Source organism: Eretmochelys imbricata, chromosome 15 (genome assembly GCF_965152235.1).
Source record: "Eretmochelys imbricata isolate rEreImb1 chromosome 15, rEreImb1.hap1, whole genome shotgun sequence".
Taxonomy (NCBI): domain Eukaryota; kingdom Metazoa; phylum Chordata; order Testudines; family Cheloniidae; genus Eretmochelys; species Eretmochelys imbricata.
In genome coordinates this window covers 2,663,139-3,239,854 of record NC_135586.1, presented here as the reverse complement: position 1 = coordinate 3,239,854, position 576,716 = coordinate 2,663,139, and the positions used below count along the sequence as shown (strand labels likewise).

At 49.9% G+C, this 576,716-nt stretch overlaps 6 protein-coding genes across 11 annotated transcripts; 3 read left to right on the top strand and 3 right to left on the bottom strand.

Annotated features, from left to right (window-relative positions):
- The first annotated feature begins 19,339 nt into the window (after window positions 1-19,339).
- On the top strand, window positions 19,340-20,905 carry LOC144275795 (uncharacterized). Its single transcript, XM_077835335.1, has one exon. The coding sequence runs from the start codon at window positions 19,340-19,342 to the stop codon at window positions 20,903-20,905; it is 1,566 nt and encodes a 521-aa protein (XP_077691461.1).
- Window positions 20,906-95,068: 74,163 nt separating this feature from the next.
- On the bottom strand, window positions 95,069-449,455 carry OSBP2 (oxysterol binding protein 2). Of its 6 annotated transcripts, XM_077834778.1 has the most exons (15): window positions 449,148-449,281; window positions 424,395-426,797; window positions 384,010-384,218; window positions 226,302-226,552; window positions 156,014-156,212; window positions 150,840-150,957; window positions 148,655-148,721; window positions 146,989-147,156; window positions 138,541-138,786; window positions 113,505-113,625; window positions 105,235-105,338; window positions 104,520-104,615; window positions 103,652-103,836; window positions 102,091-102,311; window positions 95,069-101,285 (listed from the first exon to the last, which is right to left on the bottom strand). In XM_077834778.1, the coding sequence occupies exons 2-15, from the start codon at window positions 424,499-424,501 to the stop codon at window positions 101,143-101,145; spliced, it is 2,235 nt and encodes a 744-aa protein (XP_077690904.1). In that variant the 5' UTR covers window positions 424,502-426,797; window positions 449,148-449,281; the 3' UTR covers window positions 95,069-101,142. The 6 variants fall into 6 exon arrangements, with proteins under 6 accessions (XP_077690904.1, XP_077690902.1, XP_077690906.1 ...); XM_077834776.1 differs by lacking the exon at window positions 424,395-426,797 and having other exon boundaries at window positions 449,148-449,455; XM_077834780.1 differs by lacking the exon at window positions 449,148-449,281 and having other exon boundaries at window positions 424,331-424,445.
- LOC144275497 (uncharacterized) lies at window positions 368,441-384,001 on the bottom strand. Its single transcript, XM_077834783.1, has 4 exons — window positions 382,102-384,001; window positions 381,272-381,352; window positions 379,437-379,608; window positions 368,441-373,269 (listed from the first exon to the last, which is right to left on the bottom strand). Exons 1-4 carry the CDS (start codon window positions 382,105-382,107, stop codon window positions 373,124-373,126), a joined length of 405 nt encoding a protein of 134 aa, XP_077690909.1. The 5' UTR covers window positions 382,108-384,001; the 3' UTR covers window positions 368,441-373,123.
- Window positions 449,456-495,652: 46,197 nt separating the features above from the next.
- On the top strand, window positions 495,653-505,710 carry LOC144275842 (fish-egg lectin-like). Its single transcript, XM_077835371.1, has 4 exons — window positions 495,653-495,704; window positions 499,337-499,564; window positions 500,973-501,312; window positions 505,566-505,710. Exons 1-4 carry the CDS (start codon window positions 495,653-495,655, stop codon window positions 505,708-505,710), a joined length of 765 nt encoding a protein of 254 aa, XP_077691497.1.
- A 34,487-nt stretch (window positions 505,711-540,197) lies between these two features.
- On the top strand, window positions 540,198-560,757 carry DDX54 (DEAD-box helicase 54). Its single transcript, XM_077834917.1, has 20 exons — window positions 540,198-540,353; window positions 542,298-542,424; window positions 542,877-542,947; window positions 543,330-543,518; window positions 544,659-544,708; window positions 545,455-545,496; window positions 549,140-549,235; window positions 549,837-549,958; window positions 550,485-550,546; window positions 551,428-551,559; window positions 552,364-552,574; window positions 553,306-553,440; window positions 554,379-554,600; window positions 554,948-555,021; window positions 555,619-555,804; window positions 556,196-556,338; window positions 556,424-556,537; window positions 556,937-557,041; window positions 557,642-557,739; window positions 558,057-560,757. The coding sequence occupies exons 1-20, from the start codon at window positions 540,198-540,200 to the stop codon at window positions 558,296-558,298; spliced, it is 2,577 nt and encodes an 858-aa protein (XP_077691043.1). The 3' UTR covers window positions 558,299-560,757.
- A 2,482-nt stretch (window positions 560,758-563,239) lies between these two features.
- On the bottom strand, window positions 563,240-576,354 carry CFAP73 (cilia and flagella associated protein 73). The gene is made up of 7 exons (XM_077835465.1): window positions 576,296-576,354; window positions 570,486-570,591; window positions 568,675-568,779; window positions 567,454-567,654; window positions 565,470-565,691; window positions 563,706-563,864; window positions 563,240-563,332 (listed from the first exon to the last, which is right to left on the bottom strand). The coding sequence occupies exons 1-7, from the start codon at window positions 576,352-576,354 to the stop codon at window positions 563,240-563,242; spliced, it is 945 nt and encodes a 314-aa protein (XP_077691591.1).
- Between the last annotated feature and the right edge of the window lie 362 nt (window positions 576,355-576,716).

Genomic DNA, 576,716 nt, shown 5'->3' with positions numbered 1-576,716 from the left:
AATGCGAGCGTGCGAGGCTAGCCCAGGTCCCTACCGGACGGGCCGGACGCTCCCCAGGGTCAGTGAACAGGTCCCCGTTGAGACAGCAGGGAGGGGTGAGCACAGGGTGGGAGACAGGGAGCCTGAAGATGCAATACTATCTCTGCACCAGGTCCCTATGTGGCCTGGGCAAGCCACTGTCTGCCTGCCTCAGTTTCCCCAGCTGTTTACAATGGGGACAGTAATACCCGATGGACAATTGTCTTGCTGCGATAAATTGGTTAATGTTTGCATCATACTTTGAACATATGTATCTGATTAGTTAGGGGCATAAGCAGCTGGTGAAAGTGTCCTGGGGGGGGGACCGAGCCCACCCTGCATTCACTGTGTAGCTGTGGCTCCTATCCCTGCTCCTGCCTGTTGGCTCTTGCTGCTGGCACATTCGGAGGAGCCCACCACAGTGTCACTTGAGGGGCATGTCTATGCACAGGTGGAACCACCCCCCCTGCGATCCCCTTCGTGGCCTGGGCGCTGCCGGATGCAGGGCCTTAGCATCTCTCCCTTCCTCCAGAACTTCTCCCATTGCTTCCCATCCGCTCCGGATCCCCAGCTACCCTGTCCCCCCACCCACTCAGGGTCCCCCTCTTCCCTCAGGCCTCCCCACTCAGTTCCCGTCAGGATCTCCCGTTGCTGCACATGGTGCTGGGCTGTTTGCTCTTTATATTGGTTAAAGCTGCTGCCATATCCGCTATCACAGGGTATTCGAGCAGCCTATCTTGTTCTCTTACATTTTGTGCCTGTGAAATTCCTGTTCCTTTTCTGTAAATTAAGATAGTTTACCGTCAAGAAACGGACATAGGCAAACAGTTTGATGGCTTGTTCCAGTGTTGCACAGAAATGCTGCTCGCCTACAGTCACTTATCCTTTGCTTGTGTTTTCCTGCAAGGTGAGCAAGGGGCAGGCAGCCCCAGCTCAGCAGATGGGGGGAACTTGTCACAGGCAGGAAGAGACCTGGATTCTGCACTGGCTGGCGAGCTACAGCTGAGAAACGAGCCATTTGTCAGAGGAACATCAGGAAGGGAAATGGCTGCAGATGGCTGTGTTCAGGTAGGACTCCATCATGGCACCTCATGGACTCTATGCCTGTGGATAAAAGATACAGTGAAAATTCTAGCATAGCCCGTGGTTCTCAAATGCTGTAACGTGATCAAAACCAGTGATAATGGTAAAGATTATTAACTGTAATTAACAGGAGCGCCTCGGACCCAGTCACGGATCTTGGACCTGTTGTGCTAGGTGCTGTACACAGACAACATTCCACAGAGAGCCCACAATTCTAATGTCAGATAGGCCACAACAGGTAGACAAAACAGACAGACAAGCTGGGAGGATGAGCTAAAACTAAGGCTAACAGAATTTAGCAGAAATCACAGCTTGCCACTTGCCATCCACAGCCAGGCTATAGTGATCTGTTGGCATCATGAGAAAATTAGGCTTTAAGGAGGGACATAGAGGCGCCTAAGTGGAAGCTTTATGAATTTTGACTTTAATCAACATCATATTTAATGAAACACTTTTCATGCCAAAGTCTAGACACTTTGTATTGTGTCTGATCAGAGTCAGAATAAAACCATTGGTTTGTACTACATAGAAATCATTGGAAACAAAGGCCTGGAACCAGCAGTGGTGTTCAAAGGAGCAGGCCTTTTCTAGACAAAAATAATAGAGGGCAAGTAGCCGACACTGGAAACGATGAAAAGAATAATTTACTTCACTATTTCCAGGTTGAGGGGAACAAACGAATCTCTAGGATCCCAGAAATGCAGAAAGACAAAGACATCCAGAATATTCCAAATCCCAAAACTTTCAAAATGGAAGGTTCATCACTAATGGATTCTGTCTTCTCTTACATGGCTGCCGTTATCATGGTATCTGAGCACCTCGGAATCTTTAAGTCCATCCGATCACACAGAGCTGTTGTAAGGGAAGTGCGTTATTTGAAGGGGGCACAGGAATAAAGGCAGAGAGACTAAAACTATGTCTACACTTAAAATGTTACAGTGGCACAGCTGCGGCTGCACCGCTGTAGACCTAAAGTATAGACGCTCGCTATAGCAGTGGGAGGGGTTCTCCAGTTGTGGGAGTTGATCCACCTCCCCGAGAGGCGATTGCTAGGTCGACGGAATAATTCCTGTCGACCTAGCGCTGTGTACACCTGGGGTTTGGCCTGGTCTACTCTAAAAAATTAGGTTGACCCAGCTACATTGCTAAGGGGTGTGAAAAATCCCCCCCCCAGCCACATAGTTAAGCAGACCTAACCCCCAGTGTAGACCGCTTTAGGTTGATGGAAGAATTCTTCCAACTATCCTCTCTCTTTGGGAGGTGGGTTTCAGAGTAACAGCCGTGTTAGTCTGTATTCGCAAAAAGAAAAGGAGGACTTGTGGCACCTTAGAGACTAACCAATTTATTTGAGCATAAGCTTTCGTGAGCTACATGGATGGCATGCATCTGATGAAGTGAGCTGTAGCTCACGAAAGCTTATGCTCAAATAAATTGGTTAGTCTCCAAGGTGCCACAAGTACTCCTTTTCTTTCTGGGAGGTGGATTACCTTCGCCAGTGGGAGAAACCCTCTGTTGGAGTAGGGAGTGTCTACACTGAAGTGCTACAGCGGCACAGTTGCAGTGTTTCAAGGGTAGACAAGCCCTAAAGTTGCCATAGCTCTGTCTCCCTGGGGTGTGGATTTTTCACACCCCTGAGCGCCATAGCTAGGTAGATATAGGTTTTCAGTGTAGACCAGCCCTAAGTGACTTGCCCAATGTCACACACGGTCTTTGGCAGACAGGGAATTTAGTCTCTTGAGTCCTTGACCATGAGGTTACCCTTCTGCTCTAGCTCCTCTAAAATCTAATTGCTCTGATTGGCCAGGGCTCTTTTATTCATCTTCCCTTTCAAGGTGGCAGGTATTACAGGCCAGGGGAGCCCATGCTCCACGCTCAGGCTCCCTCCTGCCTTCTGCTCTTCCCCCGTAGCCTGGGCTCCAGGGGGGCCAGGGCTGGGGGACTAGCAGCTGCGGTGGGAGCATCTCCAGGCTCAGCGGGGGAGGGAGGGCAGAAGGGGTGGGGCACCCCTGGGGTAGAAGGGGTGTGGCTGGGGGCCTGCCTCCCCAAGTTAGTGGTTCACATGCTGCCCATATTCCCTTTCCTGGTTCAGAAGGCGATGGGAACATAGAAGACGTTCAAGAAATCTGTCTTCCATAGCTGTGAAGTGATTTCAGTCGCTTATCAGTGCTAGACCCAAAACCGCATCTTGAAGAGAATCGCATGAGTGAAGAGTGAATTCTAACCCTGCAACCAAATTCAACAGTCCTCTCCCCTGCTAAGTCTCTTCCTACAAACTGTGACATTTGGTTCATGTTGCCGTATCTGACTGGGCTTAGTACTGAGCTTACATTTCTTCCATAATATTTATTATCTATATTGTGGGAGGGCCTAGGAGCCTCTCTCATGGACCAGGAGCCCATTGTGCTAAGTGCTGTACAAACAGTCCTGCCTCTCTAACACAACTAGTGGTATAGCCGAATGCCAGTTCTGTTACAGGTAAGGTCAAGCAATGCTTCGGGTTTGAAGAGGAACAATTCTAAGTGTTCCAGATTCCATATATTGCCTGGAATTGTCTTAATAAGCCCTGTGGGACTGCTGGGCAGTGTTAATGCCACTTTTGGGGCTATTTGAGCAAGGGGATAGAGCCCCCTTACAATGAGCATTTTACGAATTTCTCGTTCTCTTTTTTGTGTCACGTCTGCGGCTCAGACTATGGCTTTGCTCCTCTCCATGCTGACCCCCTCGCTCAGTTCCCCTCAGCTAATGCATGGCCCCTGCCGCCCCTGCCAGGAAGCACTACTGAAAACATTACTAGAGGTAAAGTTTGTAACTTCGGGTTGCCGTGTATCTGACTGTGGCACCTAAGAGAGTGAACACACATGCAGACAGGCTCAGGCTCTGCAAAGGCAAGAGGATTTCCAGGCAGTCTGTTGTCACTGTAATTTGTGTCATCCTGAGCCACCAATGTGGTTGCTCAATCTGAGCTCACCCACACGCGGGGAGTTGGTGCCCTTCCCTTGGCTATTTTCAGAGATTGTGGCCTGGTCTGTGGCACTCGGGGATATGAAAAATCCACACCCCTGCTCGGTGTAGCTAAGCCGCCCTAAGTCCCCAGGCAGGGCGAGGTCGACAGAAGAATTCTAGCCACCAACTCTCAGCCCTCCCGTCGGCATGGGTAGCATCTCCACTGAAGCATTTTAAGTGTAGACAAGCCCTGTGTCCTGTGCATGATCCTTGCTCTCTGCCCGCATTCTGGAGAGGCTCCCTTTGGAAATTTTGCCCAGAGACCAAAAGTTCTGGTTTATGCCTCCCATTCACAGCCCCATCTCTTTAGGCAGTGTCCGTTGTCCCGGCTCATAGGGGGCTGGTCCTCACAAAAATGGGGAAGGAGGAGGGGTCATAACTGCGAACTCCCTGCTGCCCTCCCCAGTGTGAGAGCCAAGGTCTATGGAGGTTGTGCTACTTGAAGGGTATGTATGCGGGGCAGGGAGGGGGAACAAACAGGGGCAATAGACCTCTCCCTGCCACAAATGTGTGAGCAGACAGTAAATGCCCAAGGAAATGGGGAGGGACCAGCCACTGAGATGAATGGAGTGGTTCACTCCTCTCAGAGTTATTGTTTCAAGTTGTATTCACATCCATTGGGTTTTCTCATTCAACTGAGAACATCATATTAAAATGAATAGGCCCCTTCACGCACCTCTGAGCCTCCTGGAGTACCGCCTCTTCTCCACACACTAGGCCCAGATTTGGGGAAGGGACTGTCTTCATTCCCTGCCTCCAGCAGGTACACACTCTCCAGGTCTGTCCCCCCCCTTCAGTAAGATCACCACTGATTCCATGCTGGTCCCTGCACTGCTCCTGCACCCTCTCCCCAGCTCCTCAACCTGGAGGGTCCATGCTGACATCTGCCTCTCGAAGTGGAGGAGGGAGAACCAGGCTGTGATGGCCAGGCTGACAGGAGAGCTGATGCAAGATCTGTGAAGGGATGAACATGCAGCCTGTCCATTCTGTGGCTGAGGTAATTCTTGCCAAGGAGCTAGAGCTGTGGAGGATGAAAGCTGGGCTGAGGAACACGTGGGTGCTGAGAAATTATTTAAAAACAAACAAGGAAATCAAATGCCCCAAAACTTGGTTAAAGCAGAGTTAAGGTTGTCCATTGGTGCCTTATGCCCTGAAGGGGGAGAGTATCTAAATGTAAACCTCTGAAAACCAGAACATGAAGGGATAAAGAACATGCCACCCCCACAATGCAACCTTAACCCTGCCCTCTGAGCAATGCCCCAACAAGCCAGTAACATGTACTAGCATGCTACCCACACAGATGCTCCAGAACCTCCTGGGGACAGAGCACACACATGAGCACTGCAGGACAGAGTCTAACACCTCTTTGCTCAGGTAAAACTTGGGTTTAGTCAGGTGTAGCAAACAGGAACTACCTATACCTGCTGTACGTTCAAACACGGAGCCTACCCCACACAGGTCACTCCAGACCTGCCACCCCTTTCACCCTTCTGAGGCATTGGTCTCACTCACCCCTCCCTCAGCCCCAGCAGCCCACTACCAAACTGCTGGCGGTCCCCATGGCAAGAAGATGCCCTGGTGCATGTTATGGACACGACTTACAAAATTCAGCATGAAATGAGGCCTGGATCCCTCAAGGCGCATGGGCACATCTCCTCATATCACAGGAACAGCTCTGCCAAGCTGCTCCACGTATTCCCTCCACCATTCAGTGCAGCTGCACCTAACCCAGCAAACGCAGCTGCAGGGCATGCAGAGAAACGCTGGAATTCCAGTCCGTGGAGCACACCACAAACAATGACTTGTTCTCGTAGCCCTTTCTCCTATCTGCTTTTTGTTGGTTCATAGACACCAGCGCCAGAAGGAACTTAGACCATCTAGTCTGACCTCCTGTATGGCGCAGCCAGAGTATTTCATCCAGTTATGCCTGTACTGAGCCTCATACCAGACACCCTTCATCCGGCCTGATTTTTAACATTGCCAGCATGCAGTCCCTCATTGCTGATCAACTGTTAAGCTGATCAGCAGTGCAGGGAGGGGGCAGCTGCAGCCTCCTGTGGCTCAGGGGCTGGGGGCGGGAGCATCTTATCACCCTGCTCCTCAGGTAGGTTTTGTGGAGCCACAGCTCTCACTACCCATCTAGCCATGGGCTCTGGGTGCAGAGCCACAGGCCCTTGCCATGCAGGGTGACGGCTGATCCTGCTTCAGAGGAGACGGTGAGTCTACAGCCCCTCTAGCATCCACGTGAAGGTGGTTGAGGCATTGTCATGAACCGAGGCGTGGGTGGTCAGGCCTTGTGGTGCGAGCTGGAGTCAGTGGCCAGGAATAGTGTAGAAGCCAGAGCCAGGAACTGAGCAGGGGTGGAACGAACTGGGTAGGGCAGGAACAAGGCAGGAGCCAGGCTGGGCTCAAGCCTGGGAGCAGGGCAGGCAGGAGCAAGACCACAGCTGCAGGCATGTGCCTCATGGAGTAGCCAGAGATCTGCTCTTGGGCCTAAGAGCTGGCCAAAGAAGTCAGCAAGCCTATCAGGCGACCCTGCTGTGGCTCCGCTGTGCTCATCGGCTGCTCAGAGCACAGTTGTAAGTCCTCAGTCCTAGCTGGTATGGGGGGCAGGGGAGAAGGCCCGCAGGCTCAGGAGGATCTAGGTTTGGAGCGGAGCTGGGCAGGGGACGGACGGACACACTGGTTCAGAGTGGTCATAGTGGGGAACAGGCTTGGAGGAGCCTTGGAGAGGGAAGGAGGATGTGGCTTATGAGAGAGAGCAGGTGAGTTTGGTGGGGAGAGGGAGGTGGAGCTGGCGCTGGCAGTGCAGGGAGGCTTTTAAAGGCTCATTGGTGATGGGGCTGTGGAGAAGCAGGAAATGTGCGCTCCTGGGGGTGCTCAGTAAAAAAAATGGACGTCCCTCATCGTGCCCCTCATTTCACAGTGCATTGTCCCTCATCCTGAGGGTCACGTGTCCCTCATTTCGAGAGGGGTGGTGGCAACTAGTGCTGCCTTGTTGGGGAGTCTCTACTGTGAGAATGGCAAAGCTACTACTCACCATCCCAGCATCCCTTTGGGAATTGATTTTCTTCCATCAGAGCCCTGTGGGGACAAGGGAGAGCAGCGAGTGTGGGATTCACCTTGGATGCACCAGCTGGAGTGTGTGCTATCAGCGTGAGTTACACACAGGAAAAGGTTCCCCTACCGGGACCCAGGGCTGCCGCTGTCAGGATGTGACTGAAGCAAACCTTGCTGATCATGGTTTATTTATCATTTCAGGCCCTGGTCACATTTGATGATGTTGCCATCTATTTCTGTAAGGAGGAATGGGAGGAGCTAGCGGAATGGCAGAAGGAGCTCTACTGGGACGTTATGAGGGACAACTACGAGACTTTGATCTTCCTGGGTAAAGATAATTTTTCTTTGCCAGCTCTCACTCAGATTCAGTTCATGGTTATTTCCATGTGCCATTGATTTTTTTGTGCTCCACAGTGGAGGGTTGCACCACTGTAACTAAACCAGTTTCAAACTAGTACAAAAGCTGTGTGTAGACAAGTTCCATAGATTCCTCACATGTTCCCAAAATATAGCAGTAGCTGCAATATCTCTATTGACAGCATCTTCCAGTTGCAAATAAGTATTATATACTTCTTCACATTTAACTATGCATATAAGAAAAACTATACACTAAATATTGATTTAAAATCTGCTTCATTACGTATAACATGGAGTAATAGTTTTGAGAGGATTACAAGTTCCATTGTTAAGAGCAACTAACTACACATATTTTAAAATGCAAGAATATTTAAAACCCCACACAGGTGACCAGGAGAAGCAAAATATTATATACCAGCACCAAGATTAACTCTCATTCACCACCCTTTACTTCTTCATAATGCTTCATATATATAAGCACTGTTGTTATGTGTTGATTGATGAAAGTCTTAAACACTGAGACCAGGTTGCTGCTAAAATACACTTTCTAATAGATAAGAGAGATCCCTCCCTGGAGTTTTAGGAAAATGGACTAAAGTCAGACCTGCCAGCTCTGAAAACAGAGGTAGCTTCCTTTTGAAGAAGTAATTCTTAGATTCTTGCTCAACAAACCATCTCTGAATGATGACTAGAACCAAGTGAATGACTGGAATTTCTGTTCCACAGGAAACTGATATTTCAACATTTGTTTTCATCCCAAATCAGGGTTAAGATTTGTAATATCAACTGCATGGAACAAAAAAGTTCAACATTAAACATCTCCCTGTGGTGCTGCAGTGCCTCATGGGAGTTATAGTTCAGGTGCCTGATGGCCTCATTCTCCCCTATGGGCCAGTTTCCCTGGCTGGACTACATCTCCCATGATATACCTGTAGTCATCTATGACTCCCATGAAGCACAACGCTGCTTGGTCAGAGGGGAGGCCACATTGCATCATGGGAGATGTAGGCTGGCCATATCAGTCAGTACCATGGACAGTGAGATGTTGATTTGACACATTTTGTTCATGTGGTTAAGGAGTTAGCTTATAAATTGTGCAGATTTAAAACACAGAGCGCCCCTGCATTCTGTACAGGCTCCCCAGGAGACATCAAACAAAGAGGTCACCTACATGCTACACAAGCTCCATTCAGTAAAACCCTCCGAAAATGAGAAGAGTGTGTTCAGGTATGTAAATAGGTGAGTGACTCAATCCATGGGCTTTGAAGGAATTTTTAATGCTGCCTCACCATCCAAACTTCTGAGTTCACCCATGTCTCCGGTGAAGGGGACTGGAACAATGTGTACAGTGGGGGTGCTGAGAGCCATCGAACCAAACTGTAAACCCTGCATATGATGGAAACCACTTCACACCAGGGGGCTCAGGAGCCATAATTCCAACACCTATGTACACACTGTATTCTGTACGTCTCCTCTATGTTAGGGTCCTCATTAGCATTCAGTATTGATCAGCTACCCATATCACCTTCAGTGAAGAAATGGTGTTGGTTTCATGTTAGTTACCATTTGGTGTGAAACGAATTATTAGTGTGCCTTAGTCCTGTTCCCAGTGGCTTTGGGTCTAGATCACAAACTCCATCACAGCAGGCAGTAAGACCTGAGCCAGCAAAGTGCTGTAAGGATATGATAGGACTAATCCCAGTGAAGTCAGTGGGATCACTCATGTGCTTATAATGAAACATGTTCTTGGAGTGCTTTACTAGACCAGGACTTAATTCCACAAGTTGTAAGTAGCCCCATCAGAAAGTCGAAGGACTAAACTGGTAGGAAAACCAAACTGCTCTTCCTCCAGATTGTACACTGACAGTACAGTGAGGGGGAAAGCACATCCTGCCTATAAGCTATCCACTTTGGGAGCAATCTGAGGGCATCAGTCTCATGGTTACAAAAATTAATTTTTGCAGCCACCAAATTCCCTTAAAATGTCTAAGGGAACATCTACAGTACAAAATTATTTCAAAATCATTCTATTCTAATTTTTGGAAGCAATTTTATATATTCGGTCTTGTGTGTCTCCACTAAAGCACGTGAATTCGGTGGAGTGCGTCCATAGTACCGAGGCTAGCATCGAATATCGGACCGGTGCACTGTGAGTAGCTATCCCACAGTTCCCGCCGCCCATTGGAATTCTGGTTTAAGCTCCCAGTGCATGACAGGGCAAAAACATTCTCGCGAGTGTTTCTGGGTGTGTGTCTTCAGTCACTCCTCCCTCCATGAAAGCTACGGCAGACAATCGTTTTGTGCCTTTTTGGTGTGCAGACGCCATACTGCTTTCAGCAGACGGTGCACCGCTTCTCTCCTGGTACTATGAATCCACCTCGCATTTCCTCTTGTCTTTCTATGTAATCTCTATAAGTAGCTACCCTTCCTCATCAACCGCTGCCAACTCTGCTCAGCCATCGTGAACCAAGCAGCACAGCTTCCACCACAAACTCTGCTCTCCCGCTCTTGCCACGCTACCAAGCTTCTCCATGTTGTCTGTCCTGGGCTCCCGCCGCCATGAAAGCTACAGAAGACAACCATTTCCCGCCTTTTTTCGGCTATCGTGAACTGAACAGCACCTCTTCTGCTGCCACTCTGCTCTCCTACGTTTCGCACCCTTTTTCCAGGATTACCGGTGCAGGCGCCATAGCGCGGCAAGCATGGAGCCCACTCAGATCTCCACTGCAGTTTTGACCATTGTAAATACCTCGCGCATTATCCAGCAGTGTGTGCAGTACCTGCAAAACCGGGCGAGGAAGCGACAACAGCGCGATTACTATACTGATGAGGGCATGGACATGAACGTTCCTAGAAGCACGGCATGTGGCGATTGGGAGATCATGGTGGCATTGGGCCAGGTTCATGCCGTGGAACGCTGATTCTGGGCCCGGGAAACAAGCACAGACTGGTGGGACCGCATAGTGTTGCAGGTATGGGATGATTCCCAGTGGCTGCGAAACTTTCATATGCGTAGGGCCACTTTCATGGAACTTTGTGACTTGCTGTCCCCTGCCCTGAAGCTCAAAGACACCGAAATGAAAGCAGCCATCACAGTTGAGAAGCGAGTGCCATAGCCCTGTGGAAGCTTGCAACGCCTGGTCAGTCAAGAGTCAGTTTGGAGTGGGGAAATCTACTGTGGGGGCTGCTGTGCTGCAAGTAGCTAATGCAGTCATTGACCAGCTGCTGTCAAGGGTAGTGACTTTGGGAAATGTGCAGACCATTGTGGATGCTTTAATGTGCTGGGGTTCCCTAACTGCGGTGGGGCGATAGACAGAACGCATATTCCTATCTTGGCCCCGGAACAGCGGGGCGGCCAGTACGTAAACCGCAAGGGGTACTTTTCCATGGTGCTGCAGGCACTGGTGGATCACAAGGGACGTTTCACCGACATCAACGTGGGATGGCCAGGAAAGGTGCATGACACGCTCATCTTCAGGAACTCTGGTCTGTTTGAACAGCTGCAGGAAGGGACTTACTTCCCAGACCAGAAAATAACTATTGGGGATGTTGAAATGCCTATAGTTATCCTTTGGGACCCAGCCGACCCATTAATGCCATGGCTCATGAAGCCGTACACAGGCACCCTGGACAGTAGTAAGGAGCAGTTCATCTATAGGCTGAGCAAGTGTAGAATGTGCTTTTGGATGTTTGAAAGCGCGCTGGCGCCGTTTACTGACTTGGTTAGATCAGAAGGTAGACCGAGGGAGGGGGGTGGGTATTGGGTTAGGGGGGTGGAGGAGGAGGGAAGCACAAGTCCAAAAACCAAATCGAAATTTCAGATATGCCAGTTTTCTGCTGTTTGTGCAATCCTCTGGGGTTGAGTGTGTGGGTCCCTGTAGCCTCACAGGGACCCACACACTCAACCCTCCCCCCCCCCCAATGTTCTTGGGCGTCTAGATAAGGAGGCTATGGAACTTGGGAAGGAGAGAGGGCAGTTATACAGGGGCTGCAGGGGCAGTCTGTGGTCTTGCTGCCTTTCCCGCATTAGATCCACCATACAGTGGAGCATGTCAGTTTGCTCCCCCATGAGCTTGACCATAGCATCCTGCCTTCTCTCATCGCGTGCATCCCTCCTCTCTTTGTATTCATGTAATGCTTTACGGGACTCCGCAATTGTTTGCCTCCACGCATTCAGCTGGGCCCTATCAGTGTGGGAGGACTGCATGAGCTCAGCAAACATGTCGTCCCGAGTTCATTTTTTCCGACTTCTAATCTGGACCAGCCTCTGGGACGGAGTTGATAGGGGCCCCGTTGAAACATTTGCACCTGCAGGAGGAGAAAAAGGGAGGGTCATATTTTAAAAGATACATTTTAGAGAACAAAGGGGACACTGTTTCTCAGTGAAACAGGCAATTCACAGTACGCAGCACATGTTCTTTCTGTACAAGGTCACATCTTGCCTCTTATACTGAAGTGCCTGCCACTTTGGTGTGAGTAAGCCATCACACGCGGCCAGGCAACAGAATTCAGCTTGCAGGCAGCCGTGGTAAGCCCTAGGGGCATGCGGGGTTCTGCTTCTTCCGCATTCATTTCAATGATTTCAAACTGCCAGGTCCCCTTTCCCATAGCAAGCAAAGCCTGGTGGGTTTGCCATATAAAAGGAGGGCCTGCAGGCTCTCTGGGATGATCGCTTCATACAACACACATCCCCGCACCCACCACGTGGCTCTGATGAGGCTCTGAGCAGGGATGAGCCCTTTAGACTAAATGCGAACAGCCCAGTGCAGCTGGGTTTCCCTCCACTGCATGGTTCCGATCAGGCTCTCACTCACCAGAAGTGCCTTCTCCAGGCTCATGGTCCGGGAGCCCGCCTTGGGAGTGGGGGAGGCTGTTGGCTCCAGCGTTAAGAATAGTTCCCGGCTGGGGGAAAAACACATTCCCCATTTGCCGCCTGTGCACTGTCCTCCTCCTCCTTGTCCTCCAATAACTCATCCTCCTCACTCTGTGCAGCTCCCCCATTGCAGGTGTCCATGGACAGTGGTGGGGTAGTGGTGGCATCACCCCCCATAATTGCATGCAGCTCATGGTAGAAGCAGCATGTATGGAGCTGTGACCCAGAGCGCCCGTTCGCCTCCCTGGCTTTTTGGTACGCCTGAGCTTGCCTGAGCTCCTTGATTTTTGTACGACACTGCTCTGTGTCCCTGGAGTAGGCTCTTTCCGTCATGGCCCAGGAGACTTTAGCGTATGTATTTGTGTTTCTTTTTTTGGAACGTAGTTCTGCCATAACAGATTCATCTCCCCTACGTGCAGTGAGATCCAGTACCTCCCATTTAGACCATGCAGGAAGCTCACCTGCGAATCTGGGACTGCGTGGTCTCCTGTGATGGTGGATTGTGCTGATGGTCACCTGTGCTGATGGTGACTGTAGCGGGGTAGACACCTGCTCCTGCCCTGAGGGCTTAGAACAGCCCCAGAGAGGGCTGTGGCTGGGGACAAGAAGCCTGGGCTGATAGGGGAAGGCAGCAACAGCTGGGGCCATGCCCCAATCAGGCCCAGCTGGCCCCTATAAGAGGCTGCGAGCCAGGAGTCCAAACAGACTCTGTAGAGAGACAAGGACCTGGCTGCTGGGGAGCCTAACCAAGTGCCTAGAGTGGAGCAGGGCTGGGGGAAGGCCAGGGGAGCTGGGGAGCTCCGGCCTGTAAACCCCCCCAGGCTGCGGCCTAGTTGAAGGCCAGTTACGTATTGGGGTTGCAGGGGGCAGCCCGCGGGTAGGCAGAGGCAGCAGGTCCAAACCCCCCTTGCCTGTGAGGGGTGGCTTATATACTGCAGTCAGCCCCAGTGAACGGGGGCTAGATAGTGACTAGGCAGTAGCCAAAGACTGAGGTGAGGTGGGGATAGGGGGTGGGGAGACCCTGCAAGTGAGGGGTTACTGCCAGGGGGCAGCACCCTGGCGTACAAGGGGCACCGGGTCCGGGAGGGACATGGGGGCCCGGTGTAAGCGGGATACCGGAATGCAGAGGGCGCTCCAAGGCTGGAAGTAGAGCTAATTCCCCGGGCACCAGCAGGAGGCGCCACAGGGGTGAGTCCCACATGCTTACAGTGACCAAACAGGAAATGAAATTCAAAAGTGCATCGGAGTTGAGTGTGTTGTCCACAGCGATCACAAGGGAGCATTCTGGGATAGCTCCCGGAGGCCAATAATGTCAAATTGCATCCACAGTACCTGTAACCCGGAACTGCGATCTCGATTTTAGCTCTACTCCACTTGCCAAGGTGGAGTACAGAAATCGGATTAAAGAGCCCTTTAAATCAAAAAAAGCGGTTTGGTCGTGTGGACGGAATCAGTTTTATTTCAAATTAACTTGGCTAATTCCAAAATAACCATGTACTGTAGACCAGGCCTCGGATATCTGGTTGGAAAGTGTTCTGGTCTTTTCTTCCTGCAGAAAATGTAGATGAAAATGAAAAATAGGTTTTGTCAAAATATTCCATGGGGCTTTCCCCACCGAAAATCAAACCCCCAAAATATTTCTATTTGGCAAATGATGCTGCAGTGCCTTGGGAGTTGTAGTTCAAGTGTCCCATGCTCCATTTTGTTCTGTAGGCTGTGATCCCTGATGGGACTATATCTCCCACGATGCACAGTGGTGTCCTGTCTTGTTGAGGGGAGGTGGTGCACCGGGGTGGTCACATTGCTGTGCTGCATAATGCGAGACAAAAGTCCTGCTGGGGAGCCCAGCCCGTAGAGGCGGATGGGAGCATGGGGCTCTGTGGCAGCTCTTCAGAATGGAAATATTTGGTTTTAGACATTCAAGTTTTCACCTAAACAACAGTTTCTGCAGCAAGCAGACCCTTCTCACCAAAAAAAAGTGTTTAGTCAAAAACCCAATTTTCCCATCCCAAAAAGGTTCATTGGAAAAGTTTGTTTGTTTATTTTGTCCCCTAGAAAATATGAAATGAAATGAGGTTTTTCTAATGTTCATTCTTCTCCAGTGCCAGGTCATGCAGCTACCAAACCTGCCCTTATCCGGCTGATAGAACAAGGGGAAGAGCCATGTGCCCAGACTTGCCAGGACTCAGGGGAAGGAGGCAGTTCTAGGTACATTTCCTCAGGTGTGTAACAATTTACACTTTAACAGTTATTTGCATCTTTCAAAAGCTGCCTAGTAAAAAGTTGGCTGATTCTGGCTTGTCTGGTTCTGACTCGGTGTTTCCTCAAAAGAAGCCTTCACTGAAGTAAGGACTGACTAAAACTACTGGAGGACCAAAAGATTTGGCCTCGTATTATCCTTTAATATTCCAATTTGCATACTAATAAAAATATGCATGTTAATTTTCACAGTAATAAAATTTGCCACACAGTTTCCATAGTAATGAAAATTTGCATACTTACTTGCATAGTAATACACTGTGCATTCTGATTTGCATAGTAATAAAATATTCATGCTAATGAACCCAAGTGACAAGCCCTGGATCTGAACTCCCCCATACCTTGAGGGTGTTTGCAATCTGAAGTTGGATTGGCTTGCGTGTGGTCTCCATCTTCAGAATGGGTTAAACCAAAACTCTGGATCCAAAAAGCTAACATGGCCCCATCCTCTTAACTTGCATATCTAGCTCCACGATCTTCTCAGCCCTGTCAGGCCTGTATCATTGTCCTTACTTATACAGGCTAAGTAATTCTCTTCCCACCCCCCTTCCTAGTTACAGTATGGTTGAAGTGACTTGTCTGGCACCTAAGCTTAATGAGCAATATAATGCCCACTGTTCTTGTGAGATATCCCCAGAAGCCCAGAGGGACACTAATAAACGTAATGAGCTCATGGTCATCTTTTTGAAGAATGCCCACTGACTCTGGGTACCTGAATCTTGGCACAAGGCACCAGGTGCCTTATTTTCATGCTGAAAACCTCTGAAAAATCAGAAGAAAGATGTCTCCACTTGGGTATCCAGCACTTCAGGGACCCCAAATCAGTGGACACTTTTGAAGAGGAGGCTATGTGTACCTGCACTTCTTTGCTGGACAGTGCATACAGAGGGTCCAGCAGTGAGGTATATAGCACTAGGGACACCTCTCTAGTTCCTTTGTTTTCATGCTTGCGGTCACTAAAGATCGGTGATTTTCAGGAGCGGGGTCCTGACCAAAGACAATGTGCTGTGTGATGTGATTTTGGATTGGGAGGTTTCTCTAATGGCTTGGATTGCCTTTCTTTTCTCTTAGCTGTTCTCCAGCAAGGAACACAGACATGCCTACTCCTCACTGAGAACAGCTGATTGTTGATGCAATCTATATTAATTTTATATGAGCTCAGAGGAACCGCCTCCTTCAATTGCAGTTGTCCCACAATAACTGGTTTTCTGCATATAAAAGCCAGGGCAGGTGTTAGGAGGTAGCAAGCAGGGCACTTGCCAGGGACCCTATGCCACAGGGGCCCCCACGAAGCCACATTGCTCAGGCTTTGGCTTCAGCCCTGGGTGGCGGGACTCAGGGCCGCGGTGTTCAGCCCCGTGTGGTGAGGCTTCAGCTTTCTACCCTGGGCCCCAGCAAGTCTAATGCTGGCACTGCTTGGTGGATACCCTGAAACTTGCTCATGGCCCCCCAGGGGGCCCTGGACCCCTGGTTGAGAACCATGGCCCTAGATAGCTCTCCATGTTGCATAGGTAACAGCCCGGAAGAGAGCGGGGCAGGGAAAATGTCGGATAACCTTCTAAGCAGCCAGATCAGTTAATTGGCTGATACTTGTCTGTCTGGGTATTTCAAAAGCTTCCCTCTTCCACAGGATTCCATTTCCAATTAATCTTCCTTAATCTGATGGTTGCAATAGATATATTAGTTCAGTTATTTATTCTATTGAACACTTGATTTCAGGATTTCTTATAAACAATAAAAAAGGTCCTACAAAAGAATAAACAAGTTATCCTGTAGCATATTCCAGTTTACAGAATATTTAGCACACATAAGAGAGATTTTTCTAGGATTAATCAAATACTCTATAAAGGAATCCTATTCATTTTCAGTAAATGGCAACTAAATTCCAGCTGGTGCTTGTTCTTGCAAGATTGAGATTTAGGAACAATCAGTGTATGCCTGAGAGGTGTCAATTTTAAGTGTCGTCTGCTTGTACAAGATACACAAAACAGAGAAAATAAGTGGTCGTTTATGAACAGCAGTAGGATCATGATGCATTTATTAGATGGTTGTTTGGAATTCCAGATTCAAGTTCATTAAATAGGCTGCTGAGATATTCTGTTGTAGCATTGATGGGCAGCATTTTCCAAAGAGCCCAAGTCCCATTTGCAGAAGTGATTTAGGACTAGATCCACAAAGGGACTTTGGCACCAAACTCCAGTGGCTAGGTGCCAGAGCGATCCTCAGAACCCCTTTTTAGCTTCTGCCCAACCCTGCAGGCGCCCGTATTTCTGCAGGTGAAGTTCCCTGGGGGCTAAGTTTTTGCTGGCGGACAGGCACAAGTCCAGGTAACTCCTGAGGCTGCCAAGCTGCTCAGCATCCTAGCTCATGTCCAAGCCCCTATAGGATTCTTTAGCTAGGTGTTTCTTGCCTGTGGGGCCCAATCCAGTAGGTGTTCTCGTAGCACAGCTAACCTGAACAAAGCCAGCCCAGAACACCCAAGTGCTAGTTAGGGCACTGGTCAGAGGTTTGCACCCAAGTTTATGTCTGTGCTCCAATTCCGGCAGAGTGGGGATTTGAAAATAGGTCTCATCTCCCAGGTGTGTGCCCCAACCGCTGGGTTACTGGCTATAATGGGGTGGGGTTCTCAGTCTGGCTGTTTGTGAGAAAGGGCTGCCTTGGCTTAGGCACCGAACTTCAGGAGAGGATTCGCAGTTGTGAATCCCAGTTCTAATGACCTTTGAGCCCCAGCCCTCTCGTCAGCATTTCCTACTGGTTAACTTAAGCAGCAAAACGCCCAGCTTGCTGTCTCCTGTAACTCACATTCTTAGGTACCCGACTCTCGTGCCTTGTGTAGGGAGCCTGGACACCTAATCTGGGGCTGAGGATTCCAGTGGCACCTCAGTCTTTTTGTGGAACTAGCCCTTAGGCCTAAGTCCCATTGACTTCGATGAGGTATGGGGCATGTCTACACTACAGTCTTAAATCGACCCAGGTTAGGTCGTTTTACAGCCACAGTGCTGTGCACCCTCACCAGGAGCACTTCTACGGATTGGAGAGGGACAGTGTGGGGGACTGAACACCAGGGGCACAGCTACCCCCCCCAGCTTTTGGGTCCCTGCTGGGAGTGGGGGGGAAGCCATTCAGGACTTCTTGCCTCTGGCGGGCAGATTCACGCCCACAGTCTGGTTGGTTGCCATAGTCATAGAATCATAGAATCATAGAATATCAGGGTTGGAAGGGACCCCTGAAGGTCATCTAGTCCAACCCCCTGCTCGAAGCAGGACCAATTCCCAGTTAAATCATCCCAGCCAGGGCTTTGTCAAGCCTGACCTTAAAAACTTCCAAGGAAGGAGATTCCACCACCTCCCTAGGCAACGCATTCCAGTGTTTCACCACCCTCTTAGTGAAAAGGTTTTTCCTAATATCCAATCTAAACCTCCCCCACTGCAACTTGAGGCCATTACTCCTCGTTCTGTCATCTGCTACCATTGAGAACAGTCTAGAGCCATCCTCTTTGGAACCCCCTTTCAGGTAGTTGAAAGCAGCTATCAAATCCCCCCTCATTCTTCTCTTCTGCAGGCTAAACAATCCCAGCTCCCTCAGCCTCTCCTCATAAGTCATGTGTTCTAGACCCCTAATCATTTTTGTTGCCCTTCGCTGGACTCTCTCCAATTTATCCACATCCTTCTTGTAGTGTGGGGCCCAAAACTGGACACAGTACTCCAGATGAGGCCTCACCAATGTCGAATAGAGGGGGACGATCACGTCCCTCGATCTGCTCGCTATGCCCCTACTTATACATCCCAAAATGCCATTGGCCTTCTTGGCAACAAGGGCACACTGCTGACTCATATCCAGCTTCTCGTCCACTGTCCCGGTGAGGAGCAGGGAACCAGGACCATGGGGGACAGCTGGGCTCCCAATGGGGAGCTAGGGTGGCAGCCCAAGCCAGCAGCCTGGGTGGCTGCCGTGCTCTCAGCAGGGAGTGGGGAACTGGGACCACGGGGAGCAGCCCAGCCTGGAGTGGAGACTCCGCAGCAGCCCAGCTGGGGAGCCTGGAGCCAGCTTTCTTGTCAGTTTCATGGCTCCGGCAGAGACAGCCAACAGCCCATGTAAGTAATAGTGTTTACACAAACCCTGCTTTGCCCTAACTACACCGACATAAGTCCTATGCCTCTTGTGGAGGTGGAGTTATGTCAGTGTAGTAGGGTACTTGCGTTGGCAGGAGCAAGGCTGTAGCGTAGACACTGACGTAATTAGGTTGACGTAAGCTGCCTTGTCGACCTAACTCTGTAGTGCCTAAGGCTCTGGAGTATCTAAATCATTTCTGAAAACAGGACTTAAGATAAATATATTTATCTTAGGCATTTATGAAATAAGTTCAGTAGCCATTGAGCTGTGTGCATGCACTAATTCAGCTCTGGGTTCCCCTTTATTCCAGCCAATGAGCTTGTCTCAAGAAATAATGACAAGGAGTCTCCAGAGAGATTGGGCAAGCACAGGGCCTCGCCACGAGCCAGAGCAAGTGCTTTCCCAGACTGCGGCGGGGGTGTGGGCAAGGGTCAGCCTGGCTCAGAAGGACAGCAGGGGAAGCCAGCAGGAACCCGAAGCTGTGGAGCGAATCGGTGTGGCAGAGGGTTCAGTGAAGTGGAAGATGCCGCTGCCTCCGCGAGAACCCCCCCTGAGCAGAGGCTGCACTGCTGTATGGAATACAAGGAACGCTCTCCTCACCCGTCGCATGTAACCTCTCACTTCAGAGCCCATGCTGGGGAGAAACCCCATAAGTGCCCCACCTGCGAGAAGGAATTCGGCCGGCGTGCACACCTTATTCAGCATCAGCAAGTGCACACGGGTGAGAGACCCTACAGCTGCCCCGAGTGCGGGAAGAGCTTCAGTCGGAGCTCAAAGCTTATGGAACACCAAAGACTCCACACGGGGGAGAGACCCTACAAATGCTCTGAGTGCCAGAAAAGCTTCAGCCAGAGCTCCAGACTGATCAAACACCAGAGAATTCACACGGGGGAGAGGCCCTTCAAGTGCACCAGGTGTGAGAAGAGCTTTGCAGAGAGCACGAGCATGCTGCAGCATTACAGAGTCCACACCGGAGAGAGGCCCTATACATGCAGCTACTGCCAGCAGAGCTTCAGCCGAGGCTCGCGGCTGGCGGAGCACCAGAGGGTCCACACTGGGAAAAAGCCCCATCAGTGCGGCGAGTGCGGGAAGAGCTTTGGGAACCGCTCAACCCTCACCACCCACTACAGGACCCACACGAGCGAGAGGCCTTTCACGTGCAGCGAGTGTGAGAAGAGCTTCAAGCAGGGCTCGGCGCTGATCGCGCATCGGAGGAGTCACACCGGAGAGAGGCCCTTTACATGCACAGAGTGTGGGAAAAGCTTTGCTCTGAGCTCACACCTGATCAAGCACCAGAGAATCCACACAGGGGAGCGACCCTTCCAGTGCCCAGAGTGTGAGAGGAGCTTCGTGCGGAACTCACACCTCACCGAGCATCGGCGGATCCACACAGGGGAGAGACCCTACCAGTGTCCTGAATGCAAGAGGAGCTTCCGCCGCAGCTCCCGGCTCATTGAGCACCAGAGGATCCACACAGGAGAGAGACCCTACAAATGTCCCCAGTGCGAGAAGAGCTTCAGCCGCAGCTCGGCCCTCAGCGAGCACCGCCTCCGAGTCCATACGGAGGAGGGCGCTGTGGAGGAGGACAGCCCCTCTGATCAGCCAAACGCCCCCAGGAGCGACCCTGGAAGGGAAAGACGCTACCAGTGCGGCAAATGCGAGAGAAGCTTCTTTCGGAGATCCCATTTTGTTGAACACCGCAGAGTCCACACAGGAGAGAGGCCCTTTAAGTGTCCCGAGTGCAAGAGAGGCTTCCGCTCCAGCACAACCCTTACCAAACACTCCAGAACCCATACAGGGGAAAAGCCTTACAAGTGTTCCGCATGTGAGAAATGCTTTGTCCACTGCTCCAAGCTGATGGCGCATCAGAGGAGCCACACCTCAGAGAAACCCTTTAAATGCAATGAGTGCGAGAAAAGCTTCACTCAGAAGTCGGGTCTCATAGATCATCAAAGAATCCACACGGGAGAAAAACCTTATCGATGTCCCACCTGTGAGAAAAGCTTCAGCAGGAGCTCGACGCTCATTCAGCATCAGAAAATCCACATGATAGACAAACCCTATAAGTGTCCTGAGTGTGAGAGAGGCTTTAGACGACACGCGCATCTGAGAAAACATCAGAAAACCCACGCACCATAGGACCTGGCTGCATTTAACAAAAAGAGCTAGCCGTTGAAGGCAGATGTGTTTCCGTGACCTCGGAAAGGCAGCGTTCGGGAAGTGCCATTGGCAGTATTTCTAGAGGGTGGAAGACTTGTTTCATGAAGAAAAAAGAATAATCGTATTTTGGGACAATTGGGAACGAACAAGGAAATTCCATGCAGAAAACTAGTGCTGTGGAACGTTGAGGTTGAGAAAACAAGCTGTCCGAAGCCAGGCAATGCAGAGTTAAGTGCGGTCCTCTTGTGCTTATCCCTTTACAAACAGGATTTCTCTTGATTATAAAAAGATTTGCCAATTAATGTAATTGATGATACAAACAAGAATTTCTTATGCAGCCCTACAGACAATATATTACAGTATAGCATAGCTGAGTCAAGAGGGTTGGCTAGATTTTTTTTAAGTCTCAGTGAGGTCTGCAAGACAAGTGAAGTTCAATGTTCAATGACTACACAGTAGCAAATATTATAAACTGACTGGCACGGAGTGTGAAGTGATCGGGTGTTTGAGGTTCTCAGTGGCAGGGGCATGAGAATGAAGCCCTTACTCCCACTGTGGTGAAATTCACTTCTCCGCAAAAGGCCAGCATCATGTACTCCCTATAAGGGCTTAAGTGGTACATAAGCCAGGCACAGGCCTTCTGCATGAAATGAATTTCCCCATCTGAAGACCCCTGACTCATGTGAGTAGTACGCCAATGTGAATATTTGCACAATTGGTTCCCGTAACAGGGTGGCAGTTCTCTTCTATTGGAACCCTGCAAAAAACTGTCTGAGTGGGTCCGGCTGACTCATTGTGCTGCCGCATGTCCTGTTAATTTCCACCAATGCTCTGGAGGCCTTCTGGGCACAGGGAATGAGAGTCTGGGATGCAGAAGGTCCTGCCGGGATTACGCAGCCTTGAGGAAAAAGCTCACACTGAGGTTATGTTTTATTGTTGCAGCTACTTGTTAAAAAAATATTGCCAAATGTTTTTGGATGGGAGATAACTTAATTTGGAAACAGACTTTCAGGGGAAATTTTATTTTTTTTCTAAGTTTCTTTTTACACCTGAACCATCTCTCTGCAGCCATCAGGACTAGAAACTTTTTTTTAAAGGTGATAACTGAGAACCTCAGTTTATAACCTGATTCCAGCCATTGGGCTTTAAGAAAGGGACCAAATATTACAAGGCTTACCATCTGGCAAGACTGCTAGTCTCAGCTATGGGTATTCAAAGCATTTCCATCAAGAGTGGAATAGTGTTTGCTTTCCTTGAGCATTTTTTTTAAACTGGAAAACTTTCAGTTTTTGGAAGCTTTCAGCCAAAAAATAAGCATTTTTTGACAAAGTCTAAGTTTTCTGGGGCAAAGTTACATAAAAGTGAAAAAAAAAGATCAATTTTTCATGGCAAAAATCCCGTGAAAGAGCAGCCCGCTGCCTGGTGTGCACCCTGGAGCCTGAGCCCACATAGCGAGTTTCTTCTTCTCCCTGCCCCTGTCAGCAGCCTTTCTGGACACCTAGTGGTTCACCGCTTCCAACAAGTTAACCCTCCAGCGAGTTCACCCTTTCAGGTACCAAATTCCGAGTCGAAACCACAGTCTCAGTATCCGTGGGCCCCCTGCTTGGGCCCTCAGGCCTTCCCCTGGGATTCTGAAAACAATGACAAATCTAACAGTGTTACCCAGCATCTCCAGCCCCAGCACACTCACCACCTTAGTCCATTCCAGTCACTCAGTCCTCACTGCACCCTCTTTTGTGGCCACCACACCAAGAGTCTTCATCTCCTGCAGCCTCTGTTTACTTCTGGCCTAGTTTTTCTACCTCCTGCAACCACCTCGGTCACTTGGGCCTCTTTCCAAGGACTCATGCCTCTCGGCCGTTAGGGCCCACTGCTAGCAGCCTGGTCAGTGCCCTTCCTGGGTCCTCGTTCCTTCTGTCAGACCCACGACTTCCTCCTGGCTTCCCCCTTCCAGCTGTTGGGCTTCCTTCTTGATAATTTTGCTCTTCCCCAGGTGCAGGAACAGCAGGGCTAATTAAGGCCTTGTCTGCATCTTTAACCCATTCCTGAATCCTACTTCCCTTACATGGACTCCCTGGGAGCTGTGTGTGTGTGTGTGTGGGGGGGATTGACCCCACTCCCCCATTCCGGGCAGCACTAGTCCAAGATAGTACAGGAGGGTGACCCAGATGCTCACGTAGTCACTTTGACGTGGATAGCTGCTGCAGCTCAGTGAGAGAAGGCATCCTAGAATATCATAGAATCACGGGACTGGAGAGGACCTCAAGAGGTCATCTAGTCCAGTCCTCTGCACTCATGGCAGGGTTAAGTATTATCTAGACCATCCCTGACAGGAGTTTGTCTAACTTGCTCTTAAAAATCTCCAATGATGGAGATTCCACAACCTCCTTAGGCAATTTATTCCAGTCCTTAACCACCTTGACAGTTAGGAAGTTTTTCCTAATGTCCAGCCTAAACCTCCCTTGCTGCAATTTAAGCCTATTGCTTCTTGTCCTGTTTTCAGAGGTTAAAGAAAACTATTTTTCTCCATCCTCCTTGTAACAACCTTCTATGTACTTGAAAACTGTTATATCCCCACTGAGTCTTCTCTTCTCGAGACTGAAAAAATTTTTAAATCTTCCCTCATAGGTCATGTTTTCTAGACCTTTAATAATTTTTGTTGTTCTTCTCTGGACTTACTCCAATTTGACCACATCTTTCCTGAAATGTGGAGCCCAGACCTGGACACAGTACTCCAGCTGAGGCCTAATCAGCGCAGAGTAGAGCGGAAGAATTACTTCTCGTGTCTTGCTTACAACACTCCTGCTAATACATCCTAGAATGATGTTTGCTTTTTTTGCAACAGTGTTACACTGTTGACTCATATTTAGCTTGTGATCCACTATGACCCCCAGATCCCTTTCCCCAGTAGTGCTTCGTAGGCAGTCCTTTCCCATTTTGTATGTGTGCAACTGATTGTTCCTTCCTAAGTGGAGTACTTCGCATTTGTCCTTACTGAATTTCCTATTTACTTCAGACCATTTCTCCAGTTTGGCCAACTCATTTTGAATTTTAATCCTATCCTCCAAAGCACTTGCAACCCCTCCCAGTTTGATATTGTCTGTAAACTTTATAAGTGTACTCTCCATGCTATTATCTAAATCTTTGATGAAGATATTGAACAGAACCGGACCCAGAACTGATCCCTGTGGTACCCCATTTGATATGCCGTTCCAGCTTGACTATGAACCACTGATAACTTGTCTCTGGGAGCGGTCTTCCACCTAGGTTGTATTTCCCTAGTTTGTTTATGAGAAGGTCATGCGAGACAGCATCAAAAGCCTTGCTAAAGTCAGGATATATCCATCTGGCCTCTTTGGTGATGGGATGCACAGGCTGCTTACCAGGCTTTGGATGAGCATGAAGTCATAGAGCCTTTGGGAATTGGGACTAGGTTCAAAATATCTTAATCCCCACCCATCCCTTCCCCATCACATGACCTTTCGTTCCCGCTCGCTGGGTTTATGTCAGTCACATGGCTCAGGTTGGTGGATTGTCTTTATCCAGGGCTGCTTTGCATAACACAAAAGGAATCCTGAGGCTGATTAGTTCCTTATTCAAAGGCTAATTTGATAGCAACATAAGAGTAAACATTTAGAAATTAGGTCTGTCGATTAATTGCAGTTATTAACCCATGCAAGTAACTCAAAAAAATAAATCGCGACTAATCTCACTGTTAAACAATAGAATACGAGTTGAAATTTATTAAATATTTTTGGGTGTTCTTCTACATTTTCAAATATATTGATTTCAATTACAACACAGAATACAAAGCATACACAGCTCACTTTATATTATTTTTGATTACAAATATCTGCACTGTAAAAATGATAAACAAAAGAAATAGTATTTTTCAATTCACCTCATACAAGCACTGTGGTGCAATCTCTTTATCGTGAAAGTGCAACTTACAAATGTAGGGTTTTTTGTTACATATTTAATTAACGCATTATTTTTTAACAAGCATCTTCAGCATGGAAGCCTGTCCTCTGGAAGGATGGCCGAAGCTCTGAAAGTTTAGGGCATCTGGCATGTAAATATCTTGCGATGGCAGCTACAACAGTGCCATGCGAACTTCTGTTCTCACTTTCAGGTGACATTGTAATTAAGAAGCGGGCAGCATTATCTCCAGTAAATATAAACAAGCTTGTTTCTCTTAGGTTTCAGAGTAGCAGCTGTGTTAGTCTGTATCCGCAAAAAGAAAAGGAGGACTTGTGGCACCTTACAGACAAACATTTGTTAGTCTCTAAGGTGCCACAAGTACTCCTTTTCTTTCTGTTTCTCTTAGCGATTGGATGAAGAAGAAGTAGGACTGAGTGACTTTCAGACTCTAAAGTTTTACTCTGTTTTGTTTTTGAAGGCGGGGTTTTTTTGTACATAATTCTACATTTGTATGTTCAACTTTCATGATAAAGAGATTGCACTTGTATTTGTTGAATTGAAAAATACTATTTCTTTTTTTTAACTGTGCAAATATTTGTAATCAAAAATAAATATAAAGTGAACACTGTACACTTTGTATTCTGTGTTGTAATTAAATATATTTGAAAATGTAGAAAACATCCAAAACTATTTAAATAAATGGTATTCTATTATTGTGTAACAGTGTGATTAATCACAATTCATTTTTTTAATTATGTGATTAATCACAATTAATTTTGTTAATTGTTTGACAGCTCTATTCAAAATTCAGTGTCATAAAGGAAGGTGGGTTGCATTCAGGCAGCTGCCATCTCTCTGCAACACAAGGAGTTATAGACCAGGTTTTTAAAGGTATTGAGATGCCTAACTGCCATTGAAATTGATGGGAACTAGGTACATAAGCACCTTTAAAAGTCTGGGCCCATGTGCCTGCTGTTAGCTGCCAGTCCAGTTCACAAGCACTGACTGCTTTCCCCTAGGTACTCTTAGCACTGGGATCCTTAGATCTTGCCTGCACAAGAAAGGTGCTGCAGTTTAACTTAACCTGATTTTGTTAAATCAGGTACAGCTACAAATGCCTCTTAGGCCAAGGTAAAAGTGGCTCATTTGGGTTTAACTGTAACCTGTTCCCCATTGACTTAAGCTAAACCAAAATAAGCTGCTGTTACTGAGTGTGTCCGGGGAGGGTTTTGCATTGATTAACTAAATAGGCATAAAATCACATCTACAGGCCTTGTTTCCACCCAGACATAGTGCTGCGTCAGCTATAGCAGTATAGTTAAGGCGGTACACCTGCCCCTCACGTGGATGCAGTTAAACCAGTGTAAAGGTGCTTACAATGGTATAGCTTATTCCATACAGGAAGGGGAATAAATTATACTCTACTAAGGCACTTTATACAGTATAACGCTCCACACTAGGTGTTCTACTGTAGAACTAGATTGGTAAGAAATCACCTCCCTCTCCCCACTTGGCATAGTTACAGCCGTACAAACACTGCGCCTACAGACAGGTTTCAGAGTAGCAGCCGTGTTAGTCTGTATCCGCAAAAAGAACAGGAGGACTTGTGGCACCTCAGAGACTAACCAATTTATTTGAGCATGAGCTTTCGTGATGAAGTGAGCTGTAGCTCACGAAAGCTCATGCTCAAATAAATTGGTTAGTCTCTGAGGTGCCACAAGTCCTCGTTTTCTCACTGTGCATACAGCAGGTCTTAAGTTAAGCTTCACTGCACCTTACTTGTGTTGATGAGCGCTTAGTTTGGTGGCAGGACTGCAGGGGTTGTGAACTTGTTTTGCAGGGAGAGTCATTCCCATTTCAAACATGACTTTATAGATGTGGTCTCACAGCTTTAGTATATAGAGAGTGGAAATAGCAACTGAAATGTATTTATAATCCTTTCCTCTCACTTGTATCCAGCCCCCTTGCATGTAAGTGTGATGGTTGTTTTGTTATAATGCTGTTTATTAAAGCATAAAATGCACTGTGCTCGCTCTGTTGTTTATCAGCATGGAATGGGCAGGTTCCTTCCCTACCAGCACAGAAGAGCAAGGTGCTTTGAGCACATCCCCAGATTACAGGCAACTATGCCAGACCATGCAGGGGGAAACAGCCATTGCCGTTCTTAGGGCACAGTACCAGCTATTGGACAAAGCTGGCCAGTTCAGATCCTGACTATGACCAATGTACTATGTTGACCCCTCTACAGTCACCACAGCCTCTTGCTCTGTCACCTACCGCAGACCCATTCACGCCCATTTCTCCTGACCCCACACCCTTCTCCAGTGAGTAAGCCCAGCGTTGCTCTGCACAGCAGGTGCCTGTTGGGTGCTGAGGACTAGCTCCACAATGGGGCTCAGCAGTGTCAGACCATGGGCGGCTCTGGGCACATGCACCACTAGACCCAGAGGTGCCTGGGGACACTTGCCAACTACAGGCTTAGATAGAAGCTGAGCAGGGGGGCTGAGGATCTCCGGCATGCCTAAGTCCCCTTTGTGGATCTAGTCCTGAGCTCTTAGCATCATGGAAAACCACTCCGCTCCAGTCCTATGGCCCCTTTGGTAGGGTCTCTCTGCCACTAGCAGAGTTTAAATGATGGTGATGCTATTGCAAGCGGGTTAGTTTGGAACAAGTCTCCCTGGTCAGCTCCTACAGTCTGACACTGATGGGTTCAATTTGCCTCCTGCAGAACTGTGCATGTTATTACAGGTGAATAGAAACTGATGCAACTGGGAGCCATTTTGTGGGGGATAAAAGATTTATTCTGGCCAAAGGTGTCACACAGCTTTAGTATTTGTGGGTCCTCTTGTTTTATGTTTTCTTTCCCCCACACTCACACTGCTGCTGCAGTTTTATGCTGGCTTCAAACACTGCCCTGAGGGGCCTGCTTGACAAGCGTCTCTTAAAACATATCCCTACAAAATTACCACCCCACTCCCCCAAAACCCCTCTCCCCCCCACACACATATAAAACCAGGAGCCCCCAGCATACCATATTGTGTTTATATACAAAGTATCTACAGCCATGGTTGCAATATACTGTTCCATGGGCATGGACAGAAATTGGAACACCCTGCATGTAATAAGAGGTACAGATGTCTTGCTTGTGCTGGTACGGTACATTAATGTCACAATATAGCAGGGCTAGGACTAGTGGGTTAACCGTGGCTTGCAAGGCGTAGGGAGTGCTCTGCCTGCTAGTCTTCAAGATGCTCCAAAGCCACAAATCCTGTGGGCCCCCTGAGGAGGCCAAAGCCTCACCTTTCACACTAACACACTGGGCTTTTTAAAGATTGAAGCTCTGAGGCAAAAACCTGATCAACATCCACTCTAGCATCCCCATCTGGTGTAGGGACTGAAGCTAGACGGTAGCAGCACATCTACAAAGGCAGCTGCAGCGGGGCGAGCTTATCTGTCCCATTTCTCAGTGCTGACCCCCCGGGAACTCACCCTCTGCCCAGTCTCAGAGCCCCGGAGATGGGCAGTCATGCCTAGTGGTTGGAACAATTCAGTAGCCCAGCATCAGAGCCCGGGTCAGAGCTGGATTACCTGGACTGAGGCAAGGCACAAGTAGGATTAGAAACAAGCAGGAACAGGAGCTATCACAGCCATGGGCAAATGCTTTGAGCCTCTGCCCACCGATCGGGATACAGCCAGTCCGGCAGCCTGCTGTACGCCAGCTGCACTCATCAGGCTGCCCAGAGACTGGCTCTGCTGCAGGCCTCATACCTGACATCTAGGCTACTTTTACACACACCTGCCCCCAGCTGCATTTTGAAAACTGGCAAAGCGCTGCAAGGAGGCGTTGCAAAGACGACTCTGAGGCTACTTGGAGGCGAGGCGGGGACCCAGATAGCTAGCAACCAGCAGTGAAAACAAGATGCAGAATCCTGAGCCATCTTCAGACGCTGCGGCCCAACCAGCCAGCGCTGTACCCAGACCACTCGGCTTGCTCTTGGGAGGGGCATGCATGTACTTCTGGAATATCTGACCCCCTCAGGGGACCTGGGTTCTATTCCTGGCTCTGCCATGGGCCTGCTGGGTGACCTTGGGCAGGTCACTGCACCTTTCCATACCTCTGTTTCCCCATCTGTAAAATGAGGCTAACGAAGCTGACCTCTTTTTTAAAGAGCTTTGAGATCTGCCGATGAAAAGTGCTATTGACAACCTAGGGATTATCATCGTCTTGGTAATTTCCCACAGATTGCTGAGTTAACACCATTATTCATATGCTGGTAGCACTTGCATTGTGCAAACACGGAGGAAGGCACAGTCCCTGCCCCAAAGAGCTTAGCATAAAGTACCTCCTGCTTGGAACAGGAGCTAGGATAGGGTTTAAAGGATGCCAAGGCATCCTTCAGACACGTACGGATACCAGCGGCCACGACAACAGGCATTCTTTGCCCTGCAGCTGCCAGAGCCACCCACATTCACCCATTCCTCCACCTTCCCACTGCTAGCAGAAAAGACATCACTCCACACCGCACCCCCGGGGCTACGAGACCCTCTCCGCCCCTTCTCTCACAGCGCCCGCAGCACCAACCCCTTGATGCCTCAGCGGAGACTCTTCCACTTGGGCTCCAGTGTTTGCCTGGACTTGCTCTTTGGACTGGCCCCAGCACTGAACAGTCACTGCATGGCTCCGGTACTGCCCTAGATCCCCTCTCTGAACCGATCACTCCCGTCTTCAGCCATGGACTGGAATGGGTCTGCTCGGAAGGGAACAAGGGCCTTGGCTTCACCAAGCAGGAAACAGCCCAGGAGCATGAAGAGCAGCCAAGGGTTTGTGACAGCGGAGAACCTCCTGGGTTCTTCTCAAGCTCATGTGGTGGGCTTCTTTCCTGACTCCCGGGAGCAGCGAGCGCGCCGCTGGACACCCTCGACGTCTGGAGCGACTCCACCCCTGCCATAGCCCGTCCTGCACCACCACGGTCCGCCCACAGAAGATGACTCTTCCACCTGCTCAGCTTCATGTTCCCCAGCAGCGCTCGCACTACTTCCTATAGCTCACCCCAGGGACCGGTGGGAAAGAGAGCTGGTGTCAGGCGCCTCTGAAGCAGGGAGAAGAGAAAAATCGCACAAGCTGGGCTCCCTGTGGTTTACTCCTTCCCGCCCATGCAGCTTGACACAGCTGGGTGAGAAGGTCTCCCAGCCCATGGCAGATGGATCCCAATAGATAACTGCCGAAGGGAAGGGGAAGAAGGAAAGCGATTTGGTTGGGAGTGTGGGAGACAATCAGGAAGAGGGTGGAGACGAGGACACGGGGCAGGGGGGGAGGGTTTGAGGAAAGCCACAGTGACAGGGAAGGAAGGGGAGCTGAGAGACACTCAGCCCAGGTCCTCCGAGGTATTTAGGCACCTAAATGGCTTTCAATGGGCGTTAGACAACCCAATACCTTCGAGGACTGGGCCGCTGAACCCAGCACTGGTAGGTCATGGCTGCAGCGAGCCTTGCCATGCAGTAGGCGGCTGGGTAGCCGAACCGGGCAGTCACGGCCTGCAGCTCGTGGCTCGGCCCTCAGGCTAGGCTGAGGTGAGTGCGCTGGCCCCATTACCTTTTCTCTGCCCGTCTGGCCTGGCTCTGCCCGCAGGGCAGCGAGATCATCCAGGCTGCCCCTGCAGTAGAGGGCGTTCTCCGCTCGCAGCTCCCTCACGCGGCCCTGCAGTTGGTGCAGGAGCTTCGAGGACACAAAGCTGCGCCCCCCAAGTTGGGGGGCGGTGCACAGGGAGGAGGAGGTGGTCGGGCAGAGATGGGTGTGCTCGTGCCGGTCCTGTGGGCAAGAGAAAGGAGAAAGCTTTAGCCGGGGGTCAAAACACACTGAGGCCAGCTGGAGGCATGTGGGCCCAGCACACTGGAGACACCAGGGCTGCTCCCGCCTGGCCACTGGTGAGGTGCACAGTCAGGGGGCCAGAGCCTGGAAGTAGGCCAGGAGATCTGGGTTCTGTTCCTGACTGCCACAGGCTTGTTGGGTGACCACAGATAAGTCAGCGCAGCGAGCCTCAGTTTCCCCAATGTGCTGAGAGACATCCGGGCGGGACACACAATACCAGGGCTGCATGCTGTTAGTGCAGGGTCGCGGCATAGTAGGGTCTGACAAGCCCTAATTAGTTAAGCACCATAACACTCCCCCAAGGCAGGAGAGGTTTGGGAACCCTGAAATGCAGCCATCTCTGGGGTGGAACGGGGCACCGGTTTAGCAGCACACGGCCACACTACCAAGAGATGAAGCAGAATGCATCCAACTGAGAGTGCAGGGGGCATGGGGCTGCGGGGGGGAGGGCAGGATGGAATTACCTGAGCTTGGATAGGGCCAGGACACTGGGGCTCAGGACTCATATACACTAAGGAGCATAAGGGGTCAGTTCATGTGAGAGACAGCGCCACCGGCCGCACAGGCCTCCTGCCCTTGCTCCCTGCAGCTGGGATTGGGTTAGAGCTGTCTCCGAAGGAGGAGTGCAGCTTCCTGAAGCACCACCCCCCTGTCCAAGTGCCAGCCCTGGCTGCCTCTGCTTGGCCCGTGAGTTCTCCAGGGCACAGCATTGGAGGACATGGCTGCAGGACACGTAAGGTGCCTGGGAGATATTAGGGCCACTGGAATAGCCCTGCAGCTTGTAGCACCCATCAGCTACTCACACTGACACTAGTCTGCATGCAGGGCTGGATTGTAGCCTCCTGGACTATTATCTCCCTTGTCTCTCCCTAAGAGGCTGCCTTGCCCTTTACAATCCCCTGCTCCACAGACTCATCTCAGCCCAGAACCTGGCTGCGAGCTTCCGATGCCTGGCAAGCCGAGGAAGAGCTGCTGTGTGCCCTCCCAGTGAGACTGATCCAAGCAGAGAAGGTCCCTGAACCAGCCGGGGCCCTTTCACTGTCCTCCCTTTAGCCAGAGGTGAGTGTTTCTCCTTTACCGTGGAAAGCCGCCCGATTTCTGCGTCCAGTCTCTCCACACTCCTGCGAAGGCCCCTGGGCCTGTCCCAGGAGAAGCACCTGTGGGGGGAAGATCACATTCCCTCATGGGCAGATGGCACGAGAAGGCAAGGCAGCCTAGTCGCTCCTTGGCCAGAGTGAGTTAACCTCCAGGGGGCGACTCCCCCTCCCTCCACGGCAGGTGGGGAGCTGCCATATGGCTGACCGGAATGGTGACCGGAGGGCGATATGCTGCTGGGACTCGAGAAGGGCAGCGGAGATCTGTGTAGGCTCTCTCTGGATACATTCGAGCTGAGAATGGGAGCAAGGGCCAGATCCCTCTGCATGGCAAACCCCCCACTGGCCCAGACAGACCCTTCTCCATCCCAAACGTTCCTACGCTATTCCCCGGAGTAACAGCCACCCTCCGAGGGGCAAACAGCCACCAGTTTAAGAGTAAAGACAAGTGTCAGTGGACAAAAAGCTAAGGCTGCAAACTCCAGCGGACAATGGGACTGGGGCGGGGTCACGTAGGGCTCCGGGAGGACTTGGGACAGCATGGAGAATGGGAGGCGGGAATCTCACCCTCTCACCTCAACTCCCAGCTGCGACACACCCTCCCCAGCCACTTCCCTGTGCTAAGTACGCAGGGCCTGATCCCCGCTGGGTTCCACCAGGTGACAGCAGCAAAAAGCTGCCCTGGAGCAGAGGACAGTAGGCCCCGTCAGCTTCCAGGTACCATCCCCCAGAAATCTGCCAGGGCTCAAAGGGTTAACCCTGGGATTGCATTGCTGAGTGCCCCAATATGAGACAAACCTTCCATTGTCTTTGATGCCTCCCAGCTCATCCCCCATGAAACACAGAGATCCACCCCCCAGAGCCAATAGCAGCAGGATCCCATTTGCCAGACAGGCTAGTGTATGGTCTAGTAGCTTTGTTATGAGTCCGTTCTATGGGATCTGCCGACAACGGGCCCTCATGGGGTGCTCGGCACATGCCGATGCCAGCGGTCACCTTTCCCTTACAAACGCCATACTGCGGCTGCAGGGAAAGAAGCAGCCGTTTCGCTGAACAGACTGGCTCCAGGGAAGGGGTGTGATCCAAGGACCAAATGGCAATGAGGGAGGCTGGCTGGCTTGGGTGACCTTGTGCTCACTGCTGTCAAACTGGGCCAGGATGGTAGTGGCCAAAAACTGTTACCACCAGGGGGCTGTTCAGAGGCTGGGGTGAAGCGAGTTTGAGGGGTCTCAGCCCCGGTCCCAGTGAGCAGGCGTCCCCCACACTGGACTGTCAGCACGTCAGCAGTGTAGGCCTGAATGGGCACCGGAGAATGAAATACCTCCCCGAGCGCCTTGCGCTGCCTCAGCCACCCCCAGCAGCCAGCTCCAGCGCAGCATCCCAGGCTGTCCGGAGCAGGATAGTCACTGGATTTCCCTGACACCCAGCGGTGCCCAGCGAGCAAGGGCCTCACTCAGTCTCCAATCCGGGCACTGGGCTGCTCTCTCTCTCTCTAGCTGACACCGGAAGCAAGCCCCAGCCCCCCACCTGTCTCCTCCCTGACTTACTCCACGGAGGGATTTTCAGAAGTGCTCAGCATTGGCCTAACTCAGCTCCTGCTGACGTCAACGGTTAAACCCTCCACTGGTTCCAGCAGGGGCAGGCAGTCCAACCCCTCACCCCTCCTAAGGGGTCATGGACCTACAGTGTGAGCCCCCAGAGCCCTCCGCAGTCTGGTGCCGGCCTCCAGTCATTGCCCAGCCGGGCAGAGGGGGGACTAGTTTGATGCCCTCTTGCATCCCTTATTGATTTGTGAACACTCAGCCCAGCTCCAGAGCACTATGCCGAGGAGGCGAGTTTACTCTCCCCACTTTACAGGGGAGCTGGGCCCAGCACAAACGTGGGTGCCACCCGCCAGCACCCTCACAGAAATGGCACTTTTTGTGCAGTGCGTCACTCTGGGTGTGGAAGGGACATCAGGGATTCACCCGAGGGTCCACAGCAGCTCAGGAGCAGAGCTGGGAGCAGCTCTCACATCTCCTGCCCCTTTAGCCCAGAGCACTGGCCACTGGGGACACGCTGCCACCCTCCATTTCTGGGCTTGCTCGCGGAAGCTAGAGACATGGGCTAGAGCCCTGCACTTCAAAGCCCCAACGAGGAGCAGAGGTCTGGCTGCTGGCGGTGGTAGGGCCCCTCACGCTATCTGTGCAATCTTTCTTCCCGCCCTCCCCAGCTATTCACTTACATCTCCAGCTCTGCATTCAGCTCCTCCTCAAACTTGCGGGCCAGCTTGCAGGTGGTCTGGTCTTTCCAGTGGGCCATGCTCCTCTGGATGGCCCGCAGCTCGTTGTCCTTCTCCCACAGCTGCTGGCACAGCGTCTGCTGCTTCCCGCCCCCAGCCTCCTTCAGCTGGCTGCGCCGCAGGCTGGCAATCTCCTGGAGGTGCTCCTGCAGGATGAGGCCAGTCAACACAGCTGGTCCCAGGCCTCACATGCCCATTGTCCTCCCCACCCACCCTTGGCCAGACGAACCGACGGGTGGGGGCCTCATCATGTCTCTCACTCATGAAAGAAGCTAGACACAGGCTGCTGCAGTGCTTGGACCCAGATCTGAAGGTTTGGGGAGGGCAGTTCAGATCCAGGCTCATCTCGGTTTTATCGGAGAAGCCTTCCATCCTGGGGAAGGCATGGCCTGGAGGATGGGGCACGGGCTGGAAGCTGGGATCCTGGCAGCCCATGAATAGGGAAGGTGCTAGAGACCTCCCCTCCACTGACCCAACAGTGAGGAACCTGAATGGCCTGCCCCTGTACTCCAGCCTTTCCCTTCTCAGCCACACAGAGCCACCAGAAGGAATGTCCTTATGCGTGAGAGAGGCAACCCAGAGGGCTGCAGCAGAGATCCTGGGGGTGGGGTGGGGAGATGAAGGTGGTTGCCTGGGGGCAGAAGTGAGAGTCTGCAGGGGAGACCACTTAGGGTCCACACCCTTCCTCCCCCTCTGGAAGCAGCAGGATCTGGGAATCCAGCCCCAGGTGTCCAGCAGCGAAAGGCTGGACTATGGCCCGCTGTGCTACCCGGCCCAGTCTCAGCATCTCTCTTGGTGGTGTGAAGCATCAAGCACAATCCCTGCTGAGCTCTACAGGGAGGCCAGGCTGAAGAGTGCTGGGTGCAGCTCAGCCTCACGGGATGGGGGAGTGGGAGGAGTGCCCCCCAGGGCAGATCCGTGCCAGGCTCCCAGAGGGACGTACTTGGATCAGTCGCTCCTTCAGGGCCTCCAGGGCTTCCTTGCTCTCCAAGTGAAGCTGCTCTCGCTGCTGCCTCAGCTCCCACTCCTGCAGGTAGAAGGGACTCGCTGCTGTCAGGGTGAAGTCACACAACCTTGATGGCCACCCGCTGCCCATACACTGATGTAGCTTAGGGGTGGTGCTATGGTTGGCCACAAAGGCACCTTTAACGGCTTCTCTCCTCTGCCAGGTTGTTTCCACCCTCCTCTCCCTTTCCTGCGGGCAGCTGTCTGCTCAGCACTAGAAGCACTGGGGGGGGCCATTCAGCTCAAGAGCTGGTCCCTGCGGTGACACCAGACCCTAGATCTTGTCTGTTTTATATTGAGCATTTAGAGAGAGGACAAATGGACTGTTGCAATTCATATGGCAAAGGGATCTGTGCCAAGCACATGGTATATTCAACTCCATGAAGCCCTCCATGTCTGGATTTCAGGATCGCTGCTGCTCCCACCACAGCACTGTGCCAAGGAGCTGGCCCTCCTCAGAATCTAGTTACAGCTTGCCAGAGAGGCAGGGCTCAGGGCATGAGGCCAGTAACCCCAAGGGCATTGCTGACTTTCTATTAGCCCAGCAGCACCCTCTCCAGCTGAAATCACTGTCCTGTTGTGCTGGGCGCTGATAGATAGGGTAAGACAAGCCCTGCCCTGAGGAGCTTACATACTAAATAGACAAGAGAGACACAGGGTCTATCAGCCTTGAGTCAGGCCAGGGCGCCATCTAGAACCACATCCTGCCTCAGGCAGTGGCCACTTCCTGATGCATCAGCAAAAGAAAAAGGAAAAGCCCACAATGCATCTGGCCAAATGTACTGCCCATAGAGGGGAACACTGCTCCTGCCTCTGTGGCTAGCAGCTTCTGCCCTGAAGCATGAGGCCCCTTGTCCTGGCCAGCATAACCACCAAGGTCAGCAAACCACCCAGCCCCTTTGAAAGCCCCACCATGGCATTTGGCTCTGTGGGAAATGAAACGATCTCTCCCCCCACAGTTCTCTCGAACCACCTTCTCCTCCTGGAAGTGAAGCATGGTGCGTTTCTGAGCTTCCAGCTCCTGCTGCAAGGCTCCGAGGTAGCGCTGGGTCTCCTCGCTCACTCCCTGCAGGAGCTGGAGTGCGTGGCTGGTCGACAGGGCAGATAGGCTCCTGGAGGAAACAAGCAGTGGTTTGGGACGTAACCCGTCTGGGCCGCCACGGATCAGCTGTGTGGGACTGACCCTGGCATCTCGGGATCTCACGGCATGCGCTTCTACTACCTAAGCTAAAGGACTCGGAGTCTGCTGCAGCCTCGTAAATCTCTAGTCACGGACTACGAGATACTAGAGGGGAGCAGAGCCCAGCACTGTGCCAGGAGGGGCTACGCCGACAGCACTCCCAGCTGAGCTCCCGCTGGGCAGAGCCCGCTTGGGAATGGTGCTGTCAGATTCGCTTCCCTACGGGAGACCCGGATTGACGTCCCTGTGCTGCCACAGACCCCCTGAGTGACCTTGGCCGGCGTCTTCTGGCTCAGTTCCCTCTGTGCAATGAGAGCAACCCTGCCTTAGTACACAGGAAGGCTGTGAGGACAAATACACTAAAGATGGTGAGGCACCCAGATACCATGGGGATGGACACCCTAGACAGACAGATTCAAACAAGGTTCTCCTCCCAGCTCTCAGGCTAGACGTAGCTGTCTAGCATCTACTCCTGGCCAGGGCCGGTGCAAGGATGTTTCGTGCCCTAGGCCAAACTTCCACCTTGCGCCCGCCCCGCCCCAGCCCTGCGGCAGCTCCCCGCCCCCCTTCGCCCTGAGGCGCCCCCCCTGCGGCAGCTCCCCGTCCCCCCCACCCCGCCCTGAGGCACCTCCCCTGCGGCAGCTCCCCGCCGCCCTGTCTCTCCCTCCCTCCCCTCGGCCCGGGGAGCCGCGTGCAGCAGCTCCCCGCCCCAGCTCACCTCTGCTCCGCCTCCTCCCCAAGCACGCCGCCACCCGCCTCCCAGGCTTGCGGCGCCAATCAGCTGTTTGGCGGCAAGCCTGGGAGGGAGAGAAGCAGAGTGGGGTGGGGCTCAGGGGAGGAGGCAGAGCAGAGGTGAGCTGGGGCAGGGAGCAGTTCTCCTGTGCGTCCCGTCCCCGCCCCTGTTACTTGCTGCAGGCAGCCCTCCCCGCACCCCCCTGCCCCAGCTCACCTCCGCTCCACCGCCTCCCCGGAGCACGCTTTTGGCCGCCCCCAACCACTTGGCGCCCTTGGCGACCGCCTAGTTCCCCTAGTTGCACCGGCCCTGCTCCCGGCACAGCGGCTTGTACGTGGAAGCCCCATTGGAAGATGTGGGCACCAGCCCTGGAATTTGTGGACCTACCGCCCTGGGGAACCCCCGCAGAGGCTCACGCATCAGAACGCCTCAGGCAGGGCCGTCCCTAGCTATTCTGGGGCCTTACGCAGCCCCCCCTGCAGGTAGTTGTAGCCGTGTCAGTCCCAGGATATTAGACACAAGGTAGGGGAGGTGAGATCTTTCACTGGACCAGCTTCCTGATGCCCCAGCAAAAGGCAATGAACGTGTCTCACACACCAAGAGAAGTTGATCCAGTAAAGGACCCTATCTCCCCCTCCTTGTCTCTCTGGTGACTGTTATCATCTGTACTGCAGCCACACCCAGGAGCCCCAGCCATGGAGCAGGACCTCGCTGTGCTAAGCCCCGTACAAACCCAGCTCAAACTGACTGCAAGCTCTTTGGGGCGGGGACCACCTAAGTATAAGACAGACAGGTGGGGAGCCCCAGGAAACCATGAGGTTATAGTGTGATGGTGGTGATCCCGCTGTGGGGCGAGCTGGGGGCCCATAGACAGCTGACTCCGGCAGGGAAAGGGGCAGCCAGTGGGTGGGGTGAGCATTGGTTCAGGGCATGCTCTCCACTGCAGCTTCAGGTGGGGATGCTCCTACAGAAGTCCTGGTGGCAATGAAAGCTTCCATGGGAGGTGGGGGGGCAGTGGAAACACCAGCTGTTCTCAGCAGAGGGTGTGGATCCAGCCCTAAGACAATGACCTTCAGGACACAGTGAGTGAAAGTCCCCCCTGGGCAGAGGGCCAGCATAAGGCCTGGGCACCACGGAAGCCTAGGCTGGCCTTCTGCCCAAAGGTGAATTTCCCAGGAGGAGCAGAACAAATGCAGCTGAGCCTGCTTGCCATTGGTCAGCGCTGGGCAAGATGGCAGGGTTTTGGCCTCCAAAGACATTACAAACCATGCTGCATTCAAGAGGTTAAAAGGTCTCACCCATGTGCCATCTGCCCCCTGGCTCTCTCAGGAAGCAGGTCCTGGAGGCGTTGGCATGCCAAGCCAATCTCCCTGGCCAGGGAGCGCTCGGCCTGCTCGGCTTGGGACTGTGCCTCCCACTCCCGGAAGGACATTTCATTCCGCTCAGCCCGCAAGTGGCTCTGCTCCTCCTCCAGCTGCTGCAGCCTTGCTCGCAGCCGGTTGCTCTCATGAGCCCTCTCCTAGGGTGAGGGACACAAAAACAGAGGATTTAGCAACAATACACTGGGAAGGAAATTTCTGTTCTTCCAGGACTCCCAGCTCCAAGCACTGCAGCACATCTGGATTGCTGTGACTGCAGGACTCCCGGCTCCGAGCACTGCAGCACATCTGGATTGCTGCGACCTCAGGACTCCCGGCTCCGATCACGGCAGCACATCTGGATTGCTGCAACCGCAGGACTCTCGGCTCCGAGCACTGCAGCACATCTGGATTGCTGTGACTGCAGGACTCCCGACTTCGAGCACTGCAGCACATCTAGATTGCTGCCACCACAGGACTCCCGGCTCCGATCACAGCAGCACATCTGGATTGCTGCGACCACAGGACTCCCGGCTCCGAGCACTGCAGCACATCTGGATTGCTGCCACCGCAGGACTCCCGGCTCCGATCACAGCAGCGCATCTGGATTGCTGCGACCGCAGGACTCCTGGCTCCGATCACAGCAGCACATCGGGATTGCTGTGACTGCAGGACTCCCGGCTCCAATCACAGCAGCACATCTTGATTGCTGTGACCGCGGGACTCCCGGCTCCAATCACAGCAGCACATCTGTATTGCTGCGACCGCAGGACTCCCGGCTCCGATCACAGCAGCACATCGGGATTGCTGTGACTGCAGGACTCCCAGCTCCGAGCACTGCAGCACATCTGGACTGCTACAGCCCCAAGGCTCTCAGCTACGTGGCACATGTAGATGCAGCTTCCCTTTCCTGCAGTGCAGGTAATGTGGGTTTGTTCCTACCTGCTGGGAGGGCCCATTACAGCCAATTGCTCAGTAGGGGTGAAGTCCCATTCACAACACTCAAGACACAGACTCACTGGGATAGGACAGAACGATCCATGTTCAAGCAGGCTGGGTCAATTGGTGGTGGGGAGGGATGAGCTTTGGGCCAGTGGCTTCCCTCCTGCAGGGGAGTCAGGTCTAATCCTCCTCCATGTCCAGGAGCCCCTAAAATCCTCATTCCCCCACTCTCTGTCACACTCCCTGTGATTGTGGGCTGGCCTGGCAGCCATCCCCACCTGCTCCAGCTTCTCGCTCAGTCTTCTTAGTGCCTCTGTCTTCTCCTCCTGCAGCAACGTCCACTGCTCTTCCAGGGCCTCCTGCTTCTCCCGCTGGAGTGAGCGGCTGTGGACCTCCAGCTCCTGAATTCTCTGCAACACAAGCCGGGAGCAACCTGCTGTAACTCCAGCCATCCCATCCCCTGCCTTTCCCCAGTGAGCCCTCTTCAGGCTGGCACGCACTCTGTCCTGCGGGAAACCACATCACGACACACTGGCTTTGCCACAAGCTGATTGCCACTCATGGCCTACTCCACGTACAGCACAGGGAGGCCAGCTTAGCCTGAAACACAGCACAGTATATGGGAGATAAAGTGACATCAAAGAATCAGCTACTGGCCTTTGCTCAGCGCAGATTCCTGAGGTGTACGGTCTGGTAAGATGGGTTCTGGGCCCCACTCTGCTCCTGACCAATGTCTGGTGCTGGGCAAACAACTTCCCTGCTCGGGCCTCAGTTTCTCATCTGTAAAATGGGGATGATAATACTTCCCTACTGATCTCCACAGCAGGGTCTGAGCAAGCGGGTTCCTTTATGTTTATAAACTGATTTACAAATATAAACCCTAATTAGTAGCAGTAGTATTCCTGCATTGTGACAGAATATGCCCTCATGTCCACACCCTACACAGTTTTGTACAAAATATACCTTGTGAGGTACCATCTGAAAACTCATAATTTGCTGATCAGTAAGGTCATGGCAAAATGCACGAAGCCGTGTTATCTGTGAAGTTATAAACGTAATTTGATATCATGACTAAAAATATGTTTTCCAGAGAAGATTGGGGAGTGTCCAAACCAGTTCCTCAGAGACAAAGCCCAAGCTGCTGCCTCAGCCAGATGTAAACAAGGCTGCTAAGTGGCCATTCTTTGGCAGTAAAGGGGGCAGGGGGAAAAAAATCTACATCTTAGCAAAGAAACAGGATGGAGTTCCCGTCCACACAGGCTGCCTATTGCCATGTTCCAGCTGGAAATGCTTCTCAAAGGGGGAACAGGACTATAAAAAGAAGGGGCAGATACTCCCAGGCACCCCTCCTTCACCGTCTCTCTCTGTCCACTGATTCGCTGCATGAGAAGGGACAAAGGAAGCAGCCATTAAACAGAACAAGGGCTCCTGGCCTAAGAAGTTTGGTCAGTAAGACTCTTGAGAGCATGTGGTGAGAAAACTTTGCTTTGAATTTAACATAGATAAATTAGGCACCAGTTGCATTTTATCTTTATTTTTCTGATAATTATTTCTGACTTTTATGCCTCATGACGTGTACTCACTTAAAATCTCTCTCTTTGTAGTTAATAAACTTGTTTTATTGTTTTATCTAAACCAGTGTGTTTAAATTGAAATGTCAGGGAAACTCCATTTGTGGCAACGAAGCGTGCATATTATTCCTATTAAAGAAATATGGACTTTATGAATTTGTATTGTCCAGGAGAGGACTAGGCAGTACAGGACCTACATTTCTGGGGGGAAATCTAGGACGGGGGGGGGGTGTTGAGGTCACCCTGTAGTATAACCAAAGCCGGTGAGAGCCAAGGTGTAGCTGGGAGTGACTTGCATGCTGGAGGCTATTTGTGAGCAGGCCAGACTGGAGGCTACAGCAGCAAAGCAGTTCAAAGGGCACCCCAGGTTAGAGGGCAGGTCTCATTAGTCTGGATTGTACCCTGGATACATCACAAAATTATTAACAGTAGTAATCCTGCACCCATGAGCTCTGCCAGTACCTCCCCATCACTCTGCCAGCACCTCCCCATCCAGTGGAGCCACTGGAAAATTGCAGAATATTTTTCCAGCCATTTTTTGATGCTACAAGCTCTTTTAAAAAGAATCATAAACATAGCACCTCTTTGCAGCTCCCTGGAAAAGGTGATTGTGCCCGATCAGCAGGGTCAGGGGAACATTTCATTTCCTAGCTCTGTGAAGTGTCTTAGAAGTCAGAGCCTCTGCCGCAAAGAAATGGGAAGAGTCGTTCAGACCCCTCTGCCTTCAATGTGGCTTTGCACAGGTTTGCTAAAGCACAGCACACTGTGGGACGAGAAGCAAGCCAGACCATTGGCTCACCACGTAAACATATGATAGCACTTTGCACTGACAGCACTGTGCAGCAGAAGATCTCAAAGCACTTCCGAGAGGTGGGTGAAGTATTATTATCCCTATTTTACAGCTGGGAAAACTGAGGCAAAGGCCCTATCTAGACCAGGGTTTCTGGTTGTGTTGTAAAACGTTAATTTCAAATTAACATGAATTAACCCACATGACTGTAAATGCAACTAGAAAAGGAGTACTTGTGGCACCTTAGAGACTAACCAATTTATTTGAGCATAAGCTTTCGTGAGCCACAGCTCACTTCATCGGATGCATACTGTGGAAAGTGTAGAAGATCTTTTTATACACACAAAGCATGAAAAAATACCTCCTCCCACCCCACTCTCCTGCTGCTAATAGCTTATCTAAAGTGATCACTCTCCTTACAATGTGTATGATAATCAAGTTGGGCCATTTCCAGCACAAATCCAGAAAAGCTTATGCTCAAATAAATTGGTTAGTCTCTAAGGTGCCACAAGTACTCCTTTTCTTTTTGCGAATACAGACTAACACGGCTGTTACTCTGAAACCTGTCCTAAATGCAACTAGTGACTCTTCACGAAGGTTTGGTGCTGGTGGTGGTTCACACAATGCTGAGCCCTAGAGTGAACCACAACCAGGATCAAACATCTGTGTCCTGGAGCAACCTTTACAGCTGAGTTAGTTAGCAATTAACCTGTGCTGGCACCCAAGCACAGAGAAAGGATGGCTCAGCAGCTCAGGCGCTAGCCTGGGAACTGTGAGACCTGGGTTTGAATCCTGGCTCTTCCATAGACTTCCCGTGTGACCGAGGCAAGTCACTTCATCTCCCTGTGCTACAGTTTCCCCCCATATAATTGGGAAGATAGCCCTGCCCTGTGGGGGTGTTTACACTAAAAACAATGAGGTGCTCAGATGCTGTGGAACTGGGGAATGTAGACATGCAAAAGAGCTCAGAAGGCAAGGCTGGTGCAGTGATGTGCCCCAGGCTCCATAGCAAGTCACTGGCTCGAGTGGGAAGAGAACCTGGTAGCTCTGGCTTCAATTCTGTAGCCAGCCTGTCTTTGCGTGGATGAAGGTTTACAGAGACACCCACCTTCTGGAACTCCAGGGTTTTATTCTGCAAAACGGACACCGTCCTCCTCTCTTTGTCCAGGGCCTCAGCGTGCGCGCTCTGGCTCTGCTCTTCCAGCGTCCCACGCTGCACCTGGAGCGCTTCCCTCTTCTCAGCTTCCCACTTCTTTTGCTCTTGAAGCAGAGCACTCTGAACCTAGGGTCTCGCACAGCAGGGACCTCGGTGAGCTCCCCCAAGGAAGCAGAACAGAGCTAGCTGCTCATGGGGGCGCACATCATGTTTGAGCAGCACTGTCATCAGGAGGAGGCATAAGGAAACACCGCTGAGCCAGGGAGACACGTGAAATACCAGCACAGGGACAGCAAAGGGGTCCGTTTCGCTGCAGAGCAGCTACAGCCTGGGCAGCAGTGCAAGCTTCCCCCCACAGCACTTAGGTGGGGAAAGTTAATTCAGATTGAGGTAGGGTGTGAATTTAAAGCCTGAACAACTCCATGTGCGGACGCTCTTATGCCAGTGGATTAGACTCAACCGAAACAAGGCACTCTGATTCTGGAATAAGAGCATCCACGCATGGCTATTCAGGGAGCTATTCTGGATTAACTCCATATGTAGTCAAGCCCTGAGGCTGGGGCTCAACCCTGATCTGGAGAGACCGCCTCTAGGGCAGAGAAAGGGATTCCTGCCATTTGCGTGTCCTAGCCAACCCACAGCCTTCCCGGTGAGACTCCCAGCCAGATGCCAGCCAGCCCCAGCCGTAAGGCAGAGGTTTCTAAGCAGCTGCCTATGCATGACGGCAATTTCTGAAGCATGGACACCCCACCCCTCCTCACTTCAGACAGTCCCCGAACTACAGCTGCACGGTAACAACTTCCAGTGGCTGGACTGACGTCAGAGCCCTACAGGAAATAGGCTCCACACTGCATCCCCAGCCCCCTGAGCCAGTCGCCTTTGCATGGACTGTACCGTCTCTTTGGCTTCCTGCTTCAGCTCTCTGACCAGCTGCTCTGTAGACTCCTTCTGTCGCTGCATGGCCTCCCGCTGCCTCCGAATATCTTCATCTCGGGCCTCGGTAGAATTGTAAAGAGAAGCCCACTGAATTCACTGCCCACTGGATCCTCTGCTCCAGGTCCAGCTCTCCACGGGCTGAAGCGCTGGGAGGGCTACGACCTTCTACCCCTGTGCCCCCTACACCCAGGGATTCTGGCCACCCCTGCAGGGTTTAGTACTCAGGGCCAGTACTAAAGGGAGGGGTCCAGAGGAGACAGGACCATTGTCCCACCTCATGCCATGGTGCTCAGCAGTGGTTTCAGGGGGAGAAGAGTGCATTGCAGGCTCTCCCAGGGCTGTGCTCCACAGGAGCTGTGTCACAGCACCCCCTGGAGCTTCCCCTGGGTCAGTGCAGTTCCTCACTGCTCAGGTCTGTGCCTCAATGATTCAAACAGACCCCCTGACTCTCGAGAGCCCTGGCTGCAGCCATGTCCAGGGGCCTTCATGGCAACGTCCAGGTGCAGCATTGCCCAGCCCTGTAAAACACCACAACAGAGCAGCAGTCCCCACAGCCCCTGGGCGCCCCCACCTGGACTGTATGGAGTTGGGGGGCTGGAATCCAGGGTTGCAGAGCCTTGGGCGACAGACACCTTCTCACTGCCACTGGGAGCCATGAGAAGCAGCACCTAACAATTACTGGAGGGTTAGACACCACAGCACGTCCCGCCCAAAGAGGCCAGAGCAACGGAACCCTGTGGCCACCTGACTGGTCCACACCAACTATTTAAACCAGGAAGCTGGCCAGGGAGCAGAGCAACGTGAAGACTCTGGCTTGCTGCTGTTGCAGACTTGCCTTTCATCCCAACTTGCTCCTGCCTTCAACCCCAACCTGGCTTGAGCTCAGTACCCGTCTCCTGACTCAGCTTGGTAACTAGTCTCCATCCCTGCCTTCAGCCCAGTGGACACTACTGTGTCCGGCCACATGCACCCTGCCCTTATACAGACAGAATGGGGGACCTGAAAAGGGAAGGACTGTTTGCGGAAAACACAGCTGGTCTGGCCAGTGCACTTCTGTGCTTCAGTTTTTATCACAACAAACATCTGGCTTTGAATTAGGGATCTCCATGTTCCTCTGCCCAGGCAGCCAGCTGCTGGTCCTCAGCATGGAGGAAGCATTGTCTGATAGTTAGAACAAGGGACTGAGACTCAGGGGATGGTGAGTTCTAGTCCCAGCTCTGTCTTGGACTTGTTGCGTGCCTGCGGGCATATCTCTGTCCCGTTCCCTGCCTCAGTTTCCCCATCTGTAGCATGGGGATAGTAATACTCACCCACCTCATGGACTAGAGGTTTCGTTCGCTCAGGTTTCTACAGAGCACTGAGGTTACCAGGGTGGAGGACACTGGAGATGGGCAGCACTTTCGTTATCAGCTATTCGGGAGCTCACCTCAGCCTGCTGCCACAGAAACGACTGCCTCAAGTGAAGCAAAGTCCAGGATCTAGAACAACTGGGGCACGTGGGCAAAGGCCTCTTCCCTGCCAGCAAAGGCCAGCAGATATGGGGACACGGGTTCCTCTTACAGTATGGACTGGAATGAGATCCCCCCCAGCTCATTCAGGGGATGCTCTCTTGCCTATGTTATGCAAAGGCCCTTTGTTTTCTGCTTGTCTATATATAAATTTCCCCGGAATTTATCTGTGTTTGTCCAAAATTTAACAAATGGTAAAAGGAAAATGGGTAAAAACTCAAAACAAAGGGCAGTGGGCTGGGGTGGGGAGGCGTGCTAGGTATTCACGGGGGCCAAGCAGGGAGAGGGAGGGGAGTACTCATGATGCAGCAGTCGGGTGGCCTCGGCTGCTGAGATCCGGGTCCCTGCCCCTCTCACTTCCCCACTGTGCAGAGGAAGCAGACCGGGCTGCTGACGGCCCAGGTCAGGAGGAGTCTGTCTGGCAGGCGTCAGGCCTCATGGGGTGCAGCCTTGACTCCCTGAGTGCCGAGTTCCTGCTGGCCTCCCCCGCAGAGGAGGGTAACTATCAGCTGGTGGCTGCTGCAGCTGTGCAGTGGGGGAGAAAGACAGGCAGGGAGCCTGGCCCCGGCAGCTGAGACCACCTGCACAGAACCCAGTCCATTTCGCCCGCTGGACAGAGCCCACTGCTGTCTCTGGCCCTGCAGCACGACACCAGGCAGCAGGGAGGGGCAGGGTCACGAGGGTGTTCTGTCCGGCAGGGGGCCAGTACGCACGGGATGCAGCCTCCTGCTCCCCTCTGATGCAGGAGACTGTTCAGCTGCTCTGTTCTGTGTAAGGCCTACAGCACTGAGAGCGCTGGGCCGCCACCACAAGCAGGAGAGATCAGAATTAAACTTGTGTAAAACAAGAAAAATAGGGGGGTGACAGTGAGTCATAGCGTCAGGATACACTGACACGTGGACAGCTGTTTATAATAAGAGAGACTTAATAATTAACGAGGGTGGTTTTAGGTGGCTAGCAATGACAAGATGGCGATCACAAGCAGCCAGAGAAATCCAAAATGGAGGTCTGGGAGAGATTTGGCCAAGCCAGCAGACTGAGGTGAGACAAAGGGCCCTCCAAACCCTGAAGGGGGGGTGGGGAGGGGGTCAGTTAAGCATAACACTGGTTCTCAATCAGGTCCAGCGTCTAAGGCGCAGGTCTCCAATCAGGTCTAGCTTTGATTGACAGATCGTGGGCTTACACCTGATTGGCGAGAACAGGGGCGTAGCCACGGGTGGGCCACAGGGGTGTCGTGCTGCCGCAGTGGCCCAGCGCATGACTCGGGCACCTGAAACCCAGGTCAGCACAGGGGCAGGGCTGGGGCCCCCTGACTCCACAGGCTGGGAGAAGGTGAGTCATCCCAGGCAGGGGCTGTGCCTCGTGGGGACAGGTCTGGGTGCGGGGGGTGCTGGGGCCAGAGCCGGGCCGGGCCGGGCGCCGAGGTGCATGACTGGGCTGGGCAAGGGCAGGGCACCGGAGACCAGGGCAGCTGCACGTGGTGCAGGACAGACGGGGATAGCAATGCTGGCAGGAAAGGGAGACGTGGCCAGCCGGGCAGATGGATACTAAGCCGGGGTCAGGAGGAGTGGGCAGAGCTTGAGCCCTGGCCCTCTTTGCCACATGGACAGCCTGTGTGCCCCGGGCAGCCTCGTCTTCTGGTGCCTGCTGAGCAGTAAGGACTGGCTGGAGGGGCCCCCCGATCCCTCCTGTGCTCCAGCCAGCCCCATCCCTGCACCTCCAGCTCCAGGCTCTGTGACGTCCCTCATTTCTTCCACCTCACCCATGTCGCATGCCCCCCTGGGTCCTGCCCCTTCCCCCAACTCCAGCCCCTGGCCTCTGCCTTCCCCCATCCAGCCCCCTCACCCCTGTTTTTCCTTCCTGCTTTGGATAAACTTTCTCTCTTCCCAAGATGGCGAGACTCAGGAAACCTGTGTCCCTGACTGGGTACCCTGCAAGGTGGTGTAGCCTTTGGACTTTGCTCAACTGAAGGGGGGGGCGGGGTCAGTGCATATTATCCCCCCTCTGCCCTAAGGAATGTGGGGAATTTTCAGCCCAAAGGGGGGAATCTCTTTTACCCCAGCAGCTACCCACACTGGAGCATGGAGGTGGGTCCTTGCCCCATGGATGTGCCCAGCTTGGCTGGTGAAGCCCTGTGTCTGGGGGCACCAGGGCTAGGAAGAGGGCGTGGCGTCGGGGGAGAAGCTGAGCTAGCATGATCTGTTGGGGCCCACCCAAATTTCCACTCCTAGCTACACCTCTGGGGGGGAATGCTTGGGATTGTAAAAAATAACCAGGCAGAACAGGCCAAAATCTATCTACAAGGCAGAGAGCTGACAGGCTTGAGTGAGTGGGAGTGGAAGGCACTGGAGTGAACATTAGGAGCATCAGAATCTGAAAAATAAGATTTGAAATCACTGAAGAATGAAGGCAGAAGCAGCAGAGGTGACAACATCAGTCCTGGCAGATCATAAGGACCTAGACAAAGCAGAGGGAAAGAGGACTGCGGGGAAGTAATCGCAACGACTCTCACCTAAAGAATAACGAGACTGTTTGAAGGAGTGTGTTTGAGATAATAAAGCTGGATAGCTGTGCGTGTATGTTTTAGTATGTATAGTCTTTAATATTTAAAAACTTGCTGTCAGCATCCTATACGTGACTGGCCATCGCATACAGAATGTAACCACTTAAGGCTATTTTCCAGTTGTAGAATATTGCAAGTTTGGGTACTTCAATGTGTATCTGTGCTAATAGAGTTTATTATCTTGTAATATGTGTCTTAAATTGTAAGAATTTATGTTTTTGTTTCTCTAAATATGTTTTAGATTTACTGTATTAGGGTATGTTGTGTTAAATAAAGGTTATTTTTGTTTTCAAAGAATGACTGTCTGAGTGTGAATCCTTGGAGTGGAAGGCTGTATCCATGTCCTTCCAAGGGTCAACAGAGCTAGTCTAGTCCGGGGAGTCCTCCAAAAGTTGGAGAGAAACCCCCTGGTAAATCCACTAGGGTGAGCCACCCACTTTCACCAAAACCATACAAACTGAGGATTAAGCTGCAAATATAGGCAAGCCATTGTAGGGATGTCTGGAGTCTGGTTTTGGGGGTGGGGGGGAACACCCTCCTGACCTGGTGCTTCAGAGTAGCCCTGTCTGCTTCTCCTGAGAAAAATACCCAGGTCCTAAAAAAGTCAAAATTGGGTGGGGAGATCAATAAAAATCCAGATAGCGGCTTCCTCAAAACCTGGGAAATCTTTGGAGAAAATCAGTAACTACCAGAATTAAAGGGTCTTGGTTCTGCAGGAGCCCAGGCTAGATGATCACAATGGTTCCTTCTGGCCTTGGAATCCATGGCTCTACTACACTCAAGCAGGTGTGTCAGATTTCGCTCTCCCTCAGACCAGGACCCACCCACTCCCCCTGCCCCGTGGGGAGCAGTTACCTCGAGCACCCTGGTGAGATTCTCCACTTCCTTCTGGAAGGAGGCGGCTTGATCCTGGAGGGCCCTGGCCTTCACCTGCTCCAAACTCTCTGCGAACTGAGAAGACAGGCATGAGAATGGGGAGCCTCTGCCTTTAGACACGAGACAAGGAGCCCTTGGGGCTCTTCCTCTCTGCCTGGAAGATCCTTTGATCCCAGGCAGTGCTTGATGGAGAACGACTGATTTCCTTGACATTACTATGCATTTAATGTACTGACAACACCTCAGCTTCACCCTTAAATAGCTCTCCTCACACATGCAGCTCAGAATGCGTTACCTGCCCCACTGTACAGGTGGGGAAACTGAGGCACAGAAAAGTGAGGGGACATGGCTATAGTCACAAACAGGTGCTCTGTCTAGGGCCTTGCTGCCTCCCCACTGCAAATGAAGCTAGGCTCCTGGCCAAAGGAGAACAAGTCAGAGAAAGAGGGGACCATTCAGCCAATTCGACGTCCAATATGTCACCCCCTACTCCAGTGACATGAGCTCATCTGCCACATCACACGACTCACACCACTGAGACACTGACACGTGGGGAGGGCCATGCAGCCACCTGTTCCTCCCAGCACTTTGCAGCTACTCCACATGGCACAAGCCAGCTTGCTGGAGGACATGCCAACAGCAGTCACCATGTCAGCTGCACACACACCTGGAGGGAACATGACACGAGTATGGGACTGCATGATACAAACCTCCTGGAGCTCCTGCTGCTTCAGACGTTGCAGCTCCTCCCTCTGCTGGGCCCACTCCAGCTCCTACAGGCACAGAAAACAGCAGCTAGCCACACTGCACACCCCGCAACCCAGCCAGCCCCCATGTTCCCGCCTGCCGATGCACAGAGCCCCATAACTGCACAGCCAGAGTCCACCGGGTTGTATGCACTGCTGGCAGGACTCCTTAGCCTCAGAGTCCTGGCTAGACTCCACTTCAGGTCATTACATTCCTCCCACCCAAGCTACTGCCCTGTCCCTTTACTGGATCCAGGGCTCTCTTTCACCTCCTGCCTTTAAACTGCTATGCAGCATGGCTGTGCCCTGGAAAACAGCAGCTGCATCCATTGCAGAGGTGGCTGCATTTCAGTGAAGGCTGAAAAGAGGGGATCTTGGCGAGTGCCGTTCTTTCTTGTGTGCCATCAATACAGTTGCTACTGAGTTCCAGTCGGCTACCCTGGAGTAAACCCACAGAAAGCAATGGGGCTGACCAGGTGTCAGCGGGGGCCTAGCTGAAAGATTATGGGGCTACACAGGTGTTTTGCAGGCCCATCATCAGTCACCTGTAGTGCAGGCGTTGATGTGTGAGAAGAAAAGAGTCCAGCTCAACTTGCAGATCCCCAATTAATGTTGCAGGTTGGGCAGTGAGAAAAATAATCTGACTGGTAAACTGGGCATGTTTGATATAGAAATTATTGAAACAATAAACAAGGACATCTCATGATGCCTCTTATAGCCGTTTTCAGAGCTGTCCGATAAAACTACTGTCTCATCTCACTTCCCATCCTCCTTAAATTTGTGTACGTACCCAGATGCACGTACCCAATGCACCCAGACCCTCTTCTTCATTCTTATTGCTACAAGCATGAAGAAAATTCTCACCCACGAGTAACTGAAAGGTGCCATGTGATGCATCAGCCAGGTGATGTTTCTTGGAGACATTGAACGCTGACTAGACCAATCAGACCAGAGATGCAAATACTTTATCCTGGTACAGCAGCCAATCAGACTGCAAATGCCAAACTGTTCCTAACTGACTTATCAGAATTCAACAATAGGGGCTGTTGTTTTTCTGGGCCTTTTACGGCTCACACACACATGGAGTTATTCCAGAATAGCTACAGCGCTTTTAATTCACCCCCCATTACTCCAAATTAGCTTTCCAGTGTAGACAAGTCATGAAAACATAGAAGATCAGGGTTGGAAGAGACCTCAGGAGGTCACCTAGTCCAATCCCCTGCTCAAAGCAGGACCAACCCCAACTAAATCATCCCAGCCAGGGCTTTGTCAAGCTGGGCCTTAAAAACCTCTAAGGAAGGAGATTCCACCACCTCCCTAGGTAACCCATTCCAGTGCTTCACCACCCTCCTAGTGAAAAAGTTTTTCCTAATATCCAACCCAGACCTCCCCACTGCAACTTGAAACTATTGTTTCTTGTTCTGTCATCTGCCACCACTGAGAACAGCTGAGCTCCATCCTCTTTGGAACCCCCCTTCAGGTAGCTGAAGGCTGCTATCAAACCCCCCCCTCACTCTGCTCTTCTGCAGACTAAACAAACCCAGTTCCCTCAGCCTCTCCTCATAAATCATGTGCCCCAGTCCCCTAATCATTTTTGTTGCCCTCTGCTGGACTCTCTCCAATTTGTCCACATCCCTTCTGTAGTGGGGGGGAGGAGGGGGCAGGGCAAAACTGTCCCCCTCCTGGTAACCACTGACCGACAGGAAGGCAAGTTTAATATTTATTTCTCTCAGGCTGAAGCCAATTCCCCCTCCTCCACTTTTGGCCCAAACACAGGGGATGGGTGCGTTGCATGCTGGTGATCTCTGCAGGGGGCCAGGAATCCCGAGGCTGCCAGTGTCCCCATTCTGCAGGGTCAACGGCCACTGGAACTGCATAGTAGGGAATCCAATGGCCCAGACTGCCCCAAAGCCCCCTGCCGGTGGCCACAGAGCAGCCTGGAGTAGCTGGGCCACATACTTCGTGCAAAGACCCCCGGATGTTCCCTTAAATTCCAAACAGAGCAGCTCCACTCCCTGACATGGGGCAGGATCTGCACCTTTATGAATAAAAACCATTCAGCTAGGTAGGGGGCGAAAAACAATGAATGAGAAGAGCAAGGGATGAGGGAGCCCCCTGTTCATGCACAGAAAGCCCCCTGCCCAGCTCAGGCTGGACTGCTTATGGCGGGTACCTTCTCCTGCTGCATCTTCCCCAGCTGCCCGTCATGTTCTTCTCTCAGGTTCTCCATAGCACGTTGCTGCACTTCCTTCTCAGCCATCAGGGCACAGACGACCTCTCGCAGCCTCACCAGTTCTAGCTCCCTCTCCGACAGGATCTTCTCCAAGGCAGACAGTCTCAGCTCCTGCTCCCTCTCCCGCACTCGGAGGTCTCGGATCTGCCCACTCAGAGCTCCTGCCTGCTTCTGGAACAGAGAGCCCTGTGTAACCGTCACAAACTGGCAAGGGCACCAAGAGGCTCTGGGGGCCGCTGGTGTCCGCTGGTGTCTGTAGAAGCATGAAGCAGGAGTCAAAGCATCATTCAAACAAGGGGTGGAAGAGGCCAAACACAGCTGAGTTCATCTTCTGCATGTGCCAAGGCATGATTGTCCCCTCCAGTGCATTCCCTAGGGCAGCAGGTCCCCAACTGCTCCTGCATATCCTGCACAGAGCATCCGCCAGGGTACCTGGAGATCTGCCTAGTCACGTAGCGCTGGTTCCTTGTCTCCTCCTTTCCAGCTCATTCCTCAGGCACCCAGGACCCCTTTGCAAGGAGGAAGAACCAGGCCAACTGCCTCAACCAGAAGCCACAGCTACGTCCTGGGCACCAGGAACTACCAATGGGGCAGAGCTGTCAGTCCCCAGCAGGAGAGGAAAGGACACGGGGGCAGGAACAAGCACCCAAGCAGTACAGCAGGGGGCAGCAGGGGAGAAGGAGGAATGGACCAGAGAGGTGGGAGGAGAGGAGGAGACACGAAGAAGAGCAAAAGGAGACAATACGCACAGCAGTTTTCATAAAGGACCAATCACTTGGTGCATTAGAGACAGTTAAAGATCCATCAGCACCTGCCTCTTACGGCTCCAATGCACCCTGGCTGCAGCTACTGTGACCAGTGGGACGTGAGGTGGGGTCCGGGCAATGCCCTATGAGAGGGAGGTGGGGTCCGGGCAATGCCCTATGGGAGGGGAGGTGGGGTCCGGGCAATGCCCAATGAGAGGGAGGTGGGGTCCAGGCAATGCCCTATGGGAGGGGAGGTAGGGTCCAGGCAATGCCCAATGAGAGGGAGGTGGGGTCCGGGCAATGCCCTGTGGGAGGGGAGGTAAGGTCTGGGCAATGCCCAATGAGAGGGAGGTGGGGTCCGGGCAATGCCCTGTGCGAGGGGAGGTAGGGTCTGGGCAATGCCCAATGAGAGGAAGGTGGGGTCCAGGCAATGCCCTGTGGGAGGGCAGGTGGGGTCCGGGACACACTCTGTCTATTAAGGTGTGTTTCACATTATGGAAACATCGGCAGACCCCGGCTGCAGGGCTTTGAACTTCCGGTGTGACTTGCCCTAGCAATGGGGTTCTCATCTCTCCCATGGGGGGCTAGATACAACTCGCTGCTGGCAGAAGTCTCCCGGCAGCCAGCCTTCACCCTGTTATTCTTCATGCCCCCACAGTCTCACCACCCAGCTCCCACCAGGCCTGCACTGGGACCAGGGGCAGCCCCGGGTACCCATGTGTGTGCTTACATACACACCCCTCTCTATTGGAAGTGGGAGAGGGGTGTGGCATACAAAGGGGGACAGTTTCTTAAACCTACTGTCATAAACATACAGCTAAGGGTAGCCTAGAATTCCTCCTTACCTGTAAGGGGCTAAGAAGCTCAAATAGCCTGCTTGGCACCTGACCAACAGGATCAATGGGGAAAGAACATACTTTCAAATCTTGTGAGGGGGGAAGGTTTTGTTTGTGCTCTTTGTTTTGTGTGCGGGTTTTCTCTTGGGACTGAGAGGGGCCAGACAGAAATCCATCTTCTCCAACCCATCCTAATCCAAGTCTCCAGTATTGCAACCAGTCGAGGTAAGCCAGGCAAGGCGGATTAGTTTATCTTTTGTTTTATGTGAATTTTCCCTGTGTTAAGAAGGAGGTTTGTTCCTGTTTTCTGTAACTTTAAGGTTTTGCCCAGAGGGGGATCCTCTGTGTTTTGAATCTGAATACCCTGTAAAGTATTTTCCCTCCTGATTTTACAGAGGTGATTTTTACCTTTCTTTCTTTTTAAGTAAAGTCCTTCTTTTAAGAACCTGACTGATTTTTCCATTGTTCCAAGACCCAGGGGTTTGGGTCTTTGATCATTTTGTAACCAATTGGTTAGGATACTATTCTCAAGCCTCCCCAGGAAAGGGGGTGTAAGAGCTTGGGGGGATTGCTATGGGAAGAGGAATTCCAAGTGGTCCTTTTCCCTGGTTCTTTGTTAAATCACTTGGTGGTGGCAGCGTTACTTAAACCCAAGGTACAAGGGAGAATTTGTGTCTTGGGGAAGTTTTAACCTAAGCTGGTAGAAATAAGCTTAAGGGGTCTTTCATGCGGGTCCCTGTGTCTGTACTCTACAGTTCAGAGTGGGGAGTGAACCCGACACCTACCAAGCAAACCTCACACCTTCCATTGCCCCTGCTCCCCTTCCCCACCATGTGGAAACCACCTGATCTGAACCTGGGCTTCCCTCACCCTCTCCAGCTCCCTGAGCTGCAGTCTCAGTCGCGTGGTCTCCTCCTGCAGCTCCATCCCCTCGGCCGTCCTCTCCTCCAGCTTGTTCTGAGCTTGCTCCAGGCACTGCCGGCGAAGGAACGCAGGGGCATGAGGGCGGGCATGAGCGCGTCACACAGCTGCTGTTCAGACTGAGGGCGACCCCTGCTCACAGCGATGACAGTGTCCAGGTCATTCCCACCAGAAGGGCTCGGGGTGGGGAGAGACACTGGGCTCTGCCATGAGACGCTGCCGCCAAGGGAACCCTCTCCTGTGTGGCTGGGGGACGAGAACTATTTACAGCGTGAGCTCTTTGGGGCAGGGACTGCGTCTCTGCTGTCTGTGCAGCAACTAGCACCAGGGGTCCTGGGCCGTGACTGGGGCTGCGAGGTCTGACTGCAATACAAACAATAAATCATATGGCTGGGAGGCCCTTCCAGCTGCTGAGGAAACAAACGGCACCTGGAGAATTACAGGCGCATCCCAGATCTCATTCTCAGCACACAGGATAGGGGAAGGACCCAGCCCGACATGGGGGTCCTTTGCTCTGCAGACACCTTCTGCTTCCAGCGGCATCTGGGAGGCAGTGCCAGGCAGCCGTGCTTCAGAAGCAGCCGGGAGCCCCGGGGAGCTCACCTACCTCCTGCAGCTCCTCGATCCTGGCTCTGGCTGCCCGCTGCTCAGAGAACAAGCTGCCCTCCAGGTGACGCACTTGGGCCTTCAGCTCCTCCCGCTTGGCCGCTAGTGAGGAGACCTGGGAAATGAGCGGAGGATGGGATCGCCTGGCTCCTGTGTCCTGCAGCACTGCTTCCTGGCCATGGAAACCCAGCAGCGTGGCCTCCTGACTCTGCAATGAGAGGTCCCCTTATCCCCGCAGTGGGCCATGGGGTTTCCCCCTCCCCTCCCTACTCCATCTCTCTGCCCCTCTTGCCTTTGCCTCCTGTTCCCCCTCCCACCTGCAATGTGGACACTGCTCCTGCAATCCCCCATGGGAACCATCTGACCCACAGGCCACCCTGGGACCCCCACCCTCACCTCGGCCTGGAAGGCCCCCAGCTGGGTGCTGTGCAGGGTGGAGCGCCGCCGTCTCAGCGTACTCAGCGCCTTCTCCCGCTCCGGCAGCTCCCGCAAGCGCGAGTCCCCTCTGTGTTGCAGCAGCAGCGTGCCCGCCCTGTGGGAAGAAGGGACCGACACCCTCCGAGAGGCAGCACGGGTCTAGACCGGGCAGCTTGCTGAGGGTCTAGAGGGAGGTGCAGCCTGCAGAGGCAACTGGCCCCAGCATGCACTGCTCCCTCTGGGTCGATGCAAGGGCTGCTGAGATCACACGGGAGCTTAGTCTATGGGCCATCTGGCCTCCATGTGCCACAGCATGGCTGCCATCTGCTCCAGTGAGCGCCAGCCAGAGGTGGCCCCAGGCTCGCCCAGCACACTGCATTACAGCCCTCCGCTGGGCAGAGTGCCTGTGTCATTGACTGGCTAGGAGCGACGAGTTCTTGGGCTTGCTCCTGCTCCCCCTGATCTCGACAGGCATTTTGCTGTTGGCTTCAGGGAGAGCAGGCCCATATTTGCAAGACGACTCCCCCACCCTCCATCCAGCGTTGGCCTGCCAAGGTCCCTGTGTGTCCAACCTCACCCCAGATACCTGGCTTCATCTGCTTTGCTCCGAGTCTCCTTCCGGCAGGACTCCAGCGTCTCCACCCCCTTCTGGCTCCTCTCCAGGGCCCCACGCAGCGACTCCAGTTCCTGGACCGCACGCTGGCAGCAGAGGGGAGGAAAGGTGTCAGGAAAGGCACGTGTCCATCTACCTGCCCTGCCACCCAGGCCCTTCAGCTCGCCACAGGCTGAACCCACTGCTGCACCCCACAGGCCCAGGTGCCAAATGGGAGCGGAGTCCAGGCGGGACGGGTCTCCCCCAGACAGAGACACACACGACTGTTGCTCATGAGTAACGTGAGCATGGAGTGGACCTCTCCCTTCCCCTGGCAACCCAACAGCAGTGCTCAGACGGGACTCTCTTGCTGACAGATCCAAATACTTGGGGTCCTTCAGCAAGAACTTTGCCAGGATGCGCCTAGGGCTCTGTAGCTTCCTGCCTTGGTCTGACAGGGCCAACATGACAGATCCTCCCTGCAGGCCCCAAGCAGGTGCTGTGGGGAGGAGCTGGAGCCCATCAGCCCCCTCCACTAAGAAGCAAGAACACAGGCCAGGGTGAGGCCGGGCTACCCACACCTGGGAACTCCTCACCAGCCTGGCTAGATTATACAGGAAACGAGCTCACCCTGTCTGGGGCCCATCACCATGGTATGTGGGCACGACAGATCCCATGTAAGGCCAGGTTTACACTTCAAAGTTTTGCCAGCCCAGCTACGTCACTTAGGATGGGAGTTTTTTATGCCATAGCTGTGCTGACAAAAGCCCCGGTGTAGGCACGATTCTACCAGCAAAAAAGGGCTTTTGCCAGGACAGCTCCTTCACTCACTGAATGGGAATAAGCTAGACCCGCAAAGGCCCTTTTTCTCCAGTATGAGCCGCGTCTCCAGTGGGAGGGTTTGCCAGTACAGCTAGTACCACTATAGCTAGACTGGCAAAACTCTTAAGTGTGGATTAGACCCAAGCCCCTGGCAAGTCCTGGCCAGACGCTTTCTCCAAATCCCATGTGTCCCAAGGCCTCTCTCCCAATGCTAGAAACTGTCCCAGGACAAACAATGTGCAAACACAATAGGAGCCCCAAGAAGCATGTGGTCTAGGGCTGAGTTTAGCAGGAGACCAGCAGAAGACCGCAGGTCCATCCATGATTCAGGCTGCTCCGTATTGGGAGCCAGTTCTCCCACCCACACTCCAAGCCTCCCTTATCCTCCCTCCATGGCTGGAGCTGTGAGGTGCTGATCCCGTCTCCGTGCCGGCTCCTTGGCTCCCATCAGTAACTCTAATCTCACCAGCAACCCCCTGCCTTGCCCTAGCAGCAGCCACTGTCTCTGGACACAAAGTGCATGTGAACAAGGGAGTGACCCAATGGCTCTGATGGATCTCTGCAGGCAGCTGGCTTGCAGCAGAGTGCGATGTCTCTGCCCCGGCGCCTCCCTGCTGGATGGGGCTGCTGACACCAGGCTGCTGGGAAAATACCTTTTTCTGACCCAGGATGTCACTCAGGGACAAGTCAGCCTCATGCAGCTGGGATTTCCTCTGCAACAGCCTCTCCTCTTCAGCGCCCAGGTCCTGTGCAATGAATCAAACGCACAGCTCACTGTCTTTGACTACCCTAGCAGCACTTCCCAGCTCTTTTCTGGAGCCCCTTCCAGCAGCTGACACAACCGGCCTCAGCCACCCCAAACAGCTTCTCTTATGCAAATAGCAGACAGGGCCTCTTCCCAGACTTCCCACGTTGCTGTCCAATCGAGCTTTGTGTTTGCTGTTGTGCATGTGCATTGAAGTGCAGTCATGACCATGTGCAAGGGGACAGAAGCCAGCTTGTACGGGCAAATGGAGGCTACTTATCTGTAACTGGGAGTTCTCCGAGACTTGTGGTCCCTGTCTGTATTCCACAGGGGTGCCCATGCTCACCATGCACCCAAGTCTGGAAACTCCAACAAACAGCATCCGTTGGCCAGCACACGGGCAGTAGTTTTCCTCATGCTCCAGACTGGGGCATAAGAGGCAGTGTGGGCTGATACCTTTCCATAGAATCACAGACTTTAAGTCAGAAGGGACCATTATGATCATCTAGTCTGACCCCCTGCACATCTCAGGCCACAGAATCTCACCCGCCCACTCCTGTAACAAACCCCTAGCCTATGTCTGAGCTATTGAAGTCCTCAAATTGTGGTTTAAAGACTTTAAGATGCAGAGAACCGTAACCCTCGCCAGTTCCTCTTCGTACCACAAATCCAGCAGGATCTGAAGCAGAGGGGATGGAGGGCGGACAGTAGAATACAGACAGGGACCACACACCTTGAAGAACACCCAGCTACAGGGAAGTAACTTCCCTCTTCTTCAAGTGCTGGTCCCTATATGTATTCCATACGTGGGTGATTGACAAGCAGTATTCAGACTGGAGGCGGGTGCAAGGGTGCCAGCAAGAAAGATGCTTAAAGTACTACAGGCCCCACTGCTGCATCCACAGCAGAGGCCTGAACTAGCACGTAGCGTTGTGTGAATGGGCGAATGGAGCTCCAGGTAGCTGCTCTGCACGATGGTACTTTCTGCAGCGATGCTGTGGAGGCAGCTTGTGCTCTCCTGGAGTGTGCCCTTACCTCATCAGGTGGATGGATATGTGCTCACTGGTAGCACCCAGAGATCCATCTGGAGATTCTCAGAGAGGATATCGCTTCTCCTCGCAACCTTTCTGCTATGGCAAGAAATAGCCTAGGTGATCTGCTGATAGATTTGGTCCTCTGCAGGTAGAACTGTAAGGTGTGTGTGAGTCAAGGGAACGAAGTTTCTTCTCCTCAGCAGAGGGATGGGGTTTCAGGAAGAAAACAGTTAAGTGGATAATGTGGTTGACGTGGCATTCAGAAATAACCTTGGGGAGGAAGTTAGGATGTAGACAGAGAGAGATTTTTTTCCTGGTGGCAGTGTGATGGGTCTGTCATGAGGGCTCCCCTCTTGCTCAGCCTTCTGGCTGAGGTAATAGCTACGAAGAATGCAACTTTCATGGACAGGTGGGCCATGGAGCATGTTGCCAAGGATTCAAATGGTGGCCCGATGAGTGCTGGCAGGCCGCGATTGAGGTCCCATTGAGGGGTAGGTTTGATGATTGGCAGAAAGATCCTAACTAGGCTTTTCATGGATGTCACTGCTGTAGGGTGAGTAAAGATGGAATATCCACCTTCCGGCAGGAGGAAGGCACTGATTGCTGCAAGATGGACCTGCAGCAAGCCAACGGAAAGACCTGAGCTCTTCAAAACAGGAGGTGATCTAAAACAACTGGGATCCTTGCCGAATTTGGAGGCAGCACCTTATTCTGAGCCCATGTAGAAAATTGTCTCCATTTAGCTAAGTAACAGGAGCTAGTTGAGTCTTTCCTATGTTGAATAAGAATAGCTTGGATGGGTGCCGAGCAAGAGTGTTCTAGTTCTGATCCCCAGCCAAACACCAGGCCAGGAGGTGGACGGGGTCTCGATTGGGTGTCTGATTCTGCCCCCTTGCTGAGGAAGGCGATCCAGGAAGGGGCAGATCCTGACAGGAGGATGGATCGACATCCTCAGGAGCTCCGGAAACCAAAATTGTCTGGTCCAGATGGGTGCTAGGAGAATGTCCCCGGCCCTGTCCTGACGGATCTCGCAAGCCCTGTGGGAACAGGTGAAAGGCACACCTGGGATTGTATGTCCATGGCAATGGAGATCATCGCCCTGAGAGCCATGACCCACAGCTCCTGTTGAGCAGGACAAGGGAAGCCTGATCATTTGGGATGCGAAGAGATCCCATTGAGGTGTTCCCCACCGAGTGAGTATCTCGCTCAGGGAAGAGCTGTGCATCTCCCAGTCGTGATCCGCAGAGAAGTGTCTGCCCAGGTTGTCTGCTAAAGAGTTTTGGGCACCCAGAAGGTACGTGGCTTGGATAGTGATGTGGTTTCTGATGCACTTGTTCCAAAGCCTGACTGCTTCCAGGCAAGGGCGGGGAGAGATCTTGCTCCGCCCTGTCTACTTATGCAAAAGACTGTGGTGATATTGTCTGACATCACATGGACATGAAAAGATTGAATGAGCAGGAGAAGATCCCTTCTTGCCAGGCGGTGTGCCCACAGTTGCAGTGGATCAATGTGCTGCCTGCCTCCCTGTGGTTCCAGAGACCCTGTTCAAGTGAGCTCCACGATGGCAGCACTGGGGGCAGAGTGACGAAGGGGACGCCAACTCTAGCTCAATCCGGGTTCGACTGCCTGGTAAGAGAGGCAATGGCCATGGCAGGAACAGTAACTCTGGTGTTGATGCACTCCCTGTCTGGTGAGTAGACGGACAGGAGCCCAGCTTGTAGGCAGTCTAGATGAAGCCTGGTGAATGGTGTCATGTGGCTTAGAAGACAAAAGCACATCCTGACCACAGTCAGATTGCTCATTAGCTACCATCTGTCCATGGGGAGGAAAGCTCTTGCTGCAAGGAGCCCAGTGTTACCACGATCAAGTTTATCATCTGTGTGGGTGTTAAAAGGGACTGTTCTTTGTTTACGTTTGCTATCAGGGCAAAGCCAAGACACACACCTCATGACTATGCTAGGGGCTAAGCCTCTTGATGCAGTATCCACTACGTCCACCACAGCATGAAGAGAAGTCTTAGCCCTGGTCTCCACTATGAGTTTAGGTCAGATTTAGCAGTGTTAGATTGGTTTAGCCCTGTACCTGTTCACACTATGAAGCCATTTTTTCCAACTTTAAGGGCTCTTAAAACCGGTTTCTGTACTCCACCCCAACGAGTGGATTAGCACTGAAATTGACCTCGCTGGGTCGAATTTGGGGTAGTATGGACGCAATTCGACGGTATTGGCCTCCGGGAGCTATCCCAGAGTGCTCCACTGTGACCGCTCTGGACAGCACTCTCAACTCAGATGCACTGGCCAGGTAGACAGGAAAAGCCCCGCGAACTTTTGAATTTCATTTCCTGATTGGCCAGTGTGATGAGCTCATCAGCAGAGGTGACCGTGCAGAGCTCTTCAGCACAGGTGACCATGGAGTCCCAGAATCGCAAAAGAGCCCCAGCATGGACCGAACGGGAGGTACTGGTTCTGATCGCTGTATGGGGAGACGAATCCGTGCTATCAGAACTCCGTTCCAAAAGACAAAATGCCAAAATATTTGAAAAAATCTCCAAGGGCATGAAGGACAGAGGCTATAACAGGGACCCATAGCAGTGCCACATGAAACTTAAGGAGCTCAGGCAAGCCTACCAAGAACCAGAGAGGCAAATGGCTGCTCTGGGTCAGAGCCCCAGACATGGTTTCCATGATGAGCTGCATGCCATTCTAGGAGCAGCCCCTACAACTACCGCAGCCCTGTGCGTGGACTCTGTCAATGGACTCTCACTCAACAGGGATGCGGATTTTGGGGACGAGGAGGAGGATGAGGAGGGTGAAGCACAGCAAGCAAGCAAGCGGAGAAACCGTTTTCCCTGACAGCCAGGAACTGTACCCTGTACCCTGGATCTAGTACCCTCCCAACCCACCGAAGGTGGTCTCCCGGACCTAGAAGGTGGAGAAGGGACCTCTGGTGAGTGTACCTTTGTAAATATAATACACAGTTTAAAAGCAAGCGTGATTAATGATTAATTTGCCCTGAAGACTTGGGATGCATTCACGGCCAGTACAGCTACTGGAAAAGTTTGTTAATGTGTATGGAGATGGAGCAGAAATCCTCCAGGGACATCTCAATGAAGCTCTCCTGGATGTACTCCCAAAGCCTTTGCAAAAGGTTTCTGGGGAGGGCAGCCTTATTCCGTCCTCTATGGTAGGACACTGTACCACGGCGGGCCAGCAGCACATAGTCTGGAATCACTGCATAACAAAGCATGGCAGCGTATGGTCCCGGTGTTTGCTGGCATTCAAGCAACATCCGTTCTTTATCTCTCTGTGTTATCCTCAGGAGAGTGATATCATTCATGGTCACCTGGCTGAAATAGGGGAATTTTATTAGGGGGACATTCAGAGGTGGCCGTTCCTGCTAGGCTGTTTGCCTGTGGCTGAACAGAAATCAACCCCGCTGTTAGCCACGTGGTGGGGGAGGGGTGAAGCGATCAGCGCAGAGAATTGGGTGCGTGTGGGGGGCTGTGGGGGTTAGTTGGGTTTGTGCTGCATGTTAACCTGAAAATCGCAGCCCCTCCTTTTAAATGGCCAACCCAATGGGTGCTTGGTATGGGAAATGAGGGTGCTGCTGTTTGAAACCATTCCCACACATTAGGAAGGTTAAAGAAGCCAAAAGACTGTGACTTACCATGGCTGCCTGCAAGCCGAATTCTGTTGCCCGCCGGCCCTGTGTGTGTGATCTCTCACACCATACCGGCAGGCCCTCGATATAAGAGGCAAAATGCAACCTTGTAAAGAAAGCACACGTGCTATGTAATGTTAACAGCTTGGCTCACCGTGAAAGAGTCTACTCATTGTTCTCTAAAATGTCTCTTTTTAAAAACAATCTCCCTTTTTTCCCTCCCGCAGCTGCAAATGTTTCAACACTTCCCCATCCATCTCCGTCCCAGAGGCTATCAAAGATTAGAAGCCGAAAAAAACCGCACTCGTGATTAAATGTTCTCTGAGCTCATGCAGGCCTCCAATGCTGAAAGAGCCCAGCACAATGCATTGAGAGAGACAATGTCAGAGTCCAGGAAAGCACAAAATGAACGCGAGGACAAGAGGGACGAGCGAGAGGAGAGGAGGGACGAGTGAGAGGAGAGGTGGCGTCAGCGTGATGAGAGGAGGCAGGATGCAAGGCTGAGGCTACTGGAGGATCAAACTGATATGCTCCGGCGTATGGTTTAGGTGCAGGAAAGGCAACAGGAGCACAGACCGCCGCTGCAGCCCCTCTGTAACCAATCGCCATCCTCCCCAAGTTCCATAGCCTCCTCACCCAGATGCCCACGAACGTGGTGGGGGGGGCCTCTGGGTATCCAACCACTCCACCCCAGAGGACTGCCCAACCAACAGAAAGCTGGCATTCAATAAGTTTTGAAGTGCAGTGTGGCCTTGTCCTTCCATCCTCCCCTCCTCCCCCACCCCACCCAGTGCTTCCCTCCTTCCCCACCCCTCCCGGGCTACCTTGGCAGTTATCCCCCCATTTGTGTGATGAATTAATAAAGAATGCACGAATTTGAAACAACAATGACTTTATTGCCTCTGCCAGCAGTGATCAAAGGGGGGAAGGGAGGGCGGCGGGCTTACAGAGAAGTAAAGTGAACCAAGGTTTTTGAAAACCGGGGGCGGGTTTTCATCAAGAAAAAAACAAAACTTTCACACCGTAGCCTGGCCAGTCATGAAACTGGTTTTCAAAGCTTCTCTGATGCGCAGCGCGCCCTGCTGTGCTCTTCTAAACCACCCTGGTGTCTGGCTGCGTGTAATCAGCAGCAAGGCGATTTGCCTCAACCTCCCACCTCACCATAAACGTCTCCCCCTTACTCTCACAGAGATTGTGGAGCACACAGAAAGCAGTAATAACAATGGGAATATTGGTTTCGCTGAGGTCTAACTGAGTCAGTAAACATCCAAATGCACATTCTACCACCATTCTGCACTTGCTCAGCCTATAGTTGAACAGCTCCTGACTACTGTCCAGGGTGCGTGTGTACGGCTTCATGAGCTATGGCATTAAGGGGTAAGCTGGGTCCCCAAGGATAACTACAGACATTTCAACATCCCCAACGGTTATTTTCTGATCTGGAAAGTAAGTCCCTTGCTGCAGCCGTTCCCACAGACCAGAGTTCCTAAAGATGCGAGCGTCATGTATCTTTCCCGGCCATCCCACGTTGATGCTGGTGAAACGTCCCTTGTGATCCACCAGTGCTTGCAGCACCATTGAAAAGTACCCCTTTTGGTTTATGTACTGGCTGCCTTGGTGGTTCAGTCCCAAGATAGGGATATGCATTCCATCTATCGCCCCACCACAGTTAGGGAATCCCATTGCAGCAAAGCCATCCACTATGACCTGCACATTTCCCAGGGTCACTACCCTTGATAGCAGCAGCTCAGTGATTGCTTTGGCTACTTGCATCACAGCAGCCCCCACAGTAGATTTGCCCACTCCAAATTGATTCCCAACTGACCCGTAGCTGTCTGGTGTTGCACGCTTCCAGAGGGCTATCGCCACTCGCCTGTGAACTGTGAGGGCTGCTCTCATCTTGGTATTCTGGCACTTAGGGGCAGGGGAAAGCAAGTCACAAAGTTCCATGAAAGTGCCCTTATGCATACGAAAGTTTCGCAACCATTGGGAATCGTCCCAGACCTGCAACACTATGCGGTCTCACCAGTCTGTGCTTGTTTCCCGGGCCCAGAATCGGCGTTCCACGGCATGAGCCTGCCCCATTGCCACCAGGATGGCCAAACTGCCGTGGCCCGTACTTTGAGAGAAGCCTGTGTCCATGTCCCTCATCACTCTCCTCACTGCGCTGCCGTCGCCTCCTCGCCTGCTTTTGCGGGTTCTGGTTCTGCATATACTGCATGATAATGAGCATGGTGTTTAGAGCGGTCACAACTGCCACGGTGATCTGAGCAGGCTCCATGCTTGCCGTGGTATGGCGTGAGCAGGAAAGCAGAGTGGCAGCGGAAGTGGTGGGTGGATGACGATGCTGACAGCAATATGGCACCCGCACAGAAAAAGGCACAAAACGATTGTCGGCCGTTGCTTTCATGAAGGGAGGGAGGGGTAGGCTGGCAGCAGACGGTGCTGTTGGCTGGGAGAGCTATTCCTTTGCCAATATTCCAGGCAGGACTGAATCTCCATTAGACAAAATTTAAAGAAGAGAATGACCTGAGTCATTCCCATTTATGTGCAGGCACCCCTGACAGACTTTACTGAGGTCTGCCAGGAGCACCCATGTCCGACCAGGCGCCCCGACCGATCTGACCAAGGCCGGCCAGAGCACCCAGGACACAATGAGGATGGCTACCAGTCGTACTGCACTGTCTGCTGCCAAAAGGGAATGAGCTGCTGCTGTGTAGCAATGCAGTCCCACGTCTGCCAGCACCCAGGAGATGTACGGTGACGGTGAGCTGAGTGGGCTTCATGCTTGCCGTGGTATGGCGTCTGCACGGGTAATCTATGAAAAAAGGCGTGAAACGATTGTCTGCTGTTGCTTTCACGGAGGGAGGGAGGGAATGGGGGCCTGATGACATATACCCAGAACCATCTGCGACAATGTTTTTTGCCCCATCAGGCATTGGGATCTCACCCCAGAATTCCACTGGGTGGCGGAGACTGCGGGAACTGTGGGATAGCTACCCATAGTGCAACGCTCCAGAAGTCGACGCTAGCCTCAGTACTGTGTACTCACTCCGCCAACTTAATGGTCTTAATGGGCTTAAGTGGGGACACACACAATCGACTGTATAAAATCGCTTTCTAAAAATTTGACTTCTATAAATTTGACCTAATTTCATAGTGTAGACATACCCATAGCCACTAACGTGCCCTCTTCTAAGGGAGGCTGAACCTGGGCTCTGTCATCAGAGGGAAGATTATCCTTAAAACTGGCCAGGCTGGAGTGATTGGTAAAATCCTATTCGCTAACAATCCCTAATAGTTAGCGAAGCAGAATTGCAGGGAAAGGACCTTTCTTCCCAACCAACCTCTTCAAGGCCTTATCAATGGGGGTGGGTTTGGGATGATGCAATTTTGCTCTCTTCACAGCTGCCTGTAGCACCAGAAAGCTGGGTGCTGGGTGAGAGGAAAGAAATTCAGCCCCTTTGGCAGAGACAAAACAGCCTCTCTCGGCCCTTTTAGGCATGGGGGCGCAGGAGGCAGGGTTATGCCACACCACTCTGGCTGGCTCCCTGATGGCCTCGTTAACCAGATGCGCCACCTTGCTCAGACCTGTAGGCTGCAGAATAGCCAGAAGCCAGTGCAGGAAGTCCTGGATCTCCTCTGGAGGTCATTGGCTATCCTCCGAAGCAGCTCCTGGTATTGCCTATGGTCGTCCGGCGGAGAGGGTGAGGATGGAGTGAGAGCTTCAGACAGAGATGAGGACAAGATTCCTGTCAGTACCTGCAAATCTGGGTCTCTGTCCTCCTCGCAGTCTGTCGGATCTGGTGAGTGCTGAGTAAGAGAGGTGTGGTAGGATTCATGGACGGATCCAGAGCGTCTCCCATAGGGGCTCCAGGGGCCCCAATATAGCCAAAAGTAGGGATTGACTAGGTGCGGGGACCCCACGGCATTGGGTACCAGTGGTCTCTGGAGAAGTCACATCAGGGAGGATGGGGCTCAGATCTCTTCAACCGTCTATCAGGGCTGAGATCTCTGTGATGAGATGACTGACCAGCCAGAGCGTCTGAGAACTGCTCTTCCTCCAGTGGTGGGGTGGATGGTACTGGAGGGTGTATGCTCCTGCCTGGCAGCTGGAGAGGGGATGGTTCCAGTGACAGGTTTGTCCTCTGGCACAGCAATGTCTCTCAGAAGGACTGGGATGGTGAGGAGAGGAGACTGGGGATAAGGGAAGAAAATATCCTCTAGTGCAATGTAGGTGTACAGACAACCCAGTGGTCAGGGCCAACGGTTCCGACATGTCCCAGGAATCCGTAGCCGGGCAGGGTCTTTAGGAGGATGGGACAGCACGGAGGAAGAAGCAGGTCCAACACTTCTGGATGGAGCCAGCTGGTGTCAGTCCTTGTGTTTCGAAGCCGGAGCCACCGAAAGATCCTTCTTCTTGTGCACTGTACCCTCCAGCCTGGGGGTACTTCACAGACCTGGACCCATGGGATTTGCATGTGAAGGCCTCCCCAGCCTGGGCGGGCTCAGGAAGGGATCCCTTCTTTTACGGACAGATTTGCGGGGATCTGATCATGAGAGAGTCATCAGAGTGCCCCTTACGGTCATGGGAAGCCTGGGAAGAAGAGTCCTGGGCTTAGCAGCTGTAGACACTGTTCCTAAGCTCGTGCTCCGAGGGGCACTGCTCATCCGATGGGGCCGATGTACGGGGGTGTCTCCCTGGCCTGGATCAGAGTGACACCTCATAGCCTTCGCTATACAGTATTTCTTTAATCTAAGCTCATGAACTTGGCAAGTTCGCAGTGGAAAAGAGTGACAGATGCTGCACTTTGCAGAATTTGTGTCTCACCCAACCAGCAGAGATCGCACTGATACTCATCACTCACAGAGAAGGAGTGAGGGCAGGAGACACAATTCTTGAACCTGGAACCCTGGGTATAGTCCCAGGCTGCAGGGAGGAAGTCTCCAGTACAGGGGAAAAACTACCTACACTAACTATCCTAAAAACTCTAGCTACGCTAACATAAAAACTACAAACTATTTACAAATTGATTTACCAAGTATTAAGAATAAAAGCTGGAGACATCTGTGGACACAGGGCATTCCAACTCAGGCCAAGTGGCAGCGAGAAGGAACTGGAGAGATGTCAGCTCGCATTGCCTCTTGTGCCCTCGGACTGGGCCACGCGGAGAACTACTATTGGACATAGCTTGTTAGAACTTCTGGACTCGGGCCCCCAGCGCACAAACACACCCGTGTGGGATACACACACAGACCAGCTCTCAAAGAAGAATCTTAGTTCCAGCATTTCCCATCTTTGGAGGGCTGAATTCTGCAGCCTTGACCATGTTCTTCCCATGCAGTTACTTTGGGTGGAACAACACTTAGCTCTGATATAACCCCAAAGGCTCCAGTGTTATAAAAGGGTGGGCAGCGTGTTATCCTCATTGTAAACTAAAGGGCAGCGGGGTTAAGTAACTTGCCCAAGGCCATGTGGGGAGGAAGTGTCAGGAGTGGGACTAGAAGGCAGTCACCAGACCCCCAGCACCCTGCTCTTACTACTGGCCAACACTGCTACTGCTATGGTACAGGAGACAGGATTGCTATACTGTGCTTCTGGGATTTCCTACGTTGCTGGTGGGATCACTGCCCTTGCCTGGATTACCAGAATAGCACGTAGCTCCATGCGCTGCTACCGTCTCATGCAAGAGCTGCCTTGTAACAATTCTCTGCACTTCCTTGTGTCAATTTCAGGCAACTCTGCTACCTGCCTCAGTCCCCACCTTGCAGCCTCCATCTGCTTCTCGACCTCCCTCGTGCCCTCTCCCTGAGTCAGGAGCCAGCACACCTGCCGCAGTCTGGTGATGGATTCCTCTGGGATCCCCCTATCAGCAGGGAGGTCCTGCGCCACGCCATGCAGTGGCCGGGGAGAGCTGTAACAAGTGAATGAGCCGGGCTGGCCATCAGCTCAGAGCAAAGCAAGGCACAGAGACTGACGGGGAGGTGGGCACCTGCAGTGCAGGTACGTTCCCAGGCCACTCCCAGAGCCAGGAGGTCAATAATTCTTTCTGGGGAGTCCCCCTGCTTGGAGAATCACACTCAGGGGAGCAGCCTTTCCTGACACCCTTATCCCTCCAGCCCTGCCTCACTAGCAAGACCAGCAGATCCCAACCACAGGCCGCCCAGTCCTGGTGCCTCTGCAGTGGGTCATGGGGATGCACGATCCCCCTCGTCCTCCTTCAGGGCCCCCTCGTCCTCCTGCTCCCACTGCCACCGAAGCCAATGGGGAGCTTTGCCACTGAGCTCAAGGGCAACCAGCCAGTGCCATTGCTATAGCCTCTGTCTGGGTTCTGGGGCATCACTGGACAGGAGCGTGGCTGTCAACCCCTTCTGAACCACCCTACAAAACCCCAAAATACAACTTCTCCCCTGCTGGCTCCACCCTTCTCCAGCTGGAAAGCCGGGTTCCCTCCCCCCACCCAGCTGGACTTCACAGGCATCGTTCCCAGTCACACACAGTGGTGCCCAGGGCTTCCCTATCTGCAGTACACCCGCCATCCCAACACCCATGGGAGAACACAGGAACAGCACCTTGTGCTCCATGCAGGCTTCCTTCCTGGTGTCCTCCCAGCTGGACTCTGCCCTGCTTGGCATTGAGCTCCACCTCGCAGGGCTGCTGCTCCTCCGCTCAGCGCTGCCACGAGACCACAGGAACTCTTCTTCCTCCTCCTCCTCTTCGTCAGTGACTGCACTGCTGGAGCCCAGGCACCTGTAAGAGCAGCAGCAGGCAATGCAGCGCAGATAGGCCACCCCTTTATAGAACCATAGACTATCAGGGTTGGAAGGGACCTCAGGAGGTCATCTAGTCCAACCCCCTGCTCAAAGCAGGCCCAATCCCCAACTAAATCATCCCAGCCAGGGCTTTGTCAAGCCTGACCTTAAAAACCTCTAAGGATGGAGATTCTACCACCTCCCTAGGTAACACATTCCAGTGTTTCACCACCCTCCCAGTGAAAAAGTGTTTCCTAACATCCAACCTAGACCTCCCCGACTACGCAACTTGAGACCATTACTCCTTGTTCTGTCATCTGCTACCACTGAGAACAGCCAAGCTCCATCCTCTTTGGAACCCCCCTCCAGGTAGTTGAAGGCTGCTATCAAATCCCCCCTCACTCCTCTCTTCTGCAGACTAAATAACCCCAGTTCCCTCAGCCTCTCCTAGTAAGTCATGTGCCCCAGCCCCCTAATTATTTTCGTTGCCCTCTGCTGGATTCTCTCCAACTTGCCAACATCCCTTCTGTAGTGGCGGGGGGGTGGAGGGGGTGGGCAAAACTGGACGCAATACTCCAGGTGTGACCTCACCAGTGCTGAATAGAGGGGAATAATCACTTCCCTCGATCTGCTGGCAATGCTCCTACTAATACAGCCCAATATGCCATTGGTCTTCTTGGCAATGAGGGCACACTGCTGACTCAGATCCAGCCTCTCATCCACTGTAATCCCCAGGTGCAGAACTGCTGCTTAGTCAATCGGTCCCCAGACTGTAGCAATGCATGGGATTCTTCCCTCCTAAGTGCAGGGCTCTGCACTTGCCCTTGTTGAACCTCATCAGACTTCTTTTGGCCCAATCCTCTAATTTGTCTAGGTCACTCTGGACCCTATCCCTACCCTCCAGCGTATCTACCTCTCCTCCCAGTTTAGTGTCATCCGCGAACTTGCTGAGGGTGCAATCCATCCCATCATCTAGATTGTTAATGAAGATGTTGAACAAAACTGGCCCCAGGACCATTCCCTGGGCCACTCCACTTGATACCGGCTGCCAACTAGACATGGAGTCATTGATCACTACCTGTTGAGCCTGACAATCTAGCCAGCTTTCTATCCACCTTATAGTCCATTCATCCAATCCATACTTTTTTAACTTGCTGGCAAGAATACTGTGGGAGACCGTGTCAAAAGCTTTGCTAAAGTCAAGATATATCACATCCACCACTTTCCCCATATCCACAGAGCCAGTTATCTCATCACAGAAGGCAATTAGGTTGGTCAGGCATTACTTGCCCCTGGTGAATCTATGTTGACTGTTCTTGATCACCTTCCTCTCCTCCAAGTGCTTCAAAATGGATTCCTTGAGGATCTGCTCCATGATTTTGCCAGGGGCTGAAGTGAGGCTGACCGGTCTGTAGTTCCCGGGTTCTCTTTCTTCCCTTTTAAAAATATGGGCACTATATTTGCCTTTTTCCAATCATCCGGGACCTCCCCCGATCACCATGAATTTTCCAAGATAATGGCCAATGGCTCTGCAATCACATCCGCCAACTCCCTCAGCAGCCTCGGATGCATTAGATCTGGACCCATGGACTTGTGCATGTCCAGCTTTTCTAAATAGTCCTTAACCTGTTGTTTCACCACTGAGGGCTGCTCACCTCCTCCCCATACTGTGTTGCCCAGTGCAGCAGTCTGGGAGCTGCCCTTGTCTGTGAAGACTGAGGCAAAAAAAGCATCGAGTACTTCAATTACAAAACCTAAACCTCATTTCCCCCATACTAATTTCCCCCTACTGTTACTCACACCTTCTTGTCAACATTTGAAATGGGCCACTCTCATTACCACTACAAAAATTATTATTCCTCCCTTGGTATCCTACTGTTAATTGAATTGTCTCGTTAGACTGACCTCAAACTTGGTAAGACAACTCCCATCTTTTCATGTATTTGTACCTGCTCCTGTATTTTCCACTCCCTGCATCTGATGAAGTGGGTTCTAGCCCACAAAAGCTGATGCCCAAATAAATTTGTTAGTCTCTAAGGTGGCACAAGAACTCCTAATTGTTTCAGCTTTTTCCACATCATCTGTCACTATGTTGCCTCCCCCATTCAGTAAGGGTCCCACACTTCTTCTTGTTGCTAACATACCTGTAGAAACTCTTGTTACCCTTCACATCCCTTGCTAGCTGCAACTCCAATTGTGCCTTGGCCTTCCTGATTACACCCCTGCATGCTCTAGCAATATGTTTATACTCCTCCCTAGTCATCTGTCCAAATTTCCACTTCTTGTAAGCTTCCTTTTTGAGTTTAAGCTCACTGAAGATTTCACTGTTAAGCCAGGCTGGTCGCCTGCCATATTTGCTATTCTTTTTGCACTTCGGGATGGTTTGTTCCTGTGCCCTCAATAAGGCTTCTTTAAAATACAGCCAGCTCTCCTGGACTCCTTGCCCCTTCATATTAGCTTCTCAGGGGATCCTGCCCATCAGTCCCCTAAGGGAGTCAAAGTCTGCTTTTCTGAAGTCCAGGGTCCATGTTTTGCTACTCTCCTTTCTTCCTTTTGTGAGGATCCTGAACTCAACCATCTCATGGTCACTGCTGCCTAGGTTGCCACCCACTTCTACTTCCCCTACTAATTCTTCCCTGTTTGGAAGCAGCAGGTCAAGAGGAGAACGGCCCCTAGTCGGTTCCACCAGCACCTGTACCAGGAAGTTGTCCCCATCACTATCCAAAAACTTCCTGGATTGTCTGTGCACCGTTGTATTGCTCTCCCAGCGGATGTCAGAGTGATTGAAGTCCCCCATGAGAACCAGGGCCTGTGATCTGAAAACTTCAGTTAGTTGTCCGAAGAAAGCCTTGTCTACCTCCTCGTTCTGATCCGGTGGTCAAAAGCACACGCCCACCACGACATCACCCTTGTTGCTGTCGCCTCTAAACTTAACCCAAAGACTCTCAACAGGCTTTTCTCCCGTTTCAGACTGGAGCTCTGAGCAGTCATACTGCTCCCTTACAGACAATGCAGCCCTCCACCTTTCCTCCCCTGCCTGTCATTCCTGGACAGTTTATATCCATCCACGACAGTGCTCAAGTCATGCAGGTTACCCCACTGAGTCTCTGTTATTCCAATCACGTCACAGTTCCTTGACTGAGCCAGGACTTCCAATTCTTCCTGCTTGTTTCCCAGGCTTCTTGCGTTCGTGTACATGCACCTAAGATAACTAGTCGATTGCCCTACTTTCTCAGTATGAAACAGGAGGCTTCTCATCTTGTACCCTCCTCCTTGTGTTTCCTCCTGGTATCCCACTCCCGCACTTACCTCTGGGCTTAGGTCACCATCCCCCGGCAAACCTAGTTTAAAGCCCTGCTCACTAGGTTAGCAAGCCTGCCTGCGAAGATGCTCTTCTCTCTCTTTGTTAGGTGGAGCCCGTCTCTGCCTAGCAATCCTTCTTCCCGGAACAACATCCCATGGTCGAAGAATCCAAAGCCCTCTCTCCAACACCACATGCATAACCACACATTCACCTCCACAATTCAAAGGTCTCTACCTGGGCCTTTTCCTTCAACAGGTAGGATGGACGAGAACACAACTTGCACCTCAAACTCCTTTATCCTTTTTCCCAGAGCCATGTAGTCCGCAGTGATCCGCTCAAGGTCATTCTTGGCCGTATCATTGGTGCCCATGGGAGAAGCAGGAAGGGGTAGCAATCCGAGGGCTTGATCAGTCTTGGCAAACAGTCCGTCACTTCCTGGATTCTAGCTCCAGGCAAGCAGCACACTTCTCGAGTCTCCCGGTCTGGTTGGCAGATGGATGACTTCGTCCCCCTTAGGAGGGAGTTCCGACCACCACCACCCATCTCCTCCTCTTGGGAGTGGTGGTCATGGAACCCCCGTTCCTAGGACAATTAATCCCAGGCCTTCTGGCCGATGGGGTCTCCTTCTGATACTTTCCCTCAGAGGGCTCTTCCAAACCCTTCTGCGCCATAGTACCTGTGCAGAGAGCCTGAAAATGGCTGTGCACCTCTCTCTGCATTGGTGGTACATAGGTTCTCCTCTTTCTTCCTCTCGAGGTCACATGCTGCCAATATTCTTCCCCGCTCTGCTCTGCACTCTCTGATTCTTCAGCATGTTTGCTTCCAGAACCAAACACTGACTTCTATTCATTTTCTCTGATGCAACGCAGGGATGATACTTGGTTCTCTAGTCCTCTAACCTTCTCTTCCAATATGTAGACCAGCTTGCACTTCATACAGACAAAATCACTTCTGTCCTCTGGGAGAAAGACAAACATGGCACATTCTGAGCAGGTCACAGCAGCTGATCGCTCACTAGCCACGTTTTCCTTTTAAGAGGCTCCTCAGATGTTGTATGTACTGCTCACTGGAGCCGGAAAGGCAAAAACACTCTGTGCAAACTCCCTGCAGGCAAACTCCCCGGCAAACTCCCTCTGTTTGCCTGTCCTCTGTTCACTGCTCACTCGGTTTGCAACTGGCTGCCTTTTTATAAGGCTGCTGGCTCGAAGCAGGTGGCCCACCTCAAAGCCTTCTTCGTACCCAGCCTCCAAGTGCCTGGAGTTGGCAGGCTCTGTGCTCCCAGGTCAAGAGGAAAGTTCCAAAGTCAAGTGGAGGTGCCAGTGCCCTGTGCCTCAACTAAGGATCAATGCAAGGGAGAGTGCCCCACCTGGGAGTACTGCACCCTGCAGGAGGACTGTCAAAATGGCCAAGAGATGCTGATGCAGGACTGGAGGGGACTGTGTCTAGGCCTGAAAGCTAGGGGAACCCACTCTGCATGAGCCAGTGGAATGACACTGCATTAGCTGGGGGACCTGGATGTAGTCCCATCCAGCCTTGTGTCAGCAGCTCTTGATCATTTCAGAATTCACATCTCAGCTGGTGGCTCCCTGGAGCAGCCGAGCCACCCTGGTCTGCTCAGATCAGGTTGTGGCTTTTAAAAAAAACAACCCAAAAATGCAAGATACTTACTGCAGGGTGCAGCGGAGCCTAAGACAGAATCCTGGTTTCCAAACCCCCTGCGCTAATCACCACATCATCCTACTGCAACGCGGTCACATTGCCACTGCCGGAGGGCAGGATGAGCAGAGACATGCCGGATAAATCATGTGGAAAAGGGGTGAACAGCGAGGTGGCAAAATGACTCAAGATAGTTAAGTCCAAAGCAGACGAGTTACAAAGGGATCTCACAAACCTGGGTGACTGGGCAAGAAACGGCAGATGAAATTCAATGTTGATAAATGCAAAGCAATGCACATTGGAAAGTATAATCCCAACTATACATATAAAATGATGGGGTCTAAATTAGCCGTTACCACTCGAGAAAGATCTTGGCGTCATTGTGGAGAGTTCTCTGAAAACATCCACTCAGTGTGCAGCAGCCGTCAAAAAAGTGAACAGAATATTGGGAATCATTAGGAAAGGGATAGATAATAAAATGGAAAATATCTTATTGCCTCTATATAAATCCATGGGATGCGCTCACCATGAATGTGCGCAGTTCTGGTCGCCCCATCACAGAAAAGTTATATTAGAATTGGAAAAGGTACAGAGAAGGGCCACACAAATGATTAAGGGGGGTGGAACGGCTTCCATACGAGGAGAGATTAATAAGACTGGGACTGTTCATCTTAGAAAAGAGACAACTAAGGGGGGATATGCTAGAGGTCTATAAAGCCAGGAGTGGTACAGAGAAAGTAAATCAGGAAGTGTCATTTACTCCTTCACATAACACAAGAACCAGAAGTAACCCAATAAAATTAATGGGCAGCAGGTTTAAAACAAACAAAAGGAAGTATTTCTTAAACACAACACACAGTCAACCTGTGGAACTCTTTGCCAGAGGATGTTGTGAAGGCCAAGACTAGAACAGGGTTCAGAAAAGAACTAGATAAGTTCATGGAGGATAGGTCCAAGGCCATTAGCCAGGATGGGCAGGGATGCAACCCTATGGCCCTGAACCGCTGACTGCCAGAAGCATATGGCACTGGCCACTGTCAGGGCCAGGCACTGGGCTAGCTGGATTACTGATCTGAGCAGAGCGGCCGTTCCTGTGTTCTTGACTGCAGGATGTATGACTTGACTGTATGGCGCTGTGGCAGGTTGCAGTGTCACAGATAATGGGAGCCCTGGGCGTGAGTCTCCACAGGACCATCGCCGCTTGGCTTTGCACCAGGGGCCGAGCTGGTGGACTCTCATCAGCACTTACCCCAAAGAGTCTCTCCGTGGGTAGCAGGGCCCCTTAGTGCTGCGGCCAGGAGCTGTTTGGAGAAGAGAAGCATTGTGTCTCCACAGCAATAGTAGACTAGCTCCTGGGACAGCAAGTGCACCCGAGAGCCAGCAGGAGGAGCTGTGGGGAGCAGGGAGCCAGCCTGGGTTTGAGTCTGAGCCACCCTGCTAAGGCAATCGCCCCTAACAGTATGTGGCTAATGCAGCAGGGCTGGAGGGGTCGGGGGGGCAGTGGCTGGGATCCCAGCACAAGGTGTGAATGCGCTGGGGGGTCTGGGGTGCATTCCACACAGAGAGCAGAGCAAGCACAGTCACCTGTGGGCTGGGACGGGAACAAGAGAGAGCGGGGCCCGCACAACTGCAAGGGGCAGCTCCATCCCCACGCCCCCAGTGCAGCTCCATCACCCTGCGACAGCGAGAGCAGGGCCAGGGGGCAGAGAGAGGCTGGTCTGGAGGAGGAGACACAAGGGGGATTCACTGAGGGCACTGATGAGCTCCCTGGGGAATGGCCGTCTGGCTGAGCCCCAGGCCATACCTTTCTGGCAGCCGATGGCCTTGCAGAGGTGAACCTGGACTGTCTCCATCCTCACTGAGTCCAGGTCACTGCCGATGGTGATGGTGTTGAAACTGGTGATGGGGACGCCTGAAAGAGGATGAGTGGAGGATGGGAGAGATGCCAAACCCAGCTGACCCCAGAGTGAGGGGGGTTTCCCTGCCACCCTCTCGCCCAACTGAACCTGTGACCAGGGGTGACTCCTCTGCTCTCCCAGCCCCAGCCGCGGCACAAACCCAGAGGCTCTGTCCTCCCCCAGACCCTGCATTTGTTCCACCCTCCCTGCAGTGACAAGGAGGGCGGGCATCTCCCAGGGTGGGGGACCAGCAGGTGAGGCCGGGACAGGATCACCCATTTTCCAGGAGAGGAGCAGATCAATGGGAGGGCACAGATCCCAGGCAGGCGCAGGCCCAGGATTGGGGGCAGGACCACTGTTCCCTCTAAGCTGTGCGTGTGTGCACACACAGATCCTAAACCCCGCACACACAGCGAAACACCACACGCACAAAAATGTGCACAGACGCACAACAGTTTGCACAGAAGACATTTTTTGTGCACACGGCCTGTCAAAAATTTGCACAGAAGAAATGTTTTGTGCACATGGCCGGTCAAAAATTAGAGAGGACATTGGGCAGGACCCAGCGCTTTCCCCACGAAGCGGCAGCCAGCCGACCGCTCCTCTTACCAGCCACGTGCTTGTAGTTGCAGGGCCCCGGATAGCCCTCGTCCCGAGCTGGGTTCAGGCTGCTCTGCATCTCACGACTCTCGGAGACGCCTGCCCCTGGGTTAGGACCTACAGAGAGGGTGAGAACGGGAGCCAGTAGCCAGGGGCTCCTGGAAGACACATGCTCTCCTGCATTATGGGCTGCGCGGCTGCAGGACAGAGCTGCTGGTAGCACAGGGCCCCCTGGGGCACCAGGCTGAACGGCCAGGCAAATTGGGAGCCAGGCGGAACTCTCCCCTCAGCAATGACTGGGGGAGGGGCTGGGGGCTTCCCCTGCTCCCCCCCCCCACGCAGCACTGAGCAGGGAGAGTCCATGGGAGTCGGGGTGGGGGTAACCAGGAAAGCAGGGGCGGCTCTAGGAGCCCAGTCCTTCCCCTCATGGTGCCCCAGCTCCCTCCTCACCAGCTGGGAACACCTCCCCCCAGCACCCACAGACAGGGTGCCTGGACCACCACATTGTGGGGCCCCATCTGTCACCCCCTTCCAGCTACCTGCCCACCCCAGAATCCTTCAGCTTCCTGCCCCAAGGAACTGACCTTTCCTCCCCGCTCCTGGAATCCATGGGGCCCTGCCCAGCCCCCAACCACTCCCGTTGCTCAGAGCTTCAGGCCGTGCCCCAGCGTTACACCACCGAGCCCCACTGAGAGAGGAGCAGGGGGTCCCCCTTGCCCTGCAGTGCAGGGGCCAATCACAGTCACTTTCCCTGCACTGCCCTGAGCACAGGCCAATCCCCTGCTAACACCCCCTTTGGTGGGGACGGGACCGGGACATGCCCTTGGCCAGCCACTCTGCAGCGTCCTCTGGCAAAGCACGGCAGGTGCTCCAGGCGGGGCGGCGTCTCACCCCCAGCTGCACAGCACGCGAGTAACCCAGCCCCAGGTTCTCCCTGTCTTCCACCACGCCCCTGATCTGCTCCCACGCTGCTGCAGTGTCACTCCACACTGCCAGTCCCGTCCCTGCTGCCACGCGGGAACCCCAGCCCTGTGTTGCCCGAGCCTTATCTTCCCAGCCACTCCCCAGGCCCTGCCCCCCAGCTGCCAAAGCAAGGACAGGCAACCAGCCAGCGCTGCTCCGGGCACTGGGAGCACTGGTGGAAGGCGGGGGACAGGAACAACTGGTTGTGTCTGTTTCATTCGCAGCATGGCAGAAACGCATGTGTGTCCCTGCCCAAAGGAGGGCAGCCCCAAGCACCTTTCCCTGCTAGTGCCCCACGGGGTGGGGACGTGACCGGGACCTGCCCATCCCCTTTGACAGACTGGCCAGGTCCCATGGGGCTTTGCTGAGCCTGCAAGGATGTCTGTGATCACTGGGAATGCGGCACTCCCCAGGGAGTTTGTCAGACCCCTTACGAGCCAGGAAGAGTCCACAAGAGCCTCCATCATCTCACCCCAATGGCCAATGCAGCCCCCACTGTGCTGTCACAGCGTCCCCCCCACGTACTGTCACTGCTCCCCCATGTGCTGATCCAGTGCTTCCCATCCATGCTGACGCCCTCCTCCCTAGCTCAGCGATGAACGTTTTCTCCCCACGTACTCAGTTCCATGGTGACAGGGCAGAGGGACGAGCCAGCCCTAGTTCTGGAGCCAGCCAGACTCCTGCAGAGTCCAGCCGACTCCACGGCACTTTCAGCCCTGTGCTCCAGACTTACACAGTGTCAGGCCGCGAGCTCCCCTCTCCGCTGGGCCAGACTGCAGCTCACAGCTCCGCCAGATTCCCTCCCCGCCTCCGCTAGCCGCAGCACGAGTGACGCCCCTTCCAGACGGTCCCCGGGGAATCACCGACCCCTGTTGCAGCAGCTCTGGGGCTTCCCGCTTGGGATCTCCTGGACCAACCCCACCCTGCGTCACCACGCAGCCATCGCTAACCATAGCTAGGGATGTCTGGACGCTTTCAGGGCTACTAGCCAGCTGCGTTGTGGCACCAAACCCTTGCAAAGCTGAGCCTTGATGTGCCAGTTTCTCCAGGGGCAGCCCTTGGTCGGGGCAGGGGGATGCTATTAGCTGGGGGCTCTTCTCCCCTCTGGAGGCCAGTGAATGGCTGCCGCGGGCCGCTGTGGGTGCAGAGTGAGAGGGGCTGTGGGACCAGACGTGCCCATGCTCAGATTGTCTCCTCCCGGACGGACTCGGAGCTGTCCTCACAGGCTGGGACTCTCTGGCCCAGGCTCTCGTGCCACTGGCCCCGGCACCCAGAGCTCTGAGTGGCTGGCTGGGGCCCAGCTCCTCCACAAGCAAGGGGCTGCTGAAAGGTAGGGAGTTTTCCCAGGAGTCCTGGATCCATCTGGAAGAGCCCTCCAGGGGCCAGGGAATGCTTTCCTCCGAGGTCTCCACCCGTTCAGACGGGGCTAGTCCGGGAGCCCGGCTTCCCGTGGAGCTGGCTTTCGCCGTGTCCGTGCTGCTTGGGGTGTCCATAGTGTTGAGCTGGCTCAGCCTGGATATCCTGCCCCCCAGAGACTCCAGGCTCTCTCTCCTGGTCCTAGAGCTCAGGGACTGGGGCCCTTCCACGCTGCTGGACAAAGCCAGGGGTAAGTCCCCTTCTCGCCCCTCTGCCACACACGTCTCCGTGGCGGGGGAGAGACCAGTGCTCCTGGCTTTGACTCCCGGGACGCTCCCTTCCTCAGCAGGGTCTCCAGCTGGCACATCCTCTTCCCCATCGGAATTCACCAGGGGGTCGACCATGCCATCCCTAAACCTGGCAGCAAAGTCCTCCGTGCAGACGGAATTCGAGTCACTCTGGTCCCCCAGGTTCTCTGGGGCTTGCTCAGAGCCAAGGAGATGCAGCAGCCTCCAGCCATACTCCTCCTTCCGAGAGGGGCCAGCTTCGCCCCAGGAGGTGCTGTCCTGGTTCGCACAGCATCCTTCCATCTCTGCACAGAGGAGGGAAGTAAACAAAGAGCTGTGAGTCCCTCCATAAACCACCATTACACCGGCGAGCACCCTCACTTTCCCAGGCCTGCACATCTCAATGGGAAACAGAGCAGGGGCCTTCCAGCCGGGAGGCTCAGAGCTAGCACTCCATACGGGGCAGCCGAGTTCCTGCCTTGTCCGCTCTGTTCTGCCCGAGGAGCTGCTAGCAATGTCTGATCTTGCAGGGGGGAAAATCCACCCAACTCTGAACTTGGTCCTGAAAGCTAAATGAAGGCGGAACTGATTTGTAAATATCATACTAACAACAAGCCAGTTTCTTCCTCTGCAAAGGCGTCCAAGCTCACTACTGTGAGAAGACAGGACAGTCTGCTCTTTTCATCTGCAGATCTCTCCCTGCTTTACCCAGGAGGGTCAGTACCACTAGCCCCATTGAACAGATGGGGGACACTGAGGGGCAGAGAGGTAGTTGATTGCTCGACAACACACAGGAAGCCAGAGGCAGGAACAGAACCCAGGTCTCCAGAGTCTCCCGCCATGTCCTACCCATTGGGCCATGCTGCCTCCATCACCTGCCTTCTCTCTGCAGGTATTTATGGGACTGTGCCTGCCCACTGCAGGGTTCGCACACGTCCCTCTGAAGTGGCTGGCACTGGGCACCCTCAGAGACAGAATGCTGGTCTACATGGACCTTTGCTCTGATCCAATCTGGCTATACGTATGCTCCTCTTTGCCATTTTAAAGCTTATTTGGTGTAGATTCTGTTCTGGCAGGAGGCAAACCATAAAATCCCTCCCCCCTGGGGCTTTTTCTTGTTCCTTTCTAGAAGTGTCGCAGTCACCCACTCATGAAAGCCCATCACCGCAGTGTCTGGGTGCCAGACTACACCTTCTAAGTGGAACCACTTGCTGTTGGCCACCCATGGTTTCCCTGCTCCTTTGTGGAGTGTTTCTTGCACACGTGGGACAGGTATTAAGCGAAGGGGCTGGGGAAGATGGGCACCTTAGGCTGGCATGTGGGAAAGCAGCCTCTGGCTTTGGTTGCCTCCAGTGCTGAGTGCCAGCATGTCAGCCCAAATCCCCCCTCCCACCACCGCATGCATCCCAACAGTGTGGCCGCCATCTTGGAGACCTCCTTGGAATGGTGGAGTCTCCCTCCAGGGACCGTCAACATCACTCAGTCACCTTTAGGGGTCACTATCTGGTAACATAGATAAGACAGAAAATATCAGATTGCCTCTCTATAAATCCATGGTGCGCCCACACCTTGAATACCGCACGCAGATGTGGTCTCCCCATCTCAAAAAAGATATACTGGAATTGGAAAATGTTCAGAAAAGGGCAGCAAAAATGATTAGGGGTATGGAACAGCTTCCGTATGAGGCAAGATTAATAAGACTGGGACTTTTCAGCTTGGAAAAGAGACGACTAAGGGGGGATATGACAGAGGTCTATAAAATCATGAGTGGTGTAGAGAAAGTAAACAAGGAAGTGTTATTTACTCCTTCTCATAAAACAAGAACAAGGGGACACCAGATGAAATTAAGAGGTAGCAGGTTTAAAACAAACACAAGAAAGTATTTTTTCACGCAACACACTGTCAACCTCTGGAACTCCTTGCCAGGGAGTGTTGTGAAGGCCAATACTATAATGGAGTTCAAAAGGGAGCTAGATAGATTCATGGAAGATAGCCATTGATGGACCTATTAGCCAGGATGGGCAGGGATGGTGTCCCTAGCCTCTGTTTACCAGAAGCTGGGAATGGGCGACAGGGCATGGATCACTTGATGATAACCTGTCTGTTCATTTCCTTTGGGGCACCTGCCATTGGCCACTGTCAGAGGACAGGATACTGGGCTTGATGGACCTTTGGCCTCACCCACTATAGCCGTTCTTATGTTCTTATAACACAAGCTCCTCCCCCCGCCAGGGCCTGTCCCCATAGGGAAGGGCTCACTATGGGGGGCAGATCAAGGCCCAGGGTTTGCCACTGGGCCCCTATAACTGCTCAGATTTCATAGCCTGTGCAGGAACCATTGCACCCTGAGCCTCCCGTCCAATCAGCATGTCACAAAGGTTATTTCGGCCAATCCCGGCCTAGGAATAGCAAGCTTGTATTGCAACCAATTCTGTTGCACCTTTCATAGAATCATAGAATATCAGGGTTGGAAGGGACCTCAGGAGGTCATCTAGTCCAACCCCCTGCTCAAAGCAGGACCAATCCCCAATTAAATCATCCCAGCCAAGGCTTTGTCAAGCCTGACCTTAAAAACTTCTAAGGAAGGAGATTCCACCACCTCCCTAGGTAACGCATTCCAGTGTTTCACCAGCCTCCTAGTGAAAAAGTTTTTCCTAATATCCAACCTAAATCTTCCCCACTGCAACTTGAGACCATTATGCCTTGTCCTGTCATCTGCTACCACTGAGAACAGTCTAGAGCCATCCTCTTTGGAACCCCCTTTCAGGTAGTTGAAAGCAGCTATCAAATCCCCCCTCCTTCTTCTCTTCCGTAGACTAAACATCCCCAGTTCCCTCAGCCTCTCCTCATAACTCATGTGTTCCAGTCCCCTAATCATTTTTGTTGCCCTCAGCTGGACTCTTTCCAATTTTTCCACATCCTTCTTGTAGTGTGGGGCCCAAAACTGGACACAGTACTCCAGATGAGGCCTCACCAGTGTCGAATAGAGGGGAACGATCACATCCCTCGATCTGCTGGCTATGCCCCTACTTATACATCTCAAAATGCCATTGGCCTTCTTGGCAACAAGGGCACACTGTTGACTCATATCCAACTTCTCGTCCACTGTAACCCCTAGGTCCTTTTCTGCAGAACTGCTGCTGAGCCATTCGGTCCCTAGTCTGTAGCGGTGCATTGGATTCTTCCGTCCTAAGTGCAGGACTCTGCATTTGTCCTTGTTGAACCTCATCAGATTTCTTTTGGCCCAATCCTCCAATTTGTCTAGGTCCCTCTATATCCTATCCCTACCCTCCAGCATATCTACCACTCCTCCCAGTTTAGTGTCATCCGCAAACTTGCTGAGGGAGCAATCCACACCATACTCCAGATCATTTATGAAGATATTGAACAAAACCAGCCCCAGGACCGACCCTTGGGGCACTCCACTTGATACCGGCTGCCAACTAGACATGGAGCCATTGATCACTACCCGTAGAGCCCAACAATCTATCCAGCTTTCTATCCACCTTATAGTCCATTCATCCAGCCCATACTTCTTTAACTTGCTGGCAAGAATACTGTGGGAGATCATGTCAAAAGCGTTGCTAAAGTCAAGGAACAACACATCCACTGCTTTCCCCTCATCCACAGAGCCAGTTATCTCGTCTTAGAAGGCAATTAGATTAGTCAGGCATGACTTGCCCTTGGTGAATCCATGCTGACTGTTCCTGATCCATGCCGACTGTTCCTGATCACTTTCTCCACAAGCAATTCCTGCAATTGGTTATTCGCTTCAAAGACCCGCCCTCAGTTAACCCCTTAGTTCCACTTTGACACCTGTTAAAGGACAAAGCCTTGCAGTGCTCCCAGAACAGCCTCAGATGGTTCTGCTGCCCCCCATCACATGGCGTCGCATGGCTCCCCCTACCGCCAGCAGTGACCCCCTGCTCAGTGACCACCCCTCTTTGCTCCCCCACCAGCTCCTCACCCTTGTTCTGTCTGCCCCACTCACACACGCTCCATCCCAAACACACTGCTGCAGCACCCCGCCCGCCTCCCTTCCCAGCTGCCACTTCCCTCCCCTCGCCTTCTGAAACAACACAGGGATGAAGGGGCCAAGCGGCATCCCTGCCAAGCACCATGCTGTTTATGGGCCAAATTCGAACTTCTGTTGGCTTCACTGCAGTTACACCAGTTCACCCAGCTCTGCCTGGGACCCGTGCCCTCAGCCGAGCCCTTGATCTGCGTGTCTGCAGCAACACAGACCTACAGAGTGTGAACTGCAACACAAGTCCTTGCTCCTCCTCCTCCGAGCAGCCCAGTGACCCCTCCCCTGCAGACGTACTCCTCCTGGAGTGGGGCTGAGCAGAGACTGGCTGCTCTGGCCATCACTGTGATGTCACAAGCAGAGGACTGTGACATCAGGCAGGGAGCAAATGAGACCTATCAAGAAGCGGATCAGAGAATTATTTAGCCCAATATTATTGAGACTTTATTTCCCATACAAGCCCACAGCTATTTGGCAGGGCCTCGCCTTGCTGTAGAACTGGGCTCCAGCAGGGAAGCTTTCATTTAAAACATAAGTTCTGATTGCCAGGAAAACCTTCCAAACATGAACCAAGTGTGACAGGTGCAACTGAGCCTGCCTGAGTCTGCAGAGAGCCTGACACAAGAGCACCAGGAAGCGTGAACTGCCCTAGTTCATCACGTGGAAGGGGTACTAACTCTGAAGTTGATGCCCATTTAAATGATTATTTCATTAACTATTTCACTGTTGATTGTTTTAGCAAAATCAGCTGTCTGATGCAACAATCATAAAATCCCCAACCGCCTCCCACACTGATACTTTCCCTGACCCCATGGCCCCCTCCTTGGCTGCCAGGACCTCCCTCCCCCAACAAAGTTGATGACGCAGTTATGTGTTTTCAGTTCAAAATCTCGCAGCGTGCTCAGAATTCAAGATTAGGGGGCAGTTCAAAATAAACGGAATTCGAAAACGGATTAAACTGCCGGGGGGCAGCGCAGCTGAGAGCATCATTTGAGTTCAAATTTAATTCACTAGAAACCTCAGCTGCTTTGTTTATCGGAGGCTTGCAGCAGAACTCCCACGCTGTGTATCAGAGCATGGCAGAGTCCACACGCGGACTTTCTGGCCGGTGGGAATCTTGCCAGAAAGCCCGTCCTGAAATGGGCACAGTCCAACTCTGCAGCTCCAAGAGGGAGGGGTTTGTATTTCTGAGCTGTCTCTGAACAGAGCCTCTGGGCTTCCCCAGCAACAGCTGCTCGCTAGCCAGCTTCCCCTGCACTGGGCGGTTTGCCCTTCCACAAAGCACGCCAGGAACAAGCTCGTCCCATCATTCGCTCAGCCTGCCCAGTGCCCTGACTCTGACCCCTTGTCCTTCACTCCCATCCTATTTTCACATCTGCTGTCCCAAGCGCTCTGCTGCTTTCTGGCCTCGTGGCCCCGCTCCTCGCTTTAGGGGGCGGGTCTTTAGTTTTGGGTGGGCCTAGGTCCTCCCCCTCCCAGAATCATGCTGGCCCTTGCTCACTCACCTGCAGTCCAGGAGGCGTTGGGGGAGCATTCCAGGGAGGTGTCCCCATTCGTGTGACCCCCTGCGACTCCTGCACCAGGGCCCTGCCACTGCAGAAGGAGAAGAAACAGATAATGGCACAGCTGCAGGCTACCCGCGCCCCCCCTGGTTACGCAGCGTCCAGAATAGCCGGGGGGTGCACGTGCATGAAACAAACCCATTTGGCACAGATCCACCACACGACAGAGACTGCACCTGGGGCTCATGATGGGAGATGTGTGTCCAGCCAGAGACCCTGGCCATCAGGTCCTCGGGCACACGCCAGCCAAGTGGCCAGGTCCCCAGGCAGGCACCTGGTCGTGTCCCAGGCAGGCACCACCCCATGCCAGCCAGGTGGCCGGATCCCTGGGCAGGCACCACTCCCCGCGAGCCACCGGCCCTGGGCAGGTACTGGCCCACACCAGCCAGCTGCCTGAGTGGTTGGTGCATAAGCTGAATCCTGAGACCAATCATCCAGACCTGCCACATTTCAGACGCCTCCTCTGACCCACAGCAATTGTCCCTTCCTCGGGGCTTCCCCCTGCCCCTCCCCACACACCTGCAGCTGGCTGAGCTGAGTGTCGATGGAGTCCAATAGGGAATCACAATAGTCCTTTGCCCGGGGGCCTGCAGTCTCAGGACAGGATGGCGACTCCGCTGTCTCCAGATCTGCAGGGGTGGCAGCATCTGGTCAGTACCCACATACCTCAGCAGGCCAGACAGGGACAAGCCTTACAGCCCCGCAGCTTTAATCCCCACCTGTCCTGCAGAGAGAGGCTCATGTCATGGCCTCCACCCCCAGAGCAGGGGAGCTTTAGGGCTGCCTCTGTCTAGGCTTGTCATAAACATACGGCTACGGATAGCATAAAATCCCTCCTTACCTGTAAAGGGTTAAGAAGCTCAGGTAACCTGGTTGGCACCTGACCAAAAGGACCAATAAGGGGAGAAGATACTTTCAGATCTGTGGGAGAAGTTTTTTGCTTTGTTCTCTTTGTTGATTCTCTCTGGGTCAGCGAGGAATCAGGACAGGGAAAATACATCTCCCAATGCCCTACTTGAACTAAGCATCTAGATTACAAAAATTGTAAGTAAAGCAAGGAAATGCGTTAGTTTATCTTTTGTTTTAGCTTGTGAATTTTCCTTGTGCTAGAGGGAGGTTTATCCCTGGTTTTGGTAACTTTTAAGTTTTGCCTAGAGGGCAATCCTCTGTGTTTTGAATCTGATTGTCCTGTAAAATTACCTTCCATCCTGATTTTACAGGTGATTCTTTTACTTTTTTCCCCTTTATAATAAAGTTCTGTTTTTTAAGAATCTGATTGGGTTTTTAGTGTCCTACAAACCCAAGGGTCTGGTTTGTGCTCACCTTGTTTATTTTTCAAGCCTCCCCAGGAAAGGGGGTGTAGGCTTGGGGGGATATTTTGTGGGAATAGAAACTCCAAGTGGTCCTTTCCCTGATTCTTTGTCTAAATCACTTGGTGGTGGCAGCATACCTCAGTCCAAAGACAAATAGAGATTTGTGTTTTGGGGAATTTTTTAACCTAAGCTGGTAGAAATAAGCTTAGGGGGTCTTTCATGTGGGTCCCCACATCTGTCCCACAGAGTTCAGAGTGGGGAGGGAACCCTGACAAGATGCTTCCACATTTCCAGCTCCTTGGGCAGGCTTTCCTAATAACCTGAGAAGTGCAAACCAGAGATCAGCGTGTATCTGCATGTTCCTGCGCATGTGTGTTCGTGTTTGTGCGTGTGTTTGTGTGCGTGTGTGTACGTGTGCCTGTAGAATCAGGCTAGGAGCAACACAACTGGTATTTTAGGAAAGTAAATCTAAGAGAAATCTAATCTAATTTGAGATTTGAACATTTCTGACTATATGCAGAACCTGACAGACCTTCCCTTCCACCACATTCTTTCCTCGGTGCCCACGAAACCAGGCCGCCCTGGGCTTCCCTCTCTCTGTCTCAGGTCAGCGGTAAGTTGCTGGGAAGGGTGTTGCCCTCTGCTGCGATTTGGTGGGATCACACCAACCCATGGAGAAGCAGAGATGCACAGGTCTGTGGTGATAAGGCATGAGAAAAGCAGCAGGACTCCTGGGTTCTACTCCCAGTTCTGTCACTGCATAGCCACTGCTTCCTCTCCTGGGGCCTGGGGACGACAAGAGCATTCGCCCCCCTTCCCAGAGCAGCGTGAGGGCTGATGGCTAAAGGTCAGACATTCGGTGTCAGGTGGAACACACCCAAGGCTGTGCTGAGCCAACGGGCAGGAGTCACCCTGCTCTCCCGCCAGTGCCCCAGACTGTGGGTGTGGGTGTGTACACACCCTTCCCTCCCACCCTGTGCACCAGCCTGCCATTGCTTTGGGACATGGGAGCTGCAATGTACCCTGCGGCTTCAGCTCTGAGATGCCTTCTTGCTGTCTCTGCTCACAGGCCGATACGGAGACCGTCAGCTCCTCTGCCCCACTACAGCAGCCAAAGAGACGAGCAGTGGGTGGCACGTTGTAAGGAGTCACCAACGAAATGCCGTGACCTCCTGTGAAACCCCTTGGGGAGACCTGGGGGTGGGGCCTTGCAGACAGGCGTTTGCACGTGTATAATTTTAGCCCTGTGTTTCTGTGCCTTTGGAGACTGAGCTCTGCGTGTGTGTCCACGCACTGGCGGGTGAGCTCTGGGTATGTGTGTTCATATCTCTGTGTGTGTGTGTGTGCAGACAGGTGAGATGTGTTTGTGATGTTGACTGTAATACCATCAAACGAACCCCAAACCCCGCCCTTTCTGTGTGCCCCCGGCTGCCCCTCATCGTTGTGGCACATGGCCATGTGCCCGCTGCGCTCTGCTCTCAGCTGGGTGCTCTGGGAGGGTGGCTCGCTCAGCAGTGTCTGAGCTGGGCTGTGGGTTTCAGGCCCTGGGGCTGCACACTGGCACCTTCCACCATCCCCCAGTTCGCTTAAGGAAACAGAGTTAACTGCAGCTGGAAATGTCCACGCCCCGGGCACCCCCCCGCACCCCCAAGGCCGCGCCCCTGGCCGGCAGCTACCGGGTGTGTGGGAGCCCTGTGCTGGCACAAGGGAGGTGTAAATCCCCACCCGCAGGCCATGCCCTTACCGGATTTGGTGCCATTCTCATCCTCGAGCTCCAGGGTGGCTCCGCCCTCTTCCAGCTCCATGTCGGTCATGCTGCCTGGCCCTGGAACACAAAAGCGCAGCAGCAAGTGGGTCAATTCCCCTCCGTGCTGCCCTGGGGCAAGTGGCTCTTGGGGGACCTTCCTGCGGCAGCTCACGCGGCTTACTCCTGCCACTGCTGCGGGCAGGCTGACGCTCTGCAGTGACCGGACTTTGTGCACGTGGGCGTCACCCTCTATTGGCCACCGAGGGCACATGCCAGCCTGCTGTTAACTCCCACCTGCAGAAGTTCTCCTGACCTCCTGTGTTAGATGCGTGTGTTTGGTGCAGAAGCTCCTGAGTTCAGTGCCTGTGACAGCCACGACTGTCTGTACGGATACGGCTGCGATTGGCTCCGCTCGCCCAGCTACAACCTAGGACGTTCCAGCTGCCTCTTTCCCAAGACCGGAGGAGGCACAGGTGCCAGAAAAGGGTCACAGGCAGCATGTGGCAGCGTCAGAGGAAACCATTCAAATGTAGGCTTAAGTTCTCAAGAGGAACCAGTGACTGGGGGCCCAACTGCAGACACCTCAAAGGGGGGTGGAGTTTCACTGAGCGCAGGCTCAGCACTTCCTGGAACTCATGCCTCTGGGGGGTGGCTCATACTGGGCCCCAAAAATCAATGTCTCTTTTGAACATATAGGTCATAGCAAACTGGACTAGGACTGGGCAGCGCTGCCCTCTGCTGGATGGTCTCAGAACTGTTCGCTTGTGTGTCACAGCTCCCGACACTAGTAACAGCTAATGGAGAGGCTCCGGTAGCGGCCCCCAAATTATGATGTTGATTTACAACAGTCATGGTGTGCTTTATTTGCCTTTTAGGGCCATTTTCAGGTTTTTCTCTGACATCAGAAAGGCAAGAAATTGATGTCTTTAAATTAAAGATGAAATTTTCACATCATCACCTGACTCCAGGAGCTGGGGCTTTAAGGAAAACACACTTATTGTGAAACTGGGGATAAAATCCTGAAAGTTGGTGACACTGCAGCCAACCTGTCTGCTAGGCAGGGAACGAGCCCTCCACACGCAGTGCCAGCTTCTCCCCCGCCCCGCCAGCCCAGACTGTTCCCGCTCACTGAACGCCAACAGACTTCTCAGCATCAGTATGTCCAGAGCACACGTGGCTGGGCAGGGAGATCTGCCCAGACCTGCCCTGCCTGACAGTGCAGCTCATCCAGCATCTCAGCATGGCAGAGGCTTCGACCCAGACTCAAGTGTCCCTGGAGCTAGGTGCTAACTCAGCAGTGGCACCGTGGCTCAGGGTTGAGGGGAGCAGAACCTGGTGATAGTGTGTCTCTGGCATGCTGCCCGAACAGGCCCCTGTGCAGAGATACCAAGGAGCGGGAGGCAGCAGGGTGACAGAACTCATCACTTGGCTGGGTTTGAGAAACATGCAGTGCTGGAGGAGGGATTTTACCATTCCAGCTTCAGCACACACACCAAGTTCTAACTGAGGAGCCATGGGGAGAGGCTGGCCCAGGGGCCAGTTCCAAAGCAAATGCATTTGAAGATCTCCGTATGCAGCAGTTCCCAGTCCTGCTCAAAAGGCCAAGGATGTGCGAGAGAGGACAACCAAAGATCTGTTTGTGGACTATGCTTGGCAGCCCCTGCTCCTGACGTAAGGCGTTCAGACATCTATCCCATTGCTTCTGCTCCCACAGGGAGAATCCACATTTCCTGTGCTGCTTCAGCTTTAAAAGCTAATTCACCCTTGAGTGGCCAATTGGCCAGCAATATGGCTGGGATCCTGCAACTGCTAAGAACTAGGCCGACGTGAGAGCTCCTGCCCCTGGTGAGCACGCTGAAAGAGACTCAACCCAAGTGCCCATACTTTCCTCACAAACACTGGGCATGGGATGGAGGAGCATTCCAGAGGCAGATCTGCATGCAGGCATCATGGGCAGCAGCCAACCACATGCATGCAGGAGTGGTGTGGTACCCACAACCCTCCGTGGGAGTAATGGAACCAGGGGACCCAAGCTTTGCCCAACCCGGAGCCACCCCAGCACCTCAGCAGGTACCTGGGAACACTCGTGTGGCTGTAAGTGGGGTCTGCGTCCTGCAGGGACGGGTGGTGAGAGAGGGACGGAATGAGAGCCAGTGTGCCATCTAGCCTAGAGCAAAGAGAGTGCTCAGTGGGTGTCTCAGCATGTTGGGGAGGGGGGTGTAATTTAGTGGCGTGTTACACCCCTTCTGCACACAGGCAGAGGGGTCACCAGGCTGGGGGCTGGCAGGGGAGAAGTGGGCCCCTAGAGAGAGGCCCAGAGGTTCATGCTGCCCTCGCTAATGAAGGTCATTTGGCTAACAAGGGAGCATTGCATACTGGGACCCGTCCCCTCCCCATCTCACCTGGGGCAGCAGACTCTTATGTGGGTGCCAGGCTCCCCAGGGTGAGTGCACCCAGCTGAGGGGCCCAGTCAAGGCTCCAGGTCCCAGGACAGTGGATGCTCCCAGGGGGTCCGGCCCAGGACAGAAGCTCAGAGATCACGGGGCGGGGGGGAGATGTTCCAAGGGGGCCTGGTCCAGGGCAGGGGCTCCGGGTCCCGGGGTCGGGTGCTCCCAGGGGCTCCGGGTCCCGGGAGGGCGGCGCACCCCCCAGGAGTGCGGGCGGGCGGGGGGCGCCGCTCGGGCTCCTGCCCCAGATGCCCCCGATCCAGCCCCTGCAGCGGGGGAGGGTCTGACTCACCTGCCGGGGAGGGGCCTGGCTCCGGGGCAAACGGCTCGGCGGGGCGGGACCGGCCGGCCGCTCCGCAGCGACTCTGGAGCGCCCCGGCCGGGGTCGCGCAGCAACCGTGGAACGCGGCGGCCCCTCCGCGCTCTCATTGGCGGGCACGTGTAGCCGCTGCCTAGCGACGGCGCGAGGCGGAAACTTACAAGAGGCGGCGGGAAGCCCCGTGGGCCGGGAGCGGCGGCTGGAGCGTCCCAGACCGGGAGACCCGGGCCCCGCCCCCCCCCGCTCCGCTCCTCAGCCCCCATCCCCGCCCGGAGCCCCGTGCGCCTCCCCAGCCTGGCCGCCGGGGCACTGCGGGCCCTCCCCTACGGGGGCTCCTCTCTTTTCCAAGCCACCCCCACCCCACGCCAGCCCCCAGGACAGGGCCGTCGCGCCGGGGACCAGTCCGGCCCATGGCACCGACTGCCGGGCTCTGCAGGGAGCCCCAAGGCCCATGGGGTAGGATCCTGCCCTGCATAGAAAACAGAGTAAACCCGGGTCACCAGCCCCTGCAGTTCCTGCCTCAGGGGCCAGGGAATAGACCCAGCATCAGTGAGGAAGAATCAACCCCCCGGGAGGGGCCTAGCCCATGTTTGTTCAGGGCCTGCTGCCCCCAGCTCAGCCCTGAACTCCACACACAGGAAAATGAAGTCCCTGGACCAAGGAGCTTACAAGTCTAACCAGCCACCAACAGCAGGGTCCAAATGTACCCAACAGGCCCAAGGCACAAACCTTAACCAGAGTGGAGGTTTTAAAAATAGGCATTGTCTGTCTTGGTATGCGCTGTTCCTTGGGCATTTGGGAAACTCTGCCAGTGCTGTAACATCTGTGACTGTGGGAAATTTTTGTAATGTTTTGTATGAATCTTGTGTGCAATTTGGTTTCCCCTGTGTGGTGCCTGGTTAAGTAGGTGGTGGGAAAAGGTTGTTTACTCTTTGCAGTGACCCAGAGATACAGGCGTGACTGACACCTGGCTGACTGGCGCCTGGAGAGCTCAAAAAAGACAATGTGGCCACTCCAATTGGCCAGATGTTTGGTACCGAGTCTAATGACCATGGAGGGTGACTCCTCCACAGGAAGCCAGCTGGGTGTGACCAGCTGGAGAAAAAAAGGCTAATGGGGAGGGCTAGGTGAAGAGGTTTGTCCTGGAACAAGGACAAAGGAGGGATCAGGTGGGTTTGTTAAGTGTTGGGCTGCTAGAAGAGGGAGAGAATTTTCTGGACTGAGATTCAAGAGGGGGGTCAGAGAGGGTCCAGATATACTTTGCTGTAACTTTCCATTCTCTATTAACTAAGGACATTCTATGCTGTGTTCTAGACTTCTAATAAACCCTTATGTTTGTACAACACTGTCTGAGAGTCACTCCAGATTAAGGAAGTTGGGAGTGCATGGTTCCTTCTGGCAGTGAAGTCTCCCCCAGGTGTCCAGTCCAGATGGATTTGCTGAGGGGAGCTCATGGCGTGAGGCAGGGGTGCTGAAGGCTCCAAAGTTGGGTCCCAGGAGGCGATGAAGCCAAGGGGCGAGAGTGTGAGGGTTGACACACTGAAGGGGACCCTCCCGGGGACTGCTCCAGAGCTGTGCGAGAGCACCACATCGGTGGATCTGTGAGTCAGATGCAACTGCAAAATGGCCAAGACTCCAAGGTCAGAAAGGGCCTGGCCTCCTGTATAACAGGCCATGGAATTTCCCTGAAACAAATCCTGTTGGAAATGGGATGTGATCGCTGTGCAGTTCTGCGGCTTCACTGACTGGCTCAAATAAGCTCGTTTCACGAGGAAAAAGACTTTTCCTGAGAAACAACCTTGTGGTCAGAGAGTCACACTGGGCTTGTTCTGGTTTGGACATCAGCAGCTACAATAACACTGCTGTGATCTGTGCTTAGTTAATAGTCCTGTGGCTGCTGCATGAGCCACAGCAGAATTCGTCTCCTTCTTTCCCAGCCCTGGGCTCTGCTAAAAGGAGTAAACCGTAGGGAAAATATTTTTGTCACTCCGGTCAGCAGATCTGACTCTGATACACACAGTGAGTAGGTCTGATGAGTAAGGAAGGACCACCCACCTGACCAAGACAGGGAGGAGCATTTTCACTAACCTAGTGAGGAGGATTTTAAACTAGGTTCAAGGGGGGCATGTGACTAAAGCCCAAAGGTAAACATAAAAAAGGTGACCTTAACAGAGGGCTAGATGCTGGGTGTGGGAGGAGTCGGACATGGAAAATTAGAATAGGGTCATCGGAGGAACAAGTGGGAAATCAGTGGGGAAATCAGTTCAACATCTTAGACGTTTATGCAGAAATGCAAGGAGTATATGGAATAAATAAGGAAGAACTGGAAGCATTAGTCCATAAGCTAAATTATGACTTAATTGGCATCACAGAGGCTTGACTGGATAAATTTCATGTATGGAATATTGATATAGAGAGCTATAGCTTGTTCAGGAAGGACAGGCCGGGAAAAAAGGGAGCAGGAGTTGCATTATATATCAAGAATATATACATGTGTTCTGAGATCCAGAGCAGGTGAGAGGCAGACCAGCTGAAAGTCTCTGGATACACATACAAGGGAGAAAATAGGGTGGTATAAGGGGAGTCTACTATAGACCACCACATCAGGAAGGGGAGATGGATGAGTCATTCTAGAACAAATATCCAAAACACAAGACCTGGTAGTGATGCGGGTCTTGAACTACCCAGACATCTGTTGAAAAAGTAATATGGCAAAACACAAAATTTCCAGTAAGCCCTTGGAATGTAGTGAGGATCACTTTTTGTTTCAGAAAGTGGAGGAAGTAATGAGGGGGACAGCTATTTTAGACCTGACTCTGACCAACAGGGAGGAATTGGTTGTAAATCTGAAGGTGGAAGACAATTTAAGTGCATGTGATCAGGAAATGAGAGATTTCATGATTCAAGGAAAGGACGGAGTGAGAGCAGCAGAATAAGGACAAATGGACTTCAAAAAAGCCGACTTTCACCAACTCTGAGAAGTGGTAAGTAAGGTCCTATAGGAAGAAAATCTAAGGGAGAAAGGAGTTCAGAGAGCTGGCAGTTTCTCAGGCACTCTCCAGTCAGGAAATGCAGTTAAGTCTGAAGGTGCAGTCTCGTTTGATTGTCTTGTCTTCTCATGCCATGTCTATCAGCATTTTATCTGAGCTTATACTTTAAACTCTGGCTTCTGGTTATAGCACTGTTAATTATGTGTTGGCCAATGCTACAAATAATGTAATACAAGCAGGAACTTCTTAATGTACCAATGGTGTAATTTAAAAAGCACTAGAGGGGATGTACTAACAAAATCTGATTAACATTCAATGTCTCATTCAAGAAACCCAGACATCCAGGGAGGAGCCCGTATGGCAAAGGCCCCATAGACTCTGATCGCAGTTGTGACTGTGGGACCCTGCAAGGTGGAAGAGAAAGCACATGTGCTGCGGGAGAGGCCAATCCCATCTCTCTGCCCAAGCAGGACCCTGGCTGGAGCAGGCATCAGATGGGACCTGACCTTGCCGACTGCACAGAGGCAGCAGCTCTTAGGACTGGGGACCTAAGAGGCTAAGGAAACCGCTCAGAGGCTCAGCCTCAAGCTGCCAAGTTCGTGAGGTTGTGCAATGGCAGGACTGTGAGATGCCAGGTGTCCAGGGTGAGGCGCAGGGCACCAGGAGGGCTCCTGAGAGAGATAGGGATGGGGGCAGAGAGCAGAGCTATCTGCCTGCAAGGGGGAGACAAATCTATAATGTCAGGCAAGAGCCTTAGCTACAAGGCGCCCTGCCCTTGCTGCTAGAGAGGGTGGAGTAACTGGATGGCTGGGAAATCCTCCTCTTGGGTCTCAGGCCCTGTAATGGGGGCAGGTGGTGCACTGCAGAAGGGCTACAGGCTGGGCTGGTGTCCTAGGCACCTGTTCAGCCCAAGTTGCTCAGAGCTGGTCCCTGCAGGGCTGTGGCCTTTTCCTTCGTGAGGTCCCATCCCTACTGGGATCTCCCAGGCCAGCTACACCTTGGCACCATTCAGCAAAGTCCTGCAGCTCTCCCCAACAGTGGCTGGATCACCCTCTAGATCAGGGGCTCTCAAACGCTTCCATAACACTGGCAGCAACCAGGAAGACTGTCTCACTGACCCCCTTTCCCCCTGTTTGCCATCACCTGGCCCCACCTGACTCCCAGTGGCCTTTGCCTGGCCCTGCTGCCCCTCTCACTCACCAGTGCCTGGGCTTCCCTCCACTTCCCATTCACCATGACTTAAGGAGGACCCGGGGAGGAAGGACAGGGCAAATGATGGGAACAAGGACAGGATTCAGAGGGCACAGGCAGCCTGCTACTTAGCAAATGGTTCCCAAAGCTCCTTGAACCCGACATGTGGTCATTGTGCAGCGTAAGGGGAAAAGGAGCCAGTTACCCTGAAAGACCTGGGTGAATTAGCACAAGGGAACCTTCTGCCAGGGCTGGTGCCACATACATGCCAGTGGAGCTACACTGGGGCTTGCTACCTCTGTGCCACCTCCCAGCACATCCCTTCAATGGCTGAGACACCCCCCGTCTTGAAAAAGAAACCTGGGGACTCAACGCCCCTGGCTACCCCAGTGACATGCTCCTCGAACTCTTATCAGCTCCCAATCCCCACAGGAAGCACCCAGAGCCCCCCATAGAAGAGCATCTCCAACCCACCCAGCTGCTACTGCCCTGCGGTGCCCACTGCCCCCCATGCCTCCAGCTTCGCACAGAGCATTTCCCGAGCCCCAGGGGCAGCCCAGTGGAGTAAGTGACGACACTTCAGCATGATGCATTTTAAAACTCCTGAATCCAAGTTTTATTCCTGTGTAGGAGAAGAGGGATCACACAATATATTGTTCCAAAGAATTACATTCAACAGCATTTACAGTAGAATGACATTAAAATCCTCTGGTGGGAAAACAGAAAGACCAGGACAGTGCTCAGATTAAGTGTTGTCACTAAAGGAACTGTGTCAGAGAAGTAGTTTGCTTTTAAAATTAGCTGTCCTAAAAATGACTGGGTGTTTCGGGGTGTATTCCCAATATTCCCCTCTTTAGCTCTGCTATTCTGTAGTGTCTGGGTATGAGGCTTCTACACAAATGCATTTACTGAAGGTAGATCAGCAAGGACTAATTGCTGCCCCAGAGACCAACAAAGCTGGGCATTTAGGTGCCAACACTTAATTTCACTCTGCACTTTGGTTAGCTGCAACAGCACACGGGTCCTGTTTTAGTGACAGCAGATGTAGGAATCTCTTATTGTTCCAAGCTCTGGGCTAACACTTGTTGGGACAAAATACGCAAGGAAAAATAAGGCATTTTAAAGAGCTGTATTTCGCCTCCCTTTTATGAACCTGAATCAGAACTTGAGTGGGACCGCCCCCCCCAATGTAATGTTGTTATAAATCAAACAAAGAAAGGCATGACTGAAGAGCTTTGGAGCAGAGAACCTTCTGTGCTCCCACAGTTACGTAAAGTCTGTCTCAAAAGGAGTTAGGGTCTAAATGCCTCCATGATGGAATATGCAATAGTCGCCCGGCAGGCTGGATCCAAGCGGCTCAGTGTTATCAACCCAGCAGTTCAAAAAAGGGAGAGATTCCCCTGCTTTATTGGGTCCCCGGCAACCCACACAGCCAGCCAGGTTGAAAGTCGTGCGTGCATCTGCACTGGCTGACCGTGGGACCCGAGTGCCAGTCTGCTCAAGCAGAGAAGAGGAGAACACAGCACTGAATTTCGAACATGGCAACTAGCTGGAATACTGACAGCCTTCCTGCGGGGCAAGTTTACACTACAAAATTAAGTCGACCTAAGTTACGTCGACATACAGCCACTGCAGTAATTAAATCCCTTTTGCACATCCACACTACGCTCCTGTCGGTGGTGTGCGTCCTCACCGGAAGCGCTTGCACTGATTTCACTGTCAGTGTGGGGCATTGGGGGATGGCTTCTGACAGGCAGAAACAGTCAGGGGCAGCCGGTTTGTAGAAATTTTGGTGGTGCCCAGAATGCCCAGAGCCCGCCCCCCCAACTCCACCCCCCACCTACCTAAGGCTCTGGGAGGGAGTGTGGGTGGGGGGAGGAGGTCTGGGGCGCAGACCCTGGGCTGGGGCAGGGGATTGGGGTGCAGGATGGGTGAGAGGTTGGGCTCTGGGAGGGAGTTTGGGTGGGAGAGGAGGGTCTGAGGTGCAGGCTCTGGGATGGAGTTTGTGTGCTGGGTGTAGGCTCTGGGCTGCGGCAGGGGGTGAGGGTGTACGAGGGGGTGAGGGGTGCAGGCTCTGGGAGGGAGTGCGGAGGGCTGGGGTACAGGCTCTGGGAGGGAGTCTGGGGGCCAGAGGGGGTGTGTGTGTGGGAAAGGGGTGGGGGTGCAGGCTCTGGGAGGGAGTTTGGGAGCTGGGTACAGGCTCTGGGCTGGGGCAGGGATGCAGGACGAGGTGAGGGTTGCAGGATCTGGGATGGAGTTTGGGTGCTGGGTGTAGGCTCTGGGCTGGGGCAAGGGGTGAGGGTGTAGGAGGGGGTGAGGGGTGCAGGCTCTGGGAGGGAGTGCGGAGGGCTGGGGTACAGGCTCTGGGAGGGAGTCTGGGGGCCAGAGGGGGTGTGTGTGTGGGAAAGGGGTGGGGGTGCAGGAGGCGGTAAGGGGCGGTGCGGTGCTTACCTGGGGCTCCTAGGCACAGCGGGCCGGGAGGTCTCCGTGCGCTGCTACCCCCAGGCACTGCCCCTGCAGCTTCCTATTGGCCGCAGGGGTGCTTGGGGCAGGACACAGACCCACCCCGCCAAGGAGCCACAGGGTGGGGCCGGCAGCCACGTGGAGCGAGCAGGCAGGAAGCTGCTCAGCTCTGCTGTGCTGCCGGTGGTGAGTGGGGGCCCTGGGCTGTTTGAAATGGTCCGGGGGACACGGGGGCAGTAGGCAGGCCCGAGGGAGAGACCAGTGCTGGAGCTGGGCCGGTGGTGCCTGGGCACCACGGGCCCATAGAACTCGCCGCCCATGGTGACAGTCGATGTCTACACTGACACTGCATCGACCTAACTCCGTTGTCCTAAGCGCTACGCCTCTCACAGCGGTGGAGTTATTAAGTCGGTGTCGTGGGCGAGTTACATCGGTGGGAGCTACCTTTTAGTGGAGTCGCTTACAGAGCTAGGTTAATGTAAGCTGCCTTATCTCGACCTAGCTCTGTAGTGTAGACCAGGCCTTAGAAAGCTGAAATGCCTTGTTTTCTAAAAGGGAACGATCTTTTCTAATTAACACCTTTTGAATGTGAAAGCATTCGGCTTTGGAGCAATTGTTACTTAGCTAATTAAGCAATTACCTTAAACCTCTCTCTCCCTGCTCATTTTAGAACAAGCCTACCTGAACGATACGCTGAAATGTACCATACCGGTTGTACTACAAAACCTCAGACAGCCGTATCTGTCTTCATTATTTTTCACCTATTATGTACCATATAAATTTAAGCAAAATAATTTTATATATATTTCTATATAAATTAGAAGCAAATAAAAGATTAAAGGATACGCGGAAATCAGCTGTTACCACACTGATAGACACTCACTAATGTTACATTGTACAAGTTGTATATATACTGCACACATACGTGTATTGTAAATCATAGTCCGTGGGTGCTGGATGAGAGGGCTGACCTGGAGACTGATGGTCTTCGGAACCTGATTGCATACGAGCCCCTTGTGCAGTCTGGGTTTTCAGTTACCAGTGCCTTGAAGTTCATTATTGCTACTTTTCTTCCCCCATGGGTGTGGGCTGGCCCCAGCTGTCCCAGCATGGCCTTTGACCCACACGAGCAGAGTGGTTGGTGTGACATGGTGGAAAGCCAGAGCAGAAGACATCAGAAATGAAAGCACACAAGGCAGAACCCTGCCTCTAGCCCTCCTGAAAGCTCACACATAGCTCCCTCTCAAGCCCAGGATGCTCGGCAGGGCTCATCAGTGTGCAGATCCGCACTCCCATTCCCAAATGCCAGCGCAGACAGAGCTCTTGTGGGACACCCTGCAGTTCAGTTACCAGATGTGTATACACCAGAGCAGGATGTGTTAGCGAGTCGCCTTCTCTTGCTGCTCATTTATCACCTGGAAGGCTTGCTAATCCTTTCCAGGCATCTCCGGAGCACTCAGTATCCCAGCAAGGAGACTGCTCTGGTGGGGAGGAAGCAGCAAAAGTGCACGGGCCTCTGGCCCCACGCAACAGGGGGCCACTTGGAAAGGGAGGTACAGAAAGCAGGAGATCTAGGAGCAGAGTTGTTTCAGGACAGACACTACTTCCACTGGCATCACAGCCCAAGAGGTGAGTGTGGCCCGATGTTTGCTGTAATGTTTGCTGCGCGGGCTCAGTGGATGTTCAGTGATGGGACATTTCTAATAATGGCAACAGCAGGAGCCCCATGGGAGGGGATTGCCCTACTGTTCTAATGTTTCAATGTGGGGTGGTCCAGAGCCAGGGGCCTGGAAGGGAGCGAGTCCATGTGCCAAAGTCTGTTGGGTTCAGGGCCACCCACTGCCCAGGGAGGGATACTTTGGTCACCGCGTGAAACTCCAGCAGCGAGGGCTTTTTAGCATCAGGCAAGGGACGTGAGGAGGAGAGGGGTTGCTATCTGCCACTCAGCAGCAACGGTCTAGGGAACGGACCCTGGTCTAGGGTAGCCTGCTGCTCGTCCAGCCCTGCGGTGGGGGGGAGGGGAGCGGCTGCAGTAGTGCATGGATCTAAATGAGCCCTGCAGCGCGGGCTGAGCTGGAGCAGCCAGTGACGGTCCAGGACTGGTGCCTGCACACAGCACTGAAAGCAAACCATTGCCTGCCACCTTCCTGCAGGGAACCAAGGGAGGGCCCTAGGGCAGAGTGGGGCCAGTGGCCCACAGTGCACTCAGCTTTCTACTGGGCCATTACAATGTTGTGCCCCATTTCCAGCAGCTGATGCGAGCCCCAAGCACCCTCTGCAGTGCAGGAACAGGCTGCCCTCACCCCCTTCTGCCCCAAAGTCTCTGGGCTTTTCCCGTGCACCTGTGACAGAGCTCAGCAAGTAGGCTCAGTCCTGCCAGAGATGGCACACCGCCCAGGGCCCAGCGGCGGGGGGGGTGGGGTGGGGGGGTGTCTGTGAGCAGAGCTCCTGGGCATCTCTCCCCTTGGACTGCAGGGTGATTTAATGGTGTTTGCAGGTTAGTGCTCAGAGCTAGGCTCTGGAGCAACCCATTATAGTCACGGGAGCCATGCTGGAATCCTGCATCCCTCCAGCTGCGTTTGGGGATCTTGGATCTGGCCCATCTGTGCATCAGGGGAGTGGGAACTGGGATCCACGAGTCACATGTGACTGAGCTAGAGCGACTCGCAGCCAGTCATAACACAGAGCCAGCCTCACTCAGGGGTCCCTGTGCTGGAGCTGGGGCATCCTGCCAGATAACTACGTCTCTCCTCCTGCTCCTCTGCTGAGCCCCCCATGCTCTGCTCCCCAACCCACCCTGCACACTGAAGTTAGTGGCCCAGGCTGGGGGAGGGGAGTAGAGCCTAAGGAGAGGACACCAGATTGGGGGTGGGCACAAGAGAAAGATCGCCAAGGAGATAGCAGGAGGATGGGGTGGAAGTGGAAGGAAGCCAAGGGAATGGGGGAAAGGAAAAGGATAGGGGAGCCATCTGCTTGTACAAGAGCCTCCGACTACACTTCCGGGCTCTCACACCAAGCTCGCCATGAACCTTACTACTGCCTTGCCTAAACGCGTGTCACTGTTCCCTGCACCTCCAACTGTCCGTTAGGGGGACTGACACTGACTGCGATACGACAGTAACCATCCATGCCTCAACCTTTTTGCCTGGTGGCCAAAGGGCAGCTCAGAGCCCAAACCCTGCCTGGAAAGAGAGCTGGGAACATTAATTAGTACTGTGAGACATGGAGGGGGAAGGGGCCTCGAGGAGCTGGGCTTGGGTGGGCTACGGATCCCGACGAGCACTGGTGGCATCTATGAACTGCTGAGTAAGGGTCTTGGCTCTAGTCCACGAAGACTGACTCTACTCTGACTGAGGGCAGCTTTAAAAAGTCTCCCTAGACAGATCACCTCTTTTCTGCTTTCTGTAAGGAACGGTTTCCCAGTAAGACACAGTTGAAAGGAAAAACTAAAATGAATATGATCCAAAAAGCATCTTGTTAGAGACGGTTCTAAAAAATATCAACTAAATATTGCAGATTGGAAAAAATCCACTCAAACAATCCCCCTAAAAGTCACCTAAAGAGCTTCAGAAATAACCTAATTCATAGCTATGGGAGCATGGGGCACTGCTGGGAACTATGGGGAGAACCTAGGAATAAGCACCTAATCTACCGTCTCTAGAAAAGTCGTCTTCTCCCTAGAGCTTCGGCGACGACTGGGAGCTCAGAGTTGCTTGTGCCTTTAAAAAGGAACCTGAACCACAAGCAGATTTTTTAAAAATTAAGTCCATAGGCAAACGGGGGAAAAGTCAGAAGGAAGAGCTCCAAGGGCTGTGCATCGTCTCCCCGCAACGCGTGCCTCTTTGGAAGTCGACGTCTCAGTTAACAAAGCTGAGGCTTCAAAAAAATATAGGCAGCAACTTCGGACAGCAATAAATATGCTAGGCTAAAAATGAACCAAATCAATGTGTCCTTGTTCCTAATTAGTAGCTAAAAAACTGTCACTGTTAAAAAAAACACTGAACGCTATTTTATTAGTGCATAAAAAAATAGGTTTGGAATCCCTGTTTTGATTTATTTTCTTTTAAATTTCTGTATTTATTTACTCTGTGTGTGTTTCTGTGCGCTGTGACATAAACAGCAGGATGCTGCCCGATGCGTCCCAGGTGCTCCTCTTCCTCCTCTCCTGTGGCCTGCCAGCCTGGCATGGGAGGAGCAGCTCAGAAGATATCAGGGCACAGATCCCAGTCCTGTTTCTCCTTGGCTTCCCAGTATCCACCTTTGTAAACACAGATCAGCTCCCCTGTCAGGGGATCCACCTTTCTCTCAAACCACAGCGGGATGTAGCCTTCATAGTCTTTGCCTGTCGAGAGCGGAGAGCACAGCACGAGGGTTGGTTGCACATCTCGTAGGGAAGCCAGGCTGCTCTGCTGGCATCCCCGCCGTGCTGTCAGCACAGTGCAGTGAACAGCAACATAGGGATCAGAATCAGCCCAACAAGCCATGCATGGGTCACCCACTGCTATCGAAACTCCTGCTACTTGGAAGGACCAGCCAACCCTATGAATTCATGAGCCTAGGCCTTCCAGGGGAGCTGGTAAACTTCCATGTGCTGTGGCTGGCTCCCAAAGAGACGCCTGGTGGGGTGTCAGAGCTGGAAGGCTCAGAGGCTGTGCCCAGTCAGCTCAGGAGAGGAGATGGGTGTGACTGCAGCTGAAGGCGGGTTTCTCTGCCACATCAATAATGACACAGCACATCTGGTCCTAGAACCTCAGATCTCTTTACCAGGGGCTGGAGGGGGTGGGAAGCAGCACTGTCCCTATTTTATAGGTGGGCCAGCTGGCACAGCGGAGAAAGGATTTGCCCACAGTCACCCAGCAAGTCTGAAACAGAACCCACGCTGGGCACCTGAGTCCCAGCCCTCAGCTGAGTCCATTAAACCCCTCAAAAGGTGTCTAGAGATGGGAAAGAGCGACCAGGCTCCCTACCCAATCCTCTGCCAATTCAGGATTGTGCTGTTCCGGCAGATTCAGGGATGGTTCTTCCGGGACTTGAGACACTTGACTGACTTGCTCCCTCCCTTTGGCTGCAGTTCCCACAGCCTGAGACCAGCAGCCTTTCTGAGTCCCCTGGTTATCTATTGAACCCTGCAACCCAGTCAAACTCACCTTCCTCCAAGGCCTCCACGGCTTCTGCCTCCCGCCTGCGACGGACGGCTCTTTGCTTCTCCTCCAGCCTCTGCTTCTCCACGTTGGCCTCATCCCACTTGCTATTCTCCATGAGCCGCTGGTCAGGCCTCAGCCTGCTGTCTGTGGGGGCCACTCGCTCCTCAGGCTCGTTAAGGGTCAGGGCCAGGTCAGAGAAGAAATACATGTTCTCGGCATTCTCCCTGGAGGAGAAGGGGTCAGGTTAGCGGGTGGATTCTTCCACCCACCCAGATACGAACGGTCTCCATCCATCCATCCATCTGCTTGCATGGCCCCCCCATCACTGCAGTATCTAAGCATCTCCTACCATTAGATCCAGACCTGGCCACACTACCTGCCTGGAGTGCAGGGAGTCCTCAGTGAGGTGGCAGAATTCTTCCTCTGGGGAGCCTTTCCTCCTACCACCCCAATGGAAATGCCTAAGATACCTTCACATGAGAGAACAGTTCAACCAATGCAGTTCCATTATCTTCCCACAGGAGTCGTGGTCTCCTCCTACAACTCTGTGCCACTGGCCAGGAAGTCAAGAGGGCACAGGTCACTCCCAAACACACTTCCCCCATCCAGCAATGCTGCTGCCCCACAACCAAGCTGGCAAGAGTCATCCCAGAGAATAGGCGGCATTCTAGCGAAAAGCCAGAAGCGTGCATTAGCGCTTTGCCGCTTGTGCCACATGTTTGACCGCAGCTGCACACGGAGGACTAATGGCCTTTGGCATTAGCTCTCAGCAGCGAGCCAAACAAGGCAACACAATGGAGTACGAAGATTTGGTAGGGTGGAAACCAGGCCACCCTGATTGCTAAGCTGGCATGAAAAGCAGTTCCATGAACATGCGTTAACCGCGTCAGCAAAGCAGGTTTCCAAACCGGGCTGAGTACGTCTTCGCAATTCTTCCAGGAACAATGTTAGCTGATGAGACTGTTTTGGAAAGGGAGTGAGCCGTGATGGTCAGACCCATGTTAGAAACCAGCTCCTGCCGGCTCCAGACATGGTTCTGGAACATGCCTGCAACATGGCTTTGTAAAACACCCTTTAGTGTTGAAAGCCATGTTATTCCATTCTAAGCCATGCTACCATAAAGTCCCTAACCCTATTTGCAACTGAGGGTCTGTCTACACTGCCATCAGGGGTGTGATTGCAGCATGTATAGATATACTCAAAAGAGCTGTGATCTCGCTAGACGGGTTGATGTAGCCAGAATGAGGGACAACAGCATTGAAGGTGCGGTTGCACTGACCACAGAGCAGGCTAGCCCCACCCACCCAGGACCCTGGGTATATACTCAAGGGTGGGAGATGCTGCAGTTAGCAGCAAACCTCAGAGAAGCAGCAAAATGTGCCTTATAGCACCACTACCCATGGCTGTTCCTCTTGGTCCCCATCCTGCACTGGCCAGAGCAGGAGTAAGTCCTTATTTCTCAGATCACTTTGCCCACCACTGAACTCCAGCCACCTCTGGGCTGAAATGCAGCAGCTGTTGAAGAGCATGACCACAGCACACCAAGCCTGCAGAGAGGACTCACGGGAGAGGATATTTCTTCCACAGGACCTTTGGGGCCAGCGTCTGGTAGACGGTTTTTTGCTTGCCCTCCGAGCTGGTGCTGCCATGGCTGCTCTGAACTATCTTGGAGCACTCCATATTTTCGTCCCACGTGCCAGACATGGCGTAATGCGCCTTCCCATCAGCGTCCGTTACCACGCCCGTCACCTGGCACCGGGGGAAGAAAATCACATGGGTTACGATGGTGGAGCTTGCAAACATCCAGAGGACAGGGACTAGAGTGGTGCCCACAGCACCCTCCTGGCTGCCCGTGGTAAGCACTGGGGCCTGGTGTCATTCAGAAGGCCTGATTCTGGGACGGCAGCGCTGAGGCTTAGGAGAGTCATGCAAGGGGAACACCCAGCTCCCCACACTTCACGCTGGGGTTCATCCCAGACCCAGCCCGTCTCCTCCTTCATTCTGCCATCCAGCTTCGTCTCGCCCTTCTCGGGTCTCAAACGCAGCCAGTGTTACTGCTTTAACTTGTGACTCTGGAGGAGCACATGATGGAGCCAGATGGAACCCGTTTAACACTGCGGGTAGGGACGTGAATGCAGGACAGTTCACTATATTCTATCTAGCCTTAAAAACGCTAGAACAGAGATAAATATGAGCCACCACATTCCATGCGGTGCAGGGAGCTGGCCACTAGGGGGTGCCAACACAGTTTCAAGGAAATCATCATCAACTTTATTTTAGGGTTGCTGGACTCCTGCTGCCCCAGGTCCTGTCTGTCCACAGCCAACAGCTTTCTCATCCCGTTGGCAACTGGCACTACCCGGAGGGAAGAATCAGTGCCTCTGCCATGTGTGAGGCTGCTTAAGTGAGTTGGGTTTTTTCTGGATACGTACCTTTCGGGGGACGTCTCTGGAGAAATAGCTGTAGGGAGTAAATTTCAGCTGGCATTTATCTTTTGACTTGTGGTTAACAATCTCTATGTCACCAGACTAGAGAAAAGACACAGAATCACAGGCAGAGAGAGGATTTACAAAGAGACAAATCAGGCATGAGTTTCAGTTTGTTCACAAGCAAATCAGAATCCTCAGCAGCACTGTGTCCCCTGAACTCAGGTACTTTAACCTAGTGCCAGCAACCAGACTGGGTTCCCAGTGCGTGTGGATGATAGAAGCCAGCCTAGCAGCTCGGTACCAGTTCACTGGGACTGGCATGACAGGGAGAGGGAAAACCAGTGCTGGACTGGGAGTATCACTGTCAGCCTGGGCAGAAAGGCCAGGGCCAACTCCAGGGGGCAGAAGGGGGCTACCCAGGGGTGCCAGTCCTGCCCTTAACCCCACTGGAGCTCCAAGGTGGACCTGACTGAGGGGCCTCCCCATGTGCCCGCTGCAGCTGGTGGGATAGATCTTCCTTCTCAGAAGGTTATGAGGGGGTGAGGGGCCATACTAGATGAGCGGAAGCCTCTCCCGACAGTCAGCAGCTGGGATCCTTTCACTGCCCCCTCCAGAAGCCAGCCACTCTTTGCTGGAGCACTGTAACAAAATAACCCAGGACAGAACACGTGGAGTGGGGCGATAAGGGACCAGGATCCTTGCGCCGCTTGCCACTGACCTGGTCGATCCAGAGCTTGCCCACAATGATGTTGTGAACGGTGGAGGTGACCTTCCTCCAGACATAGTGGTTCCCGCTGGAGTGAAATTCTAGATGGATGGCACCTGTGGAGGCAGAGGGAGAGAGCCCTTTGCTTTGAGATGAGGGAGACAGTCCCACGCTAGGGGACAGTCAGATATTGTGCTATCCTCGAGCAGCACCATGAAGACACCAGACTACAGCCATGTCTACACTAGCACTTATGTTGGCAAAACTTATGTCACTCAGGGGTGTGAAAAAAAACACCCCTTTGAGCAACGTAAGTTTCACCGGCACAAGCGCTCGTGTGCGCAGTGCTGGGTCAGCGGGAGAGCTTCTCCGGTAGACACAGCTACTGTCACTCACTTCGGTGGGTTTATCATGTCGATGGGAGAGCGATCTTACAGCACAGAGCAGCTACACGAGCCATCTTACAGCAGCGGCGCTGCGTCGGTCCAGTGGTGCTGCTGTAAGTTAGCTAGTGTAGACATGGTCTCACACTTCTTAAAGGGACGCCACCCCTTCCCATTCCCACATTTTCATTCACCTCTCCGCTGCTCCCATGCGCCCTGCTAGGAGCTGAAAAGCTGAACAATGTTTCCTGGCTTAAGGCTTTTCCCACCTGGCAGATGTGAACTCTTCCCTCCCATCCACGCACTGTGCTCCTGATGGGAGCAGGCCAGCACGGCCCCAGCCTGGTCTGCTGCTTTTATCAGCCCCAGCTCAGGACAGGTGCCAGCAGCGTGGCCGGCAGCCCGCTGGGAACATGGCTGTGCTGCCCGGGGCAGGCTGGCCAGTCCCAGCTCAGCCTGTCCCCGGTGACATAGCGCTTTATGGCTGTGCAGACCAGGCCTGGCTGTCCATGGGTGGAACCTCTTCCCTTGAGCCCTCCAGTTATCCCCATGCTGAATTTGTATTTAAAAAGGAACCATTGAAAAGTGAAGCTCCGTCTGGGGTCAAGGTGGTGGGGGTGGAGGAGGGAACTCTGCACAGGCCACTGGCTTGTTGGGAGTGGGGAGAGCTCTGTACATAGGTGACACATGGCCGGGGTCAAGTGCTCCGCCCCTCCCGATTTTTGCTTAGCCTGTGGGGTGGAGGGGGAGGAAGAAGGGCTCTGTCTTTCTCCCACTATGCCTGCCCCCCAGCACGCTCAGCCCCTGTCCCTGGCAGCTGGGCCCAGGCAGGGAGCAGAGGGGGCAGGACAGGCTGCTGCCTCCCCAGCTGGGCTCTCCCAGACAGCGACCAGCAGTGGCCAACTTCAGCTGCGTGAGAGGCTGCTCTCTCCCGTGCCGCACTTGGGCCCAGCAGCCAGGGAGAGCGGCTGAACACGCCGGGGCAGAGGCACAGAAGGAGAAGGACAGAGCCTCCCCCCCACAACTCAGGTGGGGCAGGGAGAGCGCGGCAGCCCGGCGCTGGGCGCAGGGGCTGTGGGGGGAGGGGGTTGCTGTAGAGAGGAACACGTGGGGCGGTGACATGTTGTCCCCTTTAGATTGTGCCCCCCCCCACTGGGAGGCACGAGTCATCTGTGCCAATGTAGAACAATAGCAGTGACGCTGCGACTGCTTGGGAGCAGCACGAGCTGCACAGCCCTGCCGGAACCCAGGGCAGGTTCTCCAGCAGCCAGCCCGTCCCCTGCGTTGGTACTGGAGGGAGCTAGCTTGGCTATGTCTCCTCGTAGTCTCTAAGGTGCCACAAATACTCCTGTTCTTTTTGCGGATACAGACTAACGCGGCTGCTACTCTGACGCCTCTCACTGCCGTCTGGGCATACCCCACACAGGCTTGTGTTCGTGAAGCATGAGGAAGCCTCTCATCAGTGTGCGGGGGACAGCAGAGAGCTTCCCCTGCCCACCGCTTGGGAGACAGCTGCAAAATTCCTCCTCCTATCTGGTTCCAAGCAAACTCCCTTGGCAAGTCACTGGAGCAAGATCTCCGACCCCCCGTGTTCCGGAGCAGGCTGAATCCGGGGTGCTGCCGTACAGTCACAGGCAGAGCTGGACTCTCAGATCATCGAGGAGCAGCACGGCTGCACCAGCCTCCTGCAGGCCAGTCCTCAGAGGCTAGTGTCAGGCCAGGTCTACCCTGGGAAATTAGGTCAGTAACACTATGTTGCTCAGGGGCGTGAGAAATCCACACCGTGGAGCGACGCTGTTAAAGGGACTGAACCCCCAGTGGAGACAGGGCTAGAATTCTCCATCGACCTAGCTACTGCCTCTAGGGGAGGTGGATTCTCTATGCCAACAGGAGAACACCTCCCATTGGCGGCGGTAGCATCTTCATTGAAAGTAAAGGGCCTGAACCAAGGATAAGGAGACTCAGAAGCAAGGAGCAAATATACTTAGCTGCTCCCTACTGAGCCTGTGCCAGCAGCCACAGAACCCCTGCCTGGGCGTCTTCCTTTAAGTGCAAGGCAGCAATTCTTCGCTGCTAAGAGAGCTGAATGACCCGCCATTCCTGCCTGTGTGGGAAGAGTGGACCCAAGTTTACCGTACTGGTCCTAAGAAGTGGGACCTGGCCCCCACAGATCCTGCACATTTCCATGAACCCCAGCCAAGATCTGAGTATCTGAGTGTCTGTTGAGGGGACAGTTTATCAGTTTGACCGTGTGCTTGATTGTTTGAAAAGTGTGAATTGGGAGTGCTTTGTTCCAGGTGAGCCTTCAGTGGGCCTGTTATAAAAAGCCAGACAGCTTCAGCTGAGAGGTGAACAGTGGAGAGGTTAACAGAGGGAGTTCGCCTGGGGAGAGCCCACTGAGGCGTACATCTTGCAGGCTTCTCTGAGAAGTTACTACAACTCCTGAGGCAGCTTGTAGAAGGACGGTAATATGGATGGGGAGCGTTCAGCTGTTGTGACCTGCACTGGATTTGCCGTGTTTGTCTTTCTTTCACAGGACAGAAGCAACTTTTTCTGTACAAAGCGCAAGCTGGTCTCCATATTGGAAGAGAAGGTTCAAGGTCTGGAGCAACAGGTATAGACCCTGCGTTGCATAAGAGAAACTGAAGATTTCCTGGACAGACGTCAGGATATGCTTCTACGGGCACAATGTTCTGAAGATTCAGAGCAGGCTGCACTGCGGGGACAGGAGGACAGTGAAGAAATTTGGCAGCATGTGACCTCCAGAAGAAGAAAGGGGAGCGTTCATGTACCAGCAATGCAGATACAGGTGAGTAACCATTTTCATGTTCTCTCCACAGGTACTAATGCGGAGAGTGGACCAGATGATACATCTGAGGGAAGGGAACAGAACGAGACTCCGCCGATTGGAAGGCATGAGATGCACTGTCCTAGGGATGGGGATCCATAACCACTGCTCCCAAGAGAAGGAGGCGGGTGGTGGTGATCGGGGACTCTCTCCTCAGGGGGACTGAGTCATCTATCTGCCACCCTGAGTGGGAAGACCGAGAAGTCTGCTGCTTGCCAGGAGCTAGGATTCACGATGTGACGGACAGACTGCCGAGACTCATCAAGCCCTCGGATCACTACCCCTTCCTGCTTCTCCACGTGGGCACCAATGATACTGCCAAGAATGACCTTGAGCGGATCACTGCAGACTACGTGGCTCTGGGAAGAAGGATAAAGGAGTTTGAGGCGCAAGTGGTGTTCTCGCCCATACTCCCCGTGGAAGGAAAAGGCCAGGGTAGGGATCGTTGAATCGTGGAAGTCAACGAATGGCTACGCAGGTGGTGTTGGAGAGAAGGCTTTGGATTCTTTGACCATGGGATGGTGTTCCAATAAGGAGGAGTGCTGGGCAGAGACGGGCTCCACCTTACGAAGAGAGGGAAGAGCATCTTTGCAAGCAGGTTGGCTAACCTAGTGAGGAGGGCTTTAAACTAGGTTCACCAGGGGAAGGAGACCAAAGCCCTAAAGTAAGTTTGGATACCGGGAGGAAGCACGAGCAGGAGAGCGCGAGAGGGGAGGGCTCCTGCCTCAAACTGAGAAAGAGGGATGATCAGCGAGTTATCTCAAGTGACTATACACAAATGCAAGAAGCCTGGGAAACAAGCAGGGAGAGCTGGAAGTCCTGGCACAGTCAAGGAATTATGATGTGATTGGAATAACAGAGACTTGGTGGGATAACTCACATGACTGGAGTACTGTCATGGATGGATAGAAACTGTTCAGGAATGACAGGCAGGGCAGAAAGGGTGGGGAAGTTGCACTGTATGTAAGGGAGCAGTATGACTGCTCAGAGCTCTGGTATGAAACTGCAGAAAAACCTGAGTGTCTCTGGATTAAGTTTAGAAGTGTGAGCAACGAGGGTGATGTCGTGGTGGGAGTCTGCTATAGACCACCGGACCAGGGGGATGAGGTGGACGAGGTTTTCTTCCAGCAACACACAGAAGTTACTAGATCGCAGGCCTTGGTTCTCATGGGAGACTTCAATCACCCTGAGAGACTTCAATCTGCTGGGAGAGCAATACAGCGGTGCACAGACAATCCAGGAAGTTTTTGGAAAGTGTAGGGGACAATTTCCTGGTGCAAGTACTGGAAGAACCAACTAGGGGCAGAGTTCTTCTTGACCTGCTGCTCACAAACCGGGAAGAATTAGTAGGGGAAGCAAAAGTGGATGGGAACCAGGGTGGCAGTGACCTCATTATGAGATGGTCGAGTTCAGGATCCTGACACAAGGAAGAAAGGAGAGCAGCAGAATACGGACCTTGGACTTCAGAAAAGCAGACTTTGACTCTCCCAGGGAACTGATGGGCAGGATCCCCTGGGAGAATAACATGAGGGAAAAAGGAGTCCAGGAGAGCTGGCTGTATTTTAAAGAATCCTTATTGAGGTTACAGGGACAAACCATCCCGATGTGTAGAAAGAATAGTAAATATGGCAGGCGACCAGCTTGGCTTAACAGTGAAATCCTTGCTAATCTTAAACACAAAAAAGAAGCTGATAAGAAGTGGAAGATTGGACAAATGACCAGGGAGGAGTATAAAAATATTGCTCAGGCATGCAGGAGTGAAATCAGGAAGGCCAAATCACACCAGGAGTTGCAGCTAGCAAGAGATGTTAAGAGTAACAAGAAGTGTTTCTTCAGGTATGTTAGCAACAAGAAGAGAGTCAAGGAAAGTGTGGGCCCCTTACTGAACGAGGGAGACAACCCAGTGACAGAGGATGTGGAAAAAGCTAACATACTCAATGGTTTTTTTGCCTCTGTCTTCACGAACAAGGTCAGCTTCCAGACTACTGCACTGGGCAGCACAGCATGGGGAGGAGGTGACCAGCCCTCTGTGGAGAAAGAAGTGGTTCGGGACCATTTAGAAAAGCTGGACAAGCACAAGTCCATGGGGCCAGATGTGCTGCATCCGAGAGTGCTAAAGGAGTTGGCGGATGTGATTGCAGAGCCATTGGCCATTATCTTTGAAAACTCATGGTGATCCAGGGAAGTCCCGGATGACTGGAAAAAGGCTAATGTAGTGCCCATCTTTAAAAAAGGGAACAAGGAGGATCCGGGGAACTACAAGCCAGTCAGACTCACCTCAGTCCCTGGAAAAATCATGGAGCAGGTCCTCAAGGAATCAGTTCTGAAGCACTTAGAGGAGAGGAAAGAGATCAGGAACAGACAGCATGGTTTCACCAAGAGAAAGTCATGCCCGACTAATCTAATTGCCTTCTATGACAAGATAACTGGCTCTGTGGATGAGGGGAAAGCAGTGGACGTGTTGTTCCTTGACTTTAGCAAAACTTTTGACACGGTCTCCCACAGTATTCTTGCCAGCAAGTTAAAGAACTATGGGCTGGATGAATGGACTATAAGGTGGATAGAAAGTTGGATAGATTGTCAGGCTCAACAGGTAGTGATCAATGGCTCCATGTCTAGTTGGCAGCCAGTATCAAGTGGAGTGCCCCAAGGGTCGGTCCTCGGGCCGGTTTTGTTCAATATCTTCATAAATGATCTGGAGGATGGTGTGGATTGCACCCTCAGCAAGTTTGCAGATGATACTAAACTGGGAGGAGAGGTAGATACCCTGGAGGGTAGGGATAGGATACAGAGGGACCTAGACAAATTAGAGGATTGGGCCAAAAGAAATCTGATGAGGTTCAACAAGGACAAGTGCAGAGTCCTGCACTTAGGATGGAAGAACCCATACACCGCTACAGACTAGGGACCGAATGGCTAGGCAGCAGTTCTGCAGAAAAGGACCTAGAGGTTACAGTGGACGAGAAGCTGGATATGAGTCAACAGTGTGCCCTTGTTGCCAAGAAGGCCAATGGCATTTTGGGATGTATAAGTAGGGGCATAGCGAGCAGATCGAGGGACGTGATCGTCCCCCTCTATTTGACATTGGTGAGGCCTCATCTGGAGTACTGTGTCCAGTTTTGGGCTCCACACTACAAGGAGGATGTGGAAAAATTGGAAAGAGTCCAGCAGAGGGCAACAAAAATGATTAGGGGATTGGAACACATGACTTATGAGGAGAGGCTGAGGGAACTGGGATTGTCTAGTCTGTGGAAGAGAAGAATGAGGGGGGATTTGATAGCTGCTTTCAACTACCTGAAAGGGGGTTCCAAAGAGAATGGATCTAGACTGTTTTCAGTGGTAGCTGATGACAGAACATGGAATAATGGTCTCAAGTTGCAGTGGGGGAGGTTTAGGTTGGATATTAGGAAAAACTTTTTCACTAGGAGGGTGGTGAAACACTGGAATGCATTACCTAAGGAGGTGGTGGAATCTCCTTCCTTAGATATTTTTAAGGTCAGGCTTGACAAAGCCCTGGCTGGGATGATTTAGTTGGGGATTGGTCCTGCTTTGAGCAGGGGGTTGGACTAGATGACCTCCTGAGGTCCCTTCCAACCCTGATATTCTATGATTCTATGATAAGATCTTTCCATCAGGTAACTGGAGCCACATCCATCTGTGATGCTTGTTAGGCCTGCACTAAGCAGTAGGTAGAGCTCTGAGATACAGAACTATCAAAAAGGAACAGCCAGTGCAGAAAGTCTGATACTGACCCAGAGCAAATGCTTCATAAGGGAAAACGCAGGACCAGAGCTTCACTGCATTGAACTAACAGGGGGAGGAAATCCCTAGACATGTTAAGTGTCTTAAACATAATTTAAGGAGAGACTAGTTCAGAAGCCAGCAGGAAGCCAGATGCCCACTGACTAGAACAAGTCAGCTCCACGCACTGAAATGAGAAAGGGCCAAAGGGTCTAGGGAGAAATTCTGTAACTGAAAGAAACATTCACTAGGAACCATTCCAGATCCCAAAGCCATCAAACAGCGCCACCGACTCTCTCAGCCTGACTCGCAATCATCCCACAGTCTGTGCCGGGCATCCACCAACTCTGCAGTGCCCCAGAGACTGACAGCCTGAGAACTGCTTTGGGCATTCTGGGTAGTGTTTGTGTATCGCCGCCCCCTGCTGGCTAGAATCTGGTAGGAAGCAGGGACTGAATAAGGCAGAAGCTAGTGCTTTGGACAAAACCTTCCCTCTCCCCTGTGGGGTTGGGACCATCATCTCCATGTTGTAGATGGGGAGAGTGTTAAGAATGGGATTTCCAAAAGTCCCTGTGTGACTCAGCAGTGATACAACTTGTGCTCTTAGCGGTTTTGGAAAATCCCACCCTAAGTGAACTGCCCAAAGTCCCAGTCAATCAGTGACAGAGCCAGGAAAAGAACCCAGGAACCCTGACTCCAGTGGTAGCCACAAGACAGCCCTGCTTTCCTGCATGTAGAGAACACGCAAATCTGGACCATCTGTGTCTCCTCCTACCCCTCAGATCTGCCTGGTTTCCCCTGGCTGGTGGTTTACAGCGCCTGTGTCTCTCCCTGCGGACATGTTGCAAAGGGAGATCAGTCCAATTTGGCCTCTCCAAAGAGGATGGATCTCCTCGGTTCTCAGTGGTAGCAGATGACAGAACAAGGAGTAATGGTCTCAAGTTGCAGCGGGGGAGGTTTAGGTTGGATATTAGGAAAAACTTTTTCATTAGGAAGGTGGTGAAGCACTGGAATGGGTTACCTAGGGAGGTGGTGGAATCTCCTTCCTCTGAGGTTTTTAAGGTCAGGCTTGACAAAGTCCTGGCTGGGATGATTTAGTTGGGGATTGGTCCTGCTTTGAGCAGGGGATTGGACTAGATGACCTCCTGAGGTCCCTTCCAACCCTGATATTCTATGATTCTCGGTTCAGACCCTCCGCAGGGTTTATGTGATCCCCATGGGATCAGGTATTAGCCAAACATTCTGAGTAGCGCACAAGCAGAGCAAACACACCCAGGGTTTAACACTCAGCATCTGGGCTAGTCACTTACCCAGTGGCATGATAGAGAGGTATTTGCCCCTGAACTTGCTGGCAATTGTAATTTCCTGCCACAGCGTCCAGCCTTGCTTGGAATACACATGATGGGCCGCAGCTGGTGGGTGATGGCTCACCTGTGAGACATAAGGAGAAAGCAACGTCACACCCAAGGGAGAAAGGCTCAGAACAGGAAACAATGTCCCACCCCAACAGGTGGGCAGGAGAGAGGGGCCCACGGGCCATGATCTACTTCACAGTTTGTATGGCACTCTGGTACCCAGGCAGCAATACTCAGAGTGGGAGGGGACAACCTGGGGTTGGCATTGGAACAGAGGACGTGACGCGTTCTGACTTCCTGAAGGATATTACGACGTTGCACCATAAAAGACAGAGTGTTCCCTGCCCGCCTATGGGTGGTAGCATGCAGTCGTTGCCTGACAAGCCGCGTCTCACAGGACGGGCAGCTACACCACTCAGGGACACTACATGGGTTTTCTCATACAGGGTTCTTCCCCTCCTGGTCTTAATGCTCTGATCTTACATTTCCCTGTCCCCTAATCATCTATATACAGTCATTTGAAGTGGGACAGCCCTGCAGAATTTAGGGGTCCCCAGAGCCACACCCCCTCCTGTCATTGTCACACTAACTGTAAACAGGGACCCCCCCAGCCCTTCAGAATTCAGGTTTCTCCTCTCCTCAAGCTGCGTGAATCACAGATACACACGGTAAGTAGAATCCTACACATGGAAAATGGTTTAGCTGGGAAGTCCTTGAGACACGCAAATGCTTAGATCCGTGGGGCTGCGCTTCTTAATCATTTACAGAGTTCAGGAGGCAATAACTTCTGCGGCCTGTGTGTGGATTGGCACTGCGAGCGCTCGCACTTCCTGGGAGAGGCTCCTTCCCTGCAGCCAGCATGGCTCTATTCGTATTTATGGAGTGATTGCAGGAGGCTGCTCGGGTCATTAATAACCAGGTGAGCAAATGCACTTGTGAGGTGTGTCGGGCAGAGGGTGTCCTGCTTCAGCTGGGACGTGTGGCTGGCCAGGAACACACAGCGACACAGAGCAACTCGCCACCTGCACACTCGGGGTTCACAGATGTACCCAAATATTGCTGTGGTTGCTGCTCAGTGTAGCTCAGAAGCTTGTACCTTCTGCCAACAGAAGTTGGTCCAATAAGACATCATCTCACCCATCATTTCTCTCATGATAAAGCAGCGGCTGCTTATTGACTGTGCCAACAAGACATTTACGCTCACTAATCTTTGTGACTAACAAGCACAACAGCAACGGACACTGGAGCAGGAGCAGGTTCCCCTTCGGGGGCAGCAGCCTTTCCAACTGCAAGCAGTATATCTACCTTGGCAACTCCTTGTGCTGGCACATGAGCACTCCAAGCCAGCAGCAGAGAGATCTTGCCAGGACTTGCTAGCACTTGTTATCAAGTCCTGGAAGCTATAAAAACAACCCAGCATCTTTCAAAGTAAAGAACCGGTGCCAGGAGACAACAGCAAAACGCTCAATCTCATGGCCTCAGCCCCTGCTCCTGAATGATCCGTTCTTGGTTTTAAATATGGTTAGCAAGTGTAAGCCCCCCACCCCACACCCCCACCCCCCCCCACACACACACCACCCTCCAACTCCAGCTCTGTAAGGAAACCCAACCCAGCTCCACAATGCCAGGGCACGGCAGGACGAAACAGACCCCTCTCATGCCAACAGGGGGAAGCAAAAGAAAACAACCACCCAGGGACAAGAAACACAGACCCCACCACCCGCATTACCTACCCCATTAACCCAGCCCCGGAGGAGCCTACACAGACAACTGGTCATTTATAACTCCAGAGCTAAGTCCAGGCACAGGAAGACGTATGCGTATGAGTCAGCGTGCTGTCCATCTATCTGCAGCCTGGATGGGTTCGACTGGAAGGGACTGAATCCAGAGGAGGAGATTTCCAGACAGTTTTCTTGATATCAAGATCTCCACCTGCTCGAGGCTGGGACTGATAAGCACCTGGCTGCCCACAGTTACCCTAAGCCTTGCTAAATATTGTATCCTGGATTTCAGACCCTGGCCCCTTCGGAGTTTTACATCAGCAAATCCTCAGTGCCACTTCCGGAGAACTCTGGAATGATCCCGAGGACAGAAATCCCAGGCTTTGAGTTGTTTGAGGATATTGTCCCAGACACAGTTAAGATGCCAATAGCTCAACAGGATCAGCTCTAAGGTTAGTTCTGCGGAGACCGCAGGTAGTCTTCGAGCAGAAGTTACTGGGAGTGGTACCCATCCTCCTCCCATTTAAACTTGCCATGAAGCTATTCCCCAGAAGAATCTCTAATCTCCCCCTTTGGGGCAGCTCCACTCCCCTCAGGTTCCTTAGTCTCGCCATGTGGCCAGATCCATCCGCCTTGGCTTGGTGGATCTGAGGAGGCACCAGGACCTGGGCAGGTTGTTTCCGGACTACGAGGTAGGATCCATGTCTCCTCTTGCTGGTATGGTCAGTGGAGCTCCTCCTTATTGACCCCGGTGACAGCGAGGGCAGAATCGGGTCCTGGGTCTCGGCATCTCACACTCTGTTGGGCCCCAAAAAGGACCTGCTATTATTAGCTTGTGGAAGCCTCTTGAAACCTCATTAAAATCTCTCTGCTTTCCCCTTCCCGGCTCTAATGAGGATGCTGACCAAGGGCTGCTTGCTCAGCAGGCAGCTTGCTAACCACACAGGGCTCTGCAATGACAGGCAGAGATGAAGGCAGGCCCGGCTCCTGCTGGACTCCCCTCAGCGGGCAGCTGGACGGCCTGCGGGGAAGATCTGCAGCCATAGCTGTACGCTTCAGCTAGAGCTTCTCGCCTCGCCACCCACCCCACTACCTTGCTTTGACGGCCTTTGCGCTGCAGCCCCTGCCGCACTCTGTGGAAACTGGCCCCAGCATGTCTGGGGGAGGAGATGGGATTTCAGGGTGGATGCATTGGGGAGAATGCAGCTGGTGAGCACCTGCCCCAGGGAGGTTTAACGGGACACTAGGAGAGAAGCTGCAGGGGCTGACAGTGCTAGCGGCTCCCAGCTGGGAATCCATGTTTGGGTCCCAACGTCTGCTCTCTTCCCTCCCAGCTGCATGGGGACCAGGGAGGAAGCTAGGGCCTTGTGCTTCCCTGGAACAAGGGCCTCAGCTGCGCCATGTTGAGGTGTAATTATCTCCGAAGGGAGCCACCCGCAGCCCTCAGCAGGCAGGGGGCAGCTCAGCCTTCCTGCACACCGGTGAGGAGGGGGACAGGCAGCAAGAGCACACTGCAAGGTGGCCCAGCCAAACCCAGTTCAAGCCTAGGCGCCTCGCAGGGAGCCAGTAGATGGGAGAGGGTGTGGGCGTCAGCCCAGCTCCTAGAAGGCAGGCACCCAGGCCACAGGGACACCACCACAGCTCAGCCTACTCACCAGCACCATCCGCAAGGGGGCCAAGCACCGACTGGCTCAGACTCAGCTCCCTTCCTGACCCCTCCCTCCCCCCCAGAGGTGGTCTCCCTCCAGGGCAGGGCTGGAACATACTGTGGGTCAGCAGGCTCTGCGGCGCCCTGGCCGTACCCTTCCCATGGATAGACAGGGCTCCAGTCCTCAGCCCGGCAGGACAAGTCACACAAGTGTTACTGTCTGAACTGCCTAAATCCTTCCAGGGGAAAGAAAGAGATACACAGTCTAGGCCTGGACAGGGCCCTCGAAAGGCACGTTATTACCAACCCTGCCTTGGCGTCAGGGGAGGAACCCCCCGCACGCCCTCCGCCGCCTCTCATGGCTCTGCCTTACTATCAGGCAGCCACTGATTTCCTCTGTGCTTCCAAAGCCAAGGGTGGGTCAGTTCCTCGCAGGGAGGAGGACCGGACCCTCACTGCACACACAGGCCAGACGTGGAGACCCCCTCCCACTTATGAAGGCAGTTTCCTGACAGAAATTAACACTCCTTGCGGGGGCAAAGGAACAGAACAGTCACCCCCTGACCTCTCCTCTTATGGGGTGACAGCACAGTCACCCCGGTGGAAGAGATGGGAGAAGGAATTGCCCCGTGGGTTTGGGCACTAGCTTGCATCTCAGGAGACCGAGCTTCAACTCCCTGCTCTGCCACTTAGTTCTCTGGGCCTCAGTTTCCCATCTATATAATGGCCCCTATTGCTCTGACAGTATTCTAATAATCAGCCCTTTTCTCAGCCTAACATCCCACTCTGTCTTGATGCCCCAGTGCACCAAAGCAACAGAGATCTCACCAGCAGCCATTAGCCAAGTATCTCAGCTCCGTCCTTAGCTTTTGCCTGGAGGAAGCTGCCATCCTCCTCCTCACCTTTAGGGGTAGTAGTGTGTCCTCACCCAACCAAAGATGGGCAGCATGTCACTGGTGGCACCTCAAAGCTGAGCAGGGGTCCTGGTGCTGCTGCACTCCCCTTCTGTGCAGACGGGAGGTGCCCTCAGGGAGCTGAGAACTGAGGGCATTAGGACGTTCAGAATTAAATAATAAGCAATGTCGCCATCTGGCTGCCTAACACGGGCACAGCTCCTTGTATCACTGTCTGGGGGATGTCAGAAAACTACAGCGTGTCTCAGGCCCTGTCTATGGTACAACCTTCCCTCTGCTCTAGTTTCATTCCTTCCATTGGAGTCCCCGCAGTGAAGCTCTGCCTCATTAGTTACCACCAAGGGAATTCTGCAGCACAGTGATCGAAACCCATCCACTTCCCCACTGAACCCCAGGGCCAGGGCAGCACTTCGAGAAACTCAGTGCCCTTCAGATTAGCCCCCAGTCTGGGGCTCAGGCAGCCAATCTGCACTGTTTCCAGCGCAGTGAGCTCTGTGCATCAGATGGAACATACTGCAGCCAGGGGGCCCAAAGACCTGCTGCATTAAATGAGTTAAGAGATTATTTGTATCAATGCAATTACAGCCCAAATCCCTTAAGCAACTGGATTACAAATGAGAAATACAGCAAAATCTCCTCCTTCAATTCCTCTGTAACCGGCAAGAGAATATCCTATTTGGATAACTGGATTTTAGTCATGGAGATTATCAATACTTTGTTCACTGTGTCCGGGGGGCAAGCAGTGCACATACATTTCTAGGAGAATTTCATAGCACTGACTGTGTGAAAATATGCATCTGAACCTGCACTCCCTTCACCTGTTCACCCTGGATGTGCTACTGCCCTGGGAAATTCGCCCAAGGTAAATCTCTCTCTTCCAAGAGGATCCACAAGAGAAAGCTCGGAAACTTCACAGTTTAGAATACATGAAATCCAGTACGAGGTCCCCCTCGGACCCCCTCCCGTTTGGGGGTTGTCTGCAGAGCAGTACATTGTGAAGCCTGCCTGGACCAGGGTGATCTAGCATGACACTGTTCACAGTGAAGGAGGAGACCAGTCCTGAATTGCTTCGGGGTGCTGCTATAGGCAAGTCTGGACTCAGGTTACAGTGAAGAGGAAGTTACTTACCTGCACTACAGGCTCTTTGAGACGTTCAGTCTCTGTCTGCGTTCTGCTGTGGGCTGTGCATGTGCGCCATGCACCTGGAGCCGGAGAACTTTGAAAGTTGGTCCGTGCATGCACCCTGGCTCACCTCAAGCCACCAACTGAGGGGATAAAGGGCGGGGCAGACCAACCGCCTCTCCAGTTCCTTCACTGCTGCCAATCAGATCACACATCACAAAGCACCTCCAATTACAGGCAAGTATCCTCTTCTTCAACTGATGGTCCCTACTGTGTTCCACTGTGGGTGACTGACAAGCAGTACCTCAGTAGGAGGAGGATGTAGACAGCAGAGCTGAGTGGAGCACCGCTGTCCCAAAGGAGACAGAAGAGTCCTGCAACAGGGCATAACATCTTGCAAATGCGTGAAGGGAGCCCCACAGGGCTGCTTTGCAGATGTCCAGGAAGGGCACCTCCTGAAGAGACGCCATAGCTGTTGCTTGCCCTCTGGTGGAATGAGCTCTTGCCCCAATGGGTGGGGAGTTCAATAGCTGAATGCAGACTAGAAGGCTGCCAGAGCAGCATCTGGAGAGTCTCTGGGTGGAGATGGTGCACCCTCTGATCCTTTCTGCTACAGCGATGAACAGCCTCCGGGATTGCCTGCCTGCTGGTTTTGTTCTCTGCAGGTAAAAAGCCAAGACCTGCCAAACATCGAGGGAGTGGAGTCTTTTGCTCCTCTGTGGAAGTGTGCAGTTCTGGGAGAACACAGGTAAGTGAATGAATTGGTTACAGTGAAATTCTAAAACTATTTTAGGGGTGAATTTGGAGTGTCGATGTAAAGAATATACTGTATGGAGAATCTGCCATCACTGCTCCAAGTTCTCCAACCCTTCTTGCTGAGGTGATGTCTACAAGGAAAGCAACCTTCATGGAAAGGAGGGGCATGGAGCAAGTAGCTATAGGTTCAAAGGGGCGGGGGGGGGGGGAAAGAACTTCTGAATGCTGTGAGAACAAGGTTTGTTTCCCACTGGGGAGCAGGCTTTTGAGTAAATGGGAAGGTTCTGATTAGGCCTTTCCAGAATCTATTGGTCAGGGGGTGGGTGAAGACGGAGTAGCTCTGAGAAGGTGGATGGTATGCGCTGATCCCTGCCAAATAGGCTCGCAAGGAGTTGATGTTGTCACAGATTAGATATAGTCCAAAAGGAGAGGAATAGCTGTAGTCTGGTGGAGCACCTTGTGACGTTGCACTCCACATGTTTTATGGAAAAATGCTTATGAGTGTGAATATGATATAACTGGAATATGCTTTATGCAAAAGGTCTCTTGTAAGGTATCATAACAAAGGTTATGAACTACTGAATATATTCCTCCTATTTGTATGCATGTATCATTCTTGTATCTGAAGCTAGAAATATGAAGTAGAACTCCGAGGTCCTATTGTAATTATGCAAAGTGTGGGCCATTAATGGTGGTTTAGAATCTTGATGGCTCCCATTGACTAGGACAATTGGTTGTAAATGGTTTGTTTACTTGCAAGCCTTCCTGTGTATGTGTGGGCCAGCCCACGGAGAATGGAGACTAGGGGTCTTACAGTGACATGTGATCATGTCACCTGATAATGAAATCCATCTTAAATTTGGTACTTTTGCATTTAGGAGGAGGGGTGGGGACCCAGAGAGACAAAAGATTCCCACCTTGTGCCAAAGCTATAAAAAGGGGGTGGAGCAGGACAAAGGGGGCTGCCAGTCATGAAAAAGACCCTGCTTACCACCTGAGATGTCTGCTGGAACTAACAAGGACTGTACCGGGGAAAGGATTGGGCCCGGACTAGGAAGGAGTCTAGTCTGTGAAAGAAGCTTATTGGAACATCTCAGAGTGAGATATTACACGTAATCAGTTTCTTAATATATTAGGCTTAGACTTATGTGGTTTTGCTTTATTCTGCTTGGAGGACTTACTTTGTTCTGTCTGTTATTACTTGAAACCACTTAAATCCTACTTTTTATACTTCATTAATAAACAAAAGTGATTTTATTAACCCAGAGTAAGTGATTAATACCTGGGGGAGCAAACAGCTGTGCATCTCTCTCTATCAGTGATATAGAGGGCAAACAATTTATGAATTTACCCTGTATAAGCTTTATACAGAGTAAAACAGATTTATTTGGGGTTTGGATCCCATTGGGAGCTGGGTGTCTGGGTATTAGAGACAGGTAACCTGCTGAGCTGTTTTTGGGTAAAGTCTGCAGCTTTGGGGGTGTGGCTCAGACCCTGGGCCTGTGTTGCACACAGGCTAGCATGTCTGGCTCAACAAGGCAGGGTTCTGGAGTCCCAAGCTGGCAGGGAAAATAGGCTCAGATGTGCTGAAATTGACAGTCCCCAGGGGATCTCTGACCGAACCCATCACACCACCTCTTTGTTGTGCCCAGGAAGAGATGTGTTTCCATTTGGCTAGGTAAGATATTCTAGTAGAGTCCTTGCTACTATTGAAGAGGATGTCTCATATGGATGTTTCAGAGTAACAGCCGTGTTAGTCTGTATTCGCAAAAAGAAAAGGAGTACTTGTGGCACCTTAGAGACTAACCAATTTATTTGAGCATGAGCTTTCGTGAGCTACAGCTCACTTCATCAGATGCATACCGTGGAAACTGCAGCAGACTTTATATATACACAGAGAATATGAAACAATACCTCCTCCCATCCCACTGTCCTGCTGGTAATAGCTTATCTAAATTGATCATCAGGTTAGGCCATTTCCAGCACAAATCCAGGTTGGTGCAGGAAATGGCCTAACTTGATTATCATGCACATTGTGTAAAGAGTTGTCACTTTGGATGGGCTATCACCAGCAGGAGAGTGAATTTGTGTGGGGGGGTGGAGGGTGAGAAAACCTGGATTTGTGCTGGAAATGGCCTAACCTGATGATCACTTTAGATAAGCTATTACCAGCAGGACAGTGGGATGGGAGGAGGTATTGTTTCATATTCTCTGTGTATATATAAAGTCTGCTGCAGTTTCCACGGTATGCATCCGATGAAGTGAGCTGTAGCTCACGAAAGCTCATGCTCAAATAAATTGGTTAGTCTCTAAGGTGCCACAAGTCCTCCTTTTCATATGGATGTGGAGCATGAACATTCTAAGGATGATGCCCATCCAAACACTAAGCCCTGAGGTGGAGCAGACACCGATCAGGGTGCTTGATCTTGCTATTCCACAGAGTCATGAGCCCAGGTAATATTGGGAAGATGACTTGTGGTCGGGAGGACATGCGTAGGAGGTTGGGAAAAAAGAACCGTTGGGGCCAGAAGGGGGCAATCAGGATGACCTGCATTCTGTCCTGCTGGATTCTGTGTAGAACTCATGGAAGGAGTGGTAGTGGAGGGCAGCCAAAATTGAACTGGTCCAACCAAGAAAGAGGCAAAGCGCTGCCCTGGGGGTGGTGACCTAGGGCTCCTCTGGAGCTACACGTGGTGCATTTCCTGTTTGCTTGAGAGATAAACAGATCCCTGGTTGGGGTCCCCCATAGAGGGAAAATATTGCGCTGTACTGAATCACAGAGCTCCCACTTGTAGTCAACTGTGAAACGTCTGCTGAGGGAATCTGCAAGCACATTCTGCTTCCCAGAAAGGTAGGCTGCCGACAGGGTGATTTGATTGCTGATATGCCAATTCCAGAGGCTGACTGCTTCTGCACACAGGGAGGCTGATCTCACTCCCCGCTGCTTGCTGACGTAGAAGACAGTCATAACGGTGTCTGACATTATGAGGACATGGTGAGCGTGGATGAATGGAAGGAGGACTCGCATGCCTTCTGAACGGCTCACGACTCCAGAATATTGATGTAAAGCCCTTTAGAAGTAGCATGAATCACCAGTGAATTGAGAGTGAGGTGAGAAAACAAAACTTCTGTTCCCTTGGCTGGCACATCATAATGCTTCTTTTGGGATAGGAGCTCAGGTGGCAGGGTCTGCCAAACTGTCCTAGCTGGCTCCAGTATGGCTTCATGAACAGAAAGAGCTATTCTGTTGGGTATGCAAGCATGCAGGATGTCTCAGAGTTTGTGCTGAGAGTCTTGGATCTCCTTGAGGGGATTCTGAAGCTCTCCAGCAACTCTGCAGAGCAAGTCCTGGAACTGCCTGAAGTCATCCGGGGCAGAGGAGATGTAGATATATTTTGTTCCTCAGGGGATGACGATGGCAGTCTTGCTGGTTCCGGCAGAATCGCCAGATCCAGACCGTAATGTTCCTCCTTCTCAGTTGGATCCAGGGGCAGATCTGAGTGTCCCCTTAGAGGGGAGGCAAGGGGTGTCTCTAGCAGATCGAATTGACTCTGCAGGGGGGTACTGGTCCCAAGGCCCCAATACAGCCAGTAGGAGGGGTTGACATGTGGTTGCGGGGGCGCCCCCCCCATGGCGTGGAGCGCCAGCAGCTCGTCGTTAGATGAGGTGGAGGTTGGTCCCATGTCTGTGAGAGTTTTTTGGGTGGTGGTGGATACACAGGTGTTGGGGTTGATGCTACAGAATGGTTTGGGGGGAGCTAGTAGTAAACTGGCTTTGACCGGGGGAGCTGGCTTGCAGCTGCTTGGCTGAATAAACAAGTGAAGAGAAAAGAAAGGCCTAAGACTGTAAAGTGTGGGAATAGGAAATAGCAGTGTTTCCTGCCAGAGCCTGCTTATGGGTGAATATGCCCCCCCTTAGAAGGGGGGGATAATTAAAAGCAGCTATGAGAATTGCTTTAGACAAACAAACAGTCTCACCTGTGAACCCTGGCCTTCTGGGTGTCCAGGAATTCCCCACGCTAGAGCACCGCCTGCTACGAGCCCTCAAGAACAAGGCAGGAGGGTTCAGGACTCTCCGTAGCAGAAGGGGTGTATGCATGGATTCTTGCTTGGTTGCTGGAAAGCACGTATTTAGTAATGCGTGAAGGCCGGGAGGCTTATTATACTTTAGCAATAAAACCGGTTATACTTATGCACCTGGCGTGTCTTCACTGAGTGTATCCAAGCCCCCGCCCCGCTTGGGACCGACAACAGGATCAGGGAAGAGAGGTTCATCAAATGGCTCAGAATCTCTCGATGAGCAAAAGGCTGGTTCCGGTTCCAGTGGCAGGACCATCGGTGCCGTTGGAGGGTAGATGTATTTTGTGTATGGGATGGGTGATAAGCTCCTTCCAGCAGTCAAGTCTCTCAGAGGTGCTATTATCTCCCTGGAAACAGACAGGCCTGATGGAGGAGGGGATTCCAGATCCGGGAGAGCGAAAACGTCCCGTGGGGCAGTATAATGTGGTTCAGACTCACCACCGCGGCACCTCCTGCTGGTTGCTCCAGGAATTAGCTCTGTCCTAGCCGTGGAGCGCCCTCTGCGGGTGGTGTCCCGCCCGCTGCCTGCTCTGCTGTGCTGTGCTGTCTGGGACCCGTGTTGCTCCCTGGCTTGCAGCGTCCTTTTCTGGACACAGTCTTCGGCTGTGCCCCGCTTGGTTCTCTCCCCTTCTGGGGGTATCCGCAGTCCTCAGTCTGCACCTGCCCTTGTGGCCAACTGCAGCCCCAGAGTCTAGCCCCTGGCCTCAGGGCAAGCCACAGTCTGCATAGGGCCACGCTCCTCCAAGGCCAGGTGCAGTGTAAGGGGGCAGGGGGGAACCCAGGCCTGCCCACTACTCTGGGTCCTGGCCCAGGGACCCTCTGGCAGCAGCTATGTCCTGCCCTCCTTCTCTCCCCTCTACTGCTTGCACTCCCTGGGCCACTTCCCCTTTGGCCCTTGCACCTTCTCGGCCCTTCCGTTCAGGGGCCTCAGCCTGGCAGGCATCAGGCTGGAGCTTTCCCTCTGCTCCCCTGAGCCTGCCCAGTGCTGCTCTATCTCAGGTGGTATCCCTGGGAGCTAGTCCTCCTCCATTGCTTGTCAGGGAGAGACTCCTGTCTCCTCTGCTTTGCAGCCTTCATATAGGGCCCAGCCTGGCCCTGACTGGCTGCTTCTAAGCCTTCTCTGATTGGCTGGGTTCTGCACAGCCCCTCCAAGGGCTGCTATTAACCCTTTGTCCGCCAAAGTGGGGCAACTGCCCCATTATAGGCAGCAAAGGATTCAGCTCTCCTCGGTGTGAGAAGGGTTCTGTTTGTCCGGCCATCACAGCCGGCGAGAAGGGTGGTATCTGAAGTTGGCAGATATCAGATTTCATCGTTGCTAACAGATCCCAGGCTGGGAGGAGATTGGGATGATGTTTCCGATGGAACACAGACTGGTCCTGATGGAGCCCAGTGCTTAGGGGCTTTCTTGTCGGGCATCTGGGACTTAGGATGTCCTAAGTCCTCATGGGGTGAGCTGGTAGGCTTGTTACAACTGAGTCCAATGGCTTTGAAGCGCACTTTGTGGAAGACTTAGTCTCATGCTTATGAGAGTGCTTCCTAGCTTCCTGACAAGGCTCTATTGTGGAGTCTGCAGGGGTGGATTCTCCCGCAGCAGAGTCACACTTCGCAGCAGGAGGCGCACTCCTTGCTGAATCAGGCCGATGTACAGGGTCATTCCCCGGCCTGGGTATTTGCAGAGACAACGTTCCTGCCCTTCTCGACTATGGCTGGGGAACAACGAGCAGATACTGCACCTCGCTGCGACGCGAGCTTCCCCAAGGCAGTGCAGACGGCACTGGTGGTCGCCGCTGATGGAGAACGATCGCGGGCAGGAAGCACAGAATCTGAAGCCCAGAGACCTGGGCACAGTCATGCACCCTCCATTCGGGGAGGCTAGCCCCCCACCACACCTCTAGCACCCGAGACCCCACCCTCACTCTGCTCATTCCACTCTCTCGCTCTTGCCAGCCAGCCTGCCGGCAACAGCTTCAAACCCCAGCCAGCGCCTGGAGTAGCCCTGAACCCTGGCCGGCCTGCTGGTACCCCGAGCAGTCTGGAAGAGCTCTGAGCCCCAGCCTGCTGGCCAAGCCCGGGCCCCCCCAGAGGAGCTCTGAGACTCATCACGTGGCCCAAGGCTGTCTCAGGGAGCATTAGCAGAGGTTTGGGGAGGCTTAGCCTCCCCTGGCCTCCATTACCCGCTGCCCATGGCTGGTTGGCAGGGAGGGTGGGTCATTGTGTAGGGGACTGATGGTTTGGAGGAGGGGTCTGACAGAGCAGAGGGAGGTTGTGTGGCAAAGAGGATCAGGGTGGATGCTCTGGGCACAGGCAGCAGCATGCTGATGGGGTGAGGAGGGAGAACTGGAGCATTTTAAGAGATGATCTGGGGAAGTGACTGAAAAGGACACAGTTCAAGGCCCCGTCCCAGAGCTCATTCCCCAGAGCCCCTGTAGAAGCTGGGAAATTACATTTCTGCCTTTATCATTTTCCTCCTTTTCCATGGATAGAATGACTGGATCCCCTGGATTCCAACCAGGCTGGAGCCCACACAGCCCTGCCTGGTTTCGCTTCCCAACCGGCAGCATCTAGGACACCAGCGCATCAGGGAAGAGTGTTCAATTGGGGCTCCCTCTGCTGGCTGGTTTGGACCTCAGCAGCATCAGCCTGAAAATGAATGTCAGTTTGTTCACCAAATTATGCAAGTTGTTTAATTTATGTAGATTAACACCCCTCCCCCACCCAAGAAGGGATATTTGGAAGCTGGAGGACATTCCTCTGCAGACAAAGAGCTGGTCTACACTTAAAATGCTGCAGCCTATGCCGAGGGGTGAGGTTCTCCACCTCCCTGAGAATTCGTCCATAGACCTAGCTCTGTCTACACCAGGGTTTGGGTCGGTTTAACTGCATCACTCAAGGGTGTGGATTTTTCCACATCCCTGAGTGACATAATTATACTGACCTAATTTCCTAGTATAGACCAGGCTTAACGTCTAACCTGCACCTAGCGGCCGGTCACATTTTAGGTCTCATTTGACAATGTTCCTTGAAGAAGCCTCCTTTCATAGGGAGAGTGCCATGCGGCTGTGCTATCATTTCGCAGCGTGTGGGGTACTCAGGCCCCCCCTCGCACAGAGCAGTCGCATGTTATCAGACCTATCGTCCTAAATCAGCCAGTTGCTGCTCAGAGTTTTTTCCCATTGCAGGGAAAGACAATCACTTTCAAGGTCATGGAAGAGGCACCTGCTACACGGGCAACAGCACTGCCCTGTGACAGTGGGAGACAGAGGGAGAATTACCTCTCAGCAATAGAGGTGTAGATGCAGGACAGTATCTCAGACAATGGGCATGGAGACAGCCTAGTCCTGCTGCTAGGGCCCTTCACATGTTCCCTGGAGAGCTCCTTTTTAAGAGGAAAACAAACATTTCACCACGAAGCACAGGGGCCTGCTACTATCCCTAAATGGCCCCCTCAGGGATTGAGCTCACAACCCTAGGTTTAGCAGGCCAATGCTCAAACCACTGAGCTATCCCTCCCACCCTGGAACTTGACACAAAGTCTTCAGAAGAGAAAGGCTTTGTGTACGATCCCGCTGTGCCGCTTAGCCCCTGGCAAGTTAGTCCGCAGGAGCCATGGCTGTTCCAGATACCTGCATGTCCCGGGGAGTGGACACAGCAAGGCTAGTGAAGGACCAACAGCAAAGCGATCCCCTCCCATGATTTCCCAGGCATGGCTGAGGTAAACGGTGGGTCAGTTTGTTGCAGAGGTTTTGCACAAGGCAGGTTTTCTGCCAAGACAGCTAGTAACTACACAATAACCGAAAGCCTGTGTTTTCAACAGCTGCCTCTCAGCTCACCCACACTTGCACAAAATTAACAAACGGCTTGATCCCTGGACGACACACAGGCGGGAACAACAGAATGACTCTAGGTGCAGAAGTGCATTACGAGAAGCCCAGGGGTGTGCCGTTTTAATGATGCATTCCAGCTGTACCTGGCACTCCCGTGCAGGCAGCGCTGCAAGGGTTACACTGGGTCACCTCCTGCACTCAGGACTTACTTGCAAGGTTAGATCAGTTTTCACATGCTAGCTTGCTCCTTCTCCTTTGTGCATATCATTATGCAAATCTCCCTCTGCTCAGAGAGCGGAGGCCAGCAGATCAGGAGCGTGTGCAATGAAGTGCCCACTAGCTAGGCCACTGGGGGACTGGCATAGAGCTAGTGAAGAGAATCAGATCTGTATGCACTCTAGTCTGAGGTCAAGGTATTTAACTGCTTTACTTGCAATGCTCCAGTAACCGGTGCCCCACAGTGAAAAGTCCCATGACTAGAGCCCCAGGTTCTGTCTGCCCAGCACAGGAGACCAGAGGCTGCAGCTGGTGGAGAGCTGCAGTCCATCTCCCTGGGGCCACTGCAGGATCATTCCCACAAAACACTAGGGTTAAATCCCAAGCAATAGGCTCGTGACAGTCCCCTTGGAAGATGGCACTATCCACTGCAGCCCGCTATCCAATCCTGGCTGTGGGCACGGACAGAAGTTTCTCTCCCTTCATTATGTGCCCTCATACTGCGCTCTGCCAGCTGAAAGAGTCAAAGGGCATGCTGGGTACTGGCCTGCAGATGAGTCCACACTACCCACAGAGACCAGGAGGACTGTGGCATAGGAGGATTGTGTTTCTCAATCCCCTCCCTTCACCACAGCACTACTTAAAGGGGGACAGGCCAAAGTAGCATAGTTTAACAGGGATGGAGAACACAGGTATCAGTTAAACTGGGGGGGTCTGAGCAGCGTGGTGTATGGGAGGCAGGGGCTGCCTGGACACTCCCGGCCCCTGGCAGGGACGTTTGTGGTCACTGGGCTGCGGAGGAGCGGCAAACATCACAGGACTGACTCCTGGCTATTCACTCAGCTAGAAATCAGTGACCTGCCTCGGGGGGTGGGGCACAAGACCCTGCTTTAAATAAGTGGCCTGGAGCCTGCTCACACCCTTTACTGGTTGGCGGGGCACTGTCAACAGTGGCCAAGAGTGGAGAAGGCTGATGTGCCAACCTACAATGCAGAAGGGCAGGCTGGATGGCCCTAATCAGCTGGCATCCCATCCCAGGCCAGAGCTTTCACCACAAGGGCTCCAGCCAAAGGGAGATGGCTGGTACACAGAGAGTATAACAGCCTACTACAGCTGCCAGTTAATTGAGTTATTCCTTTAGCTCGAGTGCCAGAGGCCTGTACTTTGGCACTGAAGGTCCCAGGTTCAGACACTGCTCAGAGCTCACGGTGGGGATCCATACAAAGAGCTTTGTTAGGAGACACGCTGGGGTATTCCCAGGGCTGGAATGTACCAGCTGCACCACCTAGCATACTGAGTCTGCTGTCACATACCACTGAATTCAAGGAAAGATTAACTCCCCTGAGCACCACTCGGACACCTCTGGCACACTTGTAAAGGGCCACACACAAGCCCCTTTGATGGCCATGACCACAGAGCAGTAAAGGGTTAACGGACGTACAGGGCCAGACACGAACCCACAACCTGCTGCACTGATGGTAGTGGACCAAGCAAGGGGCAGCTTATCGTACATGCCGAGCATAGAAAGCAGCACTGGCAAATTTGCAGCAGTGTTATTTGGATGGCTTCATGTACTGAGAACGATGAGCCATGGGGCACATACCCACGTGCTTTGTCTTTGCCAGGAAGGTCTGGCCGGGGGGCCGACTCTGGGGTAGGAGACGTAGCTTTGTTTAGTTAAAGATCGATAATGCATGGAGCATTAAGCAATTCACAGGCCCCCTCGGAAGATGCTGCTGCTCCATACATAGTGGAAACAGAGGCCAGTCCCTGGCAGCAATCTCACAGGAGCTCAGCAGTTTTCCAGGAAGATCCACCCAGCTTGCTTCAGCAAAGCTTTGGAAGGGCTCTTCCCTGACCTATGGCTTTCCTGAGAGGAGGAGGGCCCCTGGCGACTAATGTGAGACACCTCCATCCATCTTTAGGCACCTCACTTGGGGCCTGGACTTTCAGAGTGGAGGGTGCGCAAGTGAGCTGTTCAGGTGCTGAGATGGCTGCATTCAGGGCCATCCCTAGCTATTGTGGTGCCCTATGGAGCCCTGTAGGGGGGCTGTGGGGGACCCCAGGCCTCCATGGGGGAGGGGGGCTGGCTACTTCCTGCAGTAAGTGGAGTGACCCAGCCCCAGCCTGCTCCACTCCCCTGGCTCCCAGGCTTGGGGGAAGGGGGGGAACCACCCCCCAGCACTCACAGGCTGTGTGGCTGGGAGTCAGGGGAGCGGAGCAGGCTGGGGCTGGATCGCTTCACTTACCACGCTGTGAGTGCGGGCTCGAGCCTGACTGCAATCTTCAGGGGAGTGGGGGTGGGGCGGGGGGGGGTCCCTAGGGAAGAGCTGGAGCAGCACGCAGCTGCACAGGGCGCCAGGAAATTTGGTGCCCCAGGGAGCTGCGTGCTTTGCGTATGAGTAAGGACGTCCCTGGCTGCATTTAGGTGTCTAACGTGAGGTGCCTGAGGGAGAGAATTTTGGCTTAAATGCCCAAAAGGTGACAGCCCGGCAAAAACGTTACAGGGAACAAAACCCCAAACGGTCCATTTTGGCTTGAGGGGAAGCCAACCCTTCCTCCAGCTGGATCAACCTCTTCAGCAAGAGCCTTTGTGTCTGTTCAGGCCAGGCCAGGCCACCCCACGGCTACAGCCCTTGGTTTCTCTGCAGGCAAACTGGCCTTGTGTATGCACACCAGTTGCACAGATTTTACCCAAGCTGTTTATGGATTGCTAGTTATTTGTATCACGGGAACACCTCTGGAGCCCAGCTGAGAGCAGGGTCTCGTACATCCTTTGCTTAGCAAGACTGTCCCAATGGGGCGAGAGAGTCAAGCCACCAGGCAATGGCTTATTACTAAAGGAAATTACCAAACGGGTGGAGAACACTGAATTAAACAAGCTGTTGCAGCACACCCAAGCTGGCTTGCTGTTTACTCCCAGCCACATCCATCAGACCGTGCCCAAAACCTGCACTGTGGCCCCTGCTGCACAATCTACCTTTGTCACATCTGTGGGACTGATTGTTGCTGAATGCATGGTGTAAAGTAGAGCCCCATAGAGTGTCTAAATGAGCCCCAAAAGCCTCTCTTCTACCCGCTCCTCTGAGCGTTGTTGTGATGCACGTCTCTGTGAGGGAGGTATTGCTCTCGCAGCCACAACGGGATTTGTTCCTGTTAAGCCATGCCAGCGTAAGGAAGGCTGAGCGAGGTTTGCAACACCTCCAGAGCGGATTTTTAATAGAAGAGACATTTGGTGCATGAGGCTGGAGGTGAGCAACGGGGATCAGCAGCTGATTGCTGACTTCCCAACACAGCTCTGCCAGTCCTGACCTGCAGCACAGCATTCCCTGCTGTTCCAGTCCCGAGGCCTTCCTGGCACAGCTCTCTGATGAACCTCAGCCCGACCTGCAGCCCTGCCCCTCCCTGTCGGTCTGGGTTGGTGGTGTTGTGATGAGAATAGATATTCTGAAGAGAAAAGGCTGCAAGTTATCAAAGCTCATTCTCGTTGTGAGGGGTAGTTTTGAAGTCCACTCTCCAGCATTGGTGGGCAGGCTGGTTAACTCACTGGTCCACTCGGCCCCTAGCAGAACTGGGGCTTCCTACTGGTCCCCTACACGGAGCAGATGCTGGAGAGCCAGCCAGTCCTGGAGGATGCCAGCATTCTGCAGTTCCTGTACCCTGGCTGGAGGGTGGCATCTGGGATGTACCAGAAGGTTTCTGATGAGAATTATGCAGATGCCCCATTTGATTTGTTCTTCACCTGATGAGCCCATCATTGAAGCCATTTCAAGCTACTTCCTTTCTGGGATGTTCGAGTGCATTATGGGAAAATCCTGGCCTTGCAGCCTAACATCAGTAGGGTGCGGCAGGGATGGGCTTCCTAGATCTTGAAGAGATGCTGTGTGAGAAGCAGCCGGCAGGGCAGACACTTCTTTCACTGGCTTCTGAAGTCTCCAAACACCTACCACACGCACCAGCCTTCTCCACACCAACACCTCCTCTTCCTGCCCTCAGCAAGGCCCAGCGGCCCTGCTGCTGACAGCTGTTTGCATGCTTGTGAAGAGAGGGTGAAACCACTTTCAATGCTATGGCAGGATAAGCGACTCAGAGCAGCCCTGGAGCCTAAGCCTGGTCCATGGATCCAGCCTCACACTGCTCCCCAGCTCTGCCCTGGAGGGGCTCCCTGGCCTCTCTGCTGGGCCACGCAGGGCCAGCTGTGGTCGTTGACTTGGTGATGCGGACTGACCCAAAGCCCAGCTTATAGCAACGCTTGTGGTGCTCTAGGCTGGCCTGCTCTGCTGCACCTTGCCCCTGTAACCACAGGTATGGGAGAGGTTACAGCACAACCCTACCAAAATGGGCCAGCCTAGAGAAACTGCTGCAAGCAAGGTGCACAATCTCCAATGGCTGAACGATTCCGCCCAGCCAGGGAGCCAGAACGGCTTCAGTGGGATAGGAAATGGGGTGGCAGATCCAGAAGGTGAGCGTGCAGCTTGGAGACAGGGTGAAGCCTTGAGCACTAAGCAAGCCAGAAAACCCAGGGTTCCCCTGTCCTATCAGCCGACCCCTCTCCTCTTAACTGCCTCCCTTACAGGAACTTTGCCACTGAATTCAGATAAGAAGGGATTACGCTTCCCCACCCCACCCACTCGGTGATTCCAGCAAAGTCTGTGAAACATCTTGGAGCGCTTAGACTAAACAATGCCTTGGCATCACTGGACCTTGGAATCGCAAGCAGCCATTTAACCGGAATCGTGGGTTTTCCCACGGGCTGGGTTTCCATTGCAATGAGTAGGAGACAACGAGACGTCAGCCCCATGTGTTACACCAACTCCCATTAGCCAGGTCCCAGCAATGCCGCTTGAAATCAGCATCTTTCTACACCAGCCTCACAAATCGCTGCTCAGTCCCAGCCTCCCCTTCATGGGAAAGGGCACCCAGAAGGTGTTTACGGTCACCTCCAGCAGCTTCCTACGGAATCTCATTCTCCTCCCACCAGGCCACGGAGCTGGATCTTGCCTGGAGACGGTGCTGGTTTAAGTGATGGATGATCTCAGGACATGGTTGAATACCCACACCCATGATCTCAGACCGACTGGAGGCCCTCAACATCCTGGATTGCAAGGGGCTGATGACCTCTCCCTGGGAGCTGGTGGGGGTGGATGGAGCTGAACAAAGCTAGCTTTGTTCCTTCGTCTGGAAGAACTCTCCCAGGGTTGGGATGGACACCTGCTCCTCTTCTTCAAAAGCTCTCCATGTTCCAACAGGGCTCGGTCCTGTCACACAGCTCCTTCCACAGCAGGTGGCCAGGAGGGATCAGAAGATGCTCTGGGCAACAGCATTTAGCAGCATGCTGAACCCCCAGCTGTACAGCTCCTTCTCAAGCAGCACAGAGTGCAGTTTTCCTGCTGTCCTAGGGGCTACACAGAATAGGGTCCTGGGTGAAAAGTGGCTGGCTCAGGCTCCATCCAGGGAGGAAGGGGGCAATGCTGAATGATGAAGAGAAGCACTGGATGAGTGGCTGCCTCACTGCGGATGTGGGCCTTTGCCCTCCAATTGTCACTGGGCACACAATAATGGTCACTTTCCTTGGCTGTGGTCGCCCTTTCCTATCTGATGGGGACATAATCTGCAGTGGCAATAAGTGATCTGGAGTGGAGCACGCTCTGCTAGCTCAGAACACAGCAGTGCGGGCCGTCACACCAGGACTCTCCGCTCCGCACTGGCATCAGCTCAATGGGAAAACCTGGCTCTCACTCAAAGCCCTAAACAGGCTTGGAGTGGCTGCATCTCTGCCTCCCAGAGCCACAGCAAGTGGGTGGGAGAGGTCCCCCGGCTCTGTGTGGATGCGGGACAAGGAGATTCCCTCCAAGGATGGACCATTCGACTCAGATGCCTTGACTCCAGGGAAGGGGTCAGTACCAGAAACACCTCCTTGACTAGCTGTATTGTTGGCTGAGTAACTGATGGCTTAGATTTCACCCTCTTCAGAAGAGGTGCCTCCAGTACTAGGCTCACAGCGAAATCACTCGATAGCAAGATAGCCGATACTCAAATGCTGGGTAGCCAGGAACATGACTCCCAGGTAGTAGGCCTTTCCAGGCCTTTTGCTCTCAGAAGGTGGAGCCCAAGATGAGTGAGCAGCCTGGCATTGGAGAAGGGGACTTGTGCCCGGGCTCATCCCTGCAGCATGTGCCTTCCTGCCCCGTCAGAGTAAGTCGAAGCTGGAATGGTGGCGGGCGAGTGGAGCCTCTTAGTAGATGTGGCCCGGGAGGAAATCTCAGCTCCCCAGGATGTGCATGGGGAGAAACTGAGTGGAGGCCTGAGGTGTAGCTCTGCCCTTCCTCTCGGTGTCCAAGGAAGCCTGCACTAAGCTCTCCAGGAGGCACGACTCCAGCTGGCTTCTCTAGCTTTCCGAGTGCTCTTGGAGACGGAGCGACACGTGGAGCATCTCTCGGGGATACGTCCTGCTCCTAGGCAGAGGGAGTGCCTGGTGTTAATGGGCACTAAAGCTTCACACAAGGGGCAGGTTTGGACCCAGGAGATTTAGACACTACTGGGTGTGGGGCTAGCCCCACTGAAACACCGAGAGACCTACATTATGCAAACAGGCAGTAACTATCTGACTACTACCTACCTTCCCCAGCCCAGTGGGGCAGGTGGCACCACAGGGGGTCCATCTCGCTGTCACTGGCAGGAAGAAGGACCTGAGGGGCAGTCAAGCCCACTCTGCCCTTTATTGCCCCCCCCCGGGGGGGGGGGGACTTGAGGACACCTATGGCTCAGGTGCGGCCCAAAAAGAACCTGATCTTGTGTGCATGGGGCACATGTGCCCCAAGAGTGAACAATCACGCAAAGACCACCACAGGGTTCTCAGCATTCCCCCTGCCCTCTGGTCTCCTATATCCACCATCCATGCACATTGTCTCCTGCAGATGGACTCTTCGCCTTTCGCGGTAACCATCCCCAAGCGGGAACGGAGAACTGCCCCAAGAACCAATCAAGCCCCGTTCTCAGCTTTATAAGAGCCCCTTCATTATGGGCACAACCAACAGCAAAGTTATTTCAACTCCAGATTCAGTCAAACAAGATGTCTGCACCTGCCCATTTCGCACTGCCAAGTCCACCCCTGTGGGAACTGCAGGTCTCCTGTACAGGGGCACGCCTGTGCCACTTTGGCCACCTAGGCGGTATGCAGAAGCAAAAGGCTACACATTTCCAAGCTGCATTTCACTACGCACATTAAGCTGCCCATAGCTGACAATGTCAAACAGCTGGGCTCTGACCTTGCTATTTGTAAGCTGGGGAGGGCCAGTCAGCAGACCCTAGCAATAGATGGAGGAGTCTGGTTCACAGGGGCTCTAACTGTAGGATTTGGGGATACACTGGAATATTTTCACTCCACTTGCATGCACTTGGCCCTCCACTCCTGTTCCCATCTGCTCCCCACACAGCAGTGGCTAACCCTGCACTTTCCCGAATGCTCAGATCCCGGCAGACTAGCCCGAGCCCCAGTCTTCTCCCCTTTACATCATTTCACTCCAAGCAAACTCCACTGGAGACACCGCTGTAAGTGAGACCAGGCAAGTCCACAGGGCTGTACCTCAAGGAGACAGGGGTACGAGACTGTTCCCCTTGATGTAACACACAATGCTTTTGCCATGCAGCGCCAGCCGCTGACCGGCTGCTTCTCACACTGCATTGCAAAGGCATTTCAGAAACATTTTGACATCAAGACCAGTTTAAATCTTAAGGGAAATTTCTAGTGTAGAAAGAAGCAAGAGTTTAATACCAGAGCATTAGCTCCAGAAGACTGCCAGGGTCAGCGTCATATCGGATAGGTCAATCAGGGAGCCATGTCCTGCCTTTGCAGGGGGATGGGCTGTGTTTTACATGCAGATATTTGTGTTTTGTTCAGGGTTTCATAATCTAGACCAGGGGTTCCTGCTGGTGGCTGCTCTGACAAACCCTGTCTCTCTGTTCCTGACTCCTGCAGCCCTTCATTGAGAGTCTGCTCCAGGGAAGGGGGTCGAGAACTCACCGGCCACCTGCAGAGTTCCAGGCTCCCCAGGGGAGAGCCCCGGTGATCAAACGCTGCAGCCGCCTCCACTGACAAGATCCAACTCCGGCACCGCAGACACCGGCCCCGTGCGTCTCCAGAGGCGCTGCCCAGAGCTCCGAGGTGGTGCAGTGCAGGGCACCGATCCCTGCTGGCGGTGCCAGCACAAACATCAAGGTGGCGCATCTCGCTACTCTTGGTAACAGCTGGGTGCTGCAGGGAGGGGCCGCTGCTTTGCCCCCCCCCCCCCCAATCTCTGCCCATGCTTTGGAGGCTATTGTGGCTGCAGAAAAAAATCCACTGGTGGCCACATGCAACCATGGTGGCTGCATTCGAGAAACGCTGATCTAGACGAAGATCAAACAGTTCTCTTGCTCAATGGGACCTTGTTTTTCAAGATGACAAATAAACCTTCTGGATAACATAAATCACCATGTCAACACCACTGTCTACATATGGGGGAAAGAAAATAAATGGCCCTGTAAATCTATCCACCAGGAGGATGGGATGGAGCAGCTGAGAGTATTGAACAGTCACTTGTCACGAATCAATTTTCTTTATAGATCTCAACTAATTAAGCTCACCAGGTTTTAATTAAGACCTTCTGCTCGACAGGCAAGCCTTGGATACACTGGGAAGCTCGAGGATCTTCATTTGTGTCAGGGCCATGCAATGAAACCTTTTCATTCCAAGACAAGGACAAAGAAAACTACCGAGCCCCATCCAGCTCTGCAGAGACACTCGGAGCAGAGAGGAACCAGCTTGTTAAACGTGCCTCTGTGAGATTTCAAAAGGCAGCAGTTTATGCGAACAGTTCAGCTGTAGCAGAGTTTCGCCCTCACTGCTATTTCCCATTCTGCTCAAACATGAGATGAAACCCCGTCCCAAAGGCCGATGGTCTCACGGCAGAGATGAGCCTATCTGGCCTGTTTTATTGCTGGCCTGTAGCCAGTTCGGATTGAATACAGAGCGCGAGAGCTACACAGTGGGAGCATGAAGCCACTAGGCGACGGAGCCCCTAAGCATTCTGGGGCAGCGCTCCCTTGATGCTGAAGGAATGCAGAGGGGAAGGAGTGTTTCAGGCCATTCCTTGCCATGGTTTTTACTCCCCACTGGAATCAACATCACTTCCCACAGTGGCCACCGGTGACCGAGTCATCGTTCCTGCCACAGTCTGGGAAGACAACATCCTCCATGCACGTTTGTGAGAGTCACATGATCGCCGCCCATCCTCGCACACAGACAATTACAGCAGAACTCACAAGACTGGCTTTGGCTCCGCACGGCTGGCACCTCAGGGAGAGAAACCAGAGACCCACCTTGCCTGGGGGACAGCGACCTTCTCGCCAAGATTCCACGGGATGACCATCTCCTTGCTGTTTTCTTCATTTCCTCTGTCATTTGGGACAATTTTGGCATCACAAGGAGTGTTCTTTCAGTTTCAATTAAAGTGTGTCCCACCCGCACTCCTGCTGCTTCCGCATCTCTGCTGGTAGGTCCTTCTCCTCTCTCTCATGCTCTGGGGGTCCCACAGGGCCCCAACCTTGCCCTCCTCTTCTCGCTTTACACCCTCTTCCTGGGTGACCTCGTGCTCTCGCACTCCAATTACCATCTCTAGCCTGATAGATCAGGTGTGCTGAGCCAGTCACTTCCATCCAATTCCGCCTCCCGGCCTGCCTGGCTGACACCTCCCTCTTGGGGTTACTCTTGGGTGTCTCGCTGCTCACTCAAGCTTTGCATGGCCAAAGCTGAACTCCTGGCCTTCCCCCAAACGCTCCCTGGCTTTCACTATGATCAGTCACCATCCTCCTGCTCCCTGCACCATCCATGTACTCTGTGGGCATTACTGAACACCACCCACCTGCCCAATAGCTCGGCTGGGCAGCCTTTGGAAGCCCAGCTGGTGATGCCAGGGAAACTTTTGGGCTCCCTTTAGCCTCCTGGGGGTGTCACTGCATGAGCCTGCTCCTTGACTTCCACCGGGTATCCGGTTCTGTCCCCTGCAGATCCCTGTGACCAGCCCTGTGCCTGCTCCTAAGGGAGCAAATGGCAGCTCCTGTCAGACCCTGGGAGCAGAGGACGGAGGCACAGCCAGGTTTATACAGTGGGGGGCCTCACGCATTTTACATATGGGAACTATTGCTCCGAACCAGATTTAACTGAATGTATCCTGACGTTAGGTTCTGAACACTCAGGAGCACTCCCCTCCACAACAGAAACACAAAACCGGTTCACGTTTGGGCCTACAGATTAAGCACAACTGTTGACAGAGACAACACATCTGTGGAGAATTTAGCTGCAAAGCTCCATGTGCAAGCTCATCCCAGACCCAGGGCTGGCAATTTGGTACTTATGTCCAGCTAGTTAAAACTGCGATAGTTTCATTTTAGATTTGATAGGTTGGAAGAGGCTCCCACCTCCCCCTGGTCTCCCCATCATTTCCACCCTGTTACCCTGGGGAATGCATGTTTGGCTTCTGCCTTCGGAAAGGGTCACTTGTGTAGGATCCGCTGATGGGCCCATTCATAGCAATAACAAATGCAGATTGACTGCAGTGGAAGCAGGGCCAGTGTGGAACAGGGGAGCCCCAGGGAACTGCTCTTCGAGGAATGCGACAGTGCTCCTGAAAGACTGAGATGAAGAGCCCCTTTCCCGCAGCCCTGCCCATACCTGCTCGCAGAGCGATCGGAAGCCAAGCTCATCTAGCCGGTCGAGTTCGTATGTTTCCCCCAGCAGGGGGTTGAATGGCTTCGCAGTGCGGTGCACAGTCGTCGAGTAGGAAGACACTGAAAATGCAGCAACGAAACACATCTGCTCGGTGGAGCTCTCGCACTTCACGGCTTTGTCCAGCAGCTCGTGGTATTCCAGGTCCTCGGTCAGCCTCTGCAGCATGGAAAGTGGCTCATTGAAGTTTACCTAATGCAGGGGGAATAGAGAGTTAGGCACGTGCACTAACGGGTGAGCAATGGGCTTCCAGCAAAGATACCGGCAGTCAGTGATCTCCAGGTAGACTATGGCCTAGCTGCTGTCCCACTGTGTCGCGTTGCACGTCCATCCCCATACACACTGCTCTCCCACACATCTAATTTTCAAGGTAACCTCCGACTTCCGGGCTTCCAGTGCTGAGCCCTCAGCCTCTCCAAGGTGACTGTGTCCTGAACAGAGATCTGGAGAGGAAGGGAACGCTCTAATTCGCCAGAGCAAACGGAGCGCACTGCCACCCAGCTCCGCTCCTTGCGGTCCCGGGTTTACAATAGTTCCAGTGGCTCCATGGAGCCGGGCTCATGCTCCAAGGGGGCCCCAGCCTGCTCCACCTGCCCTGCACCCTGTGATCCCGCTGGCTCCCCCACCCACCACCTTCTCCTTTCGGCCTGCCCGCCAGCTGGGTCTTGGGGGCCTCTGGCCATAGGGAGTTGGGGGTGTTTGGTGGGTGGGTTGTGTGGGGTGGCATGGGCCTGCCCCCAAGGGGAAGGGGCATGCTGGCAGCACAGGGCCAGGCAGGCCACTGTGCGTGCGGCAACTGCCCATTTGTAAATAGTGCCCTTGCATTGGGTGGAGCAGGGCCACCCCTGCCATGCCATGCCCCATTGCCCCTGGCTGGCCCCTCGCTCCAGGGACTGACCTCCCCACGCCAGGCTCTGTTGCCTCCACGGGGGCCCACAAATAAGTTTGGCGCCGGGCCCACAGAAGGTCAATCCGGCCCTGGCTCCTTGTGCTTCACTCTACAGCCTCTTCCCCTCCTTAGTCTGGATTTTCCCATCCCCCTCCATGTGGGAGCTGCAGGAAACCTCACAAAAGAGTGCAACAGCGTGTGTGGGCGGCTGCTACCAACGAATGGCAAGGCGGTTGGGGACTGCTGCCAGGTGGGGTGGAGTGAAGGGGTACCTGCCGGGGGAGGCCAGATCTGCTCAGACGCAGTGAGTTGCCCAGGCTGCCCTCTCAGTTTAACTCTAGTGTTAAGGTGAAGAGGGTGGTTCATGCCTGGCTCCTAGGCTCTGCATCACATCACCAGGGCTGGGGGGGCTTTGACTAGCATGGCCAGGATCAGCAGGGAACAGTGTGACCTGGGACTTGGAGACCCGCACGGACTGACACACTCAGCTGCATCCTGTGTTGCGCACACAGACACTTTCCCCTCGAGAGCTAGAACTGGCACCAGTCACCCAGGCCAAACCGGCTCAGAAGACAGTCAAGAAGTCAATGGGCCCGAGACCTGACTTCCCTTCTGGCTTGTAGAGGGCGTCCCTCCAGGTCTGGGCCGAGGCACATTAGCAGGGAAGTGAGTGTCTGTCTCTGGGGGAAGAACAGGGGAATTCATTCTTTAGGGCCAGAAACACAGAGACCACTAAAACATCCCCTCTTCAGAGCACTCAGGCAAAATGATCTGTGTCAATACCAACACCAATCCTCAGACGTGAAACATTTCAGCAAAGGGAATATACTCTGTGCGGAACAGAGCCCTGGCATCCTCCACCACCGGCTAGCTTCTATTTACAACCCACCCCCAAGGAGCCTTTCCCTGGCCGAGGGCGGGCACCTCTCACTCAGCGCCGCTTCCCGTGTCAGCACGATGGGGTTACTCAAGGACCATAGACAGAGGCCTCCAGCCATTGCCAGACTCACTCAGCAGCTCGAGTCTGATCACCCACAAACAGGCTGCCAGCCCAGCCCGGCCTGCAGCTTTATTAATAGCAAGATGAAAACCAGCTGCTTCCTGGGCCACACGAAATCGGAGGGGAAGCAGTGCACCAATTCCCCCTTCATTCTAGTATGTGATTGCACACTCCAGAGGGTCCTCAAGCTGAGTACACAACTCCTGGGCCAGGGGACAGAGGGGATGTGATGCCAGGTGGTTAACAGCAGGTTCCAGGAGAACGTTCCAGGTTTTAAAAGTAAGGCAGTTTGAAAAGCCAGGTACCAAGCCTACCTAGTGCAGAGCTAGAGGTGAACCAACCTGAACTATCCAACACCGGAAAAGAGTCCCTCTCCAGGGCACTCTCTGCACTGCACATTAGCTCCTATTACTGCAACCAGCGGAGCTGCATCAATGCAATCCCTAGCACACACAGGCAAGGATGCTCTATGCCCTTGCTTTTCAACCTTTTTTCATTTGCAGACCCCTTTGGAAATCGATTGTCTATACATAGAGTTGAATTCTGTTCAGTCAGTTTTCAGTCTAAGTCTTTCGCGGACCCCTTAGACATAGTCCGTGGACCCCCTGTTGAGAACCATTGTTCTACGCCATGATTTGCACCTCTGCAGCTTGCCCTGGTTTATAGCAGAGCTCAGCTTCCTGGTGCAATATGGGCTTGCCTGTCTGCACTGGAGGTTTGTGCTTGTGTAGCTGCACCGAGGGCTGGAACTGGGGCAGATCTTCAGCCTAGAAAGGCCTCCATAGGAAAACAGAGAGCTTTGAGATAGTCCAGAGAGCCACAGCTTTGAAAGCACTCTCTCTAATAAGATTTAAATAACAATGGCTTAGTGATCGACATCCCTGAATTCCAGATACTGGCAGTGATTAAGCTGGGCTTTCTGCCCTGCCTAGATCTCAGGTGTGAGACACAGTGAACAGAGAGCCATCAAAAGGGAAGAGGTACAAGGAGCGAGTCAGAGATCTATTTACTGTAACGGTGGGGCTGGGAGCAGGGAAATGCTGCTGCTGTGTGCTCTGCTTCTATCCCCCTTGCATCATTCATCACAGACCCAATGGTGGCAGCTAGCAGAGTGCAGGTGTCTCACTTCAGGGCTGAGGCCAAGATGACGACTCCTCTGCCTTCGCAAATTTCTGCCTCTGCAGGTCACCTGAATAATTCCACACTCGCTCTTCCCACCAAACATGTTTGATAGACAGAGCTGGAGCTCAAGCCTGATGCCATGCTGCAGAAGGGATCACGGCTGGACATCCTGCAGCAGCACGAGGCATATGGGGAGAGGGGAGACTACATGTACACACCTAACTTTTTGTTGCACAGTTAATTACTCCCCTCTCCCTGCTTCTATAAATAACCAGCAATTAAATCCTCAGCCCAGCACCTCCTCTGGGTCCAGAGCTCTCTCCACTCCAGCTGCAGCCTGCATGCAGCTAAAATCATTCCTTCTTTTGCTTATCCCACTAAACTGGAAGGGCGATGCTCTTGCTAAACGCAGCGAAATATTCTGGAATCATTATTTGTAGAGATCTGATCGTGGGTCTTTTTCTTAAAGCAACACTGTCAGAGCAAGTCTACCCCTGAAAGTTGATGCTGGGAAAAAAAACAGCTTCAGGAAAACCTAAGACCAAAAGAAATGTTACCATGAAATTTTAAAAAGTTTCCAATAAATATAAGTTTAAAAAAAAAAAGTAAAGTGTCCTCTGCAGTGTTAGCGCCAGGCTAGTGCCTAAGAACCAGAACATGAAACTAACTAAAAGCAAAAGAGAAACTGATCAGACCATTTTCATTGTCCAAGCTGAAGGAATGTTACAATTACAGCAGAGACAGGTGGGCGAGGTCCTATCTTTCTCTCACCAACAGAAGTTGGTCCAGTAAGACAAGCTTTCAAGCCACACAGAACTCTTTTTCGGGTCACTCTTATCTCTCTAGTATCCTGGTGCTGACACATCTACACCTATGCTGCACTGTTACAGCTGGCCAGGGTTTTGACTACATGTTTTTTCACAAAAAGGAAAAAGCCAATTCACTGGAACTGTTAATGGGAAAGGGTCAGTTTTGACCTGAAAACCAGACACAAATGTATCAAAATTGTTAAGATGTCTTGTGTCAACATTTTATAAACAAAAAGTTTGGGGGGTTTTGTTCAGAATAACTTTTCTTTTAAAAATGTAACTTCATTTATAGTGAAGAGCGTAAAGAAGAGTGGTCAAAATTGAAATTGTCAATTGACCCAAATCAGATGGTCCATTTGAGAAGATTTGGCTTTGTCCTGATTTGGTATGGGAAAAATGTTTTAAATCTCAAATTCTCATGAGATGGGAAAACCGCTTCCCCCTCAGCCCTAGTTTATTTTTATGTACATATTTCTTAAAATCTGGTCAGTGTCCCTCTGAGATTTAGCATATCCTAAATGGTCTTGCTTTGAGCAGGGGGTTGGACTAGATGACCTCCTGAGGTCCCTTCCAACCCTGATATTCTATGATATAGGCAATAGGATCCTTAGAGCATCCTCAAAACTTTGAGGTGGAGAGCTAAAGGAAGAGTTAATCGGCTGTGTCGAGAAGGTTGGTTTCCTTGCACATTTACAATACAGCCTTTACAAAATGGGCAAAGCTTTACCACCTTTAGAGAAGCCACTGAAGAGAAATCAGGCAAACTGATCCATTCCAACATACAGTACCAGAACCAACCCAACAGCTGCTCCAACAACATTGCACTTTCAATGGGAAATCAAAAATCTTCCCACTGATTAATAAAGTTTAATCCATCAAAAATGCAAAACTCCCACAGCTGATTTATTGCACATTCCATTTTGAGACTGCAGAGATATCAATTCACAATGAAAATCAGCAGGCACCTGTTCAATTGCACAGAAAGATTTCAAATCTCTCAGGTCATATAGGGAGGAGATGGGGTCTGGAAAAATGCTCTATGGAATGGCAAAAAGAAAAGTCTCTAAGGTGCTACAAGTCCTCCTTTTCTTTTTGTGAATACAGACTAACCTGTCTCTGTGGAATGGAAGATCTATTAAGCTCCTTACATCTGCCACTGGTGTGCAAATGGGGACTAGGGAACAAAAGAACCAGCCCGGGAAATATTTAGAAGTGCATATAAGACATTAAGAATTTTTTCTCCCATTCACTATCCTGGCACTATTAACTTGGGAATGACAAAGGACTCTGACACTAATGCACAGCACCCAGATCAGTCCATTGCAACCTCCTGCTGATTTGTACTGCACTAGAAGCAAATGCATCACAGATACTGGCTTTAAATTGCCCTTTATGATTGCAGCCTTTCCCAAGAGTTTATTGTTCTCAGAGTAAATATCTCAAATGAAGGTAACTGGGGCAGCCCTCCCCAGACTTCAAATGGGAGCTCAGTGCCTTGCAGAACTAGGTCTTTGTGCTGAGGATGCTGAGTGTATTGATGGAGGGGGAGGACAGGCAGCTGTGGTCACTGTTAGGTCCCAACGGTTTCTTTACAGCACAGGGGTTAATGTACAGTTTACTGGGGACAGCAACTTGGGGAAGCTGTGTGGATTAATTTGCCCTGTTGGGGCTTATTGTAATTAATTCCCACAGGCTGACAGATGACGTTATTGGGGCAGGCAGAGCATATTGTTCTCACATTCCTGACTCCGCATTAGTAATTCCCGGGATGTTCTGATGGACAGGAAAGGTATAAATTGCTCCAAACTGCAGATGCAGCAGCTGCTGGTATTTTTACACCATTCCATTAGGTCTAGGCACATTCCTGTACACTTCAAACTTTCCCCTGAAATGGATATTGCAGAAGAGTCTAATGGGCTGCCCAGGACTGTGGTGTATCTGCTGGAGAACACTGTGGGAAAGGGATGGAGATCTACCACTTAGTGCCACACAGGCTGTTAGACCACATACGGGCACAGCCCCCAAGAGGGATAATGGGTGTTTTCCCAACAAAATGCACAAGTTGCCATAACAGGGCATTTGCCCTTCTGACCCTGGGGGGAGGAGTTAGTGAGTTCTGTAAGAGCCGGACTTTGGCTATATGGCTACCGTGCAAGCTCTCTCCTGACTGGAACAATGGTTCTCAGGTTAGTTCTGTCCTCTGACAGGCCACAATAACCTACATTCGCTGCTGGAACTCTCCAGTGGCTATGGGCATTTTCGCTCCTGAGCCTGGCAGTGCTTAATCTTCAAATGGAGACTGGTCAGACCGCACCATGACCGTGTCCCAGGAATGGTGCTTACAGGGCCGGCCAGCAGGAGATGCAGAATCAGCCACCCGTACAAGGCAATTTTCCTTTGCAAAGTGCCTTTTCTGATGCAATTTGGGGATGGGTTCCTGGGCAACACTAAGGGCAGGATTTTATCTGGGTCAGCATCAGTCCCCAAAGCCTAGTGTCTCCCATGGGCACTGCTCAGCAAGGTGTTTAAGAGCATCCCGCAGGTCCCTTTGCCAGGGCCAAACAAGAAGAACCGTGGTTCCTGCTGGGCCCTGGCACTGGGGAGTCCTCATCTGGAGTACTGTGTCCAGTTTTGGGCCCCACACTACAAGAAGGATGTGGAAAAATTGGAAAGAGTCCAGTGGAGGGCAACAAAAATGATTAGGGGTCTGGAACACATGACTTATGAGGAGAGGCTGAGGGAACTGGGATTATTTAGTCTGCAGAAGAGAAGAATGAGGGGGGGGATTTGATAGCTGCTTTCAACTACCTGAGAGGGGGTTCCAAAGAAGATGGCTCTAGACTGTTCTCAGTGGTAGCAGATGACAGAACAAGGAGTAATGGTCTCAAGTTGCAGTGTGGGAGGTTCAGGTTGGATATTAGGAAAAAGTTTCACTAGGAGGGTGGTGAAGCATTGGAATGCGTTACCTAGGGAGGTGGTGGAATCTCCAAAGCAGAACCACATCTAATGGGCTCGGGAATGTCCCTCAGCATGTCACGCACCCTAGGAGCTTTGCTCAGTGGTTCAGAGAGCTCTCTAAAGCATGAATTCCAGTGTCACCTACCTAGACCTAAGCAATTCTTCTCCCCCAACTGGGACAATTCACCGGCAATGCAGCTGCGGACTCCACAAAGAGGTTTCCTGGTTCAGAGTAGGAACTGGAAACTTTACTGTCAAGACAGGATTCTGCTTTCCTTTTCTACAGAGGAAAGCACTTTGAGAAGGGGACCTGAAAGCAGATGGCTGTAAACAATCCTCCGACAGGAGTAAGTAACTTCAGACCCTCCCCACGGCACAGGGGATACGTGACCCAAACAGGGGGATGCTGACACCATTGTCAGTGCTGAAAAACAACCCCATAGAGCACTGCCCATGGCCAGTGCCTCCCATCTGGGAAGAGATCAGTGCTCCATGTAGAGGTGGGAGGAGATCAAGCCAGGTCCATCATAGAATATCATGGTTGGAAGGAACCTCAGGAGGTCATCTAGTCCAACCCCCTGCTCAAAGCAGGACCAATCCCCAATTTTTGGTCCAGATCCCTAAATGGCCCCCTTAAGGATTGAACTCACAACCCTGGGGTTAGCAGGCCAGTGCTCAAACCACTGAGCTATCCTTCCCCCACATCATCACAGAAGGTTTTTCCATAGAGCATTTGGTGTCAGTGACAGCCTCCCTCCCCCGATGCTATGCTGTAGGGCAAACTCTGCTTTCACTACAGCCCCTCTGCTTTATCCTTCAGAAGGTGAGGAGCAAACCCATGAGTCCAGGCTGGTGCAGGGGATCCAGAAACCCAGTTTACAGGCAGAGTAGTCTCCTTCCCTGTCCCCCATCACCCACATGGGAAAATCCATTCAAACCAGCAAACCCACCAATAGGACGTAATCCCTCTGCTGCTCCAAACTCCTGCGCACGAGGCAGGCAGGGTTGGGGCAGATAGGATCAGACTGCACTGCACAGCTGACTTGCTTGAATCCTCTCTTATTAAGAGCCAACTGCCAAAAACAATTGGCAATGCAAATTCGCTCCGCTGAAGGGTCCCAAGCAGTGGCAGTTGCCCTGAGACAGGCTTGCTGGGGGGCAACTGTCATCTGAGCACTGGAAACACACAAGGAATCATTCTATTTCTTTTCCTATTAAAGTGTCTCACAATGCAAAAGCCAGACTCTGCTCAAGGCTCGTGTGCAGCTGCAGCTCTGCTGCTGTCAGCCACTCCCCAATGCCCAGGTCTCAGCAGCTTCCGTTACCTCCTTCTCTAACAGGAGGAGAGAAAACTCAGCTCTCCCCCTTTCATGGAGCCTTAGCTGCTCAGTGGTGAACCCAGCCTGACCCAGAATGCTGGTGCCCCAGCCCTACCTCTGCAGTTCAGCACTGCCTCCGATTTCCTTCTTTGGGGCCTGATCCAAGCAGACACCAAGTACCCCTAGCTCGTCACCTCCCAGGATCAGGCCCTTTCATAATGTCTGACCAAAATACTGACAGGAAGCAGCGTTCAGATCGGGTGCGGCGCAGGCGAGAGTGGGGAAGCACTCACGTACAGGCATAGGGATCTTGGACAGTTCTTTGCCAATACAGTTTTTCATTATGCTCCAGAGGTTAAGGCTGTAGTTGGGTTTGTCTGGGATGCGCGTTCGTCTCCTCTTCTTCGGCAGGACGTCTTTGCCCGTTGATTCATTGTAGCCAGTTTTATTTGCGCTCTCAAAGACCTGGGGAAGCAGCAATCTTAGGGTCAAAGAGACAGATCAACCAACCGTAGGGTTGTCAGGCATCCGGTTTCCGACTGGAACGCCTGGTCGAAAAGGGACCCTGGCGGCTCTGGTCAGCACCGCTGACTGGGCCATGAGAAGTCCGGTCAGTGGCGCAGCGGAGCTAAGGCAGGCTCCCTGCCTGCCCTACCTCTGTGCGGCTCTCGGAAGTGGCAACATGTCCCTGCGGCCCCTAGGTGCAGGGTCAGCCAGGGAGGCTCCACGCACTGCCCCGACCCCAAGTGCCGGCTAGGGCAATGTGTGGAGCCTCCCTGGCTGCCACTGTGCCTAGGAGCCAGAGGACGTCGCCACTTCCGGGAGCCACCTCAGGTAAGCACCACCTGGAACCTGCACTGCACCCCGAACCCCTTCCCCCAGCCCTGAGCCCCCTCCTGCACCCCAACTCCCTCCTGCACGCCAACTGCCTGCCCCAGCTCTGAGCCCCCTCTCACACCCCACCTCCCTCCCTGGGCCTGCACCCCCTCCCATGTCCCAACCCCTGGCCCCACCCCACAGCCTGCACCCCCAGCTGGAGCCCACACCCCAACCTCCTGCCCCATCCCAGAGCCACCTCCCGCACCCTAAACCCCTCATTTCTGGCCCTATACTGAAGCCTGCACTCCCAGCCGGAGCCCTCACCCCCCACACACCTCAACCACCTGCCCCAGCCCAGGGAAAATGAGCGAGGGGGTGGGGGTGAGGAGAGTGAGCCACAGAGGGAGGAGCAGAGCCTCAGAGAAGGGACAGGGCAGGGGTGAGACCTCGGGGGCCAGGGTGTTCGGTTTTCTGCAATCAGAAAGTTGGCAACCCTAACCAACCATGGAAACCTGGCGGCTGGTGACAGTCAGCTCTTGAGGTATCACTCCTGGGATCTGGCCTCTCCCCATGCAGGGCACGTGCAGCTCAGACTCAGAACGTCCCCCAGCAGGCGGCTTTGCTTGTTCTCAGGAAAGGCCTGGCGGGCTGGGCAGAAATCTGCTCGACAACAGTACAGGTGCTGCTTAACATGTGCGTTTACTGGGCTGGCTTTCCAGATCGCCAGGGCATTTCCTCACAAGAAAGGCTCAGGAGGACCACATGTAGGCAGATATGGCCGGGTAGCTGCACTCAGCCCCCTGGCGCCACCAACCTGGCCCCAGTGCAAAGCCACCGGTGGAGGGAGAAGACTCTTTGGGGCAGAGGGGTATCACCAGAACTACGGCTGATCCTGTGTGAAGTGCGGGGAGCGCTGGGGGGGAGCTGATCCATCTTATTCTCCCCTCTGCTCCCACTTGTTCCCTGCTGAACGGACACACTTGGAATATTGTAACTGAGACTTCAGTTCCCATCTCCTCCATTATGGCCCATTCTACTGCCCTGCGAGGGAATCGGACAGGGATTTTCCCCAAGTTGTCTTCGTCCCCTGGCGCCTGCCCCTTGTCATTACTTTCTGCCAGCACCATCTGCCCGATGCACTCACATTGTCCTCCAGGTTCCAGTCCTCAGGGTGCCCCTCGCTGGCCCCGCTCAGGTTACTGCCAGAACGCCTGCAGGGAAGACCGAGGCAGAGGGCATGGGTGCAAGCAGGCACAGAACAGAACAGGAATGGCTGCTCTGGCCATGCTGGGGCCTGATTTAACCCTCAGGATATTGCAAGGGGGCTGCAATAGGTGGAGCTCAGTATGCAAACATGCCAGAGGTTCTTATTTCTTTTCATTCTTGCTATGAAGCCAGCTGCTCCTGTGGGTCAGCGAGTGCACACCAAGGTGCATTGCTGGAAAGGATCTTTCTAAAACTCACTTCCAAGCCCTTAAAGATCCCGATTCCCAGATCTAGGATCTATTGTGCCTAATCTCATCACCAGGCCCTCTGAAACTGAAGCCAAACTGGTTTGCAAATCACACTTGGGCCCAGCTTTTCAACAGTCTGTCTCTTTAGTGTAAATAGAGCTAGGCGGGAGACATTTCCTGGTGCCGGCAGGTCTCTCACTAAGAGAGATCACTGTGCCCTCCTCAAGCTCTGGCCCCCATCGCCATGGTTTGATTAGGTAGGAAGTGCAGTCTAGTGGTTAAAGCTCAGGTCTGGGGAGGCCAGGCAACCTAAGTTCTTGCTCCTGGCTCCATCATAGGTATGCCTGTGGCCCCCACCACCAAAGGCTCAGAGCCCTTCACAGTCTCTAATGTATTTAGCCTCACAGCCCTCCAGGCAGGGCTGGGCTTATCCCCACAGATGGATAGGAACTGAGGCCCAGAGAAGCTAAGTGACTTTCCCAAGCTCTCACAGGGCGCCTGTAGCAGAGCAGATAATTGATCCTGGGCCATCAGAGTGCCCTGGGCCAGCAGCAGCTCTGCTTCTGATTACCTTGGCTTGGGGGCCTGCTCTGCAAGGCTGCGGGGGTCCAGAATAGGGAGTGTTCCCTGGAAGAACTCACCAGGGCCAAAGCATTAGAATACAGGAGAAGCCATTTCCTCCCAGCCCTCCCTACAGAAGATGGAGGCCTCCGAAGGCAAGCTGGACGCTACAGTTCCTCCCGAGCAGGCTGGGAAAGTGGGAGGAGTCTGGGCTCCTGGATAAATGGGGCCTCCTCCCTGTTTGCAAACCAGACCCCAGTGGCTGTGAAAGGGGGGACAGGCTGGGCCCAGTCCCTGTGGCTCCTGAGAAGGAGGGAGAGGGCACAGTGCATCTCCTGCTTGTGACCCTGCATGGGAACCAGTCCCAAAGCAGGCCTTGCTTGTCCTCAGGGATTCCCTGTTCCCCTCCATCTCGTGCACTCATTGCTACCAAGGCAGTAGGTGTGCAGTGCTGCCCAGTGAGAATGGCAGCACGCTACACTGGCCACGCACTGGGTCCAATGACACAGGCCCAGCCTGGTGGGTGCTGCTGCGCGGAGCAGCTGTTTCCCCCAGAGCCCCAGGAGCCAGGACAGCTGCTGACCTCTGTCCCCAGTGCTCTCTGGCCTGGGATCTCGGACTTCTGAAAACTCCCCCGTGCCATGGACTCCAGCCCAGATCCTCACAGGTAGACAGACTCCTAAGCTCCACTGAGCTCTCTGGAAGTTGGGAGCCTAGATGACTTGGAGGCTCTGGGCCTGTGTTACCGAGTTAGAAACTTGTCCTCACACTTGGTAAATCCCACATTCCTAATCAGGCCTTGGGGGGACAGACCAGGCCATTGGGTCCGGGATAGGGAGCCATTTACCTCTGTGGCTATTTCAAATCCAGCCCTTGCTGTTCCCTCCTGATCACGGCTCTTTGCCTCATGCACAGTGGGTTGGCGGGTCTCCATCCAGTTTCTAGTGGGCAGAGTCCACACTGCAAAAACATTGCCAGTGGCCCTGACCAGCCCTGGTGGAGAGGAGAGAGCCAGCCAGAGGCTGTCCCTCCAGTCCAGGAAGAAGGGGCCCTGGTGGCTCTGTCTGAGGGCACTCTGCCCTGCCAGGGGGAGAGGGCTCCACACTCTAGGCCACTGGCCAGCACTGATGTTTGAAACCTCTTGCTGCCTGCCCACAAAGCTGACCCACCTGAAAGGGTGGGTGTGATTAATGCAAACCAAGAGGATGCTGCCTCTACGTTATTAGTGAGAAGCCAGCCTAAGTGCCTCCTCCCCACTCTTCCTATTCGTGCGGTGGGCTCTGGGCCTGCACCACACTGTGGGTAGCTTCATACCTGTGATGTTTGGGGTCTGCGGCTACTGTGATAAAAGCTGGTGCATCCTCCATGGCATCAAAATACTCTGTCTCCTCATCTTCATCACTGGCTTCCCCTTTGGCAGGCGGCACACTCCCTGCGGGCACAAAGAACAACCCGGTCAGCGCCGCATCTTCCCCTGCCTGCTCACACAGAGCATTAACATCTGCTCCCAGACCAGAGCCCCAGTGGATCCCCACAGACCTTCGCTCTTCCCCCCTGCCCCATGGTGCTGTCTGTCTGTCCCCTTCCCTCTCCTCTCTCACGCCCAGCGTTATGCTGGCTGAAGGGTGCTGGTGGAGCTGGGTAGCCAAGTTCCCCCTAAGCTGCGTGACTGCGCAGCTGCCTATTAAGTGCCACACAGGCACTAAGGGCTGCAGCGGGGAGAGGTGCCTCTCCCCAAGCCCCAGACCTGCTGCCTCTCCCCGCCGGCCCAGCCCCAGCCCCAGCCCAGCCCTGGACCTGCCGCGGCTGGGGAACAGCCGCCCCTCCTCCGGCCTGGCCCGGGGCCTGCCGCGGCTGGGGAGACACCTCTTCCCCCAGCCCAGCTGCTGCAGTGATAGAGAGCTGGGGGGGGTCCGCTCTCCCCACCGTAGCCTCACTGCACGTCAAACCCCTCATCCCCAGCCCCAACCCAGAGCTGGCACCCCCAGCTAGAGCCCTCACCCCCCTGCACCCCAACCCTCTGCCCCAGCCCTGAGCCCCCTCCCACACTCTGAACCCCTCGGCCCCACCCCCACCACATGAATGTTGTTATGTGCACCCATAGGAAGGTCACGTGTCACACAACACCTCCCTGTTGCTGCACATAACAAAATTAATTCCGCATGTGGGTGGGAAAAAATGAGGGGGACACTGCTGGGCAGACTTTGCTCCTGCCCAATCAGGGCACAAAACGCTTTGGTACCACGGTGATGAGTGCCTCACAGATGCCATCAATGCCTGGATTCAGCTGGAAGTTTACCATGTGACCGGTGTGTCCCATCAAATATGGTTCAAATTTCAAAACAGACACGTTCAACTGGCAATCTAGTCAATCTCAAACAACGAGTTTAATGGCGTTTTTGGGGCTGTCCCCAAGGCCCCTGCTATTTGCCGGGGGGGGGGGGGGGGGAGGAGGGATTTATAACATTTGCTTATGTTTAAAAAATGTTCTTCCCTGAGAGATCTGAACCAATAACAGGGAACATGCCTGCCCAGAGACACAGGGGCTAGAACTAGGGGTGCTGCAGCACCCCCTGGCGTGAAGTGGTTTCCATCATATAAAGAGTTTGCAGTTTGGGCCAATGGCTCTCAGCCCCGCCCACTATCCAGCAGCCCTGCCCAGGGACTCCAAACCCTGCTGCTGTTTGTTCCCCCAAGAGCTATGATCTGACCCTTCCTCCATTCAGACACCAGCACCCCATCATCCCCCACACTGACCATTAACACTCCTCTGGGCGGGTGCTCTGATGGCACACCCTCCAGTCGATACAAGACACAGCTACTAAGAGTCACATCCTAGCTGACTAGCTGAGCACTTCACCAGCATCAAGATCGAGCTTCTTGGGATCAGTGTAACTCTGCCTCTCCCTCTGCTCTGCCACTGAGGCCGGCCTTGGATGCCATTTGGCCCCTTCTCCAACACACTTCTCCACGCTGCCCTTCCTGATGCATGGAACCCCCTCCAGGAGCTGAGCCATAAGGCTACAACCCTCTCATCCTTCCAATCCTTCCTCAGGCCCACCTCCTACAAGAAATCAGCCAACCAAAGACGGCTGGGCCTGGGGCATTTGGGGAGAGCTGATCGAAACAACCACCTCCAATGATTTGGAACTGTGAAATTGCGGAATGACTCCCGTGGTGTCCACATGCTACAGTGGCCTTTACCCAGCCTCCCTCCTCGCTTTGCTCCCACGGTGGAACACGGGCACTTGCTCCCCCTTGTTTCAGACCTTGTCAGGTCTTTGGGGGAAGGGACATGGTCTTCCTGTGTCTTTGTATGGCACCAAGCAGTGCCGATTCTACTGGGGGCTGCTGGTTGCTATTGCAATACAAATCAGAGACCCCGGCAGGCAATTTTCAGCTCAATGGTTCAAGTCTGACAAAGTTAGGAGCAACTGAAAAATGGAACAAAGACAGAAGCAACTGGGACTCCAGGCATCACAACCAGCTGGGCCTGCTGCCTATTGGGGCGAAATGACGACACACGACGTGCTGCCGAATGCACCATGTAAACAGGCTCTGGGCAAGTCTACACGACAGCCGCCATTACAGCAGCGCAGCTAAGACGCCATAGCGTGGGCACTTCCTGCATCGACAGGAGGGGTTATTCCGTTCCTGTAGCTAATCCATCCCTCCAAGAGGCAGGAGGTAGGTCAAGGGAAGAATCTGCAATGAAGACCCAGACACTGTGCTGTCCATGCACCTTCTCCAGCCAGCAAGCTGCATTTTGCTCTCCCATCCCCCAAAGGAAATCTGTTCTCTTCTCTTTGCTTGGTCCTGGCTCACTGGGATCCATACGGAAGGGATGTGCTGTGACATTTTCCCTGGCAGTGCTAATCACGACACACTGCACATCTTCAGAAGCCTAAAGAGGGGACTGGGGGTAAATGTCTATGCCATGTGGGTGTTTTAGCGGGGGAAAAAAAGGCCCACAAGGGGCTGCTCCCCAGCACACCCTGCTACAAGCTGCCTCCCAGCACTGTGTGCTAGCTAATGGCCCCAGAGAGGGGCAATGTGGGTGGGGCATGGACCAGCTCCTAGCCCTGCCTCCTTCCAGCCATAATGGCTATGCTGGTTACCCAGGTGTAGCAGGGGATGTTTCTCCCAGTGTCGGGGGCAGTAAGCCTTCAAAACACATCATACTGCCATCCAGCTCTGCTAGGGTGGCACACCTCCTCTCCACCCTCCATGCAGTGCAGCCAGAAGGGACCACTGTGATCATCTGACCTCTATCGCACAGCCCAGAGACCTGCCCCATAAGAGTTCCTAGGGCAGAGCTTTTAGAAAAATATCCACTCCCGATTTAAAAATTGCCAGTGATGGAGAATCACCACACCCCTGGGTAAATTGTTCCAATGGTTAATCACCCTCAGTCTTAAAAACGTACTTCTCATTTCCGGTCTGAATTTGTCTAGCTTCAGCTTCCAGACCTCGACTCTTGTTAGACCTTTCTCTGCTGGGCTGAAGAGCCAGTTATCCAATATTTGTTCCCCATACAAGTATTTATAGACTATAATGAAATCACCCCTTAACCTTCTCTCTGTTAAGCAAAACACCTCAAGCTCCTTGAGTCTATCACTCTAAGGCAGGTCTTCTGATCCTTTAATCATTCTCATGGCTCTTCTCTGAACCGTCTCCAATTTATCAACATCCTCCTTGAATTACGTGCCCCAGAACTGACCACAGTTTATTCCAGCAAAAATGACACCAGTGCCAAATACGGAAGTGCTATGACCTCTCTACTCCAACTCAAAATCCCCCTGTTTATGCACCCAAGGATTACATTAGCCCTTTTGGCCACAGCAACACTCCGGGAAATAGATTGGTGTGTCCCCCTTCAGCACCTGATGGGGCTGTACACAGCATGGGGCTTCTGCTAAGCCCAGGCTACGTCTTCTCTTCCCACCTGAGAAATAGCCCAGCTCTGCAAATGCAGCTTAGTTTGTGCCGCACTCGAGGCCTATGCTGATATGAAACACCTGCTCCTAGGCGCTTTTCACTGTCCTTTGGCAGGCAGGTATCTCCAGTTAGCAGCCAGACATCAGAAAGTCTTGGAGAAGGAGGATAATGTCTCAGACTGGCTCAGTGTGGGACAGAACCATTCTTGGGCTCTATTCCTGACTCTAGAAGAAAACGTACTCTTGTGCTGGAGCAGGGGACCCACAGGTCAAGGCTCCTGCATTCAATTTCCTGGATGGGGAAGGAGTATGATCTAGTGGTCAGAGCAGGGGCCTGGCAAGCTGGGCTCTTAGGTTAAATCCCTAGGTCTTGGAGGCAGCGTGGTTAGAGTAGGGGACTGGGAGTCAGGATGTCTGGATTCAGATCCTGGCTGTTGAAAGGAGTGTGATGTAGTGATCACAGCATGGGGGAAAACAGAATCCCTGAGATCGATTCCCTACTGTACCACTGCCTTGCTCTGTGACACTTGGCAGGTGATTTCGCCTCTTTGCCTCAGCTCCCTCCCCCTCCAGAAATGGGAACAATAAACCATTCCCAGGGATGTCAAATGCTTTGAGCCACTTGGGCCAAAGGCCCTAGAGGAGCAGATATACTTATGCCCCATGTTCCTCGCTGGCAGGAGGCCACCTGTTACATTGCATCACAAACCCATGTTGTGATGACACTGCCCTGTGCGGAGAGCCCCACAGCTACGGAGCATCACAGTGAGAGGCTCCTTTACGCTGGAGGGCTCTGGTGGGGTTGAATGTTACGTATTTATCTGAGTGGATCCATTCCCCTGACCCCAACGTGGCATTAGACACAAGGGAACTGCCCCAGCCTGGCATTAGACATTGCCAAGGAACGAGCTGCTACTGGTCAGTTAAGGCTCCATTTGTGGGGTACAATGAAACCAAACCCTGCTGCTGCTGGTGAACCCAGACACCCTTCTGGCTGCCTGGGGACGACAATTTGGCACCAGCATCACCTGCAATTCGGTTTTATTCTCCAGCAATGATTGCAACCAGCAAACGAAACCCAGATGAGACCCCAGCCACGGGAGGTGGGCAAAGGGCTCCAGTGCTCTCATGTGCAGTAGAGGCAACGGCGGGAAGAGCGGGATTCCCCTGGGGAGACCCGCTCCTAGGGAGGCAGCTGTATTACCGCCTCGTCACAGGCCACGCCTGTCCCATACCCCGCAACGAGCTTTCACCTGAGAAAAAATCCATGGGCATGATGGGCTGCCCTGCCCATCCTTCCCGTCTCTGCTGGTGCCCTACCAGTGGCTGACTGGGAACGAGCGAGAGGGCAGTCCCTCATCCCTCCTGCCCCATCTCCCGCCCCGCCCCCATACTGCTGGGCTCTGTCAGTGACTCCCCGGAGCCATTGTGAGATCTCAGCAGCAGAGCTCACATTGTGACATCCCAGCAGCAGAGGTCTTGGGCTGGCGGGCGGGACCCAGGCCATTGGCGTCCCAGCCCTCTGGGCCCCCGGGGAAGGAGGCCGCTCACCCTTGGAAGTGCTGCTGACTGCTGTGGCGCTCGAGGACAGGCCGGGGGCTCCCCGGCAGGCCCGTTCCAAGCTGTTGTGCTGTTTGGCTAACTGCTCAATGGTCTCCTCCAGGCAGATCCTTTGCTCCCGCTCATACTGTAGAGCCCGCTGCCATTTCCGACTGTGGCTCTCGGCTAACTCCAGGAAGTCGCGGCAAGCCTGGGGGAAACAAGAAACACACAGGTCAGGCTCCCTCGGGGACAGGCCCCAGTCGCGGGCAAACAGCACTGCCCACAGCAGCTCAGGGTCTCTGTCAAAGGAGCCAAGAGAAGGGGCTTTTCATTCTGGAGCTCTGTGCTCCTCCCACATCTCAGGGAGCCCTTCACCAGGAGCAGCACTCCAGCCTTTCTTTCCCCTTCAGATCTTCAGCCCCCCCAGCCTTGCCCTCCCCGTGCAATCGGGGCTGGGGGACTTTTCGGTTTGCTGGCAGTTCCAAAAAAATGAAAATAAAACATTTGGTTTGGGTCAAACTGAATTTGAAAAAATTCTGCAAATCAAAACAGTCTGTTTGGGATCAAACAAAGCATGTTGTTCAACTGGAAATACAGTATTTTCCAAGGGCTAGATTCATAAAATAGCCAAAGGTGGGGTTTCCCTTTTAGCCCACTGGCTGGCATGCTCACTTAAGACAATCCTAGCTGGAGAGTCTGCAGGACAGGGATTTGAACCCGGGTCTCCACCATCCTGACCTGAACCATTAGCCTGGGGTCAGGCCTCTCTGTCTCTCCTATCCCACTTAGTATACAGTACTTGAACAGTCATTGGGCCAGAGGATAAAATGGGGAGACAATGACACTGCAGCTTGGAGGTTAGGCTCCTCACCAGGGGGGTGACAGCATCAAGATCAAGTCTCTGCACTATTGAATATTTCATTATTTATACAAAATAGAAGAGCTTCAGCAGGCGACCCTGAGGGCACCCCACCCCAGAACAGCTAAAAGACTGGTGGGGAGCGCATGTCCCTGGCAGAGGAGAAGGTTCAAATCCTGCTCCTGAGTGGGGATTCATACTTGGGTTTCCCACATCCCAGGGGAGTGCCCTGACCACACAGCTAAAAGCGAGCTTTGAGCTAGATGTCATTACTATCAGGTGGGGGCACATATGGTTGAAAAAGACCCTACTCAAAGAGTGGGTATCAGTGGTTCCCTGTCAAACAGGCAGGGCGTATCTAGCAGGGTTGCACAGGAGTCAGGCCTGGGTCTGATACTATTCAATACTGTTGTTTGACTTGGATAATGGAGTGGAGAGCAACCTTATAACGTTTGGAGATGACATCAGACTAGGAGGGGTTGCCAGCACTTTGGAGGACAGGATTAGAATTCAATTGACCTTGACAAATTTGTTGATTTCAGACCAATTCTCCAGAGGAAATTCAGTAAAGACAAGTGCAAAGTGCTTCACTTAACAAGTGAAACTAAAATGCATGACAATGAAAAGGGGAATAACTGGCTAGGTGGCAGTACTTCTGAAAAGGATCTGGGTGGTTAGAGTGGATCACAAATTCAATATGAGTTAATGTGATGCAGTTGCAAAAATGACTAATATCATTCTAGGCTGCATTAACAGGAATGTCGTATGTAAGACACAGGAGGTAATTGTCTTGCTCTACTCAGCACTGGTGAGGCCTCAGCTGGATACTGTGTCCAATTCTAGAAACCACACTTTAGGAAAGATGTGGACAAATTAGAGAGAGTCTAGAGGAGAGCAACTAAAATGATAAAAGGTTTAGAAAACCTGACCTACGAGGAAAAGTTAACACTGGGCATATTTACTCTTGAGAGCAGAAGACTGAGGGGGACCCGATAACAGCCTTCAGATATGGCAAGGGTTATTCTAAAGAAGACAGTGATCAGTTTTTCTCCATGTTCACTGAACGTAGCACAAGAAGTAATGGGCTTAATCTGCAGCATGGGAGATTTAGGTTAGATATTAGGAAAGTCTTTCTAATGATAAGGGTATAGAATCATAGAAGATTAGGATTGGAAGAGACCTCAGGAAGCCATCTAGTCCAACCCCCTGCTCAAAGCAGGACCAACCCCAACTAAATCAACCCAGCCAGGGCTTTGTCAAGCCTGACCTTAAAAACCTCTAAGGAAGGAGATTCCACCACCTCCCTAGGTAACCCATTCCAGGGCTTCACCATCCTCCTAGTGAAATAGCGTTTCCTAATATTCAACCTAGACCTCCCCCACTGCAATTTGAGACCATTACTCCTCATTCTGTCATCTGCCACCACGGAGAACAGCCAAGCTCCATCCTCTTTGGAACCCCCCTTCAGGTAGTTGAAGGCTGCTATCAAATCCCCGCTCATTCTTCTCTTCTGCAGACTAAATAAGCCCAGTTCCCGCAGCCTCATTCCTTAAGCTCTGGAATGGGCTTCTAAGGGATGGTGTGGAATCCCTGTCACTGGAGCTTTTTGAGGACAGGTTGGACAGACTCCTGTCAGGGATGGTGTAGGTTGAGCTGGTCTGGCCTGAGGAAGGGGGCTGCGCCTGCTGACTTCTCAAGGTCCCATCCAGCCTGACATTTCTATGATTCTATGTTATAAGGGGGCAACACCATCCTACCTGCTCTGTAAACAAAACAATTTGGTGAATTCATGTCACCCAAAGCTGCATTTTTGGGCAGATAACCTAGCTGTCGAAAAATTTTGCCCAGCTAGGCGTACAGTACAGGTCACACAGCCGTGGTGTGAGAAACTGGCTCGGAATCTGTAGTCACGGCTCATTGCCCTGAGCATCCAAACATGGATATACTGAGCGCTAAGAGGCTTCAGGCCTCCTTGGGTTGCGGGGGGGGCAGTCAGGGAGTTTTACCGCTAGGCAGTGGCAACTGCGCTGCAAGTTTCACACACATTCAGCTCTGCTGATGCAGCTCAGTTTTCACTTGCAGGTCCCTTGTCATTTCAGTTATGGGATGCTGCCCCCCACCCCAGCTCTGCCACTGCCCCTCAACCCTGACCTGCCACCTCCCCTGGACATTTCAGTCCTGGCACCCCGGTCAATATTTGCACAGCATTTTAAAAACATGAAGTGCTAGAAGCAGTGTAACCTTGTGTGACAAAGGTCCTCCTCTGCCTTGGTGGGTCCTGTGCTTATTGGCGGATTTGCTCGCCTCAGAGATTCATGGCAGCCCTCAGTTTGGCCACTTTTGCTAGAGGCTCAAACCTGCCGTCCATCCAGCTAACCTTATCACTGGCCAGCATGGGGGAAACAGAACAATCCCCACAGTCTCTGTGTCCCACCTAGTGGGTCAGGGACAGGCCAGATCCCTTTCCAATTTAGACCTTCCCTTCTGGTGTTTCTCACAGATCAGGTTAACTCCCCCTGTGTCTGACTAGGAGTTGGGGAGAACCCAGGCCCACCCTCTACACCGGTTTCCAGCCAGGGCCCAGTGGATAGCAGCTGTCTACAATGTTCCCTGTATCAGCTGTGTGACAGCTACAACTCCCTGGGCTACTTCTCCACAGCCTTCCCCCAGCACCTTCTTTATCCTCACTGCAGGATCTTCCTCCTGAAGCCTGATCACACTTGAACTCTTCAGTCCTCCAGCAGCATACCTTCTCACTCCTTGCACACTCCCCTACTAACTGATGGGAGGTCCTTTTTAAACCAGGTGTCCAGATTAGTCTGCCTGCCATAATTGATTCTAGAAAGTTCTTAATTGACTCCTGGTGTCTTGATTAGCTTGCCTGTCTTAATTGGTTCTGGCAGGTTCCTGATTGCACTAGGGCAGCCCCTGCTCTGGTCACTCAGGGAACAGAAAACTGTTTATCCAGTGGCCAGTATATTTGCCTTCTATCAGACTCTTGTACCCCTGGATCCCAATAGGACCAGACTCCTGTACCCCACTGGTCTGGGTCTGTCACACTTGATTATCCAAACCAAGATCACATCCCATAACTTTTAATTACTCAGTACATTCCTAGGGTTCCAAAACCCCTTCGCTCTCACAACTGATGCCATGTCCTCCCAGGGGCGCTGTTCTCATAGAATCATAGAATCATAGAATATCAGGGTTGGAAGGGACCCCTGAAGGTCATCTAGTCCAACCCCCTGCTCGAAGCAGGACCAATTCCCAGTTAAATCATCCCAGCCAGGGCTTTGTCAAGCCTGACCTTAAAAACTTCCAAGGAAGGAGATTCCACCACCTCCCTAGGCAACGCATTCCAGTGTTTCACCACCCTCTTAGTGAAAAAGTTTTTCCTAATATCCAATCTAAACCTCCCCCACTGCAACTTGAGGCCATTACTCCTCGTTCTGTCATCTGCTACCATTGAGAACAGTCTAGAGCCATCCTCTTTGGAACCCCCTTTCAGGTAGTTGAAAGCAGCTATCAAATCCCCCCTCATTCTTCTCTTCTGCAGGCTAAACAATCCCAGCTCCCTCAGCCTCTCCTCATAAGTCATGTGTTCTAGACCCCTAATCATTTTTGTTGCCCTTCGCTGGACTCTCTCCAATTTATCCACATCCTTCTTGTAGTGTGGGGCCCAAAACTGGACACACTACTCCAGATGAGGCCTCACCAATGTCGAATAGAGGGGGACGATCACGTCCCTCGATCTGCTCGCTATGCCCCTACTTATACATCCCAAAATGCCATTGGCCTTCTTGGCAACAAGGGCACACTGCTGACTCATATCCAGCTTCTCGTCCACTGTCACCCCTAGGTCCTTTTCCGCAGAACTGCTGCCTAGCCATTCGGTCCCTAGTCTGTAGCGGTGCATTGGATTCTTCCGTCCTAAGTGCAGGACCCTGCACTTATCCTTATTGAACCTCATCAGATTTTTTTTGGCCCAATCCTCCAATTTGTCTAGGTCCTTCTGTATCCTATCCCTCCCCTCCAGCGTATCGACCACTCCTCCCAGTTTAGTATCGTCCGCAAATTTGCTGAGAGTGCAATCCACACCATCCTCCAGATCATTTATGAAGATATTGAACAAAACCGGCCCCAGGACCAACCCCTGGGGCACTCCACTTGACACCGGCTGCCAACTAGACATGGAGCCATTGATCACTACCCGTTGAGCCCGACGATTCTGGATTATCATTGTCATTCCAGTTCAGCAGCCCTGCTGCTCTGCCAATTCAAGGATTGAGTCTTAACTGCAGCCCCCAGAACTATTTCATTCTTGGTTGCGCCCCCCGGGTTCTGTCAATGCACCTCAGTCAGAGCCCCCCTGCTATTCCAGTCCTGGGTTTGCCCCCTGCTACCATAGGCCAGGCCTATTCCATCCAAACAGTGCACAGGTTTTGTGATGGGGACAAATATCCCTTGGGAACGAGGATGAGAAGGGAAAGAAGAGCCAACGGAAGAGACAGGCACTGCATTTCTCGCTGACTAATAAGGAAGAAGGACAGCCGTCTTCCTCCATCTTTGCTGAAGCAGAGTCCAGCCAGAACTACAATCCCCTGGCTGCTAATTAGACACAGTATGGTTTGAAAGCATAACAGTTCTTCCCCTGGGGTAGAGAGAGGACAGGTTATGCTGACAGGCAAGCAGCTACTTAGTCTCCCACATGGAGTGGTCTGCAAAACCTCTAAGGCTATGAATCGTAGAATCATAGAATATCAGGGCTGGAAGGGACCTCAGGAGGTCATCTAGTCCAACCCCCTGCTCAAAGCAGGACCAATCCCCTACTAAATCAGCCTAATTCGACATAAGTTGTGTCACTCAGGGGTGTGAATCAGCCACTCCCCTGAGTGACATAACTTATGCCGACTTAAGCGCTGGTGTGGACAGCGCTATGTTGGCGGGAAGCTACCACCACTCCAGGAGAATGGAGTAATTAAGCTGACGAGAGAGCTCTCTCCCGTTGGCTTAGAACACAGAGAGCTTTCAGCAGTGCACCCACATCACTGCGGCTGAGCTGCTGTACGCTCTCCTGTATAGCCAGAGCCTCGGAGCACTCAGAGCCTGTCTACACTAGCGTTTGAAAGCGCTCTGACTTGCTTTTGTAAGCGTAGCCAAGCCCTGAAGCTCCAAGGTGAGGAGTGTGGTCCACAGTAAGGGAAGGTAGCAGGTTAACAGAAGCCTCCAGGACTGTCAGTTTGACACTTTCACCAGCATCAGAGTCACAAGGTAGGTAAGGTAATATCAAGAGAAGCAGGTCTGATAAAGGATATTACCTCACCCACCTTGTCTATCCTGGGCCCAGCATGGCTACAGCAGACTGCATCCAGCATCAGAGTCACACAGACAGAGCCAAGGAATGGCCAATATATCCCTGCAACTCCCCAGAGGCTGCAACCAATGGGCGAGCTAGCTTTGTTTCCTTTACAACTTTACAAGAATGTGCTGGAATCTTAGTCCTATGCAGACAACGGGATTATTTCCAAATTCAGATGACCCACTCTGGCAGAGGGACACCACCAATAAAAAATAAAGCACACTTTTCTCTGAAAATGCATTAACTTCTGTCATAAGTAACAGCTAAGATCACCACAAATGAAAGAGTAGGGAACATGCAGCTCTCTCTTTTCAGTTTGTTCACATGTGCATTTGACAGTACTTTGCGCCTAGGCAGTTTCACTATTAGCCTTGGGACTACTCCCATGCTGGAAGCTAAACCTGCCTGTGTGTGCCGGATTGCGGTCTGAGTCAATTCACCGTTATTGTGGGGTCTCACACAGCTGCGCAGAAGAGAAAAGTGATCTAAAAACTAGGGAAATGTTATTGTAAGTGCCCAAAAATTGGTAGGGGGACTCAGGGTCATGCTAGCACTTGCAACAACCTTTAATTCATCTTTGAGAGTGCCGAGATGTCTAGTTGGCAGTGAGAGATACCATTAAGCTACTTTCAGTGTAACAGCCGTGTTAGTCTGTATTCGCAAAAAGAACAGGAGGACTTGTGGCACCTGAGAGACTAACCAAATTATTTGAGCATAAGCTTTCATGAGCTACAGCTCACTTCATTGGATGCATACTGTGGAAAATACAGAAGACGTTTTTATACACACAAACCATGAAAAAATGGGTGTTTATCACTACAAAAGATTTTCTCTCCCCCTACCCTACTCTCCTGTTGGTAATAGCTTATCTAAAGTAAGAGTGGGGGGGCGGGGGAGAAAACCTGGATTTGTGCTGGAAATGGTCCACCTTGATTATCATACACATTGTAAGGAGAGTGATCACTTTAGATAAGCTATCACCAGCAGGAGAGTAGGGTGGGGGGAGAGAAAACCCTTTGTAGTGCTAAACACCCATTTTTTCATGGTTTGTATGTATAAGAACATCTTCTGTATTTTCCACAGAATGCATCCGATGAAGTGAGCTGTAGCGCACGAAAGCTCATGCTCAAATAAATTGGTTAGTCTCTAAGGTGCCACAAGTCCTCCTTTTCATTAAGCTACTGTAGCACAAGAGGGGGAAAAGGGACACTATCAAGATGAAAATCATTCTGAAAAACCCACAGGTGTGTAACTAATAACAATTCAGATGATTAAAAGGGAGAGAACTTTAGACATCTAATACACTTGTCATCATTAATGGGGCTCATTTATTGTTTGAGCTTCAGTCTACTTGGATTTCACATGCACTTCACCCAGTTTTCTGCACTTCACTTATATGAACCAAGACTGGTCAGTTTCATTTAAATTTCTAGTTAGCTCCACTTTCTTGTTCTCATGTTCTAGCACCATGCTGCTGGGCCTGGGTTTCCCAATGGAACCCTGATTCCGTTAGAGATTTTTTAAAAAGAACAATTTCCATTAGTTAGATTTTCCAAACCATTTGTCTACAACATAAGCAAATTTTGGGCCTAAACCAGATTGACAGAGCCCCCCGGAGAAAGACGAACCATGGAAATACTGGAAAGTTGAAGGCTATCTTGTGAGTTATGTGATGAAATGTGCAATGAAGGAAATAACCCTCACATGTTAAAGACACATTACACACAGTTGCTAGAGTGTGTGTGAGAGCATGGATGTGTGTGTGTGCACACGTGTGCATACCTCTGTCTGTTCATGTGTGTTATGAAGTCGATGGGTGTACTAGGGACTTGGCTATTGTTGATTTTACATGGAAGGCGCCCAGATACTATGGTGAAGGGTGGCAGGATAAAGCCTTAGACAGATTATGGAGGAACACAATAGAGGCCCCATCCATCCTACACATATAGCTATTAGATCCTCTGTTATAAACTGTCCTTGGCCAAAAACAATTTATCACCTCACGTTCGTAAAGCATGTTTTGCTTTTTATTAATCTCTGTGCTGTTCACCAGTTCATATTTCTGTTAACAAAGGATTAGTAACTAGAGACCTGATCCTGCAAAAAAGAACACGTGTGCACTTTTACACACACATGTAGTCCCATTGACTTCAGTTGGACTACTCACTGCGTGCAGAGTTTAGCATATGTGTAAGATTTGAGGATTGGGGTCCAAGACACAAACCCTGTCCTCACCACAGGTAAAGCTGGATTTAACCTGGGCTGCTCTGAGGGCTCCGGGCTGCTATCATTGATTGCTGGCTGGTATCCGTAAGCAGCCCTGTGGGACGAAGTACTATCCATGGCATGAAGTATTATTCAGCATAGATAAGGGTCCCTAATGAGATACAGCCGCAGGCAGTTTTGTTAGCTAGCAATAAAACTTCCCTCGAAAAAAGCTTGCAAGCAAGAGCAGCAGCTCTGAACAGGTGGAGTTTGTCCTGCAGTCAGCACTTCTCTGCCTCCAGAGTCTTTCTAACTCATGAGCTGCAGTAGACTCTGGGAAGCAACCCAGAAGCCCTGTGGAGAAGGTTACAAAGGGAGATTTCCGGGGCACCGTTCAATAGCTGCCTGCCCATTAGTAGCGCATTAAGAGGACATTCAGGCTAGGACTCTAAGGCAATCCTCTGCGGCGAGAAGGACAGAGGCCCTAACGCTCCCTCCCGCGGCAGCCATGGGTCTGGTTCTGGGGCAGCGGTGGGGAGGGAGGGAGCGGCGTGCATTTCTTAGGGTTTGTCTTCCCATACAGTGCGACAAGCAGCACGGGTGCAACTGTGCTGATGTCGCACTTTAGTGAAGACATTACGATGCTAATGGGAGAGTGTCTCCTGTCCGCGTGGGTAATGCACCTGCCTGCTGTAGCTAGGTCACAGGAGACGCTCTCCCACCAACACAGTGCTGTCTACACAGGGGATAGGCCGGTGTAACGGCTTCACCTTCCTGACCGAGGCAGCTATCGCAATACAGCTCTGTAGTGTACACCTGGCCTGAGAGCTCAGTATCCCTATGCTTCTGGGGGGCTGACAGTGTCCGTGGGGTGGTTGGAGCGACAGAGCCTGGCCCAGGAAGGGGAGTGGTACAGCACAGGGGCACAATAAGCGTCAGCACGGTAAGCGGCCCAGGAGACTGGCAGCGACCGAGCAGCTGGCATAGCAAAGGGAACAGAATGCAACGGCCACAAGACATATTTTCTACTTCATTAAAAATCCTGACGTGACCTGTCTGAGCCAGGCTGCAGAGAGCTGTTGTGGCCAAGTTCTGAATTAAAGAGGTGTAAATAGGAGTCACTGGAGTTACCCCAGCATGACATTGGGGTAACGCAATGGAGAATCAGGGCCATATACTTCTTAAACACGGGGATTTCTCATTTGCAAAATGACATCAGCCCCCTGCCCCTGGCGGTGCCAGAGACGCTCGCCTGAGACAATGAGCTGGGTTCCTAACTGGGAGAGGTTTCTGCTTGCCCACTGTCCCCACTCCTGTCTATTTCTGAATTGATTGAGAACGGCGCCTTTTAAAGGGTCCGATCCTGCCCCCTGGAAGTCCATTGAGTGTTTCAGTGGGAGCAGGTCCAAGTACTGAACCACACCACTGAGCCAACAGGGGTGTTAATGCAGCATGCAGAGCCAAGGATTCCCTCGGAGCCAGTCTGCTTACCGCCTGGTCTGGCAAAGGAGCAAACAGGAGATGAAGACAGCCCTGGGGTGACCCCTCCTCGTGGCACAGGGGTAATGCCCATCAAGTGGGGCAGGGAGCATTTCATCAGAGAGAGCCCTGAACACGACGATACAAATGTCAACAAGAGCTAAAGTCCTTGGAGAAAGTTGCTATTCTGAGTTACGCTCATTGGCTCTGGTGCCCCGTGGGTCACCGACCAGCCGAGTTCTCACCAGAGCCTCAACGTGTGTGCCCTATGCCAGGGGCTGCCGGGGAGTTGGTGTGGGGCTGGACGTGCTGGGAGAATCTCCCGCTGTGGGTTACAGCTTCTTTACATCCCCCTTTGCATTCCCTGAACATCAAAGTTGAGTGCCAGGATCTGGCCCAGACAGCGGAAGGGCCAGATTCTGAGCTCATACTGGTTTTACTGTGGACGGACAACGGTGTAACTGAGAGCAGCATCTGACTGAAGTGAGTCTGAGCTGGAGTAGCTGCCAGGCTGAGGGGCCAGACGCAGGTGGAAATGGCCCCAGTCCAGACCTGCCTCATGTCTTATTGGTCAAAGCCAAAGGCATGCTGGGCTCGTGGTACATGTACCTCCCTCCAACCCTCAGCAGCCGTGTGACACCAACTGCCAGTCAGACTCTGACCCAGGTACCAAGATGTACCTTAACTCCCTTCCTATCACCCCTGCATTCATCCCAGCACCCTGGGGACACACAGTCCTTCGGTTTTCGCTAGAGACCCCTCTTTGTGCGGGGCTTTGGTGGTCCACTGGCATCTGCAATGCAGGATCAGAGCAGGGGTCACCCTTGGTTAGTCAGCTCACGCATCTGAGCAAATTGAGCGGGTCTGGCCCACACCAGCCATGGGGAACGTCACGCCCAGCCCGCGAATGCTGCCGCCCACAGTGGACTGGAGAGACATCAGCCCTATGTCTCGGCAAAGGGGCATTTCTGTAGCACCAGCCACAAGGCATAGCTGCCCATCTGCTCGTAACTGAACTAGATCCCTGGCCAGCTCCAAACATCCAGGACACCCTGGCTTGGCTTCTACTTATTCTAGCACCAAGAGCTCTTGGAGAGCCAGGAGGATGAAATCCTTCCAGGCCACAGAGGGGCAGCAGCAATGCTCTGCAGTCACTGCTCCAGCCTCCGGGCTGGACTAGCTTCTGTGGGGATGGGGAGAACGGCTGGTAGATCTACCCCTTCCAGAGGCGCCAACATTGGGATTTCCCCGGGGTCCACCCCAGGCCCCAGCCTTACTCCAGCCCTTCCCCCAATCTCCCACCCCCTGCCTCTTCCTGCCCCCACTCCTCCCCCCAGCGCCGCTGAACAGCTGATCTGCAGGGCTGCAGGTGGGTGCAGAGTACCCATAATTTTTTCCCCATGGGTGCTCCAGCCCTGGATAACCCATGGAGTCAGCACCTATGACCCCTCCCCCACCTCACCTGCACACCCCCCCACCCCCACCCCCCGCACATAGCTGTATGAAGGGAGCCCTTGGGGAGCTGGGTTCCATGGTGTTCATGGGGGGCAGACTCCCTGGATCCTGTTCTCCCTCCCCTGGGCAATGAAACTGTACCCAGTGCTCTGCATCTGCCCCCCCTCCCCAGGCCCTACACAGGAGGGGGCGGGATTTGTCCCCAAATTATCCCATACTCCTAGCTGGAAAAGACTAATTCGCTCCCCACATCCATCACCTCCCCCCGCCCCAGGACCGGTCCCTCCAATCTACTGGCTAGCACACTGTGCAACCTGGCTGCAAGTGCCCCAGCGACAGGGCTCCCCCATGTCCACGGGCGGTGAATCCAGAGTCTCCCTGTGGAGAGCTCGCCCCACCTCACACCTGCCCTTCCCCCCCAGTGAGATGGTGACGATGATCCTAATGCCAGCGCGGTAACTCGCAGAGCTGCAGGGACGCCTGCCTGGCACATCCCTGAGACACAGGGGCAGCAGAGCAGCAGAGAGCACAGGGTTGAAGAACCCAGATGCACAGACAGGGGTCATGGAAAGTTCCTCTTCCCCTAAAGGAAGGAGAAAGAGAGGAAACCAGAACAGCAAGTTTTAGAGAGTTCCACAATGTGCCACGTCCGGGCGCCCTTTACAGACAGTCACTCCACCCTGGCTTGACCCCAGAGGCAGAGCATAATGGCCTTCCCTCGCCTGCTCCATTAGGCACATCTGCCAAACCAGGGGAGCCATCCACAGGGCAGGCAGCAGACGTGGGTGGATGCTGCCTCTCCAAGGCTTTGATGTTTTGTACCCAACCTCAGAGTCAAAGTCTCTCTCCAAATCAAAGACTTTTTCATCTGCGTATTGTCCTGAAAACTGCCAGCACTGACAGCATTCTAATTAATTGTACACAGAGAGCCCGTTTGCCAGCCAGCTTCTTTACGCTGCAAGGTTGTGATAAAAGGACGATATCACAATAGCAGGTACTTAGCGAGTGGCACTGGCCTTCCCATTCAGGGAAACCTCATTACCCGCTTTAGAGGTCTCAGGTTCCAGCTCTGCAGTCATCACACATGTGACGTGCACAGCAATAGCCATTCCAGAGCTGCTCGGCAAAGTGTAATATGGGAATTACCAGCTGTCTCTGGCTCAGGGGGATGCATTTTTTTTAATAATACATTTGGAGATCTTCACCTGTAATTACCGTGCGGCAATTAAATTTGGTCTTTAAGACAGTTACAGGAAATTGAACAGCTTTGGTGCCATGGTAAATTACAAAGAAGAAGGAAATAGTTACAAACGGGACTGTGCCAAGGTACCCAGAGCTACGGGAAAGAGACAGGAGCTAAGGGAGACTCCTGAGGGGAACATCAAGGTCACTGTGTTGAAGTCAATGTCCTAGATGATGGACAAACCTGATCAAAATAACTCTTAGAGCTTCCCATCTGTAGAACTCAAAGCACTGCAATAAGGAGGGTCAATATTATTATCCCCGTTTTATTGATGGGGAAAATGAGGCACAAGTGCTGAATCTGTTCATCTTGTCAAAAAGAAGATTGAGAGGTGACTTGATCACAGCGTCATTATCTTCATGGTGGGGAAATACCAGGTACTACTGGCTCTTTAATCTAGCAGAGCAAGGCAGACAAGAACCAAGAGCTGGCAACTGAAACCAGAGAAATTTAGATTAGAAATAAGGCACACATGTTTAATGGAAAAAGAAAAGGAGTACTTGTGGCACCGTAGAGACTAACCAATTTATTTGAGCATAAGCGTTCGTGAGCTATTTGAGCATAAGCTTTTGTGAGCTACATCTCACTTCATCGGATGCATGCATCCGATGAAGTGAGCTGTAGCTCACGAACGCTTATGCTCAAATAAATTGGTTAGTCTCTAAGGTGCCACAAGTCCTCCTTTTCTTTTTGAGAATACAGACTAACACGGCTGTTACTCTGAAACCTGTCATTATGTTTAATGGAGAGGGTGAGTAACGGCTGGAATAAACTCCCAAGGGAAGTGGTGGATTCTCCACCTCTTGATGTCTTCAGATCCAGACTGGATGCCTTTCTGGAAGATATGTATTAGCCAAACACAAGTTACTGGGCTCGTTATTAGGGTAACGGTATACAGGAGATCAAACTAAACAGTCCCTTTGACGTGAAACTCTATGTATATGAAAAGGTCACTCAGCAGGTCTGTGGCAAAGCATGGGAAAGAATCCAGAGCTCCCAACTCCTGTCCTGTATCCTAGCCACTGAAGGATGCTGCATCCCTTCCTTTCTTAATAAAAATAGGGCAGGGGGGTGGATCCACTTTCCCCAGGTGCTTCTGTTTGGGGAATCGTTTGGGTGTAAAGAAAAATTTCACTGTCCAGATCTGAGGGCCCCAGCAGCAACCACTAAGGAGATTGGAGGTGGACTCTTTACACCCCCGGGCATCAGGTTGGTGACTTTTGAAGGTGATTAAGCAAACCTGACCCCGTCCATACCAGGGCAGGGGCCTGCGGGACACTTCTCAGCAGTGTTTGGTGATAAATGGTACAATGTGATCAACTGAGGCATGGTTTGTACCTGAACCAGACACAGGGCAGGCTTAGGCAAACTTCTTGTTATTTATTTGCATTATCGTAGCACCTAGGAGTCCGGTCACGGACCAGGGCCTCTTTGTGTTAGGCACTGTACAAACACAGAAGAAAATGACAGTCTCTTGATGTAGAAGAAAAATGCTTCTGGGATGAGCGCTAGAACAGAAAAAAAGACCCTGCCCCAGGGGGAAGGCCCAGTGAGAATTCCCCTGTGATGCTATGGGGACAGCACAGCTGTGGACCTCGACCGTGCCCAGCAGCCTGTCCTCTGACACCCAATGAGTTCCAATGGCCTCTGAGGGCAAACCATGAAAACGGGTCCTGCATCCCCGCAGCAGAGATGCACCCCTGCCCTCAAACCGAGGAGATAATGGCCTGTCCATGGCATGGGCATGATTTACCCACAACTCTTGTCCTCCAAATCCCAGCCCGAAAGAGGCAAGATCCAAAGCATGGCCAGTCCTGGGAATTAAGCCAGAGGCTGCCTCGGACCATGCTATGGCTGCCATGAGGTCCTGAGCTAATGAGTCCTCAGCTGCATAGACACTGAAGTTGTCCTGATCAATTAGTCTCAGTGACTTCAATGCCGTTGTGCAGAAGAGTTAAGTCGGCTCCAGCAGCGATTCTGTAGCCCTTCTTAACCATAGCCAGGTCACCTGATCAAAGCCAGTTTTGGGGTGGAGAACGCCGGTATTTCAAGTCAGAAACGAACACCACAACTGCAGCTGGGATCAAAGCCAGGCTAGGAGCCACCCCAGGAGGGTCAGTAGCTCGCGAAGTTACTAGTTGCTGGTGCTTGTTTGCACACAGGCAGGTAGCTGCTGGGTTTACTTCTCCCTCCTGCACTGGGCTCAAGGAGGAACGTGCTTTGCAAGTGAGCTAAACTGATTTCCCTCTTGGCACTGGGAAGGGAGAAAAGGTAACCTCCTTCTGCAAAGACAGGAAGAGAGCCCTGGACGTTAATAACGTCACAGTTCTCCCAAATAAGTTCCATATGGTCTCTTCCCTGTTGGCTTGCTGTACAGTGTGATTTGAAATCTGTTCTAGTTACAGAGGTGACAACTCCTTTGTTTACCTGCAAGTTTTATTCATTGATATAAAAAATACACAGCCCATTGCCAAGCCATCCCTTCTGCAGCCCCTTTTCACCACTGGTTTGGACTCTCCCTAGTACTGGAGAAGAAAATGAGCCACTGTGCTGGTGGCCTAATCTAACAAGGCCTTTCTTTTGACTAGAGGGTACAGCATTCCCTGCAAAGCATGGAGCCCGTGGCTCTCTCCAGCTCTCACTGGGATGTTCAGTCTTCAGGAAAGCCTGTGACGTGCACATCTGAGGAAGGAGCACTGCTGCCTTTGAGAAGTACAGCTAGGATCATCTCGCTCTCATTGAGATGAGGCTATTAATAATCACTTAAATGCTTTTAAATAACTCCCTGGATATGTGTATGAGGTCAGCTCTTTGTTACGCTGTCAGAATAGTCAACAACTCTGGTGGCTTTTGGATTGGATGCCCTGGTAACATCTCAGGACATGTATGCTCAATTTACTGTGAAGAGCAACCACCTGCGTCCATTCCAGTGTGGGCTGCATTCTGAGTGGATCTCATCAGCTAAGTACAGCCAGGCCTAGTCAATATCAGGATGGATGCTAAAATCCTGGTTAAATCCCAGTTTGGAACAGCTGTCTGCCACCCAGGATAACCCTATGGACTTCAACTGAAGTGTTGAACAAGTGAGAGGAGACTCAGGGCCTAAATGTTCAAAGCAGAGCTTGTGAGTGGGGAATCACTGGCACTAACGAGATAAACCGGTAAATCCAGCCCTCTGATTCTCTTGTGGTCCCAGGCATTTTGACATTGCGTTCCCCATTTCCCCATTCTCAGTAGAATCTGGACCCCATGATGACCTCTCGTATTCTCTGACCAGGGACCATTGCCCAGAGACCTGACACATCCACCTGCCCCACAGAAGGCAGACAGACCCACATAAGAGATGCTGCCCTTGATTAGAACTTCCCAGGAAGACACTGGAAGAGCAAAGCATTTTGGCAGGATGGCAAATAGAAAGAGGCTGTTACATCCGAGCTGTAGCTGGAAGATTCAAGCAGTAAAATATACAATGTAGCTCCGGGGTCTGATAAGCCAGGATACAAAACCACATCCGTGTCTCGGACAGTAATATTGATGTAAGCAGCATGTTTCGCATTACTCTAGTTAGTTCCATAAACAGAATCTCTTTAGATCATGGAAACCCTTCATGAAAAGGGAATGAGATAAAATACGAAAAACCACCACCATGGTGCAGTGATGCAGCTTCTCTGCCAGCCAATCAGATCAGCAGATCATCTGGTGACTCACTGTTTTTGACCAATATAAAAAGTAAAAACTTCCAGCTGATCAGAGACCATCATTCTTAATATTAGTTATTCTTTGATTGGCCAGAAGCACAAAATTAAATCTATTCTCCCAGCCAATCAGAATAATGCTAAAGTGAACCCATATCACTCACTGGGTCTCAATCTATAACCCACCTGTGTTAGGTCTGAAGGAGTCACCTCATGAGTAAGCAGATGGGCCTAGAGGATGGCAAGGTTAAGATGAGAGCTGCCAGCTTGAGGTCTGAATAGCGAGGAGGGTCATGGCCCCAACAGTCCATAGGATAAACCTTGAAGCCATTTCTAAACTTGCTGTCAAGTTTTCCTATACTACAGCATTATTTGGTAAGCCAGCAACGTTCCTTCTGCCCTAGAAGCCCTAAGAACAACCACCCTTTGCCCCTTCTATTCAAACAGCAATGAATCTTTAAGCATCATAAGACCTCTGCAAGGTAGGAAAGGACCTTACAGGAATCATTTTACCTACCACTGAGCTGCAGTCACCTCTGGGGTGAAAAGCAGCAGCTGTTTCATTAAAAGTATCAGATTTTGAACAAGGATTTCCAGAAAACCCAGTTTCAGCTGTGTCTCTGGGTACCTTTAGACTTCAAACACTGGGTGTCATTGCAGCTTGAGCCGACACCTGTAAACTAGTTCTAATCTCACTAGTTTGGGTCCCAGAACAGCAGAGCCGCAGCAGCATGAGACTCCATGTGGGCTCTGGGTAATTACTCACAAGGCTAGCCCGCATGCTAGACATATCCTCAGAGGGGACAGCATCGCCTACGCTGACTGCACCTCATTGTCCGAGTACTGACCCAGTCCACCCCCTGCTCAGCCTGTGACACCAAACGGGATCACAAGGTGACACCGTCAATGAACAGACCATTGTGGAGAAAACTCTGTATTCCCCATCGGAGAGCAACAAATCAGCCAGCAGGCTAGAAAGGAACGTCCCCTCTGGGCAATCTGGAGTTTCTTGCATAGCACTGTCCAGCTCTGAAGCACATGGTGCTGGCTACTGCCACAGACAGGATCCTAGACAGACCCCTGGTCGGAAACAGTCTGGAAATTGCTGTGTGTGTTTGCAAAAACAACAGGGAGTCCGGTGGCACCTTAAAGACTAACAGATTTACTTGTGTGTGTTTGATTATTTGAACAGCCAGCGCTCTACAAGAGAACTGATGTCAATGAAACGTTAGGAGACTCCTGAGACTTTTATCCAGCAGCAGGAGGCCATTATCCAGTGACAGATATTCTTTGACTTTAGATCTTAAGCTGCATTTCCAGCTCTTGGCAGGGCATGTAAATATAGTTACTGTACCTTTGTGGGCTATGCATCAACGGAGCAGGAATCAGGGTTTGAAAGTGCCTAGGTTGACCCCCTGCAGAAAAGCAAGCAGAGCCCACCATACTGAAGGGAGGCCCAGGGCAGGTTTGCCTCCCACCTCTCTGTCAGTGTCACTCACTCCTGACCTGGCGCATACTTTGGTGTTCCATTCCCCAGCTCCCAGCCAGTTCTGTCAGTGTCCACCAATCCTGCCCCAGTGACCCCCCAGCTAATCCAGCCCTGGGACTCACATCCAGCTTTTTTTAAGGCAGCTCAATCATGACGTTTACCGTCTCTCTGCAATTCCAGCCCAAGGACTCCACACTGCTTGGCTGATACACCTCAGTCCTGACTTGCTGCGGCCCTAGTTATTTCAGACCTGGAGCCCCCACAAAGAATAGCCAGCACATGTCAGACCTGAGGAAACGAAGGCAGAAAGGAAACAATCCACAGAGAAGCAAATACTCAAATACACTAGCAACCCCTCCCCCCACACACACAGATGCAAAGACACAGGTGTGCCCAGAGAGCTCTGACTGCAGTCACTGAGGGCTCAGTTATGCCACCTTATTCATAGCTTACACTGTGAATAACCCCACTGATTTCTGTTCATGGAGCATGGTGTCAAGAGGGACAGTGGACCCATGGTTAGGGCACTCTGGCATTCAGGAGACCCAGGTTCAATTTCCATCTCTGCCACAGATTTCCTGCGTGACCTTGGACAAATCACTTAACCACTCTGTGCCTCAGTTTCCATCTGTAAAATGGGACAATAGCTCTGTCCTATCTCACAGGGGGTTTAGGAGGACAAATACATCAGATATTGCAAGGTGCTTCAGTTCAGCCCCACACTAGCCTAGAAGGGGTTAATGAGGCTATGAATGGGCCAGTTAAGCAGATAGGCCACAGCTGAGGGGAACGAGGTGGCCTAATGATGGAACCAGCGGAGCTGGGGTAAAGCCAGGAAGCTGGCAGTAGAAAAGGGCTGCAGTGAGGGAGCCTGTGGCTACTCTCTGGACATTAGAGAGGGGAGGAAGAAAACGCGGGGAGAGGATGTAGGAAAAGGCTCAGGGAAATGGCAGCAAGGTTTAAAATGGTGCCAACCTTGGCTGCTGCTGACAGGGTTCCTGGGTTGGCACGCAGAGTAGAGGGCAGGCCCAGGTTCCCCTATCAGCCACTGGGGAAGTGGCATCATCTGGGCAGCGCATAAGACTGCCATTTTATACAGACAGACTTTGACACCCAGGAAGGGGGAAAACACACAGGGACCTGGCCAGTGGGAAGGGAGAGCACTCGGAGTTGCAGAGAGTGGGAGAGAAAGGTGGCATGGCATGCAACAAGAGGAAAAGGGGACATTATATCTGGATAGAGCTAATCCCCAGAGCAGCCCGGAGGAGGCGCCCTCGCGGTAAGTGAACCCAAGTGACAGGCCCACAGAAGTACCTTAGATAGACAGGTTTCAGAGTAACAGCCGTGTTAGTCTGTATTCGCAAAAAGAAAAGGAGTACTTGTGGCACCTTAGAGACTAACCAATTTATTTGAGCATGAGCTTTCGTGAGCTACAGCTCACTTCATCAGATACATACCGTGGAAACTGCAGCAGACTTTATATATACACAGAGAATATGAAACAATACCTCCTCCCACCCCACTGTCCTGCTGGTAATAGCTTATCTAAAGTAATCGTCAGGTTAGGCCATTTCCAGCACAAATCCAGGTTTTCTCACCCTCCACCCCCCCACACAAATTCACTCTCCTGCTGGTGATAGCCCATCCAAAGTGACAACTCTTTACACAATGTGCATGATAATGAAGTTAGGCCATTTCCTGCACATTGAGAGAGAGAACCTGGATTTGTGCAGGAAATGGCCTAACTTCATTATCATGCACATTGTGTAAAGAGTTGTCACTTTGGATGGGCTATCACCAGCAGGAGAGTGAATTTGTGTGGGGGGGTGGAGGGTGAGAAAACCTGGATTTGTGCTGGAAATGGCCTAACCTGACGATTACTTTAGATAAGCTATTACCAGCAGGACAGTGGGGTGGGAGGAGGTATTGTTTCATATTCTCTGTGTATATATAAAGTCTGCTGCAGTTTCCACGGTATGTATCTGATGAAGTGAGCTGTAGCTCACGAAAGCTCATGCTCAAATAAATTGGTTAGTCTCTAAGGTGCCACAAGTACTCCTTTTCTTCTTAGATAGACAGTGCTCAAGAGTAAGGGCAGCCCTCTCTGGCTCTGTGTGGCTTTTGCTCATAAGACTGAAGCTTATTCCAGAGCTTCGCTACCCTTAGTGTTAGAAAGTTTTTCCTAATATATAACCTAACTCTCCCATGCTGCAGATTAAGCCCGTTACTTCTTATGCTGCCTTCATAGATTCATAGATATTTAGGTCAGAAGGGACCATTATGATCATGTAGTCTGAACTCCTGCACAACGCAGGCCACAGAATTTCACCCACCACTCCTGCAAGAAAACTCTCATCTATGTCTGAGCTATTGAAGTCCTCAAATCGTGGTTTAAAGACTTCAAGGAGCAGAGAATCCTCCAGCAAGTGACCTGCGCCCCATGCTACAGAAGAAGCTGAAAAACCTCCAGGGCTTCTTCCAATCTGCCCTGGAGGAAAATTCCTTCCCGACCCCAAATATGGCGATCAGCTAAACCCTGAGCATACGGGCAAGATTCACCAGCCTTCAGTGGACATGGAGAACAACTGATCACTGTCCTTGTTAGAACAGCCCGTAACACATCTGAAGGCTGTTCTTAGGTCCCCCTCAGTCTTCTTTTCTTCAGACTAAACAGGCCCAGTTTTAACCTTTCCTCACAGGTCAGGTTTTCTAAACCTTTTATCATTTTTGCTGCTCTCCTCTGGACACTCTCCAATTTGCCGACATCTTCCTTAAAGTGTAATGCCGAGAATTAGACACAGTACTGCAGCTGAGGCCAAGCAGAGTGGGACAATAACTTCCCATATCTTCCATATGACACTTCTGTTAATACACCTGAATGACATTAGCCTTTACTGCAGCTGTGTCACATTGCTGACTCATATTCAATTTGTGATCCACTGTAACTCCCAGATCCTTTTAATCAGTACCACCACCTGGCCAGTTATTCCCCTTTTTGTAGTTGCGGGTTTGATTTTTCCTTCCTAACTATAGCACTTTGCACTTGTCTTTACTGAATTTCATCTTGTTGATTTCAGACCAATTCTTCAATTTGTCAAGGTCTTTTTGAATTCTAATCTTGTGCTCCAAAGTGCTGACAACCCTTCCTAGTCTGGAGTCATTTGCAAATGTTATAAGTGTGTTCTCGACTCCATTATCCAAGCTATTAATGAAAATATTGAATAGTACCGGCCCCAGGCCTGGCCCCTGTGGGACCCCACAACATACACCCTCCCTCCCCGTTTGACAATGAACCATTGACAACTACTCTTTGACTAGGGGCAGGGCTACACTTGCAGATGTAGAGCGCTTTGAGTTAAACCAGCCTTCACAGAGCGCAGTAGGGAAAGCGCTGCCGTCTGTCCACACTGACAGCTGACAGCGCTCTGGTGGGGCCACATTTGCGGCACTTGCAGCGGCACTGGGCGCGGTGCATTATGGGCAGCTATCCCAGCATGCAAGTGACTGCAAAGTGCTTTTCAAATAGGGGGGTTGGGGGGTGGAGTGTGACAGGGAGTGTGTTGTGTGTATGTGGGGGGAGAGAGAGTGGGTTTTTGGGGGCTGAGAGCATGTCAGCATGTTGTCTTGTAAGTTCAGACAGCAGCAGACCACCCTCCCCGCCTCTCTCTCTCACACACACACAGCATTCCACACTAATGGTTGCTTTGTCTCGGAGCAGATAAGCAGCCGGCTGTCAGAAACGGAGCTTTCAAAGGGCATATCTGCATTAGAATCATAGAATATCAGGGTTGGAAGGGACCTCAGGAGGTCATCTACTCCAACCCCCTGCTCAAAGCAGGACCAATCCCCAATTTTTGCCCCACATCCCTAAATGGCGCCCCTCAAGTATTGAACTCACAATCCTGGGTTTAGTAGGCCAATGATCAAACCACTGAGCTATCCCTCCCCCCTTCATTCCTACAGTGATCCAAAAACAATTGCAAGAGTGGCCACTTGACTTAAGGGGATTATGGGACGTTTCCGGAGGCTGATCAGAGCGCACTAATGCAACACCTCGTCCACACTGGCGCTGCGGCCCTCCAGCGGGGATGCAGCAAACGTTATTCCACTCGCCGAGGTGGAGTACCAGCGCGCTGTAGCTGCGTAGTCAGAGTGCTCTACGTGCCTTGCCAGGGTGGATGGGGAGTGAGCGAGTGCGCCCAGGGCTCCTTTATTGCACTGTAACTCGCAAGTGTAGCCAAGCCCTAAAGTCTTTCAACCAGATGTGCACCCGGCTTCTACTAATTTCATCTAGACACAGTCTGCCTATGAGAATGTCATGCGGGGCTCTGCTAAAGGCCTTCCTACCAGCAAGATACATCACCAGTGTAACTCTGTTAACTTTAGTGAAGCTACTCCAAATTTACACTGGTGTAAAAGGGCGTAGGATCAGCCCCTGGTCTGTCAGTTACAAAGGCTCTCTTGGCTCCAGGACGAGCTGAGGACATGGCTAGCTCCGTTCTTCAAGCAGGATTTAGCCTGTTTGTTTTCTCTCTGGGCAAGGAGTTGCCGGCTGAGGTTCCCACTAACCCTTATTATCTACGTCGGGGTCAGGACGATCTCTGACTGCAGCGGTGTCTCTGTGACCCAACAAGAAGCCCTGGATCTGAAATTACATTCTGTCTGCGGTTTCCATTCTCTTTTTTAAATCCTCCATCTGCTCTAAAAGCTACCCAGAGCAGATCCCTCTGACTGACCTCAGAATTAGTCAGAAAGTCCCTGCTCATGAATGTGTGTCCCGGACAGGAGCGTCAGCAGGTACCAGCCAGCAGCATACTATTCTATCCTTCGACACCGTCCCATCTTGGCCCAGCACTGCCGGTCCGTCAGCCCTGGCTGTTTATTTTTCTAACCTGACACTACTCGATCAGAGTAATCCCACACGGGTTTGTCTTCCTGGGACATTTGGTTTTTGGTCCCAGCCACTGCAGCTCCCATTTGATCGCAAAGCAGCGATGACATGCTAATCCCTTTCGATGAGAAACATGCATATTAAACAACGCTGTGCCATTTGATTGTCTTGCTGGCTAGAGTCCTCCCCATCTGTCAGAAGCAATAATTAAAATCCTGCTCACTGTTGCTTTCTGCGGAAGTACGTGATGCTCCTGCGACTAAAGCTGCAGCTCCCAGCAGTAGCTGTGGGGGGCTCCATGCACCAGCCCCCATTCAGGGCAGGGTGATTGACCTCTCATGGGTTATGGGAGCCCAGACATTCAGCCTTTAAGCAGCAGATCTATTTTCAATTTGTGACGTCTCCGCACACAGACTGTCTCTGGCATAACTCAAATCTCCACCTTCCATCTCAGAGGGCTCCTTGCAAGAGGCATTTAGAGGAACATTTAATGAAAACTACAGTGCAGTAAGTGGGTTACTAATATTTTCCACAGCACTTAGAATTGCAGAACTAGAAAGACGCAAACGGCACTCTGTCCCCACGCAGCGACCCTCTTCTCCTAATACAACCATTTGCTGGTATCTCCAAGGGATAGCAGCAGGATGATATGCAACTCAGGAGGCAGTTGGGTACACACAGTGTCCTGCGCTGAGGTTATAAGGATAATGGCTGGAGACAGGCACACAAGAGAGACATGATGCTACTAAGGTCAATGGTAGGACACAATGATATGGACAGCCCGTTATTTCACCAATAAATCAATAAGGAACCTGTTTAGTGGTATGAATGGAGCTAAATCTCCCCTGGATTCCTGAGAGTGCCTGCAAGCCAATCAGAGTCAGTGTGCAAATGCAAATATTTCAGGCTATGGATACTCTTCATTCTTTGTTTCAGTTAGCCACACCTATATTTACATATCTTACAGATGCCTTTTGCAGGCTTCTTAGCATTGTTCTTGTCATGCTTTTGACCATTTCCAACACTGTTTCTTACTATTACCAAAATGCACATATCTGGTGCCACAAATTGGCATGCTTGAGACATTCCCTGCCCAAAGAGCTAAGCGGACAAGGGCAAAGATCAGCCATGGAGCGATACTGCAGGAAGGGTGGGGAGTTACCCGGGAGAAGGGGGCCTGGAAGAGTGTGACTGGCAGAGAAGGGGCGATTGCTCCAAGCTCAGGGTGCAGCATGATGGAAGGCACAAAGCTGAGAGTGGGAGAAAGAAGGAAGCAGTAAGGGAGCTGGGGGAAGGAAATGCCCAGGGCCTGAAAGGTGGTGGTGAGGAGCTTAGATACGGTGCAGGGAGAGACGGGAACCAGGGAAGGGCGGGGGGAGGGAGGCAACAAGAAAGGAAGATGATGCTAGCAGTGACATTTTGGATCGAATGGAGAGAGATGGGGTGGGGGTGGGCAGATGGTTACAGTAGCCACACAGTAAGAGATGGCCAAGGTGGGACCAGGGCAGGGATTTGTGATATTAAAGCGAAAGGAGACAGGGCTTAGTGAGAGATACTGCACCTGGGAGGAGAGTTGCCAGTGACAGGAGCCTGGGAGTCAGGAAGGGCAGTGGAGCTGGCTGGGCAGGCTGAGGGGAGGGGTGGAGACTGAGGTGGCAGCAGAAGGGCAGCTGAAGACAGCCCAGTACAGGTGGGAGGATCTGATGAGTGGATCCACATTACAAGGGCAGTGAAACGGAAGCAAATGAGGCATGGGCGGAGTTTGGGGGGCATTGCACCCCCAGACTGCAATCATCGGGCAGGTAGCCTGAGTGTGCAATTTAATGAGTTCTGCAGAGGAGACAGGAGATTTCTCCCAGCTTGGGCCCCCGAGGCAGGGAGTCAGAATTTTGTTTATAATCAGAGTGATTAACAGATGGTTACAATAAGAAAGGGTTGTTAGGATGTTTCCTAAAGTTCAATGATCTGTTCCAAGCTTGGTGAATCAGCTCACGAAAGCTCATGCTCAAATAAATTGGTTAGTCTCTAAGGTGCCACAAGTACTCCTTTTCTTTTCGCAAAAAGTTAGTGACCTAAATGACAGAAAGTAATTGTAGATTTTTCTACAATTGTTGGATTCAAGATATTACTAATATCTTCCTTTGAGAGGAGAACTGATTTTTTAGACAAAGGAAATGCAGCAGATCTAATCTACCTGGATGTCAGGAAGGCATTTGATACAGTTCCACAAGAGAAATTATTAGTTAAATTGGAGAAGGCTGGGATTAATATGAGAACGGAAAGTGGATAAGGAACTGGTTGAAGGGGAGACTACAACAGGTCATACTGAAAGGTGAACTATCAGGCTGGAGGGAGGTTACTAGTGCAGGTCCTTGGGAATCAGATCCTGGGACCAACCTTATTTAAAACATTTTTATTACTGATCTGGGCACAAAAAGTGGGAATTAGCGAATCACACAAAGTTGGGAGGTATTGTCAGTAAGGAGGAGAACCAGAATATCATACAAGAAGATCTGGATGACCTTGTAAACTGGAGTAATAGAAATGGGATGAAATTTAATAGTGCAAAGTGCAAGGTCATGCATTCAGGGACTAACAACAAGACTTTTTGCTATAAGCTGGGGACATATCAGTTGGAAGTGACAGAGGAGGAGGAAGACCTGAGTGTATTAGTTGATCACAGAAGGATGACTGAGCCGTCAATGTGATGCGGCCGTAAAAGAAGCTAACACCGTCCTGGGGTGCATCAGGTGAGGTATTTCCAGTAGAGACAGGGAGGTGTTAGTACAAGGCACTGGTGAGAACTCATCTGGAGTACTGTGTGCAAATCTGGTCTCCCATGTTTATGATGAATTCAAACGGGAACAGGTGCAGCGAAGGGCTACTAGGATGATCCGAGGAATAGAAAACCTACCTTATGAGAGGAGACTCAAAGAGCTTGGCTTGTTTAGCCCAACCAAAAGAAGGCTGAGGGGAGATATGATTACTCTGAATAAATACATCAGAGAGGGATAAATACCAGGGAAGGAGAGAAGTTATTTAAGTTAAGCACCAATGTGGACCCCAGAAAAATGGATATAAACTGGCCAGCAATAAGTTTAGGCTTGAAATTAATGTCGGTTTCTAACCATCAGAGAAGTGAAGTTCTGGAGCAGCCTCCCAAGGGGAGCAGTGGGGGCAAAAACCCAACCTGGCTTCAAGACTGAGCTAGATAAGTTTATAAAGGGGATGGTATGACAGGACTGCCTAAAATGGCATGTGGCCCATCAGTGACTTCCTGTAACAAAAATCCCCAACAGCTGGAGATGGGACACTAGATGGGGAGGGCTCTGAGTTACTACAGAGAATTCTCTCCCAGGTATCTACCTAGTGGATCTTGCCCATGTGCTCAGGGTCTAAATGATCACCATATTAGTAGTCGGGAAGGAATTTTCCCCCAGGTCAGATTGGCAGAGACCCTGGGGTTTTTTGTTTTCTCTGCAGCATGGGGCATGGGTCACATGCAGGTTTAAACTAGTGTAAATGGTGGATTCTCTGTCACTTGAAGTCTTTAATTTGAGGACTTCAGGAACTCAGCCAGAACTCAGGGGTCTATTACAGGAGTGGGTGGGTGAGGTTCTGTGGCCTGCAATGAGCAGGAGGTCAGATTAGATGATCACGATGGTCCCTTCTGAATTCAGTAAGCGTATCTGAGTAAGAATATACATTACAATTTGAAACCTAACCAGTGACCCATAAGTGACTTGCCACAAGATGTCAGAACATGTTAGTATTAGAGCTGAGTGGGTCTAGCATTTATTTTTCTTTCTTTATATAAGAATTAGATACAATGCTCCTGTTAGAGATTTCTAAGTTATTATCTGGGGAAAAAATAGATTTTTCAGTTGCCTAAGTGGCCCCAGGAGTCATGATTAAAGTCTCTCTGCCCCTCCCCCCACCCTTGGAAAATCTAAAATCATGCCCCTGTGCGATGGCAAAGGAATCCCCCCCTCCCCCCCCCATGTGCAGCCCAGTTGGCTTGACTGGAGCCGTTCCCCCAGCAAATATAGAAGTCAGACTACACCTATGGAATAAGACCATCCAGAGAGAAAGGAGGGGACTGATGATAGACCCTGGTGGGGCCACTGGGGGAGAGCTGAGGACGAGGAGAGGATGTGGGAGAGCGAGAGATCAGCAGCAGACAGAGCAGAAAGGATAAGAAGGGAGAAATGTTCCTTTGGTGTTGCTAAGAAGGGGTCATTAGCAGCCTTGGTGGCTGTGGGGAGCAGACAGCCAGTGGGGAGGGCGAGTGAGGGGGCACAGGAGGAGAGGAGTCTAGGCAGCAGGGCATGGGACAACAGCTACTGAGGCAAGTAGAATGCAGGCAAGGGCAGTCACAGGTGCCCACATGGGCAGAGAGAGAAGGAGCCCAGGGAGCCAATGCTCAGGGGCCATGGGGGGAGGGAAAGCTGGAGACGTGGGAGGGTGAGACAGCATGGGTAGGGCATGGGAGCAGGAGGAAAGATCATCCATTTTGTTTGGTAAGATCCTGGGCAGAGCAGGGCCAGGGAAGAGGGGACAAGGAGAGACGTGAAGGCTGAGGAGACTGGCCCCATAGGAACTGACCCAGAGGGAGAAGCTGGGTTGTCCAGAGGGGAGCGGGCAGGGATGGGACAATCAGCTTCCTCCTGGAGTGTTCTCCAGAAGCCCTCCACAGCGTGCAAACAACTGGAGAGGCAGCGAATGGAGGAGGGGAGACAGATGGGGCTTGGAATCAGAGAGGGCAGAGCGCAGTGGGAGCAGGGAGAGGAGCGATTAGGGTGTTTCCATCAGGGACCTTCCCTCCAAGCCCATAGGCTCTTACCAAGCAGCCCTGCAGTGAAGTTGTGACCTCACCATTAAAGCTGTGATGTCATAAACCCAGGTAACAAATGGTTTATCTGCAGGGAGGACGGGGCTTTGCTGTCTAGGAGTGGGCAGGGGCTGGGGCTGTAGGCAGACGTGCTGTTACTACCCGCATATGATTGGGGCACTGACACAGGGCGGCTCCGGCTCAGCTACCTGGGCAGAGCTATTATAAAGGGGTCCTGGATGAATGGCAGCCAGACCAGTCAGGTAGAACGGCTGCTGGCTCAGGAGCATGTGGCAAACTAGACTTCAGTGGCTCGCGGAGCAAGACTCATTTACCTGCACATTAAATGTGACTGTGCTCACGGCTCCTGGCTCACGGAGGCTCTGCACTGTGTGTACCTCGGGCCAGTCTGTGCTGGTCAGCACTGCGAGGAGGCGCAGGGATGTCGTCAGATGCCTCCTCTGTGCTTGGACATGGTAAGATTCCCCAGGGAGGCCTGTGGTACATGAAGCTGCTGCTCTGATTAGAAGCAGCACGTGCCCACAGACTGTGCAGGCTATGTGCTGCAGCATCGCATCTGGCTGGAAGGCTGGATTCAGCCCTTGCTGGCAGGCCACAACCTTTTGAGGCTGTGGGGGATGGCAGCTGGGACACCTGCTAGCACTGAGACCACACAGAGATCTGACAGAACAGGGAACCTCCATGCACCCTCCTTGTGCCCCGGCACAGGACTGGGCAGGAGTCAGTCCTCTGGGTATTTTAATTCTCTCTGGGTAACTAGAACTTGAGATGGATCCCTCTTGCTCACTCTCCCTTTCCTCTTTCCGCCGTCTGCCCTCTGGCTCTATCTTCCAGCCTTCCCCTCCCCTCTCTCCCAGCAGCCTGTAGGGACAGGCTGCAGAGGGCTGGCTCCTTCCTCTGTGGATCTGCTGACAACTTGAAATAATGTTTCTGGTGCTGGGCTGGCGGCTGGGAGCAGATGAGACGCTGTCAGACCCTGGCTAATAATGGCAGCTCTGTAAAGCCCATCTGGAGCGCTGCACTAGAGAGACTCGCAGACACAAAAGCTTTGGAGCACAGCACAAGGGACTGTTTGAAGTTGGTCAGATCTCATTCTTGGGTCTAACAGGCTCTGTGATGCTGGCAGGAAGCAGGGCACAGCAGGCGAGGTGCCTGCACATGACAGACAGCCTAGTTCCTGCCATACATAAAATAAACCCTCCACCCTTTCACCCCGATCTGCTTGCACGGGCTTTCTCAGTACTTTGTAAAAGTGTTAGACCCCCCTGGGGAGGGGTTTAAAGAGATGTCCCTGTACGAGGTGTACAGACATTAGCTCGTGTTCATGAAGCGCTGTGGCTAGATGGCACGTAGGATTGGTATTAATATCACTACAGTTTCCAGCCAAAGGAGGAAAAAATACATGAAGAGTAAAATAACTTACCCCAGCCTCTAGCCATCAAGTGCATTGTTTTAGCTGGACATTTATCACTGGGAATGGATGCCTGATCTCCAATGAGACCCAGTCCCAGGCAACGAGACCCAGTCCCGGAGTCAGCCTGTTATTCCCTTGTGCCCCATTTCCCCTCGGTCTGCACACATCCAGCTGAGGGATCTAAAAGCCATTATACCCCTTCTGGCAAATGCTCCAAGAGGCTCTGGGTCAGCTTGGGAACCCAGGAGTCTCGCTGGTCATGCTGCTGCACAGGCCAGCTGGGCTCCACAGCTGACTAAAGAACTGTACTCCTTGGCGGAGCCTCTCGGCAATGCACAGGGACAACCCCTCTCCACGTAGCGCGGGGGACTAGGAAAGCTGGACAGGCAGTGGCTGTACACCTGACAGCCCTGGCACTGGCAGAAGGGACAGTGAGGTGATGTGAGACTTTTCAGCTGGCCTCAGCACTGAATGGCGGCATATGTTTGGCAATCCAGGGAGAGAACAGTGGTGGAATTAAAGGACTGCACACAAAAGTCACTTCTGTGCACAAAACCTTTATTCTCCTGATAGAATTGATTTGCCAAAGTTCCCCCACATTTCACCTCTCAAAGCCCTTTGAAAAGCAGCCACCCGAGGAATCCTGCACTTGGTGGGGAATTGAGATGGTCTGTTCTGAAAGAACATGGCACTGATGAAAAGCAAGCGGTGACACGCAGAGGGACAGGAGGCTTCTGGGATGAGCCCGCATTTCAAGTCCGCATTCTCAAAGAGCTTCTGCTTCTGCAAAACACAGGAGAGCTCAGCTGCATGAGGATTCTCCTCTCCTCTCTTCTCTCAAATGGAAACATGCTGTTCTATGCAGACAGAACTCTAGTCCCAGGCAGCAAGGGCCAACTCTTTATTGATCCTCCGCCATTCGATTCCCCTGGGGTAGGAGCATAGAATTACTCTCACTTTCCAAAAAGAAAAGGAGTACCACGGGTGAGTCCAGTATACTCAGCCTTCCTCCTTTTACACAGGTATATAGCAGCAGAAAGAAAAACTGAAGGGCCAAAATCTGTCCCCCAATACACCTGCACAACTCCCAGTGTGGTTTGCGGTCCCAGAGCCAGCACATCCTGGGAAAGAGTTTGGCTCAGAGAGAGGCAGAGGAAGAGACAGATGTCATTAATTCCTTCAAGCTAGATTTTGGTTACGTCCGTTTCCTTGGATTCAATTTAAAAGCCCCAGTTCCAAGTCCAGTGATTGGGAGGTGCTTTATGTAGATGGAGAGCAGGTTCCCAATGGTCATGTCACATCAGAGCAAAGTGTACCCGTAGTCTGCCTCTCTCCTTCCAGCTCAAGCCACTGGCCAGCCGCACATTCCCCTGCCCGTAGAGGAAGGGAGTGGCCCAACCAGAACCAATTGCCAGTGGGCAGCTGGAAGTGCAGCCCCACAGACTAGGCTTGATACACAAGACAGAAGGGAGGAGACAGACCAAGAGATTCTGGTGGAGGATCCTGGGCCTCTTAGAGAACATGAAACAGGGATGCCATTGCCCACGTTTTCTAGATGAGGCTGACAGACCTTTCGGGTGACAAATGCACCAGCCTAGAGCACGTGTCCATATGCCCCAGACTCTGGATTTCTTGAGCTCACAACCCCTGATTCATCCACAGTGCCCAGAAAGTACAGGGTTCTAAGCCAGCCCAAAGGGGTTTGAGTGTTTACAGCAGCATTGCGCACACTAACTAGCACAGGACATGTGTTGTCCAGGGGGTCTGACTAGATGATCACAGTGGTCCCTTCTGGCCTTGGAATCTATGCAAAGTAACCCCTCCCTTTGGCATAATGGACGAGATGAGATAAGGCACAGGAGCACTGTCTAGGTCCTGGGGAACAAGTGGTTAACTTAGGGGCCAGGGCCCCCCACTTTTAAAAAGGGCTACCCAGGGAGCCTGGGCCACTGTGGGGAGCCCCAGACCCTCCACCTGCCCTGGGCAGTGCATCCCAGGGGGTGGAGACATGGGCTGGGGGCTGCTCTTGGGCCCCCTGGCCTCCCCGCCCCGGGCAGGTGGAGGATCTGGGGCTCCACACAGCGGGCAGCTCTTACCACGGCCCGGCTATGGCGTCCGGCCTAGCTGGAGACTGGGCCAGAGAGGGGAGAGGAGAAGCAAAGGGCAGGGTCATGGAGAGGGATGGAGCCTCGTGGTTCCCCATTTCTACTAAGGTTCTGGCATTCCTGGATTAACTCCAGCTCCATTTCCCCCTCCCTTTGCAAAGTGCTCAGACTAGAAGAGCTACAGGAAGGGCAGCGTGACTTTGGGAACGTTGACCTTCCAAATTAGATTTGTAGATTCCAAGGTTGGAAGGGACCATTGTGATCATCTAGTCTGATCTCCAATTTCACACAGGCCAGAGACTTGCCCGCAAATAATTCCTAAGCAGATCTTTTAGAAAAAATCCCATCTTGATTTTAAAATTGGCAGGGATGGAAAATCCACCATGACCTTGGTAAATTGTTCAATGATTAATTACCCTCACCATTAGAAATGTATGCTTTATTTCCAGTCTGAATTTGTCTAGCTTCAACTTCCAGCCATTAGATCGTGTTAGACTTTTCTCTGCTAGATTGAAGAGCCCATTCTTAAATATTTATTCCCCAAGTAAGTACTTCCAGACTGTGATCAAGTCACCTCTGAACCTTCTCTCTGTTAAACTAAATAGATTGAGCTCCTCTAGTCTGTCACTTTAAGGCATATTTTCCAAACCATTAATCATTCATGTGGCTCTTCTCTGAACCCTCTCCAACTGACCAACATCCTACTTGAATTGTGGGCACAAGAACTGGACACAGGAGTCCAGTAGTGGCCACATCAGTGCCAAATATAAAGATAAAATAACCTCTTTACTCCTCCTACTCAAGATTTCCTTGTTTGTGCATGTGAGGAGTGCCCTGGCGATTTGGGAGTCATGGCATGGGGATGAGCCTCAGATTGGGGGAACTCTCTTTCCTTCTCTGCTTGTGTTCACTTTACTCTCTTGTTATAAAAATGAACCTTGCCAGAAAAGATCTTCCTGATCATAATTATTGTTTTCTGCTAGTAATCCACTAATTGAGAGGCTGAACTAATCACAGAGTCTGTTCTGCTTGTTTCTGATTAGAGTTTGTTGAATATTTTCCGAGAAGGGCCATTTCGGCTTCAGGAGAAACTAGTGAGACTGGACATCTGTGCTGCCTCAGCTGGGATCACATTGCACTGCTGTTCTTTATCTTTCCTCAAGCAGGCAGAGTGGAAAACAGACAGGAGCCAAACAGAAAACCTGCCCCACCACTTGTGCACACCGTTTGGCTTCCTGGGTTTCAGCATCTCTCAGTGTGTGATGTAATTTTATCCCAAGAAATGGTGGAGTTTGAAAAGCGTTCAGTAAGATTTGGTCTAACCCAGGTAGGAGTTACAAAGCAGGATTGTTGTTGTCGAGACAGGTCAGTTTTTAGGCCTCTCAACTTCAACAATGGCCCAGGTGTGGATCTGGTTGCTATGATTCTGCTCCACTTTAGAGATGAAAACGAGCTGAGCCTGTCGTGATTATGTCAAACCTTTCTATTGATGTCCTCATTTCTCATTCGGCTCTATGAAGTACTGAAATGTTTATATGCCATTTCAAAGGTGAAGACCGCTCTATAGATGCTACAGGTAGATCCAGCTTACAATAAACTTGCAACCTTGGTGATATTCGGCTTCAGGGGAAACCAACCTACACAGTAATCCAAGCTCAAAACAGCGGCACAATGTCCCCATTGTACAATGGGGAGAATGATACTGACTCAGCTTTGCAAAGTGCTTTGAGATCTGTGGATGGCTAATGCTTAGTATTACTTAGCTTCCAGGGCCAGAGCATCACTGTTCTGAGGGTTTAAAGCCATGGCAATTCCCAGATCAAACAACACTGAACGGGAATTAAGGTTGAGTACGTATCAGGCATGTTGTGATTATCCCCCAAACCAGCCTTGCGTGCCTGCACCCAACAGGCTGCCCTCCCACTACCCCAGGGAAGGAATGCCCCTCCCAGGGCGTCTCCACTCTAGAGAGTTCAGCCCATGTCCTTTCACTGCCACACGTACCTAAGCTTTCTGAATGCTTCTCTGAGCCCGGCCGCTGCAGCTTGTGGCCACAGGCGGTTAATTTCTTCGTGGAATCTACACTTCCCAGCTCCAGTGACTGGGCAATGGCTTTCATTTGCTGTGCTGCAGAAAGGAATCGCAGGAGTGTACACAGGAGTTACCTGGGGGCTAAGCTTCGTGCTGGCCCCTCTGCAAAGGGACGCCCTCCCCCACGCGAACGAGGCAGATGTAGCATAATGCATTGGGGGATTCTCAGAGCCATTCACCAATGACCAAAGCCCAGTGTCTGCATACAAGGCAAAGGCAAAGGCAATGGCCATATTATATGTAATAGAAAGGAAAGCAGTTTCTTCATTCCTTATCACCCCTTCTCCCACCCACCCCTTGAGGGTCACTAGGAACCCCCCTCCCTACACGCCACACACAATTCCTCACCTCCACCCTCAGAGACCTCTCACAACGGCACCCTTCCTTAGAGCAAGGAGGGCAGGAGGCACTTGACCTCAGTGTACTCCTGAGGGTGACTGATGAAGAGTGACAGGAGAGGCTGAGCTCCCCACCCCTCTGCTGGGCCTGAACTCAGCCCAGCCTTGCAGCCCTCTGCATGTTGTCCTGTCTCCAGGCCACTACTGTGACTGGCTTCAACTTTCTCCCATTTTCCCATCAGCTGAATCTTTCCCTGTCCCAGGCAGCTACCCTGTCCCAGGCAGATACCTGCTCACCTTGTCCAGAAGCAACCCACCCCCAGATGTTTGAAGATGGTCTCTTTCCTCACCTGCCACTGTGGTCATTGCCAAAGTCTGCCTCAGGCAAGCATGTTGAACATGACTGTTGGGGTTCCAGAGCGGAAATGCTGAGCATCTGACTTGGCTTCTTTTTTAGAACACTGGCACCGTTTTACATGCAAGGAGGCTGCCTGTTTCTGCTCAGCCATCTGTGCCTTGCGTGCTTTGCAAAGGCAGCCCCTAGCCAGCATACGAGTGGGCACAGCATCAGAAAACGATTGCACTTGCATGCCAGAAATAGCTGCTTTGAAGTCCTTAAGCAGGGTTGGGATTTCTTTCAGCCATTAAAGGTGAAGGGGGCTCATTTTCATGGGGCATGGGTTCTGAGCTGAGTGCTGAGTGACAGGAGAGAGGAATCCCTAGGGCCACCATTCCCACCCTGACTGTGGGACAAATCAGTGCTGTAGCAGCCAAGTCTGCTGCCTGTCTTCCTCAGCACCTGCATGCTACCACATAGAGAGCTCCTCCAGTGCTGAGCTCCATCCTGTTCCCAAACTGTGTGTCCGTCCCTTTGAATGGCAGAATCATGCTAGTTACACTGCCAGGGCACCCTCCACAGAGGGTGGCCACAGAGGAAGGAACTTCCCCATAATAATTTCAATACCTAGCTCTTATCTAGCGATTTTCATCCATAGATCTCAAAATGCTTTAAAAACATATCTAACCCCATTTTACAGATGTGGAAACTGAGGCACAAAGAAGTAATCTGCCCAAGTTAGGAATTGTAGACAATTGATAAGGGAAGCAAAGGGACACAAGAAGAACTCTGTGGCCAGCAGAGTTTAAGGACAATAAGGAGTTTTAAAAATATACTACAAGCAAAAAGAATCCTGACAATGGTACTGGTCCATGATTAGATAGAAATACTAGAATTATCAATTATAATGCAGAAAAGACATAAGTGTTCAATAAATATTTCTTTTCTGTATTTGGGGAAAAAGTAGATGATGTAGTCTCATCATATGGGCATAACACTTCTTTCCATTCCACTAGTATCTCCAGAAGATCTTAAACAGAAGCTACTAAAATTAGACATTTTTAAATCAGCAGGTCCAGATAACTTGCATCCAAGAATTTTAAAAGATCTGGCCAAGGAGGAGTTCACTGGACCATTAACTCTGATTTTCAATAAGACTTGGAGTGCTGGGGAAGTTCCAGAAGACTGGAAGACTATTAATGTTGTGCCAATTTTTTAAAAACGCAAATGGAATGATCTGGGTAATTATAGGCCTGTCAGCCTGACACCGATCCCAGGCAAGATAACGGAGTGGCTGATACAGAACTTGATTAATAAATAATTAAAGGATAGTAATGTAATTAAAGCAAATAAACATGGCTTAATGGAAAACAGATCCTGTCAAATTAACTATCTTTTTGTGATGAGTTTGCAAGTTTGGTGGATAAAGGTAATAGTGTTGATGTATTACACTTAGAGTTCTGTAAGGAGTTTCACTTGGTACCACACAACATTTTAATTAAAATACTAAAACATATAAAATTAATATGGTACACATTAACTGGATTAAAAACTGGATAACTGACAAGTCTCAAAATGTAACTGTAAATGGGGAATTGTCATCAAGCAGGTGTGTTTCCAGTGGAGTCAGGCAGGGAGCAGTTCTTGGCCCTGTGCTATTTAATATTTTTATCGATGATCTGGAAGAAAATACAAAATCATCACTGGTAAAGTTTGCAGATGACACAAAAATTGGGGAGTGGTAAATAATGAAGAGGACAGGTCACTGATTCAGAGCGATCTGGATTGCTCGGTAACTGAGCAGGAGCAAACAATATGCATTTTAATATGGCTAAATGTAAACGTAAACACCTAGGAACAAAGAGTGCAGGCCATGCTTACAGGCTGGGGGACTCTATCCTGGGAAGTGTGACTCTGAAAAAGATTTGGGGCGTCGTGGTGGATAATCAGCTGAACATGAGCTCCCGATGTGATTCTGTAGCCAAAAGAGCTACTGTGATTCTGGGATCCATAAACAGGAAAATCTCAAGTAGGAGAAGAGAGGGTTTTTGATATATCTATTTGGCACAGCTGTGACTCTTGCTGAAATACTGTGTCCAGTTCTGGTGCCAACAATTCAAGAAGGATGGTGATAAACTGGAGAGGGTTCAGAGAAGAGCCAAAAGAATGTTAAAAGATTAGAAAGCATGTCTTATAGTAATAGATACCTGGAGCTCAATCTGTTTAGCTTAACAAAGAGAAGGTTCAGGGGTGTCTTGATCACAGTCTGTAAGTACCTACATGGGGAACAAATATTTACTAATGGGCTCTCCACCCTAGCAGAGAAAGGTCTAACCTGATCCAGGGCAGCAGGAAGTTGAAGCTAGACAAATTCAGACGAAAAAAAAAGATGTAAACTTTTAGCGGTGAGAGTAATTAAGCACTGGAACAATCTGCCAAGGGCTGTGGTGGATTCTCCATCACTGACAGTTTTTAACTCAAGACTGGACATTTTTCTAAAAGCTCTGCTCTAGGAAGGATTTGGGGGCTGGTCTCTGGCCTGTGTGATACAGGGGGTCAGACCAGATGATCACAGTGGGCCCTGCTGGGCTTGGGCAGAGACAAGAATAGAAGCCAGGTCCCCAAGGCTGAGGCCAGTCTCTATCCACTAGGCCACACTGTCCTGCCTCTCTCTAGGAACATCCCACAGCACTTTCTCATGTTCAAAGCTATGGTCCAGCATTAACTAACCCGAAACCCCCTCCTGTGAGGCAGATCCAGATCCTCCCCATTTCCAGCTGGGGACACCAGGCACGGAGACTACAGATACTGGGAGAATCTACTGCAACTTCAGTGTAAATCAGAGCACCCTGCCCCCCTTTAAACATTGATGCAGGTTACATGTGCCTTGATGCAATAGAGTCCCCAAAGGGTTGAACGGCCTAACATACAGGGAGCCCTAACTGAGCATTAAGCTGATGGCCATTAGCACTTCAGACTGCAGGTAGCCCTTTCACGCCTCCTTCTCTGGGCAGGTGAGTGAGAGGAATTACAGCTGTGAAGGGGGTGGATGTCCGGTCCCCCACTGAGTGTTTATAGCTCCCGCTGGCTGCCAGAGATTGGCCATAAGGGGAGAAGGGTCCCTGGATCCATGCAGACTATCCTGGTGAGAGATGCTGATGGTGACCAAACGCCAGCTGGGAACAGACAAAGCGGAAATGCCAGACATGGCACCAAGAGCAGACAAGTCCCGTGAATTTCATGGGTTAGTCACGGCAACAATGTCAGATTTCATGGCTTGTCAGAGACTAACAGAAAAATCGTTAGAGCTCTGCAAATTATTTATACAGCTGACAATGGCTGGCCAAGGTTACCCATGCCCTGCAGAGCCCAGACCCCAATACAAACGAAAGCCATCACCAACACAGGGCTCTGAGCAGCCCAGAGCCAGACACTTTTCCTTCTCTCAGGTGTCTCAGTGGGAACTAAGCCCAAGAATGAAATGCAGAACTTACAGAGGAGATTCACCAGCTCTGCAATTGAGAGCCTGGCCCCTGAGGATTGTTGCTGGGGTAAAACACCACACGCCTGCATGCCCATACCTTTGCAGAGTGGGGGCTTTGAACCAGAGGAAAGGGGTCTCAGGAACGTTTGTTCCCTCCAATGCATTCAGCATTAATGGAACAGCTGCCAATTGTGTCACCTTGTTTCCATTTCATCTAGAAAATATGCCTCTAAATTTCCCAGGAAGTGAATCAACCACCGGCAGGGGGGCGAAATAGCCAGCTCCTGTGGCTGCCAAGATTAGACAGAACCCTGCAGTTCTGCGATTCCCTGAATTGCAAAGAGCTTTAGGCCTAGGGGCCAAGGAGCTGCAGTGGGTGTTTGCTCAGCCATGGCCTATGGAACATGAAGGAGGGGTCTGAGTCCAGTTCCCAGTGGGCAACAAAACCTGCCATGGCCCCTTTGTTAGTGAATTCAGCAGTCAAGGCCTATAGATTGAACTCCCCATTCACCCCTTGAGAGCTCTCTCCCAGGATGGATGAGGCCCATTAGCAGAAGGGCATCTCCCTTCTGTTGCTGTCACCCCCACCTTGCCTGTTCATACAGGACTTCAGAGCTTGTCTGCACAGATTTTGTACCAATTTAACTACTATCAGTTAGAAACGGGTACCATGAAATCAGAGTAACCCCTAGCGGGGATGCAGTTTATACCCAGATAAAGGTGCTTCTTGTTAGAGCTGAGCCAATCAAGTGCTTGCCAACCGTGATTACATCCACACTCCACCTTCTTTATTCATGGCTATGCACAGTCCTCTGCACACTAATACCTGAATGGGAACGCCTTCATCAAACTGGGGAAACAAAGCTGCACCCAGTTCTCAAACTGTGCCAGAGCCCCAGGCCGCTCCTTTGGGGATTTCAGACTTTCAGGTTATCCCCACATTGGTACAATCCAGCGAGACCCACGCCAGTACAACCCAGCCAGCCCCGCATCGTTACAACCCAGCCAGCCCCGTGTTGTTACAACCCAGCCAGCCCCGTGTTGTTTAAACCCAGCCAGCCCCTGAGTTTTACCAGCTACTGCATCACACACTGATTTCCTGAGGTCTTTTTCTTTTGTCTCCTCCACTTGGGGACCAAAGCCCAATTATTAGTGTTGCTGTTCCTCACCAGATGCAGACTCTACAGTTGCCAGCATTAAATGCCATGCCAAGTTCTCTATGGCATCAGACAGCTCCTCTTCTGGGCACCAACCCATTCTTCTGCATCACTTCTGAAGGCGCTGAGTAGGTTTGCTCGAGCACTGAGCCCCGGAGAGGGGAGGCAGCGTATATTGCTGGCAACTCAGCAAACCTTCAAATAGTGACGTTCCTCCCCAGATCGTGACTGACTCCCCTGTCTGCCAACCAGGGCAGTGTCTACTTCCACACTCCATTCCAGCACTGCAGCTCGGGGGTTGGGAGCATGCTCTCTCAGCCTGCAGGTCACAGGTGTCGGGCTGGCAACCACTTTGCCCTCATCTTTTGAACCGAGGGAAGGAGTCCCGATATGGAAAATGTTGAGAACCACTCAAACAAAGAGTGGTTTCCTGAAGAGTGTTCCCCACCCCCCTGTCTCTAAATAGGAATGCCCGTGAGGCTGGATGGAGCTAACAGAAGAGATCAGCACAGAATGAGGGACCACGGCTGATGGCTGGGGACAAAGCTTTGGCTCCTGAGCGCAGGCAACTGAGAATAATGTAGAGGCAGCAAGACACTAACAGCTGGAGTCTGCATTTCAATAAGCAGAGGATTCTTGAGCACCCTATGCCCATCTCAGCCACTCCCCTCTCAGTTCAGAAGCGTGGTTTCTAAAGTCACATTTTCAATTCCAAGCAAGTAAAATAGTCCATTCCCTTGTTAACGTCAGTGATCTGAATCTCAGTGCTCCAGAGACGCAGCCCCCCAGATGATCTAATTGTTGTGTACCATCACCGTGGAACCTTCCTTGCCATTCCCATTTACTGCACTACCTGAATGAAACACGGTGGACAGCCTGTCAGATCAGGAATAGCAATTTCTCTGTAGCAAAGAGGACCAGTGTTGTCCACCCTTCTGAACAGAGCCAGAACTGAAACAGAGGGAGAATGTCACTGTGACGCTCTGTACCTTGGGGGAACCCCCAGAACCCCCATGTTCATCCTTGTAAAATGATTGTGTGGTATCCAATGCAAAGTTTGTCATGTCGGGTGTCTTCAGAAGGCTCATGATGCACTGAATATTGTTGTTATAGAGATGTTATACGTTATAATTTCATGTATATAGTTATGAGGCTGAAAATGTGTCTTCCTGGCTTAAAATAAGCCCAGGCAAAAACTCTCCAAGAGCAGAGGGGCAGTTCACACCTCATCAGGGCAGGTATGAGACAAACCCAACCCAGCCTCACAGGAACAAAGGACGCTGGCCTGGGCAGCAACAAAAGAATCCGTTCGAGTGAGTCACCCCCCTTCCTTTGGTCAGTCTGGGACTGCGATGAGGTAAGGCTCACCTGTCTCTGAAGGGCGAGGGGGAGGGGCAAAGCCAAGAAGAAAGAAAGAATACGATAAAAGAGAGAGACATTTGCCATGCTCGCTCTCTCTCTTCCACTTACATCTACAGACACCACCACCAAGCGACTGAAGCACTGATCAAAGGGGAGAGCCTGGCTGAAGGGCAACCAGCCAGCCTGCGGTGAGAAGCATCTAAGTTTGTAAGGGCACTGAAAGTGTTAAGATCAGCTTAGAATTCGTTTTGCTTTTATTTCATTTGACCAAATCTTGTTATGTTTTGACTTATAATCACTTAAAATCTATCTTTATAGTTAATAAATCTGTTTGTTTATTCTACCTGAAGCAGTGCATTTGGTTTGAAGTGTGACAGAGACTCCCCTTGGGAGAACAAGCTTGGAGCACATCAATTTCTTTGTTAAATTGATGAACTCATATAAGCTTGCAGCGTCCGCGGGCATAACTGGACACTCCAAGGTGGAGGTTCCTAGGGTTGTGTCTGGGACCGGAGGTATTGGCTAGTGTCATTCGGTTGCAAAATCCAAGGAGCAGCTGACATGCCAGAGGCTGTGTGTGAACAGCTCAGGAGTGGGGTTCTCACAGCAGAGCAGGGTAAGTCTGGCTCCCGGAGTCAAGGAGTGGAGTGGCCTAGCAGAATACCAGTCCAGACAACACCAGAGGGGAACATCACAGCCACACAGTCCCTGAGAGGAACTGGAAAGGAAAATAAGAAGAGGGTGGCGAAGAGAGGAAAGAGTCTGCATCCCGAGATTGCCTTAGCACGAGACATAAAACTGCAATACAACCTTGTTTGGAAACCTGTCGTGCTGCACAGACATCTAACTACACACAGCAGCCCCCACAATGCCAATGTTACAAAGCAATCCTCCCACGATGACAAGAAGGGGGGGGATGGGAAGTGTGAGGAACTGAAATTCAGGGGTTCAAGATACTCTTAAAGGACAAAAACGTCATTTAAAAAAATCTGCATACAGCATCTGTGATACATCTCAGCAGAGGATACTCCGGTGCAGGAGCGCCCATGGGGTCTCATTCCCCAGAGCACAAGGACAAAGACACAGAAGAAAATGGATGCTTGTAGAGGTGGGGATCTTTAGGAGCAGTGGCAGGACCTGGAATTGGAGGACACTTTGGTACAAGGCAGGTCTACACTTTGAGCTGGGGGTGTAATTCCCAGCCTGAGGAGATATACCTGTGCTAGCCCAGATTGCAGCAGTACGAGTGGCCCAGGGCCAAGTATGTGCCTGTCCAAGACACCCAGGACATACTCAGGGCAGCTCGCTTCACCATGGCTACACTCTAGTTTCAGTGCGCTAGCTCAATCAGAGCTAGCGTGAGCATGTCTCCTAGAGCAGGCAATCACACCCCCACCTCTAAGTGTAGACACGCTTAGTCATGGGTGGATTTTGGGTGGGGCATGGGGAGGCGTTGCCCCCCTCCCCGCAAACGGCAAGCCTCAGACACGCAGGCAACTTGAGTGTGCAAATGTAATGAGTTCTGCAGAGGAGACAGGAGACTTCTCCAGCTTGCACCCCTTGCACCTCTTCTCCAGCTTGCACTCCTGTGGCAGGGAGCCAGAATTTTGTTTATAAACAGAGTGATTCACAGGTGATTAAGATACGAAAGGGCTGTTAGGATGTTTCCTAAAGTTCAATGATCTGTTCCAAACTTGGTGAACTGCAAAAAGTGAGTAGCCTAAATGATAGAAAATTGTAGATTTTTCTACAATTGTAGGATTCAAGAGGTGGTAACAAAGTTACTAATATCTTCCTTTGAGAGGAGAACTGATTTTTTAGCCAAAGAAATGCAGCAGATCTAATCTACCTGGATGCTGAGGCAGATTTACAATGAAACACACAGTGCCCTGGTATGGGCCCCCCCCAACTACAGGGGGCCCCAGGGCTGGGCAGCCCAGCACCGTCCAGCACCCCCTGTGGTAGGGGGGGACCCTTGTGGGGACTGAAGCTGCAGGAGAGAGCGGGGAGGGAACCGTTTAAGAGCTGTGCTGGAGGCGTGGCATGCGGGGCGCTCTCTTAGCCGGGGAGCCAGGCTCCTGCTGGCTCCCGGGGCTCCTGCTGCAGGCTGGCACTGGAGGCCCCGCGCTCCACAGCAGGCAGCCAGGGGAGTGGCCAGCTGGGGGCGCACAGTAGGGGATTCGGGCGCACTCCCCTGGTAAGGCATCTATCCGCACCTGTCCTGCTGCCCTGCTCCCAGGAATGCCGGGCAGCACAGGTGCAGTCCCTGGCGTGCCCTGCTGCTGGCGGCCCCCGGAAAAAGGCCAGGGGAAGGGAGCGGCAGGCCAGGGTGTCTCCTCTCTCATGTGCTCCTCTCTCACAGCTCCCTTTGGCAGCAAACAGGAGCAGCAGTGGGGCAGGGACGCATCCACCAGCCAGCCAGGTAAGGTAACCTGGCGGCCACGACTGGCCAGTTGGGGGATGGGGTGCAGGAGGGGTTCAGGCTCCAGCCTGGCGGGAGCTGCGGGGGGTGGTGCCTGGAGGCAGGGGCAATGCACGGAGCCCTCTGCCCGCCCCCCTCCCCACTGCCCCCTGGGACCCCAGGGACGTGGTTCCAGCTTCTGAGAGCAGAGCGGGGCCCGTGGCACCATGGGGGGCAATCCTGTGGGCTGGATCCAAAGCCCTGACGGGCCGGATCCGGCCTGCAGGCCGTAGTTTGCCCACCCCTGGGCTAGAGGGAGGTTACTAGTGAAGTTCCTTGTGGATCAGACTTGCAACCAACCTTATTTAACATTTTTATTACTGACCTGGGCACAAAAAGTGGGAGTGTGCTAATAAAATTTCCAGATGACACAAAAGTTGGGAGGTATTGCCAATATGGAGGAGAACCGGAATATCATACAAGAAGATCCTACAAAGCGTTCCTTTGTCTAGTGCAGACCTGTTTACTAACTCCCCCAATGCTCCTTGGTCACAAACACTCGAGTCATAATTCAGTCAAACATCCCCCATCCCACATTGGGAGATGCCGCTGGGTGTGTGTTCTAAGGGGAGCCTGTGAGTTTATTCTGTACATTGATAATCCAGTTCCATCAGCCTTCCCCCCCGCCCACCCCGTGACACCCTAATTACACTGGGGCAGGAGTACGCCTGTCGCTGTGTCAGTAAATAACATCACCAGGCAGCCCTGACACTCCTCCCTGGTAGGATATGCTGAACAGCAAGGCCATCTTCAGCACTCTGCCCAGCATGTGCATCAAGGCTTTGTTCCCTTCTGCTGCTTTGTTTTCAGAGCTCGAATGAATACTTCCTTTTATTGTATCTACTGACTTATGATCATGGATTCTGCAGCCTACATAATGTTGTGTGGGTAATAGATTAAAGCAGCCTCTTAACACAGCCCTGGTGAAGGATTTGCCATTGTTTCCTCCTCTATTTCTATTCTGAGGGGGCGTATTATAAATCCGTAACAAAATTTGCTGCAGGCAGAATCTTGCCATGTAGTCAAATTTGTCTCTGGAGTAATTTCATTGAGTTCACTGGATTTGCACCAGAAATTAATTTATCCCACAAGGACTATGCTGTAGGGCAACATTTGTTTAGGAAGCTTGTTGCCAAATTAATGTAGATTGCTCTGGCTGTCCTGGCATTACTCGTACAAATACAAAAGTACCGATTTGTGGTTTCAGCACGTTGTGGTGACCCTCTGATTGAAAACTTGCTTTTAAAGTAAAATTGTGCAGGCTCTTTGTGCATTTATCTGTTTGAGAGCTGATTCTGCATCTTATCTTATTGCAAGGAAAATTAGAAAAATGTTTTGCAGCTACAGTAGAACCTCAGAATTACGAGCCCCGCGGGAACAGAGGTTGTTTGTAACTGAAATGTTTGCAGCGCTGAACGAAACATGAGGGTTGGTCTTTCAAAAGTGTACAACTGAACAATGACTCAATACAGCTTTGAAACTTCATAGTGCAGAAAAAAAATCTTAATTTAAATTCAAGAAGCACAGAAACAGTTTCTTTCCCTTGTCAAATCTTTTTTTTTTTTTTTTAATTTTCCCTGTATTTTTGTAGAAGTTTAGGTTTAACACAGCACTGTGCTGTATTTGCTCCCCCCCCCCCCCCCCGCCTGATTGTGTACTTCCAGTTCCAGGTGACGTGTGTGGTTCGTAACTCTGAGGTTGTACTGTGTAGTGCATCTTTCCCCTGAGGATTGCTTCACAAACATTAACTGACGCTGCCTACACCGCAGAGGGGTTGGGAAAGTCGCATATGCCCAGTTTGTAGATGGGGAAATCGATGAGTTCACTGAGGTTAGGTGACTTGCCCAAAATCACACAGTGGGTCAGTGGGACTCCTGGGGATAGAACCCAGGAGGGTTGACTCCAAGTTTCCAGTGCTAACCTATCGCTTATCTAGTGAGCACAACCCAAGACAGCTTTGCAGAGCAGACTTGAATACGAGATGCAGATCACCAGCTGGCAGAGAGGGACACCTGGTCAGCTTTGATATGCTATTTCTTTATACTACTCCTTTTCAGGCACTGATTGGCTTATGGCTGTTTATTCATGGTATTTCTATGGGATCTAATTACCATGGGATATAATTACCAATGCTTAGGGCTGCCTTTAGGTTTAATATTTAGAAGAGCATAAAGAACAGCTGCAGAGAGCTAGATTTTCAGCATCTAAATTGAACTTCTCAAACCAGTTTTCACTTTTTTATGCAACTCTGCATTGTTTGTCTTTCTCTGGTGTCTCCTTCGCTCCCTCACCCTGGCAGCCAGGTGTTCCTTCCTGCCCATGCCCTGCTCTAGACCAGCTGAGGGACACGGCAGCAGAACACACCAGGCCAGCGTTGTACAGATCACCTCTGCTCTGCTCCGCTCCCACTGAATGGACGTGGGGACAGTGCTAAGCACATAGGTGTAGTTTGACTTTTATTCTTGTGGGGCGGCTCCAGTCATGCCAACGGGGCCGGGGTTGGGGGGGAAGGGAGAGGAGATAAATTCCAGGCCTGCCCACAGCAATGCCATTTCAGATTGTGGCGGGGAGAGAATGACTTAACCACGACTCCAGGGGCTACTTAGGCAACTGAAAACTCTAGCTTTTCTGCAGATAACTTAGAAATTATCTGACAGAAACATGGGATCTAATTCCTATTTCAAGAAAGTTAAATATTAGATCCCCTCAGCTCTAATACTAACGTGTTCTGACATCTTGTGGCAAATCACTTATGGGTCACTGGTTGGGTTTGAAATTGTAATGTATATTCTTACTCGGATGCTGTAGCGAGGGTCGAGCCCCTCCAGACACCAGAGTGGGCGGAGCCAGGGAGCTCTGAGCCCGCCCCTCAGAGGGACAGGCGGCGACCCGGAAGTAGAAAGGCAGCCCCCAGAGCTCACTAGAGGACCAGCCGCCGGGGAGGCCAGATGTAGCCAGCCTAGCCCGCGACTGGGAAAACCCCATGGCCCCAGGTCCACACCAGGACTGGCCAGACCTGCCTCGCGCCCGCTCTCCAGGGGAGTTACCGGACTGCCCCGCGCCCGCTACACAGAGGATTTACCGGACCTGCCCCGCGCCCGCTCTCCAGGGGACTTACCGGACTGCCCCGCGCCCGCTACACAGAGGATTTACCGGACCTGCCCCGCGCCCGCTCTCCAGGGGAGTTGCCGGACCTGCCCTGCGCCCGCTACACAGAGGATTTACCGGACCTGCCCCGCGCCCGCTCTCCAGGGGAGTTACCGGACTGCCCCGCGCCCGCTCTCCAGGGGAGTTGCCGGACCTGCCCCATGCCCGCTACATAGAGGATTTACCGGACCTGCCCCACGCCCGCTCTCCAGGGGAGTTACCGGACTGCCCCGCGCCCGCTCTCCAGGGGAGTTGCCGGACCTGCCCCGCGCCCGCTCTCCAGGGGAGTTGCCGGACCTGTCCCGCGCCCGCTACATAGAGGATTTACCGGACCTGCCCCGCGCCCGCTCTCCAGGGGAGTTACTGGACTGCCCCGCGCCCGCTCTCCAGGGGAGTTGCCGGACCTGCCCCACGCCCGCTCTCCAGGGGAGTTGCCGGACCTGTCCCGCGCCCGCTACATAGAGGATTTACCGGACCTGCCCCGCGCCCGCTCTCCAGGGGAGTTACTGGACTGCCCCGCGCCCGCTCTCCAGGGGAGTTGCCGGACCTGCCCCACGCCCGCTACATAGAGGATTTACCGGACCTGCCCCACGCCCGCTCTCCAGGGGAGTTGCCGGACCTGCCCCGCGCCCGCTCTCCAGGGGAGTTGCCGGACCTGCCCCGCGCCCGCTCTCCAGGGGAGTTGCCGGACCTGCCCTGCTCCCGCTACACAGAGGATTTACCGGGCCGGCCAGTTGCCCACTACCCCGAGGTGCTGGACCCCCCGGAGAACACCGCCGTGACCCAGGTACCAGGAGGAGGGGAGTTAGGAAGTAGCCCGGGGACAGCCGACCCTCGTCTGGCTGTAACTCTGCCAGAACCCATGTCAGTGTGTTGCAGCCAGGATCCCCACTGACCCAGCAGCGGGTCGTTTGCTGCTGCTAGGGCCCTGGGCTGGGAGGCAGTGGAGTGGGATGGCCTGCATCCCCCCTGCCACCCAACTCGCGGGTGGCCGTCTTCCCCCTCTCCCAGGTCCTTGGAGGCCTGGGCTAATTCACACATGCTGTGTTGCTCAGCCCCTGCCTGAGGGCCTGAGCTACTGACTGTTTGTTGCCCGCCCTGACCCAGGGCCTGGGCCTGCCTAATCTTGAACTATTTGCTCTGTCCCTGCCTGAGGGCCTGAGCTACTGACTATTGGGTGCCCTGCCCTGACTCAGGGCCCGGGCCTATGGTGCTCGTTCCAGTTATCGCAAGGGCTGCCAAGAGAGACTCTGGTGGCCGGACAAATTCCCCCAAGTCAACTGTGTGTAGCAAGCCGGTGTGGCTCCCCGCTGCCCTGGAGAGGGTCGAGCCCCGGCCTAGCTCCTTTACAGATACGCTTACTGAAGTCAGAGGGGACCATTGTGATCATCTAGTCTGATCCCCTGCACATCACAGGCCACAGAACCTCCCCCACCCACTCCTGTAATAGACCCCTGAGCTCTGGCTGAGTTACTGAAGTCCTCAGATCATTGTTTAAAGACTTCAAGTGACAGAGAATTCACCATTTACACTAGTTTAAACCTTCAAGTGACCGAGGCCACATGCTGCAGAAGAAGGCAAAGAAACCCTAAAAACCACCAGGGTCTCAGTCAATCTGAGCTGGGGGAAAATTCCTTCCCGACCACTAATGCGGTGATCAGTTAGACCCTGAGCATGTGGGCAACATCCACCAGGAAGATACCTGGGCAAGAATTCTCTGAAGTAACTCAGAGCCCTCCCCACCTAGTGTCCCGTCTCCAGCCATTGGGGATTTTTGCTACCGGCAGTCGCCGATGGGCCGTGCACCATCGTAGGCAGTCCTGTCATACCATCCCTTCTATAAAATTATGACACTCACTTTTGAAGCCAGTTATGTTTCTTGTCCCCACTGCTCCCCTTGGGAGGCTGTTCCAGAACTTCACTCCTCTGATGGTTAGAAACCTTCATCTAATTTCAAGCCTAAACTTGTTGCTGGCCAGTTTATATCCATTTGTTCTGGGGTCACATTGGTGATTAATTTAAATAACTCCCCTCCCTCCCTGGTATTTATGCCTCTCGTATGTATTTATACGGAGTAATCATATCTCCCCTCAGCCTTCTTTTGATTAGGCTAAACAAGCCAAGCACTTTGAGTCTCCTCTCATAAAGTAGGTTTTCCACTCCTCGGATCATCCTAGTAGACCTTCTCTGCACCTGTTCCCATTTCATAGAATCATAGAATATCAGGGTTGGAAGGGGCCTCAGGAGGTCATCTAGTCCAACCCCCTGCTCAAAGCAGGACCAATCCCCAAGTAAATCATCCCAGCCAGGGCTTTGTCAAGCCTGACCTTAAAAACTTCTAAGGAAGGAGATTCCACCACCTCCCTAGGTAACCCATTCCAGTGTTTCACCACCCTCCTAGTGAAAAGGTTTTTCCTAATATCTAACCTAAACCTCCCCCACTGCAACTTGAGACCATTACTCCTTGTTCTGTCATCAGCTACCACTGAGAACAGTCTAGATCCATCCTCTTTGGAACCCCCTTTCAGGTAGCTGAAAGCAGCTATCAAATCCCCCCTCATTCTTCTCTTTCACAGACTAAACAATCCCAGTTCCCTCAGCCTCTCCTCATAAGTCATGTGTTCCAGTCTCCTAATCATTTTTGTTGCCCTCCGCTGGACTCTTTCCAGTTTTTCCACATCCTTCTTGTAGTGTGGTGCCCAAAACTGGACACAGTACTCCAGATGTGGCCTCACCAATGTTGAATAGAGGGGAAGGATCACGTCCCTCGATCTGCTGGCAATGCCCCTACATATACATCCCAAAATGCCATTGGCCTTCTTGTCAACAAGGGCACACTGACTCATATCCAGCTTCTTGTCCACTGTAACCCCTAGGTCCTTTTCTGCAGAACTGCTGCCAAGCCATTCGGTCCCTAGTCTGTAGCGGTGCATGGGATTCTTCCATCCGAAGTGCAGGACTCTGCACTTGTCCTTGTTGAACCTCATCAGATTTCTTTTGGCCTAATCCCCTAATTTGTCTAGGGCCCTCTGTATCCTATCCCTACCCTCCAGCGTATCTACCTCTCCTCCCAGTTTAGTGTCATCTGCAATCTTGCTGAGGGTACAATCCACACCATCCTCCAGATCATTTATGAAGATACTGAACAAAACCAGCCCGAGGACTGACCCTTGGGGCACTCCACTTGATACCGGCTGCCAACTAGACATGGAGCCTTTGATCACTACCCGTTGAGCCCGACAATCTAGTCAACTGTCTATCCATTTGAATAAATCTTTCTGAAACATGGGAGACCAGAACTGCACACAGTACTCCAGATGAGGTATCACCAGTGCCTTGTATAATGGCACTAACGCTTCCCTGTCTCTACTGGAAATACCTCACCTGATGCACCCCAGGACAATGTTAGCTTTTTTTACGGCCGCATCACATTGACGGCTGATAGTCATCCTGTGATCAACCAATACACTCAGGTCTTTCTCCTCCTCTGTCACTTCCAACTATGTCCCCAGCTTGTAACAAAAATTCTTGTTAGTCCCTACATGATGACCTTGTACTTTGCCCTATTAAATATCATCCCATTTCTATTACTCCAGTTTACAAGGTCATCTTTGGCATCACCTGACAGAGGGAGCAGAGCTCCTGCAAGCTGGGGAAAATGGGTCCTTCAGCCAAGAGGTGGGGGCTGAAGTCTCTGGAACTGAAGATACGTGAGAAACCTGCTCGAGCAAAGATCTTTCACCTAGGAAGACAAGGGAAGCCAGCACCTTGTGCGTTTGTGGAAGGGCCTGACTGAAGTAAAGTCAGCCATGGCTGAGAAGAAGAATGATGGGTGAGAAAAACCATCTTGAACAAAACCTGTCTCTTGCTAAAGTAAGTTTTAGACTCTTATAGGTGTGTTTTCACTTTAGTTTGCTGGTAACTGTCTCTGACTTTATTCCTGTTACTTGGGTTGCTTTCCCTATGTCCTGTTAACAGATTTGTTTTATGTTCACGACAACCCAACTCAGTGCAGTGTTTAAAGGGAAGAGTATATTTACCCCCCGTTAAGTCAATCAGCTGGGATGCAGTTTTGTCTCTTTACAGCAGCAAGAAGTCTCATTACTTCCCTGAGCTGTCCAGGAGGGAGCTGGACACTTCAGGGCACACGGTTTGGGGAAAATTTGGGATGGGGTGTGTTGGAGTCACCCTGCTGGTTGTAACCAAGGCTGGTGGAAGCCAGAGTGTGACTGGGGTGCTGCTGACAGGCTGCTGGGCCAGGGCTGCAGCAATACACAGACACTCAGTGTGTGACCTGCATGCTGCTTGGCTGGCTGGGCGCAGCCCTGGTTGGGAGCTACAGTCAAAACACTGTGAGGCGCCCAGGAGTGCAGGGCAGGCGTGACACAGCCCCTCACTGGTCTTGATCCCATCCCCCGAATGCCATAACACCCTTCTCCTCCTAAGGAGCAACTGTGATCTGAGCAGGGGCCGTTAGGCTGGCTCCTTCCTCTTTGCTTCTAGTTGCTTTTACAGGCCTCTGGGCTGTTTGTAGCAAAGGGCCTGAACCCCCAGAAGCAGCTACACAAGGAGCAGAGCCAGCACTAGGGGAGTAGCTGGCTCTCTGGGGATCCCCACAGCAGGGTTTGGAAATGGGTGTTCTAGTGCTTTACCTGGTCTTGCTGGGAGGGATGCAGCGGCACCGATTCCCTGCAGCTTGTTCTGCACTTCGATGAGTCCAGAATGGCTTCGTTTACATTTTACAGCACACCGATCCAGCAGGCATGTCCATAGTGGATATTTCCGCCCGGCCTTTTGCAGAATAATTTATCACAAAGAGAACACCCAGGTTGTACTTTGGGCCATGCACAGGCCCCCGTCACTCCTCTCATAGCCCTTGGAGTGTATCGGAGCACTAAACATAGCCCCAGCCTGCTGTGCTACTTATCTCCAATAAGTGCTTACTGCAAACATGCACAGCTCCTTAACAGGCCTCCAGCCCAGATCCCCTCCGATCTCAGGCGTCCTCCAAACCTCACAAACTTGCTGGCACTAACTCCAGGGCAAACAGAGGTGGAGCCCACAGGGTCGGGACACAGATGAGGTGGCCTTAATACCCTGCAGGTGGTGCAGCAGGGCTGGGTTCTACCTTATGCCTGAGCCGTGACTGGGGACCAGATTCCCCCACGCTGTACATCACCCAGAGCAGTCAATGGCACCTAGCCTGAGTTCCTGATACTCAAACGTGAAGGCCACTGTTTCCAAGAACGCTGGGGATGGCCGGACTTTTTGTGAACAGCGCTCAGCTCAGGCAGCTGGAGACCAGTGCTCAATGGCACTGCGTATCTGTGCGACGCAGAGTGTAACAAAGGCCCTGTGGTGTTACAATGGGCAGAGCCAGAGAAAGGATTAAAACACTATGAAACATGTTGTGTTATTAGCAGCCCTTCACGAGTCTCCCCTGAATGCACCAATAACCACAACATACAGACACGTGGCAGCTGTTGGAAGGTCTAAACTCTTAGCCACTGTCTCCAGTGTCTGGTTAAAGAACAGTATAGATCATAGCCTGGAATGATCCAGACGGAATTGACCAGGGCTCACCTGGCTGTGCTGGCAAACTGTTATCAACACAGGAAAGTATGTGGATGTTATGTCATGATATCACCTATCTGAGCGGGCAATCCCGACAGGTCCTCTCTGCCTGGAGAACCCAGAAGGTCAAAACTGTTGGCTGATCTATCCGCTACGTACAAGTCCCTTCCATGTGGCTCTTGTTGAGCTGCTGTCATGGCAGCAGTTATCCAGTGTGGGTGTGTTCGAACCATTCTTTTCCCAAAAGCCAGAACAGAGAAATCCGCCCTCACACTGGGCCTGAGATAACCTTGCCATCTGGTGGGGCAGGACCTTTGAAATGCAGGCCAGAAAGGATGGGACATGTTTCTGCCCTTGAAGCTCAGATGGCAGCCCATGGGACAGGCTCTGGAGTGTCACAGACATCAGCACCATGCTATACGGCCGAGAAATGCTGCATTTTAGAGAGGGGAGCTGGGAGTTGGTGCAGCTCACTCTGGCCCCCTGTGGCTCAGTTTCCCTGCCGGAGACGGTCACCCCCTGGCTGATCTGACCCTTCTGGCCAAGCCACAAGTCCCAACACAAACAGATTTTCCAGGAATACTCTGGGCCTCCTTGGGCCCCAGCCATCTGCAAGGCCTGCGTGACCTCCCTCTTCTCCCCTTCTTCACCCCTTGACTGAAGATGTGTCACAATGCCACCTCTGGATGGCACCCTAAGAGACCCAGGACCATGCTGCAGACGTCCACCCCAGATTCATGCTACCTGCTTCAGTTTTCTCCAGGGCCACTTCCTAGGACTGCCTCTCTCCTCACCCTCCTCTCAGCCCAGGCATCTTCAGCCACCCCCCCCCACCGCCGAGCACCTCTCCCAGCTGCCTGTGAGCAGAAAGCTTGGCCGAGACCTGGCTCTCAGGAGAGGGCTGCTGCTGCCACTGCCCCCAGCTCCCGCCCCGGGCCAGCAGAGAGCCTCGCCATAGGCCTCGTCCATGTTTCCTCAACCCAAGGGGGTTCTTCAGAGCCCAGCCACTCCCTCAGCAAGCCTTGTGTTCTGGGAGGAGACCAGGCAAAGGGGAGAGGTGGGGCCAGAGTCCCCCTTGAGGCCCAGCTCACCCTGTGACAGGAGAGCGGAAGGATACAGCTGGAGCATCTGCACAATACAGAGGAGCCCAGAGATCACTACGCTGGAACAGACCAGGGGTGCCCTGTTTCTGCAGTGGCCAGGCCCAGAAGAGGACGGCTCAAGGAATCTCATCATGGGCATGTGTGGAACAACCTGCCTAGAGATGTTTCCTCCTAACTCTCCATCCGTCAGAGCTTGGCTCATGCCCTGACATGAGGTCGAGGCACCAGCATCAGCCAAGCCTATCAGCTTGTTGTTTTGCAAACAAGAACTTTATGTGTCGACCTTGGATTTCGTCACAGATTTGCAAGGGACTGGGACTGGGGGAGAGGACAGTATGAGCGCAAAGTGCCTGTAGGTTTCATTTGAAAGATGCTCTCTTTTTGGTTTAGAGTCAGGCCCTGGCTCTGAGAATGGCTGGTTCAGAGTCACAGTATGTGCTAGGTGGTGAAGAACAATCCAAGCAGCCACAGCAGGGTTTGCATCAGGGCTATCCCTACCCAAACGCAAAGTATGCAGCTGCGTAGGGCACCAGGAAATTTGGGGCACCATTATTTCCTGGTGTCCTGTGCAGCTGCATGCTGCTCCAGCCCCTGCTCTGCCTCTTCCCCAAAGCACCCGCGCCAGCCCCACCTCCACTCCCCTGAGGACTGCAGCAGGGGGGGGCCTGCGCTCACCGACAGCGGTAAGTACAGCGACCCGGCCCCAGCCTGCTCTGCGCTGCCAGCGAGTGCTGGGGGGTGGTTCCCCCCTGCCCCCCAAGGCTGGTTCCCTGCACACAGGCTGAAAGAACAGGCCGGAAATATTTGTGAGCTGCACTCTGGCTCTGCACTGATAATCCAATTAACTCCCCTTTTATGGGCGAAGCTGGAGACAGTCAGGTCACGCCAGGGCAGGGAGAAGGCAGCGAACTGCTGGGTGCAGTGAACTAGAGCAACTCTCAGCCAAGAAGCAGCGTTCTGTGAATCCATGTGTATCTATGAATGACCTGGACAAAGGAACTGCAGAACCCCTCTATATATTCATTGACTATAGCAAATGTCCCAAGCGCCTGTTCCCCAATACAGGGCACCAGGACCATGGACTCCGGACTGGGCTTCATACCGTGAGACAGGGCCTGCGTCACAAGGCAGTAAATGCCTGGACTTGCAGGATTTTATGGGGTATCCAGCCGGAGCCCCTGGCAGCCTCCAGCATGACGGCGCTAGGATCTGTGTATTGTTTATGAACTGGGCTGTGGTCTCTGAGCTGCCCTGTGTGATTCCCAAACTGCCGGGTCTGATCGATCCTGGCCGCCAGGGGGATGCACAAGGGGCTGGTGCTTCCGCCGCAGCCTCAGCAGCAGCTCTGGTGAGAGCCAAGCGGCCCCAGGGCAACTACTGCCCCCTCCCTGCTGCCACTGCTCAGCAGCTCCCCTGCTGGATGCCCGCTGCACCGCGGAGAGGGAGGAGAGAGTTGGTCTGGCTGCTCCCTGGTCCATTGCCTGCTTCACAGCTGGCTGGGGGAGCCCAGCGGGAGCAAGCTAGGAACTTGGTGAGCGTTGGGCAAAGAAGGGCTCCCCTCCCCAACCCAGGGCAGCCCAGGAGAGGTTGGGGGAAAGAGGAGAAGCTGAGAACCAGTAACTAGCCCTAGCCCTGGTGCAGGCTCCCCTATCTGGTGCCTGCAGGCCATGTTGGCTGGAGACTGCTGGAGCGCAGTGTGAACCAGCCACTCCCACCCAACACAGCCCCTATACAAGGGGCTGCAGGGAGGCAAGTTTGGGAACTGGCTACAGAGGGCAGGGGGGTCCGGATTCCCCAGTGCAGGCGGAGCCCCTGCAGCTGCTGGACATTTTCACTGAGATTGACACTTTTGTGGGAATCTCAACAAAGCTTCTGACGGAAGCGAGCCAGCCCTGGGAGCCCCTGGTCTGTGGCAGCCCCGGGGCAAGTTATCGAGAAGCCAGGAGCCCAGGGAGCATATTTTGTTTTGGAAACACTTGAAATGTTCCTGGAAATATCGGGGAATTTCCGGTCCACCAATAATTCCAAGGTTTTGCTTTTCATCCTGGTCTGGAATGAAAACATTTCCAAAACCTCAGTTTTTTGTGGAACTAATATTCAGTTTCCCAGCTCTACTTGTAGGTGGTTTCTGTTCCTTCTGTGTCACCCAGACAGCACAAAGGATATGTCTACACAGCAGCTAGACACCTGTGGCTGGCCTGTGTCAGCTGACTCGGGCTCACGGGGCTCGGGCTGTTTCACTGCTGTGTAGACATCTGGCCTCGGGCTGGAGCCCAGACGCTAGGATCCTGTGAGGTGGGAGGGTCCCAGAGCTTGGGCTCTAGTCCGAGCCTGGAAGTCCACACAGCAGTGAAACGTCCACAGCCCAGGTTGGCTGCCATGGGCCAGCTGCGGGTTTGTCTTTGCTATGTAGACATACCCAAAGGGGGGAAACAGAGCAGAGGATCCAGCCCAAAGTGTTGGCTGTGGCCCCTTGGCCTGTTTGAAATAATGTGTTCACCCTTCAGTCAGAAAAAGTTGGACACTCCTGATTTAGATAGTGCCAATACTGTACTCTACACTTTCCAGGCAAACAAGAGTGAGGAAACATTTGTGTTTGATTTTGCAGGCCAGATACCACACGCAAACCTCATGTCCCGGTCTATAGCTATGAAGGGTCTCATCAAGAAAAGCATTTAGAAGAAGAGAGAAGGGATCTATCTGCAAATAGACAATACACAAACAGGGGTGGGTGATGCGAGGCAGCCAGAAGCAAGCAACTTGGCACTGAAGTTTAGGAAGTGTCTTAATGCCCCATCTTTCTTCCCCCAGGAGGACTAGATTACATGGCACTGCATGACACTGGGCTAATTTACTGCGGATGCAGGAATCGTTAAAAAAGGGATAGAGAATAAGACAGACAATATCTTATTGCCCTTATATAAATCCATGGTACGCCCACAGCTTGAATACTGCGTACAGATGTGGTCCCCTTATCTCAAAAAAGATATACTGGCATTAGAAAAGGTTCAGAGAAGGGCAACTAAAATGATTATCAAAAAGAAAAGGAGTACTTGTGGCACCTTAGAAACTAACAAATTTATTAGAGCATAAGCTTTCGTGAGCTACAGCTCACTTCATCGGATGCATTCAGTGGAAAATACATCCGATGAAGTGAGCTGTAGCTCACAAAAGCTTATGCTCTAATAAATTTTCATAGATTCATAGATACTAAGGTCAGAAGGGACCGTTATGATCATCTAGTCTCACCTCCTGCACAACGCAGGCCACAGAATTTCACCCACCCACATTTGTTAGTCTCTAAGGTGCCACAAGTCCTCCTTTTCTTTTTGCGAATACAGACTAACACGGCTGCTACTCTGAAACGTGTTAAAATGATTAGGGGTTTGAAATGCGTCCCATATGAGGAGAGATTAAAGAGGCTAGGACTTTTCAGCTTGGAAAAAAGGAGACTAAGGGGGGATATGATAGAGGTCTATAAAATCATGAGTGGTGTGGAGAAAGTGAATAAGGTATAAAGGAATAAAGTGAACAAATATTTATTTGTTCCTATAATATAGGAACTGGGGACCACCAAATGAAATTAATGGGCAGCAGGTTTAAAACAAATAAAGGAAGTTCTTCTTCACTCAGCGCACAGTCAACCTGTGGAACTCCTTGCCTGAGGAGGTTGTGAAGGCTAGGACTATAACAGGGTTTAAAAGAGAACTAGATAAATTCATGGAGGTTAAGTCCATTAATGGCTATTAGCTAGGATGGGTAAGGAATCGTGTCCCTAGCCTCTGTCTGTCAGAGGGTGGAGATGGATGGCAGGAGAGAGATCACTTGATCGTTACTTGTTAGGTTCACTCCCTCTGGGGCACCTGGCATTGGCCACTGTCGGTAGACAGGATACTGGGCTGGATGGACCTTTGGTCTGACCCAGTATGGCCGTTCTTATGTTCTTATGCCAAAATCCCACCACCCAGCAACTAGCAATCCATCACTACCTTGGAATCAAACCGAGGCTTCTAGCTTGCCTTTGGTCCATGCCCACAACTCCCAAGGATGTCAGTATCAGCTCAGCTCTGGGAAGAGTTTACAATATTTAATTCTAACTGAAGATTTTCTCTCACTTTCCCTGAGTTCCGGAGCAAATGGAACCTTGCAAGAACCAATGCCTGGGGCCAGGGGGCACAGGGCAATGTCCATCTATAAAACAAAACCAGGCATCTGCGCACAACTGACGCGGCCCCAGCGGAGTTCTGAACATCCTGAAAGTGGGGCAGGGTTTGAAAGGGAAGTGCTGAGGCTGCCTCCACTACTCTAGCACAAGTGTTGACAGCTGCTTATTTCTTTTACTGGGAGGGGAGGGGGTCCGCACTTGCTAACGAGATGAAGGGTATGTCCACACTGCTGTGGCTACAGTGGCCCAGGGACAGCGCTGCAGACATGCTGCTGTAGCATTGTAGCGTAGATGGTTCCTGCATTGACGGATGGTTTTTTCCACTGACGTAGGGGAGTGGCTCTCAATCTTCCAGACTGCTGGACCCCTTTCAGGGATCTGATTTGTCTTGTGTACCCCAAGTTTCACCTCACTTGAAAAGTACTTGCTTACAAAATCAGACCTACAAATACAACCATGTCACAGCACACTGAACAACTGCTAATTTTCTCATTTTTACCATGGGATATAAATACTGCACGTACCTTTCAGCGTATAGTTTACAGGCCACATAGAGCAAGATAAACAAGTCATTGTCTGAATGAAATTTTCTTTTTATGTAGCCTGTTGTAAAACGAGGTAAATATCAACATGAGTTGATGTACCCCCTGGAAGCCCTCTGCATATCCCCAGGGGTACATGTATCCCTGCTTGAGAACCACCAACATAGGGAATCCACCTCTCTGAGAGGTGGTAGCTAAGCCCATGGAGGAATTCTCTCGTCGACCTACCTGTGTCTCCAGAGCCGTTGGCCTGCCCCGGTGCTCTACACTGCGGTGGCATGGCTGGCTCCGGCCGGGCAGCGCAGCTGCCAGTCTTGGTACTCTGAGCAGCATGGTAAGGGGGCAGGGAGCGGGGGGGGGGGTTTGCATAAGGGGCAGGGGGCCCCGGGGGCAGTCAGGGGACAAGGAGCAGGGGGTGGTTGGATGGTTTGGGGGGGGACAGTCAGGGGACAAGGAGTGTGGGGGGGTTGGATAGGTGCGGGAGTCCTGGGGGGCCTGTCAGGGGGTTAGGGTGTGGATGGGGTCAGGGCAGTCAGGGGACGGGGGGGTTGGATAGGGGTGGAGGGTCCCGGGAGGGAGAGGTCAGGGGACAAGGAGTAAGGGGGTTTGGATGGATCGGGAGTTCTAAGGGGGACAGTCAGGGGGTGGGAAGTGGGAGGGGGCGGATAGGGGGTGGGGGCCAGGCTGTTTGGGGAGGCACAGCCTTCCCTACCCGGCCCTCCATACAGTTTTGGAACCCTGATGTGGCCCTCAGGCCAAAAAGTTTGCCCACCAGGTCTATACTGTGGACCTAATTACATTTCACAGGAGTGACATTTTTCATGGCCCTGAGCGATGGAGTTAGGTTGATCTAAATTTTAGATAAAAGAAAAGGAGTACTTGTGGCACCTTAGAGACTAACCAATTTATTTGAGCATGAGCTTTCGTGAGCTACAGCTCACTTCATCGGATGCATCCGATGAAGTGAGCTGTAGCTCACGAAAGCTCATGCTCAAATAAATTGGTTAGTCTCTAAGGTGCCACAAGTCCTACTTTTCTTTTTGCGAATACAGACTAACACGGCTGTTACTCTGAAACCTAAATTTTAGATGTAGACTAGGCCTAAGAATTCCTAATGAAGGCTCAGGAAGCCCTGGCAATTACAGCTACAGACCATTTAAAAAGCACTGCGAAGTGCTGGAGACTATTTGATCATACTCTGCTGGCTTATTAGCTGGAAGTGGCATTTAAATCAGACATACAGACACTTACAGTGGTTTGTGTCACTAAAACAAGTCATTAAAAATTATTCCCTGGGCCAGAATGTGATCTCAGCTACACCAGTGTAAACCCAGAGGAACTCTGTTAGTTTCAGTGCAGTTACTCCAGATTGACCTAGATCAGACTCTGGTCCACTATTGACATGGGTTTAGGATTACAAATTAATCCCGCTCACAGGAGGGTCAGCTTCTTAGTAAAGTAACAATGAATTTACACAACATTTCCTCATTTCAGTTTCCCTCTGCACATAGACAGAGGGGCCCCACACCTGCAGATCCCAGCAAGGGGGACGGGGAGATGCCACCATCTCCCTCTTGGGAAATGGTCCATTCCCCTCCTACCCTATCACCCCATCACAGCTGCTGCAATGGCTGGGGAGGTCTCGGAAGAGGCTGAACTCAAAGGGGCCAGAGGAAGGATGTTCTCAATCCCACCTGATTCAGTATAAATTGGGGAAACCCAAACAATCTGTGCAGCCCTGCTGGCTCTCGTCACCACAGGTCTCTGCACAGGCACTCACTGTCTCTGAGAGCTGGATCCTGGGCCCTCCTCCAGCGATGAGCCCCACTCCACCCTGGAAAGCAGCTGAAGAGCTAAGGGGGCTGATGAGGATTTCCCTTACAAAAGGGAACCCCCCCCCCCCACCACCACAGCTGACTCCTGTGCCCTAGTATAGGGAGCGGCAAGGGTGTGGCCATTCCAGGCCAGCATTGCACCCCCAACGAGGCCACTCCAGCAGCCATAATTTGGAGAAGCCCCTGGCCAGTCCCAGTGCCCAGGGAGTGGGGAAGTGCCTAGATCCATCTTTCGGTCCCCTCTGTGACAAACACAGCTCAGCCAGATACAGGGTTGTGCCCCATCTACTTTGAAACAACCTCAGCCAAGGCCCAGACTAGACACAGCATTAAGTGCTTAACCCAGGATGGACAGTTCCCAGCTGAAGTCAGCAGCCAAGCTCCATAGTTGTACAGATGGTGGGCTGGTCTTTTCACTTGGCTTTGTGCCCACTTGCTGGCCATTCTCATGTGACTAGCTCCCGTCTGGAAAGCCACCACAGGCTAAAGCAGCGAGTTTGCATAGGAGTCGCGTTTACGCTGGGGGTGCTGCCAGAAATCCCTTCCCATGATGGCAACAGGAAGCACTGATAGGCCCAAGCATAACCAGGACAAACCAAGGGAGTCCGAAATGTCCTGTGTCAGCACCCCACCAGAGATATGTCTCCACCCCCGGGCATCAGCAGCGCATGCCGTGAGCTCCCTCATATGGGACAAAGGCAAGAGAAGACAACTGGCGTGCGGATTGCAGGGCGCAAGCAGAGAGCAGAGCACAGACTGCATGTAATCCACAGCCAACTGGGTGTCGCCAGGAGGCTATTAGTGAAGACTTCACAGTGAATACTCCTGCTTCCTGCTGAGCGGAGCCTTGGGGAAGGGAGGCTGCATTACACTGCACGGCTAGGACAGCCACACATCCCTGGCCTCTCACAGTCCCTCCGTTTGCTGGAATGCTGCACTAAATGCTCCCACGTTCCAGTCGATCCCAGAAAGGCGAGCTGTGCCTCCCACCACACGGGCTCCAGTCAGGGGAATGAATGCTGGCACTGTAATAAACACTCCCCAAGAGCCAACAAGCACTAACTCCCACAGTATTCTTGCCAGCAAGTTAAAGAAGTATGGGCTGGATGAATGGACTATAAGGTGGATAGAAAGTTGGCTAGATTGTCGGGCTCAACGGGTAGTGATCAATGGCTCCATGTCTAGTTGGCAGCCGGTATCAAGTGGAGGGCCCCAAGGGTTGGTCCTCGGGCCGGTTTTGTTCAATATCTTCATAAATGATCTGGAGGATGGTGTGGATTGCACTCTCAGCAAGTTTGCAGATGACACTAAACTGGGAGGAGAGGTAGATACGCTGGAGGGTAGGGATAGGATACAGAGGGACCTAGACAAATTAGGGGATTGGGCCAAAAGAAATCTGATGAGCTTCAACAAGGACAAGTGCAGAGGCCTGCACTTAGGACGGAAGAATCCAATGCACCGCTACAGACTAGAGACCGAATGGCTTGGCAGCAGTTCTGCAGAAAAGGACCTAGGGGTGACAGTGGACAAGAAGCTGGATATGAGTCAACAGTGTGCCCTTGTTGCCAAGAAGGCCAATAGCATTTTGGGATGTATAAGTAGGGGCATTGCCAGCAGATCGAGGGACGTGATCGTTCCCCTCTATTCGACATTGGTGAGGCCTCATCTGGAGTACTGTGTCCAGTTTTGGGCCCCTCACTACAAGAAGGATGTGGAAAAATTGGAAAACATCCAGCGGAGGGCAACAAAAATGATTAGGAGACTGGAACACATGACTTATGAGGAGAGGCTGAGGGAACTGGGATTGTTTAGTCTGCAGAAGAGAAGAATGAGGGGGGATATGACAGCTGCTTTCAACTACCTGAAAGGGGGGTTCCAACGAGGATGGATCTAGACTGTACTCAGTGGTAGCTGATGACAGAACAAGGAGTAATGGTCTCAAGTTGCAATGGGGGAGGTTTAGGTTGGATATTAGGAAAAAATTTTTCACTAGGAGGGTGGTAAAACATTGGAATGTGTTACCTAGCGAGGTGGTGGAATCTCCTTCCTTAGAAGTTTTTAAGGTCAGGCTTGACAAAGCCCTGGCTGGGATGATTTAGTTGGGGATTGGTCCTGCTTTGAGCAGGGGGTTGGACTAGATGACCTCCTGAGGTCCCTTCCAACCCTGATATTCTATGCTTCTATGAACTGCAGCAAAACCCACGGGGCCAGTGCCGTGAGTGAGTGGAAATTAATGACTGCTGTGGGCACACTGGAAAGCATTTGTTTACAATTAAAAAAGAAAAGCCCTGGCAGGTCAGGAATGGGTAGTACCTCACTAAAACTGTCCTGGTTGCCAGCTTGACTGAGCACCTGCAGGGCTCAGCTCCGCTGGAAATCAGGCTGCTTAGCTAGATGCCTAACTGTCGGCACCCAAGTTTGAAATTCTGGCCATAAAGGGCAACGGGTGCTAGCTTTGCTCACAGCCTGACACCCAGGCTCAGCATGCCATTTGGGAGACTTGGCCAAACCCTCTCGCTCCCAGGACTAATAGGATCCAGGAGCCCTTTAGGGGCTCAACAATGACCCCACTGGCTGAATGAAGTCTGGCATTGCAGGATTCTTCACTTCGGTACTAAACTGTTGTGTCATGTTGCTGTGTGCTATTAAATGGCTGCTGTGTCCCACCCCAAAAGTGGCTGCATTTCAGCAGGTCCTTTCCTTGGGGACAAATCCATCACACAGCAGAGTTGTGTCATTTGTGTCACTGGCTGATGGCATGTGTGTGACGATGTTACGTCACCGCACCCTGATACAACATCACACGTAGGTGCACGGAAACTAGAGGTAACTCCCACACTTGGGACAGGGAGCTTCCCCATGGGCCAGGAGACAGCAGATGCCTATCCAGCCAGACCTTAGTTCAAGCAGCACGGCTGAGAGCAGGCATGGCCCCGGGGCACCTGACAGAGATACATGGTGGCGGTAATTCAATGATCGTGACAACATAAAGGCGCTGGTAATGGCCATCAAACTAGAATAGACCTTCCTTTCCTCAGATTATGTTACTCCAGCTATACAGGATCTGATTTACTGACATGAATCCCATGGCAATGTTTCTCCTCCACAGCAGCCACTGCGAGGCAGTTAGTCTGCACATTTGAACGCTCTCAGAGCGGATTATGGTTCTAACAAGCGAATCGCACATGCCTATCCATTAGCTGGTTTTCAGAGTCAGCCGCCCCACTCATAGACACACATGACACTAGCTAGACCTTTTCATAGCTGATTCCAACACTCTGCTCCCACTCCATTTGGCTGCTGTGAGTTGGGGTTACCTGTCCTCTTATCATTCACCCTCCCTGCAAGGGTGAATGCCACTGAATAGCATGGAGTTCTGGCAAAAAAGACACTCCTTCTGACAAAGAAGAAGTTATTTCAGGAGACAGGTTGATAATGATCAAGCTTCTATTGGACTAATTGTATCGAACATACTTAAAATTCCCCCCTATGATTTCAATTGGTTACAGGATTCTTCTTCACTTCAGTCCTAAACTGCTGTATAGTGTTGCTGTGTGCTGTTAAAGGCTGCTGCATACTACCCCAGAAGTGGCTGCATTTCAACAGGTGATGTGATTCCTTTATTTATAGTTTTTAAATCAGTTTTCAAAGTCTGTTAAGTGCACTGGGATCCTTTGGGCACAAGATAATCCACAATTGTTTCACCACACAGCATCTCTGAGCATTCTGCTATAAGAGCTAATTATATCATCCAAAAAGAAAAGGAGTACTTGTGGCACCTTAGAGACTAACCAATTTATTTGAGCATGAGCTTTCGTGAGCTACAGCTCACTTCATCGGATGCATACCGTGGAAACTGCAGCAGACTTTATATACACACAGAGATCATGAAACAATACGTCCTCCCACCCCACTGTCCTGCTGGTAATAGCTTATCTAAAGTGATCATCAAGTTGGGCCATTTCCAGCACAAATCCAGGTTTTCTCACCCTCCACCCCCCCACACACAAACTCACTCTCCTGCTGGTAATAGCCCATCCAAAGTGACAACTCTCTACACAATGTGCATGACAATTAAGGTGGGCCATTTCCTGCACAAATCCGGGTTCTCTCACCCCCTCACCCCCCTCCAAAAACCACACACACAAACTCACTCTCCTGCTGGTAATAGCTCATCCAAAGTGACCACTCTCCCTACAATGTGCATGGTAATCAAGGTGGGCCATGTCCAGCACAAATCCAGGCTTTCTCACCCCCCCCCCCTTTTTTCCCGGGGACACACACACACAAACTCACTCTCCTGCTGGCATCCAAAGAGTTCCTCTCACCTGAAGACTGCTGCCTATGGATGGTTTTCCCCCATCCTCATGTCAATCCCCTCATTGTCTGATAACTGTCTGTTTGTGCAGAGTTTGGAAGCCCACGGCAGTGACCCATGTTGTGCTCTTGGGCCCTGTGTTGTCCTGTATGACACATCCCACAAAATCTCACACTGGGCCACGCTGACCACATGTCCCTGATTTCTATGGAAACTGTGACTCTTGTGGCCAGGGTGACACACCTCAGTGGCATTGCGTTTTCTCCAATAGCAAACGCCACTGGTGGATACGCCAGCTCCCAAAGCTGGGCTCTAATTCCCTGCCTATCCCTCCTCCCCGTTCAGACCGGACATTCGTTTGGTTCCCTCCCTCTAGCAGAACAGTTTTGGTCTCCCCCAGTGCAAACATGGAAGAGCTCCCCTGAGTTCAGTGGGATCTCTCCCCCTGGACTCTATTTACTCATGGGGACAGCTCATTTCATTGTGAGCTTCACCTGTGTGAAACAAGAAAAGCTCCCAACAGGAAGAACAAAAGGAAACAGCAGAAGCTGAGCTCCAGGGCTTCTCCTCTCCAGGAGCAATCAGCTCAGCCTCCTTCTTAACAAGAGCTCCTAACATCAGGAATTGGCTTCCCCACTGCTGGCCCTCTCCTGGGCAGGCCCATGCTCCTTATGCACAGGGGTGAAACCTGACCAGTGCCTGATACAATACCAATATTGTACTTTCGATTTACCTCCACTCCCTCTGCTGATGCAGTCTCCTGGAAAAAGCTGAGCTCCCGCCACACCCAGTGCAGCCAATGGGAATTGAGGGCACTCAGAGGAGGAGGAAGGCAGAGGTTGCCACACAATGAACTGGCTCTCAGTAACTCTGGAAGAGGAATGGTTACTGGGCCGAGACCAAATACTCTCCCTCTCCCCTGACTTGGCCCTTCCTCATAGAGCCCCTGGGCCCTAGGGAGCTTTAGTTAATGCTTCTGACCCTAGCTGCTGTTTGGCTGATTCCTCTGGCATTGGAGAGTCTGCTTTTTCTGTGCAACCCTCCCACAGCTAAGCTGGCTAGTAGCCGGTCTCCCATGACCATACCAGCAGCTGGTCCTTTAGCTCCCACCAACAGGAGTGGGTTTTATTTCATACCTAGTATCCCCTGGGGGTTCAGAGGCTCTGGGTGAGGAGGGCATGGGCTTGCTGGTATAGGCTGGGTGGGGGAGGGCACAAGAAGAAGCTATCTTCACTGGGAGCATTTGGGTGGACGTGCTCATGTTGATGTGAGCATGCCCAGAGATGCATCCCGGGAACAGTGACTGGAGCCACTCTTACCAGGATCCTGGGCTCCTTTATTTCTTCCATCTCCCTGTTTTGTTACCCGAGTGAGCTTGGAAGCAGGAACCAAGGGGCTAGATGTGAACATCCTTTTCCAGATAATGGCATGAGGATGAGAAGGAATGCAGGAGCTCCAAGGCCAGTAGGAGGGAAGGTGTAAGAGGAGCCAGAGGAGCTTCCCGTGTGAGTTTGTTCTCTCCTGCACAGTGCCAGGGAGAGTGGAGCTCAGCAAGGAAACCAGGGCCAAGGTGCTGTGTCGGCCAGTCCAGTTTGGGAAAAGCTGTTGGGCTCGGCGCCTGTTCCAGGGGATGTGAGTCTCCCTTTAGAGATGGGTCGACATCACAACACCCTGCCCATCCATAGCTCAGTTCTGCTGCTGAGTTCCGTGGCTCTTCCCTCTCCTGTGCTCGGTTGAGGCGGGGAGAACACACGAGGACAGAAGAACACATTTTAGTGCCGTTTTAAGATGGACTATTACTGGGCAAACCTGTCTGGAGTCCCTTCACCTGAAGAGTCTGCTCCTTGGGCATTCTCAAACCTTGCTACTGGCGTATTGAAAATCACCCCAGTCTGCAAGCACCTGGCTCCTGCTGCTCCTGGAGATGGGTGGCTTAAAGAACCCTTAAAGAATTAAAGGAATTAACTCCTTACTGACTGGACAGACATAGGGCTCAAGCCTGTTCTCCTCCCTCCTGAGTGGTACCATTGCATTCAATGTGGTACCTGAGCAACTGGGGCAAGCCGAATTCAGCCCATATATTTGCACTCAAACATTTGCTCAGACTGTTGCCTGGCAAAAAAAGAACCGCAGACATTAGCCAGACGGCTAGCTTAGCTGCCCCTGAACTTCACAGTAGCACAATCCATCCCCATTAAGGACCGATTTCCAGCTCCACCTACAGCTTTTCAAACTCTTCCTGACTCCCAAACTGGTTTCCTCTGACGTGCGAGTCTCTCTTACCTGTCTGCTTGCAAAATTATTTGAAGGGCTCCTTCTTTGCTCTTTGGAATAGTGTCTACAGCCCCTTTTCATCGCAGCTCCTCTAATTAGCCTTTTAAGTGATTTCTCCTTATTTTTACGCACCTCCCACTCCTCCTCCAGAGCAGATTGCTCCTTGCCTTTCTGTGCCTCCTGCTTATTGCTTTTCATAGCCCCACTCACTGACATCAGCCTGTACCTTGTTTAGGCTCAGCTGGGCTCAAAGGCAGTTGCACTCTCTCACCAACACAGCTATGTAATATTTAACAATTATTAGTGGAGAGGAGTGGAAGGATGACCCACCAGTTAGGTCAATAGGCTAGGACTTGGGAGACCTGGGCCCAAGTCCTTTCTCTGCCACAGATTTTTGTCTGTGGTCTTGGGCGAGTCACTTAGTCTTTTTGTCTCTCAAAAAAACCCCATGAGGATAGTAATCCTTGGGTACCGCACAGGGGGTTGTGAGGATAGCTACATTACAGACTGTGAGTGCCAACACCATGGCAGTGGGGGTCAGGTAAGTACTTAAGGCAGATAGCTATCTCCATCGCTGTATCATATTCTAGACAAAATCCCTTTGGCTGCTGCCCGCCCCTGGCAAGGGACTTCCCTTCTGGGGCATTCAACCCCCTTCATGAGCAAGAGGAAGGGAATTCTGGGTGGAGATGGTGGGAAGCCACCCAGGCCACAAGACTTCCAGACTCTGAGTTCACCATTTCAACCTCTCCGAAAAAATAATTAGCTGGCATGTGCTGCTGCTGTCTTTCTGCTGTCGAGCCTTCCTCTCCCATCCTACACAGCACTAACTGGGCGACAAAGAGCCAAATTCTGCTCTCCTTTACCCCAGCCTAAACCCAAAGAAATGCCAGCGAAGAGAGAGGAGTCACGCCCAGGTTACCCGAGAGGAAGGCAGAGCTGCATGGGGCCCAGCCTGTCTGGAACACGCTCAGGTCACCCAACCTCTCTTAGGCGCGTACAGCAAGCTTACAGAAAGAGGGTGGTAGTACTATTTTCCTATCTACGTATCTATTTTATTTCTGCTTCTTGGACATTCCTCTCCCTGGCTCTAGGGACATTCACACGATCAGACCAGATCCAGCCAGACAAAACCCATACATACATGATGTACAATGCGATGTAGCCCATGCTGGCCATACCCCTGCCTAAAAGCACAAAACCCAGACTTCCCACAAGAACACCCTCCTCCCGACCCACACGCTCAAGTAAGAGGGGTCTGCAACATGCTTTACCAATAAACAATGGACCAAAGCGGGGAGCAAGTTTCAGAGTTCAGAACCCCTCCCATATAAACCAGCGCCTCCACAGACAACAAGGGGAGCAGTAAAGAGGGGAAAGGAATCTCTCAGCTAATCTGGGCTCAAATTATTTAGGATTTTGCCAGCCAAAATTAACCCCTTAAACTCCACCTGGAAGCCAACGGGCAGCCAATGCTGATTCCGGAGTGCTCGTATGACGTGCTGAGGGTATCAACGTCTGCTCAAAGGCAGCTGCCACATTCTGCTGAGCTTCAGCTCCCAGATGGTCCAAGCTGTAGCCCCACGTAGAGCAGGTGGCAGCAAGTTAATCTCTTCACAGGATACACAGGGGAAAGCACTCAGCCACAGACGCTGCTGGAGCACCTTGGAGCTGCCCTGGATCTAATGACAGCCCTAAGCTGTGAATGGGGGAAACAACTGGGAGGGGTATTCCCTCAGTCGAGGCTGCTAATAAATCTCTGCCAAGTGTTCATTGCATCTTCCAATCTGCGAACATCAGGTCGGTCATTACTGGACAGAGGCTCAGCCAGCTACCTCCTAACGCATCCCCTGGGACAGCCACTGCACAGCAGAGCAGCACGAGAGGACTGTGTGTCCTCAGCATACTAAAACCAGCACAGCCGACCCCTACACCTCAAACCTCCGCCTGGCTTCAGGTGCACTCTGATAGGGGGGCTGACAGCCCCACACCTTGCAGAACCCCACAGGCAACAACAACTGCCCATCACTTATGTCTGGAACCTCTCCCAGACAAAGGGGTGGAGCCACACCAGGGTAGCTCCATTTATGCCTGTCAGGGATCACAGGCACATCAAAAATACCTCGCCATCAGTGGTATCAACGGCCATGCTCTACCTCGCCATGGGTGGTATCAATGGCCACGCTCTACCTCGCCGTCGGTGGTATCAATGGCCACGCTCTACCCTGCCGTCGGTGGTATCAATGGCCACGCTCTACCTCGCAGTCAGTAGTATCAATGGCCACACACTACCTCGCCATCGGTGGTATCAATGGCCACGCTCTACCTCGCCATCGGTGGTATCAATGGCCACGCTCTACCTCGCCGTCGGTGGTATCAACGGCCACACACTGCCTCGCAGTCAGTAGTATCAATGGCCACGCTCTACCTCGCCGTCGGTGGTATCAACGGCCACGCTCTACCTCGCAGTCAGTAGTATCAATGGCCACGCTCTACCTCGCCGTCGGTGGTATCAATGGCCACACTCTACCCTGCCGTTGGTGGTATCAATGGCCATGCTCTACCTCGCTGTGGGTGGTATCAATGGCTACACTCTACCCTGCCGTCGGTGGTATCAATGGCCACACTCTACCCTGCCGTTGGTGGTATCAATGGCCACGCTCTACCTCGCCGTGAGTGGTATCAATGGCTACACTCTACCCTGCCGTCGGTGGTATCAATGGCCACACTCTACCCTGCCGTTGGTGGTATCAATGGCCATGCTCTACCTCGCCGTGAGTGGTATCAATGGCCATGCTCTACCTCGCCGTCGGTGGTATCAATGGCCACGCTCTACCTCGCTGTCGGTGGTATCAATGGCCACGCTCTACCTCGCTGTCGGTGGTATCAATGGCCACGCTCTACCTCGCAGTCAGTAGTATCAATGGCCACACACTACCTCGCAGTCAGTAGTATCAATGGCCACACTCTACCCTGCCGTTGGTGGTATCAATGGCCACGCTCTACCTCGCAGTCAGTAGTATCAATGGCCACGCTCTACCTCGCAGTCAGTAGTATCAATGGCCACACTCTACCCTGCCGTTGGTGGTATCAATGGCCACGCTCTACCTCGCCGTGGGTGGTACCAATGGCTACACACTACCTTCAGTCAGTGGTATCAGAGGCAGCTGACAGACCTAAAAGAATCAGCATTGTCACATGGGCACTTTAACTTCTTCTGTTGCTAGGAGATGTTTTGGTTCTGTACTTTTCTTTGGTAATAATTTATACCTGTACAGGGCCAGATTCTCACACCCTGATGCTGTTCAGGGCCCTACGGCACACAGTGTGAGGGAGGGTAGTAGACTCTGACTCACAGTGCTTTTCATCTGCAGATCTCATGGGAGGGTCAGTGTCATTAACCCCATGTTGACAATGGGGAAACTGAGGCACAAAGTGGCAATGTGATCTGCCCAAGATCATACAGTGAGTCAATATCAGAGCAGGACATAAAATCCAGATCTCCTGATTCCAAGCCTGTGTCCTCTCAACTGGAGCACACTGCCCTGCTGCTAGGCTGGGCAGGATAACACCATAAATGACCATTCACTGTCAAGATACGTCTTAAGGTGCAAGAGCACCACCACAACGTAAGATTTGGTTGAAGGTAGCACCCAGCAAAGCTGAACAGGTGCAGTGCCCCTGCTGGGAAGAAGGGGAAGGACACTGAAAAGCTTCTTCTCCCAGCGTTTTCCTGGGGAGGCGGGTTGAATGGGGTAGGGAAGAGGGGTTAGCATTTGATTCTGGTGGCTGGTGAACACTTTAATTCTTGACACTGAACCATATGGAATTCTCTATTGCCTTGCCTGCCTAGGAGAGGTGCAGTCTACACATTGCCATGAATCGTTTATTCAGTACCAGGATCAGGATCTCCACCAGGCTGAATTCATTCATTATCAATTATTCCTTTTTTTACCGTTAATGTTTTGCTTCCTTTATGGAATTTCTGCTCCTTCCTCCCTGCAGGAAAAAATAACCACACACCTCCCCACCACCATCAGAGAACGTTTCACCACAAAGGCAGCCGATCAGAATTCCCCAATATGCAGGACAACCACAAAATAAAAGAGTCCTGCACTATCCCGCAGGGTGTGGTGAGGTGTGTGAATACTGATTGGCTGGTTAGGAGGACATGAGCTGCAATAAACAAACAAGGAGAAGCTACAGCTGTGCATTTGGGCACCTCTGATCCAGGTCACTGTCCTGGCATTTAAACGCTAAGGGCTAGATCCCCAGCTGGTGTATGCTACTGCAGCTCCTCTGAAGTCAGTGTGGATTTATGCCATCTGAGGATCTCAATCTGCAGTCAGAATGAACCCATGATACATCAGCCCCCGACCTGCTGCGCTACCAGGTGGCAAGCTACCTGCTCCCCACAGAACGGCTATGGAACCAGTTCTAACTCCAGCCGGTGGCTGACCACTGGGACATTTGGAGAAGCCTCTCCCATAAGTGGTTTGTGCAAACTTAGCTTATCTAGCCGCTGTCACAGCTGTTCCAAATGGGTCCATGAACACATTACACCACAGACCATTAAGTAGCCTGTCTTCTCGTCTCTCTGCTGTGCCTTGTCAAGTTTGAATCCTCTTTGGCTTGTTAACTGCTGTGCAGCCAGAATAAATGGCAGCCGAGCCTTAACTAAACTCCAAGCTGCTCCCGGAGCGCCCATCCCAATGCTAATCCGACACGAAAGCCTTCGCCATTCCCTCCTCCGGTGTGAAAAGCATGGAGGGGAAACAGGGCAGGGAGGGGGGAAAGACACATCATGTGCTGGGGGAGGACGGGAATGAAGAAAAAGGGAAGGGGAGCAGCAGCCCCTGGGGAGTGAATGCCTCCTTGTTCCCTTCTCAACAGAACAGTGGAGCACACGCACACTTGTGCACAGAGTTTACCTGGCACACAGCTGTTCATTGCATGCAGGGACCAGTGAGGAGTTACACATGCCGCAGGCAAGCCAAGCCCCTGCCCACACCCCTGCTACTGCCAGGATTTCCAAGAGAACTCAAGCGCGACAAAGCACTTACATTGATCATAGCATTGGAGGTGATCCGGAAGAGGGTGGCTCGCTCATTGACGGCTTTGATCTTCTCCCCGCTCTCGGCAGGCAGCTTCAGGTTCTCCAGCTCACTCAGGGACCTCTGGAGAGCCGCCCCGTGCTTGGCAATAAGGTCATTGCACGTGCTTAGATCCTCCAGCTTACTGGCGAGGCTTTTCAGAGTGCTGTGCAGCTCACTCTTGTCAGACTGCGAGGTTGGTTCCTCATCACCAGAGTCATCTGGAAAGAGGGGAGTGGGGGGTGGAGAGAAAAAACGGTTTCCATGGTTACCACCGGACTGTACTAAAGTCCGGGCTGTGCAGTGGAAGTGAGTCAAGGGCTCCTGGCTTGTGCTGAGTGCTGTTGAGCTGGGGGTGAGAGAGCCTGCACACTGCCCTTGGGGACAGCTTTTCAGAATAGCCCCTAGCTCGTCCCTCTCTGCCCGACACATGGAGCTCCTATTCCCCCTCCTGCTTCCTAGCTGCTTTCACTCCTCCTGTAGCCAAGCTCTTCCTGTGTGTCGGAAGCAGGGGTCAGTGCAGAGCACGTCTCTGCCTGTGAAAAAAGCAGCCAGCCAGCGTCCCCAGGCAGCACTGCGTTTTCTGGGTGCTCTGTCCTAACATTCCCAGCTCCCACCTGAGACTGCTGCGCTGCGGGAATGAGCAGCGCCAGGACGCTGGGAGTAACAAAGCCGGGGGGGGCCCTAGCGAACACCTAAGCACTGGGGTGAGTTTAGGCCAGGAGTGCCCAGTCTCCTGCATCCAAAAAAGAACAATGTTGTAATGATCTGATCCAAAGCCCAGAGATGTCAGCAGGAAAACTCCCAGTGACTTCACTAAGTTATAGAGCCGCCCCCAGAAGAGGCTAACCGCCAGGCAGGGCCCAGGAGAGCTAGATGTGCAAATGCCAACCACTGCTGTGCCAAGGAGGGCATTCACACAGGGCCAAGTCCCACAACAGCAAGCGTGGGGAGTTCCCCCCACCCCAGAACCTCTGCCGGGGACTTCCCATCATAACACTCTGGTCTGTGATTAGTCCAACCACGTGGGTCGTTAGCACAAACGTGCAGTTTGGATCGGAATTTGTGTCTCCATCTGTGTGACACTGGGACCGAGGGAACCACTGAGGGTACGTCTACACAGCATTTGGAGCGAGCTTCCCAGGGGGTCCACAGACAGGGGCTAGCAGGCTCATGCTAGTACTCTAAAAATAGTCGTGTAGACAGCGCTTTGAGCTCACGGTTTGGGCTGCCGTTCAGGCTCTGAAGCCTTGGGAGGCAGCTGGGCTTCCAAGCCCGAGCTCCAGCCTCAACTTCAAGCACTGACCATCCAGCTATTTTTAGAGCATGAGTCTGAGCCCACCAGCCCAAGTCTATCAACCTGGGCTGGGCAGCTTGCTCCAAAATGCTGTGTAGACGCACCCTCAGGGAGCACCGAAACATCCGTCTTTCATAAGGAAAATTATTCTGTTCTGGGTGTTTTCAAGTTTCACCCACATGGAAAGGTCCTAGACACTCAGTATAGAATAACAGCCTTTCTATAGCACTTTGAAACCAGGCTATGTAATTCTGCAGACGGGGGAGTATAGGATGTTTTCAAAGTTCTACAGAAAGGAGAGCACTCTTCACTAAATACGACAGGGCTCAGAGTGATTTCCATATAAAGCCCTAATGAATTTAATAAGGATGAGCTATTCCCTAAGGGTTAAGTCTCAAAAATTTACATAATAACCTAAGAATGGCCATAGTGGGTCAGACCAACGGTCCATCTAGCCCAGTGTCCTGTCTTCTGACAGTGGCTGGTGCCAGATGCTTCAGAGGGAATGAACAGAACAGGGCAACGTATCGAGTAATCCATCCGCTGTCATCCAGTCCCAGATTCTGGCAGTCAGAGGTCTAGGGATACCCAGAGCCAGGGGTTACATCCCTGACCATTTTGGCTAATAGCCAGTGATGAACCTAACCTCCATGAACTTATCTAATTCTTTTTTGAACCCAGTTATACTTTTGGCCTTCACAACATCCCCTGGCAACCACTTCCACAGGTTGTCTGAGTGTTGTGTAAAGAAGTACTCCTTATTTTGATTCAAACCTAATGCCTATTAAGAACTCCTGGTTCTTGTGTTCTGTGAAGGGGAAAATAACACTTCCTTCTTCACTTTCTCCACACCAGTCATGATTTTATAGACCTCTATCATATCCTCCCTTAGTCATCTCTCTTCTAAAATGAACAGTCCCAGTCTTATTAATCTCTCCTCATATGGAAGCTGCTCCATACCCCTAATTATTTTTGTTGCCCTTTTCTGTACCTTTTCCAATTCCAATATATCTTTTTAAAGATGGGCAACAAAAACTGCATGCACCATTCAGGATGTGGACATACTATGAATTTATATAGTGGCAATATGATATTTTCTTTCTTATCTATCCATTTCCTAATGATTCCTAACATTAGCTTTTTGTTACTGCTGCTGCACATTGAATAGATGTTTTCAGAGAACTATGCATAATGACTCCAAGATCTCTTTCTTGAGTGGTAACAGCTAGTTTAGACCCCATCATTTTGTATGTATAGTTGGACATTTCCAATGTCCATTACTTTGCATTTATCAACATTGAATTTCATCTGCCATTTTGTTGCCCAGTCACCCACTTCTGTAAGATCCATCTGTAACTCTTCGCAGACAGTTTTGGACTTAACCAACGTGAATAATTTTGTATCATCTGCAAACTTTGCTACCTCACAGTTTACCCCTTTTGCCAGATCATTTATGAATATGTTGAACAGTATTAGTCTCAGTATGGATCCTTGGGGGACTCCACTATTTACCTCTCTCCACTGTGAAAACTGACCATTTATTCCTACCCTTTGTTTCCTACCTTTTAACCAGTTACTGATCCATGAGAGGACCTTCCCTCTTATCCCATGACAGTTTACTTTGCTTAAGAGCCTTTGGTGGGGGACCTTGTCAAAAGTTCTCTGAAAGTCCAAGGAGACTATGTCCACTAGATCACCCTTGTCCACGTTTGTTGACACCCACAGAGAATTCTAATACATTGGTGAGGCATGATCTCCCTTAACAGAAGCTGTGTTGACTCTTCCCCAACATACTGTGTTCATCAAAGTGTCCGATAATTGTGTTCTCCACCATAGTTTTAATCAATCTGCCTGATACTGAAGTTAGAGTTACCAGCCTGTAATTGCCCGGATCACCCTGGAACCATTTTTTTAAAACGTCAGCATTACATTAGCCCTCTGGTACACAAGCTGGTTTAAATGATAGGTTACATACCACGGTTAGTAGTTCTGCAATTTCATGTTTCAGTTCCTTCAGAACTCTTGGGTGAATCCTACCTGGTCCTGGTGACTTATTACTGTTTAATTTATCAGTTTGTTCCAGAACCTCCTCTACTGACACCTCAATCCGGGACAGTTTTGTCACTTAAAAAGAATAGTTCAGGAGTGGGAATCTCCCTCACATCCTCTGCAGCGAAGACCAGTGCAAAGAATTCATTTAGCTTCTTTGCAACGGACTTGTCATCCTTGAAAAGGAGTCCTTGTGGCACCTTAGAGACTAACCAATTTATTTGAGCATGAGCTTTCGTGGGCTACAGCCCACTTCATTAGATGCATAGAATGGAACATAGAGTAAAAAGGTATATATTCATACAGAGAACATAAAAAGGTGGACGTTGCCACACCAACTCTAAGAGGCTAATTAATTAAGATGAGCTATTATCAGCAGGAGAAAAAAAGCTTTTGTCGGGATAATCAAGATGGCTCATTTCAGACAGTTGACAAGAACATGTGAGGATACTTAACATGGGGAAATAGATTCAGTTTTTTCTGTGTCTCATGCTAGTTACTCTTCAAATTCTTTTTTGGCTGCTTAATTATAGTTTTACACTTGAGTCCAATCCACATTTTTAATCTGTTTTTTATAACCAACTCAGGCCTTCAGTGTCCTGGCCTCGGTCAGAGCCACACAGTTAGCACAGTGCTGGCGGCTGCGTGCGACATGCTGAGAGAGGAGGGTATGCATGGTGTAGAACTGCTGAGGGGCTCTCAGCTCTCGCGCAGCAGGCCTCAGGCAGCTGACCTTTGGGGAGGGAAGGACAACTTCCATGAATGTTACCATGTAAGGAAATATCTATTTAACATTTACAACAACAAAACCAGCACTGCAGAAGGGGAGTATGTTCAATATCACTGAGATTCAACGGAAATGGTGATTATTTTTGTAACATAACAATATTGTGTGGTGTTAAACAAGCAATGAATAATGAGTGTAATGTGATGAGTTTCTTTAAAATGCACCATTCTCTCTCCCCTGGAGGCAGGTGGAGTCAAGCACAAGTTGGGGGATCAAGAGGCTCTAAGCAGGGATCAGAGACATCAGCAAAAAATCCACCAGGAAGTCAAACTGAGAAAGGGAAAACAGCCCTGACACTACAGAGGTTCCCGGGGTGGTTTTAGAGCATGTGCAGCTCAGCTATGCACCCTCCCCATATACACATCCTGTGTTACGGAACATGGGTCCCATTAAAGATCGTCGTGCTGCACTGACTCGGCTCCACACTGTCACCATCCTGGCCCACAGTTCATGCCCCCTGGATCTGCCTTGCAGGCTGAGCTTGGAGGGCAGGCCCAGAGCCCTGAGCTGCAGGCATTACCGCGTCACTTCCCAACGTCGTGCCCAACCAGCAGGGGCAACACCAAGTCCGTGGGGCATTGCTCTGCTACACCCGGGAAGGCCCCCACCGCACAGCCAGAGAACATGATGTTGCTGGGCACTGATGTACCAACACCACCAAACACTGAGACCTGCCACACAACTATGGCTTTGTGCTGGGTCTGAGCAGTTGTCAGCTGTGTGCCCAACGACGTCCCCAGAAGTATGTGCACCCTGGCCCCCATCCTCTCTTGGGTGCAGCTGCACTCTGTCCCCTGCCCCAGCCCCCCGGTTCATGTCCCCCCACTCGGGTGCAGCTGCACTCCGTCCTCATCCCCCTCCCCTAGTGCATGAGCACGCAATTTCCTCTGCACGTTGGCTGCAGGTGCGCCTCCCATTCCCCACAGCCCCGTGAGTAGATGTGTTCTGTCCCTGTCCGCCCAGGAGCAGGGACGCTCCATCCATCCCCCGTCACGTGCCCAGGAGCAGGGACGCTCCGTCCATCCCGTCACACCCCCAGGAGCAGGGACGCTCCGTCAATCCCGTCACACCCCCAGGAGCAGGGACGCTCCGTCCATCCCGTCACACCCCCAGGAGCAGGGACGCTCCGTCCATCCCCCGTCACGTGACCAGGAGGAAGGACACTCTATCCGTCCTGTCACACCCCCACCCCCAGGAGCAGGGACTCTCCGTCCATTCCCCGTCTCATGCCCAGGAGCAGGGACTCTCCGTCCGTCCCCCGTCACACCCCCAGGGGCAGGGACTCTCCGTCCATTCCCCGTCTCACGCCCAGGAACAGGGACTCTCCGTCCATTCCCCGTCTCACGCCCAGGAACAGGGACTCTCCGTCCATCCCCCGTCTCACCCCCAGGAGCAGGGACTCTCCGTCCATTCCCCGTCTCACGCCCAGGAACAGGGACTCTCCGTCCATCCCCCGTCACACCCCCAGGAGCAGGGACTCTCCGTCCATTCCCCATCTCACGCCCAGGAAAAGGGACTCTCCGTCCATCCCCCGTCACACCCCCAGGAGCAGGGACTCTCCGTCCATTCCCCGTCTCACCCCCAGGAGCAGGGACTCTCCATCCATTCCCCGTCTCACCCCCAGGAACAGGGACTCTCCGTCCATCCCCCGTCACACCCCCAGGAGCAGGGACTCTCCGTCCGTCCCCCGTCACACCCCCAGGAGCAGGGACTCTCCGTCCATCCCCCGTCACACCCCCAGGAGCAGGGACTCTCCGTTCCTCCCCCGTCACACCCCCAGGAGCAGGGACTCTCCGTCCTTCCCCGTCTCACCCCCAGGAGCAGGGACTCTCCGTTCCTCCCCCGTCTCACCCCCAGGAGCAGGGACTCTCCGTTCCTCCCCCGTCTCACCCCCAGGAGCAGGGACTCTCCGTTCCTCCCCCGTCTCACCCCCAGGAGCAGGGACTCTCCGTTCGTCCCCCGTCACACCCCCAGGAGCAGGGACTCTCCGTCCTTCCCCGTCTCACCCCCAGGAGCAGGGACTCTCCGTCCATCCCCCGTCTCACCCCCAGGAGCAGGGACTCTCCGTCCATTCCCCGTCTCACGCCCAGGAGCAGGGACTCTCCGTCCATTCCCCGTCACACCCCCAGGAGCAGGGACTCTCCGTCCATCCCCCGTCTCACCCCCAGGAGCAGGGACTCTCCGTCCATTCCCCGTCTCACGCCCAGGAGCAGGGACTCTCCGTCCATTCCCCGTCACACCCCCAGGAGCAGGGACTCTCCGTCCGTCCCCCGTCTCACCCCCAGAAGCAGGGACACTCCGTCCGTCCCCCGTCTGACGCCCAGGAGCAGGGACTCTCCGTCCGTCCCCCGTCTCACCCCCAGGAGCAGGGACTCTCCGTCCGTCCCCCGTCTGACGCCCAGGAGCAGGGACTCTCCGTCCATTCCCCGTCTAACCCCCAGGAGCAGGGACTCTCCGTCCATTCCCCGTCTCACGCCCAGGAACAGGGACTCTCCGTCCATCCCCCGTCACACCCCCAGGAGCAGGGACTCTCCGTCCATTCCCCGTCTCACGCCCAGGAGCAGGGACTCTCCGTCCGTCCCCCGTCTCACCCCCAGGAGCAGGGACTCTCCGTCCATTCCCCGTCTCACGCCCAGGAGCAGGGACTCTCCGTCCGTCCCCCGTCTCACGCCCAGGAGCAGGGACTCTCCGTCCGTCCCCCGTCTCACGCCCAGGAGCAGGGACTCTCCGTCCGTCCCCCGTCACACCCCCAGGAGCAGGGACTCTCCGTTCCTCCCCCGTCACACCCCCAGGAGCAGGGACTCTCCGTCCTTCCCCGTCTCACCCCCAGGAGCAGGGACTCTCCGTCCATCCCCCGTCTCACGCCCAGGAGCAGGGACTCTCCGTCCATCCCCCGTCACACCCCCAGGAGCAGGGAGTCTCCGTCCGTCCCCCGTCTCACCCCCAGGAGCAGGGACTCTCCGTCCATTCCCCGTCTGACGCCCAGGAGCAGGGACTCTCCGTCCATTCCCCGTCACACCCCCAGGAGCAGGGACTCTCCGTCCGTCCCCCGTCTGACGCCCAGGAGCAGGGACTCTCCGTCCATTCCCCGTCTCACCCCCAGGAGCAGGGACTCTCCGTCCGTCCCCCGTCACACCCCCAGGAGCAGGGACTCTCCGTCCATCCCCCGTCTCACCCCCAGGAGCAGGGACTCTCCGTCCATTCCCCGTCTCACCCCCAGGAGCAGGGACTCTCCGTCCGTCCCCCGTCACACCCCCAGGAGCAGGGACACTCCGTCCGTCCCCCGTCTCACGCCCAGGAACAGGGACTCTCCGTCCATTCCCCGTCACACCCCCAGGAGCAGGGACACTCCGTCCGTCCCCCGTCTCACCCCCAGGAGCAGGGACTCTCCGTCCGTCCCCCGTCTCACGCCCAGGAGCAGGGACTCTCCGTCCGTCCCCCGTCTCACGCCCAGGAGCAGGGACTCTCCGTCCGTCCCCCGTCACACCCCCAGGAGCAGGGACTCTCCGTCCGTCCCCCATCACACCCCCAGGAGCAGGGAATCTCCGTCCATTCCCCGTCTCACGCCCAGGAGCAGGGACTCTCCGTCCATTCTCCGTCTCACCCCCAGGAGCAGGGACTCTCCGTCCGTCCCCCGTCTCACCCCCAGGAGCAGGGACTCTCCGTTCCTCCCCCGTCTCACGCCCAGGAGCAGGGACTCTCCGTCCTTCCCCGTCACACCCCCAGGAGCAGGGACTCTCCGTCCATTCTCCGTCACACCCCCAGGAGCAGGGACTCTCCGTTCGTCCCCCGTCACACCCCCAGGAGCAGGGACTCTCCGTCCTTCCCCGTCTCACCCCCAGGAGCAGGGACTCTCCATTCCTCCCCCGTCTCACCCCCAGGAGCAGGGACTCTCCGTCCGTCCCCCGTCACACCCCCAGGAGCAGGGACTCTCCGTTCCTCCCCCGTCTCACGCCCAGGAGCAGGGACTCTCCGTCCATCCCCCGTCACACCCCCAGGAGCAGGGACTCTCCGTCCGTCCCCCGTCTGACGCCCAGGAGCAGGGACTCTCCGTCCATTCCCCGTCACACCCCCAGGAGCAGGGACTCTCCGTCCATTCCCTGTCACACCCCCAGGAGCAGGGACTCTCCGTCCGTCCCCCGTCTCACGCCCAGGAGCAGGGACTCTCCGTCCGTCCCCCGTCTCACGCCCAGGAGCAGGGACTCTCCGTCCGTCCCCCGTCACACCCCCAGGAGCAGGGACTCTCTGTCCATTCCCCGTCTCACGCCCAGGAGCAGGGACTCTCCGTTCCTCCCCCGTCACACCCCCAGGAGCAGGGACTCTCCGTTCCTCCCCCGTCACACCCCCAGGAGCAGGGACTCTCCGTCCGTCCCCCGTCTCACGCCCAGGAGCAGGGACTCTCCGTCCGTCCCCCGTCACACCCCCAGGAGCAGGGACTCTCCGTCCGTCCCCCATCACACCCCCAGGAGCAGGGAATCTCCGTCCATTCCCCGTCTCACGCCCAGGAGCAGGGACTCTCCGTCCATTCTCCGTCTCACCCCCAGGAGCAGGGACTCTCCGTCCGTCCCCCATCACACCCCCAGGAGCAGGGAATCTCCGTCCATTCCCCGTCTCACGCCCAGGAGCAAGGACTCTCCGTCCATTCTCCGTCACACCCCCAGGAGCAGGGACTCTCCGTCCGTCCCCCATCTCTCCCCCAGGAGCAGGGACTCTCCGTCCATCCCCCGTCTCACGCCCAGGAGCAGGGACTCTCCGTCCGTCCCCCGTCACACCCCCAGGAGCAGGGACTCTCCGTCCGTCCCCCGTCTCACGCCCAGGAGCAAGGACTCTCCGTCCATTCTCCGTCACACCCCCAGGAGCAGGGACTCTCCGTCCGTCCCCCATCTCTCCCCCAGGAGCAGGGACTCTCCGTCCGTCCCCCGTCTCACGCCCAGGAGCAGGGATACTCTGTCCATTCCCCGTCTCACGCCCAGGAGCAGGGACTCTCCGTCCGTCCCCCGTCTCACGCCCAGGAGCAGGGATACTCTGTCCATTCCCCGTCTCACGCCCAGGAGCAGGGACTCTCCGTCCGTCCCCCGTCTCACGCCCAGGAGCAGGGATACTCTGTCCATTCCCCGTCACACCCCCAGGAGCAGGGGCTCTCCGTCCGTCCCCCGTCACACCCCCAGGAGCAGGGACTCTCCGTCCATCCCCCGTCTCACGCCCAGGAGCAGGGACTCTCCGTCCATCCCCGGTCACACGCCCAGGAGCAGGGACACTCCGTCCCATTGATTTTCAAGCAATTCTACTTTTTTTTAAGAAGCATAACGTTACAAAATACAGCCCTCCAAAGAGTGACAGTGATCCCGTTCTACTCAGCGTGAGCCCAAGTGGCCAAGCCGTGGATGTAATTCCAGTGCTAAGCACTCTGTCCACCAGTTTGTATCCTTACACTGATACAGGGAGTCATGCCCCAGATGTGAGGCATATGCCAGTTACCCTGTGCTTCAGGACTGTGGGGGGAGGCAGCTGTCTCTGCCCTGGGTTTCCCTTTCTGGAGGCAGTTCCCTGTCCTGTCCATCCTCTAAAGCACAGTATCTACCGACTGACAACACAGGCGTGCGCAGCTCTCTCTGTGTACATCTGCACAAAGGAAACGATAAATAGTGATAAATGTCAACTCCAAATCAACCCTAAGTCCACAAAAGGAACAACCCCAAGTCCCCAGAATAAAGCTGAGCGCCTAGATAAGCTCCGAGCCTGCTCAGGTCAGCAAGCCTGCGCTTTGCCGGAAGAAGCTGGAAAATGAATTCCAGAGCTTGGGCTCACTCTTGAGAATACCTGGCCTTCAGCCTCTACACATGCTGAGCTCAAAGCCAGAGACCCTGAGAAGGAGCCTCTCAGCTGATTTCAGTTGGTGCATAAATTGGACGGTGCATAAGCTGAGAGCAGCTAGAATGTACATGTTGTGAGCTGGATTGTCAAACATGGACATTTAAAATGGGACATCCAGGTTCTGTACTTGGGCCTTTAAACTGGCTCTCTAAAGTATGTAACTACACCAAGGCCAAAAGGCTTGCACTGGTGCATATAGGAGCTGCCCTTGGCCCAAGGCTGCTAAGTAAGCATGTGAAGACAAAGTGCCAAACTGAGCAGCCAAACGCAGGGCCCACATGTGCTGGTTAGAGGCAGGATCCTGGTGTACGTGTGACTAATCTGAGGATGGTGCCCCGGCTCCCATGCCAAACCTCCATGAGTTGAGTTGATCATTCCACAAGTTACTTATCTCTGACAATGAGAAGTCATAGGGCTGAACTGACAGCTGCCAATCGAGCTGCCTAGCTTATGTCATCAGTGAACGCGGTCCCATGTTTTGGAGCTAAAAGAAAGACCTCCCACCAGTTGCAAACCTAATCTAAGTCCCTGCATGGCCACGGGATGAATTTCTTCCCACAATTAATCCTGCCGACTCTCCTCAGGCAGGCAAACAAAGCAGCACCGGGAATGAAAGCAGGGCTTGTTCTCTGTGGCGTCTCTGCCTGGCACGGCACTCAGGGACAGAAGGGAGAAGGCTGAGTGTCAACCAATTCTTCTATGGCAAGAGAGCCCAAGCTGCGCGCCAGAGCTGAGAGCCTGCGAAGGTGCCTCAATTACAGGCAGAGCAGGATGGCTTCGCTGGCATGTCAGGTGTTCTGGCCTGGAACGGCGGGCCCAGCTGCTGCCTCACCTCCTGCCTTTCGTCTGATAAACGGATGTGGGTTTTTATCCCGAGCTTATTGGTAAGATTTTCAAGATGATACTATTGAGACGGATGTCCAGCCATCATTCAATAGTAGCACATTGATGCCACAGCTCACGGAAGGGGAAACAGCCCTGGGTTTAAAACCAACCAAGCAGTGTTTGTAACACAGGAATCAGAGCAATTTGGTAGCATAGAAGGACAATCAACCCCAAGTGCTAACGAAAAGCAAGTGCAGCAGCCTGGGAAGTGTGCTGAGCTGCAGTCCGGAGCACGTTACATGGCCATGTGGAGAAAGTGGCCTTTCCACTGTAATCACACGAGATGATATAGGGGCATCTTCCATCCCCAAGTGCTTTATCCAGCATCCCTTCAAATGCCCCCTCTTGGGTGAAGGGAAACAATCCATTCAACGCGTATGAGCTGAAAACACTGCACATCCATTATTAACCTGCACAACACCCCAACAAGGCAGGTAACTACAGCCCTGGCTGCAATAAGACATTGGCCATTTGGAACCAGTCTAGCCCCCTAGAGTGTGCAAAACACCTCATGTCCTCACACAAAAGAGCTTCAAGAAGTTTACAAGCATTCTGAGAGCCAGCCAGAGTAGCTAGCTCTCAACAGGTTTAGGAAACTGTTCGGTTTAAACTTGACCCAGTTTAGTGCCGGTGTGGACATGGACAAGTTGAACCATGTCCACTAGTCTTCCCTCTACTGCCCCAGAGGGGACTGGTGGGCTTTTACTATCACCCAGAATGCACTGGGAGACAGGTTCCTGGAGAGCACTGTCACTGGAACAAACAAGAACAGTGTGAGAGTGGCACGGCGAGCAGGCACGCACTGAACTGTTTGTGCTCAGACCCGCTCAATGGCAATCACGTCAGACACAGCTCCTGGCAGAGTTCTGTGGGGAAGCCTGCACTGTGTCCATCGGCACCGTGGCTGGCTCAGTGCAGATCCACCAGCTCCTCAGTGGCAGGGCTAATAACTCACTCACAGAGATTTTGAAAAAGGAGGAAACGGGGACATGTCAGCAGCTGGGAAGCTGACTCTTGCTGCCAAATGCCCAGATTCTGATTCTATTTAGCCAGGGTGTCATAGGAACAGGGAAGTAGTTGTGACTCAGAGCTGAGGCTCATCTGACACTAGAGACTTTCTCAAGCCTCAGCCAGATGAGAGAACGGACCCAAGAGCCCCCGCTGAAATGCAGGCAAAGCAGCAAAATGCAGCGAATCTTGTAACAGAGAGCCCCAGTTCAGTATCGCACAACATGGCAACCAATCTGCCTGCAATCCAGAGCTGGGCCGCAAGGCCCAGATGCAGATGACAAACTTTGGAAGCAATTCACACAGCCAGAAGGTAAGATGAATCATGGCTACTGAGGGCAAAAAATCAAGGCTAGTATTTGTAACCACCAAGCAACAAAACGCCCTTGAAGGATTCCGGAGTCAGGAAAAAAACCAGTCTGAGACTTGAGGGATTAGGGCAGGGGAAAGAAGGGTATCTGCGCTGCTAAGCTGCAGTGATGTCAGCATGACAACAGCTCACGAGCAGAGGACTGGGACAGAGTGTGTGAGAGCACGTACGGTCCCAGGGGAAGCATGACACAGCCGCAGACTGCAGGACGGGGGTTATAGACATAGCTCAGGGAACAACAAAACAACTGGGAAAATGAGACCATACGAAATTCTACAGGCCGCGTCCCGCCCCCAGCACAGGGACCTACCGGGGGTGACGGGCCTCGTCCCGCCCCCAGCACATGGACGTACCGGGGGTGACGGGCCTGATCCCGCCCCCAGCACAGGGACGTCCTGGGGGTGACGGGCCTGATCCCGCCCCCAGCACAGGGACGTTCCGGGGGTAACGGGCCTCGTCCCGCCCCGAGCACACGGACGTCCCGGGTGTGACGGGCCTCGTCCCGCCCCCAGCACACGGACGTCCCGGGGGTGATGGGCTTGATCCCGCCCCCAGCACACGGACGTACCGGGGGTGACGGGCCTGATCCCGCCCCCAGCACACGGACATCCCGGGGGTGACGGGCCTGATCCCGCCCCCAGCATACGGACGTCCCGGGGGTGACAGGCCTGGTCCCGCCCCCAGGACACGGATGTCTCGGGGGTGACGGGCCTGGTCCCGCCCCCAGCACACGGACGTCTCGGGGGTGACGGGCCTCGTCCTGCCACCAGCACAGGGACGTCCCGGGGGTGACACGCCACGTCTCACTCCGAGCACACGGACGTACCGGAGTTGGCAGCGGTGTGATGGAAGCGTGCTTACACCAAGAGCAGCCTATGCACTCCTGTCACAATAACCACTCAGCAAGGTATAATGGAGAGGAGGAAACTCACCAAATCGCATCTGGCTGAGCCGGTTCCCCTTCTGCCTTTGGAATTCCTAAGTGCCTTTCACCTTGGGGGGCAGCATTAACGGAATAGCGATCTGACACCTTCCATCAAGGTTTGACAATTGTTCTATTGCACCCAGTCCCGAACCAGGGGTCACACAGCTCTCCTGGACTCAGCCTTGAACACCTTGCAAACTCCTCAGGGGGCGTGCAAGCCGTGTGGTGAACGCTGCTGGATAGACAGTGACTGAAATCCTAGCTTGGGAGCAGCCACCTGAGCCTCTCTGACCAACCAGTCTCATTGGCAGTGATGTGGTCTGTGACCTGGAGGCCTGTCCACCACAAACAGGACTGAGCCCACCTACTCATTTCAGCTGGCCTCCTATACCACTCCTCAGGTGGTAGCAGTACCAGCCACTCCCCACTTGGGCGGGATATGAACAGGGGACCTAGAAATGGAGGACTCTACGCCCCATTACAAATCCCCCTAACCTGCCAATCCTCAGCACTGTATTGTGGGGTTTTAAAATGTTCCTGCAAGAGGCTGGCAGGGTTTGCCTCCAACACCCCACTTGCCACAGGTTTGATTCTGCTAGGAAAGGGGTAAGTGGGTTCCCCCCCACTACACACAAGGGGAGGAGAGAGTGTCTCTGTAGAGACACGGAGGACTTGGAACAGCCCTGTGCCCATGGAAGCAGCCAAGCCAGGAAGAAGCCAAACTTTATGTTGCATATTGCTAACATATTTGTCCAGAGAAGCCAGATGCTGGGGGAGAGGGAGAGGCATGGATTGCTGGCGTTACGCGGGCACGGGACTTCCGTGTGAGAACAGTCTGGGAAAGGCACCTTGGTTCCAAATCTGTCTCAATGTGAATGTCCCCCTTTAAAGGGCAAAGCTAAAAAAGGAGCGTCACAGCATGGGGGAGCAATCAGGGCAGCAGGCAATGATGCATTAACGGGACGTGAGCGCACAGAGTGGCCAGATGGGGATCAGGGCTGGAGCAAGCAGCTATGATGCCTTGTCTCGACAAGTAGTGATGACTGGAAAAGATGGGAAAGGCGGCGGGTGGAGCTGACAAGAAAAGAGCAGAGTTCTTCCTCAAACCCACTGAGGTGGACCGGAAAAGCCGGCGCACCATGGCTCACTGACGTGGGGGAGACTCAACCTATGGAAAGTGCATCACGCCATGTAAAAGAGCTGCAGAGCTGAGCACTGCACTGATCTCATGGCGGGCGCAGTAAAGCGCCCTGCCATACTGCTGAGGCAGCTCTCCTCTAGGCTTGGTCTAGATCAGACAGCTGGGATTTGGGCAAAGGGACTGCAAAATGGTGCCAGGCGAGCCTGCCCCTGTCAGTGGTTGACGAAGGGACCCCGGGGCTCGGTGTCAATTCACAAAGCACTGGGATAACCCAGCTAATTCAGATCAATGCCATGTCCTCAGAGTGCAAAACAGAGCAGCAGTGAGGAAAGACCAGTCCGGGGAGTCTGTCCTCCAGAAAGGGAGGAGCACTGGGACCATCAGCACTAAAAGCCAACTCCCTCGCCACTCATGCTGAAAACCCCCACTGCTTTAGAGGTGAGTAGCAAGCTCTTGTAGTTGCTGGAACCAACCGTTAGTGGGAGCCAAGATCACATGCACTGAAGCCGTGCAGCCTGGCTAGCCCGGGTGAAGGGAATTAAGGGTAGACACATGTGACTAAACCAGGCCAGCTGGGGATAGGAGCAGCCAGTGAGCAAAAGAGAGAAGTGGATGAGGCAGGCCCTGGAAAGAGCAGGCCTGGAAGTCAGAGGGGTCAGCAAGGAAAAGGAGGCCAAGGCTGGAGGGTATAGGAGAAGGCCCAGGGAGAAGACAGGGTAGCGTTGGATTATGGGGCAGACAGCCTGGCTGTTTAGGATTCCCAGGGCTGGGAACCCATAGGAGAGGCTGGGCCTGAGTTCCTCCTACGTTGCTCCTTGGTGAGGGGGTACAAACGGACTATTTGTGGAGCTGCCTAGCAAGGTGATGTGGTGACCCCTGGGAAGGAGGAGGAGGAAGGGAGCTGAGCCCAGGTAGGCTGGCAGAACATCGGAAGATGTGTTGAGTTTGTTTGGACTTTAGCTGTTCTTTGGCTAAGTCACTGCAGCAACCTGACAGCGCTGGGAGCTGCTGAATGGCTGACACGTAGGGTCTGGTCACACGGCAAATGAAGTACAAGCCTACCAGGGACCTGGGTATGTGCTCAGGATGCCAGCCCATGCCACATGTCTACAGTGTTATTGTTACCTGTACTGTTAGCATGAGCAGCTGTGTTACAATCACACATTCGCTTCCAGTGCAGACATACCCTATGGGGAAACTGAGGCAGTGTCAGGTTTCGGAGGGACTTTGTTACTTATCCATTCATATGCTCTAGCCAACTCTGTCTCAGTATAAGGAAAGTAAATCAACCTCTCTGGGTGTTCAGCTGAGCCCCAGAATAGTTCTTATTTGTCATACACTGACCTTGCTGAAAGCAGCTTACAGCAGATCCTGTCTAAGAATCAGCACTGTGAATTGTGAGTGGACAACTGGCTGGTTTAGGACAGACATGAGACTCTCCTTTTGTCCCCTTGTTATCAGATACCCCAGGACAACAGGAACCAGGACTGCGGCAAGCACAGAACTAGCAGGTGACAGTGGCAGGGTTCAGGCTGGATGGCTGACAGGTTCATTGGGGCTCCTCTCTGGCAGGACAGCCAGGGCTGTCCAGCAGTGGCTCAGTGTGAAATCAGTTCACTGCTGAAGATGTCAAATATTTAGGGCCAGATTCTGCTCTGACTTATACCAGCATAACTCTGGAGTAGCTGCAGTGACGTCACGAGTAGAACAGAGAGAAGAATCTGACTCTTGCAGCTTTTCAAATTCTGAAAACAGGTGAAGTTTTCCAGGCTTTTTTAATGGTCTCTAATGAGCTCTGGCAATGAAAACGCACAGGTTAAACCGAACTGCAGTTGTAAGCGTTTTATGGCTTTCAAAATCCATGTCTGAGAAAGGACAAAGAATGATTCAACTGCAGGAGGGACAAGCCTTCGTTAGATGCTCCAGCAGGACTAGGCAGAACAGGAGTATGCTTTGGGAACTATTCCAATTAGAGGAACCAGCTTCTGAGAAGAGTCTGCGTTGCCTGTATTCGTGTGAGCATAAACACACGTACTGCAGCACTAATGGCAGGCAGTGCTCACAGACAAGCCATTGTTCCAGACGGTTAATGAGAACGCTGCTTTGTATTGGCGATGCAATCAGCTCATCAGAAATGGACATTTTTTCTGGGCATCAAAGCAAAGCATGTGCCACATTCGCTGTGTATTTATCACCTGTCTCCTGCATAGCATGATGTTGGACAGGGGGTGGAGAGCCAGGAAAGCAAGGAGCAGGTGGGAATACAGTGATCTCCAATTCGGACAGAGATCACAGCTTTAGGAGGTAACCCAGTTCTCACCCCAAGGTATGTAAACAGCCAAAGACAATGAAAAGTAAGGAGTAACACAGCAGTCTCTGTGTCTCTACTGCAAGGTTCCAGGACAGTGTGGACAAATAACAACAACTCTTGAGCACAGACGTTTGTCTGAATAGTCATGCTCCAGCTCAGAACAGGCTGCATGGAACATTCACCAGGCTTGATGAGGGGAATGCAAAGTATCCTGGTCTGGAGACTAACATCTCTTTGCAGTAAATATAGATGAATAAACTAGAGCTAGGTCTATGTAAGCATTTATACTGTGCTTGTCCTTGTAGTATTTGTGTGCCAGACCAAAAATTATCACTGCCAAAAACCAAGGTCTCTCCTTCCCCCAGTAGCCTGGTTTTTTCACACACACACACACACACACACACACACACACGATTTGCATTGTATTGTTATTTACAGAGGAGGAGGACTCGGATATATCAGCCTGTTTTTGGGGAGGTTCTGCCTCTTACTTATTTTGCTGGCACACTGGTTGAAGGACTCAAGCCACGCTCCTGGCGCTCCGTCCTTGCTCTGATCAGGAGACAATCTTGTTGCCTGTCTGCCACGCAGAGTGGCCATTGCCAAGGTTTAGCTCTTCAGTGCTGCTGTGACGGGTTCCAGGAGTACTTTTCCATGGAACATCCCTTCACATTAATGGAACCTCTGGAGGCTACAGCTAGCCGCGCTGCTCGGCAATGGCCTTTCCTGGCCATATTCGATACATTTCTTATTGTTAAAAGAAAAGGAGTACTTGTGGCACCTTAGAGATGCATCCGATGAAGTGAGCTGTAGCTCACGAAAGCTCATGCTCAAATAAATTGGTTAGTTTCTAAGGTGCCACAAGTCCTCCTTTTCTTTTTGCAAATACAGACTAACACGGCTGCTACTCTGAAACCTTCTTATTGTTAGTGGCTAATGGGCATTTTTTAAAAGCACAGGAAGAAGCTAAAGTATGAATCACTGTTGACAGCAAAGAGCAACACTGGCTTGGTTTTCTTTGACCATACCTCATAGGGGCCACGCATCAATCACCATGACTATGTCACAGATAACCTATTGGAAATGTGCATACATAACTAAGCCAACCCCTTGTCTGGAGATATAGCTATACAGTAGCAAGAGGAAGGGAGAAGGAGTCTGAGTGGTGGGAGTGACACATTTACAGTGTCTTAGTAACCGTCACTGAGAAAGAAACGTGTCCTTCACTTGTGAATTTGTGACACATGATATCATCCAATGGCCTCCTACTGACAGCAAAGGACTGTGGGTAACTGAAATAGGGCTCTGTATCTGCCCTTCCCCAGGCAAGACTAGGTTAGAAGGTTAGTGGTTAACGCAAGGGGCTGGGAGTAAGGACTCCTGGGTGCTATTGTCTGTGCCTTATGTGAGATGGGGCAGTTATTTCTACAGACCTCAAGTTCCCATCTGTACAAAGGGGCTAATAATACACTCTACAGATAACACATGTCTAGCAGATAATAAGACGATAAGTAATAGTCAAGAACAAATCATGTCAACTCACTCTAATAGCTTTCTATGACAGAGTAACAACCCATGTGGATGGGGGGAAGCAGTAGACTTTAGCAAGACTTTAGCAAGGCTTTTGATACTGTCTCCCATGACATTCTCATAAACAAACTAGGGAAATACAGTCTAGATGAACCTACTATAAGGTGCATGTGCAAATGATTGGAAAATCATACTCAGCATGTAGTTTTCAATGGTTCAGTCAAGCTGGAAGGGCATATCAAGTGGGGTCCCACAGAGATCAGTCCTGGGTCCGGTTCTATTCAATATCTTCATAAATTATTTGGATAATAGATAGCGAGTACACTTATACAGTTTGTGGACGATACCAAGCTGGGAGGGATTGCATGCCCTTTAGAGGGCAGGATTAGAATCCAAAATGCTCTTAACAAACTGGAGAAAAGATTTGAAATAAATAGGACAAATGCAAAGTCCTATACTTAGGAAGGAATAATCAATTGCACAAATACAAGATGGGAAATGACTGTCTAGGAAGGAGTCCTGCAGAAAAGGATCTGGGTGTTATAGTGGATCACAAACTAAATATGAGTCAACAGTAGAATACTGTTGCAAAAAAAGCGAACATCATTTTGGAATGCATTACCATGAGTGTTGTAAGCAAGACACGAGAAGTAATTCTTCTGTTCTACTCAGCACTGAGAAGGCCTCATCTGGAGTGCTGTGTCCATTTCTGGACCCCACACTTCAGGAAAGATGCGGACAAATTGGAGAAAGTCCAGAGGAGAGCAACAAAAATGACTAAAGGGTTAGAAAGATGACCTACAAGGAAAGATTGAAGAAAACTGGGTTTGTTTAGTCTGGAGAAGACTTGGGGGGTGGGAACACAATAACAATACTTAAAGGCTGTTATAAAGAGGAGCGTGATAAATTGTTCTCCTGAACCACTGAGGAAAGGCAAGAAGCAATGGGATTAATTTGCAGCAAGGGAGGGTTAGGTTGGAGATTAGGAAGAACTTCCCAACTGCCAGGGTGGTTAAGTTGCCCAGGGAGGTTGTGGAATCTCCGTCACTGGACATTTTTAAGAGCAGGTTAGACATACATCTGTCAAGGATGGTCTGTTTGGTCCTGCCTCAGTGCAGGGAACTGGACTAGACGGCCTCTCCAGGCTCTTTCCAGGCTTACATTTCTATGATTCTGTGATTATTAATTGCTATTTTAGGGCTGACTGTTGGGCCCATACTCAGTTTATACTCAGCTATCACTCAGGCAAAGTTTATGGCTTCCAAGAGTTTTTGCCTAAGGACTGAATAACAGCTGAGTAAGGGCCTCAGGATTTGATCCACTACTACTACTAATAAAATAAAAGACAGGGACAGATTCAGAGCCTGTGCAGGTAGGTTTGGATTGAAACCAGTACTATACAGTCCAGATTGTATGTGCCAGAGGGGACTGTGTCCCTTAGTGACAAAGTGTTCTGCTTTTCCCCATCCTTTGACACTAGCATTTCCCGAATTCTGGCAGATCTGTTTATCAAGGATGCTTAAATTCTGCCTCTTGCTCTCTCTGGGCACTCAGCTCTGACCAGTGCTTGCAGGCTTTCTTGCTGCTACACAAAGTTACATAAGCAACTCAAGCCTGGAAAAAAAAATCCCTTCCTGCCAAGCGAATGCACCTGGGCCGAATGGTGACAGTTGTGCTATTGTTCTGCTCCGGATGAGTTAGGTCAGCCAAGGACTATTCCCTTTATTCTGTCTTACATAACGGCTGCAGCTACTGGAGTTCAGAACAACCACACACAAACCAACAGCCTGCTTAGAAAGAAAGAGGAGCAGAAAACGAGCACCGAAGGGGGAACAAAGAAGCTTTGAAAAAAGCCTGAAAGCCCATAGGAGGTGTCCAAGGGAAGGGCCAGTTATAAAATAGATCTGTCTGCTTAACGAGCTGCCAGAGGCGAGCAGTACAGAGCAGTTCTGGAACACTGACATATTGGGATCCAGGTTTATTCTCTCTCAGTGACTTCCAGACATAATTTGTTCAAATCACAAAATGGGTTTTCAAACTATTGTACTGGGGCTGCAACTCAGGGCCTTAAATTCAAGCTGGGTAACAGTCCAGCCTCCTGGAGCCTCCGAGGTGTCTCTGAAACTGGAAGGACAAAAGCAAAGAGTCTTTACTAGCCTCCTGCTCCTAACAGGTAGAAGTTTCATCACAGAAACCTGAAGATGTAGAAAACCAGCTTCTCATGGAATGGTTAAATTAAGATGGTCATATATACATAATTACAGCATTCCTATAATGTAAGGGTAAAATGTTTTTACCTTTAAATTGCTAATATATGTAATTTACAGATAAAAGCATTACAGGGATGCTGTAATTATCCAAAATTATCCCCAAACCAAGCATTATAGACCCAGGAAATTTAGTGTTAATGTTACACTAAGAAAAAAATCTGAACATGCTAAAGAGAAAAACGCACAGTTAAAGCATCCAAATAACTTTAACTCCACCCTGTTGTTAGTGTCTTGCAAACCTCTTGCAAGGAGTTCCACAGGTTGACTGTGCGTTGTGTGAAGAAAAACTTCCTTTTGTTTGCTTTAAACCTGCTGTCTATTAATTTAATTTGGTGACCCCTAGTTCTTATATTATGAGGAGTAAATAACACTTCCTTATTTACTTTCTCCACACCAGTCATGATTTTATAGACCTCTATCATATCCCCCCTTAGTCATCTCTAAGCTGTTCCAGATCTCTGATAATTTTTGTTGCCCTTTTCTGTACCTTTTCCAATTCCAATATGTCTTTTTAGAGATGGGGCGACCAGATCTGCACCCAGTATTCAAGATGTGAGTGCACCATGGATTTATATAGAGGCAATATGATATTTTCTGTTGTATTACACCGCCAACTACAGAGAGACCGTCTTTACACCTCCCCAGTCCATGGGGAAAAGCTGGGCTCAATACCCAGGGCAGGAACAAGATGATATTCATTGGGTATGTATGCAGAACCTGGGGTGGCCAGCCTTTCAGAGAAGAACACTGCAGTCACCCCAGGGATTATATGGCAGGATTGCCTGAAATAGCAGAAGACTGGTCTGGATTTTCAGAAGCACCTATTAACAATCACTGAGACCTGTGCTCCTAAATCCCTTTGGTGCTTTGAAAATGCTATTCTCAGCTATGGGTGATTCTGTTAAATCACAATAAACCCTGGGGTGGGAACACATGCCCTGACAGTCTTGCCTGAGATTGTTGCAGGTTTTTCAGTAGTGAAACGAAGGAGACTGTAAACACCCTCCGGGTCACCAAGATATTAACATTAGGAAGCAAATCTGAATAACGCTCTTATTTTGCATTTGCTTGTCTTGTGTCCTCAATTCAACCCATTCCTAGGAATTCTGGCTGTACCTCAGTTTCCCTAATGCACAGCACTGGCGGAATGCACTACCCCTGTTCCAGTTCCACATCCAGTATAGAGCTCTGTGACCCGAAGTGTAACATGCTCACTAGGCAAAGAGTATGCGGAGGCGGGCGGGGGATCTGAAATGCTAAGCTCATGTGTAGTCACATCGATATGAGAAAGAGGTACACAAATTAAGAGTCGTTCTGAGCAGAGCAACTACCATTGTCAGAAGGCTAGAGGGTTTGATTTACAAGGTAAAAAGAAAAGAACTATGTACAGATTAGCTAAACAGCAACTAAGGAAGACCACAATCATGGTAACTGCCTATAACTACCTGGATAACGAAATCCCCTGGGAAGAAGAAGAACCGTTTAAGTTCAGGATGGTACAAAGAACAATAACTAGAAACATAGAATCATAGAATATCAGGGTTGGAAGGGACCTCAGGAGGTCATCTAGTCCAACCCCCTGCTCAAAAGCAGGACCCATACCCAATTAAATCATCCCAGTCAGGGCTTTGTCAAGCCTGACCTTAAAAACTTCTAAGGAAGGAGATTCTACCACCTCCCTAGGCAACGCATTCCAGTGTTTCACCACCCTCCTAGTGAAAAAGTTTTTCCTAATATCCAACCTAAACCTCCCCCACTGCAACTTGAGACCATTACTCCTTGTCCTGTCCTCTTCCACCACTGAGAATAGTCTAGAACCATCCTCTCTGGAACCACCTCTCAGGTAGTTGAAAGCAGCTATCAAATCCCCCCTCATTCTTCTCTTCTGCAGACTAAACAATCCCAGTTCCCTCAGCCTCTCCTCATAACTCATGTGTTCCAGACCCCTAATAATTTTTGTTGCCCTTTGCTGGACTCTCTCCAATTTATTCACATCCTTCTTGTAGCGTGGGGCCCAAAACTGCACACAGTACTCCAGATGAGGCCTCACCAATGTCGAATAGAGGGGGACGATCACGTCCCTCGATCTGCTCGCTATGCCCCTACTTATACATCCCAAAATGCCATTGGCCTTCTTGGCAACAAGGGCACACTGCTGGCTCATATACAGCTTCTCGTCCTCTGTCACCCCTAGGTCCTTTTCCACAGAACGGCTGCCTAGCCATTCGGTCCCTAGTCTGTAGCTGTGCATTGGGTTCTTCCGTCCTAAGTGCAGGACCCTGCACTTATCCTTATTGAACCTCATCAGATTTCTTTTGGCCCAATCCTCCAATTTGTCTAGGGGTCCCTCTGTATCCTATCCCTGTCCTCCAGCGTATCTACCACTCCTCCCAGTTTAGTATCATCCGCAAATTTGCTGAGAGTGCAATCCACACCATCCTCCAGATCATTTATGAAGATATTGAACAAAACCGGCCCCAGGACCGACCCCTGGGGCACTCCACTTGACACCGGCTGCCAACTAGACATGGAGCCATTGATCACTACCCGTTGAGCCCGACAATCTAGCCAGCTTTCTACCCACCTTATAGTGCATTCATCCAGCCCATACTTCCTTAACTTGCTGACAAGAATACTGTGGGAGACCGTGTCAAAAGCTTTGCTGAAGTCAAGAAACAACATCCACTGCTTTCCCTTCATCCACAGAACCAGTAATCTCATCATAAAAGGCGATTAGATTAGTCAGGCATGACCTTCCCTTGGTGAATCCATGCTGGCTGTTCCTGATCACTTTCCTCTCATGTAAGTGCTTCAGGATTGATTCTTTGAGGACCTGCTCCATGATTTTTCCAGGGACTGAGGTGAGGCTGACTGGCCTGTAGTTCCCAGGATCCTCCTTCTTCCCTTTTTTAAAGATTGGCACTACATTAGCCTTTTTCCAGTCATCCGGGACTTCCCCGGTTCGCCACGAGTTTTCAAAGATAATGGCCAATGGCTCTGCAATCACAGCCGCCAATTCCTTCAGCACTCTCGGATGCAACTCGTCCGGCCTCATGGACTTGTGCACGTCCAGCTTTTCTAAATAGTCCCTAACCACCTCTGTCTCCACTGAGGGCTGGCCATCTCTTCCCCATTTTGTGATGCCCAGCGCAGCAGTCTGGGAGCTGACCTTGTTAGTGAAAACAGAGGCAAAAAAAGCATTGAGTACATTAGCTTTTTCCACATCCTCTGTCACTAGGTTGCCTCCCTCATTCAGTAAGGGGCCCACACTTTCCTTGGCTTTCTTCTTGTTGCCAACATACCTGAAGAAACCCTTCTTGTTACTCTTGACATCTCTCGCTAGCTGCAGCTCCAGGTGCGATTTGGCCCTCCTGATATCATTCCTACATGCCCGAGCAATATTTTTATACTCTTCCCTGGTCATATGTCCAACCTTCCACTTCTTGTAAGCTTCTTTTTTATGTTTAAGATTTGCTAGGATTTCACCATTAAGCCAAGCTGGTCGCCTGCCATATTTACTATTCTTTCGACTCATCGGGATGGTTTGTCCCTGTAACCTCAACAGGGATTCCTTGAATTACAGCCAGCTCTCCTGGACTCCTTTCCCCTTCAATTTAGTCCCCCAGGGGATCCTGGCCATCCGTTCCCTGAGGGAGTCGAAGTCTGCTTTCCTGAAGTCCAGGGTCCGTATCCTGCTGCTTACCTTTCTTCCCTGTGTCAGGATCCTGAACTCAACCAACTCATGGTCACTGCCTCCCAGATTCCCATCCACTTTTGCTTCCCCCACTAATTCTACCCGGTTTGTGAGCAGCAGGTCAAGAAAAGCGCCCCCCCTAGTTGGCTCCTCTAGCACTTGCACCAGGAAATTGTCCCCTACGCTTTCCAAAAACTTCCTGGATTGTCTATGCACCGCTGTATTGCTCTCCCAGCAGATATCAGGAAGATTAAAGTCACCCATGAGAATCAGGGCATGCGATCTAGTAGCTTCCGTGAACTGCCGGAAGAAAGCCTCATCTACCTCATCCCCCTGGTCCGGTGGTCTATAGCAGACTCCCACCACTACATCACACTTGTTGCACACACTTCTAAACTTAATCCAGAGACACTCAGGTTTTTCTGCAGTTTCGTACCTGAGCTCTGAGCAGTCATACTGCTCCCTTACATACAGTGCAACTCCCCCACCTTTTCTGCCCTGCCTGTCCTTCCTGAACAGTTTATAACCATCCATGACAGTACTCATGTGAGTTATCCCACCAAGTCTCTGTTATTCCAATCATGTCATAGTTCCTTGACATCATCAGGACCTCCAGTTCTCCCTGCTTGTTTCCAAGGCTTTGTGCATTTGTATATAAGCACTTGAGATAACCTGCTGATCGCCCCTCATTCCCAGTATGAGGCAGGAGCCCTCCCCTCACAGACATTCCTGCCTGTGCTTCCTCCCGGTATCCCGCTTTCCCACTTACCTCAGGGCTTTGGTCTCCTTCCCCCGGTGAACCTAGTTTAAAGCCCTCCTCACTTTGCCGCCTCTTCCCCCAAGGAACACTCCTCCCACCCTCCCCAACCCTGTGCATTGGGCAGGCTCCCCTTCCTCCCCCAACCCTCTCCACCCCAATGGCCCCTCAGCTCTGACCCCACGTGGGGATCTATTATGTTCATTTTATATGTATTTTAATTACAAATATAATTATAAAAAAGGGTGAAATCCTGGCACCAGCAAAGCCAATGGCCAAACTCCTACTGACTTCAGTGGGCCTAGGAGTTCAGCCCCAAAGGGAAACTAATGAGATGCAGCTATACAAATCTCCTGGCACTGTCATTAGCTGACCTGTCCCACCTCTTCCTCCCTCGGGACCTCGGGATGAAGAGTGCCATATGGAGACCACCTAGCAATTACTTATTAGTTCCCTTCATTACTGAGGTTGCTGTTCTCCCGCGAGGTCCAGTCCTGCAGACCCTTACTTACCCAAGTAACTTTACGTCCCACTGCAGCTCATGTGTGTTTTTCTGGGATTAAGCCCTTGCTGTCTTCAGTCTGATTACTGAGCCATGCACACCTAGGGTCAAATCCTGGCTACAGTGAAGTCAATAAGATTTTTTGCCACTGACTGCAATGCATAAGAACATACATAAGAACGGCCTTACTGGGTCAGACCAAAGGTCCATCTGACCCAGTATCCTGTCTTCCGATGTGGCCAATGCCAGGTGCCCCAGAGAGAATGAATAGGTAATTCTCAAGTGATCCATCCCCAACTTCCAGCAAAGAGCAGCCCCTGGGCTGTATGGAAATACCAATCATATATTACCTTGGTGTCATGGCCAGGCTCTGCAGCTGAGGGCTGCCTCCTGCCTGTTGACAGAACTAATCAGTGAAAGTTAATTTACACCGATTCTTCAAATCAGCAAAAGTAGAGAAAATTTACTTGCAATGAAATGTTTCCATTTGCACAGTAATTCACTGGGTTGTTGGAGTGCTTATGATAATACAGGTTTCAGAGTAGCAGCCGTGTTAGTCTGTATTCGCAAAAAGAACAGGAGGACTTGTGGCACCTTAGAGACTAACCAATTTATTTGAGCATAAGCTTTCGTGAGCTACAGCTTACTTCATCAGATGCATGCCATCCATGTAGCTCATGAAAGCTCATGCTCAAATAAATTTGTTAGTCTCTAAGGTGCCACAAGTCCTCCTGTTCTTTTTATGATAATATAGTATCACAATGGGCACTCCAACTGAAATGATGCCTGACAAACTGTTCATATTAATATTGCTCTGAATCCCTGGTAACATTCATATAAAGACATCAGAAATGTATTTGGGCCTTTTCCTTATTATCGCAGCACAACCAAGGAAACTGGATGTGGCTCTCTCTGGCACGAAGCAGGTCATGCCTGGTTAAAAGGACTTTGATGAGCAAAGGAAAATACAAATTGGGATTATGCCCTCTTTTGTGTCTTTATGACATATCAAGAGCTGGGTGTGTTTAATTTTGTTTTTGTAAGTTGTGGGGTTTTCCTACATCTTTTTTTTTACATTAGAAATTCTGGTCTTGTCTCTCCTGTTTTTCCAAGAAGACTCTATGGCCAACTAGACTAACAGGAGTCTGACACCACAGGGACTAAGGAACTGAAACCTGTGCAATCAAGAGTGAAGAGTTTTCTGTCAGACTGTTTGGTTTTTACCTGCTTTATAACAGCACCTACTTAATTCAATCACCTGACAAATGGCTGGGAGGCAGTATCTCTTCAGAGCTTTGACACTCCACTTCTGCTACCTAGCAGTGAGAAAGCTCCCACTCCAGTATTTTTTTAATCCAATTTTAAATTGAATTTAAAAATTGAATTTACTTTTCAATACTTATTCCACTTCTTTAGTTACTGGACTTAATACAGTTTGTAGAGTGAAACTAGCCTGGTCTGCTTCCCGAGGCTGTACATTCTTTGGGAAAGGATATGCCTTTCTTGCTGTGTGTACTGTGCCCAGCCCATGGGGGCTCTAGGTGCTACCATGATACAAATAATGCATACCAGCCATCACTCTAGTCAGGTTCACTTTCTGGTTTTTGCAGATTGCTGAGAAATGTTGAAATCAAGAAGGTGTTTTCATAGTTTAAAAAAACCAACCCCACATTGTAAATTGTTCTTTGTGCTATGTTTGTACAGCACCTGGCACACCAGGGTCCTGGCCTCTAGGCACTACCAAATTACAAATCATATTAAAGACATTTCTGTATTAAGTGTTTTTCTTCCCTTAAACTACCTGCTAACTTACCTTGAAATGCAGCAGAAACCCCTTGGAAAGTCAATACCCATAACTGTGCTGTGCACTGTTTTACTCAGGTTACTATTTATTGTACAGAGCGGTACTTACAGGACCGACCCAAGATTGAGGGCCCATTGCTCTAAGCATTGAACACACACATAGTAGAAAGAGTCCCCAGACTCTGATTCAGGAAAGCACTGAAGTCCCATTGGCATCAATGAGTGCTTAGGCACCTTCCAGTTTCGGGGCCTCAAAGCTTTCATGAGCTTATGCTCAAATAAATTGGTTAGTCTCTAAGGTGCCACAAGTACTCCTTTTCTTTTTGTGAATACAGACTAACACGGCTGTTACTCTGAAACTACAAAAGGTTGTTTTTCTTTCCTGCTGGTGATAGCTCACCTTACCTGATCACTCTCATTACAGCGTGTATGGTAACACCCATTGTTTCATGTTCTCTGTGTATATAAATCTCCCCACTGTATTTTCCACTGAATGCATCCGATGAAGTGAGCTGTAGCTCACGAAAGCTCATGCTCAAATAAATTTGTTAGTCTCTAAGGTGCCACAAGTACTCCTTTTCTTTTTGCAGATACAGACTAACACGGCTGCTACTCTGAAACCAACCATTTTTAGAACCGTGATGCTAGTTAATCTCCTGTGTAAAATGGATCAGCAGCTAACCAGCCGTAAGCCTCTTTGGACTGCTTTTTCAACCTATCAGCTCAGGAGACCAAATGCATGAAATTCCTAGTGACAGAACAATGCTGCAGACACAAGGCCATTAAGGAAGAAGCTGCCATTACATCACCCATTCCTCTTATTCCCCTTCTTTCCATACAACTTTCTTCTGCTAAATACTGAACTTTGCCTTCAATCTCTCAGGAGAAGGGTTGCCAACCCGCCAGGATTCTCCTGGAGTCTCCAGGAATTAAAGGTTACTCTTTAATTAAAGATTATGTCATGTGATGAAAGCTCCAGGAGTACGTCCAACCAAAATTGGCAACCCTACCCGGGAGCCATCAGAAAACTATTTTGCTAGAGAGTTTCTCAGAGGATACAGACATTGTGCTGCACGGGTGAGACATCAGATCATTGCATTTTGGCCTGTGGCAAAACCAAGCAACACAGAAAAAGACAGGTGATGGGCTACACTGTGTGCGTGGGACAGCACACTCCACTACAGGGTCAGCACAACTTCCTGCGAACTCCCACCGAATGATCGGCAGAGATCCTGGAATTCTGCAGCTGCTGATCAGATTATTTCACAGGTCACACGCTTTCTTCTAGCTAATTATCCATTGCCAGGAATCCCTTGCATGGTGGATGCCTGGGAATGCAGGGAGACAAGAGGACCAAATCTTTTGGAATTAATCCTTGTATTTACAGTTCTAGAATTCCTGAGTTTGCCACCCGAGCCTGGGTAGTGCACCCTCCCCACCAGTGCAACCTGTACACTGCAGTAGAAGCTTCAGCACACAAAAGACACAGGACCCATTTCTATGCATCGTTATAGAATACAATCAGTGGCGTGTTTCCTCCACTGTTCCCATTATAACGATAGCCATCACCTCTGTGGAGGCCCCGCTCACCCTCCTGAGAACTCTGAGCCCATCGTGCTCAGCAGATCTTTAGCAAACTTTCCCTTCGTTTGGCCTGGTCTACACTACAAAGTTAAGCTGACATAAGCCACCTCTTGATATAACTTACAGACAGCCCCTGCACTCATCTGTTCCTTTTGCTTTTGTTTGGAAGGGAAAATACAATAAAAGGATGAAGTAGGTGACTGCTGGCGCCCTGTGATTTTGCAGACATGTGAGAGTGTCATCAGGCTATTATTTCTGATGCAGATATTCTGTGTGTTTGCAGAAGCTGCCAGAGCCACATGGGCAGATCAGTGGCCTGCAAGCTAAAAAAAAATAATAAAGTCCCTCCCCCCTCCTTTAAGGCCCCCCCACCCCGTTTTTGAAATGCCTTTTCCTGATTGTCCAGCGGAGCAAGGACATCTAGCAGCTCTCCACTGTTGTGTGCAACTGCCCAGCTGACCGTGCCGGCTACACGCTCCAGACGCGCTCTGGCCTGGTGTAGACGGGGGATACTGGATCTCCTGGGTCCGTGGGGAGAAGAGGCTGTGCAAGCAGCGCTCCGAACCAGCCATAGGAACGTGGACAGCTACGAGCAGACTGCTCGGGGGATGCAGGCAGGGCCATCCCTAGACATTTCGGTGCCCTACGCAGCCCCACCGAAGGGGGGGTGTCCCCAGGTCTCCGCGGGGGAGGGGGACAATGGGGGCAGGCTGGCTCCAGGCCTCCGTGGGGGGGCAGGAGCAGGCTTGGGGGTAGGGGGAACCGCCCCTCAGCACGAGCCAGTGGAGTGGAGCAGGTTGGGGTCGGGTCGCTCCACTTCCTGCAGCCCGGTGAATGCAGGGTGCGCTCGCGCCCTGCTGCAGTCCCCTGGGACGTTGCTCAGGGGAAGGGGTGGAGTGGGGCGGGGCTGGGGTGGAGCAGGGGTGGGGACAGCTTTCCTGGCTGGCTTAGCCAGCCGGGGGACCGGGCTGGCCGGTGGAGCAGCACGCAGCTGCGTAGGGCACCAGGAAATTTGGGGCAATTTGGTGTCCCAAATTTCCTGGTGCCCTACGCAGTTGCATCCTTTGCATATGGGTAAGGATGGCCCTGGATGCAGGAGAAGGCCTGTAATGGGGACCAGCAGCAGTGCCGTGTGACAGCCAAGGAGCTGCAAGAGCTGCACGCCCTACTTGGTGGAGAGCCCCCCACCACCACCCCGCACAGCCCTATGGATACTCCAAAGAGCCCACGTCACAGGCCCCTGCCATGAGCAGCAAGGAGGAAGAGGGAAAGTATGTGTGGGAGGGGGGGCGGGAGGGGACGACAGGCGACTGGGGGACCTAGCTGTGCTGCCAGCCAGGCAGGACTTGTGCAGTCTGCTTTGAGTCCACTGGAGTCCAGCCAGTCTCTGCGGTCGAGCACAGACAAGCCCGAAGCAGGGGAAGAAACCTCGGTATGAATGTCAATGAAATTCCCATTCCAGGGATGGCACCCCCCAACTATCAGGACCCAGCTATTGAATTCTAATTAATTTACTCGCACTAGAAGAGGCAGTGGTACAACAAAGGCAGGCCCTTGTTATCTGCTTCCCATTCCCCTCTAGGGCGTAGGGAGCAGTTTGCTTATGTACACAGCAAACCTCCCTTGAATCCTCCTGAGATCTTGATGAAACTTCCATGGAGGCGCCACACCCTGCAAGCTGCTCCTGAAGGTTTCTAGGGATAGCAGCCTTATTTCTGCCCCACGCCAGGCAGCAATAACTTCAGCAGGCACCACTGCCCTAAACAGGCGAGCAGCAAATGAGCCTGGGCAACGGGACGCCAGCAGCAGCCGTGCTCTCTCTCCCTTTGTTACTGTAGATATCAACTAACACCACCACTGCCTGTGGAAAATGCAGCTATTCCTCAGCGCCCATGCCCTGTGCTCCGTTTCAAGCTAACTGAGCAATTCCCTCACCCCGGTGGGCCGTACTCACCATGGCTGGTGCTGGGAGTGGCGCCAGGAACAAGCTCTCCAAAGCAGAAGTGCCAATGAGGTCGTGTTGTTTAGCGCTTTACGGGAGCAAAGGGAGGGGGGAATTGCAAATCTTGTTTCACCTTCTGTGCCTGCTATACTGACAATTGCACCTCTGTGTTTTACCCGTAGCTGCTCCCTTGAGGGGTACATCCTCCCCACCAGCGGAATGACTGACACAGATACGAGGAGAAAACAGAGGACCTGGGACTCGGGAGGTCATGTTCTGTGAGATACTGCAAGCCCATGCTGGCTCAGACCTTGAACAGAGGTTGAATCTTGCAGACTGCACGGAGCAGGACAGAGCGGACAGGAGAAAGGCCCAGGAAAAGGTGAGGGAGATGCACCAGGACATAATGGAGCTTCTCCGGCAGCCAGGGCCATAACCAGGGCAAGCGGGGGCGGCGTGGGGCCACATGCCACCCCCACAATTTCTGTCTTCCATTTAGCACAGAGGTTTTCAAACCATGGAGCGTGCCAAGGCAGGGGCTGGCTCTGGTGCCAGGCTCCTTCGGGGGCAAGGCAAAAGCATGTCAGGGACGCAGCTTGGAGCAGTGCTGCCTGCCCTGCCTGGGGAGCGTCTGGCCATCTGGAGGCGGCTCAGCTCAGGGAGCAGGGAACGGAGGGCTGCTGGGCAGCCAGCCAGTGCCCCAGCTCCCACAACAAAGAGCCAGGGACTCAAGCAGTTCGGCCAACTCCCAGTTTGAAAACCTCTGTGTTAAACAGAAGGCAGAAATCTGGAGGGAGATGTGACCCCGCAGGCCACATTGTGGGGGGCCACACTGCCTCTAGAGGGCGCAAATATGCTTGCTCACCCAGATGCTAAAATGCTTCTTTACAGCTCTGCCGACAGCACACACAGATGCTGCAGAGTCTTGTGGATCTCCAGGTTCAACAATCCCAGGCTCAACTGCCATGGCAGTGGGTGGAGAACTGCAGCACAGCGCCTCCCTACACACAGTCCTCCCCCGGGCATTCCTGTGACCTCAGGGCCAGTGCGCCTACCCCTACCACTCCACACCAGGGGAAAGCATGGACAGCCACAGCTTCCAATACACTGACCTTGGAGAGCCATGGCTGATGTATGCATGGCTACAATGCACACCAGGGTTCCATGCCCTTGTGTATTTATTAAGAGTTCCCAGATTTTTTAAAGTTAAAAAGTATTTACTAGTATGTTCTTTAGATTATTTGTTAGGTAGTGTTTTCATTACTGAATAAAACTCTTTTATGTTGAAAGTTATTCATCTTTATTAGTTTGTAACACACATTAGTTTATAATGCCGGCAGGCATAATGGTCTTGTACACTAGCAATTCATAGGATCAGTGACAAACACAGTGTAAGAATCATCAGTGTACAGCAAGCACCACAAAATTAATAGGTGCATTGTCAATGTTATATTCATACACATAGACCAAGCACCACACAATTCTTAACAGGCCCCGAAACAGCAGGGCCAGGGAGAACCCAGTACACCACAATGCATTCCTGTGGCTCGCTGTTAAAGTGCTCTTTCAAACCCTCCCTGAGCCATATAGCTCCAAGTTGGGCAGTGCTAATAGCCCTGGTGTCTGGCTGTTCAGACTCAGCAGACAGCCCCGCCACCTCTGCCTCCACCCCTGCAGCAAGTTCTCCCCCTTTGCTTCACAGATATTATGTAGGACACAACAGGCAACTGTAACCACTGGGATATTTTTCACACTGAGATCCAATCTGGTGACTAAGCAACGCCAGTGCCCTTTCAATCTACCACAAGCACATTCAGCTGGCATTCTGCACCTGCTAGGTCGGAGTTGAATCTTTCCTTGGAGCTGTCGAGGTGGCCAGTGTACGGCTTCATGAGCCAGGGGAGTAAGGGGTAGGCTGGGCCCCCCCGCATCACTATTGGCATTTCAACATTGCCAATGGTAATCAGCCAGTTGGGAAAGAAAGTCTCTGCTTGTAGCTTTCTGAACAGTCCTTTGTTCTTAAAGATGCGAGAGTCAAGCACCTTCCCTGATCAGCACACACAGATGTCAGCGAAGCATCCCCATGATCCACCAACACTTGCATAACCATGGAAGAGTAGCCTGTTCTGTTGATGTCCTCTGGGGCCAACATAGGGATGTGCTGTCTATTGCACCACCACGGTCTGGGAATCCCATTGCTGCAAAGTCATCCACTATGTCCTGCACATTGCCGAGAGTCGCAGTCCTGCGCAGCAGGAGACAATTAATGGCCCTGCACTCTTGCATGACAACAGCCCCCACGGTGGATTTGCCCAACTCCAAAATTACTTCCCATTGACTTGTAGCAATCTGGCATTGCGAGTTTCCACAGCGCTGTCCCCACTCGCTTCTCCACTGTCAGTGCAGCTCTCAGTTTGGTGTCCCTGCATTGGATGGCTGGAGCGAGCTCAGTACACAGATCCAGGAATGTGGTTTTGAGCATCCAAACATTCTGCAGCTACTGCTTGTCCTCCCAAGCCTGCACTGTGATCCCATCCCACCAGTCAGTGCTTGTTTCTTGATCCCAGATACTCCGAGCACACCACCGTCTGCAGCTGCTCCATGAACACCAACAATCTCGAACTGGTCTGCACTGTGTCCCCAGCAATCTGTCCTCAGTGGAATCATCATGTTCCCTGCAATTCTTCCAGTGGCTCTGCAAATACCGGAGGATTGTGTGTCCTGTGCTTGCAATGCTCACAACAATAGTGTAGTGCTGTGCAGACTTCATGCTTTTGTCAGAGATGGTGGACAGCAATAAGTCTAGCATGGGTTCATGGGAAATTGAAAATAGGTGAGAAAAGTATGGGAAAGATATAATATTATGGGACGGAGAACACTGCATTATGGGAAGTTGACCTCTTGCTCCCAGTCACCCCTCCGTGACTCGTTTCTACCCCATCGGCAAAGAGTCCTGTGGCACCTTATAGACTAACAGACTTATTGGAACATGATGCATCCGACGAAGTGGATATTCACCCAGGAAAGCTCATGCTCCAATACGTCTGTTAGTCTATAAGGTGCCACAGGACTCTTTGCTGCTTTTACAGATCCAGACTAACATGGCTACCCTTCTGAAGCTTTCTGCCCCACCGTGCATTGCCAAAACTATGCAAAAAGTGTACTGAATGATGGCGGGTGGCACACTGTGACACCTACCCAGGGTGCACCACATTGCACATCAATCCAAGCACTCCTGCTGAGCACACACGGTACTGACACAAGAAGCCAGGCATGCATGCACACAGGCGATGTACTAACTGCAGCATCTGTATGCCAATGTAACTTGCATCACCAAAACTTTGTCGTGTAGACATACCCTTTGTATTCTCAGTGAGAAGAATGTCTCTTCCCACCTCCATGTCCTCAACTATTCCCTGAGCCTCCTGAAATCCTCAGTCAAATCTTTCAAACTTCTCAGAGGTATTGACCAGCCAGAGACAGGACACCAGGCTAAATGGACCTGTGATCCGATCCATCAAGACAGTTCCTAGGCTCCTAGAAAAATCTGCCTTTGAGGGCTGTTCTGTCGCCTTTGCTCATCAGTAACTCTCAGGCTAACTGAGGACGTGTCCTGAGGAAAGCAGCACAAGTGTACGATAGAAGGAGAGCTCTGTCTCATGCAGCTTCATAATCAGAGTTGCTCTACTATTTCAGCAGTATGACAGTGCCCCCAAAATGGAACGAAGGCCAAGAGGGCTCCGTGAATTGCCCCAAGTCATACAGTGACAGAGCCATGAATAGAACACAGGCCTCTGCCTTCACCATGCTATGATCCAGCCTCCCCAAAGCACCTTTGGAGGAAATGAATTACATGGGGAGCTCAATTGCAAACCTTGCCACCCAATGAGGACATTCGCAGCCCCCATCTGGGCACTTCGCTCAGATGTCTATTTTAGGCAGTCAGGTACTGGACTGAGTGTCCAACCATGGGAGGTGGACATCCAGCGAGGCATTCATGTTGAAAATTGGGCCTTGCACACCTCATGCTGAGCCTGCTTCCATAACCTTAGCAAGGTGCCCTCAACTCAGCAATGCAGGGTGGCCCAAAGAATGGACAGCCACGCTCTGAGGGGCTGCTGTCCAGGAGACATGGGTTTGGAGAGGCCGTCAGGGATCTCTCTCCAGAGAGATCCAGTGGACTGGACGAGATGACCTCTTGAGGTCCCTTCCAGTCCTACACTTCTCTGACTCTATGATTATTTATTATTTGCATCATGATAGCACCTAGGCATGCCAACCATGGACCTAAGCGCTGTATGGACACAGAACAGAAAGAAAACCCCTGACTCTCCCCTGAAACAGAAAGACAACCCTAGAAACTTAAAAAGAAAGGGGAGGCGGGAGGAAGGTATTTTTCTCCACATTGTATCAAAGTTACTAACTTGTAGACTAAAACTCTCTAGCCAAGTTTCCCAGTCTCAGCAAGTACTAAATCCCAGAGAGACCCTTTGCTGGAGACCTGTGAACACGGCTACTGCAAGTGCCACATACACATCACTGCTATTACCATAACTGGTGGCCCAGGTTATTCAACTTTTCAGCAACCATGAATAGTTCGAACAGTCACTTGCAACAAATTATTGCAGTAATGTTTACACCGACATTTCTCATCATGTAACACACAAGTACAAGTGACACACCAACACCCCACCAGGAGCTAAAGAAACAAGTAAGGAAGTCCTGGCATGAGACTTAGAAACGGTATTTTTAGCACAGCCAGTTGAAATCAAGATTCTCAGCAGGTCCGAGTGCTGCTGACTGAGGCAATGAGATTTGGTCATACTATGCAATGAATTCTCAGTGGCTGCCATGCAAACCTCAGGCAGAAGGATCGACCACTGCAGCTGGTTTTAATGAGCTATGATTTGTCTGATATCAAGTGCTGATAAGCCTGTCAGACAGTGAGACGGAAGAAAGTACATTTCTGCATGCTTGCTTGGATGGGAGGTGGAGAAAGCCGATTTCCCACTCGGTATGGGAGTAATCTCTGTTCCTCCTCCCACCCCCCACATTTCCACAGGGAGAGGAAGCCTCCCACACAGAGTGGGTTTCAGTGAATGGCTGAGGGAGAACATGCTCCCAGTCCAGCAGCAAAGGGGGGGCTCAAGCTCTGGGCTGAGAGCACGGATTAATCACTGACAGCGATTCAGGAGGCCCCTCCTGCTGCAGAGTGGATTCCCACTCATCACAAAGACACAGCCCCCCTCTGCAGGATACAGTAACTCCCCACTTAACATCCTCTCGCTTAACGTTGTTTCAATGTTATGTCCCTGCTCCATTACAGAACATGCTCATTTAAAGTTGTGCAATGCTCCCCTATAATGTCATTTGGCCTCCTGCTTTGTCCACAGCTGGCAGCCCCCTTATGCCCCAGCCCCCCGCGCCTCCCGCCCGCCGGTGGACCCTGCGGATCAGCGCCTTCCCCCCCTCCCCCTGCCCGCAGCAATCAGCTGCCTTGTGGCGTTCAGCAGTCTGGGGGGAGGGGGGAGGACGTGGCGCGCAGCCTCCCCCCTCCCTCCCCTGCCTCCTGAGCGCCGCAAACCAGCTGATTGCTGCGGGCAGCAGGCAGGGGAGGAGCGAGGATGCGGCGTGCAGAGTAAAGGGGGAGGAGGTGAAGCGTGGGTGGGGAGAAGAGGTGGGTTAAGGGTGGGGGCTTGGGGGAAGGGGGTGTGGACGGGCCGAGGGTTGAGCCCCCTGCCCCTGGCAAAGTCGGTGCCAGTGCTTGCAAGAACAGCAAGAGGAGCAGTCGGACGATCCACCCTCTTCCGCTCTCTGACTCCACCACCTCATCCAAGCTTCGTGCTCCGCAATGATGACTGTAGAACATTACGTTAATTCTATGGGGAGATCGGATTCGCTTAACATCGTTTTTCTTAAAGTCGCATTTTTCAGGAACATAACTACAACGTTAAGTGAGGAGTTACTGTACTGTAAATCTAGAGAATCTAAACTGGCTTCCTCCCTCTGTCCCCATGCCCAGCGACTGATACCCATGGGAAGTCCAAAGATCACTCCATTGTCTCTTTACTCTCCTGCCTCCTGCCAGCCCCTCTCCCTCTGGCTGAGGCAAACCGGCCATTCCCCCGTGGGGCTCACCAATACCGCTCCTAAACTGGCCAGAGCGCTACATGGTCTAAAGCCCTCCTTCCACCTCGTCCCCAAAGAGCTGAGCCCTTCTAGCCTGGATGGGGACCCTGGCTCTGGCCCCGAACTCTGACCTACCGCACTCTTCCCCCCAGGCCAGTCATCAGCGCATTTCTCATTCAGGCCGGTGTGCCAAGGGGATGGGACAGCTGAGAATTGTTGCTAGGTGTTTGGGTTAGTTGGCTATGGCCCAGGCCGGTGGATGTGTACTGTAAACCTGGAGTAATTAGGAATGAATCTACTTAGTCTAGCTGCCTGTCTATTTTTTCTCTCTCTGGTGTTCCTAGTGCACCAGTTCCTACAGTACATGAACGCCACTCAGGATACGTGTTCCCCTCCGATACACCAGAGATCTAGAGCTGCCTTTCTTTATTACACTTCACTTTACCATTACCCTGGCCATTCAACTATTAATTTCTGCCACAGTTACTAGCCTGTACAAGCTAAATGACTGGGTACAAAATCTTGCCTCTTTCTTGCCAGGCTGCTTATCCTGGGGAAAGATAAGGGGGGGAGAGATAGCTCAGTGGTTTGAGCATTGGCCTGCTAAACCCAGGGTTGTGAGTTCAATCCTTGAGGGGGCCATTTAGGGATGTGGGGCAAAAATTGGGGATTGGTCCTTCTTTGAGCAGGGGGTTGGACTAGATGACCTCCTGAGGTCCCTTCCAACCCCGATATTCTATGATTCTAAGATCCCTCAAATACCAGCCCATTTTGGGTATCCCCTAGTTCTAACCCCACTCGTGGCTCCAAGGGGTTGAACAACTGGGTAAGCAAACTTATGGAGAGAATACGTTGCAGGAGCCTGGAGTGAGGGACAGACACTGTCTCCATCTCTCCTCGGTTATGACACAGTCTCCATCTCCCTTATCTCACATGATAAGCAAATATCTCAGACATCACCAACTGGCCTGCCACTGGGGGCTGCATAGAGCTAGCCCAATACTGGGGCCATTTTCTATTCTTCTAGCCTGGCGTATTCTCCCCTTGCCTCCCACAGGGACCTGCTCATAACTTCTCAGTACCAAGCTTTCACCTCTGGAGCTTTCCAGGGACAATGCAGAAGCAGTCAGGGTGGGGAAGCCAGCCTTTCCCCACACATCTCCGTCTGCTTTACAGGGAATCCCCTCCTGAAACACAGACGTGTCCAATCTCACTGGTTGGATGGGAGACTCACTCACTCGCACGCTAGCTCACTCACACGCATTCCTAAGCTTATCTCACTCATTTTGAGTAAATATAGAAAAATGTAAAATACGGTTACTCTGCCGCTGCAAGAAACAACAATACATCCGAGGCCTCAGGCACGGGGCTTAGAGCTTGGCAAGCCGCTTTCCAAGCTTGTGTACTGTGGTAACCATGGAGACTACAGGCCTGCGTTCTATATGCGCACGAGAGGAGGCTAGATGGGGGACGGGGGGGGGTGTGTGTGATGGTCAAAAAATATGAGTTCACCAAAAAACAAGGACTTGATCGAAAGTTTGCAGGTTCTGCAAAATACAGTTCAAAATGTAAACCACACTACGTAAATTCACGTCCCCAGGGATCTCCAACTATCCAGGTTTCTGTTTCAATCAGCAATTAATGGTTTTTATTAAAGGCCACGGGTTTGCATTGCACAGAGAATTCTCATGTGCCCTAGACATTAGTGTGAATCGGGACATTTAAATGTTTCCTATGTAGGGCCCTTCGTTTTCAGTTTTTATTTTATTTTTCCCAGGAATTTATCAGTATTTATTACTACAAAAAGAAAAACAGGTGAAAACTGGCAGAAAAAAACCATTAATAACTTTTCTGGGTAAATATTGGGGTTTATTTTGTTGGATGGAAGGACAGGGGAAAAAGGTATTCAGTAGATTAACGCTTTGATGAATGGAATCCAATGTGGTTTGCTGCAGAACTAAAACAGAATTCAAAATACAATGTCACCTACAGACTAATACGGCTGTTACTCTGAAACCTAAGAAACTAATATATCTCTAATCCCCAAATACAACTTTTTATTTGAACAAAGAGTTTACTGTTGTAGACTTAGAACTATTAGCCTATAAATATTGTGAACAAGTTCCTGCTCTGCTGTGGTGGGTCTTGCGCTTATTGGTGAATTTGCTCGCCTTGGAGCTTCACGGCAGCCCTCTGCTCGGCCATTTTCATGAACCCACAGTCCAGGTCGACTCCTCCTGTGTCTGAGTTGGGAGGATTTGGGGGGAACCTGGGCCCGCTCTCTACTCCGGGTTCCAGCTCAGGGCCCTGTGGAACGCAGCTGTCTACAGTGCCTCCTGGAACAGCTGTGCGACAGCTACAACTCCCTGGGCTACTTCCCCATGGCCTCCTCCCAACCTTTATCCTCACCATAGGACCTTCCTCCTGGTGTCTGATAATGTTTGTACTCCTCAGTCCTCCAACAGTCCGCGTTTTCACTCTCAGCTCCTAGCGCCTCTTGCTCCCAGCTCCTCATACGCACACCACAAACTGAAGTGAGCTCCTTTTTAAAACCCAGGTGCCCTGATTAGCCTGCCTTAATTGATTCTAGCAGCTTCTTGATTGGCTGCAGGTGTTCTAATCAGCCTGTCTTAATTGTCTCCAGAAGGTTCCTGATTGTTCTGGAACCTTCCCTGTTACCTTACCCAGAGGAAAGGGACCTACTTAACCTGGGGCTAATATATCTGCCTTCTATTACTCTCCTATAGCCATCTGGCCCAACCCTGTCACAATATGTACATTTTATAATTGGGACACACCATTTGCGGTGCATACCCTCAACTTCATCCTTTTCTCCTGTTTTTGTTTTTTTTTTAAACTTTTGAACACTTCCTTGTGTTTTGAAACATATTCTACAGATAATACAGATTTTTGTTTTCTTCCCATTTCAGTGTGTCAGATCTTTAAGCAATTATATACTAGCAGCTTGAAATGTGCACGTGGTTGTGATGAGATTCATCAGTATGTTCAGATGCACACGCACCTTATAGCTTGCGTGCGTGCCTGCTCATTTATTGTGTGTATCGTCTAGATATAGCTAAGATATAGCCTTACTTCAACAAGCAGCTTTGTATACATACCCACATTAATGTATTATTGTAATATGTATATCTCATACAATGTATTGTTTTTTCCTAATAAAACAAATTGTTTTCCTAATAAAACAAATATATTATTTTTTATATATTTGAATGATACAAAAGTAGGGTGAAAATCGGAAAAAAAGAATAATACTTTTTGTAAAACCTGGGATGTTTTCAGTAAAAACCGGTTTAAACTGAAAATGAAGGGGCTCATTCATATGCAATATGAAGCAATGTACCTTTTAAAACAGACTATTAAGTTCTCGTTGGATTATAAACCTGGTCTATTGGAAGTCGCCAAGGTCCAAAGATGAGAGTCCCTGACTTAAGCAATGACCTCACACACCACATGGAAAGTCTCACTCTTTGGTCTTGACTCTCATGCCTGGGGCTGTAAATCAATCTCTCAAGGACAGCCAACCCTTGGCATTTCTAGAAACACTTAACTACAAATGGATACAAGCCTGAACTAGAACCAAGGTCTGGTTTTGAGGCTGGGTCAGTGACCTGTGTTTTATTCGTGCCACCATGCCAAACCCTGACTATTAAAGTTGAATCAAAAACAGTTTCACGAACAGTTTCAAAATGCAGACATTGCTTTTGTTCCCCAGGGTTCAAAACGATGGAATCACATCTTCCCAATATTGTCCATTTTTTCAGTTTTTAATTCTTTTCATGTTTCCTCTTTCCTGTTTTTGCTCCAGTCATTTTGGAAAGAAAATGTTAATGATCAAAAATCAATGGAAAAAAGAGAAAAGAAGACAGGAGAAAGAAAAAAGGAAAGTGAGGGGAGGGAAGAAAAAATAAATGAGAAACAAAATATATAGGAAAATATATCACAAAAAATGCAAAAAAAAAAAAAAGAGAGGACACATTTTTGCAAAACAATTGGTTTTGAAAAAAGGCCAAAAAGTTTTGTTCAAAAAAAGTTCACCGGCTCTACTTACTACCCAATGAGATCATTTGATTTCTCTTGCCTCATTTCTTATCTGACTCATGGTGTGTTCTCTAAATGTATCTGGAAATGGCTTTCCCTGCTGTCAGGGTTCCTTCCCCACTCTGAACTCTAAAGTACAGATTTGGGGACCTGCATGAAAGACACCCTAAGCTTATTCTTACCAGTTTAGGTTAAAAACTTCCCCAAGGTACTAACTTTGCCTTGGCCTTGAGCAGTATTCTCTCACCACCAAGCGTTTTAAACAAAGAACAGGGAAAGAGCCCACTTGGAAACGTCTTTCCCCAAAATATCCCACCAAGCCCTACACACCCCCTTTCCTGGGGAAGGCTTGATAAGAATCCTCACCAATTTGTACAGGTGAACACAGACCCAAACTCTTGGATCTTAAGAGCAATGAAAAATCAATCAGGTTCTTAAAAGAAGAATTTTAATTAAAGAAAAGGTAAAAGAATCACCTCTGTAAAATCAGGATGGAAAATACTTTACAGGGTATTCAGATTCAAAACACAGAGGATCCCCCTCTGGGCAAAACCTTAAAGTTACAGAAAACAGGAACAAACCTCCCTCTTAACACAGGGAAAATTCACATAAAACAAAAGATAAACTAATCCACCTTGCCTGGCTTACCTAGACTGGTTGCAATATTGGAGACTTGGATTAGGATAGGTTGAAGAAGATGGATTTCTGTCTGGCCTCTCTCAGTCCCAAGAGAGAACAACGACAAAGAGCACAAACAAAAGCCTTCCCCCCTCCAAGATTTGAAAGTATCTTGTCCCCTTATTGGTCCTTTGGGTCAGGTGCCAGCCAGGTTAGCTGAGCTTCTTAACCCTTCATAGGTAACAGGAGGTTGCTTCTGGCCAGGAGGGATTTTATAGCACTGTACACAGAAAGGTGGTTACCCTTCCCTTTATATTTATGACACCTGCTTATTAGAATCTTTTCCTTTCTCCCAAGGCAAAGGGGCGTGTGTGGACCTTGAAGAGAAGAGACTATCAGAGCTGAGAGCCACTCTACAGATCTGACACAAAAATCTGAATGATCTACTGTTTACAGGTGTTTTGGAGTGGGAGTTTTACCATGAAAACCAATGCTGTTGTGTTAGGAGATAAATTATCCCTCTGTTACCCTAAGATTCACTTCCCTTATGACCCCATGAATTTTATTCTGAAATGCTGCTCTTGCTGATTTCTATTTTCCTATCACTTGGTGAAATTTTGATTTTTAGTCATTTCTCTAATGAAGAAATCTTCATGTTGGCTGTGGAGAATTCATCTGTTTTGATTACTTTTTAATAGCTATGAATATTTAATGGAAATTAGTATCTGTATTTAATAGTCTAGTCTGGATGTCCAAAGAGAGATGTATTTTTTTTAGCTCTGTGAATAGAAGCACATTTTCATTTCTAACGAATTATATTGGAACTTAAATCACCAAAATCACGTAGAAAACATCCTTCATAAATTATCCCAAATCTGAATGATCATTAACAGCTATAACATGGCTCGCGATGGTATTTTTCCGACTGCTAATATGACTGGCAAGCTGTTCATGCAAATGGGACCATAAGAATAGAAACATTACCTTGCTATTCATCTGTCACATCTCCTGGTGAACACTTTTGAACAGACCCAACCATTAGAAAGTGAGATGAGTGCAGAAAAAGTACTGACCTTATCCAAGCCCAAAGTGAGGTCCAGAGGACAACAGTTCTTCAGAACAAGTCACGTGTTAAGACAGTAGTTTCACTTGAAGGAATAATCAGACATATCTATCTGAACTCCTTCACTGGGATTGTAAAGGGAGAGGGGAATGAATCTAACTACATGGTAGGCCCAGATCTGATAAGATCCAAGAGCAGAAGCCTGGAAGGATTAAAAGTTGTCAGAACAGATAATTTCTTGCCACCCATTCTGGATAAATTACAAAGGAAAAGAAAAGAAAAGCAGCCAGGTTGATCCAAGCTGTGATTTTAAAGTAAATGTTCATGGATTCAGTAGAAATCTAAACAGAGAGAAGAACCCAGAACAAAACTATCCAATGCATCATGGCTGAACTCAATCAGCCTGGCCCAGTCAAGAGCAACTGTGGAGCTGGAATAACCTCTCAGCCAGACACAAAAGTGGTATTTTTTGGGAAGGGTAGACGTTTCATACAGTAATTCTGGCTCTGACATTGAGTAGTTCTGTTCTAGCCATGCCAATGTGCCAGCACAAACAAGGAGGCCAAACTAGGGGTCAGTGGCTTGAACATCTGATCTACCTAAACAATGGCATATTTTACTACTCGCCTCATTGCGGATTGTATTGTCTGGTAAAGGAGTACTTCTAACCAGTGTGAACGCCATGTCACTGCTGGGTGACAGGAGCACAGTCCCCACCGCTGTGCTCCTCTGCACTTGTATGGACGCAATGCTTTCCCCTGCTTGGGCCGCCCTTCCTCACTCCCCACGGGCCTGCTCTGATTCCTGCGCATCTCAATCTGCAGTCCCCCGGAGAGGCTGGAGCAGAGGGGCACACCAGGGGAAAGCTTGACGTTCGGTGCAAGCCACCGCAGGCCAAATCACAACTGGTGAGTCACATATTTGGCGTGAAACAGCATCTTTCTTGCAAAGACCTAGAACTTCCAGTCCCTGACATATATGAGAGAATCCTGCATGAAAAGCAGAATCAATCCTGTGACAAGCAAATACAATCAAGGCTTTCTCCTGTACGATGGATGGCAAGCAGAGTATAAAGTTCCCAGAAAACACTGGAATATGGAACAGCTATTTTCATATATTCTGCATCTTTGCCATCATTAAAATATATATAATCTTAACTCATTTGAGGGACAAAAGAAGTTCCTGTGGTCAAGACCCAAGGCTGGAAGCCAGGAGATCTGGGGTCTGTCTCAAGCTCTGCCACAGACTGAAGGTGTGACCTTGGACAAGACAACTAATCTCTCATGTCTAAATTCACCAATAGGGCAGCTTCTCTAAACATCCACCACCCCCTCTCCTACTAATACATAAGATTTTCCGACTCTCCTTCTCACCCCACACGGGCCACTTTAGGTAAGATCAGTGGCAACGTTAGGTAAGAAAGACATCGCATTGCTCTGCAGCATAGCAGAGGACTCGTGATCATACTGGAAAAGGAAGCAGCCAAACAGAGCAAGCTACAGCTGGTCAAATTCAGAACAGGCCTACCTGGGATCCTGTTTAAGTTATTGAGTTCAATGGCACCAGATTTGGGCCCCAAATGTATAAATTATAAAAGCAGGGCAAGTATCAGTAAGGACTTAGGGAACTGTTGAAGGCTACAACAGAAACACAGGTCTTTAGAAGTGGATGTCTTAAAAAGTCTTCCAAGCCCCGCCTCAAGAGCCAGTAAGGACAGCACTTGCGTCTCAGAAAGATTTCAGCGTGCTTTGTTGCCTGTTCTCAACCAGGCTGCCATTCTCCTCACTGCAGTTCTGCTGGGACAGAAAGATCAGCAGCAGTCTGTGTGCAAGTCAGGTAACTGCAAAGCGAATGCCGGGAACAAGGTAACCAGCTTGGAAACAGGCTAGCCTGGGATCACACACATCCTGACGAGAGAAATGACAGGAAACATAATCAGAGATAAAAATATGCCCAGCGGAGACTATTGTTTAAATGCTAAAGAGCCAAAGTTGGCCATATCGGCCGCACAGAAATGCTCATTTACATCCCTGCATAAAGAGGGCTTTGAATAACAGCAAGAAAGTGGCTCCTGAAGGTGTGATTATGGGGAGATGGCCGTGCATTGCCCAGACAACTAGCAGCTTCCGCTGCTCATCTCATCTCCAGTGCAGAGATGGATTGCTAGCAATAGAAAGTTTTCCTGTTATAGGGCTGAGCCTTAGGAAGCCAGCAGCACCCAAAGCCTCTGCCCGGAACGACTGAGCTGTTTTGGGATGCAGAGCATTGCCTTGCTGTTGGTCTGCTCTAGAAAACCTGCCTCCTCTTTTGCTGGTGCAATTAACTATAGGCCCAAATGATGGCAGTTAAATGCTCCACGCATTAATTGTGACTGCAAAACTGAACCCACAGTTCCATGCTCTGGCAAGACTGGGAGTGCCAACCAGGCGCCAGCTTTACAAATCAGGCTCCAAAGTCCAGGCTATCTTGTAAGATTCAGCTCCTTAAGGGCGAGGCCAGTGGCCTCTCATCTGGGCTCTGCGGCTGTGTGGGAGACTTACATTCAATTCTCAGTCCTGGGACCAAAGTCTGCTCTTAATTACGCTGGTGTAAATCGGGAATAATTCCGCTGATGCCGATGGAGATACACTGGTGCCCAATCGGCTTGAGACCAGACTCGGCTCCTCCTTCCCTAGAAGCCTCATTCAGTATGGGGCTGTATGTTTTTGAAGGGGTCCTCAGCACTCTCTATGCTAATAATCTTAAAGGGGACTGGAGAGAGCTCAGCACCGCTCCAGAGGGGCTCAGCACTTCACTGGCTCAGGCACTCACAGCAGAGCTAGAGACAGAGAGCACGTCTACATGGAGACAAAAACTGGCCACGGGTGGCCCGGCTCAGCTGACTTGGACTCACAGGGCTTAGGCTGTAGGACTAAAAATTGCTGTGTAGATCTTTGGGCTCAGGATGGAGTCTGGGTTCTGGGATCCTCCACCCTCACCGGGTCCCAGAGCTCGGGCCCCAGCTCGAGCATCTATTCAGCCATTTTTCAGCCCGCGAGCCTGAGCCCCACAAGCCCGAGTCAGCTTACCCGGGCCAGCCAGTTTTTTATCCCCGTGTAGACATACTCAGAGAGGCACGAAACGGGAGTGCTCCAAATCACACATGCAGTGACCCCTACTGGCTAGGCTAGGATCAGTGCTAGTGAGCTCTGATGGGGAGTCCATCCTGTCCGTCTTCACTTCTCCATCTCTGTGCAGGAAGGTGACGCAGTCTCCCCTAAGCCCCATCTGTAAGGACACGGGTTCCTGAGCGTCCTTGCTGCACAGCGGTGAAGATCACGCTTGCCTTCTGGGATGAGCATGAGGAGTTTGGCAAGCGTCTGGTTATGACTGGTGCAGAAGCTGGGAATGGGCGACAGGGGATGGATCACTTGATGATAACCTGTTCTGTTCATTCCCTCTGGGGCACCTGGCACTGGCCACTGTCGGAAGACAGGATCCTGGGCTAGACGGACCTTTGGTCTGACCCAGTCTGGCGGTTCCTATGTTCTTTTGTGCAGATGGGGCTGTGGGACGAGCAGCCTGAAGAGAATGATCTTGCAGACAAAGTTCCGGAAGCCTGCACGTTTTCTAGAGGCCGGTCAGAGAACACCCAGCCCAGCCTCTCAGTGCCGGTAGTGCCAGAAGCTCTGTGACAGGTGTGGGTCCCACCTGTAAGATTTCCACCAGTGGCGCAGACTTCATCATTTAAAGTGTCTCCCCTCACTCTCCTCTAGACATTCCTGAGATGGAGGAGCACTCATCCGCAGCTGGGAACCCACTGTACCTCTTGCATTTTAACCAGCCCTGGAGGGTCTCACCAGGATTCCATTTACAAAATGCGTAATGTTCATTAAACACAGAGAAGAGATTCCAAGCCGTGACGTGATCAAACCAGACGGGGAATCAGTGCTGTGCTCGTGAAGCGCTCTCTGTCTGCTCTCCGTCCTCATAAGAATTAAGACAGATACATTAGGAGATCTGTGATAAGCGGCACTGCCCTATGAAACCACAGCTAGACGCTCCAACCTTGCTGAGCAAGCCAGTACCACAGGGCCTTCCGGCCTCCAAGCTCAATCGGTCTTTGCATCTGCTGAGAAGAAGCATCACTGATGTGGCTAAGACCCTCTTTAGACAGGGAGCATCATTAACACCATCAACCCTTCCTGCTAGCCAGCCTGCTGGTACCCAGGCTGTCTGTCCATCACAGGGAAAGATGGGAGGTGATGACTGAGCCCAGAGAAGATGCCTGCAGTGGTGAGAGAGGGGAAGGGCTATACCTACGGAGCCAGTTTGCCAGGACAGAGTTTAACATATGGTTAGCAAAGCACAGTCTCTACGTCTGCACTCAGACTGTCAGCTCACTAACCCGGCGCCTGGCAAGAAGGCTCTGTGCTTCCCTTACTACCGGCACCATCATGACTGACTTTACAAACAGAGCACAAATAAAATATCAAGGATGCAGATGGACAGAATTACCAGCCTCTGCCACTGGTTTAACATGGGGTGTCTGTGCCATGCTGTGGAGTGGGCCAGGGTTAAAAAGTAATAGCCATGAATACCCTTCGATCCCTGGTAGCTGTTCCACTGAGAGGAGTGGGAGCTTGGGACAGAGACAGGTCGAGTGCAGCCTCTTATGTAGGCACTGAACTATTCATTAGTAAAGGTGCTGAGATACGTTCCCATTGCCTCTTGGAGGCGATGGTACAGGGCCCTTTGAAGGAAGACTGTTTATCGCTCTCTGTCTGTCTCTAGGCTGTATGGAAAAGGTCTCCCGTGTAATGGCAAGAAGATGGGTATGGAACCTATCACTTTGTTTGTTTCGAGTTCCTTGCAAGCTGAGCTGAATGGAGCGGGTGCACGCTCCACTGTGTCTCCACTCCTAGGCCATTTTGTAGCGTCTCCTGCCCTGGAAAACCTTTCCTGGGTGTCTGCGAGGTCTGAATGGTCCTTCGCTCGCTCTCCTTGTCTCTAAATTATTGCAATATCCCCTCTTCCTCGGCCTTTCCTGGAACAGAACGGAACTCTTCCTCTCCTTTCGATTCCTGATCTGAAAGGGGGGGGGGGGGGGAGTCAGCAGTGCAGGTGGCTGAAGCCCAGCTAGAGTTGAAGGCTAGAGTGGGGCAATGAAGAGGAAAAGCCTTAGGTCAGACTGATTACATCCAGGGGATTAAATTAATGGGCTGGGGAGCAAAGGCGAGACTATCTAACGAGGAAATCACTGTGGCTTCTTCTCCCAGAGAACCTGGTGTGTCCGTGCTGCTCCATAATCAGTTACAGTATCTACCAACACTGGAACGTGTATCTGTGAGAGGGAGACAGCTGCTGGGACATCTGGCGTGCTGTAACAAGGAGCAAGCTAAAGAAATGATAGTGCCCCACTGAAGAGAGCCAGCTAGTTCCTGTTCTTTATGAACTGAAGCCCATGGAGATCTCTGGTAACCGGTGCCCACATGCTGCAGATGCACTCAGTCCACACGTGCTTCCCAAGCGTGTCCTATGACACAGTTTGTTGGTCTCTTTCTTTCCAGATTTCATGATTTAAAAAAGGATCGTCAGTGATGCAAACTGAAACTGCAGCTTTACCCAGTGCAATTGCTATAATGTGAGCCTGACAACAGCCACGTGACCTGTTTACAGTGTGTTATAAAGTATTCAGTCATCTAAGGTGCAAAACAGAGACTGACATGTCCACAGTTCACGCAGCCTTGATGGAACCGAATGAGATTTGGATTCAGACTTTTTAAAAGTCAATTTCCTGTTAGGGAAAGTTGTCGTAGGGACAGCCCTCGAAACCCAGCACAGAATTCACCCACAGAACAAGCCCACCACAGACAATGACAGATTCTGCTCTTGCCAATGTGCGTTCAGATTCTATGTTCTTCACGCTGCGCTTGTCTGCCTATTCAACTGTAGAGCTCCTAGCCCGCTACTGATGCAACAGAACACGCCAACTCTTGCTTAAAGGGGCCAGCTCTAGGGATGAGGGAAGAGTTCTCTTTTCATGGCCCTCTTGTTCCTTCACAGCTCTGCTGAGACTGCCAATCGGTGAAAATTACGAAAGTGTTTTTTTGTGATTCATGCACATCTGTCCCCTTGAAACTAGGCTGAGACCCACAAATTCCCTGTGCATGGGCTGCCAAACAATCATCAGATGAGGGCGACAATTAGCATCCAGTTTTCAGAAGGGCCTCAGTGTAGCTTTAAATGTATCCCTGCAGTCCTGCACATGCAAATTGGATGGCTAGACATCTAATTACCTGATTTACAGACGCAAATACTGAGCTTTACAAGCACAGATGGAGAGGCTGCTTTTTGAAATTGTGCTCCTCAGCCACTGCTGTCTTTGGACATTCCCACAGCAGAGAGGGAGAGATGAAAAGCCCCATGCCACATTCCCATCCCCTGGGGCAGCCAGTCCCACGTCTGAACAAACAGCATGAGTCTTCACTTTGCTAGCTTCTCCAACCCCTACACAATTCCCTCTTTCCAGCCAGGAGTCACCAGGTGACAGGACTGGAGGGAGGTCACATGTTACCTAAGGCTTCCATACTTTCTAAAAACTGAATGCAGAATATTCACTAGAACACGCCAAAGTGTTATAATAACTAACGAACTAAAAGTCAACTGCTCTTGCCTAATAAATGAACAAAATGCATGCTGGGATGTATGATCCATACTAATTTGTAACTGTGTTTGTTTTCTTTCTTCTAAATTCACTAGTATCCAGTGATAAGCATGAATGAGCAAGGTTACACTATACTGAAATGTAAGCACTACTGCATTTCAGTGGGGGACTGGGAAACGGGAAGCTTCCAAAAAGTGAGGGAGCCATGAGGCCCCACCCCCCCAGGGCTGGCCTTACCATGAGGCGAACTGAGGCAGCTGCCTCAGGTGCCAGACTGGGGGTGGGGGGACACTAGGACCCTGAGTGTAGAAAATGGTGTCTGCTGCTGGTGCATCTGGATTCTCTCTGCAGGAGATGCACAGAGAGGGGGGAGTGCTGGGCTGGAGGGAGGAGGGCACAAGAGACAGAAGAGGCAGGCCGGAGGAAAGGGGAGAGGGAATCACAGAAAGCAGCAGGAGCTGCAAGGGGAGAGAGGAGGAGGAGCCTCTTATGTACCTCTCTAGCCCCCCAGGGCCTGGACTGATTAACCCCAGGTTCTCAGGGAGCTTCCTCTTTCCTGCTGCTTCCCTGAACCCACTTGAGGAGAACAGGCAGCCAACTGAAGTAGTAGGAGCCAGTTAGGCCTTTAAGACGCTGACATCTTCCCTCACTTAGGCCCTGCTACCAGCCTGCTTATTTGTCCCCTTCAACTGAGTGTTGAGAGCCACTATAGCTGGCCCAGAACAGCAGTCATGAGTGAAAGAAGAAAACGCCCCTCTGGGGCAGCATTCAGTAAAAGCAAGCAAGCAAAGGAAGCTTTTCTATCTAAGCAGGAAGGAACTCTCCTGAGATACAGAGACACAAATGTTCACGGTGAGCCTTCTGGCCCCAGTGAGGATGTGAGTGGTGAGGAGATGCCTGATCTTCCAGTCAGTCAGAGTGCAGGTGACCTGGCAGCTACTGTAGCATCCGTATCTCCATCTCAAATGGATGTAGCCATGCACATTCCTGAAGAAAAGGATAGATCAGAGAAGAGTGTGGTGGAGGCGCAAGAAACAGCTGCTGCTGAGTTTAGTTCCTTAAGTCTAGAGGATCCAGGACTGTGGACCCACTTGAGCAGTAGCCTGAGGGACTTGCTTGTACTGCGTGGGCCACAGCAAGTGAAAAACTTCATGTTCCCCAAAGACAATGAAAATAGAAGTTTCCATCCAACACATTACTGGCCTGAAATCCCCAGTGGTGACAAAGTGGAGAGGCCATGGCTTATGTACTCAAAAACCCAGAATGCTGCATACTAGTTTTGTTGCCAACTCTTCCAGTCTAATTGGGTTCTACAGGAACAAAGGACTGGAAGAATCTGGCTAGAAATCTGGCATGCCATGAGAAGGGAGCAAATCACCAGAGAGCATTCCATAGGTGGAAAGAGCTTGAGATGAGACTAAGGTTAAAGGCTACCACAGATGATCAGCATCAAGAGACGATTGCATCTGAGTCTCTTTACTGGCAAAATGTTCTGAAAAGGCTCATTGTATTGAGAGAATGCTTGTGACCCAAAACCTAGCACGGCGTGACACTTCAGATCAGCTGTATGTGCCAAACAATGGAAACTTCCTTAAAATTGTGGAGCTGATGGCTGAGTTTGATGCTGTACTCCAGGAGCATCTAAGAAGAGCCACCACCCAAGAAATGTACACACACCAGTGCCTTGGAAAAACCATTCAAAATGAGATCATACAGTTACTGGCAACAAAAGTCAAACAGAAGATTGTGGCAAATCTGAAGTCAGCAAGAGATTACTCTGATATTCTGGACTGCACACCTGACATCAGCCATATGGAACAAATGACTTTAATGGTGCGTTTTGTAACAACAACAGAACCTAGTGAAAATGTCCCTGCAATGGTGACTGTCAGAGAGCATTTTCTAGAATTTATTGACATTGATCATACTACAGGAGCTGGTATGACAAATGTGCTTCTTAAAAAGCTGGAAGATAAGGGAATAGCGATAGCTGACATGAAAGATCAGGGCTACGATAATGGTGCCAACCTGAGAGGAAAGAACAGAGGAGCGCAGACATGGATCCGAGAGTTAAACCCTGGAGCTTTTTTTGTCCCATGCAGTTCTCATTCATTGAAGTTGGTGGTCGGTGATGCAGCATCAGCTTCTCGTGAGGCTGCTGAATTTTTTAATGTAATTCAAAGCATCTATGTATATTTCTCTGCATCAATTCATCGATGGCAAATTTTGAAGCAACATCTGGGAACATCCTCTCTGACACTGAAACCACTGAGTGCCACACGATAGGAAAGTCGAGTGGAGGCAATAAAGCCTATCAAACACCAAATTGGGAAGCTAGATGATGCCATAGTTGCCATTATGGAGGGTAATGCTATGACAGGAACTGTTCATGGGAGAACAGTGGCAGAGGGAAATGGAATCACCAGAAACATACATCACTTCAAATTTCTGTGTGGCTTAGTGTTGTGGCATGACATACTGTTTGAAATAAATGTTGTAAGCAAGAGACTCCAAGGTGTATGACCTTGATATATCTGGAGCAATGGAACAACTGGACCAAGCAAAGTCATACGTACAGTCTTACCGGTCAGATGAGGGATTTCAAAATGTTCTGAAAAGTGCACAGAAGTTGGCAGAGGAACTTCACACTGAAGCTATTTCCCACCCATTCAAGAATACAAGAGTCACCGAAGAAGAAGACATTTTGATTACGAGGCACGGGATAATCCCATAAAAGACCCCAAACAACAATTCAAAGTTGAATTCTTTAACCAGGTGCTAGATTATGCTATACAGTCAGTTGAACAACGTTTCATGCAGCTCAAGGAACACAGCAGTATATTTGGGATGTTGTATGATATTTGTGATACAGCATGGCCAGAGGGCAGCAGGAGAGTGTTAGAAGGGAGCCTTATTCCCTGAAGAGGGAAGAAAGTTTGCTATAAATTAATTAAAGCACCTGAAGCCAGTCACATGGTAAAAACTCCCTGCTTCAACCAGACAAGAGGAGGAGTTGAAGCAGAGTGGATTGGTGTTGGAGCAAAGAGCCGTGTGGAGGAGTTGAAGCAGAGTGGATTGCCATTGGAGCAGAGAGCAGTTTGGAGGACAGCAGAGGAGAGTCTGGAGAAGTGCTGCGGTGGGCTAAGAAGACCAAGACCCTCGGTATAGAGACACCTGGTTTCTGCAGAGGGAGGGCAGGAAGCCCCACAAGCTGAAGGGCAGGAAAGGAAAGTAGCCCAGGGGAAGGAACCGCTAGTTCTAGTGGTTTACCGCTATCCCTAGGGCCCCTGGGCTGGGACCCGGAGTAGAGGGCGGGCCCGGGTCCCTCCCTCTCCACTCCCCTCCTCTAGGACTCTAGTGGGGCAGTTAATATCCCAGTTCAGGGGCAAGAAACAGTGCCCTGAAACCCTCCCCCCCCGCCCAAGAAGAGAAAGCACGAGACCCATCATAGTAGTGCCGGCAATTTGCCACATATTCCCAAACTCCTCACGATACCTGAAGAAGACCTACACCAGCAATGCAGAGCACTAGAGACAGTGTTGACACATGATGACATGCGCGATATTGATGCGAGTGATTTAGGTGATGAACCGAGAGCCCTTTCAAGATACATTTCAGCAGGATCAACTCCAAAGGCTGTTCTGGAATATATGTGTACAAATAAGATGACCACCCTCTTTCCAAATGCTTTTGTTGCTCTGCGCATACGTCTAACTCTTCCTGTAACGGTTGCCAGTGGAGAACACAGCTTCTCCTAGCTGAAATTAATAAAAACACATCTACGCTCCACAATGACACAGGAGAGGCTGGTCGGCCTTGCAACCATCTCAACGGAGCATGAGCTGGCCCAGACTGTGGACCTTCTGGAAGCAGTTCAAATCTTTGCTCCCAAGAAGGCACAGAAAGCACCACTTTGAGTATTCACACTGATAAAAATGCCAGTGTTTACTAGGCAGACAAGAAAAGTTACATTTGCTGTTCAGGTGTTTGAAAGTTAAGTGTTACTTAAAATTTTTGAACAAGGCATTTTAAGTTGTTAGTTCTCCTTCATTGGAGTAGGAACAGAGCAGTACCATGAGAGGAGTAGAACAGGAAGAAGGCAGAATTGAGACCTTTCGAAGTTGTGGCCCAAGCGAGGGGGCATGGGGGCGTCATTTGAGGTGCCCACCTCAGGTGCCAAAATGTTGTGGGCGGGCCCTGACACCCCCTCCATGGCCCCTCTTCTTTCCCCTGAGGCCCTGCCCGCCCAGACAAGCCTGAAGCTGGAGCCAGGCCGGGAAGCCTGGACCCCTCTACTTGCCCAGGGTGGAGGGGCCCGAGAGCAGCCCCTGGCCCATGACCCTGTCCCCCCCCCACCCACCCAGGGAAGATGGTGGGTCCACAGCTCCCCATAGCTGCTCTTACCACGATAAGAGCCATGCGGCAGCTGTGCGGAGCCTCCACCTGCCCTGGCCGGGGCGGCTTAGGGATCTGCAGCTCCCCACAGCTGCCTGGGCTCATCAGGCCGCTCTTACCTGGGTCAGGCTCCAGCTTTCGGCCTGGTCAGGGGGCGAGGCCTTGGGGGAAGAGGAGGGGCAGGGGACCGGGCCCATGGTGAAAAGTGGACTGGCCAGGCCTGTCCACCTTCAAAAGTGGGAGGGCCATGGTGCTCCTGTTCCAGTGCCCCTGCTGGGAAACAGGAACACAAGACCACATATCTTTGCAATACAGCACACGAGAGTGCAGCTGCTTTCCTGGGAATGCTGCACATAAGGGGTGTTGAATAGCGTAGGTATGAGAGCCCGAGAGCCTTCTGAGCTCAGACACTTCAGCCCAAATCCCAAGGTAATGTACATGGGGGTTTACATTATACATGGGTGTCACTGCAGTTTAGACACTGAGAAGGAAAGGGAGGAGGAAAAACTTGTTTGTAGCAAGAAAAGCAACTAACACAAGATGCAAGTAGTAAAATCAGGGGAGCGATTTTCCCTAGCACCTTTGAACCCCTCATTTCCTGTAGTATTTACTGCTACAACCCTGCGCTTCCACTCCCTGGTGGCCAGACTGTGCCCAGCCCCTGCATGGTTCCCAAGAGTGAACAGGATTCAAGGAGAATACCTCTCTTACACCCATGTGCTGGGGCTGGGGAACTAGCTGTCAGTGTGTCCTCCTGAAAGCCAGCACTGCACGCAGCTAGCATCACTAGTCACACAAGAGATGAACTCTCCACATTCGTTAGTGGATGGCAGAGTGGTCCCGCTCTCCTGCCAGCTGGGGAGCTCTGTGCCTTCCTGAGGAGCCTCCTGGAGTTCCACCTGGGGTGACATTCCTCCTTCTACCTTCAACCTAGGCAAATGCCCCTGAGACACCCTAGACACCAGGGCGTGTGAATTACACCAGCTCCCACTGACACCATCACTCATCTCAGCCTTGCCCTGGATGCTCTTCTCCGGTAGCGGCAGTGTCCTGGCAGGCAGCTATTTAACTCTCAGGTTCTCGGATATCGCTCTCCATGCATCACAGAAGATACATTTTTAATTGTCTTTAAATATTTTCCACCCTCAGGTCCTTCTAAGATTGCACGAGCACAGGAAGGGCAGCTCACATGCAGGTCAGCCTCACTGCTTAAAATCCTCGGGCCAAAGAAAAGGGAATCACTGCTTGCAGCACGGCTGACGACGTACAGAAGCTGAAGAAAACATTATCTAACAAGAGCTGCAGGGGTTAAAACAGGATTCAATGCATTCCCCACAGCCCTACTCCTGATGGAGCCCCTTGCACACACTGGGCCAAAGTCATCCCTGGCATAACTCTGGTGCCTCCCGGGATTAGAGCTGGGATGAGTTTGGGCTGTGGCTTGCTAAGGAACACAGTGTTTCGATCGCAGGCTTTTCTTGGTAGGGAGATTTCATGTCTCATCATCTGTTGGTAGCAAAAGGAGAGACCTGCAGTAAGTGATGAGACTCGATATTCTTCTGGAAAATGCCCCAGCAGAACATATGCTTGTACTCTTTCAAGACACACTTCCCGCCCCGGCTTTCCTGTACTAATGGAAAATAGTTGGTGATTTATGAGGGACATTTTGGTATTTGTGCCAGTTGCTTCCTAGCTAAACCTCAATAAGGAGAATAAAAGTACAGACAACTTTATTCACAGGGAGGTGGAGCCATGGTCCAGACTGAGGCTGGGAGGGGCATAGGACAGAAGGAGGCGGAACTGCAATCCCCAGGGAGGCTGGAAGAGGAGAATAGGAGGGGAGGCAGAGCTGCAATCCACACTGAGGCTTGGGGGGTATAAGAGGGGCAGGCAGAGCTGCAATCCACACTGAGGCTAGGGAAGTGGGACAAAGGGGTAAGCATCAAGGCCAAGCACTGTTTTTCAGAGTCAGACTGAGGGATGGGTTAGGACAGCCTCTATCAAACCTGCATTTCTGACCTCCCTGCTTGTGGCTACAGGTGGGGAACGAAGAGTGAGAGTTACTGGATGAAGGAAGAATCTCCCCCAGGAAGTGCAGTGGCCCTACTGCAGACAGTTGCACAAGTTCTTCTTAACTGACCATCGAGACAGTTAGATCTTGGAAAAATGAACTCTCTTCAGCTGCACAGGCCGAGTTCAGACCCGCTCCTGCTCAGCGAGACTCCCTGGTCTAACTACTCCTACTTTATTCAGGGCAAGGGAGTCTGAGGGGTCTATCTGGCACCTTCTCCTGGCTCTGCAAAGCGTAAGACGGTGTCAGTGGAGGCAGGGTGGGAGTTAGTTTAACCCGAAAACATCTTGCACCTTCTCCCAGTTCCTCATCATGTAATTTGGACTTTTACACATTGGTGGAGTGACAAAGTCAGTCTAGGGGGATGAATTCAGGGAATTTAACTTCTGCACCACAGGCATCATCTCTGAATTTGGCCCCTGGTTTCAAAACATTACACACACTCCCTGGGATTTTTAAAGGAAAAAACCTTGGGAAATATACTGCAGTAAACCTTCCCCTTTAACACTAACGATTCTGGGGCCCTTGGCCTAGGGTTGATTTTTTAAAAGATTTTATACAGCGAGGAAGAGAAGGCTTCATGTGGTGCCTCTGGAGAGAATTCAAAGCTTCACGGTGTAAGAGTGGAGACAACAAGAGTCCAGTCCTTATTGGAGGCCATGGGAATTCTGTCCCAGGCTTCAGCGGGGCCTGAGTTTCACCTCAAGAGCGAGTGATGTTCAATTAAGCGAGGTGATCAGCACAGGCGAAACAAAAGTGTTTCACAGCATGAGGGAGCCATGGCGGCGAGGGCAGCTCACAGCTACATGTGTTTCGAGGTCTTTCACTGCACGTGAATCCAGAAGTTAACGTCTAGATTAAAGCACAGCTGCAAAGAGGTTTATAATTACTGGTAATTTCTCCCTAAGTAAGATAACATGAATAGTGAATAGCAAAATTTATACCTTCTGTGACTATGCTAATGCTAATTAAATGCTGCAATTTACTAGCAGTATTCAGCCCTGCTTAATTAGATATAAATGGTGACGCTGCATGCAATAATTCGGAGGCTGTAGAGAGTGGGAGGTACCATTTGGTTGGTTGCCAAATGGAATGGCTAAAACCAACCAACTTGTGCATAAAAACAACAGTATTGAAAGAGAAAAGAAAGCTATCTCACCACTGACCTACTTCACCTCTACGGCGCCATTCACTAGAAGCCAAAGCTATAGTTTAGAGGCCAAATAATCCCAATCAGATCAGTTTCACCAGTAGCAAAAGGGATTTGGACAATACTTGACTGTTCTACAAGGTATGCAAGCGCTGGCGAGCTGCTGGCATGCAGGAGACGGTGGGGTGTACTCTAGCGTAGTTATCACTGAGCTCAGTTCCACAGTGCAAATGAGTGGGAGTCATCCCATATTGACACAAATTCCATCACATTGCAAACTGGAGACTCTTGGATGTCATGTAAGCACAGCTGAAAACCAGAACTGTCCAGCAAGTTTCCAGATGGATGGTGACCCAACAGTTATAGCAGAGGCAGCTGTATGGCCAACTTAATGTGGCCAATGTACCTTAATCCTGAACTGCTTCAACCCATTGCAAACTGTAGGTGAAAGTTACTGCGGTCTCTGCAGATTTGTGTCTGCTTCTTATGATGGAGATTTTTGTCCAGCCCCAACTCAAAGCCATCAACTCTTTCCATTGGTGGTAGAGCCTGACTGACATTGGGGACTAAAGACAAGTATGTCTGAGTCTCTCAATCAATCAATCAGGTCACTAGACAGCCTGACCATTGCAAACCCTCCACTTTGACACACAGGATGCATCATCTACAGAGCCCTTCGCATGACTACAAGCCACGTGTAAGGTGTGCCATGACTCAGCAGCTAAAACCAACAGTCAGCAGTCTTTCTTCAGAAGCATTATAACAAGAAAGGAAAGTAAGTCTGCATTAGCAACCACCACCTGGGGGAAACTCCCCAGCGAGTGCGGAGCTGTCCTGCCCATTGGCACTCTCTGCCTGTCTGCTCCAAGCAGCCAATCTGCAGTCCTTCCCATGAGCACCTGAGCAAGGGGTGGGGGAATCTTGGCTGTATTTAACCCCTTGTTCACATCAGTGGCCCTGCCCTGCATGGTGGAGGGAGGGAGAACTCTAGCACTGAAATGGCAGATATCCCCTTGCGCTCCACTCCAAAGAGCCAATGTATTTTAGGTGCCGCGTATGCCTCAGAACAGCTGCCCTGCATGGGCGTGGCAGGCCCCACCCACATTCTGCCCAGATCCCTCTGAAATCTCCTCTTCCACCAGGCCAACGAACACAGACCCTAACTTTCATCACCGCCCTGTTCGATAGGACATAGCTAAACCCCCTCCGTTGGTGCAGTCCTCTAGACTCCCACTACCTGTCTGTGTCTTCGGGCCAGAGTCTGATCGCAGCTACAGCACTGCAGGTCTGCAGGAACGCCATTAAAGTCACTGGTGCTACTCCAGTTTTACCAGGTGTAAATGAGGTCAGATTATGGCCCCAAGACTTCACACTCCTTGGGGAAGGGACCATGTCAATAACTGTGAGCTGGAGAGAGTGAAGCAGGCCATTACCCCAGGCTAGTAAATAATGGGAGCGCTTTATCACCCCCTGGGAAAACTCCTGTTGTCCTATCACCAGCCATCTCAGCTGCACACAGAGCCCCCTCCACTCTCAGCCACTTCTTCCTCCCTGGCTGAAGTATTTTTCACGGACAGCGTTGGAACTGTTTCAGCCCTGGAGCGCTCACCCATCCCCAGCTCTGCCAGGGACACATCAGTACGGCAGCCTGAAATCCCCAGCGACATGGTGCGAGCAGCTGGACACCGGGCACCATGCAAGGGCCGCTGTGGCTGCACAGTCCGTGGTATGTGTAAGGTCGTTTGGTGACATCGATGCAGGATGGCCTCACAGACCCCGTGCTGATTCCCCTGCCGGGGAGCAGAGAGTTGAATTAGTTTTGCCTTTTCGATAGTTATGCAACAGTTCCTGCTGCGTGCGATTGGATCTGAATCCTTCCCAGCATCATCTGTGGGCCCCCAACACCCGTGTGAAATGGCCGGAGGAGCCAGGACACATCTGCAGCTCTCTGACAGGCTGTCAGGAATGTCACAGCCATGCTTCATTAATGCCTGAAGGCAGCAGCCTGAAAGTTGATCTGTCCGGGGGGGCGGGAGGGGAATGAAGGAGATGGTTCTGCTTGCGTTTTTACATTTCTGCTTGTGTTTATACATTTGTGTTTTGCCTACCCTGATTTTCGTATAAGACTCTCTGGTTGACTGGAGAATTAGCAGGGGGTGTGCCAGACCATATGCCTGCTCCACTAAACCAATCCTGCACTAGCCTAAGGTACCTCAGGCACCATTTGCCAGTTGTATAAGCTAGAGCAGCTCCCAGGCTGCTCTAGTTCATGCCAGGATTGGGCTGGTGCAGAATCAGAGACCCATCATCAGTTCGTTGAGCCCCCCTCGAGGGAAGAACTGAAACCTTTGCTTTTTACACCTTTTGAACTCTCACAATTGGGAGAAAAGGTCCTCTTGCTGCCTCTTTAAAGGCTGAGAAAGCCCCCACTCCTTACGCCTGAGAGATCCGCACACAGAGGAGATCAGAGTTGGCGTTCCTGATATTTTTAAGGTAAGAAACACGCAAAAGGAAGTCTTTTTTTTTTTTAAACCAGAAAACATCTCCTTTCAGCCCTTCTTTGACAAAAGTGAACAAAACAGGGCACACACACCTTGCCTCTTTTTCTTTCCTTTGCAGGGGCCCCATGACCGAACAGAGGAACGGCCAGCACCGTGTGTTGTGCATTCCTAGGGGGTTGCTGCACTTCTAGAGTGATGATACTAATAGCTCATCTAACTTACAATTCAGACAACCCCTTGTGATGCGTGTAGTGTTTAAATATAGCATTGCCACTGCTAATCTCGGTATCTTGGTTTTCACAGATTTCGATGCCTCCATAAGGCACATGGGCTGTTTAATCAGGTATTCTTAGACTGAATTGAAATAGAAGGAAACTTAGTGGCCTCAATAACAGGCATGAAAACTATACTTGGTTAATTACTCCATAGGGGTACGAAGCAGGATAGGCAATGGCATTCCTTTCCAACTATTAACTGAGAAATATAGCTGACTGAGAAATGTGGCTGAGGCTTGTCTACATTAGGGGTCTGCGCTGGCGTCTTGTTGCTGCACAGGTGCAATCTCCCAGGGTACAAGTGCTGCCATGGTGTATCTACACCAGGACAAAAAAAATCTCTGTTTTAAAGGCCAAGGTGGATGGAGCTTTGAGGCTCCCCTCCTTCATTCCAAAGCTAACTGCAACTCCTGTCTCTAATTATGCCATTGGACTGTCAAGATGGCCACTTTCTCCCTGATTAGACTTAATTATATTGAAGCCATATTTTAAAACCCTGCATTGTTGCTGATGTCAGCTGAATAGCTCCAATGATGTGAGCATCTTTTGCCATTCCGCCTCTCATTATGCCCAGATTCCCGGCCAGCACTCCAGCAGTCTGCATGCTGTTTTGCTGATAGTATCAGTGCATGTCCATTTCCTACCGTTAGCCTGGCTCTACTGGGCTTCTCCATCAACAAATGATTCACATACCAGTGCGCACACTGCACATGGTCATGGTATAATGATGTGCTTGACAAGCTTTGATTGTTTCAAATGAAGGGGACGGGGCGGGGAATGATAGTTCATAAACAAAGTAAGTGGCTCAGCTCCCACAGTCAGCAGTCTCAGGTGGACACGGGCTGACTGAAGGAGAGATACAGCTGCAAGCACTTGTCCCTTCTGCTCATCATTTGCCTGAAGACTTAGAGAAAAATTCCCCCGTTATGAACAGTGCCGATCTCTGATGCTTCTGGAAATTCCAAAGCACCAAGTATGTGGAACCAGACAAGCTACGCCACTGAGCTTCCTGTTGCTACAAGAGACTCACTCAGTAGGCGAATGTGAGACGAATGTGACCCTGGCTCTTACCATGAATTTGCTTCTATGAACTAATGGTTGTATATTGGGTCTGTTCACTTTGGGTCTGTTCACTCTGGGGCGTATCCTCCCTGCGCACTGCAGTGGGAGCTGGAGATGCTAACAGCTCACAGGACAGGCCCAATACCCTGCAGACCTGGGCTGTACCATGTCACACACGTGTAGCTACACAGCTAGCTAGATGTTATGGGTTTAGTGAGAAATCCATGGGTTCCTCATTCTTCAGTGGACAAATGAAATGTGAGCATTTCATGCCTTGCTTCTGGAGCCTGGAGAGGAACACCAGCATTAGGGGCTCAGATAGCATGGTGATGGGTGCTCATATAGGAACACCCAATAGACAGACAGACATTACATAGTTAAACAATGCCACGTTCATGCCAAGAGCATCAGCTCTACTAATGTGCTTAAAACTGAGAGCTCCCCTAGCTTGGCACAAATGGAAGAGACTTGCCTGTAACTGGAGGCTCTTTGAGATGTTTGGTCCCTAACTGTATTCCACACATGGGTACGAATGCGCACCCCATGCCTGAGTCCAGAGATTTTTTGTAAGCAGTGTCCACTGTTTCGGACATGTGCAATTGTTCTCCTTGTGCTCTGAACCAAGGGCCTGAGGGGCTATGCAGCCTGGCACCTCTCCAGTTCCTTCTCCCTAGGTGGTCGAGCCGTTTCGCACCCTTGGCCCAGGGTATTGTTTTGGGGCGTTGCAGCCTGGATCTTTCAGTGGCTACATACACCACCAGAGAAATGGGCAGTGCATGGAAGAATAGAAACTCCGTCCCCTTAGATGGAATGCAGTAACATTTCTCAGGGAGCACAAACTGTTCTAGCTGGCTGATGGATCTATGAAGACCTAACTGATTGGGAGGACTACCAACTAGGACCCAAGGGTTGCAAGATGTCCAGAAATCTATGTTGTGGCTTCTGAACCTCTTCAAGCTGTATATGGAGCTCAGAAGCCACCCTTTGTAGGAGCTCCTGATATTGCCTGTAGTCATCAGGTGAAGATTGGGAAGATGGAGTAACTATGTCTTCTGGGGAAGACAATGAAGTTGCTCTGATCCAGTTCAGTTTTGTCTTTCGCATACGCCAATGGGGCCGGTTGGTTTTCACCAGGCGTTCATCGCTCATGGAACATGGGGTGGTGGGGGAGAAAATACAATGGTTGCACCCTGGGACTCTGGGCATAATACCAGCTCCCCTGGGAGGATTTCCCCAGGGCAGGGAAAACTGACTAACGAACTGCACTAGTAGTAGAGTAAAAGTGCACGCCAGGTCCCAGAGCTGAGAGGCTTCATTATGCATCTCTGAAACTCAGCCCATCACCTGATCTTTTATTTCGGGGGAAGGAAGGGGTTCAGTTTACACGCATGTAAAAGGGGAGGACTGACTATGCAGAGTGGGACAGACTGATCAGAAGCAGCAAGTGATGTCTAATTAGCAAAACTCAGACTTCAGACACGTGCGCCCAACTTGCACGGACGGGCGCATTCCCGGGCACCTCCGTAGCATCTGAGTTCTTGTCATCTCCAAGGCTCTCACACACATCCGAGAGCAGTGTGACCCGCAGCGTTCCAGTCTCTAAACCCGGGAGAGCAGGGGTTAACATGGATCTACATGTGTGCACACAGCAGTGTCACATGGAGCAGCTGACGACTGATCAGTGGCACTGAGAAATCACAGGATGCCGTTGGAAAGTTCAGAGCAGAAAGGGTGATACACAGGCCAAATGCCCCAGCAGCTCCTCTTCTCACTTTGTCTGCTCCGATAATAGCCAAGGGACAAGCTCTCTGGCCTGAGCCTGTGCTGTGAAGATACGTGGCTAACACCTGCCACTCTGGATGCAAGGCTAGTCTGGCTGGTATTTCCAATTAACCCACACATCTAAACATCACAATTCTTGCAATTAGCAGAACGTGGCACAATCCCTGCAATTATTCCTTCCTCCCCCACACAGGAAATGTCAACCATTCCCATTAGCCAGGATTGGGAAAACTGAAGTGGAAGGTCAGAGAGGGAAAAAGAAACATGCTGATTAATGCAGTGAGAAACGGCCTGGCATGGAAGAACGGATGACAAAAAGATCAGAACTCTGAGCTCCTGGTAACATGGGACAGAACGGGGTGCATGGAATCTTCCTGAGATGATGTCATGGGAAATGCCTGCCCTGTGGCACCCCCAAGACCTAGCATGGTGCTGCAGGCACCCCCTGCTTCAGTTTCTCTTCTCTGAGGGCCCCTTACGAACTCACACAATACAAAGGGGAGTAAGACAAAACGCCCTTGCTGGGGTTCTACTTCATTACATCCCAGTAAACTTGAAACGCAGCCTCCTTCCTTGGCTTACAGCCAACTTGTGACAGATGCCATCCAAGATGTGTACTTTTCTCCGGCCTTTTGGCAGCCACAGGGTATAAATGCAACAGCTAGCTCTCCTCCAAGCCTCCTTTAACCCCGAGGACCAAGGGAAGGGGAAGAGCCCTTGTTAACTGGCATCTTTTCCCATTACTGCTCACCGACAAATCAGTGTGTTCTGCCGCTCACCCAGAATACATGTGCACACCCTTTCTGCTCCGATGCTCATCCGGTTTATTCAGCCAAGAGAGACCTTTGCTGCTCAGTATATTCCCAGCCCTTCCCCTATGCGAGATCATTAAGGCCTGCAAAACACTTGGTAGATACAGGTCAGCTAGTGCAGAAGGGCCTCAAAGTGTCCAAGAAATGAATGGCCTTGTGATAGTTGTTAGACACGTGTTTTCTATTAATATCTGCCGAGAGCAGAGCATGTGTGGAGCAGATTTATGTTAGGAGCCTCAAAAGATACAGCAAGACTAGGTTGCCGCTCCAGATTGCTGCTGCATTTCCATAAGCCACTGTCTCCCGTTTGCCTGATCTGTCATGGCTCTTCCCCTACACTGCCTTGTGCCACAAGATGCTGAATCACTTTCGCTGCACACGCCACCTGCCTCCAGCCTTTGTTTCTAACCAAGCATGGCAGCAGGGGGGGCAAGCAGAAGCAGGGGAAGGAACTGGTGACTGCCACTCCGTTTTCTGTCTTTGTCATCAACTTCCAGGACTAATCTGTAGCATCACCATGTCATAGCATTTACATCACTGAGCTGTGACAGCGCACTGCGTTGCACCGTGATGGATGAAATTGGGGGAGCCCAAAATGCACCCCAAGAATTGCAATGCCAGCAGTCTCTGCATGCCAGACTGGGAACAGCCCCATCAAAAAGGGGATGAGTGGTGACCCCTGAGCAACAGCCATGTGCTGGACTGTACGGGGAGACTTTGGCAAATCAGTAAAGTGCCTGAAACCACTATGGCTTATTGCCAAAAGCAGCCAAGTCAGCAGGCTGTAAATTAGCCAAGTCAGCAGGCTTAGCTTAACCAAGGCAGGAGGGGATGGGGGGTTTTGGGTGCCACAGGAAGGGCAGCTTCACCCTGCATCCTTCCTGATTAGAATTGTGTTGAAGTTGCTGATACATGCATCTTAGAAGAGCAGGATGTGCCCCAGGAATGTCTATTGGGGCCTGCAAACTCTGGAAAAACCCACACCTGGTTAATGGATAATCAGAAGGAGCCTCTTGCTTGCCCATTGGAACTGCTTGCTTAACAAGTTTTCTTTAAGGGACATGTCATTCTATTACTAATGTATAAATAAGGGGGGAAAGTTTGAGGTAGGGGGACTCTTCAGGACTGGACTCTCTCTCTCTGGATGCATCTTATGTTTCCCAGCAGCAGACGGGCTGCCGCTGTGCCACTCAAGAGCCACACTCAGCTTTGGTAATTATCAAGGGTTGGGGGTGTTTTACTAACCTCTTGCGGACGTGCGTATAAATGCTTGAGACTGAGTGAAGTTTAGCTTTAAGTGAAAGCACTCTTGTGTTGTCCTGTTTGTGCCGCCATCGATCGGTCGGATGGCCATGTCTCCCCTGATTTATTTCCTGACACCAGCTCGCACAGAGTAAAAGCTACCAAGAGCTTTGGGTTGAAAGAACCCCGGGGAACAGGACAACATGTGTGAGCAGCATGGGCTGCATTCAGGATGCTACACTGAGGGGCTGCCTGTGACCACCCCCCCGAATAGACTGCACTTTGGCCAGCCCGTGCCTAAAACATAGTCAAATGCACAAAGCTTCCCCAGCACCAGCACGTCTGTGCCTTTCAAGAAACTCCACCTCTGGCTTCTCTGCATCACCTCGTCTCTGTGAGCCTTCCATCGCATGGAGCATTTGGCAGAGGTCACCGGACAGTAGCAAGTGTTCCATGTGATCTGAGGGTTACAGTGGGACACGGCCATTCAGGCATTTGTTACTGAATAGTTGCAGGCCTGTTAAACCCATGGGACTTGGCAGCACAGAAGTGGCTGCTGCCCCAAGCTGTAGGAATTTACGTGACCTACTTGGGTTTTTTCTTCCCTTTAACTAAGACACTTATTTTGTAGTGCGTGTTAATTTCTCATCTCCCAGCTGGGAACAGTAGGCCTGAGTCTCTGGTCACTTACACCGGGTTTTACACTATGGTAGCTCCACTGACTCAGTGAAGTTATTCCCATTTGTACCAGTGAAAGTGAATGGAGAATGAGTCCCAGCCTCTCTATTGTACCTGCTGCAAAAGTACTGAACAAGGTCGCAGCCCTCCCACAGGGCGTGTATTTCGTATTGTTAAAAAGGAATGGGGCATATTCTCATCCAAGCACAGTTCCAGGAAGGTCTAAAGAAAGAAAGAAGTAGGGAACAATCCTGAGCAGAACAAGGAATGAGTCTTCCTTTTCATAAACGTATCAAGCAGATGCCTGTGGATTCATGTTCTGACTGATAAATCACAAGGTGCTGGGGTAGTTAAGGGGTCTGCTGTAGCCCAAGAAATCAGACAATGGAAAGGTGAGCAGCTTCTTAAACATCTATTTATAATTTGCAGAAAGAAGAGCTGTTGTATCAGGGGGGATTTCAACCTGGGGGATACGTGCTGGAAGGCTCAGGGTGCCACTGGTAAAATATTCTTGGAGTTTAAAAAAATTATAGCTGAGAACTTTCTAACACGTGACCTAGTTCCTGCTCTGCCGTGGTGGGTCTTGCCCTTATTGGTGGATTTGCTCGCCTTGGAGCTTCACGGCAGCCCTCAGCTCGGCCGTTTTCATGAACCCACAGTCCAGATCGACTCCTCCTGTGTCTGACCAGGAGTTGGGAGGTTTGGGGGGAACCCGGGCCCGCTCTCTACTCCGGGTTCCAGCCCAGGGCCCTGTGGAATGCAGCTGTCTACAGTGCCTCCTGGAACAGCTGTGTGACAGCTACAACTCCCTGGGCTACTTCCCCATGGCCTCCTCCCAACCCCTTCTTTATCCTCACCATAGGACCTTCCTCCTGGTGTCTGATAATGTTTGTACTCCTCAGCCTCCAACATTCTGCGTTCTCACTCTCAGCTCCTAGCGCCTCTTGCTCCCAGCTCCTCATACGCACACCACAAACTGAAGTGAGCTCCTTTTTAAAACCCAGGTGCCCTGATTAGCCTGCCTTAATTGATTCTAGCAGCTTCTTGATTGGCTGCAGGTGTTCTAATCAGCCTGTCTTAATTGTCTCCAGAAGGTTCCCGATTGTTCTGGAACCTTCCCTGTTACCTTACCCAGAGGAAAGGGACCTACTTAACCTGGGGCTAATATATCTGCCTTCTATTACTCTCCTATAGCCATCTGGCCCAACCCTGTCACACACAAAAAGTATTATAATCAGCTTGGGGTAATTCTATATTAGACCTCATTCTGATGGATAAAGGTCACTGAACTAAAAGTGATTATAATCTAATTTAATGTGCTATGTGCAAACATAATATTGTCCTGACCAGCAGTATACAGGCTTGGCTTTGCACTTTAAGAGGACCAATTTCCCAAAGCTGAAAACAATCCTGAGCAGTTTAAGAATGCTTTATTAGATGCCCACAAAAATCACAGTTCTGCAGTAATGAAATAAGGTTTCTTTGGTTAAGGAGTGGAAATGAAAGTAGAAATTAAAAACAAAACCATAATATATAATAAATGAAGAAAAGGGAAGCTGATAACAATGAGTACAAACAGCAAATTGATAAGGGAAGTCAAAGGTATCAATGAAAAACCTATGGACAGTAGAATTAAGGACAACAGGAAGGAATTCTTTAAATACATCAGTAACAAACAAAATCCTAGCAACAGCTTAGGTCTAGTACTGGATAACAATGGTAAAATTGTCAATCACAATGCAGAAAATGCAGAAGTATTCAGTAAATATTTCTGTTCTGTATTTGGAAAGAGACAGGATGATGATGTATTCACAGTCATAATACAGAGATGTAACAGTAACACACGTGCACACCCTCGTTACTATAACCTTCTATTCCATTAGTAACTAGGGAGGATGTCAAACCATAACTACTACATTTCTAAATCTGCATGGCCATATATCTTTTACCCAAGAGGATTAAAAGAACTGGCTGAGGAGTTCTCCGAGCCTTTAATGTTCATTTTTAACAAAGTTTAGACACTGGGGAAGACTCAATGGACCAGAAAAAAAGTTAATATTTTGCCAATTGGTAAAGAGGGTAAATGAGATGACCCAGGAAACTATAGGTTGGTTAGCCTGACATCAATCCTGGGCAAAATCATGAAAGACTGACAGAGGACAAAACCAGTAAAGAATTCAAAGATGGTAGCATGATTAATGCCAATCAACATGGTTTTATGGAAAATAGATCTTGTCAAACAAATCTGAATCCTTTTTGTGATTTGGTTCATAAAGAGTAACTGTGTTGACGTAATATACTTAGACTTAGTGCCGCGTGACACTCTGATATAAAATATTAGCATTATACAAAATCAATGTAGCCAATATTAAATGGATTAATATTGGCTAACCAATGGATCTCAAAAAGTAATTGTAACTTGTCACCCAATGGGGATGTTTCTAGCGGGGTTGGGCAGGGATCAGTTCTTGGTTAAATGCTATTCAATATCTTTATCAATGATATGAAAGGAAATATAAAATCATTGCTAGAAAAATTTTAAGATGAAGAAGATCAAAAAAATAGATGGAGTGGTAAATAATTAAAAGAACAGGTTACAGAGGCTGACCTACAGCACTTGATACATCTAGGAACAAAGGAATTAATCCCACATACAGGATGTGAGATAGTATCTTGGAATGTAATGATACTGAAAAGCACTTGGAGGTCATGGCAGATAACCAACTGATCATGAGCTCCCAATGTGATGCTTTAGCTAAAGGGGTAGGGAGGCATGATCCTTGAATGTGTAAGCAGGGGAATATCAAATAGGAATGGAAAGGTGGTATCTCTGAATACAGCATTAGTGAGATCATTGCTCGATACTGTGTCCTGTTCTGGTGTCCACATGTAAAAAAAAATATTAAAAATTATAAGGAGTTCAAAGAAGAGGTAGAAGAATAATTGGAGGTCTGGAAAATGTGTCTTACAATGAGAGACATAAGAAGCTCAATCTATTTCATTTGTCCAAGAGAAAGTAAAGAAGTGACTTTTGATCCTGGTTTACTATTTCGGGAAGAAATTTCCCCTAGTAGACTGCTCTTTAATCTAGCAGACAAAGGCACAGCAAGATCCAATGCCTGGAAACTAACACTAGATGAATTCAGACTAGAAATAAGGCATAATTTTTCTTTAATTGTGAAGGAAACTAACCATTGGAACAACTTACCTGGGGATGTGGTGGATACACCGTCTCTTAAAGTCTTTAAATCAAGCCTGGATGTCTTTCTAAAAGAGATGCCACAGCTCAAACAGAAGTTATGGGCTTGATGCATCATTTGGGGAAATTCTCTGACTTGTGTAAGCAAGAGGTCAGATGAGATGATCATAATGGCCCCTTCTGTGAGTCCTTCCTGGGACAGAAATATCTGAGGCTTGAAGTTATCATCCAGACAGTAGCTACTGTTTCACACGCTCTTGATGAGCTCCGCTCCCAAAGTCACACTGCATCAGTCACTCACACTGGATGCCACATAGAACTGTGCACAAGATTAATTATTAGGGAAAATGTCTGGCCTGCATTATGATGGATCAGCGTATCCACAAATCACAGATCATCCGTGCCACGAGACTGAGCCTGAACAGTTTCTAAGCACTGCACTGTCTAAAACAGGCTCCGTCAACACCTCTTGTCTCAGGAGCCACCTTAAGCCCGTGGGGGAGGGATCACTCAGCGGTTTGAGATTGGCTTGCTGCTGAACACAGGGTTTGAGTTCAATCCTTGAGGGGGCCATTTAGGGGATCGGGGCAAAAATTGGGGTTGGTCCTGCTTTGAGCAGGGGGTTGGACTAGATGACCTCCTGAGGTCCCTTCCAACCCTGCTATTCTATGTGACGCTGGCTATCATGTATCAGTCTATGCTGCTGATATGTGGGTCAGTACTTTTGTGTGTAAATCCAGGGACGGGCAGTTGTGATGGGAGTTGGTTTATGGATGAGTTTATACAGGAAATTGCACACATGCTGCTAGCTGGTTTACTTCTGAGCAACTGAAAACTGCGGCTGCTGCCCTGCACTCCCAGGAGAAGCCTAAACACTAAGGACAGGTGAAACGGATCGGAACTTCTCCCCCCGGTCCCAGTGACCCACTCCCGAGGCGGGGAAGGGTTTGAGGAAGGAAGTAGCCATAGCACAGCACTGGGAGAGGGGTTCTTCTGGGACAGGAGAAACGGAGATACCGTGGGAAAGGCTCCCATGACGCAGCTGGAAGTGGAAGCACCAAGGCACTGAGGGAAGCTTACTGACCTGTGCAGAAGCAGAAGGTACCATAAAGTTCACGTGAAAGTCCCATAACATGAGATTTCGGCCTGATTTCCACACCAAAGTGGATGTTCTGGATAAAGGCAGAGCAAGCATCTGAACTTTTGGAAGCCAATCGAGACAGCTGGATCCTTTCTTTGATCCACCAACTGAGAGACCCTTTTTCTGACGACGAGGGCTAAGTGTAATCTCATATCAATTTAATGCAGCATTAATTATACATTATACTTTGTCTGCACCTCAGTTTTAAAACCTTACTTTAGAGTTTTATAATTTGGCCTTAAAAGTCTTTTGTGCCTTAGAATTTGGCACATCATCTGTCAGCCCCAGAGCGCTGACTTGTTAACTAAATCGTCAGCCTGCAAGAAGCACAGATGCCTCTGCTGCCATGTGGGAGACCTGGGGTTGACTCTCAATACAAATGTTCACATCTAGTGAGATCAAATATTCATGAAAGACTCTGAAGTGTTGGATGAAGTCCTGGTCTATGAAGAGGGTGCCTAGGCACTATGAGAATACAAACAATTATAATTTTATAAGATAGTAGTTAGAACAGCAGACTGAGTATCAGGATTCTGGATTCTAGCACTGGCTCTGACACTGAATGCACTGTATGACCCAGGGCAAGCCACTTAGCACAGGGGCAGGCAAACTTTTTGGCCTAAGGACCACACTGGGTTTCCGAAATTGCATGGAGGGCTGGTTAGGGGAGGCTGTGTCTCCCCAGACAGCCAGGCGTGGCACAGCCCCTGCCCCCTATCTGACCCCCCCTGCTTCTCGCCCCCTGACAGCCCCCCCCCGGGACTTCTGCCCCATCCAACCCCCACTGTTCCATGACGGTCCCCAGGACCTCTGCCCCACCCACACACCCCCCGCTCTCTGTCCCCTGACTGCCTCCAGACCACCCACCCCCTAACTGCCCCGCGCCGCCCCATTCAACCCCTCTCCTTCCTGACTGCTTCCCCCCCCACCCCAGGATTCCTACCCCATGCAACCACCCCTTCTTCTTGTCCCCTGACTGCCCCCTACCACCCCATCCAACCCCTCCTCTCATTCCTGACTGCCCCCCCGGGACTCCTGCCCCAGCCACCCCTCCTGCTCCCTGTCCCCTGACCGCCCCCAGTCAATAAGGGGAAGCAGCAGATATGATGAAACACTCACTTTACGGGATACAAAATATAAAGAGAAACTGCAATTGTATTTATTTATTCACAGAAGGAACTCCAAAGACTTCTGCCTATAGCAACCGATCCCTACAATAGGCCCAAGATCCCCTGCTACCAAAAGAACCCGTTTTAAAGGGAGCACCCTGAGAATTTGGGGGCTGGAGGTAGCGACCCTCAGGGTGCACCCTAGAGCTGTTCATACATTTTTTTTTTTTTTGTCTAAACATTTTTAGGTGGGGAAAAAATGGCTTTTTGACTAAAATGAAAATTTCTGCACAAAATATTCATTTCGGCAGAAATTTTCTGGGTTTTCAACTGAAACCCAACAGTTCCTTGGAAAACCTTTCCAGTTTTCAGTAAAAGTGTTTCAGATTTTGGCTTCAGTTTTTCAGGGACAGACAGGAAGATGTTTGTGGGAAATTTACACAATGAAAGTTGCTTCCTCAAAATTTTTGACAAAAAGTATTTGGCTTTTTTCTCCTAGTTCTAGTCCAGCCCTTTATTGCTCGCCCCAAGAGAGCTGAGACAAGGGTGGCAGTGATGGGAACATCTTGGGAGGTGAAAAAGTAAGCACCTTTGCCTAGATGAGGCTTTTGGCTCAGTTGCTTCCTCCCAGATAGAAATGGGGGGAAGGGATCCTTCTATGCAGGTATTTCCCCCTGCCTGTCATAAAAGAGTAGGGGATTCAACACCCACAGCAACATGGCCTTGTCCCGGAGAAGGCTCTCCTGAGGGCTGGAGGGAGCTGGGAAGACTGATGCATTCTGCACATCACCCACAGCCCCAGGACAATCTGTCCAGAAGGTAACAGCCTGGGACTATAGCCCCTTTCCCACGGAGCCCTCTCTGTGCTGTAGAACCCGTTAAGGGGTGCTGGGGCAGCAGCCAACAAGGGGAGCCTTGTCATCACAGCTCTGGCATGCAGCCATGCTGCTAGGGTAGTGATGGAGAGCCGCTAGGGCCCAGGATGGGTCCTCCAGAGGAATTCGAGACCACCCAATTCCGTGAACCCAAGACCAAACAGCCCAACCGCACCCCAATGGAACAGTCTGCAGAAATGCCTTCCCAATCCAGTATTATTTAAGATACAGATGGGTTACAGGAAATATCCAACTGTTCTCGTAACACAATCGCAGCTTGTACTTTCAACAACCCCATCACTCTGAGATAGTGAGCGAGAGGGAGACAAAGAGGTCATTCGGGATCGGCCAGGTATACCATACATAATGGTCTGACATAGGAAAATGTCTATAGTAATGTGACTGCCCTGGATTCTGCCAAAAGCATTCTTTTTCCATCAGTGAAATACCATCACAATCCTACTGAAAGCTACTCTTCCATTACTATCTGCCAAGAGATTCCATAGACACACCAGAATGTATTCCTAGCTGAAGTATGTAACGCAGAAACCCATTATTCATCGGAACACATGAAAGGAAAGTGTCATCCCCCTTGATTTAGGATTTATGTTCCAACAAGGCAATGTGTTGTGTGCAGTTACTGTAAGAAGATTTTCTTAACCAGTCTAAGCCCAGTGGGATCAGGCAAGAGATTGTCCGTCCTGCTGTATGGAAAAGGCTAGCAACAAGGCTAGGACAGGTAATAATGAAGATTGGCTAGGACTTTTGATCCACACACACACAAATAATATTTAGATGTGTGTATACACACACACACACACACACACCGGGCGCGGGGGCATGCGCCTGTATTCCCAGCTGAGGCTAGGGGTCACTCTGGAGTTCTGAGCTGTGGTGCATTGCGCCAATCGGGTGTCTGGTGCCACTGACAGCCTGGCCAGTGGGTAGCTGAAGGACTGGCTAGAATAACACAAATGACATGTTGTGATCGGTGCTCTCTCTGTGAGGGCTGATGGACTGATCAATCAAGGTGATATACACACACATATATAAATAAAATAGATATAACATTTTAGCTATATAAAATAAATTATGTGTGAACTGCATAGCATGCTGGGAATGACTCCTGCAGCAAGGCTCTGTGGCTGCTGTCCCCTGCAGATGCTGAAATCCATATTTCGTTGTATTTGTAATAGGTAGGAGATGGATGGATGGACATTTCCGCAGCAGGGTGGGAGTCACAGGGAAACAGCACAAAGGCAAACCCTGGGGCTATTTTAATTTAACGTCTACATTACAGAAAAGTCCTTGTAGGCAGTGTTGGTGCAGTTGTGCTGGTCCCAGGATATTAGGGCAGGTCTACACATAAAATGCTGCAGCTGCGCCGTTTGCAGCGCTTCCCTGAAGACGCTACCTATGCCCAAGGGAGGGCTTCCCCCATGGGTGTAATTAACCCACCTCCCCGAGAGGTGGTAGCTATGTCCACAGGAGAATTCTCCAGTCGACTTAGCGCTGTCTACAGACGGGGTTAGGTTAACTGGATCCTGCAAATCCGCAGATAGCAGCAGACCATTTCTGCGGCTCACATGTGGATACAAGTTTTGTATCGGCGCAGGGCTCTAGAAATAACTATGTCGCTCAGTGGAGTGGGTTTTCCCACTCCTAAGCGATGCAGTTAGACCGATGTAAGTTTCTAGTACAGACCTGGCCTTAGAGAGACAATATCTTGTATTGGACCAACTCCTGTTGGTGAGAGAGAGGAGCTTTCAAACTCACACAGAGCTCTTCTTCAGGGCTGGGAAAGGTACTCTGAGTGTCAGAGCTAAATACAGGAAGAAGTCCGGTGGCACCTTAAAGACGAACAGATTTATTTATACAGGGTGGATCAGACTGTTTAGCATAAGTAGTTAACACATATTAAAGGGACCATTCAAGGTGAAGTGGCCTGTTAACACCCCTCCTGTCATGGGGAGGGGAGGAAACGAAGGGGGGAAGGCAGCTGGGGTTGTTTTTGGTCACACTTTGTTGTCATAAGCCATAAATCCAGTGTCTCTATTTAGCCCATGATGTTAAGTGTCTAGCAAAGTCATGAATTTAGGCTCCCAGGGTCCATTTTTGGAATGTGTTGAGCGGGTTTCCTTTGAGAATGAGGACTGAGAGATCAGATATGGAGGGGTCGCTTTGTGAAAAGTGGGGCTTGCGTACACCGTCACGTGAAATGTTACAGGGACACAGCTGTGCCACTTCACCTGCATCACTGTGGCACTTCAGCATGGACACTGCCTATGCTGGCGGGAGGGGTTCTCCCAGTGGCATAGGGAATCCACCTCCCCAAGAGGCGGTAGCTAGGTCAATGGGAGAATTCTTCCATCGGTCTAGTTCTGTCTACACCAGGAGTTAGGTTGGCTTAACAACACCACCCAGGGGAGTGGATTTTTCACAGCCCAACCGACATTAGAAAATTAGGTCATTTTAACAGTGTAGCCCAGGCCTGTGGGTGAATACTTTCCACAAAATGATCCCTCTGTATCTGATCTCTTTGCCTCCATTCTCAAAAGAAACCTGCAGGGCATCTTCCAAAGATGAGCCTGGGAGCTTAAATTCAGAACTCTGCTGGACACTACAAATCATGGACTGAACAGACACTGGATTTGTGGCTTATTACAAGAATTTGTAACCCACTAATCACCTTGCCCCCTCTTTTCCCCTCTGTGACTGGAGGGGTGTTAAGGGACCACTTCACCTTGAATGGTCCCTTGAAATATATGACAGGTTTCAGAGTAACAGCCGTGTTAGTCTGTATTCGCAAAAAGAAAAGGAGTACTTGTGGCACCTTAGAGACTAACCAATTTATTTGAGCATGAGCTTTCGTGAGCTACAGCTCACTTCATCAGATACATACCGTGGAAACTGCAGCAGACTTTATATATACACAGAGAATATTGAAACAATACCTCCTCCCACCCCACTGTCCTGCTGGTAATAGCTTATCTAAAGTAATCGTCAGGTTAGGCCATTTCCAGCACAAATCCAGGTTTTCTCACCCTCCACCCCCACACACAAATTCACTCTCCTGCTGGTGATAGCCCATCCAAAGTGACAACTCTTTACACAATGTGCATGATAATGAAGTTAGGCCATTTCCTGCACAAATCCAGGTTCTCTCACTCCCTCACCCCCCTCCAAAAACCTACCCCCATACACACACAGACTCACTCTCCTGCTGGTAATAGCTCGTCCAAACTGACCACTCTCCAAGTTTAAATCCAAGTTAAACCAGAACATCTGGGGGGGGGGGAAGGAAAAAACAAGAGGAAATAGGCTACCTTGCATAATGACTTAGCCACTCCCAGTCTCTATTTAAGCCTAAATTAATAGTATCCAATTTGCAAATGAATTCCAATTCAGCAGTTTCTCGCTGGAGTCTGGATTTGAAGTTTTTTTGTTTTAAGATAGCGACCTTCATGTCTGTGATTGCGTGACCAGAGAGATTGAAGTGTTCTCCGACTGGTTTATGAATGTTATAATTCTTGACATCTGATTTGTGTCCATTTATTCTTTTACGTAGAGACTGTCCAGTTTGACCAATGTACATGGCAGAGGGGCATTGCTGGCACATGATGGCATAAATCACATTGGTGGATGTGCAGGTGAACGAGCCTCTGATAGTGTGGCTGATGTTATTAGGCCCTGTGATGGTGTCCCCTGAATAGATATGTGGGCACAATTGGCAACGGGCTTTGTTGCAAGGATAAGTTCCTGGGTTAGTGGTTCTGTTGTGTGGTATGTGGTTGTTGGTGAGTATTTGCTTCAGGTTGCGGGGCTGTCTGTAGGCAAGGACTGGCCTGTCTCCCAAGATTTGTGAGAGTGTTGGGTCATCCTTTAGGATAGGTTGTAGATCCTTAATAATGCGTTGGAGGGGTTTTAGTTGGGGGCTGAAGGTGACGGCTAGTGGCGTTCTGTTATTTTCTTTGTTAGGCCTGTCCTGTAGTAGGTAACTTCTGGGAACTCTTCTGGCCCTATCAATCTGTTTCTTTACTTCCGCAGGTGGGTATTGTAGTTGTAAGAAAGCTTGACAGAGATCTTGTAGGTGTTTGTCTCTGTCTGAGGGGTTGGAGCAAATGCGGTTGTATCGCAGAGCTTGGCTGTAGACGATGGATCGTGTGGTGTGGTCAGGGTGAAAGCTGGAGGCATGCAGGTAGGAATAGCGGTCAGTAGGTTTCCGGTATAGGGTGGTGTTTATGTGACCATTGTTTATTAGCACTGTAGTGTCCAGGAAGTGGATCTCTTGTGTGGACTGGACCAGGCTGAGGTTGATGGTGGGATGGAAATTGTTGAAATCATGGTGGAATTCCTCAAGGGCTTCTTTTCCATGGGTCCAGATGATGAAGATGTCATCAATATAGCGCAAGTAGAGTAGGGGCTTTAGGGGACGAGAGCTGAGGAAGCGTTGTTCTAAATCAGCCATAAAAATGTTGGCATACTGTGGGGCCATGCGGGTACCCATAGCAGTGCCGCTGATCTGAAGGTATACATTGTCCCCAAATGTGAAATAGTTATGGGTAAGGACAAAGTCACAAAGTTCAGCCACCAGGTTAGCCGTGACATTATCGGGGATAGTGTTCCTGACGGCTTGTAGTCCATCTTTGTGTGGAATGTTGGTGTAGAGGGCTTCTACATCCATAGTGGCCAGGATGGTGTTATCAGGAAGATCACCGATGGATTGAAGTTTCCTCAGGAAGTCAGTGGTGTCTCGAAGGTAGCTGGGAGTGCTGGTAGCGTAGGGCCTGAGGAGGGAGTCTACATAGCCAGACAATCCTGCTGTCAGGGTGCCAATGCCTGAAATGATGGGGCGCCCAGGAGTTCCAGGTTTATGGATCTTGGGTAGTAGATAGAATATCCCAGGTCGGGGTTCCAGGGGTGTGTCTGTGCGGATTTGATCTTGTGCTTTTTCAGGAAGTTTCTTGAGCATATGCTGTAGTTGCTTTTGGTAACTCTCAGTGGGATCATAGGGTAATGGCTTGTAGAAACTCGTGTTGGAGAGCTGCCGAGCAGCCTCTTGTTCATATTCCGACCTATTCATGATGACAACAGCACCTCCTTTGTCAGCCTTTTTGATTATGATGTCAGAGTTGTTTCTGAGGCTGTGGATGGCATTGCGTTCCGCATGGCTGAGGTTATGGGGCAAGTGATGCTGCTTTTCCACAATTTCAGCCCGTGCACGTCGGCGGAAGCACTCTATGTAGAAGTCCAGTCTGCTGTTTCGACCTTCAGGAGGAGTCCACCTAGAATCCTTCTTTCTGTAGTGTTGGTAGGGAGACCTCTGTGGATTAGTATGTTGTTCAGAGGTATTTTGGAAATATTCCTTGAGTCGGAGACGTCGAAAATAGGATTCTAGGTCACCACAGAACTGTATCATGTTCATGGGGGTGGAGGGGCAGAAGGAGAGGCCCCGAGATAGAACAGCTGCTTCTGCTGGGCTGAGAGTATAGTTGGATAGGTTAACAATATTGCTAGGTGGGTTGAGGGAACCATTGCTGTGGCCCCTTGTAGCATGTAGTAGTTTAGAAAGTTTAGTGTCCTTTTTCTTTTGTAGAGAAGCAAAGTGTGCGTTGTAAATGGCTTGTCTAGTTTTAGTAAAATCCAGCCACGAGGAAGTTTGTGTGGAAGGTTCGTTTTTTATGAGAGTATCCAGTTCTGAGAGCTCATTCTTAATCTTTCCCTGTTTGCTGTAGAGGATGTTGATCAGGTGATTCCGCAGTTTCTTTGAGAGCGTGTGGCACAAGCTGTCAGCATAGTCTGTGTGGTATGTAGATTGTAATGGATTTTTTACCTTCAGTCCTTTTGGTACGATGTCCATCTGTTTGCATTTGGAAAGGAAGATGATGTCTGTCTGTATCTGTGCAAGTTTTTTCATGCAGTTGATAGATTTCCACTCCATACGGCTAAATGCAGTGCCTTGCATAATGACAGGTTTCAGAGTAACAGCCGTGTTAGTCTGTATTCGCAAAAAGAAAAGGAGTACTTGTGGCACCTTAGAGACTAACCAATTTATTTGAGCATGAGCTTTCGTGAGCTACAGCTCACTTCATCAGATACATACCGTGGAAACTGCAGCAGACTTTATATATACACAGAGAATATTGAAACAATACCTCCTCCCACCCCACTGTCCTGCTGGTAATAGCTTATCTAAAGTAATCGTCAGGTTAGGCCATTTCCAGCACAAATCCAGGTTTTCTCACCCTCCACCCCCACACACAACTTCACTCTCCTGCTGGTGATAGCCCATCCAAAGTGACAACTCTTTACACAATGTGCATGATAATGAAAAATATATGGTAACTACTTATGCTAAACAACCTGTTCCACCCTGTATTTAGCTGTGACACTGAATACGTTTCCCAGTCCTGAAGAAGAGCTCCATGTGAGTTAGATAGCTCATCTCGCTCACCAACAGAAGTTGGCCCAATACAAAAAATGCCCTGGGCTTTCTCTACTCTTTTTAACATGGCTGTGCATTTTTCTCCCACTAATGTGCCACAGGAATCAGTTGGTTTTCCTGTTTAAATGTGGAGTTGATTCTATTTGTGTGTGTGTGTTACATAACACACAACAGCTTGTGTGTGCGTGAACACCTCTTTATGTACATAGGCCATTATATAACACGACTATAAAAATAGTGCAGAGCCACACAAAAGAAAAATATAAAAAATAGGACAACCTGATGCTAGGAATGAGCATCTCCTTTGTCATCGTCAGTAACTCACTGTAACAGCCCGTTGGCATAACATTTGATTTGTACGAACAATCTAATTACACCTTCAAGTCTCAGGAATCACAGAATATCAGGGTTGGAAGGGACCTCAGGAGGTCATCTAGTCCAACCCCCTGCTCAAAGCAGGACCAATCCCCAATTTTTGCGCCAGATCCCTAAATGGCCCCCTCAAGGATTGAACTCACAACCCTGGGTTTAGCAGGCCAATGCTCAAACCACTGTCCATGCAGCATCACATTCCACTTCCTCTACCTTTATCAAAAAGGAGATTAAAGAAACTACTTAACGCAAAATTATACTTGAGATTTTACAGACTGGGAATAACTTTGTGTGTACCACACTGTAGCTGTGAAATGGATTTGGTGGATTTAGTTTAGTTCCCAGGGGACAAATTTTCATGCCACAAAGAACAGCATCAGAGTTTGTACGATGAAAGGAAATGCTGAATTTAACACTCGCACAGTTGTCAGTGTTTTGGGGGTTTTTTAAATCAGAAAGGTAAACCTTAAGGTTGGGATTTTCAAAACTGGGATTTTCGAAGGAGAAATGGAAATGAGAGGCCCAACTCCCCCTGAACTTCAATGGGATTTTGGTGCCTAACCTCCGATAATCCCAGGCTCAGTCAAAATGCTAGCAACTAAAACTGACCACAACACAATCTGTCTGTCCAGCATGTAACACAATGGGACCCCAATTCCACTGGGACCACTGGGCACTACTGCGATGCAGATAATGACGAATAAAACTAGCTGTTAGTGCCCCAGCCACTGCACCAGAGAAGTCCTTCTCCAAAGCCCACCAGGGAGGTCGCCATTTCCTTGGAGATGCACATTCAGAGAACTATATTTTTCTTACAAACTCATGATTGGCAGGTTTTCTAACTGGCCCCTTGCTTGGTAGCAACTTGCAAGCCAATCCACGAAAAAAGGGGGATTGAGTTGAAAGTGGCTGTGAATATAATTTCCCTAAACAGTACCTGTAAGTGAGACTCTGCTCGGTTGGAAGGCAGCTACTTACAGTTTAAACAGAAGACAGTGAATCATTGCAAACCCCCAAGAGGCAGGATTCTACAGCATGCCTTCCCCATTGTAACCGACCTGAGCCATAGGCATGGAGTTGTATGTATTATCTACGGCCCCAACCTTGCAAATTGTTCTGCTTTGACAGACTGCTGTGCCCACCAGGAGCGCTGCTCCAGTCAACAGGGCCGTGTAGGATCACAGAGAAAACCAAACAACTCTAAATAAAACAAACAACAGACTGAACTTTGAGGTTCTTACTAGGCAAGTTCCCACTGCCTCCAACGTCTCAATACAACACTGAGCACGGTCCTCAGGATCTGACCCAGAAATAACAACAAAATCCTTCCCGAGTCTGGCAAGGGGGAGTCCCAAACTGGTGCTGTTCAGTACATTGCTTCACAGAATCAGTAACCGTATAAACCAAAGTTCTCCAACAGACTATATAACCTACAGTGAATTCTTGCTGAGCATTTAGAAAGCCATTATTGTAGTAAGTTCAGCCTGCATTAAAGAGCAGGAGTCTAGAATTCAGAAGCTTATAATACAGTTTGCCACCAATCAGTTCTATTCATTATTCAGAGAGAAGGGTTTCCGGAGGAACATTTCTGAGCCTCAGAGGGAGTGAGCTGTATGAACTGACAAGGCAAGTTACCGTGCAAAAAAGTGAAACCTCCACATTTCATCTCACTGCAATTTCAATTACAATGAAAACCAACTGTTTTTACAAGTCAATAGGCAGAAGCTCATCTCTCACAGCAGCTAATTTACCCACAATGACAAACACCCCAATTAACTATTTTCTATTATTAAAAATACAATGCTAAAGAATAAAAAATAATGGAGTTTAACCCCTTCAGCACTAGAACCAGACAGAAACAGAGGGTGGCTGGGGGGATCTATATGACCTTCATGACTTAATACAACTCATCCAAGTGAAAGTGCCATGCACTGGATAAAGCTGAAAACACAGATGAGAACAGATGCAGCACACAGTTCCCAATTGCCCCTTTTAGGCAATTAACAAGTCAGCTCTCTGTTCCGAGAGAACATGCAGTACCACCATGCAGCGCGGAAGATGGGTTAGAATGGGTTGCTTTCACATATTTTTCTTTTTGACTTAGTACATTTTTGCTTCTGTATGAAGTTAAATACAAAGACATCTCAGGAAGACCCCTTTCTAGCTGCTACAAACCCTCCATCACGCCAAAACACATTGCAAGACACTCCCAAACACAGAAACCGTGGTGCGTGACATTTTAAAAATCCATGCCTTCTGCTGATGGAATGCACAGTGGACTGAATTGATCATGCAGTAAAAATACCAGCAACAGAACAAGGGCTGATTAGATGAACATAGGGCCTCCATGAGGAAGCCGGGAAGGCCACTAACCCTTCTTAAATTTATTCAGACAGCCGGAGTTGCAGAAGGAACGAACGGATCCTGTCTCCCAGCAGCCCCTACCCTTCATCCCCACAGCTGGAAGGATCGCTCTCGCGGATGCTAAGCTCTATATTACTATTAGCCAGCTTTGGGATGGATAAAAAATGTCCTTATTCAGCAATCAGCTCTAATGCTGCATCGCTGCACTTACAGTTCCACATTTCACATGATAAATTCTCGCCCCATGCTGTTACCAGTGCACTACACTATGGAACTCACAGCAACCATCAAACCACCTTATAACCAGAATGCACCACTGCTTACTTCAGTGCATAAGGCAATGCTTAACTCCATCCGTGCTGGACAGATGGATCGTCTGTCAGGGAGCAAGGAAAAAACATCCCAAGGTATGATCCCGTGGAAGGTTTTGCTGAAGCTGTCTCTAATGCAATGCAGAACATGCTTTAGGATATTCGTCCTGAGAACTGAATGTGAAGGGATAACATTTCTGGGTGCATACAGCTATTTGGAAACAGGCTTGTCCCTTTAAATACTGCCGCAAGTTATTTTTAGGACGCTCGCCTAGAATATGCATCAGAAGACTTTTTTTAAGGAACTTGATTAAGGGCTTTCCACAGGCAACACTTTAAATCAGCCCACCAGCTTAGCCAGGAAACCAGAGGCTTTTCTATTAACAATCACACACCCATGATTTCTCACCCCTGTATTTTATGTGACATTTGGATTTTCCCGAGCCTTAATGTTTTCCTCGATTGGCGGTGGGGGAAGGGGTTGGGAAGAATTGACAGGTCTAGGAGGAAATGCTGCATAAATCACAACTCCATCCCTGTAAGCTCCTGCAGCAAGCTCATTATTGTGTGCCATTCAGCAAACTGAACAGCTGGCTGGTAAGCAATGATTTAGGGAACTGGAGACAGGACTGCTGTCAAATAGTTACAAGGATTATGATGTTACTCTTGCTATTCTTTGCCATTTTCAGCAAGATTTCCAAGGTTTCAGAATAACAAAGCAAAGATCTGAATTCCATCTGTTAAACTGCATCTTCCTGAGATTACATACGTATACAGTACATACATTTGTCAAGATATCCTAGATGGAAACTGAATGCAAAAGGTGCAAAAAACACCTCACCTGTTCGCTTTTATTTTCTGGCAAAAACAAAAGGCAGTTTTTGCAGGTGCAAAACTAATTTCCTATGAACAACGATTTCGATGGAAAAAAAACCTACTGAAAAATTCTCTATTTTGGTCTCTACAGCAACAAAATTTCATAATGAGATTCTACCCAAAATCACAGCCCCGAACCTGCCACTGAATTTGCTCGCCACATGGGAACCAGGGTCCATGTTAGCATATCAGCGATTAGGATTGTGACCCAAATGTGTAAAGTCACACATAGCACAAGCTAGCATTCTTGCACAACTGCTATTATGAATGCTGTGCTCAGCTTTTCTGAAAATCAGCCCATTTATTTAGCTGCTTAAATATGGATTTAGTGCCAGCTTTAGGCAGCTCCGTGTGAAATGTCTGGCCTTCCTAATCAATTCCTTTTCCTTTGCTCCAGCTAATTATGTCCTTGATATTTCTTTAGGTTGAGGGTGTCAGTGGGATTTGAGTGGTGCAGTTCTTGTGCTGGCCCTATGCCCGGGGCAAATTTCACCCTGAGTGAGGAGTGGCAGCTCATTCTTTGGGGAAGCAAATCTCAGCACGCTCCCCACGAAATAACCTTGGGGATAGCCCACGAGGAGACCTTTGCAGATCTGCTTCTCACTGGGATTGCTGCAGGAAGGTTTCTCTGGCCCTAGATGAGGATGACTAGCAGCAGTAGTAAAGTGCCGACACTGCACGTGCTGCTATAGGGAATTCCTGGAGCAGACGCATTACCTGCCCAGTTTGCTACCATTTCCCTATCCTTTAGTGTATGGCTGCATCCTGCTCTCACAGTCCAAATGGCTGAACTGGGCCCAGGGCTTCACCATTTCTACATGAGTCAAAAATCTCCCTTTTTACACCTCTGACAGGTGACAATAACCAGGTTTTCAGAGGCTGAATTAAACGAGGCAAACCAAGTGCCCTCCATTTTCATTGCTGTGTTATCCTGCTCCTGCCCTGCCACAAGAGGAAAAAGAGAGAGACATTTAACTATATTATTATTATTGTTCGTTTGTTACTGGTGCTAGTGCTTTCCAAGCATTAGGGGATGGTGCTTGGCCCAAGGAGCTCACAGTCTCAAGACAGACGGGCAGACAGACATCAGGTAAAGGAAAGAACTGAAGGGAATTCCTGTACTAATGAACACAATTCACTATAGGCAACCAGCATGGCAGATGTGGGTTTTCAAGACACATTTGCCTTTCGTTCCTGCAGACAGCTCCTCGTGCACACTGTCACATAAGTGCGGGTTGGTTTTTCCCCCACTACCATCAGTCCAGGAAAAGGTCGGGGGCAAGTTCAGTTGTGACCTCCTCAGTTAAAGTAGCACTCACGAGGCTTACCAGCTGCATTCATGTGACACCGTGTATCATGAACCTAGTCAGTTCCAAAAAATGAGCTAAAAGTAGTTTCTGATACTAGCCCTGACCCAGTCACGGCTGCCAGATTTTGTGGGTTTTCTCTTGCAAATACGAGAAGGCATGAGCAATATCAAGTTACCTGCGTGTGGCTCATAGGAGCAGGCCTATATTTTCCTATTTTAAAAAAGATTTATCTCCCACCTGTCACTGTGTGAAAGACCCATCAAAACAAAAAGGGACCATCTTGAGGGTGGCCGGGCGGGGGGAAATGGAAACTGACTATACACAAAGAGGTGTCCAGTGCACTAAGCAAGCAAAATGGCAAACCAGAGAATAATTTGTCCCTCTGATCTCTGTCAGATCTAGTAATCGTAGGGGTTACTTGTAACAATAGAAGGCAAAATAACTTCAGAGAGCAGAGGGATTTTTACTTTGTCGGTTCCTTTGAACACATATTTTGGTTTTGACTCTGGATATAATTCACTCTGTCATAAACAGAGATTTTAGCGGCACAATGTATATAGTGGGCTTTGAAGTGAGGATCTCACACAGATGAACAGTATGGGAGGAAAACGTGCTGGTTTTGTTCCTCCAAATGTTCAAGGCAAAACTGGAATCTTATGATGTGTATTTCACAGAGGTAATATCTTAATGGATCTTTAGTGCGTTTTGTGAAGGTTGTTGGCTTGTTTGTTTAGCACTGTGACATTTTAAGCATTCTGCCACATTTTGCTTCATCTGCCGCCTGCTGATGAAATTTCAGAAATGTGACAAGCACGTGGTTTATCAGGAACGAGGTTTACTATTATGCAGCAGAGGGGAACTGGGTGGGCAGGAGTGAATGCAAACCACCAGCTGACCCAGCAGAGACAGTAAAGAATCAGTGGGAAGACCGGCAGAAGTGGCAAAGGCGGAGCGAAGGATGATGAGCAGCAGTGCCTAGGAAGGTAAACCCACCTCCTCTGGCGCTCCTAATCGCACATTTGGTCTTTCTTCTTTCCTGTGAATTTGGTGTGGCCTCCACTAGATAAAACCAAGCAGGAAGCAGGCAGGTTCTGTGCAACCTTTCCACAGGGCGGCACCAACGCACTTCAAGCCTGACCTACATCATCCCAATTCAGCAGAGATCACTCGTGCCACACCATCTGGCATGATCCGCACAAAGACTCACAGTGGGCAGACACCTGGCAAACTCACTTTCTCCTGTGCCCAAGACTTGGTATTTGAATCCCAGCTCTGGCAGGGGGCGGACTGTCCTGGCTACCCTCCACACACCACCAATGAAGTGAAGGTTCTCCAGGCTGGGCCAGTGAATAGGGCACTGTTCTGGAAGTCAGGAGAACTGGAGTCTAACTAGTGGTGACCTGCTGTATAACTCTGGCAAGTCCCTTTGTCTCCCTGGCCTCCAGTTTCTCCTTTGGAAAGCCGTTTGAGAACCAAGGACGAGAAGTGCTGTGTAACAGCTATGCATTACTGCAGGCAAAAAGGAAGGAGGCACTACCAAGAATTCCACAGAGACAGGAAAAACAAGGAGCTGCTGCTCCCAGAGCCAACAGCTCTGGGAACCCAAATTAGCAGATTCTAATGAACACTTTTCCTTTCACTCCTCTCTCCTCTGAAAGGCACAGCTCCCAGATCGGCTGGTAGCTCACAGAACCACACAACCAGCAAGGGGAAGGCCCTTTCATGCAACCAGGGTGAAGGGAGAATCCAAATTCACCAGTTAAACCTTGTCCCAGGGTGTCTGGGCCTTTTCAGAGGGTGCGGGGGGTCCAGTACACCTGCGACTAATTACCTGCTGCCCAGCTGGGCTAAAGGGAGAGACAGCAGCTAGGGAGAACAGCAGCTGAGAGTCCAGAAGGAGACCTGTGCAACCCCTGACTGGAAAGGGGAGACACCACAGGCCTGAGAATGGAGGCACTCAGGGGAAGCTGATGGTGGAGACTGAGCAGGGTCTGGGAGGGCTGAAAATTGTTCCTAGTGGAGAGGCCTGGAGTCAGACAGACCTCAGGAAGGAAGGGCTGTGCCCAGTGGGAGATGGGGCAGGAGATGTGGCAGAGACTTTGCTTTGGGTTTGACTTTACCTTGGATTAATGACCCAGTCCACAAGAAAAGGGGTTGGTATTGGATATAAGTCTCTGGATTATTCCTGGGAACCTGTGAAGGAGAAATTGAGGCAGGGTGTGGCAGAGCCATGCTTGGCTAGCAGGGGGCGCAACAGGGCAGACATGACAAACCAAACCCCAAGCGAAAACAGCTGCAGGAGCCCAAGGGCATCGCAGTGAGCACAGGCCTCCTTAGGAAGACAGCTGGGTACACTGCTGTCCAGCCACATCTCATCTAATGCATGCACTGGGAGTCAGAACACAAAACAGGTTTTCTGCCAATGGGTGAAATTCCAAGCTAGAAGATCCCACAACTGCAGGCATGAGTGAAGAGGAGAATAAACAGAGAGAGACCCTGACAAAATACATTAAAAGAATACCACGCTTTGCTTCTCGTTACAAGCATCATGGATTCATTCATGAGCTAATTATAATACCTACAATAGAAACATTTATTATTAATAAAAACTATTCAAAAAAGCACAGCCAGCTGGAGTCACCAGCTCTAATTTTAGGTTTTGTTAATAATAGCAGTAGTTTTGAGAGAGGTTTTTTTTATTATTTCAAGGAAAGCATGTTGGTCTTTTAAATGTAAACATTCCTTTGTAGTTTCAGAGTAGCAGCCGTGTTAGTCTGTATCCGCAAAAAGAAAAGGAGTACTTGTGGCACCTTATAGACTAACCAATTTATTTGAGCATAAGCTTTCGTGAGCTACAGCTCACTTCATCGGATACATTCAGTGGAAAATACAGTGGGGAGATTTTATATACACAGAGAACATGAAACAATGGGTGTTACCACACACACTGTAATGAGAGTGATCAGGTAAGGTGAGCTATTACCAGCAGGAGAGAAAAAAAACCTTTTGTAGTGGTCATCAAGGTGGGCAACTTCCAGCAGTTGACAAGAACATGTGAGGAACAGTGTGTGTGGGGGGGATAAACATGGGGAAATGTAGTGTTTGCATCCCAAAGATGGTGCTAGTGTAGGAGAGAAACAGAAGTGAAACTAGAGACTGTTCAGTCTCACTTTTGTCTCTAGTCTGGTTTCATTCCCCGAGGCAGGTGAAATTCAGAGAGGAAGGAAACTAGAGTAACAAACGTCCTTTCAGTTTTCATAGTCCGAAGTCTGATTCCTAACTCAGGTAGCAGCATTTTTGCATATTATTTGTATGTCGATTGTCTCCTGGCCATGTCTTTTTAATGACACCGTCACCGTCCACCTGACACCTCAGGACTGTGTCATATTTCTTACATTTTTATTTACCCGAATGTATGTCCTTCAATACCCGCAAACAAAACACGTGCTCAATTAAGGAAAAGGAATGTAGCACATTTAATAAGATTATGTTTGTTAAAACAGACTAAATTCCAGTTCAATTCATTATAATCCCTCAACCTAATTTCTCCCTGTAGCTTCAGCAGGACACAGTAAGAAGCAAACCATCTTCACTATCTGTTCTAAATTGCTATGTAGAGTCACTGCGCACAATTAAGCAGCTGCCCCCTCCCCTCCACACGGTGACTGCATTTCTGTGGGGGACAAGGTGATCCCTATTAGCCTGATCCTGCCAGCCCTGACTCGCATGAGATGCCCTACTGTGAGTCAGGACCACCCGCTTGCAGCACTGGCTCCCTCTCTCTCTCTGTTAAATATGTAAGTTTCTTAGGGATATTGGAGGACAGACATACAAGCTGGTGTGTATTATTACTATAGTACTATTCACTGAATTCTCAAACAGCTATGCATCCACATGAATATATATTAGACACAAAACACTCTGTTAAAAAACATAAAGGCTGCAAAGTCAAGCACTCAAAAGATAGGAAATGCCAGAATTAAGGTTGCCTGTAAAACATTAATTTGCCCCCGTAGGCACCTGCATTATGACACAGGCTGAAATTATATCATCACATACAATTTTTCCCCAGGGCCCCTGCCTCATTCAGTGTACAGAATAAACTGGCTCTGAGGATGAATCAGGGTTCTGCAGTGAAGGAGGCTGTTGTCTATCTCTGTCCCTCCGTCCTGCCTGATTCTCACCAGCCTCCTTGTCCTCCCCTTCCCCACTGGTCCGGCTGTTGTTCCATTTACATTTGTATCAGGTGGCTTCTTCCATCACAATACCTGGGCAGCAGCAGGGGGGTCGGTGAGAGCACAGGAGAGACAGGCTCCCTGAGGTCAGCTATAGTGCCCAACCCAACTCTGGCTGGAGCAGCTGGAGCTCCCGTTACAGGGAAAGTCCAGCTTTATCCCTGTAGCCCTGGGCTGGACGGAGCCTCCTCAGTCACTCCATGGGGATGGTGCTTGAACAGTCTGGTCAGCACTAGTTGCTGGGATAGGCAGTACAGTTCTCAGGATGGAATCCTCAGAGATTTCACCGATTACACTCTAGCAAGTCTCTATGGAGCACGCGAACGGAGATTTTTCAAAGGCTTATAACTTTGTCAAATGTGGGCAGAATTTCCTGGGCACAGCAAAAGACACATCCCTGACACAAAGGCCATCCCCTGCCAAATTTCAAGTCCCTGCTTCAAAGCACAGGGGTGTTAGAGCTTCTCAAACAAAAGCTCACCAAAAGGTTTTTAAATGTCAAAACCATGTATGTTTCCCTGCCCTTGTCCCCAGAAACGGGCTGCCCACTTTGGGCGCAACTTTCCAAAAAGATTCAGCCTCAGGCAGACATCCGATGTGGAAAACTTCAACCAAAATAATTAAACATTGGCAGTTGTAAGCAACTGAACACAGGGTCTTATAATGGGAAGAATGTTGCAGTGGGGGAGGTTTAGGTTGGATATCAAGTTGCAGTGGGGGAGGTTTAGGTTGGATATTAGGAAAAACTTTTTCACTAGGAGGGTGGTGAAACACTGGAATGCGTTACCTAGGATGGTGGTGGAATCTCCTTCCTTAGAAGTTTTTAAGGTCAGGCTTGACAAAGCCCTGGCTGGGATGATTTAATTGGGGATTGGTCCTGCTTTGAGCAGGGGGTTGGACTAGATGACCTCCTGAGGTCCCTTCCAACCCTGATAGTCTATGATTCTATGATTCTATGAAGTGTTGTGCAACCTTAAAGATAGGTGGTCTTCTCACCCCATTATCTATCCCTACAAGACAAACTACATAAACTTTACATGGCTAGAGAGAATTTCCAAGACTTCATTTTCACAGAACTATACAGTGCCTGTGGTTGGGAGGGTATTTCTTGTTAACCTATACAAACACAAAGCTCAATATGCACTCCCTCCTGTGTCTGGCTATTCCTAGCATTCCTCCTTACAGGGCCCCTTGTTCCATTTACTTCAGAGAGACTCTCAACCTTTTAAACTCCTGGTTTAGAGCTAATGAGACCCACCTAGTCTGACTGCTGGGGTGAGTCAGCAGGATGGCTCTGCATCTTTAGAGCCTACAGTCCTGTCATTCCACCTATTAAGTTAGCAAATAAACATCCCCAAAATAGTGGCAATGTCTTCCTTCCCTCATGCAGCAGGATCTTCTATTCTATTGTATGCAGGTTCTTATACTGCCCTCATTGCCATAGCAGCTGAGTGCCCTCCAGAAGTACTCTAAGAAACATGACTAACATCTCTAAACCTGACCCACAGTTGTGGGCCAGCGCACTATTTCACTTCTCCATCCGTAGTGGAAACAATCTGGGAGAGGTCACTTTTGCCAGTAATTTGAACAGGTCCTTTTAAATCATAGAGAAGTAACGTATAAGCAGCTATAATCACCTCTTGGTGAACGTTCCATAGGCTATACCTTCCTCCCAAGAAATGCCCTAAGCAACAATCGCTGCTGTCGTGAACTGAAAAGAATGGGGGTTCAGATTTTTTTTTGTGAGTCATGCAGTCTCCACTGGTACAGTCAGGGTGTATTTAGAAGACTAATGTCCTAGATCAGTGGTACTCAGAGTGAGGCTCTCAAGCTGCAAGTGGCTGTTAACATGTCTCCTGCAGCTCTTTGCAGCACATGATGCTAAAACACTGCGTGACTGAATGTACAGTGCTATGAAGCAATGAATTCACACTGCTGTGGCCCTGCTGAGTAATGTTAATTGCTAATTTGGCTCCTGAACCACTGAGGTCTGAGTATAACTGTCCAACACATTTTTAGTCAGGGGTCTGCTTGGAATCGTCCTTCTCCAATCATTCCAGCCTGCATATAATCTGTATTTAATTATGCACAGCCCCATCATTCACTCCTAACCAATAAGTCAGCTTCAATCAGACGATCTGCAAGAAAGCAAGCATTTCAGTAACGAAGCAGCGCAGCTGTATGATACGCATGTCACAAACCTAAAGGGATATGGCCACAAACCCCATTCATCTCCTCCCACTCCCAGGCATCTCCTCTTCACAGTCAACTTGATTGTTAAGCCATGGTCAGGAAACTTGAGGCTCAAACCCACATATGCAGATATGAAAAGCCATTGAGAGAAAGGGAGATTTTGGAGGTTTGGTTTGACCTTTCTCAGCTGAGGCAGCATATACTTAATATACATCGGTGGAAAAGAACAATGCAGGTTTAGGTCAGTATTCTGTGGTAGGTAATTTCTTTCTACACATTGGTTTAAAAAGGTCAATCTTAAAAATAGCTCCAACACTCCAGGTCTTACAATGCTAATAATACTTTGTCCTTCTCAAGCATCTTCCATCTCAGCCCTCAGAGTGTCTTACAAACACAAAGTGTGTGGCAAACACTCATGATTTAGGCCTCCCACCCACCCCCATGACAGAGGCATTATCTTCATATTACAGAAGTGGCAACAGAGGCAGAAGAAAGGGCAGGCCCACATTTTCGAGAGAAGGCCTTTGACTTTGGTTGTATTAATTCTGAGATGCCCAGCTTGCGATACTGAGGCTTGATTCTCAGAGCTCACAAGCATCCTTGGCTCCAACTTCAGCTAATGGAATGTGTGAGTGCTCAGCACCTCTGAAAGTCTCAAGCTGTCTACCCAAAACCTGAGGCACTCAGAAGCAGGAGTCACCCTAGAACATGGGGGCCAAAGTGACTTGCCCAGGGTCACATAGGAAGTCAAAGGAGAAAATCTCAGCTCTCTGTTGGCCCAGCTAGGCAGACACATGGAAGGCCTTGAATTAGTTTTATACCAGAGATAAAACTACTAACTTGCTTTTCCTCAAGTCCAGTTGCCTGGGGGAAGAGGGTGGATTCTCTCCTTGTTACCCTCCCTAGCTGACTTTCTTTAATTCAAAGAGCAACACCAGAATGACAAAAATGCCTGTGGGCTGTATCCTGCTCCCATGGGATCAATGGTGGATAGACAGTCGTCCTTGCTACATCGGTTTTGCATGACTAACAAACACGAAATTCACCCTACTGATGAGGATAAACGGAATAAAATAACCCTTCTCCCAGCTTGGGATCCTGAGGAGCTAAAGGACAGATCTTTTATTAGTACATAACGTTTCTGCTCATGTATGCTTCTCTTATGCCTGCTCTTTAGCAGTGTAAATTGCCTAGGATCACGTTTTACATATTTATGGACTATAAACTGCTAAGCAGATGGACTGTACAGACAATCTGTATCTAGCTGTGTTCTTGTAGTTTGTCTGATAGGACCCTGGTCTTTCTTCATCGAAGTCAATGGGAGGTTTTGCTATTGATTTCAACAGGAGCAGGACTGGACCCTGACCGCAATGCACCGACAAACACAGATAAAGGCAGAAGCAGGCAAACTTTTTGGCCTGAGGGCCACATCGGGTTTCTGAAATTGTATGGAGGGCCGGTTAGGGGAGGCTGTGCCTCCGCAAAGAGCTAGGCATGGCCCGGCTCCTGCCCCCATCCGACCCCCCCTGCTTCTCGCCCCCTGATGGCCCCTTGGGGACTCCTGCCCCATCCAACCCCCCGTTCCCTGACGGCCCCCCGGGGACCCCTGCCCCATCCACCCCCCCGCTCTCGGTCCCCTGACTGCCTCCGGACCCCCCACCCCTAACTGCCCCCCGTCGCCCCATCCAACCACCCCTTCTCCCTGACCGCCCCCAGACCTCTGGCCCCTAACTGCCCCCCACCTCTAACTGCCCACCATCACCCCATCCAACCCTCCTTCTCCTTCCTGACTGTCCCCCACCCAGGACCCCTGCCCCAATTCCACCTCCTGTTCCCCGTCCTCTGACCGCCCCGACCCCTATCCATGCCCCTGACCACTCCCTGAACTCCCCTGCCCTCTATCCACACCCTCTCCCCCACCCGTTCCCTGCCCCCTTACCTCACTGCCTGGAGCACCAGTGGCTGGGGGGCAGCTGCACCAGGACAGGAAGCTGTGCCACGCAGCACAGAGCACCGGGTCAGGCCAGGCTCTGCAGCCCCACAGCCCAGAGCATTGCGCCACTCAGTGGAGGGGCTGTGGGGGAGGGGGAACAGCAGGGGAGGGGCTGGGGACTAGCCTCCCAGGCCAGGAGCTCAGGGGCCGGGCATGACGGTCCCGCAGGAAGGACGGTCCCACGGGCTGGATGTGGCCCAGAGGCCGTAGTTTGCCCAGGTCTGGATTAAGGCCTCGCTTTGCTCTGGTCAGCCGGGCCTCGGTGCAGTGAATTAAAATGCACAGAACCACTGCAAAAGGTGAGACAGGAACGGCCCCAGAGAAAATGCACAGCAACATATTGTGTTGTCATTCATAGCTTACTATCAAATAATGAAAACAGAACTTAAGACTTGAACTAGGGAGTCACCACCCCTCCTTCACACCGTGAAACGCTGACAAGTAACACATCAGCGGCTTTCTGACTGGGAATGGCTTTGAATATTTGTCTTCTTGTCACTGGAATCTGGCATTAAAATGCAGGTCTCTGTTCCCCAAAGGTATCAATGATTCACATGGATCAATAGACGTTGACAGTACAGAAGACAGATTTTTATTGTCTTCTTGAAAAGGGGATGAAATATTGACATTCTACAGCAACATATATCAGTCTTTGAAGAACAATGTCCTCCATGAATAAAACGTTCATTCATATATTTCATCATAGCATCCAAAGGCCAAGTAGTCATTCACTGAGAACCATGCATGAAGTAGTTAGCAATTCACAGAGACTGACTACCTGCATTAGAATTACATTTTTAAAAAGTCTTAAGCAAATTATTCTGCACATGACAGTAAGAAAAATAAAATTCTGGACTAACATAGTTTTAACAAAGTGGAAAGTTCAGTGCTATGGACCTTAAATGTTCACTGTTCTCTGATTTTAAATCACAGCATCAGGAGCACCAGAGGATCTTTCATTTCCCCACCCCCCATATCTAAAATTTCCCTCCCCTGAATGCCTCCTTAAAACAGTGTGAGCTTTCTGCCCCCTGCCAGATGTACAGAAATCTACTGTGAATGTCTAATAGCACTATTCAAATGTTCTCTCTAATTCAGGTAATTTATTATTTAAAGATAAAAAAGCAGCAAAATCTAATCATACAGGTTCCTTCTGCTCAACCAAAATGTTAGGGGCCCAGGCACCAAAGGCAAAAGAAATCTGTCACTGCACTTTAACTCTGGATTAAAAACAGGGAGGTGCTTTTCTTCAGATACACTGGACAATGTGACTGTCATGTGACCAATGGAGGAGTCTGACATTGTTTTAAATCGGTTTATATGCAGCCAGGAACTGCAACACACCACGCCTGCTCCAGAGAGTGTAGGTCAAGTAGCTCCTGCAACGTAGCTAGTAAAGCCAACACTCCCAAACACAACTGGCAGATCTTTATTAATAATAATTATTATTAATAATAATAATTAATAAATAATAGTGGTGTGATATACGCTTTAGTAATATTTTGATATTAGCCAGTTTTGTCCAGAATTAATACAGCAAAAATCCCGTGATTTAAGAAATTTTATTAAATTAAAATTTAAAAATAATTGCAGTTGCCTAACTGTGCGACAAGGAGAACATCTGAATACATTTCTTTCCTTTGGATGCTCTGTTCATTTCTAACTATTCACCTAACCAGCCAGGGTCCAAGCCTCAGAAATGTCACATAAATACCAAACACCCAAAACTAATGCAGCACAATATTAAGCAGTAGGTTTTCTCAGCTCCAACCAACATCTCCGCTATTGTCCGACAGACTACTGGAAAACAGAGAAATTGACATCATCGGATCAGAAAAATGTGAAGGCTTGTTTTACACAGTAATTCTAACCAGTTCTTTTCAGACAAGTCCGGCCAGCATGACAGCACTCCCTTCGCTGTACAAACCTTAAAATCAATACACAATTTTATACAGCTTCTCAATTCTTTCATGGATCCCAAACCCACGAGGAGGGTCCAGGCAGCAGCCTGAAGAATCAGATGCTGGAACCACCATAATTTAAAATCCACTTGATTTAAGAAACAAACTGAAACGTAAATTACAGTTGCCTGGAGTCTGCTGGAATGTGCCTGTCAAAACATGCTGCCTGTGTCACACTGAGCAGGTTAAAATAAATGCATCGTTTGTCTAGGAACCTGTCTGAGCCGCAGGAACTAAAGATCTCAATAGCCAGTGCTGGCAGTGTGCATACTCGCCCCCCTCCACTCCCCCTCGCATCTCCTGTCCAATCTCCCCAGCAGAGTAAGCCCTTCCAAGCTCTTTGTCTTGGCAGCAGGCAGTAACAACCCCCAGAGGTTGGCTCGTTTGTCTTTCTGTCTGACCTTGCCAGGTGATGGAGACCTCACTCTGATGGGGCCGCAGGCAGAGGTGACCCATGAGGTTTAGACACGTCTCCCCCATGGATGGATGGCAGGAGGGGGGAGGCTTGGGGGCACAGGAGACTCAGCACTTCTTGTGCAGTCCAGCTTCACAGGGAGACTGAGGAGTAGTTACTCAGAGGCAGTCTCCAGGCTCAGGGGAGGCTGGTGTTTTATACATATACACTGGACCAATTTGAATTTAAAAATCAAGTTTGCATGGGGGGGGGCACTGAAGTTATTAGCAGCCCCAATGCCTTCTCTCTCCCTGCCCACAACACCCAGAGCCCCGTCGCAGCCCTAGGACATCCAGCCTGAGCCTGGCCAATGAAATGTGGCTGTGCCATAATGAGACCCAGAGCTTTTCTAGCTCATCTCTGTATCCCAGATCAATTAACCCAGCCTGGCAAAATTCACTTGCCTCCTTGCCCAGGGTGTCATTTCTTTGACTGGCAAGTAAAAGCTCATTACTCATCTCATTGCAGGGGAAGGTGAAAGGGTTTGGTGTCTAGACTGGTAATAAATGTCAGTCAGGAAGACGCCCCTTTATCCAGAGCTCAGGGAAGCTGCGCCTCCTCCCCCCATCCCCTCTATGTCCTGGTAAGCTGCACCCTGCATGGCTAGACGCTGACCATCCCCCATTCAGGAGAGGATGCAGTAAGCACGCTCAGCACCTCTTGGTCCCTTTCCCCTCGGAGTGCTCAGCAGAGGCTCCAGGCAGTGGGCACAGCTGTCACCACAGGAGTCCAAGGGAAGAGTGGGCTGTAGGGGAGGGGGATCCCATCACATCCCCCTATGCTCTGTGCTCTTGGAGGGAAGCTGGGAGTGGAAGTGAAAAGCAATCTCTTTACTTACCCAGTGATTCTGGTGCTGGTTCTGCCTCAGTGGGTGCAGGGGCACTGGAGGTTCTTGCAACACTAGCAGCTGGAGCGACACCGCACCGCCTCCTCCTGCCACGCTGCTCCCGCGTTTTCTTTCTCTCCCTCTCAGGTCATCTTGCTGCCTGTTTGCATTTGATCTACAGCCCCTGCCTGTTTGCTGAGAGATCCAGCTAATCTCTGGACTGAATCTGCAGGCAGCTCCAACCAATCCCTACCCAGGAGAGCTCAGATCAGATCAGCACCAGGGACAGCTGCCAACCAAGCCTCCAAAAAACCACAGCTACAAACTCAAGGAGAAGAGGCAGCTTAGTCTGTCATTTGCACCAGATCACCAGCAGCAGCCCCAAAAGACTCTGAAAAAGCCGAGAAATGTGGAAACTCCATGCTCCAATTATGTATTTTCCCTTTTATTCCCCCTCCCCACCCCACAAAGGAGAGAGAGCAGTCTGAGGCTCAGACAGAGCCTTAGCACACAGCTCATGCTGCAAGAGTCCACGCCTCGAGGCATTCTTCGCCCCACCTAGACTCAGTCTGTGCTAAGGGAATACAAAGTCTAGCAGACAACAAACTGGTGTCTCTTCACTTAACTACTCCAATGACTTCCAAGATCTCCTAGTTTTCATGATATAATGAACCTCAGCGACAAAGCAGCAAGGCACAAGACAGCTCTCCAACTCTCAGCCAGGCCAGGGTCACACATTGTTAAAATGCAGGGCCCAGAACACAAGACAAGGTCTTCAAGTCTATTTATAAAGGAAACATTTGCCTGTATCCTAAAGCTTTAGAAATCTGATAAACCAGCAGTTGAAAGATGGGCTGCTTCTGGCAGCAAACTTCGCCAATATAATTTCATCGCTTCAAAATGTCCTGGCCTTCTGCAGTTATCAACTAAAAATTAACCCTTTAGAATTAAGCTATCACTCCAATTAATGTGTGAAATATGTGCATAAATTCATTTAGCATCTGTATTGTTATTACTAATTACTGTTGTTTTTGATATTTATATTGTGGTAGCACATAAAGACCACAAAACTGGGTGGGCCTATTGTGCTAGGCATTCTACAGACACATAAGAAACAACAAAAAAAGAAAAGGAGTACTTGTGGCACCTTACAGACTAACCAATTTATCTGAGCATACGCTTTCGTGAGCTACAGCTCACTTCATTGGATGCATGCAGTGAAAAATACAGTGGGGAGATTTATATACACAGAGAACATGAAACAATGGGTGTTACCATACGCACTGTAACAAGAGTGATCAGGTAAGGTGAGCTATTACCAGCAGGAGAGCGGGGGGGGGGGGGGAAGGGGGGAAAAACGTTTTGTAGTGATAATCAAGGTGGGCCATTTCCAGCAGTTGACAAGAACATCTGAGGAACAACGGGGGGGAGGAGGAAATAAACATGGGGAAATAGTTTTACTTTGTGTAATGACCCATCCACTCCCAGTCTTTATTCAAGCCTAAGTTAATTGTATCCAGTTTGCAAATTAATTCCAATTCAGCAGTCTCTCATTGGGTCTGTTTTTGAAGTCTTTTTGTTGAAGAATTGCCACTTTTAGGTCTGTAATCGAGTAACCAAAGAGATTGAAGTGTTCTCCGACTGGTTTTTGAACATTATAATTCTTGACATCTGATTTGCATCCATTTATTCTTTTAAGTAGAGACTGTCCAGTTTGGCCAATGTACATGGCAGAGGGACATTGCTGGCACATGATGGCATATATCACATTGGTAGATGTGCAGGTGAACGAGCCTCTGATCGTGTGGCTGATGTGATGGTGTCCCCTGAATAGATATGTGGACACAGTTGGCAACGGGCTTTGCTGCAAGGATAGGTTCCTGGGTTAGTGGTTCTGTTGTGTGGTGTGTGGTTGCTGCCGAGTATTTGTTTCAGGTTGGGGGGCTGTGTGTAGGCAAGGACTGGCCTGTCTCCCAAGATTTGTGAGAGTGTTGGGTCATCCTTCAGGATAGGTTGTAGATCCTTGATGATGCGTTGGAGAGGTTTTAGTTGGGGGCTGAAGGTGACGGCTAGTGGCGTTCTGTTATTTTCTTTGTTGGGCCTGTCCTGGAGTACGTAACTTCTGGGTACTCTTCTGGCTCTGTCAATCTGTTTCTCCACTTCAGCAGGTGGGTACTGTAGTTGTAAGAATGCTTGATAGAGATCTTGTAGGTGTTTGTCTCTGTCTGAGGGGTTGGAGCAAATGCGGTTGTATTGTAGAGCTTGGCTGTAGACAATGGATCGTGTGGTGTGGTCTGAGTGAAAGCTGTTGAGGCATGTAGGTAGGCATAGCGGTCAGTAGGTTTCCGGTATAGGGTGGTGTTTATGTGACCGTCGCTTACTAGCACCATAGTGTCCAGGAAGTGGATCTCTTGTGTGGACTGGTCCAGGCTGAGGTTGATGGTGGGATGGAAATTGTTGAAATCATGGTGGAATTCCTCAAGGGCTTCTTTTCCATGGGTCCAGATGATGAAGATGTCATCAATGTAGCGCAAGTAGAGTAGGGGCATTAGGGGACGAGAACTGAGGAAGCGTTTTTCTAAGTCAGCCATAGAAATGTTGGCATGCTGTGGGGCCATGCGGGTACCCATAGCAGTGCCGCTGATCTGAAGGTATACATTGTCCCCAAATGTGAAATAGTTATGGGTGAGGACAAAGTCACAAAGTTCAGCCACCAGGTTTGCCGTGACATTATCGGGGATACTGTTCCTGACGGCTTGTAGTCCATCTTTGTGTGGAATGTTGGTGTAGAGGGCTTCTACATCCATAGTGGCCAGGATGGTGTTTTCAGGAAGATCACCGATGGATTGTAGTTTCCTCAGGAAGTCAGTGATGTCTCGAAGATAGCTGGGAGTGCTGGTAGCGTAGGGCCTGAGGAGGGAGTCCACCTAGCCAGACAATCCTGCTGCCAGGGTGCCAATGCCTGAGATGAGGGGGCGTCCAGGATTTCCAGGTTTATGGATCTTGGGTAGCAGATAGAATAGCCCTGCTCGGGGTTCCAGGGGTGTGTCTGTGCGGATTTGTTCTTGTGCTTTTTCAGGGAGTTTCTTGAGCAGATGGTGTATTTTCTTTTGGTAACCCTCAGTGGGATCAGAGGGTAATGGCTTGTAGAAAGTGGTGTTGGAGAGCTGCCTAGCAGCCTCTTGTTCATATTCCGACCTATTCATGATGACGACAGCACCTCCTTTGTCAGCCTTTTTGATTATGATGTCAGAGTTGTTTCTGAGGCTGTGGATGGCATTGTGTTCTGCACGGCTGAGGTTATGGGGCAAGTGATGCTGCTTTTCCACAATTTCAGCCCGTGCACGTTGGCGGAAGCACTCTATGTAGAAGTCCACTCTGTTGTTTCGACCTTCAGGAGGAGTCCACCCAGAATCCTTCTTTTTGTAGTCTTGGTAGGAGGGTCTCTGTGGGTTAGTATGTTGTTCAGAGGTGTGTTGGAAATATTCCTTGAGTCGGAAATGTCAAAAATAGGATTCTAGATCACCACAGAACTGTATCATGTTCATGGGGGTGGAGGGGCAGAAGGAGAGGCTCCAAGAGAGGACAGATTCTTCTGTTGGGCTAAGAGTATAGCTGGATAGATTAACAATATTGCTGGGTGGGTTAAGGGAACCACTGTTGTGGACACTTCCTGTCCCAAATTCCAGAAGAAAAGACTTAACAGGTGAACAATACAAACAAGGAGGCTTGGGATGGGGGGAAGGAGAGAGAAGGTGATAAACCTAACAGTATGTGTTCCCCATATAAAATCCAGTCGCCCTATGGGTGCTGATAATGCGATATGGATTAACCAAAGTATCAGAAAGAAAATATGTCCATCTGAAAAATGGCACCTCATCTTCCCCTTCAGTTTAAAAGCAGCCCCATCATCCTGAGCTTATTGAGCACCATCTACTGTGCATACGCAGGCCTGGCAAAGCTGTAACAGAACACAAGAGTGCAGGGTCATGGGGGTGCCACCATTCTAGGTGTATGTCACCTGTTCACAGGATACTGAAAAGACTCACTTCCGTTTAAGCTATAAAAAGGAGGTGGGGCGCTAGACTGGAAGTCCAGAGGTCTGTGCTCTCTTCCCAACTCTACCACTTTGGACAGGTCACTTAACCGCTCTGTGCTTTCAGCTTCCCGCCCCTCGTGTGAAGATAGCAACATTTTCCCACCTTTGCAGAACACTCGGAAATCTACCATTGAAAAGCGCTCTAATACTGTTGGCAGAGCGGGTACCCATACCGACAGCTACTGTTGCCTAACATTTTCCACGGTAAGACTTCATTTTCAGTTGCTTATAACATTGCCAAACTTTAACCACTTGGTCTGAAATTTTCCAAGTGAGTGTCTGCTTCATGAAGGCTGTGTGTTTTATTTGGTGGTGGTGGTTGCGTTTTTATTTTTATTTTGCGTTGATTTATTCTTTTTTCAGACGTTTCATCTAAAATGGTTCAGCAGTTTCCAAGAACAAAGGAGGAAGTATTGTTTTGCCCATATTAAAAATTCTTATAAGTGTTTCACTGAGGAGCTTTAGTGTCTCCCTGTTTTGGAGCACAGATGTCAGTGTGACACGGATGTGCCTTTTGTGGTCCCCATGAAAATGTGCCTAAATTTGGCCAATTTATGAGTCTCTGCAAATCTCAGTTTGCACATGCTCAGTAGAGATTTCAGAGTCGGGCAGCTAAATTATCTGAACATTCCATCTGTACCGGGCATACTCCAGCCCGAAGCTGCATACAAATGTGGGGGCTAACCTGACGTTGCATGGGCAAGCTTACTTGTAACATTTCCTAACTTCTGAGTGCTTGACTTTGCAACCTTAAAGTTTGTTAGCATAGTTTTGTAAAGCAAAGAAGTTCAGATTCAAAGGCACCATAGCACTGATCATTCCTAATGCACTAGTCTTACCGCTTATATTGTCCTTATCAGAATAGCTCGCTAAGTGATGCTCTAAATGACCAAGAAAACATTTTTACGTGATTTCACAATACGAAATATGGGTTGCAGAGTTTAAAAATAAAAAAATCTGTCTGACTACGAACATTTTGTGGCAACACCTTTACTCCAGAGCCCCGCATGCACTAACGTACTGGCTCACCAAAACGCATAGCAACACAGACGATGGCACTGTGCATGTGTTTTCATCTCCATTGCAGTTTCTTCACATGGAGAAGACTCTTACCTTGTGAACTTTCAGATTGCTGGGCTCTGCCAAATGAACACAGCCGTCTGTTAGTACAGTGCCTTATTTCTTCGATGGCACAACTCAGAGTTAGTAAAAGTTAAACACACTCAGAGCTTTCTGTTTCCCTCATGACACCAGCCGTTTTCAGTCTCTGCTACCAGCAATAATAGCTGACATTATCTACCCATCTAGACATTTTAGGGATTCCCATTGACTTCAATGCCCTTATGCCCTACCCATCACTGAGGTGCTTTTCGTCCTAAAGGATCCCAGAGCACTCTCTAAACTAAGGCCCTCACCTGCAAACCACTCCTCATGGGCAGAGCCAGTGTAAGATCAGATTGTGCCCAGAACACTGACCTCTCACTTAGCAGAGGGCTGATGTTTTCCCCTTTATTCTGGATGCCCCAAGACTCCAGAAGAGGCTGCTCTACAAGGCAGGAATCTCCAGTTTAGGTTTTGCACATGCCCTCAACAGAGCAATGGCATCCATGCCCCACTCCCTCACTTCTCCATGGATCAGTCATGCACTTAGCAGGACTCATCTGTACAGGATTGGGGCTGTACTGTGCATGTGATGGAGTCACAGGGTGGCTGGCCCTTGTACATGAAGCAGAACCTGACCCCCTATGCCAGAACAGCTGCTCCCCTTTGGCCAATTAAGAGGGTGAAACAGCCCATGAGACTGTAAAGGATCAGGCAGAATCCGAGTGGGGTGAGACCTGGAGAAAGGCAGGCAGAAAAAATCAGGGGACTGGGACAGGTCTCTGGGGAAAGCGGCTGAGAGCAGCAGGCTCTTTGCAGGCCTTCCAGGAAAGCAGGAGAAATTATCCGGAAGCCAGAGGAGAGACTAACTGGCTGACCTACCTGAGCCAATGCCAAAGGGCCGAGGCAGCGGTGCGCAAACTTTTCCAGTCACGCCCCCCCTTACAATTAACAGACTCTGTCCGCATCTCCCCCACTGCTGCACAGCCAGGGCTACCTCAGCCAGGGAGCTGGGGATGGAGGTGGAGCTGGGCTGGGGGTGGAGTGGGCCTGGGGGCAGTTCTGGCCTGGAGGCGGAGCAGGACTGGGAGCTGAAAGGAGTTGGGGATGGAGCTGGTCTGGGGGCGGGGCAGGGCTGGAAGCATGGCACTACCTCCCTGCCCTCTGTAGGGACTGGCCCACGCGCCACCATGTGCCCCTCAAACATTCTGCCATGCTCCTCTCAGGGGGCGAGCCCCACTGTTTGGGAACTATTTGGCTGAGGGCGGAAGTGCTAGTCAGCTCTCCCTCCTGAACGAGAGGGGAGAAGGCTGAGAGCAGCAGAGGGGGATGACATGAGACAGGCCACAGTCGCGCTGGAGAGCTGGGGCGCACTGTGGGAGGCCGGGGCACGCTGAGGGAGGCTGGGGCCATGCTGGAGAGCTGGGGCGTACTGAGGGAGGCCGGGGCGCGCTGAGGGAGGCCGGGGCCACGCTGGAGAGCCGGGGCACGTTGAGGGAGGCCGGGGTGCACTGAGGGAGGCCGGGGTGCACTGAGGGAGGCCGGGGCGCGCTGAGGGAGGCCGGGCCACGCTGGAGAGCCAGGGCACGTTGAGGGAGGCCGGGGTGCACTGAGGGAGGCCGGGGTGCACTGAGGGAGGCCAGGGCACGCTGAGGGAGGCCGGGGCCACGCTGGAGAGCCGGGGCACGTTGAGGGAGGCCGGGGCGCGCTGAGGGAGGCCGGGCCACGCTGGAGAGCCGGGGTGCACTGAGGGAGGCCGGGGCCATGCTGGAGAGCCGGGGTGCACTGAGGGAGGCCGGGGCCATGCTGGAGAGCTGGGGCGCACTGAGGGAGGCCGGGGCCACGCTGGAGAGCCGGGGCGCACTGAGGGAGGCCGGGGCCATGCTGGAGAGCTAGGGCGCACTGAGGGAGGCCGGGGCCATGCTGGAGAGCTGGGGCGCACTGAAGGAGGCCGGGGCCACGCTGGAGAGCTGGGGCGCACTGAGGGAGGCCGGGGCCACGCTGGAGAGCCGGGGCGCACTGAGGGAGGCCGGGGCCATGCTGGAGAGCTGGGGCGCACTGAGGGAGGCCGGGGCCATGCTGGAGAGCTGGGGCGCACTGAGGGAGGCCGGGGCCATGCTGGAGAGCCGGGACACGTTGAGGGAGGCTGGAGCGCACTGAGGGAGGCCGGGGCCACACTGGAGAGCTGGGGCGCACTGAGGGAGGCCGGGGCCATGCTGGAGAGCCGGGGTGCACTGAGGGAGGCCGGGGCCACGCTAGAGAGCCAGGGCACATTGAGGGAGGCCGGGGCCACTCTGGAGAGCTGGGGCGCACTGAGGGAGGCCGGGGCCACGCTGGAGAGCTGGGGCGTGCTGAGGGAGGCTGGGGCATGCTGAGGGAGGCCAGGGCCACGCTGGAGAGCTGGGGCGCACTGAGGGAGGCCGGGGCCACGCTGGAGAGCTGGGGCGTGCTGAGGGAGGCTGGGGCATGCTGAGGGAGGCCAGGGCCACGCTGGAGAGCTGGGGCGCACTGAGGGAGGCCGGGGCCACGCTGGAGAGCTGGGGCGTGCTGAAGGAGGCCGGGGCCACGCTAGAGAGCCAGGGCACGTTGAGGGAGGCTGGGGTGCGCTGAGGGAGGCTGGGGCCACGCTGGAGAGCTGGGGCGTGCTGAAGGAGGCCGGGGCGTGCTGAGGGAGGCCGGGGCCACGCTGGAGAGCTGGGGCGTGCTGAAGGAGGCCGGGGTGCACTGAGGGATGCCAGGGCCACACTGGAGAGCCGGGGCGCACTGAGGGAGGCCGGGGCCACGCTGGAGAGCTGGGGCGCGCTGAGGGAGGCCGGGGCCACACTGTAGAGCCGGGGCACGTTGAGGGAGGCTGGGGCGCGCTGAGGGAGGCCGGGGCCACGCTGGAGAGCTGGGGCGCGCTGAGGGAGGCCGGGGCCGCACTGGAGAGCCGGGGCATGCTGAGGGAGACCAGGGCCATGGTAAGGGAGGCTGGGGCCACGCTGGAGAGCTGGGGCACGCTGAGGAAGGCCGGGGCCGCGCTGGAGAGTGGGGCGTGGTCAGGGAAGCTGAGGCGTGGGGAGGGAAGCCTGCCATCTACTTAATGTACAGTCTGGACTATGGTTGTGGGACTTAGTGTTGGAACTTGTTCTCTTACAGTTTACGTGCATGGATCTTTTATAATAAATGAACCTCTGTCATAACCATACAGCTAAGGGTAGCCTAGAATTCTTCCTTACCTGTAAGCAGTTAAGAAGCTCAAATAACCTGGTTAGCACCTAACCAAAAGGACCAATGGGGAAAGAATATACGTTCAAATGGTGGGTGGGAAGGCTTTGTGTGTGCTCTTTATTTTGTGTGTTCTCTTGGGAAGCAGAGAAGCACCAGGTCAAAAAACTCCTCCTGCTATAAACCATCCTAAAGTGAGTCTCAATATTGCAAAAAGAGTAACTAAATAAGGCAGGGCACGTTAAATTACCTTTTGTTTGCAACTTGTAAATTTTCCCTGTGCTAAGAGGGAGGTTTATCCCTGTTTTTTGTAACTTTAACGTTTTGCCTAGCGGGAAATCCTCTGTGTTTTGAATCTGATTACCCTGTAAAGTTACCTTCCATCCTGATTTTACAGAGCTGCTTCTTTTACTATTTTTTAACTTTATAATAAAGTTCTGTTTTTTAAGAATCTGGTTTACCTATTTGGTTGGTATATTATTCTCAAGCCTTCTCAGGAAGGGGGTATATGGCTTGGGGGGAGATTTTGGAGGAACAGGAATACCAAGTGGTCCTTTCCCTAATTCTTTGTCTAAATCACTTGGTGGTGGCAGTGTACCATCCAAGGACAAAGAATTGGGGAAGTTTTTAACCTAAGCTGGTAAAAATAAGCTTAGGGGGCTTTCATGCAGGTCCCCACATCTGTACCCTAGAGTTCAGAGTGGGGAGGGAACCCTAACAACCCCACATGGACTATATTTGTACTTGGAAAGACTTTGAGGGAAACTGAGGCAAACTTGCCTGTTGTACCAGGGACTGCCACAGGAGGGTGTTCCAGGTGGGGCTGCCTTGAGACAGACGGTTTTGGTCAGGAAGAAAACAGGTGCTGCTTATGGTACATTTAAGCATATGGGTGCACTCATCTGAGGAGCATTTTCACAGGAATCCAGAGTTTGGCTTGATACAGTATGTGGGGTAACCATCCACCACTGAAATGCAGCCAGCTCTTGGGTGGAACATGGTTGCCAGCTGAGACTGCACAGCAACACTAAGATGGGAAGGAAGAAGAATAGTCTAATTAAAGCTGGACTTAGGGTGATATTTACCGCTATGCAGTGAATCAACGCAAGGCTTATTATGCACCATTTAAGTCCCATTTAAGCCTTAAATAGGGTCGCTTCTAGAGAACAGTGGGGGTGGGGATGGAATGCGGGGAGCTGGAAACAAATTATAGCAATGCAGGAAACCAAAACAGTGCAGAGAAAACAAAAAGGGAGTCAAAATCTCCCTTCAGTCCTTTTAAGTCTCCCGCTCCAGCCTCCGGCCGGAACATAGCAGTTCTGAAGCAGATACAGCATAGCAATGACTGGAGACCTTGTGTGGATTCCCCAGGGATTCATTAACAATATTCCTGCTGCAGTTCCACGGTGTGGCTTCACTGCCAAACCTGGCATATCTGTGTTTCCTCCATCCCTATCAGCAACTGCCTTTTGATCAAGGAATAATGAAGCATCACTGAGACTAAGCCGCCTGGAGAAAACCACTATAGTTAGCTTCTTTTAATACACACAGGAGCATTAGCTTTCAGGGCACAATGCGAAGCACATTTCTGTGCTTTCTCTTTCATTTACATTTTTTTCCTCTCACATTTTTACATAATTAACATGCTTTAACTTTGTAAATGTGCTGCTAGGTGCCAGGTGCTGTAGAAATCAATAAAATAAATACATCATCACAGAGCACAAACCTTCAGCCCGGGTGAACATGGCAATTCTATCTGCTCTAAACCCAGAGCTTCTTGGCAGACCTGCTCTGTAATGGGATCACTGCAGGTCTAGGTGCTCTCTAAGTAATGACAGTACAACAGACATCAAAATCCAGCATGTATTGTTATTGCTTTAAAATGACTATAAAAATTTGATTTGGGCCCTATTTTGTTTCGTTATGAGTATACAGAAGGCCTGAAAGGTGGGTCACGTTTATTCATCTGTGGCCTGAATCAACAACTCTCAACCTCCAAATTTATCCAGAAAAGAAGATGGAGCTATCAGAGACCTGTGTTAGGAACGAAGTCAGAGAATCTGCCTTAGCAGGCACGCCATGGGGCAGCTGGAGGAACATGCAAAAGTGGCCCACCGAAAGAACCCCTCCATCAAATGTTACTTCAGAGATGGAAAACTTATGGGACTTAACAACAGAGAGGACATGCAAAGAGTGGCCCAGGACAGCCCAGGAGAGCAGGGCCTTGTCCATATGCTGAGCGATGTTTGACAGGGCGAGGAGGATTCCAATAGCCTGGTCTATGCATCAGTTTGTAGTTAGAGTGGTAGACACCCCCACCCCCACCCCCACCCCCACCCACTTGTATGGATGCTGTTATATCCATATACAGGTACTTATAGCAGAATAGCTTCTTTCTGTATGGGAATAAGATATCCCAGAATAAGCCATCTTTATACTCGGATAACTGCATCAATACTAGTGGCTGTACTAGTATAAGGATATGGTAAAAAAAATCACCCCCTAACTGACACATTTCAGAGTAACAGCCGTGTTAGTCTGTATTCGCAAAAAGAAAAGGAGTACTTCTGGTACCTTAGAGACTAACCAATTTATCTGAGCATAAGCTTTCGTGAGCTACATCTCACTTCATCGGATGCATACTGTGGAAAATACAGAAGATGTTCTTATACATACAAACCATGAAAAAATGGGTGTTTACCACTACAAAAGGTTTTCTCTCCCCCCACCCCACTCTCCTGCTGGTAATAGCTTATCTAAAGTGATCACTCTCCTTACAATGTGTATGATAATCAAGGTGGGCCATTTCCAGCACAAATCCACATTGTAAGGAGAAGGCTTACAAAAGCTTATGCTCAAATAAATTGGTTAGTCTCTAAGGTGCCACAAGTACTCCTTTTCTTTTTGCGAATACAGACTAACACGGCTGTTACTATGAAACCTGTTATTGTAAGGAGAGTGATCACTTTAGATAAGCTATTACCAACAGGAGAGTGCGTTTGTGCAGGAGGGGAAAACCTGGATTTGTGCTGGAAATGGCCCAACTTGATTATCATACACATTGGTCCTGGGGTGTTGCCTCCCTCTGCAGCATGGGGCAGAGGTCACTTGCAGGTTTAAACTGGAGTAAATGGTGGATTCGCTGTAATTTGAAGTTTTTAAACCACAATGTAGGGACTTCAGTAACTCAGCCAGCGCTCAGTGGCCTATTGCAGGAGTGGGTGGGCGAGGTTCTGTGGCCTGCAATATGCACGAGGTCAGACTAGATGATCATGATGGTCCCTTCTGGCTTTAAAGTTTGTGAGATGTCTCATGTCAGGCACCCAAAAATGCAGGCCACCAAATTTGGTGGTAACTTTGAAAATGCCATCTATAGCGCCTAGGACTTACTGAGGATTTGAGTCTCTAATCTACCCTGTGAGGTGTGAAGCTTTTAGCAGTGACATCTCCTGTGTAAGTCAATGAGGCATCCTGGTGGATGTTCTGCTTGGAGAAAATCTAGTCCCCTCCTGAGCAAATGCAGACACCCCCTTGTAGTCAGACAAACAGCTATGGTTTTGCTGTGCAAGAGGATGGGTGGGCAGAGGCAGGGCATGGCAGAGCAAGGGACAGGGCAGCTCCTCCTGGTCCTGCCCATCCAATGGTGAGCTGCATAAAGGGCTCCACATAGAATATGTTAGTCCTTGGGCTGATATAACATCTGTGGAGATGTTCAGCAAATGCTCCAAGATTCATTCCTCCACATATATATTTCCCTAGCAACCAATCTGCTCCTTGGACCAAAAGCTGTGATCTGGATTTGCCCCTAAGAGACGCGGCTGCTTGTAATCCTGACTTGAAAGGAATCATGTTCCGCTTGTTCCTTATGACAGACCATGTTTCTTTAAATAAAATGAAATAGACTACATAGATCTACTCAGAAAAGCGTAAATGAGCCCACACTCCACCGTTCTTGAGCTTTTCCCCCTAAAACACACACAGTAATTAACAAACGTGTAGAATATATTTCTAATCACTACTGTATGTGCATTGGTCTAACTTTAATCTTAACGGGCTAGAGCAGAGGTGTGCAAACTACGGCCCATGGGACCGTCCTGCCAGGCCCTTGAGCTCCCTCGCTGACCCCCCTCCCCTGCAGCCTCAGCTCACCATGCAGCTAGCACTCTGGGTGGCGGGGCTGCGAGCTCCTGCCGGGCAGCGAGCTCCTGCCGGGCAGCGCGGTGGCGTGGTTGGCTCCGGCTGAGCTGAGCAGCTGCCAGACATGCTGCTCTGAGCGGAATGGTAAGGGGGTGAGGAGCGGGGGGGTTGGATAAGGGGCAGAGGATCCTGGGGGGGGGGGGGGGTTGGATAGGCATGGGAGTCCTGGCTGGGCGGGGGTGTGGACAGGGGTCAGGGCAGTCAGGGGACAGGTGGGGTTGGATGGGTCAGAAGTTCTGAGGGGGACAATCTCAGGGCGGGAAGTGGGAGGGGACAGGGGGCCAGGCTGTTTGGGGAGGCAAAGCCTTCCCTACCCAGCCCTCCATGAAATTTCAGAACCCCGATGTGGCCCTCAGGCCAGAAAGTTTGCCCACCCCTGTGCTAGGGAAAAGCTATGACCCGAATGATTTATACAGGCACAATCACTAATTCAAACCCTTTCAGCAATATTGTGAGTGCTTTAGTTTGGAAGTAAACAGTAGCATTAAACATTTTTTTGTAATAATGTAAATGGCAGGTACAAAATTGAACTTCAATCTTCAGTGGTAATATCTGTTGAGCAAATAATATTGAAGGTCGAAATTGATGAGATTTGAAATATTTGCAGTTGAAGGTTAAAGCCCAGAGTCTTCAGTCTCAGACACACCATGCAAGATTCATTTCTCTCTGATTCAAGCCATACCAGCCCAGCGTTTGCTTGGGGGGGATAGGGGTGCGGGATCTAGTATCAAATTATTTCCCGCATGCATCTTGTAACAGCCACCTTCAGGTACTGTATTGCTTAAGTTTTTTATTTCATGGATGATCACAATGCAAATGACACAGGCTCTGGCTTTCTCCGAAGGGCAGCAGAACTGTACCGTTCTGCTGCTGGCCTACAATGTGTAACATGCACAGAAATACAGGGCTCCAAGGTGACCAGCTGTTCACTCCATGGGTGCACAGGAAGTGGGAAGAGGTAAAAGAAGACTCTCTTCCCCCATCTTGCACCCTGATCAGAAGCTGGACAAAACTGCAGAGCTTGTACAGGCTGGATTTACCTCTGCTAGTACCCATGGGGATGCAAGACACCCATAAGGGGTAAAGAGGTGGAGGGTCCATGCCCCTCCCTCAGCTGTGTTGCTAGCCAGAGATGCAGTAGAAAGTATGTAGCACTTGCAGTAAATTACAGGCTGAGGACCTGGTTGCCCAACTTGATCTGTCGTCCCCTTGGGCACCTGAGACCAAAATTTGACCTCTGGCCAGCTGCAAGCTGAAGGGGTTCAGACATGATCAGACAACCACAAAACCCAGAGACAGGAAACGTCATCAGTGTCACACATCAGCCAATCTCTGCAACCAGTGTAGGACCTCGTCCCTTAGGGGATCATTCCAAAGTTGAATGGATCTCAGCGTCAGGAAAGCTCTCGGACATTCAGAAGAGACTGCTGCAAGGGGCACTGATCTGTACCTGACTGTGCTAATTACAGCGTGCGTTGCTTCAGGTAAGGGCCTGCCTCTATATACTGTATTGGTAAGAAGCAGAATAGACCATGACTGTGCCTCACAGAGTTAGGGTCAGCAAAGCTCCTCCAGCCCAGGCAGAAAGGGAGGAAGAGACCCACAGAGCTGAGAAACAGAGCAGAGCTGACATTTAAAGGAGGGAGAGCTGAAAGTAGCCAATGACAGAGAAGAGAGAAGAATGAAGGGGAGGCAAAGGGGAGCCCAGAGGAGTGATAATCTGTGGCAAAAAGGGAGGTTTTAAGGTGAAATCTGGAGTGAGGAAACGGTTCAGGAAGGCAGAACACAAAAACGCAACCCCCTAATTCTTCAAAGTCCTGGAAAAGGGACAGAAGGGCGCACACAGGGTCATTCAGCTTTAGAGCCACCACACGCAGGGCTAGAGGCAATGTGTCCAGTTTGGCTACCGGTTCCTCATTGTCAGGAAGTAATCGATTTGTAGAAAACCTGCTCCATCCTGCCTGAGTAATATTCAGACCATAAGAATGCCCACAATGGGCCATCTAGCCCACTGTCCTGTCTTCTGACAGTAAACAATGCCAGATGCTTCAGACGGAATCAGTCAAACAGGGCAGTTATTGAGTGATCCATCCCCTGTTGTCCAGTCCCAGCTTCTAGCAGTCAGTGGTTTAGGGACACCAAGAGCATGGGGTTGCATCCCCGACCGGCTTGGCTAATAGCCATGAATGGATCTATCCTCCAGGAACTTATCTAACTTTTTGAACCCAGTTATTGGCTTTCACAACATCCCCTGGCAAAGAGTTCCACAGGTGGACTGTGCATTGTATGAAGGAGAACATCCTTAGGTTTGATTTAAACCTGCTGCCTATTAATGTCAACGGGTGACCCCTGGTTCTTGTGTTGTGTGAAGAGGTAAATAGCTCTTCCCTGTTCCCCACACACCAGCCGTGAGCTTATCGACCTCGATCCTCTCCCCCCTCCCACCCTTTTCCAAGCTGAACAGTCCCCGTCTTGTTAATCTCTCCTCAGACGGAAGCTGTTTCATCCCCTTAATCATGTGTGTTGCCCTGCTCTGCACCTTTTCCCATTCTGATAGGTCTTTTCTGAGATGGGGCGACCAGATCTGCACACAGTATTCAAGGTGTGGGCGTGCCATGGGTTTATAGAGTGGCATTATGATATTTTCTATTTTATTTTCTATCCCTTTCCTAATGGCTCCTCACACTGATTGCTTGTTTGACTGCTGCTGCACATTGAGCTGATGTTTTCAGAGTGACCTACAGAGACTTGCCCAAGCAGCCAGTCAGCACATCTAGCCAGGCACTCATTCTCTTTGCAGGCTCAAGCAGACAGACAGTATTTTCCTGTTCCCTCTGCTTCTCATCTTACACTCCATGACTTTCTCTAGCTGATAATAAGCTACTGGCCCTGTGCTTGTGAAACCACTACCTGCAATTACCAGCAGTCGGTATGTTGCCCATATTCCTGGAGAAGAATCCTGATCAGAAGCCTGTTAACGCCGGTCACTGGCAGACACCACTGCCTGGCTGGCAATTGTGAGCTCTGTATCCTGCTGGAAACCTTACCAGCTATACCCAGGAGAATGCCAAGCCTCCAGCTCAGTTCCCTGCAGGAGGAAGATAAACCTACCCCAGTGCTCTGGAACATCTCAGTGCCAAGCATAGACCACAAACAGTCTGCTTAGAGATTCTTCCTGCTGATCTGTGTCCCTTCATCTCTCAGAAGTGAATGCCAGCTCCCCTCCCATCCAGCCCTTTTCTTCTCAGCTTCAGCACCGTCTCTTCTACCTCTGCTTGCGTCAGGAGCCTCTTTCTGTAGCCTTTTGATTCTCCCTCATGTCAGCAACCAGGCTCATTACTGATACCCACTGTGCCACGTCTGTCAGCCACCACATAGCTAATGCCACTGCTTCTCTCCACCAGACGCAGCTTCTCTCCATCAGACGATCCTCTGTCAACAACATACCCTCCCATCAGTACAAAGCAGGCAAATCATAAATCAGATTTTTATCTTCCTGTCGCTCCCTCTCCCCCTTCTTGTTTTCCCTCAAGGACATGTCTCCCTTGTAAATGAGGCTGTAAATGAGCATTTAAATGTTTTGAGTGAATGAGCTGTTGCTAAAGGGAGATTAGATTTGCCAAGACCTATCGAAGCCTTATTTTTACCTTGCAAAGCTTCACATGCAGTAATTGTCGGTCAAAAGCCACCAGTTATTAGTCTCAATTAACATTGTCCCTGGCAATATAGTTGCATTACATTACAGCTGTATCTGATTTTATATTGAAAAAGGCAGGAGTCAAGAGTCTGTTCCATCAGACCAGACTACATCCAAACCCTAGCATAGCACCCTCCATTCCATTTATGTCTTTACCTCTGCCCTACAGAATCAAACTGCAACACTGACTGCATGGCAAAGGAGGGAGGAGGTGACCCACAGTTGCCTCCCAAGGGCTGTTTGCTCTTTGCTGGCCTATGTGGATTGTGTCAGTGGGTCTCAGTGCAGTTCCCAGAGATGAGGTATCTATCACAGGTAGTCTGGCCCTTTAAGGAGAGTTGGGCTCAGCCCCACCTGTGCCTAGTTATCCAGGTCTGAGCTTGGACTGGGGATTGGGTCAGAACAGACATCACAATGACAGCCTGCGGGTGGGGGTTCCCATAAGGATGAGCCGGCCCAGCACAGAGCGGGAGATCAGTCAGCGACTGATGACGCTCTGAGTACATCCCTCTCCATGCTGGTTATGCGCCCTTCCCCCCGGGGCGCCATCATCTGAGAGTGGTGCTGTGGAGGAACTTCGAGAACTCTGCTGGATGAGAGAGGACACTAAATGTGGCGGAAGGAATAAACCTGAACGTTGTCCCTTGGCTCTCCCTCTTTTTATGCTTGAACACTGAATGTGGTGCTGAACATGAGCTGGCTCCTGCAGGTACATGAAATCAGAAACCAAAATACTGCAAAACCAACCTAAACCTAACTAAAAAGTAAAGAGTTTTCATGGCAGCATAGCAGATTCCTGTCCCCAAGCAGAGGGACAGGAATGGGGATGTGTTTAACAACTGGAAATTCTTAGATCACAATGGGAAAACTACGGACTTGCAACAGAGCTGGATAAAAAGCTGTAAAAGGCAGTCTGTCTCATGCTCCAACAGCCTCTGGATATGTCAGCAACTGACCCTAGAGAAAAGTAGGAACGGATCTTTTCACCACAAACCATATAGATGACCTCATTACTGTAGACTACTGTTCAGACTTCTGGGAACTAACTGAGCTGTCAGACAGCACCACAGTGATCATCTTAGGCTATGTCTACACTGCCAAGTTTTTTCACCAAAAGTTATACCACTTTTATTAAAGCACTTTAATTAAACTGCTGTTGCATGTACACACTAGCTCCTTGTGTCGGCAGAGCACATCCGCACTAGCGGTTCTTGCATCGACACAGAGCAGTGCACTGTGGGTAGCTATCCCACTGGGCAACTGGCTGCAGGGTGCTTTGGGAAGGGTTTGCAATGCCTCATGGGGCAGGTAAAGCATCAAATGATGCAGGTTTCTCAATCCTATCATTTTATGGGTATCCTACTAGATTGCCAGCTGCTTTTCAACGGGAGTGTGGTGGTGGGGAGACTGTGTGTGTATGGAGGGGAGGGGGAGAGACAGACTGAGGAAGTACTTCTTGCAGAGGAAGTACTTCCAGAGTCCCAGGGTGGCTTCAGACCATCACGAGGCAAAACTAACATGATTTTCGCAGCCAGGCAGATCCAGGAAAAATGTCAAGACCACCACCAGGAGCTGTATATGGCCTTTATCGATCTGACCAAAGCCTTGGACTCTGTCAGCTGTGAGGCTCTGTGGAAAATCACATCAAGCTTGGCTGCCCAAGCAAATTTATCACCATTGTAAGACACCTCCATGACCAGATCACTGCCTCCATCTTGTGCCGTCTGAATTGGCAGAGAACAAGGCTGTGTACTGGCACCTACCCTTTTCTCTATTTTCTTAATAGCTATGAAAACATTAACTCAAGCCCATCTACCACAGGGCATTGGCACCCAATATCACATTAACAGCAACCTCTTCAACCTTTCTCATCTCCGTGCCAGAACTAAAGTAATATCAGCAACAATAACCCAACTCCAGTATGCAGATGATTGTGCTGTATTTGCACACTCAAAGGAGGCTCTACAAACAGCCCTTAACTGCTTCTCTGAAGCTTACAAAAGTCTAGGACTAATTCTGAACAACGGGAAAACAAAAATTCTCCACCAGCCAGTCCCTGGTCAATCATCAGACCCACCAAGGAAGATCTACATTGACAAAGAAGAACTGGAAAATGTAGAATACTTTGCCTATCTTGGCAGCCATCTCTCACAGAGAGCAGACAGACATCGAGATTCAGCACAGAATTTGCTGTGCCATTCTGTGCCTTTGGCAGACTGTCTCGCCGGGTGTTCGACAATCACAACATCAGAACACACACTAGACTTTTAGTTTACAAAGAGGGGGTAATCCCAACTCTCCACTATGGCTGTGAGACTTGGGTGACCTACAGAAAACACCTGAAAAACCTGGAGCACCAGCACGAGCACTTTCTTCGGAAGATCCTCAACATCAAGTGGGAGGATCATCGCACTGTCAGTGTCCTCACAGAGGCCATCATCAGTGTTGAGGCTCTGATTATCCAGCACCAGTGTGCACATGCCTGATGTACGCTTACCAAAACAACTGCTGTACGCCCAAGTCACCAAAGGAGAAAGGAAAAGAGAAGGCCAAAATAAACGCTTTAAAGACACCCTCAAGATAAACATCAAGAGATGCGGCATTGACCCCACACACTGGGAGACAGCAGCCCAGGATAGGGATAACCAGCGAAGACTTGTTGGAGAAGGAACGTCCACTTTTGAGGAAAATCACCTTGCTCTGGTCTCAGAAAAACACCAGAAAAGAAAGGACAGACAACAGTCACGCGCAACCCTGTCTTCCACCACCACCTGCAACGTCTGCCAACGAGCCTGTGGCTCAAAAGTCAGGCTCCTCAGTCACCAAAGGACCCATGAAAAATAAAACCTGTGAAAGAGATCATCCTCGACCTTGTAGGATCGCCAGTGATGATGGGGGGGGGGGGGATAAGTGTGTGACAGGGAACATTAATTGCACAAAACCGAACACCCTTGCCGCACCCCTTCCGAGGTCCCGTCCCTGCCCCGCACCTTTTCCAAACACCCTGCCCCACCCCCCACTCACTCCATCCCCTCACCCCCACTCACTTTCACTGGGCTGGGGCAGGGGGTTGGGGTGCAGGAGAGGGTGAAGGCTCTGACTGGGGGAGTGAGCTCTGGATGGAGGTAGGGATGAGGGGCTTGGAGTGCAGGAGGGGGCTCCAGGCTGGGGCCGAGGGGTTTGGAATGCAGGAAGGGGCTCAAGCAGAGGGTTAGAGTGCAGGAGGGGGTGCAGGGTGTGGGCTCCGGGAAGGCGTTTGGGTGTGGGAGGGGGCTCAGATCTGGGGTAGGAGGTTGAGGTGCAGGAGGGGGTATAGGGTGCAGGCTCCAGGAGGGGGGCTCAGGGCTTGGGCAGTGGGCTGAGGTGCAGGATGTGGGCTCTGGGAGAGAGCTGGGGCCAAGGGTTGGGGTTCAGGAGATGGTGTGGGGGGAGGGCTCAGGGCTGGGGATCAGGAGAGGTTTGGAATGTGGGCTCCGGCCAGGTGCCACTTACCTCAGGCGGCTCCTGGGCGGTGGTGCAGTAGGGCTAAGGCAGGCTCCCTGCCCGCCTGCCCTGGCTCTATGTTGCTCCCGAAAGCGTCTGACATGTCCAGCCCCTAGGTGGAGGCACAGCCAGGCTGCTCTGTGCAGTGCGTGCTGTGTGCGCCCACAGGTGCCTCCCCACAGCTCCCATTGGCTGTGGATCTCGGCCAACGGGAGCAGCGGAGCTGGTACGCGGAGCGGGGCCAATGCACGGAGCCTCCCTGGTCCCTGTATCTAGAGGCCGCAGGGACGTGTTGCCGCTTCAGGGAGCCTGCTTTAGCCCTGCTGCGCTGCCGCCCAGACTTTCAACGGCCCGCTTGGCGGTGCTGACCGGAGCCGCCAGGGTCCCTTTTCGACCGAGCCTTCCGGTCGAAAACTGGAAGCCTGGCAACCCTAGTTGGGGCCCGTGAGAGTAAGTTTGTCTGTGCTGTCTCTTAAATTCAGATAGCCGCCGGAAGCAACCTATCCTGAGGCAGGGGGAGGGGGAAACCCTGACATCAGCCCACGCCTCCTTCCCTGGCTCTGCACAACACAGTCTCTCTCTCTCTCTCACACACACACACCCCAGGAGCATTCCACATCAATGGTTTGCTCTTTGTTTCCCGGAGCAGAGCAGCACAGCGGGCCGGTTGTCAGAATGGAGCTTTGAAAGGGGAGGGACACATGCCTGCAGGGCTGCCGAGTTCAAAACATCCGGGGCCACCTCCAGAGGCCAATTCCAGCGATAAAAGCAAGCAAGGTGTTTACACTGGCACTTTGGCGATAAAACCTTTGCGCAAAAAGCCTTATCGCTCTCGTCCAGGTGGTTTTTTGCTGCAACTGAGGAGTTTCGTCACGAACGCGGCTTCACAGTCTGTACACTCTGCTGTTTCATCGACAAAAGCTGCCTTTTGGCAAAAAAGCTTGGCAGTGTAGACCAGGCCTAGACAAATCAAGGAAGCATTTCAGCAGGCATTGGATCCTAATCGGAGTAGTTTCAGACAACATGCCCCAGTTTACTTGCAGTGAGTTTTGCAATTTGCCCAGCAATAGGAATTCAGTCTTATCACATCATCACTATACCAGAGTCAATCAAACAGCAAAGCCGAATCGGCAGTTAAAATTGTTAAGACGCTATTAAAGAAAGCTTCAAAAAGGCAAAGAAAATATATGGTAAGCTATTCTGGACTGGGGAGACACTCGCGTAAAGGGCCTTACTAGCAGCCTGGAACAGCACTTGATGTAAAGGCACATCCATACCAGGTGTCTATAGCCCCAGCACTGCTGCACTGACAATGGTGGAAGAGTCACAGACAAAAAGAAAGAGAGATACAAAGGCCAAACCCTGCTAGGACCAACAAGCTAAAGCCCTTCCAAAACTACAACTAGAAAACCCTGTCAGTATCAAATTATTTCCTCAGGGCAAATCACACATTTGGAAGCATGCTACATGTGTCGAACAGATAAATCCTCATTCCACGTAGCAATGGATGGGCATATATTTCACCAAGACAGCAAATACATATGCCCATTATGTACCCAAGACCAAAACATGGACATGAAGAACAGTGAAATACGCCTTCTGTTGAGACTTGACCAGTAGGACATGGAAGCTATCATGCCAATGAGCAACAGATAGATATTGGAACAGATTCTCCCAACACCGCCCCCCCAAGGAGACCCAACATTTGCATTCACTCCACCACCAAACGGCCTGCACGGTATACCCAAGATTCTGTACAATATGAAGGCTTATTCATGTTCAATTTTGATATCTCCAATGTGACCAAAGGGATATTACAATAGACAACTTCCCAACGAGGGATGTTATAGTGTAACAGTATGCTCATGTAGAGAGTAATTTCTAAGAACTAAGAGAGGTGCTTGAGGAGACAGGACCGTACATATGGGGGAAGGAATAAAGCCCAGAGGTTGCAGTGTCTTGGCGCTCTCTGGTTTTATGCTTGAACAATGAACAACAATCCCAGGTGCAGTCTACAGGCACCACACTAGTAACTCATTCCACTTGTGTTCTGACCTTTGGGAAAATTCTGCCACCAAATCGAAAGGACTGGAGTGGCTCCCCTGCCTCTGACAGTCATCCCATCTCTGAACCCTGCCTGTCAGAGACGACTTATCCCTGGGGCATATAAAAACACTTCTGAAGAGCAATTCTTTTTGCCTTTGTCCCAAATGACCAGTGCTTTCTACAAAATTTCCCAGGAGAAAATAACTCCAGACTCCCATATGACCCCCTAACCCACAACACACAGGCTCCAAATTACTCAAGTTGCACGCTCTGGTATCCCACTGAAATAGGGACTATTTCCCAAGAATAAAATGCAAGCGTTCCACACCAGTGAACAGAAACCCCTTCACCCAGGGGTGCCGCCTCCTGCCTCAGTCATGCAAAAGTGTTTTGACTTAAACAGGAAAACAAGACTGATGCTACGCCCCATATTCGTCAGATATTGTTATGATATGAGTACGGCATAGCTAAGACGTGTTTTACGCAAGATGGGTCTTGTGAGATATCGTTGGAAAGGTGATGATTTGCTGAATATGATTATCCTATTTGTATGCATGGATCATTTTGGTATCTGAAGGTAGGAATATCGACTATATCAATTACGGAAGTGTTTGCACCTGGGGAACGCCCACCAGACAATAGGGTCTGGCTGGGCCATTAGGGAGAAGAATAGGTCTCTGAAGATGCTAATCTCCCACCTTCCTGAGAAGCTTCCTGGGATGCTACAAACAGCCTTTGACTCATGGCTGCTTTGACACTGCAGGGTCATGTGATCATGTCATCTGGTACTGGACTCCATCATAGAATGCCAGTATTTTTCCAATAAGGGGAGTGGAAACCACACTGGCAAACAAAAGGTCCCCACCATATGTAAAACCTATTTAAGACAGGAAAGTAAGTTAATCAGGATTCATTCTTCACCGAATCCCCGCCCAGGATGACTCCTGGAAACATCTAAGAAACAAAGACAAAAGCGGGGGAGAAGAGCTGAGCCCAGGCTGAAAAAGGTGTCCATCCTGTGAAAGAAATGCCTAAAACATTTAGGGTGAGAAATTACTACTTGTAACCAGTTTCTTTAGTGTATTTAAGCTTAGTTGTGTGTTTGTTTTATTTGATCAGTAATCTGCTTTGATCTGTTTGCTGTCCCTTATAGTCACTTAAAATCTATCCTGTGTAGTAATAAATTTGTTTGGGGGGCAAAAATTTGTGCATGTCTTCCTCCACATTGAGGAAGGGGGTGAATTTCATGAGCTTACGCTGTGCAGCACAAGATAATACAATATTGGGTTTGCACCCCCAAGGGGGTGTGCACTTGAGTGCTGGGCAATTCCCTAGCTGAGTCTTCCCATGCAGAGCTGATTTCAGTGTCTGTTTTTCTGAAGTTGGGTGCGTCCCTACCTGTGTGTTTGCTGGAGGAGGCTTGAGGGCCTGGCTCAGGAGGGCCTGTAAGGGAGCCCAGGATGCTGGAACAGGCAGGCTCAATGGTACCCCAGTACATCAGGTGGCACCCCGGAATGTGTGTGTGTGGGGGGGGTAAGCCTATCACAAAGATGATAGCTTCCCCCTGTCCATCAACCTTCATGCCAGCTGCACCTCAGAGACAGAGTTCATACCATGCGAAGGAGGAATGAGCATGGGAGCCCTTCCCTCTGTTAAAAGACTGGCAGCACATACGAGGGTCTTGGCTATGCAGGTGTAAATTCAGTGCAGTTCCATGGCCCTCAAGTGACTGTCTCTGAGAGCAGACTCTGCCCCCCGCCCCGGACTTTATTGAGGACTGCAAGTGCTCCACAGGAGATGGGAGAGCCAATAAAGGTACTAATCTGCTGGCTGCACTGTACCATACATCCTCCATTTCATGGTGAAGAACCCTCCCCTATGCAAGACACTTCTCTTTAATTAGATGAATTCTCCAGCAGGCAAAGCTTTCCCACTTTCACGGACACAAACTCTCAGTAGCAACTGCCTATATCCTCTCTGTCCAGGGACTCCATGACTAGCAGGTGGCACTAGATTTACATATTCTCCTCTGTTATCTACAGTGATAAATGCCCTTTAAAACAACCTCAGTCTGTTAGACTACAAAATAAAGCTGACTAGATAAAGAGGCTCTATAGCAATAAAGAAACGCAAACTTGCTAGACAGTTGGCTGTCACTCACTTTGCATCTGGTCTTGCAGGAATAGTGCAAAGTGTCTCCTGACAAAAGTGCCCTATTCCCTCAGGCTACAATGGCCACTCAGGTTACAGCAGTGGACGAAAAGTGGAGGTATAGATGTGTGCATGACAAAGGAAGGAAGTACGGTGTCACTGCAGGGCATGCTAACATCAGCTATTATTCATTTAGCTTGTTGGGCTGGTCATTATTTGGCTAGGAGACAGAAAACTTCAGTAAGTGATTGTGGGAGACACTGTTCCTTTGAGTCAGCAATAGTCTGATCTTCGGTGAATATACTGTACCCATCAGCTAGGTGTCAAGCGTCGGGTGTTTCTCCATGTATCTGAAGCAGGAGAGCTGGACTTGAGGCATGTAGGGCTTTAAGAGGACACTGGCTCTGAGTAAAGCTTTATTTAAAAGGTCTGTTTTACGTGTCAGGCTCTGGCTCACTCTGAGCTCTTCTGACAAGGGGCCAACCACAAGAACTTTCTGCTCTGTCTGCTAGCTGGAACCCGGCCTGCCCAGTTGCGTCATGCCAGCACTGAAGGAGAACAGAGATAATCTAGTGGACTGGGCACTGGACTGGGGTCAGGAGAGCTGGGTTCTACTCATGGCTATGTGCAACTGAGCCACGGTGGGACTATCAACAGTCACAGCACCTATTTTCTTTTCAGCCTGTGTCTGTCTTGTCTATTTAAATGAGCCTTTGGGGCAGGAATGGTCTCTCCCTTGATGTGTTTACAGGGCCTCGCTCCAGGGGGTCTCTAGGCAGTACTATAGCCAAAGTATTACAATAATAAAGGGTCAGGTGGGATTTTCACATTACTTAAGTGATTTAGGAGCAAAAGACCAATTGATGGCAAATACTTGTGCTCCTAAATCACCTGGGTAATTTGAAAACTCCACCCATCATTGTTCAGATAAGATGTAAAACTGACCCATCAATCATCTGTGATTATTGACAACCACATGGCACTTTTCGCAAATGCTGTACAGTTAACACGGGTGCCTTGTTCAGATCCCAACTAATCTGCTTCCCTGACATTACCCCTCCTGTTGCAGTTTGACAGGATATTCTTCACTTTCTGGCCCAAGCTGCAGCTGAGTAAAGTTAACCACCTGCAGCATGGCTGCATTTCAGTGGCAGATGAACTGACCCCTGTGTCTAGTTCCTGTATCAATTAATGAGAAGCTCTGGTGGGAAAGGAAAGGAACAGGTAAGACATAATGGCAAAGGTGATACTTTGTTAGGGTGGTCAGGACTTCATTTCCTTTTTTCTAGGGAAATGCTATTCCTTGCAATGGGAATTCTCTGCATGAATGACTACATGCTTCAATAATTTTAATCCAGTTTTAATTAATAGGAACTAGATTAGTCTTTCGTTATATGTCAAATGAGGATCTGATTGGCACAGAGGAAATGAGTGTCCTCAAACGCATCCTCCCTGCAATGAGCTACCAAAGAAAAACAGGGAAAGACACAACTGAGCATGTGATGTGAATTGAGGGGAGGCCTGGGGAATGGGGGCAGGCCATCCCAGGGGTACAGGTCTGGATGGAATCCCAACAGTGGGGTGCAGGAAGTATACAGTGGATCCGAGAGACATACTAACATCACTGCAAGCGCAGCCTTAGAGCTCAGAAGGGACTATCCACCCATCCATGTAAGGGATATATAGTATATATGGAAGGGACTACAGTGCCCAGTCCCATGGTACCTAAGTATTTCCCGGGTGCACTGGGCTTGCATGGCAAAGCGCCCAGTGGACAGCATGAAGTCTTCTGAGGCTCCTGGGTGTTCTGCTTGGGATGTACGTTTTCCCACCCCAGTGACTGTGGGAACCTTTATCAGGAAGGCAAGTCCTGCTTTGTCAGGCTTTGAGCCAGTCTAATCTAGGTCATTCCTCAGCAGAGCCCCCTCTACTGCAACGTTACCTGAGCCCTGCTTTGTCATCACAAGATACATCCTGCAAAGAGCAGCCACAGGGGAGGGCCTTCCTGCCTTCCTTCGCTGGGCTTCCAGTCCCAAGCCTGGCGCTCTGCACGGCACCCTCTCATGGCCGGATGCTGGAGGAGTCAGAAAATAAGAAGGGAGCCTGCACAGTGCAGCTCCTCCACCACAACAAGCAAACGAACCATGCCTGCTGCTGAATTAGTGCTGCTCTTTAACCAGATGCAGTTAAAGGCCTTTAGGGGACACGGCTGGAGATTTTAAAAAGGGAACAATGAGCTAATCTCTGCTCAGAAAGAAATACAATTGATTTCCTCCGGTGACCTACATAGGATTTCCAGACTAATGAAACTGTCTGTGCCTTGTGCTTCCTCCCCACAGGGACATGAGACTCATCGCTCTCCCTGACAACAGCTCTGCTCCCCATGGCACAGGTGATGCTTCCTCTTCCACCGCTCAGCTCTGCGACCATTCCCCCTCTTTGGTTTGCAGCTTCGCTCTCTGGCAGTTCCATTGGATAAGCTCGTGGATGGCGGATCCCTGCTGCAGACTGGGTTTGCACCCAGCCGGTATTAACAAATAATCACATACCAAAAACATCGACATGTAAAGAATGTCAAAGCTGCAAAGTCAGATACCTGAAAGCTAGAAAATGCTGGAATCATTGCCTGTGCCCCTTTCATTTGCCCCCCTTGTGGGTACACATTAAGACAGAGCCTTTAATTACACGACTGCACGTGTAACATCTGAATCCAGCCCTCTGTTTACTCTTGCACAGAACTAATTAGCATTTGGTTTGTTTTTGGCTTAGAAGAAAAACATGGGAGGCTTAAATTAATGCAGGCCACAAGACAAACACAGCTGTACAACGTGGTACACAACTGCCTCCTCTTCAACAGAGCTGTCAATACGAATGCAGAAAGGACCAAAGTGATCAATAAGTATTTCTGTTCTATATTTGGGGGAAAAAAGATCTAGTCATATTTCATGATGATGATGAAATACTGTTCCTATTCCAACAGTAACTCAGGAGGATGCATCCGTATGCAGTATGCATCCGATGAAGTGAGCTGTAGCTCACGAAAGCTTATGCTCAAATAAATTGGTTAGTCTCTAAGGTGCCACAAGCACTCCTTTTCTTTTTGCGAATACAGACTAACACGGCTGTTACTCTGAAACCTGTCAGGAGGATGTTAAACAGTAGCTACTAAAGTAAGCCATTTAAAATCAGCAGGTGTAGAAAACTTGCAGCCAAGAGTTTTATAAGAGTTGACCAAGAAGCTTGCTGGATGGTTAATGTTGATTTTCAATAACTCTTGGAACATCAGGGGCATTTCAGAAGACTGGAAGAAAGCTACTGTTGTGCCAATATTAAAATGGGTAAATGGGACAACCTGGGTAATTATAGTCCTGATAGCATGACATCAATTCCCGGCAAGATACCAGACTTGCTGATATGGGACTTGATTAATAAATAATTAAAGAAGGTTATATAATTAATGCCAGTCAACTTGGCTTTATGGAAAATAGACCCTGTCAAACCCACCCTAGATCTTTTTTTGATAAGCTTACAGATTTAGTTGATAAAGGTAATACTCTTGATGTAGTACACTTAGATTTCTCTAAGACATTTGGCTTGGCACTACACAGCAATTTGATTAAAAAAAACTAGAACAATACAAAACTAACATGACACCAGGGAAAATCAAGGCTTGCCCTGGGGTTAACTGCACTAGGGGTTTGCATCAGCACAGCTACAAGGATGGCTAAAAACACCAACAAAGACAAGGCATAACTTTTATTACCTCCATCAAAGCTGAATCCAGACATGACACCAGGAGGAAGCGGCATTGTACAAGATGTTAATGCAGGATAATGCAGCACTCTAGCTAGAAGTGTTACCTTTTCCCACAAAAAAATAGCAAACAGCATTACCAGCTTTGACGTTCAATTTTGTTCCATAAATACTGTCAAGGTTCCTTCCCCACTCTGAACTCTAGGGTACAGATTTGGGGACCCGCATGAAAGATCCCCTAAGCTTATTCTTACCAGTTTAGGTTAAAAACTTCCCCAAGGTACAAACTTTGCCGTGGCCTTGAACCGTATGCTGCCACCACCAAGCATTTTAAACAAAGAACAGGGAAAGAGCCCACTTGGAGACGTCCTCCCCCAAAATATCCCCCCAGGCCCTTCCCCTTTTCCTGGGGAAGGCTTGATAAGAATCCTCACCAATTTGTACAGGTGAACACAGACGCAAACCCTTGGATCTTAAGAACAATGAAAAATCAATCAGGTTCTTAAAAGAAGAATTTTAATTAAAGAAAAGGTAAAAGAATCACCTCTGTAAAATCAGGATGGAAAATACTTTACAGGGTATTCAGATTCAAAACACAGAGGATCCCCCTCTGGGCAAAACCTTACAGAACCTTACAGTTACAGAAAACAGGAATAAACCTCCCTCTTAGCACATGGAAAATTCACATAAAACAAAAGATAAACTAATCCGCCTTGCCTGGCTTACCTATACTGGTTGCAATATTGGAGACTTGGATTAGGATGGGTTGGAGAAGATGGATTTCTGTCTGGCATCTCTCAGTCCCAAGAGAGAACCACCACGTAAACAAAGAGCACAAACAAAAGCCTTTCCCCCACTCCAGATTTGAAAGTATCTTGTCCCCTTATTGGTCCTTTGGGTCAGGTGCCAGCCAGGTTAGCTGAGCTTCTTAACCCTTTCCAGGTAACAGGAGGCTGCCTCTGGCCAGGAGGGATTTTATAGCACTGTATACAGAAAGGTGGTTACTCTTCCCTTTATATTTATGACAGATACATTCAGCCCCCGTGAATATCAACACACAATGGCAGAGCCTACGTCTGATGTAGCAGCTAATTCCTCCCAGGCAGGGCTCAGAACCGGACATCACAGGAACACGGGTGAACATTCTAAGTAGCCAAGTGACAACACAGTGATTAACATTTGATCACGAGTCAGGGAAAGGGCCATTATGTGCTTCAGATATAAAAAGAAGCAATTTGTAATCAAGGTAATTACATTGACATGCAAATGACGCTTGCAACGTCTTAGCAATGCAAACGTTTCTGATGCATTTTCTTTTAAGATTGTTTTTCTCTTGAAATCCAGATTGCTGCTTATAGGTCTCTCACATTAGTATTTTTAGGGCACATTCACTGTGAAAAATAGCTGTTTAAATCAATGTCCTTTACCAAGTCACCAGGGCTGATGTGTTTGTGCGTAATGTCGCTGAGCCTGAACATGCATTGCCCTCCTGCTGGGGGGAAGGGGCCCACCTGACTCTCATCTCTTCCCAGTTCCAGCGTTGGTGGATCTGAGCACAGCAGCTCCGCTCTGGCTGCCTGCTCTAGAACTGGGTTCAAGCTCGGTCTGGTGGAACCCAGTGTGGGGAGGAGATGCTGCATACCACATGCGCTTTGAGTTTCGATTACTCTCTGGAGAATATTTCACTTCCAATAGAACCAAAGACAGGAATTGGTCCAGAGGGGTCTGTGCATCTGGCCTGTGCAGCCTGGCTAGGTGAGGTGCTTCGGGGAGTTCCTCACACCTACTTGTCCTCTCTCTCCTTCACTGGCTCCATCCTCAGGCTGTTACCTCAGCAATAAGCTTGGCATTAATACTGAGACTGCACGATTAGACAGCTCCTGCCTCCATCCATCTTCTGGCCTCCCTTGTCTCAGCCCGCTCCTCCATTTGCCACCCGCTGCCAGGATCCCACTGCCTCCTGACCCTCTTCTCTCTTGCACATCTCAAAGGCCAGTAAATCTGCCTATCACGTCCGACCCACCCACCACATCGGATATCATCTGACCTGATGCACTCCTCTTCCAAACCCTAATTCCTGCCTTCACCTCCTCCCCTCCTGGCCTTCTTTTATAGTCTCCCTAATGTCCTCAACTGTCCAAATTACATTTCTCCCAAATCCAACAGCCCCTTTCCCCACCCCATATCCATGCCTGAAAATGGAAAGATCCCCCACTACTACCCCCTGGAACCTTTTGGCCCCTCTCAGAGCCCACAGCAAGATCTTCTCCAAACTCACCATCTCTCTGACCTCATCCACGTCTATTCTGTAGCCTGTCCCTACGCTCAGCCAGTAGCTGCCTCCTTTCCATCCCATCCTACCTGCTCCAGCATCAGTATATGGGTATTTCCAAGAAGCTGGAGAGTGGATCCCACTGATCAGCATTATCCTTTCAAAGGGATGGAGCAGACTATGTGCTTTGTGTGTCAGGGAAAGATCTTTTGTAGTGTACAGCAGCCCGACTGTGAACAAACAGCTTCCTCAGAGCTCGATGGGAAAGTGCATCCATCAGGAAAACAACTCGATATTAACCAGAGACCTTCCCATGGAAGGAAGCTTCCAGCCTCCCCAGGCTGGCTGCCTTTTAGAGGCCTCTGATAACAGTGTCCCCAGATTTCCCCGTGAGGAGGGCTACCTGTGCGCACGCTGCCACAAGCCCCCTCCCTCTCCCGAGACTCAGTGTGTGAGATCAATTCCCTCTGAATGGCCACACGGCAATTAAAGAAACCCTTTCTTTAAGCAGCCCCAAATGGCTTGAAATGGAGTAAAATAGCAGGCTGGATGTGTGCGCGTTGGCTGCATTTCAGCTTGAATTGATCTTTCGTTCACCTTCCTTATCTGGCCATTTCTGCACTAAACCAGAGGAGAAATTTTCCACAGCCGCTCCCATCCACATCTTAGGCTAGTGAGTGTCTGGGTGAGCAGAGGCACTGGGCTTGTCAGATCTACAAGGGAAGCAAATGCCATAGCTATATACCACTGGTTGGATCCTCCACTGAAGTCAGTGGCAAGACTGCCAGAGAATCTGACGGGAGCAATACCACGCCCCATATGTCTATCGTGAGCAATTAAGCAGCACCTTTGCTAAATCTGTCCCCATTTAGCAGCAGTCAATGCACTTCTCTATCATTCGGCTCGGTCACTGGGAGACAGCCCAATAAAGTGGCCATCTGGATTCAGCGGAGCCGGCAATAGGATGCTGAGCTCATTGCAAGACCAGACAGGAGCTTGGCAGGGAGAAGACACCTATCTAAACACAAAGCTCTGAAGTAAAAGCAAAGGGAACCTGGGAAATGCTGGCCAAGTATGTCGCCTTTGTGTCTACAGCAGAACCTCGATTATCTGGCCTTCTCAGGGGAGACCTGATACCTCTGGACGATGGGAGGCTCAGTACCATGGGAGAGCTGGATGGCAAATGGCAGGAAGAGAAGCTGCCTGAACGGTCAGCTTCCGCAAGGCCAGAGAGCTGAAAAGCAGGGCGAGAGAAGAAAGAAGCCACATTATGCACCTGGGAACTGATTCACCCTGAGCTTGGCCCCTGTTGTCAATAATTCCCACTTTGCACAGGTGTCAGGAAAGGGTAGCAGTTCGCACCCAGTTTTCACAGGTGCAAATGACATGAGAGGAGGCAATAGAGGATCAAGCCCACTAGGACTTCTGTACCCAAGACTTATCAACCTGATCACCTGCTCTGCCTCCAGGATGGCAGATCTGGACACTGCAGCAGAAGGTACACGGAGCCTCCCCCATGGTTCTCCCCCTCACAGGCCTCCACAGGGACCGTGCTCTGCTGGTGAAGGCCGAGGTAGTTCACACAAACTTTGTCACCTTCTTGTATTTGGATCCCCTTCTGTGCTCCGAAACTCCCCCACGAGGCCTTCTGAGCATGCTCGGCAAGCCAGAATCTTAGGGGATCCTCCCATTTTATGTCTCCGTCCTTTACTTTCTTTCTTAATATGTTTAAGGATGAGAAATTTGCCATAATGAACCAGGCCATTGGCCTATCAAGTGCTGTATCTTCCTTCCAGCAGGGATGAATACCTGCTGCGATACAGGATGGGGAAGAAACCATAATACACCTACCCTTTCCAAGTTCTCCTGGTTTTCATGCTTTAAAGGAAAGTCCCATTCACATGTGCAGCATAGGGAAAAGATATGTCTGGAAAAGCAACTAACCAGCCACAGGGAGCTCTGCACTAAGAGTTTTCCAGGCAATAAAAATCACCAGGAAAACTCCTTCTCCCTGTCCTGCCCCACTTGCATCTGCACTGCAGGTCCAGCTGCATGGTGGCATGATTGATACCACATGAGTTCCACACATGGAACAAGGGAAAACCACGCATCAGAGCCTGGCAGCAGAGGGAGGAGGGCTGCAGGGCCAATCACTGGCCAGGAATCTTGCCACATGCTCCTTGGTGTCTGTTTACGACAGTTTCAGAGCTTTGCTTTTAATGCAGGGTACTGTTACACCAAACTCTTGAGAGCAATAAGGGGCACTCGCCCCAAACCAGTCCCTTGATTCCACTTGAGCAAAACTAAACCTCACGCCTCTTGTTCCACCTGCAGATTGCTGAAATAATTCTGCTAGCCCCAGTGGCTAGAGGAACCTGTTGTTCTAATAGCCAACGTGCACATGGAGGTCAGTGCCAAATGATTTCCATGGGAGTAGGGCTGGTCACTGTATTTTTAGGGCCTGCTTACCCCTCACACAGAAATCCTGCTGACAGGGGGTTCTGGGGAACAAAAATTGAACGGGGGGCTTTGTGGGGCTTATTCAAATTGTTCGGGGGGAGAGGTCTATGCCCCCACTGAGCTTTGGAACAGTCCCATCCAAAACCCCACACTTTCTGTGGGGTTGCAGCCTCTTCCCATCTCCCTGACTGTGCAGCCCATTGCTTTCCCCTTGGCATCCGTCTCAGAGACCAGCGCTGTGAGGAGGGGAGCACAGAACAGTGAATGCTGGCCTGGGACCCCGCCTCTGTAACTGGCTCTAGAAGATCCATGCAGCGGCCCCTCCCCTGGCACGTCAGCCTTAGCACAAGTTCTGCCCACACCTTGGGGCTGCGATCTGTTCACAGTCTGCCTGGTCCCATCTTCCATCAGTGATAACAGCCTGAAAACCCCCTTTGCCTCCACCTCACACAGGCCTCTCGGCACCTTCTGCCACATGGCCCTTACTCCTAGAACAGCCTCCCCCAACCTGTTCACCAAGCCCCTCTCCCCGGTCCACATCCCTCCTGATAACCCATGGCTGCCATGAGCCCTGTGGGAAGCAAGGACGGGCAACATCCGCAGCAATGCCTGGTGAGCCCCAAGATGTGCACAGGCCCTGCCGTGTACCTGCATTGCCTCCCCTCCCGATCACCCAGCTCACTATGGACCTGACTGCAGGAGCTGTGAAATGTCTCCTCAGAGCAGGGTTTGTTCCTGGAGTGAATACATTGCTGGGGGAGGAAAGGGGGCAGAGGCAGGAGGCTGTGATGGGGACAGTAGGCTGCCAGGAGTCTGTGTTATGGCTGCTTTTTCATGCTTTACATATGTGCCTATTTTGTGCTACCCCTACAGAAATCAATGTGGATGCTCTTCCGAAAGCTGAGCACTAAGTTTGAAAATTTTGGCCTCTGATTTATGGAAATGAGCCATTCACTTCCCTGAGCCCATTCACTGCTCCGAGCACACGCACGGTCCAAGCCCATTCACTGCTCCGAGCACACGCACGGTCCAAGCCCATTCACTGCTCTGAGCACAACTGTTAGTATAAGGTGCCAGAATTTTTGCCACAGAAATAATTTCATAAACAGAAATGGTGATAGTGCTGCTTGTCTTTAGACCCTGCAGCCCTACCAAGAACTTCTGCATATGTTATCAGCAGCAATCATCCTAGTTATTCTTACCCATGGAACAGGAAAATATTGGCCTGCAGCAATTTACCAATGCCTAGCAAACACTGCGTACGACTCAGTAGGCGTTGTCAGCAGCTCCTTACCAGTCAGTGACACCAGCATGCAGTGGGTTTGGATGGCCAGAGGCAGCGAAGAGGGTTAAGTGCTAGGTCCCAGGGTTCATTTAGCTGTTGGAAGGACAGACTATCCTGGGGGATGCAGACAGACATATCTGGATTTCTTTATTCAGATATATTTCTTCAAAGACATTGTTAAAGGAATTATTACAAAGTCAATAAAGGGCAAAGAAATATACCCAGGTTTGAGCCTCCCACTCCTATATTTCCTGCAGAGAGGGGTGTGTGTTTTGTGCAGGTGCTGAGAGTTACCCAGTGAAATACACCCCCACAGGTAGGTGCAATGTTTAGCACTCAGAACAGTAACACCTTGCTCGGCACTAAATCTGCCCTGTGGTTACAGAGATGGTGTAGATCTGGGGAAGGGATTTACCACAACAGCTCAGCCTTCCACTGATTCATCCTCCTGGCTCAGATTTAAAATGCACTGAGGAAGTTCCCAGTAAAGTCGCTTTGAGATTCCCTGAATAACAGTGTCCCAAGGGCTACGACTCTGGATTTCTCTAACCCAACCATCGCCTTCTCCTAATCATACCTCATAACAATACTCAGTTCTTCTGCTGTGTAAGCATTTTGGAAAAGCAAATATGAGGAAGCTGTTTACTTCCTTGCCATCTCTTTCCCCCTTGGGCTCCGTAGTACATCTGCAGGGAACTTTTCAATGGAACATGCCAATTTGTCAAACCCAAACCTCTGCCCAGGAAAGTTTCTCAGGTCCAGGGCGGAATTTCTGCTGGAAACCAGAGAGAGAGAAACCATGAGCAGAACAGCCAACAGCCTGGTGGTGACAGCACTCCCCGAGGCTGCAGGGACATGGGAGAACCAGGTCCAAGCCCCTACCCAAAGTGTGAACTTGAACCCAGGCCTCCCTCATCACCAGGCGAGTGGCTATTTGGGGGGCAGGAGGGCTCTCAAGGTCTCTTATTGGAGCTGCTGCACTTTGTATAAATAAGCAAATGTTCATTGGAGCAGACGCAAGTTTGAGTCCCAGCTCTGGTGAATATTTAATTCTGTATACCAAGTGGAACTACTCCAACAGGAGAGACTGAGAAAGAAAGATGAGGCAGCCTGGATGGTAGGGCACTCAACTGGGCTATGGAAAGCCATATTCCAGCCCCTGCTCTCTCTGATTCAAACCTGGGCCTCCCACATCTCAGGTGCGCACCACATCCACTGGGCAACAGGATCAGTCTCCCATGGGCCTAATATTTAATTATTTATACCAAGTGGAATGGCAGGAGAGCATGAGAGCGCCCCACCCCAGAACAGTCTGTAGCCCACTGCTTGGGGCACTCACCTGGATCTGGGAGACCTGCATTCAAGTCCCTCCTCCAAGTCAGGCAAGGCAGCGTCTGCAGCCTAGTTCTGCCATGTCTCGGCATCTTTGGGAGCGCCTCACCACTGGACCATTGACTATCAAGGGGTGGGCTCATGCTGTCCTGGTTATTCAGTTAGCACAATCTGCCCTGGATGCTTCCTTCCCACCGTCAGCATTTCCTGGGCTCGGCTGGGCCTACCATGGCAAAGTCAGAGCCCCTTCAATAGCGAGCCGGGCCCCACCGAGTCTCAGTCCAAGACCTGGTCCACACACAATGAGCCCTGTAACTACAACTGCCTTTGAAATCAATCTGGGGTGCAAACCACTGTGTGAACATACAAATTGGTTTACAAGTGGCAGGAAAGGAAGCAGACTGCCAAAATAAATAGGGCTTGCGGCCAGCAAGGGGCTCAGGCAGGACCTTCCTGGGAACGAGTGCCATAAAAAAGGGCCTTCGGCTAGAAAAGTCCTGCCCGCGACCTGCTCCTGTAGGACACTACAGCCCCAGAGCTGGGCTATTGTACCTGCGTGCCAGGTGCGGTGGGCAAGAGTCACTCGAACACTTGAACTTCCCCTGTAGTTTTCTGTTCCTCGGGGGCGGGGGGGCTATTACTGTAGAACTGGGGCAGAATGGAGGAGGTCAAACCTTCTGGTGAGACATTATATCAGCTCACCAGACAAAGCTCCAAGGAATCCGGAGCACTGACAGACTAGCGAGGAGGTAGAGTCCCTTCAGAATTTCTATATCTGACAAGACCTATGGACCAAAACTATTTGATGCTGAAATTGCGAATACTGGTGCAACAGCACCACCCACAGGTTGAAGAGGTCTCCCGCTACCGCACCTGCTGCAGAAAATGCAGCGTCAGTGCAGCACTGGCCCCTGGCTTTTTGTTATTTCCTGGTAAAGGTAGAGGGCTGGTGCCAGGAATGTGTTTTTAAACGGAAAAGAAACCCCTGCCAGCGAAGCTGGTTTGCAGAAGGTTCTCTCTCCTTCTCCGAGTAGCACACAAAGGTGGACTGAGATGACTTGTGATAAACTTATTCCACAAGGAGAAAAATGAGAATCAGTCAGGCTAGAAAACTAGGGAGCATCATTTGCTGTCTGCTGATCTAGGCGGAAGGGCTCATGTTTACTCCAGCCATCCCCTCGGGATGCTCGCCCTGCCCCTGGAGCATCAGCACACCACACCCCCATGCTCCAGGGCAGAGGGGACCATCAATCGCCTGGACGTGAAATGAACGAGGCGATTTAGGTGGGTGAAATGAACGAGGCGATTTAGTCCAAATTCCCCATCCCCCCGGCCAGGGCTGGGCTGCTAATGAAGGGTTGTTCTCCATGCTTTACCAGTCTAGTTTCAAAAAACTAGCATGATGGGGCTCGCATGGCTTCCTTAGCCAGGCTGTTCTTCAGGCTAACAGATCTCATAGAATCATAGAATATCAGGGTTGGAAGGGACCTCAGGAGGTCATCTAGGCCAACCCCCTGCTCAAAGCAGGACCCATCCCCAATTAAATCATCCCAGCCAGGGCTTTGTCAAGCCTGACCTTAAAAACTTCTAAGGAAGGAGATTCTACCACCTCCCTAGGTAACGCATTCCAGTGTTTCACCACCCTCCTAGTGAAAAAGATTTTCCTAATATCCAACCTAAACCTCCCCCACTGCAACTTGAGACCATTACTCCTTGTCCTGTCCTCTTCTACCACTGAGAATAGTCTAGAACCATCCTCTCTGGAACCACCTCTCAGGTAGTTGAAAGCAGCTATCAAATCCCCCCTCATTCTTCTCTTCTGCAGACTAAACAATCCCAGCTCCCTCAGCCTCTCCTCATAAGTCATGTGTTCCAGACCCCTAATCATTTTTGTTGCCCTTCGCTGGACTCTCTCCAATTTATCCACATCCTTCTTGTAGTGTGAGGCCCAAAACTGCACACAGTACTCCAGATGAGGCCTCACCAATGTCGAATAGAGGGGGACGATCACGTCCCTCGATCTGCTGGCTATGCCCCTACTTATACATCCCAAAATGCCATTGGCCTTCTTGGCAACAAGCGCACACTGCTGACTCATATCCAGCTTCTCGTCCACTGTCACCCCTAGGTCCTTTTCTGCAGAACTGCTGCCTAGCCATTCGGTCCCTAGTCTGTAGCTGTGCATTGGGTTCTTCCATCCTAAGTGCAGGACCCTGCATTTATCCTTATTGAACCTCATCAGATTTCTTTTGGCCCAATCCTCTAATTTGTCTAGGTCCCTCTGTATCCTATCCCTGCCCTCCAGCGTATCTACCACTCCTCCCAGTTTCGTATCATCCGCAAATTTGCTGAGAGTGCAATCCACACCATCCTCCAGATCATTTCTGAAGATATTGAACAAAACCGGCCCCAGGACCGACCCCTGGGGCACTCCACTTGACACCGGCTGCCAACTAGACATGGAGCCATTGATCACTACCCGTTGAGCCCGACAATCTACCCAACTTTTTACCCACCTTATAGTGCATTCATCCAGCCCATACTTCTTTAACTTGCTGACAAGAATACTGTGGGAGACCGTGTCAAAAGCTTTGCTAAAGTCAAGAAACAATACATCCACTGCTTTCCCTTCATCCACAGAACCAGTAATCATCCCACAGTATTCTTGTCAGCAAGTTAAGGAAGTATGGGCTGGATGAATGCACTATAGGGTGGGTAGAAAGCTGGCTAGATTGTCGGGCTCAACGGGTAGTGATCAATGGCTCCATGTCTAGTTGGCAGCCGGTGTCAAGTGGAGTGCCCCAGGGGTCAGTCCTGGGGCCGGTTTTGTTCAATATCTTCATAAATGATCTGGAAGATGGTGTGGATTGCACTCTCAGCAAATTTGCGGACGATACTAAACTGGGAGGAGTGGTAGATACGCTGGAGGGGAGGGATAGGATACAGAAGGACCTAGACAAATTGGAGGATTGGGCCAAAAGAAATCGGATGAGGTTCAATAAGGATAAGTGCAGGGTCCTGCACTTAGGACGGAAGAATCCAATGCACCGCTACAGACTAGGGACCGAATGGCTAGGCAGCAGTTCTGCGGAAAAGGACCTAGGGGTGACAGTGGACGAGAAGCTGGATATGAGTCAGCAGTGTGCCCCTGTTGCCAAGAAGGCCAATGGCATTTTGGGATGTATAAGTAGGGGCATAGCGAGCAGATCGAGGGACGTGATCGTCCCCCTCTATTCGACATTGGTGAGGCCTCATCTGGAGTACTGTGTCCAGTTTTGGGCCCCACACTACAAGAAGGATGTGGAGAAATTGGAGAGAGTCCAGCGAAGGGCAACAAAAATGATTAGGGGTCTAGAACACATGACTTATGAGGAGAGGCTGAGGGAGCTGGGATTGTTTAGCCTGCAGAAGAGAAGAATGAGGGGGGATTTGATAGCTGCTTTCAACTACCTGAAAGGGGGTTCCAAAGAGGATGGCTCTAGACTGTTCTCAATGGTAGCAGATGACAGAACGAGGAGTAATGGTCTCAAGTTGCAGTGGGGGAGGTTTAGATTGGATATTAGGAAAAACTTTTTCACTAAGAGGGTGGTGAAACACTGGAATGCGTTGCCTAGGGAGGTGGTGGAATCTCCTTCCTTGGAAGTTTTTAAGGTCAGGCTTGACAAAGCCCTGGCTGGGATGATTTAACTGGGAATTGGTCCTGCTTCGAGCAGGGGGTTGGACTAGATGACCTTCAGGGGTCCCTTCCAACCCTGATATTCTATGATTCTATGATTCTATGATCATAGAAGGCGATTAGATTAGTCAGGCATGACCTTCCCTTGGTGAATCCATGCTGACTGTTCCTGATCACTTTCCTCTCATGCAAGTGCTTCAGGATTGATTCTTTGAGGACCTGCTCCATGATTTTTCCGGGGACTGAGGTGAGGCTGACTGGCCTGTAGTTCCCAGGATCCTCCTTCTTCCCTTTTTTAAAGATTGGCACTACATTAGCCTATTTCCAGTTATCTGGGACTTCCCCCGTTCGCCACGAGTTTTCAAAGATAATGGCCAATGGCTCTGCAATCACAGCCGCCAATTCCTTTAGCACTCTCGGATGCAACTCGTCCGGCCCCATGGACTTGTGCACGTCCAGCTTTTCTAAATAGTCCCTAACCACCTCTTTCTCCACAGAGGGCTGGCCATCTATTCCCCATGTTGTGATGCCCAGCACAGCAGTCTGGGAGCTGACCTTGTTTGTGAAGACAGAGGCAAAAAAAGCATTGAGTGCATTAGCTTTTTCCACATCCTCTGTCACTAGGTTGCCTCCCTCATTCATTAAGGGGCCCACACTTTCCTTGGCTTTCTTCTTGTTGCCAGCATACCTGAAGAAACCCTTCTTGTTACTCTTGACGTCTCTCGCTAGCTGCAGCTCCAGGTGCGATTTGGCCCTCCTGATTTCATTCCTACATGCCTGAGCAATATTTTTATACTCTTCCCTGGTCATATGTCCAACCTTCCACTTCTTGTAAGCTGCTTTTTTATGTTTAAGATCCGCAAGGATTTCACCGTTAAGCCAAGCTGGTCGCCTGCCATATTTACTATTCTTTCGACACATCGGGATGGTTTGTCCCTGTAACCTCAACAGGGATTCCTTGAAATACAGCCAGCTCTCCTGGACTCCTTTCCCCTTCATGTTAGTCCCCGAGGGGATCCTACCCATCTGTTCCCTGAGAGAGTCAAAGTCTGCTTTCCTGAAGTCCAGGGTCCGTATCCTGCTGCTTACCTTTCTTCCTATGTCAGGATCCTGAACTCAACCAACTCATGCTCACTGCCTCCCAGATTCCCATCCACTTTTGCTTCCCCTACTAATTCTTCCTGGTTTGTGAGCAGCAGGTCAAGAAAAGCTCCCCCCCTAGTTGGCTCCTCTAGCACTTGCACCAGGAAATTGTCCCCTACGCTTTCCAAAAACTTCCTGGATTGTCTATGCACCGCTGTATTGCTCTCCCAGCAGATATCAGGAAAATTAAAGTCACCCATGAGAACCAGGGCGTGCGATCTAGTAGCTTCTGCGAGCTGCCGGAAGAAAGCCTCATCCACCTCATCCCCCTGGTCCGGTGGTCTATAGCAGACTCCCACCACTACATCACTCTTGTTGCACACACTTCTAAACTTAATCCAGAGACACTCAGGTTTTTCTACAGTTTTGTGCCGGAGCTCTGAGCAGTCATACTGCTCCCTTACATACAGTGCTACTCCCCCACCTTTTCTGCCCTGCCTGTTCTTCCTGAACAGTTTATAACCATCCATGACAGTACTCCAGTCATGTGAGTTATCCCACCAAGTCTCTGTTATTCCAATCACCAATTAGATCTCACCCCATTCTCAATCTTAATTCCCCTTTGCTTAGTTTCAGCCCGTTATCCCTATTTATATGCCTTTATCACCCTAGGCACTAGTGCTGATCACTAGTAGACAATTAGCAAACATCCCTCTGTAGTCGCTGTTTACCCAGGCCATTAGCCCTTGTAATCTTTACTAAATTAATAAAGCCTTGCATTTCTTTAGCTCTCAAACTGCTTTAGAATTTCAACAGCCTTGTAGGAGGTCAGTGTTATTATTCCTATTTTACAGATAGGAAAACTGAGGCACAGCATGATTAAGGGGTTTGCCCAAGATCACAGAGCCAGCCATTGACAGAGACAAACTAGAACCCAGGAGTCTCGACTCCCAGTCCCTCACTCTAACTATCAGACAACACTGATTTCCTCCCTATTGTCTGGTCCCAATCATTATGTGGACGGCTACATACGCAATTTAAAAACTACTGATTGTTTTTCTGCTTGTTGAACATAAATATTATTTCCCAGTGTGATAAATTCATTACTAGCCCCTCCAATTTCTCTATTTCATAGCAGAATGTTTAAAACACTTGGAGTTTAAAATGCCTAATAATAAATGTATTTGACTCAATTACTTAACTGCAGTTCATTGAAAAAGCCCAAGTGCTGTAACTGTATTCCATACACAGGCCTTAAGGAGTTAGTAATTATTTACAGGTGGGACTGGTTTTATTTAAAACATTTTTAAATGTATCCCTTGGTTTTGCCATCTCAGAGGGGAAGGGAAGGATCCAACAGGCATATCCTCTCCAGAGTTTATTTCGAAGGCCTGTCTACACTTGCACATTGTAGCAGTATAACTACGTAGGTTAGAGGTGTTTGTTACCAACACAATTAAACTGGTACAACCCCTCAGGTGGAGATGGCTATACTCTGATCTAGGGGGAAAAGGTGTATTAGCATAAAGCACCTTTACACCAGTATAACTGCATCCACCCAAGGGGGGCTGTTTAACTATACTAGCAGAGTTAATAATACCTAGCTCTCACCTAGCACTTTCATCTCAAAGGAGATCAGTATCATTATTCCCATTTTACAGCGGGGGAAACTGAGGCACGGGGTGGGGCAGTGACTTGCCCGAGGTCACTCAGCAGGCTAGTAGAACCCACATCCTCCCAGTTTCCAGGCCCGTGCTCTATTCACTAGGACACACTGCCTCCTTAAAGCAGACAACTTTTTAATGTAGCTAAGGCCTAAACAGCAACTGCTTTTCAGTGCCCCCAAAGATTGACCAGTAGATTGACTGGCTCAAGGGCTTGGTAACAAGCTACAGAGCCTCTCTCCCATCTGTGACCAGTCTGAACCCATCTCAGATCAGTAATGTGTGAAAGCTGCCTTGGAGTCAGCTGGTCCACCTGAATGCTGGGCTGGGATCTCCATACAACAGTGTCCGCTGCATTGACACAACCTGTCAACACATTCTCTTGACAGCATAACCATATTTCCAGCACCTGCAATGCACCAACGCACCAACAAGCCTTAGCCAACCCTCAGAGCCTAGAGACCTTTCAAGCAAATCTCTTTAATACAAACACTGCTGCATGACTGGTGCAACAGTGCCACCCTCTGGCTCCACCATCACCCTGCCCTCTTCTAGCAGAGAGGAGCTGGGGGATCACTAGGAGATGTGGCTATTACAGGAATGTTTTGCTCTGTGCCATACAACAAGCTGCACATTGTTGTGTTTAGGGAAGAATATTTTAATTCCCTATTACTGAAGTGATGCAGATTAATTACCAAGGTGAAATGCATTTACAGGAGAGGACCATGCACATTGGGGTGGGGACGTTTAGACTGTACAGAGTATACACTGCATGCTGACATTATGTGGAAAGTGCACAGCAAAACCAGCCTTGACCCCAGCCCCAGGGACCAGCACCAATTGCCTAGCAAAAGTGGCTCTTCAACTAATGGACAAACAATATTGTAGTGGAAACCACAGGGCTAGTTTAAAGTGGTCACTTAAGAGAGCGTGTTGCCTGTTAAAGTTGGCCTGAATATAAACTGTATTGTACACACACAGAGAACGTACTGGGCCATATTCTGCTCTCAGCTATACCCAAAAATCCAGCGTAACTCCCATGAAATGAATAAGACTTCTCCTTCACTTCCACTGGGAACAGAATTGAGGCCACACTGCCTTCTTTGCACCACCTTCGCTACAACACTCACAGACAGAGGCAACCCCCGAAAGGTAGGACTGGGCCAACTCGCTTTGTCTAATTCCAAATCCATTTGAGCCTGGGTCCACAAGTTTAACTTGGAGCTGATCCACGGTCAGGTTCATGTTATACTGAGGTGAAGCTGAAAAAGGGTTCACAGAGAAACAATCCCCTAAGGAAAGGGGGGAAAAAGAGGAGAGACACAAATGAGCAAGTCATAAGGAGGGGAAACCAACAAAGTCTGTCTAGTGATAGTGGGTTGACAAGTGGGCAGCCTAGCTTCAGACAGGGGGGCGTAGCACAGAGCTTCCCTTAACTAGACAATCAAGGTTGGATGCTTTTTTAACAGTTCAAATGGGAGTTCTCTCGGGGAAGGTCTCTGGCCTGCCATTCAGGAGGTCAGACTCGTGAGCCCAGTAGTCCCTCCCAGCCTTACAGCTTAGGAAAAGCTTGTGCACTGGGAAGAGAAAAGACAATGGATTTAAATTACAGGAAGAAAAGCCTCCCAAAAACCTGCAAACCCAAAACCATTTGTAAGTTGTGAACGTGGGGTTCCCCCTGCCAGTCAAGCAAAGAGCTGGATTTCAGGGCTTTCTTGTTTGGGGAAAGCACAGATTGGAACCTACTTATTTTACTCATGATAGCTGGGGACTGGATTTGATGACCCAGGGGGTCCCATCCAGTCCTACATACATCCCCTTTGCGGGGCAGAAGGGGCGTGGGCTTGGTGATTGAAGGGACTGTCCTACTCAAGCGTGTGTTCGCAACTGCAGACTCCAGGCAGGTCAGCCATCCCCGTGGCTGCTCACACCTGGCTCCAGTAACCCTGAAGAACACTAGATGCCTTGACGGGAAAAGGAAATTGTGGGTGTTGTCTGAGTTACAAGAAGGCAGAGTTGTCTGTTGCACTGGCAGTACCAGAGCCTTGGGAGACAGAGGGAGCACAGGCCAGGCTTCGAAAGGGCTTAGCAGCCAGAGGCGCAGCCCCAGCCAAAGGAAACGGTCAGAGAAGGCAGTGACCAAACCGGCATCCCGCACCTGGGGAGCAGGGACTGCAGGGTTACCACACCAGGCCCCACAGGTGTCTTCCTGTACGGTCCCTGATCATTTCAGTGCAAAACATGCCCAGCGAAGGTGCTGTGCTGCCTGTGAGCAGGATGGGGGTTGTACTGGACAGTCTGGACTTCAGGCTGGAATGAATCTTGGTGGTCTACTGTTGTGTGTTCTAATTTCCCAGCTCTGGAGGCCGCTCTCAGAGCCACACCGGACTCTGCAGCTTCTCTGCTGCTCAGGACACAGCTGATGTACCATGCAGTGAATGCCAAATGGCTGATTCAGCTGGAGGAAACCAGCCCACCCACCTTGCTGGTCTCACAGCAGGAGTTTGGGTGACATGTAATAGCCTGTGTTATACAGGAGGTCAGAGAACATGAGCTAACGGTTCCATCTGGCCTTAACCTGTATGAGCTCCCCCCTCCATGGTACCCAGAGTCAAGACCATGCTCTCCCCTAGGCTGTGAGCAGATACACCAGGCCTATGACATGCAAACTAAGGGGTGCAGAATGGGAGCAACCCAGCTCATCCCTTCCTCCAGCTCACTGCAGAGCTGGGCCTCTACAAACAGGGATAAGGTGGGGTCAAGAGGCAGCTGCCCTTCCGGGTATCACCCAGCTCTCCAGGGTCCATAGGGCACATGCAGAGCACAAGCAGCAGCAGCTCCTGCTGTGGCCCCTTCTGAATCCCTCCATTCCCATCCCACAAGGCAGCAGGCAGGTGGAGGGGAGAATGACCCTGGAAAGTGCCAAGATCAGGCAGATTGTGGGACAGCCGCAGGCCCCTGGCCCAAGCTCTCCAGGGGGAGGGGACGGCAAACTCTAGCCCCAACAGTTCAACGGGGAGAAGCCGCTTTGCTGATGAAAAGAACTGATGGGAACTTGCTGCTCTGAAATCTCACAAGCTGCTCGTGTGGAGAAGGGAGCTTGTGGACCTCTCCCCTTAGTGAGTGGGAAGTGTACCATGGGCTCATTGTTGTAACGCACACGTTGCCCTTCTGATTGAGTGCGTTTTCCAAAGGGAAAGGGGCTGACCTGACAGCGCTGGAGCCTAGCATCTTGTCTTTGGCTGCACAACAGATGCAGGATAGGCTGTGGCAACACCCAGCACGCTCTTCCTTGCCATGGTTACTTAACAGGAGAGAGGAGTGGGCATCCAACCTCTGGGCTCACCGCGCAGGAGGCGAGGACAGAGCTTGTCTGCGATTCTGATGGGGATGGCTGTGCTCAACAACTTTCACACTAGCCACCAGGGAAAATGTCATTCAGATGGAAACAACCACCACAAGATGAAGCCAGAGTCTCTCTTCTGCCCCAGCCAACACCATATTAACTACTGCAGAGGGACCAGGCAATTAACCCTGTCACAATCGTCCATAGATAATTATATACACAGCCTAAGGCTGACTGAGTGGCACATTACATTCTCCTGGATTCAGCCCTTTGTTCAGACCCAGTTCTAAGCCTCAGTGCACCTGCTCCGGCTTCCTGTCAATATACATTTGTTCTGGTGTCTGCATTTTAACATCTGTTTATCTGGTGAGCAATTCCTGAAAAAGTCTCAAAGTCCAAAGGGATCAGACTGTTTCACTCTGTCTCTGGAACTGATCCTGCTTTCAGTGGAGTCAAAAGGAGCAGGATCAGCCCCTCTGCTTGGAGCAACAGGACCCCTATCCAGCTTCCAATTACATCTAGAGAAAGGCTCCCTTTGTCTTCTTTAGAAGGTAGATGGGGTTCTGAAAATGGAGAGTTATATATCTAGGAACAAAGAATGCAGGCCATACTTACAGGGTGCAGGACTTTATTTGGGAAGCAGACTCCGCAAAAAAGGATTTTTTCCCCTCGGGTGGGGGGGGGGCGCGACGGGGGAGGAGGAAGAATAATCAACTACACATGAGCTCCCAATGCAACACTGTGGCCAAAAGGGCAAATGCAATCCTGGGATGCAGGAACAGAAGAATCTCGACTAGGAGTAGAGAAGTTATTTTACCTTTGTATCTGGCACTGGTGCGAATGCAATAGCATGTCCAGGTCTGGTGCCCACAATTCAAGGAGGATGTTGATAAATTGCAGGGGGTTTAGAGAAGAGCCACAAGAATGATTAAAGGGTTAGAAAACCTGCCTAGGTTTTCTAGGAACAAAGAATGCAGGCCATACTTACAGGGTGCAGGACTTTATTTGGGAAGCAGACTCCGCAAAAAAGGATTTTTTCCCCTCGGGTGGGGGGGGGGGGCGCGACGGGGGAGGAGGAAGAATAATCAACTACACATGAGCTCCCAATGCAACACTGTGGCCAAAAGGGCAAATGCAATCCTGGGATGCAGGAACAGAAGAATCTCGACTAGGAGTAGAGAAGTTATTTTACCTTTGTATCTGGCACTGGTGCGAATGCAATAGCATGTCCAGGTCTGGTGCCCACAATTCAAGGAGGATGTTGATAAATTGCAGGGGGTTTAGAGAAGAGCCACAAGAATGATTAAAGGGTTAGAAAACCTGCCACAGAGTGATAGACTCAAGGAGCTCTGTTGAGCTTACCAAGGAGAAGGTTAAGGGGTGACTTGATTAGAGCCCATAAGTATCTCATGGGGAACAAATATTTTATAGTGGGCTCTTCCATCTAGCAGAGTCTAACCCGATCTAATGGCTGGAAGTTGAAGCTAGGCACAAACAGCCTGGAAATAGAGCTCATACCTTTTTAACAGTGAGGGTAATTACTCATTGGAACAATCTACCCAGGGTTCTGGTGGACTGTGCACCATGGGCAATTTTTAAATCAGCATTGGATTTTTCCCTAAAACATATGCTTTAGTAGTTCAAACAGGCATTATGATGGGGCAATTCTCTGGCCAGTGCTACATAGGAGGTCAGACTAGATCGGGGATCTCAAACTCGAATCACCATGAGGGCCACATGAGGACTAGTACATTGGCCCAAGAGCCGCATCACTCACACCCCTCACCGCACTGCCCCCAGCCCCGCACCCACTCCATCCCTTCCATTAGGCCCGCCCCTTCCCCGAAGTCCCCACCCCAACTCGCCCCCTCCCTGCCCCTTTCCAACCCCTTCCCCAAATCCCCGCCCCGCCTCTTCTCCGCTTCCTCCCCTGAGCTCACAGCTCCCGCTCCTCCCCCCTCCCTCCTGGAAAGCGTTAAGTGCCACCAAACAGCTGTTTGACAGCAGGAAGCACCTGGAGGTAGGCAGAGGAGCAGGGACATGGTGAGCTGGGGGGGTGGAGGGGGAGTGTGGGGGAGGGGAGCTTGGCAGCATGCAGTTAATAACTCCGGTGGCCCAGGGTGGTGTGAGGAGCTTGGGGGGCTGCAGGAAATAACCCCGTGGGTCACATGTTTGAGACCCCTGGACTAGATGATCACAGTGGTCCCTTCTGGTCTGTTGATCTAACAGGGAAAGATGGAATGCAGTGATCACAAACCTCAATTTAATACAACTAGGCCTTTGTTAGTATTGAACTGATCTGGGTAACAAAACCCTGGTCTTATTTCCCTTTATCCTGGAAAAATGACAATACATGGAAAGAACAAAGAAGCCACAAAGCCTTTGAGACAGGCAACATTTATTTACAAACTGTTGAAAAGCAGGAATGGGGGAATTAGTCTACTTAACTCAAGACACGCACTTAGCCGTGGTGAAATGGTAGCTGTGTTTGCCCAGAGCAGATGATGGGAATCCCGTACATTGAATTAAATCAGGAAAAATACACACAAAAGAAAACAGTTTCTCAAAAGTAAAATAAGATGGACACAGAAGACAAAGTCATGAACAAAACGAAACAGAATGATATTGTTCCACCAGCACTTTTCAGACACTTGTATATACAAACAATTCCAATAGCAGGCATATGTAAAACTGGCTACATAGAAAACAATACAATACTTTGTTGCAATTGTTTTCCTGATATTTATATATTCAAAGAGCAGGCGAATCCCCACCCTGAGTTAGTCTCTCTTTTCCGTAAGGCTAGGAGTTACAGCTCTGTTGCTTTCATCTAATGCAGTGCTACCTTTTGATAAGGCTCACCCAGGGGACCAAGTGGTTTGTTACAGTAAAAATGTGGGATGAATGGGACATTTCTAGTGGGCTTAAAATCTGCATGCCACCAAGCTAAAATGAGCTCCCCTGAGTGGCAGCTGCAGAGTTAGAGTTGTTACCTCCTGCGAAATCTCCCAGTGCAAATGGCAGCAGTATTATGATTTAGTTGGGGATCGGTCCTGCTTTGAGCAGGGGGTTGGACTAGATGACCTCCCGAGGTCCCTTCCAACCCTGAGATTCTATGATTCTAGGATTATCCTAGCTGGGTTTATCAGGAAGCTGGTGTGAAATTCAGAACACCTGCAAACATTCAGAATTTCATTCTGGGTCATTCCAACTGGCAAAGTCTGGCTATTTTGCAACATTTTGTGAAATAGGGTACGTCTACGCTTAAAACACTACAGTGGCGCAGCTGCAGCTGAACTGCAGTAGTGCTGACGTGTAGACACTCACCACAGCAACGGCAGGGGTTCTCCCCTCACTGTAGTTCATCCACCTTTGAGAGGCTGTACCTAGGTTGACGGAAGAATTCTTCTCTTGACCTAGCACTGTCTACATCTGGGGTAGGGCGGCTTAACTAAGTCTCTCCGGGGTTCGGATTTTTCACACCTCTGAGACACGTTGCTATGCCGATATACGTTTTCAGCGCAGACTGGCCCATAGGGTTCGTGCCTTCAAACATGCAACAAAATGTGAACTTCCATATGCTTAAAGGTGATGTTTGTTCAAGATGAACCATCAGAAAATTCAGAGTTTGCTTTCTAAAACTGCGTGTGGTCCGGAGGGGAAGTGGCTCAGCTGTCATTCCAAACCAATCACACCGATCTGGCAGCTTTTCACAGAACTGCACCATTCTTGTGACATCACACCAGTGTGAAAACCGCAAGCTCTGAGGTTTTCACGTATCTTTTGCATGGCTCCACTGATTATGTCAAGCCTCCCATTACCATGATATCACCAGAGATATTACGGGATGGCAATACAGACCCTGGTCTACACTGCCCTACACACGTCAAACCATGTTGAGAAACTGTCTGCAATGGAGATGGCCAAGGCTTTAACAAACAACAACAAAATTAGTCTTGAAAACTGTTCACAGAACCCTGCCCTAGGCACAGTCACGTTAGCAGAAACTTTTTTTAAAAAAGGGCTTCTTCATGTGGTCTCACCAGAACCTGGTGGGGAGGAAGACTTTTGTCATCAGTCACCAGAACAGAGAAGCCGATTTAATGTGTGTGACTGCCAGTTCCTGAACTGTATGCCTGGATCTGAGGAGCCCAAAATCAGCTTCTCAGTGTGGGGCACATGTGTTCTCCAACATGTCATTCTGAAAATGAGGTATTTGAATATGTATATGCTTAATTTTATTTTATATATATACACACATACACACACACTCAATCAAAAAACACATTAAAAGGACACAAAGGCTGCAAAAGTGAAGAATTCAGAAGCCAGGAAATGCCCAAGAGTGCAACTTTCACCCTGCCCCCTTGTGCATACCCTCACCTCTTGTATATACAGACAGATGCTCTCCCCGGCCCCACCCAAGACTAATTAAAAAATCACATACTATTTGTCAGATAATATAATTCCATGCAATTTTTTCTACAACTTTTATCAGCATGTCATATTTTGTCACACTTATACTTACAGGTCCTTGTTGACTTACATGATAAATTCTCGTCCATCTCAACGATTGCAATAATTTAGCCAGCAGGTGTGTAGTACGTATGGTTCCTTTTCAGCCAGCAGCACAGCCTTCCTTCAGCATAGTTCAGAGGATGCGGCAATCAGCTACTGAGGTAACTTGGATGTGAATTTAGATGGCCTACATATGTCAGCGTTCGCTACTATTCTCTCCTGTAATATTGAATCTGTAGTCTGTTATATAAGCACCATTGACTGTGTACCTTGGCTATAAATGATTTTCGTGGATTATGTCTGTAATACAGAGTCAGATGTAGTACAACAGATACTGCATGTGCCTCTAAGGCTGTAGAACAAGGTTTGATATTAGATGAATTACATGATCACATTTCTCATACAATTCACACACCGATGCATGCCCATGAAGGGGAAGAGTTAAAGAGGAGACTGAAAACTCCAAGGTACCTGAAAGGGAAGGGGGGAAATGGGCTTATGGGCTCGACTAGGCCTGAAAGAAAACCCTCTTTCACTTCTCTTGCTCTCAGTTTTTTTCTGCCTATTTATATTGCCAGATTGGGGCCTGATTGCCCTGGAAGATGGTGAGGAGAACCAGTGAAATGAAGACAACAGAAAAGCCAAGAGTGGGAAAGTGACAGAGGGGAACAGATTTTAGGTCAGACTGTTCACAGCTCTGATTTTTTTCATTTGTTTTTGTTAAAAGTTCATTAGCTGATGAAAATTAAAAGGTACCTTTATTAAAAGATTCAAATCCTGCCTCTCCTCACCCCCTCCACACATAAACACTCTTTGATTAATGTGAGACAGGTGCTTTGAAACATCCACAGACTCCTTGAGCAAAACAAGGGAACACTAGACTTCTCATACTGGCTATTTCTAAGGTCTCACACAAGCAGGGAATTATTTATTTAAAATCTCCCAGGCTTACTTTATTCATCATGAAGCAACAACAAAAGAAAGGGCACAAACTAGAGTTTTGTTTTGTTTTTTAAATATTATCACTTGGAAACCTCCTGAAAGGTTACAGGCAAAACAAAAGCACCTGGAGTTAAGCACAGAGGAGTCCACAAGCCATAAAGAAATAAAAGAAATAAACCTAATCACGTCTTCCTAGACATTTTCTGATCTACTTACAAATCTGGGGTTTCAAATGAGTAGTTTCTAGGTATGATTTGATGAGTTTTCATATCTGGCTCAAGCTCTTACAACATAGCTGCAGCCCTGTCTCTGCTTCTCCCCAAGAACAGACAGACAAAGGGGAAGTTTTTCCCCCAAATTTAAGAAGAAGTTCTAGACTTCCCATTGGCTCTTTTGGTCAGGTGCCTGCTCCCTTCCTCTTACCTATGTAGGGAGACTTTTTAACCCTTTACAGGTAAAGCAAGTAGAGAACAACTACTGAGAGGGATTTTACAGCTAACTGGATGGCTGGGTGTCCATAAAAGGGAGTTACCCCATCCCTTCATTTAACACGGGTCTCCCAAATCACAGATGGTGCTGGCCAGCCTGGTTCAGGTTGGGTCCACACCAGCTGGGATTTCTTCCTGGAGGTTTAGGAAACAGAGTTAATAAGATACATGCACCTCTAATTTTACTACTAATTACATGAAGAACTAAACAGTATTTTTCACATTTCAAGGAGTACAATGACTTAGAACACAGGGACTTTTTTACCTGGCTGATTCTGGGAAACCTTCCCAGCAGAGTGCATCAGCCACTTTGTTAGAGGCTCCTGAAATGTGTTGTATTTCAAAATCAAAATCTTGAAGAGCTAAACTCCACCAAAGAAGTTTTTTGTTCGTCTCTGACTGTCTGAAGCCACTTCAGTGCAGCACGGTCAGTCTGCAGGTGGAAACACCATCCCCAAATATATGGGCGTAGCTTCTCCAGAGCGTATGCAATGGCGTAACATTCCTTTTCTGAGACTGACCAGTGGCTTTCACTCTCAGAAAGTTTTTTGCTAAGAAACACAACAGGATGGAATTATTGATCTGGTCCTTCCTGCATGAAAACTGCTCCCACACCACGCTCAGACGCATCTGTGGTTATGACGAACAGTTGGTCGAAGTCCGGGGTCCTTAGTACAGGGTCAGATGTAAGGGCCGCCTCAAGCTGGTTAAAGGTTTTGACACTTCTCAGTCCACTGAACTGCATTTGGCTGGTTTTTCCTGGTTAGGTCTGTCAGTGGGGTGGTAATTTGGCTGTAGTGTGGTACAAATCATTGGTAATACCCAGCCAAGCCCAAGGAGGATTGGACCTGCTTCTCTGACTTACAGGCCCATTTTGGATAGCATTTACTTTAGCCCGTAAGGGCTTGATAGAACCTTGGCCCACATGGTGTCCAAGGTATGTTACCCTGTTTAGGCCTATTCGAAATTTTTTGGCCTTAATGGTTAATCCTGCCTGCCTTATGCGCTGGAAGACAGCTTGGAGGTGTTCCAGGTGTTCTGCACATGAATCTGAGACTATAGCCACATCATCAAGGTAGGCGATGGCAAATTCCCCAAATCCAGCCAGAAGGTTATCTAGCAGTCTCTGGAAGGTGGCGGGTGCACTTCGCAGTCCAAAAGGCTCACCTCTTCTACGCCACCATTGCTTTTTCCTTCATAGACTCCTTCAGGACACTCATCGTCATCTCTCTCCTGGGCTGTAAACTGGAGAACCTCGATTTCTGGGGAATAAAAGGGCTTTAGAGAATTAACATGGTATACTTTAGGTTTTAGGGTAGGGTCTGGGAACACTATGAGGTAATTAACAGCTCCCAGGCGCTCTCGGACCATAAATGGCCCCTCCCATGACACTTCCATCTTCTTGGCCTGGAGCGCTTTCAGGACCATGACTTGGTCACCTACTCTGAAGAAATGCTCTCTGGCATGTTTATCATACCAGGCCTTCTGCTCTTGTTGAGCATCCTGCAGGTTTTCTTGAGCAAGGGCTAGAGAGTCTTTGAGGGTGTTTTGCAGGTTGGTTACAAAGTCCAAAATGTTAGTTCCTGGAGAAGATGTAACCCCCTCCCATTGCTGCTTTACCAACTGTAATGGTCCCATAACTTTGTGGCCATAAACTAGTTCAAAGGGTGAACTAGGATGTGATATAGAGACCTGCAGGCAAAGAGCAACTGCTGCAACACTAGGTCCCAATCATTGGAGTGCTCATTCATGAAATTACGTATCATGGCCCCCAAAGTCCCATTAAACTTCTCCACTAGGCCATTTGTTTGTTGGTGGTAAGGGGTGGCAACCAAGTGGTTCACCCCATGAGCTTCCCAAAGATGTTTCATGGTCCCTGCCAGAAAGTTAGTTCCCAAATCCGTAAGGATGTTGGAGGGCCAACCTACCCTGGCAAAAATGTCTGCCAATGCCTGGCTCACGCTTTTAGCCCTGGTGTTGCTTAGAGCTACTGCTTACGGCCATTAGGTGGCAAAATCCATGAAGGTCGGTATGTATAACTTTCCTCTGGGTGTCTTCTTAGGGAAAGAACCCAGAATATCCACAGCTACACGCTGAAATGGAACCTCAATTACGGGGGGTGGCTGGAGAGGGGCCTTGACCTTGTCTTGGGGCTTTCCCACCCTCTGGCACACCTCACAAGACCCGACATAAGTAGAAACATCCTTGCCCATTCCCTCCCAGTGGAATGACTTCCCCAAACGGTCCTTGGTCCTGTTCACCCCAGCATGGCCACTAGGGTGATCGTGGGCTAAGCTCAAGAGTTTTTCCCTATACACTACTTAGTTGGAACTACCAACTGTCTCTGAGGACGCCAGCCCTCCTTGTGCCAACTAGAAAGGTTTCCTTGTATAAGAGTCCTCCTTCTACAACAAACCTGGACCTATTTGAAGAGCTGAGAGGCAGTGGGTCACCCCGTGCCGCCGACCAAGCTCCTTTGAGGCTTTTATCCGCTTCCTGCTCTGCCTGGAACTGCTCCCTTGATCCTGGAGACATTAGTTCCTCGTTGGGTTGTGGACTTGGGCTTGGTCCCACTGGAAGTGATGCAGCTGATGGGGGTGTCTCCGTTGATTGTGAACCACTCTCCGCTGGTGCACTAGGTTGTATTTCAGGCTCCGGTTGAGATTTTTGCACCAGGTTAGCTGCTGCTGCAGGTGCAAGCCCTTTGGTGCTCACTCCCCTGACTCTGGTGGGGTTGCAAGTACAGGCTCTGGTGCTGACTGCTCCACCAGTTCTGATCCCTGGGCTGGTTCTGGCTAGGTCCCAGGAACTGGATCTACAACTGCTGCCATAGACTGGGTTCTTGTAGGAGGCTCAGGAATGGGGTTAGGTGTGGAGGCCTGTTTAGCCTGGCTGCGGGTGACCATCCCCACCTTTTTTGTTAGCCAACCATGTGAGGCTAAGTATTCTCCCAGCAGCATGGGGATGGGATAATCGTCAGACTGCAAAAGTCCATATTCCTGACCAGCCCTTGTATTGGACAGGCAACTTGGCTGTAGGCAAGTTAAGAGTTGGCCTTAAAGGGTTGCACTGTCACTTGGGCCTCTGGGTTGATGAATTTGGGGTCCACCAGGGATTGGTGGATAGCTGACACCTGTGCTTAAGTATCTCTCCACGCAGTAATCTTCCTCCCGCCCACACTCACAGTTTCCTTCTCTCTGGGGGTATTTGCGAGGCATGTGGGTCTGAAGGCTCTCGTTGGGACCCCAGAGTGATGAGTTGCAGTTGGCTGGTGCTCCTGGGGCAGTTGACCTTCACATGCTCCAGCTCATTACATTTGAAGCATCGCCCAGCTGTCTGTGGGCTGGAGCGAGGTGGGTGGTTGGAGAGTGGGGTGGAGGGAAGAGAGGGCATCTGTGGTTTCTCTGGCTCTGTGGAGGGCTCCTCCTTGCGAGATGGGGCCTTGGGCTGACTCCAATGGTGGGGTGTCATCTCAGGTTGCCCCTTCTGGTATCCGCACCAACTGCTACTAGCTTTCTTCTTCACCGCCACCTCCACCCATTTGGTTCTGATCTCCCCTGCTTTGGGCTTCCCATCGAGGATGTACCATTCTATCTCCTCAGGGACACCCTCTAGGAATGGCTCCGTTTGCATTAGGGGAGAGACCGATCCTCCCGAGACCCAGACATCCCAATGTTTCACAACGTGGTCGGCGTGTCGGGGAAATGCCACGTCCGGTTTCCACCGTAGGGCTCTGAACTACTGACGGGCAGGCTCGGGTGTCAGCCCCATCTGGATTCTGTCCCCCGCCCTGCTTTTTTTTTTTTAAAGTTCATAGTCGTTCATGTGTTCTTTAGGCATTTCAGCTGCCACCTCTGCTAAGGGTCCACTGAGCTGTGGCCTCAGCTCCACCATATACTGGTCTGGGAAGAGGCTGTACCCAAGACAGGCCCTTTCAAAATTTTCTAAGAAGGCCTCTGTATCATCACCTACCTTGTATGTGGGGAATTTCTTGGACTGGGGAGTGGTACCTGGAGGAGGACTGTTAGGGCTACCTGGCTGACCCAGTGTAGCCTTTTCCAGCTCCAAGCGCTTCACCTCTCTCCTCTCTTCAACCTCCAAGAGCTTCATCTCTAGGAAGAAATTCCTTTCTTCTGCAAGTAGAACTCAGCCTGGGTTAAGGGCATCCCTCCATCCTGGTACTGGGATCTCGGGTGGGGGAGGGCTGACCCTTCCCTCCTGAGAAGTCTCTGGTCTCCAGCTCCATGACAGAAATTCAGGAATGGGATAGGATGTCTGGGCTTGATCTAGGTCTGTCTTCTCTGTGGTGTGCCGCTTTGGGAAGACTGGTTGCTCTAGGGTTTCAGTGCCCGACCACAACCTCATCCATAGGACTGCTCTACTCTAGCCTAGCTATTTCGTTGCCACGATCAGGGCCCCCTTTATCCATATGCAAAGCACGCAGCTGTGTAGGGCACCAGGAAATTTGGGGCACCAAACGTGCTGTTCCAGCCCCTGCTCTGGCTCATGCCCAGGGCCCCTGCCATGCCCTGCCCCGCCTCTGCCCCGCCCCAGCCCCACTCCCACTCCCCTGAGCACTGACGCATGGCTGGACCGCAGCACTCACCGGCATTGGGAGTGCAGCAACCCGGCCCCAGCCAAGCCGCCGGTGAGTGCTGGGGGGTGATTCTCCCTGCAGCCCAAGCCACCCCCCCTCCCCACTCCCCATGGAGGCCTGGGGCCAGCCCCCCAGCTCCTCCTCCGCAGAGGACTGGGGCCCCACATGCATCCCCCATGGAGGGGCTGCACGGGGCCCCAGAACAGCTAGGGACGGCCCTGGCCATGATGCTAGAAAAAAATTAATTGCTTGTTGGACTCCCTTGACAGGCTGAACCCTTTTCGTGCCTGTTCCCCCTCAGGCAGCAAAGAAAAGAAAAAATCCTCCCTGGCTTCACAGGCTGCCAAAAGGGAAAATGTGTCCTTTTAAAATCCTGAGGTCTGTGCCTCTGGTTCAGAATGATCCCACCGCTCTGCCACGGTGGCAAGGCTGATCTCTCGCTCTGGCACTTCGAGTGCAGATGGTGGGGCCTGCAAGGATTCTAAAAATTCATACTGGACACTCCAGGCTGGTATTAAACTCCCAAGGTTACAGCTTCTCTCTGACCTTGGCTGAGTAGATGCTGCCACCACCCAAGTAGAAAAACCCCTTTGAGAACAGAGGAAGGCGCACTTGGGGATTCCTTCCTGTGGGGTACCCTCAAGCCCTTTCACACACACACCCCGGCCCCAGGGAAGAACTAAGAAAACGAAGGAAATCAGCTGTTGCCACCAGCTAATTAAACAATATGTGCACAAACCTCTTAGGACACAAAAATTCAATCCTGTTCTTAAAAAAGGTACATTTTATTTAAAAAAAGAAAATACATCTGAAAACTCAGGTTATTGCTAGATTTACAAATAAACAAATACAAAAATTAAGAATCAAGAGTAGCTTTCTTGAGGTCCAGCTTAAAGGTTACAAGCAAAACAAAAGCACCTAGGATTAAGCAGAGAGAAGTCCACAAGCCATAAAGAGATAAACCTAATCACGTCTTCCTAGACATTTTCTGATCTGCTTACATATCTGGGGTTTCAAATGAGTAGTTTCTAGGTATGATTTAATGAGTTTTCATACCTGGCCCCAAGCTCTTACAGCATAGCTGCAGCCCTGTGTCTGCTTCTCCTGAGAACAGACAGACAAAGGGGAAGTTTTTTCCCAATTTTAAGAAGTTCTAGACTTCCCATTGGCTCTTTTGGTCAGGTGCCTGCTCCCTTCCTTTTACCTATCTAAGGAAACTTTTTAATCCTTTACAGGTAAAGCAAGTAGAGAACAACTACTAAGAGGGATTTGATAGCTAGCTGGCTGTCTGGGTGTCCATAAAAGGGAGCTACCCCCTTTCATTTATCACAGCCTCTTGGAGGCTTCTCCACAGACGCAAGGATCCCACTGTCAGGCAGCATTCCCTGATATTCAGCTTCCAAGACTTCACCCCAGTACTCTGAGCTGTACGCCCTGGCACCACACTAGATAATTTCTCCTTTACATTTACAATTGTCATATAAACACAGACTCATGTCACACACTAGTCATCACTTGGCCAAGCTATATATTCTTATGAATCCATCCCTCCAATTCCTCAACCATGTGTTGCTCTTCTATCAACTCCCTCCAGTTGGTCAGTCTCTAGTAATAAGTGAACTCCAGACACATCATAGCTATGACCTTCCTTTCATCCAATAACATCGTAATTCAATCCAACAAAGCAATGGTTTGTCTCACTACTTTTGTTCCACACAACACCACGCTGGCTGGCGCTCATGGGTCTATTCATCCTCCAGTTACCTAGTGCTTTCTTCCTCTTATTCTTTGTCCACTTATTTCATTAGGCTAGACTTACCAGGTGGTGACCAGGAGGAGCAGTAATCTTTCCAGAAATACCTCTGCTGGTATCCAGTCTTCTTCCCAGACTTTTCAAACACAATTGCCCGTGGAACAATAGGTTTGTTAATTAATCCCTGAGGGCGCCTGGAGTTTTGTTAAACTGATTTTGACTGTTGCACCAGGGAGGAGCAGGATGTAACCATGCTCTTGCAAGAGTTCTCTTCTGTTTACCTGGCTGTTTTGAAAAAAGAATTAGAATCCCAGGAAGAGCTAACATTATTCATCTGTGGTGTCATGTTGGCAGGAAATCCTGCACTCAAGCACCAAAGGAGGTGATATTGTATCACCTAAGAAGCATATGTGAGTGCACACGGACATTCGTGAACAGCAGAACGTTACTGGTCTTAAAACCAGAGCTTTAATTTTTTACAATTTTAGATTAGCAGGTCGCACTCTCGACCAATCAGACAAGGTGAACAGCAGGGTCATTCTCCAGACACTAGACCTGTGGGGTTTTGTTCAGGTTGAGGTATTGTAACTCCAGCATTGGAATCAGCAAATGGATCCAAATTTGGAAGCGGAGAAGGGCTCGGTTTCCTAAGGGAGATCGGGGTCCCCACAAACATTTCAGGTCTCAAGAATCCAGAGACAGAAAATGGGAATCTGCTCTTTCTGCAGATTAGCAACAGAAGGATTCCAGCCACTCAGGTCTCCCTCCCCAAGGATGACATGACTGAGAAATCAAGAACTGACTAAATTACACCAAGTGAGCCTCTGCAGGGACCTTGGCACCATCAGCTTCGGACACAGAGGACACGAGTTCAGGATGCACCTCAGCTCTCCCGCCCTAGGAGGAGGATCTCATAGGCACAGCAAAGCTGAACTGGGTCTCTGAAGAAACCTTAATAGCTGCTCACTATGATAATTCCCACTCACTCATCCACTGGCGGGCACTGACGGCCGGCTCATCTGAGAGAGAAAACTGACCCAACCCTCCCAAGACTAGAGTCAGACTCAAAATTAACCCACCTCCTCCCAGACTGGAATCCTGTAGGTCACCCAATTCCATTTCCAATGGAAACCAGGAATACAGTAAGCTGGTATCCTTAACCTCTGATGTGCTCTGCGGCCAGATGAGGTCTATTTGTTCAAGCTCATAACAGGACCTATCGAAGCTGCACAATCCTGATCTTCCCCTGGCCTGAAATAAAACAAAACGGAAGAAAAGACAAGGAAGAAAGCAGAAGAGAAACCCCCTGTAAGAGAGAACTTCTCAAGAGCCAGTGGGATGCGACAGCTACCACCCCATCCCACAGAGAGAAACATCAAGCTCAAGGAAAAGGGAAGTCACAGCAGTGTCTCACTGACTTTCTGTATCTATTGTACCTATCACCATGGCACCACCGCTGATCACCACCAGATGTTTAAGGAAGCTCCATGAACCTCATTACACCCTTAAAAGGGCATCTCCCCTATTTTTCTCCCCAGCCATGAAAGTACAGTGCTTGTAAGGAGAGGGAGAGAGAGAGAGAGAGAGAGCGTGTACCACTGAAAGAGAGAACAATGCTTCCTTGTCTTGCAATGGTCACAATAGGGCACACTCTCCTCCCTCCCTGAGAGTCCCTGGCAGAGGGAAAGGCCCAACACAGTCATCCTGACAGACTCCTCTCACACTCCTCTCCCCTTAGCAGGCTGCCAAGCTAAGCCTCCCTGTGGTACTTCACAGCCCTGCTGGTATGTGGCGAATTCGAAAGCTTTCGTGAGAAGTTAATGTATATGCTGGCAAGCCCCCCAGGGTGACATGAATACGACACAGGGCTACAGTAAACGCTGGCATTATTCAGGAGACACGCGCAGCGGGTGATTACGGCCCCCGTTATTTTCAGAACGGGGACAGATAGCCATTTGCAAACATAATGGGTCAAATTCAGCCCTGATATAAACAGGCTCAGTTCTTGCAGGTTTCAATGCAATTGCACCCACATAATGGATGATCCTTGTAGCCGTAACAAGCATCGACTGTTCCAGGCACCGCATTTCATTGGGATTTAAGCACCATTTCGTAAACTTAACTAGGCATGTGAATTCCTGTTTTTGAGAGAGGCAAGTGTCATCTTGTAATTGGAGCAGAGAATTGGAAACCAGGACTCCTCAGGTCTATTCCTGACTACCACTGATTCACTAGGTGACCTTCAGCAAGTTACTTAACCTCTGTGCCTCCATTTCTCCTTCAGTAAAATGGGGATAACAACACTGACCTACCTCAAGGGGTGATTATAAGGCTTAATTAATACCAGTAACGTGCTTCAAGAGCCTTTGCTGAACTATGCTCTCCAATAGCACCAATATGATATCATTATAACGAAAGGGGATAGTCTCGCGTTGGTGGCTGAGTAGCCAGGGAATATTAATCAGTGCCAGCAGGAGCTCTGGCGTATGATTTCCACAAAGCCACAATAGACTTAAATGCCCTTTTAGGGTTTCACACTGCACAGAAAGGCAAAATACACAACCTCGTCTGTCCACAAAACCTCTCCAGAGTAGCTGACCTAGCGTCTCAGCCCACCCCTTCCATACCCTCGTTACATGTTCATTTCAGACTCAAACAGAAAAATGAGCTAATCTCATGCATGCCACTTGCTCTCACGTGCACAACTCTGAAATCATCTGAAATCATCACTCTGATCCACCACAAAATGTCAAGGAACGACATTTACGAAGGGGTGGTTTGTTTCAAGAAAACTACCCACAAAAACAGGGCGAGGAGAGTCTCAGCTGCTTTCTCAAAGCAGTCACAGGGGTTAGGCACTCATGCGGTTAGCCTACTTTATCAGCTCTATCGTCTATTAAATGCGATCCCTTACCCACCGGTCAGGAAAGCCCTTTGAGTGACGAGGCCAAGAAACATGCCACATCCAGACAGCACAGTTCGTCCTCGGTGCCTCCTGGGAACGGGGGAGACGCAAGAGGAAGTTTTTATTTGCAGAGAAAATAGATGAATAAGCAATCTTGGCTGACATTCCTGCCATGGCACAATGAACGTACCCATTAAACCCCCGCTGACAGCAACTGGAAACCGCTCCAAGGCTTTGCAATAGCGGGTGTCTGGAACAAAGCCCTGTTTGTACGGCATGCCTGATTAAAAAGATCCCCAGTCCCCATAAAAAAAGCAGCCGACTGACTGTGATCCAGTCTGCAAGCCACGGGAGGGAGGCTCTCCTGGCTATACTTTGGTATTACGCTGAACATGCTACACCGATTGGAATAACGAAGCAGGAATTAAGCATGGTCTTGGACAGCCACAACTCCCAGTCTGGGCTGCGTGTCTGTGCTTATTTTCAACGTTAGATACTGGCAAAACATGGCTCATCTTTAGTGTTTCAAAAAAAAAGGAGGAAAGATCCCTTTTTATTCCATGTTAAACATTGTTCTCTTTGACTTGAATAAACATAGGCCCCTTCATAGCCCCAAGCTGCTCAGATGAGCTCCCAGCAAGCATGGGGCAGCCTCAGGATCCACTGCCCTTCAGCAAACCACTGTGATCATGAGGGACAAACTCCCCACAGCCACTGGATCATTTCAGGGCCTGCCAGTCCACAACAAAACCTCTGCCTGTTCCAGTGGATGAGCTCAGAGAGCATAGAGGACTTCGGTGCCTGCCTCCCTCCCCGCTAGCTCTTTATACCTCGCTCACCAGCATATCCAGAATCAACACATGCCAAAAACGGGGCAGTTTCGGGGACCTTCCGTCTCTCTCAGGAGTTCCCCTTCTCAGATGTTTGCTTCTTGGGGGCTTTAACCAAACAAAACCAGAGACACCACTGACAATTCTCCCATTAACACAAAAGCATCCTGAGAGCACTCTGGCTATGAGCAAACTTCAATGGAAGCTGACCAGGTGTCTTTACAAACAAACACTGAGAAATCAGCTGACCCCATCTACACTGGGACAGTTGTGACCCAGAGAAAGAGCTATATCCACTACCTGCTGTCATACATCACAGAACTAGTTTTGTGTTTAGTGCAGACAGAGCCCTAGTCCCCCACAGGTTGTCATCAATGCATTTACCCACCTCTCACCTTCCCTGCTGGCAATTTGGTGAGTTACTCACCTGCTTTGTCGTGCGTGCAATTACACACACACACAGACACACACAAAGTGCTAGGGTCCATGTATTCATTATTTGTACTGCAGTAGCACCGAGGAGCCCCAGTCATGGCCAGGACTCCAGGGTGCTAGGCACTGTACAGACGCAGAACAAAAAGCCCCAAGCGACACAGGTATGTGAGAAATAGCATTTATCATGCCCCTTCCACTGCCTCTCCTACATTACCCACACCAGGCCTACCTCTAACATACCAGATCTCAGGGGGATGTGGGAAGTGATGTTTATTTTTAAATCAGGCTGCCCCAAAGGTGTTCCCTCCTTCCCTCTCCAAATACAGGACGCTCCCTTCCTACCTCCCTTACATGGACCCCATTTCCAAGAAGGCAGAATTCAGTCTGTGATCAGTGTCTGACTTGTGTTTTGTTCTTTCCATGTACATTTTTCTCTTGCCCTCTAAGACCTGCACATGGATTTATTGGTGTGAAAGGAAAATATAATGCCAATAAAAATTTAAACTTTTGAACATTTCTAAAATATATTGCTTGCTAACTATGTACCATCTACAGAATACATGATTGTGTGACAAAGGTTTGATTGGTATACCTCACATACAGCTTTGCCAGCCACACCTAATGCAACCACCCAAGCACATGACGGTCAGACCTGCACCATCATCACGGTAATATTTTTGAGTGTGTGACATGTCAACAGTTGAACTAAACTCAGATTTCATTCACACAGAACCTATATACTGTAGGCCCATCGTAAACAGGCTGCGACTGTGGGTATGTCTACACCACCCATGTTACACCACTGCCGCGGCAGCGCTGGGAGATGGGCAGTATAAACACGCTTTATCGCCGGGGCGAGCTCTCCCAGCAACAAAAAAAGCCAGCCCCCCTCTCAAGCGGTGGCAGGTTTATGGCCAGGAGCACAGCGCCCGGTGATAAATTGCTGTCTATACTGGTGCTTAAAACTTTTGTTGCTCAGGGGGCTGTTTTTTCACACCCCTGAAGGACAAAAGTTTTAGCAGTGAGAGCAGCAGCGTAGGCACAGCCTGTGAGACACAGGCATTGTTCTGGCTTTAAAATGGGAGCTGCTGTTTTCGATCTCCTTAGAGTCCCACCCACAGCTGTGAAGTATTCATTGAAATATTCACTGCCCAAGCTGTGAACCCAAATTCTGCAAGACAAAGGCAAGTGAGTCCTGCCCTCCCCTGTAAATATCTCAAGCTGCGCAGGAGTCACAGTGCTTACTGTAAAACTACCCCAAGGGCTTTTAAAAAAACTGGCTCACTGCTGTATGGCCCAGAACACCAGATACACTGTGCACCCAGTTCTGCAGAAAACTCTTAAGGGATGTTCACAAGCCCTATTTCCCCCTTACACTGGTAAAGTTCTTTCACAATTCAGGATCCAAGGCAGGAAGATTTATCCACATTAGGATTTTATCAGCAATCCAATTCCATGCTTGCGCTCTAATAAGCACTCTACCTGACTGGTTGTTCCTCATACGGATAGCTTTTGCTTTGGCCAGCTCCAAAGCAGTGACCCATCGTTGCCTCTCCACTTCGGAGCTTGCCTTTAGATGGTATGTCCTTCCCCCATTGGAGAGTACGATGTTACAGGAGTCCTCCGTATCAATGTGCGCTGTTGACAAGTTGATGGTTCCGCGGCAGGTGTGAGCCATTTCAGCCTGTGTCCTGCACGAGAGAGAAGGGGTATAAAATCCTCTGGGTCCACACTCAGACCTTTTAAAAAACTACTATTCCTTGATCACACAACATTCCCCTGCTTGCCATGCACTATTCTGCAAAACTAACCCGCTAGAGCAGCTGCAAAGAAAAACACCCAGAGAATTCAGAGAACAAAACTGAGCCTTCAAAGCCAGGAGCACTTCCCGAAAGGAACAGAAACAATCCAACACACACAGTTTGGAATGAAGTGTTCAGTCGCTTTCACTGCGCAGCCCTCGTCTGTTACCTTTAGGGTTTTGCAACCCAGTAAAATAAGCTTCTTGCTGTCCAAAGTTACATTACTTAAAGCTCTTCCCCCCCCCCACACAGCATTTCCCGCCTAATTCTTACTGCTGCTTCTTTCCCTTCCCACTTTCATTGCCAGGGTCCCATTCAGTAGCTCTGACTCACAAGACTAAGGGTATGTCTACACTACGAAATTAGGTCGAATTTATAGAAGCTGGTTTTTTAGAAATCGTTTTTATATATTCGAGTGTGTGTCTCCCCACAGAAAATGCTCTAAGTGCATGTAGTCGGCAGAGTGTGTCCACAGGACCGAGGCAAGCGTCGACTTCCGGAGCGTTGCACTGTGGGTAGCTATCCCACAGTTCCCGCAGTCTCCGCTGCCCACTGGAATTCTGGGTTGAGATCCCAATGCCTGATGGGGCTAAAACATTGTCGCAGGTGGTTCTGGGTACATATCGTCAGGCCCCCGTTCCCTCCCTCCCTCCATGAAAGCAGCAGCAGACAATCGTTTCGCGCCTTTTTTCTTCAGTTACCTGTGCAGACTCCATACCACGGCAAGCATGGAGCCCGCTCAGGTAACCGTCATTGTATGCCTCCTGGGTTCTGGCAGACACGGTACTGCATTGCTACACAGCAGCAGCAACCCGTTGCCTTGTGGCAGCAGACTGTGCAATAGGACTGGTAGCCATCATCATCATATCCGAGGTGCTCCTGGCCACGTCAGCCAGGAGCGCCTGGGCAGACATGGGTGCAGGGACTACGTTAGAAGTGACTTGACCAGGTCATTCTCTTTAGTCCTGCAGCCAGTCCTATTGAACCATCTTATGGTGAGCAGGCAGGCGATACGGATTGCTAGCAGTCCTATTGTACCATCTTCTGCCGAGCAGCCATGAGATGTGGATGGCTTGCAGTCCTTCTGCACCGTCTGCTGCCAGCCAAAGATGTAAAAGATAGATGGAGTGGATCAAGACGAGAAATAGACCAGATTTGTTTTGTACTCATTTGCTTCCCCCCCCCTGCCCTGGGGACTCATTCCTCTAGGTCACACTGCAGTCACTCACAGGGAAGGTGCAGCGAGGTAAATCTAGCCATGTATCAATCAGAGGCCAGACTAACCTCCTTGTTCCAATAAGAACAATTACTTAGGTGCACCATTTCTTATTGGAACCCTCCGTGAAGTCCTGCCTGAAATACTCCTTGATGTAAAGCCACCCCCTTTGTTGATTTTAATTCCCTGTAAGCCATGTCGTCAGTTGCCCCTCCCTCCATCAGGGCAACGGCAGACAATCGTTCCGCGCCTTTTTTCTGTGAGGACGCCATACCAAGGCAAGCATGGAGGCCGCTCAGCTCACTTTGGCAATTAGGAGCACATTAAACACCACACGCATTATCCAGCAGTATATGCAGCACCAGAACCTGGCAGAGCGATACCGGGCGAGGAGGCGACGTCAGCGCGGTCATGTGAGTGATCAGGACATGGACACAGATTTCTCTGAAAGCATGAGCCCTGCCAATGCATGCATCATGGTGCTACTGGGGCAGGCTCATGAGGTGGAACGCCGATTCTGGGCTCGGGAAACAAGCACAGACTGGTGGGACTGCATAGTGTTGCAGGTCTGGGACGATTCCCAGTGGCTGCGAAACTTTCGCATGCGTAAGGGCACTTTCATGGAACTTTGTGACTTGCTTTCCCCTACCCTGAAGCGCATGAATACCAAGATGAGAGCAGCCCTCACAGTTGAGAAGCAAGTGGCGATAGCTCTGTGGAAGTTTGCAATGCCAGACAGCTACCGGTCAGTTAGGAATCAATTTGGAGTGGGCAAATCTACTGTGGGGGCTGCTGTGATGCAAGTAGCCCACGCAATCAAAGATCTGCTGATATCAAGGGTAGTGACCCTGGGAAATGTGCAGGTCATAGCGGATGGCTTTGGCTTTGCTGCAATGGGATTCCCTAATTGTGGTGGGGCCATAGATGGAACCCATATCCCTATCTTGGCACTGGAGCACCAAGCCGGGGAGTACATAAACCGCAAGGGGTACTTTTCAATAGTGCTGCAAGCTCTGGTGGATCACAAGGGACGTTTCACCAACATCAACGTGCGATGGCCGGGAAAGGTACATGACGCTCGCATCTTCAGGAACTCTGGTCTGTTTCAAAAGCTGCAGGAAGGGACCTTATTCCCAGACCAGAAAATAACTGTTGGGGATGTTGAAATGCCTATAGTTATCCTTGGGGACCCAGCCTACCCCTTAATGCCATGGCTCATGAAGCCGTAAACAGGCAGCCTGGACAGTAGTCAGGAGCTGTTCAACTACAAGCTGAGCAAGTGCAGAATGGTGGTAGAATGTGCATTTGGACGTTTAAAGGTGCGCTGGCGCAGTTTACTGACTCACTTAGACCTCAGCGAAACCAATATTCCCACTGTTATTACTGCTTGCTGTGCGCTCCACAATATTTCTGAGAGTAAGGGGGAGACGTTTATGGCGGGGTGGGAGGTTGAGGCAAATTGCCTGGCTGCTGGTTATGCGCAGCCAGACACCAGGGCGGTTAGAAGAGCGCAGGAGGGCGCGGTACGCAAAAGAGAAGCTTTGAAAACCAGTTTCATGACTGGACAGGCTACGGTGTGAAAGTTCTGTTTGTTTCTCCATGATGAAACCCCCCGCCCCTTGGTTCACTCTACTTCCCTGTAAGCTAACCACCCTCCCCTCCTCCCTTCGATCACCGCTTGCAGAGGCAATAAAGTCATTGTTGCTTCACATTCATGCATTCTTTATTCATTCATCACACAAATAGAGGGATGACTACCAAGGTAGCACAGGAGAGGTGGTGGTGGAGGGAAGGAAAATGCCACACAGCACTTTAAAAGTTTACAGCTTTAAAATTTATTGAATGCCAGCCTTCTGTTTTTTGGGCAATCCCCTGTGGTGGAGTGGCTAGTTGGCCGGAGGCCCCCCCACCGTGTTCTTGGGCGTCTGGGTGAGGAGGCTATGGAACTTGGGGAGGAGGGTGGTTGGTTACACAGGGGCTGTAGCGGCAGTCTGTGCTTCCAGCAGCCTCAGCATTGAATCCTGCCTCCTCTCATCACGCTGCTGCCACCTTTCAGCTTCAGCCCGCCACTTACTCTCTTCAGCCCTTCACTTACTCTCCCGGTCATTTTGTGCTTTCCTGCACTCTGACATTATTTGCCTCCACGCATTCGTCTGTGCTCTGTCAGTGTGGGAGGACAGCATGAGCTCAGAGAACATTTCATCACGAGTGCGTTTTTTTTTTTCTTTCTAATCTTCACTAGCCTCTGGGAAGGAGAAGATCCTGTGATCATTGAAACACATGCAGCTGATGGAAGAAAAAAAAGGGACAGCGGTATTTAAAAAGACCCATTTTATAAAACAATGGCTACACTCTTTCAGGGTAAACCTTGCTGTTAACATTACGTACATAGCACATGTGCTTTCCTTACAAGGTCGCATTTTGCCTGCCCCCACCACGTGGCTACCCCCTCAACCCTCCGCCCCCCATGGCTAACAGTGGGGAACATTTCTGTTCAGCCACAGGCAAACAGCTCAGCAGGAACAGGCACTTCTGAGTGTCCCCCGAAGAAAAGCCCCCTATTTCAACCAGGTGACCATGAATGATATCTCGCTCTCCTGCGGATAACACAGAGAGATAAAGAACGGATGTTGTTTGAATGCCAGCAAACATACACTGCAATGCTTTGTTGTACAATGATTCCCGAGTACGTGCTACTGGCCTGGATTGGTAAAGTGTCCTACCATGGAGGACGCAATAAGGCTGCCCTCCCCAGAAACCTTTTGCAAAGGCTTTGGGAGTACATCCAGGAGAGCTGCAAATACCAGGGCAAATTAATCTTTTCACGTTTGCTTTTAAACCATATATAGTATTTTAAAAGGTACACTCACCGGAGGTCCCTTCTCAGCCTGCTGGGTCAAGGAGGCAGCCTTGGGTGGGTTCGGGGGGTACTGGCTCCAGGTCCAGGGTGAGAAACAGTTCCTGGCTGTTGGGAAAATCGGTTTCTCCGCTTGCTTGCTGTGAGCTATCTACAACCTCATCATCATCATCATCATCTTCGTCCCCAAAACCTGCTTCCGTGTTGCCTCCATCTCCATTGAAGGAGTCAAACAACACGGCTGGGGTAGTGGTGGCTGAACCCCCTAAAATGGCATGCAGCTCATCATAGAAGCGGCATGTTTGGGGCTCTGACCCGGAGCGGCCGTTCGCCTCTCTGGTTTTCTGGTAGGCTTGCCTCAGCTCCTTAAGTTTCACACGGCACTAGGCTTCGGGTCCCTGTTATGGCCTCTGTCCTTCATGCCCTGGGAGATTTTGACAAATGTTTTGGCATTTCGAAAACTGGAACGGAGTTCTGATAGCACGGATTCCTCTCCCCATACAGCGATCAGATCCCATACCTCCCGCTCGGTCCATGCTGGAGCTCTTTTGTTCTGGGACTCCATCATGGTCACCTCTGCTGATGAGCTCCGCATAGTCACCTGCAGCTTGCCACGCTGGCCAAACAGGGAATGAGATTCAAAAGTTTGTGGTTCTTTTCCTGTCTACCTGACCAGTGCATCCGAGTTGAGAGTGCTGTCCAGAGCGGTCACAATGGAGCACTCTGGGATAGCTCCCGGAGGCCATTACCGTTGAATTGTGTCCACAGTACCCCAAATTCGACCCAGCAAGACTGATTTAAGTGCTAATCCACTTGTCAGGGGTGGAGTAAGGAAACCGATTTTAAGAGCCCTTTAAGTCGAAAAAAGGGCTTCATCGTGTGTACGGGTGCAGGTTTACATCGATTTAACGCTGCTAAATTCGACCTAAAGTCCTAGTGTAGACCAGGGCTAACTCTCTCTCTGCCATGCCCCTTTATCTGCTCTCAATTGTTGACTCTTGTCTGATGTTTAGACTGTTGTGACTTCCCGTCTGTGAAGCTCTTCGGAGCTGTACACATGCATTTTAGCAACATGACAACCAGCCTTGACAACACTCCTGTTTGCTGTATGGGATTACTCACGTGAGTAAGGGCTGCAGGCTCAGCTTCATATTTTTGTAGGATTAAACGCCCACAGAATTCACTTCACCCCAGACACATGTGTAGCACTCAGCCCAGCAGTGAGCCCTGCGAGGGAAGTCATTGGCCAACATTCTACTGGGGACAAACACCTTCCTAGGAATCATTACTTAGGGGTGATTTCATCCCCTAATTTGCAGGAAACTAGGCTGTTAGATTTACTCTGCATTTGTAAAGTGCCTGTTGCTCACGATGCTATATGCCAATGGTTCCCAACCCACCGGGGCTCGTCTCTCACCTGTGCTCTCCCTTCCCCTGGGCAGCAGGCAGCGGCGTGGGGAGCAGGATCCAGCTGCAGATGCACGGAAGAGCACCTCCAGGGACCACATGGGATGGGAACAGGCTGCTGACTGTCCACTCGTTAGCTCCGGCTGCTTCCTCCGAGCTGCTGTGATGCCTGGATCCTGCTCTCACTTCCCCCGGGCAGCAGGATCCAGGCAGCAGTAGCAGTGTGGAGGAAGCAGCTGGAACCAGCCAGCAGACAGCTGCAGGAGCTGCTCAGTCAGGGACCTTTGGACACCAGTGTCAGAAAACTTTCTACAGTTGGACCGGCCTGTCCCTGGCTTAGCCTGATGGGCGGTTTGAGCCAACCCCTGCCTACTGCCTCCCTCAGTCTCTTCACTTCAGCCTCACTCCACACCTGCCCCTCATGCCCTCCTGCTTTGGCCCTTGCCCCCACCACTCCTCTCCTCAATGCTCCCTCTCGTTTGCCTTGCCATTTGGTGCATCCCCTCCCAACCACACTCCATCAGCCAAACAAATCATTTGCTGCCCTCAAATTTAGAGACTAACCAATTTGAGCATAAGCTTTCGTGAGCTACAGCTCACTTCATTGGATGCATACTGTGGAAAGTACAGAAGACGTTTTTATACACACAAACCATGGAAAAAATGGGTGATTATCACTACAAAAGGTTTTCTCTCCACCCACCCCACTCTCCTGTGGAGGGGAGAGATCACCTTTTGTAGTGATAATCACCCATTTTTTCCATGGTTTGTGTGTATAAAAACGTCTTCTGTACTTTCCACAGTATGCATCCGATGAAGTGAGCTGTAGCTCACGAAAGCTTATGCTCAGATAAATTGGTTAGTCTCTAAGGTGCCACAAGTACTCCTTTTCTTTTTGCAAATACAGACTAACACGGCTGTTACTCTGCAACCTGCCCTCAAATTGTTCACTCTGCTTGTGCATTATCCTCCCTCCCCGCATTCCTCTGCGGGGCAGGGACTGTCTGCAGCTCTGTTTGTACAGCCCCAAGTACGTGGCCATTCTTGGTTAGTCCCTAGGCACCACCATGATTAATAAAAATGGAAACCATGGCATAGGATTTAGAAACCTCCAGCTCCTTTTTATCACAGCATCACTTTTTACTCTCCCCTCAGTGGTGGTTTATGGCATGTTTTAGCCTTACATGAAGTGCAAGGAATTTTTCATACAATTAAGTAGCAGGGTCCCAGGCCTGCAGAATTGATGATCTAATTAAACCTCAAAAGGAATTGAAGACCAGCAGACCATGACTGGGAGGAGGAAGGGCAATGGGAAGGAGAAGCAAGATGGAGGAGGAATGCTGCTTCTGGATGAGCAGATTGTGGGCTGCTTTGCTGGTATGTTGTTAGTTACATTTAAACAGTTGTCATATTTTGAACTGCAGAATGCAAGGTTTTCTCCTGTGCTTGATGCTGAGCTGGGGGAAGGGAGGATCTGAGGCAGTAAGGGGAGGCTGCTGCTGAGTGACAGTCTCCTGGTTGCAAATTTCCCCAGCAACAGCCTGAGAATAGCCGCAGTTTGCTCAGTGATTTGCAGTGACTTTTCAATTACTGATGCCATTTTTTATTTTTAATTCTCCCCTATGCCTAATGATGCTCAATCCCGATTAAGGAGTATGCCCAGGTCAAGTTTATCGTTCTAAAATTCAGCTGGTTTTGCTATAGGCTTGTTTCAAAAATGTGGTCAGATTTTTTTAAAAATATGAACGAAGTATAGTGTCCCCTTTCCCATGGCTCAAAAACAGAGGCAGGGATTTTGCTTAAACTTTCTGAAAAAAATTACTTTCAGACACCATCCCTGTGAAATTTCAGCCCAAAAGAGGTTTTGGAAAGTTGGAGGCATGTGAAAATAGGGAGTATGGGAAAAGAGTTTTGCAGCCTTCACTGCAGGAGTCATACTGCAGCAAGATGCTAATTCACCTAGAACAGTGATTCTCAAACTTTTGTACTGGTGACCCCTTTCACATAGCAAGCCTCCAAGTGTGACCCCCCTTTTGAATTAAAAATACTTTTTTATATATTTAACACCATTATAAATGCTAGAGGCAAAGCAGAGTTTGGGGTGGAAGCTGACAGCTCGCGACCCCCTGAGGGATCCCGACCTATAATAAAGGCTGGTAGATGACGTGCAAGTGTTTGCACATACACACAGGAGTGAGTCCCAGAGGTAGCAGCATATGAGAGATGTGTCAAGGTGTATTGTGTAGATGCATCTATGACAGGCCTCATTAACCAATCAGATCACAGCTGACATCCAAAATCTTGCACAACAAGTTCATAATTACACCTGGCCAATTGTGTAATGCTTCATGGGTGGGAAGCAGGAGGCCTTGATTCCTACAGAACAGTTTATGCCCTGAAGTTAGAGACCTCATTAAACACATGCTTAGCTTGCACCATTCCAGATGTTATTAGTGGCCATAACATTATCTAGGCATTTTAAAAAGCCATCTACAGAATTTCTTGGTGACTTCCTGCAGCAATGAGTCCTGCAGGTTAATTATTGGCTACATAGACACTACCTGAAGTATTCTGTCCATTGACTGGTTCTAAAGGTACTAAGTTCTCATGAGTATCACGGAACAGGGTAAAGACAGAGGGGACGGATCAATTTTCACAAAGCCCCTCAAGGCCCCTCTAATTCCTCTTCCCGATAAATCCTTAGTATAGCCCACACCGTCAGTGAAAGACTCTTATGGTCAACTGTCCTCCACCTGCTCCTCATTGGATCCACCCCCACCTGGTCACATAACCCTGTGTCATCCACATCAACTACTTTACAGGGAACAGTGACATCAAGCGACATTTAAAATATATCAAACCGCTTTTAAGGGTTCCACCGATTTGAAAAGTTAACTACATTGTCTCCTTTGCCTCTTCACCTCCCCTTCCCTCTGCTCTCTTCCATGTTCCTGGACCCATTATTCCCTTCTTGTACATACTGCCCTGGCAGCCAGCCATCCTCTCCTTCCCGGGACACACAATGGTCATGCTTAAATTTGCCAGTTACTTTATGCAGGGATTTTCAAAGGAGTCTAAGTGAGTTAGGTGTTCAACTCGCACTGAAACCAATGGGATCTTGGCTCTTAACTCACTTGGGCTCCTGTGAAAATCTCAGACATATGTAACTCCTTAGCCAACTCACTCATTAGGGTGGGATTTTCAAAGGCGCATAAGTGGCTCAGGAGCACAGATCCCACTGGCAGTTCATGGGACCTGTGCTCTTAAACAAACCGGGTGCCTTTGAAAAGCCCTTTGGTTGGAATGTGAAGTATTTCCTGCAGCAACTGTAGGTGAGTACAAGAGAATAATGACTCCTCCTTTCCAGCTGCTTTTAGAGTCCTGCCATGCCAAAGAACCTGGGAATGTGGAGAACCTGCACCATGTGACCACCCAGCTCTCCACAGTCCTACAGCAGATGATGTATGAACCCCAGTTTGGGAATTACTGGGTTAAATAATCATAGAAATGTAGGGTTGGGAGGGACCTCGCAAGGTCACCTGCTCTCTACGCCCCCTCCTGCCCCAGTTTTATCTGCTCCTTTCCTAGATCATCTCAGCTCTATGCTCCTCAAGGAGAGGCAGGGATCACAGCCAGTGTTCCAGGAGAAGATTGACTATTTTCTGCGTCTTCTTGGATTCACCCAGAAAGCAGGCGCACTTTTTGAACTGCTGCTGCTCCCTAGCAGATGCTTTCACTGAGCCAAACACAGCAATGCCAAGCCTCTCTGCCCTGAAGAACCCTGCATGCTCAGAGCCCACCACCATGTAACTGTGCAAGGGACGGACATGGACCTGCTCTGTAAGAATTTTATGCACACTGGAAACAAATATTTATTTTCACTATAAATAAATTGCAATGCTGTGCTGTTATAAGGGATATGATTCGGAGTTGTAACCTTCCAGCTGCATTTAACACTGTCTCATTAGGAACAGCATCCCTGTTAATTACTGAGTGTCCAGTGATAGGGGCTGAATGATGCAGGGGAAACACTCTTCAGTGGGGGTACCTACCGTTAACCTGCAAAGCAATCCATGGCAGAGTCCCGAGGAGAGCATTTGAAAGGCTGGTGCTGTACAGGAGCTCACACCCAGCTACCACAAGACAGATGCTCTCCATCTGGAGACGGGGGGTTGAGGGGGAGGAACATGGTGACTCTCAATCCTGGCTGCACAGAGAAAGCGTGTGTTACTGTATGAATCTATTGGTTTAGTTTAACAGGCGGCTGTAAGGAAAAGTGAGCAGGATGGAAACAATGGCTCATGCTAAGCCACCCCTCAGCAAACACGTGAGGATGTTATGGGACAACAGCAGGGCCTCTGGCTCTGAGGAGCCTGGCCCAACCTCCCCAAAGCCTGCTCAGTTGGTTTTAAACACACAGGGCCGAAGCACAGGAACTGACAAGAACCAAGGAACTCTGGCTGGATTAGAAGGGACTCTGCCTCTCAAGACAGGAGAAGGAGTCTCGGTAAGGGAAGTCAGTCACCCAAGCTAGGCCTGCCTAGGTGGCCACCATCACAGGATGGTAGAGCTTTAGGTTAGAGAGACATGCCTGAGGACTGTGGGTTCAGCACAGACTCACTCAAGAGTTGCCCTCCTATTCTGTGACTCTAAGCCATGGGCTGTGTCATGTGGGATGAGCTAGGACCACCCACTGCATTGGGAGTCCCTGGAAGAGATGTGGTTGATTCAGCCAGAATTCCTCTAGTCTGGGGCTTCCATAAAGCAACCACTCTGCCATCCCTTTACAGGTGCTGCACATGTGCCCCATCTTTTTGGTTCTGCTCTACTGACAGGTGCAAAGCCCTGGCCCCAGTCCCACCCTGCCCTCTTTGGGGAACTTGACAGAAGGGTGCAGAAGTCTGTGCCACTGAAGGGGGACCCACAGTCATGATCCTGCTCCTAGGATGATGCTCCAATAAGCCAGTGCCGTGGGGAATAAACAACAACTTCCATGCACCGGAGTCAGGTAAAGGATGGAAGAGCAGCCCTTTCCGGACAGCACAGGCTGGGGCTAGCTGACCAGGAGCCAGGACAAGCAGCTGCAGAGACATGAGGGCTGCCACGCCCATTTTTACAGAATTTGATGGCAGTCAGGGAAGGGGGCAAAGGCCTTTGCTGCTCTGTTACTGAGGTTGAAGAGAGCCCTACAGAAACCCCAGGGAGCCCACCTGCACCTCCTGGGAGCTCCCCATCTGCACTGAACCTGGCCTGTCCCAGGGAGACTGGAGCCTGGCACAGAGCCTGTGCTCCCCATGCAGCTCCGGGCTGTACGCTACAGAGGAGCACAAGGAAAGAGCGGGGAGAAAGACCCCTTCATGCCCTCTACTAGCCCTGTGGGCCAAATTCAACCCTGGTGTAACCCTATGGAGCTCAGCATAGCTGCATCTGCTTGCACCTGGGCTGAATTTGACCCTGAGTGCCATGAAGCTACCACTTCCAGGCCTGGCACCACCCTCCCTGGTGTTACCCTCACAGGAGGGCTGCTTTCCTCTTTAAGGCACAAAGCCCCAAAATGACCATGGGTTTTTTGCAAATAAAATGAAGGGTTCTAAGGTGACTCCACTAAACCAGCTTAAATCACAGCATCCCTGCTCCTCCAGCCAAGGAAACTGCTTCTAATTTTCTAACTGGTGCTTTGCTTTATTTTTAAAAGAGTGACCTTTTCCTGGAAACTTGCATGGGAGATCAGTTACCATAAATTAGAGCACATGCACAGGGAACACCACGGACTGCGCGCCTAATGCCCTCAAACTGCTTCCTCCATCTCCAAGCACAAAAATTAAAGGTGCCCTTCAGCAGCTCCCCTGCGTTGGGACAGACAGATCTGCCTGTTCCTCGCATCAGCTCAACGATTGCATAATGTGACCCAGGCAGATTTCCTGATTCCAGGGTTTCTGAGATAATCTGGGAGCTGCGCATATGGGGGAAACATGTGGGCCACCAATACAAAAACTGACTTGAGGTTAGATACACGATGGGACACTATGTACACATGACACAGGATGATGCTGAATGTTTGCAATTCTCTGACACACACACACACACAGAGCTCCAATGGGAGGAATTCACCTTACAGGGAACCAAAAACATAAATGAACAGTTCTTCACAGCACCTCAGGGATATAAATAGGACAGGCTTATGCAGAGCAGCTACTCACACACAAGGTTGAGCAGACTGCCTGGACAGATGAACATAGATAATCCAAATCATTGCTGTGGTGAAATTATAGGAGTGGGAGTGCCTTGCTGCTTCCCATCACCTCCTCCTTTGTTCCCACCGCTCTGGCCTGAGCTGCCCTTAACATGCCTGTGACGAATGTGTTACTAATGACCTGAGTGCAGGGCTCTGCACAGAGGCACCAGAGAACGGCAGCAGGGCATTAATTTTAAGTGACCTTTTCACAGAGATGCCCCAAATTCCAGTGTCCCCCATACGCACTCTGCTGGGGTGCCCTATGAAAGACGTATTGGAGTTCAAAACGAGAATCCAGACGGGACAGAACTCACAACCCTGAACTGGTCCCCAGAAATAAACTCCACTATCCCATAGGAATGCCATACCATTCAAGCTCAGCAGGACGTTGAAAAGGCAGGTTTGATGGGTTACCTTGTCAATTAATCTGTCAAGATGTATATAAACTGCTGACCTCTCCCAGGAGGAGGATTGTGGGAGAGAGCAGCAGCTGCTTTTGCTATAGCCTGGCCTTAAAAAAGTGGAGTTTAAAAAAAAAAAAAGGAGGTTTTCCCCTTACCCACAAATGTTAAAAAGCACTCACGGGATATCGCTTCAATTTTCTGGAATTTTTTGCCCCACACACTGTCCAAGTGCGGTATACTTCAGCTCCACAGACGAATATTTCAGGAAGTCCTGAGCAGGAGAAACTGCAGCTTCTAATTGAAATGCTTTTGCAATCACACCACCAGTGGGTCCCACCAATCACCCACTCACACTAACTAATTGATGTAGCACTGGATTTGCTGCAGCCGGTTTACACAAACCTTACAGATTCACCATTCAAATCAATTCCGGAAGCTCACACGGTATTTCAAGTAAGCCATGTTACTGCTCTTCTATACACACAAACAAATACACCACAAAATACTCACAACTCCCCTGTATCACAAACACTAGCCCAGAGATGCTCAGGACACGGAACATTCTACAGCCCGTGAACAGCGGCATGCAGGCGTAAAACCAGCCCCAATGTTAAAACCCGGAGATCCAGCCCCCGGGCGGCAGGCCAGATGCTACATAGGCCTACAACACTGGCTTTCTAAACACACGCATAGAAGAACGTGTAAGAGTGGGGAGAGATGCACTGAGGTGGTTGTCAGGGCAAAGTGAGATTCACATCCTAGTGACCACTGCAGCACACGGCAGCTCCCTTGATGGGGTTCTAAAAGGGCTCCCGGTGTCTCACCACAGACGCCAGTCAGGACAAGGCACACACAGACAGTCTGTTCACCCTGCAGGGGTGGCCAACCCATGGCTCCGGAGCCACGTGCGGCTCCTTGTACACGCACAGACTCCAGGGCTGGAGCTACCGGCGCCAACTTGCCCGTGTGCCGGGGGGCGCTCACTGCTCAGCCGCTGGTGCTGCCACAGGCCCTGCCCCCACTCCACCCCTTCCCGCCCCCTCCCCTGAGCCTGCCAGGCCCTCGCTCCTCCCCATCCCGCACAGAGCCTCCTGCACCCCACAAACCAGCTGATCGGGTGGTGCGGGGAAGGAGGGGGAGGCGCTGATCAGCGGGGCTGCCAGGGGGCGGGAGGCGCTGGCAGCGGAGCTCATGGGGGGCTGCTGACGTATTACTGGGGCTCTTTGGCAATGCACATTGGTAAATTCTGGCTCCTTCTCAGGCTCAGGCTGGCCAGAGCTTAACCCCCTCCCCCGCCCAGGGTCATATTAAAATCAATTTGCCTCCCTACAGGCAACTAGCATCAAGGACACAGGGTTGGTTCAATGACACAGTCAAGCCAATAAGCTCTGTGACCAGCTGGGCTTCGGCAGTCCTGTTCAAGCTGCATGTGATGGAGAAGCCCTGCTGTGAGGGGACAGCAAGACATGGAGCAGTGCTCAAGGCAGCAGGTGGCGCTGTGGGGCCACAGAAAGCTTTCTTCACAAACACTGAACGACAACGGCTCCCTCCAACACAACTGTTGGGAGGGATGCTCTGCTGCTCATGAGAAAATTAAACAGGAAGGGTCGAGGGGTTGATGATCAGACTCTTACTCTGCAGACATGAATGAACTCTAGGAGGGATGTGCCAGCTACTCCCTATTTGCCGGTCACAAACCAGTGCTCCTGATGCTTTGGTCAGATCGGTAGTTTCTGCTCAGGAAGGTTCCAAGGTGAATGGTGCTCTGGACCAGGAGACGGATGGGCCAGCCCAGCTCAGGGAGTGGTGTCTGCACAGCACTGGCTTGCAGCATGCCAGACTCAGGCCAATGGTTTAACCACCTCACTTTGATAAACTCTAGAAGTCAGATCCTGAGAAGGCAGAGCACGACTATGACCTTTTACCTCTCCAGCAGCAGACAGTGCTTGGAGCTCTAACAGAGAAGTGGAAGCTTGGTCTTAGATCAGTTATTTTTCTGATCTCCAGCATAAGCCTGACAGCCACAGCTAAAAGACATGAACCGATAAAGAGACAGGGCAGGATCTACTTCTAACAAGGCATAGCAAGTCTGGGATTATTTAATCTGGAAGGTTTCAGAGTAACAGCCGTGTTAGTCTGTATTCGCAAAAAGAAAAAAGGAGTACTTGTGGCACCTTAGAGACTAACCAATTTAATTGAGCATAAGCTTTCGTGAGCTACAGCTCACTTCATCGGATGCATACTGTGGAAAATACAGAAGATGTTCTTATACATACAAACCATGAAAAAATGGGTGTTTAGCACTACAAAAGGTTTTCTCTCCCCCCACCCCACTCTCCTGCTGGTAATAGCTCATCTAAAGTGATCACTCTCCTTACAATGTGTATGATAATCAAGTTGGGCCATTTCCAGCACAAATCCAGGGTTCTCCGACTGATTTATGAATGTTATAAATCTTGACATCCGATTTGTGTCCATTTATTCTTTTACGTAGAGACTGTCCAGTTTGCCCAATGTACATGGCAGAGGGGCACTGCTGGCACATGATGGCATATATCACATTGGTGGATGTGCAGGTGAACGAGCCTCTGATAGTGTGGCTGATGTTATTAGGCCCTGTGATGGTGTCCCCTGAATAGATATGTGGGCACATGTACATTGGCCAAACTGGACAGTTTCTACGTAAAAGAATAAATGGACACAAATCAGATATCAAGAATTAGAACATTCATAAACAGTTGGAGAACACTTCAATCTCTCTGGTCACGCGATTACAGACATGAAAGTTGCGATATTACAACAGAAAAACTTCAAAACCAGACTCCAGCAAGAGACTGTTGAATTGGAATTCATTTGCAAATTGGATACAGTTAACTTAGGCTTGAAGAGAGACTGGGAGTGGCTAAGTCATTATGCAAGGTAACCTATTTCCCCTTTTTTCCTACATCCCCTTCCCCCACCCCCATTCCTCAGACGTTCTTGTTAAACCCTGGATTTGTGCTGGAAATGGCCCAACTTGATTATCATACACATTGTAAGGAGAGTGATCACTTTAGATAAGCTATTACCAGAAGGAGAGTGGGGTGGGGGGAGAGAAAACCTTTTGTAGTGCTAAACATCCATTTTTTCATGGTTTGTATGTATAAGAACATCTTCTGTATTTTCCACAGTATGCATCCGATGAAGTAGCTGTAGCTCGCGAAAGCTTATGCTCAAATAAATTGGTTAGTCTCTAAGGTGCCACAAGTAATCCTTTTCTTTAATCTGGAAGGAATAGCTGGAAGGAATTGAAAGGGGTATGGAAGACTCACTATATTGTACTTTAATTCTTCGTTCTGCTACAGTTACTGTAACACAGGGGTTCCCAAACTGGGGGTCAGGACTCCTGGGGGGGGGAGCGCAAGCTGTCAACCCCCACCCCAAACCCCGCTTCGCCTCCAGCATTTATAATGGTGTTAAATATATTTAAAAGTGTTTTTAATTTATAAGGGGGAGTCGCATTCAGAGGCTTGCTATGTGAAAGGTACAAAAAGTTTGAGAAGCACTGCTTGAACAATTCACCTTCACAATGCTTCTCAAAGGTAAGTATTATGCCCATTCCACATATGGGTAACTGAGACACAAAGAGGATAAGTAATTTGCCCAAAACCACACTGAGTCTGTGGCAGAGCCAGGAAGAGATTCCCATATCTCCAGATTCTGGCCTTTTGCTTTGACCATTAGTTTAAGCTTCCTCCGAAATCAGAAAACCCTTGTTTGTGCTGTCCTACAAACAGTGCAAGCTAACACTCAACGGAATTAAGGCTAGTAAAATTTAGAAACAACTAGAGGAATTATTTACGTAACATACAACGAATCTGTGAAATTAGCTGACACAGAAAAGGAGAGGAGAGGTTACTTACTGTTAGGATATAGAAAAGGAGGACTTGTGGCACCTTAGAGACTAACCAATTTATTTGAGCATGAGCTTTCGTGAGCTACAGCTCACTTCATCAAATAAATTGGTTAGTCTCTAAAGTGCCACAAGTCCTCCTTTTCTTTTTGCGAATACAGACTAGCACGGCTGTTACTCTGAAACCTGTTAGGATATAGATATTCAGGCCTGTCTGTAAAGGCCTATACTCTAAGAATTTAGGTGTATTCTTATCACTTGGCTAGTGATAGAGGTATAAAAGAAAGAATCAAAATCACTGTCTGCTTCTCTTACTGTGACAGTCTGAGGCCCTGTTCTTAGGCTAAGGCCTTTGGCTAAGCAGCAGAGGCAGCCATAAGCTGGGAAGCAAACAGTCACATCCTCACATTCCAAACTAGTCACACTGAAATAAGGTGCTATTCGGCTGTTAGGAATACAATCCTGTCCTGATAGTTCCTATCACCTCCAGAGAAAGGGAAGTGCCTAGAAAATGTAAAAGGAAACTTAGTTTGATAGCATCCTGTCTGGCAAGAACTCACTTATCAATAGCTGGGATGTGAAATCCTCACTTCTGTATTGTCTTGTCATTATAGTTCCCACTTTGCTGTTGTTTGTCTGTATAATCTGTCTGGTTTTGTGATTGTTCCTGTCTGCTGTATAATTAATTTTGCTGGGTGTAAACTAATTAAGGTGGTGGGATATAATTGGTTACATAATCATGTTACAATATGTTAGGATTGGTTAGTTAAATTTCAGGAAAATGATTGGTTAAGGTATAGCTAAGCAGAACTCAAGTTTTACTATATAATCTGTAGTCAATGAGGAAGTGACTGGGTGTGGGTGGGGGTGGGCATGTGGGTGTGTGAGATGGGAACAGGGAATGGGGGTAAGAAAATTGGAATCATGTTTTGCTAAGGGTAGGAATGGGAACAGGGACACAGGTGTAAGGCTCTGTGGTGTCAGAGCTGGGAAGGAGGATACTAAGGAAGGAAACTGGAATCATGCTTGCTGGAAGTTCACCCCAATAAACATTGAATTGTTTGCACCTTTGGACTTCGGGTATTGTTGCTCTCTGTTCATGCGAGAAGGACCAGGGAAGTAAGTGGGTGAAGGAATAAGCCCCCTAACACTTACCTTACAGTCACTTGAGTTCTTAGAGATATTTTGTCCCTGTGCGTGCTCCACCATAGGATGTGCACACACCGCGCACTCTCAATCAGAGACTGCTGGGATGGGATCCCCAGAGTACAACCTGGAACTGGGATGCCGCTGGGCCCCCTTAACTCTCCAGCCTGGCTGCCTCTCACAATTCTTTGCTAGTGACAAGCAGGAAACCCCTCCAGGTGCTGTTATCACTTAGCAAAACATCAGGTGGAGGCCTGCATGAGTGTTTCCTGAGCCACTCATGAATGACACAGTGAAAGGCACCAGCAAATCTCCCAAGCCCCCAGCCTCGCACCCCAGAAGTGTACTATCTGGCCCTGATCAGAGGCCTGACCTGTGTACATTTATTACCCAGTCTGCCCCTCCCTTGATATGAAGAGGACACAAAGTAGCCTTTGTAAACTGAGCTGAGATTTCCCAATATCCTATTACGCCTCCATAGGTCTTTCCACCACATGAGTGAGTCCAGCACCTTCCGAGGCACTTAACGTTTGGAGAGGCTGTGTCTGTTTGGGGTATACGCTGCCCTTTGTCACGTCTGGAGGCATCTGAGGTGCACCCTTGCATGGGGAGTCACATATGGAGGCCAACGTATGATCCAAGGTAAGTAGGCAAATCCTTACTGTGGTTTGTGGGGTGAACTGTGATGTTGAGATCGGATAGGGTGGCGAATCTCTCCTTGGGTAGGCAGGCTCTTGTTGTTGGGGAGTCTAGAGTAGCACGGATAAAGTCTGCCGTCTCTGTTTAAGTTAGCCTGGATTTCTTGGGGTTGAATAGAAGTTTGAGAGATTGGAATAGTGTTAATGCCCCGGTCATTGGCAACCTGAGCTCTTGGTTGCTATTTTAGAAATGTTCTAATTATTAACCATTGTAACCATTCCACATTCCTGTTCCAAGCTTCTCAGAGGTCTGGGATATTAGTACGAGGAAATATGGATTAAAAGCAGGGTAGACTGATTTAAATCAAATTTAAATCAGCAAGCAGGAAAACTTTATTTAAATCATTGATTTTAATCTTGTTCTTTCTTTGTACATTAGTTATTTTCCTAAAGAAAGGTTGATTTTCGTTTGTTAGTAAACTTTACAACATGCTGATTTGCAACTAAATACAGCCTTTACACTAAACTTGGAGGATGCTCTCTAGCTACACAAATTTAAACAAGTATATAACTTTACATTTATTCATATAGTTAATCTTTACATTTTTATAATGCTACAAAATGGTGACTGATGAATTTTTTTTTTATTAGATTAACGTTTCACTCTGTTTCTGTCAAGCTGCATTTGGATGGAGATAAAAATTCAGTTACAAATGCACAAACTGCATTTAAAGTTAGTTTAATTTAAATAATCTCAAATGTGCTGGATATAAGAAAAAAGTTTATCAAAACATGTCCTGCATTTAAAGCTAACTGATTAAGCAAAGGAAGCATTATCTGCACTTAATGAATTGACTCACTATATCCTATACCACACTATATATGGTGTGGATTGCACTCTCAGCAAATTTGAGGATGATACTAAACTAGGAGGAGTTGTAGATACGGTAGCAGGTAGGGATAGGATACAGAGGGACCTAGACAAACTGGAGGATTGGGCCAAAAGAAATCTGATGAGGTTCAACAAGGATAAGTGCAGGGTCCTGCACTTAGGACGGAAGAATCCAATGCACCGCTACAGACTAGGGACCGAATGGCTAGGAAGCAGTTCTGCGGAAAAGGACCTAGGGGTGACAGTGGACGAGAAGCTGGATATGAGTCCACTTAATACCCTGTTGTTATAATCTTTATCTAAGAAAGGTCATGAAATAGGTCATTCAAAAATTAATAACTCACTGATCATTAATATTCTTGCATGATGCATGCAGAGGTATGTACAAAAAGTTGTGAATGCACTAGAATTATGTCCTTAAAGGTATTTGCCAAGCAATGCCTAAGCCCAGACTGCCCTAGACAAAGGAACTTGTATTTGCTTTTCTGATAGCCTGGTCATCAGGCAGGGACAATGAAGGTCTATTTACATATAATGGAACTGAAACCAATAGGTAACAAGTCTGGGAGGAGTCAGCATGGCAGAAAAATATACATCTCCCCACTGTATTTTCCACTGAATGCATCCGATGAAGTGAGCTGTAGCTCACGAAAGCTTATGCTCAAATAAATTGGTTAGTCTCTAAGGTGCCACAAGTACTCCTTTTCTTTTTGCAAATACAGACTAACACGGCTGCTACTCTGAAACCTGGCAGAAAAGAAAAGCTTGATCTGGCTTTTACTTTTCAAAGAATTCATTGCAAAGGTTTACTGGTCTATTATAAGCAGAGAGGCTGACTCTCAAGTGATAAACAATTTAATCAACTGATTTATAGAAGTGTAACAAGGGAGGTCTTTTCTGAAAGTTCATGACACACTGGTGAGATCATTGTGAGGAGTATGTATTACCGCTACATAAGGCTTTAAGGATACTCACTAATATTATGAGTTACTAATATTATGAGTTACAGTCTGCAATCAAACAAAGGAGGAAACAGGGTCCCTTCCAGACAGGAGGGAAGGCAGCTATCTGCCTGTCTCCAATGAAATTAAGCAAGGTGTGACAAAAACCAGGAGAAGCCCCATTTACATAGAAATCAGGAGGGGATAGGAAATCCACAGGAAGGGAAGAACAGCATGAGGTCATGGAACTTTGGAAAATATAAGCAAGCTTCCATCATTATGTTGGATCATATTAAAGAAGTTCTGTATTAAAATCACAAATGAGTTTGATTCCCCATAGTTTAAATTCCAGGGTATTACTAATTAAGAGGTCTCTTGGGTTTTGGTACTGTTTCTCTCCCTCTCTGTGTGAAATTTGCAAGCTGCTAATTCTGTTAGTACATTCTAAGACAGAGTCTGTTCTCAAATAATGACAGGTTTCAGAGTAATAGCCGTGTTAGTCTGTATTCGCAAAAAGAAAAGGAGGACTTGTGGCACCTTAGAGACTAACCAATTTAATTGAGCATAAGCTTTCGTGAGCTACAGCTCACTTCATCAGATGCATACTGTGGAAAATACAGAAGATGTTCTTATACATACAAACCATGAAAAAATGGGTGTTTACCACTACAAAGGGTTTTCTCTCCCCCCACCCTACTCTCCTGCTGGTAATAGCTTATCTAAAGTGATCACTCTCCTTACAATGTGTATGATGATCAAGGTGGGCCATTTCCAGCACAAATCCAGGGTTTAACAAGAACGTCTGAGGAACAGTGGGGCGGGGGGGGTGAAGGGGGGGCGCGAGGAATAAACAAGGTGAAATAGGCTTCAATAGAGACTGGGAATGGTTGAGTCATTATAAAAATTTAAGTTAATTGTATCCAATTTGCAAATTAATTCCAATTCAGCAGTCTCTCGCTGGAGTCGGTTTTCGAAGTTTTTTTGTTGAAGGATAGTCACTTTGAGATCAGAAATTGAGTGACTAGAGAGACTGAAGTGTTCTCCGACTGGCTTATGAATGTTCTAATTCTTGACACCTGATTTGTGTCCATTTATTCTTTTACGTAGAGACTGTCCAGTTTGACCAATGTACATGGCAGAGGGGCATTGCTGGCATATATCACATCGGTGGATGTGCAGGTGAACGAGCCTTTGATAGCGTGCCTGATGTTATTAGGCCCTGTGATGGTGTCCCCTGAATAGATATGTGGGCACAGTTGGCAACGGGCTTTGTTGCAAGGATAGGTTCCTGGGTTAGTGGTTCTGTTGTGTGGTATGTGGTTGCTGGTGAGTATTCACTTCAGGTTGGGGAGCTGTCTGTAGGCAAGGACTGGCCTGTCTCCCAAGATCTGTGAGTGTTGGGTCATCCTTCAGGATAGGTTGTAGATCCTTGATAATACATTGGAGGGATTTTAGTTGGGGGCTGAAGGTGACAGCTAGTGGAGTTCTGTTATATTTTTTGTTAGGCCTGTCCTGTAGTAGGTGACTTCTGGGAACTCTTCTGGCTCTATCAATCTGTTTCTTCACTTCCACATGTGGGTATTGTAGTTGTAAGAATGCTTGATAGAGATCTTGTAGGTGTTTGTCTCTGTCTGAGGGGTTAGAGCAAATGCGGTTGTATCGCCGAGCTTGGCTGTAGACAATGGATCATGTGGTGTGGTCAGGGTGAAAGCTGGAGACATGTAAGTAGGAATAGCGGTCAGTAGGTTTCCGGTATAGGGTGGTGTTTATGTACCATCGTTTATTAGCACTGTAGTGTCCAGGAAGTGGATCTCTTGTGTGGACTGGACCAGGCTGAGGTTGATGGTGGGATGGAAATTGTTGAAATCATGGTGGAATTCCTCAAGGGCTTCTTTTCCATGGGTCCAGATGATGAAGATGTCATCAATGTAGCGCAAGTAGCGTAGGGGCGTTAGGGGACGAGAGCTGAGGAAGCGTTGTTCTAAGTCAGCCATAAAAATGTTGGCATACTGTGGGGCCATGCGGGTACCCATAGCAGTGCCGCTGATTTGAAGGTATACATTGTCCCCAAATGTGAAATAGTTATGGGTAAGGACAAAGTCACAAAGTTCAGCCACCAGGTTAGCCGTGACATTATTGGGGATAGTGTTCTTGACGGCTTGTAGTCCATCTTAGTGTGAAATGTTGGTGTAGAGGGCTTCTACATCCATAGTGGCCAGGATGGTGTTTTCAGGAAGATCACCGATGGATTGTAGTTTCCTCAGGAAGTCAGTGGTGTCTCGAAGGTAGCTGGGAGTGCTGGTAGCATAGGGCCTGAGGAGGGAGTCTACATAGCCAGACTATCCTGCTGTCAGGGTGCCAATGCCTGAGATGATGGGGCACCCAGGATTTTCAGGTTTATGAATCTTGGGTAGTAGATAGAATATCCCAGGTTGGGGTTCCAGGGGTGTGTCTGTGCGGATTTGATCTTGTGCTTTTTCAGGGAGTTTCTTGAGCAAATGCTGTAGTTTCTTTTGGTACCTCTCAGTGGGATCAGAGGGTACTGACTTGTAGAAAGTGGTGTTGGAGAGCTGCCAAGCAGCCTCTTGTTCATATTCTGACCTATTCATGATGACAACAGCACCTCCTTTGTCAGACTTATTGAATTTGATGTCAGAGTTCTTTCTGAGGCTGTGGATGGCATTGTGTTCTGCACAGCTGAGGTTGTGGGGCAAGCGATGCTGCTTTTCCACAATTTCAGCCCATGCACGTCGGCGGAAGCACTATGTAGAAGTCCAGTCTGCTGTCTCAACCTTCAGGAAGAGTCCACCTAGAATCCTCCTTTTTGTAGTGTTGGTAGGGAGGTCTCTGTTTGCTCCAACCCCTCAGACAGAGACAAACATCTACAAGATCTCTATCAAGCATTCTTACAACTACAATACTCACCTGCGGAAGTGAAGAAACAGATTGATAGAGCCAGAAGAGTTCCCAGAAGTCACCTACTACAGGACAGGCCTAACAAAGAAAATAACAGAACACCACTAGCCGTCACCTTCAGCCCCCAACTAAAACCCCTCCAATGCATTATCAAGGATCTACAACCTATCCTGAAGGATGACCCAACACTCTCACAGATCTTGGGAGACAGGCCAGTCCTTGCCTATAGACAGCCCCCCAACCTGAAGTGAATACTCACCAGCAACCACATACCACACAACAGAACCACTAACCCAGGAACCTATCCTTGCAGCAAAGCCCGTTGCCAACTGTGTCCACATATCTATTCAGGGGACACCATCACAGGGCCTAACAACATCAGCCACACTATCAAAGGCTCGTTCACCTGCACATCCACCAATGTGATATATGCCATCATGTGCCAGCAATGCCCCTCTGCCATGTACATTGGGCAAACTGGACAGTCTCTATGGAAAAGAATAAATGGACACAAATCGGATGTCAAGAATTATAACATTCATAAACCAGTCGGAGAACCCTGGATTTGTGCTGGAAATGGCCCAACTTGATCATCATACACATTGTAAGGATAGTGATCACTTTAGATAAGCTATTACCAGCAGGAGAGTGGGGTGGGGGGAGAGAAAACCTTTTGTAGTGCTAAACACCCATCTTTTCATGGTTTGTATGTATAAGGACATCTTCTGTATTTTCCACAGTATGCATCCGATGAAGTGAGCTGTAGCTCACGAAAGCTTATGCTCAAATAAATTGGTTAGTCTCTAAGGTGCCACAAGTACTCCTTTTCTTTTCTGTTCTCAAAGCAATTCTTTGTAACTACTCACACAGAGAGAGACTCAAAGCAATACTCTGCAACAACAGAAACAGCACCCAGAGACTCCCCGCCCTTTTGTTGTATTCATCTCGCTTTGTTAACAATTGTGATTAAAATAGAGATAGAGGATGTATGTGGATGGATGCTTTGTGTGGATAATAACTGAATGATCAGGGAGGTGCCAGCCTAAGAATCCAGTGTCCATCGGCTGAAGAAGGCGTCAAGTGGAAATAACCAGAGGACCCCCGGAGGGCAGACTGGAATCCACCCAACAGCCTCAAGAATGGGAGAACCAAAGAACGAGATAACATCTGGCAGCACGGAGCCATCAGGAATGTGCCATCTGCTGATTGATTCAGCAACAGCATGATGAAGCAATTCCCATAGACTGGCATAAGAAGAAACTCCCATAAAAATGGACTCTAGAAAGTGAGAACTTTGGGGTCTGATTCTGCAAACCAACTTCCAGGAGCATCAGATGAGCATCTGACAAGGCCCTGCTCCCTCCTCATGTCCAGGCCACCTGGCCAGTGGCTTGGCATGAGCAACTCTAAGGCTGGTAACTAAGATAACAACCTTGCAGAACCCGTGTGTGTGTGTTTGTATGAATGAATGTGTGAATAAATATGAGATTGAATGGAATGTTATAGCTATAACTAACTGCTTATTCTCTGTGTATATATAAAGTCTGCTGCAGTTTCCACGGTATGCATCCGATGAAGTGAGCTGTAGCTCACGAAAGCTCATGCTCAAATAAATTGGTTAGTCTCTAAGGTGCCACAAGTACTCCTTTTCTTTTTGCGAATACAGACTAACACGGCTGTTACTCTGATAACTGCTTACTATGATTCTTTCTGTATTCACAATAAATGTGGTATTTTGCCTTTCCCCCTTTAATAAGATCCTGCTGGTTTTTATTTTATTTGTATAACAACGGAACAGACACTCAAAGCGTGACCTGCATGCTTGGTGCTGACAGTGAGCTCCCGAGGCAGAGAGCTGCAGTGGAGAAGCATTGTGAGGCATTAGGGTTACAGCATAAGAGGTGACAACCCCTCACTGGTCTGGATTGCACCCCAAAGTGTGACTGCCCCATCACGCAATTACTAACCAACTTCCACCAAGAACTCTCACCATGGAGACTAAGGCTAACATATTCAAAAGCCTTGAGTGCCTTATGAGCTAAGCCCCATTTTCAAAAGTGATTTGGACATGTAAGAGCCTAAATCTTACTGAAAGGCAATGGGACTTAGGCTCCCAAGTACATAAATCACTACAGAAAATGGAGCTTCAGCACTTTCAAAAAATATACCCAAGGAGTGTTAAAAACAGTGTAGGTGCACTTGAAAAAAGAGTCCTTGGAGACTGCTCAAAGGATAGGTCAGTGTAAAAGTGTCACCAACTTAATGCAACAGATCAGTCCCAGGTCTATTTAGACTCATCTGCTGACTCTTGATCAAGTAAGCTTTTATTACTGTTAATTCCTGAGCCCATACAGCTAGGAGAGAACAAGCTGGATTCTATTGTGGCTCATGAAACAAAACTGTTGGCTAAGTTCTGATCGCAGATTTTTATTTGTTTATTTATTGTGCACACATAGGGATCACTGAACCAGAAATAGCCCTGACTGACTCTCAGATCCCAGTGTGAGCTTGTAGTGCTGGCTGTTAGTCAAACTAAGTTGAATGGAGCAAATTTGATATGAAGTCATTGGCACACATGCAACTTCATAATGCAATTTAAGTATATTCCTCCTCCAAGTTATCAGCCTCATCAGGCTACTACAATAGGTCCGATCGACCAGGTAAATGATTTTCCCATGATGATGATCCGAAAAAGCCAGCAGGCCATATTCAGTCAATGACCAGAGAATTCTTGAGGTGGAGAAGCTAATACATCTCCTCTTGTATTTCTATGGTAACCATTGTGCACTTTCCACAGGAAGTTGAAAAAAATTATAAAATTAAGTCAGTCATGAGAATGACTGAATAAATTGCACTGCCCCTTTATCTGTCCCGTAGCAGGACCTCCCGACTTGTCTCATAGAAATCAGGGCTCGTCTATACTTAAAACACTACAACGGGGCCGCTGCACCACTTCAGCGTGGACATTACCTCTGACAATGGGAGTTCTCCTGTCAGCATAGGTAACTCACCTCCCCAAGAGGTGGTAACTAGGTCGATGAGAGAATTCGTGTGTCAACCTAGCACAGTCTACACAGGGACTTGGATCAGCTTAACTATGCCTCTCAGGGGATGTGGATTTTTCACACACCCCTCACTGATTCAGTTAAACTGACCTAAATTTCTAGTGTAGACCAGGCCTTAGTTAAAGCCTGATTAAATGGGTAAGCCTGATATGTCCTAAATGCCACCATGCTCTGTAATTCAATTACACCAGGTGAAGTGAGCTGGCTACGAAGCTGAGCCACTATATTGCTGTGAGGACCATTACTGTGCTTCTGAAACCAGCCACCTCTTCATGCCAGTCCTTTGAAAGGCACAAGAAGTCAATCAAGTGTTGAGAATTAACAGCCATCCCTAAGAGAAAGATTCTTTTCCTTCCCATTAAAATCTAACCCAGAGATGAAGGATGAATTAAACATTTACATGAAAATCTCATTCCTTCAAACCAGCTAAAATGTCTGGAATGCAATTATATTCTGCTTCTCCTTCAGAAGTTCCAGTCAGACATTTTAACAAACAGGATTTGTTCTTCCCTTTAGAGCACAAGGCTGTCATGATGAGAGCCAGCACAATTTAGAAGCAAATGTCTGAGTCATTCTTTGCCTTGGGAAAAGCAGTGTTGTAAGTGTCTGTACGTAATCACTGAACATAAAGCTGCTACAATTAATAATTGCCTTTTTAACATTATAATGCATTAATAGGCACAATTGGCCAGCTGCCAGGTTACCATTCAAATACAGTAGTAGTTTTGTCACCGAAGCTCTGCTTAAAAAAACTGAAATTCTTCATAAAATGCCATTTATATGAAAATCTGTTTTTCTTGCCATACGTTCTGCTCCTTCCGGGATATCAATTTTTCAGGAACAGTCTAGTCTATCTAACATGATTAGTTGCGTGTGTGTGAAATGACCGTACATAAATAAATCATAGTAAGAAGGAAGGTTTATGCATCTAAGACTCAAGACAACAAAGGCTTTGCACATTTTTGGTAATAGGCATATACACGAAGCCAGCAGTTTTGCAGGGAAAATATATATGCTCATGTTTGAGTTTGAAGTGCTGTTCCAGAAATAGCTTCTTAAGCACAAATAATGGCACCATGTGACTTCAGTGTTCTAGTCTGAGTGCTTTTGCTTGTTTCAGATCAGTCAAATCACGTGATGTCCTTACAGGCTGAGGAGATGCTGCTACCTAGAGCTCTCTGCCTCCCTAAATCCGCAATCAGCAGCTGGATGATTAATGAACCAAGGGGACTCAGCCAGGTGCTGCATTGCGATTACATGAGAGGACTAGGTTTGTCCTACTTTCTCTCAAAATCCTCCATAAAGAAAAGAAAACCAAACACACAGAGGTTAAAATAAGGGAATCCACACTGTGTAGGAGGACTGAAATCAGTGCTAATGCTGCGGGGTACTTACAGCACCTTATGCCTGTGGATCCCAAAGCATCCATTAGTCCTCACCATGCTGGAAAGCATTACAGTATCCATTTTCCATAGATTCATAGACCCTAAAGCCAGAATGGACCATTGTGATTATCTAATCTGATCTCCTGTACAGCACAGACCATAGGACTTCCCCAAAATAATTTGTAGAGCAGATCTTTTAGGAAAGTATCCGTCTTGATTTAAAAATGGTCAGTTATGGAGAATCCACCAGGAGCCTTGATAAATTGTTCCAGCAGTTAACTGCTCATTTTATGAGCTGGAAAACAGACACGGAGAGGGTTTGCCCAAGGTCACATGTTGAGATAGTGACTGGCCCAAGAATGGAAGTAACGCCCCTGCTCTAACCACAGAACAACATTCCTTCTCTGAGCCAAGACCCTCAACTCAATCTCCTGCTTTTCTCATTAAGCAAAACAATCTGCCACGTCCTTAGATCAATACCACAGTTCACATCTGGCAAGAACAGCCAAGGCGGCAAAAGGGTTGAAGAAGCAGTAAAACTGCAGTGGCTCCTCTTCTCTGGAGAGTGGGTAAAGAGAATCAGGGGAATGTACTGTCTAGCAGCCCCCAGCCAGTACAACAGAAGATATGTTGGAGGGTGAGTTATAGAGGAGAGGGCCTTCCAAAATCCCACACGCAAAACATGGAAAGTAACTAACATACAAGCTGAACCAAGACCAGACCAGACTGCAAGCACTCTCAAAGAAACACAACTTTGAAAGGATGTGGTGAAGAAACTGCCCCAGCCCAACCAATGATATAGCCAAACTGCTAGTCATACACCAGGCTCACCACTCTGAAATTTGCCAAATCTGACACTTATAGCTGATCTCTCAATAGCTTGATTTCTTCAGCACGACAGCTGAACCGAGTTTCACTGTTAGAATGATTTAAAGGAATCACATTCTTCTGGCAAGTATCAGGGGGTAGCAGTGTTAGTCCTGATCTCTAAAAGCAGCGAAGAGTCCTGTGGCACCTTATAGACTAACGGACGTATTGGAGCATAAGCTTTTGTGGGTTGCATCTGACGAGGTGGGTATTCACCCAGGAAAGCTTATGCTCCAATACGTCCGTTAGTCTATAAGGTGCCACAGGACTCTCTGCCAATTCTTCTGGTAGAGTTCTCTGCTCCTAAACCGGAAATGCTATAAGACACTCCCATCCCATCCAAGATCTTTCCCCACTGAAGCAGTGAGCCCTCTGGGGGCAGGGAGAGACACATACACTGCCTTGGCCCATTCTGACATGCTAGCAGATTAGAGAGACGTAGCTTTTTGCAGAACACTGCTGATATTCACCTTCTTTTGAAGGGAGAAAATGAGAAAGATGCTCCATGGAGACATGAGCTTAGAGACTGATTTGGAAACAACTTTCCAACAAGACTGAAATGGCTACTGTCAGGACAGTATGACTAAGAATCAGAGCTTTCTAAGCTGGGTTTTGCTTTGCAGACATGCGTGGGTGATGCTGCCCCTCCGCTCTGCCTGCCTGCTCTGTTCACATGAGCAGACAAGATATTGAAATATACAAGGCTCTTGCTCTGGGAGAGGGGATTCTTACATATTTCAAAATCTGTCCTTGCTCTCAAGAATGAACTGGGTACCTGAGCAGTGTGCCTACGATTGGGAAGAACCCAGAAATCTGGGACTTACAAGTCCAGGAGAGCAATTGGAATTTTATCTGTGCTGTGGTCCTTGTTTTGGGCACAGAGATTTCCTCTATTCCCCAAGTTGAGGAAGGAAGTTAAATATATTTCATGTTGAAAGGAGGTCTGAGTGTGGGGCAAAACATTGACCTTGTCCCTTTAAACAAAAAATGGATGCACAGCAGCCTGCCTACTGTATTTGGCCCTCCAGTGCCCCCCTATCAGGACTCGCTATTTGGAGTTCAAGCTTTCACTTGTGCAGCTCTCCCTACAACAGCATAGTCACAGGGCCGAAGTCCAGCCTGAGAGCTCTGGGGCTCTCTTGGCTCTGCCACAGAGTAGCAAGGCAGAGCACCAAGACACAGGCCTAGAGAGAAGCAGGAGGAACAGAGTCCTAGATTTCGAGGCAGAAGGAACCATTGTGACCATCTAGTCTGGCCTCCTGCATAGCACAGGCCAGAGCCCTGCCCCAGAATAACTCCAAAGCAGGTAACAGTGCGGAGGAAGCCTTCCAGCGCAGACAGACATGTGCTCACTCTTCCCCAGCTAGCTCACCAACAATGCCAATGTGGACATTGCAGCACAAACAGAAGCACAGGCCAGCGGCTCAAATACAAGCCAACTTGAGCCCCTGGCTCTGTACTCGGGGCCAAGCTTTACCAGATCAGCTGCTCTTAGTATTTTGGCCCATGGAATTGGTAAAATCTTGGTTTGTGCATCTCCATAGGCTGAAAGAGAATGAGAACAGCCGATCTGGCAGGAATTAGCACCCTCAAAAGGCCACTGGCAACCTGAAGGAGTGGTTGAGTGTGCTGAGGAGGGTCCAAGGGAACAGTAGCAGTGGCTGCTTAGAGAAGCTGAAGAATCTCACTAGTTACACAGAAGTGCTGCAATGGAGATGTGAATTCCAGCAGTTTCACGGAACACCTCTGTTCTGCAAAAGAGCTGTGACGTGAACCAGGGAGACCTGGAAGATGCCAATGCCCAAAGGCAGAGCAATGGAGAGATGATTTGCAGTCCAGAAGAAAAATATAATGTCTGTAGCAAGGTTATTGAATGCTGAGCAGTTTCCTCCTCCTGCTTTCACCACAATAGATTTTGATAACCTACCTGGAGATCTGTGCATCCTGTAATTGCAGAGAGTCACAAAATACCACATCTCCGTGTACTAGACAGTGCTGTTCACATCAACTGGGCTCAACAAAACAATCACATGGGTAGCAAGCATGTGACAGAAGCAAAACTGTGGAACAATTCAGATCAGCTGCAATCCTCACCTGCAGTGGTTTGTCACCAGGTGACCACACCCATATATCAACTGTCTATACCAGCTGGGACAGCTGACGCCGAGTTGACTGGATACTTGTCTAGCTATCATCTAGCTAGGGTCTTGTAACAGTGTCAGGGGGAAAAAAATGTCTCATGGTCAAATACCACATCTCACAGTCCTGACACCAGATCTCAGGCCACTGTTTATGACCCCAACACTCCCAAACTCACTGATAAACTATCAGCAATTCCAATAGAATCTGACTCTCCCCTGCCAGCCCCCCACCCAACATCATGCAACAGTTACTGAAAAAGCCATACACAGAGAAAGGAAAACAGAATGCAAGTAGTCCTGTTGCAAACCAGTTACTCCAGCTATTGCTGCTATGATTGCTTTGGGCCTAGCCCCTTCGCTGCCTACAACGCCCTGTGTTTTGTAACATACTGTGGAGTACTGCATGCTGAAGGAAATCAGAACACATCTCAATCAAAGCTGCCCCAGACAGAGAGAGTCGTGTGAAAGGTAAGGCCTGAAGTGAGGGGTCTCCCCAATCGTACAGAGAACTAACAGGAGTAGGGATAAAACAGAAGGATTCACAAATATTGTTTGGTTCCACTGAACCTTCTGCACCATCCTGTTCCTCCCTACACAGTGTCCCAAGGCCAGATATTTCTCAGATCGCCCCCCTTTTCTGTTGCTGGCTTTGGGAAGCAGTTCTACAGAGAGCCTCCTAGCTACTCTGCAGCAATCTTGTCAGTACTGTACCTAGCTCACCCCTAAGGAACTTCTGCCAGGATGTGTCCTTTCAGACAGTGGGCCTTGACCGTGCACACAAGGACAGAGGATTTATGCACACAACTTTCTCCTCCATGAGATGGGTAATCATAGCACGCCAGCTGCTGCCCTTCAATTCTCTTGTCATTCCAGGCCCTCCCTAAAACTGAGCTGGAAATTAAGACAGTTGTAGGGATCAAAAAAATAATCTGCATTTCCATCAGCTCCAGTAGGAGGCTGAAGCTAGATGAAACTCCACCTTCGGAGCAATGGGCTGTGCCCACTGTAAAGCTGGAGCGCGCCTCCCAGCCCTGCCCGGGCGGACGGACACGCGCTAGCTCGGCTCAAGTCGTGCACTGACAGCAGCACTATGGATGCTGAGGCACGAGCTAGCCCCCCAAGTACAACCCACCCGACCCCTCTGGGTCCATCCTCGGCTGCCTAGCCCATGCCACTGCCCGTGACTCTATGGCCGCCCTGCGGTTTTTAGCATGCCAGCTGGAGCAGAGCTAGCGTGTCTGTCTACCTGCTTCCCAGCTGCAGTGTAGACATAGCCACCGATTCCTGGGGCAGTAATGTTTGACTGAACACTCACAAATAGATAAGGAAAGGAGGCCACACTCCACCCCATGTACACTAACAGAACTGTGTGGAAAGTACTGAAATGGCATGAAAGGAAGCCAAAGTCCACACGCCTTCACCCACTAATATGCCTGTAAACGTGAAGGATGGTGAAGCAGAGATACATGTGTTGGCCGGGTGGGCATTGCTCCAAATGGACCCGAAGGTTCTGTCTACACTGCGATAAGACCTGCGACACGCTGCGGCCGGTCCAGGTCAGCTGACTCAGGCTTGTGGGGCTCGGCCTGCGGGGCAATAAAATTGTAGTGCAGATGTCGGGGCTCAGGCCCCATGATGCGGAACCCAGACTCTGCCCTCAGCCCAAATGCCTACACGACAACTTTTAGCCCCACAGCCCGAGCCCTGCAAGCCCGAGTCAGGCGAGCCAGGCTCTGAGATTCGGTGCCACGGGTTTATCACCACAGTACAAACATACCCTAAGAGTTCAAGGATGCTGCAAGGTGAACACTACTGCATTGAGACAGGTTTCAGAGTAACAGCCGTGTTAGTCTGTATTCGCAAAAAGAAAAGGAGTACTTGTGGCACCTTAGAGACTAACCAATTTATTTGAGCATGAGCTTTCATGAGCTACAGCTCACTTCATCGGATGCATTGCATAGCTCTGCATTGCTAGAGCATTAGACCCATTCTAGAGCGACCTGGCACCTTATCTGGCTAGGTCATGCTTCCAACTGTAATTAGACGCCTTACAGTCAGCTCAGTCACTGCATAACGCTGAGTGAGTAAAGTCACATAATAGTTGCACCATATTCCCCTCCTCTTTGCCTTCTCTTCTCTGTCCTAGAGAATAATTTCCATTGCCAGCCTCTCCAGGAGGCACTGAATTGGGATGAGGTTTGTGTTGGAGCAAAGGGCTGCAGTATTCACACCCATTCACATCTAGTCCTCAACTGGCTACACTGAGCCTTGTTTCCTCTAGCTGTTCCTGGCTATGTTGCTTCCTGCTCACTTTTGTAGGGTAGCCAAGGGTAACAATTCACCCATCATGCTATTTTAGTGTGTCTTTGGAAAACGATGTTGGGGCCTTAGTACTTAGCAGGCCTACTGAACTAACTGGCCAGCACTTTACTCTGTGGGAGGGGATGACATTTCCCTGTGATGGGAACCTGGCGGTGACGGACTCAATCATCCTTCCTTGCTTACTACTCATGCGGAGGGATAGCTCAGTGGTTTGAGCATTGGCCTGCTAAACCCACGGTTGAAAGTTCAATCCCTGAGGGGCCATTTAGGGATCAGGGGCAAAAATTGAGGATTGGTCCTGCTTTGAGCAGGGGGTTGGACTAGATGACCCTCTGAGGTCCCTTCCAACCCTGATATTCTATGAAATTCCAGCTCACCCTGACCACTGAGACCTTTACAATGTAACCTTGGACATAGGTATAACCGTATGGTATTATAACAGGTACCAGGCAGACTAAAATACACCTAAAAGGGATCTCATTTAAAAATGGATGTTTTCCTATTAGACAAGGAAAGAAAATTGCTTTCTTGTCTGTAATTTCCTGTTTGCAGTGTTTTTGTAGCCATGCTGGTCCTAGGGTAGGAGAGAGACAAGGTGGGTGAGAATCTCATTTACTGGACTAGCTTCTGCTGGTAAACAAGCTTTCAAAAGTTTCTCTCTCACCAACAGATGTTGGTCCAATATAAGATATTGCCTCACCACCCTGTCTCTTATAATGTCCTGGAAAAATCAATGTAAATCCAAACACAACTTCTGCAACTCATTTCCCCACCCCCCACCACCATAAAGATCCTAAAGCTGTGTTGGCTAGCGAGGCTTGCTATCTCCCTTTCAGAACAGTGGAGTCATTTTAATGCAGAAATTGTGCCACGCTCCCTCATACTACCGTTTGCATAACAAAAAGCTTGTTTCATTTCAGTTAACCTTGCAAACAATGCAAGAACTATTCTCTAGTGGCCAAAAAAGTAGATCTGTCTGAACCTTCCTCTGTCGTTATGTATCTGAATGGCCAAAGCCAGACTCAAGTAATGGGCTGTTGGAGGGTACCGACAAGGCCACGAGAACAGTTTTAACAAACCCAATCTCTGCACCAGACACCCTTTCTACAATCAGTTCCTTCAGCCACATGGTTAAGAAAAATATTTGCATTAGTTTACAATGATTTCATAAAAACACTGTTGGCTTTACATCCCACATGAATTATCTGATTGTTACTGACACAAAGGACTCTTTGTACTTGACATTAACACTGCACCCAAAATTACTAACTCATACTCTGGAGAAAGCAACTTATCTTAATTTCTAAAATTAAAAACCTAGAAGAAGGAGAAATAGTTTCAAGCTATTAGGAGGTTTTGAACATGTTCTCAGTTTCCTTAAACTCTCTTCTTTTCTTTTGCTAATGTTAAAAAACAAGTCCATTATTTCCAAAAGACGGAGGTGATACAAGTGGGCAGTTTTCGGCATGGTCTCTTTGGGCTGGCAGTACACAACCACAATTGGTCAATTCAGCGTGTAGTTTAGAAGTGCTCTTGGATTCCACATTGATGCTAAGCTCTCACATAGCTCTTCTGAGAGTAACACTTTCTACCATTTCTGCTTGGCTAGGAGACTCCATCCCAACTCGGCAGATGACCTGGCATGAGTTATTCATGCCTTTGTCAACTCTCAGCTGTGCTACAGCAATGCGATATACCTAGGAATGATGCCTTAGGTGCTTAAAAAATTACAGCTAGTTCAGAATGCTGTAGAAAATATCATCAGAAGCACAGTGACCACGAGCACAACTGGCCCTCCATCGGCTTCCCACGGTGTATCAGAGCAAGTTGAAGGTCTCAGTCTTTAACTTTAAGATGCTCTATGGCCTGGGCCCGAGATACCCAGATGACCACCTAAAGCTCCAGGATGAAGACTGTGGTCAACAGCTCTACTCCTCTGCACAATGGAATTCTCTACAGTAAGGGTAAAATTGGTCTGTGCAGGAGACAACTTTCTTGGTGCTAGTCAGGGACTCTGGAATCAACTCCCCCAGGAACTAAGGACCATCTCAAACTACACCGAATTCTACTCTGAATGCAAGGTGCATTTCTTTGACTTCCCTTCTCTGATATATAACAATGTGTGTTTATATTAAATTTCCAAAAATGCACTACCCTGCATACAGTTCAGCCCTTAGCAGAGGATGAGAGAACACACACAACAGCCGTTAGTCACTGCGCGTAATGCATTACTGAAAGGTGCTCAGACACTACGGTGAGGAGCCTAGCTAGAACAGAGATCAGAGCAGAATAGTGACTAGCAATACCCAACTGACAGGTGATTTTCACAGGGTAGCTAGATCAGCACTTTTGGTTCCTTCAAGGTGTCAAGTTGGCTGCCCAAGACTATCACTAGCCAATTTTGAAAGTTTTAATCATAAATCATAAAAACCATCTTTACATAAAAAGCGTGTCCAAAACAGGCCCAACATCAGCTATCACAAAGGCAGTATAAGAAAATCAAACATGAACTGCGCCTTTAAAACAGCTAAAATTATGGCCTATTGGAGAAGTGGCTGTTCCCAAGATGCCATTCAGAATTAATTATTGACACCTATTAAGAAGCCAGGGGCAGCTAAGTATAACTCTCACATCACTCTTTTTGCTTGGGCAGAGAGTAATAATTCACAATGTGAGAGGAATCCAAGACAAGTCAGCTGAACTGGATCAGCTAGAGCCTTCCATAGACAGATGCTCCTGTATACTGAAGCACAAACCTAAAGTTACCCCAAGCCAAACCGAAGTCTTCTTCCCCAATTTTCCACACGTTAAATTTTATTTAACTCAGGATCTTAAGATACGTTTTAGTGTCTTACAATACTACAGTACACCTTCCCATGGACTTCAGAGATCACAACCTAAATAATATTGCTCCCATGCTTTCTCTTTCAACGAGATTAGTTTGCAGCCAGTTTAATTTTAATGTTTTCCAGCTAGTTTACATGTTCCACTTTCCTGTTGTGCTGCAAGATTAACATCAGCTTCAACTGTAAACTGATGGCACTATTGCTGTGTAACTACATTTACATTGACTAAGGCACTAGGAAATGCCCTTTAATAAGCTGCAGAGACAGCTCAGGGCAAAGACAAGAACAGAGGACATGTAAGTGTAAAATAAGCAGAACTGGACAATGTAATAACTTTGGACGGCAAATAATAGACAGTAGGTTTGCTTACACTACTCTGCCGAGCGACGGACTTATAAACGGCCAATGCTTTAAGATTGCAGTCTGGGAAAGCTACATGGTACTACAAAATTCTAATTGGGCTGATCCCCTCATTAGTCTGATTGGGGATGGATGTTTCTCCCACAACAAGCAGTGATTAGGAGGTACAAACAATTAGCAAAAAGTGAACCCTTGCATTCCAGATGGCTGGCAGAGAAATTCTAATTAGTCTGTCATATGGCTATTCAGGTTCTCCCCCAGGGAAGTTGCCCTCCACATATTTCATGAAGCAAAAGTCAGCTCTGGGTAACATGTGAATTTGTGCCGTGAACTCGATCTCAGAAATACTTGATGCTGAAAAGGAAACATTAGGGAGACAAAAGAAAAGGAGTACTTGTGGCAGTGTTTGAGCTGTTGGGTTTAGGTGGGTTTAAGTGGGATTAAACGAGCTTTTTTCAGACATGTTGATGGCCAGCATTCTAACCCTGATCCATAGCTAAGGATATGATCCACTCCAAATTTCTGCCAGCAAAGCCTCAACAATAGGAGCTGATACTTTCCTCTGAAATAGATCTGCTCAGCAAGTCCCACCAGAGATGCCTTGCTGTCAGCTTCCTTCTGATACTACAGAGAATTCTTTCCTGGGTATCTGGCTGGTGAATCTTGCCAATATGCTCAGGGTTCAGCTGATCGCCATATTTGGGGTCGGGAAGGAATTTTCCTCCGGGGCAGATTGGAAGAGGCCCTGGGGGGTTTTCACCTTCCTCTGTAGCATGGGGCACAGGTCACTTGCTGGAGGATTCTCTGCACCTTGAAGTCTTTAAACCATGATTTGAGGACTTCAATAGCTCAGACATAGGCGAGAGGTTTTTCGCAGGAGTAGGTGGGTGAAATTCTGTGGCCTGTGTTGTGCAGGAGTTCAGACTAGATGATCATAATGGTCCCTTCTGACCTTAATATCTATGAATCTATACACAGAGCTGGTCCCCTCCAGGTCAGGGGTGAGATGCATAATTGGATGGTGGAGTGGGGGGGAGAACGGGACTGAATCTTATTCCACTGCTGTCTGCGCTATATCTGCTCTGTAGACGGAGATGATTTGATTCCAAGGCTGAGAGTTCTGCACATTTCACCATGACAACCACCCCGTCCTTTTTCAAAGGAAAAGGCCAAATAAGAAGCAAGTTCAGATGGGGACAAAACTTGAGATATCGAGATCATGAAACTTGAGATCACATTTACAAAGACCAAGACCAATGCTATGTGCACAGCTGCATCAAAAACTCATTGAATAACCACGTATGTAAAACATTGTACCAGCCACTCTATTCCACATGGAAGTTTGAGTGAGAACCACCAGCTGTATCATTAAAGTAAGGGCAGCCTGCTAACGTGCCAAGGGTATCTTCTGTATGACTTAACCTATCACTCAGTATCTTGGCACTAAGTTACAGGCGCTGCTTGTGCTATGTTAGTGAAGGTCAGGATCAGCATTTCCGTCTCCAAGCGCAACTGTTATTAGGAGTTTAAGCCTTAGCAGTTAAAACTCTGTACTGAAATTTGGTACCCAGTGACTGGGGGTTGGGAACAAGCATCAACACAGAGCAAGCTGCAAGGTGCCATTATACCCTCAATTCAATTAACACCTTTAAAAAATTCTCAGTACATTAAATGCTATATTAAAAGACTGCAAACCTTACACACACAGCTTTCTGCAAAATTCACCATGCAAGCTGAGATTTTCCATGCTCATTTTCTCCAGGAGGTAACGGAGACCGGGCTTGAGGGGTTAAACTAAGCAAAATCCCTTCACTCATTTGTGTTGTGCAAGATTAAAAAAACTTCCATTTCCAAAATATCTAGTGGCACTTAGGCCGAAAGCTCGAATAGCTGAAGTGAGAGAGACTGCAGGAGCATGCACACAGCCCCTGTTTCTTTAATGCCTTCACTTGGTCTAGAGAATAAAAGATTTTAACAAAGATAACTGAAAAATTATACACTGAGAACTCCCAGTAAAAAAAAACAGGCTTGCAACTTCAGGAGAGAGAGGACATGCAGGGAAAGCATATGCATGTTCAAGGAACTTATAAAGCTTGTTAGCTAAGGCTCATACGAGATAGCAAATCCCACATGCCACATAGCCCTGGACTTTTCCTTTCTTCCTTTTATAAGATCTAGAAAAATCACACATACAACAGCTGCAATAAGTTTTTTGTAAGTCTGTGTATGTACAATGTGCATTTATTTAACAAACCCACCCTTGGCAGCACTAAAGGCAGGGAGGGCAGGCTTCCCACCAGTCAGGGCTGGAAAAGGATCCCAAATTCAGCCCTGTGCTCCTCGGACTATCACGGCGAGACGGCTGCAGACAGTATGCTCAGCGGCTTTGTGGAGAAGCCTCATCACTTCTCAGCAATCCCTTAAAGCCAACCTGGAGAACAGTGTTAGTTCTCCGGGTTGAATGCATCCTGCCCTTCACAGAAGTGAGACCAAAACAGACGGGAACTTTGGCACAGCAGTGACTGCTACCCCCCCCCCCCCCCCCAAAAAAAAATATTACGTGGGATCCTGGGGACAGACCCCATACACCAAACCCCCATTGCAAATATACATTTAGAGCAACAGTTCCATTTGGATAGTTATCCGAGTGTTCTGGGTTGCTAGATTGACTACAATTAGTAGAGATTTATGCAGTCATATACTGGCATCAAGTTAAAGCTGTGACAAACTACAGAGAGGGAGGAGATTTGAAGTTACAGTCAACTTTCTCCTGGCTCCTCACTGTACCACACAGCCATCAGGTTAGCATGCAATGCTAGGCATCTTGTGCGCTGCCTAGGTCAGGCAAGACTACTTCATCTGCCTGAACTTTCAGTTTCTTGATTTGAAACTGCTATTACAAAGCTGGTTCGTCACTGATATTAGGACGATGATACACACATTAGGAATGCAGCATAACATTGAAGGCTCTCAGCTGAACATTGCTTCCAAGAAGAAAATAGGTCTGAAGATTACATAATGTATGATGCATCCGATGAAGTGAGCTGTTGCTCACGAAAGCTCATGCTCAAATAAATTGGTTAGTCTCTAAGGTGCCACAAGTACTCCTTTTCTTTTTGCGAATACAGACTAACACGGCTGTTACTCTGAAACCGTACCTAATACCAGAATCTCTAGAAAAAGTGTGTACATACAGGGATTTCACGCCCCTCCCACACTCCCTTTCCCTCTGCAGCTGCCCCAATTTGGTTTAGCTGCAGAACCTACTACACTAAGGCAGGGAATTGCTATTTAAGATAACTAGAGGGATCAGCTCCCAAACTAAGCACACTGGTGGAAAAACAAAATGCCTCTTTTCCCTTCTGTAGCATCCTCCTTCAAAAACTGTAGGAGGAGATTTAACAGAGGGGCCCTGTCTAACCATAAGTAGTCAGAAATGAGAGCAACAGTTTGAAACACTCCCAGAATGGCTGAACCCGATACAAGCTACTATAAAAGCCATATCATATAGTGCACCTTACAGGTTATATAAGCCCAAATCAAGAACTGGGGGTATATTGAAGAAGGAAGTGCTAGGCACTTACAGTTCTGGAGCATCTCCAATGTAGGCCTGGTTTTGGGACAGAAATGTGCTCATTCTTTTACTAGTTTCAGAATAGCAGCTGTGTTAGTCTGTATCTGCAAAAAGAACAGGAGGACTTGTGGCACCTTAGTGAAGAATGTAGGGATTCCTCAGAGTTTTGCTTAGCTGAAATTCTTGTCCCATCCTACACAGAACCCACATCCATCCAATTTCAGTGTCCCCTGACATTGTTCCAACAGGAAGGAGCGATGTCACAGACTGACATTACTAGTAAGCCAGTGTATGTAGGAGATAGCCATTTGAACAACTTCAGCTAACAGTTCGAAATGTGTTTAGCTGTGATTACACTCTGACAAATGAGTAAATGACATTGTGGTGCTATGTCTAAAAGATCTCAGTTCTTCCCGGTAAAACCTGCTCAGTTTGCAAGCAGAGAGTCATTCCTGGCCCCCACTGTTACCTCTGGGATCTGAGAATCGAGATAGATTCTGCAGGCAAAATTCTCTTTCCAGTGGAGATGTGAGCCAGACAGAATCTATTCCCCGTAACACCTGCAAAACCCATTTCCTTCAATGTACCCTCCAGCATGGGCTGGCTCACACACTATGGGTGGAGCAAAGCCTCTAGCTTTATCCCAAGCACTTAACATAAAGGGGAGTTTCAATACATCAGTCTCTAACGGCAGAGCTATTGCAAAACCCTAAGCACTTCAAACCCCAAACAGCTCAGTTCCTCTATCCCCTTTGTGCATGGAATTCTTTCCCAGCATAGAGAAAAGGTAAAGGGCAGGACAGTTCAGCAATGAACGGGACTCCCACTAATAAACACGGTTTCAAATAATCTGGTAACGGACACTGTTCAGAAAGGAACCTAGCCTTAAACACTCACCTTTCAATGTGAGCATTCTAGGCACAAGAGATGCATGTTTTAACACAGTCTCAGATCTGCTCACCTGCAGTTCTTGGCAGGAATCCCTTTCACTCTGGGAAGGAAAAAGTGCCTAATTTGGGAAAAAGTCTTTATGCAGAAGTTAGAAGATACAGTCTCATTTTCAAGCATAGAGGGCCCTGGCTTGTTTATTTTTGTAAAGTCATGAAAGAATTTCTACCAATAAGAGGTTTTATAAACCTAAATTTTGGGTGGATGTCACTTTAACCTATCAGTAAGTACTCCTCACACTTACTACTGCTATCGTTATCTCTATTTGACTTTTGCAAACTACGCCCATGCCCATTTGGTTATCAGGGACAGTAAATATTGCACTGGTTTTTACAGTGCTGGTGTGGACAAGTGCAAACAAAAACGGAAGAGTCTTCTGAAGCTGCTGTCATGACCCTGGGAATGCATCTCAACTTGCTTCACAGTGTGAAACTGTTACTTCATTAATGAAACAAAAGAAATGTTCTGCACAAAGTGGTGATGTAAGACTTCATAGCAACACTTTCACTCTGAAGTGATTGTTTCACTCCCTCTTAAAAGTGAATGAGCTGCTGTCAAAGGTCCCTTCCCCACTCTGAACTCTAGGGTACAGATGTGGGGACGTGCATGGAAGACCCCCTAAGCTTATTTTTACCAGCTTAGGTTAAAAACTTCCCCAAGGTACAAACTTTGCCTTGAACTGTATGCTGCCACCACCAAGCGTGTTAAACAAAGAACAGGGAAAGAGACCACTTGGAGACATCTTCCCCCAAAATATCCCCCCAAGCCCTATACCCCCTTTCCTGGGGAAGGCTTGCTAAAAATCCTCACCAATTTGTACAGGTGAACACAGACCCAAACCCTTAGATCTTAAGAACAATGAAAAAAATCTATCAGGTTCTTAAAAGAAGAATTTTAATTAAAGAAAAGGTAAAAGAATCACCTCTGTAAAATCAAGATGGCAAATACCTTACAGGGTAATCAGATTCAAAACAGAGAATCGCTCTAGGCAAAACCTTAAGTTACAAAAAGACAAAAACAGGAATATATATTCCATTCAGCACAGCTTATTTTATCAGCCATTTAAACAAAAGGAAATCTAACGCATTTCTAGCTAGATTACTTACTAACAGAAGTTCTGAGACTGCTTTCCTGATCTGTTCCTGGCAAAAGCACCACACAGACAGACGAACCTTTTGTTTCCCCCACCCCCCCGATTTGAAAGTATCTTGTCTCCTCATTGGTCATTTTGGTCAGGTGCCAGCGAGGTTATCCTAGCTTCCTAACCCTTTACAGGTAAAAGTTTTGCCTCTGGCCAGGAGGGATTTTATAGCACTGTATACAGAAAGGTGGTTACCCTTCCTTTTTTTTTTTTTTTTTAAATGACAGCTGCCTTGGAAAGTTTACACACTGGCACATGAAGCTAATCAAGACCAGATGGTTCATGAGACTGAAATGGAAGAAAGCACCTTACAGCTCTAAATCACCGATTTATGTCTGCTGCAGGCCAGTAGTTTCTGGCCTGTCTCCTCCCCCATTAACAGCCCCACAGTACTTTAAAGAGTACAGTGCAAGAGAGCCAGCACAATGCAGAACTCTGGCTTTCCAATGCAAAAGAGCACTGGCTACCTTGGATAAATCCCTTTGATCAACAGGCTCAAAGGATTAATCCTGCAGTTTGATTGTTTCAAGAGATGCATAGTTCTTCAGCCCCTTTGCTTGAGAATAGATTAAATGGTTTTCCACACTTTCACTTACACTTTCTTGTTAGTATGCAAAATATAGCAACCAAGAGGACAGCCTAGGGTTTCAGTTACATCTTCCACTTGTTGCTTAGGACAGCTCAGCCTTCTCTTGATACAAACATGTAACAATGGGAAGCATTTAGAGTCTCAAAGTGCATTGTGTTATCTACCTCCCCATTCTCTCTCCCCTCAGGTAGAAAAGGAGGACTTGTGGCACCTTAGAGACTAACCAATTTATTTGAGCATAAGCTTTCGTGAGCTACAGCTCACTTCATCAGATGCTGTTACTCTGATCTCCTCAGGTAGGCAGCAATTTCTAGGAAAGGAACAGGCATTCCCAGCAGCTAAGGTTTGATAAAGTAAAGAGCTCTATGTTAGGCTCCATCTGTCCAAATGGCTCTTTAGAAAGCAACACAATAGGCCTCTGCAGTTTCTCCTCTTAGCAAGCTTTACAATAGATGGAAAGTCAACAACAACGGAGGTGTAGGCAGAACAGGTGCTTAACATTCCAGCGTAGATTCGCTAAGTTGTCCAACAACATCATTGCAGTGGGTCGTAAACAAAAGTTCCCAACTGATGGCCAAAGCAGTTCAGTCTGCACCTTTAGTAATCTTTCATTTGACAGATCACTTGGTCACTGGTTTCAGCTGCCATTGTTTCCTTTGCTGGTTTGTACAGAAGAAGACAGTGCACTACAACAGAAAAGAGTCAACCAATTTTTAAAGATCACAAGAATGAATAACCAAACACAAAACTCTAGTTTATATAGAAACATAAAAAACAACATGGGCTTGTCATCTTCCTTTCCTTCCAAGAGGCAATGAAATGCTTTTGTCCTTGAAGTCTGGTTTTCAGTTACCTTCATTTTTCTCTCCAGCTTCCTTTCCTTCTGATTTTTTGAAAGCGGGCCCATGAAAAGAAACGTTTAAAAATGTGTGATTTTAAACTCTGATTCAGAGAAAGGGAAGATCCCTAGAGTATCAACAATGGAAAAAAATGTTGCAGGAAACCCCTTCACTGTCCCAAACTGGAACCTTAACAATTGCAAAAGAAATGGCTATTTTCTGGCCTTTGTTCAATTCTATCAGGCTAAATAAAACCTCCAGCACAGTCTCTACAGTCCCTTACTTGCAGCTTACAGACAATGAAATGTTTGAAGAACAAAAAACTGGGGTAATTGAGGTGTTGGATGGGGATATCCTAAGTTCTCCTTTCCTTGCCTCAGTGAAGGAGCATTGACAGTTTAGAGAATCACCACAGGATGTTAACAATGGTGCTTAGGAGCAGTCAAGTATCCAGCATCATTCACCACCTTTGTATGTGGAAGCAGATAAAGATATTTAAGCCTAATATAACATCACTTTTTTACTTATGTGAACAGGATGAGACACTCAGCAGAATTACAGTTCAAGGTTAGCATTAAACAGCAATTTAAATTCATGCAAGAGCACTGCAACTGGACAATTTTGAGCACTCCTGCTAGTAACATTAAATTCCCCGGGCTATAAACTCCCCCTTGCATGCCATATGGTTACCACAATCCTGCTGCTTTTCCACTTTCCAGAGTCCCCTACTATTCCTCCCAAAGTACCACACCAGACAGGAAGCCCACTCAACTCTCCCCCACCTGAGACTGTCGTATTTAGGAACATGTTTAGGGAAACAGATTAAACCTAAGCTGGCAGAACCACCACCTTTGGAGCTGTAGCACATGGGCTGCCCATGCAGAAAGCACTCAGCCTCTCAATGCTCTGGGCTCCCAAGATGACTTTGCATTTCTATACTGTTTTTCAGTTCATCTGACGTTAAAGTAACCAAAGCTTCAACCTCACCAGAGCAGGGGAGGGTTAGCCTATTTTAACTGAAACAGAGGCTCCAGGTTCCCAAGCAGTCAGTGACAGATCTGAGAAAAGGATGGGAAACATGAATTCTGGGTTTAGCAACTAGACCATGCTTCTTCTTCCATAAAAGGGATCATTTGTTCTGTCTAAAAAAAAATCTGGAGCATACCTGCATTTTGAAACCCCAAACCCCTTGAGAGGAATAAGAAAAAATGTTTATTTTGGATATGGAACAGTGAATTCTCATTTGGACTAATGCAAATATAAAACTTTTACTGCAGGATGGAATTACAGTTCAGCATGAGCAGATTCATTAATCAACACTTCCAGCTTTGTAGCAGATTTGAAAGGAAATCTTCCCCTCTTCAGTTGAGGAAGATATCCATTCTGAGGCAAAAAGAAAAGGAGGACTTGTGGCACCTTAGAGACTAACCAATTTATTTGAGCATTCACTTTCGTGAGCTACAGCTCACTTCATCGGATGCATTCTGAGCTGTAGCTCACGAAAGCTTATGCTCAAATAAATTTGCTAGTCTCTAAGGTGCCACTAGTACTCCCTTTCTTTTTGCGGATACAGACTAACACGGCTGCTACTCTGAACCCTGTCATTCTGAGGCAGTTGCACTTATGAATCCCTGACAAGAGAGGTTATGGAGCAAGTTTTTTCCTTAAATCCAGCAATTTATCCATAGCCAAAGCCATTGCCTTTTTTGTGATGTATGGAGGTTTGTCAGTTTTTTGGTTTGGCTAGGAATATTTATATATATTTAACACACAAACGGATTAAGAAATCTGATTGCTGAGAAAGGATTACACATCCCTACACTGCACCTGAATATGAGGAATATTCGTTATGCAGGACTCTCAAATTACTTTTAAAGCAGTGCTAGGTTTCATCTTAGAAATTAAGGAGACTGCCTATTTTTGTAGTAAATGTTATCAGGAAGATTGCAATACCATAGCATGGCTTAGTTTTTAAATCCATTCTTATTAAGCAGCAGTCATGTAAATTTGGCAGCAGACCTATTCAAGGAGAGAGAAATATGAAGTTTAACAATGCACTCAACTCGTACACTAACTTTCTATACACCTTGGTATCAAACCCCAGTGAGATAACGTGATACTTGAAGGACTGTAGACTGTTTGTTGCCAAACAAGACAGAGCTGCCAACTTCAATTTGAGTTATTGATCTAGCTATTTGGCAGCACAAAAAATAAAGTACAACTAGCAAAAACTTCTTTCTAAAGGTGTGTGGACAAGAAGATAGGTGTGTGGCCCTTCAGGAATGCAGTAAGCAAGAGCTCGGAGCCCATAGGTTTTTAAACAATAAATTCATACTTGCCAATAATTCTTTTGTTTAGTTTTACAAATGACCACACAGATGAAACTAGAAATGTCTGCACATTTTAAAAAAAGCAGTAATTCAGACTAACAAGGCATTTAACCTTTACTGAAAATGAGACAGACAGGTTTGGAAGAGTGAATTTTCTTGTTTCCATCAATATATTTTTGTATGAGGAGTTGATGGATAGACTCAAAAGTAAGTGGTGTGTTGAATGTTGAGAAAGTATAACAGCATGTTTTCTTTTGCAGTTAAAAATCCATTGCTTCCCTTACATGGTATCTATTTTTATAGAAATTTCTGCCATTAGGAGAAGCTAGTTAAAATTGAAGCTGGAATGCCAACTTAAGTTCTTCAGTACCTGATAACTGAATTTCTCAGCCTTAAAAAAGGAGAGAGAAATTAAAAGTGACAAGATGGTGCAAGGTTAAGGACTATGCGAGCTAGCACTCAATTCAGGCAATTCCAAGATTAAGGTTCCTAAAGTCATGGTAATTTCATTCTACTTTAATGTTCATGCCTTGTATTTCCTAGACCAGTTTTCATCATTTAATGTAGGACTGTGCATATCACTTATTAATCTATGCCCTAAAACACAGAATATGCAAACATGCAGAGTTAACGATGCAGTAAAAACCTTAACTTCTGAGTTCCCTGACTTAAGTGCTTCACTTCAACTTTAACACTGTATTATTGCATCTCTGTGCACACAGTGTACAGTACACTGTAACAAAGCAGTAAGATCGATTATGGAAACATTAATTTATGGTCACAGACAACAAGACCACAGACTTCCCCCTGCTCTCACAGATAGGGCAATGTAGTAAAACTTATTAAGCTAGGAGAAATGTGATTGTAAAATTTGAATCTGAACTAAATGTATCCCTGACCACACATCTCGTATCCTATGGAGGGCATAACCCTAGTGGTGGTAGCTAGGTGCTGTTTCTACACTGTGTACAAGAAATAAGTTATCACTGTAGACTACTGGCTGAAGTGGAGGAAAGCGTGGTTGGGTCAGTGTGGTGGCATGGGGGGGAACATAAGAGTTCCTTACAGTACGACAGCTGATGGTATCTCCAGTGTGAACTTAGAACCCAACTCAAATCCAATGCCCAGGTAATCCAATAGTTATGGTTCTTTATTTACAGTATTGTACTGTTGTTCATAATGGACTTGTGGAGGAGGCTTGGTGGTTGGTGCCAGAGGGGTGTTGGTAGATAAGCAGATAATGGGCATGTTACAGGGTCAACATTAAGGTTCCAGTTCAGTTCTGAATTCAAGCTCTATTTACAAGCTCAGGTGACAATGTATGTCCAGAAATTTTCACTTCTCTTATTTCTTCCTAACACTATTTCAGTATTTTCCTGAAAATTGCATTACTCAGCCAGTACGTGCTCAAAAAGCTAATCTGGGGGTAAAAAGAATTGTGCACCCACATAAAGTAGGCTGAGACAAAAGTATAAGATATTTGAAAGCGAGGGTTGGGTAGTAGCAGCAGGAAGCCCAACCCCTGGAGAGGCAAAAATGCGTGGACCATCTAGAAAGCATATTTAAATGGTCACAAGTTCCACTCCACAGGGTAAGGAAGCCCTGCTAGAAAGGCCTGATTCTCAACCTCATTTCCCTGCGATTCCATAGATTCACTGGCCCCAGAAATTCAACGCTCCTTGGAACTAAAGTTGCCAACTAGTGCATGAATGAATTATTCCACAACATTTCAGAGCTGTATCACCTGCATTCAAGCTCTTTCTGTGCTTCAACCAATAACTCTTCCATAAAGCTACATGGGGCTGGTGTTTTTGGAAATTTGCAGTAATTTTAAGAGAACAAGCTAGCTTGGCTTGTTGAACTATTCTGCTTTTTTAAACAGACTATGATAAGACATCCAGGAATTTCACTAGCTGTTAGGTTTGAACTGGAACAATTTTTAATGAGTAATACTAATGTTTTACTACACAAGCTCTCTACAATACTAAAAGCAGCTGCATAACCAAAGAATCCATAGCAGTGGAATAAAGTAGTTTGGTTATTATTTGAAGTAGCAATGTTCTCATTTCTCTCCAAAGCAGCTTTTCAGATTTATAAGTGGTTCCTGTTTTCTTTTGAGCTACGGAAAGGCATTTCAGAGATGGTTACTGTCACAACCTCCCTTCCTGCTCACAGCTTGGGTAACTGGGCCAGGATTTGATTTCCTCCCAGGTTCCAGAACAGACTGTGCAGAATCTCTGCTGCCGTATTGCAGCCACAGGAGTAGAGGCAACTGCAGGTGTTTTGCCCCCAGGAAAGAGGTGTAATGACCACATAGTAAGAGTATCTGCAGGCCCCTCCACTATTCCCATAATCCCTCTGGAGCAGTCCTACCAATGCAGCAGAACCATAAGATGAAGCAAAGCTCTCCTTTCCACTCCACACAAACAAGAAGATTTGCAGCACCAGTCAGAAGAGACTTTTGTCAAGAGGCAAAGCTCATTATGAGCTGTAATAAGCCATAGAACACAAACTTCCCCTTGCTTAGAAAACGTTATGGTTCTGAAAGCATTTCTATTGACCCTCAAGTATTTCCAGCCTAAGCAAGTCACAAAAATATAGGACTTTAAGGCACGGCTGTCATCCAATTAGCTAGCTCAATTTTCTCCACTTCGTTGAACACCTGAGCTCCTCTTAGAATTAGGTGGCCAAAAATTTCATTAACCCTGAGTTAAGCTTGCCCAGTGCTGTGCTCTGTGTTCTGGAAGGACAAGACACCAATGAACAACCTGAACTCTGTGTTAACTAAGTTTTGGGGCATTTAATTTCCTCGGTTTTTAAAAAATGTAACCTCAACACTCCCATGTTCCAAAGTCCAGCTTTCCTTCCAGTGCCTCTGGCTCCTTAGCAACGATTATCCCAGCCACAGAATGCACTGGCTGCATATTAGCCCCTTCACTGCCCCTGCATCATTTCATTTCCCATTTCTGTCCAGCAGAGCCCAGTTCTCCCTCTTCAGCCCTACTCAGGCCAAGACAAGCCCTGGATATCTGACCAATAATGTATATTCCTTGTCTTACGTCTTGGTCGGTGAAGACAGATGGACTGTGTTTTAGTTACACACATCCACTGTCTGAGCCTACCTTGGTTTTATAGACACCAATAAAGTCCCCACACAGTATGTGGATAATTAGCAGCAAGCGATCCAGCACTACTCCATTGAACCCTGCATAGCCCACCAGCAGCACTCTCAATCGTCTGGGTAGTATTCAGATCCCAGCCATGCATAAAACAAAGCTCCGAAAGGAAACAAAGGATTCTTACATAGTGCCACTCCCCCGTGAACGCAGTGTGAAAAAAGCAGTCAAATAAGGTGAAACTCTTAAATGACTCAAACTGCGCAGTAGAATCTCTATGCACAGAAATTCTATGCTTGACTAATAAGAGTAGAGCAGTAGGAATACAGTACTGACCAGGATGGTGACGATGAAATACTAAGGGAGTAGGAGAGGCTACAAAACCAGAAAATGCAATAATGGGGGGGGGGGGGAGGGGGATTTCAGCTATCCTCATTTTGAGTGGGTACATCAGCTCAGGGTGTGATGCAGAGATTAAATTTCTAGATACCATCAATGACAGCTTCTTGCAGCAGGTAGTTCTGGAACCCACAAGGGGAGAGGCAATTCTTGATTTAGTCCTAAGTGGAGCACAGTACCTGGTCCAACAGGCAATCATAACTGAACCACTCGGTGATAGTGACCATAATGTAGTAAAAGTTAACTTCCTTGTGAGGGAAAAAATATAAAAACCCTACCACAGTAATATTTAACTTTAAAAAGGGGAACTACACAAGAAAGAGAATGGTAGTTAGACTTTAAAAAGAGCAGTCACAAGGGTAAAATACCTGCAAGCAGCATGGAGACTACTTAAAAATATCATTCCAGAGGTTCAGGCCAAACGTATAAAAGACAGTAGGAACACCAAAAGAATGACACCATGGCTGAACAGCGTAATTGCTGCCAAAAGTGCATCCTTTTAAATTTGGAAGTCAGATGAAGAAAACAGGAAGCAGCGCACAAACTCTGGCAAGCATAAGAAGCCAGGCCAAGAAAGAATTTGAGAAGCAACTTGCTACACAATAATAAAAATAAAGTTAAGTACATCACAAGCAAGAAACCTGCCAGACAAACAGTGAGGCCACTAGATCGGTGGCTCTCAACCTTTCCAGACTACTGTACCCCTTCCAGGAGTGGGATTTGTCTTGTGTACCCCCAAGTCTCACCTCACTTAAAAACTACTTGCTTACAAAAATCAGACATATAAATACAAAGGTGTTTCAGCACACTGTTACTGGAAAATTGCTGACTCTCATTTTTACAATTATAAAATAAAGCAACTGAAATATAAATATTGTACTTACATTTCAGGATATAGTATAAACAACTGTATGAAATTTTAGTTTGTAATGACTTCCCTAGTGCTTTTTATGCAGTCTGTTGTAAAACTAGGCAAATATGTAAATGAGTTGATGTACCCCCTGGAAGACTTCTGCGTACCCCTAGGGGTATGCGTGCCCCTAGTTGAGAACCACTGACCTAAATTAGCTGTTACCACTCAAGAAAGATCTTGGGAGTCACTGTGGCTAGTTCTCTGAAAACTTCTGCTCAATATGCAGAAGCAATCAAAAAGGCTAACAGTATGCTAGGAACTATTAGGAAAGGGATAGAAAAGACAAAAATATAATGCCATTATATAAATCCATGGTGCATCTACACCTTAAATAAGGTGTCCAGTTCTGGTCACCCCATGTCAAAAAGGACATATAGTGGAACTGGGAAAGGTTCAAAGAAAGGCAAAGATGAGCAAGGATATGGAACGGCTTCCATACAAGGAGAGAGTCAAAAGATTAGGGTCGTTCATCTTAGGAGAGACAACTAAGGGGAGATATGATAGAGGTCTATAAAAATCAAGATTGGCGCAGAAAATATGGAGAGAAATGCTATTACCCTTTCACACAATACAAGAGCCAGAGATAAAGCAATGAAATTAATAGACAGCACCTTTAATACAAATAAGAGGAAGTACTCTTTTTCACACAACACACAACTAACCTGTGAAACTCACTGACATAGGATGTTGTGATGACCAAACATGTAACCAGATTTAAAAAAACCTGGATAAGTTCACGGAAGATAGGTCCATCAATGCCTATTAGCCAAGAAGGTCAGGTACAAAATCCATGCTCGGGATCACCATAAACTGCTGACTATCAGAAGCTGGGAGCAGAAGACAGGGATCTTTCATTGCCCTGTTGTGTACACTCCCCCTGAAGCTCTGGTACAGGCCACTATTGGAGACAGGACTCTGGGCAAGATGGACCATGGTCTGACCCAGTCTCACAGCTCTTTTCTATGTATGTTCTTATGAAGTGCCAGTATAATAAAGCTGAGTAAAACAACTCAAACCTACATAATTCTCTTGAGCTAATAAATTGCCAGATGTACTAACTCCAAATTATACACAATGGAGATGTTATGTCACCCTATATACCATTTCCATGAAGGGTACTTCCTTTCCTGAATACAGATCTCAGTCATTTGCAATTTAAAAATAAACCAACAGCCTTTTGCCTGAAGCCATCCTTTGAATGTCCTCTCTGGTTTCTTGATCAAAAATTGTATCCAAGAGGGGAGTCAAAATTTGTGAGATTACAGCAGCTTTTTCACACTAACATGACATTTGGTGCGAAGAGCGAGGCACATGTGACAGGGTAGGGGAAATATTTAACTTACATAGCATTGTCTCATTGCCCCAGGCCATGCGGTATCAGCCTACAGTACACTGTTCTATAATCTCTCCTAGGAAGTGCCACAGTGGTAATCGGAACACCGACAAATACCTAAAAAGTAAACCATTAGAGAGCCCAGAGGACTGAACTTTAAATTCAGGGCTACATGGAATTCTACCAGCTCCTTCAACTATTTACTCCTGTGCAAGAAATTACACAACTCAGCTAGAAATCTTGATGTGAAGATGTTAAAATCCCGTAGTGTATAATTATGGCTTCCATGGCAAAATAGTTTTGTATGAATTATTTTAGTAAAAAGTGACAGAACTGATAACATGCACCCGGGGCCATTGTTTACTTTCTATACAAGATAAGGGTGATAAAGCATGCACAAACCTGAGTATGACTGAGCATTAACAAGCACCTGTGTCCTGGTCAAACTGGAAATGGGCAACGTAGCAAAACCTGTCTCCTGGCACTTTAGCAGGCTAAAGAAATTACGGTGCCTGAAGTTAAAGAAGAAAGGTTTTTCTGCTTCCTGAAGGAGAGAGCAAAGATTCAGTACAGCAGAGTTTAAAGACATGGACAGAGCTTTGGGGGAGCAGCATGAAGGCAGCAGTCACATTCTAGATTTTAGACTCCCCCTCAGAACTGTGGGGGGGGAGGGGTGGCAGATCCAAAGGCCAGATCTTTTCTCCAACACATGCACAGGTGGGGAATGCAGTTGGCAACCACTTCACGATTTGTTTTCCTCCCCTCTTTTATATTTCTAGAGTGCTTTTTATCCATGGCTCTGAAGTCACTTTACATGCAAGCAAGACACTCAGTGCCCTCAGGAGATAGGAGGGGACAATACAAGGACAACAAGAAGTTAAACAAACAAGTGACTGGCAAAGCTGTGAAATCTTGAAATCAATTCCTAGTCCTTTGCTCCAACACAAAACCCACTTCCTTCTCCTCAACAAGATCCTGGGGATGGGGGGTGAAAACGTTTACCTCCTCTCCTCTGCCTTAATCCTATCAAAGGCATTAGAAGCCCTGGAAGATAAAACATAAAGCTAAAATTCAATTTTAATTTAAGAAACTTGCTGGGAAGAGAGGGGGCTTATCAGAAGTATCTATAAAAGTTCCTGAGTCTGAACACGAATAAGCTGAGCACCAGGCTAGGAACCCTCTCTGAAATCCCACTCAGAAATGAGTCTCTTGCTATTTAACGTGCCCCTCATTTCATACCCAGCAGATAAAGGTAATTTTAGGCAGCAACAAATCCTCAGGAGGTGGCCTAAGGTGGCATAAAAATGCAGTTTTCCCGGCCAGTGCAGTTGAGGAAACAGCTCATAGCTGAGGGTGCTGAAGCGGCAATGCCAGATCCACCCCCCCCCCCCACACAGTCACCAATACAGAACAGCTTTTAATGTTCTGGGATTTCAAGCCAGCTAGTGAACTTACTGAAAAGGTGAGATAATAGGCAGGGACAGTTAGAAAAGCAGAATAAAAAATAGAAGGAATAACTCCAGACATATCAGCCATTTATAATCACTGTTATAAGACAAAGTTACCACATAGTTTTATGGCCCCTTCCAATTTAGAATTTCCTTCCAGTATTTCTAACCCATTGTACGTGTGGCCAAGGCAGTGGCAGAAGACCATGTCTGTTGGATGTAAATTTCCCTCCAAAGGCTCTAGGACATCAGACTTGACAATCAGAAATAGACTTAATAAATGCCACTTTAATTGAAAAATATGATCAGCAGCTTTCCCAAAGTAATTCCCAAACACTGGTGTTACTAAACAAGGCAGGCAGATGCCAGAGTGTAATGTGATTGGAAGCACACTTATGCACACCTACTGAGCCCCTTGCTCAGATACACCTGCAACCACTAGAGCAATAAGGAAGTGAGGTTCAACTATAGCTCTTCCAGAGTTGCTGACCTGACCTGCTCAGAACAGGTCCACAAAAGGGCCTTGTCTACACTATCAGGGTAAGTCAATTTAAGTTATGCTACTCCACCCTACATGAATAACGTAGCTGGAGTCAACGTAGCTTAGGTCGACTTACTGCGGTGTCTATACTGGAGTCTGGACGCGCTCCGGTCGACTTACCTTACTGCTCTCATTCCGGTGGAGTACCAGAGAGTGCTCTGCTGTTGATTTAGTGGGTCTTCACTTCAGTTTTGAAGCACTGACAGACACGGAGGCAAGCTGAACATGAAATCCTATGAGGCCTTTTCAGAGTCACTTTAAAATGCAGCTCGAACAGGAACAAACACCCGCAGGTTTTGAATAAGTAGGAGAATAATGAACGATACACAAAATCAAAGTCAACCCAGACTTAATCATTTGGGGTTACTCCTCTCCTACCTACTACCCTAAAGCTGTATAAAGAACCGTAAAAGTAGCACATATTTTATCTGAGATGATGTAAATTCATTGCCGTGATTGCTGGCTGAGACTGCTACAACGATGGCTGAGTTCTAACTAGCACTATAACTCTTCTTCTAACTTTCTCAGTTCTTTTGGACTGAAGTTTCTAGGCTTGGCCTCAGTTCAAAGGTGATGTTTTCAAAAAAGCATCAGCTATGCTTCGCTTAGAAATCCCAGTTACAAGAATGAAGACACATTCCAGTATGTTCTGGCCCAAGTTTTTACAGTCATAACTCAGCTGAGTCAAACACTCAGTCCTCTTTGAATCCAAGTATGACAAAGTTGGTTCAAAGAAAAGGAGTACTTGTGGCACCTTAGAGACTAACCAATTTATTTGAGCATGAGCTTTCGTGAGCTACAGCTCACTTCATCAGATGCATACCGTGGAAACTGCAGCAGACTTTATATATACACAGAGAATATGAAACAATACCTCCTCCTACCCCACTGTCCTGCTGGTAATAGCTTATCTAAAGTAATCTTCAGGTTAGGCCATTTCCAGCACAAATCCAGGTTTTCTCACCCTCCACCCCCCCACACAAATTCACTCTCCTGCTGGTGATAGCCCATCCAAAGTGACAACTCTTTACACAATGTGCATGATAATCAAGTTAGGCCATTTCCTGAACAAATCCAGGTTCTCTCACTCCCTCACCCCCCTCCAAAAACCCACCCCCATACACACACAAACTCACTCTCCTGCTGGTAATAGCTCATCCAAACTGACCACTCTCCAAGTTTAAATCCAAGTTAAACCAGAACATCTGGGAGGAGGGGGGTAGGAAAAAACAAGAGGAAATAAGCTACCTTGCATAATGACTTAGCCATTCCCAGTCTCTATTTAAGCCTAAATTAATAGTATCCAATTTGCAAATGAATTCCAGTTCAGCAGTTTCTCGCTGGAGTCTGGATTTGAAGTTTTTTTGTTTTAAGATAGCAACCTTCATGTCTGTGATTGCATGACCAGAGAGATTGAAGTGTTCTCCGACTGGTTTATGAATGTTATAATTCTTGACATCTGATTTGTGTCCATTTATTCTTTTACGTAGAGACCTACTGACCGCTATTCCTGCCTGCATGCCTCCAGCTTTCACCCTGACCACACCACACGATCCATCGTCTACAGCCAAGCTCTGCGATACAACCGCATTTGCTCCAACCCCTCAGACAGAGACAAACACCTACAAGATCTCTGTCAAGCTTTCTTACAACTACAATACCCACCTGTGGAAGTAAAGAAACAGATTGATAGAGCCAGAAGAGTTCCCAGAAGTTACCTACTACAGGACAGGCCTAACAAAGAAAATAACAGAACGCCACTAGCCGTCACCTTCAGCCCCCAACTAAAACCCCTCCAACGCATTATTAAGGATCTACAACCTATCCTAAAGGATGACCCAACACTCTCACAAATCTTGGGAGACAGGCCAGTCCTTGCCTACAGACAGCCCCGCAACCTGAAGCAAATACTCACCAACAACCACATACCACACAACAGAACCACTAACCCAGGAACTTATCCTTGCAACAAAGCCCGTTGCCAATTGTGCCCACATATCTATTCAGGGGACACCATCACAGGGCCTAATAACATCAGCCACACTATCAGAGGCTCGTTCACCTGCACATCCACCAATGTGATTTATGCCATCATGTGCCAGCAATGCCCCTCTGCCATGTACATTGGTCAAACTGGACAGTCTCTACGTAAAAGAATAAATGGACACAAATCAGATGTCAAGAATTATAACATTCATAAACCAGTCGGAGAACACTTCAATCTCTCTGGTCACGCAATCACAGACATGAAGGTCGCTATCTTAAAACAAAAAAACTTCAAATCCAGACTCCAGCGAGAAACTGCTGAATTGGAATTCATTTGCAAATTGGATACTATTAATTTAGGCTTAAATAGAGACTGGGAATGGCTAAGTCATTATGCAAGGTAGCTTATTTCCTCTTGTTTTTTCCTACCCCCCCCCCCCCCCCCCCGATGTTCTGGTTTAACTTGCATTTAAACTTGGAGAGTGGTCAGTTTGGATGAGCTATTACCAGCAGGAGAGTGAGTTTGTGTGTGTATGGGGGTGGGTTTTTGGAGGGGGGTGAGGGAGTGAGAGAACCTGGATTTGTTCAGGAAATGGCCTAACTTGATTATCATGCACATTGTGTAAAGAGTTGTCACTTTGGATGGGCTATCACCAGCAGGAGAGTGAATTTGTGTGGGGGGGTGGAGGGTGAGAAAACCTGGATTTGTGCTGGAAATGGCCTAACCTGAAGATTACTTTAGATAAGCTATTACCAGCAGGACAGTGGGGTAGGAGGAGGTATTGTTTCATATTCTCTGTGTATATATAAAGTCTGCTGCAGTTTCCACGGTATGCATCTGATGAAGTGAGCTGTAGCTCACGAAAGCTCATGCTCAAATAAATTGGTTAGTCTCTAAGGTGCCACAAGTACTCCTTTTCTTTTTGCGAATACAGACTAACACGGCTGTTACTCTGAAAGTTGGTTCAGTGGTTAATTATGCATGTCTGAAGTCAGCAACTCCACGATTGCATAATAAAACTTTTCTACACATTTTCGCAACAGCCATGAGAGACTGCACTCCTGCACTGCTTATAAGCACCACAAGATGAGTATCTCCAGTCACCTTTTATACACACAGCAAAATGAACTGCTCAGATTTTCATTTTTTTTAAGAACATAAAGAAGTATTCTTAACCATCTTAATTTGAGAACAATGAAAACCTACAATGTTTCAAAAACAGTTATTGATGAACTGAAACTGTTACCCAAATACAGGGGTAGGCCTAGAAAGCTAGGAATAGGTAACCCTGTCAGAACACAAGGCACTTACTGATTATCAGTTTTTATTGCTCTGCTTTCAAGGGTTGTATGACTTGACCAGACCAAATTTACTCTAGATTGAAACAGAGAAGCCTTTTCAGCAGTTTAGGAATACATCAGTTTGGTTATCTGAAGATAAACTGAAATGTTTCTTTTTATATATTTTTGCATCCTACTCATTTAGCTAGACTCAAGGCTAATCATTTTAGAATGCAAGAATCACTTTAAATGCAACTGGAAGGCTTATTACCTGCCAAGATCCAAGTTCAGGACCCCAGGGTTCTGATTTCTCTTCCAACCCTGATGACATCACTAACAGCTAATGCTGCGTAAGGCATGATGCTCCCAAATAGCTAAATGATGTCAGTTGTAGCAGAGGAAACAGAACACCCTGCGATGTTGCACTCTGTATGCTTTATGGAAATATGCTTATGAATATGACATGACTGGACTATGCTTCATGCTAAATACCCCTTGTATGGTATCATTACAAAGCTCATAACCTACTGAGTGTGTTCATCCTATTTGTTTGCATGTATTATTTCTATGTCTCGAGTTAGGAGAATAAGATATAAACTTGTACTACTGATGTAAACCATATGATGCGGAAGCCATTAACGGTGCTTCAGAATCAATGAACTGTAAATGGCTCTTTTTACTTATAAACCTTCCTGTGTATGTGTGGGCCAGCCCATGAAGAATGGAGGCGGGGTCTCACAGGATATGTGACCATGTCACCAGATAATGAAATCCATCTTAAATCTGGTACTTTTCCATTTAGAAGGAGGGGTGGGGACCCAGAGACACAAAAGATTCCTGCCTTGTGCCAAAGCTATAAAAGGGGGTGAAGCAGGACAAAGGGGGCTGCCAGTCATGAGAAAACCCCTGCTTACCACCGGAGATGTCTGCTGGAACTAACAAGGACTGTACCAGGGAAAAGGATTGGGCCCAGATTAGGAAGGAGTCTAGTCTGTGAAAGAAGCTTATTGGAACATCTCTGTGGGTGAGATATTACCTGTAACCAATTTCTTAATGTATTAGGCTTAGACTTGTGTGTTTTGTTCTATTTTGCTTTGTGACTTACTTTGCTCTGTCTGTTATTATTTGAAACCACTTAAATCCTACTTTTTACACTTAATAAAATCACTTTTGTTTATTAATGAACCCAGAGTAAGTGATTAATACCTGGGGGAGCAAACAGCTGTGCATCTCTCTCTCAGTGTTATAGAGGGCAGACAATTTATGAGTTTACCCTGTGTAAGCTTTATACAGAGTGAAATGGATTTATTTGGGGTTTAGATCCCATTGAGAACTGGGTGTCTGGGTGCTGGAGAGGTAACCTGCTGAGGTGTTTTTGGTTAAAGTCTGCAAGCTTTGGGGGTGTGACCCAGACCCTGAGTCTGTGTTGCAGCAGGCTAGCGTGTCTGGCTCAACAAGGCAGGGTTCTGGACTCCCGAGCTGGCAGGGAAAACAGGCTCAGAGGTAATTTCAGCACATCAGGTGACAGTCCCAATGGGATCCCTGTGACCGAACCCATCACACACGGTACCAGTAGAGCCCAATGTTTTTCACAAATACAAGAAACCTGAACAAACCAAGACTCACCCAACACAGCAGCAGCTCCTGTTGCTACTGTCCCATGAGGGCTAAAATGAAATAGGATGAAATTCCCCCCAAAATTATAAAAAATAAGAATATCACAGTGTTCTCCCCATTGGTATGATCTCAGGTCTTGCAGAAAAGCAGCTTTCAATTTGCCTTTAAAGGGTAGTCATAATTTAAGTCTAACCTCGCAGTTGGTGTCTGGGATCTTAAGGATTTATGTATTTCATATAACACATTTTGGTCATCTTTAATATAGTTAAACAGTTCCAATTTCTCCCAACGTTGCCAAAACAAGGTTCCTTAGAAAACAGGGTGACTAAAACTAATCACCACAAATATAATTTATGAAGGCAACAATAAATGCGGTCCTTTGAATCTCAAGCAAAATTTCAAACCCATGAGCAGTCAAGACATAGAACTGTACAAAATTTATACAGTTAATATCCCTATCAGATCTACCTCAGAAGGTATATGATGCACAGCAGTTATTAGTTCTCTTGTGAGAAGCCATAAGTTTTGGTCATAATACCTAGCATTTAGATGTGGTACTCAGTGGTGAGGAAACAAGTTATATTCTGCATTTAAAATAATCAGAAACACAACAGAATACAAAGGAAGATGGTAACTTTAAAAATCTTGTCTAGATGTTATAACAACTTTTCTTCCGACAGAAAGGTAGGTTACTGTATTACTGTCGTTCCTAAATCCAACCAAATCCTCTTTCCTTTCTGAAATATCCAGGTGTACTAATTAAATTTACAAAAAGAAAAGGAGTACATCGAATGCATCCGATGAAGTGAGCTGTAGCTCACGAAAGCTTATGCTCAAATAAATCTGTCAGTCTCTAAGGTGCCACAAGTACTCCTTTTCTTTTTGCAGATACAGACTAACACAGCTGCTACTCCGAAACCTGTAATTAAATTTAGATAGCCTAAAATATTTGAATTCAAAAGTCAATATGGATCACATTTTTAAATATAAACTTAAGTGTATAGTAATAACTTAGAATTAGCTAGAACAAAAAATGGAACTGACTTGTGAGTGCTACTAATAAAAATTTAATTTTATTACTGTTAATGTTTTGCTGATATCCCTGTTATTTTAGGTTTCAGAGTAACAGCCGTGTTAGTCTGTATTCGCAAAAAGAAAAGGAGTACTTGTGGCACCTTAGAGGTTAACCAATTTATTTGAGCATAAGCTTTCGTGAGCTACAGCTCACTTCATCGGATGCATACTGTGGAAAGTGTAGAAGATCTTTTTATACACACAAAGCATGAAAAAATACCTCCCCCCACCCCACTCTCCTGCTGGTAATAGCTTATCTAAAGTGATCACTCTCCTTACAATGTGTATGATAATCAAGGTGGGCCATTTCCAGTACAAATCCAGGGTTCAACAAGAACGTCGGGGGGGGGGGGGATAGGTTACCTTGCATAATGACTTAGCCTCTCCCAGTCTCTATTCAAGCCTAAGTTAATTGTATCCAATTTGCAAATGAATTCTAATTCAGCAGTCTCTCGCTGGAGTCTGGATTTGAAGTTTTTTTGTTGTAATATCGCAACTTTCATGTCTGTAATCGCATGACCAGAGAGATTGAAGTGTTCTCCAACTGGTTTATGAATGTTATAATTCTTGACATCTGATTTGTGTCCATTTATTCTTTTACGTGGAGACTGTCCAGTTTCTGTGGTATGTGGTTGCTGGTGAGTATTTGCTTCAGGTTGGGGGGCTGTCTGTAGGCGAGGACTGGCCTGTCTCCTTGAGAGATCTGGTCCGCGTGGATCCAGAGGGCGATACACTGGCGGGGTTATTCAATGCATGGATGGTTACAGGTGTCATACCTGACGGTATTAAGGACTGCAGATCCTTTCTGATCCCGAAAACAATGGACCCAGAGGCACTGAAGGAACTAGGGAATTGGAGACCTCTTACCATCGGATCCATTGTGCTGCGGCTATCTTCAAGAATACTGACAAACAGGCTGGCTAAAGCGTGCCCATTGAATGCGAGGCAAAGGGGGTTCATTGCAGCACCTGGCTGCTCTGAGAACTTAAAGGTTCTCCACCTCATCACCAAGCAAGCCAAAAAAGAAAAAAAGCCCCTGGGCGTCGTGTTTATAGATATAGCCAAAGCTTTTGACTCCGTATCCCACGATCACATCATGTGGATGCTGCAGGAAAGGGGCCTGGACCAGCACATGATCAACATCATCAGTGACTCCTATAGGAACGTCCATACGCGTATGGAAGTAGGGAAGGAGCTCACAGGCCAGTCCTTGCCTACAGACAGCCCCCCAGCCTGAAGCAAATACTCACCAGCAACCACATACCACATAACAGAACCACTAACCCAGGAACCTATCCTTGCAACAAAGCCCGTTGCCAACTGTGCCCACATATCTATTCAGGGGACACCATCACAGGGCCTAATAACATCAGCCACTCTATCAGAGGCTCGTTCACCTGCACATCCACCAATGTGATATATGCCATCATGTGCCAGCAATGCCCCTCTGCCATGTACATTGGTCAAACTGGACAGTCTCTATGTAAAAGAATAAATGGACACAAATCAGATGTCAAGAATTATTCATAAACCAGTCGGAGAACACTTCAATCGCTCTGGTCCCGCGATTACAGACATGAAAGTTGCGATATTACAACAAAAAAACTTCAAATCCAGACTCCAGTGAGAGACTGCTGAATTGGAATTCATTTGCAAATTGGATACAATTAACTTAGGCTTGAATAGAGACTGGGAGTGGCTAAGTCATTATGCAAGGTGACCTCTTTCCCCTTGTTTTTTCCTACCCCTCCCCCCCCCTCGACGTTCTTGTTAAACCCTGGATTTGTGCTGGAAATGGCCCACCTTGATTATCATACACATTGTAAGGAGAGTGGTCACTTTAGATAAGCTATTACCAGCAGGAGAGTGGGGAGGGGAGGTATTTTTTCATTCTTTGTGTGTATAAAAAGATCTTCTACACTTTCCACAGTATGCATCTGATGAAGTGAGCTGTAGCTCACGAAAGCTTATGCTCAAATAAATTGGTAAGTCTCTAAGGTGCCACAAGTACTCCTTTTCTTCCTGTTAGTTTCCAGACATATATACCTTTGCTTCCTTCTCTCAAACACTGCACCACAGGAAAATGTAACTTTTGCCTAATGACCGGGAAATAGTAATGTTAATCTCCAGCTTTGACTGCTGAAGTTATTAATGATCATTCCCCTGTATTCGGCTCTGGTGAGGCCTCATCTGGAGTACTGTGTCCAGTTTTGGGCCCCACGCTACAAGAAGGATGTGGAAAAATTGGAGAGAGTTCAGCGGAGGGCAACAAAAATTATTAGGGGGCTGGAGCACATGACTTATGAGGAGAGGCTGAGGGAACTGGGATTATTTAGTCTGCAGAAGAGAAAAATGAGGATGGATTTGCTAGCTGCTTTCAGCTGAAAGGGGGGTTCCAAAGAGGATGGATCTAGACTGTTCAGTGATACCAGATGATAGAACAAGGAGTAATGGTCTCAAGTTGCAGTGGGGGAGGTTTAGGTTGGATATCAGGAAAAACTTTCACAAGGAGAGTGGTGAAGCACTGGAATGCGTTACCTAGGGAGGTGGTGGAATCTCCTTCCTTAGAGGTTTTTAAGGTCAGGCTTGACAAAGCCCTGGCTGGGATGATTTAGTTGGGGTTGGTACTGCTTTGAACAGGGGATTGGACTAGATGACCTCCTGAGGTCCCTTCCAACCCTGATATTCTATGATTCTATGATCATCAAACTGGCCCCAACTGTTGAATCCAAGACTGGCCTCTGAAATACACAGAGGATTTAAAGAAATACAAACTTTTCCTTTATTTTCATTACAGTGTGAATGCAGAACTTTTAGAAGTCAATAAGTACAACTTGGAGAAGGCCTAAAGCAGGAGGTGCCAGCTTGTCTCTACAAGAGAGCAACTGCGGGTGCACTAGCTTCTTGCCAGTATAGGTAAAGGTCTGGTTAAAACGTTTAACAAAAAACGTTAATAGAAGTGCTCTCTTCTGAAAAAAAGAGTGTGTGAGCTTTTGTCTTGATTTAAAATATTCACTTGCAATGTTTGCGACCCAAAAACCTCAGCCCTGTATTAATGCCCAAGAACCAGAAGAAAATGACTAGACTATTTTCACTGCCCCAAACTGAGAGAAATGCTAAGAAAAAAAAAGCATTAATGATACCGGCTACATTCTTTATATACAATACTCAGCTTAAACACAGTTATACACTGAAAAGTGACTACAGAGGGCATCAGGGATTCAATATCGATTACTCCATAACAAATATTCTCAATTTACAAGTTTCCAACTGCCAGCTCTGCAAATTCAACCTAGGAAAGTCAAGTTGTGTTCTTCCTAGCTCCTGTATGCACCATCACAAGAAATGAAGATACTGCACTCAGAACTTAACAGTTCTGTTGACAATTCTAGATCATGAATCCACTCCAGCTGCCCATTTCGCCGCTGAGATGACTTAGGAAAAAAACTTTTCTTAAAAACAAGTAGCTATTACTATTTACATCACTTTTCTGACCATACCACACTTAAAAATACTATTTTAAACTGGTTAAAGCTAACTAAACAATGACCAGTGTGGACTGAACTTAACCATGTGAAAAACAATATGAGAACAGTGTTCCAGTGTTGTACCTAGGTTAGAATAGTTCTGAACTGTGCTTAAACAGTTTGGCCCTGTTCCCCCACTGATTAGCCAAACCCTGTTTGAAGAAACAGTTGGCCTGAACAATTTAAAAGCTTTTTCAAGGTAAATATCAATTGAATCACCCCACTGACTAGCCCAAACCTTAGTTGGGCACTCTCGGCAATTACACCAGCCCATTACAGTCCTGCAGACCAGACTAAGAAGAGAGCATGTCTCTAGCGAAAGTACTGCCTCATGTAATTCGTTGTGTATATTACTCCTTGAGGAACTCTGCACCACTGCACACTTGCAAGTAAATCTGTGTGGAACATGAATTCTGCTTCCCTGCAGAAAAATGACTTCTGACAGTGAAGCCAAGGAAGCCAGCAAGAGCGGTCACGCACCACTCCCAAGAAGCATGGGTGCATCATTTTGGGTGCCTGGAGCAGACCAGCAGACAGGTAAATCACCGCAGTGGGGGTGGGGCTGGGGAAGCCCCGGAGCGGAGCGTGGCTCCTCTCTGTGCTGGGCTCATTTGCTAGTCCCAGATGGGCTGACAAGAATAGGACTTCTTCTTTCCCTGTAAAGAGCAGGTCAGACCCATGCCCAGAAACCAACCCCAGCTGCGGGAAGCTTTGCACTCCCCTCCGCTCCCTGTCCCCATCACTCCTCAGCTGCAGGGGGAGGTGACACTGTATGGGGAATGGTTCCCCCATCTGGCCAACCCCTCTGCATCCAGACCGCACTGACCTCCACACCTAGCCTCATCTCCCTGCATGCAGAGCCCACCCCACCGAGCCCCCAGCACTCAAACCCCTACTCCACCAAGCCTCACCCCCTGCATCTGGAGCCTCCCCACACCCAGACTGCTCCACACAGAACCCTCTTACCCCACACCTGGATCCCCCCCACACACACTAAGCCCCTCCACACTTGGATCCTACCAGGCTGAGCCTGTCGGCCCCACACCTGGATCGGAGGACACACTGGGTGTGCGTGCGAGACCCTGACCCTCTTGCTTGCTATCTAGATGCACCTGGCATGAAGGGGAAGGGATCCATGGTGTTTCTGGGGCAGGCCTGGCCCTTGCACTGTGTCAGGGTTGGTGTAAGCCTCACCGCCAAGTCTTTGTCCTGTAGGGTTGAGGGGAGTGCTGCAGGATGGTCTCCCTATATGCAGCCAGTAGCCTGTGCGCCCCACTGCCGTGTTTGAGCCTTCATATTTATTTATTGTGAAATAAAATATGCAAATTTTGCAAAATTTTAAAATATTGTGCGCAGAATTCCCTCAGGAGTAGGATATATATTGTAGGCCACGTGATTTACAGTCTTTGTACACAGTCTGGCCAGTATTCTAAAACCTAGGAGGCTAATTTTAGGCTCCTAAAATCATATTTAGGCACCTAAATAAGTGGCCTGATTTTCAAGAGTGCTGAGCACCTAATAGCATGAACTCACTTCACTGGGAAGTGCTAGATGCTTAGCACAACTGCAAATGTAGTTGCTTAAATATGGACTTATAGGCTAAATTTAGCCTCCTTGTTTGAATATCTTGTCCTGTGTGTGTGTGTGTGTGTATATATATATATGTGTGTAGCGTGCCATGAGTATGCACACTATACGTAGGGATGCACTGGGAACTATGGGCTGCAGGGCATGTGTAAACCTATGCACTGTGCAATATATTTTCACAGTACTCTGTGTATGTATGCTGTAGTGGTCTGCATTTTGAGGTGAATGTATTGCAAGAGAACATCACCTAGTTCCTCACACCAGACTCCCATGCAATAGCAAAATAAACCACTATATGCTCAGCTTCACAGAAGCAAACAGAAGAGAGCTTAAGATCCAGTTCATCATGCCTTGGACACTGCAGGTTTGATCCCTACAAAGTGTCTAGTGCATGTCCACCTGTAGAATTAGTGTGTGTGTAGGAAAGTATCAACCTGCTCCTCTCCCCACAGTACCCGGGCCGCCCCACAGGTGTCTGTATCCACACCCCATCCCTGTAGTAGTTACTCCCTCCCCACTCAGGGGAGCCAGGCCAGCCCACTCTGGGTCCCTGTAGTAGTCCCCCAGTACCTGCAGTAAGTCACTTCTCCCCCACCCCAGTAGCTGGGCTGCCCCCCACCCCCCTGTACCCAAGCCACTGGCCCAAGCAAAAGCTGTCCCCCATCCTTGCAGTAGCCATGTCATCTCCCCAGTCTCTGTATCCCCAAGGAAGCCCCCCCAGGCCACAGGCCCCCCATCCCTGTAATAGCCAGGCTACGCCCAGCCATCCCCCAGTCCCTGTAGTAGCCGGACCACCCCGCAGTCCCCATGTACCCCCTCAGGGTAGCCCCCCCATTACCTGTAGTACCCAGGCCCCTCCCAGCTACACCCCCGGCATCTGTAGTAGCCACCCCGCAATAGGTCCCCCCATCCCTATAGTAGCCGTCCCTCGGGGGGTAGCCGCCCAGTCCCTGTAGTAGCCTGACCCCCCAGGTAGCCCCCCCATACCTACAGAAGTTGGACCACCCCCCGCTCCCCATGCACCCCTAGACAGACCCCCCGGTACCTGTAGTAGCTGAGCAGCCCGTTGCTGAGCACGAACCAGCGGCGCTGGTAGCCCTTCAGGTAGTTGGTCCATTTGAAGAGCCAGCCCTTGTAGGTGTCGGGGCCGGGCGCGGCGGGGGCGGCCGGGGCCCCCAGCCCGGCCCCGCCGCCCCTGCCCGGCTCGCTGCCCGCGCTCATGGCCGGCGGGGCGGCCGGGGCCCGGCGGGTTCTCGCAGGCCAGGCAGGGGACGGCGCCGAGGATGGAGACCAGCCCGCGGGAGCCGCCGCTGCACGGAGCGGCCGCCCTCCCCACAGACCCGGCCCCGCGCCTCCGCCCCGCCCCGCCCGGCCGCCGGGGGCACCGGCGAGGGCAGGGGGCGGGGCGCCGCGCTCACGTGACCGGGCAGCGGCGGCGCCGCCCCCAACGCGTGAGCGTGGCGGGCGGGGCTCGAGCTCCGCGGGGCTCCCCGGCGGAGGGGCGGGGCCGGGACCGAGCAGGGCGGGGCTAGGAACCGCACGTGCGGGCTGGGCGGCCCCTCGAGGGGGGGGTAGGGTGGCGTGGGACAGGGCTCCCCAGAGGTGGGGCGGGGCCATGACACAGGGGGCGGGGCGGGGCGCCTCAGGAGGGAGAGGGGCGGGGCCTGTCTCGAGCAGAGCTGGGGCGGGGGCGCGCCTGCTTTGGGGCCTTATTTCCTGGCCCAGAGCGACCCCCGGGAGCCTGCCCTCCTGCCCGCCGTCCCTGGCTGCTCCGGCAGGGGCAGGGGGCGTGGGCGTGGGCTCTGGGAGGGCGTTTGGGTTCAGGAGGGGCTGGGGCATGGGAGGGGGCGAGGGCTCAGGGCAGCGCTTAGCTCAGGTGGCTCCCAGAAGCGGGGACATGTCCCTCTGGCTCTCAGGCAGAGGGGCCAGGCTGCTCTGCGCGTGCTGCCCCCGTCTGCAGGCGCTGCCCCCACAGCTCCCATTGGCTGCGATTCCTGGTCAGTGGGAGCTGGCACTGGGGGCGGGGGCAGCGTGCTGAGCCCCCCGGCCGCCCCTGCACCTAGGAGCCAGAAGGACATGCCTGCCGCTTCCAGGAGCTGCACGTAGCCAGCCGCTGCGGCCAATGGGACTTTTAGCGGCCCGATCAGCTGTGCTGACCGGAGCTGCCAGAGCCCCTTTTCCACCAGGCATTCTCTGCTGCCTGCCCACCCAGCCCTGCTGCCCATGGGGCCTGTGCCATACAAGGCCTGCCAAAGGTCTGACTTTGCCGTGCTGGATGGTGATCCATCCCTCTTCAGATAGCCCTTTCTCAGGGTGGGCCTGTACGAGTGCCTGCCTGTCTCTATACCCCCATCCCTTCTCCTGGCACCCGCCAATAGGCCCTGGCTGCATTAGAAAAATGTGCCCTGGTGTAACTACATCAGTGTCCATCTAACCTGGTGCCCTGACCTGGACCTGCTGCCTCAGGGGAAGGGGCAAGAAAACCTGTAGTGTAGTGGAAAGTTATATCACCCAGCAGTGCTAGCCCCACACAATCAGAAACCATGAGTGAGGCTTCAAAAAAATAATAACATTGGCTTTAAAGTCAGGTAATTTTTAAAAAATAATCAATATGGGGTTCTGGTTCTTTGCCTTCTAGGTTTTGGACATTTAAGGTGCACTGGGGTCATCTTTTCATGCTTTTCTCTGCAACCACAGGGTCTAGAAATTGACTCCTGTTTTAAAATGAAAGCTGAGACTCACATATAATCACTTAACTCAGAAGATTGCCTTAACAACCACAAAACTTTAAAAATAATATTATATTTTAATAATACATTTTATGTTCGCTTCTGGCTTCTGAGGCATTAGGGTTCATGTGTCAAGCCTTAATCTGCAGCTAGGAGGGCTAGAAACTTACATACCCATACCTAGATTCCCAGGTAATCATGTGACTCCAGGAGCTGGGGCTTCAAGAAACACATAAATGGACAATGATTAAATTACAAGAGTTGTCTCCACTGAGCGTTTACAACAACTTGGTGCTTAACATCCATCACCTTCAGTAACATGCCCCAGCTTCACAGTGTAGAACACAGTCTCTCATTTTTCCACCTTTGTTTCCCTCGCTTTATAATTTTTCTTTAAAATTAAAAATATGGCAAGAAAATGCACATACATAATTTTTTCCAGTAACATCTATATCTAAGCAAGGATGGCACTATACGCATATCATAATATCAAACGGATATAAAGCCATCTATAGGGAGTAAGTCTATGTGTCTTATTGTGCCCCATTTCCTTTCAAACTTGTCCAAGTTCGGTGTTGCTAAGACTTATTGTATTATATTTACCCCGGTCAGTCTGAGCCAGGCAGTCCATTACAGTCCTGATGGATTTACCCATGCAGTTGATCCTTTGGTATCCATACCACTTCAGCACCTACAATAGATTAATTAATTTATCCTCAAAATGCTCCTGTGAGTCAGGGAAGTATTATTATCCCATATAACAGATGGGGAAACTGAGACATAGAGGTATTTTTTTAAGGCCCAGGTTTTGAAAGGTATTTAGGCACCTAAAGATGCAGACAAATGTCCAGTGGGATTTTTGAAATTGCCTAGGCACCTAGCCCCTGTTGAACACACCTGCCAAGTTTTCCCAAGCTACCAGTGGACTCCCAACCCGTATCTAAAGCCTTCATTCCCAGTAGTAGAGGGAAACGGAAGGGTTGACATTTTGGTCAGTAATTAAAAAACAAAACAAACAAAAACACCATGGGTGCTTGTAACAGCAGCCAATGGAGTCAGTAGAAACCGACCCTGACCATGTGATGGGGTGTAAGCTTTGGTTATCTTGACCCAGGTGAGGTCATAGGACTGAGGCCAGGAAATACCAATCAATCTCAGAGCTGTTCTTCAGGCCTGGTTTTCAGAAGTGCTCAGCACACACAACTCCAAATGAAACCAGTGGGACGATACCAATGCTCAGCCTTGGAAAATTAGGCTTATGGCCTTTTCCAGTCCCTAGGGCTGCTATGCAGCATTTAGACAATCCAGATAAATGCACTTACTAATGTATGTGAGGAAACTCACCAGTACCAGCACCCTGCACCATGGCACTGCCCTGAAATCTGCAGTGTGACACATAGCCCTTCTCTTGTCCCTCTGGCTCCTGATCTGTGAGAGACTCACAGCTCACGTGGCTGGGGCGATTTTCCTGCATGTCATGGAGAGAGCCACAGCAGCGGGCAGCCGACATGCCAGCACAGCCCTTCCTTCTCAGCCCTTTCCATAGCTGGTGAGACACTCTTGGAAGGGAAGGAAAAGAAAACCACCTCTTTGTGCACTTTGCCAGGTGTGGCTGTCCCCAGGGTGTCGGAGCTTTGTAATACAGACCAGAAAGGGAGGAAGGAGAAGCCAAATACTCAGGTCTGTCTTGTGGAGCTAAGGTGGGAGGAGGTAAATGTAGAGGCAATGTGGCCTAGTGGATAGGGCAATGGACTGGGACTCAGGAGACCTGGTTTCAACTGCCAGCTCTGCCACTTCTTTGCTGGGTGACCTTGGTCAAATAATGGCCCACTCTGTGCCTCAGTTTCCCCATCTGTAAAATGGGGATACAGACCTGCTTTGTAAAGTGATTTGAGATCTATGGATGAAAAATGCTATGTAAGAGGTAGATATTGTTATTACTAACCAAGGTGGATGGGGCAGAGGAGAATGGCAGAACTACAAACACCAAATCGGACTGGTCTGCACACTGTGGAGCAGGCAGCAAGTATGTTCTAGCACCTTTTGTCCCAGACTACAAACAGAGAGGGTCACAGCCTACCATTATTTCTCTGCCCCTTCCCCGCCTTCCATGGAAGCTTTCCCTGGATGAAGACTATAAGATTTAGTGCTAACAATGACCCACCTGCATACAGACAGTCACCCCATGAGTCAATACCCCCATTTTACAGGTGGGGACACTGAAGCACAGAGAAGTGATGTGACTTGCTGAAGTTCACACAGTGAGACAGACAGGAAACAGAACCCAGTAATCCTGATTCCTAGTGCTGTATACTAGCCACTCAGCTGACAGACATTAACCCCTCGTAGTCTACAAAGGGTCGAAGGCTGGGCCATATGTCTTTGGAAATATAAATTCCCTTGGACATAGAACCCGGATGTCATAGTAATGTGCCCATTGTTAATTTACTCAGTCCTCAAACCGAATCTCCACTAGCACGCTTGGGGTACGTTTTCACTACCCACTGGCTCGGCGGGTAGTGATCGATCTATCGCGGATTGATTTATCGCATCTCATCTAGACGCAATAAATTGATCGCCGAATTGACGCCTGTACTCCACCTCAGCAGGAGGAGTAAGCGGAGTCGACGGGGGAGCTGCCGCGGTCGACTCGCTGCCGTGAGGACGGCCAGGTAATTCGCGCTAAGATACTTTGACTTCAGCTATGCGAATAGTGTAGCGGAAGTTGCATATCTTAGTTCGAACCCCCCGCCTAGTGTAGCCCAGGCCTAAGGGTTTAATTCTCCTGCCAACGGGAAAAAGTTTCAACGTGATGAAGTTAGGCAAGCAACAGTGGGAGGCAGAATTTGCAGAACAAACGGCTTGTTTACATGGGGAAGTTTTACCATTTATACATATAACTCTTCTGCCAGGTGGAGCTGGCAGCAACCAGGGCCGGGTTCAATACCTAGGGGTTCCTTTTCAACAGTACAACCCAGGACCAGCTCGAGCCCCCACCCAGTAACCTGGGAAAATTGCACACCACCCCTGGGTGCCTCTGAGAGGCAATACTTCCCCTCTCACAAGCAGAGTCTGAGTGTAGAAAAGAAACTTGTAATGAAAGGAGGGACGTCCCCCGACATTAGTTAGGGAACATGCCACAAGCAGGATTGATAAACATAAACCTGTGAGCGGGATGCCCCCCCCACCCCCCGAGTGCGTGGGGCAGAGCTTCCGCCTCGTGTTCTTGAGTTCTACAACCAACAGTTCCTTTTCTGCGCCCCTCTCTGCTTCCTCACCGTACCCCACTCACAGGGGTTGTCCTTGGTCAGAGAGGACCCCCAGGGTTCAGAGGTGCATCTGTGTGAGTTCGCCTCCCACCCAGGGAAGAAGGCACCTTGCTTGCTCCACCATCTGAGCGCTTGCTCAGGCTGGCCACCCCCCCAGCCGCTGCTCCTCACCGCCTGGCTGCCCCACTTGTTCTGTGCCACTCATCTGCCACTTGCCTCTCTGCTGTGACCTCTGCAGGTCAGTATCTTGAGGTTTCACTCAGCTCTCAGTGATTTTCAGTTCTGGGGTTGGGCAGAGAGCTGTCCCACCACAAGTGATTGTCAACTCTTTCGAGCACTTTAAAAAACCAAAAGGCTCCTAATGGAGCCTATTAAGCTCTATCTTTGAACAGTGGGGAGGAACAGGTTAAATTAGACTGGGGATCTTTAGGGAGAGTCCACCCCTCCTAGCTGGAATACCTGTCCCCACCCCTCTTACTTTCACGGGGCTCTAGCATTTGAGCCCCCGGCTTAATGAGGTCCTTTCAGCTGTGGGTCACCCCCTCATTTGGGACAGGTTAAGCACAGTTCTGCTCCCCTTTACTCATACAATAAAGACAACAACATTGATAACATTTCACTAACCCTGCATTCAGTACTAAAGGGATTTGTAACCCAACCCCAGCCAAAGTTGATCATTTTGATCAACACAGCTCTATCTGCTAAATATCTAGGCAAAATAGGTGTGTTCATATAAGAACAGTTTGCTCCTGAAGTCTCTCCCCCTCCCAGGTAGCTGTCAGGGGAGAGCTCATTCAGACCCTGGTTATATACAGTTATAGTTATATTGGGATCTCACACACAAACCATGTGGACACTTAGTCTGGTGCAAAAGTGGCTTTTTGGGGGATTTATCATAAATCCCTTCCCAAGCATGTTAGGGGACTGGAGAGCCCCATACAGGCCACACCATGAGACGCTCCTGTGTCCCCAGGGTGAGGCACCTCTACCCTTTCTTGTTTTTAGTATGTGTTTCACGTTTTCCAGCAGTAGGGGGAGCCACATGCATAGCTTAGAGCAGAAATTATCAAACTGGGGAATGGGCCATCCTGGGGGTCATGGAATGTATTCCGGGGGGGGGGGGGGGGGAGCGTGAGAAGCTTTAGGGGAAAAAAACGTATGCACACGTTTCACCCACAACACTGAACAACTAACAAAGCTGATTCCTCCAGCCATATCAGGTCATCAGCTGATGCTGTGCATTTTGACAGAGTTCTGTGAAGCTTATCTGGCATTATATAAAGTCGTTGCCATCTGTATATTAATCCATTTGCTAGGACATGGTGAGCACATTTTATTGTAAGCATCGACCACACTCGCAGTTTTGCTTTTGCTCTTATTACAGTGGATGGTTGGCTCCATTTGAATCAATGCCTTACTGGTTTTAATATTTAGTAAGAATTACATGTTTGGTTTTTTTTATCGGTATATCTACTTGTGAGGTGTGGGGGGGCATAAACAACTACAGACACAAAGAAGGGGAGTGCAATTAAATACAGTAGAACCTCAGAGTAACGAACACCAGAGTTATGAAATGACCGGTTAACCACACATCTCATTGATGAACCAGAAGTAAGCAATCAGGCAGCAGCAGAGAAAAAAAAATACAGTACTGTGTTAAACATGAACTATTCAAAAATAAAGGCAAAGTTTAAAAAAAGATTTGACAAAGTGAGGAAACTGTTTTTGCGCTTGTTTCATTTAAATTAAGATGGTTAAAGCAGCATTTTTCTTCTGCACAGTAAAGTTTCAAAGCTGTATCAAGTCAATGTTCAGTTGTAAACTTTTGAAAGGACTGTTCAGAGTTACGAACATTTCAGAGTTATGAACCGAGGGGTTTGTAACTCTGAGGTTCTACTGTAAATTTGAGAACCACTGGCCTAGAGTACATATGGATGTGTGGTGTCTGGCATGCAGTGCAGTGGTGACAGACTCTAGGCAGAGAAACATCTGACCGCAGCTTGTATGCCTCACCTGACCACCCAGCCAGAAGTGAGATTTGACTTACTTGCTGTCATTGTAGCCTAGGAGCGTATATTTAGATCCTATTGTAGTTTTCAATAAATCGTTAAAACCACCTAGTCTCTCTTGAACTTGACTGAATTGTCCTGGGGGAAGGGCAGTTTGTAACAACTGGAAATGCTTGGGAGGAGTTGAATGCAGATTCCCATCTCCAGACCCAACCTTTTGAAGCTGCACCCTAAGGAGTAATGATTACCTGTTCTTAGGGTTCCAAGATCAAAGGCCCAAACTGTATTGTGATGGTTCTTGGGGTACCCAGGACTGTGTGCCACCTTGTTACCCCCCTGCCTTCAGTGAGAGGGATACTTGCTTGTACTTAGCTTAGCTCCCTGATACCACCTGCATGTCAGCCACCCAAGCCCTCTCCTCTGGCCTATGCCATTCAGATTAACGGTCGGTCTACCCCACCCCCTGTGTCCCTTTGAAGTCTTCCTTTGTAGTGTCCAGCCCCTTCCCCACTGAATGCTCACAGACATACCAGCTGCTGTCCCCAAGGCGGTGTGCACACCAGTTTGTCTGATTTAACTCAGTATCAGCTTCTTGCTCAATACCACTGCACTGAGATATATTGACAGTGAAAACAAGTGTAAATTTATTATCAAAGATTCAAGCGATAGTGAGTAAGGATGCTGGAAGTAAAAGATTACATATTAAAGAAAAGCATAACAGTGTTGTAGTTGTGTTGGTCCCAGGGAATTAGAGAGATAAGGTGGGTGAGGTAATATCTTTTATTGGACCAACTTCTCTTGGTAAGAGACACGAGCTTTCCCCCAGGTTGAGAACCACTGCCCCACACAAGGCTGGTTGAGGTCCCATTTTCATGAATGTAAACACATGGCCTGTTTACTTCCTCGGTGCAGGATCATAGAATCATAGAATATCAGGGTTGGAAGGGACCTCAGGAGGTCATCTAGTCCAACCCCCTGCTCAAAGCAGGACCAATCCCCAACTAAATCATCCCAGCCAGGGCTTTGTCAAGCCTGACCTTAAAAATTTCTAGGGAAGGAGATTCCACCACCTCCCGAGGTAACACATTCCAGTGTTTCACCACCCTCATAGTGAAAAAGTTTTTCCTAATATCCAACCTAAATCTCCTCCACTGCAACTTGAGACCATTACTCCTTGTTCTGTCATCTGCTACCACTGAGAACAGTCTCGAGCCATCCTCTTTGGAACCCCCTTTCAGGTAGTTGAAAGCAGCTATCAAATCCCCCCTCATTCTTCTCTTCTGAAGACTAAACATCCCCAGTTCTCTCAGCCTCTCCTCATATGTCATGTGTTCCAGTCCCCTAATAATTTTTGTTGCCCTCTGCTGGACTCTTTCCAATTTTCCTACATCCTTCTTGTAGTCTGGGGCCCAAAACTGGACACGGTACTCCAGATGAGGCCTCACCAATGTCAAACAGAGGGGAACGATCACGTCCCTCGATCTGCTGGCAATGCCCCTACTTATACATCCCAAAATGCCATTGGCCTTCTTGGCAACAAGGGCACACTGTTGACTCATATCCAACTTCTCGTCCACTGTAACTCCTAGGTCCTTCTCTGCAGAACTGCTGCCGAGCCATTCGGTCCCTAGGCTGTAGCGGTGCATGGGATTCTTCCATCCTAAGTGCAGGACTCTGCACTTGTCCTTGTTGAACCTCATCAGATTTCTTTTGGCCCAATCCTCCAATTTGTCTAGGTCCCTCTGAATCCTATCCCTACCCTCCAGCGTATCTACCACTCCTCCCAGTTCAGTGTCAGTTACATCAGTTACATCAGCCAGAGGACACAGAGAAGCAGCTGCCGTTGAAGCACTGGGACCTGTCATCAGCTTCTTGGAGTTCTGTATTCCTGACAACATTTCAAACCGCTGGGGAGCCTGAACTGCACAAGTGCTGGAAGGAAATAGTTCTCAGCGTTACCTGCTCTGATGTGCACCATGCAATTTTTGTGCCAAACAGAGGGAAGACTGAAGATTACAAATTTTTTAAAATGCCACCTCTCAATCTGAAGCAATGTGTTCTTCTGTAACGTTCACACTGCATTGGCATGCATTGCAGCAACAGCTCACATTCAGTGACTATCAAGAGCCTGATAGGTTTCAGGGTAACAGCCGTGTTAGTCTGTATTCGCAAAAAGAAAAGGAGTACTTGTGGCACCTTAGAGACTAACCAATTTATTTGAGCTCGTGAGCTACAGCCTGATAAGAGCCTGATAAGCATTTAAAACAGTCTGAAGGGCCATTGGAATGCTCATTTGCTCCACAAACCAGCTAAAATATCCTTGCTGTGTCCCCAAATGTGGGTGATTTAAAATCCTTTGCCCCACGCCTGCTGCTCTCAGACAGTTTATCAGAAAGAAAAGATTCCATCCTGTTTGGAAGGGGAATGGTGTAGCTCAAGGGTGAGTTTATGGATGTCAAAAGGAAGTGATCTCTCATGCTCAGGAAAAGTCACAAAATTACGCGTAAAGTTCACTTCTGATCACCTATAAACAGTATAAGCAACAACTCAACAATGCTATTACAGGATGTATTTTTCAACACATAAAAGGCATCCAGTGCTTTTAGCTTTACTAAGCTGTGGCCAATATTTCCAGAGCTAGGCACATAGGAAAATGCATGTCCATTTTGTACAGTATTAGTCTATTATTATGACAGCGTGAGCAGTTGTGGCAGATGCACAAGCAAATAATTAGACATTTAGCTGCCCATTTGCACGTGCAATGGAATGTGGCTGTGCTCATGAGTAAATGTGATTGCACAAGTCTCAAAAGTTGGGTGTCAATGTTCCAGCTAGCTGGTGCCTACGCTCTTTTTTGTATTTGTTATTTTTAAGTGCAGTGGGTCAGGTTCTGCTCTCAGTTCCATCCACATAAACCCAGAGTAACCAGTGCTGCCAATATTTCAAACATCAGCCCTGCTGCTGCCTACACAGACAGGGCTGTTCCACAGCTCGGTAAAATGAGTAGGGTTTCAATGGACTTTGAAGTGGGCCCACAGGTAGCAAAACAGAAAAGAAAAATAAGGCAAGGAAGACAGGAAGAAGAAAAGGAGGACTTGTGGTACCTTAGAGACTAAAAAATGTATTAGAGCATAAGCTTCCATGAGCTACAGCTCACTTCATTGGAAGCATTCAGTGGAAAATACAGTGGGGAGATTTTATATACACAGAGAACATGAAACAATGGGTGTTACCATACGCACTGTAACGAGAGTGATCAGGAAAGGTGAGCTATTACCAGCAGTTTACAAGAACAGTAGGAGGGGAAATAAACAAGGGGAAATAGTTTTACTTTGTGTAATGACCCATCCACTCTCAGTCTTTATTCTAGCCTAAGTTAATTGTATCCAGTTTGCAAATTATTTCCAATTCAGCAGTCTCTCATTGGGGTCTGTTTCTGAAGTTTTTTTGTTGAAGAATTGCCACTTTTAGGTCTGTAATCAAGTTACCAAAGAGATTGAAGTGTTCTCTGACTGGTTTTTGAATGTTATAATTCTTGACATCTGATTTGTGTCCATTTATTCTTTTAAGTAGAGACTGTCCGGTTTGGCCAATGTACATGGCAAAGGGGCATTGCTGGCACATGAGGGCATATATCACATTAGTAGATGAGCAGGTGAACGAGCCTCTGATAGTGTGGCTTATGTGATTAGGCCCTATGATGGTGTCCCCTGAATAGATATGTGGGCACAGTTGGCAATGGGCTTTGTTGCAAGGATAGGTTCCTGGGTTAGTGGTTCTGTTGTGTGCTGTGTGGTTGCTGGTGAGTATTTGCTTCAGGTTGGGCGGCTGTCTGTAGGCAAGGACTGGCCTGTCTCCCAAGATTTGTGAGAGTGATGGGTCGTACTTCAGGATAGGTTGTATATCCTTGATGATACATTGGAGAGGTTTTAGTTGGGGGCTGAAGGTGATGGCTAGTGGCGTTCTGTTGTTTTCTTTGTTGGGCCTGTCCTGTAGTAGGTGACTTCTGGGTACTCTTCTGGCTCTATCAATCTGTTTCTTCACTTCCATAGGTGGGTATTGTAGTTATAAGAATGCTTGATAGAGATCTTGTAGGTGTTTGTCTCTGTCTGAGGGGTTGGAGCAAATGCGGTTGTATTGCAGAGCTTGGCTGTAGACAATGGATCGTATGGTGTGGTCTGGGTGAAAGCTGGAGGCATGTAGGTAGGAATAGTGGTCAGTAGGTTTCCAGTATAGGGTGGTGTTTATGTGACCGTCACTTATTAGCACCGTAGTGTCCAGGAAGTGGGTTTCTTGTGTGGACTGGTCCAGGCTGAGGTCGATGGTGGGATGGAAATTGTTGAAATCATGGTGGAATTCCTCAAGGGCTTCTTTTCCATGGGTCCAGATGATGAAGATGCCATCAATGTAGCGCAAGTAGAGTAGGGGCATTAGGGGACGAGAGCTGAGGAAGCGTTGTTCTAAGTCAGCCATAAAAATGTTGGCATGCTGTGGGGCCATGCGGGTACCCATGGCAGTACCGCTGATTTGATACATTGTCCCCAAATGTGAAATAGTTATGGGTGAGGACACAGTCACAAAGTTCAGCCACCAGGTTTGCCGTGACATTATCGGGGATACTGTTCCTGACAGCTTGTAATCCATCTTTTTGTGGAACGTTGGTGTAGAGAGCTTCTACATCCATCGTGGCCAGGATGGTGTTTTCAGGAAGATCACCGATGGATTGTAGTTTCCTCAGGAAGTCAGTGGTGTCTCAAAGATAGCTGGGAGTGCTGGTAGCATAGGGCCTGAGGAGGGAGTCTACATAGCCAGACAATCCTGCTATCAGGGTGCCAATGCCTGAGATGATGGGGTGTCCAGGATTTCCAGGTTTATGGATCTTGGGTAGCAGATAGAATACCCCTGGTTGGGGTTCCAGGGGTGTGTCTGTGCCTATTTGTTCTTGTGCTTTTTCAGGGAGTTTCTTGAGCAGATAGTGTATTTTCTTTTGGTAACCCTCAGTGGGATCAGAGGGTAATGGCTTGTAGAATGTTCTTTACCTTCTGTAACCGGGTCACTTCTATAACCCTGCCCCCCACTTGATTTTCTGTAGAGCAGCTGTTTAGATGGAGCAGCTGCTTCTTTCTGCCGAAGAAGGCCCTGCTAATCCGGTCCCACCACTCCTCCCCAGCAGCCAAAACCTCCTGCTTCTGCCCACTCTGGTCAACCCACCCCATTGCATAATGATTGCCCACCTCTAAGGGGCTTGTATGGTTAAGGTGGCTGTTGATATTCTCTGCTGGATTTGGCCGGTAAGCCACATTATCAGTCAGCCTTTCTGGTTTAAACAAACAACCATATTATTTTAATGGTACCGTTATGGAAAGGTGATTTTATATCACCCTGTACCTACAGTCATCATTAACAGGCTAATGAACTCCAGACCGCTCCAGGCTGTTAAAAGGCAAATGGTACTTGTGTCTAATTAGTTGATTACCTCTGAGTTAGCAACCAGTATGTGGAATGCTCAGGCACTTTAAAAATCTTTAGATTGAGCTCTGTAGTGATCCCACTATAAATCAATAGAATCCAGGTAGGACACAGGAAAAATAAACCTTGTTTGCCTTAAATGAGAACCTAATGAACAAAGAGGGGTAATAGCCTTCATTGGACCAGCACTGAAAGAGACAAGCTTCCGCACTTAGATAGAGCTCTGGGACCAACACAGCTACAGCAACACTGCAAACCTAATGAAATACCCACTGGAACCAGATGAACATTGTTAACATCTGATGGGGGAAAGAATTAACAATAAAGGGTTGATGCTGAAGACTAGGGACCGAATGGCTCGGCAGCAGTTCTGCAGAGAAGGACCTAGGGGTTACAGTGGACGAGAAGTTGGATATGAGTCAACAGTGTGCCCTTGTTGCCAAGAAGGCCAATGGCATTTTGGGATGTATAAGTAGGGGCATTGCCAGCAGATCGAGGGACGTGATCGTTCCCCTCTATTTGACATTGGTGAGGCCTCATCTGGTCCAGTTTTGGGCCCCAGACTACAAGAAGGATGTGGGAAAATTGGAAAGAGTCCAGCGGAGGGCAACAAAAATGATTAGGGGACTGGAACACTTGACTTATGAGGAGAGGCTGAGGGAACTGGGATTATTTAGTCTGCAGAAGAGAAGAATGAGGGGGGATTTGATAGCTGTTTTCAACTACCTGAAAGGGGGTTCCAAAGAGGATGGCTCGAGACTGTTCTCAGTGGTAGCAGATGACAGAACGAGGAGTAATGGTCTCAAGTTGCAGTGGGGGAGGTTTAGGTTGGATATTAGGAAAAAACTTTTCTCTAGGAGGGTGACGAAACACTGGAATGCATTACCTAGGGAGGTGGTGGAATCTCCTTCCTTAGATATTTTTAAGGTCAGGCTTGACAAAGCCCTGGCTGGGATGATTTAGTTGGGGATTGGTCCTGCTTTGAGCAGGGGGTTGGACTAGATGACCTCCTGAGGTCCCTTCCAACCCTGATATTCTATGATTCTATGATTGTATGTAGGACCTAAACAAAAACAATGTTTGGTTTTTCTTGTCTGGGCCCAATTCTGGGCATAACCTTTACTTGTGTGAGTCAGACCCACTGTCATAAATACAAAAGGAAGGGTAACAACCTTTATGTATGAAGTAACATAAAATCCCTCTTGGCCAGAGGTACTGAATCACCTTACCTGTAAGGGGTTAAGAAGCAAAAATAACCTGGTTGGCACCTGACCAAAAGGACCAATAAGGAAAGAAGATACTTTCAAATCTGTGGGGGAGGTTTTGTTTGTGCTCTCTTTGTTTGTTCCCTCTCTGGACGAAGAGAGAAACCAAGCAGGTAAAACATCTCCTGAAAACATACCTGAAATTATCCATCGAAGTTACAAAAATTGTAAGTAAGGGCAAGGAAATGCATGAGATTATGGTTTTTTTTAGCTTGTGAATTTTCCCTATGCTAAGAAGGAGTTTTATTCCTGCTTTTTGTTACTGGGAAGCAGAGTCAGAGCGGAATCCTCTGTGTTTTAAATCTTTTTATTTACCCCATAAAGTTACCTTCCATCCTGATTTTGCAGGTGTGATTCTCTTACTTTTTTATAGATAAAATTCTTCTTTTAAGAACCTGATTGATTTTCAGTGTCCTAAAACCCAAGGAATTTGGTCTGTGCTCACATTGTAACAAATTGGTTAGTATAGTATTTTCAAGCCTCCCCAGGAAAGGGGGTGAAGGGGTTTGGGGGAATATTTGGGGGGAATGGGGACTCCAAGTGACCCTTTTCCTGAATTTTTGTCTAAATCACTTGGTGGTGACAGCAATACCGTCCAAGGACAAGGAAAGGATTTGTGCCTTGGGGAAGTTTTTAACCTATGCTGGTAGAAATAAGCTTAGGGGGTATTTCATGCGGGTCCTCACATCTGTACCCCAGAGCTCAGAGTGGGGAGGAAACCCTGACACCCACTGACTCTATTTTGGACTCTGCATATCAGTAAATTTTGAAGGATTGGGCCACCTGCTCAAGCACTGGTATGTACCTTTCCTGTTTATTATTCTAAATGGGAAGTGGATTGGATTTGTCTACATGGGGCCATCCAGGGAAATTAATCTGAATTAACTAAAAGTGTGCATTTGAAATGGAGCAGTTAAACTGCATAAAATCCCCATGTGGAGGTTGTTATTCAGAATTAAAGTGGCCTTAATTCGATTTAACATAATTCACTGTGGAATCCAGTGAAAGCAGCTGGACTGAGAACCCCAGAGACTATAAGCAGCTCTTTCTGCACAGAACAGGGACAATCCACACTGCAGCTTAGCAAGTTTTCCATGCACTGCCCAGCCAAACCTGTGTCCTTGACCCCTCACCTGGAGGGATCTGCTTCAGGGTGAGAGGAGAGCTCAGTCTCTGGGCTCATCTGGCATCTCTACTGAATGTTGAAAAGTGCCAATGCAAATTAGCGCCAGTGGTAACGGTGGTTTGGGAGGGCACTGGACTTGGAACTTCAACCCATTTCACACAGGCCAGTGAACAGCTCTGAGCCGGTCCCTATTGCAGCCATTACTAGGGTTAGACTCATTATTTTGTTTGACTGTTACTGCATGCCTGGAACTGGTATTTGGCCAGAGCGGAGTGAGCAGCAAGAGCAATAAATGATACAATCCCAGGTGTTGGCTTTGATCGTTTACTGCAGCAGGGGTTTGGGAGCAAATCCAATACACACCCTCATGGCACAGGACATACGGGGCTTGAGTTTGAAGCACTCCGGGTGTCACTGGCCATTTCCAGGACTGCCTTCACAAGCTGGTGGCTTGTGATTCTGCGCACACAGGTGTGGCCCCAAGGGAAGGCAGCGTGGTCTGGAGGACCCACACACACACACACACACACACACACACACACACTTCTAATTCTGCTACTGACTCACTCTATTGCCTTGACCAACTCACTTACCTTTTCAGAGCTGACCTGACTACATGTATCACTTCCCTGGCATGTTCGAGGAGCCTTTTGCTGCCATTTGTGCAGCGCTGGGAACACATGAAAGCTGTAAAACAACGATGATGATGATTTGGCCCAGTAGTCAGACGTTTTGCTAGTAACATACCAGTGGCATTGTAACACGAAAACCAATAGCACTGCAGAGAGGCTGTTTCCTTTGCATGCCTTGGAGCTGCTGCAGCAAGCCCCTGCTTCTAACAAAAGGCTGATTATCCCCATTCGCTCTGCAGATACTTTGGCAGCTAAATGGGGTCTGATAATAATTCATGTTTTCTTTATAAGCCAATGATTTTTTGCTCTCCAGCATGGGAAGTAGACCAGGGCACTCTGAGAAGGTTAAAGCCATGACTCTTCTGTGATGGTACAGACCTAGACAGAGGGGGTGTATATACTATGTAGCTGTAGGTAGGGTTACCAAATAGCAACTGTGAAAAAACAGGATGGGGGTGGGGGGTAATAGGCACCTACATAAAAAAAGTCCCAAAAACTGGGACTACCCCGTTAAAAACAGGATGGATGGTCACCCTACTATAGGAGGAGATTTACATTTGCCTCTTTTAAGCAAAGTTTGTTGGAAGCAGCAAAATGACCCTTTGAAAGTGCAGTTTATTGGAGTCTGGAATGAGAAAAGTAGCCCCATTTGAGGCTATGGGCCAAATTCAGATCTGGAGTAAGCGGGGGGAAATACACTGAAGGCCAACAGTTCTGCTTACCACAGGGATGGATTCAGCCCATTAGCTACATCTCAGTAGATTTTGTACTTGGGCCAGTAAATTTTCATGACAGTTTTGGAGGCTACTAATCAGCCCTTACCCCCTTGACTTACTCAGTTGACTCAGTTGTTAGTCTCTAAGGTGCCACAAGTCCTCCTGTTCTTTTTACGGATACAGACTAATACGGCTGCTACTCTGAAATCAGTTGACTTCAGTAGGTCAGATACTGAGTTCCAAATTTTTGCTCAGTCCTCCCGTAGGCAAACTCCCCCTCCACAGACTAAGGCCTTCTCCAGAGAGAAAATTCCACCAGTTTAACGTAAGGTGGATTTGAAACCAGTTTATTAAACTGGTCGAGGAGGCTGTGTTCATACTCTGGTTTCCATTTAAACCAAACTTATTTCAGTCCATCTTAAATTGATTAGGGCTAAGCTAAGATAAGCTAAGCTATCTTAAATTGAGCAGGTCTAAACTAAACCAAAATAGGCCACTCTTCAACTAAGATAAGAGCATCCACATAGAGGTTGGCACTCCATGCATCTGATGAAGTGGATTATATCCCATGAAAGCTTATGCTCAGATAAGGTGCCACAAGTCCTCCTTTTCTTTTTTCTAAATATAGACATTTTTGTTCAAATATGTTCACATCTGGTTACACAAATACCCTTACCCTTCACTAATTGTTCATTATTGACAGGCGGGAGGCCAGGGCTAAGAAAAAAATGGTAATTGCACTTGTAAAATTAGTATTTGTATGAGTAAGTCTGCTATCAGTCTCCTAAAGCAGAGTTCTGTTGGCCAGATGCCACTGGTAACATTCTGACCGTGCCTTCAGAACTTATTTAAAGAAATAAATAATCTCATCACCGATAAAATCGGGGAAAATGTGAGGTCTGAGACAGCAGTGCCGTGACGCCACCCTGCCAAGCTCATACTCACACGGGACTCGTCCTAGGAGTATAGCATCCCCCTTGGCTGGTAATAGCCAGAAGGGCGCCGTCTTTTGTTTACGGTACAGCATGCTCAGTCGTATAATTCCTTCGCTCCTCTTTTTCTTTGTTTTCTTAAGTGTTCATGTGTTCTTTCTTCTTTTGATCTGTACATACGTACAATTGTGTATTTTAGTGCACACGCTGCTTTCTGCTTCACGCGCTATCCATGCTTCACACGATTGAGTTTGCAGGTGATCATCTTATGGACTTGGGTCGAGTGGATCTTGAGGAGAATACATTTGCTTTGGCTTCCCTCTCTCAGTTTCGGTAACCTTCCCAGTAAATATCAGAGAGCACTGAGGAAAGGATAAATAGAGGGTTTTGAGAGAAGTGAAGGAAGATATACAGATATGTCAAAATATTCTGAGTACTTGGTGAGCAAGTTATTTCAAACTATGTGCATACATGATTTATAGCTATTAAAGCCTATAATAGTCATGATATTTGCTTGAATATAGGCTAGTTTTTCTCACTTTTTCAATGCCTCTCTAGAGATTACCAGTCTTTTTTCTGGTAAATTCTTTCTGTGCCTTTCACGCATATAGCTTGTTGTCACTCTGTGTGTCCGAGGTGTTTACTCGAGATTAATTAGTGGTCCTGGGGGAGATAGAGGATAGAGAAATGAACACGAAGTGAGATCACTGCCTAGAAAATGCTGCAAGAAAAGCTATCCGCCCTAAACATTCTGTGCATCGAAAGTGACAAACTCTGTAGCTTATGATTTGAGGACATCATCAATGACTTTGCTCTCCAGAAATCATGAAGGAAAATGTTTTAAATTTCAGCGTTAAAATGAATGTGATGTGCAAACAGACATACTGCAGGTTGTCCTGCTTCCTTTAAGTAAGCTGGTCTGTGTCACTTTAACTGCTTTTGTGTGGCTGTAGATATAAAGTTTTCATATCTACTAATTAAGAAATCATAGATGAAAATATGTTAATTTGAAACTATTTTACAATGCAAACAAGTATATTGCAAGACGTGTTTTAGTTAGATTATTATTCTATTTTTACAACTTCACCTTTGTATATATGCAAATATAAAGCTTTCATATTTATATAGTCAATATGTCCTTTCTCTGACAATAATAAATTAATTTTTTTATGGTATGGGGCCTCTTACACTTGACATAGTTTAGGGTCTCAGAATGTCTTAATCTGGCCCTGTTCCCTGCCTCCACTGCTCTGCCTCCCCAACACTGCAGAACAGCTGACCACTGGCAGGCGGGAGGCGCTGGGGGAGAGGGGTAGGTGCTGATCGGCAGGGCTGCTGGCAGGTGGGAGGCACTAGGGGAAGGGGAAGGCGATGATCCGCAGGGCTGCCAGTGGGTGCTGAGCACCCACCGTTTTTTTTCCATGGGTGCTACAGCCCTGGAGCACCCATGGAGTCAGCACCTATAGTCCCTTCTAACCCTATGATTCTATGTACCCACAGGATCTGGGGAGAGAGGAGAGCTGGCCCTGAATAAACAATCAGAAAAGACTCCAGTCAGGAGCAGCGGAACGTCCCTAAAAGTGGGGGCCACCGGCACCTGAACTGTTGCCCTGCCCCCCCACACTGCCCCTTCACCCCCAAGGCCCCACCCTCACCCCACCCCTTCTGCCAAGGCCCCACCCCCACGCTGCCTCTTCCCCTCAAGGCTCTACCCCCCGCTCACTCCTCCTTCCCCCATGTCACTCACCCTTACAGCTGGTAAAAAGCGGGAGGGCATAGACCCCTGTTCCGGCACCCCTGGCTCCAGTCTGTCCTTGGTGCTGCTAAGCGCACTACTCCGAGGGGACGTTCGCACCAGGCTCAGGAAGGATGCTCTCAGCATGCACCAACGCCCAGCGTCTCTCCTTCATAGGTGGGAGTGGACAGAGCAGCGCCTGGGGAAGGGCTGACGTGGCGTTATGTAACGTTCCGTGTGCCGCATTCCTGGGATGAGGAACTAGTGCAAAGATCTGAACCCAGCTGACGCCTGTGCATCCACTGAGGGCATAGAAGCATAGAATCCTAAAAGATTAGGGGGGGAAGAGACCTCAGGAGGTCACCTAGTCCAACCCCCTGCTCCAAGCAGGACCAACCGCAACTATGGGAACATGTGAACTTTCAAGCCAACTTTGCAGAGCGTGTGGGTGTTGTGTGCGCGTGCACGGACTCATGTGCATTTATTATTGCAGTGGGGGGTAAGGCAGTATGGACATGGTTAAACACTCAGGCCAGAGATGGATCAAGCACAAGAGCTAGTTAATGAGCTGGGTCTTTTTCTGACTGAACAGATGTGTCGTCACCCCCGGCCCCACCCTATATAGTGGAGAATCTGGCTAGTGTTTAGACAGCTCACCCAGTGAGGACTGTGTGAGTCTGTATAGAGACAGGAACGGCTGGGTTTATTTATCATAAAGCTCTAAGCCTCCTGAGGGATTTTTTTAAATGTCCCAGCAGACGCCTTTTCTGACGTGAGAGGTGAAAAGGGCCAAGTCGCTGACTGCTGCCTGGTTTGCTCATTGCAGTCTCATGCCCACAGTCCTCTTCCAGCCGGCTGTGGCTACTTCTGAGCTGTGCAACTAGAAGCAGAGCAGAGCACAGCAAATGGTGGGCCAGGGGGTTCCAGATCCCCCCGTACAGAAGAGTGCAGGGCTCAACGGTTCCTGCAGGAATTCAGCCAAAGGAAAAGAGGCAGCGTGGCAAGGCAGCTACAACCGGAGGGTCCACGGACCAGGGTGGCAGAGGGTATTCCAGCAGCATACTCCAGATACAGCCTCTGCTGGGCGGGCTCCTCTGGCGGGCTGGGCAGGAGCGAAAGCTGCTGTGGTTGGGGGACAACGCACAGGGAGGTGTGGGAGGCGATGCTCGCTCAGAGAATGTGCACTGCACGGAGTTATTTTCTGCAGGGTGAGGGACTGTGTGGGGCTCCCAGATAAACACCAGCCTCTTGCTGGCTCTGCCCAAAGGATGAAGCTGACGTTGCCTTTGCTCTAAGAAGAAAAGGAGTACTTGTGGCACCTTAGAGACTAACCAATTTATTTGAGCATAAGCTTTCATGAGCTACAGCTCACTTCATCGGATGCATACTGTGGAAAATGTAGAAGATCTTTTTATACACACAAAGCATGAAAAAATGCCTCCCCTCACCCCACTCTCCTGCTGGTAATAGCTTATCTAAAGTGATCACTCTCCTTACAATGTGTATGATAATAAAGTTGGGCCATTTCCAGCACAAATCCTCTGATCCCACTGAGAGTTGCCAAAAGAAACTACAGCATTTGCTCAAGAAACTCCCTGAAAAAGTACAAGATCAAATCCGCACAGACACACCCCTGGAACCCCAACCTGGGATATTCTATCTACTACCCAAGATCCATAAACCTGGAAATCCTGGGCGCCCTATCATCTCAGGCATTGGCATCCTGACAGCAGGATAGTCTGGCTATGTAGACTCCCTCCTCAGGCCCTATGCTACCAGCACTCCCAGCTACCTTCGAGACACCACTGACTTCCTGAGGAAACTACAATCCATCGGTGATCTTCCTGAAAACACCATCCTGGCCACTATGGATGTAGAAGCCCTCTACACCAACATTTCACACAAAGATGGACTACAAGCCGTCAAGAACACTATCCCCGATAATGTCACAGCTAACCTGGTGGCTGAACTTTGTGACTTTGTCCTCACCCATAACTATTTTACATTTGGGAACAATGTATACCTTCAAATCAGCGGCACTGCTATGGGTACCCACATGGCCCCACAGTATGCCAACATTTTTATGGCTGACTTAGAACAATGCTTCCTCAGCTCTCGTCCCCTAACGCCCCTACTCTACTTGCACTATATTGATGACATCTTCATCATCTGGACCCATGGAAAAGAAGCCCTTGAGGAATTCCACCATGATTTCAACAATTTCCATCCCACCATCAACCTCAGCCTGGTCTAGTCCACACAAGAGAGCCACTTCCTGGACACTACAGTGCTAATAAACAATGGTCACATAAACACCACCCTATACCGGAAACCTACTGACCGCTATTCCTACCTACATGCCTCCAGCTTTCACCCTGACCACACCACACGATCCATTGTCTACAGCCAAGCTCTGCGATACGACCGCATTTGCTCCAACCCCTCAGACAGAGACAAACACCTACAAGATCTCTATCAAGCATTCTTACAACTACAACACCCACCTGTGGAAGTGAAGAAACAGATTGATAGAGCCAGAAGAGTTCCCAGAAGTCACCTACTACAGGACAGGCCTAACAAAGAAAATAACAGAACGCCACTAGCCGTCACCTTCAGCCCCCAACTAAAACCCCTCCAATGCATTATTAAGGATCTACAACCTATCCTGAAGGATGACCCAACACTCTCACAAATCTTGGGAGACAGGCCAGTCCTTGCCTACAGACAGCCCCCCAACCTGAAGCAAATACTCACCAGCAACCACATACCACACAACAGAACCACTAACCCAGGAATCTATCCTTGCAACAAAGCCCGTTGCCAACTGTGCCCACATATCTATTCAGGGGATACCATCACAGGGCCTAATAACATCAGCCACACTATCAGAGGCTCGTTCACCTGCACATCCACCAATGTGATATATGCCATCATGTGCCAGCAATGCCCCCTGCCATGTACATTGGTCAAACTGGACAGTCTCTATGTAAAAGAATAAATGGACACAAATCAGATGTCAAGAATTATAACATTCATAAACCAGTCGGAGAACACTTCAGTCTCTCTAGTCACGCGATTACAGACATGAAAGTTGCGATATTACAACAGAAAAACTTCCAATCCAGACTCCAGCAAGAGACTGCTGAATTGGAATTCATTGCAAATTGGATACAATTAACTTAGGCTTGAATAGAGACTGGGAGTGGCTAAGTCATTATGCAAGGTAACGTATTTCCCCTTGTTTTTTCGTACCCCCCTGGATTTGCGCTGGAAATGGCCCACCTTGATTATCATACACATTGTAAGGAGAGTGGTCACTTTAGATAAGCTATTACCAACAGGAGAGTGGGTTTGTGTGTGGTGGGGAGGGGGAGGGAGAAAACCTGGATTTGTGCTGGAAATGGCCCAACTTTATTATCGTACACATTGTAAGGAGAGTGATCACTTCAGATAAGCTATTGCCAGCAGGAGAGTGGGGTGCGGGGAGGTATTTTTTCATGCTTTGTGTGTATATAAAAAGATCTTCTACACTTTCCATAGTATGCATCTGATGAAGTAAGCTGTAGATCACGAAAGCTTATGCTCAAATAAATTGGTTAGTCTCTAAGGTGCCACAAGTCCTCCTTTTCTTTTTGCAACTTTAATTTGTGTGATGATTTTAAGACATGAGTTAAATCTAATAAAATGGTCATGAAACATTTTTCAGTTTTTACTATGGTGCCATACAGCCCATCTTCACCCTCACGGTCTCACCCCTCATCGGCTCTGGCCCCTCCCCGTAAATTTGAACCCCACCCCACCCCCCAATTTTAATTCCTGGAGAAACCACTGTGCGTAATGGACACTTTGGAAAGTCTGAGCCCGATTTTGCACCTGGTGGAATGTGACGTGCTGCAGGCAGCTAGCGCTAGTTGGAGCCTGGGAGGCTCCAGACAGTGCAGCAGCTGGTGCCCTAATGCCTGAGTGACAAGCCCTGCCCCGCCTGACACCTGGCTTCAGTGGAATTGCACGGGGTGCTGGGACAGGGGGGGCTGCCCGCCAGCCAGGGGATGAGAGGGGGTTTATTGTTCAAGAACCCTGCCCACTATTTACAGTTGGAGCTGATTCAGCAGTGGATTGATGTGGTTGTTACCTTATCAACTAGGCTGTTTGTTCCTGGGCTGGGCTGAGCAGCAGAAGCAAAACTTAAAACATCCAACCTGCCTCTGAGCCAGGGAACAAAGTGGGGCTGTGACTCGAATGGCCACATACATCTGCCAAGGCTTACACAACCACCCACAGATTAATCCCTGCCACACACCTAGGAGAGAGGAACAGAGAACAGTGCTTTCCATGCATAGATCTCACAGTGCTTTACAAGAGAGGCCAGTACCATTATTCCCATTTCACAGATGGGGAAACTGAGGCAGGGAGGGGGCATGATTTGTCCAGGTTCACAAAGCAGGTGGGTATAGATCCCAGGTCTCCCTTATCCATCCAGTGCTCAAGCCACTTATTATAATAATACCACCTCCATCTTTCCCTCAGTAGATCACAAAGCCTTTTACAAGGGTCACTATCAACCCTGTTCTACAGATGGGGAAACTGAGGCATGAAGTGACTTGCCCAAGGTCACCCCATGGCTCAGAGCTGGGAGTAGAATCCTGTGGCTTACCCAGCCCAGGAGAACCCATATGATCAAACACCACATTCATCCTCAACTTGTTGCTCTGTCCAGAAGGGCTGCTCCTGCATACCTGAGCAATCAAAGGATGCCATAAAGAAAGAACTGCAGAGCATGCTCCAAATGGGACTAACTGAGGAATCTCACAGCAGATGGTGTAGTCCAACCATTCTGGTCCCAAAGCCAGCTGGTTTTGCATTGACTTCCACAGAGTAACTGCAGTGTCTAAATTTGACACATACCCTGTGCCTTGAATTGATGAGATACTGGCTGGGCTGGGGAAGGCCCAATACCTAGGAACTTTAGGTCTCACTAAGGGATACGCAGATCCTTTTGGACCGAGTCCAGGGAGCTGGAGTGCATTTGCCAGACCTTATGGTATCTACCAATTCCAGGTCCATCTGTTCAGGTGCCGTGGGGCCCCACTGATGGTTCAAAGACTAATGGACAAGATACTTCTACCTCCCTGGATGATGCAGTGGTTTATGCAACCACCTCATCAGAGCATCTCCAGCGAGTCAGAGCTGTGCTCCAGTCCCTCAGGGCAGAGGGTCTCACAGCCAATCCAGTTAAACATTGGATTAGCTGCATGGAAATGAAATACCTGGGTTATGCTCTGGGAAATGGGAGAATCAAGCCTCTGACAGGTCAGGTAAAGGGCCCTGTGGAATCTCCAGTCCCCACCAAAATGCAACAAGTGAAATCTTCCCTGGGACTGCCAGGTGTTATCGGCAGCTCATACCCCAATTTTCAACAACCACAGCCCCTTTAACCAGCCTTCTGTGGAACAAGATGCCCCGCAAGATGCACTGGACTCACTGCAGAGATAAGGCAGATCCTCTGTAGCACCCCCAGTACCATATAGCCCAGATGTAAACAAAGAGTTTATCCTGTAGATGGATGCCTCTGAACAGGGAAAGGGGGCTGGGCCCTTGCAGGAGTTGGAGGTCAGGGAGCCCACCATTTTATACCTGAGCAGAAAGCAGCTGCCTTTGGCATGAACCAATGCAGTGACTGAGGAATGTCTGGTGGTGGGGCAGGCCATTTGTAGGCATATTTATAATATTTGTAATTCTATTTATAATATTTGTAATTCTCCTATTTGTAATAATTGTAATTCTGCAATATTGATTTGCAGCTCTCCATAGCGGCTGACGGTGTCTATGTTAGGTTTGCAAACCGTCAGTGACTCTAAGTACGTACCTTGTAAGCCATTAATTAACTCTAAGGGATGCTTTTTGTAATTGATATGGACACCTTGTAACATAAACCACTCAATTGGTTCTGCTCAATTGACTCTGTTCCCTAAACTGATACTTTGTGATTGAGATTGACGCTTGTAAACGTAAACCGCTCAACTGACTCTACTCTCTCTAAGGCCTTGGCTACACTTGCAGATGTACAGCGCTGTGAGTTAAACCCGCCTTCATACAGCTGGGTAGGGAAAGCGCTGCAGTCTGTCCACACTGACAGCTGCCAGCGCACTGTTGTGGCCACATTTGTGGCACTTGCAGTGTTGGATCATATTAAAGAAGTTCTGTATTAAAATCACAAATGAGTTTGATTCCCCATAGTTTAAATTCCAGGGTATTACTAATTAAGAGGTCTCTTGCTTTTTGGTACTGTTTCTCTCCCTCTTTGTGTGAAACTTGCAAGCTGATAATTGCGTTAGTACATTCTAAAACAGAGTCTGTTCTCAAAGCAATTCAGAGAGAGAGAGACTCAAAGCAGTACTCTGTAACAACAGAAACAGCACCCAGAGATTCCCTGCCCTTTTGTTGTATTAACAATTGTGATTAAAATAGAGATAGACGATGTATGTGGATGGATGCTTGGTGTGGATAATAACTGAATGATCAGGGAGGTGCCAGCCTAAGAATCCAGTGTCCATCGGCTGAAGAAGGCATCAAGCGGAAATAACCAGAGGGCCCCCGGAGGGCAGACTGGAATCCACCCAACAGCCTCAAGAATGGGAGAACCAAAGAACAAGATAACATCTGGCAGCACGGAGCCATCAGGAATGTGCCATCTGCTGATTGATTCAGCAACAGCATGATGAAGTAATTCCCATAGACTGGCCTAGGAAGAAACTCCTATAAAAATGGACTCTAGAAAGTGAGAACTTTGGGGTCTGATTCTGCAAACCAACTTCCAGGAGCATCAGATGAGCATCTGACAAGGCCCTGCTCCCTCCTCATGTCCAGGCCACCTGGCCAGTGGCTTGGCATGAGCAACTCTAAGGCTGGTAACTATGATAACAACCTTGCAGAACCTGTGTGTGTGTGTTTGTATGAATGAATGTGTGAATAAATATGAGATTGAATGGAATGTTATAGCTATAACTAACTGCTTACTATTATTCTTTCTGTATTTACAGTAAATGTGGTATTTTGCCTTTTTCCCTTTAATAAGATCCTGCTGGTTTTTATTTTATTGGTATAACATTTTGGTGGAGAATTGCAAAAGGGGGAATATTGGTAAAAAAACCTCAGTTATTGTAAATATTGGTGTGTACGCCACCAGCTCTATTGAGCTAGGCATTTCTGTTAGGTTAACCAGACCTGCTGGCCTCTGGGAAGGTAGCAGGGGACCTGCTGGCCTCCGAGAAGGTAGCAGGGAAAACAGATTAAACTAGACCTGCTGGCCTCCGGGAAGGTAGCAGGGGACCTGCTGGCCTCCGAGAAGGTAGCAGGGAAGAACAGGTTAACAGGACCTGCTGGCCTCCGGGAAGGTAGCAGGGGACCTGCTGGCCTCTGGGAAGGTAGCAGGGGAAAAACGCATAGATTAAGCTATGATTTCAGAATCTAGGCTGTGTCACTTACTAAGTAATACCAGGAGTGACAAAGAGATTGAAATATCCATGTTAAGATGTTTAAAAGAAAACAGTGTAAGCCAGTACCAGAGGGAGGAATGGAGTCAGAAGGAACTCCAACCTCAGCTTTTGTTAAAGAAATTACACCTTTTAAACAAATCCTTCAAAAATTTGGGCACAGTCCTTGGACTAAACAAGCCCTAGCTGATGTCTGCTCTATTTTGGACCTGGAGGATAGATTGGCTCCATATATCCTCATATACAAACCTTCTCATGCTGCCAACAGAGATGCAGCAGCAATTTGGTTGTTGTGGGAGGCAGGTAAGGACTTCCCTCCGCTTGCCTTCATGTAAAAAGGAAAAGGCACAAACGGAAAAGGGAGCAGACAATTGGAAGGTGCTGGCTACAAATACCCAAAGCCAGCTGAAAATAGTGAAAGAGGCACTCCAGGAATACAAAAAGAGTGAAAAAGTTCACCCTGCAGAGGCTGGAGGGACGCAGGTAAAGGGGGAGAAGGTCCTATGTACGGCACCCCCAGGCATAATTACAAAGAGAAAAGAGAGTAAAAAAAAGTTAACTCTGCAGAGGCTGGAGGGAATTAAGCAGCTAAACTTTGTGAAAATGTTAAAAAGGAAAAGTGTTAGAGAAAGAGCATTCTCGGTTTCTTTGCAACCATTCTGAAGGAAAAATGGGCCCTTTTCCAAAGGAATGTCTGTAAATTAGCCAGGCAAAAATAAACTATCTGATTAAAATCATTTGACTGGACAATTTAGTCAAATTTGCTAAAAGAACATAAGAGGGTTCTATTGGAACTTAACTGCCTCAAATGTATAAAGGGAATGTAAGATGTAAAAAACAGAGCAGTGTGGAAGGGATGTTAAAGAAAAGAAAATGTGTATGTATCTATCTGTGTGTGTGTAAATATGTAAAGTTCTAAGGACCAATTGGTTTTGTTTTTGTTTTAAATAATGCCACTAAAAATTCATTTGACTTTTTAATTCAAAGTTGCAAAACTGACAGACCTTTTTGCTAGACACAGGTAATTAGTGTTGTTTGGCTTTGGGATTTGGCATTTAACCCTTAAAAGGTAACTCAATGCTTTACAAAATTTAAAATGTTTTTAAGTTGTGGCTGCAGCAGGGCAGTCAAAATCAGGAGAAAAAAAATTCTGGATTCTTTTTGTTTGGTTGGTTGGCTGGTTTTGTAACAAAATAGCAGATGAGAGCTGTAGAAAAAAAAATAAGAAATTAAAAAAGACAATGCCCCTCTGAAGCAACAGGAGGGGTGAGGTGAACAAAACAAAAAGAAGCAATGTTAGAAACACCGAGTCTTAAAATGGCTCTGAGTAATCAGACTGTCACTTTGATAAAGGTACATGAAAACTCTGTAAGCAAAAAAAAGAAATAGTTACACCTTATGTAAAAACGGATCTGGATAATGTTCTAGAAGTTAAACTATGGAAGGAATGTGCATTTGCCCCAGAACATGTGCAGGGTATATTGTAGAAGGGGCAAAAGAAATGCAAACATACCATGCTACTTTAATTAAAATGCTATTAGGGCTCCAAAGGGAGCCACAATAGGTTGGGTTTTCTTTTTTTAGATTGCTGTGTGTTTTGGAAGCAGAAGTTAAAAAAAAGTGATCAAAACTCTGGTGAAAGTTGATTGTGTCCCTTTTAAGATACAGTCTCGGAGCTGCTGATGGCTTTAAATCCAAAAGCAGGAAGCGTCTGTGAAAATGCAAATTACCTAAATGATAAAGGAAGGAAAGAACTAGCAGCACAAAGGAGCTGCAGATAAAGGACACACCTGGTCAGCAAACAAATTGTCTAATAAAAGGCATGGGATAACAAGATAATTTTAATAAAGTTAATGATAATAAGTACCCCTGTAACACTGTATAGTGTGTATGATTTTTGGAAAAATCCTTTAAGGTCATATGGTAATGATGCTTCTCAGTTATTACCTGTAAATAAAACTTAAAGCTTAACACAGCAGGAAAAACGTTATAAACTTGGTCTGCTGTATAAGAAGGGAAACTGAGGTACCCCACCTCAGGGATTTAACGACTAAACAGTGGGATAATTTCCCCATAACCCTTAAAAGATAGGTTTTAGAGTAACAGCCATGTTAGTCTGTATCCGCAAAAAGAAAAGGAGGACTTGTGGCACCTTAGAGACTAACCAATTTATTTGAGCATGAGCTTTCGTGAGCTACAGCTCACTTCATCGGATGCAACTCCAATTTATTTGAGCATGAGCTTTCGTGAGCTACAGCTCACTTCATCGGATGCAACTGCATCCGGTGAAGTGAGCTGTAGCTCACGAAAGCTCATGCTCAAATAAATTGGTTAGTCTCTAAGGTGCCACAAGTACTCCTTTTCTTTTTCCTTAAAAGATAGAAGCCATTGAAACCTGGCCTGCCTATAGAACAAAAACAGGAAAATGTGGGGGCAATTCCTCCGTTTTGCCTGCAATCAGCAAGGGTATTTGTAAAAGAAATATTTTAAGCAATAATCTGCCACCCCAAAAGGGGTAGAAACATGTTCTTTTTGCCTTTCAGAAAATCAGGAAAAGCTGATGCCAGCTGAAGAGCAACCCAATACCATGAATCTACTGTCACAATAGAAATTGTGTTTTGTGTTCTATGTTTTGTCTTGTGTTTTGTCTTGTTGCTAGCACTGTTGTGTGTTTAAAAAAAAAATACTGAAGACCCGCAGGTACTTAAAAATAAATTAAGCTCTCTATCCCAGCTACAGGACAGCCTGATACAAAAACAAGTACTTGCCAATGTAGACTTGGTCCAAATTGGTCTGGGTAACCTAAAAGGCTGATGGAATCTTAGGTAATGGCTTAATACTACCACATGGCTTATCCATAAGAAAAAAAAAATTAGAAATAGGAAACTACACAGCCATAGCTATGGGATGCACTGAAATGCAGATACTTGCACTAGCTACTTTGGAACACAAAATGTTCTGGGTCATATTGGGAAATATTAAGGGTTTGATGCATTTGTTAAAACAAAGAAAGAGATAATTGTTTGATACTTATTGTCAAAGTCAGATGCAGCACTCACATAATTTGTCAGACCACTCTGTTTATTAGCAAAGCGCTTTGCCAATGCACCCAGATGTGAGCCCCTCTCTGAGGCTAAAGATAACTTATTTATACAGCTAAGCCAAAGCCAATTTAACATAAGAGACAAAAGGAAGCAGAAACTGATAAATATAAATACATATCTTATTTGCATACTAACGTTTAACAATCTCCTAGCTCAGTAGGAACTCTAAGTTAATTAGTTTGAGGACCCATTGTCTCACACACCTTAATGTTTCTCTTCCTGACAACTATATTTCAACAAACCCTTCAAATAGCATTTCTTTAATGAATTATAATTTCAATATAATTCATTCTACTTTCACATTATCAATATGAATGGATGCAATACATTTCCAGTATTGTAAAACCAGACTTGTTAATGGGAGAAATTGTTGTCAACATCGACTTACAGTTATATATTGAAACCCCCCCCCACACACACACACCTTACCAAAGGCAGCATGACCCATTCTGTAGTCAGCTATCTGGTAGATGCATATGCCCTATAATGAATCTATGACGCTGAAAATATCTGATATTTGCTTAAGCGCAGCAGTTGATGTCATCATCACATCTCCATCTTCTCTGACTAGCAGAGGGGACACTTTTCATTCTGCCAAAGGAAGAAAGGTTGTTGCTGTGCACACCGTGAAACAAACCCGACAACTCTTTGAACAGTATCATGACAGTCCATGGGGTGGACATCAAGGAACTGTCAAAATGACAATGGCCCTGAGCACAAGATACTATTGGCCTGGGATGACAAAAGACATCGCTGATTGGGTCTGTACCAGAATAAAACTAAATCCTGAAATATTTAATTTATATTTTAAATACAAATTTTACATTTACATTGTGAAGAACAGTAATTATACATTTGCTGCAAAATGTTACCCCTGGGGGAATTCTGCTCCACCGTCTGCAGAATTCATGTCCCCATCAGATTTCTTTGCTTCCCTGCAGAAAAATAACTTTCTGACAGGGAAGCAGAAGGGAAACTGCAAGAGCAGACACGTACCACTCCCTAGCAGAGGAGGTACATCATTTCAGGCACCTGGAGCATCTGGCAAAGAGCTAAAAATCACTGCAGGGCTGGGGACACCCCACCCAGTGGCTCCTACCCTGGGCCAGGATCAGCTGCTAGTCCCGGCTAGGGTGGAGGCAGAAGAGGACGGGACTTCCTCTTCCCCTGCAAGGATTGACTGGGGCTGTGTCAGACCCACCCCCCAAAACCTCCCCCAGCTGCAGGAAGCTCAGCTTCCTCCCCTGCTTCCTGGCCTCATTGCTCCTCAGCTGTGGGGGGAAGGGGGTCACTGTACGGGGAACTGCTCCCCCATCCACCCCTGTGCATCCAGACCACCCATACGCAGAGACCCCTGTGAAGTCTAACTGGGTACATCTAGATACCCCCTAGCTCTCCATACCAAACCCCACACTACTGAACCTCAACCCCTGCATCTGGATTCCCCTGCACCCTGACCTCCTGCCTCTGGACCCCCTCCCCTGCACCTAGACCACCCCCCACTGAGTTTCCTGCACTCAAACCCCCACCCTCATGCCCCATCGCCCCATGCCACTGACCTCCAACTAGCTACACTGACGCCCCCCACCAAGCCCCACTCCCCCAACCCAGACCCTCCCCTCCCACCCCCCCGCTGAGACTCCCACACCCAGAGCCTTCCACCGAGCCCCAACCACCTTCACCTGGAAGCTCCTGCAGAGTCCCATTGCCCCTGCCCCTGGAACCCCCCCCCAACCAGTCTTTGTGCATCCAGACCCCCCACACCTATACCCCCCACTGAGCTGCCTGCACCCAGATTGTCCCACACAATCCTCTCACCCACGCCTGGACCCCTCCACACTTGGATCCAGCCTGGTTGAGCCTGCCCCACACCTGGTGCTCCTGGCACAGAGGGGCAGGGTGTTTCTGGGGCAGGCCCAGGCCTTGTGCTGTGCCCGAGTCAGGTGCAGCTTCACCGCTGAGTCCGTGTCCCAGGGCTGGGGGGGCTGCAGGGTGAGCTCCCACCTTCGTGCAGCCAGTGGCCTGTGCTCCCCACTGCCGTGCTGGAGCCTCTGCATTTATTTATTGACAAATAAAACTTGCAGAATTTTGCAGAATTTTTAATTTTTTGGCACAGAATGCCCTCAGGAGTAAAAATGTACAATCTCTTCCCTTGCAGTACTGTAACTCCTCACTTAAAAAAACACGAGGCACCCTTGTGGCACCTTAGAGACTAACAAATTTATCTGGTGCCACAAGGACTCCTTGTTGTTTTTGCTGATACAGACTAACACAGCTACCCCTCTGACACACCTCACTTAAAGTTGTCCCGCTTAACGTTGTTTCGTTGTTAGTGGCTGATCAACTAGGGAACATGCTCCTTTAAAGTTGGGCAATGCTCCTTCATAATGTTGTTTGGCAGCCTCCTGCTTTGTCCGCTGCTTGCAGGAAGAGCAGCCCATTGCAACGAGATGGTGGGGGCTTGGAACCAGGGTGGCGTGGCAGCCTCCCATCAGCTCCCCTAAGTTCCCTGTGCAGCAGCCTCCCAGCAAGTGATCAATTGCCGGGTAGTTCAGGTGTCCCTCCCCCCATTGCCGTGTGCTGCTCCCGGGAGCCTCCTGCTTGCTGTGCAGGGTGTGGGGGGAAAGAGGGATGCTCATGTCAGGGTGTCCCCCCCAATTCCTGCTCCTGCCCCCTGCTCCTGTACCTTATTTCTGCGGGGGGTGGGGGAGACACAACAGGGCTCAGAATGGAGGGAGCTTGCCAGCAGCAGCTGCTGTCTCAACTTGCTGATCTACTTAAAAAGGCAATATACTTAGAGTGGGGTCAGTGTACTTAAGGGGGCAATGCGCGTCTTTCTCTCTCTCACACACGGTGTGCGTCTCTGTCTCTCTCTGCCATGCTGTCTCCCCTCCCTCCATTCGTGCTGCCTTGTAGAGTGTGAGGTTACATTAAGAACAATGTGTTAACCCTTGAGAGCTCAGCCGAGTGCTAGTTTATCATTTACCAGTAAGGCATTCCCTGGGAAATATCCCACCCCCTTCCACCCTCTGACTTCACCACCTCAACCAAGTTTCACAATCATCATTGCTGTGTACAGTATTAAATTGTTTGTTTAAAACTTATACTGTGTTTATGTCCTAGTGAGGAGGGCTTTAAAGTAGGTTCACCGGGGGAAGGAGACCAAAGCCCTGAGGTAAGTGGGGAATTAGGATCCCGGGAGGAAGCACGAGCAGGAGAGCGTGAGAGGGGAGGGTTCCTGTCTCATACTGAGAAAGCGGGACGATCAGCAAGTTATCTTAAGTGCCTATACACAAATGCAAGAAGCCTGGCAAACAAGCAGGGAGAACTGGAAGTCCTGGCACAGTCAAGGAATTATGATGTGCTTGGAATAACAGAGACTTGCTGGGATAACTCACATGACTGGAATACTGTCATGGATGGATATAAACTGTTCAGAAAGGACAGGCAGGGCAGAAAAGGTGGGGGAGTAGCACTGTATGTAAGAGAGCAGTATGACTGCTCAGAGCTCAGGTATGAAACTGCAGAAAAACCTGAGAGTCTCTGGATTAAGTTTAGAAGCATGAGCAACAAGGGTGATGTCGTGGTGGGAGCCTGCTATAGACCACCGGACCAGGGGGATGAGGTGCATGAGGCTTTCTTCCGGCAACTAACAGAAGTTACTAGATCACAGGCCCTGGTTCTCATGGGGGACTTCAATCACCCCGATATCTGCTGGGACAGCAATACACACACAATCCAGGAAGTGTTTGGAAAGTGTAGGGGACAATTTCCTGGTGCAATTGCTGAAGGAACCAAGTAGGGGCAGAGCTCTTCTTGACTTGCTGCTCACAAACCGGGAAGAATTAGTAGGGGAAGCTAAAGTCAATGGGAACCAGGGTGGCAATGACCATGAGATGGTTGAGTTCAGGATCCTGACACAAGGAAGAAAGGAGAGCAGCAGAATACAGACCCTGGACTTCAGAAAAACAGACTTTGACTCCCTCAGGGAACTGAGGGCAGGATCCCCGGGAAGAATAACATGAGGGGGAAAGGAGTCCAGGAGAGCTGGCTGTATTTTAAAGAATCCTTATCAAGGTTGCAGGAACAAACCATCCTGATGTGTAGAAAGAATAGTAAATATGCCAGGCGACCATCATGGCTTAACAGTGAAACCCTTGCTGATCTTAAAGACAAAAAAGAAGCTTACAAGAAGTGGAAGACTGGACAAATGACCAGGGAGGAGTATAAAAATATTGCTCAGGCATACAGGAGTGAAATCAGGAAGGCCAAATCACAGGTGGAGTTGAGGCTAGCAAGGGATGTTCAGAGTAACCAAAAGGGTTTCTTCAGGTATGTTAGCAACAAGAAGTTCAGGGAAAGTGTGGGGCCCTTACTGAATGAGGGAGGCAACCTAGTGACAGAGGTTGTGGAAAAAGCTAATGTACTCAATGCTTTTTTTGCCTGTCTTCACCAACAAGGTCAGCTCTCAGACTACTGCACTGGGCAGCACAGCATGGGGAGGAGGTGACCAGCTCTCTGTGGGAAAAGAAGCGGTTCGGGACTATTTAGAAAAGCTGGACAAGCACAAGTCCATGGGGCCGGATGCGTTGCATCCGAGGGTGCTAAAGGAGTTGGCTGATGTGATTGCCGAGCCATTGCCCATTATCTCTGAAAACTTATGGCGACCTGGGGAGGTCCTGGATGACTGGAAAAAGGCTAATGTAGTGCCCATCTTTAAAAAAGGGAAGGAGTAGGATCCTGGGAGCTACAGGCCAGTCAGCCTCACCTCAGTCCCTGGAAAAATCATGGAGCAGGTCCTCAAGGAATCCATTTTGAAGCACTTCGAGGAGAGGAAAGTGATCAGGAACAGTCAGCATGGATTCACCAAGGGCAAGTCATGCCTGACTAATCTAATTGCCTTCTATGACGAAATAACTGGCTCTGTGGATGAAGGGAAAGCAATGGACGTGTTGTTCCTTGACTTTAGCAAAGCTTTTGACACTGTCTCCCACAGTATTCTTGCCAGCAAGTTAAAGAAGTATGGGCTGGATGAATGGACTATAAGGTGGATAGAAAGCTGGCTAGATCATCGGACTCAATGGGTAGTGATCAATGGCTCCATGTCTAGTTGGCACTCGGTATCAAGCGCAGTGCCCCAAGGGTCGGTCCTGGGGCCAGTTTTGTTCAATAACTTCATTAATGATCTGGAGGATGGTGTAGATTGCACCCTCAGGAAAAACGTTTTCACTAGGAGGGTGGTGAAACACTGGAATGCGTTGCCTAGGAGGTGGTGGAATCTCCTTCCTTAGAAGTTTTTAAGGTCAGGCTTGACAAAGCCCTGGCTGGGATGATTTAATTGGGGATGGGTCCTGCTTTTGAGCAGGGGGTTGGACTAGATGACCTACTGAGGTCCCTTCCAATCCTGATATTCTATGATTCTATGATTCTCAGCAAGTTTGCAGATGACACTAAACTGGGAGGAGTGGTAGATACGCTGGAGGGTACTGTTAAGATACAGAGGGCCCTAGACAAATTAGAGGACTGGGCCGAAATAAATCTGATGAGGTTCAACAAGGACAAGTGCAGAGGCCTGCACTGAGGACGGAAGAATCCCATGCACCGCTACAGACTAGGGACTGAGTGGCTAGGCAGCAGTTGTGCAGAAAAGGACCGAGGGGTTACAGTGGACGAGAAGCAGGATATGAGTCAACAGTGTGCCCTTGTTGCCAACAAAGCTAATGGCATTTTGGGCTGTATAAGTAGGGTCATTGCCAGCAGATCGAGGGACGTGATCGTTCCCCTCTATTTGACATTAGTGAGGCCTCATCTGGAGTACTGTGTCCAGTTTTGGGCCCCATGCTACAAGAAGGATGTGGAAAAATTGGAAAGAGTCCAACGAGGGCAACAAAAATGATTAGGGGTCTGGAACACATGACTTATGAGGAGAGGCTGAGGGAACTGGGATTGTTTAGTCTGCGGAAGAGAAGAATGAGGGGGGATTTGATAGCTGATTTCAACTACCTGAAAGGGGGTTCCAAAGAGGATGGAGCTAGACTGTTCTCAGTGGTAGCAGATGACAGAACAAGGAGCAAGGGTCTCAAGTTGCAGTGGGGGAGGTTGAGGTTGGATATTAGGAAAAACTTTTTCACTACGAGGGTGGTGAAGCACTGGAATGGGTTACCTAGGGAGGTGGTGGAATCTCCTTCCTTTGAGGTTTTTAAGGTCAGGCTTGACAAAGCCCTGGCTGGGATGATTTAGTTGGGGTTGGTCCTGCTTTGAGCAGGGGGTTGGACTAGATGATCTCCTGAGGTCCCTTCCAATCCTGATATTCTATGATTATATATATATATATATATAAAATATAGTCTTTTGTCTAGTGAAAAAAGATTCCCTGGAACCTAACCCCCCCTATTTATATTAATTCTTATGGGGAAATTGGAGTGACTTAGCATCGTTTCGCTTAAAGTAGCATTTTTCAGGAACATAACTACAACGTTAAGCAAGGAGTTACTGTAATATTTTCATACAAGAATTTTAATTTCATAGAATCATAGAATCATAGAATATCAGGGTTGGAAGGGACCTCAGGAGGTCATCTAGTCCAAAAGCAGGACCCATCCCCAATTAAATCATCCTATTATTCCATCTAAATTAGGTTTCATGATATCTGCATTGCCAGAATTAAATCTGGATACCACCTTGAAAAGCATACAGGTGAATTTGGGACCCTGAGAAATCTACTACATTTCTTCAGAAATTTCTTTTAGATTCCTTCCAGGGTCAAAGCATTAAGAATGTTCTTAGTGTGGACTGCATATACATGACATCAAGTCTCATTCTCTTCCTTTAAAAACTATTATGAAATCTTATAAATAGAGAGTCAAAGATAATTGCTGATCATTCTCCATGTTTACCCTTGCTACACAAAGAGGCTGAATGCAATGCATGTGAGTGGCACAACAGAGTGCAACAATAAGCTCTATTGCTCCTTGCACTGGCATATTTCTGCAGGTTTATTATTGTATCATTTTTCTTATAAGTATTCCTGTATTACTTTTTTGTTGACTTCTTTCTGTTTATTTATTTCTTTTTGTTCTGTTTTTACAAATGAAACTAGATTCTGATAGTGTGGTTGTGGAACCCACATCATAGTGTTCAGTATACTTACTACTTATGGACTTATTGAGAATACGATATAAGAGAAATCCAAAGTATGACTCCAACCGGTTCCCTTGCATACAGGTCAGTTGGCCCTTTGAATTGGTGGGAATAGATTTAATGGGGCCATTTCCGACAAGAAAGAAGGGATACTGGTATATACTGGCAGCCACAGACTATCTTTCAAGATGGGTTGAAGCATTTCCATTTTGAAATAAGTTGGCATCTGTGGTGGCAAACAAAATGTACAAAATTATAATGTGATTGGGATGCCCACAGCGTATACTGACAGATTGTGGGTCAGAATTCAATAATGAGGTAAATACTTATTTCTGAGGTTGTTTTTGACTATGTCTTCAACCACACATTCAGTCACAGATAGCTGATGGTGAACGTTGGCTTCATTGCCCTTGTGAGTTTTTCTTTATGGGAATTTTTGCTGACAAGTTTCTATGAACTCCCACTCAACTTTGGCAAGGATTACTGCTGGTCACCCCATCGGGGCTGCTATAACATTTTATTCTTTGGTCTCTTTTTACCCACCAAACCTGTCCAAAGGAAAGTTTATGGCATAACTTATTTTCTCTCAGTGTAACCTGGAGCTTTGCAAAAAATTGGGAATACAGCATAGCTTCACCAGCCCATACCACCCACAAACGAATGGATTGGCTAAAAACACAAACAAATCCATGAAAAGATAATTTTAGGGCTGGGAAAATTACAGTTTTAATAGCAAGGAGAATGAACTATGACAGAAGCTACAAATTGCTTCAAAATTTTAGTACATTGCAAGTCCACTTTTCGTGCATTTCAAGAAAAAGTAATTATACCAATACACTAGGATGGCCTCCTCCTTACGCCTTTTGGATTCTGTTGAATTTCCCTCAGTAAAGACAGTCCTTTCCCCTCCCCCCACAAATAATCTATCCCCATTTGTTACAGAGCATTGCGGAAGTTGGTTGATGACACTGGGAGTAATTGGGATTAATTTCTTGGTGACATTTTATTTTCGTTGCGATCAAAACCAAACACAATAACCAAAATGTCACCCTTTCAACTTCTGTATGGCTTTGAAGCAACATTCCCAGACCAAGTTTCAGACAATTACACTGTAAGTGTCTTTAAGAACCATCACCTTTCAGATGCACATGTTATTCTGTGACTGTTCATTTTACAAACATAACTCCTTCTCCATTTGTTTACCAAGCTAACAGATTTCGAGGAGCTCAATGAAGAATACTACAAAGAGTGCAGCATATATTTGAAATGTAGAAATGATGTTGACATTGAACTGGCTCTTAGTGATATTTCTAAAGCACAAGAAAACCCACAAATACAACATGCCAAAAGTAAGACTTGTAAACATGGGAAACTAACATTGGAGGTTGGGGACAGTGTCATGTTACTGAATGCGAGAAGGAAAACAAGAAAGGGAGGGCCGCTGCAACCTACCTATTGTGGACCACTCAAAGTGACCACTGTCGAGGGTAAAAGAGTTAAATTGGAAACCATCTCAGGAAATCTTTAAGGATCTATGTACAATATCTCCCTCTTAAAACTATTTAAAGAGCCTCCAACATCAGGCCCTGAAAACAGATCACAGGAAAACATGGAAATGGAAACTGCTGTGGGTGACAGTGAGAAAACACTTGTCTCAGAAGAGATTGGAGAGACGGGAGGCAATGTATCTCGCCAGCCTCATGACAGCCAAGTGATCAAGGGGGAGGTCACAGGCATGGAAGAAGAGGAGTGTGTAGTGGCAGAAGTTGCAAGCAGTGATCCAAGTGATGTTGATGACATGCTTATGGGGGATGGTGAAGACAAAGAATGGTTTCTCAAAGATAATGCTTGCCACACATTTATTTTTAAACCGTTTGTTAACAAACTTCCATTTATGAAGCATGTTAAAAGTTTCCGGGTAAGAATGGCAGCATTCATGATGGTCAAACAGAGGAAAAAGTAATTGTGTTACCATACATGTAATATCCGTTAATTTTTATTTTCTAGTAAGATTTGTACTTACCCACAGAGACTGGAGGCCAAAGTAAGAAAATGGGTTTGTATGACACTTCATTTCGTAACCTGATGCTAGGAAGATGGCTGGGTGATGAGATAAATTGAAATTGTTGTAAACATGGAAGGTGACTGGACTGATTCCTCAGATGTTTTTGAAATGTTAGCTATTCTTTCAACACCTGTTGTAGGTTATTGATGCGTATTTGTGTTGTGTGGTCGAGAAAACAAGTGGAAAGGTCGGCCACTTATTGTGATGCTACATGGAAATATCAATTATATCAATAATCAAACCATCAGATGAATATGTGCTAAGACATGTTTAACTCCACATAGCCTGGAATTGTGAGTACAAACCTCTAATTGCTGCATCTCACTGTACTTACTGCTGCCAAACCTGTACTCAGAAGTAATTTGAGGCATATACCTGAGATACAATCCGTGACATGTATAGGGCCACATTAGTTTTGATATACAGTTCAGTGGGGCCATGACATCAATACAAGTATATGCATTGCTTAGTTAGTTTTTAAAGTAAGTACGACAGAGCACATGGGGTCTTAAAAACATAAGGTTTGTAAACTGTCTTACATATGTTCTTTGTAACAGTAAGGATCCCTTCTGTAACTGTGCCTTTATGGGTCACAACTGAGAATACCAAATTCAGGACAAACTGCTGAGAAATATGGCAGACACACCCCAAAACTGGTGGTTTTCTTCCATAAGATACACCAAACCAGCAACAAAAGTAAACTTCTGTCTCACCACACTGGCTAGCAAGAAGTCAGGGAAGCAGTTTCCTTAGGTATCCCAGTCCTAGATTCAACACGCAGACACTAGACTTAAAGATGAGTGGTTCTTTAAAACAAAACAAAAGGTTCTTCTGATCCCAAAGGACCAGCCACACACTCAGGTCAATATATAACTCAGATCTTACCCAATAATCACGCTGTTGCCAATCCTTTAGTATCTAAAATCTAAACGTTTATTTATAGAAAGAAAGAAAGAAAGAAAGAAAGAAAGTGAGTTAAAATTGGTTAAAGAAATCAAATACACACAATAATTGCAAAGTTCTTGGTTCAGCAGTGATGGAATAAACTGCTGTCTTAAGTCAAATTGCTGGTTGCTTCCAAATCATTGGAAGGTCTTCAGCCCCTTGGTTAGATGCTCCCATTAGTATAAGTCCATAGTCCAGCGGTTTGAGCAGGAAAAAGGCAAAATGGAGATGTTTCCAGCTCCTTTTATAGCTTCTGCCATGTGGATGGAAATTCATGGTTTCAAACAAAGCCCTCAGCACAGCTAATGGAAAATTACAGGAGAGTTGGAATTTTGGAGTCACATGGGTAAGTCAAAAGAAAAGGAGTACTTGTGGCACCTTAGGTGCCACAAGTACTCCTTTTCTTTTTGCGAATACAGACTAACACGGCTGTTACTCTGAAACATGGGTAAGTCACATGTCCATGCATGATTTTGCTTAATCACAGAAGAAGCCATTACCTATACCACAGACAGAACGTTCACAGGATGACCATTCAGTGTAGATGGGTGTCTTCCATTGTGAGTTAAGTGTCCTTCTTATGAGCCACTTAATTTGAATAAAGAAAAGGAGTACTTGTGACACCTTAGAGACTAACAAATTTATTTGAATAGTCCCTTCACAATGTGCTGGCTAAATACCTTTTTGGTGTTTCCTGGAAGCAAACATTAGAAATACAGGTATAGAGCTGGTTTCAGAGTAGCAGCCGTGTTAGTCTGTATTCGCAAAAAGAAAAGGAGGACTTGTGGCACCTTAGAGACTAACAAATTTATTTGAGCATAAGCTTTCGTAAGCTACAGCTCACTTCATCGGATGCATTCAGTGGAAAATACAGTGGGGAGATTTCTATACACAGAGAACATGAAACAATGGGTGTTACCATACACGCTGTAACGAGAGTGATCAGGTAAGGTGAGCTATTACTAGCTTGAGAGCGGAGGGGGAAAAAGCCTTTTGTAGTGATAATCAAGGTGGGCCATTTCCAGCAGTTGACAAGAATGTCTGAGGAACAGTGGGGGATGGAGGGGGGGAATAAACATGGGGAAATAGTTTTACTTTGTGTAATGACCCATCCACTCCCAGTCTCTATTCAAGCCTAAGTTAATTGTATCCAGTTTGCAAATTAATTCCAATTCAGCAGTCTCTTGTTGGAGTCTGTTTTTGAAGTTTTTTTGTTGAAGAATTGCAATTTTTAAGTCTGTAATCGAGTGACCAGAGAGACTGAAGTGCTCTACGACTGGTTTTTGAATGTTATAATTCTTGACATCTGATTTGTGTCCATTTATTCTTTTACGTAGAGACTGTCCAGTTTGGCCAATGTACATGGCAGAGGGGCATTGCTGGCACATGATGGCATATATCACATTGTAGATGAGCAGGTGAACAAGCCTCTGATAGTGTGGCTGATGTGATTAGGCCCTATGATGGTGTCCCCTGAATAGATATGTGGACACAGTTGGCAATGGGCTTTGTTGCAAGGATAGGTTCCTGGGTTAGTGGTTCTGTTGTGTGGTGTGTGGTTGCTGGTGAGTATTTGCTTCAGGTTGGGGGGCTGTCTGTAAGCAAGGACTGGCCTGTCTCCAAAGATTTGTGAGAGTGTTGGGTCATCCTTCAGGATAGGTTGTAGATCCTTGATGATGAGTTGGAGAGGTTTTAGTTGGGGGCTGAAGGTGATGGCTAGTGGCGTTCTGTTATTTTCTTTGTTGAGCCTGTCCTGTAGTAGGTGACTTCTGGGTACTCTTCTGACTCTGTCAATCTGTTTCTTCACTTCAGCAGGTGGGTATTGTAGTTGTAAGAATGCTTGATAGAGATCTTGTAGGTGTTTGTCTCTGTCTGAGGGGTTGGAGCAAATGCGGTTGTATCGTAGAGCTTGGCTGTAGACAATGGATCGTGTGGTGTGGTCTGGATGAAAGCTGGAGGCATGTAGGTAGGCATAGCGGTCAGTAGGTTTCTGGTATATGGTGGTGTTTATGTGACCATCGCTTATTAGCACCGTAGTGTCCAGGAAGTGGATCTCTTGTGTGGACTGGTCCAGGCTGATGTTGATGGTGGGATGGAAATTGTTGAAATCATGGTGGAATTCCTCAAGGGCTTCTTTTCCATGGGTCCAGATGATGAAGATGTCATCAATATAGTGCAAGTAGAGTAGGGGCGTTAGGGGACGAGAGCTGAGGAAGCGTTGTTCTAAGTCAGCCATAAAAATGTTGGCATACTGTGGGGCCATGCGGGTACCCATAGCAGTGCCGCTGATCTGAAGGTATACATTGTCCCCAAATGTGAAATAGTTATGGGTGAGGACAAAGTCACAAAGTTCAGCCACCAGGTTTGCCGTGACATTATCGGGGATACTGTTCCTGATGGCTTGTAGTCCATCTTTGTGTGGAATGTTGGTGTAGAGGGCTTCTACATCCATCGTGGCCAGGATGGTGTTTTCTGGAAGATCACCGATGGATTGTAGTTTCCTCAGGAAGTCAGTGGTGTCTCAAAGATAGCTGGGAGTGCTGGTATAGAGCCAATACTCATAACTTCAGATACAAAAGTGATACATGCATACAAATAGCACAATCGTATTCAGTGAATCATAACCTTTCCATAGACATCTTACATGCCACATTTTGTACAAGATTTGTTGCAATTATAGAACAATTGGTAGCAACAATGATCTACATGGTCATATTTTAATCAGATAACATCACACACCGAATGCAAAAGTGATGCAGGAAAGGGTGTTCCAGACACTGCTGAATGCATCATAGGAACTTCCCATTCTTGTTTCTGTATTACTCCAGCTTCGAACCCAATATTAGAAGTATCAGTGTATAACAGAAACGGTTCATCAAAATCATGTTTGATTACAACAGGCTTTTTCTTTGTTAGGTTCATTATGGAAGTAAAAATTTATTATTGAATTCCTTTACAAACCCAAGGTAAAACTTGGTTAGACCAATAGTGGATTGGATCTGCTCTTGCAGCATATTTCCTGTATGTCTTATGTGATCTTTCCATGAGCTAATGAAAATAGTTAATTTATCCATACAAGCTCCAGCAAATGTCTGGAACCCAATTACCATCAAGTCAATGTAGCTATTACTGTTCTCCATAGTGTAGGAATCTTGGCATTTAGCCATGAAAGCAATATGGTAGTGTGCCTCAGGTTCCCTTTTCATACAGCACATCAGGTGTGTAATGTCTTTTCTGTTATGAAAAGTTCCAAGACTGGTTACAGGCACTAACTGTGAAACATCAGTGTCACGAGGCCTTTTAACATCATGTGTGTTCTTATGTGTCACTCCCAACATGGTCAAGCGTTTTCCAAAAGATGAGGCACATTGTACATTTTTACAGGTTTTGGTATCAGCAACGCATTCGTCACAAGAGTTAACATTCGCATTAACATCAAATCGATTACAAGTGTACATTTACAAGCATTTTTGTCATTCCACGTCTTCGGCTCAATACCCTCGGGGTTTTGGCATTTCAACCTGTGGCTTCCATTTGTAGGACAACATTTTTCCTTTCTCCCTGTCCTGTAAGGTCAAAAATCTGAGCTCTCTTGTGTAACAGAATCCATTGGATGGTTAGGTATGTCTTCCCTGCTGGGCAAGTCTTTCTCTCCCCTAGTCAGTCAGGTACTTTGCATCAACACAGACACTAGCTTGTTTATAGTTCTCAGATTCTTAACTGTTACTGAAGGATTAAAATCCATTGCTGATGTAATAACCTGGTATATGGATTTGTGTACGGGCCCAAAGGCCAGAGTTTGGCCAAGAGGTCAGAGGCCTAGCAAATAGTGATTAGCTAAGAGACAGAAGAATAACCAAAAGATAACCTTGCTTTTGCTAAAATATGCCTGATCAGTAAAACTCCAGATGTTTAGGGCAATAATTGTGTCTTATTCAAAGTTGCAAATAGAACAAAGAAGCCCTGTTTCTGTTGTGTTAGTTCCTTCTGTAGGGAGATGTTCTTCCCACACATCCAACCTTGAGTTTATGAAGGTTGGAACATATCAATATAAAATGTGGCCTCCTCCCACCTCCCTTTCCCAGGAACCAATGCCTGCCTTAAAACACAAATAAGCAACTTAAAAAGCAATCTTTATTGCCATATACTTTTACTGTTTCTTTGCTTTAAACCCTAGGAATGTACCTGTTGAACAATCAAAGGAGCTTCTTCATTCCTATGGACCCCAAATCAGAATTCAACATGTATTTTATACTAATACATTTATTAAATGTATTTCAATGTTAGATGTTAATTTATTAACTTGAGACCATGGGCGGAGACATTATGTAACCTTTGACCATTGGCTACTGTGCTATCACGTCTTGCTGCTGGACCTATCCGGGGGTGTGGGACTGCTTACCCCGTCAGCCTGCCCATGGAAAATCCACATATTCCATTGTAATCGACTGACAGTGTCTCTGAGCCTAATAAGCAAGGTGACACTCCGTCAGTGCTGTAAGTAATAAACTCCTGTGCTTGACCTCTACACGGAGTGAATTTATGTCCTTCAGTTACCAATTCCAAGGCTGGACTCTGTCTTAAAGAGATACCATCCATTTTCACTAGCAAGTTAGACTCAAGGTTCTTTTATCCTTCCATTACCAACGTCTGCTTCCACACAGAATCAGATGTCAAGTCCACTAAGAGACTACAAGACATATCCAAAGTGTCTAGAGATGAGAGTTGCCTGCCATCCCCTGCATCCTTGAGGGTTCAGTGATAAGACTGTTCTGCTCTTAAAAAACAGCAACCAAATCTTTCCTCAGTACCTGAGTCACAGACTGCTTACTTAAAGAATCAGCATGGAGACATTCATGTTCCAACAACATAGCGTCCCCAGAAGGCTGGCCTAGCACAGCCTCTTGGTTAGAAGGCTGTTCAACCTTTCTAATGACAGGTTTCAGAGTAACAGCCGTGTTAGTCTGTATTCGCAAAAACAAAAGGAGTACTTGTGGCACCTTAGAGACTAACCAATTTATTTGAGCATGAGCTTTCGTGAGCTATAGCTCACTTCATCGGATGCATACCGTGGAAACTGCAGCAGACTTTATATATACACAGAGAATATGAAACAATACCTCCTCCCACCCCACTGTCCTGCTGGTAATAGCTTATCTAAAGTGATCAACAGGTTAGGCCATTTCCAGCACAAATCCAGGTTTTCTCACCCTCCACCAATTTGTGTGGGGGGGTGGAGGGTGAGAAAACCTGGATTTGTGCTGGAAATGGCCTAACCTGTTGATCACTTTAGATAAGCTATTACCAGCAGGACAGTGGGGTGGGAGGAGGTATTGTTTCATATTCTCTGTGTATATATAAAGTCTGCTGCAGTTTCCACAGTATGCATCCGATGAAGTGAGCTATAGCTCACGAAAGCTCATGCTCAAATAAATTGGTTAGTCTCTAAGGTGCCACAAGTACTCCTTTTCTTTTTGCAACCTTTCTAACAATTTTTACTCCATCTGACACCTTCGCTAGACTATCCACGCTGGGACTTTCTAAAGCAAAGTCAGTGGATCCTTTTTCAACAGAAAACTTCTGGCTGTTAGGAACTGAATCAAATCTCTCAGCAAATAAACTGTTGCTTTCTATGAACAGAAATTCATTCATAGTGCTTCCGGAGTACTGCAAATGACTCCAAGATCTCTTTCTTGATGGGTAACAGCTATTTTAGGCACCATCATTTGGTATGTATAGTGGGGATTATATTTTGTCATGTGCATTACTTTGCATTTAACACTGAATTTCATCTGCCATTTTGTTGCCAAGTCACTCAATTTTGTGAGGTCCCTTTGTAACTCTTCGCAGTCTGTCTTGGACTTAACTATCTTGAGTAATTTTGTATCATCTGCAAACTTTGCCACCTCACTTATTACCACTTTTTGTAGATCATTTATCAATATGTTGAAGAGCGCTGGTCCCAGACCAATCCGAGCCCCTCCGGGGACACCTCTATTTATTTCTCTCCATTCTGAAAATGGGCCACTTATTCCTACCCTTTGTTTCCTGTCTTTTTGGACTCATTGGGGAGATAAGGCAGATCCTCTGTAGCACCCCAGCACCATTTAGCCCAGACATAAATAAAGGGTTTTTCCTGTAGATGGATGCCTCGGAACAGAGAAAGGGGGCTGGGCTCTTGCAAGAGTTAGAGGTCAGGGAGCCCCCATTTATACCTGAGCAGAAAGCAGCTGCCTTTGGCATGAACCGATGCAGTGACTGAGGAATGCCTGGTGGTGGGGCAGGCCATTGAGGCTCTGAGACATTGAGGCTCTATAACAGCTCCTTCCCTGTGATCCTTCCCTGGATCACAGCTCATACAGGGGTGAAAAAACCCTGGGGCCAGTTCACACGCCACTTACCTGAGGAGCTAAAAGACCCAGAGAGAAGTAGAGGCTGATTCCCTGACTGTACCTTGTGTGCGGAGATCTAGTCTCCTGTGATTTCTGAGTTCACCCTGTGTATCTACCCCCTAAGACAAACATTTGCAAGGTCACTGGGAGAAGGCTGCCTTCCATATGTTAACCACAGCAATCCGAATGGGTGTGGTAGGGGGAAACACTTAATCCTTAAACCCCTCCATTACCCGGAGGCCAGCCAAGTGCTCACCTAGAGAACACAATACCTGCCGGGCTGGCTGGCATGCAAGGGATCAAGTGTCAGAGCTGCTATGAGGAAACCCATAAAGTTGATCAACAGCCTTTGCTCCAGGGTGTAGTGTTGCCAAGTAAAAATTTCCCTATTTCCTTGTTGAGGATGTCGGGGAGACCCCCAGGGAGGGAAGGTTGCTCAGTCTGCAGCTGCGCTTGAGCTATAAAAGCCCCTGGACTGCCCCACCGCAGCCGCTGGGAGAGCTCATATTGCTGAAGGCGTGCTGAGACGATGGTGCTCTTGGGGTTCCTGCTGCTCCTGTCCCTGCTTGCAGGGGGCTCAGGTGCGTGGGACAGTGATTCGTGGAGAGTGTTTGCAGACGGCTGTGCGGGCCCGTCAGCCCCAGTGCAGCACTGAGTGCGGATTCACTGCCGCCTTTGCGGGAATCGTTTTCAGCCAATTCTGTGGTCCAATGGGTTAACACACAATATTTATAGAGCAGTGATGACGAGGTTGTGAGTTCAGACCTCCTCTGGAGCATCAGATTTCTTTGACCAAGTGGCTTCTGCCAATCATTTTTCGGGGGGAGGGGTAGCTCAGTGGTTTGAGCATTGGCCTGCTAAACCCAGCATTATGAGTTCAATTCTTGAAGGGGCTGATTGGGGAGTTTGGGGATTGGTCCTGCTTTGAGCAGGGGTTGGACTAGATGACCTCCTGAGGTCCCTTCCAACCCTGATAGTCTATGACTGTCTGACAGATGCTCATGGGTTGGGGACCAGATTTTCCTCTGCGCATGGCCTGCCCTTCGCACATTCTGGCCCCTGCAGTCTGCACCAATGACAGTAACATAAACCCTGATCATCTGGTTTTTTAAAGGGTCTCACTGAGTTGTCTGTTGCCCGTCCATTCTGCAGGAGCTCTCTGTGCCCTGACTGAGCCATGCTACCTGCTCCCACCTGCTTGGTCTCGGCTTCCCAGCCCTGCCCCCAGGCTCAGTCCATAGGTGTAGTTTGACTTCTATATGTTGATAAATGCAAAGTACTGCACAATTTTTGTGGACTTTAACCATGATTCCCGGGGCTACTTAGGCAACTGACAACTCTAATTTTTTTTTGCAGATAATAACTTAGAAATCTCTGACAGGAGCACTTGATCTAATTCCTATATCTAGAAAGAAAATTAAATAAATATTAGACCCACTCAGCTCTAATACTAACGTGTTCTGACATCTTGTGGCAAGTCACTTATGGGACACTGGTTGGGTTTAAAATTGTAATGTCTATTCTTACTCAGATACGCTTACTGAAGTCACAAGGGACCATCGTGATCATCTAGTCTGACCTCCTGCTCATTGCAGGACACAGATCCTCACCCACCCACTCCTGAGCTCTGGCTGAGTTCCTGAAGTCCTCAAATTATGGTTTAAAGACTTCAATTTACAGAGAATTCACCATTTACATTAGTTTAAACATGCACGTGACCCATGCCCCATGCTGCAGAGGAAGCGAAAAACCACCAGGGTCTCAACCAGTCTGAGCTGAGGGAAAATTCCTTCCTGACCACTAATATGGTGATCAGTTAGACCCTGAGCATGTGGGCAAGATCCACCAGGAAGAAACCTGGGAGAGAATTCTCTGTAGTAACTCAGAGCCCTCCCCAACTAGTGTCCCATCTGCAGTCGTTGGGGATTTTTGCTACAGGCAGTCGCCGATGGGCCATACACCATCGTAGGCAGTCCTGTCATACCATCCCCTCCATAAACTTGTCAAGCTCAGTCTTGAAGCCAGTTTTGATTTTTGACCCCATTGTTGCTCTTGGGAGGCTGCTCCAGAACTTCACTCCTCTCATGGTCAGAAATGTTCACCTAATTTCAAGCCTAAACTTGTTGATGGCCAGTTTGTATCCATTTGTTCCAAGGCCCACATTGGCACTTAACTTAAATAACTCCTCTCCCTCCTGGTTTATCTCTCTGATGTATTTATAGAGAGCAATCATATAGCCTTCTTTTGGTTAGACTAAACAAACCAAGCTCTTTGAGTCTCCTCTCATAAGGTAGGTTCTCCATTCCTTCGATCAACCTAGTAGCCCTTCTCTGCACCTGTTTTCAGTTGAATTCATCTTTCTTAAACATGGGAGACCAGAACTGCAGACAGTGCCCCAGAGCATGAGCCCGTTGGGCTCCCCCTGCCCAAAGATCTCACGCGCTGGGGCTGACAGAAGCCCTGACACACAGGGTGGGGCAGGAGGCCGGGCCCATGGGTACAGAGCATGGTGCTGCCCAGCCTGCAGGTGGAGAGGTCGGGGGTGAAGGGGGACAAAGCCATGGGCTCCTTTTTCCTGCTGCCCAGACACCACCAGCTGCCAGGGTCCTGTGGGCGCTGCAGCACCCCCGCCACATGCAGGCAGGCCCAAGCCTGCTCCCTGGCCCCTCGCTGACCCCAGCCTTGCTGCCCCGGGGCTGTGAGAAGGAGCGGGACGGTGATGATCCTAGCGCTGGCCCTGATTGGCTGAAAGGCACCAGCTAGCTGCTCGGTAAGCCAGTCAGAATCCAGCAGATCCAGAGCCGTCCTTAGACAAGGCACCATTGTCCCCCCCCGCTCCAGTGCCCCTCCAAGTGGCTGATGCTAGCTCTCAGCCACCACCAGCCGGAGAAGCACCAGTGCGTGCTGATGACCCATGGCTCCTTCACCAGGGACCCCCCACAGAAATGGGGCTCCTTCCCTGTGGGGAAAAAAGCGCACACTGAGTAGCCCAGCTCTGAGACTCCCTCCCACCCTGCCGAGGCAGCATCCCCCGCACCGGCTCGCAGGGCCTGGATCCCCCGCACCGGCTCACAGGCACTGGCAGTCTATTTAGCTCACCGAAAGAAGTTTAAGGGGTGACTTGATTAGTACCTACATGGGGAACAAATATTGGATAATGGACTCTTCAATCTAGGAGAATTAACAGGGATGGTAATTATTCATTGGAACAATTTCCCCTGGGGGCGTGGTGGATTTTCCGTCACTGACCATTTTAAAATCAAGATTGGATATTATTCTAAAAGCTCTGCTCTAGGGATTATTTTGGGGCAGTTCTCTGGCCTGTATGATACAGGAGATGAGACTAGATGATCACAATGGTTCCTTCTGGCCTTGGAATCGATGAATATATGAAACTGGGTCCGCCTGCAGCTGCTGTGAATGTTTAAACTGCAGGCAGCTTCTTCTTGGGTACAGTTTGAGACCTTCCTGAGCAACACAGGAGGTTTCCATATGGAGCAGAATGGAAGAGCCCCCCTCACTTCCAAAAAAGGTGTTATGGAAAATGCTCCCAGAACGGATATCTGCTCTTGTGACCCCATAACTGACCTACACAACTTCCTGGGTAGCTCTTTGGATTGTTCTCCCTCGGGGATGTATCCTATAGGAACTGAATAGAAATCCCAACAGAAGCAAGAGGGCCTTTTCCATCTGGAAGCCTGAGCATTTGTTTATGTGACATCAGCTCTGGTGAAAGATCCCCAGCTCTGGAGCCATAAGCCCTCTGTTAATCCCCAGTGCTGTCTGGGCAGGGGCAGGGGCAGGGGCAGGGGCAGGGGCAGGGGAAGCCTCCCCCGTAATGCGGGTCAGCTCTGACCAGGAGAGACCACCTGAGACAGGTCAGACTGGAGCTCCGGCTCTGTGGTTGAGATAACCCTTGGCCTTTCTGTTGTGGGGGGCAACACAGAGCCAATTAGCTCCCGCTGCTATTCTAATACTTTGGGAACTAGAATGGGACCCCCAAAATCATTTCACACGGGCCTCCAAGCACATATTAGGTGGTAAGAACACTGGGCCACCACCCTCCTATTCTGGATTCAGACCAGTGAGGGACATGTAAGCAAAGGTCTCTATATCCACAGCCACCCAGACCCCAAGCTCTCTCTCTTTTGTGACTATTTCTCCTGCTTGCTAACAAGTCCACGTGCATGAACATTCTCCGTATGCTTTTCAGCTCTGGACTGCATGGAGATGCCGGGGTCATTAAAGCAGATTGATGCCAGTAATGGGCAGGTGTTTGGAGTGAACACCGCAGGCAATGTTTACACTCTGTATGGAGACAGCTGGGTCCAGCTGCCGGGCTCCTTGAAACACGTCACGGTTGGTCCGGCTGGAGTCTGGGGTGTGAACAAGAACAACAACATCTACAAGCTGGTGGGAGGAAGCTGGCAAAAGGTCACAGGTAACGTATGAGCTTTGCTATGTCGTGTGGACGACAAAAAGAGCCTCTGTTAGGATCCTGTGCCCAGTGCCAAACTCCTACCCCAGGCTGTTGACACAATTCCCGCCAGATAGGCCACTCTTCGGATCTGACTACAGCTTGCCTATATAGTTACATTGGTACCGGTTTTGTACCATCAACTCTATAGGGAAGCTGATCTAGTTGAATTGGTGCAACCCCCGAGTGTGGATGCCATTGCACAGGTAGGAAGGTGCTTATGTCCGTATAGATTATTTGGGGAAATGTAGTGAAATAAGCTATGCTGATACGAGCACCTTGTTACTGGTCTCATTGTGTTTTCACTGTGGGGTGGCATTGATTTCATTCTATGTGTTTCCAGACTGATAAAAAGCAGTACAAAAACACGCATAGTCCAGTCCTTAAACTGAAATCAGAATGTTCACACAGGGCTGTCTACACATGATTTGTACACAGTTTGACCATGTTGCCTAGGAGTGTGATTTTTCTACCAAAATAGCTACATCCATATAACTTTCTACACTTGGGGTTATATCAGTATAAAGGTGCCTTTTACCAGCATATCCTCTGGGTATAAGCACCTGCAGACCGGTGCTAGTAGATGAAGGCCCAGGCTATCACACAGGTGTGGCAGTTGGACCACGTACTCTGTGGAGTCTAGACGTTCTATGCTTCAGAGTGACACACTGATAGGTGACAGTCCTGAAATCTTAGGGGCATTGTACTACAGGGGTTTACACTGGCTTCATAAATCAGTTTAAATTCACACCATTGGTTAAAGCAGTGCAACCTTCTTGTGTAGACAAGGCCTAATCAACTTAAGGTAAACCGAAATCAGATCCTCTTAAAGCAAACTAAATGTCCCCACAGCAGTTGAATTAAATTAGGGAAATTTAAACTGGTGCAATAGAGTGTGTACACACGCCCCGACACTCACAAGCCCCCTGTGAGGCGGGAACATTTACTGGCCCCATATTCCGGACACTGAGAAAGTAACATCCATGTTTCCAAACCGGAGTGCACAAATGTTAGCACCTGACTAAGACGTCCTGATTTCCAGCGGTGCTAAGCAGTGATGACTCCCACTGGTGTCAATGGTTGCTCTCGGTGCTCTTAAAATCAGGCCCTTTTTGCCCTAAGTGACTTTCCAAGGGCCATTAAGCAAGTTGGGAGAGGACTGGCAACCAAACCCAGGAATTCTGATTCTCAGGCTAGTGCTCCAAACACTAGACCGCAGTTCTCTGACTGATTTCTCTTTCTCCTCTCACCCCTGGTCTCTAGTTATATTTCTTGCTGAGTTCTCAATAGGTGGTTTACGTCCTTATTTTCTCCATGCTGCTCCAGCCCTGCTCTTTCCTCTGAACATTGTTTTACCCTTGTTTGTTTTTAGGGCTGCTCAAGCAAATTGACGCGGGTGGAGACATGTTCGTCGCTGGTGTCAGCATGAATGGTGGCATCTACTGTCTGTCTCGTCCAGCAGCCGTCTCTGTGAACAATGCCTCCACCTTGCCCTGGGTCAATATTGCAGGAAGTCTGAAGTACTACAGCTGTGGCTTGTGGGGCTGCTGGGGTGTTAACTCAGCTGATGATATCTACTTCCGGTTTGCTGTCACCCCGGACTCTTGTGCAGGATCCAGGTGGCAGAACATTCCCGGCAAGCTGTCCATGATTGAGGTCGGGACCGAAGGCTCTGTCTACGGCGTGAACAGTGCAGGACAAATATATCGCAGGTACCGTAAAGGTGAAGACAGGAGGGAGGATTTCTCCCATGAGTGATCAGGGCCATTCATACCCGTCACTAAGAGCGTAGAGAGAACAGGATGTTGCCTGATGCTGCGGAGCAAGCCACTCTGGTGCCTGATGTTGGCCAATTTCCTAATGAGCTGATTCCAGGGCTCTCCAGCATCCCAATGACCTCACAATGAGGCACCCACTCTTGCCTAATTGAGAGGACTCCAATGCTAACCAGCAGGGAACCAAAAAGGGCTGTGAGGCACACTGCAGAGGTTCTGCTATCTTGGGGGCTCTTGGAAGCCTGAGCTCTGCATATTGTAGGTAGCACAGGGAGTCCTGCTCATGCCCCTCACAGTGCCTCTGCGCACCCAGACTGCGCGTGTGCCATCCCCACAGAGTGATGGAGCATCCTCCAGCCCAGGGTTAAGAACATAAGAACGGCCATATTGGGTCAGACCAAAGGTCCATCCAGCCCAGTGTCCTGTCTTTGTACAGTGGCCAATGCCAGGTGCCCCAGAGGGAATGAACAGAACAGGGAATCATCAAATGATCCACCCCCCTGTTACCCCTTCCCAACTTCTGGCAAACAGAGGATAGGAACACCATTTCTGCTTATTCTGGCTAATAGCCATTGATGGACCTATCCTCCATGAATTTATCTAGTTCTTTTTTTAACCCAGTTATAGTCTTGGCCTTCACAGCATCCTCTGGCAAGGAGTTCCACAGGTTGACTGTGCGTTGTGTGAAGAAATACTTCCTTTTGTTTGTTTTAAACCTAGTGCCTATTCATTTCATTTGGTGACGCCTAGTCTCTGTGTTATAAGGAGAAGTAAATAACACTGAGAATAATAGAATACGGTTGGAAGAGATCTCAGCAGGTCATCTAGTCCAAGCCCCTGCTCAAAGCAGGACCAACACCAACTAAATCATCCCAGCCAAGGCTTTGTCAAGCCCGGCCTTAAAAACCTCTAAGGACGGAGATTCCACCACCTCCCTAGGTAACTCATTCCAGTGCTTCACCACCCTCCTAGTGAAATAGTGTTTCCTAATATCCAACCTAGATCTCCCCCACTGCAACTTGAGACCATTGCTCCTTGTTCTGTCATCTGCCACCACTGAGACCAGCCGAGCTCCCTCCTCTTTGGAACCCTGCTCCAGGTAGTTGAAGGCTGCTATCAAATCCCCCCTCACTCTTCTCTTCTCCAGATTAAACAAGCCCAGTTCCCTCAACCTCTCCTCATAAGACATGTGCCCCAGCCCCCTAATCATTTTCGTTGCCCTCCACTGGACTCTCTCCAATTTGTCCACATCCCTTCTGTAGTGGATGGACCAAAACCAAATGCAATACTCCAGGTGTGGCCTCACCAGTGCCAAATAGAGGGGAATAATCACTTCACTCCGTTGGTCTTCTTTACAACGAGGGCACACTGCTGACTCATATCCAGCTTCTCGTCCATTGTAATCCCCAGGTCCTTTTCTGCAGAACTGCTGCTTAGCCAGTCGGTCCCCAGACTGTAGTGATGCATGGGATTCTTCCTTCCTAAGTGTAGGACTCTGCGCTTGTCGTTGTTGAACCTCATCAGATTTCTTGTGGCCCAATCCTCTAATTTGTCTAGGTCACTCTGGACCCTATCCCTACTGTCCGTCTTATCAACCTCTCCCCCCTCCTTAGTGTCATCTGCGAACTTGCTGAGTGTGCAATTAATCCCATCATCCAGATCATTAATAAAAATGTTGAACAAAACCGGGCCCAGGACTGACCCCTGGGGCACTCCGCTTGATACCAGCTGCCAACTAGACATCTAGCCATTGATCACTACCCATTGAGCCCGACAATCTAGTCAGCTTTCTATCCACTTTATAGTCCATCCATCCAATCCAATACTTTTTTAACTTGCTGGCAAGAATACTGTGTGAAACCGTATCAAAAGCTTAGCTAAAGTCAAGATATATCACATCCACTGCTTTCCCCATATCCACAGAGCCAGTTATCTCATCATAGAAGGCAATCAGGATGGTCAGGCATGACTTGCCCTTGGTGAATCCATGTTGACTGTTCCTGATCACCTTCCTCTCCCCCAAGTGCTTCAAAATGGATTCCTTGAGGACCTGCTCCATGATTTTGCCAGGGGCTGAAATGAGGCTGACCGGTCTGTAGTTCCCTGGGTTCTCTTTCTTCCCTTTTTTAAATATGGGCACTATATTTGCCTTTTTCCAGTCATCGGGGACTTCTCCCGATCGCCATGAATTTTCAAAGATAATGGCCAATTGGTCTGCAATCACATCAGGCAACTCCCTCAGTACCCTTGGATGCATTAGATCTGGACCCATGGACTTGTGCTTGTCCAGCTTTTCTAAATAGTCCTTAACCTGTTCCTTCACCACTGAGGGCTGCTCACCTCCTCCCCATACTGTGTTGCCCAGTTCAGCAGCCTGGGAGCTGACCTTTTCTGTGAAGACCGAGTCAAAAAAAGCATCGAGTACTTCAGCTTTTTCCACGTCATCTGTCATTATGTTGCCTCCCCCATTCAGTAAGGGTCCCTCACTTTCCCTGACTTTATTCTTGTTGCTAACATACCTGTAGAAACCCACTTGTTACCCTTCACATCCCTTGCTAGCTGCAACTCCAGTTGTGCCTTCGCCTTCCTGATTTCACTCCTGCATGCTCTAGCAATATTTTTACACTCCTCCCCAGTCATCTGTCCAAATTTCCACCTCTTGTAAGCTTCCTTTTTGAGTTTAAGCTCACCGAAGATTTCACAGTTAAGCCAAGTGAGTGGATGTTTTCAGAGAAATGACTATCTAATGACTCCAAGATCTCTTTCTTGAGTAGTAAAAGCTAATTTAGACCCCATCATTTTATATGTATAGTTGGGATTATGTTTTCCAATGTGCATTACTTTCCATTTATCAACATTGAATTTCATCTGCCGTTTTGTTGCCCAGTCACCCCGTTTTGTGAGATCCTTTTGTAGCTCTTCGCAGTCTGCCTGGGACTTAACTATCTTGAGACGTTTTGTATCATCTGCAAATTTTGCCACCTCACTGTTTACCCCCTTTCCCAGATCATTTACGAATATGTTGAATAGGACTGGTCCCAGTACAGACCCTCGGGGGACACCATTATTTACCTCTCTCCATTCTGAAAACTGACCATTTATTCCTACCCTTTGTTTCCTATCTTTTAACCAGTTACCAAACCATGGGAGGACCTTCCTTCTTATCCCATGACAGCTTACTTTGCTTAAGAGCCTTTGGTGACGGACCTTGTCAAAGGCTTTCTATATCCACTGGATCCCCCTTATCCACATGCTTTTTGACCCCCTCAAAGAGTTCTAGTAGATTGGGGAGGCATAATTTCCCTTTACAAAAACCATGCTGACTCTTCCTCAACAAATTACGTTCATCTATGTGTCTGACAATTTTGTTCTTTACTCGGTTTTCAACCAGTTTGCTTGGTACTGAAGTCAGGCGTACCCACCTGTAATTGCCAGGATCACCTCTGGAGCCCTTTTTAAAAATTGGCCTCACATTAGCTATCCTCCCGTCATCTGGTACAGAAACTGATTTAAATGACAGGTTACAAACTACAGTTATTAGTTCTGCAATTTCACATTTGAGTTCCTTCAGAACTGTTGAGTGAATACCATCTGGTCCTGGTGACTTATTACTGATTAGTTTGCAATTGCTCTACCTGGCCAGCAGGGGTTCCTGTGGAGCCAAGCACAGGAACTCAATGTCCCCCTTGCTGGGCCCAGGCAAGTGGAGGAAGACACTCCCAGACTGGAATGGAGTGGGAGCAGGGGAGGGGAGAGAACTGCCATTCCTGGGGGGAGCTCTGGCATTTCCCTCTGCAGCGCTGTGGGATTCCCTTGGTGTTCTCTATACCGCTCTGTTCCTGGCTTTGATTCCATGTCACCTGCCAAGACAGAGGAAAGGCCCTGTGCAGTTTGGAAGCAGGAATGTTTCCCGGTAGAGGATGTTCCCTGCCCCTCTGCCCTCAGCCCACACCGCAGGGAGATGAAGCTTGCAGTGCTCAGCTCTGATCCTGCCATCTTAGTAGGGTCTAGCCAGACACTCATGTAGGGGGATGGGTGCTGCAATGCAGGGCTGTGAGTGGACAGCAAGGAGAAACATGGCTGGGGCTACCCTCTGGCTGCAGTGAGAAGCTGCTCTCCTCAGGCTGGGATAGAGGCAGAGTCCTTCTCTTTGCAGACCTGAATTAACACCACTGTAACCTTCCTTTCAGGGATGGAATCACTAAAAGCAACCCCATCGGCACCACCTGGACCCAGGTGGCCAATTTCCTCTGCAAATGCAAACATGTGTCCTATGACCTGGGCCTGCTGTGGCTTACCAATGACCAGGAGAAGATTATGAAATGCCGGCTCTAAATGAGACTCCCTCCATCTCAGCCTCACAGTGATTAACAGTGTCCATTTAAACTTTCTCTCTCCCCCACAGTGCTTAATTTGTACCAGCCTGGGCTGAGCCCTGGCCCCTCTGGGTTTGCCGTGTCAGTGATGAAAATAACAAATTGCTTCAGCCCCAGCACCTCTTTCATTACAAACTAAGCACTGCTCCACTCCCTTGTCCAGGTTTTCTACATACCATCTCCATCCAGTGGTCTGAAGCTTTTGTTCCAAGGGTAAAATCGAGTCCCACAAAATAGAGCCAAGAAGGTTCGTCATTACCTGCTCCTTCTCTGCCTCTGCTGCCCCAACCCCCAGACGCACATACTTCTACTCCGATAAAATTCAGTGGCTGGAAACTGAACACAAGCAAGGTCCAACTGAAAACAAAGGGCAGTGTTTTCAGCTATGAGGGAAGTAAACCATACGAACAGATCCACAAAGGATGTGCAAAAAGAAAAGGAGTACTAGTGGCACCTTAGAATACATCTGATGAAGTGAGCCGTAGCTCACAAAAGCTTATGCTCAAATAAATGTGTTAGTCTCTAAGGTGCTCCAAGTCCTCCTTTTCTTTTTGCGAATACAGACTAACACGGCTGCTACTCTGAAACAAAGGATGTGGTAAATTCTCCATCACTTGGGAGTCTTTCAATCAAGACTGGATGTCTTTGTAAATGCTCTGATATACTTTGTATCAACTGCATGCTATTAGGTGTGATGCAAAAGTCACTGCATGACATCTGTGGCCTGTGTTATGTAGGAAATCAGATTAGATGGTCATAATTGCCCCCTTTTGGACTTTATATTTATGACTCTAATGGAGCCCATTGTATTAGCAACACACAAAACTGAGCTGGGCTTAGGAAGAACTTCCAAGAGAACCAGAAAGAAAAACAAAATTTAAGTAACCCCAACTAGGTAATTTTTCTCTGCCTTTCTGCAAAATTCACCATCACCAACTACCTGTGTTACAAGGTTCTCCCTCAGTTAGCCTGATTTCAGTCTCTCCACTTCAGAAGGTCCTGGCATGATCAGTTCATAATAAGGAACAAGGGCCAAGTTATTACACACACGCTGTCCTTATTTCTGTGCCAGAAGCTCTGCATATCCACCCCTCTCCCCCTGCATTTCCATTGTGATAAATCCCAAATATCTGCATCACCAGATTAAGAAAGAATAGAGGCCTCATGTATCCAACAGGATGGCTGCGGAGCCAGAGCTGCTCTCTCTAGGCTGAGCAGGAAAGGGCTGGTAAAGGTTTGAAGTTTCCGTCTTGCTCACTCTTGTGCCAATAAAGTCTTGCAGCATCTCGGGTGCTCTCCTTGTCATTTTGTGCTCACTGGACTCGACACAACTGAAGTTTGGGGGAGTGCTGTGGTGCTAGGGATTCAGCAGCCCAGAAACCAAGTGTGTTTTGTGGAAAGAGAAACAGTCTGAGCTCTACAACAAACTAGTCCTGTGTGTGCGACATCATTATCTCCACTGGGCTGCCGACCCTCCCACTCAGCTAGTCATAGAATCATAGAATCATAGAATATCAGGGTTGGAAGGGACCCCAGAAGGTCATCTAGTCCAACCCCCTGCTCGAAGCAGGACCAATTCCCAGTTAAATCATCCCAGCCAGGGCTTTGTCAAGCCTGACCTTAAAAACCTCTAAGGAAGGAGATTCTACCACCTCCCTAGGTAACGCATTCCAGTGTTTCACCACCCTCTTAGTGAAAAAGTTTTTCCTAATATCCAATCTAAACCTCCCCCACTGCAACTTGAGACCATTACTCCTCGTTCTGTCATCTGCTACCATTGAGAACAGTCTAGAGCCATCCTCTTTGGAACCCCCTTTCAGGTAGTTGAAAGCAGCTATCAAATCCCCCCTCATTCTTCTCTTCTGCAGGCTAAACAATCCCAGCTCCCTCAGCCTCTCCTCATAAGTCATGTGTTCTAGACCCCTAATCATTTTTGTTGCCCTTCGCTGGACTCTCTCCAATTTATCCACATCCTTCTTGTAGTGTGGGGCCCAAAACTGGACACAGTACTCCAGATGAGGCCTCACCAATGTCGAATAGAGGGGAACGATCACGTCCCTCGATCTGCTCGCTATGCCCCTACTTATACATCCCAAAATGCCATTGGCCTTCTTGGCAACAAGGGCACACTGCTGACTCATATCCAGCTTCTCGTCCACTGTCACCCCTAGGTCCTTTTCCGCAGAACTGCTGCCTAGCCATTCGGTCCCTAGTCTGTAGTGGTGCATTGGATTCTTCCATCCTAAGTGCAGGACCCTGCACTTATCCTTATTGAACCTAACCACCCTATTTCCACAGAGGGCTGGCCATCTCTTCCCCATTTTGTGATGCCCAGCGCAGCAGTCTGGGAGCTGACCTTGTTAGTGAAAACAGAGGCAAAAAAAGCATTGAGTACATTAGCTTTTTCCACATCCTCTGTCACTAGGTTGCCTCCCTCATTCCGTAAGGGGCCCTCATTCAGTAAGGGGCCCACACTTTCCTTGGCTTTCTTCTTGTTAACAGTTACCTCAGTGGACTGAAACACCAGTATTTGCAGAAATAGGGTGACGTCAGAGGGACCTCTTTTATTTCCCCTCTCACAGATAGTACCTCTCAGCATGGGCTTCTCATTGGTCCTGCTTTGAGCAGGGGGTTGGACTAGATGACCTCCTGAGGTCCCTTCCAACCCTGATCTTCTAGGATTCTTTGATTCTATGATTCCCAAGGCTGGGTTCTTAGAGGCACAGGGCATCCCAATGCCTAGTCACTGCAGCTCCTCTTTGTCTGATGTAACCTACTGAGGTGCTGCAGGAGACTTAATTCAGTGAAACGTTTTACACATTCCCCCTCAGAAACAAAAAATCCCTTCTCAGTGTATCTGACCGCATAGTCCGTCATAAATATAAAGGGAAGGGTAAGCGCCTTTCTGTATACAGTGCTATAAAATCCCTCCTGGTCAGAGGCAACCTCCTGTTACCTGTAAAGGGTTAAGAAGCTCAGCTAACCTGGCTGGCACCTGACCCAAAGGACCAATAAGGGGACAGGATACTTTCAAATCTTGGGACTGGGGAAGGTTTTGTTTGTGTTCTTTGTTTATGTGATGGTTCTCTCTTGGGACTGAGAGAGGCCAGACAGAAATCCACCTTCTCCAACCCATCCTAATCCAAGCCTCCAATATTGCAACCAGTATAGGTAAGCCAGGCAAGGCGGATTAGTTTATCTTTTGTTTTATGTGAATTTTCCCTGTTTTAAGAGGGAGGTTTATTCCTGTTTTCTGTAACTTTAAGGTTTTGCCCAGAGGGGGATCCTCTGTGTTTTGAATCTGAATACCCTGTAAAGTATTTTCCATCCTGATTTTACAGAGGTGATTCTTTTACCTTTTCTTTAATTAAAATTCTTCTTTTAAGAACCTGATTGATTTTTTATTGTTCTTAAGATCCAAGGGTTTGGGTCTGTGGTCACCTGTACAAATTGGTGAGGATTCTTATCAAGCCTCCCCAGGAAAGGGAGTGTAGGGCTTGGGGAGATATTTTGGGGAAAGACGTCTCCAAGTGGGCTCTTTCCCTGTTCTTTGTTTAAACGCTTGGTGGTGGCAGCATATGGTTCAAGGCCAAGGCAAAGTTTGTACCTTGGGGAAGTTTTTAACCTAAGCTGGTAAGAATAAGCTTAGGGGGTCTTTCATGCGGGTCCCCACATCTGTACCCTAGAGTTTAGAGTAGGGAAGGAACTCTGACAGAGTCTGATAGCAGTTCACCAATTTGTCTGATCTGCTGCTGGGATTCCCTGAATTCCCTGTTTCCCTGAATTACTCTTAGCACTTCATCATTTGGCTTTGCTATTGTGCAGATGCGTGTCACTGTGCTATTTAGTTTATATTTTAACAGCAAACACTCATTGAAACTATGTATAAGTGAGTACTCGCTAGTCGTTTTAGCGAGGACATCTGTGTTCCTAGTATTGCACTTGCTGTGTTTTTTACTGTGATTTCTAATTTGGAATTTTTAATTGTAACTTTTTCTTCTTATTTTTAGAGCAGAAGTTTATTCTGTTGGATCATCTGACTTCCAGCCAGACTGAATTTCTGGCCTGGTCTCAAAACTTTGTTTTCATTCAATCTGCCAATGGTGATTGCCTTTTGCAACGGTTATTTTGCCTCTCAATCCAGCCCTTACTGTTTTACCGCATGCCATTGTGTAGAACTTGATTCTCACATATTCAGTAAAGGCAGTACACTATGTCCTGTAACATCCTTCTCAAAGGCAAAAGTCGACTGTAATTTTTGCTGAACATTAGACCTGCCATAATGGGTCAGACCAATAGTTCGTCTAGTCCAGTATTCTGTCTTCTGACAGCAGCCAGTGCCAGTGTTTTGGAGGGAATAAACAGAACAAGCAATCACTGAGTGAACCATCCCATTGTCCACGCCCAGCATCTGGCAATCAGAGGTTTAGGGACACCCAGAGCATGGGGATGCATCCTCGATTATCTCGGCTAATAGCTGATGCACCTATCCTGAGGAACTGATCTAATTGTTGAACCCATTTATAGTTTTGGCCTTCAAAACATAATGAACACACATCTACAACCCCAAGATAGCTTGACAACCACAAGAATTCTAAAAACATGAGTGTGACCGTTTGGACACCCCTTTTGGGATGCCACCTGATTTACTGGAATTGCACTGAGCCTCTCCAGCTCTACCCGTCTGGGTTTGCACTCCCTGTTTTGCTGAATTAGGCTCTCGGCCTCTTGAAGCACAGACACACGTAGGACCGCACACAGCTGCAGCCACAGACTGAAGTCAGCTCTGTGTGAGAGGATTCCCCCACCACTCATGTGCACACCCCTTTTGGGAGACAAACACAAAATAATACTGTCTTGCGCTGTATAGAAAAATCTGCACAGCGCAAACTCAAAAATCCTCAATGTGAAGAGAGATGTGTATGGCTTCTTGCCCCTGCAGTAAGAAATTACATTAAACTAGGTTTAATAATAAAATAAGTTTAACTACAAAAGGTAGGTTTTAAGTGGTTCAAGGGATTGCAAACAGAACAAAGCAGATTATTAGACAAATGAAACAAAATACACAAACTAAGCTTGACACACTAGATAGGGGAGATACAAATTAGCAAATTCTCACCCTGAGTGATAAACAGGCTGGCAGATTCTTAAGGGACAGGTTGCCTTGGTTGTCCCAGGTTTTAGCCTGGGACCATCACTTCTCACAGTTTAGTCTTTGTTCCTCAGGTATTTTCAGGTGTGTTGTTGTAGGAAGAGTGAGGCCCCACCAGGTTGCCATTGTCCCTCTTTTATATCTTCCCCCTACTTGCTGGAAATCTTTTTTGCTGTGACCTGGGTCAGATAGTTTCCATTGTGTAAAGCTATCTCTGAGAGGTGTCTATTTCATGAAGTTCCTGGGGTGATACTTATGCTTGTGTGTATTTTTTTAATAAGCCACTAATATTGTTTGGCCTCATCCAACGTACCACATTTGAAATATAGAGACATGGTCAATACTCCCAGCTTCAGAGACATAAATGATAAAGTCATACAAATTGGATAAACACATTCAGTAAATTATAACCTTTCCAATGATACCTTAAAAGACCCATCTTGCATAAAGTATATCTTAGTTATACCATATTCATATCATAACCATATTTCTACGAAGAATATGGGGTGTAACGTCACACCTCTCCCCTTAGATTACTGCCAGAGGGTTGGTCACTGACCAATGCGGAGGCAGTGTGCCCAGCTTCCTCTTTTCTAGACAGGACATCTGCTACCATGTTCTCCTTCCCTTTCATGTGCACAATCTCCATACCAAATTCCTGCAGGACTAGGCTCCAGCGTAGCAGTTTGGAGTTTGTGCCCTTGTTTCTGTTCAGCCATATGAAGGATAATTGGTCTGTTAGAATCTTGAACCTCTTATTAAAGAGGTAAGGCCTCAGTTGTTTAACAGCCCACACTATGGCATAGCACTCCTTTTCTGTGACAGAGTAATTCTGTTCAGCAGGGGACAACTTTTCGCTTAGGATGGCTGTCCTCCCCTGTTTGTATCAGTACAGCACCCAAGTCAGTGACTGATGCCTCAGTGCACAATTCAAAAGTCTTATCGAAGTCCAGGCTGGCCAACACAGGCTCTGCAGACAAGAGTGCCTTTACATCATCAAAACCCTTCTGGCATGCCCCGACCAAATCGCCTGAGTAGGTTGGTGCTTTTTACATGAGTCTGTGATTGGGGACACAATGTCGCTGAACACCCCCCACGGATCTCCAGTAAGAGCTTGCCATGGCTATGAAGGATTGGACCTGCCTTTTAGTTTGGGGCACAGGCCCCTTGACAATGGCTTCCACCTTAAGAGGGTTGGGGTGGTCAAATATTCCCCAATATTACCCAGTGTCCTAGGTAGGGGACTTTGATTGCCTCTATCTTACACTTAGATGGTCTTATGGTTAGACCAGCTTCCTTGAGTTTTGACAGCACAACCTCCAGGTGCTCCCTGTGGTCCTCCCAGGTGTTGCTGAATACAGCAATGTCCTCTATGTATGCCCTGGCATAGTTCTGAAAGCCATTTAACACGTTGTTGACCAGTCTCTGGAATGTTGCGCCAGCATTTACCAAACCAAAAGATAACACCGTGAATTCATAGAGCCCTAGATCAGTGATAAAAGTAGACTTTTGTTGTCTCTCTTCTTCCAGAGGGATTTGCCAGTAACCTCTAGTTAAATCAAAACTGCACTGTACCCTTGCAGCACTGACAACACCTCCCCCATTTCAACTGGGGTTAATTCATTACAGATTTCCATATTTTCCAGAGTTGACCCATCTTGGTGTTCAGCCATCAAATCAATGAGTGGGTGTGCCTCAGTTTCCCCTTCGACAAAACAGATCATGTTTACCCCGGCCTGTCTACTGTGACAGGCTTTGAGCCGGTTCACATGTACTAGTTTGGAAACAGTATCATTGAGGGACTTTTTAACTTGATACGTGTCCTCATTTGCCACTTCTACCACCTCGAAGGGCCCCTCCCAGGGGTTTTGCATTTTAAACCTTTTCGCATGGTTGAGTACCATCACCAAGTCTCCCATGTCAAAAGTGCGTTTGCAAGTATTTTTATCATACCACGCCTTTTGTTTGGCTTGGCTGTCTTGAAGGTTGTTTTGGACCACTTCCATCATGTCCTTTAACTCACTCCTGAACCTTTCAACATACTCAGTTACTGGTTCTTCCCTCACCTCACTGCACCCTTCCCATGTGTTTTTAATGAGATCAAGGGGTCCCCTCACTTTTCTTCCATATAGAAGATTAAATGGAGAAAAGCCCATGGACTCTTGGGGTACCTCCCTGTAAGCATACAGCAGGAACGGCAATAATTCATCCCAACTTTGGCCTCTCTTCTTGGCATACATGCCCAGCATGGATTTTAGGGTCCCATTGAACCTTTCCACCAACCCATTGGGCTGGGGGTAATAGGGGGCAGTCTTTACTTCTTTCATGACACACACCTTCCATAGCTCATTGAACAACTGCAACATAACTGCTGAATCTAGTGAGTAGGGCTCTTGCCACTGTCTCAGCTTCTATATTGGACAGAGCAGCTGCCTCAGGGTATCTAGTGGCAAAATCCACCACCACTAAGATATACTTGTTCCCCCACCCAGTGGGGCACGGCATTGGACCCACAACGCCTATTGCAGCCCTCAGGAATGTATGACAGGTAAGGGACGCAGGGGAGCCCTCTGGGGTCCTACAGGTGTTTTCCTCCCCTGATACACCGCCCAAGACCTGCAATAATCTCTGTATTCCTGGCCAGTAGAAATTCCTCCTTAGCCTGTCATAAGTTCTCTGTACCCCCAAGTGACCCACAAGTGACCCGCAAAGGGACCATCATGCGCGACCAGCATTAATTCCCCCTGGTGCTGACTGATTGTAGAGTTCCTGGGACCTCTGTTCCATTCCACAGGAGCCTCCCTATACAGTTTCTCATCCTCTTCAAAAAACTTCTCCCTCCATCCCTTCCTGCAGTTCCCTCTAGGACACACTTCCTTATGCTTTCTAGGGAGGGTCAGTCTTTCACTTATCTGCAAATTCCTGACAGCTAATACTTGGGATAACGTCCACAGACACTGACAACATTTCTCCTGCCCTGGGGACCTGTGGCTTTCAGTCCGGCAGAGGCCTGACTCCACCTGTCCCACACCTGGAAGCACGCTGCCACCCTGCACTCAGTGCCAATGGAACCCCCACCCACCTCCTCTGGAGTCTAAGGTTCCAGCCCCCTACCAGGCGCTCCTCTCTGAGATCCATCTACCTAGAGCAGGACCTCTCACTGGTTCAGGTGCACCAGACCTGCAGCTACCAGCTGGAACAGCCCTCTCACTGGCAGGCAACACACTCTCCTCCCCCTCTGGGGACTCTGCACAACAGTTCTTCCTGCTGTGAGTTACCACACCAACAGTCCTGGCCTTGTGGAAAAAACTGTTCCCTACTAACATGTCCACTGGGATGTCCTCTAGCATCCCCACAAGTAAATCACCTTCCAGACCTTCCCACTCCACTCGCTAGAGGCCTTTCCACTCCACCCGCCTCCCCACTCCCACTCCACCTGCTAGAGGCATGGGAAACTTTTCCAGCCCCATCCCCTTAATGTTGGCTGTTTGCCCCAGTAAAATACTAGACTCTGGGACCACACTTGGTCGTACCAGAGAGAACTGGGCCCCAGTATCCCTCCAAGCCAGGCACTCTGTGCTGATGGGATATGTTAGGGTTCAGTAAAGACCAGGAAGGCTCGATGTGCGGACATGGCATTAGGGGATAAAGGCATGAGCAGGCAGTATTTCTCTGTGTGATAGATAAGTTGCCATATTTTTTCCCTTCCCTGTTGCTTGTAAGAATAGATAAGCCCTGTAGCTGCATGAGAAATGTAGTTGTCTAATGAATACCTTTTGTGTAAAAGAAGTGTTATCTCCCCCTCCCTTCCTTTTCCAGCTACACAAGTGAGCCGCGGGTTATGGCCCCTTCCTCCCTCCCCCAAGAACTGTTCATGGCCCCTTCCTCCCTCCCCCGAGAACCGCTGATTGGGGAAATTTGTAGCAACAAATTATTGTAGAGAAATGTATTTTCAAGGTAAAAATGCCTGTATAACATGCGTAATGCTGTGAATAATAGATAGGGGTGGGTATACTAATTGTATGGGTGTTTTTATTACTTAATAAGGGGTTTGGGGTCTTGTAATGGATGTAGGTCTTTACATACTAATGCAGATAAAAAGAGTGTGGTGTAACGAATCCAGCGCTTACTCAACAATTGGGCTGAGGAGAACAAGTACCGCAATAAAGAAGCCCCTACTCAAATCCTCCTCTGGGTCAACTTGCTCCTTCTTCTTCTAACATCTGGCATCACACACAGGATCCCAGGGGAGACTCGTGCCTGATCACCACGTCAGGATTGGCCACCCAGCCCGGGGGGTGGAAGCTGCCAGGGCGGCCAGGTGCTCCCGGGACAAGAAACAATCTGTTTTGTTGCAGGCTCTCTGTGAGGGTCTGTCAGGTTTATGGGAAGAGGTTAGAAGCCTTAAAAGTAAAGTGAAAATTCTGCAGCAAATTGCTGAGGAATGGCGCACAGTAAGTCATCACAGTGTGCTGGCAGTCAGAATGGCTGAAAACTGCATGGACGATTTTAATCGTCTCAAGTCAGAGAACCTGGCCTCCAGGCGTCAAGTAGATGCCTTAAAGCAGAGTTCTTGCTCCCCAGGCCCCATTTACCCATCCTTAACCCCTTCTGCACGCTCTGCCCCTCCTGCTTATGAAAAGACCCCCCATTCCCCAGTAAAACCCATCGACCCCATCATGACACCAACTGTGGTCAGGCTGGAATGGGAGAATCAGGCTGCAACAAATGAGGCAGCAGACTCCTGCGCCGGTCCGGTATTAATGGGCCGCCCCCGGCTCCGAAGGCAGAGGAGAGTGCTGATGGTCCCACTATCCGGCAAGAGGTTACATCACAGCCATGTGTGACGAAGCGGGACTGTTCTTAATGTTTCCTCTGAATAGTGTGGGGGTGCCTCAGTTTCCCCTAGGCAGTTCTTAAGTATCTAGGGGGTGGGATAAGGGTGTACGATCATTGCAGAGCCCTAGAGGGCAGGTGTGTGCAGGGGTCTGGACACAGAGAATGGCCGACACCCTGTTTCCTGGCAACTGATGGCCTGGGCTCTTCCCCCCTGCAAGGTGAGAGCTAAAGGGTTGGAGAACAAAGGAATCAGGTGACCTCCTGGCCCAGGAAAGGGGAAAGCCCAGAGGAGAAGGGGCTGGAGGGAGAGTCAGTTTGGGGCTGGCTGGGACATGGAGTGAAGGGCAGACGTGGTTGTCTGGCTCACTGCCCCCCAAAATGGACCCAGCTGAGGGGTCCGGTTCTCTGCACCTACAAGCTCTGTTTTAGACCATGTTCCTGTCGTCTAATAAACCTCTGTTTTACTGGCTGGCTGAGAGTCACGTCTGACTGCGAAGTTGGGGTGCAGGACCCTCTGGCTTCCCCAAGACCCCGCCTGGGCGGACTCGCTGTGGGAAGTGCACGGAGGGGCAGAGGAGGCTGAGTGCTCCGAGGTCAGACCAGGAAGGTGGAAGCTGTGTGAGCTTTGTGTCCTGAAGACAGGCTGCTCACAGAAAGGAGATTTCACCAGAGTCCTGACTGGCTTCATGGGGAGCAGTTCCAGAGCATCGCCCAGGGACTCCATGACACCTTGTCAGAAGGGGACAGAGAAAGCTTGTACAGGGAGTTTCCCCCCCATTCCCCACCCTGAGACTGGAATTTGTTCTTGCAATGGTTGGAGCGGGTAGAAAGCCGGCTAAAACAGTATACCGGGAATGATTTGGCTTTAGCCTGGGAAACACTTTTGGGTCCCTTGGCAGCAGCTATAGGCCTCCAGGACAAGGATTTGCAAACAATTGTCCTGGACACAGCCCAGACTCTCTTCGGAGTATACTCCCAAACAGCGGGCTTGGTTAAATTAGCTATTTCCCACATCCAGGTCTGGGTTCGTATATTTGGTGACCTAGGAAATTATTGGCTATTACCCACTGGGGACGGTCGGGGAACATCCCTTCTCGATGTTTGGCTTCAATGCCTGAGTCGCCCACTCCACGATTAGCTGAAGTTACAGGCAAACACTTCCAGGCTAACAACCTGCCTGTATTAGTGGAAAAGGCCTCCATGTATTCGCAGCAGAATATGGCCCGGGACACCCCTGCATCTCACAATGGACCCCCTGTTAGGGATACCTCTGCCCAGATCCGATGCTTGGAGGAGTGCCTTGATGCCCTCCTCAGGGAGCGTGGGCTAAAGCCCCAAAGGTCCCAGCCATGTCCTCTAACTTCCTCGGGCTCTAAGGCCAGCCCCACAGCAAAGAAAGGGGACTAGTCCTGCCCTGAATGCCAAGCCAATAATTTTGCTCAAAGGAAAACTTGCTATAAATGTGGGCATACGCAGGCCCCTGCTGTGGTGCCCATTGACTAGGGGAGCCCTCAGGCTGGTCCACGGAGCTGGTCTTTCTCCGTGGATCAGTTCGGCCACTCGGTAATCAGGGGGCGAATGAATGGTGGGCCTGAAGGGACATATCTTTTGGATTCTGGATCAAGCTTAAATCTGGCACACGGCCCTTCCCGGAACTGTTGCCGGCAAATATCATTTGGGGGCGCTATGGGAGGCCAAAATTGGGGAATAGAACAGGACGGAATATTCTGGCCTTCTGAGGGAGAGACATTTGATTCTGCTCCTTGGGTTGTTGGCCCTAATATTCAGCTCAATATCATCGGGGTACCCTGTTTAAAGCATGTGGTTATTGACCTGTGTAACCGCCAGTTGTGGTCCATGCCTAATGGGCATGGCCAGGTGATCCCCATGGGGTTGGTAAGCAGTGTAGCAAAAGGCCCCAAACCAGGAGTCATTCCCTCGGGTTGGGAGGACCTGTCAGGATGGGCAATGGACAGCCTGGATGCTGGGCAGCTCCAAACTTTAGTAAGCATAAAGGGCAGAGCTCCTCCAGCAGTTAAGCAGTACCCCATCCCTCGAGCGGCTATTCAGAATCTCTCCATTACAGTGGAGGTCCTAGAGCAGCGGGGGCTTATGGAATCCGCCGCGTCCTGCACTAATGCCCCACATGGCCTGTCTGTAAACCAAATAGGTCTTGGAGACTAACCACTGATTACCAGAAACTAAACCGTGTAACCCCCCCCCCCCGCCACCTCAGTAGCACGCCTACCCAAAATGATTGCCCAAATTCAATCAGGGGACCAGTGATTCTCCGTGCTGGATATTTCCAACGGATTCTGGTCCATTCCTCTGGCCCAGAAAAGCTGGTGGAAAACTGCCTTCACTTGGCAGGGGTCTCAATTCCAATGGTGGGTTCTGCCCCAAGGGTACAGCAGTGCCCCCACCCTGTTTCACGGGGAGCTCAAGTGGGTTCTCAATGCACTGGGACCCGGAAGTCAGCGATGTATTCAGTGTGTGGGTGACATTCTTATCCGGGGACAGGAAAAGGAGGAGGTGGCCGCAGCTGCCCGGGAAATAATCAAGGATCTCGGGGAAGCGGGACAAAGCTGAATGGGGAAAAGGCTCAGCTGGTCCAACCCTCAGGACCCTTCCAAGGGGTGACCATTGAACTGGCTGGGCGCTTCGTTGATTCAAGCCGGGCAGCAGTAATCGCCCAGCTGCCCCGTCCAACTAATGCTAGCTAGGGCTCTAGCTTCATTTATCAGACTAACGGGGTTCTGCCGGGAATGCATTCCCCAGTGCAGCACCTTGCTGCGGCCCCTGCAGGCTCTGCTCCGATCTTCAGATTGGAGTGGACACTGAACTGTGAAAAAACCTTCCTGGTGTTAAAACAGCATCTCGCCTCTGCCCCCCGTCTGGCCAGCCCCGACCCCGAGAAACCCTTCATTCTGTACCCAGAACTTTTTGGGGAGGAAATTGGAGTACTAGCTTGTCAGCAGGCAGGGTCAGATCTGTGACAGGCAGCATTTGCCTCCCGCCACCTGTCAGCTGTAGAAAGCAAGTATGGACCCTGTGAAAGAATGGTGCTAGCTTGTTACTGGGCATTGCAAAAGCTAAAGTACTTAATCAGTGGGGGGAAGGTCATTGCTCGAGCATGGAGGGGTGTAATCAGGAAGGCCAAGGCACAATTAGAGTTGCAGCTAGCAAGGGGTGTGAAGGGGAACGAGAAGGGTTCCTACAGGTATGTTAGCAAGGAAGATGGTCAGGAAAAGTGTGGGACCCTTACTGATGGGGGGAGGCAACATGATGTGGAAAAAGCTGAAGTACTCGATGCTTTTTTTGCCTCGGTCTTCACAGACAAGGTCAGCTCCAAGGCTGCTGCACTAGGCAACACAGTATGGGGAGGAGATGACCAGCCCTCTGTGGTGAAAGAACAGGTTAAGGACTATTTAGAAAAGCTGGACATGCACAAGTTCATGGGTCCAGATCTAATGCATCCAAGGCTGCTGACAGAGTTGGCGGATGTGATTGCAGAGCCATTGGCCATTATCTTTGAAAATTTGTGGCACGTGGGGGAGGTCCCGGATGATTGGAAAAAGACACATATAGTGCCCATCTTTAAAAAAGGGAAGAAAGAGAATCCGGGGAACTACAGACCAGCCAGCCTCACTTCAGTCCCCGGCAAATTCATGGAGCAGGTCCTCAAGGAATCCATTTTGAAGCACCTGGAGGAGAGGAAACTGATCAGGAATAGTCAACATGGATTCACCAACAGCAAGTCATGCCTGACCAACCTGATTGCCTTCAATGGTGAACTGGCTCTGTGCATATGGGGAAAGTGGTGGATGTGATATATCTTGACTTTAGCAAAACTTTTGATATGGTCTCCAACAGTATTCTTGCCAGCAAGTTAAAGAAGTATCGGCTGGATGAATGGACTATAAGGTGGATAGAAAGTTGGCTAGATTGTTGGGCTCAACGGATAGTGATCAATGGCTTCATATCTAGTTGGCAGCCGGTATCAAGTGGAGTGCCCCAAGGGTCAGTCCTCGGGCTGGTTTCGTTCAATATCTTCATAAATGATCTGGAGGATGGTGTGGATTGCACCCTCAGCAAGTCTGCAGATGACACTAAACTGGGAGGAGAGGTAGATACGTGGGAGGGTAGGGATAGGATACAGAGGGCCCTAGACAAATTAGAGGATTGGGCCAAAAGAAATCTGATGAGGTTCAACAAGGACAAGTGCAGAGTCCTGCACTTAGGATGGAAGAATCCCATGAACCGCTACAGACTAGGGACCGAATGGCTCGGCAGCAGTTCTGCAGAAAAGGACCTAGGGGTTACAGTGGACAAATTGGAGGATTGGGCCAAAAGAAATCTGATGAGGTTCAATAAGGATAAGTGCAGGGTCCTGCACTTAGGACGGAAGAATCCAATGCACCGCTACAGACTAGGGACCGAATGGCTAGGCAGCAGTTCTGCGGAAAAGGACCTAGGGGTGACAGTGGACGAGAAGCTGGATATGAGTCAGCAGTGTGCCCTTGTTGCCAAGAAGGCCAATGGCATTTTGGGATGTATACGTAGGGGCATAGCGAGCAGATCGAGGGACGTGATCGTCCCCCTCTATTCGACATTGGTGAGGCCTCATCTGGAGTACTGTGTCCAGTTTTGGGCCCCACACTACAAGAAGGATGTGGATAAATTGGAAAGAGTCCAGCGAAGGGCAACAAAAATGATTAGGGGTCTAGAACACATGACTTATGAGGAGAGGCTGAGGGAGGTGGGATTGTTTAGCCTGCAGAAGAGAAGAATGAGGGGGGATTTGATAGCTGCTTTCAACTACCTGAAAGGGGGTTCCAAAGAGGATGGCTCTAGACTGTTCTCAATGGTAGCAGATGACAGAACGAGGAGTAATGGCTTCAAGTTGCAGTGGGGGAGGTTTAGATTGGATATTAGGAAAAACTTTTTCACTAAGAGGGTGGTGAAACACTGGAATGCGTTGCCTAGGGAGGTGGTGGAATCTCCTTCCTTGGAAGTTTTTAAGGTCAGGCTTGACAAAGCCCTGGCTGGGATGATTTAACTGGGAATTGGTCCTGCTTCGAGCAGGGGGTTGGACTAGATGACCTTCAGGGGTCCCTTCCAACCCTGATATTCTATGATTCTATGATTCTATGATTCTAAGCTGGATATGAGTCAACAGTGTGCCCTTGTTGCCAAAAAGGCCAATGGCATTTTGGGATGTATAAGTAGGGGCATTGCCAGCAGATTGGGGGACGTGATCATTCCCCTTTATTCGACATTGGTGAGACCTCATCTGGAATACTGTGTCCAGTTTTGGGCCCCACACTACAAGAAGGATGTGGAAAAATTGGAAAGAGTCCAGCGGAGGGCAACAAAAATGATTAGGGGACTGGAACACATGACTTATGAGGAGAGGCTGAGGGAACTGGGATTGTTTAGTCTGCAGAAGAGAAGAATGAGGGGGGATTTGATAGCTGCTTTCAACTACCTGAAAGGGGGTCCAAAGAGGATGGATCTAGACTTTTCTCAGTGGTAGCTGATGACAGAACAAGGAGTAATGGTCTCAAGTTGCAGCGGCGGAGGTTTAGGTTGGATATTAGGAAAAACTTTTTCACTAGGAGGGTGGTGAAACACTGGAATGCGTTACCTAGCAAGGTGGTGGAATCTCCTTCCTCAGGCTTGACAAAGCCCTGGCTGAGATGATTTAGTTGGGGATTGGTCCTGCTTTGAGCAGGGGGTTGGACTAGATGACCTCCTGAGGTCTCTTCCAACCCTGATAGTCTATGATTCTATGAAATTCCTGCCCCTCCCCCCATGGTGGGGGCACTCCTTGGATGCTCCATGGAAGGCCTGAGGGGTGGAAGGAAAGGGGATGGGGAGAGAGATACAAGGGCATCAGAGATAGGAGGAGAGGGGGAATATGCTTATCCTGGGGTTCCAAGCCTTATGACATCAATGAAGGGGTGATGGCTGACTACAATGTCCTGGTAGATGGAGCCACACCCCTCCCCTTTGGGGGGGGTAGATGATGTCTGTAGCTTTATGCATGGCCCCCATGACACTCCCTCCATCCTTTTCACAGAACATGTCCATGACTGCTGGCAGCTGGGACCACAACAATTGCACCTGCAGGAATGAAGCATCCTTAACGACAGCCTGGGGTATATGCTGCACCACCCCACTCCCACCTATCAGAAACCATGCATGGCACAGAGTCCTGCCCCCCGCCCCCAACAAGGCAGAAAGTCATTCTTGCAGGTGTTTTGCACCCACATGACTCAACCAGAGGCTTCACTGACACCTGCTTGGAGCAGCTCCTGGCCCCATGAACTGAGTGCTGATCTATGCTGATTCTTCTGCTCTTCCCAAGCTTGGGCTTGTCTCCCTGCCTCCACTGTCTCCCCGTTGCCCTGAGCAACAACTTCAGTCCCTTTCTCCTCCTTTCAGGCCCTGCACCCTTCTGCCCATCCTACATCTTGGACTTTGTCTCCTGACACTTTGGCCCTTCCAGCTCCATTCAACCATCCAGACTGGCCTTGACACCTTTGTTCCATTCCCACTCCCAGCTCTGACTTGTCCATGCTGGCCCCTCTGCATGGTATGTCTTCCAGATCCTCATCTAACATTGTCTCCTCCCACAAACTCACTTCTGCAGGGCGCCTACAAGCAGTGAGTTCATTCACCGCATTCCAAACAGTTCCCATTTATAGAGAATGGAGCCACCGAAATGGGCAGGGGCTGAAAGTGAGCACTTGTGCCAGCTACTCACTGTAACCTTTGTCTTTGCTCACCCCAATTTCCCCCCCTCCCATTCCATCACATGGAGAATCAGGTGTCAACTTGTGGGAGCAGGAGCAGGACCAGGTCAGGCCTTGATTTGCTCAGTAAAACACAACCAACACGCGAGCGCTGTGTGCTACACAACAAGGCTTGTGTAGGGATCGCGCTCTTTTGGGCGGCAGCTCTGCTGCTCTTCCGTCCGGGCATGGCGGCAATTCGGCAGCGGCTGCTTGGGGCGGCAAAAGTGGTAGAGCCGCCCTTGAGTGGACGGCTTTGCTGCAATGGGATTCCCTACCTGAGGTGGGGTCTTTGCCCTGCCAGCCTGGGACTCCAGAACCCTGCCTGGTTGAGCCAGACACGCCCGGCTGCTCCAACACTGAGAGAGAGAGATGCACAGCTGTTTGCCCCCCCGCCCCCGCCCAGTATTAATACATACTCTGGGTTAATTAATAAGTAAAAAGGGATTGTATTAAATACAAAAAGTAGGATTTAAGTGGTTCCAAGTAGTAACAGACAGAACAAAGTGAATTACCAAGCAAAATAAATTAAAACACACAAGTCTAAGCCTAGTACAGTAATAAAACTGAATACAGATAAAATCTCACCCTCAGAGATGTTTCAATAAGTTTCTTTCACAGACTGGATGCCTTCTTGGTCTGGGCCCAATCCTTTCCCCTGGCACAGCCCTTGTTCCAGCTCAGGTGATAGCTAGGGGATTTCTCATGATGGCTGCCCTATTGTTCTGTTCCACCCACTTATATATCTTTTGCACAAGGCGGGAATCCTTTGTCCCTCTCTGGGTTCCCACCCCTCCTTCTCAATGGAAAAGCACCAGGTTAAGGATGGATTCCAGTTCAGGTGACATGTGATCATGTCACTAATACTTCATTACCCATTCGCCAGCTCACACGTACACAGGAAGACTTACAAGTAAAACAGAGCCATCAACCACCAATTGTCCTGGTTAATGGAAGCCATCAAGATTCCAAACCACTCTTTGGCCCACACTTTGCATAAATTACAATAGGCCCTCAGAGTTATATTTTATATTTCTAGTTTCAGGTACAAGAGTGGTACATTTATACAAATAGGATGACCACACTCAGTAGATTATAAGCTTTGTAATGATACCTTACAAGAGACCTTTTGCATGAAGCATATTTCAGTTACATTATATTCATACTCATCAGCATACTTTCATAAAATCATATAGTGTGCAACGTCACAACCAGGTCCAAGACACGAAAGCCTTCCATTCGAAAAAAGCTCCAGTGAAATGAACGACTCTGCCGCCTATTACTATGCCGTCAGCGACACAGTGATTGCAACCAGCAGGGGAGCTGAACAAAAATCCACGGAAGCACAGAAAGTTGAAGACTTCTGTCTTTGGGGGGGAAAAAACATGTTATATTCTCATAGATACTAAGTTCAGAAGGGACCATTATGATCATCTAGTCTGACCTCCTGCACAATGCAGGCCACAGAATTTCACCCACCCACTCCTGCGAAAAACCTCTCACCTATGTCTGAGCTATTGAAGTCTTCAAATCGTGGTTTAAAGACTTCAAGAAGCAGAGAATCCTCCAGCAAGTGACCTGTGCCCCATGCTACAGAGGAAGGCAAAAAACCTACAGGGCCTCTTCCAGTCTGCCCTGGAGGAAAATTCCTTCCCGACCCCAAATATGGCGATCAGCTAAACCCTGAGCATATGGGCAAGATTCACCAGCCAGATACTACAGAAAATTCTTTCCTGGGTAACTAAGATCCCACCCCATCTTGACTTCATTGTGGTATATAAGTACCTTCAGGGAAAACAGAGGAAAGAGCGGTAATCTAGTGGAGAGAGGAATGAAAAGAACCAATGGCTGGAAGATGAGCCCAGACAAATTCAAAGGAGAAATAATGCATACTGTTAAAATCAATCAATCATGGAGGGCCAGCACCAGCTGCTGCAGAAGCCATGGAGGTCACGGAATCCATGACCAACTCGCAGTCTTATTTAAAAGCTACGATTCTATTAATCTGTGTCAGTCAGACTAATAATCCATCTCGCCCCACGTCCTGTCTTCCTACAGTGGCCTGTGCCAGATGCTTCAGAGGGAATGAACAGAACAGGGCAATTTATTGAGTGCTCCATCCCCTGTCACCACCTTCCAGCAATCAGAGATTTAGGGAGCATAGGGTTGCATTCCTGACCATCCTGGTAAATAGCCATTGATGGACCTATCATAGAAGATTAAGGTTGGAAGAGACCTCAGGAGGCCATCTAGTCCAACCTCCTGCTCAATCCTCCATGAACTTATCTAATGCTTTTTTCAACTTAGTTATATTTTTGGCTTTCACAACATGCCCTGTCAATGAATTGCATAGACTGACTGTGCGTTGTGTGAAGAAGTACTTCCTTATGTTTGTTTTAAACCTGCTGTGTATTAATGTCATTGGGTGACCCCTAGTTCTTGTGTTATGTGAAGGGCTTAATAACAATTCCTTACTCACTTTCTTCACTGCATTCATGATTTCATAGACCTCCATCATATGCAACAGGACAAAACCTCAGCCAGTGTAAATCTGTGTGATCCATTGATCTCAATGAAGCTTTAGGTCTTTAGACCATTTGGGGATATGGTACACTAAATACAAATCCTTGTATTGCATATTTTTGATTATTTCTCCCATGTCTGCTTTAATGCAGGCTTTTCCTCGTTTTTTTAAAATGATGTTTAACATCATAACCCTCCCCCCCCACACACACAAATTTTAAATAAGATTAGGGAATGGGACCAGCTGGCTTAAATGCACATGAGTCAACGGATCTGCAACAATCCACACTAGCTGAAGATTTAGCCCATAAACATGGTAGTTCTGGAGCGGACCTGTAGTCCACTTGTGACGTTAAACATCATTTTAAAAAACAGAGGAAAGCCAGCATTAAAACAGGCAGAGGGAAGAAATAATCAAAAATATGCAATACAAGTGGAAGAGGAGACAGCCTTTGGGTACCGCTTAACAAAGGGAGGACAACGGATAAAGGAAACAATGAAAGGATATTGGGTAACACAAAAGAATTTGGTCTCAGCACAATAGCTTCCTAACCCAGCTCAGCATCACATCAGGTAGGTTTTACAGCTGGCTGCTATGGCTGGAGTGTTATAAAAGAAATCGTGTTAGCGGCGGAGGAAGTTCCCCTGCAGATGTACCACAAAAGGGCTCTGTTTTACCAGCCACTCACCCAAATGCAGAGCGGTCACTTCACAGTCTGCTGCTTCATGTGGTCTTGGATCCCCCCACAATTTCTCCTCCGCCTTCCCCTCAGACACTGCAGAAGCCAGGGAGCCTAGTTCAAGGGCAGCAGCAGGCTGCTGTGTGGTTGGCACCATAGGTACTCAGCCGAGGAGAGCTGTGCCGCAAAGAAAGCAGCTGATCTACATTTTTAAGACATCTTTCCCCACTCCTCCTCACGGCTAGGGAAGGCAAGGGATAAGCTTCCCTCTGCATGTTGGGGACAAGGTTCTAGCCCACCTGATCCCCTGAAGATGTTCCTCACCTGGGTTTCAGTTGTTGCAATATTTTCCACTCTCGGTGAGGACGATTTCAGATCAATGAGGCCAGATCCTCAGCTCTGTGAATGGTCACAACTCCATGGAAGCCGGTGGAGTTACAAGTCCCATGAGATGCAAAATTAGCCCTAATTTCAGATTTACAAACCACCAGTTTACAAACCTTCATCCCCTACCCCCAGGTTTTAGAAGTTTGGAAGGTAGATAAACATCCCAGGTTCAAGCCAAGAGCCGTCTGTATGCAAGTGATATTTTATTTTTTCCAGAAAGGGCTAATGGAGAGCCAGTGACCCAACCTGATGACAGAGTGACTGTATCCAAAGGGGAACCAGTGCTTCTGAAATGCATCTATAACCCTACCCAGTCTCCAATGCTCTGGTGGTATGAGCACTACCCAGTGCAATCTGCAAGGATGGGCCTTATGTTGTACAAGGTAAATGAACACACAGTAAATGTAGCACTTCAATGACCAGATTCAGTCATATTCCTACATAAAAATGGTTAACCTCGTCAGTGGGGCTGAAAACAGGCCTTTGAATTAACAAGGTTGTCCAAAAATTGTGTAATTGTATAAACATTAGAGAGCTTTGGTTATTGCTTACAAACAAGTTCATTTCAAATTGAACTTTATAAACAATTTATTAATAATTTGGAGCTTCCCTGAAAGTTTCATTACTAGGGGCACGAATAATTATCAAACCCAGGGTCTTCACTTTAAAGTGTTAGTTTCCACATTATTCTGAATACTGAGGATTTTCGGCCACATATTTATATATTTACTATGAAACCAGCGATTTTTTTTCCTTATGGAGCATTTGTGAGCTTTTGCCATAGGGATAAAGCTATTGAAAAAGAAAAGGAAACAGGGTGAGGCAGTGAGTAGCTGCCAACTCTGTAAAGCCTCCATCACATACACCACCTGCTGGTATATGGAGATTGGAAAAAAAATCTGTTTCCCAATTTGGAAGTTAAGATGCTCCGGTACACACTATTAGAATCCAACCGGGAACAGTGAGCAGAAGTTAAGTTACCTCCCATTCCACAGCTGATGGGGTGGGGTGGCGGCAGGGACTAGGGGCATTGAGAATGCGGGTGCCTGACAGGCAGCAGGTGTGGGGTTCCCTGCTGCAGCTCCGCAGGCTGGAGCCTGCACCTCCCGTGACAGGCAGAGGCTGGTGTAGCACGGCACAGCAGGGAGACAACACCTCCCATAATGGCGGGGCCCTTTCAAAGCAAGAGCAGCACCTCCCCACAGTAGCACGGACCCCACCTGCTCCTCCTGCTTTCTCCTGACAACAGCACCACCCTTCCCGGCACTGCCTCATGGCAACCTCTGCTTCTGGACTTGCAGCAGAAATGGGAAGTCTGGGGTGGGCCTGGCAACGGCTGACAGGGAATGGAAGCAGGAGACACGACCATTCCCTTGGTGCCATGGGGCCTGCCATGGCTGAGGGGAGATGCTACATCTCCCACCGTGCATTGCTTCACTCTTCTCTCTTCTCTCCCTGCCCATCCTGCTTCTCATTGCAGGGGCAGCCTCAACCCTGTTATTAAGTATGTGGCCCCAGGTTTTCTGCTCCCCTCCCCAAAGCAGGCCACCCTGCAGGCTCCATAGGGTTTGCAGGTGGGGTGCCCCCCCAGGGTTGGGGTCGAGGTCCAAGGGAGGTTTAGCAGGTGGAGGGACCTGGTTGGGGTTTGCCGGGGGGGGGGGGGGCAGGGATGGATAGCAACAGTGAAGGGAAAGTTGGACACTTGCCAAAATACCAGGGAGACAAGGCAGGTGAGGTAATACCGGTTATTGGATCAGCATTTGAGCCACACAGGGCTCTTCTTTATGTTGGGGAAAGGTGCTCAGTGCATCACAGTTCAATACAAGGTGGAACGCTTTGCCCTGAGTACCAGACGTTCCTGTACTTCCTGGAACAGTGGGGGCCTATCCCCATTGGCCTATAACCAGCCCCACTGTCTAACCCTGAGGTGGCTGCATCTTACCACCGAGACACCAGTGTTCACTGCTCCAGTGAAGATGGTACACACAGGCCACTGCCCCACGTGGCCACCAGAGGTCACAGACGCCCTTAACTGGCCACCACAGGTTACTGCCCCAAGAAATGAGGTACCTACAGGCTACTACTCAAACTGGGCACCAGGGGTCACTGCAGCTATGGTTGGAGGGACACATGCAGGGCACTGCCTCACCTGGCCACCAGGGGTCACTGCTGCAATGTTGGGGGGGGGGAATGATAAACAGGCCACTGCCTGAAGTGGCCACTGCCCCAATGGTGTGTGTGTGTGGGGGGGGTGGGGAATGATGCAAATAGGGCACCACCACACCAGGCCACCACGGGGGTGTCACGGCTCCAATTAGTAGAGCTACACATTGGGTAGTGCCCCAGCTGGCCAGCAGGGGGCACTACCAGAGAGAGGGAGAGAGAATGGCAAGAGGAGGAAATCAAAGGCCACCGCCTTACTTAGCCAGCAGGGGTCACAAATAGGGGATGGACACATACAGGGTACTGCCCCACCTGGCCAGCAGGGGTCACTGCCCAATTGGGGGATATACAAAGGGTATTGCCCCACATGGATGCCAGGGATCAGTGCCTGCCATACCCGGCCACAGGGAGTGGGGGGGAGGGGGCGCTACACACAGGACACTGCCCCGCTTGGCCCCAGATGCACACCAGGAACAGGGTTCACTGCCACAAGGGGGTTGGAAGATACCCAGGGTACTGCCTGACACGAGCACCCTGCCACCTTGCAGGAGGGGAAGAATACACCTAGGGCACTGACTCATCTGGCTACCAGTGGTCACTGGCCCAATGCAGGGGTTGGGGTGAGTAAATACACACAGGGATTGCCCCACCTGGACAACACAAGTCACCGAGATGAGAGTGGGATACACAGAGGGCACTGCCCGAATGGCTGATATACATACAAGACCCTGCCCCACCCAGCCACCAACGGTCACAGTCGCAATGGTAGTGGTGGGGTCACATAGGCAGCGGCCCTCAGGGATCGCTGCAGCAACGCTAGGGGGAATACATGCCAGGCAGTGCTGCATCTGGCCACCAGGAGCCACTGCTCCAACAAGAAGGCATCTACCGGGCACTCCCGTGCCTGGCCAGCAGGGGTCACTATCACGGTGTGTATGTGTGTGTGTGTGGGGGGGGGGAATACACATAGGGCTCTGCCACACCTGGCCTCAAGATACAGGGCACTATCCCACCTGGCCACCAGGGGTCAGTGTCCCAAAAGGAGTGATATTCACCATGCACTGCCCCACCTGGTCACCAGGGGGCACTGCACCCTGACAACTACCCACACATACCCCTGGTGAGCAGGAGTGTGCCTGTGTGTTATTCTGCACTTTAAGAAATGAGGCAAAGGCTAATTTTACTTAAATTTCTGATGAAGAAAGCTCTAAGTTACAACCCTCACCTTACCAAGCACCTGCCCAAACCCAGAGCAGTATCCCGGATCACAGCAGAGACCCCAGAACACAGAGACCCGAAGGAGAAGCAGCTTTTAGGTGAAGCAATGACAGACTCCGGGGAGGGGCTCTGGGGAAGCAGAGAAAGAGCAACTAACTGCAGTGGGGAAAATCATAATCTACCAGGGAGAAAAAACTGACTCCACTAGGATATCACACCAACTCCTGCCAGGCTGGGGTACCCAGCCATTCGGGGCTGGAGCAGCTCCAGCTAGAGGCTGGGCAGAGGCAGCTGGTGGTTCGTGACCTCAGCCTCTGTGCTGAGTAGGCTGCTTTGGCTGCGAGGAGGGACAAGGAACCTGCTGCCCGAGGAGGGTGAGATCTGTGGCAGTCCTTGGAGTAGCTGGTTCAGCCGCCATGAGCCTGCCTGCTTGTCCATGCCGGAGCTCTCAGGGAGCACATTGTGCACAGGTGTACGCATGGGATGGAGACACCAGTGTAACGCTACAGGGCCAGACTCTTCTGAGTGCTGCCTGCAAGAGGTGGGGCAGAGTCAGAAGGGCAGATGGGGGCAGGAGATGACAGGGCCAGCGGCCGTGAGCTGAACCCAGCACACTTGCAGCCTTTGACATCACCAGCCGTCCCTGCAGCTCTCCACCTGTCCCGCTGTCCATCCAACCCTCAAGCTCCCCATCCGTCCCCACTGTATGCCATACACACCCCTTCATCCCTCTGCATGCCTCACACACTCATCTATCTCCTCGTGAATCCCGCTGTCCCTCCGATTGGCTGTGCAGTGCCTAACACACCCTGAGCGAGGCTTAGGGTGATGCAGTAATGGAGTTAGGGGGTCATAAGAGGGGTTCTAGGCATCTCTAATGCCAGCCCCACTTCTCCTGTGCCCAAAGCCATGACCGTGAGCCCATCCCTCTCAGTCTCAGACCCCACAGCCCCAAAGACATGACTGGCCACGCATGCTGTGACCCAGTTACAGGAATGAAGTCTCCCCAAACTCTCTAGGAAGATAGGGGGTGGGAAGAGCAACCCCCTTAGCCTGTCAGGCAGTACACATCCTTCCCAGTAGGGCAGAGACCATGCCCATAGGCAGATAGACCCAGCCTAGCCCAGAGGAGACGGGGGGAGAGGGAGCATAGGAAGAGGATGCAGGCAACTGAACATAACAGGTGTTCATGAAAGGAGAGAGAGACAGAGACAGAGTGAGAGTTGCCAACACAGTAGAGAAGACCGAGAAAGAGAGAAACCTAGGAGGAAGGAAAGAAACTCAGAACAGGGAGTCACCCTCATGGAGCCAACCTTCTGCTAGGGAGCATACACAACTCCTGGCCAGAGAGATGAGCAGCTCCCACAAATGGCAACATCATCTCCCTTGAAGCCACAGCTAGTCAGGAAATTTTCTTTTTTTATAAACAAACCCACACACCCAGCTAACGGGAAGTCTCTGTCTGGAGCCAGGGGGGCCGTGACCAGAGCCCTCACCAAACCAGACACTTATCTCACTGACAGAGACAGCTGCTCTGTTCCCAGCTGGACAGGTCTTGCCTGGCATCGGCAGTATTCACGCTGTCACTGCTCTCACTCACTTTCCATCTCACCTTGGGGCTGGACTCCGTCCCCCCGACTTCTTTTCCCTTGGTATTAAACACAAGACAAGAGGAAAACAAAAAGCAATGGTGGCGAGGCTTTTCTCGCTCCTCCCACACCCCAGGGCTCTGGGTTCAACCCTCCTCCCATTATGCCATCACAGCTACAATTAGAAATCACCCCTTTGATTATTGTCTCTTCCCCTGCACTTAATACCACAGAGCTCCATGCCCAGCTTGCATGTCCACGTCCTCTGAAGAAAACTAACCTGGGAAGAGCTGAGGAAGAGAGTGCCGTCACCGCTGACTCACACCCTGTGCTGGGAAAGGCAGAAAGCTCAGGACTGTTCACCTCTGCTCCGCTGGACGTCCAGGCTGCTCAGCTCCACTTCTTCCCTCTTCTCCTCTGGCTGGGACTCCTGGGCGATTCATCTGCAAGCGCAGGAAATATCCGACCAGCGAGCCAGCCCTGCCCACAGCTCTACTGGTGCGCGAGAGCTCGCCCTCCCTCCGTCTCCCACATGCTCTAGAGCAGCCCCACACGATGAAGAGACAGAGGCAACGGGTTGCTTGGCCAGTCACCCCACCTCTACCACTGTAGTGTCTAGTACTCGGTTTGATTCTCTTCCCTCTCACGAGATGTGCAGGCTCTCGAGACCAAGCCTGCGGGGATGAACGCACAGGTCACCTGCCCATGTCCTATGGTAGGAGACAGTACAAAGAGAGAAAGGTGGTGTGTTGGCGAACACAGTAGAGAAGTCAGAGAGAGAGAGAGAGAAGCATAGGAGAAATTAAAGTAACTCAGCGCCTAGAGTCACCCTCCTGGATCCAACCTTCTGCTGGGGTTGCACACACCATTCCCACCAAGAGAGATGAGCAGTCCCCAAACCAGACACTTACCTCAGGGACAGCTGCTCCGCTCCCAGCTGGACAGGTCTTGCCGGGCATCAACAGTGCTTGTGCTCTCACTCGCTTTCCATCTCACCACCGAGATGGACTCTGTCCCCACCCCCCAACACACACACACTTTTCCCTTGGTGCCAAACACACCGCAAGAAGGAAAAACCAAAGTTACCATCACAATCTGCCGTGATGGCGAGGGTCTCCTTCGCGCATCTCCCACACCCCAGGGCTCCACCCTGAACCCCCTTCCCATGATGTCAGAGCTACAATTAGAAGCACCCCACTGCACCTGCACCCAAAATAGTCACTCTGCACAGGAGACTCTTGTCCCTTCCACTGGTCTTAACCCCACAGAGCCCCGGGCCCAGCTTATTTTTCTTTAGTACTGGGGCTCTCGTCCTCTCCTTCCTATCCCTCTTGGGCTCCATCTGTGAGAGAGGACAGGGGAGTGTTACAGACACCAACACCCTCCCCCAGCTCTCTCTGTGCACTGGCCTCACACCGAGTTGTCTCCCCAATCCTTGGCGTTGTCCAGCATGTCTCCCTCCACAGAAGTCACCTGGCCTCATCTTAGACTCCATTTTCATATTGCTCTTCTCCTTCCCAGAGCTCCTGCTCTGCTCCTCAGACTTGCCTTTCCTCAGCTCTGCAGGCAGAGGGGAAGGGGCACTATGGGAACACACACACCCCATTCCAGACACCACATAGTATCCACAGGGCTACCAAACCTTGTCACCTTCGGCCAAAAACCGTACCCCACCCCGAGGGAGCAAAAGGCCTTTGTGAGCCCCACACACACAAGACAGGAAAAGACTAACACCCACAGTGACCAAGCCCAGCCAAATTGGGAGCTTGCTCCCCCTTCCCAGGGCTCATGGATGGAGAAGTTTGGTGGGCAGTGGGGGGCCCTGAAGGACTGGCTCAGTGTGTGATGAGTGACTGGGATATATGTGGGGGGGTGGACTGTGGGGTTGGGGTGTCCAGGAGGACCCAAGGGAAGGGAATGGGGGATTAGGGCTAGAGGAGGGTAGGGTTACCAAGGTGCACTGTTGGAATGGGGGATTTAGAGACCCCAGAGAGGATGGGTGGGGGTGGGTTGGAGGGCCCCTGGTGAGGCCCGAACCTCTTCCCACCCCCGCTCCACCCCAGCCCTACCCCCACGCCACCCCAGCCCTACCCCCACTCCACCACTTTTCCTGAGCAACGTCCCAGGGGACTGCAGCAGGGAACAGGCACGCCCTGCACTCCCCGGGGGCGGGAAGTGGAGCGACTTGGACCCAGCCTGCTCTGCGCTGCTGGTGAGTGCAAGGGGTTTCCTCCCTGCCCCCCAAGCCTGGGGAGGAGATGGAGCAGTGGGGAAGCGGCATGGGATGGGGAAAAAGAAGGAGATGGGGAAGCAGGGGCCCCAGCATGTGAATCCCCTTGGCAGCAGCTGGGACTCTCCTGTTAAGCAGGCCCATCAAACCCTCACCCTGACAAGCCCCATCTCCCCTGCATCTGTACCACCCCGATGAGGCCCCCCCAGACGCCCTCCCCACTGAGCCCCAACCACCTGCACCTGGACCCCCACCCAAATGAACCCCACATCCCGTGCACCCAGACACGCCCCCCCGCCACTGAGCTCCAACCACTTTCACTTGGTCCCCCCTGCAGACTCCCGTTGTCCCTGCACCTGGAACCTCCCTGTGCCTCCAGATCCCTCACTGAGCTGCCTGCACCCAGACTGCCCCACACAGAACCCTCTTACCCCCATCTGGATCCCCCCACACGATGTCCCTCTGCACGTGGGTCCTGCTGCCAGGCTGAGCCTCCCTCTCCACATCCGGTATGCCTGGCGCAAAAGGGGCAGGGCCCCGGGTGTTTCCGGGGCAGGCATGGCCCTTGTGCTGTGCTTCAGCCTCACTGCCAAGTCCCTGTCCCAGGGGGAGAGAGAGGCTGCAGGGTATTCTCCCAACTCCATGCAGCCAGTGGCCTGTGCTCTCCCCTCCATGGTGGAGCCTCCACATTTATTTATTGTAAAAAGAAACTGCAGAATTTTCAAATATTATGCTGTAGAGGGGTCATATTGGAAAACTTTTAAAGGCCCCTCCCCCAGCCTAACAGGAGGGACCACTGCACCCAGGGACCAACTGATTGCGGGGGACAACTAATGAAAAACAGGGGTCGGAGTGAAGGTCATAGGTTCAAAATGAGGAGACCAGACGGGACACCGAGCAGAGAACCCCGGACAGCGCCCACTGCTCCTCAAAGCTGTCGAGGGAGCCAGTAGACGCTGCCCAGTGGAACTCTGCCTGGATAAGTGAGACGAGGGAGGAACGGAAATAGGCCCCGCAGTTGCAGAGCGCCCCCTCGTCCAACATCCTCCTCCTGGTATTATAGATGGAGAGCTTGGCCTGGGCCAGGAGGAGGATGACGAGGAGGTCTCGCGACTTCGTGGGGCCACAGATAGGGTGTGCAAAGAGGAACAAGTGTGGGGAAAAGTGCAGCCAGAACCTCAACAAGAGGTTCTGGAGGAGCCGGAATAGGGGCTGCAACCTGGCGCATTCAAGATAGCAGTGCGCCAGGTTCTCCCTCATGCTGCAAAAGAGCCAGGCCTCAGGTATAGGGGTGAACCCGCCAGGTGCATGCCTGTGCCCACGGCTTCATGAAGGAACTGCCAACCGATGTCCCCGAAGGGCCGTGGGACCAAGGTGGAATAAAGGCTGGCCCACCGGGGCTCCTCACACTCTTGAGGTGGAAGATAGTCCTGCCATTTGGTGCTGGGGTGGGACGCAAGGGTGAGGAAGTGCAGCGTGTGGAGCACGAGCGTGTAGAGATGGACTCTAGGCGCAGTTCGGAACCAGACCTGCTGCAGGGTGTGCAGCCGGCTCGGAGTGTGTGAGTGGGGAGGCCAGGGGGGCTCGCGGAACAGGGCTGAAGAAAAATGTCCAGAGGGCCAGGGGTGAGCGGGGAATGCCCTCTCGCAGGGCTCGCCACAGGAAAACGAGAGAATCGGGTGACAAGGTGGCCTTCACCTCCTGGACTACGCGCCTGGGGGTTGGAAGGGTGGAAAGCCCCATGCGTCGACCAAGCATGCAGGGCGCCACCCAGTCCCCCCTGTCGTAGTCCAGGAGGTCTCAGGCTCTGGTGGTTTTTGCCAGGACCAACCTCTGACGCACTGAGGGAGACTCTGCCACTTGCACACGTAGATCGAGGTTGTGTAGCAGGGGCTCCCCGAGGAGGTCTGCCCCCTTAGTGGCCAGAAAGGACCTGGTCATCGAAAAAAGCTTCCAGGTCCAGAGGAGGTCCTGGCAGAAGACCGGCAGCTCGGAGGGGTCTTGCGGAAGACCTCTTGGATGGAGAAAAAAAGAGGTGCCGGTCATATTGGAGTCCTTGGAGGCAGCAGAGGAAGGCGTGCGCCAAGGTGCTCCACGCCGGACTACCTGCACCGTAAAGGAGCCTTTGCAGGGCCTGGAAGTGGAAGACATGGACCTGGCTGCGCAGGACCTGGCTGTCTGTAAGTGAGGACTGGCCTGTCTCCTAGCGGTCACCTTCAGCCCTCAACTAAAACCTCTCCAGCGCATCATCAAGGATCTACAACCTATCCTGAAGGACGACCCATCACTCTCACAGATCTTGGGAGACAGGCCAGTCCTTGCTTACAGACAGCCGCCCAACCTGAAGCTAATACTCACCAGCAACCATTCACCACACAACAAAAATACTAACCCAGGAATCTATCCTTGCAACAAAGCCTGTTGCCAACTCTGTCCACATATCTATTGAAGGGACACCATCATAGGACCTAATCACATCAGCCACACCAGCGGGGCTCGTTCACCTGCACATCTACCAATGTGATATTTGCCATTATGTGCCAGCAATGCCCCTCTGCCATGTAGATTGGCCAAACCGGACAGTCTCTATGCAAAAGAATAAATGGACACAAATCAGATGTCAAGAATTATAACATTCAAAAACCAGATGGAGAACACTTCAACCTCCCTGGACACTCAATTACAGACCTAAAAGTGGCAATTCTTCAACAAAAAACTCCAACGAGAAACTGCAGAACTGGAATTAATTTGCAAAGTGGACACCATCAAATTAGGCCTGAATAAAGACTGGGAGTGGCTGGGTCATTACACAAACTAAAAACTATTTCCCCATGCTGATTTCCCCCCCCCCCAACTGTTACTCACACCTTCTTGTCAACTGTTTGAAATGGGCCATCCTGACTAAGACTACAAACGTTATCTTCCCTCCTGATGATAATAGCCCACTTTGAGTTGTCTCGTTACAGTTGGTATGGCAATCCACATCTTTTCATGTTGTGTGTGTCTGTGTGTGTATATATATATACACACACACATACAGAATCTTCCTACTGTATTTTCCACTCCGTGCATCTGATGCAGTTGGTTTTAGCCCATGAAAGCTTATGCCCAAATACATTTGTCTCTAAAGTGCCACGAGGACTCCTCATTCTTTTATCTGGACATGGTGGCTCAGCCTCAGGCAAGCCACAAAACTTTGTGCCCCAGAACAAATATTTGTGGAGAGCCTCAGTTATCAACACAATTAGCGTTTACAATCAATTAGCTCAAATTATAACAGGACCACCAACTCTAGTCTAGACAAAGCCGAAGCATGAGTCCCCCAGCCTAGACTGGACCTGGATTTTTAATATAAAAGGAGGTAACATAAATGTATCTTCTCTCCCCAAAACAAACAAAAACAAACAAAAAAACACCTAGGCCCCCAAATCTTCATGCCTTCTTTACACATTCGAAGAAAAACAAACAAAGGCACCGTATCAGTTATTGCCCCTTTACAGATCAACTTCAAAAATGAAATTATCCTTTACATTCCTAATTCCCCAAAATCCGGGTAACTGCTGACTTTGTGGGGCCGACAGGCTGGATCTGGGTGTGAAAATTTGTTCCTTTCCACCACTGCATGTACATATAGAACAGAGTTTGCTGGGAGCACAACAGAATAGGTTAGGGTAAGAAAAAGCAGATTAGGGGAAAGAGACCCTCAAAAAAATCTTGTCTTGAAAATAGCCACAGGATTGGTTTAGCTGTCAAGATTTTTGAGGTTGTTTAAGTGAGATACAGTCTCACTAAAATAATCATGTAACATCCAAAATGTATACTACTTATAACTTTTTTTTTTAATACACATACTGGAGGCTCAAACTCTGCTCTAATCCTGATATTACTCTCTCAGGATCAATCGTGTATCATTTCTATCACCGCTTCCCTTTTGGGGAAGCAATAATTAAAAAGCTATTCAGGGCCTGGGGTAGAATTTATGGTGCAAATTTAGGTCATTTGATCAAGAGGTTCCCAATATACGTTCTCTCCTTGCATTATGAGCTGCTTTTAATGTTCAAAGTACTCTAAAATCCACATGCATATGAATCCGATGAAGTGAGCTGTAGCTCACAAAAGCTTATGCTATAATAAATTGGCTAGTCTCTAAGGTGCCACAAGTCCTTCTTTTCTTTTTATGGATACAGACTAACAGGGCTGCTACTCTGAAACATGCATAATATGATTATTGAAGATATTGGTATGCCACAACAGGGGCAATGGTGCAAGTATGGAATAATTTGGTTCAGGCATTCCTGGCATACTGTCCTCCCCACATAAGAAAATGTTAATATTCCAGTTGCTCTAAAACTGACATGCAGAGTGAGATTACCTTGACCAGTGGTATTCCACAACTGAAACTGAGGTAGAGGGGAACTCCCATTGAGTTGAACAGATCATTTCACACCACCCAGAGCTATTGTGTTAGACTATTCATCTCTTTGGAGCATCTTCATTCATTTGAGCCCACACCCTTGAATGGGCCATTTCACACATCAACAGTACTCCTGTACTGCAGAGGGCTGTGCAGAGCCCCTTCCTTTGCACTAGCTCCCTGAAGTAGATACAAAGTTTGGGGCTCCCTGCTATTCCTCTTGCTGCCTCCAGCTGGTGGATGTGCTCCTCATGATCCATCAGTTACCATCCCCCTTTCTTCCCATGGCCCTTCCAGGGGCTTGGTGGAGCCAGGAGGAGGGCAAAGCTGGTAGTTAAAGTGGCAGATCATTCCCCCTCACTAACACCTCTTCCTCAGGAAACAAGGGAAACTAACTGCCCAAAAACATGGTTAATGAAGGTCTTGTTTACACTACAGCATCTATGCCAGCTAGACTCACCCCTGCTTAGTACCCTCTTCAACTCAAGAGGTGTGTTTCAGATTTCTGCTGGCACTGCCAGTCTGACATGCCTTCTCTGGTCTGTCAGATTGGGTTTATATCTGCTGGTGAACAACAGCACCACTCATTAGGCTGCTTCCTAGGCTGGTGAAGCAGCTGTGGTCCATTAGTTTTATGTCAGTGTAACTCCACTGATTTCCTTGGGGTTGCTCCTGATTTACACTGCTACAAATGAGGAGAGAATCAGGTACTCACTCCACAGCTGCTCCAGGGCTTCAGCACCCATGGAGAAAATAGTAGGGATGGTCAACACCCACAGCTGTTCGGCACTTGGCATGGGGCCTGGGCGGGGAGAAGGCGGAGCAGGGACAGGAAGAGGCGGAGCGAGGATGGGGTCTTGCAGGAGGGGGTGGGGTGCAGTGGGGCAGAGCACCCACCAGGAAAAATAAAAGTCAGCACCTATGCTGGGGGGAGTCCTTTCTCCCCACCGCAGCCCTAGGGCAGCCTGCACCCCAAACCTCTGATCCCTGGCCCCATCCCAGAGTAGGCAACTCCAGCTGGAGACCCCACCCCAACTCTCTGCCCCAGCCCTGAGCCCCCTTCTGCACCCTGAACTCCTCCTCATCCCTGCCCCACCCCATAGCCTGCACCTCCAGCTAGAGCCCCCCTGCATCCTGAACCCCTCATCCCCAGCCCCACCCCTCACCCCCTGCACCCAATCCTCTGCCCCATTACTGAGCCCCCTCCCCCACACTGAACCTCAGCCTCTCTCTCGACACGCTTCACCTCCATATTGGTGCACATAACAAAAGTCATTCCACACATGGATGGGAAAAATTAGAGGAACAGTGCCCTTCACAGAGGAGGATGTAGGTTAACACTGAGGAGAAATGAGGTTCTGGGGAGGGGAGATGAGGCACAAGTGAGGAGATTCTGAGACTGCTACCCAGGCCTCTGTGAGATTTGAACTCGTGACCCCTGTACTCTGAAACTACTGCTCTAACCCTGGGAGCTCCAGAGCTAGGCAGAGGGAGGCAGTAGGCTAATGCTGAGGAGAGACAAGCCACCAGCGAGGAGATTCTGAGTCCAAGATGGCTACGCAGGCCCCTGCGACGTGTGAACTGGCGTTCCCTGCATTCTGAGACCTCTGCTCTCACCCCTGAGCTACGGAGCTGGCTGAGTCCCCACCGGGCTGCCAAACAAGGTCTCAGCCACATAGGACGTGCTGGCCTTGACCTTGTAGCTACTACGGCCCTCGCGTAGCAGCCGAATAGCTTGGGTTCCAGAAAAGGCCAGCTCCCTAGAGGGCTCTGCTGCCAAGCTGACTCAACAAAGCCTCTCGGGCCAGGGTCCAGGTCAAGCAACACAAGGGAGTCCTGTAAGGAACTGCAGAGAGCGGGCAGCAGGGCCAGCTTCCTCGGGGGGTACCCGCAGGTATGCGTGAAGTGGAGGAGCCAATGAAGGTCTCCAAGCTGCAAACTCAGGGGTGATGCGAATGATCAGGTGAGCAGAGAAGATTGGACAGGTCACGGAAAGGAGATCCCGTGGGGCTCAGACGGTAGCACAAGCGCAAGGTGTTTTTTAGGGCTGGGGATTTCCCATGGGGGGGATCTCGGAGGGATCCTTGTGCAGGGAGGGGGATTGTCAAAGGCAAAAAATCCCAGTGTCTCTTCGCTGCGACCCAGGCTACCCGAGCACGGCTTGGTCAGCAGCATGGAGGCGGCTGGAGAAGGGGGTCAGAGCGCACCGCATCTCCCCCTGCAGCTGCGCAGCGCACCCCGCCGGGCCTGCACCCCAAAGCGTCCCCTGCCCCGCAGCCCAGGCTGAGCCGCAGGGGTCCAAAGCCCGGGACGCCGCCCAGCGCCGCTCGCGCCCCAGGCTGCCCGCGCGCGCTCCGGGCGATACCATCTCTCCAGCCGGGGGGACGGGAAGTGCGGCGCTGGATTCCCCGCTAGGGGTCGCGGTGGTTCAGGCCGCCCCGGGGGCGGGGCCACATGGCGGTTGGGAGCCGGTCGCGTGCAGGCCCCGAGCCCGAGCCCGAGCCGCCGGCCATGGCGCCGCGTCGCCGCCGCCACCCTCGGGGCCGCGAGCCCGAGCCCGAGCCGGGCGAGCTCCGCCTGGGGCCGACGGAGGGGAGCCCGGAGCGGCCGGTGAGCGGGGCGGGCGAGGTGACCCGGTCGGGGACCCGCGACTCGCCCGGGCCAAGGGAGGGCGGCGGGGGCGGGGCGCCGGGGCAGCGGAAACCCCCCTCGGGGCCGGGGCCTTCGGGCTCGCCGCTCCGGTCAGCGCCGCCGCCCCGAGTCCCGCCAGCGGGGGGGCCCAGCTGAGCCGGGCGAGGGCCTCGGCGCCGCCCTGACCGAGAGCCGCCCACGGTCAGCCTGCGCCCGAGCCCCCCCCCCGCGCCCCGGCCCAGAGCCCCCCCCAACCCCGCACCCCAAACCCCGCACCCCCCGGCCCAGAGCCCCCCCAACCCCGCACCCCAAACCCCTCATCCCCGCCCCCCCCGGCCTAGAGCCCCCCGCAACCCCGCCCCCCAAACCCCTCATCCCCGCACCCCCCGGCCTAGAGCCCCCCCGCAACCCCGCCCCCCAAACCCCGCACCTCCCCGGCCCGGAGCCACCCCCTCACCCCGGCCACAGCCCAGAGCCCCCCGCAACCCCGCCCCCCAAACCCTTCATCCCGCACCCCCCGGCCTAGAGCCCCCCAAACCCTTCACCCCCGCCCCCCCTGCGCCCCCAGCCCAGAGCCCCCCGCCCCCCAAACCCCTCATCCCTGCCCCCTTCATCCACGCCCCCCTGCGCCCCCAGCCCAGAGCCCCCTGCCCCCCAAACCCCTCATCCCTGCCCCCTTCATCCCCGCTGCCCCCAGCCCAGAGCCCCCTGCCCCCCAAACCCCTCATCCCTGCCCCCTTCATCCCCGCCCCCCCTGAGCCCCCAGCCCAGAGCCCCCCGCCCCCCAAACCCCTCATCCGCGCCCCCTCATCCCCGTGCCCCAACCCAGAGCCCCCCCAACCCGCCCCCCAAACCGCTCATCTCTGCCCCTCCCGAGCCTGCCCCCCAACCCAGAGCCCCTCTGTGCCCCAAACCGCTCATCCCCATCTCCCCACGCCTCAAGCCCCTCATCCCCGCCCCCTCCCGCACCCCAAGCCCCTCATCCCTGCCCCCCCGAGCCTGCGCCCCAAATCCCTCATCCCCGAGCCTGCGCCCCAAATCCCTCATCCTTGCCCCCCGAGCCTGTGCCCCCAAACCCCTCATCCCTGCGCCCCAGCCCAGAGCCCCCTCATCCCCGCCCCCCAAACCGCTCATCCCCGCACCCCTCATCCCCGTCCTCCCAAACCCTTCATCCCCGTCCCCCCGCGCCCCCAGCCCAGAGCCACCCTCGCCCCCCAAACCCCTCATCCCTGCCCCCCAAACCCCTCATCCCTGCCCCCCAGAGCCTGTGCCCCAAATCCTTCATCCCTGCCCCCCGAGCCTGCGCCCCAGCCCAGAGCCCCCTCCCACACCCCAAACCCCTCATCCCTGCCCCCCGAGCCTGCGCCTGAGCCCCTTCCTGCACCCCAAACCTCTCATCCCTGCCGCCCGAGCCCCTTCCTGCACCCCAAGCCCCTCATCCCCGTCCCCCCTGAGCCTGCACCCCCAGCCCAAACCCCCTCCCGCACCCCAAGCCCCTCATCCCCGTCCCCCCGAGCCTGCACCCCCAGCCCTGAGCCCCCTCCTGCACCCAAACCCCTCATCCCCATCCCCCCTGAGCTGGCACCCCCAGCCCAGAGCCCCTTCCCGCACCCCAAACCCCTCATCCCCGCCCCCCCGATCCTGCACCCCCAGCCCTGGGCCCCCTCCCTGACCCCAAACCCCTCATCCCCAGCTCAGTTGTGTCGTGGGCATCAATAATTTTCTTCAACTGGGTCTCCAGAAAAAGTTTGAAAACCACTGCTCTTGGGAGTTCTAAAATAAGACTGGACAGATAAGGGAAAATAGGCTGTAAGGACCACTCCCATTCTGATTGGGCTGGATGGTCTAAGAGCCCTCTTCCATCTATCGTGACCTGAAATAACACTGCCTTTTGCATGTGTGCCCTTTCCCCGTCGTCAACAGGCATCCAGTAAGATCTTACCAGCCTTTCCAACACCTGATTACTCCTCTGATGTGGAGCCAGACACGAGGGAGATGGTACGAGCACAGAACAAAAAGAAGAAGAAATCTGGGGGCTTCCAGTCTATGGGTGAGTGAAATGGATGGTCATAAATCTGAGGGCAGAAATTGCATTTTGATTAACATGCGGTGCTCAAACTTAGCTCGACTCAGGGCCACCTCAGCCACTGGTCAAAGCCTGCGTACCAGGCAGAGGAGCACATTGCAGGTGTATTCAGAAGAAATCACATGTACCAGCATGCATTGAGGCCCATGCTTAGATCAAAATTGGGCGTCTTTTTATTTGCCTTCTGGAATCTGAACCTCTAAGTCACATTTTTGAGCTTTTTATCTGTAACTATTAGGGCAAGAAACTTTTTTAATGAAAGCTGAGGTTATTCTCCAATCACATGACTCCGGAAGCTGGGATTTTAAGTAAAAAACAATAATATTGTGAGACTTGCAATAAAATAGTTGGCAACACTCCACCCTTGTTATCCAAGGGCCATTTAATATTGAGATCATATTTGTCTTCTCTTGCAGGCTTGAGTTATCCTGTATTCAAAGGGGTCATGAAGAAAGGCTACAAAGTGCCTACGCCAATCCAGCGAAGGGTAATGGACAGGCTCTCATTTCTCCAGTGTAATTTTTATGGGGTATATGTTTGTTAAAGGTCATGGGGAGGTTCCGTAGGTAATTCTGCAGTGCTTTGTGCGGTTGAGGTGGGAGGTGAGTCTCTCTGTGTTGGCGAGCCTTAGCCACGTCTGGTATATGGATTCCACTAGATCAAGTGTTAGCAAAGGTTGTCCAACACCCCTGTAACCTACCTGTGGAACTCATTGCCACAATATATAATTTAAGCTAAGAATTTAGCAGGGTTTCCAAAAGATGTGGATATTTATGTGAATTATGAGAACATCCATGGATACCCCAGTGATTGGCACAGGGTAAGAATTCTCCAGCTGGATTGGAGCAGCATCTGTTCTTGTCTTGCAGACTATCCCTGTGATCCTGGATGGGAAAGACATGGTGGCCATGGCAAGGACTGGCAGTGGGAAGACGGCTTGTTTCCTCATCCCCATGTTTGAGAAGCTGAAGGCGCACAGTGCCCAGACGGGAGCACGAGCCCTCATCCTCTCGCCAACCCGCGAGCTTGCCTTGCAGACTATGAAATTCACAAAGGAGGTAGGGAGTGGAGGAAGCAGCATCAACTGATCTAGGAGCCACTGGGACTGGAGTAGCTTGGAGCTCTCTCAAAAACGTGACTTGAGAGCATGGTGCATGGAGCTTGTGGTGATATGGAGAGGCAATATAGTGCAGTAATTGCTTAGGGACAATTTTTTGCGTGACATAACTAACCTGTGGAAATCATTGCCACAAGGTATCATTGAAGCTAAGAGTGTAGCAGGGTTTCAAAAAGATGTGGATATTTGTGGATTATGAGAACATCCATGGATACCACAGTGATGGGCACAGAATAAGAATCAGAACAGAACTAGACATGATAAAAAATAAGGGTGAGATCATCAGGCTTCATGGCATAAGCCAACTGGCTGTGGTTAGGCAGATGATGTGCCTGTAGGCAGGTTATTCCATACTTGTCCACTAGGGGGTTCTTTGCACTTACCTTTGAAATATTTGGTCCTGGCAAGAGACTAGACTAGGGTGGGCAAACTTTTGGCCCAAGGGCCACATCTGGGGTGGGAAATTGTATGTAGGGCTGGGGCAGGGGGTTGGATGTAGGAGGGGATCTGGTGTGCAGGAAGGGGCTCAGGGCAAGGGGTTGGGGTGCTGGCCGCTTCTGGGAGCGCTTCCACAGGCTGGATTGAAAGCCCTGATGGGCTGGATCTGGCCCATGGGCCATAGTTTGCCCTCCCCTGGACTAGACAAAAAGCAGATGGACCTTGGGTGTGATCCAGTTTGGCTACACTCCTGTGGTTTAGCTCACAAAGACAGCCTTCAGACAGAGCTGTGATTTGTGTATGGGTACTTTCCGTAATCCTGCAGGATAAATGAGTATCAACAGCCACTGCACTCTGTCTTTTGAGTGCTGATGGCTGGGGTTGCTATATGGGCCTCTGCTGCTCCCATGGAGAGCCCCCCCACATTGGTGGTATTGCGGGTTTAAAGACGGAGGCTGGTTGTACAAAGGAAGAAGCAGCCTGATCCAAAGTCTTAGCAACTTCAGTGTGTTCATCCCAGGCCTCTTGGGCTGGGTTAGCCCTGGCAGTTGAGGTGAAGAGTCCCATGATTGGGAATAAGGGGAGTGGGGAGCTGGAGGCAAGATTAAGATTGACAATAGATGCAGTGTTTTTGGTTCTGCAGCTGGGCAAGTTCACAGGCCTGAAGACTGCGTTGATTCTGGGAGGAGAGAGGTAAGCCAGTTGCAGTCTACCCCTAAAGCACCAGCGACTGCAGCAGATTGAAAACCCTTGTGAACGTTTTGTCAAATGTATTTTTCCCTAGAATGAGTCAATTACAGTAGAAACTTGTGAAATATTGGCTAGCTCAATGCCCAGATGAAATATTGACCTGGCTCAGTGACACTGCAATGGGTAGAAACATCACAGCTGGGTCTAAGCGGGATTGCTGGGACTGAGTCTGGGCCCTTCAAGGGGTTCCGTTAATTTTCAATGACTTTTTAAAAAAGCATATTGGCTCCTTTCAGCTTTGGGACCTAGTCCCAGCTTTGGGCCTAGCTACTTGTATTTGTGCGTGCACGGCGGGCTGGTGCGTATCGGGCGGTTACCGAGACATGCGTGCGCAGCGGGCGGTTACCGAGACGTGTGGCGGGCAGTTACTGAGACGTGCGTGTGCGGCAGGCTGAGGAAGGATTTCAGAAGCATGGCGCAGATCATTGGGCAGCTTGCTGCTCTCTGGCCAACCTGTTCCTTTAGAACAATCCCTGGGAAGCCGTGCTCAAGGATCAGCATGCTCCGTCTCAGACGCTTTTGCAGAAAGCGGGTTGAGGGCATGAGGTGCTTGGCAAAGTGCAGGCGGCTCAGTGATCTACCTTGGAGCTTGCTGCTGGGCTGGGTGGAGTCCCTTGTCAGTAGGGCTGTGTTATGGCTCCCCATGCTGGTCATTATTACCAGCACCTCCGATTCTCTTTCTCCCGTAGGATGGAAGACCAGTTTGCAGCTCTGCATGAGAACCCTGATATGTGAGTCTTAATGCTGAGGGGCCGCGACTGTGTTCTCCAAATGTGGATTGGGGGGGGAGGGAAGGGTCACAGCATGGGGATGGGGCTTGTGGGTGGGTTTTTTCCTCTTTCTTTGGAGCACTGAGACCCAAGGCGCATCCCACACAATCCATCCTCTAGGACTGCCCTGCTACCTTGTTCTTTTCTGTAACTGATCTGGAGTATCTGTGATTGGGAGAGTTGGGTTAGGCTGTCGTGACTTTCCTTTCCCACCCCCCAGGCAGCATAGTCTCACCTGTATTATTTCATAGAATCATAGACTTTAAGGTCAGAAAGGACCATTATGATAGTCTAGTCTGACCTCCTGCACAACACAGGCCACAGAATCTCACCCATCCACTCCTGTAATAAACACCTAGCCTATGTCTGAGCAATTGAAGTCCCCAAATCACGGTTTAAAGACTTGAAGGTGCAGAGACTCCTCCAGCAAGTGACCCATGCCCCTTGTTGCAGAGGAAGGCGAAAAACCCCCAAGGCCTCTGCCAATCTTCCCTGGAGGAAAATTCCTTCCCGACCCCAAATATGGCGATCAGCTAAACCCTGAGCATGTGGGCAAGACTCACCAGCCAGACACCCAGGAAAAAAGTCTCTGTAGTAACTCAGATCCCACCCTATCTAACATCCCATCACAGGCCATTGGGCATATTTACTGCTAATAGTCAAAGATCAATTAATTGCCAAAATTAGGCTATCCCATCATACCATTCCCTCTATAAACTTATCAAGCTTAGCTTTGAAGCCAGATATGTCTTTTGCCCCCACTGCTCCCCTTGGAAGGCTGTTCCAGAACTTCACTCCTCTGATGGTTAGAAACCTTCGTCTAATTTCAAGACTAAACTTCCTGATGGCCAGTTTATATCCATTTGTTCTTGTGTCCACACTGGTACTGAATTTAAATAATTCCTCTCCCTCCCTGATATTTATCCCTCTGATATATTTAGAGAGAGCAATCATATCTCCCCTCAGGCTTCTTTTGGTTGGCTAAACAAGCCAAGCTCTTTGAGTCTCCTTTCATAAGACAGGTTTTCCATGCCCCGGATCATCCTAGTAGCCCTTCTCTGTACCTGTTCCAGTTTGAATTCATCTTTCTTAAACATGGGAGACCAGAACTGCACACAGTATTCCAGGTGACGTCTCACCAGTGCCTTGTATAACAGTACTAACACCTCCTTATCTCTACTGGAAATACCTCGCCTGATGCATCCCAAGACCACATTAACTTTTTTCATGGCCATATCACATTGGCGGCTCATAGTCATCCTGTGATCAACCAGTACTCCGAGGTCCTTCTCCTTCTCTGTTACTTCCATGTAACGCGTCCCCAGTTTATAGCAGAAATTCTTGTTGTTAATCCATAAATGCATGACCTTGCACTTTACACTATTAAATTTCATCCTATTACTATTATTCCGGTTTACAAGGTCATCTAGACATTCCTGTATGATATCCTGGTCCTTCTCTGTATTGGCAATACCTCCCAGCTTTGTGTCATCCGCAAACTTTATTAGCACATTCCCGGTTTTTGTGCCAAGGTCAGTAATAAAAAGATTAAATAAGATTGGTCCCAAAACCTATCCCTGAGGAACTCCACTTGTAACCTCCCTCCAGCCTGACAGTTCACCTTTCAGTGTGACCCGTTGTAGTCTCCCCTTCAACCAGTTCCTTATCCACCTTTCAGTTTTCATATTGACCCCCATCTTTTCCAATTTAGCTAATAATTCCCCATGTGGAACTGTATCAAACGCCGTACTGAAATCGAGGTAAACTAGATCCACTGTGTTTCCTTTGTCTAAAAAAATCTGTTATCTTCTCAAAGAAGAAGATCAGGTTGGTTTGGCACGATCTACCTTTTGTAAAGCCATGTTGTATTTTGTCCCAATTACCATTGACCACAATGTCCTTAACTACTTTTTCCTTCAAAATTTTTTCCAAGACCTTGCATACTACAGATGTCAAACGAACAGGCCTGTAGTTACCCAGATCACTTTTTTTTTTCCTTTCTTAAAAATAGGGACTATGTTAGCAATTCTCCAGTCATACGGTACAACCCCTGAGTTTACAGATTCATTAAAAATTCTTGCTAATGGGCTTGCAATTTCATGTGCCAGTTCCTTTAATATTCTTTGATGAAGATTATTTGGGCCCCTCGATTTAAGTCCCATTAAATTGTTCGAGTTTGGCTTCTACCTCGGATGTGGTAATGTCTACCTCCATATCCTCATTCCCATTTGTCGTCCTACCATTATCCCTAAGCTCATTAGCCTCATTAAAGACTGAGGCAAAGTATTTGTTTAGATATTGGGCTGTGCCTAGATTATCCTTAACCTCCAGTCTATCCTCAGTGTTTAGCGGTCCCACTTCTTCTTTCTTTGTTTTCTTCTTATTTATATGGCTATAGAACCTTTTACTATTGGTTTTAATTCCCTTTGCAAAGTCCAACTCTACCTGGCTTTTGGCCTTTCTCACTTTATCCCTACATGTTCTGACCTCAGTAAGGGTAGCTTTTCTTGCTGATCCCTCCCATCTTCCACTCCTTGTAGGCTTTCTGCTTTTTCTTAATCACCTCCTCTGAGATGCTTGCTCATCCAGCTTGGTCTACAACTCCTGCCTATGAATTTTTTCCCCTTTCTTGGGATGCAGGTTTCAGATAGCTTCTGCAGCTTTGACTTGAAGTAATTCCAGGCCTCCTGCACCTTTAGATCCACAAGTTCTTCAGTCCAATCCACTTCCCTAACTAATTTCCTTAATTTTTTTAAAGTTAGCCCTTTTGAAATCAAAAACCCTAGTCACAGATCTATTTTTGTTTATCCTTCCATTTAGTTTGAACTGAATTAGCTCATGATCACTTGAACCAAGGTTGTCCCGTACAACCATTTCTTCTATGATGTCCTCACTACTCACCAAAACCAAATCTAAAATGGCATCCCCTTTAGTCGGTTCAGCAACTACTCGGTGAAGGAATCCATCAGCTATCACAGGAAAATCTGAGCTCTATTATTACTAACACTTGTTCTCCAGTCTATATTTGTATTCCGGAAGCACTTATGAGCTCTTGTCAAACAGCAGAGCCCTATCCATTGGGCACTGCACACATGCAGAACAGGCTCGCAGGTGCTGCATGCAGTGGGTCTGATTCTGCACTCATGGTGTAAATGGGAAGTGAAGCCACTGAAGCTGATGGAGTCACAACCTGTAAACCCTGTGTGCTGAGCAGAGTCGGACCCAGAGCCTCTGTGCGTTTCAGTGAGCATCAAGATAGCATCCAGTGGGGGCTGCCTGTTACTCCGCGCCTCTTAAGAGCATCTTCTTATGTGTATTTCTGGGGGGAGAGCAGAGACTGGAGATGGGTCTTCCTGGAGTGGAGGCATCTGAATGTCCCTCTTGGCCTGGCAGATTTGGGCTGGAGAGGCAAGTGGGATGGGAGGGGGTTGGTTGGGGAGAGCTGCCTTGTCCTAATTTTTATCAGAGTGGAGAGCTGCAGCTTTCACAGTTCCATCTGTCTCCACCAGGACAGGTGGCTGCCCGGATGTGGGTAGCACCTTGGTCCTCGCATGGAGTTGTGGGCAGCTGGGTGCCTGCTGCCCATTGGTGTCTGTCATTCCAGAATTATTGGCACCCCCGGGCGTCTGATGCACGTGGCTGTGGAAATGAACCTGAAGCTGCACAGTGTGGAGTACGTGGTGTTTGACGAAGCTGACAGGTCAGTTCATGATGTTGCCGTAGCTGAGATTTCACCTTGGGGCATTTGTCAGCCCCTCTGTTCCTAGGGGCTCCCAGTAGGACCCTCCGTCAGCCAAGTGTGGCAACTGCACTACCAGGGAAGAGATGGGCTTTGGTGCTGTGGCTGCATCCTGTGGACACCTGTCAGAAAGGAGCAGAGGTGGGAGAGTGGATTCCCAGTGCCACAGATGGGAGAGCACACAGCTATGGCAGGCTCCGAGTGTCTGATGAGTGAGATGTTAGGCCAGTGGGGGAAAACAGACCAGGTCAAGGATCTTGGGAAAGCAACCAACTGATGCAATGGTGCCCTTTCTTGTCGGCTGATGCTGAGCTAGATCTTCCACTTGCAGGGCCAGCGCTGGGGCTGGCATGTGAGATTCTAGGGTCCGGGGATAGGAGCTCCTGGGTGTGGATTTAAGGCCTCCTCCTGGGAGGAAGCAGCGTATCCCTGTGCATGGGGATGTGCAGTCCCCATGCACACACTGCTTTCCTGGGTGCTGCGTGGGATGACAGGGCCCTGGGGGTGGGGGTGGCTTGCTGGGCTATGTGGCTGCTGACCTTGGTGGTGTTGCCCCCCTCAGGCTCTTTGAGATGGGGTTTGCGGAGCAGCTGCAGGAGATCATCGCCCGGCTTCCAGAGAGCCGCCAGACCCTGCTTTTCTCTGCCACGCTCCCCAAACTGCTCGTGGAGTTTGCTCGGGCCGGTAAGGAACATCCCCCAACCAGCCCCACACAGGAGAGATTGGGGGGAGGTTAGATGGAGAGGGGGTAACAGGCTGAATGGCAGGTCAGCTAAGAGTAGTTTCAGTTGTGCTGACTTGTCCTTTTGTGGAAGAGGAAGGGTTCCTCACCTGCTTTTGCCCCAGGCCAGGGGCATCCACACTGCCTCTGTCCCACCTATTTCTTTCCTCTTCAGTTCAGGGGACCTTTCCCCTGCCTCTTGCAAAATGAATTTTAGTGCTTGTGAAAGCAGGCAGCTAATTAAAGCTGGGGCATGGCACAGCGTGGGCAGGGCTCCAATTCTTCCCCCTTGGCTTCACTGGCACATCCCCCTCCTGACCTGCAGTACCCCCTGCTGGGTGTGTCCAGTATGCCTTTCAGAAGCTGTGATTGCCTCTCTGTAAGTGTCCCTAACAGTGAGTTTGCTACCTTGGCCTGTTCTTTTCCATTGTGAATTCAGGCGCCCCATCCCCCTTGCCCTGGGCTCATGTTCTCCTGCCTCATTCACAGGTCTCACTGAGCCAGTGTTGATCCGGTTGGACGTGGAGACAAAGCTCAGTGAGCAGCTCAAGGTAAGATGCGCTTGGAGTCTTCAAGGCTGTTGAGTTCGGGAGGGCTGGGGTAGAGGAGACTGGGACTGTGTCTTGGTTCTGGGCCTGTACAGCACCTAGCACCATGGGTCCCTGGCCCATGTCTGGGGTCCCTAGGCTGTAGTGCAATACAGATAACTACCTGTTTGTCTGAGCTCAGCCCAGCAGAGCCCTCAAGCTCCAAAGAGCACGGCTGTCAGCTGGCACTGGGGAAGGAGGTGGAGGACCAGCAGTATGCATTGTATGGCCCCAGTGTGCATATGTGCCTGCCCTTCTCTGGACTGCTGCATTTCACTGCTGCAGGCAGTGTGCAGCGCCCCCTCCTGGGGCTAGTAACTGATGCTTGGGTGGACAACGTGCTACCATGAGCCCGATCCCATCAGGAGCCTCAGTTAAGTGTGGCCCTGACAGCATTAGCTGGTGTTGGCACCTGCTGTGATCTCGCCTGTAGACAGACTCGGGTAGAACCTGAGGTCAGGTGAGGTAGACAGGTCCAAGCCTCCAGGGAACCAGTTTAGATTGGAGGGCAGAGGACACCTTCCATCCCGTCCCATTATCCCCAAGAGCATGCTGGGTGCTTTCCAGACAGGGCCAAAGAGCTGCCCAGCCAGAGGTGCCAGACAAACAGAGGGTGGTGGGCTGCAGCACCAGGCTGTGTTGTTTCACTGGTTAGCCTCTAGATGCCTCGGTAGTGGATCAAGACACCGTGGTGCTAGGCGCTTCACAGCACCTGTCCCAGTCAGAGCGATGAGAAAGCACAGCCTGTGTGGTTAGCCCCAGCATCTCTGGCTTGTGTAGCTTCCAGGGGGGCCATTGAGGGGGCAGGGAGGGGCTTCCCACCTCACCCCTCTCTTCGCTGGCAGCTGGCCTTCTTCCACGTGCGCGCGGATGACAAGCCGGCCGTGCTGCTGCACCTGCTCAGGAGCGTGGTGAGGCCTCAGGACCAGACAGTCGTCTTCGTGGCCACCAAGCACCATGCGGAGTACCTCAAGGAGGCAAGTCTGGGAGCCAACACGCCATGGGCCTGGCACGAGTTGTGCTGCGCAGGCCGCTGGGCCTGGTCCCAGGCCTGGTGGAGCCAGGGGAGATGTAGCAGAGGAGTGGGGATACATGCAGTCCTGAGACCAAGGCAGAAGCTCTCACTAAACCCTGGATGAGAAGGGGGAGCTGCTGGGGGTGCTGCTTCCCCAAGGCAGGGAGGAGGGGGAAGGAGCACTCTGCTTCTGTGGCTGCTGCAGGTCTCTGGCTGAACTGGTGCCTGAGCAGCATACAGCAAGGTTGGGGGGCTGGGGGGCACTTCTGCCATGCACCAGGTAGCAGGGGAGAGCTGGGGGCTAATCACCTGGGTCTGCTTCTCTGGGTGTGTGGTCGGAGTCGAGCCCAAGTTTCCTTCCAGAGAAGAACCCCTGCCTGAGCTTCCACTGGCTGACTCCTGTGTCCAGGAAATGCCAGGGTGCTCCCTGTCACCAGAGCCATCCTGCTAATGCAAGGGAGTGTCAGAGGCTGGTGCTGGGCTGCCAGGAGGAGGAGGGGCATTGCCAATGGACATTGCAACTCTCTTGGAGGGTGGCAGGGGAGAGGTCTAGCATGCTGTTGCTTGGCCAGCCTAGTACATGTAGGAGCAGGGATGCCGAGGGGAGGGAGGTGCAGCCTATCCTGAAGCTGCCAGATGGAATCTCTCCTCCCTTTTGCTCTGAGGTGTGGCTGGACTTATGTTGAGGTCCCATGGTATTTGGGGTGGTTCTCCCCTGCTGGGGGCCCAGGCACTGACCTGTGCTCCACCCTCCTCCTCCCTCCAGTTGCTGACAGCGCAGGGAGTGAACTGCACCCATATCTACAGCTCCCTGGACCAGGCGGCCCGGAAAATCAACATCGCCAAGTTCGTGCATGGCCAGTGTGCAGTGCTGATTGTTACCGATGTGGCTGCCCGTGGCATCGACATCCCCATGCTGGACAATGTTGTCAACTACAGCTTCCCTGCGAAGCCCAAGCTGTTCCTGCACCGTGTCGGTGGGTCTCTGGGGCTGGCTGGGCCACGGGGCAGGGCTGGGTCTAGGGCACACTCACCTGTCCTGCTTCAGCTGATCTGTTCCCTCCCACCCTGGTCACACCTCCTCCAGGCTGGTAAATGCCATGGAGGAGGGAAGCCTCTCCACCCCCAAATATCCTCCCCACTGCCCCTGCTGGGCAGCCATTGCTGCAGGGTGCGTCATTAACACCTGTCCCGGCCTGGACTCCCTGCCACTGAATGCTGTCTGGGTTGGACCCTGCCTGGGACACTGCGGGAATGCAGCATTTCAGGGAGGGTCACAGGAAGGTCTGAAATCTCAATCTGAGGGGTAAGGCCCAGGTAGCCAGCTAAGCCAGGCCCAGTGGGAGGGCATGTGCAGTTTGGGGGCCATTCCCATTAGTGGCTTGGGCACTGGCTGCCAAATCCCTTGAGAGCAGCGGAGTACATGCTGAGATTCACCATCTGCAGCGGGGACGAGAGGGTGAGAACACCGTGCTCTTGTCCAGCCCTTCCCCGGATGAACAGGATGAGCCCCACTGAGCATGGGGGCCAAGCTTGGCTTCTTGGCCTCGGTCCCCTTAGCAGCTTTCCCTGCCCCCGACCAGAATCTGCACATCAGCCAAACCCAAGTCCGTGACTGTGGTTCCTAAGATTAGTTCCACACTGGCTAAGCCAGGGCCAGCAGCCACAGAGTTAACCCGGAGCTATTCTGCCTTGCTTTGCCTCCCAGGCCGTGTGGCCCGCGCTGGCCGCAGTGGTATCGCCTACTCCCTGGTGGCATCGGATGAGACCCCATATGTCTTTGACTTGCACCTGTTCCTGGGGCGCTCGCTCACCCTCGCCAGCCCCCACGAGAAACCCTCAGGTAAGGTCCATCTGGGCACTGGCTCCTTGTCCCCAAGTGGGCGTGTGGAGTTGGGGGTGGGAGCTCTCACTTGGCATTCCTGCTGGGGCTGGGGCTGGCGTGGGGAGAGTCACGCTGTGGCTACGGTGATGATACGGCCAGCCTCGCAGGAGGGCTGGGTCTCACTCCCCAGGCTGGGATGGCATGCCCCTTGTCTCTTACAGGCCCAGATGTCTGTGCTGGCTAACAAAGGTGTGATGGGGAGCTCTGGCAGCACCACAGAGCTCCCCTGCATGGCAGGATGTGCTGATGGGAGGGTGACTCTTGCTGCCAGAGGCCCTGTCTGCAGATACTCTACCCTGGCACAGCACGGCCCTGTTTGCACTATTACCAGGCCTTAGCTCTCTGCATCCCTGAGCAGTGCTGACATATCATGGCCCAAGGTCTCGGCTTAGGGGCCCCCTTAAGGTCCCATCTGCATGATGCTGTGAATCCCCACAGCTTCATCCCACTGGACGTTCCCCTCCCCCTCTGTCCTCTCTGAGGTCACGTAGGGACCCCATTGTGTCTCCAGGACACCGTAGTGGCCATGTTCTACACTGTAGTCCAGCTGGGCTCACGCTCGTTTCTGTTCTGGAATAGCTGTTGAGAGGCATAGTGGGACGTCTGGGACTTGGAGACCATAGGCAGGGGATGCTCTGGGTGGCGGCAGGGTGTGGGGAAGAGATCAGCTGTGTATGTCTTTAAAGTTACCAATTGCTCCACCCTTTCTAGCCTGTGCCTTGTCCCAGTGGGCCCCTCCTCGCCCTTGCAGAGTGCTGCTACAAAGGCTACTCTCCAGGTCCCTGCACTGGGTGCAATCTCTGTTCCCCTATCCCAAGTGGACACATGGGATGGGCTGAAGCCTGGGACCCCTGGGGAGAAGCTGCAGGACCCGAACCCCTTCTGTCCCGTTACAGACAGAGATGGGGTGTTTGGCAGAGTCCCCCAGAGCGTCATCGACGACGAGGAGTGCCGGCTGTTCACTGACCACGAGAGCTCGCTGGACCTGCAGAGCCTGCGCAGGGTGTCGGAGAACGCACACAAGCAGTACCTGAAGTCCCGGCCTGGCCCCTCGCCCGAATCTGTCAAGAGGGTGAAGGAGCTGGACTTCTCCCTGCTGGGCATCCACCCGCTCTTCAGTGAGTGCCTGTCTTTGTCTGCACTCTCCTGGCACGGCGGGAACTGCAGGCTGCACCCACGCTGGACTCCTGCAGCGGGGCCCATTGGGTGAGGCTAGGGCAGGAGCTGCTCCTATAGCTAGTGCTCCTGCACTGCTCCCTACTGCACTTCCTGCTGGAGCAGCAGGGAGCTCTCCCCATAGCCAGTGCTTGTCCAGCATTGCCTCCAGCACCCCCTGGGCCTGGAACAGCTGAGAGAACGCTGCCTCTTCCCTGTTTGCTTTCCTGCTGGGGCTGGGAGCTTGGATATGTATTAGGCACTCACTGCTCTGTGTCCCTTCCTCCCACTCTGGGCTCCTGGCTCAAAGGTTCTTGCTTTGGGGAGGATGAGCTGGAGAGACTGAAGTTCGTGGACAACATTAAAACCTACAGATCCAAAGCAGTGAGTACGAGCCGTGATCTGACACCAGGCCCTGTGCCTATCGGGTGGGGAAGGGAGCTCACTCCAAAGCTGCCAGCAGTATTGCCTTGTGTCAGAGCAAGGGGGCTGGCCTCTATGAGCCCTTGACTTGGGCGTGCTGCCAGGTGCAGCGACCCAGCCCGAGTGCCACTGAAATGAATCTTGTCCATCCACTGTGGCAGCCTGGCGAATGAGGCTCCTTCCTGTGGGTGGAGGGGTAGCATTAACCCTTGCAGCACCTCTGTGGTGCAAGGGAGTGTGCTTGAGGGATCGCTGCCCCTCCACTGAGATGCAGTTGCACAGGAGTTTAAGGTGGGAACCAAGGAAGCTGGGACTCAGCTGCAACTACAGCTCCTCACGCTCTGGGAAGATGCTCCCTGCCTGCACCAGGGTTGCTGGAATGCTGCTGGGCCGGCTTCCTGGATGTGTTACTGGAGCTGGGTGAACAGCGCCACCAGACCCCTGGGACCAGAGGCGCCAGGTTGAGCTCCCAGCCCAGCAGACAGCTCCTCCTGCCCCAGTGAGGGGGAGGGGTCCCCCAGGGTAAGCATCACTCACAGATTCCGTCTCTCGCACCAGACCATCTTTGAGATCAACGCCACCAACAAAACCCTGGCCAGTGATGTGATGCGAGCCAAGCGCAGCCGCGACCGCAGCCTCATCACCAAGTACCAGAGGGGGCAGCAGGAGAGACGGGCTGGGGCTGCGCTGGGAGGTCAGGACCCAGCAGTCCCTGCCCCTGAGGAGGAGGAAGCAAACCTCCAGGTATGGACTTGGAGGGTGCCAGTGCCATGAGGACATGGGCATTGCCAGCTTCTCAACCACATCCACTACAGGGCCTGCCTGGGGACCCTGGGAAGCAGCCCGCCTGGCTGGCCCAAAGCCCTGCACTGTGTAGTGTCAGCCCATGGCTGGGGGCATAAAGGGCTGGCTAGTGTCATGGCCCTGGTAACGTTTGCAGGTCTGTGTGTTGAGATGGGGGCTGGTGTGATTGTGCCGGGGGCAGGGAGCAGTTTGCACAATTGGTAGCATTGCACAGCGCGGGGGTTGGGTGGGCATCTGTAGCCGAGGCACCAGCTGGCTCAGCGGCTCCTGTCTGGAGAGTAGGGCGGGGGTTGGCTGTGCACCTAGTCCTCCTGTCTGATCTGTGTCCCAGGAAGTGTTCTCCGCCGTGGTGGGCAGGAAGCGGAAGCAGCACCAGGTGGGAGAGGGTGTCAGGAAGAAGCAGCGTTATGAGGCGCAGCGGGACGAGGAGTTCTACATTCCCTACCGGCCCAAGGACTTAGAGAGTGAGCGGGGGTGAGTCATATGGACCAATGGCGGGATCCTCTGCTTCTCCCAGCTCCCCGAACCCCTCTGACCTCTGCCTTTCTCCCATGTCCAGGCTGAGCATTGGTGGGGAGGGCAGCGCGTTTGAGCAGCAGGCTTCTGGTGCCGTGCTCGACCTTCTGGGGGACGAGACCCACAACATGAGCAAGACCAAGCAGCTGCTCAAGTGGTAAGTGCCTGACCTGTAGGGGGCAGTAGCAGTCCAGAGAGGAAAGGCTCCTGCTGTGGGGAGGGCCATTGGGACAGCTGCCCCTCACACAGGGCACTCCCCACCTGGCGGGGGCCCTTTGATCCCCAGCAGGCAGCACCAAACAGTGGATTTTGCCTTATAACCCTCTCTTCCTTGCTCTGTTGAGTGCTGGGGGAAGTACTATGGTGCCACCTGAGGATGGGATTCTCTCCACCACCCAACTGGGCTGGGGCTTCGTTGCTTGTGCCCCTGGGGCTTGAGGGGAGAGCGCTTATTCTTCCAGGTGGGGCTGATCCAAGCCAGCTTGGTGTCGATGAGCCCCCATTTCTCTCTTCCCCTGCAATGCTATTCCACCCCCCTGCCCTGCCCCCACTCCAGGGACCGCAAGAAGAAGCGGTTCGTGGGGAAAACTGGCCAAGAGGACAAGAAGAAAATCTGCACAGAGAGTGGCAGGTACATCAACAGCTCCTACAAGAACAACCTGTATCCTTCCAGACTGGGGAGCCTGGGGATGGGCTGGGGGCACTCCCGATGGGCAGGGGCAGAGACAGGGCAGGGAGTGACGTGTATCTAACCATGCCTGAGGGGTTCTTGCTCTCTGCCCTCCCAGGACTTCCTGACTGCAGGGCACCATGGCGACTGCAGAGGAAGCGTGTCTGAGTGGCAGGGAGCAGCAAGGGGCTGGGCGCTTCTGTAGCTGCTGCGGAGGGGCAGAGGCAATTCCAGTTTGCAGTAGCGGGATGGCATGGTGGCCCTGCTGGCCATTGCTGAGCTTTGCAGTTGGGGATTTTATGAACTGGGGAGCTAGGGACATGGGCTTCCTTCCAGGAAAGTCGTCTGCCGAGAGAGAAACAGAGCGGTAGCAGGCACAGGGAAGAACACTGCAACTGCCAGCCCCAGGCTGCAGGGCCCTCTTCCTTTGCGATGCCTTGGGGCTGCGATCTTGAAGGAGGGAAGCATGGCCTGGGGGGGAGGGGGGGGGAGTTGGTGGGGGAGAGATTGGGATTAAGGTGAGGGGAGAAGTCGCAGAGGGCTCGGGGCACCCTCCCAGCCCCCAGCCTTTCCTTAACCCACTGCCCCCAGCTATGAGAAGTGGAAGAAGAAATACAAAGTTGAGGAGTGGGACTCCGAGGAGGAGGCGGGGAGCGAGCCAAGAGGCGGGAAGCACCGTAGGGGCAGAGGTGAGTGCCTGGGGATGAAGGCACTACCCTGTGCAGACATTGGTGCCTTGAGGGATCCAGGCAGGCTGAGACCCAACGGGTGGCTGATATGCAGGATAGCATCAGCCTCCCTGCTGGATAGAGAACTGCTACCTCCCCAGGGCCCAGCCGGCTGTGCGGGGGCTCTGCTCTGTGTGCCAGCCCGTTCCCTGCTAGAGTCCATTCCCCTTGGCATTGCTCTATAGCTCAGTCCCTGACCCAGCATCCTGGCACCAGGGCTAGGTGCGTGTGGGGAGCTGAGCAGGGGGAGAACTTTGAGTAACTCATTCCCCCTGCAGGAGGCAGGCGGCTGGCGCCTTCCCCAGGGAAGCATGGCTCCCAGCAGGGGAAGGTGCACTCGGAGCTGAAGAGCAAGCAGCAGATCCTGAAGCAGAGGAAGAGGGTGGCCAAGCAGAACTTTCTGCAGAAGGGCGGCCTGAAGCGGCTGAAAGGCAAGAACCGGCAGCGGGTGCAGGAGCTGCGCAGGACGGCATTCGGCCGTGGTGCTGCCAAGAAGGGTAAAATGAGGAAAAGGATGTAAAGAACAGAGCGTGGAAGAGCAGCAGGCCTGATCTGAGCAAAGGGCTGATTCCGAGCCATCTCCCCTTGCTGGGGTGCGAGCTGCCCTGTGCAGACTCTGGCCTGGGCAGGAGCCATTAAATGATGATGTGGGTGGTATTTAGTTTCTGTTAGATGTTTGTCTCGATTGCAGCAGGGGGGAAGCCGAGGGAGTTGTTCCTGTTTCCTTGACCAGCTAACTCTTCTGAGAGTGCAGGAAAACCTGTCGGGGGGGTGGGGGGAACCACAGCTGTTCTGGCCTGTACCACTGGTCCTTGTCTGGACTGGTTTTCACCACCTACTCACCCCTTCTCCCAAAGGATGTTCCTGACATTGCATGAGGCTGCTTTTAAAAGCGTTTCTGATCATAGCACCTCCCTCTTCTCCTCCGCCCCCCCTCCCCCCCGCAGCAGCAACACCTTGCTGGTCCCTGATTTCATTTGTTTCTGCAGAGCCCCCTCTCCAGAAAGTCTAAGCTAGCCCGTGCATGAATTTGACCTCAGAGCCCCCTTGTGAAGAAAGGTAACAGCAGAGAGGGGTTTCAGAGAAGAGCACTCACTTTCCAGGCCTGGCTGCAAAATGGTGTTTATGTAATACGAGCTATAGGTCTCAGAGCGCATTGCAAAGGAGGTCAGTATTGTTCCCATTTTACAGATGGGGAAACTGAGGCACAGGGGGTGACTTGCCCAAAGTCACCCAGCAGGCCAATGGCAGAGCCAGGACTAAAGCCCAGTCTGAGTCCCAATCCTTTGCACTGTCTGATCATTGCTGTCCAGCTGTATCCCCTGGTAATTCCATTTCTCTGCCTCGAGCCAGCCAGATCCTTAGTCTCAGGGCTTAGCTCCTTATGTTATACAGATAAAACCACACAGGTTTGTTTCAGGGGACAAGATGTCACGTTTATTACAACACAATTGGATTTATGACCAATAACTAATATCTAGTACCTATCTGTACACACACAAATGTTCTGCAGCTGCTGTATAGTTACCAGTCCTGAATGTAGCTTGAGTTTGTGGCAGCTAACTGGCCAGGAAAGCTGGGCACAAAGAAGGGCTGGGGCTCTGTTGGGCATGTACCAATGCCCTTCTGTGTTGGCAGCAGAATGTTACCCTCTAAAGTCTTCCAGCTCATCCATCCTTTTTGTAGGCTTTAGTTTGAATCCAGTCTATAGGTCTTGCTGTGTCAAGCTGCCTCTGGGTTCGGTGTGATTGATCACCTGTCAATTGCAGACTTGACTTTCAGCCTAGGACCTGGCTTTGAAGTTTCCTCAATTGTACTTTTGTTCTTTTCTTTTGAGGGTGGACTCTTCGTACTTTGTTAGGGCTGTTGTCTGCATCTTCAGCCATTGGGTGTTTACACTTTATTTTATCAGGATGGGCTGGGGGGTTGATTCCATCATCCATACATACCTCATTCACACATCTAAACTCATAAGATTACAGCAGGGTTTTGCAAAAACAAGTGAACATTTTAAGGTGGAGTTTGAGTTACAATATGGACAAGTGTAAGGAATGGTAAACAGTGAGCCGAAGTTACAATGTTGCATTGATCAGTTCTACACTTACACAGCTGGGGCTACTCTCCTGCCTCTTCAGCTCTGTGCCCACTGGGGGGAGCAGTAAGTGTCCTCAGCTCCCTGTTGCCTGTCACACACCATCCCCTCCCAACTATGTCAGTTGTGTGGGAGGCAGTGCTCCCAGAATGAAGAGCCAGTGCTAGATAGAGATGATAAAAAGGTGGATTTTCTGATAAAGAGCCCCCAAAACTGTTGTTGAGAACCTGCACATGTGCTTTCCTCCTCTGACAATACCATCTGTGCAAGGTCTTCTGCTCTTGGCACATAAAAAGATGGAGGGATGTCCCCAAAGGAAAATGAATAAATGTGCAATCATAGAATATCAGGGTTGGAAGGGACCTCAGGAGGTCATCTAGTCCAACCCTCTGCTCAAAACAGGCCCAATCCCCAATTTTTTCCCTAGATGTCTGCCTCAAGGATTGAACTCACAACCCTGGCTTTAGCAGGCCAATGCTGAAACCACTGAGCTATCCACCCCCCCACCCCCCCAAGGGCAATGGGCAGCCACGCCCTGGCCAGTACAAACTCAGACAGTTAAAGATACTTCTGCAATCCAGTGTCACCTGTAACAGTGCAGATGGCAAGAGGCAGCATGTGCAGGCCCTGAGCCAGCTGCCTGCAGTGAGGAAACTTTGCTTGCTTTAGACTTTAAATGCTTCCTGGGTCCCCTCAGATGGTCTCTCCTGCTCAGGGCTGCATGGCAGTATGCAAAGGGGGGAAATTGAGCCGTCTGACTTGCTTTTAAAAAGGGGCCTTACTGTTTTTTCAGCCTAAATTGAACTAAGCTTTGTATCAAAAGTAAATGTAAATAATGGCCCACACTTTTTTTACTCCAATAAATGATTTCTTCTATTGTCTTTCAACCTCCCTGCTGCGTGTGCAATGCAGACAACAGCCTAAGGGGACATCTGCCTGGAGAAACTGAGCCAGGCTAGTTTGATGGGCCCAGCTGTTGTGAATGCACACAAGTCAGTTTGGATTTTGGAACCTTGTTTAACTAAATCAAGGAGGTGATGAAGTGTTTTAAACTGGGTCAGGCAGTTGCTGCTTTAATCCGTGCATTGCTCAAGGATGGAGCAACGTATTTACCCCAAAGTGGCTGCGCATTCTACATAGGTCCTGATGTTACAGAAGAAGGTTGGAAGACTCCAGACCTCAGGGTTAATGGTGTATCAGTAGGTAGAGTTGATGGCTGGAAATACCTGAAGATCACCAAGACTTCTGTCCAGGGCACTTCAGGAGCCTTCCCCCAGGCAGCAAAGTCCTGACGTTTGGGGCTGTCCATTTGGCTTAGGGGTGTCGTGTCTGTAGAGTGGCCATAGCACATGCAAAGGCTGCAGGTGCGGTGATTCCATGGGGCAGCAGAAGAGGAAGCTGCTCTGACAAAAGTCTGGTGGTGGTTAGCACAAAGCCCTGGTCCAGCTGCCATGGAGCCTGGAACAGAGAAGACAAATGGATGCTGTAGTGCAGGGGAAGCTGCAGCCAGGTTTGCCTTCCCGTTGCTGTGAGAGCCCACCTGGCGTAGGCCCTTTCTACCATACAGACAAGGCTTAAACAGGGCTGGGATAGGATCGTGTTCCAGCATGGTTTCTTTTTGCCAATGTGCAAAGAACTAGGATTAAAGACCCAGACTTTAGTACCAGATTTACAAACATGGTTATTGCTCCACAGGTAGGAACCACATGAGGGGTAGAACAGGGGTCAGGCTGCATCAGCTCTGTGGGCCTGAGCCAAAGCAGATATGAATCTTACAGCTCCAGCTTGGGCCCTTTGGCCCATTAGCTCAAGGTGGAGCGGCTCCTGTGTTCAGCTCGAGGGTTCCAGTTCAATCGCTGGGCTGATGGCCATCACACGGCTCACAAGCATGGTTGAGTTGTTTTTCTAATGCAAGCTGTCCACAGTGGAACCTCCCCCCGTTTCACTAGTGCCAGGCTAGGAATGCTGGCCAGGGGGGCTCAGTCACAGCCTGGCTGGTGCCAACACAGCTGCAGCCCGGGCCCAGTGCTCGGTGCAGGGTAGGGGCCGGAATGAGACAATGGTTTCTACCCCTCAGTTCTGCACCAGCCCCCCCCATAGGAGCGGGGTGGGTCAAACGACCAGACTGGTTTGGGGCTGGCACTCTGGAAGTTTGCGAATAGGCTAATGGGAAGGGGCTACTGCACTAGCAGGGCCTGGACTCCATGACCCAGGTCCCTTCCAGGCCAGTGGCAACAGGAGCTTGCATCTCCCAGCCATGGTTGAGCAGGTCTGACTCCAGCAGGTGCCTTCAAACACAGGGGGAATTCAGGAGCTATGACCCCAGCCGCTATGGTCAGTGGGGTGGGTTTGTTAATTTCAGACATGACCCCCCAGCATCTCCCTGCCCACTGTGTTAGGCTGGAAAGAGCAGCTGTGGGAGTGGCACCTCCCCCAGTAAAAAGCAGGGTCACAGCTATTCAGTGGGTAATTTGTAGGACATGTACTGTGGGGGTAGGGGAGGGGTCTGGTCCACAGTGCCTGCCCCACAGCGCCTGCCCTCCCGCTTCTCACGCTGACTTTGTGGGTCTCTGGGCAGATTGACAAGTGTGTCTGTGATCTTTGCATAAAGTGAGAGGTGTAGGGGGGGAAATGCTGAATTCATTCCTGCCTAGATCAGGCTGCTAGGCTGGTGCTTTCTGAGCCAATGCAGGGTAAACTCCTTTGGGGCAGAAGCTGTAGGTGGTTTAGAAAGGGGGCAGGGGGGAGAGGTAAACTTTTTGGTCCGAGGGCCACATCGAGGTTGCGAAACAGTATGCTGCCCTGCTCCCTATCCACACACTCCCAGAACCCCTGACCCATCCAACCCCCCCATACTCCTTACCCCTGACTGCCCCCTCCTGGGACCCCTGTCCCTGACTGCCCCCGCCCTGAACCGCTGCCCCATCCAACTGCCCCTGGGACCTCCTGACCCTTATCCAAGCCCCCTGCTCCCTGTCCCCTTACCATGCTGCTCAGAGCAGCAGGACTGGCTTATTGGAAAGCTGGGAGGTGGTTGGGCCAGAGTGCTGGCAGCGTGGCTGCAGGGGAGGGGCCGGGGGCGAGCCTCCCCGGCCTGGAGCTCAGGGGCTGGGTAAGACAGTGCCGCGGGCCAGATGCGGCTCGCGGGCCGTAGTTTGCCCACCTCCGATTTAGAGGATGGTGAGTCAGTGATATAATGAGGCTTAGCCCCCTGGAAAACAGCAATAAGTCGCATGCCTGATTTTGTAACACAAGGTGCAAGCTGCATTCAGGCAGGTGGGGGAAGAGGGCGGAAATCAGGGCTGCCCAAAGCCAGCCTCAGCAAAAACTCACGGTGGAGGCGGCGCAGCTGGGAGGAGGCTGAGTGGCTTAGCTGGCAGCAGCGGGCGAGGGCTGTACGGCAGGTGCCCCTTTGCAGAGGTCAGCAAGGATGTCAGCCAGGTCGAGCATGCAGAGCTGCACCTGGTGGAGACAGAGCGCGGTTGCTTTGGAAAGGAACTTTACCTGGATCCAGCCAGTGATGTCCTGAAAACACAAGCCTTCAAAAGAGAAATCCCAGCAGGGGCTGCTGTAGCAAATAGTAGGGCCCACTCCCTGTCGTAGCCTGGGGTACAGAGGAGCTCACAGCTACTCTAGGCCTGGCCTGTCCCAGGAGGGGCACTGGAGGGAGCAAGACACGAGTACTGGCTACTCCAGTCCCAGCCTCTCCCAGGGGGAGGTGCTGTACAGGAGGATCAGCAGCATTGGCTGTAGGCTTTTCTCTAGCCTCCAGAGCACAGGGCTGGGGAAAGCCAAATGCCGTGAAGAAGAGGGGGCAGGCGGCTGCATCTCTGACCGTGCCGAGCTGGGTTTCCGTGTCCTCCAGGGGGACGTCCACCTGCAGCTTCATTTGCTTAGTCGCCAGCTGGAAGAGGTTGAGGGCAGCCATCTTGATCTGCCCCAGTTGTAGGGTCTTCTTGGTGGCTGTGTTCTGGATCTCAGTCCACTTGGACTCCTGCATTGAGATTGGAGCAGAGGGTTATGGGATGCCTTGACACAGGCACTGCATCCCGCCTCCCACTCTGCATTCCCCAAACCGCCTGCCCCAGCCACGCAGCGCATCTTCCCTACGCCACAGGAGGAGACCAGTCCTGGAGGGCTCTCGGCACCCTCGCTAGAGCAGCGATACCCAGCCAGCAATTTCCATGCACCACAACTGGGTTAAGCCCACAGAGCCCAGTGATAGTTGTCCCTGCCTCAGGGACAGATGACGCCCCCTCCCACAGCAGAGTCTTCGATCAGTTGCTCCACCCCAACCGATGCTGCCTCGTGTTCCTCTGACCAGGAGGCTCCTGCCTTGATTCCCCTTGGCAACGTCCCTATCTGTGAACTAAGCCTCGGGCCGGCCCTGGGAGGTAGGGATGGATTATCCCCCCTTTGTGTAGGGTGGGAGGGGACAGCGTGCTCAGGATCAGGCTGCACACCAGCAGCAGAGTTAAGAGGAGAACCCCAGCAACCTGGCTCCTACCTGGCTGAGCCCAGCTGTACACTTGCACTTCCAGTCCTGTGGGCATGGCACCCTGCAGCGGCACCCACCACATAGCCCCATGGCATCAGCTGTGAGACAGAGCAGCCTCCAGCTGGGGGCATGCACACGTTCCTACTCTGCACTCTGGCAGTCTGAGTTCAAATCCTCACAGAGGGGCACAAGTGCTAATTCCTGCAGTGATCTCATTCTGGTGCAGCCCACAGAGCCATGCCTGGTGAGCAATGAAGACCCACCCCCATGCCTTGTCCAGTGAGCAACAAGGAGCCACCTCAGCTCACAGGCTCCCTGTTTGTCCCTTGGGGGGGTCCACAGACAGAGCCTGCCCAGATGATGTTCTCGATGCTGGCATGACAGAGCCTGATGTGCACTGGGCCCCATCCCTCCACCAAGACTCCTGAGGGGGGAAGATGGGTTTGGTGGATGTTGCATCCTGCAGGCTAGTGCCTGGCCCAAGCGGAAGCACTGGTGAGTTAGACACACCAAGTCGGTCTGATCCTAGCCCTAGCAGTGTTTGCTCCCCACCTGCTGCACCCGCTTCCCTCCCCCAGCACCCTGCTCGCAGGGGCTACGGCACCAGCCACCCCATTCTCTAGCCTGCTCACTGGAGCAGGAGGCACCAGCATGCTGTGTGGGAGAGGCTGGCACCATTCCAGCAGGAACCGGGCCCAGCTCACTCAGCCCCTCCAGGGTTCACACCTGTTCTCTTTAGGGAAAGCGAGGGGGAGGGCAGGAGCCATTCTGAATGGACTGCCAGAGAGCGAGGGCCCAGCTGGGGAGGGACGGCAGAGCAGGAATGCGGCCAGTACCCCTTCCAGCTCAGGGTAGGTCACTGCGGGTGGGTGGGGGCTTTCAGGCAGCAGGGCCCATTACGGAAGTGGTGTGGGAGAGTCACTGGGGCCACTGCTAGGGGCTGAGAGAGCCCTGGGACTTGGCCACACATCCCTGCCCCACAAGGCTGAAGGAGCCTCTAGGGAACTGCCCCATGCCCCAGTTTCAGAGGGCCAGTGGAGTATCCTAATAGTCTCCCACCCCTCTTCCCCGGCATGCTGGAGGGCTAGTCTCCCCCCTTACCCACTGGTGCACCTTGGCCCGGGCCTCCTCCCGCTGGGCCTGCAGCATGGCCAGCTGGTTGTTGAGCTGCATGATCTCGTTGTTGCTCTGCTCCAGGAACTGCTGGAGCTGGGCACGCTTCTCCGCCAGCGCCTCCCGGCTCCCCAGGTCCTGCTGCACCAGCACCACGTTGGTGGCGGTCAGCGTCCTAAAGCGGTCGATCAGAGCCTGGGTTTCCTGAAACTGCCCGGGGAGGGGATGGCGGGGGAGGAAGGGACAACGGGGGAGGCAGAGGGTTAGGGGTGCTCATTCAGCACAGAGGTGCAGGCCTGCAGCCTGGGAACTAAGTCCCTTTCACAGGTGGCGTAAGAGAGGGGTTACGCTGGATTTGAATGAGCAGGGCTGTCCTGTTATCCCGAGTGCATCTCTACTTCGGGTCAGGGACATCCCGCACCCTGTGATCCTTTGTTTCCTGCCTGCCCCCTCCCCCACAACCCCTGCCTCAAGGTCTCTGGTGCACTAGCATCCCCTGTGCACCTGGCTCCAGCAGGTTTGGGTGGAGTGTCCAAGTCACCCTGGGTCACTGGGGTCCGAGCCAGAACCAGCCGCCTCCCACCGTACTCCTTGCACAGGGGCCCCCTCCCCACAGACAAGGTTACTGGGTGGCTGGGACAAGCCCGAGGAGCCTAGCGGCTTTCCTAGAGCGGCCGGCGCTGCAGGCAGAGCATGGCGTGTTCCAGCACCTCTCAGCCCAGGGGAGGCCACCTCCTCACCCACAAAGGGGCAGGACGTGGCGGGCAGGGTTAGCTTGTTTCAGCACCACCAGTTTCAGGCTACAAACCTCCCCAAGCGCATCAGCGGAGGTGGGGTGAGAGCACTTGGCGGGGGCGGGGAGGCTGCTCTGGCTGGGAGGACCGGGGCAGTTGTGGTGACAGATGCTGCAGCTGTGTGACTGGAGGGGCGGGGCAGTGCTGGGGGGGGGTGCTGGGGCCGTGGCCTGGAGGGTTCTGTACTGGAGGAGGCATGGGGAAGTTGGGGGCGATGGGTGCTGTTGCCATGGGGGGGCAGCATGTGATGCGGCCGTGGGGGGGGCAGGGCAGTTGGGGGGCAACGGGGGCTGCGGCCGTGAGGGGGAGTGCTGTGGCTATCAGGGGGCGAGATGCAGTTGGGCGTGATAGGTGCCGTGGCCGTGAGGGGCAGTTATGGGTGACAGGTGCTGTGGCCATGAGGGGGTGCGGGGCAGCTGTGGGGGAAGGTACTTTGTCCTTGAGGAGGCATGGCACCCTTGTGTGGTGGGGGGCTGCTGCTGTGAGGGGGCACGGGGCAGTTGTGGGGCGGTACTGCAGCCGTGAGGTGCTGTTGTGTGTGACGGGTGTGGCCATGCGGGGACACAGGGGGCGTGGGAAGTGGGGGTGATGGGTGCCGTTGCTGTGAGAGGGTGCCGGGCAGTTGGGGGTTACGGGGGCTGCGGCCTTGAGAAGATGCAGGACAGTTCGGGGGGTGCTGCGGCTGTCAGGGGGTGCGAGGCAGTTGGGGGTGATGGGTGCCGCGGCCATGAGGGGTAGTTATGGGCGACGGGTGCTGCAGCTGTGAGGGGGCGGGGGCAGTGGGGCGGTGCCGCGGCCATGAGGGAACACAGGGCAGTGGGGGAAGGTTGTGGGTGACGGGTGCTGTGGGCCGGAAGCAGGACTCGGGTCACTTGTTGCTGGCACCGGAGGTCAGGGTGGCTCGGTAACAGCAGTGGGACAGGGCAGGGGGGGCGGCACAGGAACCCGGGGACTTCGGCAGTTGGAGGGACTGAGCACTTGCAGGGGGTCTCAGAGTGCTTTTCAGCACAGGGAAGGTCAGTAGCTGGGAAGGGGGTAGTGCAGAGCTGGGGAGGGGATCAGGTAAAAAATGGGGAGTGGGGAAGTTGGCATGGGGGCATCTGGAGACAGGGGTAGTGCCCCCTGCTCCTGACCCTGACCCTCCCCCCCCAGCAGCTCCCTGCAGAGTCCCCCCTCACCTGCTCCGTCTTCTCCAACACTCCCTGGAGATAGCTCCGGAAGATGGCATGGGCTTCCAGGTGCCTCTGCAGCCTGTCCCTCTCCACAAGCAGCCGGGCGATCTCCTGGCGCAACTGCCTGGCCTCCACGACCTTCTGCACCACCTGCTCCCGCTGCTCACTCACCTTTTGCAGTGCCCGGCTCCGCTTGGAGTCATTGTCCTGCCACCCACAACACAGGGAACCAGGTAATGCCAAAAGGCAAGCGCCCCACCACACTGAGCCCTCATGCTTGATGTGTAGCACTGCTGCCACAGGGTTCTGTTCGAGCAGGGGCTACTGCTATGCGGGTAACAACCTTCTACTGACACCTTGCTGGAGAAGCTGCTCCTTTAGCTCAAGCTGTTGAAGCGTCGGCTTTAGGACCCTGATTCACTCCCCAATGATAAGTTACACTGTCTGTGTGCATGTTGGGGAATCAGAAATGGTCAGAACCAGAACCCTGGATCCCAATGCACCTAGAGTCTAAAACCAAAATGTGTGGCTGAGAGTGGAGCCCAGACTGGATCCTTGTAGCTGCAGGACTCTGTGGCTGAGGTCAATAGTGGTGCCTGGATGTGCTGAGGAACTTGGATGATGAGGGAAATGGGGAAATGGCAGACGTGTGCAACGACTCTGTTTGTTTGCTTTCAAACAGGTTTCTAGCAACTGGACGTCTGACATCATGAACGCCCGTGAAAACAAGGTAGGATCAGAGGCTCAAATAGGGAAAGAACAAGTTAAAAATTACGGAGACAAGTTAGATGGATTTCATCAGGCCCTAGCGACTTGAACACTCAAGGAGCTGACTGAGGAGATATCTGAGCCACTAGCAATTGTCTTTGAAAAGCCATGGCAAACGGGAGAGAGATTCCAGATGACTGGAAAGGGCAAGTCTAGGGCCTAGCTATAAAAAGGGGAATAAGGACAACTCGGGGAATTACTGACCAGGCACTTTAGCTCAGTGGTTTGAGCATTGGTCTGCTAAACCCAGGGTTCTGAGTTCAATCCTTGAGGGGGCCATTTAGGGATCTGGGGAGTTGGGGATGGTCCTGCTTGGAGCAGGGGGTTTTAATAGATGACCTCCTGAAGTCCCTTCCAACCCTGATATTCTAGGATTCAATACCTTCTGAGTACAGTCCATCCCCACCCCAGCAAGCAGGCTTTCCTCCCAGCCCCGGGATGTCCATGTGGGTCTTGTACCTTCAGGAACTTGTCAAATTTGAAGATGGCCTCCTTGAGCTGCCCCTCCTTGTGTTGCAGCTCCTTCCGGCGCTGCTGCAGGCTCTCCATCTTCATCTGGAACTCCTGCAGGAGGACAGGACAAGGCCAGTCAGGGGGTGGGGCCAGCCCAAGCAATCCTTCCTGAGTCTTCACCAGCAGGGGGGCAAGGACCCACAGAGCACCTGGGCTTGGGTGAGGGGGCTCAGTGACTGGGAAGAGAGGCCTTCAAGGCTGCATCCCCTGCAGTGCCAGAGCAGCAGCAGGTCTGCCTATTGCCGAGTGTTCTAGGGTAACATGCTGCCAGAATGTGGGTCTTACAGTCTCCTTCTGATGGCTCGTCCACATATAAGGATACAAGCCTACTAGTGCTACCAATTGAGGGAGTTAGCCCTTTAGCGCAAGCAGCAGAAAATCATGCTTTTAACACTGAAGGTCCCAGGTTCCTGCCTTGCTATCAGCCGAAGTGGCAGCAGTTATACAGAACAAGGAGTGGAGTGCTGACTAAATGCTCTGTGCAAAGCCCTCCCTGGCATTCTGGTGGATCTAGTCCCTGTTTCGTCTTAATCCCCCTGTGGCTCCACGTCCAAAGGACTGGCCAGCGTTATCAGTACCGCATGGGTATACCGGTGCACCACCATCGTCACTGTCCCTTGGGCTCAGCCATAGTAGTCACATTGGAGCTGAATATCAAGCTGCAATGCCTGCTAGACTGGGGGCTTCCATGGGAATTAGGCACCTAAATACTTTTGAGGATCTGGGCCATTATTAGTAACATTTTATTTGTATTGTGGTAATGCCTAGCAGACCAGGACCCCACTGCTAGGTGCTGTACAGTCACAGAACAAAATACACACCTTTTTTGTCTATGCAGGAATATCTGGCCTGCAGCACAGAGCATGTATGGGAGTACGGAGGGTGGGGAGCCTGGGGACAGAGTGAGGGGCCACTATGAGTCAGGACAAACCCTTGTTAAAAACATCCTAGGTTCCATCCAACACATTTACTGACACACTTGATCTAATACTGAGGATCCAGTGATGGCCACTGCTGGTGCAGGAGCCTTCTCCTCTGCAGCAGCTGTCGTCTCATTAACTGACTTGCCCACTCTTCAGATCTCATCTAAAAGCTTCTTCCCCTTGCCCACCGCTTAGTCCCTCTCCCCTGCCACTGCTTAGCCATCACATTAAATATCTCTCTCTAAATGTACCATTTTATTGTTCTCTGCTGTTTAATTCTGTAACTATTATTACATCGCCAAGGTGTTTTGTACTGTTCTCCCTCTCTCTCGCTAGGTACCTACTTGGCCACAGTGTGGCTTATCAGATTAATAGGCCAATTAATGCTGGGCAAAATCATGTTTATTATAATCAACACTAGTACACCAAAGTAACCCGTAGTGCTTTACAAACTGCAGCACCATTTGTTGCTGCTAAACTTTTCAGATTTGGGCCAAAATCTTTTGGTTACTTGAATTTTCCCTGAACAATTTAAATTTTCCCAACCAGCTCCAGCCCAGTGATGTTGAGTGTCTTTAAAGCAGGAGTTTTCTCCATTGATTGCATTGTGCCTCTCCCCTCCTGCCCTTGAGTCCTCAGGAAGTGACCAGCCACTCCCCATCATGCAGCCCCAGTGACATGAAAACAGCAAGGACTTGCTTTCCATTCTCCACCTCCTTCGAGGCTCTGATGCCCCCACAACCCCTCGCCCATTCGGGGACCCCACCATTTAGGAATCATGAATCTCAAGTTAACAGGCACAGCCCCAGCAAGGCCCCGTGCAGCTGTATTTACCTCTTTCTGTGCCAACAGGGCTTGTTCCACCTCTGCCAGCTCCCTCCTCTTCTCCAGCAGGCGGGTGGCAGGGGTCAGGTAGTCGTCTTCTCTTTCAGGCATTTTCCTGCAGGGGAGGAACAAATGGGAGCGTGGCAGTTCTCACCTGGCCCTAGTGGAACTCTGCTAACTCCTCATCAGCCTCCATTGCCACCAGTGGCATCCAGGATGCCGAAAAAAGTACGCCGGACAGGGTACGGAACTATTGAGATACAAGGGCACCACACTTGTTTTTACTGCAAATGCCACATGTTTACTTGGACCCCCTGACGTGAGTTGGGCCACTGCAGCTCCACAAGCCAGCAGTTCTCCTCAGTGGCCACCACCCTGTGCTTCAAATGTAACGCTTTCATGTCAAGAGATGCACAGTCAGCAAGCAACCTAGCTAGTTTCAGGGCTGGCCTTGGGGGAACATAGAGCCATGACTTGAGTACTAGTTTTTCCCCCAGTTCCACCCCGATCTATCCCAGAGGACGAGCTGAAAGTGGTTTCTAATCCAGAGCCTGCCAGGTGCCCAGAAAGAGATTGTGGTTTTACAATCACAGGTTTCCAATTTGTTTTAAACTAAATTTTTTCTCCCTCATGTTCCTGTTCGAGAAATGACAGGGAAAAGTGACTCCTTAACGAATGTGCAGGGCAACAGCAAGCTCGACTGGGCCCAAAGCAACAAAATGAAACCAAAAAAGGGGAGAGCTCTTTTCTCAAATCTCTTCCAACTGTCACAGGGTGACTGGCCCTTTAAGAAGGAATAGGTCCAGTTCACCTCCAGCAAGGGCCCGAGTGCAGGGCTGCCAACTTTCTAATGGCAGAAAAAACCCAAACACCCTTGCCCCGCCTTTTCGCCAAGGCCCCACCCCCACTCATTCCATCCCCCCTCCATCCGTTGCTCGCTCTCCCCACCCTCACTCACTTTCACCAGGCAGGGGCAGAGATGCGGGAGGGGGTGCAGGCTCCAGGATGGGGCCAGAAATGAGGGGTTCAGGGTATGGGAGGGGGCTCAGGGCTGTAGACAGGGGGTTGGGCTGAGGGAGGGGGTGCAGGATCTGGGAGGGAGTTTGGGTGTGGGAGGGGGTTTTGACCTGGGGTAGAGGGTTGGGGTGCAGGAGGAGTTCGCAGTGCAGGCTCCGGCCAGGTGGCGCTTACCTCAGGTGGCTCCCAGAAGTGGCAGCATGTCTGGCTCTCAGGTGGAGGGACCAGGGGGCTCTGCGCACTGCCTGCGCTCACGGACGCTGCCCCCACAGCTCCCATTGGCTGTAGTTCCCAGCCAATGGGAGCTAAAGAGCCAGCACTCAGGGTGGGGGCAGCGTGCAGAGCCCCTGTGCCTAGGAGCCATACGTGCTGGTTGCTTCCAGGAGCTGTGCAGAGCCAGGGCAGGCTGGGAGCCTGCTTTAGCCCCACTGCGCTGCCAACCAGACTTTTAGCAGTGCTGACGGGAGCTGCCAGGGTCCCTTTTTGACCAGGTGTTCTGGTCAAAAACCAGATACCTGGCAACCCTGAGTGAGTGCACCTGGCCTCCCTAAAGAGCCAGGCAGCAGCTCAGCGAGGGGAGCAGGAAGGAGCAGTAGTTGAGTGCTAGCAAATGAGAGCTGTTGGAGAGAACTGGTGAGAGCAGGAAAAGCCTGCTGAGTATCTGGCTCCTGCAGAAGCACCTTGGTAAAGGGGAAGAACCAGGTCAAGCAGAGCAGGCCAAGCCTGGATTTTGGAGGGAGATTCCCATGGTCAGGGGTAGGACTTGCAGGCAAAGGGACTGGGGAGAGAAAGGATACAGGGAGCCCTCTTGCAAGGGCCTGAGGGCTGCAGGAGAGTTGTAAGCAGCACAGACAATTGCCAGAGGTGGGGGCCCTGGAATAGGAGTGGGGCGGGAGAACTGCTGCATTTTAACTTGCTATGCTCTAGGGGGAGAATGGTCTGACTTTGTGGGATCTGCTGGAGGCTGAAACTACTAAATTATGCCAGGCTGCAGGGTTTGTATTAGCCTCTGAAGGGGACAACATTCTTTTCCCAGGCAGAGAAGGTAACCATTGGTCTGATCTGTGGTGGAGAAGATGGCAACTCAGTTGGCACTGGGCACTGTTGGGAAAACCAAGTAAGGACTTGCTTGTTGCACTGTGGCCAGCCACAGAAGGGTGCTCTGGCAGGGCAAGCCCTGCTTACATAGTTATAGTCCTTGTAGGTATTATTTATAGCAAAGGAGGTCAGACAGAGGAGTCATTACTTAGTTCAGTGGTTCCCAAACTTGTTCCACTACTTGTGCGGGGAAAGCTCCTGGCGGGCTGGGCCGGTTTGTTTACCTGCCGCGTCCGCAGGTTTGGCCAGGTAAACAAACCGGCCCGGCCTGCCAGGGGCTTTCCCTGCACAAGCGGCGGAACAAGTTTGGGAACCACTGACTTAGTTGATGGTGTTGCTTAAAAAAAAAAAAAAAAAAAGAAATTTCTAGCACTTATGATGGCAAAGAATGTGAACCAATGTGGTGCTGTCTGTCTGAGTCTGCAGGCAGCCTGAAACAATAGCTCTGAGGCATGTAAACTGATTCCAGTTCTTGTGATCTGGGTGTTAACTCTGATACCTAATGACAATTTAAATATCAAGATTACTAATGGCTTTACACCTGATGAAAGTGTGTGTTACAAGTCCCTCCCTATGTCCAATCCGTAGGAGATTGGAGTCTGTTACTGCCCCAGATAAGAAGATGTAGCAGCTTATGCTTTTAGCACTGGAGGTCCCTGTTTCAATCTCTGATGTACTTGCCAAGATAGTGGCTGTCACGTAAGTGCTCCCGCACACATGCGCACACACAAAAGAGGAACGATCCTAGTACAATGCTCCCCACAAGATAATGTGGGTGGTTCCACAGGCAGGCAGAGTTTAGGAGAGTTCTGTCACTTTGATTCTTCTAATCTCACCCCACTGCCACCAATTTCAGAGGGAGCAGCTTCATGTGCTATAAAGTGGCATGAACCCAACCAGGGTTCCCAGCTGTGGTGGGCAAGAGTTTAAAAATCACAAGTCACTCCTGGTGTCCTTTTGTTTTAAAAGCCTGCTCTCAGTGCCTGAGATGGGAATCACAGCAAGTTAGCAGTTGGGTAGCAGGTTAGAAGGCGAAGCTAGTTGTTTGTTTTTCCTTTCTCCCATGCACAGAAAACTGGTGGCTATGCACTCCCACCTGAGTCCCTATAGAATTGACTCAGCTCAGTGAGACTTGATTGGCTAGACAAATGTAGCCAAACTGGAGGGGAAAAAAAACAACCCAAACTTATCAGGACTCGGTATCACCCAAAGAATATGGTTACGGAAGTGTTTGGGGGTTGAGCTTTGTCTATTTGTCTTTAGTAAACTCAGATGTGTTTGGGGGGGCTCTTGTTACAACACAGCTATCTGCCATGCTGTAGTTTGGACTGGCAGTGTTGATTCACTTGCTAGAAGGGATCACTAGGTCATCTAGTCTGGCTTCCTGTGTAACACAGGCCAGAGAATTTTGCCCAGTTACCCCGACCCTGATCCAGTAACTTGTCTGCCTCAAGCAAATCTTCCTGAAAGGCTTCCAGTCTTGAGCTGGAGATTCCACCACTTCCCTTGGTAGCTTGTTCCAACGCGCAATCCCCCTCATTGCTAACAATGTGTCTGGCTTCAGCTTCCAGCCATTGATTCCTGCTCAGCCTGTCTCCTTGCAAAGGTCCTTAAACACAAATCAAGTCACCTCCAATCTTCTTTGTGATTGAGCTCTTGAAACCTCTCGCTTTACGGCATTTTCTCCAGGCCACAAATCTCTTTTGTGGCTCTCTTGCACCCCTCCTATTTTCCAACATCCTTTTTAAAACGGGAACACTAGAACTGGATGCGGTATTCCAGTATTGGTCTCATGAAAGTGACCTGGGCTTTACTAAGCTGTGTTCCCAAAAGGCGCAATGAAACCGCAAGTCTCACTATCTTTAGTATATTTATTAAAGCCCCAGCTGCTGGAGTCATGAGATTGCCTGAGAATCCAGGCACCAGAAGTAGGAAGGGCCCAACATTAATTGGCTTAAAAAAATCACAAAACTTGTTTTAAATAATTGCATGAGTTTCACACCCGACTCCTAGTTTTTGAATGCTTGAGGTTGGCAATGTTGCACACAAGAGAGGCAGTGTGATTGGGTGGACAGGACACCAGACTGGGAACTAGGCTACAAAGGTTCTAGTGTAGATTCTGCCATTAACCTGCTGCATGACCTGGGGTAAGTTAGTCCCTTCGCTGCTTTGGGCCTTAGTTTACCAAGCTATAAAACGAGGGCCGTGATACTCACCCACCTTGCTTTGACATGGATGTAAAATATGAAGTGTGGCCATGGCTTAGGAAATTGCTTAAAATACAGCACAGTACAGCCAAGGTAAGCATACGCAGGCAGCAGATGGAATCATCACACACTCCTAACCTGTGCTGTAATTGTTCTAGAACCAGGCCTTCTGAGTGCAGACAGCAGCTCTTTTGGTACAAGATAAAATGTTCACCACATCCCCAGGAGCAGGAAGCAACACTCCACAGAAAAGCAAACACAAAGCTTCATCAGGGCTTTCTAGGAATGCTTCCAGTGCCTCATTTTCACTTCCTCCAACCCTGGTTCCACCCCCTATATTGCCAACCCCAAAATGTTTAAAAAGCATGAGTCAGGCTCACCAAAAATCATGAGACCGGCTTTCAAATCATGCGGTCATGTAACAACACTAGATTTGGGTTCTTTTTATTGGCCTTCTGCTTTGTGAACCCTTAGGATGCGCTGGGGTCACATTTGAAGCAGTCTCCACAGCCACAAGGGCTAGAAATTTACTTTTTCTTTAAGAATGAAGGCTGAAATCATCACATATCCACTTGACTCCAGGAGCTGGGACTTTAAGGAAAACAATAATTATCATGAGACTCATGACAAAATCTTGAGAGTTGGCTGGAAAAATTTAATATCTGGATGGAATTTGCTGATTTGGCTAAGTTGGAATGTTTTGCAGAACCAGTCTGATTACACCAAAGTACCGACAGCACCCAGGCAGGCTTCCAGCAGAAACCTGCCTGGTTTCCTGCCAACTAAGCCCAGGCTTCCAGGATTCACCATCCTGGAGCAGCCAGCCATGCAGACTACAGTGTCAGGTGAAATTTCAGGACTTTGCAGGATCTGCATCTCCGGGGCAGCCAGACAGCCCAGCCCCCTGCCACACGGCCAGGTCTCCAGGGCTTCCAGAGTTTGGGGCACTGGGGCAAGGCTCACTTCAATTTCATGGAGAATTTTAAAGCTGTTGGGGTTTTTGTTCTGAATTGGAATGAAACCAAATTCTGTAATATTAAAATCCTACACAAAACAGAATCTGCTTTCTCTGCACAGCTCTACTTGGGACGCTGTGGGGTGCTGGCAGAATTCCAGCCCTGATCAGCAAGCAGGGTTAGAACACGCTACCGAGAATCATTCCAGGAAGCATCTGTTAAGTGTTTTCTTGCTGGCACAAAACCCAAGAATTAGCCATCCCTCCAGCTACCCAAATAAAGACAACCACTGCTATTAGTATCAGCAGGAAGACTACTCCCCCAAGGGCCTGAGCCAAAAGCGGCCTACCCCTACCACGCTTCTTGCGCAGAGGTCTGCCAGTGCCTTCATAGCTCTACAGAGGGCCTAGCTATGCAAATAATAATAATGGGCGTATGCAGGCTCCCACAAGCGGAGGGGTTCCCAGTGCAGCTGTGCAGACCTCTTCACAACAAGCAGCCACCTGCAAGTGGGGGGAGATAGGGAGAGGATCTTACTCACGGCAGCAGTAGCTTGTCCCGGAAAGCTGCCCGCAGATATTCTTCCAGTTCGAAAGCCATCGCGGCCCAGCCCCCAGCAGGGACCCTGGGCTCAGGGAATGGGGAGCCGTGGGCCCCCAGCTGTCGTCGTCCCAGCGCCTGCAAAGGGGCAAGGCAGGGAGCAGAGCCCGTCCGTTGCTAAGGTGACAGTCAGCACAACGTTCTGTTGCCATGGTCACGCGTTCGGAATCCCGGAGCCCTTGAAAGTTTCTCTTCCACGCGTCGCTGCAGGAGTCTGGAGAACACCTGGTGCAGGGCAGGTGGAGCTACAAGACCGGCCCAACCATGCCGATTTATTTGCAGGAGGGAGGCAGGAGGGAAAGCCGGCCAGTGCCTAGTCACCTATGAACGAGTCTGTTCCCTCCCCTGTCCAGGGGTGTATT

Bases quoted from the DNA above. Each gene is read 5' to 3' on its own strand.
- LOC144275795 (XM_077835335.1), top strand. From the start codon at position 19,340: ATGGAATACAAGGAACGCTCTCCTCACCCGTCGCATGTAACCTCTCAC.
- LOC144275497 (XM_077834783.1), bottom strand. The intron at 379,609-381,271 runs GTAAGGGATCGC...GTTTTATTTCAG, and splicing joins AGGGCTTTCCTGACCGGTGG to GCCAGGGGAAGATCAGGATT. The intron at 373,270-379,436 runs GTGGGTTAATTT...TTTATTCCCCAG, and splicing joins GGATTCCAGTCTGGGAGGAG to AAATCGAGGTTCTCCAGTTT.
- OSBP2 (XM_077834776.1), bottom strand. From the start codon at position 449,323: ATGAGCGCGGGCAGCGAGCCGGGCAGGGGCGGCGGGGCCGGGCTGGGG. The intron at 384,219-449,147 runs GTACCGGGGGGT...TCTCTCGTGCAG, and splicing joins GGGCTGCTCAGCTACTACAG to GACACAGGCTGAAATGGCTC. The intron at 103,837-104,519 runs GTACGTATCCAG...CCCCGGTGCCAG, and splicing joins CCAGAGACGTCCCCCGAAAG to GTGACGGGCGTGGTAACGGA.
- LOC144275842 (XM_077835371.1), top strand. From the start codon at position 495,653: ATGGTGCTCTTGGGGTTCCTGCTGCTCCTGTCCCTGCTTGCAGGGGGC. The intron at 495,705-499,336 runs GTGCGTGGGACA...TATGCTTTTCAG, and splicing joins CCTGCTTGCAGGGGGCTCAG to CTCTGGACTGCATGGAGATG. The intron at 499,565-500,972 runs GTAACGTATGAG...GTTTGTTTTTAG, and splicing joins AAGCTGGCAAAAGGTCACAG to GGCTGCTCAAGCAAATTGAC.
- DDX54 (XM_077834917.1), top strand. From the start codon at position 540,198: ATGGCGGTTGGGAGCCGGTCGCGTGCAGGCCCCGAGCCCGAGCCCGAG. The intron at 552,575-553,305 runs GTGGGTCTCTGG...TTTGCCTCCCAG, and splicing joins GCTGTTCCTGCACCGTGTCG to GCCGTGTGGCCCGCGCTGGC. The intron at 556,339-556,423 runs GTGAGTCATATG...TCCCATGTCCAG, and splicing joins GACTTAGAGAGTGAGCGGGG to GCTGAGCATTGGTGGGGAGG.
- CFAP73 (XM_077835465.1), bottom strand. From the start codon at position 576,354: ATGGCTTTCGAACTGGAAGAATATCTGCGGGCAGCTTTCCGGGACAAG. The intron at 568,780-570,485 runs GTAAATACAGCT...GTCCTCCTGCAG, and splicing joins CCCTGTTGGCACAGAAAGAG to GAGTTCCAGATGAAGATGGA. The intron at 563,865-565,469 runs GTAAGGGGGGAG...ATCTCAATGCAG, and splicing joins GGGCCAAGGTGCACCAGTGG to GAGTCCAAGTGGACTGAGAT.